The sequence below is a fragment of the Desmodus rotundus genome, chromosome 3 (genome assembly GCF_022682495.2).
Source record: "Desmodus rotundus isolate HL8 chromosome 3, HLdesRot8A.1, whole genome shotgun sequence".
NCBI classification, from domain to species: Eukaryota; Metazoa; Chordata; class Mammalia; order Chiroptera; family Phyllostomidae; genus Desmodus; species Desmodus rotundus.
The window spans coordinates 124,785,240-125,361,955 of NC_071389.1; the positions used below are offsets into that span (position 1 = coordinate 124,785,240).

Consider the following 576,716-nt stretch of genomic DNA (forward strand, 5'->3'; position numbering starts at 1 on the left):
AGAATTTCTCAGTGAACCCCTAATTTCAAACTGTCAAACTGGACATTTTTACTACAAAATAAGCTCTTCTAGAGAAGAGACCATGAATTACAATGTCTTTTTTATTATTATTACTTTTACCTATTTCCATCTAGCAACCACTCAATAAGTGTTTGTTGACTAAAGAATTAGTGAAGCCTCTCTTTGGCAAAAACTTCCCCTAGAAATGTTTTTTTTCCCCATTATAAATTCTCTTAAGAGGTTTCCCTGAGGCACTGGTATTCCTGATATGCTCATTTAAATCATGATGAGGACCACAAGTTACTAGAGAAATAAAGGCTAACTTCACGTAATCTTCCCCAACCGAGTCTCGGGGCAATGCTCCAGGATGTCTCTTTGTATCCACACTGCTTTCACTGCTTTACCTTTCACGATGAAAGGAGTGGGGAAAGATCAACCAAGAGAAATAAAAATGTCAGTGTGTAGAGGTGTGTATGTGTGATATATATATAAACAATCGAGCAAACCGAAATGAATTAGATAGCTGGGTACCAACCTAGCAGTAGTGTTCCCGAGAATAAGGTCTTACACTTCTCCAGATATTTCTCTGGAGTCCTCAGAGTTCCTTTTTTTCTGCTCTCTCCCTCTCTCTCTCTTATAGTCTTTACTTTTGTTTTCAAACCGCCCACTTCCCCATTTCAGTGACCTAAGATGTCGTAATTCCTATTCACTTTCCCTTACAACCCTCCTTCGGAGACTAACCATTACTTTCCACTGGGAAACTGGATCATCTTTTAAATAGAAAAGATGTTTACTTACTAAATACATTGTAAATATATCTCCATGTGAAACAAACCATATAAAATAAATGATCAGCTAAAAATTCTTCTCTGGGGTAATTTGAAACCAAAGTCAAACTTGGCTGAAGTGCAGAAGATCTAGTTTTCTTTAACCTAAAAATATGTAGTAGTTGAATTCCACAGAAGGATTTGGCAATGAAGTAATATGTTTCTAACCAGGACCTAATTTCTTGCTATTACTAGTGGTTTATGGTCAAAGAATTACAGTCAGCACATTGTAAAAGACATTTGGAAGAGTAGCTTACTTAATGCCAAGCTGGAATTGAAATTCCATTCTTGGTAGCCTATCTGCACACATCCCTAAAGGCATCCTAGGTCTGGCCCTGAGATAAACGCAAAGGAAGAACCAGAGTCGAAAAGCAATCTATATTGGTGGTTTGTTTTCAAACTGGCTTTTTCCTTCCCTTGAGCAGACAAGCCAACAATCAGGATGAGTGCTGCCCAAAGAAATGAGTGAAATTTAAAATGTCTTACATTGCAGTAAACTCAGAAATGTAACATTTGCAAACCACTTTTAAAGCCTATAATTTGTGCTAGAATGATTCACAGTGATGGGCTTTTCAGACAGCTGAACCTTTAATGTTATACCAGGATTCAGCCTTTCCTTCTAGTTTCTCAAGGCCTCGGAAGGCTAGCCTGCTGGCTGTACTGTGGCTGGAGGTAACCGTTCATTCATTTCTTTCTGACGACCTTAGGGCACTGGAGGCTATTAGGAGCCAGGCATTGTGAAGATTAATAAATCATGGTTTTTGACCCTCAGACACTTATTACCAGTTTAAGAGGAAAATGATAGGAAGACCCTTCGAGTGTAATAAGTGCTGTGGTACAAAGAAAACCAGGTTGGTGTGAGGAATGAGGAATACAATGGTACAAAATCCCGTCCATGGGGTCAGAGAAGGCTTCCTGGACAAAGTCTTGAAGAATAACTCAGAATCTCACACAGTAAATATTCAATAACTAGTACTTACTATTATTAGTAGTAATATTATTGTTATTACCATTCATGTGTATAAAAACAGTTACATATTTCTAGCTATAATTCATAGCTGATTGTATATGAAAGATGAATACACTACTGGGTACACATTGTTTTGGGGACATTAGTTAATGGAAAGTGCAGAGCAGCAGGTCAAATAAGCCTTATAATGGCAATCAGTGGTCTTGTGCAGCTGCCAGTACCAGTAAAGCCCTCTTTCACTATGTAATCTATACCGATTGTCCTAAAAAAACTAGTTGAATTATGATCATTACATGCAAAGAGACAAAGCCTTTGGCTGGTTCACTCTAGAATTAACCTTGCCCCTGGCATGTGGACCTCATAGTTCCTAAACTGGGATGCCCTTACAGAAAAGTGTGTCCATCACGGATGAGAAAGCAAGCCTGAATCATAATTTAAAGACCAGGGGTCAGCCAACTATAGCTCATGGGCTAAATCCTGTTGCCTGTTTTCACAAATAATTTTTTTTTATTGAAACAGACATACCCATTGGTTAAAGGCTGCTCTCACACTACAAAGGCAGAGTTGAGTAGTTGGAACAAAGAACTTATGCCCCCCAAAGCCTTTACTATCAGACTCCTTACAAAGTTTTCTGAACCCTGTGTTAGCCAGTTAAAGCAATTCATAGCAGCTTACACATTGCAATCGTTTCTTTCCCACACCCAAGGAGGGAAATCATCACTAATACTTTCATCTCTAAGTATCCAAATGTAAGGAGCTAATTTCAAATAACTATTCATTTGAATCATTTTATATTCTTACATTATTGAGTTGTTTAGATGTTATAATAATTCTTTACCTGCTCTGATAAATGTGCTTATCATTTGACTATTCATAAACCTACCTGCCAGAAAGTATAATGTAACTTTAAAGCCTATTTTTTTAATGTTATAACCTCTCTTTTGTCCCATTAAATTTAATTTTACCTTAAATATAACTTATTGACACATGAGGGGGAAGTGCTTAGTGAAATGTTTGTAACTATTTCTGGCTCATATGAAATTAAGTATGAACGGAAAAAATAATTACCTGGTCTATAATTTATTGTCCTGGTCTAGAGTCTTTATAGTAGTAACAGATCTGAGGTGATGAGTACTTGCTGCCTAAGTATCTTCACTGTACATCATCTGGATGGGAGGAAGTGTGGAGGTTGAAGGAGTGGACTCTGTGTAAGATTTAAAGATTCTTTTAATTATCCCAATAAATCTCATACCCACCTGATGTCATCCATAGCTTTTAGAATATTAGTGGCTATATTTCCCATGCTGTACTTTATATCCCCATGGCTATTCTATACCTGTAAGATTTATTAAGATGACCACTTAGTAAGATATATGATGTCTAATCACAGGGTTGTACACCTGAAATTTATATAATATTGTATGTCAACTGTATCAAAAAATAAAAAATGATTTAAAAATATTTTTGATGGTGGGACACAACACGATGGCACTGGGATAGATGGAAGGCAGACTCTGCTCCCTACAGATCCGCAGGGCAGCTGGGCCTCACAGAGGCTCGCGCCTGGACTGGGTGCCAGCAGGGTGGAACTGAAGTGAGGCAGCTTATGTTTGGCAAGTGGCATGGCTTAGGGCCTCCCGGCTCTCTATAGATTGGCTAACTTGAATAACTTCACCTGCTCCAAAAGGTGCTGGCCCTAATTTCCCAGTGCTTGACTCTGGAATGATCAGGACTAGAACATGGAGGCCAAGCTCAGAACGCGGTGTTGGGAGTGTGGATCTAATCAGCTGCTTAAGAACAGGCACCAACCAGCCTCTAGTCAGAGCTTCATAACTGGGTCAAGACAACTTTTAAAAAATATGTAGGTATAAAATATACTTTATTAAACATTTATTATCTATTTTATTATATATTCATATATTTTGCTACGTACAATGTATATTAGACTCTGGAGTCAAACTGCTTGGATTCAAATCTGTGTACAATACTTGCTAATGATTTGACCCTGAGCAAGTGATTCAACTACTTTAAGGCTCAGTTATCAGATCTTTAAAACAAAAAGAAAAAGAACACCTACCTTTCAGAGGCTGCTGCATGATAAAATGAGAGACCCATATCAAGTGTTTGGCACAGCGAGCCTAAGTATTGGGGCCAATCCACGCTCCATACACAATGTTATGGTTTTCTATCCCCAAAGACACTTTTACACAAAATGGGCTGCAGTACAGATTTTTTTAGTTATTATTTTTACTTATGCCTCTTTAAATACAGAAAACCAAATGTAGCCTATTTGTGATGTCTAAACTTATTTTAACACTTTGTCTGTTAAAGATATTCTAATGATCACATTCTGCTTATCACTGAATTGGTTGTATAGTGAACCTAAAACAGTCAGTTATAATTTTGAAAATAACAAATAAATTGCTTTTATTGATCTTTTAAAAAGAAAAAAGCATCATTTAATTTTAATTTTCTTCAGTAGCTAAGTATCCTAGAGCTTGACAATGGCCTATGCCATCTTTTTACACTTAAAATAAATACTATTGATTTGTTCACTTGCTTTTTTATTGTACTTTAAGAAAATAGAAGACTAGCTGAAAATAAGTTTCATCTGATGATTCTGAACAAGAATTTTAACTACACACAAGCAGATATGATCAATTCTTTCTATATTTTCTAAATATGTAAGGTTTTACCCTGGCCACTGTGGCTCAGTTGGTTGGAGGATCCTCCGGAGGACTAAAAGGTCACGGTTCAATTCCCTGTCAAGGACTGACCCAGGTAGCAGGTTCCATCCCCCATCGGGTTGCATACAAGAAGGTAACCAATCAATGTTCCTGTCTCACATAGATGTTTCTCTCTCTCCCTCTCTAGCTGTCTCTTCCTCTCTTTCTACAAGCAATGGCAAAAAATGTCCTCAGGTGAGGATTAAATATGTAATTAAAATTTTTTTTAATTATTTTATTTTTATTAAATTTATTGAGGAGACATTGGTTAACAAGATCATATAGGTTTCAAGTATACATTTCTTTTTTTATTGTTGTTCAAGTACAGTTGTCTCCATTTTCCTGCAACCACTTTCCCCCTTACCACCCACCCCCACCTCCCATCCTCAATACTTCCTGCTTTGCCTTTGTCCATGGGCTCTTTATACATGTTCTTTAAATATGTAATGTTTTAAGTTGCCATACTGCCATCATTTAGCCATATTAAAACATAATTTATCTTTATTACAGAACATTAAATATTTTGAGAGAAATAAATAGAGTTATAATTGTTACGGAAAGTTAGGAAAAAAACTATGGAAGTATATGGAATTTTTGTATCTATTATTCTGTTGTGAACACAAATGACTAAAATTATGAATTAAAGAATTAATTAAGACATGTTGATCTGTAGTTCTGAGTCTAAGATCATTCAACTTATAATTTAGTATCTTGAATAAGATATTAAGAGTATGCTTAATATTAAGAGTTATACTTAACTATATATAAAAACACATAAACAAATCATACAATGCAAAAACAAATAGCATAAGAATCTCCAACACTGAACACAGCAATAGATATCACTGTTTATAAATCTACAGCACACGAAGTCAGCAACTAGTTAGGGATTTGAGGCATTCTATAATTTAGAGAGGGATGAACTGACTTATTCTATGGGACAAGGGAAACATAAATATGCTTTTAATAATGATTTGCCTAAAATGTTAGGGTCCAGTTGGGATGAGGTCTAGACAACCATCCCACTTCCTTATCTCTTTTAGGTCAGATCCTGAATTTTTGAAGAAATGGATCTAATTAAATGTCTAAGAAAATTCATGAAAGTGTTTTACCTTCTCTTACAATTTCATCAGAGAATAAACGCTCATAGAAAGAAGGTTTGCAGAAGAGAAATTCATTTTAAGCATCCTGCTAGCAGTGAAAAAAACCCCTAAAGTCAGCTCCACCCTGAATATTTGGACAAACATTCCTTAGAGGTTAGCCAAAATCAACAACGTGTTCCTGGATTGATGAATCTGTTTCATTACCCATCAGTTGACCTTGCATCTGGGTTGGCTGCTAATCTACCTAGTTATTCATTCTCAGAAAAGAATGACTTTTGATTTTGACATAACCTTTATTTTAATTTGGAAAATATGAAAAGGGAGTATGATGAAATTAGATTTTTTTGCAGTAGTTACTTTCATTATGCAAGACATATTTTTAGTACATTACGTAAGCAATATTGGGCTGACAATAATAATCACAGCATATCAGAAGAACATCCATTTCCTGTAAGCAAGGAGCGATTGTCAGAAGAAGCTAGCTTGTGTTTACCATGAGACTCAGTTTCATACTCAACTCATCATTTATATCGTCCCAGGTCAATTTTTGTACTGATGCAATTTTGGTCATTGTTTATGCTCATTTCACAACACAACAGTGTCCTTATAACCTTTGCATTGCTCCAAACTATGCCTGTAATGTATCAGAATGAAAGGCCCAAATCAGAAAATGATCTGGAAACTGGATTCCTTGAACAGGGCATAGGCCAGTTCACGTTTTATGGAACTTCTGTGGTGAGTTGCCTGAGTTAGGAGTTTGGAACCAGACATGAGTCAGAGGACCATGTTACCAGACGTTTGATGTGTTAGGATGGTTAGTCAACTATAACCCAAAAGGGAATAAAAAATAAAGTATAAAGCAGTTACTCATTTCTATAGTGTGCTCTGAACTTTATATATCTCTTAACAGCTACTTTTGAGAATAAGCGTTTATTTCCTCATCAAGAAAGAAAGAAAAAGAGAAAGTGAGTGGAGAAAGGAAGGAAGGAGGGAGATAGGGATGGAGGGAGGAAGGAAGGAAGGTAGAAAGAAGGAAGGAAGGAAGGAAGGAAGGAAGGAAGGAAGGAAGGAAGGAAGGAAGGAAGGGAAACTTCAAGTATGTCTTCTTCGGAGCTCCAGGAAAACCTCTTTTCTATCTGCCTGACTTTTTCTTGTTCTTTGATTCTAGTTATGCCTCAGAAAGCTTCAGATGGCCTCTTCCAATCAATCAAGAAAATGGAATATTTTTACCTAACGTCAAAGGAAAAAAGAAAAAATAAAGTCAAATAAATCATTTTCAAAATGCTATGTAAATTGCATCCTTGGCTCATTTTCCCATTGTATACTTTTGAAAATTTCACTTTAAATATTCACTTGTTTGGTACACAGAATGCTGAAATTCTTGTACCTCACTGTTGGTTAAAAACTATTTGAAATGATTATAATTCTTGCAAAAAAAAAAAAACTCAAAATTATTTGAAGTGAGTAAAGTTCTTGCAAAAAAAAAAAAAAATCACCCATTACAGTTTCTCTATCGACAAAACCTTGCCACCATATAATGTATCAGGGCCAACTCCTGTTGGTCCTTTTTAAGGGATGCACAAGAAACTGAATTGATAATAACAGCACAGACAGCATAGCATATAGGGGTTTGTTTTTAGTGTTATTAGTATACTGGTCACACAAAGTTAATGTGTAGTTATTTGAAGTTGGGAACTTTCAGCAGAAAATAAAGGAGGTTAATTGATTTATACTAACACAAATAAGGGGACTGCTGTATAGCTGAGTAGCGGTTAAAGCAAATTTGTCTAAGTGTGATTCTAACCAGGAAAGACATTAAACACACTAAATGTCAGTTCATGGTAAGATTCCAAATGTAAAATGAGATAAGTGATTCATAATGCAACATCGTATTGTTTTCATAGTAAAAAGAGCACTGGATGAAGAGTCAGGGATAGAATTCCTTTCTACCTGATAATTTAGTTAATCATGTGACTTTGAGAAGGTTATTGTAAATACTTTCAGCCTCAGTTTTTTTCAACAGGAGAATGGGTTAATTTTATTTAATCTGTTTCATTAACAATTATCTAATTTAGCTAAATGACATAATGACCAAGAACATACTTTGAAAATTATTTATATACATGATCATATAAAAATGAATTCATTAAAATGAGCTCCTACAGATCATATAGCTACTAAGCTACTGCAAGCAAAACAGTCAAGCTATTCTGGACATACGTAGATCACAGAGGTCATTGAAATAAGAAGGTAAGGGGAGTCAGAGGCATATAAATCATCCCTACCTATGCCGTCACTGTTTCTTCTCATGTTGACTTCGAGTAGGAAAGGTTGCCCCATCTCTAAGTTAAGCTTAGCTCGCAGACATAAGACAGATGAAGCAGGTTATCAGCAACTAGTGGGGGAGGCCAGCTTATAACTTTTCATTTTACAGCAGGATCTTTTCAAAATTCCACTATAAATCTAGACACATGTATTTCTTATAACTGCTTTTTTAAAATACAACTTCTATTTTCAGATGTTTATCTGGAGTGGAGAAGTGAAGATAAAAAAATACCATTTTGTTTTATGTTGTGTCTCTTTGTGCCCCACTTGGAGCAAAGAATAGAATAGATGCCCAAACTGAACCTATAAAAATCAGGAGTTTGGGCCAGAAGCTAAACAGTCTCTTACAAATAGTAATCACAAATCTTTTCGCAGGTGACCTGGGTTATAAAGAAAATGGAAGCCCTTCTTCTTAAAAGACTAGAAGAAATAAAGTGTTATCTTTCCAGCTGGGGTGAGAGTTGTTTGTGACCTTAGAGCTGGCAGCAATGGAAAAACCATGTTGAGCGTTAACATGTGACTTACGAGGCAGTTTTTCCAGAGGAATAAAAGCACATGTGATTCTGATGACCTCATATGAGATAGAAAATTGTTACCTTAGAGTGGAAGACCAAACTTGAAATCTTTTTCACGCAGAGTGCTAAAGATATTGCCTACACCATATAAATTATATAGGGTTTTCCAAACTTGTAACTGCCTGCTTGTAACTAAAGCTAAAAGCCATCATGACTATAGGATTTTGCTGTTCTGACCTCTGATAGCAACAAAAACAAAGAATGAATATTGACTTTAGGGGAAAGGGAGCAGGACGTATTTTCCAGTGAGATTATCCTTGAGGGATATTAAATAGTAAGTTTGAACACGTATATTTAAGTTGCATCTGTAAATAAAAAATTCCCCTAGGACAAAGCAAGTAGAATATGAAATATTTGAAAAACATAAAGCAGAGACATATAACAGCATTATTAAATGCAAAGAGAATTGGGCAGACTGGAATAAGCTGAGATAGGCTTGTCTAACCCAGATATATACAGTAGCAAAAGTCTGGAAGCATTTTTCTTTCCTTTGATTAATTTTTATTTATCAGCATGTTGTGATACCATTTTAAATGACCATTCTAAGGCTATTTCTAAGGCAAAAGGTAGAATCCTGAAACTCCCATTCCAGCTTCAGAAAAATTAGCTTTTCCAAGAAGCCTAAGCATTTAAAAGAATTTAAGAATAGTTTTGAAAGATAATACATGTATTTTATGTTTGATATATACTTATATAAAATATATATTTGGAATATCTTATATACATATGTGTTATATGCACACATATACACACAAATTTTTGCCAAAAAAATTTAAAAGCCAGTGTGCATACTTCCACATGAGCAGTTGATGAACTGACATAGTCATTCCAGCAGAATCCATTAGCTGTTCGTGGACACATCTCAAATGTTTGAGTTTCCCAGCTTGGTCCTTGTGTCGTAAATGCTCAGTGTAGTGCTCAACCTATAGCTCCCTTAACCACTGTTGTAACAAAAGCAATAGCATAAGAAAAAACATCCAACTGCACATATATCCTTTTGAAGAATATAGCTCTGTTACTTAAAATAAGGCATATGAAACATTTAATGCCCATGAAAATGGTAACTAGCATGATTTCAGGAGATATTTTCCAAGGGATAACTCCAAGAGAAGAGCTTTCAAGTGTTCATACTGTTCTCATGGACTTATTCACACTTTCTCCCCTTTTAACTTGATTTAGTAGATGTGAAAAACTATAAAACATATATCTTTTCATTGTATTTAAAACATCATTTGTTTTAAATTATGAAGGAATAATGTATCTACATTTGCATTGCACAGCTACTGGATTTTTGCTTTCTTCCTCGCAGTTTTACCCAGTGGGAGGAAACACCAGGCAGTGTAACCGGAAGAGGGTCGCTCTCACCCCTCCTAGGTTAGCCTTGCAGTCTCTGTTCTGTCAACGACTCTGAGCTTCAGTTTCTCCCTCCCGTCCAAAATCTTGACCTCATATTTTCTCTCCTCTTTTAGGAAATTCTACCACTAATTATGCAGTTTCTCACTTTCATTTTCAGGATATTTTTCTTTAATGGTTACCGCTCATGTACTCTCATAAATATGCTTACATTTCTTTTGCTAAAATCATACAAACATATACACAAACTAACAAACATTTCCTTTATCTTGTCTCCTCATAACCTACCACTATCCCATCTCATTCTTTTTTAATAATCTCAAATTCTTTCATGTCCTCAGAAACTCTATAGCAGGGTTGTCAAACTCATTTTCATCGGGGGCCACATCAGCCTCGCAGTTGCCTTCAAAGGGCCAAATGTAATTTTAAGACTGTGTAAATGTAACTATTCCTTAACAGTTTAGTGAGAGCTCAGAGCTGCCTCTGGGTAGAAACAAGGTGCGGGCCGGATTCCGCCCTCGGGCCTGGTGTTTGCCACCTGTGCTGTATGGTTTCCAAAAACATTTTGGCATTCCATGGTAATGCTAAGCAATTTTAGAGCCAATGACACAGAATTCTAGTACTAGGTAGAAATATTTTCTACACAGAAATATTCTACCCCAGAAATATTTTTACACTTGAACAACCAGTGATGTAAAAGAACATTTAGAGTTGTCTTGTTAGTAAACTAAAATTCTGGAAACAAATCAAATACCTAATAGAAATATAAAGAAATGTTCATATCTCTGACATTGGACAACTATACAATAATGAAAATTAATTTACCTTCAACTATAAGAATAAGTACAGATGCCTCTCAAAACATGTTGAATAAAAGACTATAAAATAATATATGTAATAATTTTGAATTCAAATAAATTTATAAATAAAACAATATAAATTAAATATATACACATATATTAATAATATAAAGCAAGACAAGTAAGTAAAACAAAATTTATCATAGTAATTTTATGTTATCATGATTATAATTACTATGATAAATTGATGGAATATATTATATATATGTACATACATGTACACATACAACAAAAGAACATATATATGTGTGTGACTTTTCTTAACACATTCTGTAGTTCCTCATATACAGGGCTGTTTATAAAGAAAAGGAGACACATATACAAAGTGCTTCAGAATTATTAGGAATGTTCTATTTCCAGTAAGAAAGTAAGATAGAAGTCCATGGAGGTTATATCTAAACTTATATGGCTATGGTCTATGTTACAATTTAAAAACTCTATGGTCTCTTGTTTCTATCCCTTTATATATTTCTCAGCCAATAATACTTTTTCTATTTTCCTGTGCCCCCCACCTATGGCTAACTCCCACTCGTATCCCCAGTTTCATTGTAGGGTCTCTTCTCTAGGGAGGTTTTCCTTGATACGAAACATCAAGGCTCCTTTGTTACATTAGCCCATATCATCCTGTGCTTAACATTTCTTAATACTCAGCTCACTTGTTAAATGGCCGTTTTCTTTACCAGGCTCTAAATTCTGTTGGGGAACATATAATACTTAGCACAGAACTCGACACAAAATAGATGATCAATAAATATTTCTTGAATGGAATTATTCTTTTTTGGCTAAACTTCTTATATGAGCAGTTTATAATCTTCACAACAGCTTCCTTGGGTCACTTTTAGTCCTTATTATTTTAGAATATGACTTCTGTCTTCACAAATCTGTTGTGTTTGCTTTCTCACCAGTGACCTCTTCATGGCCTTTAGTGAGTGTAAATTCCTAACCAATTTGACCTCTCTGGGATATTTGATACTCCTAATGAGAACATTCGGTAAGTTGCTTAACCTTTACTGAAAGTTTTATACATGTCAGAAAATGTGAAGACGCTTAGCTTCTACAACACGTCCTTCACGTAGCTATGCTATTTCAACTCTTCTTCCTTGAGCAACACGAGCTCTCTCATTTTCACCAAGGGTTGTTCCCAGCCCTTGACTCTCCCTACACTGATGATCCTCCCTTAGTTAAACTGATGTCAGCGCTTAAACTGTAAGCATATTATACTACACTTCTTACTGTTCCCTGTTTCTAATCACTCCAATGCCAAGGCACTGTCTACACTTACCTTTCTAACAAAAACAAAAACAAAAACAAAGCACTGTCATTCCTGCTTAAAAATGTGTAATTTTCTCTTATTGGTCACAGGATACAACTTAAATTCATTAGTGCAAACCATAAGGCTTTCTCAATGTCTCATCAACATCCTCTGCAGCCTGATATTCAGGTATTCCCCATTGTATTCAGTGTCCCAATTACTTGAAATTGTGACTTTTTTAAAACATATCCTATAGTTACTCATATACAGGCCTTTGCACACATTCCACATTATGTTAAAATGCTTTTACTTTGCTTTTTTTATTCATAAAAATCCAAAATCAAAGGTCCTAAATTGGAGAAGAGGGGTTGTCATAATACCACTTGCAAATCTGATGAAATAATGTATTGAACCCATTGTGTGGGATTGAATGTGGCAGATGAGGGTGAGCAGGGCAGGGGAGAGTAATGGTAGAAAATGGGGACAACTGTAATTGAACAATAAAAAAGGGGAATAAAAGATCTATGAAACAGAAGCCAAAAAACAGGTGACATTCTTGTTAAGCAGGGGTTTTTTTTTGTTTTTTAAAAAACTTTATTGTTATTCAAGTACAGTTGTCTGTAGTACAGTGCCTCCCCACCACTCCCCCACCAAGCATTCCCCACGTCCCTCCCCTGACTTTTGTCCATATGTCCTTTATACTTGTTCCTGAAAACCCTTCCCCCCATGCCCCCATTATCCCCTCCCAGCACCCCTCCCATTTCTGTCAGGTTGTTCTTAATTTCAATGTCTCTGATTATATCTTTCTTGCTTGTTTGTTTTGTTGATTAGGTTCCAATTAAAGGTGAGATCCTATGGTATTTGTCCCTCACCGCCAGGCTTATTTCACTTAGCATAATGCTCTCCAGTTCCATCCATGCTGTCCAAAGGGTAGGAGCTCCTTCTTTCTCTGTGCTGTAGTATTCCATTGTGTACAAGTACCACAGTTTTTTGATCCACTCATTTACTGTTGGGCACTTAGGTTGCTTCCAATACTTGGCTACTATAAATTGTGCAGCTATGAACATTGGGGCACATAGGTTCTTTTGAATTGGCATTTCAGGATTCCTAGGGTATAATCCCAGCAGTGGAATTGCTGGGTCAGAAGACAGTTCCATTTTTAGTTTCTGAGGAAATTCCATACTGTTTTCCACAGTGGCTGCACCAGTCTGGCATAAGAACAAACACATAGACCAATGGAACAGAACAGAGAGTCCAGAAATACCACAGTTTTTTGACCCACTCATTTACTGATGGGTACTTAGGTTGCTTCCAGCACTTGGCTATTGTAAATTGTACTGCTGTGAACATTGGGGTGCATAGGTTCTTATGGATTGGTGCTTGTTAAGCAGTTTTTAAAAGCCCATTTGCTTTGTATCAAATATAACTTTTGGAAGTTTCTCATTGTTTTATTATTTCCTAAAAGTTACAGGCAATATCCAGCTTCATATGAAGCATCTACAGCATATTGAATATGCTTATAACTGAAAAAATTATGTTTTTTGTCATTATTTTCAGCCACTCCCATCACCACAGAAAATGCTGTGAGTGTAAGTGTATAAAAAAAAGTTTTTCTTTTTGGAAGAAAAACTTAGATATAATCTAGTTTCAATTATATATATATACATATATATATATCAGCAATAAGTGCATGAAATGAAGAAACAAGTAAAGCTTATAAGTTAGTCCTTTAAATAATTGTGAGGCCTTTGAATTTACAAAATATGTGCAGCAATGTTCACTCATTAAACTTTAACATCTTATGAATTATGAATTATGGGATTTTAACCTCAATTTTACCAGTGAGGAAAGTAGGCAGGCCTTGAGGAGCGGAAGAAGTTGCCCAAGGTCAGGTACCCTGTGTCGGGGCTAGGGTCTTACTATGTGAAGTCCAGAACTCTTCACCCACTTAACATGGTGACTGAGAATCCCATTAAGAATGGAAAAAATATCAATCCTTTTTAAAAATTTCAAAATACCCTACCTGTAAGAAAAAAAAAAAAAAAAAACACCTAAACTGATTTGCAAGAACTGGAAAGAACGTGATACATTACGTGTTACCCTCTGAGTCCCTGGTAGGTACGCTATTGCTCTCAATAGGTCTCAAGGAATACAAATTAATAAATAAAAAACAGATCTTCCTAGCTAACATTTCCCGTAGAATGTAAATTAAGAATGGAGAAGTGGAAAAGTAAATTTAGCAAGATTTTGTCATCCCCTTGGGTAACATTACCCTAAAGATAACGACTCTGAATTTGATCATCTAACAAGTAGTTCTCTTACCTCAGAGACACATGGTCTAAATCAGTAACTCTTCATACGCACGCCAGAGGAGGCCCACGAGACCCTTCAACCTGCCATGTTATCCCCCAGCTGCCGCACAGCCATTCCTACCCCATTCATTATTGTGGGGACCCAAATCCCCACACATACTCTAGGCAGTTATTTCACCCCTCCGTCTAGTATTTGAGAAAGGAACCAGGAGCTCTCCCATACGTGATGTTTGAGAACATATTCTGCCTCCTTCCTTTTCTTAAGTCATCCTCCAAACATCAAAATGAACACAGCCACTTGTGTCCAGTCCGCCTAAATTATGATAGATAGTTCATAAGGGTCATAACTAAGTCAGTTTTCTGATTAGCTCTGAAAAAACAAATATTAAAAGATGTATAAGTTAGATACTAGATTTTGCAAGTAGCGAAACTCTTATTATTAGGTAGAGAATGAGGAACTCGATGTGTTTTCTTCTCTAGAAGGAAGGTTACCCACCTCTGCACAAAGAGTGCTGCGCAGTGCAGGGATGCATGTGAGCAATTACGGGCTCCATAACCCAGTTTTTCCTAAAATGCTCACTCACTTATAAGGAGTAAATATAGAGGCTAAGCTGTGGGTTGGCAGAAGATGGAAAAAGTTATGAAGACATTTAGGAAAAGAGAACCCAGCAGTTAGTAGAGTGTTCATCACACAGTGGATGTCAGCTACGTTGTTGAATGGCCTGGGAAAACAATTTTATTATAGTTTGTACAGATATGGTAACAACGCTGATGAATTCTTTCAATTTAGTCCATCGTACCTTTACTGAGTGTCAGGTAGGTATGAGTCAATCAGCATATCGTGCTTGGTGAAAATTCGAAGTTAGATTCAAAACCAGCAAATTTTCCCCTAAAATTGAATTTCCGATGTTTTCATGTCTTTGTTATGAGATAGATTTCAATTATAACTGCAAGAAAATAATAGCAGATAGCAAGAAGAAATTTCTGATATTCTGAAACTTACATACAGGGAGAGGTAAATAGAGGAATTAAGGTAACTGTACTTTGAAAATATAGATGTATTATTTATTATAATTATATATGTTGTGATGTAATATATATAATAAATTTAAATTATTTTAAGTGTCAATTTTGAAAGTTATTTTTGCTATTGGACAGTGGGATTCAAACAAAATTATAACAGACCAGTTATCTGAAAAAAACCCACATTTTCAGTAAAATAGCACAATAGAATAATACAACTCGACATATAAAGCTCTGTATTATTGATTTTTGTGACAATTTTTACAGAAAATGACCATTTTATATTTCTGATTACAACTATTCATCATGAGACCTCACTGAGATGTTTTTGCGTGTCAGACGTGTGAAAACTCTAGTAAAGAAGGCAGCCAATTATAGATAATCCATTGGCTAAACGAGGTTTCTCTCAACAGACTAAAGTGGTAGCAGCTTGAAATAGGGTTGTAGATTGAATCTATTCACGAAAATGTGGTCGCTATTGACTGGTACTTAGAGAGAGACCTTGATCATTTAGTTTCCGATTAAAAACCGTAGTTAGTGTCCCAAAACTCTACCTGAAATTTCTTTGAGTAGTCTTTTTCACAAGGGAGCCAGACTGTTACTTCCTCATAACTGCTCTGCGATTTTCAGGGATTACTCTAAATGCGAACTGCCCAGTGTGTCTTCCAGCTGCCTCCTGTCAGGCCCTAATCCCGTCCTGAGCCCCGTCAAGGTCGCTGAGCCCTTGACAGACGCCCTTCGCTACAGGAGGAAAGCGGACTGTCTCTGGCACACAAATGGCTGCAGCTTCACAGAAGAACTGGGCAATACTTTAAAAAAAAAAAAAATCAAACTAAACTTTAAATCCATGAAATTTTAAAAGTTGCTTTTCAGTATATTTTTAGTTATTCAGAACAAAAGTTACCATATAAAATATTTATAATTGCTTGGCATTATTCTTTAATATCTGATACATTTTGGAATTAAAATTTTCAAGCTATTAGCAATAATGGAGGAATTACGGATATGAAAAAATACATATACCAGTGGACCAGTTTCTTTCTCACCATTGTCCCCTTACATCAATTTTTGAGATATGTAAGTATTTACTGGTCCCTGATATTTAATATATTATCTCATTTGTTTAAATCCTTAAAATCCTTCATAATCAAAATATACTTTCAGTGAAGGTGGAAATCTGCAAATATGGAAAGTGTTAACATTTAAATTTCAAAAAAACATTTATCTTTTGGACTCCTTTCATACATGAATATTTGGTTGTTTCAATAAGGTATAATTAGGCAAAAATGTTTGTCCACCAACGTGTGGTACACTTTTCAGAATCATTCTTTAAGCAAATCACCAAGTAATTGTTCTCTGGCCTTGATGATGATGTTCTGTTATTGTTGTGGTTTAAGTTTGAACAATCTTAAAAGACTATTGTTTAGTTAGAAAGATACTAATGTTCATTATGAAACGTACTAAGAAATATTTCCTTGTCACTTCCATTGCCAAATTTAAATTATTTTAACAGAATATAGGGGGAAATATGAGTTTATGTAACCATTTCATGTTAAATAAGCTAAAAAAAAGGTTTGTTGTTACATAGGATCAATTACTTTTAGAAGAGTATCAATACTTTTAATCACACCTGTCAAAACTGCATAATTAAGCTGTATTGTCAAGAATTGTAAAATGAAATAACCAGTATCTGACTCGCACACTCCATTGACAAATAAGTTGCACTTTGAGAAAAGCTTCTTTCCCGTTAGAAGATGGTTTCTTTTAAATGTCACTTGCAAGTGTCATTTTAAATGAAAACAAGAAAAATACATCAAAACATGTTGCAAAATTATAAGAAACTATATATTTAAAAGTTAAGGTTTTCTTGGCCCACATGAAATGACTAGAGTCTACATTATTTTCTTGAAAGAATTAAATAATTGATTCCACATCTGTCATAAAGAGAGTTACCTGTATAGGAAAATGAGAGTGATGTGTCTATTCCCTTCTTTGTGTTTCAGACTGAACATGCAAATATTAATTGTTTAGAACATCAATACCATTGCTAGTTTTTAATAATGTTTATTTTTATTGTCTTTGTTTTTTATTCTTCTCCCAGAAATGTTATCATTTTATTCTCCTTTAATTTCCTCTGAAAAATGAATATGTATATGTGTGTGTGTATATATATATATATATATATATATATATATATATACATATATATATATAAAATCAAAAAGGTCAGGGGCAAACTTTAACATTCATAAATATCATGATTAAAGCTTAGTATGCTAAAATTAGTAAAAATTGTAGAATGGTCTCACTAATATTCTGGTCAAAGAAATTCTGAAGTGTGCAACTATTTCTCAATACAGTTTAAAAAGTCATTTATAAAACTAGAACTTAATATCCACTGAATTATTATAATCACTTGACATTCTTTCTGGTTTATGGTAGCTTATAAACTGATATCATGGGTTTTCCTAAAGACATTCTCTTTCAAATTGCTTTACACACCCAGTTAGGTACCTTACACACAGAGAATTATTTCATGATATTTTGATGTGGTTGGTCTCACACATTTCTTTTTTACCCTATTTCCCATCACCTGCTGGATCTCCATGGCAGTGAAATTGAATAATTTTTTCCCCAAAATCTCTTCTTTACATCAAGGGTTTGTCTAAAATTAAAAAAAATATATTTAATATTTATTTAAATATTTAACATCACATTAAAAAATTAATTATGTTTATACCTAAAATAGATTAAACTATTGAAAAAATAGAATGTGAAATGTAATGTATTATTAAAATACTAAGAAAAAACCTACATTGCAATGTATATGTATGCTGATATTTGGCTGTAGACTTTCTAGCACTTACCATTGCAACACAAGAAATCTCTTTTATAACAAGGTAGGTCCCAATTTTAATCAAGAGTTATTCTCATTGAAATAACCCTGGAAGATAGTTTCTTAGTTATCCCAAATATAAAATAGCAACTTTATATTATTAAATTCAAATAATAAGATTGTAGCTATAGAGGTATTTTCTAACTTCTTAGTAGATTAATATACTATTATGGTAGAAATCAGGAAAACACATATAACGAAGACTGAGAAAATGGCGATATTTCATTAGGAGCAAGGGAAACTCGAAGGCCAGCAAGGCAGGCTCAAAGCTTTCTTGAGCATTTTAATGACTTGTGTAGAAAAGGTGTACATCTTTTCTGTCTTACAGCAGCATGTAGAACTGGTACTAATGGGTAAAAGTCAGAGAAATGGATATTTTGACTCGATTGGAAAGATCAGAAGAATCTAACATGGAAAAGGTTAACCTCAAAAGACAGGTTGTTTCTGTAATGACAGAGATAAGGAAACTGGGTGACAGTCACTCAAGAATCTACGGAGATTTCTGAAGTGGAAGGGATCTGAGATTATACAGCCTCTAAGACCTCTTTCAACCCTCAAATTCTTTGCTTTTATGTTTATCTACACAATGAATAATGTAAACAAAGTAGCAACTGTGAGATGAAAAAAAAATTCTCTGTAGAATGGCCCTATGCCTGCCATTTACTAAAAGCTTGAACTGAAAATCTGAAGTTCGTAACAAGAATTAAAAAAAAGACTTTCATATAGTCTTTTAGAATAATACATTGACAATGAACATATATATTTTGACTTTTAAAAATATAACTTAGTGTCCCTGGCCAGTGTAGCTCAGTGGATTGAGCATGGGCCTGTGAATCAAAGGGTAGCCAGTTCGGTTCCCAATCAGGGTACATGCCTGGGTTGCAGGCCAGGTCCCCTGTAGGGGCTGCATGAGAGGCACCCAAACATTGATGTTTCTCTGCCTCTCTTTCTCCTTCCCTTCCCTTGTCTCTAAAAACAAATAAAGAAAATCTTTAAAAAAAGAACAGTTTTTTCAAAAGTAAAACTAAAAAATAAAATAAAATAAAAATATAATTTTGTTTATCAAGGCCAGGGCAGGGAAAATACACGAGAAGACTGGGACATTTTTATATACCAGGAAGCAGGAGGTGCTTCATAAATGATGAGGAGATGTCACAAGCATAAAGAAGCCAATAGGAAGGGTGCTACCAGTGACCCAATTTGTGACAATTTAAGTTTCAACATATAGAAACTGGTTATAACACATTTTTAAAAACTAGGAACTCAGAGACAGTCATAAGTAAAAGACGGATTAACTGAAAGTTTGTTGCAGAATGGGACATTGACAGAGTATATACAAAATATTTATTAATTATAAAGGGCAAAAGGTTAACTTTGCAGTGGAAAAGTCTATCTTAATCAAGTGATCGAAATGAATATCACTAGTATGGGACTACGTGAAATCATGTACTGTCTAATAGGATGCAAGGAGAAGAATGTCAGCAACATATATATCGTCTGTATCTAATCATCGGCAAACATTACACAAGAGGAAAACTGTTCAACAAAGTAAATGACCTGTAATCTTCCAAAGTGTCATAACTGTGGAAGTTGAGGAATTCTTCCATATTGAAAAAGACTAACATGAAATGACAACAAAATATAACATGATTCTGAGCTGGATTCTTGTGTTACAATGGACGTTGAGACAACTAGTGAAATTTTAATGGTTCTGAGGACGAAATGCTAGTCATGTATCAGTGTCAATTTCTTGATATTGATGCTTGTATTGTGGTTATGTAGGGTAATGTTGGTAATTTTTACAGACTAAAGTGTTACAGGGTGGCGGGGCACCATGCTGGGTCCACACATTTAAGTACTTCAGGAAAATATTCTCTGTACTGTGTACTTTCAATTTTTATAGGATTGTGACTGTCAAAGATCATATATATACATCTATCACCACATATTATAGTTTATCTTCCTTTGACTCAATATATGTATGGGTTGATATTGATTAAGGTTATCTAATAATAGCATAGTTTTATTTGTAATTAGTGATATTTACTTTTTTGAAAGTTTTTCAGTCAAGGTTCAATAATCATCTTTCATAAATATTTAAGAAGAAACTTACATGCTGGCAAAAGACTTTTAAATAGAGCAGGGAACATGTGGGTCTTAGAGTGGTCCTGTGTAACAATACAAGCACTACAACCTAACTAGATTGTTAATCTCAAGCATATCAATTAACTTCTGTGCCTAAATTTTCCATCTTTTAAATGGAGCTAATCATACTAATATAGCCAGTCTCCTGTAAAGATTAAATGATCTCCCCTTTAACTGGAACATAATCAACAAAGGAAAAAAGCAAACAAAATATAACCAGAGACATTGAAATTAAGAACAATGTAACAAAAGCCAGAGGGGAGTGGGGAGGGGATAGGGAGGAGAAGGGATTACAGGAACTACTATAAAGGACACATGGACAAAATCAAGGGGGAGGGTGGAGGTGAGGGAGGGAGGTGGGTTTGGCTGGGGTGAGGTGGAGGGATGGGGAGAAAATGCAGACAACTCTAATTGAATAACAATAAAAATTTTTTAAAAACTCAAAGAAAATTATATGTATGTGTAAATGCATATGTTAAATATATGCAAATGTATTATAAAAAAGATTAAATGAGTCATCCATTCATTTCATTCATTCACCAAATACTTACCAAGTAATGTTACGATTTCTGGCCTAAGTTATGGACTGGGATGACAAAGATAAATAAGACACATATGTAGCCTCAAGAATTTCATAAGCTAGTAGATGAAACATGCACACAAATTATGATATGTAGAGGTAAATGAAATAAGAGATGTATGCTATAGGATATCATGGAAGAATACAGTAAACACTGAACAAATACCACTTCTCTTTGGAAGAAAGGTCAGATTAAATAAGATCTTTGCTCAATTCCAATTTTAATATCAAATATCAATTATTTTCTTTTATTTTATGATACTACTATAGAAAACTAGGCTTGAGAGAAGATCATGTCTGAGAAGCGTGTCATGTCAAATGGTATAGTCTTCATTTAACAACATAACCCTGAGTTCATAGTATCTGAATAAGGTTGTCTCATCCCATTGTGTTTAAAGCAAAACAACCACTTTTAATATTCATTGGGGACTTACTATGCACCAGACAATGCCCTGAGAATTTTACCTGTAGAACATTTAACCCTCACAATGAACCACTGAGGCAGGTTCCCTTCACTGCGTACACTTTACAGGTTCTAAACTTTTCTACCTGCAAATACTCACATACTAATTTCATCTAATTTCTTTAAATACTATCTATATGCTGCCCTGACTGGTGTGGCTCAGTGGATTGAGCACCAGCCTGCAATCCATGGGGTCACCAATTCGATTCTCAGTCAGGGTACATGCCTGGATTGCAGGCCAGGTCCCCAGTAGGCAAGTGACAACCACACATTGATGTTTCTCTCCCTCTCTTTCTCCCTCCCTTCTCTTCTAAAAATAAAATAAATAAAACCTTTAAAATAAATAAATAAATAACTACTCTCTATATGCTGAAGTGATGTTATTATTTATCCGTCCAATTCAGATCTTCCCATCTGAACTGAACACTCATAGGTCTTCCTGTCTTAAATGAATAATGGACTTTTCAAATTAGCAAAATGAGCTAGTTTCTATGCTTGGTCAATTTTTTTTCCAAGTCCTTTTCTTGTTATATTGATGTTGCCTCCATCCTTCTGCTTATTCAGACTAAATATATTTGAGTTACCCATGGCCATATTGTCTCATTCCCCACAAGCAATATTCACAAAGCTTACTAGGTTTATTTTCAAAAATGTATTCCCATATCTGACCTCTTATTATTGTCACTTTTGCTACATCTGATCAAAGGCACTTAACCTTTTGGCCGAAGTTTTGCACCGGCCTCCTAAGTGGCCTCATGCTCCTACTCTCATCCACTTCAATCTACTCTTAACACAGCAGCCAGAGTGATCCTATGAAAACAGGTCATATCAGGCCATAACTCTGCTCAAAACATTTTCATTGTTTCCCAACTCACTCAAATAAAACCAAAGTCCTAGAAACAACCTATGGGGCCTGTAAATTCTCCACCTTCCTCTGTCCTGTTGCTCGGAGAATTTGCACTTGCTATTCCTTTTTAGAAATCTCTTTTGCCTATACATGTAGATCCTTCTCCTTCTCCTCTTGAAAGTCTTCTCTCAAATGCTAAAACCTTAGTGGGATCTTCCCTGATGTTCCTGTTAAAAATTCATACCCACTTGTACTTCTATTTCACCTTCCTTGTTTCACTTTAATTTTTCCTCAGAGTACTTTAGCATTCTATGTGTTTTTGTCATTATTGTCTTTTGGCTGTGTCTCCACTAAAATGTAAGCTCCATGATAGAAGGAATTTTTGTGTGTTATTCACTGCTTTTTCCTGCATACCTAATATAGTGCCTGGCATATAGTAGGCACTTAATAAATACTTCTCAAATACTTTAAATAAACTTGCCTCATTTATCAAGGTCCAGTACCAGAACTGAAACACAGTAGTCCGATTTCTCGAACCTGAATACCATGCTTCTCATCATTCTGAATAAAATGGGCCACTTCCCAGAATTCCTCTGATGTTGCAGCTTTGACAGTGTGTGTAAAAACAAACTGATAGAAGCAGAATGTTGTGTTATAAAAGGATGGACTTAAAAGGGGATAGAGCCCTGGACGTGTTTAGAATGTCAAATAAAGGGACATGTGACTGCATGTCAAGTCATAGCAAGACTCTGTGCGGCTCTAGAGTCAGTGCATCTGTGTGCACGCTCCTGAAGTACAGCTAGTAAATCCGGTAAATGGTTTCCAAGCACCAAAAGGTTTTATGTTTTACAGATTATTGCAACACACACACATACATTTCTCATCACCACCCCCCCACAACACACACAATTGGCACTGATATTCTGTAATATTCTACTCCTAAACCTGGACACACCTGCATAGGTTAGTAGGAAAGCCAGCTTGACAGCATGTTTTATGCGCTGGCTTATTTCTTGGCCAAAGATGTGTTTTCTGTCATGGGGACCAGGCTCTGGAGCTGTTTTTAATGCAACATAATAGAACACATATAGAGAGATCTCAGCCAACTTAAAATGTGTATATTGAACACCTCTTCTGTCCAAGGTGCCATGAGGCTAGAAAAAATGATAAAATGTTGTTGTGTCCAGAAGGAGTTTCAGTTTGGATGAGGAGGTTAAATGAATACACACACAAAATAATTATCAAATAAATAAGGCGCAAAATGTAATCCTGACTGGAGAGAGTCAAGATAAAAAGGCGAGACTGAACCAGAGTAGCAAAGGACGGTTCTGCGAAGGAATGAAAAGGAACACTTAGTAAGCACCTGCTATGTGCCAGGTGCTTTGCATATTATTGCCTCACTTAATCATCATAGTAACCACATGGGGTCTGAATTATGTTATTTTTATAGGTGAGGAAATTGAGTTGAGGTCAGTCCAGCAAGAATTTGTTGCACCTTATTGCAATCATTTTGTATCTTCAGCCAGGAACACAAGTCACATTTAGGACTGAAATTGTAATCTTGGTCGAGGAGGTTGGTAAAAATCTAGGTAAACAAAATTTCAATTTGATGTTAAATCTTACTAATAGAACTAAGCTTACTTTCTGTGGGGACCAGAAGCTTCTGCCCCCAAATGTGGGTCCCAACAACGTTTTTCTGGAAGAGGCAATGCCTGTGCTGAATCTTGAATGATGACAATAGTGAAGCTGATTTTCCAGACAGAGGGGACTGCTTGAACAAAATTATAGAGACCTGATACTGCATGGCATGTGAATTAGTCAAAATCATTCTAGCTGTTACAACAAGCAACCCCAAAATTTATATTAGCTCAAACCTTATACAAGTTAAAAGTAAGTGCTCCTGATGCCAGGCTATTCTTTTATGTCAGTATTAAAAGTTCGTCAGTGTGTTTGAAGGAATAAAATATATTCACAAGTTGTATTAAATATTTAATGTATAAGATTTTACAAGCAAATAAATTCATTAAAAAGTAATCTTAAATTGATGTGTGTTTTCTTAGATAAGAGGCTATTCTTAAAATGATGACTCATTGTCACCATGTGGCTGTCCACGTCTACAAGCATTCTGGCATCGGGCGGAAAGAAGGGTAAGAGAACCTGTGGGAAGTTTTCGCACTCCAGGTCTGGTAGTATTTGACCTTCCTTTTATTTGTCCAGAACACAGTGGCATGGCCGCTCTTGTCTGCAAAGGAGGCTGGGAAATATAGTCTACCTTGTTACAGATGAAGGGAAGAAACTGTTTTTATGAATATACAGTGATATTTGCCATCGTGTGGAAATTCTGTGATTGCTGTGGAATAAGGTGCAGTGAGAAAGAAATGGCTTCATCATAGAGAACCTTTTATTTCATGACAAAGAACCGCAGTCCAAATCAACAAACACTTACTGAGCATAGGCAGGTACTATATTAAGCAGGAGGAGGCAAAGAATAAATCCCAAGCTTTGCCTTCCGGGTGGCTATATTTTAGTAGGGTGCACAGGAAAATACATTGAGAAGAGAAACTTTAGTTTTTATTTTGTAGGTGATAGAGACCCAGGGAAGGCATTGAATAAGGGGATCGTACAAATCTTATTTGTTTCCCTGTGTATTATATAGATGACAGCAAGCACGATGCATTTGAAGTGAAAGACTAAAGGCAAATGATAAAAATTTTACTTAAAATAGCCCAGTGTTAGTGGCATGAAAAATAAAAATGAAAAGTAGGAGGTCACAATTTACTATATGAAGAGAATGGAGGAAAGACGGCTTTACCAACAACTAAGCTGTGAAATACAAAAGAAGACTTTGGCATAGAAGATAGGCTAGTCCAGTGATTCCAACTTTGTTAAGTGGAGTTTGAAGTGCCTTTGCAACATCTAGTTGAAAATGTCCATCTGAGTCTTCAGTAGGGTACCGTCATAGGCTGGAAATGGCCCCCTGGGAGATCCACATCTTAATCCCTGGAACTTTACGAGGTAAAAAAGAAGATAAGAGAATGAAAGCAGAGATCAGAAAGGAGAGAAAATGCTAGACTTCTGACTTTGAATGTGGAAGAAGGCGCTATGAGCAAAGGAAGACAGACTTAGAAAGTAAAGGTGGGAAAAGTCAAGAAAACAGATTCTTGCCAAAAACTACAGAAGTGACCAGTCCTGCTGACATCCTGATTTTCACCCAGTTCAACTGATTTTAGACTTTTTACTCCCAGATCTATAAGAGAATAACTTCATGTTGTTTAAAGCCACTAAATATGTGGCTGGACTTGCAGCAATAGGAAAATTAAACAGGTAGAAATATTCAACTCCAAGGAATAAACTTGTACGTAAATAATAGTAAAACCATGAAACTAGATACACACCTAGAAAGTGTGAGGAAATATAGAGGATAGCATCCCAGGACCAATCAGAAGAGAAGTAATTAGGAGGGCTGAACAAGAAGAGATAAGTTGGTCAGTGTCAAGAGAACCAGGAGACCATGGCATCATAGGACTCAAGGTCATAAACCAAATTAGGAGGGAAAGAAGTTCTTGATCATTCAAAAGCATGACAAATTATCATTTAATGGACTTAAATTTCTGGAATAGGAAAGTAAGAGGTGTTAATCTAGAAGGGAAATTGGAAGAGGAAGAGAAAATATCATCTTGACACATCATTAGTGCTTGTATATACACAGGGTTGATCTGATGTGAGGTTTTGATATTCAGTTGGGTTCTGGACCCAATTTCATGTGGACAGTAAGGGAAATGGTTCCCCATACTTCCAACAAGCCATGCTCTGCTCCAGACACCAGATGAGGGCCTTGTAGTTCAACTAAATTCTGATACTGTCTACCCTGAGATAGCCTCAGGTTGCACAGGTGAAGAGCTCAGTCCTACAAGTCTACCCCAACTGCACTACAGATGCCAGTGGCAAGCAAGTCTAATTTGTTACCTGTAGTTCTAACAACTAGCTGTAATTCAGAAGTTACCAATCCCCCCTTATCAGGTTCAACTAACTTGATAGAATGCTCATGGAACTCACAGAAACACTTCCTGTACTAGATCATTGGTTTATTATGAGAGGATATAATTTAGGAACAGCCAGGCGGAAGGGATGCATAGAGTAGGATATGGGGAAAGGACGCAGTTTCCTTGCCTTCTCTAGGCCCACCACTCTCACCAAATCTCCAGAGTTCAACAACCTGGGAGCTCTCTGAATCCTGTCCTTTTGGGTTTTTATGGAGGTTTCATTACACAGTCAGGATTGATTCAATCATTGGCCATCAGCAATTGATTCACCCTCCAAACTCGTTCTCCTTTCCAGAAGTTGGGATGGTAAGCACTGACACTTTCAACCCTCTAATCTCCAGGCTGGTTTCCCTGGCAATCAGCCTCCATCCTTGGGTTATCTAACATTAAAACAACAACAACAACTTATTGCTTTTATCACAGAGGATCAGAAAGGTTTTAGGAACTCTGTGCCAGGGCCTAGTTTGAAGACCAAATAGATATTTCTTATTATAAATCACAATATTACAGATACTGAGTTCATACTTATTTTTGTAATGCTAAGCAAAATAGAAGGCAGCTTTCTACATATACATATATAAAGTATATATATATATATATATATATATAAAGTATATATATAAAGTATATATAAAAGTATATATACATAAAATATATATATTAAGTATATATACATAAAGTATATATGTATATATAAAGTATATATAGGGTTTATATATATAATATATATATATACATACTTTATATATACATATATTATACACACACACACACCCCATATAAAATTATATGGGGTTTTTTTGCTTAATTCCTTTACCTTCTTTCATCCAACCTCTCAACCTCCCATACCTCTGACAATTGTCAACCTGTTCCATGTATCCATTATCCATGCCTTTGTTTCTGTTTTGTTTGTCAGTTTATTTTGCTCATTGGACTTCACATATAAGTGACATCATGTGATATTTGCCTTTCTCTGACTGGCTTATCTCACTTAGCATAGTAACCTCCAAGTCCATCCTTGCTATCTCAAAGGGTACGATTTCCTTTTTATGTCCCACAGCCTTTTTTATCCACTCATCTCCTGATGGGCACTTGGGCTGTTTCCAGAACTTGGCTATTGTAAATAATGCTCCAATGAACACAGAGGTGCATAAGCTTTTTCAAATTAGTGTTTCAGGTTTCTTTGTATATTTTCCCAGAAATGGGATCATTGGGTCAAAAGGTAGTTTTATTTTTTTAATTTTTAAAGGAAACTCCATACTGTTTTCCACAGTGGCCGCACCAGTCTGCATTCCCACCTACAATGCACTAGGTTCCCTTTTCTCTGCATCCTCTCCAGCACTCGTTTGTTGATTTATTAGTGATGGCCCTTCTGACAGGCATGAGGTGATATCCTACTCTGGTTTTAATTTCCATCTCTCTGGTGATTAGTGACATTAAGCATTTTTTGTGTGTGTTAGTATGCTAGATGTCAAGATCCTTAGTTTACATGTACAAAAGCAGACTTAAGAGATTAACCAACTTGCTAAAGGTCCTAGCTAATAAATAGCAAAACTAGATTTTAATTTATGTCTCTTTCAATAAAAATTACAGTTCATTCCACTGGTCCATTCTATATTGGTCTATAGGATGAGCAAGTAAAAACAAATTTGTATTCCATAAACATTAAGTTATTAATCAGTCTCCCAAAAATGACATTGGTTTTCAATAAGAGGAAGATTTTCCATAAGTGTTTCTACAATAAAAAATTGTGTCATAGTGTTTTTAATGGCTAGTTTTATTTAATTGGTTAAGTACAATATGCTTTTCAACTGATGTCTGCTCAGTGAACATACAACACAATTTTCACTTTTATGACTGCAATGACTTTAGCATTTAGTAACAATTTAATGTATAGAAAAGTATTTTAAACTTTACGTACTATTTAAAATATATAAGCTAGTAAATACTTTGAAATATTCTCCATAAGTTAGTAACACATGATTTTCCTGGAATATAGGTTTTGTAAATGCTATAATTGCATAAAATGTGCAAAATATAATAATAAATTCTGACTCCAATATTTGTCAAATATTCCATCTTTTTCTAAATGAAGTGTTTCCTCTATAAATGTAAACTGCTTCTTTTTTCCTGTTTTCCTCATTTTCAGAGATTTTCCTGCAATTTCACTTCAAGAGTTGATGCAAGTGCAGCTGTGGTTTTTAAGCAGGTGTTTACGCCACTTTTTATACAGAGTTTTTCCATCATATTCTACTCACATATTTCAAGAATTAAAATATAGAATAACAGTGGCAAATGCGTTGACACCACATAGGGCTCCAGAAATGCAACACGCATAAGGAAAAGTTGAAGTCAACCACAACTAAACGTAAAGATGAGGAAAACCTTTGTATGACCTTTTGCTCAAATGAGTGGAAGGATATTTAAGATTTAGTTCCCAGCTAGGTTTATGTCAAATATAAGCTCTATACTGAAAAGACACTATTTAAAAAGACAAATATAAAAACAGAAGATTTACTTGTCTTTTCACAAATCATTGTTTCCAATGGGTTTGACATTACTACATCCCATCCTTTGGTTCAAGAGGATCTTTTCAAAAAACAGAACATTTCATGGTCCTTTTCAAAAAAATTGATTGACTGCCTTTGCTCCCCACAGATTAACATTAAAATAACATTAAAATATAGTAAGTGCCTTACTCTAACATCCAAAACCCGTCATGATTGGAGAGAGAAACATCAATTTGTTGTTTCACTCATTTATGAATTCATTGGTTGATTTTGGTATGTGCCTTGACTGGACATCGAGCTGGCGACTTTGTCATATCAAGATGATGTTCTCATCAACTGAGCTACCAGGCCAGGGCCTGAATCATTAATTTTTAATGCAAGATCCAACACAGCTCCCTACCCCTCTGGCATGACAGCCTGCAGTAGTATTTGAGGTGGTGAATGTTGTATCAGTCCAGGTTTTTGAGTGACTATGCCAAACCGTAGCGAACAGGTTATTTTTTAAAATTATTTTATTGTTGTTCAAGTACAGTTGTCTGCACTTACCCTCCCACCACTCACCCCATCCCAGCCATCCCACCTCCCTCCCCTGCTTCCACCCCCCCTTAGTTTTGTCCATGTGTCCTTTATAGTTCTTCCTGAAAACCCTTCCCCCACTATTATCCTCTCCCACCTCCCCTCTGGTTACTGTCTGTTTGTTCTTAATTTCAACGTCTCTGGTTATATTTTGCTTGCTTGTTTGTTTTGTTGATTAGGTTCCAATTAAAGGTGAGATCCTGTGGTATTTGTCCCTCACTGCTTGGCTTATTTCACGTAACATAATGCTCTCCAGTTCCATCCATGCTGTTGTAGAGGGTAGGAGCTCCTTCTTTCTTTCTGCTGCGTAGTATTCCATTGTGTAAATGTACCATAGTTTTTTGTTTTTAAACAACTATATTTAGAGTTTGTTTAATACCACATGGCATAACCTAATTCATCCTGATGGATAATACACATAAGCATTCATACTAAGTGGACAAAAAATGACTATAAATGTCATGCCATTTCAGATCACATTTTGTAATCAAGTGATTTACTTGGTCAAAATGGGTTTTTCTACCACATAAGTCAAAAAATGTTTCAATCTTCAGAGTTTCATAATTTTGGAATTATAAAAAAGGCACTATGAGCCAGTATGTACTAAGTGTGTAGCAGGCAATACAGCAGAAACAACAGATACTATAAGGGAAGGAAGAGCTTCCCTTATAAATTTTTTAATTTATTCAATGGTTTTATAAAAATTAAATATGTAAATGGTAAGAAAAATTAAATAGTGTTGCCACACTAATATTATTTTTTTCCTACAGATCTTCACTGACAAACAATGTAAAGAAAAAAATTAGATTCATATTTGATGCAGGAATCATCAAATCATGTAAATATGTAATTTACATGAGGAAAACTCCCCACAATCATTCTGACTTCTACATAGATATATAGGTCAATATGTAAATAAGAATAGTCATTTTTGTCCTCTCTATATAATTTATTAGATAAACTTATTGATTACCTATGATGTTAGGTACTATTTTAAACACTTTATATGCATTTACATAAGCACAAAAATTACCCTCTAGGGTATTACTATTAGGTCAATTTTATAATATTTGGCAAGTAAATTAATTCAAAGAGAAAAGCTACTTGTCCAAAATCACAAGATTAGTAAATTCGTCGTACCCAGGCAGTCTGACCTCAGAGCTTGTGTTAACAAGTACACTATGGGAATTATACAGCAACTGCCCACCTAAGGAAATAAAAAATACCTATTCATATTTCTTTTATTTCATTTAGCCTAAGTCTTATTTTTCAGTACTTTAACAACTTTTTGGTTCCCTACTCAAATTCTCTTCAAGTTCTTTGATCCTGAGTAGTTGATTGCAAACTCTAGAAATGGATCAGATTCGGAGATAAATTAATTAAATGTTATAATATTACATTAGAACTGTCTTTAAAAATACCATTTCTATACTGTTGATCCATATTTTGTTTGCCAGTCATTAAATACTGAGTATATATTTTCAGAAAACATGTCATAGCTGCCCATTTTTCTCAAAATGTTTCTCAAGATGCATACATTATAAAGGAATTCTAGCTACCATTTATTGAGTACACACTACCTGCCAGATGCTATGCTAAGCATTTTGCAGTCATTTTGTCACTCAGTCTGTACAGCAATATTTCAAGCTTTTCATTCTTAATTTTATTTTACAAACGAGGAAATAGATTCGGCAAAGATTGTGTAATTTACTCAGAGATAGAACTAAAATTCCAACTGAGAAGAGCCCAGCCTCAAAGTCTGGGCTCTGCCCTCCATGGACCTAAGGTGTTTGGATAGGGATCGGAAAAAAGCTAAAAGTAATTGCATTTAGGGACGTGAGGGTCTGGGGCTTTTTGCTTTTTTTTTTTTTTTTTGCATCTCAAGAAAAATACCAAAATAGCTGATACAAAAATAAAATGCATTCTATTCCAGTATGTATATCAGAAATGAATGAATTATTGAATAAGCTTCTCTTGGAAAGCTCTAACAAGTCACGTCAACTTATATGCTATGGTTGCACATAAATATGGAAACTATAATTTTGTTTCTTAAGATGTTTATTTTACACAATTTAAATTTACAATGAGGTATCTCAAAGAGGTATAATAATTTCTTCATCTGCAAACCAGGTACTTTTCATTAAAAAATGTAGCCCATATCAATATTCTTTGTACAAAAAAATACGAACTCCTTAGTTCTTTTAGGGGAATATATTTCAATAAGTATTCTCTGTAGTTGATCAGCATCAACCAGCCCCAGTGCCTAAGACCTTTTAAAGAGCTTTGATTAACTTTTATTTCAAAGTCTGTTTGTTTTTTTAAGAAAACTCTATGTCACACAATTCAAATGCCAATATGGTTTAGTAGAGATTATGATAACACCTATAATCAAGAAAGCTATTTCTTTTTTTTAATCCTCACTTGAGGACATTCTTTCATTGTTTTTAAAGAGAGAGAAAAGGAGAGAAAGAGAGCAAAACATTTATTTGTTGCCCCATGTATGCACCAGGACCAGGGATTGAACCCGCAACTTCAGTATCTGCCCTGACTGGGAATCAAACTCTCAACCTTTCAGTGTACAAGATGACACTCCAGTCAACTGAACCACACTGGCCAGGGCAAAAACGTCTATCTTTAATAAATTTTGTGGTTATTTATTACCTGGTACTGCCTAGTTTTCCTTAGAAATAACTCCTCCTAAACCAACTTCAGAAACACTCATATTTAAGAGAACACCAGAAGCAGGATGCATAAATCCTCTAAAAAGAGCAATAAAATACCTTTCCAAAAAAACCAAATCCAGATTCCTTACCATAATCCAAGCAGCACAGCCCATCATAAACAAAAATTCATTATGCCTGCCGTGTGGAAAAATGTTAAGCAAGAAGAAATAAACAGAGAATGTTTTAACAAATCATATTAGTCAAATGAAAAAAAAAAAAAAGAGGATAAAGCCACAGTTCTGAATGAGTCTGCCAATAAAGCTTAAAACCGAGCCAGAATTTGGAAGAAATCTAAACATAGCCAGACCAATTCTGAGTCTTTTTAAGATATTATATTCTGAGTGTTTTCTCTCAACTATTTCCTTTAGGTTTAAGGGGAAACCTTGACCAGATCTGGAGATGTGATGTTAAATGCACACAAACTATATCCAACCTTGAACTGGGGATGCAGTTGGGTGAAATTGCATGACACAGAGCATCATTCCGGCACAAGAATTACAAAACACACCCAAAGAAGGTGAAAATGTTTGTAGTTCTAGAATATTGCTTCTAAACAAAACCGAAAAATGGGTATTAATAATCCAGTCCTCTGTCAATGTGCAAAGGCATAAGTAGATGCAGTATGTATATTCCTCAGTTTAACAGCATGTGCTAACTTTGTGTTATGAATGTGTAATGTAATGGCCTTGTGTGTGTAGCCCAAATCCAGTCAAAATACTTCCTTATTTGACATACACACAATGACAACTTACTGCCTGAGAAAATCCAAGGAAAAATGAAAATCCCCATCATGAAGTAAAATCTGTTTTTTGTAGAACAAGGCAATCGCTTGGTTCTCTTCCACCTGTTCCTTTAGTCAGGCACTCTCTGCATAATGAATTTGGGCAGGTATAAGTTGACTTCACTCCGTATGGAGGAGCAGGTTCTCTTCCTGTGCTGCTCAATGTTCCACGACTGTGATCTTGGGAGAGGGAGAAGGAATAAAGACGAACTGAGAAGGGGCGAGCGAAAGGGAGGAAGGAAAAGGAGATATCTCACGGGAGCTAGAAGCCTCGCCTCTGCTGGTGGGATTGTGAAGTGATGCACATTTCTTTTCTTATATGTATGTGTCCAGAAAAAAACTCAGCATGCAGAGTTAGGCTGAATGTGTCTTTGTAAATTATCCTGAGATCTTAACCACTGTGTTTAATATTGTTTACTATTGTAGATTTGTATGCAGTGGAAAGCCTGTACTAAACGCTATCGGTGCACCAACTACAGCAATTGAAACATATCACACAATATTCACAACTGAGACATCCAAAAGTTACAAGATAGATCAATCATCTAAGAATTGTAATGGATTAAATGATTATATAAAAGCAGTGACACATTCTCCTTCAGTGGAGACTTTAAAAAAAAAAAAATCTTCCAAACACTGTTCTCCTCATGGACAAATTTCTAAACTAGATGTGTGCTTTGAAGCAATCTGTGTTTCTTCCAAACACTGAATTTTCTCCTCGTGGACAAATTTCTAAACTAGATGTGTGCTTTGAAGCAATCTGTGTTTCTTTTGTTTATACCTATACATACTCAAGTGATCTTAAAGAGAGGGAGGATGACAGGGGAAATGAAAAAAGACTGTGCAGCACATCTTGCTCTGCACACCTGCCTTTTAATTCAGTAGCCCAAGGCAACTCCCTCTCTCATTATAGCCCCTTTGCACTTTTTCCTTTCATACTCTGTACCTCACTCATTTCACCTTTATCGTTATTATCAAACCTTCCTCCCTGAAAGAAGAAGAAAGAGGGCACAGGTGAGTGGAGAGAGAATATAGAAGGGAGAGATAAACTCAATGAAGACCACAAAACGGTGAGAGAAGGTGGTTCTTGGACTAATTAGAACAATGCGCAGGTGACACTCCTGCAGATAAAAACTGACGCTATCTGTTGTTCATTATGATCTGAATACTAAAATGCTGGGGGGCGTTGTCTGGTTAGTTTTTTAAGAAGGTAATTTTTTTTAATTTTTCTAAATCTTACTTTTAGTGAATGCACAATTTTTTACCCTCTTCAGTGTCCTTTTCTCACCCAAAATATGAAGAAGTTGAAATAAGAATTTGAGTTTCCTTTCCTCTGTTTCTGTAGTAAAACAAGTGTGTGTGTGTGTGTGTGTGTGCACTCATGCAAGTCGTGAGGAAACTGTGAGCCTATAGTAAACAATTGGAATGAAAAATATGCATTTAGAAAAGCTGATGATGTATGGTTAATTAATAAATATTACAGGACATGGCTTGTGGGTCCATTTTTTCTTGTAATTAAATCCAGCCCTACCTATTCTGACACACAGATAGATTTGAAGATTATTGAATAAGAAAGAAAGAAGAAAGAAAGAAAGAAAGAAAGAAAGAAAGAAAGAAAGAAAGAAAGAAAGAAAGAAAGAAAGAAAGAAAGAAAGAAAAAAGAAAGAAGGAAGGAAGGAAGGAAGGAAGGAAGGAAGGAAGGAAGGAAGGAAGGAAGGAAGGAAGGAAGGAAGGAAAAGAGAAAAAGAGAGGGAGATGGAGAGGGAAAGGAAAGGAAAGGAAAGGAAAGGAAAGGAAAGGAAAGGAAAGGAAAGGAAAGGAAAGGAACTGCTTAGTAACCTTGTTTATTACCTGATTGTTTAAGAAAGACTTATTTGTTTGCCTAAACATTTCTCATATTAGTTTTTATTTTGAAAAAGACTAAACAAATATATTCATCAGTATGAATCTAAGACTAAGTTTTCCTTCTCAGGTCTTAAAATAAAATCCCATAAAATAAATATGTGATTACTTATTTTCATGACATTTATTATTTCACATCCTTTAAATGCTCTCAGAATAAAAATTATAGCAATGACTCTATTTCAGGCTAATGGATAAATATTCTAATTTAAATAGACATTCTTTCTTCTATGTGCTTTTCAACAAAAGCTTTCCTTATACTATATTCAGGGTTGACAACCAGTTAATTTACTGAAACTGAAATGTCCATATTTATATTATCAATAAATCATTTATGCTTCCATAGGCATGGAAACAAATACGTTGCTGTTTGATTATATATATTTAGAAATAACAACTTTTTAAGTCAGCCAGATTACAGCAGAGATTTAAGTGACCTTCTTTATAAGCAAATACAACGTGAAACTACTGATCAGAAGAAAGAAATTTAGAATTAAGAATACAAAGGGAAGATGAGGATCACTTCTTGAACAAACTATTTTACCAAATAATCTATATGGTTTTCAAATTTTAGGCATATTTTTGCAGGAAACATTTGGTTTATATGTTTTGCAAACCATATACAAAGTTGTTTTCACATGTAATATATATCAAATTGTTCAAAATAATAATGTAAAAATTAGATTCTTATAACAGTGAATACTTTTTTATTGTTATTCAATTACAGTTATCCCAATTTTTCCCCAGTTTCTCTCCCGTGCCCCATCCACCCCGCACCACTCCCTCAGTCTGTCCCTACCCTATTGTCCATGGGTCCTCTATGCATGTTCCTTAACTAGACCCATCCCCTTCTTTCCTCCGTTATCCCCCCTCCCCTCCCCTCTGGTCACTGTCAGTTTGCTCCTTATTTCCATCTTTCTGGTTCTATTTTGCTCATTTGATTGTTTTACATAACAAAAATTTTTAATTTTTTTTGCTATTTATTCACTTCAAGTTACACAGACACATTGCACAATCTGTCCCGAGAATAAAAACCAGGGTTGGTCAAATTAATCAAATATTTATTTCAATTTGATATTTGACTCTGTGTTTTAGAGAGCAAAAACACTATAATTTTTTAAAATCATAATAAGAAAAGCTCCTTGTATTTTCATTTTAATTAAATACCCACATTTGTAATATTAAAACTCAAACTTTGCATTACTTATGTAATCAGTAGCATAATTATTAGCATTCTAATTTGTAAGAATTCTCATCTTTTGTAACATGAAATATGCTCATTTTTAAAATTAGAAAATATAAATAAGCAAAAACAATTGTAATTACCAGGACATACAGATACGGTTACATAGAGCATGAGGCATAAAGATACAGATAGAGCCATTCATGCATTCCAGCCATCATGGGTCACCTGACAGAGGCACAAGCATAAACATGCTATCCCACAAATGCATTCACTTATACACGTTTCTTTTCTTTCTTATTCTGTCCTCTGCCTGTAAATGTACATCTGTGATATATGAGAGAGGCATAAATACATTTTAGATGCTTTTTATTTGCCAAAATACCATAATACTTAGATTTAGTAAATTTTAGAGGCTGTAAAGCAAAAGCATAAACAGATAAGAAGGATTTGTATTATTTCCTTACAGCTATATCTGTAGGAATACTGTGTACACATTCATAGACATCCACAGAGCACATGTTACCAATTAAAAGGTACGTAAACTTTAAGTAAAAAGCTTCAAAGCACTTGGGCCTATGAAAAACGTACATTGCCTTTAATTCAATAAAAACATACAAAAAATATTTTCCTGGATAAGCACAGGAATCTTGCTATATTTACTATTTTTCCTGTAGATCTATAAAGTCAAGGAAGGGAATAGGCAAAGATAAACTATTCCAGCTTTTTGCTGAGTATGATGTAAGAACTAAGAGTTAATATAGTGACGATTTTCCTTTGAAATCACATAGCATGTTTCTTGCTGCTACTTCTTTACAATCACTTTTTTCTTGGTTAGAGTTAACTCAAATTTTTACTTTTGAAAATTAGAATTCGAGCATTCACCTATTTACAGAATGCAAGCATTCGCCTGGCAGCTACTAAGTAAAATGAACTCTATGAAATACTGAAGGTATTTCAAAATGCTCTCTGAAGAATGTATATTCTAGCAGAGGAAACACTTGCATGTTCCACTAACTATAACCCATGAAGTAATAGAAATATGATCAAAGCATCGTGAAAGCATTCAGAAGAGAGTGATGAGTTCCAACTGGGAGGCTGAAAAGCTGGAGATTTCACAGATACCTTTCTTAAGAAGCAGTAGCAGCAGATTTCAAAGCAAATGTCATAACTTAAAACTTTTTTAAAAGTCAGGAAACCATGGCATGTCATAACAAATAAGACGCAGAGTGATACTCTCTAGTCCTATAAACTAGTTTGATTTTTGACTGACTTAATCAGTCAGGTCAGGAGAAAAAAATGAAGGGCGTACTCATGATTGACGTGACCGGTACAGACAGAACAACCATACTTGTTTGTGTGTGTGAAGAACCACTGTGCATATGTGTACACATTGAACAAGTAAAGAAAGACACATAGGTGATGGAAGTGACTGCGTTCATGTATTTAACGATCAGATTGTTCTCTTCACCCTGCAGTAAGACTGAAGAGGAGAAGAGAAAGGTAAACGGAGAAATAGAATTATACGTGCTAAGGAAATACAGAGAGAAATTACTCGGCATTAGCGGCAGAGAGCTAGAGGGGAAAAGGCTACTACAAAAGCAAGTGTCGACCAAATGGAAAGAAGGGAGACAGGAGAAGCAGGGAGGCATAAAATGTGGATTATTGAGCTGAGGAAATGGAAACCGTTGAAGAAAGAGGAAGGTGAAACTCTGGGTGTCCTGTGCATGGGAGAGGGGGAAGGACGGTCAGGCTTGGGCCCACAGACAACGCGCACACACTACAATGCTCTACTTGACTGTGTATTCAGGAAATTTGTCAGTGTATTTATGCTCGGCTAGTAAGCCTCTGATGACACAGGTACTATGTTTTCAACATTTTAAAATTCCTGTTGCAATTATCCCCTGAACATGCAAATGTATATCTTAAATAAAAGGAGCCAGGCAAAGCTATCTAGTGCAGGAATTGGAAGGAATCTATTTTATCTCAGGTTTGTTTTCTTTTGACTTAGGATGATAAACAATGAGAGATAACTGTAATTTTAACAAACAAATGAATAGCATGTGCCAAGCCTCGTTCAGTCCTGTTGAACTTCTATGTTATTTCTTTTGTTCAGCACAAAACCAGAAACATTCTACCTTTATCCAGCACTGAGCTTCAGAAACTTTTTTCTATGTCCTTATTACTTTGATATAAAAATACACTTGATGTGCCATGTGTGTCAATACATGTCAATAAGTCAATATGACATGTATTGAATTATAATACATGTCGTCATTTTCAAGGACAATTTTCTACTTTAGGGGCTAGTCTGCATAATCAGGTGAAATATCGAGCTTGACAACGTTTGAAACACTTCTCAAAGGACAGTATTTGTGTCGCTACAGGCGGATTCAATAGACACACGCTAATTCATTAGGTGCCACAGTTCTATTCCTGCTTCAGACCTTTTAAGGTTCATGTCAGCCCACAGAATTCCAAGTTGAGCAGTTTCAATGTGGAATACCAGCTGCTTTCATATTTATTTACTCTTTTTAATATGTGCAAAATTCATTTCATTAAGAAATAGACATAGAATCACTATGAAAACATAAATATATTTTATAGTTCAACTATATATACATACATGATATATGTATATACTTCAAGGTATACCTTATATACTTTATATGTATATACTTAAATCTCTTTACAAAATTCCAAGTAATAGCTACAAAAGAAATTAGGAAAATAGAAAATCACTATCAGAACACCACAGTAATAATTACTGCAGGTAAGATCTACCAGTGAATACTGTAATTCATAGGTGAAACTTTAAGGGAAAACAAGATATTTGAATGGCCTCAAAGTATCTCCCCCACATATTTATTAATATCTGTGGCAGTTTTAACATATGCCTATAAATTCTTTGGTTGTCTTCCCTCCAAGAGGTAAAGCTTAATTTGTTTCCAAAATGCAGTGTGAAATGGAAAAAAAATAGTAATTCTATAATGGATAAAGTAGGTAGCATCAAATCCTACCTTACCCAGGTGGTTCAGGCTAACATCACCGGTGCTGGGCCATGTTGACATCATGTACCCGAATATGGCCTAAAGAGAATATCGTTTCACCTCCTTAAGATTTCCTACCAAAAACCCATGGTATTTGGCTTATTTAATGCAATACACCAAGCACCTAGAATAGTACTTAGCATCAAGAACTAAATATTAGCTGAATAAATAAACTCTATAAATATTGCTTTTCTACTATGCTTCAGATACTGAGAAGTTAAGAGAAAATTATCCTTATATTCATAAAATGTTAAAGTGCAGTGAGAGAACAGATATACAAACAGTTATAATAAAGTACAATAATTGCTATAACCTGGGAAACAGAGGGTGTAGGAGGACACTGAGCTGAACCACCTAAGTCAATTGTTAGCAAAGAGTCAGCAAAGACCTCCTTTAAAAAAAATTTTATTGTTCAAGTACAGTTATCTGCCTTTTTCTGCCACAACCCCACCCCAGCTGTCCCACCTCCCTCCCCTGCTTCTACCACCTCTTGGTTTTGTTCATGTGTACTTTATAGTCGTTCCTGAAAACCTTCCCCCTTCCCCTTTCCACTATCCCCCCCCTCCTCCCCTCTGGTCACTGTCAGTTTGTTCTTAATTTCAATGTCTGGTTATATTTTCTTGCTTGTTTGTTTTTGTTGATTAGGTTCCAGTTAAAGGTGAGATCATATGGTATTTGTCTTTCACTGCCTGGCTTATTTCACTTAGCATAATGCTCTCCAGTTCCATCCAAGCTGTCACAAAGGGTAGGAGCTCCTTCTTTCTTTCTGCTGTGTAGTATTCCATCGTGTAAATGTGCCATAGTTTTCTGATCCATTTATTAACTGGTGGACACTTAGGTTGCTTCCAACACTTGGCTGTTGTAAATTGTGCTGCTATAAACATTAGGGTTAGAACTCAAATCATGGGAAGATAATTAGATGAAGAGGAGAGAAAGAACATTTTTTTTCCAAGCAAAGATGATACATAGGAAAGCCTAAAGATCAAAAAGAGCATAGATTGCCCCCCGGGATTGGAACGACCAGCCTCGGGCTGGAGCATCAAGGGAGAGAGACTAGAGATGTTAACAGACGCCCACTTACAGAAGCTTGTCAATCATCTTACAGAACTTTGACTTTAACCTAAGGTACTTGAAGACATGAAAGAATTTGAAGCAGATAAGTGATTTGATCAGATGGGCATTTTATACTCTGTTGCAGTAGGGAGATGGGCTATGGATTGTAATACATAAGACTAGAGGCAGGATGCAGTAATCCAGGCAGATATAAAGAGTACATTTTTATTCCAACATGAAGAAATGTTGTTTTTTATTATGTTTTATGTGAAATATTTAGCAACAACTTTTTTAAAACTAATATTGGTCATTAATGCATGTTATTAACTTGTGAAGGATAAATTCATCATGGCCTTGGAGCCACTCTCTCTCATCCTCTCCTTCTCTCATGCATTTTTAATCTGCACACATATAATCAAAAACATTCACATACACACATGCACACACATGTCACATTGAGACCTATTATTAAATGTTATTATAATAAAGGGATTAGGGTCTTTATATAAGATAATTCTTCTCCAAGGTATTGACACACAGATATTTACTTAATAATAAAACTTTAGTTTCTTCATAGCTACGTGAGCTTTTTAAAAAGCTAAAGTTTATCCTTGACAGTTGAAAGTCCAATACAAAATACATTTAAAGTGGCATAGCACTTTTTTTCTCTCAAAGTCATTTTAATGCAACTTACATTATATAAAACTTTTATATTTTTTGTTGCTGAAGGAAAATGTTTATTATAGTGCATCTATATAAGATTCATTTTTACATAGAAATTAGTAATCCTACATACATAACATTAACCTCAATTTTATCCTATCCATAATAGGCATGGTGAATTTGTATTATGATCATAGTTAAACTATAAACCTGTTGAGGGTAGGATTCTATATCTAAGAATGTATTCCTGTTTCCTCCATGACACTTAACACACTGCTTGACAGAAAGTACATGTTCAGATTTGATCAGTAGCTATATTATCCATACATGATGTTTAATCTAAATTAATTCAACAAAATTTTATGGAGCACTTACTATGTACCGTCACTTGTATAATGTTTTGCTGTCCAGTAAAACTCACAAAAGAGCAAAACAATACACATTTTTTATGGCACTGAGTTTGTAAATCATATCACCTTAATTAACATGATTATACTGATTATTTCGTTAGAAATTAGTATCTAGATGTCAATGCAAAGGAGGTGATTTTGGGTAACACTTAGGCTGGAAGCAAATGCCAGGAATATTACAAATTGAAGACGTCCTTTTCCTTCGATTTGTTTTCTGTCTGTGCTCCTACTTTCATGAAGTTCTCCCTGATCTCCCTGGCCTCCAGGGCTCTGCTGCCACTCTGCCTCTAAAGCTCTGTAATGAGGTGTCTGAGCCAGTGATAATCCCCAGAGGTTCTCAGTGTTCCAAAATCCCCTCTCTGCCTTCCCTCTCAACAATGAAAACTTGAGACCAGTATTTTGGAAAAGCATTTCTGGAAGTCTGCCAGTTCTGCCCTGGACATTAGTGAGACTTGATTTTCATTCCATTCGTGTGACCTTACTTCTTCTAAAAAAGAAAAATGTGGTAGATTTTTTTAGAGGTGGGGGCATTGGTAGCAAAAACAATAGAAAAAAAATTAAAGTTATTTAACAGAAGTGAAAAGATAAAGTAGGAGAATTCAATGTGTTTAACACTTGTTGTCTTCTTTGGGGGGCATATTATGTGTGCGTATGATGAATTGCACGTTGATGCTTTTAGATTACTCCATAGGAAAGAGCCTTTGCCAAAAACGAACTCTTGGTAGTTTGCTTTCATTTTTGCTATGTCAGACTCCTATCACATGAATTATACATTTATTCTTTCATCTCTCATTCCTCATGGCACTGAAAGACAGAAATATCAGCACACAATAGCTTGATTCACATTGATATAACCTGGAAAATACCCCAGAAACAAGTGGGCCTTCCTGTGGCTGCACCACAAAGAAAACTCAGGACATTGAGTATATTTCATGATTCAATCACCACTTCAGTACTGTGCGCACAATAAGCCTACATAACTCACTTGGCATTCTGACTAATATGAGCTCATAGATAGGCTGCTGAATGAGGGTCTACTTAACCCACCTTGGGGGAAGGTTTTTTTTTTTTAAGATTTTATTTATTTATTTTTAGACAGAGGGGAAGGCAGGGAGAGAGGGAAACATCAGTGTGCCGTTGCCTCTCCTGTGCCCCCTACTGGGGACCTGGCCTGCAACCCAGGCATGTGCCTTGACTAGGAATCAAACTCTGATTTGCAGGCCGGCACTCAGTCCTCTGAGCCACACCAGCCAGGGCACCTTGGGGGAAGCCTTGTAGTCAGTGCCAGTCAGCCGGTCTTCTATGAGCCCCAAAAGCATCTTAAATGCTTATATTAGAAGTTCAAAAAACTGATTAAAGACTTGGGGGCAGTAGGTTTCTCTGAAATTTTTACCCAAACAGCCATGGAAATCAACATGGCTGGTGCTTCAAAACATATGTTAAAAGTGAAAGGTCAGTTGACGGTCAAGAGAGAGGGTGGCAATTTACCTTATGTCCTCTCAAAATGTTTCAGTCAAAAGTATCTTGCTTTCAAGGTTACCTAATTTTCTCCCTCTATCAATAGAATCAAAATAATAATTTAGAAGAGATCTCTTCCTCCTCAAGGCAGGAAGCTTCTACACTATGCTACTCATACATTCCTTGCAGTTGATTAAGATCACCTTAGATGTGGGGAAGCTGTTTCTGATCCCCTTATCACAGTGTAAAGTAAAACATGCCTGACTGGTTAACAATAATGGAAGATGGAGTTACAAGGAGGAAAAGTTCACTTGAAAATCCAAACAAAGACTAAAGGCCTTTGGTCACACCCAAGAGAGTCAGACAGTGTATTTTAGAAATAAAGGAAAGGCTCCCTGGTAAAATTTTTCTAATTTACCATTAATTACAAATATAATTCTGAAAAGGGCATGCCACATTAGCTGTCTTAATTCAAATACATAAAACAAAACCAAAAAATAAAGAAATGAATGTTTTCCAGGTTTAAGTATCACAGCCTAGGTATGCAATTGCCAAAGGCATCTGTAAAAGCAATTTTTTCCTATGTACAGGGAACACTAAATGAGTTCACTGTACTTCATAAGTTATTAATATGTATGATTTTACCTTCCCCTTTCATAAATCATTAATCATTCTCTCTAGGGTTTTTTTTTCCATTTATAATACAATCCATTTTGGACACCGTACAAGTAGTCATTTCTCTAAAGTTTTGCTGGGACAATTAGAGAGAATCATAGAACATGAGACCTTCAATGGATCTGAAGGATCAGCTGAATTGCCCCTCATTTTACAGATGGGGAATCCAAGACCCAGAACTCAAGGTCAGAGCTGTGTCAGAACTGATTCCACAACAGTGCTCTTTCCGCAAGAGACTGAGTGTGCTATGATGGTCACACGTGTTGGTAGTGGAGTCAAGCCATCAGGGTTTGAATCCTGCCTCTACCACTGACTGGCTGTGTTACTTTGGATAAATTACTTAATCTCAAAACCTCAGTTTCCTCATCTATGGGGACAATAATAGTAGCTGTCTCACAGAGTGATTTTGAAAGTTGCCAATGAACTGCTTAGCAGAATAATAATTGGCTATGTTAATGTCTGTAATATATCAACTGGTATTTGTAATCTCACTCCCATTTAGGCTGTGAGATCTGAAAGCAACATTTTCTCTGGGAGGTGTTTGCTTGAAAGGAAAGGTTGTTTGAAATCAAACAACCATGACAAAATCTTAGTTTTTATATTCCAAAGACTTGTTAGAATACCTGATATTACTAAATGTCCATTTTTATAAATATAAATGTATATCACCCAAACATTCAATAAGATGTTGCATTAAAAAAAAATTGTGAGATCTGCCCTGGCTGGCATAACTCAGTGGGTTGAACACAAGCCTGTGAACCAAAGGGTTGCTGGTTTGATTCCCAGCCAGGGCACACGCCTAGGTTGTGGGCCAGGTCCCCAGTAGGGGGTGCTTGAGAGGCAACCACACATTGATGTTTCTCTTTCTTCTTCTCTTCCCTCTCCCTAAAAATAAATAAATAAAATCTTTTAAAAAACCTGTGAGACTTTTGATGAGATAGTACATATATGAAAAATAATAGAAAAAATAAAAATTGATTATGGAATTAAAGAATATTAAACATATAATATTTAATCATTATAATTTTCAGAAACATAACTTCTGAAGCTTGAACTATTTTGATTTTCAACAAGAAGAAAATATTTTATTGACACTTGTTCTTAAGTAAGGAGACTCACCAGCTTACATCTAGCACTTGTTATATCACTCTGAATATATTTTCTTAAAGCACACTCCTTTCTGTGGTTGAAAAGTTCACAAGAGGCCCCTTTCGCTTCTCAAGCCTCACATAAATGGAATCGTTTCAGGTCACTGCTAAGCACTTATAAAGAGTTTGCAATGTGGTTTGTTTTAGTGCTGGGAAATTCTTCTTGGTGTTACCCTGACCTCAAGTGGTCTATTTCCTAATGCTTTTAACAGCAAAAAAAATTACATTATATTCAAACCTTTCTTTAAAATTTATATAGTGTCTAAATTAGATGGAAAACACTATCAAATTTAAATAACCAAAGATTTTCCTTGAAGTCTGAAACAGAATTGTTAGAAAGACCAATTTGCTCTTCGGAGTTCATTGTACTCCATTTTTGTTTGTTTGTTTGTCCTCTTCCTCTTCACCTTCACTCCTCAAAGCCAAGACCTGTATGTTCTCGTTGTCCTGGACCTCACGTTTTGTGTTTCTTTCTTTCTTATTTTGGTAGTTTCACATAATCTATACCTTTATTTTCCCATAATGAAACCTATATACCTATTCCTTCAAGACCCTGGGCAAAACAGGTATATTTTCTCAACCTCAGTTTTTTTCTATGGTAAAGGCAAAGGAGTACCTGCATCAGCCCTGGCTGCTGTGGCTCAGAGGACTCAGTACTAGTCTGTGAAACAAAAGGTTGCTGGTTTGATTCCCAGTCGGGGCACATGCCTGGGTTGCAAGCCAGGTCCCCAATAGGGGGCGCGCAGGAGGCAACTGATCAATGTTTCTCTCACACATTGATGTTTCTCTCCCTCTCTTTCTCCCTCCCTCCCCCTCTCTCTAAAAATAAAAAATAAAAATAAAGAATACCTACATCAGTGTTCTGGAATCTGTGCAAACTGGAGCATTACAATAGCATGAGGCTTAAGAATCCAAATTTCAGGTCAGCCAGGGACCATGTCAAAGCCCATCTCGGCTACGTGCTGTATGTCTGGAGTAAGTGGCCTGAGTGTTTATCATCTGTAAAATGGGCATAAACAGTGAGTTAACCTGAAGGAGTTGTCGAAAGAATTAATTGGAATACTTCAAAGTAGAAAAGAGAATTGTGCGTAGCACCCTACATGTTAAAAATATTCACTATTGTCATAATCGTGTAAAGAGTAACTGGAAGGGTACTTGGTATCTGTGGTTGAACAAGTGAAAATTATTATTGTTAAACATTAGAGCCATGGCATTTAACGAAAACAGAAACAGTCATACTCACTTCTAGGTTAATAGGTGATGTGCCACCTTCCAGATGCAACATGGCGTATATTAACCCTCTGGTGACACTCAGCCCCGTTCAAATGATGGAAATAAGTGTGATTGGGAAGGCAGCTCTGCAGTTCGGGGCCCACATGATGCAGCTCACAGGTGGCCAGCCGTGCGCTCTGATCACACACCCGGCCTGCCTGGCTGCTGCCTATGGGACTTCAGCTATATCACATATGCTTTTTATTAGTGAGAATTGTATTTCACCTTTGAAGTTTTTGTTTTAAAATTCAAGAATACTAAATAATCAGCAATCCACAAATTATACATAACTGGTCTAGGATTTTACATTGCTCTTTCTCCTTATGGGCTTACCGATTTCTCTGTCAAATACAAACTTTATTTTATATACACTAAATCCTAAAGACACTTATTATGGAAACTTTTTGACACTCTAGCTCAAAACATGACCCAATAAAGTGAGGTCTATTATATAAATTATGTAATTGCATCTCTGAGTCAGACATTCCAAGGAAACTGAACTTAACAATAAAAATCTGGTTCATATACTTACCCTGTGGAGAGCATCAAAACCTACATTAGTATTCCTTAAATTAGGTGTTAACTAACAAAACTACTTTGGGGATTAATGAGACTAAAAACCTTCCCGATATAATATATCATATCCCAGGGTTTCAGTATGTAGATTAACATGTTAAAATTTATGAAAATTCATACAGAATAGAAATCTGTTCATACTTGTTTTACCTAGCTGAAAAATAAAGTTAAAATATGTTTTCATTTAAAAAGAACATCAGTAATTGGGGATAAATATTGATGGAAGGAGACTTGACTCTAGGTGGTGAACAAAATACAATGTACAGATGATGTATAATAAAATTGTACAATCGAAACCCATAATTTTATTAACCAATGTTACCCCAAGAAATTCAATAAAAAATTAATAAGTAATAAATAAAAAACATGTATTAGTGTTCCTTTGCACATATTGGGGACAAAAATATTATTTTAAAAGACTAATATAGAAAAACAATAATTTTTCTCCCTTAGATTGGGTAAATGAGCAATATTTGGCATTTCAGCTGTCACTTCCAGAATCTGGATGGAAAGGAAGCCCAAACTCTTGCTGCAATCTAGGCAAGTTACAAACTTAGCATCTTAGCAGTGAATTTTGCATACCTTTGTCTTTGTGGTTAGAAGAGCTGAGGCTGGCCAAGAATTACTTGAAGATAAGTCATATAGTTTCACAAAATTCTAAATCAAGAACTTCAAAGTTAAAAATGCAAAAAGCAATTCCTGCGAACTACATCAAAATTAGGTATAAAATATATCTTAGTAATACACCTAACAGCAACCTGCAGTGGTAAAGTATTAGAATTAAAAGTGTCGAGTCTATTCATTTAACAACATTTAGCGAACATTTGTTAAGCACCAAGCATTGGATGTCTAGATGCTGGAAACATGTTGCTGGCAAAGATGCAATCTCTGTCCTTAAGGCTAGAGGCAGAGATGCATGTATTACATCAATAACAGATAAGAAGTAAATACTGTGATAGGGTGAACACAGGATGCTATGAGAGCAGAACACAGGGGCACTTAGCCCAATCTTCGGGTCTGGTCTTTCAGAGATAAAATAGAGGATGCCCAGTTACATTTGAATTTCTGATAAACAACAAATAATTCCCTAATATCAGTATGTTCCATGCAATATTTATAACTAGGTGTCCTGTATTTTTATTTGCCTAATTTGGCAACTCTACTAGGACATGGTGTTTAAATTTCAATCTGAAGGAAGAAGTCAAATGGAGAAACAGGAAAGATTTACAGAGACAGATGGACCCACATCTACAAAGATGCAGATTTAACCTTGGGCTCAGTGCCTGTTGGGAAGTACAAGCAGATCAGTGTGGCAGAGTTAGAAATTTGGATGAAGGGGGAAGTTGTAAACATATTTTGGAGTGTCTGCTTTTTTTAGAGGTGATGGGGAGCCATGAGATGGTTTTAAGTTTAGTGTTATCAGATTTGTGCTTTAGAAGTAACAACCTGGATTAGGGCCAGACTGGATTCAAGAGACCCATTAAGAAAGTGCTCTTAGTAAACTTAACGAAAGATGATGATCCTTGAATTAATATGGTGGCAATGAGGATAAAGAGATATTAATGACTTCAGTTCATAGTCTGGCGCTCAGTCCACTGAGCTACATGAGCCAGGGCAAATAACTTCAAAATATATTTAGAAAGTAGTGTAATGGTGCAGGTTCATTTCTTGAGGTCTAATTGCTTTGCCACTTAGAAGCTGTGTGAAGTAATACACCATAAGGGTTAAGAACAAATATGTACAGTCTATATAAATAGAGTCTTCTCTCAGCTGAGGCTTTCACTATTAATATGGGCCTAATAATAGCATAGGATTATTGTAGTATTACGTGTAAAGTGCTTAGCAAAGAGGAGTAAAGAACGACATTCAGGTTTGTATTGGGGAAGTTGAAAAAACAAAGTATGAAAATCAGATATAGCCCAGAAATAGACTCACACAAATATAGTAAACTGATCTTTCACAAAGGAGCAAAGGTGATTCAAGGGAGGGAAAAAAATAGTCACTTCACCAAATGGTGCCAGAACCAGTGAATATCAACATGCAGAAAACAGCGAATCTAGACACAGACCGTATGCTTTGTATAAAAATTTACTCAAAATGGACCAAAGATCTAAAGGTAAAAGATAAAATTATAAAACGAGAAGAAACTCTAGATGACCTTGGGTTAGGCAATGAGATTTTAGATAAAACAGAAAAAGCATGGTTCACGAAGGAAAAAATTGATTACTTAGGAAACATTACAGTTAAAAACTCTTGCTCTATGAAAAATAATGAAAAGACAAACCATAAAATTGGGGGGATCTTCATAAAACACATATCTGATAGAGGGCTTGTATCTGAAAAATACAATGAACTCTTAAAACTCAACAATAAGAAAACAAACCCAATTTTAAAAATTGGCAGGCAAAGGCCTCACCAAAGAAGATATACAGAGGCCGAATAAGTATACGAAAAGATTCTTAAGATCATGTCATCAATGAACTGCAAATTCAAATAACAACAAGATACCACTACATACCTACCATAATGGCCACAACCCAGAATGTTTTGACAATATGGAAGGATAGGAATTCTCACTCATTGCTAGTAGGAATGAAAACTAGCACAGTCATTTTGAAAGACAGTTTAACAATTTCTTACAAAATTAAATATACTTTTACCATACAGTCGAGAAAACATGCTCCTTGGTATTTACCCAAATGAATTGACTACTTATGTCCACACAAAAATCTCCACATGAACACTTATAGCAGCTTTATTCATAATTGCTAAAACTTAGAAGCAAGTGAGATGCCCTTTAGTAGGTAAATGGGGATCCTTTCAGCCAAGATGGAAGCATAGGTAGATACACTCTGCCTCCTCGCACAACCAAAAGAAGGACAACAACCAATTTAAAAACAAAAAACAACCAGAACTGCCAGAAAGTCAAACTGTATGGAAGCCAAACAACCAAGGAGTTAAAGAAAAAACATTCATTCAGACCTGTAAGAGGGACAAAGACTGGAAGCTGGGGCATAAAGGATGCATGACAAGGTGGTGGTAGGAGACCAGGAGGGTGAAATGGCAGCTGGCAGACTGGGTGATCCCACATTTGTGTGCAGATAAGCCGAAAGGAACAATGGTAATGAGGCAGACTGTGCAACCCAGGGTTCCAGTAAGGGAAAATAAAGCCTCATACTTCTGACTGCAAACACCTGTGGTGGTTGAGGTAATGCGAGGAACTCCCAGCCTCATAGGAGAGTTCATTGGAGAGACCCACAGGGTCCTAGAACATACACAAACCCATCCACCTGAGAATCAGCACCAGAAGGACCCAATTTGCTTGTGGGTGATGGATCAAGTGACTGAAACTGGGTGAGAGCCAAGCAAGGGCCATTGTTCTCTCTCTGACCCCCTCCCCCACAGACAGCGCCACAACGCGGAGATGTGGGTTGTCCTGCTCTGATGAATAACTAGGGCTCCGCCCCCTACAATGTAACAGGTGCATCAAGACAAAGAAATATGGCCCAAATGGAAGAACATATCAAAACTCCAGAAAAAGAAATAAGTGACTAGGAGATAGCAAACCTATCAGATGCAGAGTTCAAAACACTGCTAATCAGGATGCTCCCAGAGATGAATGAGTATAAAGGAAGAAAAAATAAAGGAAGAAGTGAAGGCTATACAAAATGAAATAAAAGAAAATATACAGGGAACCAACAGTGAAGGGAAGGAAACCAGGACTCTAATCAATGATTTGGACCAGAAGGAAGAAATGAACATTCAACCAGAACAGAATGAAGAAACTAGAATTCAGGAAAAAAAAAAAAATGAGGAGAGGCTTCAGAACCTCTGGGACAACTTTAAACATTCCCACATCCGAATCATAGGGGTGTTGGGACGAGAACAGAAACAGCAAGAAATTGAAAACTTATTTGAAAAAATAATGGAGAACTTCCCCAATCTGGTGAAGGAAATAAATATGTAAGTCCAGGAAGCTCAGAGAATCCCAAAGAAGTTGGACCCAAGGAGGAACACACCAAGACACATCATAATTACATTACCCAAGATTAAAGATAAGGAGAGAATCTTGAAAGCAGCAAGAGGAGAGAATTACCTACAAAGGAGTTCCCAAAAGACTATCAGCTGATTTCTCAAAAGAAACCTTAAGGCAAGAAGGGACTGGAAGAAATATTCAAAGTCATGAAAGGCAAGGACCTACACCCAAGATTACTCTATCCAGCAAAGCTATCATTTAGAATGGAAGGGCAGATAAAGTGCTTCCCAGATAAGGTCAAGTTAAAGGAGTTCATCATCATCAAGACCTTATTATATGAAATGTTCAAGGGACTTATCTAAGAAAAAGAAGATCAAAACTATGACCAGTAAAATGACAACAAACACAACTATCAACAACTGAGCCTTAAAAAAAAAATGAACAATGTAAACAACCAGAAAAGGAGCAGAATCACAGAAATGGAGGTCACATGGAGGGTTATCAGTGGGGAAGAGGAAGAGGGAGAATAGGGGGAAGAGATACGAGGAATAATAAGCATAATTGGCAGGTATGAAATAGACAGGGGGAGCTTAAGAATAGTAGAAAAAATGGAGAGGCCAAAGAACTTATATGTACGACCCATGGATACGAACTAAGGGAGAGGAATGCTAGAGGGTGGGGGATGCAGGGTGGAGGGGGATAAAGGGGAGAAAAAAATGAGACAACTCATAGCATAATCAATAAAATATACTTAAAAATAGGTAAATTGATAAACAAACTATGGTACATCCATCCACACAATGAAATATTATCAAATGAGCCCTCAAACCACAAAAAGAAATAGAGGAAACTCAGATGCACGGTGCTAAGTAAAAGAAGGCATTGTGAAAAAGCTGTGTATTACATAATTCCTCAAACGATGCTCTGGAAAAGTCGAAACCATGGAGATGGTAAATGAGTCAGTGGTTGCCAGGGTTCCGGTGGAGGGAGAAATGTATATGCAGAGCACAAAGGACCTTTAGAGCACCGAAACTATTTAGTATACTACTGTAATGATGGACACATTTGTCAAAACTCATAGAATGTACAACACAAGGAGTGAACCCTAACATAAACTTTGGATTTTAGTGAATAATTTATTTAAATTGGCTCATCCATTATAATGTATGTACCATACTAATGCAAGATGTTGATAATAGGAGAGGCTATAGCCTAAAACTGCTCTAAAAATTAAGTTTTTATATAATATATAATATCTCTTATATGTATTTATATATATGTTAAAGCAGAAGTGGGTTAGAATTTTATGGTTAGTTTGAACTTCTTCTGTCTGTTATCTCTGGAACACACCAGTAAATAATCTCGTAAGAAGGTAGATCTGGGGTTTGGTCAAGGGCGTAGTTTATTGTAATAAAAACATCTGCAAAAAAAAAAAAATGTAGAGAAAAAAGAAGGGGATAGAGTTGAACAGCCAGGCATAGAGTAAGAGTAGACTGAGGAAAAGAAGGAGAAGGAAGAGGAGGACTTCATGAGTGAGGTGCCATCAAAACCAGCATGGAAGGCTCCTAAAACCAGAGGGCATAGTCGGAATCAGAAGTACCAATGATTTCCTCCGGCTACTGTAACAAAGTGCCGCAAATGGGGTGGCTTAAACAGCTGGAATCTGTTGAGTCTGAAATCAAGGTAATGATAGGCATTGAAGTTCTGGAAGCTCAATGGAGAATCTGCCCTACCTCTCTCCTAGATTCTGATGGTTGACAAAGATCTTCGACATTCATTGGCTTGTTAGATGCACCACTCAAATTTCTACCGTCATCATCCTATGATATTCTCTTTCTGTCTGTCTATTTGTGTTCAAATTTATCTCCTTTTATCAGGACAGCAGTCATTGGACTAGGATCCACCCTAGCCCAGTGTGATGTTAACTTGATTATATCCATAAAGACCTTGGGGGCTTGAGTGTTTAGGGGACACCATTCGACCCACACAGAATTGAGCAACAGAACTGAAAAGTGACTATTGGTTTTGGGCTGGTGATCCTGAAAAAAGTCATTTCTGTGGATTGGTAGAACTCAAAATTGAATTTTAGAGATATGAATAGTGAGCAGCAAGTAAAAAAGTGGAGCTATTGAGTGCAGATGTATCTTCATAGGAAGTATGGGGGGAAATCTGGAAGTAGTGAAGGGGCATGAAGATTTTTTCCAACTGTTATTATTATTTCTTTTAATAAATGAGGTTAGGTACATGGAAGAATGGAGAAGTTTAAACATTTAGGAGATGCCATAAAACTCTAAGAAGATTTGAAAGGATACAATAGAGAACAATGCTTAGAATTAAAAAGAGAATCTCTCATCCCCTAAAATAAACCAGAAGAATAAAAAACAACTTATGAATATATATTTAGGGATGTAGTGGCAGGAAATTGATGCAGGTCTTTTAGGATGGCTTTCTTCCTTGTGAAAAAGGTTCAGTGAGGTGAGAGTGCATCAAGGTAACAGATTTGAAGAGTGGACAGTGGAAAATGGGAAGGCAAGAATGACTGTACTCGGGCATGTGGAGGGTCCCTTTGGGAACAAAGATCCACATTTTTAGTTCAGTTAATAGGTATGCATTAGGTGGAGCTAATCTGAACATACTCCTGATGTTTTTAAGGTGGTGTTGACAAGCCAAGTGGAGGAAAGCAGGCATGGTAAAGGAAAACAGTAGGCTTTTGAAGGTATTGGGAAAAGAGTGGTTTAAAAAAATGGGCCGTGACGATAACAAAGGAAGTAGATATGGAAGAGAATGTCAAGAAAAAACATGCTTAGGTAGAGGGACTGGAGGAATTAATGGGGTCAGATAATAGGCAGGTTGAAGAAACTAAGTTAGAAAATTTTAATAGTCTAGGATAATACCAGGAAGTCGTTGTTTTAGATTGTCAGGATGGCACAATTCTAAGTCATCTAAAGCTCTGGGTGTTGCCAGAATACAGATAGATGGCTGCAGTAAGGGAGAGTTACTGGAGCTATGCTGCAAGATGTCAACTAATTATAATCTGCTTATTAAAGTTTTAAAGTATTTTCTACCTCAGCCAGAATGTTAAATATAATTGAATGATATTAAGAATATATTTGTTTTAAAAAATACGCAGCATCGTGAACCACACGCAGCTGGTGTGGTTCAGTGGATTTAGTGCCAGCCTGTGAACCAAAGAGTCACTGATTGGATTCCCAGTCAGGACACAGGCCTGGGTTGTGGACCAGGTTCCCAGTAGGAAGAGGCTGAACACAAGAGGCAACCACACATTGATGTTTCTCTCCCTTTCTCCCTCCCTTCCCTCCTCTCTAAAAATAAATAAATAAATCTTCTTAAAAATATGCAGCATCCTGACTCTAAGCAAAGTTGTGAATTGGCGAATTTTATGCATGGCATCCTCTCCTCTCTTCTTTCTTACCACGGTTAGCTTTCCCTGTCTTCCCCCATATCCCTCCCTCTGCAGGCCCCTTTGCTTTTCTCAACTTTAGCCTGATGCTCCTCAAATTTGCCTGGTTGTCTGACTGGAATCTATCCATTTTAATACCTTAGTTTTTCAAGTCAGCTCCTTAAAAGTCGTTGAATAGCTGAATGAGGGATGCGTGTTAGTGAACTGAAAGGAAGAAAAGCAGTGCGAGCACAGCCCAGATCAAACATCTGGCCCAGATCCTGACCCCGCAGCTTCCTAGCTCTGTGACATTAGGGAATCTTAACCTCTCCGTGCTTCCGTTTTCCTAGCTAAAAAGGAAAACAAGAGGAGCTACTTTTCTGTCACACAATAAGTACTGTTTAGGAAACAAAATTAGTGTTAGGAAATTTCTGTTCCTCCCTCACACAGGACTGTTGGGACTCCTAGACACAATACTTATGAGAGAGAACTCTAGTGGAGGGCGTTTCCCACCAGTCAGCAGAGTTGATGATCCTGTCTTCCCCCAGTCACGTTGGCGTAGACAGCTCTTACACCTGTGCAGTGCCATCTACTGGTAAAAATAAAAATAATAGTAAGTCGGTTCAATATCTCCCTGTAATAATTTTTTTAAGTTATCAATAAAAACTGCACTAAGATCTGAGACACTTTGCTAGTCTTGTATCTTTCCCCTTACCTATCTTTTGTTTGTTTTTCTAAAGGTAGATCTGCCAAGTAAAGAATGAAATAAGTAAAATATATGCATAAACATTTTAGAAGAAAGGATGCCTTTCCATGACACAAGTGGCTTGAACTGACTAAATTATTTCCAGGGTAAAACAACAACTTTCCATCTGTACCTAAGTGTCCAAATTGCAAGTGATTTACAAACTCGGGGAGAAAGACAAATGAAATAGTAAGACAGAGGTCTTGCAGGTCCATGGTAGATGAGCAGCTTCCACGTGGTTTATCAGCTGGGTTTACTCAAGATTATGTCATCCGCTTTAATAGCATTGGCTGAACGTGTACTCTGGGTGGGAAGTAAGGAAGCTACTTTCTTTTGCTGTTATCCCAGGGATTGGTAGCTGCTCTTTCTCTAAATGTCACCTAAAACTTTAGTCTTGAAGAATGGGTTTTAGCTAGAAATTGTCTCCAGGAAAGGGGAAGAGTAGATAAAAGGAGAATAAGGATAGATAAGAAGTGGGGGAAAGAAACTATTGAAGAGAGATCATACATTAGGAGATGAATAGATTAAAGGAACCCATACTGGGAGTTGAGGAGAGAGATGCAAAGTGCAATCAATCTTTTCCTCAGGTATAGTTGTCCTCAAATCGAGTTTTTAACCTTTTTACTATAGACTCTAATGCTGATCTCCGGTTTTATTTTATATGGTGCCATCAAGCTGGTTTTATGGATCTCTTTAATAACTTCTGATCAATTTGACTTATTATCATTGATAATTGGCAAATGACAGCTAAGGATAAATCCATGTGAATTTTTAAGTGTCCATAAAATTCTCTCTGCATAGAAAGGCTTACATTAGAGATGATTTCTTATCCCGCGTTTGGAATTCTTTCCAGGTGATCAGTTGCAACATAGCTGGGAGCACATCAAAAAAATAGAAAGAAAGAAAGAAAAGCTTCTGTTAGAGGACTAGGATAAAGGCAATTTGCCTCCAGAGGGGTTTGTTTGTTAATTGCTTTGGTCCACTTTACAAGGTCAAATCCATTCGCCTAATGACGAATCTCATCTGTTCTGGCAGAGAAAGAAATGTTTTCTTTCACTTCTACGTGTGGCAAGAGCTCATTCATCTCAGTAAGTTCTGAAGAGAAATCTAGCTACATCAGAGAGAGGAGTATTCAAAGGGCAACTGATGGCCAGGAAGATATATGGAATTCACTTTCCTGAGACAGACATTCAAATGGTAACAAGTGATAGAAAACAGCTCTATATTTCAGCGTGATGTGTGTTCGCTCCTGATGATTAAACCCCCTGTGAGCCATCTGTGTTTAATGGGTTAGAACTACTTTGTAGCTGCAGTTTTTTCCTTCTACTGCTCTCTTATTTATTTGAGAGGAGACCGAACTCCACTCTTTAAAAGTTAAGCATGTAAGAAACCCTGCCAAGAGAATCAGAAAGAAAAGGCAAATTTATAGCCTAGTGTTGTTTTAAGCATTTAGTAGTATAAATAAAAAGTGTAGATAAATGTGTACAAGTAGACGCATAAGTGACCCTCTGTTTATCTCAGTTACATTATTTGCCTAAATTCCAGAGCAGAATTAACCCAATTAGTTTATATAATGGCTAATGCTGTCCCTCAGCTGAGCTATTAGGGATGTGCATAACTGGTGCTGGACAGGGGATGGTGTTATTTTACTTACAAGTCAAGCCTTGGGGACAGGGGTGTGTATCCAGTGATTCTCAGAGATTAAAAAATCAGAATCTAGTGTGGAAATCGTTGTACCTCAAAGCAATGTACACTACTGGTGTTATTAATGCAATTAAATCCAACTTCTGATTTAAAATGCCAATGATGATAACGGTTTTCCATATGCACAACCGTCTTACCCAAGACATGTCACATTCTCCTAACATCTCATTATTTTTCTCCGACTTAGGAAAGTCAGCAGCCATAAGCACTCAATAAATATTTGCTGAATTGAATTGAACTCTGAGAACCGCGAGGTGAGGTGCCACTGATCACCAATGACACATCTGGGACCAGAATCTTGATTCTGTCCTGCCAGAGAGTTAGTGATCTCAACCAAAGCCAAGGGAAATATCACATGTAGAAGTTTAAATTTAAGAAAATTTCACACAGCTCCAATGTTTATCTGAGACATATAATTACATTGGCCAAGCAACTTCTCTCTTGACATTTATTTTCACTCTTAAAACATTGACTAATTTCAGAGATTTCCCTCTTCATAAACTCTAGCTATATACCACTCTGAAATTTTTTTTCTAAGGTATTCCCTGAAAAATTTCTCCTGCCTTTTTTTCCCCTTTGAACCAGAAAACAGATCTACAAGGGGAGGCTTCTTAGGACCTAAAAGCATCAATCAATTTCACAGCTGGGAATAGAAGGATCCAGATAAGACAGAGCAATTCTTCCATTGAACTTATGCTTATAAACTTTGAGAAAGAATCTTTGCATGAAGTGAGACAAACTTTGGCCTCACTGAGGCTGACAAAGAGTTAAATTAAAGACACAAAAGCAACACCCAGCTGCTGCGGATGCATTTTCTTTTCCTTTCATGGAGTAGGGAGTATTTTTCCTGTAATGACCTCAGAATCTTCTGTCTTTTTCTTGGTCAGAGATCAAGGGGTATACTAGGGTGAAACCTTCTTCTTATTGAACTTTTCTATCAACTTTGTGCAGATGTGTATTTGAAGCTGCACTTACAACTTTTTGTATTCTCTTTCGGTACATTTATACAGAGTTCATATTAAAATATGTACGCTACCTTTTCACAGTAGGCAAGTTTCAGAAAATGTCACCCATCCAAATAAACTTAATACTCTTTGAAGACAAATTCCATGACTTGCATTTATTCATAACCTCCCTGGCTAGCATAGCACATTGTCATATTATGAGCTAATACGCTCATATTCACACATTCATTGAATTATTTGAGAGTAGAAAACTTGAAAAACAGTATTGAATGAAACAAATTATTTCTTTGTTGAAACCCAGAATTTTGGTTCAATTAATGAAAAAGGAAAAGACTTAAAATTAGAGAAAAGTTGTTGTATGATATAAAGAAAAGATTGCAAGTATTTTACATACCACAAACATAGGTTTTGTTTTTTTGTCTTTTAATTAAATGTATTGGGGTGACATTTGGTTAAAATAAGATTATACATATAAGTTTCAACTGTATAATTCTATGATCTATCATTTATATATTTCATTGTGTGCCCACCACCAAAGTCGATCAAATCTTATTTGGGTTCTCTTTCAGATAAAAAGAGATAGAATGCTATAATTTTATAAGGTCCTATTTATCTTTCAGTGTCTGGCTCACATCTTATCTTCGGTTTTCCAGGACTTACAAAGGGTTGATTTAATCACTGTCTTCCCTGTTTTCCAATAGTGTTTTGCTGGAACAACTTTCATTCACACTTTATTTTCCCCCCTTTCATCTCCTCAACTAGCTTGTTATTTTCTCTCAGGTCTTGGCACAGAGGGTTCTCAGTAAGTGTTTGATAAATTAAGTAAAATTGAATTTAAAGATTAAAAAATAAAGAAAAGGAAGAAAAAATTCAGACATCGACGCAATAGTAGGAAAAATTAGAGTCTGTAAAAAAATATTTAATTACTGCACTGTGACTGTGATAAAGGGTTTTCAAATGCATATTTCAATTTTTTTTTTCGTCATAGCTGTAAGGAAAACATGTCGCCTAAGGAAGGCAGAAGGAAAGGCTTTGGATTTAGAAGTTCCATATATCCTCTGGCCATAAATGTCCTCATATGTGAAACGGGGACGATAATGGTACCCATTGTCACGAAACTGTGCGAGTCAACGGAGAAAATAAATGGGAAAGTCCCCTGTAAATGTAAAGCTTTGAGCGCCTTTTTCAACCATAAATGAGAAAACTACGGCTCAGAGGAATTGACTGCCCCACCTAAGGCTTTAATGCTAAAAAGTGGTACAACTAGGATTGCTGAGGTCACACTCCTTCCCTGACGCTGCCCAGACCATTGACCCCATCCCCAAAAGTTTCGTCCCCACCTACGGCATCCTGGCCCCGCGTTTATCTCACCAAAATGCCTCGGTCATTCATTCTACAGTGCTGGGGCTGCCTGCTTTAAAGTCCCGTTCCTTTCCAGTCCTACATTCTGCTACTGAGAGAAAATCAGATAAATTATTAGGCACCCTATTTTATTAGTTCCATAACATATGACCGTCCTCGAGGGAAAAAGTATATATTTAATCTGGAGAAGTGCCCCTGGGGCTTAAAGGGGGGTTCTTCAACCCGTTTCTGCTATGGACTCCGATCTTTTGAGCCCCTTCTTAGATCATGCTTTTTAATAAGTGAAAAGCATAGGTTTAAGAGGGAAACCAACTATATCGTCCAAATAGTTACAAAACTAATTTTAAGATGTGTTACTATCTATGCATCTTTATTGATAGACTAAGTAACAAGATACAGCAACAGAGCTAAAACTTCCTTAATTTTGATGTAGTTTGAAAACTGTTGAATTTTGAAAACTATATTAATCAAGTGAAAAACTAAATTATAATTTAGTTGAATTATAATTGAAATAATTACAATTATTTCAATACATCTATAATAACTAACAAATGTAATCTGAAAACTGTATTTTCTTTCTATTGTTGACAAAAATCACAAGCATTGCTAATACTATTGAGGTTTGTTGTCCATATTCATACATTTTTTTTTAAATGTTACATTTTATTCTAGTGGTTAGTGAAAATAGACATGTAATTCTTTTTCCATCTCAGTTTAAGGACCCTCTGAACTCTATTCAGAGATACCCTTCCCCTATCCACTGCCCACTAAGGTATGAACCCTACTCTGGTGACCTGGGGGATTTTGGGCATTTGAGTCTTTTCATGTCCGCCCACTGGACTGTGTAAGTGACCTGTAGGGGGCTCCAACTGCCTTCTACTGAAACTCTGTCATGTTTTGACAATGTTGGCAACTGTTCTAGATTACAGTATCCCCCCTCATTCATGGGGATACATTCCAAGACCCCCAGTGGATGCATTAAACTGCTGTTGGTACCAAGCCTTAGGAATATATATAATTCATATAATTATATAATATGGATAGTTATATAATTATATAATAGAATATAACATGTATATTCTAATAACTAATAATAAAATAGGACAATTACAACAATATCCTGCAATGAAAGTAAAGTGAATATCTCCCTCTCTCTCTGTCTCTCAAACTGATCTGACAACCAGGACGGCCACTAGCTCACTAACGAGAGGCTGTGTACGCAGTGTGGGTGCACTAGACAACAGGATGATTGACATCCCAGGCAGGACAGAGTGGGATGGCATGAGACTTTGTCACATTACCCTGAACGGTATTTAAAGGGCTTATTTCTGGAATTTTTCCATGTAATATTTTTGGACTAATGTTGACTGTGTGTGGGCAACCAAAGCCTCAGAAGGTGAAACTGTGCATAAGGGTGACTTCTATATTCTCTTAAATCTTGGATATGTATGTTACAGTAGCTAGATAAGGGGAAATGTTGCAAGTATATATTATGTGGAAATGCATGAAAAACTTCAGTATACAATGTCTTGTATTCTAAAGTCAGACACATTGTAACATAGTGTCATGATGAAATACTCAAGTGAAATCATTTATCTGCTCTGTGGACTTTTAAAAATGCAAGTCTAAGAAGAAAAGAAAAAGCTTCTTTCAATTTCCTAGTATTTATTCAGCACACTGAAGAACTAGCTAGCTCTTGTCTTAAAGCTTGCTCACCATTTTTTCAATATATTTCCAGGATAAATGATAGCAATATATTTCTTTAAAAAGGAGAGTTATTGTTAAAAATATTCTATTTTAGCACTAACTACACCCTGTAATACTTCTAGTACATTTAATCTGTTTGGGGGGTTTGTGCCATAAATGCTAACTCTACTGCTAAACATTTCATTCTGATTTTTTTTTTGCATTTTGATCATCAGTGACATTTCTTCCTGGCTCGTATAAATATGTATGCTAAGAATTAGAGGTAAGAATAAAAGTACTATTTAATATGTCATTTTATTAAATAGATTCCTTTTAAAAATTCATACTCATATTCAGTGCAAAATATGAATAGCTATAAAGAAATAATGTCTATTGGAATTTTGGATGCTCAACTTCTTAAAGTAGAGATGGCTTAAATTAGCAATTAGATTTTAAATGGTAAACATACATCTTTATATTCTAATCACCAAAAAGAGAAGTCAGCCCAACTAAGATTTTAAAAATAAGATGATCTCCATATTTCTGCTAAAATATTTGAAGCAGCAATTTTTAATTAAAATTGTATCTAATATTATTCATCTTTTACTATTTTAATTAAATGTTGAAAAACAAAAATTAGAGTCACTGGTAAGTTTAGAAAATTCTTTTTAAATTTTCAAACAGTTTATGCAAACATTGTAGTTGATCTTTTCAATTCTCAGCTAAGGCATCATTCACTTGCTTATAAACTAAAATCAGCATTATATATATAACAGCACTATTGAAAACACAGGGAAGTGATGCATACTATGGAAGTCAAGTGTCTGAGAAGAGAAAGTAAAGATGCTAAAAGGAAACAATAACATATCATCTTGTAAGAACTTGTATTAAGTGCATTGGTCTGCCCTTTCCCCCTGCCTTGGAGGTGAAAAAAAAAGTCAACAGCCAATTGAAACGATGAAACTAATAGACTCCCATAATTTATACACACAATTTCACAAGTTTTCTCAAGGTTATATAGGTTAAGTAACTCTGTTATTCTTTGGAGATATGTTGTCAGGGCTGAGGGCAAAGATTACAGTAGCTTTCTTGTTTTTTTTTTTCTCCCATAAAAAGTTATATATAAAGAAAATAATCACTTTTAATATTCATAAGAAATAAATGATATAACTTCAGAAAACCACAAACTGTTTTCTGAAATTTCATTTTATGTTGATGAAAAAACTTCAAACCTTATCTAATTCTCCATTAGATTTATATCTTATCGTGAGGTTCAAACTGTAACCAAATTGCTCAGGAAAAAAAGAGTACATGAATCACCTCTTAAACCATCTGTGCCAGAACAACGTGTGGAAGAAGCAGAGAGCGAATGAAATGTGACCAAATGTGCAGTGGGTCAGCTACTCAAAGAAGCTAAATTCTCAATTATCGATACTGTCGATAACAATCTTAAATAAAAGTCAGTGAAACACAGTTTGTCCTCTCAAGTATCAAATTCAACATTGTTGTGAATAATATTAATTCTAGTACATGAATCTAAGCTCATAAAGAACAAGAGAACTTCAGCAGTATATTTTATGCACTTTTTAAGATTTATCTTATCCTATTACATCAAAAGTTCATTTCACTATATTTTAGTGACTTAAATATATAATAAAATTTTCAGCCAATAAAAAAGGTGGGAATGCTAATTCAAAAAGTGTCATGCCATTCTTACTGCCATCATAAAACGTCAGGCACGCTGAAGGATGCTTTATTTACGTGTCTGTCCAGGAAAATTGTGAACTCGTGAAGGATAAGAACCACGCTTCCATTATTTATTTAATTATCCCAAATAATACTTCCATACACTGTTGGTGTTTAAAATAATGTGCTGATTGAATTAAATTCACACAGAATATTGTGGATGTAGAACCTCAATTAAAAGATATTCTATAAATTGAAAAAAATCAGTTACAGAAGCTCCAGCTAATGATTAGAATACGATGACAGGTAAAACAGAACAGGAAAACTAAGGAATGAACTGAAATATAAACTGGCCTATGTGAGTTTTGTGTCTCATGTTAAAAAATCTAAAGTATTAACCAAGGGGACACTACAATTTCAATTAAGAAAGCAGAAGGAAATGAACATGAATGCTGCTAATTTGGAATCTTTTTAACCTTACATTTTAGTTCTAAGTTTTAGTTCATAAATTCCTATTAACCACATATATGAATATATTAAAAGAAGCCATTCTCTTCTAAAACATGAAGGATATTTAACAGCTGCCTAAACAATCCTTTAACAAAACCTCCTGCATGTAAGCGTCATTCTCAGGGCCAAAGTTGAACAAGTTTGTCTTGGGAACAAAACTAAAAAGAGAGAACACAAAAGTAATAAAGAAAAGAGTTATTATGAAGTCAAGGAATGTTTGTTTAGGACATCACTCATCTCCATCCTCTGCTTGATTTAAAATTTTATTACAAAAGACGTCTAACTGCTGTAAATATTTTCCCACCAGGAAGAGATACTTACTGGATATAAGTACTTTTTTCTTAAATTTAATTTTTAAATTCATGTACTCTTGTCCTTTTCGCCTTTAGAACTTCCAAGAATATCCCTAAAGTCTGTACAAGCCACAAGGAAGATTCTAAGAGAGTACAAAGAGCAGATCTTGCTCTGATTCAAGCCATGAAAGTCATCTTCGTTTCAATTAATTTACTTTGCCTTTATGAACTTGAGAGTCTTTCAAGAAGGTTGACATTTCACTCATCTGAAAAAGCCTGGAATGTGACAGGGGAAAGGGAGGAGAAGTAAATCAACGGGGTTAGCAATTTTCCAGATGCAATGTATTTTTCTTCTCTTCTTTTCCACCAGAAATTTTAGAGAGAGCCTTCTGACATTTTAATTCCCTATGCAAAACCACAGTAGCAAAACTGCTTACAGATGATATGTCAAAAACCAAATACACGCACGCACACAGATGCACCCTTGCATGAGCACACGAAGTAAATATAAATTCCAGTTCGTCGTTCCTTTAACAGAACACATTTTAGTGCATTTATTAGATGTTTGTGTGTACAGTTTAATCAACACAAATTTAATTTAAAAGTAACAACAGGTATTGTAACTTTCTTTTTTTCTTGTATGTGATAACTAAGCCACTGAGCCCAGGTCGGCTTTTTCACCAAAGAGATGACATTTATAAAAGCTGTTCTCATGACTATGTTTTAAATCACACCAGAATATTTCAGTTATCACCTTGAGCCACATGGTTTCAGGAAACTATGTCCAAATATTTCATGCAAATGCTGGTCATTTTAAAAGAGTTCTTTTTGCATGGAATGAAAATTCACTAAAACTTCTAGGGGTGAAGTAATCTTTGAGACCTGAAGAGAAATTCTCATCAACAGGGCATATGCCCATTGTGTCGGAGAGCCAGAGAGGGAGAAATGGCATTTAACTCCCTGGAAAGCTCTGCTTCAATATTTACCTGACGGCTTCGGTATCTTGACATTTTCCCCAGTGCATTTCTTCCTTTATCAGGTATTATTTTACAATAAGGGATTTCTTGTTATACAGAACTAACACAAATCAATCTATAACAGAGGAATTTGTTTAATACATTTATTCTTTTAAGAAGTTGCATGATCATATTTCATCGACTTGTACAATAGAAAAAAAATACTACTAAAACAGAGTTTGTGGAGACTGGTGCATGGTAAACCTATTTAGTCTTCAGAGGTTCATTCTTAGATTTTAATGTTAAATAATAACAACTATTCATTTAAGCTGGTCTCACTGTATATCCTGACCGTTAGCAATTCCACACACAGCAGCTTATTGTGGTATCCTTTAAATATGAGAAATAAGAATGTTTTACTTTTCCATTTAAAGAAAAATAAGAGTACTGTATGTTACATGGCCCATGAAATATTGGCAGTGTGCTCCTTGGCTTTCATTCGAAGGACTGCGATACTGGAAGACCGCCTTTCAAACTCTGGCTTCGTTTCAAATGCATGTCCATTGGTAGCCCCCGTGAGAATAGAGTCAGTGAAAAAATTGTTGAGGGGCACGTGGCTGAACTGGTTCTGGTGGTTTGAAAACCCTGTGTAACTGGAATCTGTCCGAGGCGAGTGAGAATAAGGTGTCATACAGGAGGAAGTGTCACGTGGTACCATGCATGAAGTGACCACAGAGCCGCCACTTGCATTTCCTGCCCACAAATTGTTCTGAATCTGGAATATATAAAACAACAAATATTATATTTACGCATTCTCACTTTTGTTACACTATATTTACTGAATTTTTAAACTATTTATTGTTTTCTCCTGTTGGGTGGTCTATAATTACATTCTGAGTATGTAAAGCAATTACTGAAATATAATTATTTGAAAAACCCACAGACTTAACCACATAAAATACTCTCAAAATATGTCAATTCCTTTTTATAGTCATAATTTTTTTAAATGAAATCTGGAAAATTTAGTCATGATCCATGACCAATTCATGTGCTTAGAAAAGCGGTTTAAAAGATGGTTTTAAATTTAAATATAGTTTTCACATTTCTAAACAAATGATACAATTTCATTTTTCTAAGTTCTACATTGGATTCAGTGTGGGAGTTTTTGTTGGAAACCATCGCTGACATTAGGTTGTTTGCTTTGTAGACATTTTTGATCAAACTCGTTTTGGAAAGCGTGTGCCCTTTCAGTAATTTTCATTTCCTGTCATCTCGAACACGTAGCTCTGTGAATACGAGAAATACGTACTTATATGAAACATTTATTTTGTGATTTGTATGTGATATAGTGAGCTTACAAGAGAAGTGTGATATGTAAAACAAATTTAGAACTTTAAAACATGACCATTACAAAATAAATGATGGGAGCAACTGAAACAAATATTCAAATATTAGCAAAAATATATGGGTGTAATGTAAGTACTACATAACAAACCTCACATATAAAATTGAAAACTGGGTTATCATTTGTGCCCAAGAAATTCACATGTCACATCATTATATCTCTACAGAAAACAATTAGGGCAATATTATCAAAAACCCCACAAACTCCTGTAAAGTTACTAGCATGTAGAAAAAAGTAAGTAGAGTTTGTAGAATATGAATTTTAAATAGAAATTATCTTACACCAGATATGTAAACAAGGATAGAAGCAACGATCACGTGTATTATTGGGAAACACAGAGAAAGTCATGACAAACGGGAGGAGCTGAGAAATGAAAAAGGCAATGTTGCATTGGTAGAGCAAGGCCAAGAAATGCAGCCTTAGAAGATGAAATTTTAAAACGTACACTTTTTGCAATATTATTACAATAAATTTGAAGTGGAACACAGCAGCAATATACATATTTATTGCATCTGGCTTTTTAAAAAATCATGATAATTACAACAGAATTATCCATTACTTCAACAGTTACACAAATGATTTTTTGAAATATTTATTTTTACACAAAGATTCCAGTCTACTACACATAGCCTTTGGTGTGCCTTATAACACCCAAGCTTAAACTGTACTTTTAAAAACAACTTATTTCCAATTAAAAGTAGGAAGTATGTTAGTGACTCTTCTAGACCACACTGGTAGAGATGCTACTCTGTCATCAAGGAAGAACCACTTCACCAGCTTCCAAACGTAAGAGAAAATCTGAACGTCTAATTCATCTCTCAGGCGGGGCTTCAGCAATTGGCAAGATGTTCATTTGAGTATTATTTTAATAACTGTTCTTTATATGAATATTATATATGCTGCTTTAAACATGTTAAATCCATTGAGATGTATCTATAAATATGTATATTTATAGATATAAATTGTATGCATATTTTGTTAATCCTTAAATTATCATGGCCTGTGTTGTTTTAACTTTGCTTACTCTACTCTGTGTATCCTATTTTAGCCAAAATTTATAATGACGGGCGGCCGTGACTGCTGAGTTATGCATCTCAAACCAACAGGAGGGGCTGTTGATGTCATTACTCTGTCAGACTAGCTCTTCTAAGTTGATTTGGGTGATTTTCCTCTAACATTCAATCAAACATTGTGCTCCGCTGAAAAAACCCACAGTCACATGTCTGAAAAAAGGGCTTCCAGGAAATGAACATGAACTTACTTGCTTAGTTTTGAAAAAATAAGTGAAAGGCAAACTAGTGGTTCAGAAAAATTATTTACATTTTGCGTTTGTTAAAGGACTTCTCAATTTACTTAGAATTCATTATTAAAATCATCTACTCATATTCTAAATGCCTAGAAATACATGTATCAACTAGGTAAAAAGGGAAAATAAGGAAGATAAAGGCAAGGAAGGTAATCTATGAATATAAATTAAGAAAGTATTTTCTCCCTAAAAGAATTAACATTAACCTACTTGTAAGTTGAAAAGAAATTCTCCAGTCTCCAAGACATGGGAAAATGTTATTGTTTTGATCAAAACTTCTTATCTGGACATGATTAGGCAAGTTTAATGTGTTACTTTTGGTGAAAGAATTTCTAACATATAGAAATATTACTGGAACAGAACAGATTGGTAAAGTAAGTTACTGTAGCAATACCTTAATTAGACTTGGGAAGATACCCAAGTATTCCCATGACTAGCAATATCATCACAAATTTTTACTGATCTGCTCTGTTTCCAAGATCTCTATCTCCGCTCACATGCCCCATATGTTGCTTTCATTTTTAAATTTCTGGTATGTCTTCATTTGACTTTAGGGATCTAGTTGGTTTTTATATCAAAAGTTGTATGTAAATCACAAACATAATATCCCCAGTGAATTGAGGTTTTCCTTCTTCTAAAGTGCTCATTTCCTCGGGATGTTTAAGCATCCAGATTACAACCAAGAAATAAAGAACAAACTGACAGTGACCAGAGGGAAGGGAGGTGGGGATAATGGGGGACAGAAGGGGAAGGGTCATCAAAGAACATGTATAAAGGACCCATGGACAAAGCCAAAGGGGGCTAGGATTGAGGGTGGGAGGTGGGGTCAGTGGGGCAGGGGAGAACAGAGGGGGAAAAATGGAGACAACTGTACTTGAACAACAATAAATAAATAAATAAATAAGGAAAAATGAGGCTTATGATAGTTTATGATTATCACATAATTACCATGTGTCAGGCATTATATTAAGTGCTTTATGAAGACTTCTAATCATTTTAATGCAGTAAAAGGCATGAGCTTTCACTGTCCCCATTTTGTAGAATGCACACTTATAGCACAGAGAACTTCAGCATCTTACCCAAGATTACATAACTGCAATGGTGGTCAATCTGAACCTAGGGAACCTTAAGAACTACTACAACGATATAAAAACTTCTCTTATGAGTTAAAATTGCTTATTCATTTATTCATAACACTAACACTGTGGAGGTTATTAGGCTCCACCCTCTGCAAGGAAAATCCTCAGTGGTGGCTCAAACCGTTTCTGCATCCTCAGGCCTAACACAACACATAATACGCCCTTAATACAGATTTATTAAGTGATTGAGAAATCTCTAAGAACACGAAATTTGGATTGATCCAGCTTACAGATGTAATAAAACTTTTATAAACAATATATGCTAATATATCTAAATTTTGTTTTATAATTTGAACTCTAGAATCACCATACCATATTTATTACCTTAACAGAAATCATGAAAACTACGTGCCTGGGCATTGCTGACTATAGTCCCTGGGTAGCTTTTTTTCTCTATTAAATATTTATCGTCCATCATAGGTGTATCTGCTTGGGGATTCTGGTTCATTAAGCATAGAGTGTGGCTCAGGGGTTCCATATTGAAATAATAGCCATGATAAAAATACACACATGAACTTCTGAAAATCACCAGGAATTAGGAAAGACAGTTGAAGTCCAGCTTCCTTCCATATGCAAAAACCTCTCCTACACTTTCAATTACATTCACTTCTGCTGACAAGAAGCTCACCTGTTTAAAAAGAAAATCCCATTCTTTTTTGGAGAGCTGTGTAAAAAAGCGAGCTGTTAGCATCTTCCTCTACTTATCACTTCTATTTCTTTTTCCTCAAAATGCCACAGAATAAGTAGCATCTTTCTCAAATGTGGAAATCTTCAAATACCATAGGCGGTTACTACACAGTTGCAAATTTCTCTTCTTTAAGCGTTCCTCGTGTGCATGGTTTCCAGACCACTCGTTCCAGTCGCGTTCCTCCAGCATGCTGGGGGAGGCCAACACCCTTCAAATCATCCTCATGGACACCCGGCACGGACAACAGGATGTGTCATATTCTAGATGTCATCTGAACACTGGGGAAGCCTGGCAGGTATCATCATTGTTCCAGATCACCTACTTCCATTAATATTTAAAGGCAATATTTAACAACAAAGTTGTTTGATCTTGTGGTTACTAAATCTGTTACCAAGGTAGGCTCATTGTATATTTCCTCCATGCCTCCACCAACTGTATTCTTATGTAAGTGATCCTTCTAAAACTATGTGCTAGATCTACAAGTGATATTGTCTAAAATTCTGTCAAAAGAAAAGCCATACAAAAATCTCACTCTGACTCATTAAAAGAAATATTATAGTTATCGTTAAATTTTGGAATAAAAGAATGCATATTTTTTCTCTATAGGATTGTTACTATTTTGGCCTATTTCACAGACACCTACAATGGCAGTGCCCGGCACCAAATAAATTTGGGGGTGTTTCTATCGTTTTCTAACTGTATAATAGTCAAAGGCTTTACAACCAGGAACAATGTTATTAAAAATCCTTCTTTCATGTGTACTGAAAAAAAGAGACTGCCTGCCTTTACACTTTTTCTTCTTTGTGTTTTAAAAGGAGTGGAGAATCTAAAAACACTCCATGTTTTAATGCGCTTTGCAACATTTTTCAAAGTTCTAGGGGTATGTTCAAAGCACTTTCTGGGGAACTCAGCCAATTGCCTCCCATTAGCATGAAGCTTCTGCACTTCACTTTGAACATTTATTTGCCCCTTAATGTTTTCCTGATCAAATAAGAAGTTGATACAATTATCCCATGACTTTGAATTTGGGAAGAAAGTCAGCTTTTGTCTGGTTCCTTCCAAACTAAAATCAAACTCACTTAAGATTCATTTTTCTTCTAAGAAATTAAAAGCTATAGATAAGAAGGAGAAGGTTCATGTATATGTAATATTACATGTATATGTAATATATATACATATTATATAATACACACACATTGAGAATTCTTCACTGTGGATATATATTTGCCATGAATTGAAGTAACATGGTAAATCATGGATATGGAAATTAGCTTTACCTAGAAACTTCATTAGATACAGTATTTTGTAACCAAAACTACAAAGAAAATTTAGTATGCTAAATGCAGTGTATATTTCAAATACATTTGCTGATTTTATTAGAGTGAGCAGTTTTTCATACCTTTAAAAAGCCTATTGATAAAAATATAAGTTTGCTAGACTCTGCCTTGGTTTTATAGTAGCATGTTGTATAAAAAAATCAAATAGTTTTATGACAGCATTATATATTCTATATATTAATGTTAGTGCTCCATAGAAGATACTGGCTTATGGAATTTAATCTGGGTTTAATAGAGATACTTATAAACATGAAAATATATGAGTAACAATAATTCCTTAATTTTAAAGCACCTCTAAAGCCAACTAAATAATATTTATCCAGTAAAAAAGTTATCTAACTTGACTCCTTCTCTCCATATATAGACTGCTCCTACCTGCCACCAATATTCATATGTACACACACACCACACATATACATCACGCATGATGCACACACTGCTCTCACATCACATGTCCACACACTTCCCTGTTAAATGTTGATTTAAAAAGACAAATCAGGGATTCACAAAGAAGTGTTTGTGGTGATATTATAACAAAAGCTTATTTGCATTCAAGTTCAAAAGTTGATTTTGGTTTTTTACCTTTACAGAATGATTACATTTATTGACTATTATGCATATTATTCACTACATACTATATGGATTTATTAACACATTACTACAATATAATTTACCAGATTTTTATATAGTCTCTTGAAAAAATGTAAACATCACTTCTTACACAAGCAGTTCAATTTTTTAAGAGACCATTACCCTGTTTATGAGCCTATCCCTTCCTTTAAAATGTAGGGTGGTAAAATATTAATAAGAATCACATGCTTAGTAACTTGCAGATATTTTTAGCCGCTGACTATCTTTAGGTCCCATTAACTTTTGAGTCACTACTTCAGTAGGCTGCTGGCAGGGAGAAAGAATTAAGTGGTTTACTAAAATGAGAGTTTGCTCCCAGTGAGTAACACACACTGAGGCTTTGTCCATCTGGGGGAAAGTCCCAACTAAAATGATTCACAGTGAGAAGATCGATCGAGCATGGGTAGGCACCACCTGAGATAGAAACGAGGGTGTATTTTCATCAGTGACTACTTATTAGATGTAACTTACCAAAGAAAAGTTAAGATAATATATAAAAATTTTTAAATTCATTTACATTTCAAAAAATCCAAAAGTATACCTTTTAAACACATAGTATTATTAAGCAGAAGTGATTTGAAATTAACTCATCTGAAAAGGATCACATATTAAACATTGATTACTACTTTGATTTTTAAAATAAAATTCCATCTTGCAAATAGTACAGAGATTTGGAACAAGGAACAACGATTTTTCCATTAAAAAAAAACACTGTTAGATGTAACAGTTATATGAGACCTATAATCTGAGAAGGCTGCACATGTCTCTTATTAGTTCAAAAACAAAGGCACTAAGTTCCATACGAAATTTTAATGTCCAGAAATTTTCAGAATGACATCATATAAATTTGTTTAAATTTTGTATTATTCAAGTAATATTTGAAATATGCTCCAAGTCAAAGATATAGGAAACACTAATGACATTTTTTATTTTCCTTTAGTGTTGGATATGTTTGTAAATTTTATGGTAATTGTAATTTAAAAATTTATAGGAAATTGTACCTTATATTACTTAAAATGAGACTTTTTAGATCCACTCACTTAAAGAGTGAATAAAATCATAGCACTAGAATTTGCTATTTTATTTATTGCTATCCATCAAGTTACATAAAGTATTTTCAAGTTATTTTTCACATTCCTTTTCATATATTTTAATACATACGATAGCTATTGCTGATTTATCAATGCCTGATTCATTTTCAATGACATATTTCCCCTATTAAAACTAAGTTCACAAGAAGAAACAAAGATTAAAATATAAAATAAGTTTCCTTGTGAATTAATAAAATACAAATCAAATAGACAAATACTTCCATTTGCACAGAATATTTATAATCTTAGAAATGACCATTTGGTATCAAACATAAACTTTAAATTCATTCCTAAAATTTTGAGTAAGGTTATAAATGATAGTCTTCTTGCATTTGTGTTCACAATAAAGTTGGAATTTTATTTTTGTGATATTTAAATCAACTGTGAGTTCATGCAATTTTTTTGTGTGTTTCAATGCTCCATGATTTAGAATAAAAAAGAAAACCCATAGAAACATTAGGCTTAATAAATATGGCACAGATAAAATTCTGGATTAAAGTTTTTTCGTAAGGTTCACTAACCTTATTGTTATTCACTAACAATAATAGTGTGAACTGCAAGTTTTAACCCACAGGTCTGTTCTCATAGACTTCCCAGGCTTCGATGGCTTAATTTCCCCCTGGTTCTTCTCTATTCTCCTGTAAGGTAGTTTTCATATGTATAAGAAACATTAGCACTCTTCAATCACTTACTTTTACATTTTTTCTTATTGTTTATTTTGTTAATCTACTCAACTCTTTTATTTTCTTTCTTCTTAAAATATAAAATACTGTATACTGAAACTAATGCAAAACAATATTGACTGTAAACTATAACTGAAAAAATAAAAAATAAAATTTTAAACATATAAAATACTTATGGCAAATTCAGTTAAATTCAATGTTTTAACAGTGGTCACCTACTAAAAGTAAAAAAAATTAACTAAGTTATAATTACTGTGTAAAGCCATTGAATCACAGTAAATTTGAATATTACATTTTTTAAAAAATAAGTCTATTTTCATAATCTAAAACATAAATGCACTTTACTTCTTTTAGAGAAGTAAAAGAAGTAAATATCTCTTTATCTCTTTAAAGTGTATGTATTTCAACAAATAAGTTATTCACCAATTGTGTCCAGCTGTACCTTCAGCTAATTAATACTGACAAAATCTGCCTAATGCTACACATAATTTATATTTAATATATACACACATATAAATATTATTTATGCATATGTATATGAAACCTGCATATATTTAATAAATTTAATTAAATAAAAATTTTATCAATTATAAAAACCATATTTATTTGAATAATAATAGACTATCATATCATGTTCCTAGTATGGTTTCAAATATTTGTCCTTTCAGGCAGTGGTAAATTGTACAACATCAATATGACCTGCTAATATTTTTGTCCCTCCATCCATCAAAAGGGAAGTTTCACTGTACAATCAATGACATGACCATCTCATTGGTTTCATAGATATGAGAATATTAATAATAAAGCCATTGAATCACAGTAAATTTGAATATTACATTTTAAAAAAAATAAGTCTATTTTCATAATCTAAAACATAAATGCTTTATGTATTTCTTACATAATACAACAAGCACAGCTATATTGTTAACATTTTCCAAAGATTTTGTTTTTTTATTTTAAATATTTGGGAAAAATGGAAATAACAGTGATAAAATTGTAAGTCTTCCTCCAAAGGTAAAAAAACCACTCCAGATGCCAAATTACTACACCACAGTTGTTCGAGGAGACAGGTTCCTTTTTTCTTAATTAGCTTAGTAGTCTTTAAGACTAGTATAGAAACTGGTGATAGAAGAAGGGCAGGGAAGACAATGTCCTCACAATTGCTGTATTATTGCTTTGTTACTTCCTTTAAAAATTGTATATTTACCATGTTTGAATTAGAATTTGTTAAACTAGAAATATTATACAACCTTAATTTGTGTTTTAAATTACAACAGTGATTATAAGTTGTCTATAACTAGAATCCAGTCCCTGGTATGTCCAAACTGCAAGTGGCATGTATTGATAAGGTAATCAATTAAACAACAGAAAGCCCGATACTGCGCAGGTTGGTTTGTAACTTGGTAAGTAAGCATAGATTTAGTTATGATTCTCACATTGTACTAAGTAAAACCTCATTAAAAATTGGGTAGAAAAATCTTCAACCCCTTTTCTGACATTTTTCATGAAAATTTTTTTTCATGAGAAAATAATTTTGGTAGATAAAGAATATACTCAAACTTTCCTAAAGTCACCATATTTGGTTATCTTAAAGAAGAAAGCATATTATCTGAATTTGATTTTTCCCTAGATCCCTAATAGTAAATTTACTCACAGATTGAATTTATTAAGAAAACATTCAAACCACTTAGATACCTTTCCATTGTAGAAAAAAAATGACTAATGGCTACTATAGAATGGTCACTATTTATTGAACACTCATTATGTACTAGGCAATGTCCTAAGTAATTTGCATGCATTATTTTGCTTAATTCTCACAAACATCATATGAACTTTTAACCCATTTTGTGAAAGAAGAGAAAGATTCATAAAAGTTAATTCATTTGCCAAAGATCTAAAACCTACTAAGTGGCATGTACAGGATCTGAACCCAATACTCTCCCTGAGGTCCATAGTCATACATTAATACCTGGCCTTCATCAAGTCTTAAGATTTAGCTCAGCAGGCTGTTTGGAAATCAACCCAATATTCTCAATAAGAGAAAAAGCTTTATGATAATGATACTCATCATCATCTACACCACCACCACGAAAAGCTCTAGCATTAACAATGCCTCCATTTTACAAAATAAAGAATCTGAAGATTAAGGAAGTGAAGACACTTCTCTACCGTTACCCAGCTAGTAAATGATCAAGGTAATGCACAGGTAATTCAAAGCAAATCTAAGGGCATAAAATTAGAGTTTTTTGTAAGCATGAAGGCTGGCTATAATCTCCCAGAAATTTTTATACCTTAACAAAATATTTTATTCACCAAAATAATTATTTTAAAAATGGTTTGGTTTTGATAAATTAGAAACAAATTAGAATCTAATGTCAATAGATGCTCTCTTGCTTTTTCAACTCAAGGGCAAAGGTCTTTCTGGTTTACTATGTCTCGTTTGCATCAAGAAGTGCTTGCAGAATTTGGTACAAAGGTCACGTAGCTTGTAATCTGTCCACAAAGCAGGAGATTTTTGTCTGGATCATTTGTGTAACCCCCATGTGTAAAACAGTACCACACATACTCTATTTATTGGATAAAATGCAAATAACTTTGGAAGGAAAAAAAGGCGGTTCCTCAGAATCTTTCTAATCTGTCCCTTTTAGCAGAGGAGGAAGGAAATCGAGGATCAAAAAGGAAAAGCTAATTGCTTACAACCACAGGGCTGGTTAATAGCAGAGACTCAGAAATCAGCTGTTTTATTAAAGACTGATTAATTTTAGGTTTAAAACATACTCCTGAATAAATACTGAAGTGAGTCAGTACTTTCTTCACATCTATCTATTCAGTATCTATGCCAGGGGTGGCAAAAGTAGGTTTATAGTTGTGGATTTATTCTTGTATTGTTACTTACAAGTTATTATATTATTTATCGGTATTACATCTGTAAACTTACTTTTGTCCACCCCTGTAGAATCTGATTAATACTGTTGCGATACGAAGGTAAGAACTGAGTCATCCTTGTAAATGCTTCCTGGAGTAAACTAGGTGGCAGACTTTGTACACGGCCCATCACAGTGCTAGTGCAGACAGTGGTGTGCGGACTGCAGGACGGCTGAGAGGAGGCTTCATGGAGGAAAAGGGGGGCAGTTGAAGGGGAGGGAATTCCAGATGGAAGGAACAGCTTTAATACAAGCAACGAGACAGTTGTTTAAAGTGTGATCTATTGGAGAGCATCAAGGAGTTTAATTTACCTAAATCGTGGTGTTGTTGAATGGCAACTGGTACTGTGAACTAAAATAAAGGGCTTTAAAAAAATACTGTCTTTCAGTACTACCTTGAAGTATTTTACTACTGACATCACACCACTCACTTTATTATTATTTGCTTGCTATCAAATATGAGTAAGCTAAAGAAAAACAATATATGAAAATAGTCTGAAAGTGTCTACATTTTTAAATGCTTTATATTGTTACTTTATAAATTCAGAAATGAAAGCGTTTTTGCTTTCCAAAGTAATTTGATGTTCTAGAGTCAAGATTTAACTATTTCATTGCTCAATGATACACTATGGAGATAATGTTACATAAAGTGCCCTGGACTGCTGAACTCAGAAACCCTGGGCTTGAATTCAAGGAGTTAATGGCTGTAAGAAGAAAGCCTGGCTTAAAATAAGCCCTCAGTTGGTACGTATTATTTTTACTGTTACGGATGTTCTTGCTGTAGTGCAATGCAGACCAGAGAGACAAAGTATTTAGAACATGTTAGAAAACATTAATTACTATTCACAAGTAACCTATCATATGTTATAGATAGATACCTTTATGCTAAGTGAAATTATTATCCAAACTGAGCAGGCTTGAGAAGATAATTTTCTAAAGCATCTATGTTTTTCACGTATCTCTAAGATATTTTTGCTTTCCTGCTGAACTTCTAATTCTTTATTTCCGTCCTGTCTCCAATATTTTCTAGTTTCCAACTGCTTTTGTAATTAATACTTTTTTCTATAATTAGTAAAATTGGCTTCAATAATTCTGTTTTGATTTCTATTTTTCCCATTATACATTACTATTTTCAAACCACATGATAAAAAACTAGTTTCCCTTAGGCTGAAGCTTAGAGACAAGATCTTGTCATAATTATTTTTCAAACAAACAAAAAAATAAACCACATATTTTTAAGTTAAAACAAAATTCCCCCTGACTTTCTCCAATACCTACAGTGGGGAGTGAGAGACATGTGATTTCAGAATTTTGGGCAACCAAACATTAAATGATTTACCAATATAGAAAAGCACTATGGATTTTATAGTATCAATTTTTGTTTTTGTTGAGAAATTGCACTGTCAAAATAACTTCAACATATGATCTGCATGCTTCCATACTTCAATTATGAGGTGATATAACCAATGTACATAAATTACGGAGAAGCCACAGGAAGAATTAGTGCAAAATTCCCATGATTTGTGAGGGGAAATTTTAAATCAGTCCTTTGCTGGAGAGAAAAGGACTGTCAAATGTATAATTTGTGTCATTTCCCTTCCTGTTTGAGCTGCTAGTTCACCTGATTCTGCTAATTGTTAATATCTAAGGCTATGCAACACAATAACCCAATGGCAAGATAATCCTAGTAAAAAGGGCAACTAGTAAGAGTGTATTAAGTTATATTAAGCCATTATGAAGGGGTTAATTGGGGTCCCACACTGTTATGCATGTTTTATGCTATACTGAAGAAGAAAGAGAAGTTAGAGATAAGGCAACCAAGAGCAAGAAACAGAGGAGTATGAAATAGGCAGAAATGGGGTTTACGAGAAAAGGAATGGAGACTGAAATAACAACGTGCAGAAAAAGAGAGATTGAAGTGTTGTGGGATAAACTCATCACACCATTTACAGTCCATTTGAAAAGAGCTCATAATTTATGACTTAACATTTCTAAAGTCACCATAGTCAACTTGTTCAAAATTATATAATGTATATTGTATGCCCATTATTTTTTACTGTTATTTCACTGGTTGTGACTACATTATCTTTTCCCCTGAACTAAACTCTGACTTGAATAATGCAACTTAAGCCGAATACTCCTGTGGTGTCAACTTGTTAACCATTCGATTATTTAAACATATGTGCTGGGACAGTCGGTATCGACGGGTAAGTTCTTGCACTTGGTAGCTAAAGTGCCTCGTGTCCAATCCAGGCTTCGCCACTAGTGAAAGTGAGTAAATACCTCACCTCTCTGTGCCTCAGTTTCCTCACATGTAACACGGGGATAACTAACAACACTACTGCATAAGGTTGCTGTGAGATTAAGTGAGTTAATATATACAACCTGCTTAGAACAATGCCCAAGAGAGCAACAGCTACAGCCCTGTTAACAACTAGGAAAACACTGCGGTGCCTGGTTCCATGGAGCTTATCGCCTGCAGGGGAAAGAGCCCCACCACACTCTGTTTAGAACTCACCTGGGACACTCAAAAACATTTGGGGAGTAAATTTCATTGGCCTATGGAACTAAGCAACCAGGAATGTATACATGCCTTTAAACAGGAGAAAAAATAAGCCAACTACTTTAAGATGAATTTTTAAAAGTAAGAGAAACAAGATTCTACTCGAGGCAGGGGTGGCATTTATTCAGAATGGACCCCTAAGGTTTGGTATCCTAGCAAACTGCAGCGGCAAGGCGGCCCCTGCAGACTGTCCCGCAAGGAACTACCTGTGTGATCACAGACCATTCCTTCCAGCACCTGGTCTGGTTTCCCAGCTTCTAAAATGAAGTAGAACAAGGTGATCTCTAAGGCTTTTTTGTTCACATGTAACATTACATGAATAAGTCTGGTGAATTTATCTGGAGGAGTGAAGGTCTCAAGATAGGTTTTTAAGGGTCAAAAGGCATCAGAAGCCAAAAATAGAACAAAAATAAAGGACTGAATTCACACTAACAGAGTGTGACTTTATAGTTGAGGAAAATGAATCCCTTAAGTTTGGGACTGAGATGATTTTGTCACCAGACTGTCAAGGTATTGCACCGGCACAGGTGTTACACATTTGTTGTCAAAGTGGTGCCTCACAATGCACAGCAGCGAGCAATGAGGAACTAAATAGCAGGTGGCTTGTTCCTCATAATATGTGTCCCTAATCAGGTACCAAATACCGTTCTCAACAATTCAGTACTAAGGAAAAAGTAATACTCACTTAGAAAGATGAAAACATATTTTATTTACATGTATTAGAAGGTGTGGAAAAGAAAAATCTCTAAATTAAAAGGAAAATTAGAAGAAAAAATAATTTCTATTCTTTGAAATGAGAGTTCCCATTATAAAAGCATGTGTTTTATGGCATGATAAATATTACAATTATAACCAGTGCTAATTCTATATACATTTTGAGGAACAAAGGGCTAAATGTTTCCGTCAAACAATGAGAAACTTCAAAGCTGAAAAGACAACATAGAAAAAGACATTACTTTTAAGTGGAATAAAGGTTTCATATACTACATTTTATACTAGGTTATGTATGGGTGAGTCATAAAACACTAGCCACAGAGACAGCATGCCAAACAATTTCTAATACATGCTTAAAAGTTACCATGGGAAGTGACTCTGAGTAATTAAAATGTAGAGTAATGACAAACATATACTATTGAATGATGCTACTTCAGATGTTGCAGTGTATAACAAGGAAGAGAGCCTAAAATTTTTTTAAAAGAATGGCTCTGAAAGAAAACAATAACAGAATAAATATTTTAGTAAAATAAAAATCTAACAAACATGAAAGAGTCTTCTGAAGTGTAAAACTTTACTTCCTAACCATTAGGGATAACAAAGCCTGGACAGGCCCGTTTAAGAGTGTACACACCACGCCCATTTTCCTTGGTCAGTATTACCATACCTGTGGATAGCTGTCAGTCCTGGGCAACACCGATATATCATAGGTGGCGGCAAAATGGCTTTTAGCTTGTTGTATTTGGCCATAGCGTTCTCTTTTCCTCCACTTGGCCCTTCGATTTTGAAACCACACCTAATTTTTTAAAGAAGTAGAATTTTAGCTAAAGAACACTCGATAATACAAATGGGATGTTAAATACTTCAAATGAGAAAGGTAAATCAGGTCAATATAATTACTAATAAAAAGAAATTTCATTATCAGAAAAGGATCTACAAATTTGACTTCCTATTTTACCTTGATATGTGGTATCTCCATGAGACAGTATAAATTAATATAAAGAGATAAGATACTTTCAAAACAATTATTTAATATATCTGAGCCTCTGTTTTATCATTTATGGAAAGTAAAAAGAAATTAGATTTATGATCTTGAAGACGGTACATCTCCAAATTATCCTAGATACTCCTCCTCTCAAAGAACGCTGAAATCTGAAAATATTCATGACTTTTCAGTTTGGGGTTATGCACATGACGTTAGCCCAGCCAATTTATAAACAAATGACTATCTGGGTCTGTCAAAATAAGGACTTTTAGAGCACGTCACAAAGTGAACACTCTTCTTGATTGTAACCACACTAAGATACCCTTAGAAACATTTAAACATAAAGGTTACATATAAAACAGAGCATCAGCAGAAATATCATACGATGATTTAGAAACAGATAATATTAATATCACATATAATAATGAGCATGATAAAGACTAAAGGTAAAATGGAATAATCTGGAGTTGAATTACAATTTTAAAATATATAAATGTTATTACACAAATTATAGCACTTTTGTATCTTTTTCCCTTATAGAAAATACTCAGCAATCTTCAAGATCATTTCTCCAATTTAAAGGACTTCCAGGTAGTATAAATAATAAAAAAAAATAGACAAGATATAACCAAGTGTGAAGAAAGCCTGTGAGTTAAAGGGGCCTATAGAGAGTCACATGCTCCTATTCTAATTTCTGTAATTACACACTAATAATATTTATCGTAACAACTGCCTTCCACAAAGCGCTAAATAGTCACCAACTCATACTTACAGCTCTCCAGAACCTTCATTTTAATATTTTAATGCATTCAGAGAAGATACAGAAAATTATCTTCAATACATATAAATTATTTTTGAGTAGTCACTATACAAGCAGCTTCCAGGAAGCTCTGTAGTCTTTACAGAACTACATTCAGAACATATAATGTTTAGGAAAGAAGCTGGAGATCCAATATAAAAATGCAAATTGTAAAAAGCCATTCATTAAAATTACTCGGTATGTTTACTCTTTTTCAAATATAATTGTAACCACACAAAAACATATTAATATTCAGTTTAAGATGTTAACATATATTGCAAATTCAAGATGGCACTCGAAGAGTTTTCATCACTTAAAACAAAGGAAAGAGAGCTACCTATTCAGTTTGCTTACTTAGAACACTGCTGGCAAACATGCATTATGCATCATGCCCAGGCTCAAGAAAACATAAACAACCTAACCAAACAAAACATATTTCCTTGCTGTCTCCACACACAGGCACCAAGGGCATACTCAGGAACTTTAGTAGTGAGGTTTTTTTCACTGAGAAGGAGACCTTGACAATCTCCTTAAAATGGATGCCAATTACCACTCTGATGTGAAAAGCAGGAAAGAAAATAACCTGAGTAAATTAGGTTCAGGTTGGCTCTCTGTGCATGTTCTGAGACAAAAATTAATCGGGACTTGATGAAATGTTAAGGGGAAAACATGCCTTTTGCACAGCTGATGCCTCTGTAACAAGCATGTTTCTGTATGGTTACAAGCATATCCAATTGAAATATCTGAACACGAGACAAAAAAGAACACATGCGGGGCTCATGTTAACACTTGACAATCCTAAAATTTTCCATTAGCATCAACTTTCTATGTATTTACTTCCTGAACTAAGATAAAGTAACCATTTGCCTCTACAACTAAAGAAAAAACCTGCTGCTTGTTATTCCCGCACCACCAGATGTTGTGTTTAATGATGTGAAGGCCTTACAATGGCTTACTCTTCAGAAGAAGTACTGTTGCCCCACTAGGAGCAAATCTTTTCACTCTTGCATTCACTTCTCTATTCTGGTAGCACATGGGAACTGCAAAATTCAGTAGTTTCCTATTTAGAGTAATAAAGACATACCAAAGAGAAAGGCCATTCTCCCAAACTACTGTTATTTGGAACCTAATAAAATGTAGTGTAAGAAGACCAACTCTAATAAAAATAAAATATGCCAATGGGATATTTTACCCACCATAGTTTTTCCTTTTCAAATGATTAAAAATTTAGTTTATTAAATCATCCAATTTGGTCATTTGAATATAACTCATAAATGTAATTGAGTATGTATTATTAAGATCATTATTCCCATCACCTTTGCAAAAAAACATACAAGTTATCTAGAGTTAAAATGATAAAATGGAATGGCACCACTGGCAACGACTAAGGTTAGACAATTGTAAATGAGTTATATGATCTTTCTGTAATTATGTATAGTAAAAATACATTTTCTATACATAACAGTTGGGAATTGTGAGACTGTTTCACTTTTTCTTTATTTTATTATTACCTTAACCTTAATAAAATTATAGGTTTATGGGCCATTATTAAAAAAAAACTTATCAACACCTAGTAAATAACCTTTAAAAAAAAACCCTCAATAGCTGATAAAATAGAAAAACAAAATACAATACATGCTTATTAATTAGATAACTATGACTCTGTTTTTGCCCTTTAAAGTTAATTTTTGAAATCAGAGCTATGTTAAGATATTCTATTACTTTTAAATAATCAATGGTTTTTATGCCCATGTAATAACTCAAATATCCTTTTGTTTCATGTTATGTGGATTGTTAAATTCTTTGCAAGTAAAAAGAAATCTTAGTAGATCTATGTGTATACATTACATTGTTCTACATCTTCAAATAGTTCCTTTGTGGCAAAATGCAACTACTGAATTATCTAACACTGTCCTCCCACACCTCACCCCCACCCACCCAAGGCCTTTACAGGGCTCCTACCTGGACCCTAGCCTCAGTGAGCTCTGTCCTCAGAGCAAGCTGTTCTCTGACGTACACATCTGGGTAATGGGTTTTCTGAAAGACCTTCTCCAGCTCCTCCAGCTGCAAGCTGGTGAAGGTGGTTCGGTGCCTCCGCTTCTTACTGCTGGATACATTGCTGTCACATTTATCCCCAAGTTCATCCAGTTCTCCCTTCTCTTGCATCCCTTTCACTGGAGACATCCGGAGACTGTTACAGTTGTCCATAGCTCTGTTTAGTTCTGTGTGAAGAGGCTGTCCTTCTACTTTAGTGATGCCATAGTTCACTGTACCCAGGAGGAAAACAACAGTTCTCAGCATTGCAAAGCATTTGCATGAAGGAATTAAGATGAAGTAACTTAGAGCATCAGGAAAGTGGTCTGCTGATGATTTATTGTGCCAGTATTAATTAAATCATCACATTATGTACCATTATTAATCCACTTTGGGCAGGTTTAAGGCCATTTAAAAGTGTCTCCATGAAACTCATGTAATTTGCCAAAATTCACAGTTCTACAAGGGCTAATGCAATGTTTATGCACCTAATTAAATTAAGGTATTCAAATTAAAAGATGTTCTAGATTAGAAAGTCCTAAGTGAGCATAGTTTTTAAAATTGAACCAAATATATTGCAAGTTATATATTTATTCAGTGCAGACAAAATTAATCTACTTATATAGCCCAAGAAAGAATTTCAATTTTAAATAATATCTGTAAACCAAATTCCAAACTCTTCCCAAGTTAGTTTCCTCCTCTACATAAAACCTATAGATTTCCGGTATGGTATTGTTTCCAGTATATTTTTTAACATTTGAACTGTATATTCATATCTGCATTTAATTTTTTTAAAAAGTCATCTAAATTTACAAATGAGTTTTATATCAGGTTCTGAAACTGTTTCCTATAGAAAAGAAGACAAATAGACTTTTTCAGCTTAAAAACTTATTTGCAGTTCTTTCTAAATATGGCATATTTATTCTTAACTTAGGAAATGTTTTAACACAGAAATCTTCATTTTGTCCTCTAGTAAAGCACAGAAATTAAAACACCTACTAAAAGCTTACAATGAATATCATCTGGCATTCTGTTTGGGGATGTTTTAATCTCATTGATTTCTTCCAGATTTGATTGCATGCTTGGGGTATGATAGAGAACAAAATATGGGCCACACACGCACACACACGCACACTCAGTTGACGCCCATAATGAAATGGAAGGCAGTAAACAAAGTAAGTAAAGTCAGCCCAGCCAGAACAATAATTTCCAGTGAACTGTCACACTTTTTTCGTTTTTGTCTGTTTTTAAATGATATACCATGACGTGTTTTTACAACTGCTTTGATCATTATACAACTGTTGAACTTTCATACCTAAAAACTGAAAGGCTGAGGAGTTTTTGTGCAAGATGTGAAGTAAAAGTAAATATAAAGAAGAGCCATCACTGATTAACAATACGGTGTTGTCTCCGCGGACCGAGTTAAATGGGGGAACTTCGGTCATTAGAGGTGGGGGGAGGGGAAGCAGTCCGCGAAAGTCCGGGCGTCTCGGGAAGGAGACAGGAACTCCCAAACGCAGCGGACTGCCGCCTGGGCTGGTCTCACTTCTCTCGCGTCGGAGTTAGACCTAGTAGGGTGACGTTCGTTTAAAAGTTGGTAAAGTACCAAAAACCACCTATTTCTTTTATCTTCAATTCCCGACAGTTCAAAATATTATGATTGAGTTCTATCCACCAGTCAGCAACATTGCAGAATCTTTTTTTAAAAAAAAATCCTGTCCATTCAAATAACTTTACGTACGCATTTAAGAATTGCAAAAATCTAAAGACACTGCAGTCTAAAAACAAATCCAGAAAGCCAAACATTTAGTGTATTAAAATAAAAATCAATTGCCTGCGTCTTTCTAAATAAATAACTGAAACGATTTAACTGATTGTCTCTGTCGTTTCCGTCTTTATTTTTGGTTTAACATTGCAAGTCAAAAATAACTTGTCATGTTGAATGAAATAAATAAAATATATCAGATTATTTTCAGCCTACTAGGTACAACGTAGTAGTTAGAAATGAGCTACTATGAGGCAGTGCCTTGCCAGATTTCGAACCTCCGTTAAAATAGGGGGCAGGAGGCTTGTTGTAAATATTTCACACTTAATTCGTTTGTTATTTTAAAGTAACCCGCTCCTTACAGCTTAACTGTGGAATATATACAATGATAAGGAAAAGTCCTCTTGGAATTGTAAACTTGCTTTAGCTGTCGCGATCTGAAAAAAAAATAGGTTTGTATTGGGTTACAAGATAGAAAAGATGGTTTGTTTTGATAACATTTTGACTTTGAGAGACTTGGCCATTCAAAGTTGAAGATTTCACCCAGAAGCATTCCAAAAGGCTTCTGAGGTTGCTCTTAACGTGAAGTCAGAAAAACAGACAATGCGGAATTCCAGAGCACGTGAATATATTGGGGATTCTTTGGCCGAAGCTATTTAAAGTGTCTGGTGTCCATAATTTAGGTCTTGTACTGCAAACCCAAAGAAGCAGGAGTCACAAATTCACACGAGCTAATCTAGCCAACTTCCAATTTCACAAAGAAACCTATCGCTACGTCTTGGAAAATAGCAAAGGTTTTTCAGCGGACGGAGTGCACAGCTCTCTGGGTCGTGACGACGGTGACGTCTCCTAACGAGCTGTGATCGATTTCGGCCCGTGCAGCCGGGGGCCGCGCGGCGAGCTCGCAGAGGAAGCGCCCTGTCTTGACTCAATTACGCTTTATTTACCGCCCTATCAGTTTTCGCCTGGATGCTGGATAGAGGGGCGCGGGGACCCGGAGGGGACAAGACGGAGCAGCTGAAAGAGAACCGCGGGGAGACAAGCGGGTGCCCAATGCTCCCTTCGCCTTCCAAAGTCACCACTGGCCAAAACCCCGCTTCCCGAAACGCGCACTCGTCCTCTGCCTTCCTCCGCCCTCCAGCTTCTCGCCCCCCCCTTCCTTCCTCCTTCCATCCTTCCTTCCATCCTCCTTCCTTCCTCTCTGCGTGCCCGTCCCGACGGCTCCCCGTACTTCGGCCCTGCGGACAGGCTCCCGCCTCTCGGGCCGGGGCGGGCGACTCACCGCCGCCGTCCTGACACGGAGAGGTCCTCTCCAGGCGCACGTGATGCTCCGCGCGGGGCAGCGGCCCGAAGGCCTGCACGCATTTGCCCGCCGATGCTTTGCTGTAAAAGGAGTCATTGTCCAGTGTCTGCATAACATGCTCCAACGCGCCTCCCGCGCCCATGTAAAAGTCACTGTTTTTACTCGGCGGGCTCTTCAAGGCAAACTTCTCGCTCAGAAACTCCATACTCAGGGTAGCTGTCGCGCAGCTCGCGCGGCGCGTTGGCCGACTAGCTCTGGGGGAGGGAAAGGGTGGGCGGGAGGAGGGAGGGCCGAGAGGAGGGAAGGGGAAGCTCGGGCTGCGGCGCCGGGAGCTGCCCCGCTCCCAGCCCTTTAATACGTCCCGGCTGGAAAGGGGCACCCGAAGTTGCTTTTATATCTTGAAACTCAGCTGCGCTCCTCGGGCAACCTCCCAGTTCTAATGAATATGAAAATAGGCAGGCGACTAACTCCACCCCGGGCCCCCCGCTGCCCCCACCCCACCCCACCCCACCCCACCCCATCTTCCCCCGCGTCCCCGGGCAGGGCGCGCCCAGGCCTAGGTTAGACAGACAGCTCCATTCCAGACAAATGCCAGGAGGGACGAGGCCCCGACACCCAGAAACATTGTCGCAGCGACAGTGGACTGGCATTTCGGAAGAGCTTGGTGAGATCGCACAGCAGTTAACCCTCCACTCCCCACTCTCTGCTCCCTCCGGGCCCGCCCGCCCCCGCCCCCCACCCGCCCCCACGCCGGCCACTTACTACCAGAAAAATTGAGAGGCGTCTTAAGAACTTGAAAGGAAGTATTGCTCTAAAGGGCTTTTATTTCGTTCATAAATCGTTTACGTGGAAGACCCACATTAATCCGAAGCCCTATAAACCAGATACATTGGCAGCTACTAACTGGTGTGGCAATGGTAGAGGGGCCGCTCCGGTTTCTGGCGCGGGGGAAGGAGCTCGGCGACCCGGCGCTCGGAGCGCTTGGGAGCGCGAGGCCTTTCCTTTTTTGCTGGAACGCGGCGGGGGGTGGACTTGGTGGCGATGGGTGCGAGAGGGAAGCGGAGAACGAGGCATGGAAACCGTTATACAAATATCTTCCTATTTGTACACCTTCCTTTCCAGCACCCCTTTGGGTCCAGGATTTTATCATTAGATCCAGATTAGTCTAAGAAAACTCGACAGGAAAACTGCCTCCAAAGGGTCCTAGAGGGGCGCTTATTACACAAAGGTGTTTGTGAAAGAGGACGGCCTTCAGCGTTGTTTTTAAACACTATTATTTTTACTCTTAAAGAAAGGCGGTGGAGTTACTTTAAAGAGCGCGTGCAGGGAGCGAGGGACACGCGCGGAGCTGGGCGCTGGAGAGAAGGCGGTGTCCCAGCAGCTGGCAGGTCCCGGCCCGTCCCCGCCCGAGGGGACTGTAAGGAGGGTCGGGAGCGGGCCGCTCGGTGAGCGCAGGGCGGCACTGCGGGGCTGAAAGATCCCCGTGTGGCTTCGGACTGGCCTGGGCTTCTGAGGAGCCCGCGGCGCCGGAGGGACATGCATTAAGGGCCTTGGGCACGAAGAGGCAGCCATTTGCAACAGGCCTCTCAAACTGGCAGATTCGGTGGAGCGCTCCCACGAGTTGAGGGCTGCAGCCTGCACCTTCCAAGGGAAGCCTCTGCTCCAGGGTTTCTCGCAGAGGCCCCGCTGTGCCCGTCGCGTTTCCCCAGGCCAGCCTGACCACCGTGCCGCGACCTTCGGCACGTCGGGAAGCCCTGGACCAACCTTGGAGGGCATCTGGACATCCGAATGCATTCGGAAATGTCCACCCTCTTAGGGGTCTTGGCTGACCCAAGACTCACTGGCAGGCCCTCTTTGAGGCCAGGACAGGCCGCAACCAGGGAGGAACAATTATCGAGCGCTGCGCGCCTCCGAGCTGCTCTTAGGCGCTACCCCCAGGGGCCGGGCTGCCAGAAACACCCAGGTTGGGCCTGGTGGGAGCCGAGCTGGCGACCCGAAGCAGCGTCCTCGCTTCTCCCTAGTCGCTTCTCCGGAGCTGGAACTCAAGCTCAGTTCACGTGGTGCCGCGCTCAGAGCGGCCTTGAACGCGCAGTCAGGTTCTGGCGAGTTGACACTATTCCTGTAATTATGTCGTTTTTGCTGTATTATTATTACTGTCTCCCGAGCCCTGCATCCGGCACCAACAACGAATTGTTAAATCTCAAGGGGGCGCAGTCAAAGAAAAGCTTTCTGAGACTTTGCTTCGGGAGAAAGCCAGATTGCGTCAAGGCTCGGGACCTCCAAGCTTGGCAGCCCCAACGAGCCCAATAGCGGCTGGGGCACCCAGACCTTGCTTAGGGAGAAGCGTCTACGCGCTTCCTGGGCATTTCCTAGCCTGTTCCTGGGCCGCCCCTGTGGGAAAGTTGAGTGTAGATTTATCCACTCTGTCCTGTGTGGTTTCACGCTTTTTCATTCTCTATCCCCCTCTTACCTTACCTTCAGATATTCTGAAAGTCTGACTTTCTCTAGCAAACACAGGGAGGATAAGAGAAATGACGATTTACTAGCCCCCCCCCCCCCCCGCCCGCCAAGAAACTCACAGCAGCAAGAACGCCTTACAGACTTGAGGACATACAAAACAACTCCTAGCTACAAACTTAGTTATGTCGTGGAGCTCTGTCAGCTTGTTTATAAATATGCGTCTTAAGAGCTCTAAATTCCCTGAAAAACATTCGGTGTCTTATAAATGAAAGACATACGATGCAAGCTCTAGAGTGCCTTATACCAGTAAAGGTTCGGCGTCCAGAGGAAACTACAGGGAAGCCAAGGAGGACAGCTGCCTAGCGAGTCCTTCCCAGCCCTTACCTCAGACCCTGGTGGTCTGAGGAGTGGGTGCAAGGTGTCACCAACTCCACTTAACATCCCCCAAAAGCCCTTGAAATGCAAATCTATTATACAGAATCCTGTGTATTTTGGGACATGTAACCACATGTGCCTATAACAGAAGAATAGCTAAGGCAAACTCCCATAAGGGATGCTTAATCTGCAGTTTTTGGCAAGAAGCTGGGTCTCTGGTTGCCAAGAGCTTCATTTAATGGATTTTGAGAGCTTGAGATGGAGTTTATGGTAATATACAGCTCTAGCCAATGGTGCATTAATAATAAATTTAAAATAACTAGTTAAACAACAAAAATTAAATGATTTCTGGAGGTCACAAAAAAAGAGCAGAAATCGGATGAGATGCTGTCTCACCTTCCCTGAGACATACCTGGGCTTTTTCTGCCTAATGCTTTGGCTATAACCTTCTTGGAAAATGACCACAGCGTGTTGGTAAATACTTTCAACTACTCTATCCGGAGTGGCATGGCATGACTCTTGCCTCCTCAGCAGGCTTCCAAAACTTTCTCTTAATCCTCACTCTTTACCTCAATGACCCTCCCCAGCTCCAAACATCACCTTGGTCAGTGCCCCAGGAGCCAGCAGCAGGCAAGTAAGACCCAGTTTATTAAGTGAAGTTCTAATTCGGATTGTATCTCAGCAGGCTCGGCCTGGCACCCTCAGGGGACCACTCCCCGTTTTGCTCCACCTTTCTATTTCATCTCTGAGAGTATTGTCCATCTCTTTCCATGAGAGAACCTGGCTTCTAATCCCAGGATTCTGCTCCCTGTCTTTCATGTCAATCAAGAAATCTATGAGGAATGAAACTGCTATGCCTGCTTTTCTCCTTTGCTTTACCGATGGGCAACACTTGTAGGAGGAGGTGGTGGGTGATGGTGGGAGTCGGAGAGGGGAAGAGTTGGGAGCCATCAATTTCTTTGAAAGCCTAACAAAACTTTGGACATCCTAGGATTTTCGCACTTTCAGATCTCTGGGTGCTGCTGTGTAGCTACTGAAGTTTCTTCACATCTTCTTGATAGGAATGAAGTGCAGTGAAGGAATGTGCAGAGTCCAGGAAGCAAAGGGAAGAGAGTTAGTAAGACCTATTGCAGATTCAAGTCTCCACTTCTTGGAAACAGTTTTCTCTTCATGCCCCTGGCAGCATCAGATGCTACCACAGTGGAAAGACTATTTTGTGAGATGACTCTGATGCTCTGAACTGGTTTGTGGTTGTTGCTGTTGTTATTGGTGCCAACTCCCCCCTTGGGGTGGGAGATATTTGGGGTGTTTTAGTCAAGTTTTCTTCATTTAGTTCCCTTTAGAGTCTAGAAACAAAGTAATTGAATAAATTAAACTATTGAAAAGTCTTCTGAAATAACTATTTAACTCCTCCCCCCCCACACATAAAGGTAACTTCAAATAAGTCAAACTCAGATAAGAGATTGCCTGTCTATCAATTTAAGTTATTTATTATACTTTGAAAAAAAATTCTCAAGGTCTAAGCGCTGTTTTCAATGCCCCCCCATGAGAATGTATTTTGGGAAATGAAAAATATCTGGAGTACGTACAGCAAAGCAGCAGCTGAAGCAATGTGTGGACCACTCAGTTCCTTTCTCAATTTATTGAAAGAAATGTCACACTTATGTAGTGATACTGTAAATGTCAAGATGGGATTGCAAGAATTTTAATCTTAGCACTTTCTTTTTGTGGGTGAGTTTGAGGCATGTTATCAGTAAGTAAAGCTGGGGAGAATGCGTGCTGAATCAGATCAGCTCTGCCAACCAAAGTAGAAAAGCGAGGGTCTGGAGGAGGGAGGGGAGGCTGATGGAGGGAAAACTCTCATGAAAAAGCACTGAAATAATTGAATGTCATGTATGTTGGCAAGAAGCCAGGCGGCCTCCTGTTTGTGTGTGCGCTGTTGCTGTTTTCTTTCCCTGGCTTCATCTTCAACCTTCTCACAGCTCTGCAGACTGAACAGACACAGAAACATATTTTGCATCGAAGCAGCTCAAGAGGTTTTCATCAAGATAAAAACATGTACACACACAAAGAAATATTTAAGCTTTTCTTTTAAATATATGTCCCAATCTGTCATCATCTACTCTAGAAAATACATCCACAGATTAATATATAACTTTGTCACATTTTTGACGCGTGTGAATTCTAATTTAAAAAACCATTAGCTGAATTTTAATCAATCCTGTCAGCCTCTCGAGTGTACTGTTACAAAGCTCTCAAGTGTAATAGATTAGATTTACCTGTGATTTCAATAATAGTATTTTGGCATTTCAAAAATTCACAGGATCTTTTCAAAAGCTATGCTTGTTTTTGAATTTCAACTTGTTTCAGTAACAGTTTTTTACATATGAGTAGTTGCCCTTAAAGAAATAGATTTGAATTCTGTTATCCTAAAGGATCCAATTGAAATGTAAAAATCTAACACGATTATTTCCCCACGTACAAATATTTTGACCTAACATTGTTGTTTGTTTACATTTACTATAGATGTTGTTTACATTTTCATAGAAAGTTATTTTACTACAAATATTAAAACTCATAATTCAATCGTGATCATCTTATCACCTTTTATTTCTTGCTATGGCTGTCGTCATTGCTCCAGAAAGTTCTATTATAAAAGACTGTCAAAGTTAGATCTCTTCCATGACATGTACCTTTAAAATATACACAATTAATCTAAACTGTACTAAATTTATAATCCAGATTTTACTAGAAATTGTTAATCTTTTACCAATTACACATCTTCCGCTATTTTATTTGAGGTAGGAATTGGTTAAAGTTCTATGCAATATATTTTACATACATTTTCCTGCTGGTTTACTAGCTATGTCTTAAAGACAGCTTATTTTCAAAAAGATGTGCATACACATTCACGCGTTGAGTTTTCACCTTTCCTGAAAGAGCATCTCCACGTAGGTAGAGGCGAAATAACATAACGTATGTTTCTCCTTTGGACTGGAATTATACAATGTGAGTGTAACGTCCATGGTCATTAAGCAAACCCTACCAAGGTAGGAGGTATGGCCAATAGACAAAATCAAGGGTGGTCTAAAGAAAGAGAATCAGGTTCTTCTCCGGGTAGACCCCCACCTGCTGTGCCCCACCCTCGCCCACAGGCGCCCGTCCCCGAAGGAGGAGAGGCCAGGGTGTGGAAGCCCAGGCAGTGCGCTTAGAACGCTCCTCATTGTAAGTAGCTGAAAACCATTCCCATCTAGCTCAACCTCTTTTCTGTGGTGCTATATGAATTCGATAGGAAAAAAAGAAAAACACACAATACGTTTATTACACCAAGGATTATTCAGAAAATAAAAAAAAAAAAGAGGGGAAAGGGAGCCAAATCCTTTATTTGGAAAACATTAAAGAACTTTAGAAAAAGGTCAAGGTTAATGTTCACTCACTTTTCCCTTCCAACCTGCCCTGCCCGCCCCCTGCATTATGGATTCCTGATGTGAATTTTGATGGGTTTTTGAACTTGCAAAGTGTCGTAAGTAGGCTTTCTAGGGTTTCGGAACAAAAAGCTGTCTGTGGCTCGCAGAAGGCAAGCCGAACTCCTGGGATGGCTCTCCTCGGGGTGCAGGCAGTAGCCGGCGCTGCGAGCGGCGCCCCAGCGGAGCGGACCGCGCCCTGGAGCCTGCGCCCCCGCACAAAGGCGGCTGCAGCTCTGCCTCACGCCACAGCTTCGCGTGGGGAACTTGTGCAAAGGCTGTGCGCTGAGCAAACTTCCGGAGGCAACTCGAGGAGTCCCCTGGCACCCGCGAGCCGCCTCCTGGTACGCACCTCGGTGAAGAACCACCCTCCTGGGGGAGCAGCCCGGGACAGCCCAGGTGGGCCTTTGGGGTGAGAGTTGAGTCTCTACGTGCCGCCGGGTTTGACCTCAAGGCAGTAGGCGAAGTCACCTACGACCGGGAAGACGCTGTGGCTAAGGGCGCGTTTGTGGAGGGGTCTCCATTCTGAGCTAGAGAATGAAGCTTCGCTTGTCCTGTAAACTTGAAAGACATTCGACGACTACAGAAAGAACTTAGCGGTTAACCCATTTACTGCTAATATGTCATCAGTAGTGCTTTTCTTCCTTTAAAGTCTAACTGTTGGGAAAGCAACATATTTTAAGCTTTCCATCCAAATATTGATATTGGCAAATAGATCATCCAACCGTCCTCTGGCGAGCACAGCGCCCTTTCTGTTTTACGCGCAGGCAATCAGAATTAATCCCTATCACAGACTGCTGCAGATTTGGGGGATAAAGCAGACTTGTAACTCTCTTTCACAGGTGAGTGAGTGAGTGAGTGAGTGAGTGTGTGTGTGTGTGTGTGTGTGTAAGCCGCGCACCCCTCACGTCGACCTGTCTTCCAGAGCTGAAGAGCCACTCTCTGCGTTTCGGCCCGACTGCAAGAGGTTCCTAGCGGATACGGTAAACGCCAGGCAGCGGTCCAGTGTCTTAAGATCTTGTTTTACAGCTCGAACTTCTTAACCTTTCCTGGATATTTGATGTCCCTTTTGTTAAACAAAACTGACGCGCACTACCTCTGGCTGGGTGGCGCTGCCACAGGCGAAGACAACTGCTGAAAAGGAACCCTCCGGACCTCGGCGAATTACATCATTTTCAGTTCCCAACTGGTGCCCCAAAGGGACTTTGTTATAAAGTCACAACAATTAAACACTTCCCTACCTTCATAGTTTGCTTTCTGAGATCACAAAACCTCATGAGTGCCAGTTTAGTAACTTCAAATATAACAAGCGATTGAAATATTTACTGCTATTTTATCAAATAATTCAGCGAGCATTTTTTCAAGTTACCAAAAATAAAAATGGCTTTAAGTATTTCATTTATATTAGGTTTTCCTATGAAATTTCAACCACTTATGCGATATGAAAAAATTATAATAAACACAGTTCTCAAGAAAACTTCCATTTTAAAAGGAACTTGTTTGGGGGAAAATCTCTCTAATGCAATTACTTGTGGTGAATCCATATATTTCCAATAAAGTTTATTTTTAATTAATGTTAATGAGAGCATTTCTTTTACACTGTGTTTGATTCACATGTGTTGGGGGAGGGGCTTGCAGTTTTATTATATAAAGAATTTTTCAATAATTGAGTTGAATTAAGCAAAATCTAAGTAACTGATTATGCTCTTTTGAGTAAGAATGCCCTTAAATCTTGCACTCTTTCTAATGTGATACAACTTTGAATACTGTGTTAGTGTTTAAAAAGAAATATATACCTTTGCAAAATGAACAAAGAAACTTTATTAATGTAAGTTTCATTTTTTATGAAATAGAATAGATTTATGGGCAATGTCTCATTTGAGCTACATAAGCTTCTTTGGGTATATCCAACTGCAGTTAGGATGTTAGGTATTAACCCTATGAACTTTTAAAAGCTTTTTGTGACTTGGGAGATGGGGGTCCTACTCCCAACTCTGTTACTAATACATCAGTCTGTTTAACGTGAGACAAATACAGTTCCTTATTAAGATCTCAACATCTCTTGTTAAAATATTCTCATTATAAGCAATATATTGAAAAAAAGACTATATCCAGGTGAACTGTATAGTATATAAGGGTTTCCATACAAATTTTTAATCTCTAGACATGAGCACTGTGGGATCCTGTTAATCACTAAAATTTTTTTTTCTTCAAGTATCATCCATTAAAGGTAGACCTTAATTATGTTCCATATTTTCACCATATACTCAGAAACTGTACTTCTAAAGTTTTACAAGTATGCATCCTTAGGACAGTTAGACACAGCTCAAAATAGAAGAAAAATTTGAGAGGCAAATATTTTTGGAAAAGGTGGAATGATGGAAATAAACCAATGGAGAAAAACATGAAGTCAAAAATTAAAGTTGGAAAATAAATATAGGATTGGGTAAACAATGCTCGTAAGGGTCCATACATTAAACATCTGAGGGTATTTTGAGTCTATAACATGATTTAGTTGCTTAAGTAGCTAAAACAAAATTATATTACAGTAACAAAAGTGAAGAAATATTGGATTCTCGCTACACAAAGTATTATAGCAGAAATCTAGGGAACTGAGAAGTGCTCTAGAAACTACTTCCCCAGAGAGAAATTAATAACTGATCTTTCCTAGTATGCAGTGGGTGAATCAAAGAAGATTTGGAAACCACATGATGCAAAGGATGGTTAAGGACAAATGCCATATGATCTCACCTGTAAGTGGAACCTAATCAACAAAACAAACAAGCAAGCAAAATATTACCAGAGATAATTGAAATAAAGAACAAACTGGGAGGTAGGGGGAGGGTGATAACCAGGAAAGAAGGGGGAGGGTTGTATAAAGGACCCATGGACAAAACCAAAGGAGAGAAGGATTGAGGGTGGGAGGTGGGGTTGAGTGGGGCAGGGGAAACTGGCGGTGGGAAAATGGAGACAACTGTACTTGAATAGTAATAAAAAAATGCAAAAAAAGAGGAATTAGTGAATTTTAACTAAGAGAAGACATTCAAAAGAGTGATTAAATGTATTCAGCTTAGCCTTAGAAATAGGTGGCTTTGCTTAAGATAGAATATAGTGGGTTTCTTTAATGTAAAAGCAAGCTTTTTAACAATGAAAGTTCTCTATAACTAAAGTGCGCTGATTCTCAAAGCTTCACCGTACCAACGAAAGACATTATAGAAGTAAATGTGGTGCACTGGTTTCTTCCAAATCAAAGCGTGCGAATGATTCCCTAAATACTCACAGTAGCATTACATCTATGAAATTTCCTTTATACAAAAAACTGCTGTACTATTAATTTCCAAATTAGGATTGATTTTCTCTAAGTAAAAAAAAACCCATTTTTTATCACACTTTGCCTTAATTATGATACCTGAAATTAAAGACTATACTTAGAAAGCAAGTATTTTCTGTCAAATATCCATAGCAACATTCTGACCTGCCTATATTTTTATTATCTACATAACCTTTTGATTACTCCTGGATGGCAAGTTTGGCTAACTGGTTACACACAGCTTTTATGTAAAACATATATGTATGCACACCTACTTCATCTATAGCATCAAAAGTGTAGTAAAGTACAGATTAGATTCAGGCTCACAGGGTTTGAGTCCAGCTCTACCACCTGCTGGCTGTATGATGCTGAGAAAAGTGTGTAACCAGCCTATGATTTAGTATCATCTTCTACAGAATGGGCTCTGAATGGTATCCATGCCCAAGGATGAGAGTAAATATAACCACAGTTCATGTATCCAAAGCACTCAGGAAAGTGGCTGGCATGTTACAAGCATTTCTTGTTTACTCTTATTATGATTTTTAAAATTCACAATGGGAAGGATATAACAGAGATTATGAACATGGCAAAATAGACTCATGGTACTATGAAATAAAAATTGACTTTAAAAATAAAAAATTCAACTAATTAAGAAAATAAAATATATAATTATTTCAGAGATAAAAGAGGAGAAAGGATCACATATGGGCAACAAAGCCCCATGAGGATTCTATGGCTTGGGGTGTATGTGCTCGTCTAAGGTAAGTGTGCTTGCCCCAAACCACTGTGGTTAGGCCGTTAGGTATTGCCCCTAAGAATTTTCGAAAGGTTTTTGTGGTTTGGAGACTGGGGTTCTACTCCCAGTTTTGTTATTAACACATCAATCTATATGACCTAAAATAAATAGAGTTCCCTATTAAGATCTCAACGTCTTGTTAAAATTGTCTCAGTTTAAGCAATGGATTGAGAAAAGACTATATTGATGTTATTATTATTAGAAATATAATTCATATCAATTAAACTATGCTGTCTCTGGGAGGCTGCTATGGACTGAATGATCGAGTTTCCTCACAATTTATATACTGGAACAATCCCCAATGTGATGTCGTTTGAAGATGGGCCCTGTGGGAGGTGATTACGGTGACATACCCGCGGGAGAGTAGAGCCTTCACGATGAGATTAAAGCTCCCATGAGTGGATGAGGGCACACGACGTCTCTCCCTACCAAGTGAGGATGAGACAAGAAGATTGCCTTCTGTAAACCAGGAAGGGGGCCCTTTCCAAGAACCCAACCTTGATCTTGGCATTCAAGCCTTCAGAACTGGGAGAAATAAATGTTTGCTGCGTAAGTCACCCAGTCTTTGGCATTCTTTTAGAGAAGCTCAAGCAGACAAAGACAGAGGCCTTTCAAGTTTTGATTCTAACCTACTCCAAGTAAATAATATAGAAATGAGCTTTTTACAGCCATTTCTAGCTTAGAGGACACGGCAGAGTGCACCTTAAGGCCTCATGGAACCCACTCCCTGGGAAGTTGAACAGCTTGATCTGAAAATCACTGTATCAATACCCTTTTGAGGAAAGCACTTACAAGGAGATCTGCCGATGTCTACACTTGAAAACAGCTTCCCTCAGACTGAAGAAGCATCAGCATATGAAATCAACTTTCAACAGACTGAAAGGCTAATGCATCTGTCATTCAAGTTTTCACCCACCTAACACTAATAACAATGAAAAAATCAGTGTACCCATTGATCAGGGACATTGATGTAAGTAACTTCATTGTTATTTCATATTTGAAGTAAATCAATATTTTCCCCTAATCATGTGTATTTTTATTTTGATATAATCTTCATAATTACTGGTGCTAATGTTACCTGAGAATCCTACTGCCATCCTATTTTTGAGAAGTACATAGCAATTTTCCAGCCGGTGGCCACACCTATGACCTAAAATCTGCAGGCTGGAGAGGTCTCAGTGTCTCTTATCCAATCCCCTTTCCCCATTATATTTCCTCCTTATTCCCAGTCTCTTCACCAGGCTCTCTTAGTTCTGTATAATAATTAAGTTCCTGGATTGTTCTGTTCTCAGTGCCCTGGACACCTCGCTGGTATCTGTCTCCAGGTACTTATCCAGGCTGTATCACTTGCCTAAAATGCTTTCCTCAGTAGCAACTCATCCTACAAGATCAGTTAGCTAGAGTATGAAAACACCCTTTCCCTGTGCATGCTCATTTAAAATTAATCCTTTCCATGCCCCAAGCACTTTTATAGCCCCTTTAGTATACTAAACATTTTTCATAGTGTTGTTTATTGGGTCTAAATTAATACTCATTTTTTAAAGTTAATTTATATTTATCAAGATAATACATTTTTTTGTTCTTAAAAAACAGAGCAGACATTAAGAAATCAAATCAAGGTAAGAATATCCTTTCATCTTCCTAGAGAGAAGGTAAGCCAATATTTTCCTTTGAAGGGGGAGGGTGGAGACGTGGAGAGTCAGAGAGAAATGAAGAACGTGAGCCAGTGTAGTCAATTAACTAGCATCTGCTTTGGGCCCTGGTAGTGGAAATGTGGTTATGGGTCTGTTTTGGAGTATGAAGCATTGCTCACAGGGTTCTGGTGCTGAATTTAGTCTATTTTTTGTTTAAAAAAAGAAATAGATATTTTACTTGTCAATAGGAAAACTTAAGTTAACATTTTATTAGAACTGTGTGCCTTTCAAAATTCCAAAGTATTCTGCACACTGTCAGTAGAGGATGCTCAGTATGTGTCTATTTGAAGCACTGAATTCTACTGCCATTTCAAGGCAACTCAAGAGAATCTGTTTTAAAGATCTTCTAAAAATAGGTTTCCATCTTTTCATGGAAATACATCCCAAATAAAGTTTGCAGGATTTATGCATTTTTTTGTTTAATTTTGGAATATTGGTCTAGAAAGGTACTCTGTTTCGAGACACCATTTACTGAGTGCTTATGATGCCCAAGGCACTGAATCAGGGGCTTTACGTATACTTTGGCACTTAATTTCATAGCACCTCAAAATGTTTATTTATTTATTTTTAGAGAGACGGGAAGAGAGGGAGACAGGGAGGGAGAGAAACATCTATGTGAGGGAGAAACATCGATCAGTAGCCTCTCACACAGACCCATAACCTAGGCATGTGCCCTGACCCTTCATTGTGTGGGACAATGCCCAACCAACTGAGCCACACCAGCCTGGGCAACTTATAATCTTAATTTAATGATAAGCAAACAGGCTCATAGAATTTGCGACTTGTCAAAAATGGCCTATCAGTGAAGGTTAGAACACAGGACAATTAGATTGCAAAAAGCATGAGTTTTTACACTTTCTTCCATACGCATCATATCAAAATATGTACTGAGCAGAATGAAATTGCTGTGCTGATTTCTCACTTTGTTCTATGGATTATATTGAGTTATTCCAAGCATTGGTTTCACTTTGAGGCTAAGGGGAAGTACATGGCTCGACCAAATTGGGACAAGCCAGAGAAGATGAGGGACAGAACTACCCTTACTACGTCGTCTTGTAATTTTCGGTTGATATGAACTTTGGAGAGATATCTTGAATTCCGTAATGTGAGAGGAAACCTTAAATCCACATCAAAGAGCAAAGCAGTAGAGTTAGTGTTTATTTTATCTGGAATATGCATAGTTAAATATTACTAATAGTTACACATTTATAGATGTCAATCAGAAGTCATCTTATTTTATGCCTTTTAAAATTTTTCTCTAAGACATGTATTTTAGGAAATAGTATACCTTAAATTTTCTCTTATTAGGTAATGTACTTTATAATTTCATTTGATTAAAAAAGGATATATTGGATTAAATAAAATATATTAATTTTATCAATTTCTTTGTACATTTGTGATGTGGCCATTAGAAAATTTAAAGTTGCACTTGTGGCTTACATTATATTTGTATTGTACAGTGATGATCTAGACCAATTCTATAAGGATCTTAAAATAAGTTTGAAAGTTTCTGGTATAGCCTTTGCAAGAGAAAATTTTCATAAATTCCAGTGATGTATTAAAAAATTGTTTTATATTTACTCACCTGGTTGACGCTGGTAAATGCATTCAGGCCTCCACGAGGAAAGCCTGGGCTTGAAGCGTTTTCTCACCTTTGCTCTTGCAATGTAAAAGTGGTTTTAAAAACATCTAAAAGGGAGGAATGCTATGAAGATTACATTCAGTGATGGTAAAAATGAGCCTTGAAATAAGGGAAAACTTTACCTGCGGTAATGGTAATTGGTTCACTTTTCTCAAAGCTTCATGGAAAGGATCTTTCTTTTTGTAGCGCCTTGGCTAGGTACTTTTCAAAGCCAATATGACAAACAAGTGCCAGAGAAGCCCTCGCTGGAACCTCCCAACGTTACAGCCAACACGGCCGATTGGGGCGCGAGCTCTCTTCCATTCTGCTTAATTCATTCTTGTTTATTGAGCTCTAAAGAGTCCTCGTGATCCCTTCCCTACAGTGGCCATTCCGGAGCTACAGAGGGCGGATACCCTAACCTGTGGGCAGGGATAGAAGTTATAAATAAAAAGCCACATGAAAAGTTCAATTTTTGATTTGGTAAAGTTGCGGCTCCTAGGAACAGAAGATCTACGCGATACTTGGAGGAAGGGAAGAACGGTGGTTGGGCAGTGCCGCATAAAGCACGTGCGGATTACATGCTTGTAGACATTATACACACCCTTGTGATTTTTAAATGTATTATGTTCATTTACGTAACTGTTATTGGTTTGTATGTTTTATGCCTTAGATTAGGATGCCAAATAGAATATGGGTCCCATCAAAAGATCCCATTTATGTACAGTTCATATCATGCCATTTGGAAAATGAACAGTTATCCATATGTAAAGCTTGACACAACACAGGCTACAAGGTGAGTGCTAGTGCCAGTTCACATCAGCAGTTACACAGAAGATCTCAACCTGACTTTATAAGATGGTCTGTTATTAAGACCAAATTTTTTAAATATAAATTTTATTAATATAGTTAAGTTCAATTATGCCATCTTAAAGTCTAGAACTGAACCATGATGGAACTTATCTTTCCTTATTTTGTAATATGCACTATATTTAGCAGAATAAAAGTTTTCTTTTTAAAATAGGACTTGTGTGCCTTATTTCCCGTGGTCACTGTCTTTTACCTGTTATCTCACTGATTATTTTCTGCACCCATACACCCGGCCTAAGTTACCTCACAGAGGGGCCTCCAGATCAGTGCTGTGCCATCGCAATGCAACATTAAACATATATAACTTAACATTTTCTAGCACTAACATTTAAAAAAATAGATGAAATTATTTTATAACAACATTTTATTTAAGCCAGAATACTGTTTTAATATAATCAATATATAATTATTAGACAACTTTGCATTCTTTTGTCATACTAAATGTTTGAAATCTGCTGTTTGGTACTTCATATCTCAATTCAGACAAAAATATATTAAAAGTATCCTGTAGGTGTATGTGGTTAGAGGCTAATGTCCTGGACAGCATAGGTCTAGACTGTAGTTGTTTATCTGCTGGAAAAGGTTTTCCCTGAATCTCACAGTCATCAACGACAGAAAATGCTTCATGTAGGTAAGTAAAAATATAACAGTAGGGAGTGGATTTCATTTTACACTGAAATGGACTGTAAGACTAGCTAACCTTTTTGTGACTAGTTATTCTATAGAATGCCCAGGGGTCTTCTTCCCCTAAATTAAAGTATATTCACTAGCTGACTCACTTTCTACCAGTAAGTAATAAATATCATAAATCTGGATGGTGAATACTCTTTTAGCCTTTAAAGATCATGGAAACTGCATTTGGTAGAAAATATGATAATAAAGGAAAAACAATATAACAGGAGGCCTTATCCACTCATTTAATCTTGATTAAGTGAATGACAAATGATATTTTTTAAATGTTTATTAAGCTACTTATTATAGTTCCCTTGATTATAGAATACTACCAGTTAAATATTATCAAAATATATCCTATATGTTTAATTTTACTATTCTAAACTTTATATCAATGCTGCCCAGATTTTGAGATAAATGAGAGGAAATATGAGTGAAGTATGAAATAACAGAAAATCATGGCAATGGCCAACTGAATAACTGAACAACATAACCAAGGAATTTAAGAACCAAAGCTTATTCTGCTGAGGATGTAAGGATTTAAATTTAGACAAGATCTCTTAAAACACTGGTATTTATTGTTCATTTGCAATTATAATCTCAAAACATTTTATTCCTATCTGTACCTTCCAACATATTTTTTCTAGTTAAAGTGCATTCTCCTTTGTTTTCTCAAAACAAAACAACAAAACAAAACAAAACAAAAACCCATGACAACTGAAAACTAGTTCCTCAGAATCCCAGTGCATTCTCTCTTTTGCCTCTAAGGTAGAGCAGTGTCTAGAACAATGCTTTGGCCATTGTTGTATTATTCTGCCATTTAAAAAAATACCTGTGTGCTGTGCTTTCAACTAATTTATGTGCACAATAAGAAATGAGGGTTTGGGATGCTTCCGCAAACACCCACTAAGATCTCTCACAATAAACCACATGCACAAAGGCCAGGTCGGCAGACTGACTGTTGGGAAGGTGATAGCCCCATAAATCAACATAGTTAGCTCTCAAATCAAGACATTTTAGAATCTTCAAATACCCTACCTAACACTTTCATCCACCTTTTTATGAACAGTGACTCACGTTACCACCTTATTAGAAGTTAGCTATGATAGTTGCTGAGACAGCCCTGGGGGAAGAGGAAAGGTAGAGAGGCGAGGATGAGTTGGGAAGGGGGTGGCAGTAGGACACAGGGTGCAGGAAAGGACAAAATGTCACTTTAGGTCCTATGAGTATATTTGAATAGTAGCACTGCCTAGATCCATCACTATGAATCCATAATTTAGTCAAATAAATGACAATTTAGGTTCACATTGTTTATCTTCCTAAATCTTAGAGACACATTTTGCCCTAATGTTGGCCCAAAGAAAGAGAAGAAAGACTATCTCTTGTTTTGGTTTCTTTCAGATTTTATTCCATTATTATAATTTAAAAATAAATAAAATTTAAAATGTATTTAATTTAAAATTCATCTTTTCTATTTTCACAAACACAAATATACTAGTATTAAAATAAGTTGGAACACAGAGATTTTTAAAATCATCATTTGAAGGCTGACACAATAAACAACGCTACAAAGAATTTTCAATTTAACACCATATATATAGAATATATACAGAATACATATACATATAAAATCATCTGAAATTTAAGGAACAGTAATACTCATCATCTTCCTCAAAATTAATATTATGAAACAATTATACAGATCACAGAATAAGGAAACTATAAATTAAATTACTTTTAGGCACTAAAACAGTTTAATCATAAGCATCTCACCTCTCATGCTAGCCTTTTCACTTAATTGATTTGGGTATACGAACCATGAAACTCCATCAATATCAGCTTTAATGTGGCTTTCTCCTGCAGCGTTCACAATAAGCTGAGATAAAATAATTTCTATCATCACATTATGTTGGCTTGTGGGTTCTGTTAGTAAAAGGATGGCATAACAACAGGCTTATAAAGCAGCTACACATGGAGCTTATGTTCCAAAGCTCAATTTCTAGCCCACAACATCTGAATCTAAGTTTTCTACATTGACTGACAGCTCAAGGTTCATTAACATTTCTGTCTCAATCAAGTTAAAAGAAATTTATAGGTTTGAAATGCAATAGTGCTCCAAAAGTAGATGGGGCACACACTAAATAAATGCATCTCTAAATCTGCTTAGCCACATTTAGATGAAATATTTCATTAAAAAGTAGAAAAAAAGCGGGGGGGAAACTGAAGTTCACTGGATCCTATTACACAGCAACACACTGAGAAGTCACTGGAGAACTTAGCTCTGTGAAAAAAGCCTCAGATTCAGGAGAGTAAAAGATTCTAAGGGGCATTAAAGGTAAATGCAGCATTTTGCACATTTTATTTACATATCATTTTATGATATCTCAGAATATTAACGACACAATAGTATGAGTTTCATAAAACTGGTCTGTCATTTTAGGCAATATATTAATATTATGACATGATAAGGTTGAGCTTTGAAAATATTTTTAAATGGTAATTTTAAGGCACCTGAACAAAATTTAAAATGATAGAATATTTTGAGTCAGTAGAATAATGTTAATGAACAAAAATTAGTATCTACCTTTTATAAATAAGTGACATACATCTGAATAAAAATTATACAGAAAATGTCTGATTTATCAAATTGATAAATACTAAAGTTTGTGTTTCATTTTAATTTAAATAGAATATATATTTTCTTAACATAACTATAATCTATTTAAGATGACAAAGTAAGACAAGAAATGAAGGCTATTTTCATTGTGTACTCTAAATTACTTTATATATCAATTTATCTTTGAAATAGTTAATTGTAATAGTCTGGTCAAGTAGAGTTTATTAATATATTATTTATTTATTAATACTATAAAGTCAATAAAATATAGTTATGTTCTATTATGTATATAGTATTGCAATTTATTATTCATAACAGAAACTCTCTTTAATATACATAGCATAAAATTGTAAAGAAAATAAGAAATTGAATATGCAAATTCCACTGCAATAGTTCAAAAATTCATTTCTGGAGGCCATTTTACATGAACATAGGAACAAGAGCAAACCTGTATTTTACAGAAGGGAAATTAGATAACTCCACCATAAAGCAAAATTAAGAAATGTGTGTAATAATACAAATGGAATACAGCATCCTAACACCTTTTATCCAATTGGTAACATGACCAGATTCCACAGAACTCTTGAAAGAAATCAAGTGCCATTTGCTAAACTTGAAGAATTAGTTTGAAGTTTTTGTCTTCTTTTTGCCACTTCCCCATCCACCACTGAGCTGTACAGGATTGTCACGGAATGATAAGCGTTCTTTCTTAGAAGGTCCTGTATTTGTTATCATTGGTGCGAGTATTCCTTTAATTGAAAAACCTAGACAGTGATATTAAATGTACACTTTCACTGTACTTGATCAAAATAACATATTTTAAAGCAATATATTTGTCAATAAAATGCATTGCAGAACTATATGGTCTTTGACGTCTAAAAAAGTATATTGATTTTCTATTTTTGTTTGCAAAATAGTATAATCAAAGTTTTGTATAAATTATATTTAGGTTACATAAAAGGAACTGACCAAAAAAAGTTAACTAGCTATAACAGTTTTCATGTGTTTACAATTCAAATATCCCCAGCATTTCAAGGCTATGAGATAATATATCTTCTTAACATTTAGATATTTAAATTTGTTTATATTTTCACAGTTGAAATTTTTTGTAATTGCTTATATTTTCATAAATGTTGACTGTGTTAAGATTAGTTTTAGGAACAGTCTGACTGAATTAAAAGCTTCTTCAGGATAAAGAATTATTGGTAAAATGGAAAACACATTAGATCTAGAACCTAGAGATATTTCTGGGTTCTAGCCTGGCTGCATGTAACGCAGCTTTGTAATTCCCGACAGGTCGTGCCCTTTCCGAGCGATTGTTTTGTAAATGAGGGAGAAACACCTGTGCCTTACAGGGTTGTTGTGAAAACTGCTGTTCTGATTACATTGTAATGGTAGTAATATCTGTGAGAGTGCTTTGTAAACAGGTGCTATAAAATGGAATAAATTATTATTTATATTCAACAAATTATAATTTCTCCAGAGAAAGGTAACACCAATTATTAGAGGATAAAAACAAATGGCAGTTGAAAGAATGGGACAGTGGATTAGGAATGTTTTTCTCAGCAAGACCCCAAAACACTGTATCAATCTCTCTCTTTTCCTCCTCCTCCCGTTTGTTGTTGTTGAGAGAGATCCTCTCTCTTTTCCTCCTCCTCCGTTGTTGTTGTTGAGAGAGATCTCTCATTCTTCCATCCCGTGCCCCCCTCCGGCTTCCACCCTTGCTCCCACCCTCCCCCTTGGTTTTGTCTGCTTTGAACTTTAAATCTCCTGAGGAGTAGGCAAGTGCACAGGGCTGTGTCTGCGGGGAAAGGACTGAACAGCACCAGGGTGAAATACTCCTGAGCTCCCCTCAGTGCTGGCTTCAGGCAAAGGGTCAGACCACGTGACTGTGACTCTCCATTGTGATGCCTTCGTGCTTGAAATAAGTTTAGAGGGAAAACATACATAACTCTTTTTTTTAATTAATAATTTTCTAACTAAAATTTTAAACATTTAAAAATATATATCCAAATAGGTTAGGAAACAGACTTTTTGTGGAAATTGGATATAATTTCAAATTTGGTGCAATACGATGGTGAGTGTTGATTTTAAAAGTCCATTTTATATTTAAAAGCTCTTTTAAAACAGAGTATCACATTTTAATTTTAAAACTATGATTAGGAAAATAAATACAAAGGAGTTAATGAGCCTCTATAAGGGAGCATATTTTACTTTTAGACTACAAAGAGACCGTTACTGAAAAGCAAGAAAAAATTAAAAGGTACTGCTTTAGAAAAGGGTATGCTAGGCTCAGAGAGCTAATGCCTATGGCACAAGTCTGTAACGGAGTTAGAGACAGACCATAGCTCAGGAGTTTAGAGACCTTCACAGCTGGCATTCCTGAAGGCATTCTCAGCAAAGAGAGGAACAAGTAGGAGGTGCCAAGTGGAGTTGGCTTTCATGGGCCAGCCAGATTTAGCCTGCATTAAGCTACTCCCTGTCAGTCAGTCAGTAGTCCTTTGTAAAACTGTAAGAATTCTTTCGAACAACAGGAATATTGCTGGTGCAAAAAAGCAAGAATTTCCTAATGATAAAATAGTAGCCTATAAAATGGAAGAAAGCATGCTAAAAGCTTATCCACTTTCTGTTTACTAGTTACATATTGGAAAAGTATTCTTTCCAAATAACAAAATGGAATGTGGACTTTGGTCTTAAAAAAAAAAAAAAAACCCCGTAACAACCTTGCCCCAGCGGTAAAAATTCTTTGATGAATAAACTATATCCTGGATAGCAGGTAGTACATATTTTCAAGTACATACTAGTTAGGGAGAATGCTGGGACTGGAGGGATGAGGGAGCTGGGAGGTCTGAGAAATGAAGAGCTATTGGGATACATTTAGAATTCAGATATATTCATTTAAGAAAAAATAGACATCAAAAAAGAATAAGTGGATTTTCACAAATGACTAAAACAAATATTCTGTCCCAACAGAGAAAGCGAAATCAGGTTTGACGCAAGTGTTATTCAAGGTAATACATAGAAATAAGTATGCATTTACAAATATAATTCAATAACAGTGTATTATTGACTCATATTTTTGATGAAAGAATCTTCATATTATAAAGATGTATTATTTAATGCCTTTATTCTTAATATAAGCTTTTATCAAAGATGGCAGTGACATGGGAGAAGGGTGGCACTTTCTGGACAAAGTATTAGAATATTTATAGATAATTTCATATGCTCCTAAAACAATTATTTCAAAAAGAAATAAACTAAATTACATTAAAACAGCTTTTGTTTTAGACAAAGTCCTAATTCTTAATGGTTTTTCTGCATTCTAAAGGGTTTTTTATTGACTACATATTTACGGTATGACACAAGTTTTTATTCTAACATGGTTCTGTTGTCATTATTTTGAAGCTATTAATGAATCTTCAAGTCTTTTTGTACTTATCCCCACGCAACCCTATATTTAAAAGGTAGTTTGTGAGTTTTTAATTGTTTAGTGTAATTCCTTCAGCAAATAGTTATTATTTAAGAATCATTGTGATATTACAAAACAACTTTATAGCAATTTTGAAGATATTTTTAGTGGAATTAACATGTTGTAGAAAACTAGTGTTTAAGTTGCATAAAAACATATGTGAATATATTGCTTAAAAACAATATTATAGATGTGATTAAAAGCCTTTATTTTATTGTTTGGCTACGTGTAAATAAACAATTTGAGCAGTAATCAATGTAGCTTATTCTCTCATTGCATTTAGTGAGACTCTTTATTTTTTTATCATATAAATTCTTGAACCACCAGATATATAGAAAATAAATTGAGGAGTGAAACAACACATCTATAAAAGAATCACATATTGGCATTCATTGCAAAGCTATTACTTTGTACCATGATTACTCTAGGAAAGAAAAAAAGAAGCAATTTAATACAGTCAATGTATAATCATTCTAAAATTACTTACCCACATGAAAATACAATAGTGAGAGAATCGTGCCTCAAAAAATTTACATTAGAGCTAGACCTACTGATGTTGTCCTGGAATAAAAAAAATTATGGCTAAAGGAACTGTGATAGTGTTTTCCTCTTTCCTGCCATATTGTTATAGATTTTATGTTTCTTTAACAACGGTCTGCTACATATTTGCAGGTAAGCATACCAGTCAACAAATTGCCTCTTACATATATGCTGAAAGTGGGCCTTGATAAATATGCTTCATCTTCCAATAAGTCACTTTTTGCCACATAATCTGTGTTCTGCTAAAGATTTGTTCTGGTCCTTTAAATTCATTTTTGTTGTTAAATCCTTGGTTCTTTAACAAATGTCAAGGTCTTTATGTGCTGTGTTTTGATAAGTAATTTAATATTTAAAGTGCTTTGAATGACTGTCTTGGTATGTACAGAAAAAACTTTGTTAAACAGGTCAAAATAGAAATTTCATGAAGTATAGTAATACGTCATTGGATTTTCACTGATACACATAACACTACATGTATGAATATAGAAATCATTTCAAAGTCCTTCCCATATTGTATTGCTTAACAGCAGATACAGCATAAGAAAAGCATGGAGAAAAAAAATTCAACATTTTAATGAAAGTGACCAGAACAAATTTTTAGCAGCAAAGCGTTTACATCAATTTAAGTGCTATAATTGAGTTACGCGTGGCCCTTTTGAGGTTGAGGTAGGTATTACAGTGTTCAAGTAACAGTTGCTTTTTAAGGCCATTCCCATGTCCAACCTTAAGTAATAACGATCATTTACAGTGAACTTCAGGTAGATAGTTTAACGTTGAGGATGAAAACAAAACAAATAACAAACAGGTTGTTTTTATCATATTCAGATTTCCTCATTGTAGCATGGTGATTTAGCTTGTTTTAAAATTGTTTTCAAGTTTTTTCAGTGAGTAAGTTTTTTATATAAATTATAAAAAGATTAATAAAATATCTCTCAAAATCCCAACTGGACAATCACATTTTCAGTTATTTTTCTTACCCAATATTTAAGAGACATATAAATAAGAAAAGTTAGGTTTGATACATTTGAAAGTCACAAAAATATCCATAGTATTTGTTTTTGTTGCTCAAAATCACAGTAACTATGATTCCCTTAAAAATCAACATGTGTGACATACTAGTTTTATCTAGGTACACTTATTTTGGAAAATAATTCCTAATAATGAAAGCTAATACATAATATATATAGTGGCAAATTTATTTTGGTAGATGTTGTATATAGTTTTACTTTGGTAGATGTTGTACATAGTTTTACTTTGGTACTTTGTGTATTTTGATTTTTATAACAGCTACCATTCATATTTGATCTATAGCCTTTGAGGCCTCCTTATAATATGCACTGCTTTCCCAGTTTTTATTACTTGTAACACACTCTATGTTTATTTCTGCTTAAAGACACTTAGTGGCTGTATACACACAGACAAGAGTGACTAGAATGTGGTGTTAAAAATACTCTCTCGATTCTAAAACTTCTGTGGTTCTGACACTAATATGGTTCAACTCTGCTTTCTTTTTTTCTAAAGAAACATTTTTATAGATTGATTTACAGTTGTAAAATCTAAATAGATGTTGTGATTTTTTTTCATAACTAAATTTGCCTTCTCCCACATGGGTCTTAAGTAAACTAAACTCTTTTCATTGGTAACTATTCTATATAACTATGGTTATTACAGTTCTGGGGTTTCCCACCAAGTAGTAGATAGTTACAGAGTACAGTTCTTCCTTATCCACCGGGATGCCTGAAACCACAGATAGGACTGAACCCCATATACACTATGTTTTTCCTGTATGTACATACATTTTCACTTAAAGGAAGCACTTTATGGCTTCTCTTCAGCATATCCCAATTGCCAGCATCACTATTCTAGCACTCAAGGGTCATTAGTAAGTCCAATAAGGATTACTCGAACATCAGCTCTGTGATCCACCCATGGTCGATCTGTTAACCAAGACGGCCACTAAGGGGTGAACGGATCCATGTAGTGTATACAGCATGGATAAGCAAGTCACAGAGATGCTTTGTGTCTTGGGCGGGACAGAGCAAGACAGAGTGAGATTTCTTTATGCTACTCAAAATGGCATGTAATTTAAGACTGATGAGTTGTTTATTTCTGAAATTTTTAATTTAATATTTTCAGACTGTGGTTGACCATAATAACTGAAACTGGAAAGTGAAACAACAGGTAATGGAAAACTACTGTATTTAAACTTGTAAATTGATGAGGAAATTCACACTGTAACTCAATAAGAAGTTACGAATGAAATTTAACACTCTATCAGCTACCTAGGTATCCATTTTCTACTGAACACAGTTGGTTCTAAAAATCAGGTCCTATGTCCCCTTAATCTTGTCAGTTCAGAGAAGGTCTATCCCTAACTTCTCCAATTATTTTTTAAAGTGTTTCTTCTTTGGAACTCTGTTCAATTTCATTATATTTACAACTATGTTTCCATATGTATTTATAATGAAAGAATAATGGCATAAATTATTACCCTTCATATGCATAGTCCTTTGAAACAACCCAGTACTTATATAACACTATATTTTAATTTCTAATAAACTTGTCTTACCTCAATTTTGCAGGGTAAATGGTTAGCAAAAATATGTATTCTAAATAAATCCCCAAATGTTTATTATCTCTGTGCAGCTATTCTTTGAAATTTAAATATTTAAAACCAAAATTAGATTTTCAAGATCACTTGGGGGCTTTGAAAGCTTTAATTAAAAAATCTTCCTTTTATATGTACAAAGGACACATGGACAAAGCCAAAGAGGGTAGGTTCAAAGGTGGGAGGGGGATGGGTGGGGTAGGCGGCTGTGGTGGGGTGGAAATGGAGACAACTGTACTTGAACAACAATAAAAAAAATCTTCCTTTTATTTCCACATTCATTCAACACGTATTTGTTTAGCGCCTCTTGCACAGCAGGCAGGGTTCTATTCTGCCTTTCAATAGCGCTTTCCTGTCAATTTTCTTCCATGTGCCAAAGAATATTAGTAACTATCATGTTGTAGTTGCTTTCCATTTGATGCTATTCTCATTAATCCCATCTTCACCGTCCTCATATGGAACTTGTATTAAAAAGTGCTTATTTTCACATTCCCAGATAGTGAAAACTTGTAGATAGGTTTCCCAAAAACTTTTCATGGAAACTTTCATTATCCCTTTTCATGCTTATTAGTTCATAGCAGGGAGACATTTGGCAACAATAAACATGACTAGCCTGAGGAGTTATTACATTATTGCACTTCAGTTTCATTCACTTGACAAATGCATTTCACATTTGACCATACCTATTAATTTTCACACCACGTTAGCTAGTATAAGAAATGGGTTAGAAAGCAACAATAACCCCCACCAAAAGTCAAATAGTTTATATAAGAAAGAAAATAATCATGAAGAAGAGGCCTAGAAACTAAAATATTACATTTGGAAACATGATACTTTAATCTACTATCAATAGAGCACACATGGAGCCTGTCCTCAAAATGTTAAAATGTGTTTTTAAATAAATAATAAATGCAGCTGACATATGTACAACTAGTTCTCTCACACAAATACAGTTGAGATTTGTCTTTCTCTGGATAATGTCATGTACTGGTGAAACTATTGTTTCAGACCTATAACGTTATTCTGTGGTTACTAATAATTGCTACATTTAACTGGGTCTGGCATCATTGTTGACTGTTTCATCCAACTGTTTCAGATCTTTGAAAATAGGCAGCATCAGTCTGTTAAAGGGCACGGATCAACAGTGGGTGCCCAGTAGGTAGCAGACTTTTAATATTTACTTACTAGATGATTCTACCATCCGTGCTTTTGCTCCTATAGGAATTAATTTTGACTATCCAGTTATGGTTGCAGGAACATTTGAGGGCTGAAGTGTATGTAATGTTAATATGTTTATTTAATTGTCAAACAGTGGGACAAAGACCTACTAATTCTGCATATTTAAAGCTCCTGCCTTCCCACCTCCAAAAAAAAATTGAGAACAAACAAAAATATATCAAAGTTAATGGTTTAAACAATAATGAAGAATCTTTAAGTTTTAAAATTTACCTTATAAAAGTTCAACTCTTGCTGATAAAAAATTTGAAAAAATAAATTCTATGAGATATAGCTCTAACTTCTTTACTGACATGTTACTAAATGGGACCATATCAAACTAAAAAGTTTTTGCACAACACTGTATGGGAGAACGTATTCTCCAAAGATATATCTGTTATGGGGTTAATATGCAAAATTTAAAAGAGCTTATACAACTCAACACCAAAAAAAAGAGCCAGTCTAGTTAAAAAATGTGCAAAGGACCTGAATAGACACTCTCCAAAGAGGACATATGGATGGCCAATAGACATATGAGAAGATGCTCAAGGTCCACTAACCATCAGAGAAATGCGAATTAAACCACAATGAGATACCATCTCACACCTGTCAGAATGGTTACCATCAATAAATCAACAAACAAGTGTTGATAAGAGTGCAGAATAAGGGGAATCTTCCTGTGCTATTGGTGAGAATGCAGACTGATGTGGCCACTGTGGAAAACACTACAGAGCTTCTTCAAAAATTAAAAATGGAACTGCCTTATGACCCAGTGATTCCACTGCTGGGAATATATCCAAAGAAACCCGAAATATTGATCGGAAAGAATATATGCACCCTTATGTCTATTGTAGTGTTTTCTTTAAAGATTTTATTTATTTATTTTTAGAGAGGGGAAAGGAGGGAGAAAGAGAGGGAGAGAAATACCAATATGTGGTTACCACTCACATACCCCTTACTGGGGACCTGGCCTGAAACCCAGCCATGTGCCCTGACTGGGAATTGAACCAGTGACCTTTTGGTTCACAGTCCGGTGCTCAACCCACTGAGCCACACCAGCCAGGGCTGCAATGTTATGTACAATAGCCAAAATCTGGAAACCGCCCAAGTGCCTATCAGTAGATGAGAGGATAAAAAAGCTGTAGTACGTTTACACAATGGAATAGTATTAGGCCATAAAAAAGGAAATCTGACCTTTTACAATAGTATGGATGGACCTGGACAGTATTATGCTACATGAAATAAGCCAGGTACAGAAAGACAAGTACCACATGATTTCACTCATAAGTGGGATCTAATGAACAAAACAAACAAACTAAAAAACATAGATACAGAAAACAGCCTGACAGCTATCAAAAGAGAGACTTTTGGAGCTGGGTGACAAAGGTGAAGGAATTAACCAAAAAAAAGGAAGAAGGAGAAAAGAAAAAAAGCTGATAGATACGACAGCATGGTGATTACCAGAAGGGGATGGGAGGAGGTAGAAGAGGGTAAAGGGGAGAGAAATGGTGATGGGAGGAGGTGACTTTGGGTGGTAAATACACAATACAATATGCAGATGATGTATTATAGAATTGTACACCAGAAACCTATACAATTTTATTAATTAATGTCACCCCAATAAATTTATTAGAAAAATAAAAAGTATATATAAAATGTAAGAAAAATTAAAAAATAAAGCAAAAAGAAAAAGACAAAGACAGATTTTATTATATATAAAACAAAAATGTTTAACTTGGCCAAAATTATTTACAAAATCTTACCCATACCTTATTTTTATCTGGGAAAAAGTATGTAACATCTAGAGTAGGACTGACATTTGAACCTTTTAAATGGGAAATCTGATAGTCAGTTTTTACTTCTTCTGCAATAACACTGCAGCAATTGGTATAGATAGTAGTATCACAGAGTCATTTCATTAGAGGATTTTGTAGGCAAACACTTTCATTTATATGTATGCCAGTTGATCAAAAGTATGCCAGTTAAAGTTTAGCATGCACTGTGGGAGTGGGGGGGAGTGGGCAGGGCATGGGAGAGCATTGGGGAAAAATGTGAGACAACTCTAACTGAACAATAAAAATTTTTGTAAAGAACAATAGCCAGAGGGGAGGGGGGAGGGGACAGTGGGGAGAAGGGTTTTCAGGAACTACTATAAAGGACACGTGGACAAAACCAAGGGGGAGGGTGGGGGAGAGGGGTGGGGAGAATATGCAGACAACTGTAACTGAACAATAAAATAATTTAAAAATTGAAACAAAAAGTTTAGCATCCACATTTTTAACACATTATTTTTTAACTCTCAAATCTTTTAAGAGTATTATGTGCTATGGCCAGTATTTTCTTATCATATATTTCCTCTTCTGTTCTCTGTCAATGACAATTCACTCTTAATTTTCCTGAAAATTTACACCGAAGGAGCAGTAGGAATTTAAGAATCCACTATGTCCCAACCCCTGCTTCAGCCCTTCGTATCCATCATTTTTTAAATCCTCATTACATATCTGCATATTTGCATTACATAATGCAAGTTTCAACTACATTACTATCACATGGGGAAACTGAGGCAGTGCAGTTAAATTATTTTCCCACAGGTGATAGTAATGTAGTTGAAATTTGACTTTACATGACTCAGGTTTATCATAAACAAGACAATGTCTCATTTAATGTTAAAAAAATAAAATATACCCCTAATGTAATACTACTACCATAAAGAAAATCAGTAGGTAGCAAAGGTGAGATGCGTTTCTGTTTCTGCAGGCTTTGGAATGGGAACAACTGCTCATGACCTGGAAATAAGGTTGATGAATCTAAAAATGAACCAAATGTATCAATACTAGCCTCAATTTCTGCAAGCAAGTAAACACATGAAAAGATATTTCTATATCTATATTTGTATCTGTATCTACTTATATCTATGATATATGCTAGGGTTTCATAACCCCTAACATAATTTTTAAAATTTAAGAATTATTTTATCGAAAGTTTTTTTCAGACTTTCTTATCCTTTGCCTATGCCACTGTCTGCTTACCCTTCGACATCTTTGTAAACTAGGTGTCACCACAATTTCTGAAGCTATTCAAAGAATACTCTCATATTCGAGTGATTTTGGCTGTATTACATGAACACATACTTTAATAAAATGACATTACTGAGTACTGTCTCCTTTAAATTTTGCAAAAATAGACACAAAATCCTAGATACTACATGCTTTTTCTTTAAGATAGTATATGATGGAAACATATCAGAAATATATAATTTTCAAGATTTTCTAAAGGCCAACTACAAGTAAAACCCAGATACTAGTTAATAGCATACAATTGAAACAAAATTCAATCTATTCTTTTCATATATAGTTTTACCCTATACTGAAAAATATGCAAGTAGGAACCAGGTTCAATATAACCTGTATTCACCTTTGATCACTGTGACAGAACATTAAATTAAATGTAAAATGATTCTCACCATTCAGTGATGAAATCATTGGTTTATAGATGTAAGTTATGGAACATAAAGGATCAATTGGAAGTAGCAGAGCTACCATAATGGTCAAAATGCTGGAGACCTTGGGGGCTTGAGAAAGGGAAATTTCAAAGGACATGCAGGTTTGCAGTAGAGTGGCAGAGGCTTAGAGAGCAGCGAGATGAGAAAATGGGGAGGTAAATTATGTAATCACAGCCCGGCTATGGTTGTGTTGGCTGTTGTCATTGTTTAAATTTAACAATCTAAGGGGAAAAGTTCAGTGCCCCTGCCTAAAATAGTCAGGTATTTCATATTTTAAGAATTCCTACAGCACACCAGCTAAAAATTTCCGAGCTAAAGTAAGCTAAAGGTAATTTCCAAATGCTACCCTATGAAATGTCAACTAGGTTCTCAATAGGAAATTGCTTTAGTTAAAAAACACATATTGGGACATTTAAATGGCTACTAAGTATTTATAGAAGAATATTATGAAGCCTAATTATCTCAGTAGGCATGTCGATCTTCAGAATCACTTCTAACTTTGTAAAACTCAACTTAATTTTATAAAATAGTTCTCATTTTATAGATGGTAGAGTTTTCTGATCTTTCATTGGAAAACATTTAAAGGAAAGATTTTCCCCCTCATCTCAGTTAACTGAGCTTAGCTAATTAGAGACAATTTATACAATGTATAAAATCAGGGTCACTTAGAAGTATTTTGGATGGAGAAAATTTTCACTTGTAAACATGATTTTCATACTACAACACATTAGAAATAATAGCTTCTGTTGCTTTTTAAGTGGGAAAATGGCAGGTACAACATTTTATTCTTGTAGTTGCAGAATATGGATATTCACAGCTGTAAGAACTCTTGGAACTCCTTTATGTTTATGTTTCTTTCCCCCCTTTTCCATGTGAACACAAAATATATATTTACATGGGCCTAATTTCCACCACAATATTTTCTAAATGGACAAACCAAATTGAAAATATCCCATCTAAACCCACAAACATGTAACTGTAAGAAATGAGGTTTAAATTTATTTTAATTTTTTTAATCCTCATCCAAGGATATGCTTGTTGATTTCAGAAAGAGGGGAAGGGAGGAAGACAGAGAGGGAGCGAGACATTGACATGAGGGAAACATCAATCGGTTGTCCCTGTAACGTCCTGAACCAGCAACCCAGGCATGTGCCCGGACAGGGGAAAGGAACCCGCAACCTTTTGGTTTATGGGACGACACGCCAACCAACTGAGCCACACCAGCCAGGGCAGAGATGGGGTTTAAATTTAAATGGGGCCTACTCTAAATTTCTTTCCACCCCACCAGGCTGCCTTTTACCTATTAAATTTATAAAAGAGTTGTAAGTGACTTAACCAAGATCACAAACGAGCTGGTGTGAAGCCAAACCAGGACTTGAAGTTCATTCCCCAGCCACTTACCACAATTATCTTACCAATATCACACTGTCTCTCACTGTGTTTAAAATGCATTTGTCATATTAATGATCTCTTACTTCTGAATTCAAAATTCCAATTTATTGAGGGATACACTATGCTTTGTAAAATTAATTCCCAGATAATGTTTCTCTAGTCAATAACAAGGTTTTATAGGCTGTAACATATACAACAGAAGAGAAAAGGGATAATGGAGCAATATTTTCTTAATAATTTGAGGTCTTCTTATGGTTTTCTTCAGTTTTTCTCAACTGTGAATCTCTTTTGCTTTTTTTTCCTCATTCAAACATATTTTCTACTTTAAGAGCCATGAGTAAAATAGTGCTAGGCCTTAATTTGGTCCAAGCTGTGAATCTCTTCCAAAGACAAGAATCAGGAATCCAATTTACTGTTATAAAGATTTTTTTCATACGCATACCTATAATTCATACACATATATAAATGATGTTCAGAGAGCAGCCATTTAGTGCATGCACATATGTCAGTGTTCAATTTATTGCTTCATAGCAATAAATACATCCTTCATTACGTTTCATAATACTTTAAAGTGAGAAAAATGCTAAGCTTTCTCAGCAGAGGGTGCTGAAGGGATGCTGCCAGAAGAGCATTTGGAATTTCTGGTACAGGTGGGGTTGGCTTTGGCCTTGTGGGTGTGAGGACTCTGTTGCAGCTCCAGAGCGGATCCCTCTGCAGCCACACAGCTGGGACCTAGTGATAACTTATGTGCCATCCTCTCCACAGGGGAGCCAAAGCCTGCCACACCTTCTGCCCTATCAAGGTCCAATCTTTAAAAAAAAATTTTTTATTGTTATTATATTACATTTGTCCCAACTTTCCCCATTTTGCCCTTGTCTGCCCAGCCCACCCCCACTCCCACAGTCAATCCCCACACTGTTGTCCTCGTCCATGAGTCACTCATACATGTCCTTTGACTAGGTCCACTCCTAACTCATGCCTATGCTACTGATCACTCACCACCTGCTCCCCAGCCTGCAGTGCAGAGAATTGCTTATTGTTCGCCCAGTTACTACAAACTAGCTTTGCTCTGGCCAGACCAGGGAACTTCTCTGCTGTCCAATGAAGTCTGAACTCCTTCCAAGTTTGTCCTTTCTTGGGTGCTCTTACTCAGCAATAGGGTACCATAGAGTTTCTTTACGTATTTAAGCTGCTCCTTTAGTAAAACAAATAACATTTAAACTTTCCGTGTGTAACTTGCTGTATGATAGCTATCTTCTGATTGGACCCAGATTGCCACAGCATGTATTTATGTGGATTATAAACTCCAGGAAGGCTAAAGTCACTCAGCACTCTCTCCCCTGTGTAATGCAGGGGGCCTTCAAGGCGCACTCCACAGACATTTTTGAACGAACAAATGACAGAACTGGCTTCGTGTAGGCTGGATCCATGGAAACTTGTATCCCATGACTGGGTTGATTGACTCACCTGGAAGAAAACCCTCACCATTTGGATAGATTGCACTCCTTAATCACAATACCAGGATTTTGGATAGGTCAGCTTTGGCAGGCACCGTTCAATGTCTACCAAGCAGTCAATCTGCTACCCCTCTCCTTCTCCTACCCCACTATCGAGCTTGAAAATGTAAGATACTCCTTTCCTAGCTCTTATTCAACTAAAGGATGGCCGTACTCACTCACTCATCCATTACTTAATTTATCAAATGTGCATCAAAGGGCCTACCATATGCCAGGTATTTGTTCTATGTACCTAAGACACTTCATTAAACCCCCCGCCCTCCTGAAACATGCACACTAGATGGGAGAAAGAGAATAAACAATAAACAAAAATGTAATTGTAGCCAAAGAATATAAAAAGATGTCTAGTTAGCATTTGAATTTCATAATAGTGTTATTTATAATATATTACAAATTTTCTTTAATATCTGTAACCATTTATTAACCCAAATCTCATAGTTTGGAGAGAAGGCCATGGAATATAATGGAAGTACTTTCCCTTATTGTGGAGAAGACAATATCCACTGAAAAATAAGATGATAGGAACATAAGATATAGGAGAAAAGCAACAATGGCTGATACATTCATTTATTCTCTTAGTCTATGTGCTAAGCATATATAGTTCATTTTAGTACTATTATTTTATTTAAGGAAATAAACATTTATAAAGTGTCTTTTTGCTCCATCTTTACCTTAAGATAGGTTAAAATGGCACACTTATGGTGCAGAAGAGTTGGGAAGCAATGGATACTTTCACATGAGGAATCGGAATACCCAGACTTCAGTCGAAACTCCACGGCTTTCTACCTCCTTAACTCTGAGGAATTTATAGTCATCAAATTAAAATCGAAATCCCCCTATTACAAAGTAAATCTCAGGAAATAGGTGGCAAGAAATACCCTTCTGAGCTTTTCTTTTCCATTTTTTTCTTTTCTTTTCTTTTCTTTCACTTTTATTAAGACTTTATTTTTTGAGCAGTTTCAGGTTTTCAGCAAAGCTGAGGGGAAAGTAGAGATTCCCCATTCACCCCCTGCCCCTACACATGCACAGCCTCCCTCATTATCAACACCTGTCACCAGGGAGGTACCTTTGTTAAAACTGATGAACCTGAACTGACACGACATAATCACCCAAAGCCCATAGTTTACATTAGAGTTCAGTCTTGGTTTTGTTCATTCTGTGGGTTTGGAAAAATATATAATGAATGACATGTATTCATCAAGAGCATATTTTTAAGCTTCAATTGGTTTTCTTTTTAAAAAAATATTTAATTTATTTATTTTTAGAGAGAGGGGAAGGGAAGAAGACTGGGAGAGAAATATTAATGTGTGGTTGCCTTTTGTGTGCCCCCTACTGGGGACCTGGCCTGCAACCCAGGCATGTGCCCTGACTGGGAATCAAACCAGTGACCCTTTGCTTCGTAGTCCAGTGCTCAATCCACTGAGCCACACCAGCCAATGTGGCTCTCTTTTTTTTTTTTATTGTTGTTCAAGTACAGTTGTCTCCATTTTCTTCCCACCCCTCTCCCCTCCCACGCTTAATCCTATCCCCCTTTGGCTTTGTCCATGAGTCCTTTACACATGTTCCTTGATAACTCTTCCCCTTCTTTCCCCCATTATGCCCCCTAAAAATTCTCTGCGCTTGCCTCTATTCATGTCCCCTTCTCCTGCCCTCTGACAACCACTGATATGTTTACTGTTTGCATAGTTTTGCTTTTTAAGAATGTCACATGGTTGGAATCCTACTAGTAGCCTGTTTAGATTGGCTTATTTCACCTAGTAATATTCATTCAAGTTTCCTCCATCTTTCTTGGCTCAGTAGCTCATTCCTTGTTAGCACTAAATAATATTCCATTACCCGGATGTACTACAGATTGTTTAGCCATCATCTACTAAAGGATGTCTTGGTTACTTCCAAATTTTGGCAGTTATGAATAAATCTGCTATAACATCCATGTGCAAGTTTTTTGTGGGACGTGCTTTCAGCTCCTTTGGGTAAATACCAAGGAGCATGATTACTAGACCATAGGGTAAGAGTATGTTTAGTTTTATATGGAACCACCAAACTGTCTTCTAAAGTAGCGGTAACATTTTGCATTTCCACCAGCAATAAATGAGAGTTCCTATTGTTCCACATCCTTGCCAGCATTTGGTATTGTCAGTGTTCTGTATTTTGGTCATTTTAATTGGTGTGAAGTGGTATTTTGTTTTAATTTGAATTTCCTTTTATAGTAAGCATTGAAGTTGAGCATGCCCCTCAGTCTTTGTACTTTAATGGCCTGGATAGTGCTATGTACATTGTAGGTATGTAATTGCTTGCTATTATGATGTGGGGTTTATATAATGACCCAGAAATATATGCAGTAACTTTTAAATATCAAGTTTACTCAGTGGGGGATTATAAATATATATTTTACATATATATATATGTATATATATATATACTATAGCAATGGCAAATTATATATCTGTACATGTATGTGCATATATACATGTGGGCATGCATGAATATATAACAGGCTAATAATTCTTGATTTGCAAATTTAAATTATTTAATGGAATCTGTTTTGTTTTCAAGATTTTATTTATTTTTAGAGAGGGGAAAGGGAAGGAGAAAGAGAGGGAGGGAAACAGCAATGTGTAGTTGCCTCTTGCACGACCCCCACTGGGGACCCGGCCTGCAGCCCAGGCATGTGCCCTGACTAGGAATTGAACTGGAGACCCTTTGGTTCACAGGCCAGCACTCAATCCACTGAGCCCCACCAGCCAGGGTGGAATGTGCTTTTAAATTTGGAGTAAACATTAATGGTTATTTTTAGAATCTACTTTTGCTTTAATTACCACCCTTAGTTTCTAAATCTGCATATATTATTTAGTATTGACATCTAGTTAACTATTTCACTTTATATTTCTGATAATCTTTTTCATAGGTTCTATAAAGTTACTTTGTAAATATATTAGAGGCATTGCAAAATGTTAGAACTGACTCAGAATACCTTCTATTGATAAGTTTTCCAAAACACTAAGGTGTTTTCAGAAATCTTTGTTAGCTCGCCTCAGAGAAGAACTTGACTTTGGGCTGACTATGCTCTATTACAGAGGAATCGTGTATTCTCAATCTCTGGCTAACTTTGAAAATGGTATATGTCCTGAAAAGTGCTGAGATGATTCAGAGGCAAACAGGAGACTTAAACTAGGTGTATAATGAGCAATGATTTTTCAATAAATGGCTCTTGAAAGAAAGAAGGAAGAAAGGAAAGGAAAGGAAAGGAAAGGAAAGGAAAGGAAAGGAAAGGAAAGGAAAGGAAAGGAAAAGAAAGGAAAGGAAAGAAACAAGAAAGAAAGAAACAAGAAAGAAAGAAAGAAAGAAAGAAAGAAAGAAAGAAAGAAAGAAAGAAAGAAAGAAAGAAAGAAAGAAAGAAAGAAAGAAAGAAAGAAAGGAAGGAAGGAAGGAAGGAAGGAAGGAAGGAAGGAAGGAAGGAAGGAAGGAAGGAAGGAAGGAAGGAAGGAAGGAAGGAAAGAAAAAAAATGAAGAAATAAAGAAAAAGAAAGAAAGAAAGAAAAGAAAGGAAGGAAGGAAGGAAGAGAAAGAAAGAAATAGAACTACATTAGTTATGTTCTACTCTTACCAACTAAGCTATATAGTTTGGTCTACAGAAAAATAAAAGCAATGTAACACTGGGTTTGGAATAAGAAAATACAGGTTCACATTGCTACTTTACCTTATTAAATTTTTTGTGCCAAAACAAATTAAATAAACTCCTTGAGTCTTATTTGCATTAACTATCAAAGAAAAATAATCATTGTAAATAAGAAAAGATAATTAAAAGAAATTTGTAAAGCTATAGATTGCTATAGCAATACAGTTGTTATTGTAATGTATCAGTCATTTTAAGTATTAAATGAGAAAATTAATTGAAAGAAAAACCATTGAAGGAAATCAAACATTTTTTCTAAATGAGGAAATCTTCTGGTATATTTATTTTATAAATGGTGTTTTAAAAATAAGAATGCGACTTTTTCATCTCTCTGTAAAGCATAAGATATATTAGAAAGCTAGGTAGGAAAAGGGTGCCTTGGTTTCTTGTAGGAGAGTAGTAAGACCTAAAAGGAAAGAGGCAGAAATCTTAGGAAAGTCACAAAAACAGATACTATGTATTGCTTGAGATGGCTGGCAGGGTGAAAGTATACTGGTTCTGATATTATTTAACACAAAGAAAAGGAAGACAATGCTATCTTGTAGTTGTTTAAAATTATGCAACAGTAACACAAAACAAACAATAACAGACAATATAAACAACAAGCACTATTTTTAAAGCTCTTACAAGATGCTGGGCAATACATGACATGCTTTATATACATTTTTACTTTTTAAGAATTTCTTCTTCACTAAAACTTCATAAGATAGACATTATTATTCCCATTTTCAGACAATAAACTCATTCTTAGAGGTTAAAAAATTTACCCAAGGTTACACAACTTACATTTAATAGTGGTACTGGGGTTTTAAACCTGAGCTTATCTGATTTTAAAGAATACCTGTTACAAATATTATAGCAGCATTAAAAGCAAAATATCTAGAAAAGTTCAAAGGCTTAAAGAGTTTTATGGCTGCAGCCTATAAACTACTCTCTCGATTTGGCTTGCAAAGCTAAAAGAAATAGTTTAGCTTTAATAAGGTGAAAAGTTTTTGAGCGGAGAGACATGGAAGGCCCAGGAAGCGGGGGAAGAGCTGTCAAAATACCAAAGCTGTAAGTGGCTGGCCTGGGGCCATGGAGGCCTGGGACCCAATGGCTTTGAGGTTAAAAGATTTCCATAAAAAATAGGCTATGGCAAGTTTTTAGTCAAGCAACTATTAAGACTAGGTTTCTTATAAACTGAGCCATGTGCCTAGAATCTAGAGACTTCAATGTCTTTCCTCAGTTGATTGTGCTTCTACAGCGATGTGCAGGTGCAATTATAAGGCACATTTTTATGAAGCTGTTATTATGTGCCACGTATTGTTCTAAACTCTCTACCTTTAATCCGAAAGACAATTTTACAAAGTAGGTACTTCCAGTATCATTCCCATTTTAAGGATAAGGAAATTAAGTCATGATTCAAATCCTGGCAAATTGATGTCAGAGCCTATACTCTTTGCATTATATTATGCTGATGTTATAATTAACTAGTAACTATAATAATCAGGTAAGTAGCATTCTGTTATCTAACAAAAACTACCTCTCTGAAGCAGTTTGTTTAAATTGTCACTTAGTAAATTTACTGAGAGATCAATAGTGTTTGTAATGTTACTTATTGACAACTAATTGGAACTACAGTGAGAATAGCCTTATTTCAATTGTTTTTAGAGAATGTGTTAAAAATGAGCTATATATGTAATGATCTTGCATACTCTACAATATATAATTCCATGTCACATAAGTGAAAGATTAAGCATGTGTATTTCAGGATAGTTGCTGATTTATTGAGCTTTTTATGTTTTAACATTCAGATGATACATTATTAACAGAAACTTTGATATTCTGTAAAGACATAAGGCAACTCTTTTTGTTTTTGTTTTTTAAATTTGGTCTGTTTCTTTTTGCTTCTGCTGCCCCAAAAGTGATATCATGTAAGTTTGCAATAGGCAGTGCTTAAAATAGATACGGCATTACTCATCGCACGATGTGGCACAGTTGGATTCCTTCTGAAATGTAATATATATTCAAAATTGATGTAAGTAAGACATTGTACTAATAATGTAAACAATTCATATTGGGTGAATAAGCCTAAAATACTTTTTAACCATATTGACTAGAGCAACCTTTTGGTGTCCAAATTCTATAGTCAGGTAAGAAAATTCAAGCATTCTAAGAACTTAAAAGCCTGATAAATATTTTTTAATTAGACATATTAAAATTATCTCAAAAGCAAATTAACATTTGTCAAAGTGAACTTACATGCATCAATGTATTTAAATGACTGGAATCTACTTATGAAGTACTTGTATGAAAAATGAAAATCAAAGAATCATTTTGAAGTTTTCATTTATCTAAAGAGGACTGTCTGGACCACTGACTTTTCTACATTCAATCAAATATTGACTTTCTACGTATATAACTATAATTTCAATAAGGAATATACCTTTCTCAAGAATAACAATACTTAAAATGAAGTGTCACTTAAAGTATTGATACCTGAGGTTCAGGATACTTTGGGAAAATTAACAAATATGATACCAAATAAAAAATCTTTTATGCTAATATACCATATTATGTTAATAAACATTGTGAAATCTTTAGGGTTTACACCCTAAGTGAAGAGTTTGAAAAAAATAGGCTAAATTACCCCCAAATACCATAAGATACAGATATTTTTAAAGTGTTCACATTTTCAGACTTAACTGCAGTGCGATTCTCATTGAAACCATGGTACAGGTAATAGATGTGTGCAACAGGTTTACGAATGAAAAAAGCCACTATTAATGCATACACACCATCATCTGTTTAATGGAAAGAGTTTTTTAAAGCATGGTTTTGATGGTACATTATCTGAAATCTGTTATTTTTTAAAAGATGCCTTTAAAAATTAACTTTATCTAAACATCTATTAAATCAATGACAGAAGTTCAAAACATGCCACTTTGATATATAAATCCAACTTTTTACAATTAGCCTAAAAAATTCTTTTAGAAGTAAATGATCAAAGAATTCAATATGATCCATCAGGGGGTGGGAGAGTAGACCACTGAGTCACAGAATATAATTAAAATAGCTGTGCTGTTAATTTTAGATATAATTTAATTTCATTTATATAAAAGAAGACATTTAAGGAAAGAAAAAATTCAAATACACATTTTTGGGCAGTTCTGGTTGCTGGCATTCTACCCCCTGTATGTAAAAGAATTCTTGTTGGCATGAGGTTCCGTCAATTCATTTGTGATTTCTAAATTAATTCTGAAGGAAACCACAACTTACTTGAAGATCCCGCTGAGTGTCTGTGTGCCTGACTTTTTTTCTCTCGCTTCACAGACAAAGCATTTCCACTGGTCATGGAAAAAAGGTCTAAATCCGTGTCTTCTCTGCTTACAAGTCTTGCCTGGGAGCAATGGGAGAGAATGTATACAATCATGAAACAAAATATGGCATTTTCTGAATGTAGCTCACATTACCCCAAATAAACAAACAGACTCTGTCAAACAACCTTCCTCAAAACGACACCGCAACCCTTTACTGCTGCCTCGGCAGCACCAACGCACTATGTCAAAGCATTTTTCACAAATAAGAGCCGATTTTAAAATTGAGGTTTGCTATTTGAGTCTGTACAACCAAAGAAAACATTTTAGTACAGTAATTTTGATGAAAATCAATCTTAAAGGCAACTGATGAAACTTTACACAGTTTAACATCACTTATTTACCAAGAATATTATTTAATTCTTAATTGAATGTTAGAAATGTCATATTGGATTATTTTCTGCAATATTTACATTTCACACTTATAAGAATTAGTTTTCTCAGTAAAATTCCCTGCAATATCTCTCATCTCATGTTTGTATACTGTAAAGTCACAAAAGATCTCTACCTTCTCATTACAACAATTGTTAATATAAAAATCCTATGCATTAAGTCTAATTTGGAGGTAATGGTAAATATACAGAAATTTCAAAATCTAGGAAGGACATAAGAATTAGATAATCTATTTAATCTCAAATTACCATCTGAACATTTTATTGCTATTTTAGACTGAACCCAAGAGTGAAAGAATAGCTTCTTGCCTATAAAATATTGTTTTACAGGACATCTAATATCATTAGGTAAAGATTTATCAGGATTCAGCCATGAAGTGGGGGAAATGCAGTATGGAAAGCAAAGCAGCTTCAAAGTAGCTGGGATGTAACCCAAACCACAGGATGTTTGAAATCCTGTGAGAAAGCATTGTCTCTAATGTTTGATGTGAGAAAAAAATGAAGTAAAGCCAAATAAAGCCATAAAATCATCACTGTGCTTAAAAAGCTGTCCCTATGTGATGAGCTAGAAAAACTCATGAAACTAGCATCTAAAGATCATCCTCTTTCAAATTTAGATGTTTGCCTTTCTCCTTTACATCCCTTCCCACTTCTTCTCCCCTTACATACATGAACTTCTCGTTGTTAAACAAGCAAGTTTGCTGAACTCAGAATAGAAACCATTCTATAATGTCAGTCACTTTTTCTTGTACCTGGCTAAGTGATACAATTACATTGTCAAAAGAACTTCAGTAGAAAACTGTTTAAAATGAAATAAGGAACAGCCGGCTTCCAATATACACTTGTGATTAGTATAAAAGGTGTTACACATTCTTTCTGAATTTTACTTCAACTAGTACAATGGAGTGTGGGTCTAATATCCCCCAAAAAGAGAGAGTCAAGAACAAGAGGGAAATACCAAAGCAACACCATAGTTTTGGTGAGACCAGTTACAAAATAAAGAAAAGATGCTAAATACATAGGGGACTTGCCTGCTGGCTAAAGAGGCTTTAACTATAAGCCCCAAGGTTTTAAAACCAGGATTTATTTGCTTCAATTTGATGATATAAACTAAGTATGCCTAAATAGAAAGTAGAAATCCATTCCCCCCATTAAGACAATATCTATATGTCAAGAAAATATTTGTGAATACATGCCTTCCAAAAATCTCTTTATCATCTAAGCCATTTACACACAAAAGAGTGCTTCTTTTGAGATAGAAAACAATGTCAGTTACTCATTAAGTCAGATTATAACAGTATACAAATTTAAAAGTGAGATTTAACAGGAATACATGTTTTCATAATGGTGCCACCTAGCAGCTTAAGTGCAAACCTAGAAAGTTTATCAAGAATCCCTTAGTGCATCTGACACAGACACATATGCATTAATATTCAGATTCTACTTTTGGAAACATTGGTTTTCAAATTGAACATCATTCCTCCTATTACTGTTTATAAATAAAAAAGCATAAATAAAATACATCTCTTCCTTTATGGCATGCAAAATGGGTATACTTAAAAACTGAATATAATTGCTCATGCTTTTAAAACTAATTCTATAAAATGTGTATTTAATTCTGAAACACTGTAATATTAAACATTTTAGGTGGTTAAAATACAGTTTTAAGTTAATGTCAGATAATAATTTTCTATGTGCAATTCAATAAAATATTTACTAAGTAGTTCTTTTGCAAAATTATTTTTGGTTTTTATTTTCCAAACAGGTTACATTTGTAGCCCCATCTACAAGGTTTATGACACATTTTCTCTATATTTTCACAATAAAATGAGGAGTATAAATTTTGGAACATGACTTTTAAGCATCTGGACTATGATTTACCTCCAACCTAGGCAACTTAGTTAAAAATAGAGAATCTCTACCCTGGCTGGTGTGGCTCAGTGGATTGCAGACTGCCCTGAGAACCAAAGGGTCACTAGTTCAATTCCCAGTCAGGGCACACGCCTGGGTTGCAGGCCAGGTCCCCAGTAGGGGGCGTGCAAGAGGCAACCACACATTGATGTTTCCCTCCCTTTCTCCCTCCCTTCCCCTCTCTCTAAAAATAAATAAATAAATAAAATCTTTAGAAAAAATAGAGAATCTCTTATTTATAAAAAAAACAAGGAGTTCCTCTTTCTTTGTATTTTTAAAAACCTGTCCATTTTATTAAATATTTAATTCTAAAATTTTGTAGTTTTAGAAGTTAAGGCATACTAAACAGCACATATAAAAATAAATACCTATTTAATTATTACCTGGGTATTTTTAAAAAGAGAGATAAAACATTATAAAGTTTTCTCACAAAGCTGTCTTGTAGTATTTCTACATATAATTATTCAAAAATAATTAAAGTTTTGGGAAAAAGCCAGAAGTCATAGGGCACCAAATCTGCATCATAGAGGAGTTGAGTCACCTGGGTGATTTGATATTTCACTAAACAATCTCTCCATGAGATGTGATGCATGCATGGGCACATTGTTATGATGAGGCTCCCAATAACTAGCTGCCCATAGCTGCAGCCTTCTGAATCATCTGAATAGTTTCCATGGAGGAATGTTCAAGCTTAATGCAAAATTTGATGCATATTTGTTGCTCTACTCAATCATTTTGAATGTGATGGCCACACAGTACACATTCTCACTCAATGGCATCTACCATCCCCACTGACTAGTATAGAGAAGTCATCATTGTTCATGCATGCACATTCCAGTCCACTCTCCTTGGCTGCCAGGTGACATTGATGTGGTACGAACCATTTCATTACATTAACAATGGTTGGACTTTTTTCAGACAGACCTCGTATATCCGCTGTTTGTATGTACCGCCATTTGGTTATACTTTCACTCACTGAATAAGATTTGGGTTGTTTCCAATGTTTGGCTCTTACAGATAAAACTGCTATGAACATTTATATATAGGTTTTTAGTTAAACATAAGTTTGTTTTTCTAAGAAAACTACTCAAGAGCAGAATTGTTGAGTCATATGTTAAGTGTATATTTACCCTAATAAGACACTGGCAAATTTTTTTCCAGTGGTTATACCACTCTCGGTAGCAATGTAGGAGAGATCCCATTGCTACGCATATTCATCAGCACTTGTATTGCCAGGGTTTTATTTTAATCACTATAATAGCTGTTCTGTGGTTACAGTATAGTGGCTTTCGCAATTTCCCTAGTGATTAATGATGTTTAAAATCTTTTCATGTACTATTTCTATTTGAATATTCTCTTTGGTGAAATATCTGCTAAATATCTTTGCTCATTTTTTTACGGTGTCAAATGTACTTTATTTCTTCAATCATGCCATACTTTAATGGGTACACAGTGCTTTCTTTTGCTGTTGTTGTTGGTACTACTATAGGTGTCCCCCACTCCCCCCCTTTGCCCACCTCCACTTCATTTCAGTTGTTTATTACAGACAACTGTGGTGACAATTAATTTTACGTGATAGCCCGACAGTGCCACAGGGTACTCGGATGTCTTTGGTGGAACGTTATTTCTGAGTTTGTCTGTGCGGGTGTTTCTGGACAGTAGCATGTGAATCAGCAGACGCCAGATTGGCCTTCCCAATGCGGGTGGTAACACCTAATCCACTGAGGGACTGCATAGAAGAAAAAGGCAGGAAAGGGGAGAATTCATTCTCTCTGCTTGACTGAAGAAGCTGGGACATAGGTCTTCTCCTGTCTTACGACTGGAACGTGCACCATTTGTTCTTTTGGTTCCTTGGCTCTTGGACTGAGATTGGAACTATACCATGAAGTTCTCTTAGGTCTCTGGCTTGCAGACAGTGGATCATGGGACTTAGCATTCATAATCAAATGAGCCAATTATTTTTTAATAAATAATAGGTAGATAGATTGTTTCTCTAGTTGGGTGGATAGACTAAAGAGCTGATGATGTAAGTTCCATTCTGAATCCAAGAGTCTTGAAATTGGATAGTGTAAGTCTTGTTCTTTTTTCAAGATTGCACTGGCTATCCTAAGGTCCTATATACATATATACATATGTAAAGAGAAAATTATATATACATATATGTGTGTATATGTATATATATATATGGAGAAAAAGAGAGAGAGAGAGAGACAGATCCTATTGGCTCTATTTCTCTGGTGAACCCTGACTAATATGATTATCAAATAGTTCCTTTGTGCCTCCTTCCAGTAATTCATCTTCAGAAGAGCTACTGTACTACTGTTCTGATTTTTTCACCATTGGTTTAGTTTTCTCTGATCTTAAAGTATGTGCTTTTCTGTATCTGCTTCTTTCATTTACCATATTGTTTTTGATATTCACCCATGTTGCTGTGTGTATCCAGAGTTACTTCCTTTTCATTTCTGAATGAGGTCCAGTCCAGAGTTTATTTCAATGCTAATAATTTTTATTTCCAGAATTTCTAATAGACTCCTTTGCATATGCTCCTGTTCTCTCATAAAAATTTGATAGTAGTCAACTTTTTTTTCTAATTTTCTATGTCTTTGAGGATCTTACAACACAGGTGGGTGTGGCTATTTTTCCTCAATTTTGTCATGTTCTGGTCCCAGTTGTGCAATTACCTGTGTCCAGTTCCCCAGCAAAGTGGGGTGCTCTCATTCCCCAACACTGGTTTCCACTCTGGGCCTTCAGTTCACCCAGTATCTCTTTGGCTTAGTGATACTTGATTTCTTCTCTGTCTCTACTCACACAAAAACAAAATGTGCATTTCTTTTCTACTACCATTTTACCTTGTTTTTGTATTCAGCTATACCTCTTCAATATGAAAAAATTGCTGTGTATTTTTGGTCTATTGGTACCTCGTGTAATATAGTGGTATATGGAAAAAGAGAATTATCACAGCATTCATCTCATAGAACCATTTTGATTAATGGTCTACCCAATCTGTTTTCATTCATTTTTAGAAATATAACAATTAAGTGTAATATTATTTTCCTTATCCTGGCATTTCTTGGCACTTTTGCATTTCCCATTCTTGCTCCAAATGGCCACTCAGCAATATGTGAGAAAGTACTAGTAGGTGATGTGTACGGTGTAAGGACACTGAAGTACTGATTTCCCTATGGCAATCTCCATGACACTCTGCCAGAGGAGTCTCTATTACAGTGCAAGAAACTATTTGCATAGTGATTATTTCAAATTTGTATTCTATAAATACTTTCATGAACACTAATTTTCACTAATTTAGGTCCTAATTTTGCTCCTATTTCAGGGGAACTCCTTCAGTGAGTTGTTCATGACAATGATGAATATAACTGTTCTGGATAACATAATACTGATTCTATCAGAAACTACATTATCTTCTTGTACTACATTCTACAAGGCAAATGAAATTATAACCAGTTTTCTTGGTGAATGTAGAGTCTGAGCAAGGAGTAATAATCGGTTGATATAAATGGCAGGTGTTATAAAGTTGGGGTCACTTGATGTACCTATTTTTGCCTACCAAGGAGGTCATATACTTCTGCAATTGATCAGGGTGCCCTATTCTCTGGAAATTTCTGGAACACTGATGATTTCTTGTTTGGGGGCTCCATTTCTCTAGACTCCATATTGGTCCTTCTCCTTTTGCTTACATAGGCTTCCTTCTCACAGCATATAGTCCAACTGACTTAGCAAAGCACAAACAGTATGCTAACTAGAGCCCACACGTTGCTTTAGAACTTGGCTGTCCCCAAAGCTCTGATAATTTACAGTCTTATTATTTAGAGTGGGCGAGTTCATAATTACTTGTTTATTTTTATCTGGTTTAATTTCCTGAGGTGTGAGGGTACTTTGCTGTTTCACTCAAGTATTCTACTCTGAACATATTCAAAAATAATTTTATTATGCAATTTCCTGAATAATTTTATTTTAAATACTGTAATATGCTAACATTTAAAATCTGCCATGTAGAATTAATATTTTAGAGTAATATATTTTAAAACTATATTACAAGCAGGGAAAACATACTATTTTAGTACACAGTATTTTGATGTTTCCCAAATAAACACAGTTTGATATTTGATAATTTATGCTAACACATGGACATAATTTACAGCGCCACTTATTGAGTGCCGGTGTCTACAACATTTCCTGCAAGTATAAACGCCTTTCTTACCACAAGCTGAACTCTGCCACCATTAAGCACCTCTGGGTCTAACTGAGGCAAGAAGCGCTTGCTGCAAAGGGGACAAGAACAGAGACCTTGTTATTACAGAAGCTTAGAGAAAGAACATAAGAGAAATGCCCAATGAAAGGTTTGGGAGCAATTAGCAATTTACGAAATGGGAGGAATGGTTTTCTTAAAAGAGGCTACATGCAAAGATATACACAAATTTACATATTTCCATAGTCATTTTAAATTCGATTGACATAAAATTTAAATTTCTAAAAGAACTTAAATTCTTCTCTTCTTTGCCAAACATAAACACATAAACAAGAATCATAACTAATAAATTTTAAAACTATAAATATTTACATTTATGTACATTTCTTGTCTTATGAGTAAAGCAAAGTGTCCTATTATTAAAATAGTTTTATTGTGTTTAATATATTATACTAATGTTCACAACTAACTTATGTTTAAAACTAGAACATTAACATTTGGCTATTCAAGCACTTCCATTCTTGAAAACATTATTTCTTAAAATATTGCTATCTATTCCTTTATGTATTATATGTCAAAAGAGAAAATCCATAAACAATTGCCTGTTGTATCATATGTTTAAATATAATTTACTAAGAGTAAGGGATATTGTTAAATGTGTAAGTGTATTTAAACTGCATCCTGATTTATTCTTTTTTTTATTTTTCACATTATCTATATTAAGCTTTGAAAACTCTGAATCAGGCCACCTGTGTCTAGTTAATATAGATGGTAAGCTATGGGTTATATGACATTTGTTTATAGTTCTAAGGATTTCATCTTATGAATTACACTAGATTGATTCCAATATAAAATAAATTTTACTTGCATTAATTAGAATACTTAGTAAAATAAAAATTATCAGATGTTGATGGGTTTATTACTACTTTTTCTGCTTACAACAAAGTGGGACATAATTCAAATTTGAAAATGTTTTAATTTTATTTTTATTCTTTACTTTCTTTTCCATGATTTAAAAGCCTTGTATTGACATAACTGAGCATATATGAAGGTTTTAGTTCATATATATTATATTACTAAAAAGTTTGATTTTTTATACATTTTATACATGAATTTTTAACTCTCATAACCATAGGATTTTATTTGTTACTCATTTAAATAGTTATTACCCCAATGACTGAAAACATTTCCAAAGTATCATCTATATTTAGATTCCATATCAGTTTATGTATTTAATAAATGCTTAAAATAGTACATTTCTTTACTTTTGGGGAGACATATGTAGCTAAAATGAAAGTCTTAAAAATTTATGTTAAAAACATTATTTCTGGGCTTTTATTTCCTTAAAACTTTGATTCAGTGATTATGCATGTATATGCTTTACATTACATTGTTGTTGACTGATTTTTTTCCCTCAAAATTCTTATGTTGAAGTCCTAACCCTCAATACCTCAGGATTTGACTGGATTTGGAAATAGGGTCGTAAAAGATGTAATTCATATAGAATGAGGTCATATGGGTGGGTCCTGATCCAATATGACTGATGTTCTTATAAGAAGAGGAGCTTAGCACACAGACAACACAGGTGAGGGTGGTCACGTGCGGACACACTCAGCAGGGCCTTCTGCAAGCCAAGGGGAGAGACCTCCAAAGAAACCAAAGTTGCTGGCTCCTTGATCTGGGATTTGTAAGCTCCGGACTGCGAAAAAATAGGCCTCTGCTGCTTAAGCCACGCAATCTGTGGTATTTTGTTACAGCAGCCTTAGCAAACTAATACATACATTTAGTTTAATACAACTAAAATTAATTGACCCTGTTTGTTGCTAAATAAAACATTTAATATCTTCAACATTGTGAGCTCATCCTTATTCAGTGAGATAGATAGTAAAATATTCTCATCTTACTTACTATACAGGAGAGGAAACTGAGCATCAAGACATTAGAAATTAGTTACATGACTGGTAAAGGGGCAGCCTCGGGGGTGAATTACAATATTAACTGCCAAACAGAAATGATAAAAATAATATAAAATAAAATACAACTTACCACATATATAATATTTATAAACAATTAATAAATACAATGCATTTTACTTCATAAGGAAGAATCATTTATGTAGTTGATCTGTTATTAACCATTACAGAAACAGAGTTCTCGAACATTTTTAAATGAAAAATATAAAGAGTGATTAAATCTTCTATATAAGAGGCCTTTTTTATAACCTGCTGCTACAGTATATGGGCCCTTGGCCATAAAGTCATGTTTGTTTTAACACAATTAACCTAGGTTTAAATTTTCAAGATACATTTACAATACAAAAATCTAATTTAAGGGAAGTGACCTCACCATTTCATATTTCTGGAGTTAGTTGTTTCATGAACTCCAACCTGTGTGGAAAGCCACTGACATGTATATTCTTTATTTCTTTCTAATTTTTCATGTGCCATGGTTTCCTTGTTGATAAATTCTTCTTCCTTATCTGGGAAAGAAATAAGAGAGTTTTATTTTTTATTTAAAGACATCAGTTTTGTCCAAAGAGTTAAGTTTAGGGTAATAATTTTATCACAAGAAAGGAAAAATAAAGCACCAATTCACGGAAGCTGAATCATCTGTAAGAAAAAGGTCAGTCACTTACAGATAGAGTACTTACTTCTGCTGGAGTTTCAAACCCACTTATTTCGAAAAATGAAGGAAATGTTTTAATGCAACCAACATTTTATAAGGTTTTTATTTTTATGATTAACAAATTCAAAGAATTATTTCCGGTAGACTTAGAACTCTAGTATAAGAGAATATCTATCTGCCCCATGTGATGTCTTTTCAGGCTAATTTTAAAGTCCAATTGTTCTTATACCAGTTTTATCCATATGCAGAATTTATAAATATATTGAAGGTACTTAAAATAGGATTTTAATTTTATATAAAACTAAGCTTGTTTGTATAAGATAATATAATATTTTAAGTTAGGAATACAATTTTTATCAAGATGATATGTGCTTATTATGCCACAGTAGCAGTTTCAGAGATGGAGGGGGAACTATAATGGTAAAGATGTTCTGGAAAATATGTAAAGGAGAAATCATATAAGGTAAAAATACAAGGTAACATATGTTAAACAAAATAAAATAGTTAAAAAAGAAAAGCTTGACCCTTATATTCAAATGTAAAATATACTATATATGTTTTTATTTTTATTTTTTTAAGATTATATTTATTTATTTTTTAGAGAGAGGGGGAGGGAGGGAGAAAGAGAGGGAGAGAAACATCAATGTGCAAGAGATTCATCGACTGGTTGCCTCTCACACAGCCCCAACAGGGGACCCAGCCTGCAACCCAATCATGTGCCCTGACTGGCTGGGAATTGAACTGGCGACCTTTTGGTGCTCAGGCCGGTGCTCAATCCACTGAGTCACATCCAGGCAGGTGCTCAATTCATCAGCCAGGGCTATATTTGTATTTTTTTTTAAAGCTTACAGACACTGCTGCTACATCACTGCCATGCATTTCAGAGGTACACTGAAGACCTGTTATTTTACAACCCTCTTCCAGGAACTTGATTTTTCAGGCTGGTTCATTTTTGGTGCCATCACAGTGTTTTGGGACTTAGTGTTGTAGGTTTGATAAATAGTACACCAGAGAAATGTACCTCTTGAAAACTAGCTCATGGTAATCTAATTCAGAAGAATGCTATAATTTAAAACCTGGTATTTAAAATGTCAATTTATTAATGTGAACTATTCTTTCACCATAGAACCTTGTACATAGAAAGTCACCTTATATTTGCAAGTTGTTCGGAAAACAAATGAGGCAGGTGCAAAGCTTATTTTGAATACTTGGTGCAGAAGCTCACACACTTTCACACGTGCATATACACAAGCTTAGCACCTGTCATTCTGAATATGTGAGGAGAACACATCTGTCATGCTTTTTTTCCCTTAAAAGTTGCTGTTACTGTTAGTGAAATAACTCTAGCTTTCAATCTGCATAGGCAATGGAGGAAGTTCTCTGGAAAGCTAAAATGAGAATGTTTATTTCTGTAAACTCTGTGCTAGTTCTAACGACATCTATGTGTCTAGAACAACCACACCCCTTTCACCCTGAGCTGAGACCAACCCGTCTATCTATATCTGGGACACTGGAGGAACCATGATGTCACTTACAAGGGCTGACCATCGGATCCATGAGCAGGCGCCATTTTAACAAATGGCTTTATAGGTACACGGAAACTAGAAAAAAGACTCAAATAGAGGGAAGGAAGCTTTGGTGCTGCTACACCCAGTTACTGCACAGCATTAAGTCTCTTCACCAGCAGAGTCCCAGCCTTCTATCCATTTTCTTGGTTAACCAGACCAGATGTTGGATCCAGCAGTGCAGTGACAGAAAATACTGAGGACTCAGTGACCCCCATAATGATCAGAGCACACAGCTGGGCCCTTATTCTTTTTACGCAGAGAATCCTTTCGTAACAAGTGTACTTTTAGTTCAAGATAAAAATTATGCGTGTCTTCCTGTTTTTAAAAATAGCAACACAGCCCTGGCTGGTGTGGCTCAGTGGACTGAGTACTGGCCTGCAAACCAAAAGGTCACCGGTTTGATTCATGGTCAGGCTACATGCCTGGGTTGCAGGCCAGGTCCCCAGTTGGGGGCGTTCAAGAGGCAACAGGATCACTGATTGATGTTTCTCTTTGCACGTTGATGTTTCTCTCCCCATGTCTTTCTCCCTCCCTTTCCTTCTTTCTGAAAATAAATAAATAAAATATTTAAAAAATATTTAAAATAAATAAAATAGTGACATATACATATGATATTCACTTTTTAAAGTACTCATTTTGGAAAGTTTTCCTCAGCTCTACAATAACACTCTATAAATCCTAACTCAACCAAGATTTTAGACAACTATCCCCAAGTAAAGATAAGAGATTTTACTGTGAGGGTTCAATTCATATTAACCATCTTAACCGTAAGGCACAGCTTGGTACACTGGCGTGAGCTCAGTGTGAGAAACAGAGCAAGTACAGTGAGGAGTTGGCTGGATGAACTTGAAGATACTGCAGTTCAGATGCTGCAGGAAATGATTCTGTTCAGGCTAAACCATTCCAGGATCATCTCTCTCTCTGAGAGAGAAAAAAGCAAGATGCACTCTTTGAAGCTTGCAGAAGAAGTCCTGCTTTTTGCATCTGGAGTAGGAAAAATAATAGTGACCTGGATAATTACTTAACGAATTCTTATCAGTATTTAGTCAGGCTGCCCAATAAATCTTTCAGTTTGGGAGCAACATCATTCTGCCTGCAGAAAGTGAAACCCTGTAGCTACCGTGCTTTCCTACTCCTCTGGGTCTTGCTTCATTAACTTTTTAAAAAAATTTTTTATTGTTATTTAATTACAGTTGTGTGCCTTTTCTCCCCATCCCTCCACCCCACCCCAGCCATGGATGGAACTGGAGAGCATTATGTTAAGTGAAATAAGCCAGACGGTGAGGGACAAATACCATATGATCTCACCTTTAACTGGAACATAATAAATAGAAAAAAAAAGGAAACAAAATATAACCAGAGACATTGAAGTTAAGAACAATCCAAAAATGGGCTTCATTAACTTCTTATATCATCAACCAAAGAAAAAGGTCTTCCTTTGATTCCTGCTCTCCCCTAATTACTAATGTCTATATATGCTCTTTTACTTCTAAACATGCATTTGTTTCATTTTATTTAAATTGTTAAACTTTTTATTATAAAAATAATACAGTGTCACTATAGACAATTTAGAAAATAAATAAAAGTAAAAGTAAATAAAAGAAAAAGAAAATGCACCAAAATCTCAATATCCAAAGACAACCGCTGGATAACAGTTTTAAGGGATTCCCTTGCAGTGTTTTTTTACCCTTAGAATTGTTTCACTTTGTTTTTTTGTTTACAATTTTCAGTTAGTACTATAATTTTCAGTTAGCACTATAACAAATGAATTCCATGTAATGTAATCTCATCCTAAACATACTTTTAGTGGTTTTACCCTATGATGTACAAATCTATTACATAAGTTTGTAATTAACCACTTAATTAATGTATTTGTTCAGGTGGAATTAAAACTAACATGTCTAAAACTATAAATATTTTGATGAATTTGATATAATCTACCTTGTTCAGTAGTTTTAAAAGCTTTCATCAATTTACCACATACTATATGAAGTTTCTCATTCTACTGAGCCCCCCTGGTCAACACTAGGATATTACATATTTAAAGCTTTTGATAATTTGACAAAAATATCATACAATATGATCTTAATTTACGTGCCTTTATAGCTAGTGAGATTTTACATTATCTCATAAGATTATTTATAGGTCATAGAGTATAAAATATATTTCTTGTTCTCAAGTTTTTACAGGATCTTAATATTTTCTTTTTGGTTTCAGTTGACTATTAGTGATCCTTTATCTGTATCATTGGTGCATATATTTACTCCTGCCCATTATTTGGTTTTAGTTCCTACTCTACTTTCAAAAAGGGATTTTTTTTCTCTAGGAAGACAAATTTATCTATTTGTAAAATATTTTCTAAACTATAAGCCATTTGCCCCTTATAATTTATAGGCTTGTATCTCCAAATTCAGTAAACTCATATAAAATGAGATATAAAATTTCAGAGACAAATTCTATAATCTCCTAATATTTTGATTTTCACACTAAAAGATATTGGTTATTTTTTTTAAAGAAGTCTACTCTCAGTCTCTATTTCTTTTCTTTCCAGTGCCTCCTTAATTTATTATAATCTTACTTTGTGAAATTGAAATTGTCTTTACTAAGAATGCCTTAAATTGTCTTCTTTAACAAACACATTTATTCCTCATCTTCATTGACCTCTTTGCTGAATTCAACTACAGAGACCATTTTCTTTGTCTTGAAAACTCTTCTCTCCAGAGCTTTGGAACAGCAGGCTTTGAGTGCTCCTTTCAGACTCTTTAGAGACTCCTTTAGATGGTGTTGCTCCTCATTCTACGAGTGTCTAAGAGCCCACGCCCTCTACTCTATGCCTGGCACTGTGCTCACTTCTGAGGGTAGTGAACTAGACAGACATTGTATATTACCTTTAGGGGGTTGGCAGCCTAGAAGACTGGGTATCGCCAGCCTATATCTTATTTGTGTTGTCATATCCAGCTGAACTTCAAAATTACAACTTGTTTCTACCATTATCATCCCACTAAGTCTGTTTTTCCCTGAATCTCCAAGGCATCCAGACCAGATATTCCAGAGTCAACATTGATTCCTTATTCCTTAAGTACCAACACCTAATAAGAAATTGGTCTAGTTCACCTGCTGGGTATCACACTAATATCTGGCTCCTCCTTTCCATGCCTACTGCCCCCATTTTATTCAGGCTTACTTTCTGAACGGGAAGGAGTAAGCCTGTGTGTGATGACATATATGCAAAGGGCCTTTCTCATCTATCACAGTAGAAGAAGCACCCCTCCTCCTAAAACCAATGCTCTCAGCTATGCTCCTGAATCCCATGCATTCCATATAATTTAGGATTTCTTGCTATCAGTATTTTATTTTCTTCTGTATTTCCAATACCTCTCAAAAATGGCTTTGTTTTTGCTACCCCTCTCTCTTCTTCCTAATCAGATAAACTTCCTGAAATAGTGACAAAGCTCTATCTCTGTTGGCTTGTTGCCATTCGGGCTTCAGATCACTGCAATATGGCTTCCTCCACACCCATTTCATTGAAACTGTTCACACAGCGATCACTAATACTGCTAAAACTTTGGAACTGTTTGAAGTTCTTCTCTTCTGACTCCTCTATAATATTATATACTGCTGTCCACTCCTTCCTTCTTAAAAGGCTTATTTCCTTTGGATTTTGTTTCACTATATTTTCCATGTTTTTCTCTGACCTTTTGTCTTAACCTCAATCTTCAAGGGCTCCTCTTCCATCGCCATCCCTTCTAATTTTAGGACTCTTCTTTAGGGTCCTATCCTAGCTCCATCTTATTCTTAGGCTATACTTTTTCCTGTATGAGGATATCCATTCAACTTCTTCAATCAATTTCCTTATTCACTTCTGAAATGTACCTATCCATAACTTCTCCACTTAGATGTCCAAGATAACTTAAACTGTGTATGTAAAAAGGCTGAACCCATGTATTGTCCCACCTTTCCAAATTGCTCCCATGCTACCTCCATTGTCAATGTACAACTCAGAAACCAGAGTGTTATACTGAAACAGCGTTCTTCCTCACTTTCCAACTGCTCATTTTACCTCCTAAATTCTTTTCAATCTATCAAATCTCCTGTTTTCCCATTGCCACTGTTTTAATTCAGGCTACCTTATCTCCTCTGAATTACTTTAACAGCCTCCCACTGGTCTTTTGTTCTGCTCTTGTTCCCACATATATCATCTCCATAAGGCAAATGGTCTTGTGAAAGTACAAACCTAATTATGCTACTTCATGGATTAAACTCCTGGCTTTGCACTGCTTTTAGTTAATATTTAAAAATTTTTACATAACACACAGACCTTGCATATACCTTCAAACACATCTATTAGATTCCTGCCACCCAGATATATTGTAATTACTCAAAATGATCTTTTTTGCTCATAGACCTTATGCTTGGGATTATCCATTTTACCGATGATGTTCTTGCTTCAGATCTCCAGGTCTCAGTTTAGAAATTACATTGTTTGGGGTAAGCCCCTAATCTTTTAACATTGTATTCCTCATCCAATCTAGGTAGGAGAGATCCTCCAAAGGATACTATAGAGATCCCATGATAACATCTATAACATTATATTTTACTTTCCCTATTAAATGTGTCTGTTTTGCCTACTAGAAAGTAATCTATTTAAATGGTACATAGTAGTATGGTGCACAATAAATATTGGTGAAAAAAGGAATAATTGTTATAGTTGATTAATGTTCTGTCAGCCCTGAGAAATATAGAGCTAGGACGTAGAATCTTCACATGTACACAAACCTGTGCATTGTGAAGGATGACATATTCCTAAACGTGATTAACTTAATTATTGTAACAGAAACTTCACCTCTGTAAGTCTGAATTAGACTGGAATAAAAACTGATGAGTAATGGCATCACCTGCATGGAAGAGTGGGGGCGGATGGGGGAAGTTTCTGTGCCGTGTCCTCTGCCAGAAAACATTCCACCAACATCTCCCTGGGAAGGGAAGACAACCATGTCCCAACTTCCCAAGCTCTGACTGCCTCACTCTGCAACCTGCCACCTTTACCACCCCCCACCCAGAGGAGTCAGTCAAGTTACTTAGGCCCCACAAACCTGAGGCTGCCGACGCCAAGAGTTTGGGGAATGAACATGATGGAGACACTGGGTGTATTAGGATTCTTGACTCCACTTATAATATCCCTAACTGTTGGGCTCTCCTGCTGCAACTTTTCTTGGATAGTGACTTATTTTTATTCTTTGAGCAGGGAATGTTTCCTCACTCCTCTTTCACCTGCCAGGTTCAAGAAACTCAGTGGACGTTCTTTCCACATGGGCAATAACATGGCGATTTTGCGTGGCATTGTAGCTTCTCTTACTGTTTCATGGTGCCTCATGCAAAACTTCACGGAAGCAATGTTCCTGGCAAATTTTAGTCATGGTTGCTCTGTAATAACAAGGAAGAACATCATTGCCTACTCAGAAGACCAAGAAACCTGCTATTCATTACATGTTTTAAATTCCTGTCATATCATCATTATGGAGGACTTCTTAAGTATTGTTCTAGAACTTAGGCTTTGGGATATCTGAGTACTAATTTTCAAGTATTTCTTAAGATTTTAAGATGTTTACCTTGTCTGTTTACTTTTGTGTGTGTTATTTTTCTAAGCTGTAGAAAGCATTTTAGTGGAAATCAAACTAGAAAACTTGAGTACAGGACAATGCTTATCTTTCCATATATATACACTACATTTTTCCTAAGAAATACTGATATTATTATTTAATTGATACAGAAATGCATCTTAACTATTCATTATACCAGGAAAGAAAACAATGCCCACTATTTTGACATTGTATAGAAGCTACTTGTAAATCAAAATATTTAGGTTTTGATATTCATATAATCAATAGAAGGTACATTTATATTTTTAATGGTGCAGTTTATTGTGTATAGGTGTGTTTTTTACATATTTACCTACTACTTATTGATTTTGTATGTTTTAACAATTGTTACATGTAGACAAATAAAAATGTTATTCTTTAGCTGGTACAAACCTAATACTTCCCATTTTTAATAAGAATTTTATCTTTAAAAATGAGTAAAAAAGCAAACTGACCTTATTTTAAAATTAAGTAAACTTATTTTTAACAAAAAATGTCTGAAAAAAGGTAACATATAAACCATTAAAATACTGAGAAATTTGAAGCTGCTCACTATTTCTGTTTCCACAATTTCAAATATTTATCTTGGTGTATATATAGTTACTTCAACAGAACTGATTTATTTTGTTTTTAATAAATATAAACCTGACTTTCATCTTTAGAAATGCTTAAACTGGTTGGTTTTTATCTTAAAAATTTAGTTAGCAAAATAGAACAGGTATTTTGATATAGTGTGTATATATGTATAATTTTTATATATAGTTTCATAATTTTCCTATTTAAATGTTCTACAATTGTGGTGTTAGTTTTTGTTTTTATAATAATCAAGGCTTGCTTTCACGTCCTTTCTAAATACTTGTTTAGAAAGTCATTTCGATTTTTAAAAAGATGGACTATTTAAAATGTTGTTTCCCTAATGATAGAAAAACTTACATCTCGGAAAGCATTGTAGCGTGAAAGTGGTTATTTGGATGAATGGGAAATGAATCGTGCAGTAAGTTTCTGTTATCTGCTGAGTTATTACTGAATAAATGATTTAATGATGTTTCAAAAAATTGACAGCAAAAGGTATCAAATTAAAAACAAAAACAAAAGAAAAACTATTCTATTATATAAGGCTACTTTATAAAATGTTCACAATGTATGCAATCCTAGAGAAAAGCAGTTCAGCTTTAAAGAAGTACACTAAAAGAAGGTCTTTTTAAAAAATTAATGGAATATTCTTTTCTTCATGAAAAGCAAAATAAGTGTCCATTAAACCCATATGCTTCAAATAAATCAGTTTTCTAAATTTTCAATATAGCATATCTTATACAGAGGGATATTAAGGTTCAACTGTCATTTAGGGCACACAAAAAAAGCTAATTATTTACATTTTTATACATATGGCAACTTTCCCATGACTATTTTCTTTTCCTTTAATGGCTTTTCTCAGTAATATAATAATAAAATACTCTTAGTTTCATGGATGGAGATGAGTTCATTTCTTTACCAAAAGCTTTTGGAGGACATGACTGCGTGCTGAGCAAAATGCTTCATATGATGGAATTATTTTGGGTAACTTTGATAAATGGCTGATTCTATGTATCTTATGCTGGAAATACTAAAAATGTGATTTACATTATAAAGTATAAGTGGTCTGTATGTGTTTATTAAAAGAAGTTATTGCATCATACGTCACAAATAAAGCACAAATAAAATTGGGGTTTGGCATGCATGCTACACTAATAGAATTTTAAATTCATTAACATTTGTATAAATACTTGTTGATAGGCTGTTTATGGTTCCTTCCTTAACCAATCCAATGTGTCCTTGGAGTGCTGACAGCACTGGCATGAAACCAATAACTCTCTAAGAGCCATTTGTGTGTGACGAGCAACATCCCTATTCTTTTAAAATATATTAAATATAGATGTAATTGATCACTAAGGAAAAATGACTTCATGAATAAAGAAGAGGGCTGTTGGTACAAAAGTCTAAAAACAGAACTTTTGGGAATAGAGCCAAAGCTACATGTCAGGGTGAAAGGCTAACTGCATTACTAGTGACTCCTTTACATATTTTACTCTGTTTTATGGCTGAGAGAGTTAAAAAAAAAGTACTAGAATGAAGAATACTTGCTATTCCCTGATATTTAAATTAATGTTCAAAATTCATCTGTTTGGGGCTTGGGTAGTACATAGAGTATATGAATGTCCTTTATGAAAGCAAAGAAAAATAAAAGTTATTAAATTCTATCTTTTAAAAGATATGGGATCTGCAGACACAATATTCATGATTATGGAATTGCTATGTTTAAGTAAATGCCCCTGGAGTGACAGAAATACCCTTATACAAAGTGGATGTTAGTGTACTTATCAACTAATCACCATAAGTGCTTTTTGTCAACTTATATACAATTCTACCTGAAAGCATATGTTTGCCACTTGTATTGTTCAATTGATTTGTATCTTTTCATTCATATCCTTATAGCAGAGTACCAAATACAGCATAAAGGGTGGGTCTTTGATTTCTTCTGTGAGAGGTACACAGCTCAAGGGGAAGGGATTAGCCAAAGAACGTGTATATATAACCCATAGGCACAGACGACAGTGTGGTAATGGCCAGAGGTAAGGGGAGAATAGGGGCTGAGTGGAGGTGGGTAAAGGGGAGGGGAATGGGGACATCTGTAATAGAGTCAGCAATAAAAATAAAGTTAAAAAAGTAATAAAAAAAGAAAAAGAAAATCATAGGTTGGTAAGTCCATTTAGATATTAATGTATAATGTGTCTCCATGTTTGCTGTTAAGTAGGGCTGGGACTAGGGTAAGTTAAATAGGACAAATGAAATATTTAGTTTAGGCACAAAATTTAAGGTGGTAACAAAAAACTCAATAATCAAATATTTAATGTAATATTTTAAAATGAAAATTATGCAAAAACCTATAGTGGTAAAAATATCAAAGTTTGAAATGACAGGGTCACATAGTGATGTTCTAAGATCTACTGAAGCCTGAGGTAAAAGGAAAGATCAGTAATACTGATTCCTTTCTGCCATGGTATTGGCAAATTTACCCATATCTAATAAATATTAATGTAAGTGTCAACAGGATATTATTTTTAGAGCTATTATTGTTTAAATTTGCCTTCTACTACTTCCTGTGAATCAGGCATACCATTTAATTTTCCATTAGAAGAGGCCTTAGAAATGTGACATATGAGAAATTATAGAAGAAATTAATTCATTTTTAAAGGAGAGACTTCACCTTATAGTCAGCTTTCAATCTGCCTAGCAACTAACTTGCACATAGTTAAGTTGGTTTTTCACTTACTAGCTGGAAAATGTTGGACAAATTATTTACCTTCTTTCTGCATTAGTTTGCTCCTCTTAAAATGTACATAGTGATATGTAATAATTGGCTACGTATAATGCCTAAAATATATTAATGATTTAATAGCTATAGCCATTTTCCTGTTCTTTAAAAAGTAAAATAAACTCCCTTATGCATAGTCGTTATGCTGTCTCAGCTGCCACGCAGGAAGACTTACCTACCCTGGAGGTGAGACTCTCTGCAGCAGTCTGTAAATTCCAGACCAAGAGCAGGGTTCCAGGGAGTCACCGGTAGGAGGGGGAGATTCCAGGATTGACCACAAAACTAGACAAAACAATGGTCTGGGGGGTGAGCTCAGGAAGTCCTCATTACCAGAATTCTAAATCTGCAACAGGTATTTTTTTAATGTATTTTATTTCATAATATATAAAAGCTTTACTGTGGCTTTAATAAAGAAAAAATAATTTCCAAAAGATAAGAAGGGTACACAGTCCTAATTGATTCAAAGTTATTTCAAATAATTTTTAGCAATTGCTCAGTAATAACCATGACAGAAGTTCCATTGATATGATTCTCTCCTGTTTCACTTCCTCAATTTAATTATTCTTGGAAAATATTCCTCTATCCAGCTCCGACTCCCTCAGGGAGTGTTAATGTACTAGGTCATCTAAACTAGGGCCCACCTGATAGAATGATGCTTGATGATGTAAGCAGGTTGACCTTTAAAATAACACGGACTCAGCGGCCACATCAATTCTACTGCCACCTGCTCTTGTTTATTTGGATTTTGTTGTTGTTGTTGTTATAATGTTAGACTTCAGATCCCTGACATATCTAAACATTTCAACTTATTGGTAAAAAGGAATCCTTAATTCTACTCATTGGTGTATTTAATTGAAGGCCAAGTAGAGTAGGTTAATTTCCTTTACTAGTTTTATTTGAAAAGAAGCCGAGGAGTGGTGTATTGATACGTTAATATAGAGGGGCTTAGTAGAAAAATTAAACATTTAAAAAGTATTATTGTACTAACTACTTTTTATAGAACAGAAATTCTCATGGCACGTGTCTATACACTCATTATGCATTTCTCAATGTCTATTAAATTTTTGCATCTGATGATTTCTATATTTGTCAAATTTTAGAATACAAAATGCTTCTGTTAGAAATAACATCATATAAAAACTGAGTGTATATTAAGTATTGCTTTCCTTATAAACAGCAATAAATAAATATAAGTAAAAATAATTTTCTTTCACACTTTGAGTGAGAACATATCAGAGTTATAAACTTGTTACTAAATTATTGTTTTCCTTAGGTAATAATTTAAGTAAGTATTCCCATAGCCTGCTGAAGATGTAAGAGTTTTCTAAGTGAATACTCCATGAATAACAAATTTTAATCTTTTATATTATCTTTAAAAAGATAGAATTTTGTTTTACACAGAAGGACTTCATGTGTGAATGGATCAGAGCCTCCATTCATATATTTCACTTTTAATTGAAAAAAATATGTAAAAGCATTACTGATCCACTCACACTCTAGTAGAGAAAGAAGTCAAGATAAGGCATTATAGGTCTTCCTATAAACAAAGTTAACTTTTAGCTTTAAACTATTTATGTAAATATTGATTTGTGGAAGCAAATCATTTCTTGGAAGGAGAAATTGAGGGGGGATTTTAAGCTTGAAGGGCCCTCACCTCAACTGGAAAAGTCACCTCATTTATCAAGACTTTGTTTTGTCATCCATAAACATCAGAAAGGAAAGCCAAATACAGCATGTTCCCTGAATTTGCATGTCATCCTTGTGCAGGGGCTATGCTAATCTCCGCCCTTCCAGTTTCATGACTGTATATGTGCTGTAGAAGTGAGCGCTTGAAAGCCCTTTTTAATTACTTCTATTTTATTGTGATATATACAATGCACACAAAATATTGTATATACTACCTGATTATAATTTCAAGATTTATAAATAAATATATACAAACAATTACGGAAATTATATAAATTATAAATTATTTTAAATAATAATATAAATAAAAATATGCATAAATATTCTCTCTCTGCTATAAAACATGATTTGATATGTTTCCTGGGATAAGGTTGGCTTGTGCTAATTCCCATTAATATGTGTTAAGATCATACCCACAGCCAGGCACCTCTGGCACATTATTATAGTCCTAAAATATTGTAAGTTACTGTTCCTCAAAACTACTATAGAGTTTATAAGCAATAATTACACACCCAAGATTCCTAACATCACTCCACAAATCAACTCATATATGGGATAAAACATGCACAAGCTTAAAGAACGGTTCGTAAAGCAAGACTATTCATTATATAGTTACATGTACCCATTACTGGTAATTCATTTTTTCTTAAGTTGTAAAATTAATGTTTTTCTGTCAAGAAACTTGTAGGTTTGAGATTTGATTCCACTTTAAGGTAGCAAGTTTGCCTGACATCCCTTAAGAATTTTAGGTCAGGAAAAAAGGGCTTTATTAGTCATAGCACAGCAAGTAGCACAAATATTAGCATATTTGTACTGGTTTTCTTTGCTCCTGAATTTCCTCAGAGGTTCAGTGAAGGAGTTCAGGTAAATACTGATCTCATATTGTTTTTGATTTTTTAAATATTTTATTTATTTATTTTTAGAGAGAGGGGAAGGGAAGGAGAAAGAAAGGGAGAGAAACATCACTGTATGGTTGCCTTTTGTGTGCCTCCTACTGGGGACCTGGCCCATAACCCAGGCATGTGCCCTGACTGGGAATCGAATCAGAGACCCTTTGCTTTGTGGCCTGGCCCTCAATCCACTGAGCCACACTAGCCCGGGCCTCATGTTAGGTTTTTGTTCCAAGCTTAGGGAGCTCAAATATTTTATAATGGGTTGCAAATTAATCTGCCTTTTGTACTGATGAGAAAACATTATCTTTATTACATTGGACAGCAAGTAAACCTGCCCTCTGCTTCAGAGGAGACACCAGCTCTTATCCTCTTAGGCTGCTTGGTATATAAACATTTTGTTAAGGTATCTGGAACAGAAGCGTAGTTAGTGCCACCCTTCTAGGATGTTCAGAAATGCAAGAGAACTGTCTCACAATGCTACACCTAGGTCAATTTTTGCATGTGGAACCAATGACCTACCTTTCCTTTCCTTCTATTAGAATTCAGACTAAAGTAACCCTGTAGATATAGTTAACATAACCAAAATATCATATCCCATTTAATGTTGATAATGTTGAGTGTTCAATTTGTAAAAAAATTCTATTTATAAAATTGTTTTCTAATTTGAAAAATGTACTAATAAACTGAGCCAAACCATTTATATTTAAGTTAAAAAAAAACAAAAAATGAAAAGAAAAAAAGCAAAAAATTCTACCTTTAGGTCAAAATATGCTGTTTTATAATTTTACCATAGCACAGAAACACATGTAGCTAAAAATTATTTGTCTTTCAGTGAACATAGATAAATATGCTCTAACTAGTCACAAACATGCTTATTATCCAAATGTGTGAAAGAAAGCTATTCTTCAGAAAGCATTATATTTACCATAGGGAAAGTACAGAGTTTGAGAATACTATGGTTTTTGAACAATCCATGCATAATTTCTGATGGCTACAAAGTTTGTTGTGCTTATTCATTCCCATAATTTAACAACTAAATAGGTTTAGTAGAAATTTACTTATTCCTCTGAGACCAAATATGGAAAATTTTATTTCAAAATTATTCCTTATTTTCCGAAAGTTATTCACAAGAGAAAAAGAAATTCTGTGTTATTTATTACAGCTGGTATATTAAGAACATTTTTAAATGTCATTCATTTCCATATTCAGAAATATGACATTAAGGGAAACTTTGTGGGAAAACACGGCTTCGATGAAGTGGAAACATTGTGTGCTTTGGAATCAGCCAGATGTAGGTTCAAACTTATACTATTCTTAATAAACTCAAAACCTCAGTTTCACTTTTCAAAAATATGGGGATAATTATGTTTTTCTTACAAGGACTTTTGAAGATTCGATGAGATATATAAAATCCTTAAAGAGTATTCTGGTTGCCCAACAAATAGCAGTTTATTTTATTTTCTTCTGAAGCAGCTACCTCAATATAGTAAGAATATTAGATATCAATTCCTCAGGTATAGAAACTTACTAGAGCTCCTTATCATCTTGTTTAACTAAGGATTTGTCTTTAAGTACTTACTTTATCTACACTCAGAGATAAATTTAGAAATAAAAATACGTTCCTTTCATAATAAAAAACATACAATTTTGTTTTCAAATGAGGAAACTGAGATTCAGAAAAGTTAAGATGCAAGAGCTAGCTAGTGACCTTCAAAGTGTTAAACTTGTGTCTTCTTTACTATATTGCCGGTGAGTTTAGAGATGTTTGAGACCATAGCTGAGTGCTTTCTTTTCATGTTCATAAAGGTCAAGAATGCCCTCCAATATATTCCTTTGAGCTATAGAGTCAGAAAACAGAAAAAAATGTCTTAAGTCTCTACAAATGAATGCAAATACTTTAGGTCATATGAGTCCTGAGTAAATCTCAGGTTTATCACACTAGGTAACAATTTAAAATGCAGTGTGCGGCCTTTGGAATTTACTAGCTAAGTGAATAGATAATGCATAATAACAGCAGACCAGGTCCACTGATTTTTTTTTCTTCAGTTAATCTAATTTTATGTTTAATCCACCTGTTGAGTTTCTAATATTAATTACAAATCATTTTTATGAATTTATTAATCATATTTAATTTCTAGAATTGCTAACCAGTTTTTTCAAAGATCCCTAATTTTACTAGTTTCTTACATTTTACTAGCTTCATTGTATTTTCAAATATATATTTATGTATGGAAACACATAGAACATTATGCGTTTCACCAAGTTAAAGACCTTTATTTTTTATTCTGTAGCTGGCAAGTCTACTACATTCATGATTCAAAGGACTGATTTTCTAGTTTGTTTTTTCTATTGGTTCTCATCTAGTGGCTTTCCCCCCCCACCCAAGATGTTTAGTAATTTTGTTACTGTTTTAGTTTATGTTCTTTATATAAATATACATTGACGTGGATTTTTAGAGGTGAACTTAAACTACCCAACTCAGGAGATTTTTGACTGCTTCTGCCAGGTAGCAGAGGGCACGTTCCCACTGCCCCTGGAGAGGTCACTCCTAAACAACCGCTTGCCACGCCCTCCTGTATGGCGGGGGAGGCAAAGGAGGTTTACAGTTGTTTGTGCGGGAAATAACACAATAACTAATAAGTTATAATACAAGAATAAACTCTGTGTTTTGCATACTCACAACTGTAAATGTACTTTTTGCCTTACCCTGTATTTGTGGCTTACTTTATAATTTTTTAACATTGATTTTTAATAAAAATTATGTTAAAAGTATAGAACTTGATGATTTGATATACATATATATAGTGAAATAATTACTACAGAAAAGTTAATTGACATACAATATCTTCATATAGTTATTTTATGGACAAGGGGGACCCCCAAAAGCCCGAATTTATTTATAAAAAATTGTGTATTTATTCTTACATGTTTAACTTCAGTCACCTTCACCTCCTTTTGCTGCAATTATGCCTATTGAGACATTTTTTCCACTGCTCAAAACCATTTTGGAACTCACTGATTTTGATGCCTTTTAGTGCCTCTGCCATTTTTTGTTTCACCTTTTCCATATCTGCAAAAAGTTTCCCTTTGAGGACTTCTTGCATCCAGGGAAACAAAAAAAAAGTCAATCAGGGTGAGATCAGGTGAATATATCCCTATGTATATAGTGGGACACAGGGGTCATACCATTTTTGCTTAAGAACTGCCGAACACTCAGCGTAGTATGGGCAGGTGAGCTCGTGAGTCACCCATCATGAAATGGGCCAACACATTGAAAGAGTCTTCAAAAAAAATTCACTGAAGCTGAATGCAGCCTCTCACAACAACACCAGCTGGTACACTGACACAGATAGGTTCCTAGAACACCCACCTAGTAAGGGAAGCCTGTGCTACAAGGGGCCTATCCTCCAGGAGATAATTCCACTTTTTGTGTGTCCTTCCTCGTGTGTGTATGTGATGAGAGCACCTGAAATCTACTCTTAGTAAATTTTCAGTATTCAATACAGTATTAACTACAGTCATCATTAGATCTCTAGATTTATTCAGCTTTATATTCATGTTTTCATGTTATTTCTGACTTCTGGGGAATTCTCTACCTTTGTTGCTAGGGAGGAATGAAGAGGGAGAGTATAGAGGATTTTTAGAGCAGTGAAATTCTTTTGCATGATACCATAATGATGGATACATATCATTACACATTTCCCTAAACCCATGGAAATAAGTGCATACCAAAAGTGAGCCCTAAATGTCAACTGTGGACTTAGGTGATGATGTACCATGCTAAGTCCCTGATGGTAACAAACGCACTGAGCTGGAGAAGGAGGTTTACAGCGGGGGAGCCTGTGCACATGGGAGGTACATGGGGACTCTGCACTTTCTGCTCAGTTTTGCTGTGAACCTAAACCTTTTTTTAAAAAAGTCAATGGCAGAGCTTTTAAAACTAGTATTTTAGCTGACCGCTACATGCACATTTAGGTCACACTACATTGCCCGAAACAAACCTCTTTAACAATTACTGTGGAAGCAGAAGCTCAACACCCCACGGCCAGTAGATAATACATTTCGGTGAGAGTATGTGTCGGAGATGGCTGGCAGTGATATTTGGAGACAAAGATTCTAGCAGCAGTTAATGGTTGTCATTTTCTACTGAGGAATTACATGCCCAAGTGGTCCACACACTTCAGTACATTGTCTCACAAGGACTCTGAGAGGTGCACAATAATATTGCCATTTTAAATATAAGAAGGCTTCAGCTCAGAGAGACTACATATAACATATAAGAGTAAGTGGCAGAGCCAAGAATTTAAGATTAGTCTCCAACCACAATACTTCTTAAATATATTATCCTAATTCTTTTTTTCTTCCCACCAGAAAGGTAAGTTCAGGTCCCAATCTACCCTCATATATAGGATTCAGGTATATTTGGGAGTCAGGTATTACTTTTATGCTTTCTATCAAAATTTAATTTTTTGATTTAGTCACTGCATACATATTTTTTCCTACTGTTTGTGTCTTTTTGAGGCTGGAGAATAACATGCTTTCATGCTTTTTAATAGCCTGATATCAAAACCCATGGAATTTTGTTCTTTTGCTTTTCAAGATTTCTCTTAATTCTTCAATTACTTAATACTTTATGTTTACTCGTGTTCTATGTTTCCCTGCCTTTATGGAAACTGTCTCTTTTCCCTTCTACACTTTTCTCGGTGCTCATACTATGGTAATAATACATATAGCATCTCTGACAATATGAAGAAAGTTTAGGTAGTCTACAAAAGCACTTCTTGGAAGGGTCATTCCATTCATAGAGTGATGTCAGGGCTGCCGAGACAGTGCCAATACTCAGGGTGTATCCTCAGTACTGAATCTAGCTGTTTTCTTCTTCTTACCTTCATCTGTAGGCCCCAAGCTAGCCACTCTACGATGTGAGCTCCTTCACTACCAGGTACCATACCATGGCATTCCCTGGCTGAGAGACTGTTTGAATTGTCTGTTTATCTTTTACTGGGATTTTGCTTATTTTATCTTGGTCTTTCAATCTCACAAATTTTGTGCCTCACTCAGATTTGAGATTCCCCACCTTGCTCTGTCTCTTTTACTTACTGCATCAGTTTAGAATAAGCTTTGCAGAACTGGAGAGATAATGTTGCTTTACTGGGTCTTATTTCTTCATAAATCTGGGGATCACAATTCCTTTGCCTTATTCTCAGAGTTGAATCATCTTAAAAGATTGATGTGTGAAAGGGGTGATATGAAAACTTTTAAAGCTTTATGACATGGTACTGACCAATCAGAAAGGACTCTGCTTTTGAACTGGAGCAGAGTTCCGGAGGGCAGCGGCCCTGGACATTAGGACATTAGCCCTTTAGTTACTGAATACCATAAACTTGGGAAGAGATTTCCATAGGAGGAGCACAACAGCCACAGTGGAGGGGTGGCTGTGATGGGGAGAGCCTCTGGAAGCAGCTATTTACCAACAGATAAGAACTGATTCCAGTCATACTTGGATATGGCAGTCTTATGTCAGCTCTATTTAATTGCTCTCCAAATTTCAGACCACTATATTATTTCCTAGTATCTATGATGTTATGATCTTGATTTTACTAGAAAAGGACAGGTGAAGGTTTTCACATAATGTGTCAACTGCCACCGGGCCAACAGCAACTTCTAAGCCTCCATCTATTATGAGATGCTGAGTGCAAAGAAGTTAACATGTAAAAATATATATATATTGGAACCAATTAAATACTAGTTTTTAATATTTTATTAGCATACTGTATTCTATAATATAAAATGTAATTATCCATAACAGTCAATCTTGGATCATTAAATTAGGCTACCCAAGACAAGATTTATGCTACACAATTTTTGATGGTTACTCTAATATAAATTTGATACATTTTATGTGAATTGCTTAATTTTCTTTTTGAATGCCTACCATTTATTCTAAGAGCTGAGGATCTAGCTGTGATCCAACAGAGTCCTGAACTTCAGCAGCAAAAAAAAAAAAAAAAAAAAAAAAAAAAAATATATATATATATATATATATATATATATATATATATATTTTAGCTGTAGCTATTAAACATGTACCTGTGCATGTAACATGCACTAAGGAACAGTCAGTCAGTCCTGGGTTCAATGGGAGTGAATAAGAAGGGAATTATCTTTTGCTAAAGTCTAACCAGGTACACTGTTCTGACGATGTGCCTCGTGAAGCTCTAGGAGGCTTTGCAGGAGCATCTCAGTGGCTGCTATGGGAAACAGCCAGGAGATCAGGCCTACTTCCTAAACCAGAGCAGATGTGCTCTTTGCTGTTTTACACACTATATTGAATTTTGGGTAATATTTCATTCAAAGAAAGAGGTTTTTCTGCTAAAATATAAAGTTGGAAAATCATTCATCTGGTGGACACAGCATAATCTCAGCATGAAAATGTTTAAATTAAATTTCCAACTCTACCGCCCATTTATAATTTGACTTCAAATAACCAAACCATGTCTAAACACATGACTGACAAACAAATGATTCCAAATGATTCTAATCCTAGCTTTCAGCTAAACTGTGAATAAAGCTATGCAAATTATTCTATTTGGGCTGCTGTGCATGAAACAGCCTCATGCCATTCTGCGATTATAAGAGTTCTGAAACAATCCCGTATCCGTTATGTGTAGGGAAGTCCATGTTTTCCCCTCCTGTGGGAAGCTTGTGAAAGAAGTAAATCACCATAATAATAATAATTACAATGTGCACTGGGAGTTGTGGCATGCCTTTCACATTACATTAATTTTTACTTAATTCTTAAAAAAACTCTGAGTGGTACTCTCCATTTTTAAGGTGAGAGAATAGAGGTTCACAGAACTATGTACTAGTTTGCCCTGGTGACAATGGCAAAGCTATGATATAAAGCCAGTGGTCCTCCTTCTCTAATGGTTATCCTCATTTCACCATGCCTTGCTACCTTCTCTACATCAACTTTCTATAGCCTGGGCAGGGGAAGATGAGGGGAAGAGGAAGATGGTAGAAGGCAGTGTATTCTTTCAGGCAGGCAAAGGTATGTAGGTAAATAATTGTTACATATGTAAACTTTAAAAATGCACTAAAGTAATAAACCTGCTTGAAAAATAAATGAATATGTGTTTTAAAAACTAGCAAAGCACACATTTTTCCTTTTGCAAAAAATTGTTTTGCATATTTCACTACTTGCAAAATGCTACTATTAAAGTACTTAGAGGTATATACACAAAATAAGAGTTTTATACCAGGGCGGGATAGCCTGCATGTGGAACTGAGACTAAGGGGGCCGACAAATCTATGCAGGCCGAGCAACCTTCCTGGCTAAGGACCAGGAGTTACGCTTGTTATACAGAACTCTCAAGGGTGCTGTGCAATCAGAGGTCACAATCGAGGCAACAGAAGCAATGTCACCCTATCAGAGAATGGGCCAATTCAGACGTGGTCCCTAACAGTCACTGAGGTCAAGGCTTGCGGCAAATAATTGTATTAAATGGGAATATTCCCTGCACACTTTTAGAATTGTCATCTGAACAAACAAGCCAGGTCATCGGTAGGTTAAATCTGAGTTCTTCTTTCTGGTATTAAGGCTTCCTTTCCAGGCTTAATCCCTTACAGTTTTTAAACTTACAACTGTAATTTTCTTTTGATCAGGTAAATGCTCAATATTTCTTTTTGTTTTCTGACCTTAACAACATTCATTTAAATTCATGCACTTGTCATTAAATCCCATTTTATCATTTGTTCTCGAATGTAATTTAAAATTTTTTAACTATAGCAAATACAATTTAAACTTCATATCTTTTTAAAAAAATTTTATTGTCATTCAATTACAGTTAATGCATAAGTGGCATTGTGCTTAAAATAACAAGAAAAATAGTCTTGTATTCAAATTAAGTAATTACAAATTTTGTCAGTTAATTAGTATCCATGCTTACTTACATGTACCTTATATAACAGCAATTAAATTTGAACAGTAATTTTAGATACAAGATGCAAAATTTACAATTAGTAATTAATATAAAATGAATGCTGTACTTATAAATAAGTAGCTGAAATATGCATTTAAATCAAATAGGGAAAATAAAATATATATGAAATAGAGTTGCATTCAGGTTTATATGAGACACATGATGTACAATATTAATTAGTTCACATTTTTCTCACAGCTATTTGGAATTTATGAATGATCACCACTACTTTGTAAGAAACCTCAGATCACATTTGAAGATTTATTTTTAATTTTAGTCTATGCTTTTAATATAATGGTAAACATTTAAAACATCTTTAGTTATGCTATTGTTTTAGTATTACTTAATTTAAATAAAAATCCTTGACAGATTATTCTTACTGCAAATTTTACTTTTTTATAGACCTTCCACAAATCATGCTTGAAAACTGTACCCTCTAGGGCTCCTTTGTGATTACATCAATTCCAAGAAGTAAGAAAATCAAGAATTTGATGCTTGGTTTTATTTTATATTAATTTATATTTCACTCTTACAAATTCATATAGTTCACATTTAAATTACAAATACCCACAGCGCACACACACACACACACACACAAGTCCATGACAGTTCCAAGTGAAACTCACAACAAACTGAGCTGTAAAACTAAAACTGGCAACAGTTTGACATTCAAATGAAGAAGAGCAAAGCCCCTGTTTCCATGGCTGTGTGATTAGTACGTTATCAATGGGAAAGCACGGTCCTTACGAGTAAGAAGACACATCTCTCTCTAAAATGGAATCAACTACAACACAGTCCTCACTGTTTAGTCAGCTCTATAGCTTTTTGTTGCTTATTTTATAATAACTCTAGAGTGTGTGAGATCAAATCAGAAAGAATTTATATTGTTTGATAAATTATATGATCCTTGTGGAAATGTAAATCTCAGCTTAGGTTAAATGGATCAGACTAAGTGTCATTTCAAAGACTTTTCTCAATATTTACTTCTAAAACTCATATTTTTAAGTTTAGAGATAATATATTTTTAACTCATAAATTTATTAATTGTACAAGAGGAAAAAGTGTCAAATGTATGTTAAACATCAAAACTGTTATTTTAAGGGAAAACTTCTTGACATCATTAAACTAATATTTCATAACATTATACTTCATATCCCAATTATGAAAAAGCCAAATATTATCAGAACAAACTATAAGTCAATTACATTTTCAGATTAGCAAAATGCATTTATAAGAGTCTTCCTTCCCTTAGTCCAATTCCCAAAGGCGTTTTAGCAGCTCAAATAGGTGGATGGAAACATTCCTATCATACTTTTTGAAATGTACAGGTAGTTTTTGCTCTTGTTGTTATTCTTTCATAAGTTTAGCCTTTCTATAGCTATAAATATCCATCAAGACAGAAGAATATACTCTCACACATATTCACACACGCATGCACATATTTAATTGAAGTTAATTTTTTAAATCACTTTTCTCAAACTGTTCTGATGAGTTATTGAAATAGTATTATTCGTGATTTATTTATTTATGTATTTAATGATCTTAATTACCTTCATGGAATAAAAATGGGGAATTTTATTGCAAGTTAATCTTTTAGAGGCACCTGGTAATTGTGCCCCCTAACAGGCAATGAAATGAATGACTTTGGCAATCCTAGACGTGGTGAACAAACAGAAGGCGATGCATTTCATTTTGATTCTTTTATATTTAAGATAAACAATTCCACTTTAAAAGAAAGAATTTTAGTCAAACTGTCATCTACTCCTTTAATTCTATGGCATTTGAGTTGTTTCTAAAATTATCTGAGTTTCGCACTCTAAGACCTGGGTCACAACCTTATTTAGGGACAGGAAATGGTTATCAGGTCACTGAGTGGTCAAATGAAAAAGGATTTGAAATGCTCCAGTACTTAGGACTCTATTCATTGAAATGATTGACTGCCACGTTGTTTAAAGGTTGAACTTTCTTTACTGGTATAAGTCAGCTTAAGCCTATCTAATTAGAGCAATTTAAAAATATCTACAAAATATAAACAGATTATAATAGTATAAGTAAACAGCCTCATACATCTAAAAAAAAGGAACGGTCTTTAGGATATGCACAGATATTTTAATTAACAACTTACCTGAGTGCAAGGCTAATATAACTCCCTGGGCAATTGGGTGCAATAAAACTAACTACTGGCACAAGCAAAGGGAACCTAGACGTTATTTCTCTATGCTATTTTTCTTGAAAAGTAGACTTGAAACTTACCATGCTAATTTTAGCAGCACCTTTTACTATTATACCACATAAATCATATAATTTTTCCTGTATAATAGTGATTAACCCAAGCCCATAATAGATATTTTTCCTGTTTTTATATTCAGGTAAATAAATCTATCTTTAATGATGGCAAACAGGAAAATAGGGGGAAGTTGGGGCAAAATGAGTAGATATTTGACCTGCGTCATTGAGCACTGGGTCAGTCTCCCCAGAGTCGTGGCCACTGCTGGGAATGAGAATTATTGTGCTGCACAGTTCCCAAGGCAGGTAGGAGCGTCAGGGATTGTATGCAAAGAGAATTGTATGCATATGGCTTGAAAAAAATACTTCAAAAATGGATAAAAACTGATAGAAGAGAATTAAGCAGAAATATTGTTTGAAAAACTCACTTTCCAATCTTCGGAAGCCTAAGAATAGGACGTTATGCAAACTGCACCGAATAAAGTTATTCCATACTGACATAACTTTTCTATATGATCACCAAGCCTTAAGAAATTAGATGTTTTATTCCACAAATGTTAAAGGAAGTAATCCTATCAATGATAGACAGAAAGTTGGAAAATTAGGCACAGATTTTATTTTTAAGTTTTATTTTATAAAAAGAAACCGGGCCATTAAAACTATGTAACCAAAGCCGGAGTGTGTGCACTGGACGGCCCCTGCAGTCTTTTACAGCTTTCAGAGGCCGCGGTTGTGAACTGGGTTTGCACTCTGCCAGCAGAGCAGCTCTGACCCATGGAGAGCACTCCTTCAGATCAACACTGCCTCGGGCCTTTCTGCTTTCTCCAAGAAGTCTTACATTTCAGGCATCAAGTTGAATTTCTTCTGGAGATGATTAACCCAAACCCATGACAGATTTTTTCCAAGATATCCAACCCCTTATGTTTATTTTATCCTGGCTCTTTTTTGGATGTACTGGACACAAGTAACTTACTCATTTTACATGTTAAAGGGATGGTGAAGAGCCATTAATTCCCTTAAAAAATGAGAAAATATTTTAATGTGCCAGGCTCTATTGTGTGAGCTCATATTAACTACGTGATTTAAAATTTTAAGAAAGATGTTTCTCCTCTACTATAAAAAATGTTAAGGCATTTCATCACATTTCAAGATAGGGATCTTATACTTTTTGGGAAATGCATTCTCGTGGTGTATTAAAAATCACAATGTTAGAAGGATCAGTTACTGTTTCCATAAGCCCAGTTTGTAGGGGGTTTCAACTAACCTAAGTCTTGGCACACACAATTTTAGTTAATGGTCAAATAAAAATGCATAAAAGGATCTATTCTCCCTCTTATATACCAACCCCTGCCATTGTTTCTATTTCTACATTTTCTTCTAATCATGGGCAAAATGAGTTGCTGGAAAATAACTTAGGTGTTTTTATGTCCTTCCCAAAGCAAAATATTTTAACCTCAGAGGTGATTAGATGACTTTTTTTGAGATTACTATTACTATTTTTTGAAGAACATTTTTTATTCTTTGAAGGAACAGTGCAAAAGGGCACGCAATCTTATAGATTTTTTTTTGAAGAATATATTCAAATTTCTTAGGACCTGAGATTCCAAATGTAATAGGTTTTTAATTGTGAACACTCAACTTGTTTTAAAAATATTTTAAATATTAAAAGACTCACTTATAAAAATTACCAACACATAGCAATAGAAAAGCTTACTTAATTTATTTGAATATTTACTCTTCTAAAATTAACAGAACTATATCAAAGGAATAACATAAAATTAAATTCAAAAGATATTTCAAATGTAAGGTCTGGGTTTTCATACAGTATCTGATAAAACAAGCAATTTAAGGAAAAATGTATGAATCCTACTTTAACACTGTATGCCAAGAATAAGAACTCATTTCATCAGATAGAAGATTGTATGTATGTACATGTGCAAACCCATGAGAATGGAAAAAAGCAAAACATGAAATTGGAAAGCAGCTTCACGGTATATACCACCACAAACACAACTGCACTGGAACATAAGCATGCCACTTATCAGTGGCAATTCTGAGAAACTTTTAACTTTGAGATTAGCATCTGGGTGATGATGAAATGTTGACTCTATGGTAAATGGTTTAATTTCTTAAAATTAAGTCTAAATTTTAGTTATAATATTTATCTAATTTTCAAATAATATTTAATATTTTGTGCTCAAAATAGGGAATCTCATACAATATAAAGTCACTAGTACAAAGAATCATAGAATATATTTTAAAATATATTTATTCTACTAGTTAAGGGATAACATTATTTCCAGGTAATACTGAGAAACACTGTAAAATTGTTAAAAATTATAAATTCTACTATCACAAGTATTATAGAAAATCAATTCCCTGCTCCAAGTCAGCAATTCTGAAGTATTAATTTTTTCTATTTTTGAATTAAATTGCAAAATAAATTTTATCTTACAAAATATATCAATATCTGAATCAAAATATTTTATCTCCAATGGAGGATAAAAACTAAGTTAATTTTTATAATTAGATTTATTACTGGAATGTTTAAAGATATCAATTTCTTCTTTAATTCATGCTTCAATGGCCTAAGTAGGTTCAAGACCTCATACGGAGTGAAGAAAAGGAATGACAAGGGATAGCGTGTACTGTGGGGGTGGTAGGTTAATGCCAGAAGTGTGACTGATTGATTGATTGACATCACTTTTAGAAATCTGGATTAAAACTGCCTATCAAATTCGTCTAGCTAAAATTTAGAGTAGAATGGATCACTGACCAAAATCTGAATTTTGTGTATTCACTCTGGTATATGCATTTACCTTCACCTGGAAAATCCCTTTCCATGGAAAAATGATTGACTGAGTAGAATACTAAATTTCCCTGACACACATATACCATATTTCAAAGTATAATATTTTAAAATGTATTCAGTCACTGTAATCAAACTCTAAGCTGTACAAATTTCTTTGTCGATGGCTACAGTTCCTGATCATAGCAACGGCTCGGTGTAGTGAGCTCACTACAGTACATGAGGTACTATTTCCAGCATGTCACATGTACTGACTCATTTACTCAACTCTGAGACCTATACATTACTTTACCTCATCATACCAATTTTACAAATGAGGAAGTAAACACAGAAAGGTTAAGTATATGATTTAAGTCATATACCTACCTAGCAAGGGTGGAGTTGAGATTTTAACCTAGGTAACTCTGGCTCCATAGCTCATTCTCTTAACCATTAGGTTGAGTATCATTTTTTCAAATTAAAATAACGATCTTGAGAGTGAGTTTGGAGGTTCTAGTAGGGTGCTGAAGCTGCTCATATACCCTTGACTGAAGGCAGGTCCTCTTATAGAACAGACCTACAGCTGCCGGAAGGGGCCGGGGGTGGGGCGGAGGATGAAAGATGGTGGAGGGATTAACCAAAGAACATTTATACACAATCCAAGAACACCATGGACAACAAGGTGGGGGTTGCCTTGGGATGGGGAGAGGGTGGGGCCAGGAGAGGGAGGGGAAGTGGGGAAAAGTGGGAACAACTGTAACAGCTTAAACAATAATAAAAAATAAAATAAAATAATGTTCTTGACAAATCTTGTAGAAGGTAGTGAAGCCTTAGGAAAAACACATGGGACCCCACAGTTCTCTGAACTACTATAAAATCTTAGTGGAATATAGAAATCATTTAGTTTTCTAAGAAGTATATAAACCTTTTCTGACTTTAATATATTATTCATCTCTATTCTTCCAAAAATGTTTTTAAAACTATGAAACCTCAAAATGGAGGGACATTTTATAATGATGAAGTTTTTCAAAACCCAAACCCTCACAGCTGGCTGAGCTCAAGTAGGAAATGATTAAATGAGTTCCCAAGTTTGCTAAATAGATCTAAGAGGCGGTTGAGACAGTGGGACCCAAAGCTTCAGTGTGAACACTGAATGAGTTGTAAGTTTAAGTTGGGAATAGGCCAATATCTGACTTTGAGTAATAGCAATTGGCAGGAGGAGTGTTTCTGAGAATCCAAAGGTATTTTTTTAAAGTCAGAACTGTTTATTAATTCAACAAATACTTATTGAGTGCCTAGTATAGATGAATCTAATACTGTTGCTAAGTTCTGGGGATGGAAGGAAACAGAAATATCTCTGAGAGTTGATCACTGACCTTGGAAAGATTTCCAGTCAGGGGAAGAAACAGACAAACACATATAGCTACAGGACAGCATTAAAAAGATGTGGACAGAGGTCTAGGGGAGGGTTAGCAGTAGTAGGAATGCCTTACGGATGAAATGGCATTTATCTGAGTCACAAAGGGTAAATACAAGTGTGAAAGTAGAAAGTGAAAAAAATAACTAGAGATAAAGGAAATAGCACAAAAATATAAAGGGCAGGCCATTTTGGAAAAAACAAACAAAAAACAAGCAGTCCATTATGGCTGGGAATACATTGAAGTAGTTGAGGATGGTTAGGGAATACTTGGGGACTGGGGACAAATGGTACAACATGGCGCTGGAAAAGGCAGGTTGAGAACAGTATATAGAGGGCATTGTATGCTTAAATTTTTGAAATTTGTACTATAGCAAACAAAAACATTGCAAGATTTTAGAGGATGTGCTGTGTGCAGAATTACAGTTTAGAAAGATATGCATACAAATATAGATGATAGCATTTACAAGACTGAGACACGTCGAAATATTAGAAAAGAGTCTATTAAAATATTTCAATGCAAGAGACATTGCAGGCAATGGCTCATGTGGGAATAGTGCTTATATTTAATGAATAAGAAACAGAATTAAGAATGATTGTGATTTTTCTAGGTTAAGTGAATAAAGGCTAATGATAACCATTAATAGAAACAGAAAATTTTAAAAATCAAATAAGTGGGCAAAGAGGAATACATGTAATACACTTCATGTTAAACACACTGGGTGTGAAGTGCCTAGAAAAAATCAAAGTGGGTAGGGTGGAGATAAAGATTTAGTTGTCATTGCCCGTAAACATACGCTATACAAGAGAATTGGGTGTTTTATATATCAATCATTTTATCATGGCATATGAATAGGTCTCATTTGTATTTCCATGTTTTCTTTTGCCAATTTATATGCCTCTTCAAGGGACTCACAGATAGTATTAAAAAAACAAACAAACAAAGACTAGGTCTTATCCATTTTGGTATTCCAAGATCTAGTATAATATCTGACAAAGTAAGCATCTGCTCTATGAGTAAATAAATATGTGGATTGGATAGAGAATAAGGTCAGAAATAATTCTACAGAATATTGACATTTAAATGACTGCAATAAGCAGTGAAGACAACTAGAATGGAGTAGCCGCATAAATAGAAAAACAGGAGAGAGTGGAGATGAATATGTAAAGGAAGAAGATAAGTTCTAGGGAGAGAATTCCTGAAGACAGAGCAAGGAGAGTAAGGGCAGAAAAGACCTTGAGTTTAGCAATCCAGAGGTCAGCACTGATTACTGTAATGAACGCAGTTGGAGTAGAAGGATGGGAATGTGACCAGAGTATACACTGTGTAACTTTACCAAAGGTTTGCGCATGAGATTATAAATTTCAGTTTATTAGTTTGTCTCTCACCAGGCTGAAGTTCTGACACAGGAGCCAGTGTTGTGTGTGTGTGTGTGCGCACGCCTCCAGTCTCAAGTACAACAAAAGAAAACCAAAGCTCACTATGGTTTTTGAAGGAATGAAAAATGTAGAACAAACAGGAGGAATGAGGTAAAGACACTGATTAGACTGCCTATTGAGCTTGATAAAGAAAAACGAAAGGGATATGGTAGTGGCTTGAAAATGAGATAGAATCACGTTTTCAATGGCAGAGATAGAGCTTGTTCATATGTGGATTTTAAGAAGTTGGTGGCTGTACAGCAGAGTTAGAAATCTACGAAACAAAAGACAGGAGATGGCCTGCCATGCAAAATATCACAGGATTGGGCCCTTTAATGGGTGGTTTTAAAAACACCTCATTTAATTAATTAAAAATTAAATTTCAACAAGGTTATATATGTATATTGTTTTAAAAATGGAAAAGGGAAATCCCCAGATTTATCCCTCCCTATCCTCAGTTTATACTTTTTTTAATTAATTTATTTTTATTCAGTTACAATTGTCTGCATTTTCTCCCCTTCCCTCCACCCCACCCCAGCCAGTCCCACCTCCCTCCCCCACCTCTACCATCCCCCTTGATTTTGTCCTTGTGTCCTTTATAGTAGCTCCTATAGACCCCTCTCCCCACTGTCCCCTCCCCACTCCCCTGTGGCTATTGTTACAATGTTCTTAATTTCAATGTCTCTGGTTATGTTTTGTTTGCTTTTTTCTTTTGTTGATTATGTTCCAGTTAAAGGTGAGGTCATAGCAACCACATTTAGCCATATTGGTCATCTTCAGTCATTTCTTCTGCAATTGGGCCACATATATCTTGATGTCTTTATTTTTGAAATATTTTATATTATCTATTTTCACAATATGAAAGATAAAGGTTTAACTCTTTTGCAACACTTATACCATAAACACATATACCTCTTCTTCCCATTTCCTGGAAAAATTATAATTTTTAGTTAGGTTATGATTTACCTATTTATGACTATGTAAATATCATTTACAGATGAGGCATATGGGACATCAAAAAAGGTTAATAGTGTGTTCTTTGGCTTTTCTCTAGCTGCAAAAGTATGAGTATTTGATCCTTAGGTCAAGAAATTGTTAGAATTTAATCTATATTCAATCCAAGATCAATGAGAATTCAACATTTTCATGGTGGAACTTCTCTTTTGAACCAAACACTTTTACATTTTACCTCATTTTGAGATTGCTTATTGAGTAATAAGTAACCAATAATGATGAAATGCAACTAAACCAGAGAACTGGAGTTTGTTACACAGTCTAAGGGGTCTGGGTTCCTAGCTGGTCATTTACCTGGGAGACTCATGTCTGATTATGAAAGTGCTGGGACCTCCAGAGATGGCTTCCTTTAACTGAGACCACCCACACCATCACAGCCTCATCTCTCACTTGCACAGGTTTCCTAAGTACACCATGGCTAGGACAGCAGGTACTAAGCATGCTGTGTGCACTCCTCTCATTTGTTCTTCCTTAAATCACAGTAAATTTAGTAGTAGGGCCTATTGTGTTTCACCAATTCAATGTGTTGATTTGAACTCAAAACATAAAGCTGCTAATAGAAACAATGGCATAGCAGTTACAGATGACATTTCCTTTCTTGTGTAACTTTGTTTTCTCACATTTAGTTATCTCCCTTTTCACATTTAGTTAGTTTTCCATGTGCAATCAGTAGTCTCCAAATTCTGTTAGTGGGGTACATCTACTCTACATTCATGCATTAGTATTCTATACACATACAATAGGACACCCCAAAGATCTCTTCTTAAAGAGTGTAATTCCTCTCAAATACAATCAGTAAGATTTTCTTTTCTTAGAGAGATCGCTCATGATGTTCTGTCTTCAATGGAAAGTTTATTTTCTAAGCCTGCAGGAGCTATCATCCTGGGATCTCCCGTCACCACCACTGTGAACATCCGTTTGTCTTTTTTCCTTGCTAGATCTCGTGTACTCCTTTTTCGTAGTTTACTTCTTCATTTTTTCGGAGTAGGTCCTCTGATACTTTGCTGAGATAGATTGCAAGGGAGATAAATTAGGACTTGGCATGGTTTTATATTTTTAATTTTATTAATAGTTTGTGTCTTTATGGAATTTTAGGTTGGAAATAACTTTTCCTAAGAATGTTGACTATCCTATCCTATTATCTTCTATGTTCTAAGATTAATGTTGGGAAATTCAATATCTTTGAGATAACTGACCCATTGCAAATGATACATCTTTCTTTCTGGACCACTTTTAGGCTCTTTTGATTGTCCCTGGTGTTAACATCTTTTCTAAGATGGCCACAAAATGGGTTAATTTTCACTTATTTTCTTGTCATTTAATGGACCCAGTTGATCTGAAAACTGGTATGCCTTAGTTTTGGCATTTTTTTGGAATGATACCTTTGATAATTTCCTTCAATCTATTTGTTGTTATATTCTCTTTTTTTGATCACCTATAATTTATCAATGGTTGGACCTCATGGACCTCATTTCCCCTCAATTTGTCTTTTTGATCAAGTTTCTGGAAAATTTCTTTAATACTATCTTCTGCCAAGTTTTTGTTTCTGTTATTGAGGTTTATTTTCAAAGAGATATTTTTGGTACTCTGACCTCTCTCTTATTTCATGGATACAATCTTTTCTAAAATCTATGAGAATGTTTTTTAAGATATTTTCACTTGTACCTTTTTTCTTTCAAGTTAATTATTATATTTATTAGTTTTTTCTCTTTCACATCATAATTAAAATGGCAAAGCTTAAAGACAGGGAGAGAATCTTAAAAGCCACAAGAGAAGGTAGTTACCTACAAGGGAGCTCCCATTAGACTGTCATCTGATTTCTCACGAGAAACATTTCAGAACCTAAGGATTGGCATGGAATATTCAAGATGATGAAAAGCAAGGACCTACAACCAAGGCTGCTTTACCCAGCAGGATATCATTTAAAATAGAAGCAGAAATAAAGTGATTCCCAGACAAGGAAAAACTAAAGGAGTTCCTTACCAAGAAACTAGTATTGCAACAAATATTAAAGGGAAGAAGAAGAAGGAGAAGAAAGGAGAATAAAGAAGGAGGAGAAGAAAGGAGGAGAAGGAGGAGGAGGAGGAGGGAGAGGAAGGTGACTACCTTCTCTTGTGGCTTATTCGACATAATACTGGGATTCCTAGCCGTAGCAATCAGACAACAAGAAGAAATAAAAGGTATCCAAATTGAAAAGGAAGAATTAAAATTAAAACTGTCTTTATCTGTAGACGACATGATATTGTACATAGAGAATCCTAAGGATTCCACCAAAAATCTACTAGAACTGATAAATTCGGTAAAGTAGCAGGATGCAAAATTAATATACAGAAATCAGTTGCATTTTTATATGCCAATAATGAACTCTCAGTAAGGGAAATTAAGAAAATAATCCCATTCACAATTGCTTCAAAAAGAATAAAATAGCCCTGGCTGGTGTGGCTCAGTGGATTGAGTGCTGGTCTTCAAACCAGAGGGTTGCCAGTTCGATTCCCAGTCTAGGTCACATGCCTTGGCTGTGGGCCAGGCCCCCAGTTAGGGGTGTGTGAGAGGCAACCACACATCGATGTTTCTCTCCCTCTTTTTCTCCCTCCTCTCCCCTCTCTAGAAATAAATAAATCAATTTTTTTAAAAAGAATAAGCAATTTATGGCCAAGATGGAGGCATAGGTAGATACACTTTGCCTCCTTGCACAACCAAAAGGACAACAACAAATTTAAAAACAAAAAACAACCAGAACTGACAGAAAATCAAACTGTATGGAAGTCTGACAACCAAGGAGTTAAAGAGCAAACATTCATCCAGACTAGTAGGAGGGGCAGAGACTGGCAGCTGGGGCAGAGAAGACTCCCGTCAAGGTGGTGGCTCACAGACCGGGTGGTTCCACATTTTTGTGTGGATCAACTGGGAGGAACAACTGGAGAGCCAGACAGACCACACAAACCAGGATTCCAGCTCAGGGAAATAAAGCCTCAAAGCCTCTGACTGAAAACACCTGTGGGGGTTGTGGCAGCAAGAGAAACTCCCAACCCAACAGGAGAGTTTCTTGGGGAGATCCACAGGGTTCTAGAACATACACAAACCCACCCACCCAGGAGTCAGCACCAGAAGAGCCCAATTTGATTGTGGGTAGTGGAGGAAGAAACTGAAAACCGGCAGAAAGCTGAACAAGTGGCATTGTTCCCTCTTGGACCCCTCCCCCACATACAGCGCCACAATGCAGGCAAGTGGGCTGCCCCACCCTGGTGAACACCTAAGGCACTACCCCTTCCTACATTACTGGTGTGCTGAAACAAAAAAAGATGGCCCAAATGCAAGAAGAGATCAAAACTCCAGAAAAAATACAACTAAGCAATGAAGAGATAGCCAACCTATCAGATGCAGAGTTCAAAACACTGGAAATCAGGATGCTCACAGAATTGTTTGAGTATGGTTGCAAAACAAAGGAAAGAGTGAAGGCTATGCAAAGTGAATTAAAGGAAAATGCACAGGGAACCAACAGTGATGAGAAGGAAACCAGGACTCAAATCAACAGCTTGGAGCAGAAGGAAGAAAGAAACATTCAACCAGAACAGAATGAAGAAATAAGAATTCAAAAATATGAAGAGAGGCTTAGGATCCTATAGGACAACTTTAAACAAAACGTTCCAACATCCGAATCATAGGGGTGCCAGAAGGAGAAGAACAACAGCAAGGAATTGAAAACTTACTTGAACAAATAATGAAGGAAAACTTCCCCAATCTGGTTAAGGAAATAGACTTCCAGGAAGTCCAGGAAGCCCAGACAGTCCCAAAGAAGTTGGACCCAAAGAGGAACACACCAAAGCACATCATAATTAAGTTACCCAAGATTAAAGATAGAGAATCCTAAAAGCAGCAATAGAAAAGGAGACAGTTACTTACAAAGAAGTGCCCATTAGACTATCAGCTGATTTCTCAAAAGAAACCTTGCAGGCAAGAAGGGGCTGGAAAGAAGTATTCAAAGTCATGAAAGGCAAAGACCTACATCCAAGATGACTCTATCCAGCAAAGCTACCATTTAGAATGGAAGGGTAGATAAGGTGCTTCCCAGATAAGGTCAAGTTAAAGGTGTTCATCATCACCAAGCCCTTATTCTACAAAATGTTAAAGGGACTTATCTAAGGAAAAGAAGTTCAAAAAATATGAACAGTAAAATGACAACGAACTCACAACTATCAACAACTGAACCTACAAAAACAAACTAAGCAAACAACTATAACAGGAACAGAATCACAGAAATAGAGAACACATAGAGGGTTATCAGTGGGGAGGGGAAGGGGGAAGAATGGGGAGAAAGGGTACAGGGAATAAGAAGCATAAGTGGCAGGTACAAAATAGACAGGGGGAGATTAAGAATAGTATAGGAAATGTAGAAGCCAAAGAACTTACATGTACAACCCATGGACATGAACTAAGGTGGGGGAATGTGGGTGGTTGGGAGTGTGCAGGGAGGAGGGGAATAAAAGGGGAAGAAATGGGTCGACTGTAATAGCATAATCAATCAAATATATTTACTTTTAAAATATTTTATTTATTTATGTGGTATGGAGAGAGGGAAATGCAAAGAGAATGAGAGGGAGAGAAACATCAATGTGTGGTTGCCCCTCCTGTGCCCCCTACTGGGGACCTGGCCCACAACCCAGACATGTGCCGTGACTGGGAATCGAACTTGGCAACCCTTTGGTTCACAGGCCCACACTCAATCCACTGAGCTACACCAGCCAGGGCCAATAAAATATATTAAAAAAAAAGAATAAAATACCTAGGAATAAACCTAACCTAGCACTTGGAAAATTATAATACACTGAAGAGAGAAATTGAAGAAGATACAAATAAGTGGAAGCACATATGTTTGTGGATAGGAAGAATTAACATCATTAAAATACCCATATTACCCAAAGCAATGTATAGATTCAATGCAATTCCTATAAGATTCCAATGATGTATTTCACAAACTAGAACAAATATTTTAAAAAATTTATGGAACCACAAATTGCCCCATATAACCACAGCAATCTTGAGAAAGAAGAACAAAGTTGGAGGAATTATGCTACCTAATACCAAACTATGTTACAATATCACCCTTTGCAACAGCATGGGTGGACCTAGAGAACTCTAAGTTCTCTAAGTGAAATAAGCATCAGAGAAAGACAAACACCATATGATTGAACTCATACATGGAATCTAATGAACAAACTGAAATAACAACCAAAATAGAGACAGACCTATAGAGAACAAGCTGTTAGTTCTGGTTGGGAGTGGGGGAGGGAGGTTAGGGGGTAGAGGGATTGAGCAAAAAGGTAAAAGGACTCATGGATGTGAACAGCAATGTGGTGATTGAAGGGGAGAGGAGGGTATAAGGGGGATAAATTGTAATTGAAAATAAAAATACATTTAAAAAAATAAGTTAAACAATTTTGCAAAGGTAATTCAGACCAATTTACTTTAGTGACCTCTTTACCCCACTTTTGAAGGTCCTAATGCCATCAATTCATGAAACTTTAATTTGAGATAGTTTTTTTTCCTTGTGTATTTCTTTTTTAAGTATATTTTATTGATTATGCTATTACATACTTCCCAGTTGTCCCCCTTTTATCCCCACTCTGCCCTGCATGCCCCAACCCTCCAGCATCTCCCCCGCTTAGTTCATGTCCCTGGGTTGTACATATACGGGTTTTTTTTAGTTCTCTGTTTCCTATGCCATTTTTATCTCTCATCTATTTTATGCCTACCAATCATGCTTCTTCTTCCCTGTACCTTTTCCCTCCTATTCATACCTTCCCCCTTCCCACTGAAATCCCCCCACATGATCTCCATTTCTCTGATTCTGTTCCTGTTCTGGTTGTTTGCTTAGTTTTTGTTTTCATCGTTCTTCTTTTCTTTTAGGTTCTTTTGTTGATAGTTATGAGTTTGTTATTATTTTATGATTCACAGTTTTTTATCTTCTTTTCCTTAGATAAGTCCCTTTAACATTTCATAGAATAAGGGCTTGGAGATGATGAACTCCTTTAACTTGACCTTATCTGGGAAGCACCTTATCTACCCTTCCATTCTAAATGATAGCTTTGCTGGATAGAGTCATCTTGGATGTAGGTCTTTGCCTTTCATGACTTCAAATATTTCTTTCCAGCCCCTTCTTGCCTGCAAGGTTTCTTTTGAGAAATCAGCTGATAGTCTAATGGGCACTTCTTTGTAAGTAACTGTCTCCTTTTCTATTGCTGCTTTTAGGATTCTCTATCTTTAATCTTGGGTAACTTAATTATGATGTGCTTTGGTGTGTTCCTCTTTGGGTCCAACTTCTTTGGGACTGTCTGGGCTTCCTGGACTTCCTGGAAGTCTATTTCCTTAACCAGATTGGGGAAGTTTTCCTTCATTATTTGTTCAAGTAAGTTTTCAATTCCTTGTTGTTCTTCTCCTTCTGGCACCCCTATAATTTGGATGTAGGAACATTTCAGGTTGTCCCAGAGATTCCTAAGTCTCTCTTCACTTTTTTGAATTCTTGTTTCTTCATTCTATTCCCGTTGGATGTTTCTTTCTTCATTTTGTTCCAAAAGTTGCTTTGAGTACTGGTTTCCTTCCTGTCACTGTTGGTTCCCTGAATGTTTTGCTTTATTTCATTTTGGGTATCTTTCATTTGTTTTTTCATTTTTTGACTAAACTCAATCAGTTCTGTGAGCATTTTGATTACCAGGGCTTTAAATTCTCCATCAGACAGGTTGTCTATCTCCTCATCACTTAGTTCTCTTTCTGAAATTTTGCTCTGTTCTTCATTTGGGCCATCTTTCTTTCTCTTGGCAGAGCTGATAGGTTGTAAGGGGGTGGGGCCTTACAGGTATTTACCTGGGCAGGGCAGCCCTCCTTGCTGCGCTGCTGCGGTGCTGCCTGTGAGGGAGGGGCCAGAGAGGGAACAATGCAGCTCCCCTGCTCTGCTCTAGTGCACTTTCCAATGGACTCTCATGAGAGACTGGGAGTTTCTCCCACCTCAGCAACCCTCACCATAGTCCACTGTCAGCTCTGAGTCTCAGTTTTGCCTTCAGTCAGACCCACCCGCACAGTCCCACTGCAGTTTTTCCCAGCTGGACGGGCCCTTGACATAGGTTCTTGCTGGTCTGGTTGTTCTGGTTGACATTTTCTTTAATTTCCTTGTTGGAGTTCCATCAAGTTTGATTTTCTGGCAATTCTGGTTGTTTACTGATTTTAGATTGGTTGTTATTCTCTTCTGATTGTGCAAGGATGTGAAAGGTTTCTGCCTATGCCTCCATCTTGGCCGGAACTCTGATAGCTCTCTTATTTCATTGTTGGTTTAAGCTTTTGCTTTATCATTATTACTCATATTTTATTTTCTATACTAAAAATTCTATTGATGTTGCTTCTTCCTAATGTCCCTATATTTGCTAGTGTCTTTATATATCTCCAGTTAAGTTTTAGTATTTTAGGGTTTTCATATCCATCATCTTTATATGGAAATGCTTAGATTATGATTTTATTTTCACATGATGAGTATTGTTGTTTCCAATTACCGTTCAGAAAATCAAAGCATGGATTATATAGCTAGTGTCCAAGTTCAAACCTAAGTCATCTCAGTCAAAATCCATTGTTATTTTGTTATCTTATTTATCCTTCTTTAGATGGCGGAGTAATTTCCATGATGATGACCTTTATGATGTTTTGTCATAATTCTCTGAGACCTTGATAGTATTATTTGCTATCCCAGATATATAGATAGCATAAGTACCAAGCACATGGGCACATGATACAGGTGGGAATAGAAGTTTCATCCTGGGGCAAGAAACAACACAGATAAAGAAAATGTACCGTGTTTTTCCTCTGGAACCACTTGTCTTCCCTGCTTTCTCTGTGAAGCTTTGACTCAGGAATCCAGGGGTCCTCCTCTTCCTTCTTTGCAGCTCTACAGAGAAGCAGCAGCTGGGGAGCTGAGTGGCAGGAGGGCCTTGCCTTGATTTTTGAAGAAGAAACTTTCATTGGACATTTTCATGGTGGAACTTTTCTTTTAGAACTTTGAAGATATCATTTCACTGATATCTTCCTATAGTCAGCTTTGGGCTGCCATAACACAATCCAACAGACTGGGTGCTTAAACAACAAAAATGTATTTCCTCCCATTTATGGAGGCTGGAAGTCCAAGATCAAGGTGGTAGCAAGTTTAGTCTCTCCTGAGGCCTCTCTCCTCGGCTTTCAGAAGGGCACCTTCTCCATGTGTCCTTATATGGCCTATAACTAAGAATATAAAGAAGAGGCCATATCATGACTGGTAGGAGGGGTGGAGACACAAATGTCCCACACCCATGTGTGGCAGATAAAAATTAGACAAAATTGGAATATCTTGGCTACAGAAGTCACCCCTGAACAGCAAAGGGCCCCAAGTTCATACCAGAAACCCCAGCCCAGGGTTCCAGTGCCAGGAAGAGAAATCCTCATATCTTCTAGCTGCAAAAACCAGTGGGGATTGTGGCTTAGTGAGACAGAAGGCTTCTGAAGTCCTTGGTGTTCCTCTTAAAGCACCCACACACAGAATTATTTGGTCTCACTCTGAGCTCCATCACCAGGGCAGCAGCTCAAAAGGCACCAGGGACATACAGGGAAGAAGTGAAGTATATGGTATCAGAGCAAGAGCTGGATGAGCAGCTTTCTCCCAGACAGAAGAGTAGCAGAGGCCATTGTTCCTTTTCTGTGCCCTCCCTAGACAGAGGTGGCAGTCAGGTGCCATATCTGAGTTTCCATCAACCTGGGTAAGTTTTCTTTCAGCCCTGGTGGTTCTCTGACATCCCGCAAGCTGTTTCCAGTGGCTTTTCCATACAAATGGTCTGTCTTGGTTTATGCTTCAGGCTTTCCTAAAAACTCTCAAACAAGCAGCATCTGGTCTCAGCATGCCCTGTATTTCTTGCTAAGTAACCCCAGGCCTGGCCCCAGTGGCAGGTGGCTTTGTCCCACAGCTTAGCCTCTCCTGGGCACCACCAGTCCCAGCACAAGTAGCAGCCATCTGCAGATTGCTTTGCAGCTTATGCCGGTGGCGGCCCAAGGCAGAACATAGGTGGTATGAATTTGGCCTGCATGTCTTGGAAAGCCCAAGCACCATTCTACCAAGCCCAGGAAATGCAGCAGGTCTACTTAATACATAGAAACCAACATAAATACATTGACAAAATGAAGAGACAAAGAAACATATCGCAAATGAAAGAACAGAAAAAAAAACCTCCAGAAAAAGAACCAAACAAAATGGAAACAAACAATCTAATAGATACAGAGTATAAAACACTGGTTATAAGGATGCTCAATGAACTTATAGGAGGAGGAGATGAATTTAGTGAGAATTTCAACAAAGAGATAGGAGTCATAAAAACTGAAGTAGAAAACATAAAAAGTAACCAGTAGGAAATATTAACTGAAATGAAGAATACATTGCAGCGAATCAACAGTGGAATAGATGAAGCAGAAGGATCAAATTAGAGATTTGGAATATAAGGAAGCAGAAAATACCCAATCAGAAGAGCAAAAAGAAAAAAAATGAGGATAGTGTAAGGTACTTCTGGGGGAACTTCAAGCATACCAACATTCACATATGGGGGTGCAAGGAGAAGAGAGAAAGCAAGGACTTGAAAACCTATGTAAAACAATAATGATAAAAAACTTCCCTAACCTGGTAAAGGAAATAGATGCACAAGTCCAGGAAGTGCAAACAGTCCTATACAAGATGAACCCAAAGAGGCCCATGCCAAGACACATCATAATCAAAATGCCAAAGGTCAAAGACAAAGAATTTTAAAAGCAGCAAGAAAAAAGCAGTTAGTTACCTACAAGGGAGCTTCCATAACACTGTCAGCTGATATCACAACAGAAATTGTGCAGGACAGAAGGGATAGGCAAGAAATAATCACAGTAATGAAAAGCAAGGATCTATAACTAAGATGACTTTACTCAACAAAGCTGTCATTTAGAATTGAAGTACATATAAAGAGCTTCCCAGAAAAGAAAATGCTGACGGAGTTCATCACCACCAAACCAGTATTATATGAAATGTTAGCATCATCTTTAGAAGAAGAAAAAAATTAAAAATATGAATAAAATGACAATACATAAGTATGACCAAGTGAAATTTAAAAACAAAATAAACAAACAAGTAGAACCGAAACAGACTCATAGATACAGAGGATATTTTGATGGTAGCCAGATATGGGGGAGGGGGAAAATGTTGGGGAATGGGTGAAAAAGGTGAAAAGATTAAGCACAAATTGGTAGTTACAGAATAATCACAGGGGTGTAAATTATAGCAAAGGGAATATCGTCAATAATGTTGTAATAACTTTTATATGGAGTCAGATGGGTACTACATTTATCAGGATGATCACTTAGTAAGTTATATTATGTCTGATCACTGAAATTAATATAATATTGTGTGTCAACTGTAATGAAAATATAATAAATTAAAGTAAATAAATTAACTGAGATTACCAAGAATTTAAAAAATCTTGTTGAAATCTTAACTTCTTCTTCTATATCCCCAACATTAATAATATATAGTTCCTTTAAATTCTCTAATATTTGTAATCTTGTCAACTCTACTTCTATTTTATTTATTTTTTCGTTCATTCACTCATTCATTCATTCTTAGAGAGAGGGGAAGGGATGGAGAAAGAGAAGGAGAGAAACATCAGTGTGTCAGAGACATATCAACTGGCTGCCTCTTGCACATCCTCCACCAGGAACCTGGCCCGCAGCTCAGGCATGTGTCCTGACTGGAAATCAAGCCAGTGATTCTTCGGCTCATAGGCCAGCATTCAATCCACTGAGCCACACCAGCCGGGGCTCTATTTCTATTTTCTATTGATTTTTATAGTGGTCAATGATGCTATCTTATCTCCTTCTAAGCCTATTTATTTTTTATTGTGTGCCAAGTATTGTATATAAAGAAGTATAGAGGTAATTTGAAGCTTGTTACTTTTCTTGGAGATGGTTTCTGACAATTTCTGGCAAGAGGCTAATAGAGAGGCCAGTTCCATGTCACCTTACAAAAGCGTTCTTCAGCTTCTCAGATTTCTGGATTCCTTCCTGACTCACAGTTCTTTACTGACATATTAATTCTTCAATGAGTTCAACTGCATTTAAAAAAATGAAATTTCAAACATTTGTAGTTCTTCTCTGCAGGAGCATTGCTCTGAGTTACATAGTCCTATCATCAGAAGGGGAAGTTCTCTTTTAGTTTTTAAATGAATAATAAACTAATAATATCTCACAGAGTACTCATGGTCCATTTCAAAAAACTAACAGCTCTAAAATCCCTTTCCATTTTTAGCTTAACCATATATACAGCACATATCTATATCTGCATATATATATCCACATATACAGAAGCATATATAAAGTGTATATATGTCAATTTTATTTATATATAACATAAAAACTGTACATATATGATATAACATACACACACACACACACACTTTGGAATAAAGTATAGGTAATCTATTATGGCTGAATTTGGGAGAAAATTAGGAAATACAACGTATAAATGATGTGAATAAAGAAGAGTGGAGTAGCCTACTCTGTGAACCTAGATTGTCATTCCCTGCATCCCTCTTATGCACAGATAAATAATTTTTTAAATTACAGTATTATGCTTTACTGGACAAAATTCCCTAATAATATTTTTTCCTATAGAAAATGTAAATGACAAATGGTATCATCATGTCTGAACCACATTTAGAAAGTTTTAATTGTAAGCATATCTTATAGACTTACTTTCTTCCTTAGTCATTCACTGAAGGTTACCGGCTAGAGAGGAAAGTGCTACTTTAGGCTGGATTGTAAGGGAGAGCCCTTTCACGGGACTGCAAATGCAGACTAAGCAATGAGTGGACCCACTGTGCAAAGTGTGGAGGGCAGAGTTTCTAGGAACAAAGATGAAGAACAAATGCTGCAAATTAAGAACGTACTTGTCATATTTGAGGAAAAGAAGGGGGGTCTGACCTTCACAGTCGGGTGGGCCAGGAGGTGGGGCTTTTGTTCTCAGTTCAATGGGAGGCTATGTGAAGATTTTAGAAACATTATTATAGAAAAGGCTACCGTATTACATTTTTAAAAATAGAAGTTAAAATATGGCTCTTGATCTTCAACTATCTCTAAGTTGGGCTTTCAAGATACATTTCCATTTTATTTATTTTTGCTACTAACTCTACTCAGGCTTTTTTCTCTCTCTTAGTCAAGTTGAGACATAAAAAAACAATCATAAAAGTTAGACTACAAGATTTTGCTAGTTGATCTTTAATTTCTACTTAGTGCAGGCAAATTTTCACTTTTCTAAAAATAAATACATTTTCTCTCTCATCTCCAAAGTTTGTTGTGAGAATTTAATTAGTTATTATAGATAAAGCACTTAGAACAATTCCTTGTACGATGATACATGGCAGGGAAGAGAAAAGAAACTATTGAATTTAATCAAATTATATTAATTTATATGATAGATAAAGGCTTATTCATGATACTGTGAGAACACAGTGAGTGGTGTTCCAAGCTAGAATCAGAAAAGCATTTCTCTTTTTTTCTTCAAGAAAAAAAGAGAGAGGATCCAAATAAACAGAATTAGAAATGAAAGTGGAGAGATTACAACTGATACCACAGAAATACAAAGGATCGTAAGAAATTACTATGAAGACCTGTATGCTAAGAAATTTGAAAACCTAGATGAAATGGACACATTTCTAGAAAAATATAATCTTCCAAAACTGAATGAAGAAGAAGCAGAAAACCTGAACAGACCAATATCAGCAAAGGAAATTGAAGAAGTCATCAAGAAACTCCCATCACACAAAAGCCCTGGACCAGATGGTTTCACAGGAGATTTCTACAAAGCATTTAAGGAAGAACTAACCCCTATCCTTCACAGACTATTCGAAAAAATCCAAACTGATGGAAGACTCCCAAACTCTTTTTATGAAGCCAACATCATCCTAATCCCAAAACCAGATAAAGACACAACGAAGAAAGAAAACTTCAGGCCAATATCGCTGATGAACATAGACGCTAAAATTCTCAACAAAATATTAGCAAACCGCATCCAGCAATATATTAAAAAGATCATCCACCATGACCAAGTGGGATTCATCCCAGGGATGCAAGGATGGTACAATATTCGCAAATCAATAAACATAATACATCACATCAACAACAGCAAAGACAAAAATCACATGATCATATCAATAGATGCGGAAAAAGCATTTGATAAGATACAGCACCCATTTCTGATAAAAACACTCAGCAAAGTGGGAATAAAGGGAGCAGTCCTCAACATAATTAAGGCCATATATGAGAGACCTACAGCCAACATCACACTCAATGGACAAAAACTTAGAGCTTTCCCACTAAGATCAGGAACTAGACAAGGATGCCCTCTCTCACCACTCCTATTCAACATAGTATTGGAAGTCCTAGCCACAGCAATCAGACAAGAAAAAGCAATAAAAGGCATCCAAATTGGAAAGGAGGAAATGAAACTGTCACTGTTTGCAGACGACATGATAGTGTACATGGAAAACCCTATAGACTCCACTCAAAAACTACTCGACCTAATAAATGAATTTGGCAAAACAGCTGGATACAGAGTCAATACCCAGAAATCAAAGGCATTCCTGTACACCAGCAACGAAACTGCAGAAACAGAAATCAGGAAAAAAATCCCATTCGATATAGCAACAAGAAAAATAAAGTACCTAGGAATAAACCTAACCAAGGAGGTAAAAGACCTGTACTCAGAAAACTACACAACACTGAAGAAAGAAATTAAGGAAGATACAAACAAATGGAAGCATGTACCATGTTCATGGATTGGAAGAATCAACATTATCAAAATGGCCATACTACCCAAAGCAATTTATAGATTCAATGCAATCCCTATTAGAGTACCCATGACATATTTCACAGATATAGAACAAACATTGCAGAAATTCATATGGAACCATAAACGACCTCGAATAGCTGCAGCAATTTTGAGAAAGAAAAACAAAGCAGGAGGGATCACAATACCTGATATCAAACTGTATTACAAGGCCACTGTAATCAAAACAGCCTGGTACTGGCATAAAAACAGGCACATAGACCAATGGAACAGAATAGAGAGCCCAGAAATAAACTCAAGTCTATACGATCAATTAATATTTGACAAAGGAGGCAGGAGCATAAAATGGAGCAAAAACAGCCTCTTCAACAGATGGTGTTGGGAGATCTGGACAGCTACGTGCAAAAAAATGAAACTCGATCACCAACTTACGCCATACACGAAAATAAACTCAAGATGGATAAAAGACTTAAATATAAGCCGTAACACCATAAAAGTCCTTGAGGAAAACATTGGCAGGAAAATCTCAGACATTCCACGCAGCAACATCCTCACAGACACATCCCCTAAAGCAAGGGACATAAAGGAAAGAATAAACAAATGGGACCTCATCAGAATAAAAAGCTTCTGCATGGCTAAAGAAAACAGCACCAAATTACAAAGAGTACCAACAGTATGGGAAAACATATTTGCCAACGATACCTCAGACAAGGGCCTGATCTCCAAAATATATAAAGAACTCACTCGACTCCACTCCAGGAAGACAAACAACCCAATTAAAAAATGGGCAAAGGACTTGAACAGACACTTCTCCAAGGAAGACATACAGAGGGCCCAGAGACATATGAAAAGATGCTCAGCATCACTAGCCATCAGAGAGATGCAAATTAAAACCACAATGAGGTATCATCTCACACCAGTCAGAATGGCCAACATAAACAAATCCACAAACAAATGTTGGAGAGGATGTGGAGAAAAGGGAACCCTAGTGCACTGTTGGTGGGAATGCAGACTGGTGAGGCCACTGTGGAAAACACTATGGAATTTCCTCAGAAAACTAAAAATGGAACTGCCCTTTGACCCAGTAATTCCGCTGCTGGGATTATACCCTAAGAACACTGAAACACCTATCCAAAAGAATCTGTGCACCCCAATGTTCATAGCAGCACAATTTACAATAGCCAAGTACTGGAAGCAACCGAAGTGCCCATCAGCAAACGAGTGGATCCAAAAACTATGGTATATTTACACAATGGAATTCTACGCAGCAGAGAGAAAGAAGGAGCTTATACCCTTTGCAACAGCATGGATGAAACTGGAGAGCATTATGCTAAGTGAAATAAGCCAGGAAGTGAGGGACAAGTACCATATGATCTCATCTTTAACTGGAACATAAGCAATAGAAGAAAAAAGCAAACAAAATATAACCAGAGACATTGAAGTTAAGAACAATCTAACAATAGCCAGGGCGGGGGTGGGGGGTGGGGGCAGGGATAGTGGGAAGAGGGTATTACAGGAACTACTATAAAGGACACATGGACAAAACCAAGGGGGAGGGTGGAGAGGGGGGAGGGAGGTGGGTTCACCTGGGGTGGGGTAGAGGGATGGGGAGAAAAGGCATACAACTGTAATTGCATAACAATAAAAAATAAATAAATAAATAAAAATATCAAAAAAAAAAAAAAAAAGAAAAGCATTTCTAAGGGATTGGTGCCTGAGATGATAAGAATTAGCCAAGTGAAGAGATTTTTCTGCAATGTATAGGACAGTGAGTCTAATTTGTCAGAGGAATCAGTACATTCAAAGACATCATATAAGCATGTTGCATCTCCATCTATATTTGAAGCTACTTATGGGTAGGGTACTTTGTGTTTTTATTTATTCATTACAAAATATTTATTAAGCATTGATTATACATTAGGCACTATGCTAAGGACCATAGATACTAAGGGGATACATGGAGCTTACAAATTTGTAATGAAATAGTAATTCAAAGCATAGTGCAGGTTGGAAACTGAGAGACTGATGAACAGACCACCGTTTATAAATGTCCATACCCATGTCTCCTTTGTCTAATGTTGAGGCTTGCTCAGTATAAATGATTATGTGCATACGAGCATGACTTCAGGGGTTCTCTGATTGTCTGCATAGCGCTGTGCCGTTTATTCTGCCTGCTCCTCACACACAGCCGCCATGTTGGGACTACTAGCAATCATTCTATACAGCGATGGAAAGATAAGACCTATTTTAAATCAATCTGTGTAATATGACTCTGTGTTCTAAGCTTGTATTGAAAAAAAGAAAGGTGGAGAAAAAAATGGGTGTAATCATATTGTAAAAAATACCATAAAAGAAGATGGTTTGATTGGAAATGCTCTGAAGTAAAGTTATAGAAATTAAAGGTCTTTTAATGTCTTCAATACTCAAAGATTTAATTAAAAGTATTTGAACATCAGTATTGTACATGGACATATGCTGTGTGTTAATCTTACATTTTTATAGGACGAGAAATAGGAAGCATGTTAGTGACGACAGCACAGACTGAAAATTTAGAAAACTTGGCTTTAAAACCAAGTAAAATTGTCCCAGGGAATGGAGGGGCTAAGACTAAACCTCCCTAAGAAGATTGTTGGGTCAGATCCAATTTTTTGTTGTTGTTGGCTTGCCTAGCTTCTGTCCTTGCCCAAAGCCAGAAGTCTGAACTTGACATTGGCTTTAGGAATAGCAAATTTAAAAATTTCAGTAGATTAGGGCAGGAAAGATATTTAATTTATATAAAAATAAAAACAAGGAATAAATGAAGCAAAATAGGGTTTATATTTCTGAGCTGTGTGGAGACATTTTCACCTAACTGAAAATTAAAATAGATGGTTGAAAATATTCTTTATTTACTGCCTAATAGTTAAGTGCTTAATAATGTTAGATAATGATAATAATATTAATAATATTAGTTTACATAGCAGTTAACATAGGGCACAGATCAGATTTTTATCATGTTGGTACTAAACTGCTTTTTAATTTATATTATTGCAAGCTATGAGAAATAAAGAACAAAATTATTCTTCTCCCAGAGTTTTGCCTAATTTAATAATTAGTCTTTATTCTTTTCTTAAATATTTTAAGTTTATGTACATTTCAGGGTTGCCTAGGAACATTTGCTCTTCAATTTTGCATTTTGTTTGGTTTTTGCTAACTTTGTTTTGATACAGAAGTTATTCCCATTTCCCTTAGCCATTTATTCACTCTCTGTCTGACTTGGGACGATTCACTTATCAAACTCCAAAAGCAGTTTCCTCATCTTTAAGATGTTGACAGTTACAATATATTTTCAGAATTTCTAGGAAGAGTGAATCAGAGTTGAGTAAAACTCAGCGAAGTGCTTAGCAAGAAATACAGTAAACACCACTAATTGCAAACAATAGAAAAAGATAAAACTACTTTTTAAATGACTTGTTAATGATTAAAAGTTTTAAGCACTTACTATGTGTTTATATGGTGAGTTGCAGGCATTGAGCAAATAAATCTCATGTAATCCTCAACAACTAGGTATTATTTACATCCAATTATACAGATGGAAAAAAAAAGTGCTATTTAGGTTACATAATGTCCCCAAAATCAGACAGTCAATAAATGGTGGAATCATGATTCAAACTGTGTTAGACTCACTCCAGAGTATACACTTACATCAATTAGGTTATGTGTGTTCTTATACCAGTGAGAGCAACTGAAGAGTATGTCAGGGCTCTGAATGGAATATTTGAATCTCTCCGTCCAAAAGAGAGCATAGTGGGAAATCTTCAAAGTAATAAACTTGAAAGTGATAAATCAAGAGTCAAATGCCAAGGCAAAATCAGATAGGAAAACCAAAATAGGGATTATGGTGGTAAAGGATAAATTAAGAAAGGTACCTAATACTAAATAAATATAAATACTATAAATAAACAAATAGATCAAGTAAACCAATGTCGAATCTCTAAAATCCTCAGGCTCTTAATCATGTATCATTTTATGAATATGACAAAATATAAAGATATTTTGTAAAGCATAGCCTAACCCTAACCCTAACCCTTCAGCAAAATTTAATTCTGATCTTCCTCATTTATGGAAGGTAAGATGCCCAGCTATTACTTTTATTTGAACTTTTAAAGAAAATAAAAAGCTGTTCCAATGTTCTAAAATTAGATTGTGCTAATGGTGATGTAACATAAATATATCAAAATCAACTGAATTGCACTCAAAATGGTTACATTTTATACTATGTTAATTTTATCTCAGTAGACCTCATTTAAAAATGGGTCCTCTGCTGGGAGGCTGACTTTAGCTGAGCTGTTAACTTGCAAGTTGACTTGGCTGCAAATACAAGTGTGAGTCTCGGAGGTGGGTGAGGGCAGAGCAGCAGTTAAAGATAACATGAAGTTCAACTTGCCAGCAAAGATCAACTCATCTTTGCCTCACTTTCTTCCCCTTTAAAAACGGGCAGAAATAAACACATTAATTGGGGAAAAAAAGTTCTGCCATGTACAATTCTTTTTGGCAGGCCCATTCCTTCAAAAAAACAGTCTTAAAATAACTATTAGTCTGGTACATACATAAAGATCATTCAATGAAATAGTGAAATTAATGAAATGTCAAATATACCTGATGTAGGAAAAAGGTAAATACTCTTTATGTGGTAAAGAAAAAAAAATGCATCATATCACAGAGCATATGTAGAAATCTTTCATGTTCTATATTTCTGTTTATCACTATTTGAACTATTCCTAGCATACTTTATATAGGAACACAAATCAGTAAGTATACCACGTACACAAGCATACTATTCTTGCTACTTACTTATCTTCACTTTCATAGGAAAAGAGAAAGTACAACAGCACATGTTAGGATAGATTTCCTTTTTCTGATTCTGAAGTATGTGCTAATTTAAACGGCAAAAATGCCCCAATTATTCCTTTTCCTACGTATTTTCTTTTTAAAGTAAGAACACTCCTATTTAACAGGTAATATCTGTGGAATTGGGATTGATTTTAGCAGAATTCCCACTCTTCCTTTTAAAATAGTAAATGATGAAGTTAAGATTGTAATAAAAAAATGAACCCTGATTAAAATTGAAGACTATTTTATATTGAATGAGTAAATTTTTCCATTAAAATAGTAATATGTAAATATTTTGACACTTTTCATGATGACCAATTTTTTAAATATTGTACTATGGAAATTTTTAAATATGAAAAAAATAAATGATAAAACAAACCTCCATATACCATCATTTATTCTTCTAACAATTTCAATAATTTGCCACACTTGCTTCACTTATCTTTCTATGTATTTATTACCATAAACTTTAAAGAAAATTCTAACCCATGTCTTTCACCCCTATAAAATTGGTTGTTATCAATTTTTCTTTAGTTCTAGACATTCACTGAATAGAAATGTAAATCAAAATATATATTTAATCATGTTATGATAATGCATACATTTTAAGATTTATTTAAAATGTACAGAGGGAAAAAAAGGCAGGACAGCTGTAACTGAACAATAAAAAATAAAATGTGCAATTAAAAAATTGTAAATAGTCAATTTTGATTCAAATATATTTGACTTCATTTTTTCCTATTAGGAATTACCATAAAAAAGTATAGGTAAAACTATGACTATTTTAATATTAAAGAGAAAGCAATGGCAAACTTGTCTTTAAGTTATGCCTGCTGCTCTATTACATTTAATATTTGTTTAATAATTTAAGTCCATAACTCCTCTGAATGCTGAAATCAGAAATATCATCTGCCACTTAGATGTGCAAAATGCTTCACCAAAAAAGTGAGTTGGGCAAGCTTCAAATATCATAAACTATTTAAAATTCCAGAGTTTAATTTTGAATGTTTAGTTCAACTTGTGTATATTGGAAGTAAGGTATATATAATAGAATATCATTTCAACATTTTATCACTTTTATTGATTGATATAGGCTAATATTATCTGTCATTGTAAAATTTAAATAAAATCAGTAACACTAATGATACAGCATTATAAGACTTTCACAAAAAAATACAAGGAATTTTAATTTATGCAAGCATTGATACAAATACTAAAATACTATACTAATTAATCGCTATGCTAAATTGGTATTTTAGCTCCAAGAACCTTATTTTGATTTTTGTTTAGTTATATTTTATATATAATTTTTATATATGTACTTTATTACTATTGAGGATTTTAAAAATTTGTTTTAAATACCATTTTTCATCTTTATATATTTTTTATCTTTCCATGTATCTGTGATTAAACCATACCTTCAGAGTAACCATCTCTTCTGGATTGTGCCTTCACTGGTGATTTTGTAACAGAAACTTTACTTTCATTGCTTTTGAACAATGCTAGGCGCACAGTGGCATCTAGACAAAATATCAAGATAAGAGAAAAGTTCAGTTCTGGATCATTCCTTCTCTGACACGGCCATATATTTTTATGACAATATTAAAAAATTATATACACTCTAGAAAACTATAAAATTGATATTATTTTTAAATATTCATAATATGAAAAAGTAACCAACCATTCAAATTTTCTTCGTTGTCTAATTAAACACATACCCACTAATTAATACAAAAAGCAGAAATGCTAATACTGTGAAAAAATGTACATTTACGGCATAATCCTTTTATTTGGGGAGTTGCTTCACTGTTTTTTTATTTTAGCTCCTTTCTTAAATTCCCCATATTTCTGCTGTAATAAAGTGAAATTTCCATAAATACATAATAGGTAAAAGCTGTTATTACAGGAAAAACCAAATGCCCTCTAAACTATGAGGAGTTGGAATAGCTGAGATAGAAGCAAGACAACTAATAGGGTGAGGAACAGATAGAAAATGATATTTCATTAATTTTACAGATAAACTGATAGTTTCTTTGCCCTAATTAATTATATTGAGTATTTTCCATAACAAAGATGTATAAATCCTATATATCTTTGATAGCAAAGACAATTCTAAATATATTAATTTCACAAAATAAATAGGATGATTGTAAATCATCAGCCTAGTTTTAATTAATGAATGATTCTATAGAATGTGAAATTAAGAATTGGGTCAGTTGAATTAAGACAAAAGGTTTTTGCTTATTGCTGAACTGTAAGAAAATAAAAATATAAATATTAAGGAGTAGAATAAAGAGTGGAAAAATAGACATTAAAGTAGGTTAACCTAGTTGTACACCTGAAAGTAATAAAATGTTGTATGTTAATTATATCTTAAAAACAAATAAATTGTAGGGTACCATTAAAGCACAATTTAGGTCAATGTACATGTTTCTAGTGTCTCACATCTTCTTGCAAAAATAGACTTTAAGAACTTTTTATTAATATCTAGTGCAATTGAATTAAATGTCCTAAATGAAAAAATTAAGATTTTAAATATCATAAACCCTAACATACATATTTTAATTAAGTGCTAAGGTAGCATGGTTTTTTAGAATGCAAATCAGAAAGGCAGAATAGTATCTTCAGAGTTATTCTAGAGCATGAGCACACTGAAGATTCCCCTTAGTCTACTAGTAAGAACTCATCTTTACTAAGCATGACTTCCATGTTTCAAAGACTGTATTTCTTAATATCAGAAAAATATTGGCCAATATTTGGGCACATCTCATAGTTATATACGACCTAAAGTATTATAAGAGTTGGGTGCTTCCATATGTATTCATCATATGAACTATTAACAGGAATAATAAAAATCCTTGTATGTATATATGTACGTATATGCAATAGAATTATGATTATATACTATCAAAGTTGTTTACCAAAAAAAGTATTGACATGTCGAAAGGAGCGTTAGTCATTCAGGAAAGACAGGTTACCATGGGCTTACATACTGTAATGATACCTTATTATAACTTGCTGATCTTTCCTCCCATTCTCGTGACTTTCTTACCTTTCTTTTTGCATATATATAAAGACATTGTAATGTCTTTACTATTTTCCAAGCAAAGACATTACAATTTGATAGACCTAGGTCAGATTCAAGCACCAAGTTATACTTGTTATATGACTCTGAATAAATTGCTCTCAACCTTGCCTCCTCCTCTGTCCACTAGAAGAACATATTGCTGGAAACAGCCTAAGTGCCCACCAGTAAATGAGTGGATCAAAAACTGTGGTACATTTACACAATGGAATACTATGCAGCAGAAAGAAAGAAGGAGCTGCTACCCTTTATGACAGCACGGATGGAACTGGAGAGCATTATGCTAAGTGAAATAAGCCAGGTAGTGAAAGAGAAATACCATATGATCTTACCTGTAAGTGGAACCTAATCAACAAAAAAAAATAAGTGAGCAAAATAGAACAAGAGACATGGAAATAAAGAATAAACTGACAGTGACCAGAGGGGCAGGAGAGTGGAATAATGAGGGAAAGAAAGGGAAGGGTCAAGTCAAAGAACATGTATAAAGGACCCATGGACAAAGACAACCTGGGGGCGGAGGAGGATTAAAGATGGGAGGTGGGGGAGGATAGGGCAGGGGAGAGTAATGGAGTGGAAATGGGGACAACTATAATTGAACAACAATAAAAAAAAGATGTAAAGAAAACATATTGACTTTATAGTATTACTGTGAGATTTAATGTGATAATGTGTGTAAAGCATCAAGCATAGCTGCTCAACTAATGGCAACTAGTAAACATATAATCACAACATAAATAATAATATTCCCAATTTATGTACTCTTAAAAATTATAAACCCTTCATAGAATAAGGTGGGATATATTGAAAATAGATTGATAGGTCCATCATTGATTTCATTTTATTCAACATAGCACATGAAATAAAACCTATTGATCTTTTATAAGTACTTTGACACTCCCTTGGGCAAAAAACAATATCTTTGTGACTTGATTTCTTAATATGTAAAACATGGTCAACAATAGCACTTTCCTCATACCATTGTTAAGATTAAATAAGCTCCCCTGGCAGGTGTGGCTCAGTGGATTGAGAGCTGGCCCCTGATCCAAAGGGTCACCAGTTAGATTCCCAGTCAGGGCACATGCCTGGGTTGCAGACCAGGTCCCCAGTAGGGGGTGTGCAAGAGGCAACCACACATTAAAGTTTCTCTCCCTCTCTTTCTCCTTCCTGTCCTCTCCCTCTAAAAATAAGTAAATAAATAAAAAAATCTTTTTTAAAAGATTAAATAAGCCAATACATATAAAATATTTAAAGTTGTCTAGTTCCATTTACTCAATAATTTTATTTGTCAAGAGTATATAAAAAGTGCTACATTTTCAATATCCTTTTAAAAACATTCTAATTAAACCAACTTAAGTTGATTTAAAACTTAAATTAATTCTAATTTCAAAGGATAATGATAAGCAAGAAAAACAGTAATTCTGTGGGGAAAGAAATCACTTGATTTTGATAGTCCCTGGAAATACCACTATTAACAAAACACTTTTCTTACCCTCAATAACTACACAGTTGAGTAAGAAAGCTCGGACATAAGGATACGGTAAAGAGCACAGCCTGTGACATCTTTTTCTTGCCTTGTAAAGTCAGGCTTGTACATTTAAATCGACTCCTCTGAGATCATCAATAGCACATCTATCCTGCTTTTTTTGTCTTTGTATCTCCCAGTATGACTTTCCCAGGAATGGGGAAACAAGTTTTAATACATCTTTATAAAATTTAAAGAAGCACATAAGTAAACTGAGTCTGTATTATGCATGTGGCCCTGTACTCGACACTTTATAGTCATTATCTCATTTAAACAACATAATTTTATTTAGACATTAGAAATTATTTCCTCCCTGGTAGAATCTCTTTTTAGTTTCTGTATTCCTAATCTTATCTCACTGGTTTATCTAATTCTCACTAACTTCACACAGAAAGATCTGGGTATTACCCATTTTCTGTATGTGCCAAGAACAACAATTTTGTAAAATAGGTTTTATGTTAGGGCTGAAGACATAATGTTTTATGAATGAGTAGCTATATTTCATCATCTTATAAGGAATATTAATTACTAATTTAAATTTGCCTTCCCAAATATAAACATGCACTAAAATGACTATACTACACACACACACAATCATATGCATACACACAACCAAAATATATTGAGTGACTTATCTCTTTCTGATTCGGCTATCAATTACTTACTGACCATCCACCATGTTGCAGGCATGGTACTAGGTCCCGGGAATTCAGTGGACAGCAAGCGGAGTCTTGGCCTCAAGCACCTTACTGTTTAAATGGGTTTTACTATCATCTGGTTGAGAGTACAAGTAACATTTGATCAAAATTCTTGTAAATTCCTTTTGGAAATAACTGAGGTAAACAAAGCAAATCATCAATAAACTTCATTTTACCACAGTTCTGTCAATACTATTCCCCTTTGATCCTTCCCCCTTAACAGTCCTTCATTGCTCTATCATTTTGCAACCCAATCTCTTTGCTGCAGCCCCAAAACTGATTAATTTATATTCCAACATTAGCCTGTCTTATTTTCTAGCTGGCTTAATTCGTGGCTATAACTGTTACCAACACAGTCTCAAGTTATTTTTGTTCATCGAAATAAAATCAGTGAATATTGAATGCTTAACATGTACTTAACACCGTGCTAGATGCAAAGTGATACTTATTCCTAGTTGTGGCTGTACATTTGTAACCAAAGTAACCTCATTTGCTTCAGCCTGCGCTTTCTCTTATCTAATTATGAAATTCAAAATGCATGAATATGGTAAATTTGAAAAACATTATGTCTTCAGCCTTATATTTTTAGCCCTTAAACTTCTTATCATCTACTCACCAAAATTCCTATACTCTGAACTCACCCTCTCTAAGGAACACTCCATGTCAAAACAAGTTACTCACTCTCTTTCCCTACCTGGCTCATCTCAGTCTTGCTACCAATTATACTCACTACCTTTAGTTTATTGACCTGCATGTTTTCAATAGACCAGCAACTCTCACCTTGCACATATGACCACAGTGCTAAGCTCTAAGTTCCCTGGGTATCGGCTCATTTCCAGTGCAGATCACCACATTCTGAAATTACTTCTGTGCACGAGGCAACAGTAAAAACAAAAAGACATACAAATAAAAACCTCACAAAAACAAGACTAGTCATAATTGGTTCGTGCTATGTCCATCACAAGAGAAACATCAACAACTTACTAGGAATAACAACAGTCAGAGCACAAACCCAAACTTGAGTCAATAGGTCATGGTGGCTTCTTACAATTTTAGATTTGCTCCTGTGGTTTCCAATCAATTTTTCTGCCTCTGCCCCTGCCCCTCCTCCTCCTGCTTGGTCTGCATAAAGCAGATGGGCTCATTTATCCGCACAGAAGTCACCAGTACTGAGTCTCCCCTGATGGCTGCCCACACTGCAGGCTTCCTCAGCTCCTCGCTGCTTCATTTATCAGCGTTCTCAGCTGTATTATTCCTCTACCTGCAACTTTCTTTAAGTAATTGACCCATGCCTTTTGCCCTATTTTCACTCTCATCATAAATCAAATATTGTTATCTCATATATCTCTTGGCTAATAAATACATGTACAAGATACAAAAAAAAAGTGCTTGCTACAGAGCAACTTTCTTTAAGATTTTTTCATATCAGAAATTTGAATTAAAGCTTCCATACTCCATGCATTTATGCTTCATCCCCTTGGGGATTATGGCTTTGTTAGATTTAGTATGTAACTGGTTCCATTTAGTTAAAAGTTTTTATTCTCTGAACCCTCATCTGCCACCTTCCCTTTGCCCAAGGAACTGGTTCACCTCCAGCAGTTTTATGGAGAAGGGTGCCCTCTGGTGTCTGGAAAATTTCAAGTTGGCCAGTGGTCCATGTAAGATATATCTCCATTTATATTTGAAAAGTATTAGTTAATTTTTCAATTCCAACAGAATTTACGTATTTAAAATATTATTTTAATGCATTAGTGAAATTTTAAATGATGGCCATTACTTTATGCAGATTCAAATAAGTTAATAGCCTATCGCAGATTGACTAAATTTAATACTAGAAAAATACTAGAAAATGATTTATTCTTTAAGAAGAAAACCTGAGTCACAGAGTCTTAATAATTTGCTCACAGGTGACATAAGTGCTACCCCGTCAACCTACTAGAATATTAAAGCACCATAAGTGGAGAAGATTCCACTGATACGCTTTTTCCTGGATTTCATCTTTAATCTTACTGCGACTATCTCTACTTTGTCTCTGCTGTGAAAGGGGAGTGAGAAGCAGACTGAGGAGACTTAAGGTATCATTAAGTTCTACACTTCAGAATTCAGTTTTTTGAAGTACCTTTTATTTCATCAATCTAGTAGTATTTTGATAAAAGAAAAGCAAAACAAAAGTTTAACAGAGAGCTACAGAGCCTCACACACTAATGAGAGGCAATTGGGTTTACGGTAATGGAATCAGAGTAGAGCGCCGATGAAAATCATACAATTACCATTTAGGATTTTTATCTAACAGGTCATGCTGAATGACCACTGTCAAATGTTAAATTTAAGATGTAGTTGTTACCTCAGATGTCTAGTTGTACTTTTTTTGTTGTTTTGTTACCTGACCATGCCCTCTTGTGACAGATGAAGAGGTTTAATTTTTGCCTGATAATAATTATGTCTAATTTCTGGCCATTAAAGCAAAGATTTGTATATATGGTCATATATTCCTTATTCAAACTTTTGCTAAAACATATTATTTAGTATGCTTATTTATTCAAAATGTACTCAACATAAAAAACACTCACTCAGTTATCACAATTAGTGAGAAAGAGTCATATATAATATATTTCCAGGGACTGATTCTAACAGAAGGAAGTTTTCCTTAGCTTCACTGTCAGAGACTATGCAAACACTGTAAATATTTTTAAAATAATAATTATTTGATGAACATTGGCTGAATCAGTTCTTAAGCCACTTCTGAAACTTGAACTTGTCTCAGGAGTTTCAGAAACTTTTACTATTATCAAAAGAGCTATTTAAATAATGTTTCAATAAAACTGTTGAGTAGAAATATACATCAAAACAATAAAAAAGTGTATCAAACACCCTGATTTACTTCACTGGATTCAACTTCCCCAGGACTGTGAATCTCACTACTATTAAGGGTTTGAGTTGCTCTTTCTCTGGGTAACTACCTCCTAATACTCAATTCACAGAGTCCTGATAAACTTTCATAGGGTTGCAAACTCGCAAAATAAGCGAGTAGGAGACACAGAGCAAGTTGACAAAGGAAACATGTATTTACATTTTCTTTAAAAATGCGTAAAATTTCAGTATTTTAAACCTGACAAAATTTTAGTACACAATAAAAAATATTAGTTATCTCAAAAAGATAAGACCTAAAATTAAGATATCACTAAAATAACAAAACAAGGAAAGTTGAACATTTGTGAATATAAAAATGAATCATAAGTACTTTATCAATGGCTAGTAAGTGCTATGACAACAATATCAGTTATTCCTGGGAAACTAACAGTATTTTGGTTATTTGCACTTGTTTTTTAAAATTAAGTACATTTACATACACTTCTTAGAATTCTACTATTGAACTAATAATCAAAAATAATAGAAAAAGTAATAAAGATAAAATTAACTTTTGAATGTTCCTTTATATGCCTTCTATGAGTTCCTGAGTAAATATAAAGTTATGAGTAAATTGCAAAGTTATATGCAATATGCAAATAATTTTAAATGGTTTTAATTATAGATATAAAATCATAAGAACCTGCTATTTCTTATCTTGACACCTATAAACTACTCCACATATTAAGTAATTATACTAACATGATTAAAGTCACCCAAAGAACAGTAAGTGATTTAAAGAATATCTTGGCAAGTGGGATAGAAGACTCCTTTGAACACTTCCCAAGCTCTGCACAACCATGAAAGATACATGTCACTGTGCTCCACTTCTAAAGTGTCAAATTGTGAGGTGTTCACGGCTGATATTTATGAAACTGATGAGTGTACATAGTTTATTGACTAAACACGCAATTTAAAAACACAGAAAGGAGTAAGCACATGAAACACATGCTGTTTAAAATCAACTTTTGCCAAAACGAATCAGCTTAGTAATTACAGAATAATTTTCAGTGTACAATAGCTAGAAGAAGCAATAGCAAAATAAGAAAGAGAAAAAAGTGAAAATAACATTTAAGAGTATAACAAATTTAATGTAATAACATTTTTCTTTAATGTTCCTGTTTAATTTATAGAATTATGACCTTAGAAATACGCATATTTGTGCATTTCATTTCCATTCTTATTAAATACAATTTGTTAAAGATATTTTAAAAGAACTTATCTTCCATATCAAACACACAGCTATTATTCAAAGAGCATTGATGACCCACCTAACTTTTTCCTTAATTTCTTTGATTTCATATTCTGCGCTCTCTTCAGCATTTGCTGAGCAGTAGATATATCCTTAAAGCCCCTGTTAAAAGATGAAATTTAATGAAGGCAAAACAAATATCCAGACCATATTTATAAATGCATGTACATATAAACACACATATCTGAATTATATTATATTAAAACAAATTTGGATTTCTATTTCAGAATCTATAATTTACAGATACATAGTTTCTTGAAAGCTAATAGAGGTATTCTTGAAATCTTAAAAAAACATCTGTTTTGGACATTTAAAAGTCTTTCATTTTAAAAGTCTCCTCATATTTTAGTGTAACATAGACCACATACCATTCTTCTGAAATTTTTTCCTCTTTTACAGATTTTAGCAAACTCTTTCTGCCAGTCTTCGATTCGGATGTCCAGGATAAAGTTCTATTTTCTGATCTAGCAATGGAAAAAGCCCCACACAACTGAATCAAGACAAGTATATCAGCACTTTTTAAAACTACAAGCTATTTATGTTGTCGCAAACTTGAAAATAAAATCCATTTAAGTTACAGAAAAGCTTTATCTTGAAAAGCAATAAATGTCTGCCATTAATTTAAAATGTTTACATTTCAATTACTTGAAGCATATTTCAATACTTTTGTCGAAAGAAATGCGGCACTGGAATTTTTATTCTAATCCTTATCTCAACCTATATAACAGTATTTAAGAGTCTATTTGTTTACAACAATTAATTACATTATTTTACTGACACTTAAGATTTGTAGCTGCTTGAATGAATGTACCTTATGTATTTTTATTACACTGAAAAGTCCACAAATTAATTATATTTTAACCTTAACTTTCTTCCATCTTCTAAACAAGTAAAGTTGCTCCTATTTTCATTATTTTCCTACTTTTGTAGTAAATAGTACAATATTCTTCATAAGTATGTCATTCATGGGTTAATCCTCTAAAAGAGTAATTCAACTTACCTGTCAGTAAACTGCGTGTGTTCCGATGAAAACAAATTTTCTTTCTCATTATATACCCATGCTTGAGCTGGACGACTTGGTAAATTAGATGAAGTACCATCATAGTTTAAGGTTCCAGGGAACTTATCAGGAAAAAAAAATGTACATAAATATAAAATAAATTGAAAAATTCTAGCATTTATATTGCATTACTTTACATGCATAGAACAAGTAGTCTCCTAAGGGAAACATAAAAATTGAAATTATAATAAAATTAAATTTATGGAATACAGATATAAATATCCTTTGTTGTAGTGATGAAGAATATGCTTTTTGGTATAGTTTGCATATACAAAGTGATTAATTGCAGAGATCTTTAAAAATCTCAGGAAACAAAAACTTCAAAGATTATCAAATAAATAACAGATACTGCAGTCCATTGACCTCTGACTGAGAATCTTCAGCTGTTGCCCTCTTAATGCATATTTTTATATTTTTAAAGTGCTTTCAACTAGTGATTTTTAGTCTACTGCCAAATATGCAGCTGAACTGTATCATTTTTTTTGCTACTGTGAAATAAAGTGTTGAAAGAAATCCAAAATAAAGAAAAAAATTAGGAGCAAATGAAAGAAAAGCTACATGAATAATTACATCTGGGGATGGAGAGGAAGTCAGAGGCTTCTAAAAGTAATTGTGTTTTTCAAGTCAATAAATTGTATTATTAATCACTGCAAAATAGCACAACCTTAAGAAATGAACACAGATGGAGCACTAAGAAGTTTCCATGACATGTTACCTTTGGCCAGTGCAGCAGGTTTGGGAGAAGCTGTGTTTGTGAAGGGAAACAGGCGGAATCGAAAGCTAGCCATTCTTTCTCTAAGGCAGCCTGCGCAAATAATAACATTCATGTACATAATTTAGTTTGCATAACTTTTACAAAGAGTCTTTAAGTTGTCTTATGTGCTACTAAAGCTGTGAAAGTATATCAGAATTTTTATATATAGGAAAATGTGCTACTTAATACTGTGAGATGTTATGTATCTGTTTAATGGAATCATTTAAAAAAATGGGGTAAGAATTTTTATCCCCAGTGGAATAAAGTGAGAACTCTAGTATTCTGTGTGCAAAAAATAAGAGGTACAGATTTTTCGAGTATTTAACTGTTTGATAACTATAAGACAACGCTAGACGTAACTAAGGGAAATAATCTATTAGGTCTTTATAATGTAAATTATATTACCTTCCATTAAACCTCCCTATTGAAAATATATAGTATTTTATCACATTAGTATCAGTTTTTCTATAAACACTTTAATATAGATTTACCAAATATTTTTATAAAATTTCACAAATTTCCTGAATAGGTGGCAAAATAATTTTATGGTAATACAAACAACATGGTTCCTGATATTGTATTCTCTAATTTAAGTGTTTGAATGAAAAATATATATTTAAATTTTGCAAAAGTCCCATCTCATATTCCTTCACTCTTTATCTTAGAACATCTTTACTCTATTTATGTAATTTACAAATTTACTTTATCTTTCCATAATGGGACTATACATAACTATGTTAGGTTGTATAATTTAAGATATAATTACCTAAATTTTATTTGTTTGGATGATCTAATACGATATAAAATAAACCTCCATAGTTCTATAATGTATTTTTTAATCGGTATGAAAAAGGATGATCAGAATACCAATAAATTTGTTTCTGAAAAGTTTCTAAAATGATCGAATGATCAAACATATTTATGATTTAAAAAGCAGAATGACTATATTCTGTGAAGACTTAAATGCAATTTTCCATTTACACAATTACAATGTTTCTTGACCATTGGGAAGGGAAGACTAAGACATCCTGACCGCAGGCCAGCACTGCAATGATAGACTTTAAATTGCATAGCATATAGTCTTAGGAAACATAATCAAATTCATATGATTTGTATATCTATGAAAATAGGACACCCCTACTTAGTTGTTAGACAGGTGCATTGTCGAATTCCTTCCAGGCAGAGATTATATATATCACAGTTATACACCAGTTATTTCTGGCTTAACAATGCTACTTCATGCAAAGTACAAACAGGCTTCAGGGCTCAGACTTTTTAATTCTTTCTTTTGAATGACAAATAAAGAAAAACCCAGATCTATCTCAGGAGAGATCAAAGGCTAAAGCATATCGGCTATGATCACGACGGCAGAGCAGGAAGCACCAGGAACCTGTTTCCTAACCTAGACAACAGCCGCAGTGGCAGAATCTCTGATGTAACTATTCCGAAACTCTGGAGTCTACTGAAGGCTTGTAACTTCCAGGGGAAGATTTGGATGGCAAATTGAGGTTAATTTTGGTCAATTTCAGCTCTTACCACAGTAGCAGCTATCTGTCTTCCATTCCCCACCCCTTAGGCAGGCAGGCAGCTGTTCAAGTGTTTGTGGAGCAGCCTGTGTGCAGCTTGCAGGAGCCAGGGCAGACAATGAGGACTCTGTCCTCCTTGTATCCTCCACGTACTGGGGATCTATGCCCTAATCGCTGACTGTTGCTTCTGATCACGGAGGTGCAAAGATCCTTTGGTGTTGAACATGCTCTATTGTTGTAAGCCCCTGCCCTACCAGCTGACTGATTTCTATGGGACTTAAAGGGTTGGTGTCCTTCTCCCAGGTCCTTCATTTTTCTCCTTTTCCTCTTTTAGGATCCAGACATCAAAGCCTAGAATATTCATTAAAATTTTTCTAAAAGCGTAAAGCATTAATACAAAATGCTAAAGAAACTTTTAGTAATTATATATCATAACCAAACAGTGTTACCAAGACTAATGATTTATATGAGTTCAAACTTATTAATATAAAGTATATTTGGCAGTACCTAGTATGTTGAGGAAAAAAAATCTCAAAATGTCAGGAGGAATTGGCCAAATTGTAAATATACAATATTAAAAATGTATATTAATATATCATGCTTACCACTGGCTATTTATACAAATGCCAGTTATTGCTTAAGAATATTACCTACTGTTCAGATATTTTTTAACTTACAAGTGAGGATCTGGAAATATTTCTGGCTGCTAGAACACCATTATCAAATATGTATTAAAAATGAACTTGCATTTAGATAAATTTGCAATCGCACGTTCACAATGAGCATTTGATATATGTATTTGGTTTTCATCACAGAAGAAATCAATATTTTATAATCCAATTTTGAGATACTAGAATATAAGGCTATCAGAAAGAGGAACTGCAAGTAACTCAATGTTTGTTTGTATATTAATACACAAAATTGTTCATGCCACCCAGGGTAATCCCTTTATTGGACACACCACGCTAGGATCAGACCTGTCTGGATTGGTAGGTCCGCTGGAGTTGAGCAGGGCCTAGAAATTCTAAAATCCATGACCCACTTGATTATCCCTCTCCTTTCAGGTTCCTCTACCTGCCCCCCACACTTCCCCCTTCTTCCGCCCAAGTTGACTCTTGCTAACCCCCCAAAATTCTTCTGATACTTTTTGATAACTTTTCTAGCATCTCAAAATCCTTACAGTTTGGAAACATAGCTCGTTCTGAATCCTAAATCTCACTTTCTAGATCCTCTCCTTCACCATCAATGGAAAAGCACAGCTACTCATACGGCTGGAGATTATTACTGTTACACATTCTACGGATGCTTCTTTTCCCTAAACCAAATATGTCACTTTCCTTTTGCCTTTTCCTTTGCCTATAAATGTAGGTTCTGTGTGTTTGTTTATTTCCCCCCAATGCACTATAACATGCAAAACTCTGTAAAGGTAATTTGAGACAGGGATCAAACATGGGCTCCAGAGCTGAACGTTGCCTCGCTAATGTATGTTGCCTCCTTCTCAAACATTATTCCTGCACACTTACTGAATTTGACTTTGGTCTGAGACAAAAAAAGCAAATCCAAATTTGACAGTGGTTGCTTTTCTTCTTCTTTATTTTTTTTTTGTATTAATGATATATTAGTTTTCCTCATTTTCTCTGAATTGGTTTAGGGACTCATAACTTTATTGGTTCTTTATATTTTGGTTTGTAAAGAGCATGTGTAAAAGAGAAAAACTCTGTTAAATTAATTCAGTACCTAAAAATATCAACTAAAACTTACTTAATAATTTAAAAGGTACAAAATGAAAGTGCCAACATACCTCACTGTGCCACACCAGCCCTGGCCCACATTTTATTTTAGATATCTATTGTATTGTTGTATATATTTCATGAAAAAGTGGCTAAAATTCCCCACACAGGAGATTGAGATCTAGGCTCATTAAAACTTCTGCTAAAATAATTCTTTTAAAAGGGTGATATGTTGTGACTCAAGGACCAAGAAAATGTCTTGTTCATCACTGTTTCAGCAGTCCAATATGAGTATGATGTAATAGATGCTTAATGCTGAGACACAATTCTCCACGAGTCTCCCACATTTCTGCATGTTTTATGACAGCTTTCCCCACCTAGCTTTTTAAGGATCTTTGTATAGCCAACAGCCTGAGAGGAGGAGATAGTGTTTCACCCTATCTTACAAGGTACTAACTTAGCATTACCCAGACTCCCAGGGTGTGGGACACATGGATTCAAATGATGGGGTTTGGACATGGTTCACAGTGGAGGAAGGAGCTAAAGTTATCTCTTGGGTGGGGTCCTTTAGGTCAATTTAATGGATTTAGTGTAAGCACCTCTACTTGCTGATGTCCAAAGCTTTCCCTGTATAGATGATATTCTGTTGGCTGTATGTAAATTATATCTCAATTTAAAAAATCCTTAGTTTCCATGATCCTGATTATGGTAAGTATTGTCACACATGTCTGCATTCAGGGGATGGCTGATAAATCTGAACAAAATTCTGGAACCTACATTCTGAGGCCTGTTTACCAAGTAGTTTCTTGGGACTTGTCTATGTGGGAAAATGTACAACACTCAGTCTGTCCAGTAGCCACGGAAAAACTCCTGTCTCTTCAGCACATTACCACAAAAAAAGGAAGCCCAACATCATACTGGACCCTTTCAGTAATGGAGAAAATACAAGTCTCTGTGGCTGATGACTGGGCCAGTTGGAACCTCTGGCCTCCACCTGGAGACATCCCTGTGGTTTTAGGTGTGGCCTTTCTGATACAGATACCAGGTGTATTGAAAATCAGCTATCAGCTTCTTACTGGACTACCTTAGAAACTAAATCATTGACCCATGGAGAACTTGTGACTGTCTGACCTGATATTCCTAGTTTGGGGTGGAACAACTCAGATTCAGTCACTAACAAGTTATGAAGGCTCCCCAAAGCCACACTGTCAGCCTGGCTCCAGTGGCATCTTGCCTTCACATGAAAAAGTGGAAGCTATACCTCTCAAGGAAACTTATTTCCGGTTCACGGCTTCATCCAAAGCTGCTAGCTTGTGGGGACTTCTATTCACTCTGGTTCCCCTGAGTACTTGGGCCTGGTGCAGGGATGGTTCAGCTAAGCTGAAAGTCAACTGAATCTTGCGCTGTAGCCAATGACCTCACAGTTTGACCTGCCATGTGGAAAACTACAGACTTGTTGACTAAAGACACTCTGTTCCAGGCCCTCAGGGCAGAGAAACAAATCACAACTGCATATAGAACCATTTTGATTACTCATATGGGCGTCCATGGTGAGGCCCACTCTCTGATGAGACAACTAGAATCACATCACTAAGTGGGCCTGATTCTGTTTCTGATGTGAGGCTACCAATGCATGCCATAGTGTGACTTCTGAAAAACTTGCCTATTTCTTTTATGGTAGAGGAGGCCCCATTCTATGGATCCTTGCCTCCGCGTCCTCTTGAAAAATGAACTACATACATTGCACCTTCAACACCTTACCACTGTTTATCTTTTGGGATTATCTATCAGCTGACTTTGGCCATATAACTGGGCCCTTGAAAGTTGTTTGCATAATTTTTCACTAGAGCCTGACAGTTTTATGCATTTTATCACAAAAGTTACTCAACAATGAGCTAGCTAATAGTCTGGCTCTACAACTCTCACTTTCTTCTGTCCACACAAAATAAAGTCATGTGATCAGTTAACTGGGGATCAGAAATCGGTCAACTGCTACAGCTACTTCCTAAGTAATGACTAGAAAAAATGTATGGAAGGCAATACAGACGTATTTTGACAAGTCAGGATTCTTTACTGATCATTCCTGCATGATACACATATTTATTTTCCACAATAGCAAGACCCAGGCCAGCATAATTAACATAATTTCATGGCGAGGCCTGGCCAAAGGGGGTTTACAATAAGTTTTATAGTTAAGTTTATAAAAATGCACTTGTTCCTCTTGTTCCTTAACCTTCTAGATAAAGGTCTAGGTGTGAGTGGAGAATGATTAGGAAAAAAGTAAGTTGTAGGTGAATGAAATGGCACACTCTGATTTTTTGAGGAGATGGGTGGAGAACAACCTCTCAGCACCACTGAGGCTAATACCTTAGGTTCTGAGAGGTACAGGAAAGGGAGAGACATTAATGACCTTTTGTCCTTCAGAACTCCCCCTGAAGCCTTCATCCCCAAGAAAAATGCCCTCCAAAGCTGTAAGAGCCTTTAATTTAACTTATTTCTGGGTCTTCCATCCCTTTCTAGGAGGTTACGGAACACAGTTTGATTGTCATTTCCCCTAAGTTTACTGAGAAGTCTATCACACCAACATGGGACATGAGTGTTGAGAGCTAGGCAAGAGAGCTAGGCAATTATAGGCATTGCTAAGCAGAAAACCTCTTGAAGGTCACTAGAATGGATAAGGAAGAGAAACAAATCGTCATCCGAAATAAGCTTATCAACAGGAGACAGACAGATAGTTCCTCCTGAACCCAGAGCAAAACTCCTCCAGAGCTCAGAGCTATGCAGAGATAACAGCAACTCCCGCTTTTGTAACTTGCTTGCTTGCTTCTCACCCTATAAAAGAGCTAGCCTGTAAGCGTTCGGCGCGGCTCTCATGTGCAGCTCTACGGAGCACCGTGACTCCGGTCACTTTGGGAGAGTCCGCCCCTGCGTAGGTAAAGTTTGTTTGGCCAATAAACCATCTATAAATCTCTTAAGAGTCTGAGTCTGTCAGTTCCTGGAACGAGAGATCTCGCTCTCGCATATAACATTTGGAGGCCCCAGCGAGATCCGTTTAGAGTCAAGGAACTGAAAGGAACCGGGCCCGGGTAAGTTAAAATTGGAGGATCCTCACTACGTATTTGTGGAGGTCTAGACCATTTGGTATGTGAGCTCACTTTGTTTGTGAACGGCTGTTCATTTGGTTGGTAGCTCTGAGGTGAGAGGTGGGACGCCACCGCTTGTATCACCCAGGGGACTTTCCCAGGAGAGGACGCTCTCGGAAAGTCGGAGCGAGGCTCCCAGTGGCGATATCGCATTTGGTTTGGTGTATGAGTGTGACAACCGCAGTATGAACATTGTGTTTGATTGTGTGAGGACAGAGTGTGTGGCTCCACGGGCAGCAGCCTACGGAGCGTGCGTGGGCCCCAACCTGCGGTTCCTTAGTCTGTCATACGGCATAACGGCTGGGAGTTTAACCCGGACTCTACGCGGGCAGCCTTAGCTAAGACAGACCTAAGTCCTCGCGAGAGGAGAGGCCAGGCGGGCAAAGCGAATTGTCATTTCTGTTTGAATTGTCATTTCTGTTTGTGTTGTTTTGTGTGTTTGTCTCAGTTATGTGAAACTAACATGAAAATGGGCCAGCGGGAGTCCACCCCAAACTCCCCGCTTGATTGCATCTTGAATAACTTTTCTGATTTCCAGCGTCGTGCACGCGGCTACGTGAGCGTGCAGCTCGATCCGGAGTTCCTGCGGACTCTTTGCCAGCTAGAGTGGCCGACTTTTGGTGTCAGGATGGCCTGCAGAGGGAATTTTCGACCTCCCGGTATTGTTTGCAGTTCGAGCCACAGTTTATAGAGCCCCACACCCCGATCAGATAGTTTACATCGATGTGTGGGTAGATATAGCCCCAGACAAGCCAGGCTATATTCAGAAATGTCTAAGAAGGAGTGCCTCCCGCGGGAGAACGGTTCTGTTAGCCGCGGGAAGAGGAAACAAAAGAAATTCCCGGAGCCCTCCGTGCCAAGAGGGCGGAGGGTGCCTAAACTCTACCCCCCACTACCAGGACCTGGGGAGGACGTGTTAGACCCCTTGAATGCGCTCCCTCCCTACCCTAGGAGGGAAGTGCCGCATTCTACCCAGCCGGAGGAGGGAGGGACACTCGCGAGCCCTCCTCACACCGGAGGGGGAACTAGAGAAGGGGAAGAGGCTCCAGTAACCCCAGCACCTCCGGCACTTCTGCCACTCTGTGAGGCACCGCCCGGACCGGGTGCCCCTGCCGGAGCACCCCCTCGGTTGATATATGTTCCTTTCTCCACTAGTGATCTGTATAATTAGAAACACCAGAATCCCCCATTTTCTGAGAAACCGCAGGAATTAATTTCCCTACTAGAAACTATATTTAGGACTCACCAGCCAACCTAGGATGATTGTCAGACTCTATTTACCTCAGAAGAAAGGGAAAGAATCTATAGGGAGGTTGCAAAGATTGTGTTGGGAGAAGGGAAGGGAACTGCTGCAGCTCGCCAAGAGCTAGAGAGTATTCTCCCTTCACAGCCTCCCAATTGGGACCCCAATACCACGGGTGGAAGGGATGCGCCCCTCCAGTACCGCTGAACCTTATTAAGAGGGCTTAAAGCAGCTTTGGTATCTGCACCTGCACTGGCCTTGCCAAATTTAGGAAAGCCGTTTCAGCTGTTCGTGGCAGAAAACGGAGGCATTGCAAAGGGAGTGCTGACCCAGGCTTTAGGACCCTGGGGAAGGCCCGTGGCCTATTTGTCCAGGAGATTGGACCCAGTAGCCTCAGGGTGGCCAGCCTGCTTGCGAGCTCTGGCTGCCACAGCCATGCTAGTGAAAGAGGCCAGAGCTCACTCTGTTCTCGGATGGCAGTAGTTTCCTTGGAGAGGGGCCGCGGTACTCGGGGGCTGCGGTAACCACAGAAATTGAAGTCATTTGGCAGCAAGCCCTGCCAAAAGGAACTTCAGCACAGAGGGCAGAGTTGATAGGGCATTTGCAAGGTCTAATCTTAAGAAAGCTGCAAGATGTCCCTGCCTATCTAGGGACTTTGAGTAGAAGATGCCTGTACTGGTAGTCCTGTCCATCTTTGATAAAACCGCTCCTGTCTGTAGACAGGGTGATATAGGGCTTCTCGGGGGCCTGGTCTCTCATGTCTGGGCGGGAGCCAGTTGCAGTGTCCAGTATCTGTTTCCAGTTGTGAGTTGTGCTGGTGTCTGGGACGGGCAGAAGGGTGGCAGGATTCAAAGCAGTAGTTTGCCTGCTTGTATACTTTGCTCATATTTTTAAAACATTGAGCTATTTGGCCTAAAAAAAATCCATTTATAGAAATTCTTTTATGTGAAGATACAATATGTTTGCCATATGTTTTGTTTAGTTCTATTGTGCCATGCAAAACTTCAAAAATATTTATGGAGACAAATATTTTTTTTTTCTTTAATGATTTTAGGCTTCCTGTCTTGCTTAAAGTTCCCTCTCCTTACAGTGATATTACTAAATTTTAAAAATTTTCCTCCAGCCCTGACTAGTGTAGTAGGAAAGAGATTAAAGGTAAACTGTAGTTAAATCTAGATAGGCAAAAATATGTAGAAAGGTTGTGAAAGTTTTAAACCTAGAGGAAAGGAAACCTCAACTACTTGTTTTCTGGTTTTATAGGAATGTGGTTTCATTTTGCTTCTGTTTCTGATCAGAAACCCCCTGTATCTGAAGACCTAGTTAGGGTCACCTGAAGACCTAGCGAAGGTCGCCTGTAACCGGTTAGAGAGAATGCCTTTGCCACTCGGGACCCAGGAAGGGTCATTTAGGCCTGATATGTGTTTCAGCCTGAGGCAAAGGAGCATGTCTCTGCCAAGAGACCGGACCTGAATGGCATGTCTGCGGAGGCCCCAGTAGACGCACTGGTGCAAGAGGATGCCTCTACCTGTGTACTGTTCTTATAGAACTCTGTCTGTGTTTTGGATTTTGTTCTGTGTCTTCTCTGAAAAGAAAATTGAGGATTCCAGGGATGGTTAAAACTTCACACTCTGTAGGAAAGTGAACAAGGGAAAGTGCAAGATATATAAATGAAGAAGGTGTATGAAAGGATATCAGAAGGAAAAGGATTTTCTTTGCATTTGGTATTTTTCTCCCTATCTAATCCCTCCAGAATTTGGCATTCTGAAGGAGTAAGTAATGACATAAGGTTTCTCTGCATAAATCCATTAAGACCGGTCATTAATAGTGGTTTGTTAACTGATACTTTGACTGGAATGTCACGCCTGAAGGAGGCATGTCTGGGTTCTGGTTGTCACCAGGAAGCCCTGAGGAACTGGGATTGACTTGTGAAGCTAGCAAAAGCCCACAAGAAGAAGCCTGGTACCTTGGTTAATTGTGCGGTTCATGGCAGTCTTTCCAGGGAAGGAACGAAGGTTGCTTTCCTGAAAGATGGCTAAAAAGGAACCTGTAGGCACAACGGAAGCCTCAAGGATTTAAGTGAAACAACTGGTACAGGCGAAGCCAGGTGGCAGATGTGTGGCTCTGCTTCTGTGCCCTGAGGGGCAGACTAAAGTCAGTCTAAAGGTTCCCTGAGTGAGTTCCAGCGAGGCGAACTTAAAGATCATAGGCGATCCAGGCTGCTCTTGATGTGTTTATGCAAATAAACAGGCAGAATTAAAAGTTAGACTCAAAGTAGTCACTTTAATAACAATAAGGGTGATCTTAAGGAGAAAAATCATAGTCTAAGGAAAATCACAATGCTCAGAATTAGATATTAGAATCATGCAGCTAACTGTCTTAAAAGTCTGTTTTCATTTGAAAGTTAAAACTGGGTTTGTAATATCATCAAAGATGTTCAATTTATAGGCACGAAGGACCTGTCAAATTGCCATTGTTAGATGTCGTTGCAGCAAGGGCCTTGCAACTGAATGTCTTCCCAAAAGACAGTCTCACCAGCATAGAGACTGGCTTAGGAGTAGTTGTGTAAATTAACCTGTGTGTTCCTCCTTCTGTTTTCATAGGGCGTGGGACTATGGCCTCATTACCTGAGCGATTGGTTACAGTATAGGCCTCACTTAAAGAGCCCACCTTCATCATCTCCCCCTAAGGCTCAACTAGTTTAGTTAAACTAGGTAGTTTGGTTAGTGCAGGGTTCGGGCGGTCTGTAGACTTCACTTCAGAGCTTGTCTTCCCTTTTCTGTCCTAATAGCCAAAACAGAAAGGGCCCAGAGATCTGAAAGGAGGGAAATCCTGATATATTCCCCTCAGCCCGAGCGAAGTGTAGTGAGCCACAGGGTTTTGGATAGGTGTAGCATGTCTCATACACCTTCCTCCAGATGAGCCATTCTTTACCTAGGTGCCTGCCTTTGTTATTCAGTAATTATGATTTAATTGTGCCTTCCAACTCTCTTGCCAAGTCTGTTTTCACCTCCAGAATACGACGAGGATGTCAACTGTCCAGTAAGGCCAGCCTTTGGACACCGAGCCTGCAACTTCGCAGTGACAGCCAACTAACTTAGATTCTGTAAAGTCCTTCCCCTTACAGGAAAGGACTCCCTCCGTGCTGCACCCCCTTCCAGGGCACCCCTGACCCAAGGTTAGGTAGGACAACGTCCATGTCCAGCCGGAAGCAGTTACAAGAAGATGAGACCTTCGTCCATTGTCCTTTATATAATTATAAAGGGGTTATATATCTGAAAGGAAGGATTGAAGCAGGGTGCAGCCAAGAGGAGGGCCCCAAGAAGGGATTTATAATAGGATCCAGAACTCAAGGTGTACCATTGTTTGCCACCAATTTCTTATCCAGAGTTTTGTGTAACTGGGTACATAATTCCCCAAGTATATCTATGCAGGAAACCCAGATTTTGTTCTCCCCTCCAGGACTAGGGAGAAGAGAGTTCCACTTATACCCATAGTAGCCACTATAAGGATCTTAGGGTCCACTGCACTCAGTGCTGCAGCCCTCATTCAGGGAGAATTAGAGTTGAGACAGCTTTTGCAGATTTTCTCTAAGGACATATCTCTGCTGCAAGATCAAGTAGCTTATTTAGAAAGACAGGTAGATTCATTAGCAGAGGTAGCTCTCCAAAATCGGAGAGGATTAGATTTATTGTTCTTAAGGAAAGAAGGATTATGCGCAGCATTAGGAGAAACTTGTTGCTTTTATGCTAATCATCCAGGGATAATTAGAGATAGTATTAAGGTCTTAACCCAGAGACTGAAAGAACAAGAAAAGCTAGAAAAACCAACGTAGTACACAGGAATCTATAAGATGTCCCCATAGCTAACTACCCTGATTTCCTCTATTAGTAGGCCTTTATTAATTATACTCCTGTTTAACTTGTAGCCCCATCGTCATTAATAAGCTTACGTCTTTTATTAAGGAAAGGATAGAGACCATCAAGCTGATAGTATTAGCCTAGCCCTACACTATCCTTCCCCATAAGGAAGATGATTCAAGGATTTGACTCATAAGTGCCAACAAGGAAATGGGGGAATGTTGAGAGCTAGGCAAGAGAGCTAGGCAATTATAGGCATTGCTAAGCAGAAAACCTCTTGAAGGTCACTAGAATGGATAAGGAAGAGAAACAAATCGTCATCCGAAATAAGCTTATCAACAGGAGACAGACAGATAGTTCCTCCTGAACCCAGAGCAAAACTCCTCCAGAGCTCAGAGCTATGCAGAGATAACAGCAACTCCCGCTTTTGTAACTTGCTTGCTTGCTTCTCACCCTATAAAAGAGCTAGCCTGTAAGCGTTCGGCGCGGCTCTCATGTGCAGCTCTACGGAGCACCGTGACTCCGGTCACTTTGGGAGAGTCCGCCCCTGCGTAGGTAAAGTTTGTTTGGCCAATAAACCATCTATAAATCTCTTAAGAGTCTGAGTCTGTCAGTTCCTGGAACGAGAGATCTCGCTCTCGCATATAACAATGAGAGCAGGAACAGAGCGCAAATCCTGCACCTCCCAGGTAAATCATCTCTGGGTGTTTCCTCCACCCCGTTCTCAAGCAGGCCATGGACTGGACATATCCCACCTGGAAGGTGTCCGGCTCATAAGTCACCTTCAAATGTTTAAGGAAACAGCACTGTGGCCCTGGAAAGTATTTCAGTCAGCCACAACTCACTGGCCAGGGCTGTTTTAGATGGCATGATTTCATTAAACTTCTTCCCCAAGAGGCAAGAAGGAGTCGATAATATCTAATACTACAGGTGTCCCTGGATTAAAGCTCAAGTCTACTTGGAAGGTAAATACCGAAATGTAAGGGTAACACCACCTGGGCTATTATAGTGATCTTAATTAAATGCATCATGAGGATAACCTAATAGTTTTAGTCCTAGCCTCTGTCAGATTATTCTGACTGGTCACTGGGGTGTGTACTTATGGGAAAATTTGCCATGTAGAAAAAAAGGGTAGATATTGTTGGGAGACAATTTCCACTGACCTCTAACAGTCATGCACGATATATGGTAGCTTTTGTTCTGGCCTCTCTTCTCAAAGATGTTAATATAGCTACCAGCCTTGAAAGATGAAGATAGTCTTTTAGTGTTTCCCTCTGGACCAGAAGTCAAAATTTGTTGTTTGATATAATAAAGATAATGACATTCTCTGGAGCATAGGATGGGCAAGTTTTCTAACATCCCTTTATAAAACATGGGGTTTCTTAGGCTCAGGATTCCTAGGGGAGAAATTCTTCAGATTCCTCCCTGTGGAACTTGGGGGCCAAGGTTAACAGATACAAACATGAAACTCCTGCTGCCTGACATGACAAGTAATGAATATCTCGTATCTTCTGCGAGCATCCATGAATGTGGAGCAGCTTAAACTGTTTGACTGCATGCAGGATAAACATCTCATAGCCCTCGCTTTTGGTACTTAAAAAATTATGGTAAACCACACTGAATAAAACTAAAGCAAATTGACTCCTGGTTATTAGTGTCTTCTTGGTTAACCATTTGTTAAATGCAATCATATTTCGGAGAGGCAACAAACCAATACAAAAATTTCATGGCAGATTGACACAAACTTTTTGATCCTGACTAGTTTATTAAGTTTTTAAAAATATTTTTACAGCAATTATAATACACTGCAAATACCCAAATATATTTCTGACATCATCTAAACTTCAGTCCATGATATATCTGTTTATGAGCCTATCCCATCCCCAAGTATGATGCCGGCCATATTGTAAACATTCAGTATTTTTGTTGGCTAGAAGGGAAAAAATAAGTTTGAAGAGATGTTATATGATGACACTGTGATAAGTTTTAAAGAAAAGAGAAATATGGACTTAATCCAAAGGCAACTATTTTTATTACCTAAGTAAGTGATAAAAGGGAAGCCCTGGTTAAATAAGTCTTATACTTCTAAACAGAAAAGTTAAATACAGAAATAGAAAGTACAGGGACACTCTGGTAATTTGGTAATGCCATCTGAAGTTGTAAGATTAATTTTAAAATAAAGTGGCAGCAATAGAAAAAGGGTAAAAAAAATGTCAAAGGAAGGCCAAGCAAAAATACCTTCCTCATTGGTACTTGGCTTTAATTTTTAACTCTCCTAATCTATAATCTCTGCATTGCAAATAAATTCATCCATTTAAAACAAAAGCCTTTAACTTCCTTACTAAAATCCTATAATAATGTTCTATCACGTTTGAAATAAAATTCAAAGTTGTTGACATTATATCCTAGGCTTTATGGGGACTGACCTTTGGCCACTTTTGTTTGTTTGTTTTTCTATTACTAATCATTTTACCTATTGTGAATTTTCAGTTACTTTAACATACCAAGAAATATCCTGTTTCAAGACTTCCATACTTGTCTTATTCCTAACCCAGAGAAGTATTACCCTATAGCTATTCCTTTACTTTACTTTCCTATCTATACTAAAACATTATACCTTATTCAGGCCTTCCCTGATCTGCCAATCAGATTATGTGCTCTATGCCTAAGCCTTTCTTATTTTTACAGTAATTTTCAGTATATTATTGTGTGCTGTATAGTTATATATTTATTCACTGTCTGTCATCTAAGGTTAAACGTAAGCTCTGTGATGTCAGGATTTTCTCTCACTTGTTTACTGTGGTGAAAACAATGCCTGAAACATTTAAGATAATCATTGATTTGAAATATTCATTTACAAACATTTTGTTCTGGTTTAGCTTTGATTAGAATTAAGATCCTCCTGAAAACATCTATAAATATCAAATTTTTAAAAAGCTGAAGGCACTCAAGAGCAATAAAGCAGTCAGAAGTTAAAGAAACAAGATCCCAGAGAGTAGAGTTGCATGCTGATGTAAATTGCTGATGTAAACTCTGTATTTCTCTCCATTTTCCTTCAGGGAAATTCCAATTCTATTAACATAAAAGAGGAGCCAAACAGAAACCTGAGGCTTGCTTGTAGCAGTTTCACTGGGATGGAGAGACAGAGGTTGATGTGCAGGGATGATGCCAAGACAGTCAGACCTGAAGGACCGAGATTCCCAGGAGTAGGGAACCACAGAAATGTGAGCTCGGTCATGAATGAAATTTTCCTTCGTGCATTTGCCAATTCAGAGCGGAGCATGTGTAGGAGGGCAACCCAGATCAAAGCGCAACAGCAACAGTGGGTGCTAAGAAGCTAAAAAGACATTTGGTCTGTTACTTGATGCTTTCTTGAAAGGAATTAGAATTCAGGGACAGAAAATGTGAAGGTAACCTGGTAAACATTTCACTTTCAGTTGAGACATCACATTGGCTTAACATTAAGAGAAACCAGAAATATACCAGCCCTAGCAAGGCTTGAAAATAAGCCTCAAAAGGATCTCTATATAGTGTCTGCCTGCCAAAATAAAATTAAAACCTCTTTAAGGAAAGAAAACATTTCCCAGAGTCTTTACACTTTTAAATATATTTTTGATACTTAACCAAAAATTCTATGCTAAGACAGAGAACAGACTAACTCAAAATATAAGAGATAATCAATGGGAATAAACCTACAAGTGATCCTGATGTTTCAGTTACCTGAGAAAGCTTTGACAGTACCATATTACTATGTTCAAATTATACATAGAAAATGATAGAAAACATCAACAATAACTGGAATTTATAATAAATAATCAAGTAGAAGTTCCAAACTAAAATTGGAATAACTAATATTAAGAATTCAATTGATAGGTGAAAAAAATTTAGATAACTCAGGAGAGATCATTAGTGGCCTATAAAATAGGTCAGTAGAAAACTTCCAAATTAAAACAGAGAAACAGAAAGAGAATGATTTTTAAAAGAGTCTAAGAGACACGTCAAATGATGTGAAATTCTAACATGCTTTTGGAGCCACTTTACCTTATAGAAGAGTGATAATAAAAAATGTAATATTTGAAATAACTCTGCCTAAGCAATTTCCAAAACTGATGAAAGACATCAACCACAGACTCAAGAAGTAAAAAAAAAAAAAAGTCATATGACTTCCCCCACTCCAAGCAGAGAAAATTACACTCACAATGAAAAACGAAAACAGGAAATGAACCTTAAAAGTAGTCTGAGAGTGGAAGTGGGAAGGCAGTATCTTCAAAAGAGAAAAAATAAGATTTATTACTGAATTTTCAACAGAGTCAGTAGAAGCCAGAAGCTAATAAAATTGCAAAGTAAAAGAAATATCAATACATCCAGAAAAACTTTTGACAAAATCCAGCACCCATTTATGATAAAAACTCTCAGCAAAGTGGGAACTGAAGGAACATATCTCAACATCATAAAGATCATATATGACAAATTCACAGCTAACATCATAATCAATGTGGGAAAACCAAACACATTTCTGTTAACATGGTACGAGAGAGGGATGCCCACAGTTACTACTGTTATTCAACATGGTACTGGAAGTCCTAAGCACAGCAATCAGACAAGAAGAAAAAGTAAAAGGCATCCAAATTGAAAAGGAAGAAGTAAAACTGTCATTATTTGCAGATGACATACTATATACAGAGAATCCTAAAGATTTCACCAAATAACTATTGTACTAGAATTGATCAATTAATTCAGTATAGTAGCAGGATACAAAATAAATTTCCAGAAATCAGCTTCATTTTTAGGCACCAATAATGAACTATCAGAAAGGGACACTAAAAAAAATCTCATTTACAATTGCACCCAAAAAAATACCTAGGAATAAATTTAATCAAGGAGATGAAAAACCTGTACTCAGAAAATACGACACTGGAGAAAGAAATTAAAGATACAAATAAATAGAAGTATCATGCTCATGGATATCATGCTCATGGATAGGAAGAATTAACATTGTTAAAATGTCCATACCACCCAAAGCAATCTATAGATTTAATGCAATTCCTATCGAGATCATATTTCACAGAACCAGAACAAACAATCCAATAATCCATTTATTTGGAACCATAAAAAATCCCATATAGCCACAGTACTCTTGAGAAAAAAGAACAAAGTTGAAGGAATCATACTACCTGATTCTGTACTGTAAGGCCACAGTAATCAAAACAGCATGGTATTGGTATAAAAATAGACATACAAATCAATGGAACAGAATACAGAGCTCAGAAATAAGCCCATGCCTTTTTACTCAACTAATATTTGACAGAGGAGGCAAGAACATATAATGGGGTAAAGATAGTTTATTCAATAAATGGTGACAGAAAAATTGGACAAATCCAGACAAAAAAGAATGAAACTAGACTACCTTCTCATACCATATGCAAGAATAAACTCAAAATGGATTAAATGCTTAAATGTAAGATTCAATACCAAAAAAAATCCTAAAAAAATACATAGGTAGTAAAATCTCAGACACTTAGTAATATTTTTTTTCTGATATATCTCCTCTGGCAAGGGAAACAAAATAAAAAATAAACAAATGAACTACATCAAACAAAAAGTTTTTGCACAGCAAAGGAAACCATCAACAAAATTTTAACAAATCCCATTGAATGGGGAAACATATTTACCAATGATACATCTGATAAGGGGTTAATGTCCAAAATTTATAAAGACTTGTACAACTCATAAAAACAAAATCCAATTTAAAAAATGGGCAAAGGACCTGAATAGACATTTCTTTAAAGAAGACATACAGATGGTCCATAGACATGTGAAAAAATGTTCAACATCACTAATCATCAGAGAAAGGAAAATTAAAACCACAATGAGATATCACTTCATATCTGTCAGAATGGCCAATGTTAATAAATCAACAAACAAATGTTGGCAAGGATGTTAAAAAAAGGGAGTCCTTGTACACTGTTGGTGAGAATGCAGATGGGTGTAAACACTGTGAAAAACAGAATGGAGGAGTCTCAAACACTTAAAACTGGAACTGTATTATGACCCAGCTGCCACTTCTGGGCATATATTTGAAGAAACTCAAAACACTAATTTGAAAGAATATATGCATCCCTATGTTTATATACATATCTGTGTGTGTATGTGTGTGTGTGTGTATAGAGAGAGAGAAGAGAGCCTGTCCAGAAAAAGTCCAGCCATTGTTAATATAACAAGAACAGTTTGCATGATGTCGATGTAACCCAGCAGCCAAAAAAAGTAGACTGGAATGTGCAAGTGTACACAATGATGACTTCACTGTACTAGTTATTGAGGATAGTAGAGCCATTGAATGAGCATATGTACTGTGTGGCCATCGCATTCAAAATGACTGAGTGAGTAGAGCAACAAATCTGTATCAAATTTTGCATTAAGCTTGAACATTCCTCTGTGGAAACTATTTGGATGATTCAGAAGGCCACAGCTATGGGCAACTGGTGATTGGCAGCTTCATCACGACAATGCAAAAACTCATGTATCACATCTCATGCAGAGTTTTGGGCAAGACATCAAATCACCCAGGTGATTCACCCCCCCACCCTACCCCTACACTACCCAGATTTTGTGCCCTGCAACTTCTGGCTTTTCCCAAAACTAAAATCACCTTTGAAAGGGAAGAGATTTCAGACCATTGATGTGATTCAGGAAAATACGATGGGGCAAATGATGGCCACTGGGAGAACTGTGTGAGGTTCCAAAGTGCCTACTTTGAAGGGGACTGAGGTGTTATTGTCCTATGTACAATGTTTCTTGTATCTTCTTCAATAAATGTCTCTATTTTTCATATTATATGGATGGATACCTTCTGGACAGACTAATAGCAGATAGATAGATAGATAGACAGATAGATAGATAGATGATAGAACGAAAGAAAGAAAGAAAGAAAGAAAGAAAGAAAGAAAGAAAGAAAGAAAGAAAGAATGAATATATACACACACACTGTTAGTTGGTCATAAAACAGAACAAAATCCTACCATTCTCGACAGCATGGATGGCCCTATAGGGCATTATGCTAATTGAGATAAGTCAGCCAGAGAAAGAAAAATACCATACAATTTCACTTATATTTGAAATCTAAAGAAAAATATAGATGAACAAACAAAATATAAACAGACTTACAGATACTGCGAACAAGCTGATGGTTACCAGAGGGGAGGGGAGTTAGGGGACAGGCTGAAAAAGCTGAAGGGATTGAGAAGTAAAATTGGTATTTATGAAATAGTCATGGGGATGTAAAGTATAGCATAGAAATACAGTCAACAATATTGTAATAATTATGTATGGCCAGTTGGGTACTAGAAATATCAGAAGGGAACACTTGGTAAATAAAGTATATGATTGTCTAACCACTAGCTGTACACCTGAAATGAATACAAAATAATATGGAATGTAAACTTAATGTGAAAAATAAAAACATAAAGTAAAAGAAATTTTCAAGCAATCAAAAACTGACCTGAACTAAAATATATACTAAAGAAAGTTCTTCAGGCAAAGGAAAATGATACCAGATGGAAGCATTTTAATGTAGGAAGGAGTGAAGTGCATGTATAATCACAAAGTAACAAGCTAATGTAAGAGGAAAAGGGGAAAAGCAAAAATACACAGTTAATGCAAAAAAAAAAGCAAAAGAAAAACATAAAACAGATTGGACAAATAGAAAAACAAATAGAAAGATGACATAGATTAGACTAATCATACTCTTAATTAAAATAGTCTGAATACATCAATTAAAAGAAAAATAAACGTCAGGGTGAAATATAAAAATTAGCAAAACCCAACTGTATATTCTTGTGAAAGTCAACTTTAAATATAAAAGCACAGAAATGTTAAATGATAATGGTTAGAAAAATATAAATTGTGAAATTGTAAAGCAAAAAAGTATTGTAGTTTTGAAAATATCAGAGGAAGCAGACATTAGTTCAGTTAAAACAGGAAACTAAGGCTAAAGAGGAAAATTTTACTATGATTAAAGGGTCAATAGTTCAGAATTGAACTATTCTAAATGTTTATGCTCTGATAACATAGTCTCACGGTATGAGGTAAAATTTTACAGAAATAACAACTGATTTAGAGAAATCCACCATTATAATGCATTCTTCTGTCAATAATTGATAGAATCCCCCTACCGCAATCACTAACAATAGAGAAGATTTTAAAAACACAATTAATAAACATGAAGTATTTAAGATTTTAGTATATATTTAACACCTGCAAATGTACATTTCTTTCAAATGTACATGGAATGTTTCTCCAAATAGATTTTGTGCTGAGATAAAATTTTAGGAATATCATTGATCTTAACTCAAACTCTCCCAGAAAATAAGAACAGAGGAAACACTTTTGAACCAAATGTGTAAAGCCAACATAAACTTCATATGAAAGTCTGAATTGAGTTTTATAAGAGAGAAAATTTACAGGCCAGTTCCTTCTGGCATATAAATGTAAAAGACCTAACAAAATATTAGCAAATAATAGAGATCTATAATAGAGATCTATGTTAATACATTATAATTAACATAGTTTATTCTATAATACAAGGTTTAATGTTTGAAACATGAATGTTATATGTATTAAAAGTATTTGATAAAATCCAAACCATAAAAAGAATCACCATGATCATGATCATCCTATCAACCTCTTGGAAAGGTAGGAAAATGCTAAGGAAGGTAACTTCCTTAATTAAATATAGAGTTTCTAAAGAGCCGATATTAAAAAACATGTTTTTAGTGATGGTATATTGAAAGCTTTCCCCCTGAGATGAAGAGCTAGAAAAAGATGTCTGCTCCTATTCTACATTTTACTGGAGATATCAGTCAGGATGATAAGGAAAGAAAAACGGAAAGAAAAACAAATGCAAGGCCTAAGGATTGGAAAAAAGGAAACAAAAACTGTCATTCTGAGATGACATGATTGTGTACACAGAATATTCAAAAGACTTGAGAGATAAACTACTAACATTTATACATGATTTCAACACAGTGATTAAATACAAGGTTAATATGCAAAAATAAATATAATATCAAAAAACATCAAATACCTAGGAAAAAATCTAAGCAAAAATGTGCAACACCACTATAGAGCATTGCAGACAAAAATCTTAAATTGCCTGAATAAATGATGGAATAGCCTGTGTTTATAGATTTAAAAATGCAATATTCCAAAAAATATCAGGTCTCCCAAATTGATTTATAGATTCACTGCAATCTCAGATAGAATCCTAATATTTACTATGGAAATTGACAGGGTGATTCCAAAATTTGTACAGAAACAAAATGGGTCAATAGAGAAGTAGCAGTTTTGTTTTTTTGAAAAGAAAGAACGAAGTTGGAGCTCTTATAAAACTATCCAACCTTATTATAAGTTATAGAGCAATTAAAGTAAATATGTAAGGATAAACAACATAACAATGAGAAAAATTAAGAGAACCCACATACAATTACCTGAGTTCAGGCAAAGCTTCAACAGCAGTCAATTATGAAAAGTATAGTCTTTACGAGTGGTTTTAAGTCAATGAGCTAACCAAATGTACGTGTATGGGGAAGGGAATCTTGACCCCTTCCCTACACTACTCACAGAAATTAATTCTAGATACATCAGAGATTTAAATTCTGAAAGTTAAGATAATAAAGTTTCCAGAATATGATCTAGGAAGAGGCAAATATTTCTTATATGTTACAACAATCAAAAACTTTTGTTTTTAATTTAAAATTAGAAGCATTCTGTTCATCAAAGTAAACCATAAAGAAAATAAAAAAGGAAGCTTCAGAATTTAGAGTGGACACTTGCAAGAACAGTGTAGTATTCAGAATATATAAAGAACTTCTATAAATCAGTAAGAAAAAGTATATAACCCAACTGAAAAACACACAAGCACTTGATCATGTCACAAAAGTGAATACCTAAATGGCCAGTAAGCATGTGAAAAGGTATTAAGCATTATTAGTTATGAGAAAAATTCAAATTAAAACAAGATACAGCAAATCTACTGCAGTAGGGGAAAGACATGAAAATACGAAGTGTTGGTGAGGATAGAGCTGCACTAAAACTCTCATAATCTGCTTATTGAGCTGTAATTCAATACAATCACTTTGAAATACTGTTAGTCACTATCTACTAAACATAGGTAAACACTTATGATCCAGAAATTCCATTCCTAAAGACACGTGAATATGCATATCAAATGACATGTACAAGAATGCCCATAGCATCCTTAGTCATAATAGATAATACTGGAAATAATCCAACAATAAATAATCTACCAAGAGTAGAATAGACTTTTAAAAAGTGGAATATTCAAATAATGGATAAATAAGTGGTAAAATTACTTTTATACAGCTGTACTCAACCACATAGTTACATTTCACAGACATCATATCATGTGAAAGGAGAGTACATACTGTATGATTCCACTTATAGGAAGTTCAAAAATAGAGTGTTAACTACCTAGAGAAGAGGGAACAAAATGAGCCAAACTAAGGCCGCAAAATGCAATACTTTACACAGTAAAAGTGTACTCATTTTGGTGGCAGTATATGGAAGTCACAGGGAAGAAGCGGTGAATATGTCTGTATAGCTTGCTACCTTTTTGTGGAATATGTAAATAACAATTTAAGGAGGTTGTTCTCAGTTTTCTAGGCAACAAGGAATTATTAAAGGTTGTTGAACAGGGCATATATAACGTCACAGTAATATTCGCAACATGTAAATCTGGGTAAAGAGTATCAGGAAACTCTTGTAAATATTCTATGATCATGTTTACACAATGTACAGGCTTGTTGGATAAATGAAGATGTTGAGAATTTAGAATACTTTTTCAAGTGTTATTTGAAAAATCTGTAACAGTTTTTACAAGATTAAAACCTTAGAAACTGGTTTAGCTCCAAAATAAATATACTAAAAATGTTGTGAGATCAATATTCATGTTATAAACTGGTACTTACTTCATCAAATGTGAAATCCTCTAAATCTATTTCTTCATATTCTTCTTCAGATTCCTCATTCTTAATAGCCTCTAGAGCTGTTGTCAGTTTCTTTCGCAAAAGAAACCCCTTCCAAACCGCCTAAACAAAAATTTAAAGCATGTTATACAAGGTTATAGATCAAACTCCAAACCAGATTCTCTGTATTATCCCATTAGGAAGATAAAACATCTTAGGCCTTAGTTTAATGGCTCAGTAATCTGTTTTTTGAACTTTATGTGACACTTAAAACTGCAAGATAAATTAAATAACTGCATGTGTCTAAAGTTTTGAATCTCAGGAGACTTTCCTTGTGGTCAGCAGAAAAGAATCTTTAAAACTCCCTCAACTGCACATGTAGGTCAACCAATCAATTATCTGATAATTCCTCCAGGACCCGTTCTAAATTAAGAACAAAGAGGTACAAAGGAAAACCAATTTTGCTAATTTTCAAATGATCATGTATAAAATAAACTAACACACATTTAGGAAAATTTCACCATATATAAATGGCCATATTAGAGAAATAGTATCCTGGTTCATAACAATAAACTAATTTCACTTTAAAATAAACTAATAACAAAACAATAGAATTAAAAACATCCAGATTCCTCAATAACCTTTGAGTGGGGAAAGGTTGCCTAACTATAACTGCAAGAACATGGCAGCTTCTTATTTAAAAAACAAGTATCTTTGTATATTGCTATGGAAGAAGCACCAGGATATGTTAAGTATAAAAGACAAGGAAGAAGTGTGGGATGTTTCTGTCTCTTCCTACTTAACATATCTTTTATAGAAAAATGTATATTACCATTTATCTGTGAAAGACTATGTAAATATATAATAAACATATACATTATATAAACATATATTTAAATACATAAGTATATGTGGATTCTAATATTTATAAAAGTAAAAGTATATATTATAAAATTAGTTATAAAATATTAACTATAGATGCAGAAAACAAGATGGAAGTTATGGCAACAGAAGCCAGACTTCTGACTATACCTTGCTTAGATTTGACTTTGAACTGTGCGTGCTTAAGACAATTGTGAAACAAATAAATATAAAAAAAGGAATTCCTAAAAAATATAAAAATATGTTTCATTGTGTAGGTGTAAGCACATAGAAGTTATTTAAAATTACTTTAAACTAGATTTATTTAAGTATATCCCTAGTTATATACACTCAAAAGACACATTTAACTATAAAAGATACCTCAAATATGTTTTCAGTAAGAAAAATGTTAATGATATGTTGATATTACTACTCTTAAAAACCTATACATATTGAGAGGTGGAATACACAAACCGACAATGGACCCACCATATATGACAACAGAAGTCATTCACAACCTCTGCAGCAACGAGTCTAAGAAACCAAACCACAGCCTCTACAACAAGTAGCCAAGAATGGTGAAGACTTGGTCAATGACTGATATTGAAAAATAATTGTCAGTTTTTTAGGTTAGTGGCGTACTGCAGTTACATTTAAAACAACAGATCTTACAGAAATTTGTACAGATTGAAAAAAAAGGAAAGAGGACAGGGACCTGGAAAATAGTGTGGTGATTGCAGGATGAGGGTGGGGATGCAGGATGAGGGTGGTGATTGCAGGATGAAGGTGGGTAAAAATACAATAAAGACATTTTTTAAAAGAAATTTATACTGATATATTTTAAAAAAGAAATGATAAGCTATCTGAGATTTTTTTAAATCTAGTGATGAGGAAGTAGAGGTGGTTACAGAAGATGTCAAGATTAGGTAGAGACAAGCATATAAAGGAAATTGTTTAATCCAGACCTTCTGTGACAGAGATGGATTCACTGTGGATCACAACTGATCCAGCCCAGCTCATTAGGGACAGAACTCCTGCAAAGCCCCAGACCATACAATACGTAGTGGGTGTTTTTCTGGTGTGAGACATATAGATAGCACCCTCATTAATTTTCATCAGGAATTCAAGCCCCAGGTATTTCTACTATATGAAAAATAATTATAATATAAATATATAATGAGTAATGTTCAGATTATTTTTATTTATTTCTGTAAAGGCTTCAATTTTCTCCAAGTAATCCATCTATGATCGTTTCGTCTTTCTTTCACACATTCAAATCAATTCCCCCCCGCTTGATGGCTACACCTATGTTAGACATATCTGACACTTTCCTTCTCCAACTGCCATCAACTCTAGTCTGGAACTTGTTCCATACACTTGTTCCTTATTAAAATCCTTCACCCATCTATGACCGTGTTCCTCCTATATTTTAATATTCTAGTTCTTATGGTAGTCTAATTACACTATAACTTAATATTCCAGTAATATGAAATCCTATGTTCTTTTTCTTCCATTCTCTTTACACTTGGAATTCCATTCTATTACATATTTACATTGACTTATATATTTCTCAAAGTGTATCTTACATCCTTTATATTAGTTAGGGTAAGCTAAATGCTATAACAAAAATACCCAAAAATGTATAATAACTCAGAAAAAATAGGTTTTTTTCTTGACCACATAACAAACATTCAGAGAGAAAACAAGACAATGGGGCAGCACTTTGACATACAATGATTCTAGAATTTCTGGTCAAAATGGCAGCATAGGAAAACACAGCTCACCTCCTCACACAACCACATCAAAATTACAACTAAAATATACAGCAACCATCAGTCAGAACCCTCAGAAATTGAGCTGAATGGAAGTCTGACAACTACAAAATTAAAGAAACCACATCAATCCAGATTGGTAGTAGGGTGGAGACACAGAATGGACTGGCCCTACAACCATGTGTGGTGGATAAAAATTTGGGAGGGATATCTCAGTTGCAAGGAACAAGGCCCCAACCCACAGCCCAAGCTTCCAGTGCCAGGAAGATAATTCCCTATAATTTCTGGCTGCAAAAACCTGCATGGATTGAGTCAGTGGAAGAAACTTCTGGAGTCCCAAGCAGTTCTCCTTAAAGAACCCACACACAGACTTACTCATACTCACTCCCTCTGAGCTCTAGCACTGAGGTAGAAGCTTTAAAGGCACCAGTAGAATACAGGGAGGAACTGGAGTGTCTGGCATCAAGGCAGGAAGATGGGGGACAGCTTTCTCCCAGACAGAAAGACTGGCAGAGGCCCTTTCCTTTCTGAGCCCTCCCCACACAAGAGCCACAGAGTGGGCAGGCTGCTGTCATATCTGAGACTCCACTGACCTGCCAAAGACTGTTTTTGCCTTGTCCTGAAAGTCCCCTGAGACTGTCCTACCCAACTTACTTACAATCACACCCAAACTGTTAACTGTGACTTTTCCATATGAATAGCTGGTCTTGGCTCATGCTTCACAACTTCCTAAATCCTATTAAACAAGCAACAGCCAGCCTCAATAAATCCCTAGCGCCCATACCTCTTGCTAAATTGCCCCAGGTGTGGCAATAGCAGCAGCCAGCCTAGTCACAGCTTGGTTTCACCTGGGAATCTCCAAGCCCAGCACAAGTTGCAGCTATCTCAGATTGCTTTACAGCTCAGGCAGGGTGGCCTCAGGCAGAACATAGATGGGAGCTGACCTTGGTCCATACCACCTGAGAAACCCCATAGCCTGTGCACCCAGTAGACAGCTACAGACCATGTCAGAACACCACCACCCTGCCCCTGCCTGCACAGCGGATCCTCCACAGAGGGCAGAAGTTGGCGGTCAGTGGTCACAGCCAATTCTTGCAGCTGACTGGCCAGGGTAAATCTTTCCCATTGACCTGCGAATAGCAATCAAGGCTCAATTACAAGAGGATGGTGTATGCAGTCCATACAAAGGGCACACCTCAAGCACCCATCTTGCGTGACAAGGGAGACTCTGCCACTGGACCCTACAGGATACCTACTACATTAGCGAACACTACTAAGACAGGGAGTCATAGTAGCTTGACCTAATACATAGAAACAAACACAGTGAGGCTGCCAAAATGAGGAGACAAAGAAACATGGCCCAAATAAAAGAACAGATCAAAACTCCAAAAAAAGAGCTAAACAAAATTCAGCTAAACAATCTATCAGATGCTGAGTTCAAAACACTGGTGATAAGGATGCTCAAGGAACTTAGTGAGGACCTCAACAGCATAAAAAAGATCCAGTCAGAAATGAAGGATACACTAATTGAAATAAAGAACAATTTACAAGGAAGCAACAGTAGAGTGGGTAAAGCCAAGAATCAAATCAACGATTTGTAACATAAGGAAGCAAAAAACAACCAGTCAGAAAAACAAAAATAAAAATAGTCCAAAAGTACAAGGATAGTGTAAGTTGCCTCTGGGATAACTTCAAGAGGTCCAATATTCTCATCATAAGGGTACAGAAGAAGAAGAGAAAGGTCAAGAAATTGGAAATCTATTTGAAAAAATAATGAAAGAAAAATTCCCTAATTTAGTGAAGGAAATAGACATGTAAGTCCAGCAAGCACAGAGAATCCCTGGATGCAAAGATGGACACAAAGAGGTCCACTCCAAAACACATCATAATTAAACTGCCAATGGTTAACGATAAAGAGAGAACCTTAAAAGAAGCAAGAGATAAGCAGTTAGTTACCTACAGGGGCATTCCCATAAGACTGTCAGCTGATTTCTCAAAAGAAACTTTGCAAACTAGGAGGCACTGGCAAGAAATAGTCATGAAAAGCAGAGGCCTACAGCCAAGATTGCTCTACCCAGCAAAGCTATCATTTGGAATCAAAGGGCAGATAAAGAGCTTCCCAGACAAGAAAAAACTAAAGGAGTTCATCATCACCAAACCATTATCATATGAAATGTTAAAGGGACTTATTTAAGAAAAAGAAGATGATAAAAACTATGAACAATAAAATGGCAAAAATGCATATCTATCAACAATTGAAAATAAAAATAAAAAAGCAAACTAAGAAACAAGAGTAACAGAGACAGAATCATGAATACAGGGAGCAGTTTGATCGTTACCAGATGAGATAGGGAGGTGGGGAAGTAGATGAAGAGGTGAGGGGATTAAGAAGTACAAAGAGGTAGTCACAGAATAGCCATGGGAGGTAAAGTACAGTATAGGAAATGGAGTAGCCAAAAAACTTATATGCATTATCCATGAACATGAACTATTGTGGGGGGATTGCCTGAGGAAGTGGGGGTTGCTGGGTGGAGGGGGTCAAAAGGGAATATTTGGGACAACTGTAATAGCATAATCAATAAAACATAATTTGAAAACAACAAAAACATAGAGTGATTCATATATTCATGCTTTGCAGACTGCAATCCAAAGAGGCAGCTTCCAAGAGATGCCTCAAAGGCTGTCTTCCTTTCATACAACCAGAAAAGGAAAAGATTGGAGAGGAATGTCTGTGGGAGGTTTTAAGGGCCAGACACGAAAGTGTTGGATATGTTTTTCACTCACATTCTATTGACTGGAACTAAGAAAAAGGTCCATACCAAAGTGCTAGGGAAGCTGGCTATCTGCTAGGAAGAAGAGGAGAATGTCAGTTTTGGTAGGCAGGAAACAGTCTTCACTAATCATTCAAGAAATCTTCACTTTGCTCTAAAGCCCGGCATGTTTCTACTATATCATTCTCTGCTCTCCAGGATGACTAGACAGCCTTAAATTCATATTTTATGATGGATGATTTTTAAAATTATATGATTGTACTCAAGAGAAGAGAAAATAAAGTTGAGTTGACTTCAATGATTTTAAGTGCCATGATGTACAACAAAAGACTTGTTCTAATTTGCAAAGAGAGGGTAAATTATGCATACTTTTGTTACAAATATAAAGAAGCTGAAAATATTCAAAAGAACATTCAACATAATCAGTCACTGAACTAGACTATTCCATAAAGTAATGAACTTCCCTTTATTGAATGAAATGAAGCAAAACTTTAATATCCATTTACCATTGATGCTAAGAGATGTATTACTCATCAACTGATGACAGGAGAGAGTTTGGACCACATGACATATCCACTCCTCATGAAGCAGACAAAATTTTGAGATTCAGAGTTTCCTTGAATCTGTTGCCCTCTCCCCACTCCCACCACCATTCAGGTATCAGTATGGCTTTATCTGTGCACTGCATTGCCCTTAAGAGCACACTCCAAACAAATTAAGCCAGCTGAAATATGAAACATATTCATTAGAAACATAGCAAAGATAATACTCTTGAAAACTATCACTTTAATAAACAGCAAAAGCCAGAGACTTAATTTGAAGGCTATTCTTCTAGTTGCTTATGCCAATACCTTGGAGGCATCCCTGACTCCTCTCTCCCTCTCATATACCATAACCCCATGGACTGATATCATCAGCTCTACCTTCAAAGTACACAGGCATAGTTGTAAGATAAATCAACACATATTCTGGGATGTGATTTTCTTACCACTTCTACTGAAAGAATCTTGTCCATGCTTTCCTTATCTCTTGTCTGGAGACAACAGCCTACTAATTGATTCTGTTGCTTCTACTCCTGCCTTTCTTCAGTAGAATTACAACATAAAGAATACTTGACAGGAGAACCAAGATGGTGGCGTAGGTAGACACACTGCGCCTCCTCGCACAACCAGAACTCACAGAAAATTGCACGGCAAGGAAGTCCGACACCAAGGAAATAAAAAATAAACATTCATCCAGACCAGTAGGAGGGGCAGAGAGGACTCGCGTGGCCATGGCGGGACCGAGACTGGCGGAGTGTGGGACAAATGGGGCAGGCAGTCCGACCACTAGCAGACCCTGCGACCCCACATTCGCCCACAGATAAACCAGACAAACAGCGGGGAGTGAAGCAGACCGCGCAACCCAAGCAAACCTCTGATTGAAAACACCCGTGGGGGTTGGGGCGGCAGCAGGAGAGACTCCCAGCCTCACAGGAGAGGTCGTTGGAGAGACCCACAGGGGCCTAGGGCATGCACAAGCCCACCCACTCGGGAACCAGCATCAGAGGGGCCCAGTTTGATTGTGGGTAGCAGAGTGAAAGACTGAAATCCGGTGGAGAGGGGAGCAGGCGCCATTGCTCCCTCTCGGCCCCTCCCCCACATACAGCATCACAGTGCAGTGACCAGCGTTACCCCGCCCCAGTGAACACCTAAGGCTCTGCCCCTTTAAGTAACAGAGGCGCCAAGACAAAAAAAAAAAAAAAAAAAAAAAAAGCCCAAATGACAGAACACTTCAAAGCTCCAGAAATAATACAACTAAGTGAGGGAGAGATAGCCAACCTATCGGATGCACAGTTCAAAGCACTGGTTATCAATATGCTCACAGACTTGGTTGAATTTGTTCAACAAGTAGATGAAAAAATGAAGCCTATGCTAAGAGAAACAAAGGAAAATGTACAGGGAACCAATAGTGATGGGAAGGAAACTGGGACTCAAATCGACGGTGTGGACCAGAAGGAAGAAAGAAACATCCAACCAGAAAAGAATGAAGAAACAAGAATTCGGAAAACCGAGGAGAGGCGTAGGAAACCTCCACGACATCTTGAAATGTTCCAACATCCAAATTATAGGGGTGCCAGAAGGAGAAGAGGAAGAACAAAAACTTGAAAACTTATTTGAACAAATAATGACGGAGAACTTCCCTAATCTGGCAAAGAAAATAGACTTCCAGGAAGTCCAGGAAGCTCAGAGAGTCCCAAAGAAGCTGGACCCAAGGAGGAACACACCAAGGCACATCATAATTACATTACCCAAGATGAAACAGAAGGAGAGAATCTTAGAAACAGCAAGAGAAAAGAACACAGTTACCTACAAAGGACTTCCCATAAGACTATCAGCTGATTTCTCCAAAGAGAACTTACAGGCAAGAAGGGGATGGCAAGAAGTATTCCAAGTCATGAAAGGCAAGGACCTACATCCAAGATTACTCTATCCAGCAAAGCTATCATTTAGAATGGAAGGGAAGATAAAGTGCTTCTCAGATAAGGTCAAGTTAAAGGAGTTCATCATCACCAAGCCCTTATTATATGAAATGTTAAAGGGAGTTACCTAAGAAAAAGAAGATCAAAAATAGGAACAGTAAAAATGACAGCAAACTCACAGTTATTAATGACCACACCTAAAACAAAAACAAGAGCAAACTAGGCAAACAACTAGAACAGGAACAGAACCATAGAGATGGAGATCATATGGAGGGGTGTCAATAGGGGAGTGGGAGGGGGGGGAAGGTACAGAGAATAAGTAGCATAGATGATAGGTGGAAAATAGACAGGGGGAGGGTAAGAATAGTGTAGGAAATGTAGAAGCCAAAGAACTTATAAGTATGACCCATGGACATGAACTATAGGGGGGGATGTGGGAGGGAGGGGGTGGGCAGGATGGAGTGGAGTGAGGGGGGGAATGGGTCAACTGTAATAGCATAATCAATAAATATATTTTAAAAAATAAAATAAAAATAAAAAGTCAAAAAAAAAGAATACTTGATATTGTGAACCCACTGCTCAGCTTCCTGTAATATCTTCCCATGTCATTCATAGTAAAAGCCAAAATCTTTATAATGGCTTATGTTGTTTAAGTCCTACTTTCCTTCCCTGATCACTCTCTAGTCACCCTGGCTTCTTGCTGCTCTTTGAACACAGTAGTATGCTCCTAAATCAGCGCATTGAAATCTCGTATTTCTCTGCCCGGAATATACTCTTCCCAGATACCTAGTGGCTTACTCTGTCACTGCAGTGTCATCTTTTCTGGTCCTCTCTATCCATCCTGTCGAAAATAATAAACTATCCTTTGACACTCCCAACCCACCTTTTCCTGCTTTATTTTTTCACACAGTACTGATCACTACCTAGCATACTTATTTATTAACTGCACATCTTAACAGAATGTAAGCTAGTAAGATTTTTGTGCCAGTAAATACTTGCTGATTAAATGAATAGAAGGAAACACTAAAATTTTTGTTTAATTATGATCATTCAATTCAGGGGAAGTACCATGAATTTCCACAGGCCTTATTTTAGGTATTTATTTAGTTTATGTCTCCCTCTTCCAATAGGATATGAACTCCATAAGGGCTGAAATCTTGTATATTTTGTTCATAGGTATGGTTCTTGAGCCTAGAACACTGCTTGAAAAACAGTAGTTCTGAAAATTAATTAATGAGTGAATAAATAAAAGGATGAATGTGACCAGGTTGAACTTCATTTTGAAATCTGGTCTTTGTGGGGCTGAATCAAATCTATTCAATAGTTGCTTCCTCTATTTTGAAGTTAAAAGTGTATTTGAAGAACTTTAACAATTATTTTAATAGATTTTTAAAATGCTTCAAAAAATAACTGAAGATTAGGTCAAATGAAACCTGCTTTGGCTATTGAAATATGTGACAAATGGTACACGTGAACAGATGCTTTAAATATGATTATTGAGTTCAGCGTGGCCCTCAGTCATGAGAATGGTATTTCCAACTTACGGGTTATTCCTTCAGCCTAGGTACTAGGCAGAGGCACAGTCGACCTGTCACCTACATGTCACGTGAGTAAGAAATAAATCCCATGATTTGAAAAACCACTAAGATTTGAATGTTGCCTGTTACACAGAACAACCCAGTGAAAGATGACTACTACATCTTTTTTGATTACTTCACCAAAAGATTAAAACTAACCTGAATAAGAATAGCAGCCTTTTCCTTCTGTTCTTGGATATTTACAGTATTTTCTCTTTTTTCTTTCTTTAAAATAGTTTGATTTTTGATGCAGGAATTTGGCCGGTATTTCAGGAGTCCTGTTGAAGCGGTATGTAGTTTTGTAGAGAAAAGATACTGTCTACGCACAATGTAACCACGCCAGTATGCCTGGATTGCCACAGCCGCCACACTAGTATGAAGAGAAAAGAAAGTATTTCTAGCTCCTGAAAATACACAATTGTAGATAAGAGATCTCATAAGCTATATTTGTAAACCTGGACTACATAAAGTATTATTTAAAAAGGAGACATCATCTTTTGCTTAACCATAGTCAGAGTAGTAAAGATAGCAGGTAAACTTTGTAAATTTTGCTATGAATTTAATTCACATTCAACCACTAATGTATTCTTTCATCTTTTGAACAAAAATTTGAGAATTTTAATGCACTATATATAATAGGTACTTTGGTAAAGAAAAAAGTCTGAAAAAATACTTGCAATGTATAACTGGTAAAGAATGAGAAACTTTTAAGATAACATATATAACCTCAGATACCATCTTATATATTTCTCACCAGATAAATACAAATTTTACTGGCATAACTGTGAATTTTTTCTAAAGCTGACCAGTCATTAAGAGCTTGAATTCCTCAGCCCAATATCATCAAAGTTTCCCAGGGGAGAAAAATGTAAATGAGGGGTGTCGTCCTCGGTGACACTAACACAAGGACTGCTTTCACTATGTTGAAAACAGCGAAGGCAGGTAAAGAAGGTTAGTTTACAGCTTCCTGAACATAGGGTGCTCTCCATGTTGAGAAAAACATCTCCTATTATTTCTACATCATCATCAACATCATCACCATCATCTGTTTTTAGCAAAAATCATCATAATAAAAATGTCCTAAGTGCCCATCAGTAAATGAGTGGGTCAAAAACCTGTGGTACATTTACACAGTGGAATACTATGCAGCAGAGAGAAAGAAGGAGCTCCTACCCTTCATGACAATGTGGATGGAACTGGAGAGCATTATGCTAAGTGAAATAAGCCAGGCAGTGGAAGACAAATACCATATGATCTCACCTATAAATGGAACCTAATCAACAAAACAAACAAGCAAGCAAAATAGAACCAGAGACATTGAAATAAATAACAAATTGACAGTGACCAGAAGGGGAGGGAGGAGGGGGATAACAGGGGAAGAAAAGGGTCATCAGGGAATGTGTATAAAGGACACATGAACAAAGACAACAGGTGGGGGGAGGATAGAATGTGGGAGGTGGGGGTGGGTAGGGCAGGGGAGAGTAATGGGAGGAAAATGGGGACAGCTGTAATCGAACAATAAAAAAAATTAATACATTAAAAATGTCCTTAGCATTAGAACATGTGTAAATCACCTAGGAAATATCTATTCAACTGACAGTGAGTCTTCCTGAATTACTCAACAGCAAGGTTCAGCAAGTGGGTATACATTTGCTTTTCCTTTTATTCTTTAGGTCTTTGGTCTGTCAATATTTTTAGTTCTTCATCTTTCCTTATTATCCTCATGTGGCTATTTATCATGAATTAAGTAGTTCTAAATATTATTTATGTGTGTTTGGAGTTAATGGGGTTCAGGACATGTGTGAATGGCACAAAAAATGTAACCATGCAGAAACTTCATTTCTTTAATATGGTCTTTTCTTTTTTCCTCCCTTTGATTCAAACTGCCTCATCCAGCACCCTGACTCACCTGCCTCCCTCTCCCTTGCTTGGCCACTCACTTGATCATTAAGCCCTCAGGACAATGAGATTCTAGTCAGCATTAAACAATCACAGGAAACAAGCTCGGGTCTATTGACCACAGAGACAGATTTTCCATCAACATCCAAGCCTCCCTCATGTTTCACCTTCAGGCCCAGAAAAGCCATGGATGACATCAGGACCAGGATGAACTGATCAACCATCCCCTATCCTAGCACCAACCAATCAGCGGAGACTAGGACCCTGACCATGACCCCTAACTCAGTCACCATTATTAATGATTTTCCCATTATATAACCCATTCCCTAGAAGCCATGGGGAGCCATGTCTCTGAACATGAACTCACCTGTGTCTATGGGGAAGGGCCACATCCTAAAAATAAACCTTTACTTTCTTTGCTGCAAATTCCTGTTCCTGTGTTACTGAACAGGAATTGCTTTGATGCACTGAGGCAAACAGACCCCTTAGTCTGGTAACAAAAATAATTTTCCTTTCACATTCTAAGTTTTCTAGCTATGCTAAATCAAATTTAATAGGAGAAAATGTCCACGTTATTACAATGTGTATTTGGTGGAGCCATAAGATGTGAGGCCAAAAAGGCATTGGGCAGTTGACTTTTCTATGCCATTCTGGAGCTAAGGTTAAAGGGAGGAGGTTTGGTTTGGGACTTCAAGGGCAGGAAGGCAGTTCACATAGAAATGAAAAGCAAATGTTTGCTAAATAAATGTTTGCTGGGCCATCCTTAACAATGGGGCACAGAGAGGACTTTGAATGAATGAGCCTTGTTAGGCTCTTCTCTATCACATATTAGTTTATATTAAACTTTAAACTATGAGTGAATTCCAGGGGTGTTTTTTGGAGGGTCCTTCCTAATATACTTAACAAAGTATTTCTCTTGATATTTTAAGTATCCACCTGGCACCACACTTAGTTATTATAATATTATTGACTGTAATTCCTAACTGTATTTTACATCCCCATGACTATTTTGCAATTACCGATCTGAACTTCTCAATCCCTTCACCTTTTTTACTCAATCTTGCAACCTCCCTCTTCTCTGACAGCTGCCAGTCTTTCTCTGTAACCATGAGCCTGTTTCCGTTTTGCTTGTTTGTCTATATTGTTCTTTAGATTCCACATATAATTGAAATCATACTTGTCTTTCTCTGACTTAGAGACTAATGTAGTATATCATTTCCCTTAAAATTTATTTTAATTATTTAGAGATTAGAGAGTAGAAAAATAATTTTACATTTGCTCATTTTCTATGAAAAACTAGTCAATTAAATCAGAACCTGCCATAATTCAATCAAATTAATCTATACTTATTAGTGCACATCATGGAACATAACTGAACAATAAAAAAACAAAAAAATAAAGTTATCAAAAACATAATAAATATAATAATGATTTAAATCCTTTACAAAGGATTATTATTTTTGATATTGTTTGTTATTATTCAGTAACATTAACTAATATTATATATAAAAATAAAAGTATACAACTAAAGAAAAATGATCTATAAACCTTACTTTTTCTCATAATGTTCAATGTTTGGGTGATTCTTCAGCATGTAATTTGTCATTGCTGTTTCCATGAATGGGATTCTTTTGGTGGGGACAGCACTTGACTTGCTGTCTTCTCTCTTCTGGTCTACTACTTTTTCTTGATTTCTTCCTTCTATATCTTCACATAAGGAGTTGGCTAACAGGAAATGACTAGAACCAGAGTCCATCCATTTTTCGGAAATCTCTGGTGAGTCCGGTTTAGGTTTGGTTGCACAAGAGTGAGGGACTCCGTTTTGCAGTAGGCTATCACCGTCTGTAGGAGCCACGTGAGTTTGCTGGGCTTCTGGTTCACCTCTCTTGGCTACACTTACATCCCCGTGTTCATGCACATACCGGTATTCCCTACTAAGTTTCATTAATTTCTTAAAATAATGACAGAGGCTTTCTGCAACATCCAAGGTGAAAATATTCCTGAAAAATAATGAGAACAATTAATAATAATATATCAACAAATATTAAAACTAATATAGGTTTTGAAATTTTCCCTGTGTGGCCTGACATTAAACTTTAACATAACATTCATTAAAAACTTATTTCTGGTTGTTTAGATAAAAATTGATATCATGTCTAATAAAATTTGAAAATATTTGTTTAGTTAATATAGATCTGTCAATCCAGACAAAATGTCTGGAAGTTTTAGAACCATTTTTATTTTAGGTATTTTTGGTACAAATGAATGAGAAAAATCCATGCTTTTACTACCACAAACATGAGAAATCATGGCTGCCTAAATTTGGAGAAGTTATTTATGAAACAAAGTTAAAAGTACTTTCTACACTGACACTTGCCATGCAAAATATTTGTATTGGACTTTTAAACAAAGAACTTACATTATGGGAAAGTTTATATTCCCATTTTTCTCTGGAAAAAGAATTCATTCCAAAGAAAATTCAAATACTTTAAGACATAAATGGTTGTGATTCTCTTGAACAATTGTTGGAGTTTTAGCTTATTGAGGTTATACTTTGTGTAATTAATCACACTTCCAGTTTTCCAGATAATGACTTTTAATAAAAAACTCAAAGGACTTTGCATGTGTATGGGCCTTATTCTTGGCTACATTTCATTTATCTTCCTTTATTTCTGTTTTTTAATTTAATTTTATTTACTTCAAATAATATATTTTATGACTATATTTAAAATATAGCCACAAGCTGCCTTAAATTTATTCTGAAACAATTTAGGATAGAAGTAACTATGTATAAAAACTTTATGTATACCATACAAAATGAAAGTTATATGTCCTAAGACATAGAGATAATTAGGTACTCCTTCTCTTCACAAAGGTATTATTGACTGTTAGCCTAGGCTCCTCCAATATTTTTTTAATTAAAAAAAATTGTTTTAGAGAGAGTGGAAGGAAGGAAGAAATAGAGGGAGAAAAACATCGATATGAAAGAGAAACATCAATCAGTTGCCTCTCACATGCATCCCAACTGGGGACCAGAACTGCAGCCCAGGCATGTGCCCTGAACAGGAATCAGACCTGTGACCTTTTGTTTTGAAGGATGATGCCTGACCAACTGAGCCATACCAGTCAGGGAATGAGAGCCATATATTACAAATAAATAATATATTTATTATATTACACACATATATATATTTAAGATTTTATTTATTTTTTTAGAGAGAGAGCAGAAGGGAGGGAGAAAGAGAGGGATGGAAATATCAATGTGTGGTTGCCTCAGCAGACCCCCCCACTGGGGACCTGGCCTGCAACCCAGGCATGTGCTCTGACTGGGAATCGAACCGGCGACCCTTTGCTGCTCAGGCCTGCACTCAATCCACTGAGCCACACCAGCCAGGGTGAGGCCCAATATATTTTTGATATTTTGTATTTCATTAATTCTTGGCTAATAAATCAGAAAAGTTCAGTTCAGCATCAGAATATCAAATGTTTATGGCTAGGTGTTAAATTTACCACAATTTGTGATCAAACATATAAAATATAGTTTATTTTCCATGAGGAATATCAAGGGTCACCTTTACATAAGAAAATTTTACATTACTCTACATATACAAGAAGATATAAGTTTAGATTTGTGCAAAGATATATCTAAATAATCTTAGTATTTGTTAAAGATAAACAATTATCCATAAAAATTGGGATTATTTTTAAAGCTGTTAAGTTTGTTTTTAATATGAATGGACTATATTTTAAAACATTTAAATAGAAAAATCAGCTCATATAGATGAGTATATATTAAAGTACAGAGAGCAATATTTTAAGAATATAATTCAGTAATTAAGACATTTGGAAGCCCATATTATTGTTCCAGTTATAAGGAAGCCTCATCATAAATGAAATACTAAGTCCTTTTTCATGTGTTTTCTGGATCAAGGCAAATGAGAAAAAATTATAGACAGATCAGTTGTAGTGAATTCATAATAATGTATTCAAAATTTGGGATAAGGAATGGGAAGTTCTCTTTTATTTGATATTTGATTGGGATTTTTCCCTCAGCTTCTGTCCCCTGAATATGTGCATGTATGAACTGCTTTTCTCCACTGTGATTGCACAATAGTTTAATTTATAAATATAAAATATGTGCAATAAACCTTATATATAAATGTTACCTATGTTATCAAACTTGCCTTTCTCCATTGCAACTATTTATCTAATTTTCTCTTATGTTAATCTTATTGTGTCTTGTGTACAATAATTTTTTAATAAATTTTGATTAATTGAATGACTGAATGAATGTTTGCATATTGTCTTGAAACTATTCTCATGCCTTATTTTATTTAATATTTTAACTTTTAAATTATGTTCAAAATAGATATTTCAAACAATAAAAAGATGATGCCAGAATTTTGAAGGAACAATATCCCTAAAACATACTGTTCTAATCCAAAAAAATATGATTGCATTAATCAGAATATTTTTAATCATGTGTATAAAATGCATTATATCTTTTAATTATGACAAGCTGAAGCTAACAGTCTTACCTTTTCCCAGTAATGTAGCTTTCAATTAGTAAGTTGAATTCTCTAATCTGGGACTGACAAAGTACCAGGAAATGTCCTAATTCTGGTTGACAGTGTTCTTCAATGTTGCTTTCGGAACAAGAGGTTAGCATTTCACCATTGAGGATTCTTAGAGCAGGTAAGCTTTTAAGCAAAGACTCCCTATTGAAAACATTAAAAAAAATCTTGAAAAGAAGAATTTATATTTAGAATAACCATATGCCTATTCCTTAAACAATATAAGCACAGAGTATATCTTGAAAATTGTCCATTTTTATAGAGAAATGATACTCTTAAATTTGCTCTAAAGTATTATGATTTCATGTCCCATGCAAAATAACTTTTAAAGGTCCTTACACTTAACTGTTGTCTTCTAAAGCACAAATGGGAAATTCAAGAAGTTGGAAACAGGCTTGGAATAAATAAAAGTTTGCATTATAAAAATAATAATATCAGATACAGTCTTTTAAAAATAAGATAATTAAAATTTACTTAAAGTTTCTGGGTGTTTTTTTTGAGAAATATAGGTGAATTTTGATTGCTTATCAGTAAAATATAATGAAAATAGGGCTAAAATAAGAGGGGTAAGGATTACCCTGTTTTCCATGATCTGGAAAATCTAAAATTATGTTATTTATTCTTGAAATTGCTAAGGATTATAATAATAAAAATCTTCAAGATGTGAGCATAAGTCTGTATCAACTTAAAAGAATAATGCTGTGAAAATCCAGGCCAGACAGCAAGAACCGTCCAGCAAGCCCAGTGGTTCAGAAGTGCTCCACAGCCTTTCACGGGGGAGCCCAGGCCTCTTTCACAAGGCTGCTACTGGTGGTCACAGGGCAAAATGGACATCTTGCGTAAGTACAACTCCTTAGTTAAAAACTAACTGTTTTTATGAGGAAAAATACAGAACTCTGCCAAATGGAATCAAAAAAGCCTACATAAATGGAAAGATGTCCCATGAAATTAGGTTCACATATAAGAAAATGCAATATTGTCAAGAAGTCAGTTCTTCCTAACTTGATCTAAAGATTCAACACAATCACAATCAAAATACCTGCAAAAAAGTTAGAAAATAGCAACAAACTGATTCTAAAGTTTACACAGGCAAAACACTCCAAATAGCTAACTTAATATTGAAGGATAAGAACAAAGTTTATAGACTAATACTACCTGACTTCGAGATTTACTATCAAGCTACAGTAATCAAGAGACCATAATAGTACTGGGGAAAGAATAAACAAATAGATCAATGGAACAAGAGAGAGAGCTCAGAAATAGACTCATGTAAATATAGTCAAGTCATCTTTGACAAAGAAGTAAATGCATGCCATGGGCAAAACATCAATGGCCCTCAACTGTACAACCACATGCAAAAATAAAAAATAAAAAAGGAATCTAGGCACAGGTCTTAAACTCTTCACAAAAATTAACAAAAAGGATCACAAACCTAAAAGGAAAATGTAAAATACCAAATAGGAAAAAATCTAGATAGCCTTGGCTATAGAATGATTTTTTTGATACAACACCAAAGATACAATTTATGAAAAAAAATAAGCCAAATTTCATTAAAAGTAAATTTTTATGCTCTGTCACTGTCAGAGCATAAATACACTGTCAAGAGACTATGATAAGCCATATCTGATAAGATATCCAAAATATACAAAGAAGTCTTAAAATTCACCAATAAAAAACCACCCCAATTTAAAAAAATGAGCCGAGGAGAACCAAGATGGCGGCGTAGGTAGACACACTGAGCCTCCTCGCACAACCAGAACTGACAGAGAATCGAACAGCAAGGGGGACCAACACCAAGGAAACAGAAAATAATCATTCATCCAGACTGGTAGGAGGGGCGGAGACGGCACTGGGGTGGAGAGGACTCGCGTGGCTGTGGCGGGACTGAGACTGGCGGAGTGTGGGACAAATGGCGCAGGCAGTCCTAGCACTAGCAGACCCTGCGGTCCCACATTTGCACAGATAAACCCAGAGGGCCGGACTCAGAGTGGCGGAGAGTGGGGCAGGCAGAGCAGCGGGTAGCACATTGCGGCACCACATTCGCCCACAGATAAACCGGACGAACGGCGGGCAGAGAAGCAGACCTCTGCGCAACCCAGGGCTCCAGCTCAGGGAAATAAAGCCTCAAACCTCTGATTGAAAGCGCCCCTGGGGGTTGGGGCGGCAGGAGAGACTCCCAGCCTCACAGGAGAGGTTGTTGGAGAGACCCACAGGGGCCTAGAGTGTGCGCAGGCCCACTTGCTCGGGAACCAGCACCAGAGGGGCCCAGTTTGATTGTGGGTAGCGGAGTGGGGGACTGAAATCCAGAGGAGAGTGAAGCGGGCGCCGTTGCTCCCTCTCGGCCCCGCCCCCACGTACAGCATCACAGCCCAGTGACCAGCATTACCCCGCCCTGGTGAACACCTAAGGCTCCGCCCCTTAAAGTAACAGACGCGCCAAGACAAACAAACAAAAAAAATGGCCCAAATGACAGAACACTTCAAAGCTCCAGAAAAAATACAACTAAGCGACGAAGAGATAGCCAACCTATCGGATGCACAGTTCAAAGCACTGGTTATCAATATGCTCACAGACTTGGTTGAATCTATTTGAAAAACAGATGAAAAAATGAAGCCTATGCTAAGAGAAACAAAGGAAAATGTACAGGGAACCAATAGTGATGAGAAGGAAACTGGGACTCAAATCAATGGTATGGACCAGAAGGAAGAAACAAACATTCAACCAGAAAAGAATGAAGAAACAAGAACTTGGAAAAATGAGGAGAGGCTTAGGAACCTCCAGGACACCTTGAAACGTTCCAACATCCGAATTATAGGGGTGCCAGAAGGAGAAGAGGAAGAACAAAAAATTGAAAACTTATTTGAACAAATAATGGAGAACTTCCCCGATCTGGCAAAGGAAATAGACTTCCGGGAAGTCCAGGAAGCTCAGAGAGTCCCAAAGAAGCTGGACCCAAGGAGGAACACAACAAGACACATCATAATTACATTACCCAAGATTAAACGCAAGGACCTACGTCCAAGATTACTGTATCCAGCAAAGCTATCATTTAGAATGGAAGGGAGGATAAAGTGCTTCTCAGATAAGGTCAAGTTGAAGAGGCTCATCATCACCAAGCCCTTATTATATGAAATGTTAAAGGGAGTTACCTAAGAAAAAGATCAAAAATAGGAACAGTAAAAATGACAGCAAACTCACAGTTATTAACGACCACACATAAAACAAAAACGAGAGCAAACTAGGCAAACAACTAGAACATGAGGGTTGTCAATAAGGGAGTGGGAGGGGGAGAGGGGGGTAAAGGTACAGAGAATAAGTAGCATAGATGATAGGTGGAAAATAGACAGGGGGAGGGTAAAAATAGTGTAGGAAATGTAGAAGCCAAAGAACTTATAAGTATGACCCATGGACATGAACTATGGGGGGGGAATGTGGGAGGGAGGGGGTTGGGCAGGATGGAGTGGAGTGGGGGGGGAAATGGGACAACTGTAATAGCATAATCAATAAATATATTAAAGAAAAAAAAAAATGAGCCAAAGATCATAAAAGAGACTTCACCAAAGAAGATTTAAATGGTGGCAAATAAGTATATGAAAGATGTCCAATATCATGTCATTAGGAAATTGTAAATTAAAACAATGAGATACAACTACCTACCTGTTAGAAAGGCCAAAATCCAAAACATATAACACTATATGTGGGTGAGGATGTGGAGAAATATAAGGACTCGTTTGTCAATTCCCTTTAAGTGCTGGTGGAAATGCAAAATGTTACAACCATTTTGGAAGACAGCTTGGTGGTTTCTTATAAAACTAAACACACTTTTACCATTTGATCCAGCAATCAGGCTCCTTTGTATTTACCAAATGAATTGAAAACTTACGTCTGCAGGAAAACCTACACACAGTTGCTTATAGCAGCTTTATTTGTGTTTGCCTAAAGTTGAAAGCATCAGAGATATCCTTCAGTAAGTGAATAAAGAGACTTTGATACATCCATATAAAAAGAAATGAGCTATTGAGCCATGAACAGACATGGAGGAACCTTAACTGCGTATTACTAAGTGAAAGAAGCCAATCTGAGAAGACCACATATTGTATGACTCCCAACTATGATACATTCTGGAAAAAAGCAAAACTATGGATATGAAAAGATTAGTGGTCATCGGGGGTTAAGGTAGAGGGAGGAATAAATAGGACAGAGGATTTTAAAGCCAGTAAAACTATTTCATATAATACTACATATTGGATATATGTCATTACCCATTTTTCAAATCCATAAGGTAAAACATCAAGAGTTAACCCTAATGTATACTATGGAATTTGGGTGATAACGAAGTGTCAGTGTAGGTTTATTAATTGTAAAAAGTGTACCACTTTGAGCTCCAGAACAACCTACAGAAATGTAAGGCCGCATTTGTCAAAGGCGTTGGCTCAGCCTGTCCTCCCACTGCGGGGCAGCACCACGAGACTGCAGTCGGGGCTGGCCTCAAATTTCACCCCTCGGAACAGGACCACCAAGCTTGAGCACACAAGCCTCCCTCGGCCTCCCTGTGTCCAGCCCCCTGTCCTCTGTGTCTGTGAGGTTTAAAAATAACACTTCCATGTCCAGGGTGGGGAAAAAAGTGCACCACTTGGGAGTGTGATGTTGCCTGGGGGGTTGGGGGTTGTGCATGTGTGGAGACAGGGGAGTACGTAGGAATTCTTTGTACTTTCTACTCAATTTTGCTGTTAAAATTGCTCTAAAAATTAAGTTTATTAATTGAAAAACAAAACAAAACAGTTCTTAAAAATTAAAGGAAGATGGCAAAGGTAACATTACTAAAATGTTAAGGTTTAAGAAGGAAAACTCCAGTGACAACCCTAATATCAGTTATTCTTTCTGCCTAAATGTATAGCCTGAATTGATGTGTCCATTTATACAAAGACAGTTGTAAAATATATATTTATTTTTTTTAATTAAGGAAGTGGGCCTGAATGGTGTGGCTCAACCTGAATGGTATGCTGGAGCATTATCCTATAAACCAAAAGGTTGCAGGTTCTATTCCAGGTCAGGGCACAGGCCTAGGTTGGAAGTTCGGTCCCAGTCGGTGCACATATGAGAGGCAACCGATCAATGTGTCTCTCTCATATTGATGTTTCTCTCCTTGACACTTTCCCTCCTTTCCCTTCCCTCTAAAATCAATAAGCATGTTCTCAGGTGAGGATAAAAAATAGTAATAAAAAAATGAAATTAACGAAGTGGTCCATTATAGCAAAAACACCTGGGGCCAACAAACGTCCTAATGCATCCCTGTATGTAGTTAAAATCTTGGTAGCCTTGCTACTAATAAAAGTAATCACAGGAGAGGTATAATTACATCTCCTTTCATAAAAACCAAAAAGAGGAACACTATACATTTTTATTTTCTGGGGATACAGATGATTAACCAACCCCCCACTCCTCACCATCTCCCCCGGAAAAAAAAAAATGCCTTTTTTCCCCTCATTGATATTTAAATAAAGATAGAGAGAAAATAATACGGTTTGGTTCTTTAGGGTAATTATCAGATATTTCATAATATTAAAAAGCAGATAAAAAGCTTAATGCTTTACTAAGAAAATGAGCTAATTAAGAAAATTTGGGTGCATATATTTTGAATTTTCTTTTTACAATTTTATTTATTTATTTTTAGAAAGGGGAAGGGAAGGAAAAAAGAGATGGAGAGAAACATCAATGTGAAAGCAAAACATTAATCAATTGCCTCTGGTACATGCCCCGACCAGGGACCAAACCAGCAACCCAGTCATCTGCTCTAACCGGGAATCCAACTGGTGATCTTTTGCTGTGCGGGACAACACCCAACCAGACAAGCCACAGCAGTCAGGGCTATGCTGTTCTTTCTCAGTGGGCTGGTAGTTATCAGTGTTTGCCCAAAACTACCACATTTACTATAAAGGATGAAAAAGAAAGCACATGTTGTGTCTCTGGCTGGACTCATTTTAAGATGTGGTTCAGAAGCAGAATGCTAAATTGGGATACTAGCTATTCATCACAGATTATGAGGTAAACAGAGGTATTTATCACAGATGTACAATACTAAATATAACATGAAATCTTTGACTGAGGCTCTCCTTAAAGCAAGGAAGGATTACTCTCTGAAAGTGAAGTTGATAATAATCAAAATATGATGGCAAAATTAACTATTCCTATTACATGCTATCAAATTGTTTATTACATTACTAGTGGAGATACATTGTATTTTAAATATTTATCAAGTTCTCATCAAGTCACGACTACAACCCTGGCTGGTGTGGCTCAGTTGGTTGGAGTGTTGTCCTATAAACCAAAAGATCATGGGTTCAATTGCCAGTCAGGGCACATGTCTAAGTGGCAGGTATGGTCCCCAATTGGGGTGGTTGGGGTGCACAGGAGAAGTGATCGATGTTTCTCTGCCTCTCTCTCTCTCCCTGCCTTCCCCTCTCTCTAAAATCAATAAGTATGTCCTCAGATGAGGATAATAATAAATAAATACATTTTTAAAAAGATATGAGTATAATGTCAAAATAACTTATTTAGTCATCATTATAAAATGCCAGGTATGAAATAATGATGTTTGTGAGATGTGACAATAAAGGGCTTGAAAAAATGTATTGTTCAACCAATTTAAGAAAAAAAAAAGATGCTCTAATTCTGTTACCATTCCTGTTTCTTTAGTTCAAATTTCCTAAATTATAGAAGAGAGTTAAACATAAGGTTTCAATAACTTGACAAAAATAGTCCTTGAGAATAACCAACTGTTCTAATTATTGCATTGGCCAAAAGGTTCATTCAGTTTTTCTGTAAGGTGGTTCTAGTAGTGCTTAGTTGATTTTAGCTTTATTTGAGACAATTGTGTTAGATTGTATTGTAACAGCTGCCATATCAGTGTGTATTTAAAAAAAAAAAAACATCAAAATGGGTGAATTTTTGTGTAGCCATTTTAATATTGAAGATGGAAAAAAATAAGCAACGTTTTTGGCCTATTATGTTTTATTATTTCAAGAAAGGTAAAAACACAACTGAAATAGAAAAAGAGATTTATGCAGAATATGAAGAAAGTGTTGTGACTGATCAAATATGTCAAAAATGGTTTGCAATGTTTCGTGCTGGAGATTTCTTGCTGGATGATGCTCCATGGTTGGGTAGACCAAGTGAAGTTGATAGTGATCAAATCAAGACATTAATTGAGAACAATCAATGCTATACCATATAGGAGAGATAGCCGACATATCCAAAATATCCAAAACAATAAAGTTAGTGGTGAAAATGAAAAATGTGTCTTTTATTTTACGAAAAAAATACAGACTTTTTTGGCTAACTCAATACTTCTGTCCAAGCAAATTTCTGCCTTGGTCTCCAGAGAGACCCTGAGGAGCAGAAGGGATGAGGTATGCCAATGACAGTCTTTGAAAAGGTATATCCTGTAAGGAAAATTAATAAACTAGGTTTTCTTATTGTAAGTTGGATTACTCAGGAGTTAAGTAAAGCTGACTTTTTTTTTTCCTAGTGTATAATCATTACTGGTTAAACAAAAAGAGGAAGCTCTTACACACACAAAACTTTTTTTTTTCACTTGGGGGGTGAGTTTATTCATGTTCTCTTTTTTTTAATTATTTTATTTTTGTTCAATTACAGTTGTCTGCCTTTCCCCCCACCCCTACCTCCCTCCCCTGATTCCAATCCCCCTTGGTTTTGTCCATGTGTCCTTCATAGTAGTTCCTGAAAACCCTTCCCTCCATTGTCCCCTCATTCCTCCCCTGTGGTTACAGTCAGTTTGTTTTTGATTTCAATGTCTGTGGTTATATTTTGCTTGCTTGTTTGTTTTGTTGATTAGGTTCTACTTTTAGGCGAGATCATATGGTATTTGTCTCTCACCACCTGGCTTATTTCACTTAGCACAATGCTCTCCAGTTCCATCCATGCTGCTGCAAAAGGTAGGAGCCCCTTCTTTCTCTCTGATGCATAGTATTACATTGTGTAAATGTACCATAGTTTTTTGATCCACTCATTTACTGATGGGCACTTAGGTTGCTCCCAGCACTTGGCTATTGTAAATTGTGCTGCTATGAACACTGGGGTGCATAGGTTCTTCTGGTTTGCTGTTTCAGGTCTCTTAGAATACAATTCCAGCAGTGGAATTGCTGGGTCAAAAGGCAATTCCATTTTTGGTTTTCTGAGGAAATTCATACTGTTTTCCACAGTGGCTGCACCAGTTTGCATTCCCACCAACAGTGCACTAGGTTTCCCTTTCCTCCACACCCTCTCCAACACTTGTTTGTTGATTTATTTATGATGGCCACTCTTACTGTTGTGAAGTGGAATCTCATTGTGGATTTAATTTGCATCTCTCTGATGCCTAGTGATGATGAGCATCTTTTCATATGTCTCTGGGCCCTCTGTATGTCCTTGTTGGAGAAGTGTCTGTTCAAGTTTTTGCCCATTTTTTAATTGGGTTTTGTCTTCCTGGAGTGGAGTCATGTGAGTTCTTAATATATTTTGGAGATTAAACCCTTGTCCCAGATATTATTGGCAAATATGTTTTCCCATACAGTTGGTTCTCTTTTCATTTTAATGCTGTTTTCTTTAGCCATGCAGAAGCTTTTTAATTTGATGAGGTCCCATTTGTTTATTCTTTCCTTTATGTCCCTTGCTTTAGGGGACATATCAGTGAAGATGTTGCTGTGTGAAATGTCTGATATGTTCCTGCTAATGTTTTCCTCTAGGACTTTTATGGTATCATGGCTTATATTTAAGTCTTTTATCCACCTTGAATTTATTTTTGTGTATGGTTTAAGTTGGTGATCGAGTTTCATTTTTTTGCATGTAGCTGTCCAGGTCTCCCAACACCATCTGTTGAAGAGGCTATTTTTATTCCATTTTATGCTTCTTCCCCCTTTGTCAAATATTAATTGACCATAGAGACTTGGGCTTATTTCTGGGCTCTCTGTTCTGTTCCATTGGTCTATGTGTCTGTTCTTCTGCCAGCACCAGGCTGTTCTGATTACAGTGGCCTTGTAATATAGTTTGATATCAAGTATTGTGATCCCTCCTACTTTGTTCTCTTTCCCAAATTTCTGCAGCCATTCAGGGCCATTTATGGTCCCATATAAATTTCTGAAATATTTGTTCTATATCTGTGAAATATGTCATTGGTACTTTAATAGGGATTGCGTTGAATCTATAAATCCCTTTGGGTAATATGGTCATTTTGATGATGTTAATTCTTCCAATCCATGAGCATGGTACATGCTTCCATTTGTTTGTGTCTTCCTTAATTTCTTTCTTCAGTGTTGTGTAGTTTCCTGGGTACAGGTCTTTTATCTCCTTGGTAAGGTTTATTCCTAGGTACTTAATTTTTCTTGTTGCTATATCAAATGGAATTTTTTCCCTGATTTCTGCTTCTGATATTGATATTTTATTGTTGCTCTACAAAAATGCCTTTGATTTCTGAATATTGACTTTGTATCTCACTGTTTCACTAAATTCATTTATTAGGTTGAATAGTTTTTTTGGTGGAGTCTGTAGGATTTTCTATGTACATTATCATGTCACATGTATTCAATGACAATTTTACTTCCTCCTTTCCAATTTGGATGCCTTTCATTTCTTTTTCTTGTCTGATTGCTGTGGCTAGGACTTCCAATACTATGTTGAATAGGAGTGGTGAAAGCAGGCATCCTTGTCTTCTTCCTGATCTTAGTGGAAAAGGTGTTGGGAACTGCCCTACCTGGTTTAAGAAGCTGTAACTGCCCCCCCATGATTAAGGCTGAGTCAGAGACCTTGGGACCATAAGCCACTAAGGAGACAAAGCTTATCTCCCTGGCAGGGGTGCCACCCCTGCCCACTTTACTTTACTGTGCTTGGCCCTGAGCCTGACCAGTTAGCCAATGATGGCTAAAATTCCTCAAGGGAGGGATGACCTAAGACAGGCATGGTCACAAAGAGGCCCACAGGGAAGGACTCGGGGGGCTATAGAAAAAGGGGGTGATGGACCCTCGCCCTTCAGCTTCGACAGAGCCTGAGTCCTCATTCTGTCTGCAAGAAGTCTCCTAATCTCTTGGCTGCCTTACTTCCCCTGCCTGACTTAAGCCTGAAACAATGACAGAGGGCTGTGCAGTCCTGTGCTAGAAAGGGCAGATTCCCCAGGGAGATCAGGCCTAAGAAAGAATGCATAAAATCCTGTGAAACCTGCTTTGCTAATACCCTCAATTTAAATGATAAGAGTCCAATCCTGAAATTAGTTTGTCTCCCAAAATCTTATAGCCCTTTAGCTAACTGACCCTAACTCAGAATAAGCCCTCAGAGTTCTTTGTTCGTTATCTATTATTTGATCCTTACTGCTGACAATGACTGATGAGCTTTACCTGTATTCCTGTGCAAATTGAACCCAATAAAAGCCCATTGAGGAAAAGGCTCTTGGTCCTTCTCCTTTTGAGAGATTGGCCACCTTTTCTCCCCAAGCAGATCATGTCTTGGTAGATTTATTTTCATCCGTGGTGGATGGGGGGGGGGGCTCTACAGCAAAGCTCCCCCACAAAAAGGCCTAAGTTTTTGCCCATTGAGTATGATATTGGCTGTGGGCCTCTTGTATATGGCCTTTATTATGTCGAGGAATGCTACCTGTATTCCCACTTTGCTAAGTGTTTTATCGTAAATGGGTGCTGTACCTTATCAAATGCTTTTTCTGCATCTATTGATATGATCATGTGATTTTTGTCTTTTCTTTTGTTTTTGTATTACATTTATTGATTTGTGAATATTGTACCATCCTAGCATCCCCGGGATGAATCCCACTTGATCATGGTATATGTTCTTTTTAACTAATTGCTGGATGTGGTTTGCCAATATTTTGTTGAGGATATTAGCACCTATGTTCATCAGTGATACTGGCCTGAAGTTTTCTTTCTTTGTTGTGTCTTTATCTGGTTTTGGGATTAGGATGATGCTGGCTTCATAAAAAGACTTTGTGAGCCTTCCAACTTCTTGAATTTTTTGGAATAATCTGTGAAGGATGGGGGTTAGCTCTTCCTTAAATGCTTTGTAAAATTCTCCTGTGAAACCGTATGGTCCAGGGCTTTCAGACACACAAAACTTTTCACCAGGACCCTCAGTGGTAGTGCAAATGCAGTACCACCAATGATTCAGCAGCTACGTTTCCGGTCTCATTTTGGCTAAATGAGGATGTGTCAACAAAAGACAGCCAATACACACACTGCTAACATGAGAACCACAAAGTATAACACATCTATACCGAATGGACAGGTACATTCCAATGATGTGTTCACTGATTAACATTGCCTTTGGTTTTATGTAAATGGTATGAAAGTTTCTTAGAAAAGTATTTCTGTGACAACTGAAGCTAGAGAGTATGTTTCAAATATACAGAAGAAACCAGCTTTCTATTTAGAAAAAAGTGGTGACAAAATAAAGAGCCATTTTAATCAAATAATGTAATATAATACTAGAGGAAGAAGTATAAGAATTTACTTTATCAGATTAATGGACAGATCACTATTTTACCCCAAACATATTTAATTTTAACAAAACAAGTTTTTATGCTCCAAACAAAATAATTTAAAAAATAAATTCAAAAGTACTAGTAGCTATTAGGTTTGTTTCTAGGTGTAGCAGCTGGCATTACATGGAAGCTATTCTGATGTTAACTAATACCTCATCATCAAGGAACAAAATGATAATTTTATCATCAAATACATCAACAGGGCTTGAATTTTTACCTTTAGAATATTTGATGTTACATTTATCATCTTTATATTAAAAGTTCCCAAATGACTTATTTTAGTAAGAATATTTTAATGTTCTTTTGGATGTAAAAATTTAGTTTGCTTGAGAACTTTGTAAGTGTGACCATATCTTGAAATTTGTGATTTATATAATAATTATCTAGAATGGAGTTAGTGTTTTATTTAAAAATATTTTTCTTTAATTTTTTTAAAGGAACAGTACTCAGATCTCTATAAGTTAGTAGTGCAGGGATTGGCCTTAATTAAGTTCAAATGCAACCTTATAAGACTCTATGATGAATATATTAGAAAGTGCTGTAACAAGTTGATTCATGTTGGAAATGAAGTATAAGAATACTAAGTATCTCAACATTAGTTTTTCCAGCTGGGTTCCTGCTAGTCAAGGGCTGAATCAATACTTCATTTAGTAAAAACTTCCTGGTGAATATTGTGTCACTTAAGAAGCTCTATTAATCATTAATGAATGAAAAACATTCCCAAGGGAGATTCCAAACTGAGTCTGTGGTTTAAGTTTTAAAAAGAGAAATTTTTTTTTAGTACATCAGTTTTGTTCATGTTATCGCTGGCTAGACATGAAAGTAAAAATCCAATTGGGAAAATCTACAACTAATCCCTTTGTTGGTATCATGGGGGTTATGTAAAGTTCACCGGAATGCACTGGTTAAAGTTTGAGTTGATCCTTTCATTAACTAATCTATATTTTACAGATTATAAGATATAAAACCCTTTAGATAAATGAATGCCTTATTTAAATTATGAAACCTGTATTAGACAAACTAATCTAAATGAAATTTGATTGGTAATATTTTCAAGTAGGTATTACTCTAGTGCAGAAGAGTTCATTTAAATATATAGAAATAATAGCTAAATTATGCATATATTGAGAATATAAATACTATCTATTTTATTTCCATATTATTTCTAATTAAATATTTTCTTCAAGAATATAAAGTGTACATAGTTAAGTATAAAATGTGAATATCTATATTTTTATAGATTTATATAAATATATTTATCACAAGCATATTTTATTCAATAAGATAAGTGTTTATGGTCTATAAAAACAAGAATAAATAAATAAATGTAAAGATGATTCAGGACACAGTTTTGCTCCTGGGCACAGCTGGTAACATGACACCTCTTTGGATGTAACCTGACTCTGGATCGGCAAGAGAATGCATGTCTCATTTGCCCAAAATCTAATAGAAAAACCATTCCCTCTTTCACTTAGCACAGGAAGAGTTGATTCTGAATAACGGGCACATCTACCTATTTTTATTTCTTATCATGGATTTGGCCTATATAGGCACTTTGAAAAGTAAAGGGCCATCTAAAACAGCCCACCAGGTATTTCCATTATAAATAATATCCCCTGCCAAGAGTCTTTGGACATGATCACCCTCTTCTTTTTGGAGATTTAACTTTAAGATCTGGATCCTAGACAGAAGAACCCAAAACTCAGGGTTTAGCACTTTAAATCCCAATGTCAGAGAAGTGCGGCTCTAGAACTTGAGCTAGTACATCTGGATGGGGACCTTGCCTGTTTCTATTCCATGAGGGGCATCCATTCAGCTAGCGAGTGAGAGTTCCAGAGACATATTTAAGTGGCTATTTCACAGGAACACACACATTTTTTAAGTAATTAAAATTTCTCATCCCCTTAAGACCTGACATTAACTGAGATAGTTGATATTTCCTATAATAATTTGTAGTCATAGTAACCCTATGATCAATTTCTCAGGAAACTTGAAGAATCTGATATACACTATGGTTCCCTAGAAGTCTGAGGACTCCAGTTTTAGAACTCCTGATACTGTAAATTTTTCAGTCACCAAAATAAAATTAAATAAATTCAGTATGAAATTCAATAGATGAAAATAAAACACGTGCTTTTTCCCATCTTACAAGATGGTGGGTGAGAAAACTGAGAAGCCGGATACTCAAAGAAGAAACGTGAAGCCAAGAAGGCTGATGCTGTGGCAAGGTAAAGAAGGATAACCTCAAGGCCAAGAAGCCTAAGAAGGGGAAACCCCACTGCAGCCCAAACCCTGTCCTAGTCAGAGGAATTGGCAGATATTCCCAGTCAGCTATGTATTCCCGAAAGGCCATGTACAAGAGGAAGTATTCCGCAGCTAAATTCAGGATTGAAAAGGAAAAGGAGAAAGCTATGGCTACTGTCACTAAACCAGTTGGTGGCAACAAGGATGGTGGTACCCTAGTGGTTACACTTCACAAAATGCCTACATACTATCCTACTGAGTCATGCCTCAAAAGCTGTTGCGCCATAGCAAGAAACCCTTCAGTCGGCATGTGAGAAAACTGCAGGCCAGCCTCACTCCTGGGACCGTTCTGATCATCCTCACTGGGTGCCACAGAGGCAAGAGGGTGGTTTTCCTGAGGCAGCTGAGCACTGGCTTGCTACTTGTGACTGGACCTCCAGCCCTTAATCAAGTTCCTCTGCGTAGAACACACTAGAAATTTGTCATCGCCTCCTCCACCAAAATTGGTGGTGTGGAAATCCCCAAGCATCTCACTGATGCTTACTTAAGAAGAAGAAGCTGTGCAAGCTCAGACACCAGGAAGGGGAGATCTTCGACACCAAGAAAGAGAAATACAAGATTACAGAGCAACTCAAGGTTGATCAGAAAGCTGCGGACTCGCAAATTCTGCCAAAAATCAAAGCTGCCCCTCAGCTCCAGGGCTACCTCTGCTCTGTGTTTGCTCTCACAAATGGGCTTTATCCTCACAAAATGAAGTTCTAAATTTCTTTTGAAAAACCTAATTAAATAATTGATCTGTTAAAAAAAACACACACATTATTTCAAGCTTTAACAAATTATACTGTAATTAAATTTGATGATGAATGACTTTAACAAATAATTTTGAGGTGCCTAGATGGCATACAATGATACGTATATAAATAAAATCTGTCTGGAAAAAGTCCAACCATTATTAATATAATGAGAATGGTTTGTGCCACATTGATGTAACCTGGCAGCCAAGGAGAGTGGACTGGAATGCTCATGCATGAACAATGACAACTTCACTATGCTAGTCAATGGGGGTGGTAGATGCCATTGAGTGAGCATGTGTACTGTGTGGCCATAGCATTCAAAATGACTGAGTGAGTAGAGCAACAAATCTGCATCAAATTTTGCATTAAGCTTGAACATTCCTCCACAGAAACTATTTGGATGATTCAGAAGACCACAGCTATGGGCAACTGGTGATTGGCAGCTTCAACACGACAATGCAAAAACTCATGCATCACAGCTTGTGCAAAGTTTTTTGGCAAAACATCAAATCACCCAGGTAATTCAGCCCCCCTATAGCCCAGATTTGGCGCCCTGTGACTTCTGGCTTTTTCCAAAACTAAAATCACCTTTGAAAGGGAAGAGATTTCAGACCATTGATGAAATTCAATAAAATATGATGGGGCAGCTGATGGTGATTGGGAGAACTGTGTGAGGTCCCAAGGTGCCTACTTTGAAGAGGACTGAGGTGTCATTGTCCTATGTACAATGTTTCTTATTTCTCATATCTTCTGCAATAAATGCCTCTTTCATAGCATATGGCTGGATATTTTCTGGACAGACCATAAATATATGAAGGTATATACTTAAAATAGATTTATACCAATATTTAAATATAGCTGTATCCTAAAAGGATCTGTACAATAATCCAGGACCAGGTCTACTTAGTTTTGCCATTTTTGATGCCGGGACACTCTAATAACATTTTTTGGCCACCTTTCCCCAATCTCGTCACTTTGCTGCTGAAAACAATCTTCCCCAAACACTATTTTTCTTTGTACATAGCTATTCAAATTCTCTTTATAGCTCTTTGAAAATAATGGCTAACATTTATCAAGTGTGTGATATGCTAGGCAATCCTATAAAATGCTTTCATGCAGTAACATGTTTAGTTCTCACAGACTGTTAGTGTACCCTGATACTCTGTTCTTCTCTATTTCCCAGCCTCTTATACAGTTAGTTTGGCCATGTGATTACAGCTCATAGAATATGAGAGCAGTGACCACTGCCACTTTTGAAGGCAGTGTGATTAAATATCAGTTTTCCAGCCCAGCTCGTGTAGCTCAGTGGATTGACAGTGAGCCTATGAACTAAAGAGTCACTGGTTTGAGTCCCAGGCTAGGGCACATGCCTGGGTTGCAGGCCAGGTCTCCAGTAGGGGGTGCATGAGAGGCAACCACACATTGATGTTTCTCTCTCTCTTTCTCCCTCCCTTCCTCACTCTCTAAAAATAAATAAAAAAAATCTTTTAAAAAATTAAATTAAAAAAATAAATTGTTTTAAAAAAAACTTCCCTGAAAAATGAAGGACATTTTTTTAAAAATAAATAAATAAATAAATGTCAGTTTTCCCTGTGGTCTTTTTCCCTCTCTCACACCACAATCTACTGCTAAAAAAGAGTTTTACTTTCATGTTACATGACAAAAGCCACAAAATAAAAGAAGCCTGAGTTTCTGAGTCTGCTTAGATTAGACAGGACAAACTCACATCAGATATAAAGAAAAATAAGCTTCTATCGGACTAAACCACACAGATTTTTGTTTGTTGTTGTATAGCATAACCTAGTGAATACATCCCATGAGGTAGGAACTATTGTTATGCCCATTTTATAGATGAAGAAACCAAGATATAGCAATGTTAAGTAACTTGTGCAAGACACACAAGAAGTGAGGGAAGTAGAGACATACCTGAGCAGTTTGTTTACAAGGCCCGCATTTGTATCTACTACGCTATGTAGCCCCTCTCCAGGACAACGGGATAAAGGAGACTTTCTACTCCAGCATACAGGGCCTTAACAATCTGGTAGTAATTCACCATGTGAAACAGTAGAGCATAGAGTTTAAATTCCAGGTTTCAGAACTCAAATCCCTTCACTTACATCGTAAGTGCGCATATCACAATGTACCTAAGCTTCAGTAAACACCTCTGTGAAATGAGAATGAGAATTACAGAACCCAACTCACAGTTGCTGAGAAGTTAAGTAATGTGTACAGGTACTCAGCTCACTCTATGCTACACTGTTGAAGTGTAAGTACTTGATTTCTTACATCTTTCCAACGGCTTTTCTCAGAATACCAACTCTACACCTGAAGACTGGCCTTCTGACGGACGCTGAGCTCACATTTCACAGTCCCTCCATTTCTTGGATATTTCTTCCAACAGAAGTGTTTTCTTTTAACTTCATTTTAAATTTTATCAAACTTAAGATGTTTAACTCAAAGTTTGCCCCTTCAGGGAAGGCAGTTTTTTCTAGCTGCACTAAATTAAGGTTGCATTTCCAAGTCTCTAAGGCATATCCTTGACTAGAATGATGATCTTGCCTACAACACTGAGGACTGAAATCCAAGAGTTACGAGCACAGACTCTGGAACCACACTGCATGAGTTTGAATCCTGGATCTTCCACTTGCTACTTGTGTGAATTTGGGCAAGTTATTTAGCCTTTTTGTGACTCATTTTCCTTAACTGTAAAATAGGGGTACTAGTTAATTATTTAATTAGGCATATTGTAAGGATTGAGAACAGTGCTGGCACAAAGTAAATGCTATATGAGTGTTTGCTATTATTATTAGTTTTCATGGTTATCATTTTTAGCTATCCCAAACAAGATTATAAAATTTACTTGAAATTCGGGGCTACACTCCAACAGGTCAGGACACGGGTTGTGTAGAGTAGGCATACCCCAAATACTTGGGGATTGAGAACCTGTATATAGTCTGGTTACCCTGGAAACAGAAAATGGTAGATTTTTGTGTGCTTCCAGGAATTGTTCTAAAAATATGTATATTATCCTATTAAATTCTTATGACTACCCCATAAGACAGGTACTATAATTATCATCATTTTACCAATGAGGATTCAGAGACATAGGAAACTTAAGATACTTGCCCAGAATCACACAGTATGGGGCAGAGTTAGAATGTATTGGTACAAAAACACAGTGATTTTCAAACTTTAATATGTACTGAATCATACAAAGGCTTCTTAAAACACAGGCTGGGCATCATCCCCTAGTTTCCCATTAAGCGGGTCTGGACAGAGTCCAGGGTTTTGCATTATTAATAGGTTTCCAGATGATGATAAAGTTGCAGGTCTACGGATTCACCTTAGAGAATCACTGTACTGTGTTATGCTTTTCCTCTATGCTACTCAGCTTAAGTTGCACTTGGAAACATGTTTCTAAAGTAGAAGTTGACAAGTTCTGTTCTAAAACATGTGGCTACATAACAGGTTTTTCTTAAAAAAACAAACAAACAACAGTGTAACTTTAGAAATTTCTGTGAAAACTGAGCTTTAAAGAAAAAGACGACTTTCTGGAAAAGGCAATAACTCTACTGTGATACATAAGTTATCAAGAGCAGCAAACTACACACAGGTGTTTGACTTGGTGTAAATGCCATTTTCTTAACCAGAGACTGATTAACAAATACAGGAAACCAATACAGGGGTCAGCAAACATAGGTTTACAGCTATGAGTACACAAAGTAGTTTATCCTTGCATTATTACTTATTAATTGTTATATTATCTACTTGTACTCCAACTGTAAATCTCCCTTTGCCCACCACTCTGCATCTGGAAAGAGAGTGTTAGAGGCTTGCAGTGAACTCGGCCAAGGGGGGAACATAGAGCACGCCCTAGACTCTCTTATCTTGTTATGCAGGTAAATTAAATCAGACACAAAAATTGTAAACATAATCAGATCATTGATTCCTCAGTAAAATATCTCATATTCCTTCTGAATCCGTCAGAACCGGGATCTTCCTGACTATGGCCACACATTGCAGGGAAGCCAGGTCAGGGAAGAGAGTCAGCTGCTTCTGCCCTAAAATGAGATGCCTTAACAACCCTTTTCTAAAGCTTTCATTCATTCTCTATATTTTAGTTTTAAAAGTTGTGTTTTCACTACCTGATCAAATTGATAAGACTTCCTGACTTAATCCAAACTCTGAAAATCTTGAAACAGACTTTTCTACCTGAATTCTAGTAAATGTTTACCTTTCCCTACACTTGCCTGGTGCCAGCTCACCTTGCTATATTAGGTAACAATCCCTATTTTTAGCTTTGTTCTGCCCTGATGTATCCATGACCTGGTAAGATACAGATGTCAAATAGTATATAATAAATCATGCTAAGCCATTTAATAAATGTGTACCTCTGGACATTAAAAGAAACAAGAGTTTAGGCCAAAATCATCACCAGAAAATTCCAAAGCGGACATATGGCAAGTCTTTCAGTATTCTGGGACACAGTTCACCTGGCCCTTGGAAAATGAGTAATGATCTGAGGATGTGAAAGAGGAAGCCATGTAAGAACAAGGGAAGGACCAGTGGAAAGCAAAAGGCAGAAAAATTACAAGAACCTACATAACACTGAACCTACAATTCCAATCAGCCAAAGTTGAAAAAATACATAAGAGGTGTCAGGGACAATATTCAGAAAGTCAGCACAATTGTAGTGGGGCTCAATTAGCACTACTCTGACCATTTCCTGCAGAACTCAAAAACAAGCTTTAAAACTATCTTACTAATTCCAAGTAGTTTAGCTGCTGCATGTCAGAAACAGAATACAAGGTGGGGGATGGGGACCAAAAATTCCAGAATTTATTTATAAAAAATTGTGTATTTATTCTTACATTTTTAAACTTGAGTCTCTCTCCATTTGATGCAATACACTATCAAGACATTGTCTCCTCTGTTCAAATCAGTTTTTGAACTCATCGATTTTGATGCCTTTTAGTGTTTCTGCCATTTTTTGTTTCACCTCTTCCACATTTGCAAAATGTTTCCCTTTGTGGACTTTTTTCATCCAGGGAAACAAAACAAAAAAAGTCAGTCAGGGTGAGATCTGGTAAGTAGTGAGGGTGGGGAATAGGGGACATGCCATGTTGGGTCAAAAACTGCTGAACACTCAGCAGAGTGTGGGCAAGTGTGCTGGTAAATCACGCATCATGAAATGGGCAAATTTACTGAAAGAATCTTCAAAAAATTCACTGTAGCCCAATGCAGCCTCTCACAACAACGCTAGCTGGTACATTGATATAGCTTGGTTCCTAGAACACCCACTAGTGGGGGAAGCCTGTATTACAAGGGACCCACCCTGCAAAAGATAATTCTAGTTTTTTTTGGATCCCCCTTGTCTTGCAGCCTGTCAAGACTGGGCAGGTTCACTAGGGATTTGGGCAGATGGAAGGAAATTCATGGAGCCATGAGGATGTCTGACATGCCTTCATTCAAGGGTGGGCAATCCATGCATGCTGCAAGCTGTGTGTCGCGCCAGCAGGGGGTCCCAACTCCCTTATATACTAAATGCACAGAAAGCTGGCAAGATGCCAAGAGATTGTATAACAGAGCGTGATTCCGCGCCTGCGGGCCCACTCAAGGTTATGGGAATGCTGCTTATCGGGTCAGTAAGGGAGCCTGACTGATTTTGTTTCCCGTATACTCCCTCTAGATGGCATTTAAAATAAAATAAATAAAAAGTTAACAAATCAACAATATAAAATTTAAAATGTCTGAAATACAATCAAAATTGACCAGTCATGCAAGAAGCAGGAAAATATGACCCAATCAGAAAAAAAGTCAGTAAATATCAAATTCAAAATGAAAAACATGATGAAACTAGCAGACAAGAATGTTAAAAGAGCATTATAAATATTCTCTGTATGTTCACGATGATTCCGGAAAACATGAGAATGATTAGGAAACTGCAAATGTTAAAAAACACATAAAAGATACCTCTAGAGGTGAAAAATACAATATCTAAAATTTGAACTGAAAAATAGTCTGGATGAAAATAATTACAGAATAGATACACAAGAAAAGTATCAGAAAACTTGAAGACAAAGCAAATGCTATTAATGAAATATAGGCAGAAAAAAGTATGATAATGTTAGAACAGAGCAATAGCAACTTCTGGGATATATCAATTTGTATAATATTGGTGAAATTAGAGTCCTGGTAATAGGACTGGAATGAGACAGAAAATATTTGAAAAAGTAATGGCCCTAAATTTTCAGATTTTATGGAAATTATTGATCCATCAGTTCCAAGAGGTTTAATTAATTCTAAACAGAGTAAATCTACATTAAATCACACCAAAGCACATCATTGTCAAACTGCTGAAAACAAGTGATAAGGATAAAATCTCAAAAGTATTCAGAGACGGAGGAATGAAGATAAGAATGTTAGCTGACTTTAGGTGGAAAACATAAAAGCCATAAAGACAGTGGAAAGGCATTTTTAAAGAATGGGAAGAGGAGACCAACTGCAAAGGCCAATGAGGTAGTTCTCTGGGGTGATAAAAATGTTCAATATCTTGCCTGTGGTGGATTTTACACAGTATTCATATTCCTAAACAAAATTATGAAGTCGATTATATGTATACCATCTTTTAAAAAGTTGATTATATAAAAATAAAAGTTGCTAGTCAATTTGGGGGAAATAGTGTTAGCATAATATGAGAGATTCATGTTAGAAAAACATTTTTGAAGAGGAAAATTAATTCTCAAAATTAAAAAAAATACTTTTCTTCATTTATACCTGGGTACTGCAATGTTTCAAAGAGAGGCATGGAATCACACATGCTTATAATACATATAAGAGACACCAACTTTAACTTTTAAGAAATTAAAACAAAAGCAAATCGTTGACAAAAAGGAAATAATTTTAAGTAGCAACCTATGTGATTTAGATGACTCATGAGGCAATTCCCAACAAATGTCTTTTCTATAAATAAGACTCAAGTAAACATCATATTAAAATTGTCCCATAATTATGATATAGATGAGAATTATCAGTTCAAATCTGCATTAGTTCATACCCATGCAAAAAATTATTTTAGGCTGGAGAATATTTTCAAACTATTCTTATGAAACTATTTTGTCTTGAATAACTTATAAATTATTTTTATTAACTTTTCCAAAGCAAATTGTATACACAAAACAATTTTCACCAGTTTATGTTTTCTGCAACTGTAATAATGTGCAAAGTATGCTACAATGTTTCTTTACCTCCAGTTTATTTCTTGAAGAAGTGGATTTCCAGTCAGAGTCAATTCACGGAGAGAATAGCATGCATCAAACCACTTCACGGCACTTGTAAGATCTACAGAAATAAACAATAAGAATCATTATGAAATATATATCAGAAAAAGAAATCATAGATCAATGAGCATTTTATTTAATTAACTATTTAAAAAGCAACAAAAATTAGTTGTTCTGCAGAAAACAATATACTTTTAAAAGGAGACCATATTCAGAACACAGAACCTTATGTCAGAAGACATATTACTACTATTTAGCAGCCCTGTGAACGTATGCAAATCATGCAACTGATTAATGATTCAGTTTCATACCTATCTCATAGAGAGGATTAAATTAAATAGTGTGTGCAAAGGGCTTAAAACAGTTTATTCCAGATTATAAACACAAAATAGGAGAAGCTGAAATCTGAAACTGTGCAGGCTAGGAGGGATTGTCAAGAAATTTTCAAAGTCATGAAAAGCAAGGACCCACAACCAAGATTGCTCTACCCAGTGAAGCTATTTTTTAGAATGGAAGTGTTATTGTAGGTAGCAGTTAGAAACGAGAAGCTGGAGGGAAAATAAAGCAGGGCCTCCACTATTACAATCTAACAAAGAACTCAAAACATGAGGCTGGAAACAAAAGGAAGTCATGTCTCACCAATTAACTCAGTCCTGAGACTGGTCGGGTAAGATTGCCGGGTGTTCTGAATATCACAAGCTGGGGTAGCTCAGGAGGAGGGGAGTCCTTGAGACTCTGTGCCGGGCAAGGGAGCCTCTGTAACAATTTCACTAAGACAAAGAGCCTTTACTAGCTGAGAAAGAAGCCTTTGTAGCTGTACATTATTCCCAAGGTTTAGAAGGTGGAGAAGGAGGAGAAACCTGAAAGCTGACTCAGGTATATAACCCCTGAACCCCAACAGTCAGTGTATTTGGACTAGCCAAGTGTCCACTTGTAGCCTTGGCTCAAGTGTATAGAACAAACTTACTACGGAACTTACTAACAACTTTGTTTCCTCCATACAGGGTGCCTGCTTGCAGCTTTGTGCTCATATGCATTTCGTAAATAAAGTTGCTATCTCATTACCACTACAGGTGTTGCCCCTCACTCAAATCCTCTTGAGAGCAAGGCAAGAACAGAGGAACAAGCTTGTGGTGAGGGAGGGCTGATTCAGGTCTCTCCCTGGAAACAGAAGGCCAGATAAAGAGCTTCCCAGACAAGAAAAAGCTAAAGAGTTCATCACTACCACTTCAGTATTATATGAAACATTAAAGGGTGTTCTTTTTTTTTTAAGGTATTTTATGTATTTATTGTAGTATTTTCCTTTTACCTGCATATTTTGCTTATAATCTTTAAATTTAAAAAAAAAATTTTATTGTTATTCAATTACTACTATAAAGGACACATGGACAAAATTAAGGGGGAGGTAGAGGTGGGGGAGGGAGGGGGGTTCGGCTGGGGTGGAGTGGAGGTATGGGGAGAAAAAGCATACAACTGTAATTAAAGGGAGTCCTTGAAGAAGAAGGAGGAGGAGGGAGAGGAGGAGGGAAAATATGAACGATAAAATAGCAATAAATACATCTATCAACGATTGATTCTAAAAAACAAAATAAACAAGCAGAAAAGAAACAGAATCAGATACAGAGAATGTTTTGATGGTTGCCAGATGAGAGGCGGGTTAGGTGGATGGATGGAAAAGGTAAAGGGATTAAGAAGTACAAATGGTAGTTACAGAGCAGTCCTGGGAATATAGAGTACAGCATAGGGGATAGAGTAACCATATATGCATGACCATGGACATGGACAATGGTGTGGAGATTTCCTGAGGGAGTGGGAGGGGGCTGGGTACAGGGGTGCAAAGGGGGGAAAACTGGGACAACTGTAATAGCATAGACAATAAAATATAAACAATTAAAATTTAAATTAGATTTTAAAAAGTAATAGGATTAGTGGTTGAATTGAAGATATTCTTAAAAAGTTTTTCAACATGGACCTGTTAAACTTTCAAAAATAAAAACAGTAAGTTAATTTTAGGTACATTACAGAGTAATTTACATTGGGCTTGCTGTCCCACAGAAAAGAATCATAAAACTGGTTTATATATCTAAAGCACCAGTTTTTAAGCCTGACTCTGAGAGAAGGGAAGCATACATGGTGAGCCTACAATGACAGTGGTTTTCTGCCTGAAAGCATTTTAGCACTTCTGAGCCAGAGAGTAGAGACCAAGCAAAGAGGCTGTTTTGCTGAGTGAGAAGGCAAAGAATAGAACTGATGCTGGAGTTTATGGTAAAAAGTACCGAGAAGCAGCTTTGTGTGTATACCTTGTGGTGGAATGAGCTGGGAGAAGAAGTCAATGTGAAGATTTACCGCAGGCCATTAGGCAAGGGCTAGGTGTTACATAGGCAGGACAAGACTCTGAAAAACCTAGCAGAGATCACCTTCTGCAGGGCTGGCTGAGCTGAATGATGACGCTGAAGTTCATACAGCAATGAAAGACATTGGAGTTTCAGCCCAGCCGGAATGAGACCTAACTGAGTATCTCAGAGATTCAGCTAAAATATTACAGACTATGCATTAGGAGTGAACATAATGCCCTAGGGTAGGGGCATGTGCTCAGAGTTGAAAACTAAAATGAATTGTCCTAGGAGAGAATGAAATTAAGACTGACAGAAAAAAAAAATTGTCCATCAATACTTGAATTGCCTACCAGAATTAAACTTAACACCCTTTAAAAGGAAGACAACCATATCCAGACTCAGGCCATATTACAGACTCCGTAATATGTAAAATGTACAACATATAATTTAAAAACTAGATGTTAAAAAGAAATAGAAAAATGACCTATTCTTAAGAGAAAAGCAGTTAATATAAACACATCCAGAGTAGCCAAATGTAAATCAATTTTGACAAAGACACCAAAGTAATTCAATGATGAAAATGCTTGTTTAACAAATTGCTGGAACAACTAAACATCTCTTTTAAAATCTGAATTTATTCCCTACTTCAGATCATGTACAAAAGTTAATCTGAGATAGGTCAGACCCAAAGGTAAAAACTAAAATGCAAAACTTCTATAAGAAAGCCAGAAAACATGAAAAATCATCTCAATCTGAAAGTGAGAAAATACTACAAAGAACACAAAGAAAAATACTTTGAAATGATAAATTTCATCACAATTTAAAATTTCTGCTCATCCACAGATAACATCAATAAAATCAGTAAGTTAAGGAGTGCTGGGAGAAAATATTTGCACAACATATATCTGACAAAGAACTTCATTCAGAATACATAAAAATGTATACAAATCAATAAAAAGTAACAATCAAATTAAAAAATGGTAACACACTTGAATAGACATAAAAAAATATAGAGAAATCATCAATAAATGCATGCAAAGCAGCACAATATCATTCTTCATCAGGAAAATGCAAACTAAAACCATAATAAAGTAACACAATGAAATACAAACACCCTGTAGAATCAAGCAATTGGAACGCTCATACATCGCATGTGGGGCTGTAAAATGTTACAACTACACTGGGAAAGAGTTTTTTTCAGTTTCTTATCAAGTTAAACATACACCTACTCTACTATATGGAAATTACACTCGTATACATTTACCCAAAAGAACTGAAAACATATATATATATATATATACACAAAAATATTTGTAGAAGAATTTCCATAGGAACTTTATAATCATAATAGCTCCAAACCACAAGCAATTAAAATACCAGACAATAGGAGAATGTACAAACAAATTGTGATATATTCTATATTCATACAATGGACTACACTTCGGAAAAAAAGATTAATGATGTAAACAACATAGTGGAATATCATAGGAAAGTTCTGCAAAGAAAACTAGAGGAGGCAAAAGAGAATGTACTGTGTGATTCCATTAATATAAAGATGTATAACAGTCAAAATTAACTTATGGTGACAAATTAGAACTATAGTTGTCTTTATGAGGAAACCTAGAGGGAGCTGAGATGGGCAAACTTTGGGGAAATTAGTCAACCAAATCAATTCATCATTTTCATCATTTCTTAATACACTTTTAATGGGTGTCTATGCCTGTTAGAAGTCAACAAGGTAGACGAGTTTGTTTCCTCATCTTCACTAGGCTATTTATTTCATAGTTAAAAGACATATGATATTAAGTAACGATATAAATGTGACATGTGCCGAGGTCTACCAGAGAAATGGAAATACTACAATTTTAAAAGTGGAAAAAATGCAATGGAATTATTTCACCATGCCTTTAAAGGAGCTCAGAACACACGGCTTCAATATAACATAATGGAACGCTAAAAACAGCAGAGGCAAAGGTACTCTCATCTTCCTTATTTTTCTTTAAAGCAGGAAATGAAATTGCCATGTGAAAGATGACCTCCCTATACTAGGAGGAAAGAGATATTCTTATCCCATGGACAGAAATAGAGGCTGAGAGAAATGTGTACAAATTATTAAACTACCCTGTATTTTTTAGTCCCTTCTCCATTTAATTAAACTCCTTAATCCAAGCACTTTTGCTGTGTCATGGTCTCACAATTTACTATTCTTGTCCAATTTACTATATTAGTGTTCAAGTCTACTTGCTTCCTGGGATCTTTTTCTTGTGAGAGAACTCCCATATACATGTGAAGGAAAAACAATTAAAACTTGTATTCTTTTTTTATTTGTCTTGTGTCAGTTTAATTCTTAGTACCAGCTAAGAACTGAAGAAGGTAGAAGAGAAATTTTTCCTCCTCTATACCTTATTGTGTGTGTGTATATATATATATATATATATATGTATATATATATATATATATATATATATAGGAGGTCTGTTTGGAAAAAGTCCAACCATTGTTAATATAATAAGAACAGTTTGTGCAACATCAACGTAACCTTGCAGTCAAGAGAGTGGACTGGAATGCGGATGCATGAACTATGATGACTTCACTGTACTAGTCATTTGGGGTATATAGATGCTGTTGAGTGAGTATGTGTACTGTGTGGCCATCACATTCAAAATGACTGAGCAGGTAGAGCAACACATCAAATTTCGTGTTAAGCTTGAATATTCCTCCACAGAAACTGAGAATGGAATCATTCTCAGCCCACAGCTATGGGCATCTGTGATTGTTAGCCTCATCACGACAATAAACCTGCTCATGCATAATGTCTCATGCAGAGTACATTGGCAAAACATCAAATAACCCAGATGATGCAGCCCACACCCCCACCCCCACAGCCCAGATTTGGTGCCCTGAGACTTCTGGCTTTCCCGAAACTAAAATCACCTTTGAAAGGGAAGAGATTCAGGAAAATACAACAGGGCAGCTGATTCATATTGGGATAACTGTGTGAGGTCCCAAGATTCTTACTTCGAAGGGGACTGAGGCATCATTGTCCTATGCACAGTTTCTTGTATCTTGTATTTTCTTCAGTAAATGTCTCTATAGTTCATAGTACCTGGCTGGATACCTTCTGGACATGCCTTATAGACACCTACATATGCACTTATACATATATATACTATGATTTGTAAATACCATTAATACATCTACATACAACAACTCCTTATCATATTTGGAACAGAAACTCAAAAACTTATTTTTTTTTAAATTTTATATTATTCTAAACTTACCAGAAAGACAATTGTTGCTGACATCCAATTTTTCCAGAGAAACAAAATGATAAAGCGGTGTGATTTTTGTCAAACTAAAAACAAAAAAAATAGAATTCATGAAAATTTAAATTGGAATGCCCTTAACATTATTGAAGTAACTATATAATTATACATTACATGACACAATTACAGAATCATATGTAATTATATATAACTACATGTACAATTGTATTTGTACATTAAAATACAATCATAATAACATTTATTAACAGTACTTATTAAAATGCAATATTTATACAATTATACGTATTTATTCTATAATGGAAAATGTATATTCATTTCTAAAGAGAAATATCATTGAATTTCCAACTTCAATCACAAATATCATGGACTTTAATGTATATGTGGTATTTAAATAAAAACAAGTGCATAATATTATCGTTATTGTTTTGCTTTGTCTTTGTATAAGGACAACTTACAGAGAATTTATATTATTTATATGGGTTTTTTTTCCTGGATCAAACACATAAAAACCATGAGTAGGTAAAAATCATAAAAATATTTATTTTAACTTTTTGCAGATAACTGATTAGAGTCACTAGTTCTGTTTTTAATTTTAAAATATTTTGTTTACTAGATTGAAAGTAAAAATATTCTAAGTATCTAAAGTTATACCTGGTTATTTATAAATTGGAAATATGCATCAAAGGATGACAATAATAAAAAATGTTTTGTATCAGTGGAATAAACTTAAGAAATTTATAAGCATTTAAAATCAATACTCTTATGAAATTATGTATACTCAAATTCTAATAATAATAATCTTTCCTCCTACTTAAAAAAGTTTCTATTATTCTCCAAGATAAAATCATCATGAAGAGCCTGCATTCAAGCAAGAAACATGATATTCAAAATATTCACATCATTGAGAAAAAAAAAAGCCACAAAGGAAAAATTGACTTTGGTTTAGTTTGCATTTCTAAGACAAAGCTACACTTACTCTGAATATAATATCACATTACCCTAGAAATTTGGGAATAAAAATTAAGCCAAATCATCTAAATCTTTAACTAAGACAAGAATTCTTTCATATAAAATCTATTCTCATCACAAATACAAATGTGTTATGACTAACTCCCCCTATAAATATTAGAACTTCATAATTATTAAAAATATGCTTCAGATGAAGAAGTATTTTTGGTACAAAAATAGTGTGCATTAATTTCCAGTTCTTTTGCTTTTCTAAAAAATATTTCCCTCTAGTTAGCCTGGCAGGATTCTATATCTTTATTTCTAATAGCTCCCAGCAATGGAGGAAAAAAATACTTCAGTTCTATGTTCAGAAGATTACGGAATAATGCTGTGACTAGGGGCCTCATGCATCTGACACAGAACTTTCCCTTGTATTGACCTTGACCCCTCTCTTGTACTCTCCTGTTGTATAGTAACAGAGAGACAGAAGACACCGCTGACGAAAAAGAGACTAAATATTGGGCTGGGAGATCTTTCTGAATGTAGCCAATACTAAATACATACAATAGTACTACTTATACTAAACCTATACAACACTACTTCTTAAAAACAATTTCCAGGAGAAAAATCCAAGGTAATAAAAGAAAAAGTGAGAAAATATTGACCATTAGATTTACACATATAGTTCAATATTTGGACACATAGTCCTTAATATTAAAATTTACTGAAATGCCACATGTATACAGGAAAACAAAGAGAAATAAAAAAAGAAGAAAGTTAAAACTTTGTCAATGTATACTTAGTGAATTTAAACCCTAATATCCTATTCAGGCATGTTCTACATCATTATTACAAGGAATAAATTAAAGTTATTCAAGTAAAAATAGTTTTAATAAATGTGTTTCTAACAAGAAAATGATTATTTGTTTTCTACCTTTAATATATTTGTAATATTTTTTTGCTCTTCTAATAAAAGGATTTGGAAAGATTAATTGTTAATGAGCTTTTCTCCTTTTTCAGAGTATATTATATTTTCACCAAGAAGTTACATAACAACACATAGGAAAAATATAAGTTATATGAAGGTATCAAGTAAAAGTAACCAATAAAGTTTTAGAATTAAAAACAAAAATCCCCATCTTAAAATATCTATTCAAGCAAGGCAATATTTGGTTTGACCAAATATTTGTATAATATTGAAATTTTACCTTTTCAGATAGTTACGTTTTTAAAATCATGTTCTTTTTCTTTTGGGGAAATTTTAATCAAGAAACTGGCTATTTTCACTTTTATGACTATTCATTAGGTTGGTAGAAACCTAATAGTAGAATCTTTACATTTAAAAAAGAAAAAGAACCTCTAAAACTTTTCTTTTTACTGACATTCTGTGTATATTTTTCCTAAGAAAATTCAAACCAGAAAGACAAAGGACATTAGTGAAAACCTAATACCATTTGACCTTGTCACATTAGCCCTGGGCATAAAAAAGATATAAATTTCAAAGACGACAAAAAGCAAAAGATTTGTACGATGAGCAGCCAATGGGTAAGAGGTTTCATTTTCTGCTCCTACTTAGAGTCTCACTGTAGGTAGAAAGGCTTGTGAAGCCAGAGAGTCTTCCAGTGAGAACTCCATTGACTCAAACTTAAAACAGTCACATGTCGTAATGAAAATTTAAAACATAAGTCAGGATGAAACAAGTATTTCAAACAATATGTACTAAGTATCATTCTTTATATGCATTTCATTTGTTGGAGAAAGAGCATATGGACACAATTTCTTCCTTGTGATGAAAATATTTATCAAAAATTAAAAGAAAAATGTAATTTAAAAGACATGCCAGACACAAATCCAGATATCTTGTTTATAAAATTCTCTTCAGGTTTGCAAAAATGTATTCACATACATTTTCCTTTTGGATCTACATTAAAATCCCATAAAATAGGTAAGGTAGGTATTACTATCCTTTTCTACACATGAAAAAAGTGAGGTTCGGCTCGTGAGAAAACAGTTCTTCAATGTCAACTGACAAATAAATTGTAGATTCATAATTCAAACTTAAATCGGCTGATTCTGAGTTTTACCAAACCTGATACAGTTCTGAAATATGTCAATGCACATGTCAAAGCTTAATGTAAGATGGATAATTTTTACAGTTTATGGTATTATGTTATCATGAAAAATCCTAAGGTTGAAAATTATTTTTACTATGATTTTAGAAAATAAGTATGCATTCGTATCAGTCACATTTCCCTGGTTCCCTAGACCTCCTCCCTTCACCCTTCAGAAATGGAGGAGACACTTGCAGGAGACACCCATGAAAACTAAATTCAAATGTAAGCGACAACATTATTAAAAAGTTCAAAATAGCATATATTAATTACATAGGAATTTCATCTCTTTAAATATAGTTCAGTTCAAAAATTAAGTTCTTTTATTTCTAAGAGTTTTTTAGGGAATGAACATGTATTAGTTCTGTACCCTCCAAAATAGGAAGCACCACCTCAATATCCAAATGTGTAAGGCTAAGCAAACAAAATTATAAATGAGTATTGGGTTTAAGTTTCCCAATTATTGTTATCATCTCTAAAAGACATTTTAATAGTTTAGTATGTATAATTCCTAGTAATATTAGATTGATAGGGAAAAATTTATGAGCAGCCAATATTACTTTTAACTTTTAAAAGTAGAATACTTTTTGATGATTTAAATTATTCAGTGAAATTAAAGGCATTTTTTTCTCAAAAATGTTCTCAATATAAATTTTTCTAATCTTTTAAAATATTATGCTCATCATTGTGGCTTGAGAACCATTTCTATGGAATATGCTAGATGTGCTAGTATTTCTATTAAAACTTTATCTCTTATCAGGAAAAGATCCAGTGTGTTTTTGGATGGCCCAGATTAATCAAAAAGTGTTATCTGATAGAGTTGGCTCTGGAATAAATGCCCTTTAAAAGTTAAATCACCCCTCATACTTTAGATCTAAGGGAATTTTTTGAACACACATTCAGTTTTGATCTGTAAAATAACGGAACAGTTTAATAGGTGGAAACTAAATCAGTGGGGACACCCATGCTCAAAGGACGAACACTGCTGTGGCTCAGATTGAGAGCACACTTTACTTTGGGGGGAAACAGGTACATATATTAACATTGGGTTGTCCTTGTTCACTTGTTTTGCCAGAATTGTACAACTCAAAGAAGGAATTTCTGTTAAAGGTGGTTTCTCTTCCCTACTCCACGGGCCTTGCATAAACAAATTAATCATATTAGAGTGAATAGGCCTCAATGAAATATTAAGCAGAGGAAGGAATATACATTTTGTGCTCCTGTTTTGGTTTCAACGGTTATTCTCTACAAAGATCCAGATGTTTGGTAGTTTCAAATGGATCTTCTGTGATAGATACCTATGTCGATTTAATGTTAAAAGTATTTTTAAGTGTTATTTTATACCCTTAGGGAAATCGAATTTAAATCAATCGTAACGGTTACAAAAAGACATGCAAGTTGAGAGCAGATTAAAAATCGTTCTTCCAGGACTTAATAAGTACCATTTGAGAGAATGAGACATCCTTCTGAATTAAATTAACTACCTCCTGTATTTTCCAAGGACTATATTCTTTACAAATATAAACAAACCTACCCTGATAGTACTCTCCATTTATAGTTTTAAAAAGAAACAGAGTGAGTAGGGTAAGTAACAATTGAAAGTCTACTAAAATTCAAGGGTATGTTAATACATTTTAATGTTTTTAATCTGTAAAGTTGTATTTATAATTTATATATCAACTTAATAGGATACACTTCCATTGAATTACTGGAAAAAGTTAACAGCTTTTCTACTTATTATGAAGATCATACATTGAAGTAATAATTTCTGAATTTATTGCTTAAATAAAGTTCATTTTTACCTGTTCTGGGACATAGAGAGGTTTTGTAGCAAAGGCAGCCAATACGAAGAAAACGCTTCCACAGCCGAAATGCCGTTATCGTCCAAGTAGAGTTCTCTCAGTAGAACATGATTCTCCAAGGATGGAAGCTGTATTTAAAGTTGAGTCATTCACTTACATTAAGCAAAATATTTTTTGTCATTTAACCACGTTTAAAAATATAAAACCTATCAAAACTAACAACAGATATATTTAGTAAACTGCATATCATAAATCAAAGTATAAGGTAATGAGAATTTTACTAAAAATAAAATGTTTAAGAATTAACTTCATAATTAGAATGTTTTTTTCTATACAAGATAGTTCTGATAAATTTTAATTAGAATTCCATGATAGAAAATTTGGTCCCACTTACATACTAAAATGTAATGTAAAAGTTCTGATTTCCTACATTTTGGTATTATGAAAAACTGTTAAACTTAATTTCTTTAAAAATATCCTATGGTGAACATTTTTTTAAGTAGAAAAAAAGTGCAATAGTTTAAAATAAACTGAAAATAAGATACAGATGGTAAGCAAAAAAGAAGAAAAATAATCAAAACTGCTTTTAAAATGTTTGGTTGATATTTCCAAGAAAAGAGAGTATTGCATTAATCACAGAAATCAATTAAGTTGAAGCAATTACCTCACTTAGATAATTTCCCTGTAACTTCAGTATTTGAAGCAATCCGCAATTTTCAATACCCTCCAGCTTAGTAAGATGATTATGTGAGCAATCCAGGTATATGATGGTAGGAGTATCATAAAGGCCTTTTGTACTAATTAACTGATTGTGGTCCACAACTAGTTGCTGAAGATTTTTCAAAGATTCTAAACCACCTGGAAGAAAAATTTCCAAGATCACTTGTATCATGATTCTTCCAGATTCTAAAGGAGAATTTCAGTTTTTTCTCAATAATTGCACATTTATATTTCCCAATATTTTTAATTACAAGTGAAGACTTGGGCCAAATTCCTGGTGGAAAATGTGTAAAGTGTATTATAATTATTTAAACTTCTACTGGGGGAGATGTATTTTTGAATGACATATCATATATCAATTGATAATTAAACAAAATGCTAAAGACATACATTGAGCACTGAATGCTACATTTTCAAATGACAATGGAACAATGAATATATATGTGGACTCTTTTTAAAAAAGTAATGTTTAACTTAGTTTCAAGGGATTGGTTTTTTAAAATGTATTATTTATTAAGTATAGTTGGAATACAATCTTATATTGGTTATACTTGTTTCAGGTATAAAAAGCAGTGATTCAAAATGTTTTATTTGAATCCTTTTTTAAGTTTTAATATATAACATCAGAATACCTTTTTACTTCCATTGAGATATCTACCCTCCAAATGAAGTGGGTACAACCATATTATAATCAATGAAGCAATGAAACAACCTAAGTTTCCATTGATAGACAAATGGATAAGAATGTTTCATTGTACACGTGTACAATGGAATATTACTGAGCCATAAAGAGAATTAAATATTTCCATTTATGAAAACTTGGATGGAGCTAGAGGGTAGTATGCTAAGTCAGTTAAAGAAAGACAAATACCATTATTATCTCATTACATGTGGAATCAAAAAACCAAAATAAACAGACAAGACAGAAAGAAACTCATATATACAGAGAACAAATAGATGGCCAAAACAGAGGAAGGATGGGTGGATAAGTTAAAAAAGGTGAAAGAGATTAAGAAGTACATATTGCTAGTTATACAAATAGTCACAGGAATATAAAGTACAGCATATGGAATATAGTCAATAATATTATAATAACTACGTATGCCATCAAGTAGGTATGAGACTTAAGTGATCATTTTGAAAGGTATATAAATGTCTAATCACTATGCTGCACACCTGAAACTAATATAATATTGCACATCAACTGTAATTGAAAAATAAATTTAAAAAAATAAAATAAAACCCAAGAAATATTAGTATATTTTCAAGTATTTTAAGGTTGTCACAAGTGGTCTCCTTTTTGCTCAGATAAACTTAAAACCAGTATGATACTATCTAAAAAAAGTTGGAGGAGGCTTAGAGTATAGATGGGGGATCATAAGGAAAACAACTGAGAAGGTTGTTTAAAAAAGCCAACCATAGTTAGTACTGGAAAGAGATTCTGAGAAAGTCTGTAAAAATTTCATGGAAGAACTAGTCTTCCATTAAAAAAAAAAAAAAAAGCAAGGAAATCCTACCATTTGTGTTGACATGGATGGACCTTGAAGGCCATATGCTAAGTGCAGTATGTCAGACAGAGAAAGACAAATACTCTGTATGATCTCACTTATATGTAGAATCTAAAACAAACATGAAAAAACCCCACAACAACCTCATAAAAATAGAGATCAGACTTGTGGTTACCAGAAGCAGGAGGCCAAGAATGGGAGATTGGAGGAAGGCGACCGAAAGGTGCAAACTTCCAAGGCACGCAAGCACGGGGGTATGATGGACAACACAACAACTGCAGCCAGCACAGCTGTGAAGTTTGTAAAAGAGCAAATTCTATGAGTTCTGTCACATGGAACATTTTTTTCTTTTTTTAATTGTATCCACATGAGAAGATGTGTGTTACCTGACCCCGTTGTGGTATCACTTCACAGTACATGTAAAACCATCAGGCTGCGCACCTTAAACGTATGCGGTGATGATGCATGTCAGTCATTTCTCACTAAACCCGGAAAATGTTTTATGGAAGATAGTAAAAATCTATAAAGTGCTATTTCGATTGAACAATGAACTATGTATGCTCTCTGTAGGTAAGACCTTGTTATATGAACTAAACAATTCTAGGAAACCAGAAATATTGTTTAAGGATTAGAGGAAGTGCTGGTAAGAAGAACATATTCAGTGACTATTGTATGTCTGGGGAACACTGAGGCTAAACTCTGGAGAATCGAGTTCCAATCTGATTTTCTTGTCAAAGTCACAAAATATTTTCAATGAAATCTTAAAATAGATATGTTTTTCTACCATAAAATTATTTGATAATAAGCTTAAACATAATCTTAAAACATAATTATGTATAAAAACTAATATCTGGAATTTATGTAATCAATTTATACTGGAAAAAAATTAAAACATTAAATATTTCTTCCTTAGATTATACAGTATACTGTGATTTAAAGGAAAAAAAAGGGCAGAGAGACTGCTTGCAGCAAAAATAGAGAAATAAAAAAAAATAACATTACCAAGATCTCACAAGATTTAATTCTATACCATATTTTAAAAATTCAGATAATATAATAGGATTGAGTTTATTATAAAATATTTCAGAGATACATTTCAAAAAAGATTATATTTCAACTTGCAGTATCTCTAATAATTTTAGTCAAAGAAAATTAATGTTATGAATGATTCTTCTAAAAAAAATTTTATGCTAAAAGTAAATTTTTATAATGAAAAATAAAATACACAATATCTTAGAGAAGCAGGAAAATGTAAAGACCCAAAGAAGAAAAGAGAAATATAAGTTTAAATTTAGGCAGTAATCATATATTTGTTAATATATTTTTTATTGATGTTCAAATACAGTTGTCTCCATTTTCCCACCACCACTTTCCCCTGCCCCACCCACGCCCACCTCCCACCTTCAATCCTGTTTGGCTTTGTCCATGGGTCCTTTATACATGTTCATTTACAACCCTTTCCCTTCTTTCCCACACTATTTCCCTCCTCCCTCGGCTCTGGTTACACTCAGTTTTTTCTTAATTTCAATGTCTCTGGTTATATTTTGTTTGTTTGTCTGTTTGTTTTGTTAATTAGGTTCCACTTATACGTAAGATCTTATGGTATTTGTCTTTCACCGCCTGGCTTACTTCACTTAGCATAATGCTCCCCAGTTGCATCCATGCTGTGGCAAAGGGTAGAACCTCCTTCTTTCTTTCAGCTGTGTAGTATTCCATTGTGTAAATGTACCACAGTTTATTGATCCACTCATTTACTGATGGGCACCTAGGCTACTTCCAGCACTTGGCTATTGTAAATTGTGCTAAGAACACTTGGGTGCATAAATTCTTTTGAATTAGTTCTTTCAGGATTCCTAGGGTATAATCCCAGTAGTAGAACTGTTGGGTCAAAAGACAATTCCATTTTTAGTTTCTTGAGGAAATTCCATACTGTTTTCCACAGTGGCTGCACCAGTTTGCATTCCCACCAACGATGTACTAGGGTTCCCTTTTCTCTACAACCTCATCAACACTTATTGTTTGTTGATTTATTTCTGATGGCCATTCTGACCAGTGTGAAGTGGTATCTCATTGCGGTTTTAATTTGCATCTCTCTGATGGCTAGTGATGCTGAGCATTCTTTCATATGTCTCTGGGCCCTCTGTATGTGCTCTTTGGAGAAGTGTCTGATCAGGTCCTTTACCCATATTTTAATTGGATTGTTTGTCTTCCTGGTGTGGAGTCATGTGAGTTCTTTATATATTTTGGAGATCAAACCCTTGTCTGAGATATCATTGGCAAATATATTTCCCATACAGTTAGTTCCCTTTTCATTTTTGTAATGTTTTCTTTAGCCATGCAGAAGCTTTTCATTTTAATGAAGTCCCATTTGTTTATTCTTTTCTTTATGTCCCTTGCTCTAGGGCACATACTGGTGAAAATATTGTTGTGTGGAATATCAGATTTTCCTGCCTATCTTCTCCTATAGGACTTTTATGGTATCACTTTTCTTCTTCATTCAGTTTTGGAAAAATGTAATCTTCCAAAACTGAATGAAGAAGCAGCAGAAAGCCTAAAGAGACAAATAACAGCTGACAAAATTGAAGCAGTCATTAAAAACTCCCGTCACACAAAACCCTGGACTGGACAGTTTCAGAGGAGAGTTTTACAAAACATTTAAGGAAGAGCTAACCCATATATTTCTCGGACTATTCAAAAAAATCCAAATACCATATGATCTCACCTTTAACTGGAACATAATCAATAGAAGAAAAAAGCAAACAAAATATAACCAGAGACATTGAAGTTAAGAACAATCTAACAATAGCCGGGGGGGGGGGGCAGTGGGAAGAGGGGATTACAGGAACTACTATAAAGGACACATGGACAAAACCAAGGGGGAGGGTGGAGATGGGGGAGAGAGGTGGGTTCGGCTGGGGTGGGGTGGAGGGACGGGGAGAAAAGGCATACAGTGTAATTGAATAACAATGAAAAAAAAAATCCAAGAAGAGGGAAGACTCCCAAATTCTTTTTATGAGGCCAGCATCATCCTAATCCCCAAACAAGACAAAGACAAAACAAAGAAAGAAAACTACAGGCCAATATGACTGATGAACAAAGATGCTAAAATCCTCAGCAAAGTACTGGCAAACCACATCCAGCAAAACACCAAAAAGATCATACACCATGACCAAGTGGTATTCACCCCAGGAATGCAAGGATGGTACAATATTCACAAGTGAATAAACGTAATACATCACATAAACAAAAGACAAAAATCACATGATCATATCAATAGATGCAGAAAAAGCATTTGATAAGGTATAGCACCCATTTATGATAAAAAACGCTCAGGAAAGTGGAAGTAGAGGGAGCATATCTCAACATAATAAAGGCCATATATAAAAAACCTACAGCCAACATCAGATTCAATGGACAAAAACTAAAATCTTTCCCACTAAGATCAGGAGCAGGACAGGGATGTCTGCTTTCACCACTTCTCTTCAATATAGTATTGGAAGTTCTAGCCACAGCAATCAGACAAGAAGAAGAAATAAAATGCGTACAAATTGGAAAGGAGAAAGTAAAACTGTCATTGTTTGAAGATGACATGATAGTGTACATAAAAAATCCTACAGACTCCACCGAAAAACTACTCACCCTAATAAGTGAATTTGGCAAAACAGTGAGATACAAAGTCAATAATCAGAAATCAAAGGCATTTTTGTACAGCAACAATGAAATATCAGAAACACAAATTAGGGGAAAAATCCCATTTGCTATAGCAACAAGAAAAATCAAGTACCTAGGAATAAACCTAACCAAGTAGGTAACAGACCTGTACTCAGAAAACTATACAACTCTGAAGAAAGAAATTAAGGAAGACACAAACAAATGGAAGCATGTACCATGTTCATGGATTGGAATAATTAACATCATCAAAATGTCTATACTACCCAAAGCAATTTATAAATTCAATGCAATCCCTATTAAAATACCAATGACATATTTCACAGATATAGAACAAGCATTTCAAAAACTTATAAAGAACCATAAACAACCCCAAATAGCTGCAGAAATTTTGAGAAAGGAGAACAAAGTAGGTGGAATCACCATATCTGACATCAAACTATATTTCAAGGGCATGGTAATCAAAACAGCCTGGTATTGGCATAAGAACAGACACATAGACCAATGGAACAGAATAGAGAGCCCAGAAATAAACCCAAGTCTCCATGTTCAATTAATATTCAATAAAGGGGGCAGAAGCATAAAATATAATAAAAACAGCCTCTTCAACAAATGGTGTTGGGAGATCTAGACAGCTATATGCAAAAAAATGAAACTCGAGCACCAACTTATACCATACACAAAAATAAACTCAAGATGGATAAAGGACTTAAGTATAAACAATCTTACATTTTTAATAAGATTTTCTTATCCAGGATCAATGTACTGGTACTTTCCTGTGTTATAAAATAGCAATCGTAATTTACAGAAAGTTATCTGATGTCTTCAGGAAGTAAATTGTTTGGCCCTATAAGGTATTTGACTAAATTAAAATAATAGACTAATTATATATTATCAATTGCAAGGGATTATAAACAGTGTATTACATGTAATAGTAAATATATATTAGCCACAATGTAATTTAAATTCTAATGAAATTTAAAAAAACACTTTGGAATATAGAATGCCTTAAAATCATATCTGATGAACATCATTTAATCCACAGAAATAGATAAATGCTTTCCAGGTATAAAGAAATAGTAATCAATGAAAATTTGTAGTTGTGTAACTTCAAATGTCCTTAATCAAATATTTAAATGTCTTAAGCAAGCACAGTACTTTTTTTTAATCCTCACTTGAAGGTATTTTTATTGACTTAAGGGAGGGATGGAGGGAGAGAGGAACATCGATGTAAGAGAGAAATATTGATTGGCTGCCTCCCGTACACACCCCAGCTGAGTATGAAACCCACAATCTAGGTACATGCTTTGACCGGGAAATGAACTCTCAACCTTTTGGTGTATGGGACGACATTCAAACCCACTGAACAACCCAGCCAGAGCTAAGCACAATATTTTTAAAAGCCATGTACATGGCTCTTAAGTTTTACAGAGCTAATCAGAAATAAAATTTTCTATTAATTCTAGAGTGGGTACTATGTTTGTGAAACTTTTCAAAGTTCACCCCAAAAAAGAAGCAAGGATGAAATATTAGGGCCAGAAGGAAACAACAGATAAAGCAGGAGAACAATTGGAAAAGGGATAGAGGAAAAGGCAAACTGAATTCTGTGTGGATGATAGTTGTTAGTAAAAATAAAATAAAACTATGTAATTTACAATTATCAAGGGCATTTCTATTTACATTAACTTATACATGATCAACAGTGTGAGTAAGTGTGGGCAAAACAGTAATGAGGAGACCACTGCTTTGGCAGTGATGAAGCAGCTTTTGCCAGAGCCATCTAGGGAGCAATCCCTTTAATAGGGGGATCTGACATGTGGGCGTCTCTGGGCCACACTGGAAGAAGAGTTGTCTGGGCCACACATTAAATACACAAACACTTATGAAAACTGGGCAAAAAGAAAGGTCCATGCATAATTTTCATGATGTCTACCACCACAGATAAGCAAAAAAGTCCTCACATAACCTTAATTATGCAGCAGCCCTTTCAATAATCTTTCAAAATTATTGAGAAATTCCCAAGTTTGTGATCACTAATATGAAAATGTACATGTCTAAGTCATAAAATGTCATTGTATGCACATTTGTTTTATGTGACATTGTGACACGTTAATCACAAAAAAATCTCCTAATGTTTTAAGTAAATTTACACTTTTGTGTTGGGCTGCATTCACAGCCATCCTGGGCTGCATGAGGCCCATGGGCCGCAGGTGGGACACACCTGCTTTAGAAGATAGAACAGTGGAAGTGGAGACAATGAATGTGGACTACTTTTAGATATTCAATAATGGAGAGTAGTTCCTCTAATCCTTAAAATGGCCCACACCTCCTTATCTCTGAATTCACCCACTACTACTGTCCCTTTCTCTAAGTTCAATCTAACATGTTGACCTCCTTGCTGTTCCTCAAACGTGCTACACACGCTTCCACCTTGGTGTTGTATGTATATGTAGGAAACAATGATCAGTGTATAACATGTTTGGCTAGGAAGAATAAAATTAACCTTACCAGTCAATTTTGATTATTAAGACAATACAATTTTCAATCAACATACAGAGAATGTACGATTAATCTAAGAACTGTTAAAGATTCCAATCTGGTGAATTACCATGATTTTTAACTTCAAATACAAATGTACATTTGACTTTGCATTTCTACTTCTAGGAATATATATATATATATATATATATATATATATATATATATATATATACACACACACACATATAAATCTATGAAATAATATATAGAGGGATTCTTCACCATATTATATAAAAACAAAGAAATCAAGGGAGATAAGTTAAATATCTATCTGTAAAGAAATAGTTAAATAAATTATGGAGAATTCATAAAATGAATATATATAATCTTCAATACAAAGTCTAACACAGAAGAGTTTCTATGAATATTACTGCGTGTAAAACCTAAGTTACATACACAGCCTTCAATGCCTGAGTATACGTGAATCTAAATCTATACATCTATAATTTGGTATCACATAGGACAAGGTATTAACTCTTTCATAAACAGCTGTGAACAGTGGTTATGCCTACAAAATAAAAAAGAGAAAGTAGAAGGAGAAAATTTCAGTTTATATTGTATACCTCACTATTTTAAAAAAATTTAAGTGAGAATGCACTTCTTGTGTAATATTGTAAAAAACAATATGTTGGAAAAAATCAAAGTAATTATGGAATAGAACTGTTACCTGTATTTAATTTTGACCACTTCCACCAACAACAAAAGGTTGTAGAATGGAAGAAAAACTTGGGAAAACCTGTTTCTGGCATCCTCAAACAGTTTGTTATACAGACAAGTGGAGGAATTCTGTACATAGATAGGAAGGCATACTTCTTAGATTTTAAAATGAAATTTTAAAGGAAATCCTACTGAAGGTTTTAAAGGTTTTAAAGGAAATTCAGTGAAATGATAACAAGGAGATTCAGTAGGATCTCTAAAAACAATGACATAAATACAACAATGAGGGAGGACATGCATTAAAAAAGGAGCAAATATTGAATATATAACCTGAAAATTAGCCTAATGAGGAAAAAACAGAGTATCATCTAAAGGGTATGTGGAACTGAGGTCCACTAACACCTGTGAGAGAGCTCGGAAGTAGTCCCTTCAGCCTCACTGAGTGGTGGGACGAAGGCCATCCTGGTTAACAGCTTGACTGCAACCTCATGGGGGACCCTGAGCCAAAACCACCCAGCTAAGCCAACCCCAGATACTTAGTCCACAGAAAATATGAAGTAATAAATGTTTGTGGTTTTAAATTCTAAGTTTCAGGGTACTTCATTTCACAACAACATATAACTTACACAGTAAGTATGCTACACTGAAGAAAACACGAGAAAGAAGAAACTATGTTGAAAATGCTTTGGGCTATGGAAGAACATTAAAGAAATTTAATTCAACAACAATTCAAAAATGTTAAAATGACAGATAAAGGTAAACAAATGGACCCAAACTATTAAAACAACAGATATAGGTCAACAAGACCAATGATATTAAAACAATAAATGTAGGTGAAGAAATAAATCAAAACGGACCATGACAGACTAATAAGTAATTTAGAAACAACATTTATATAACAGAGAGCCAACGACTGAATTGCCCACAAAGCAGAGATAATCACACTGAGAATAAAATGTGAAGAAGCACAAGATAAAAACACATAGATTGTTTATTTAAATTAATTAAACAATAATATACCTGAAAGATAGACAAAGTCAAACAAAATATGGACCATCTATGACTGAAAAATAAAATTAAACCAAAAAAGTTTTCAAATATATAAAAACAACATTTTCCAGAAATGAAAGCATAAGTCAATCTGTAGTTTGAAAAAGGATTACATTTCAAGACAAATTTGTGTGGATTTATTGACAATAAGATGTTTCTTGGTTAAATTACTGATCAAGGACAAAGAAAATCTTATTCAGGTATATAGACACAGAACGGTTATGAGGAGAGAAAAATCAAGTTAGCTTCCAGGTTTACTACAGCAACACATATCATACATGCAATGCAGCAATGTCCATAAAATACCAAGTAAAAGTGTGACCTAAAAATAGTAGGCACAAATATATTCTCAGGTATGAAGGCAATGATACATATCCTCAAATGTGAAAGAATTCAGAGAATAGAGCGTCCATTAGCCCATTTTGAAAAATAAGATGTAAGAAGAGCTAATGAACTATGCAATTCAGACAAGCAAAAGATGAAAGAAGCAGTTTTAAAAAGAAGTAGTTCTGACCCATTTTCATACAACTCTAATGCTGCTGAAAAAACAGAGACAGTGGCCTGGCCGGGTGGCTCAGCTGGTTGGGCCTTGTTCCATACACCAAAAGGTTGCAGGACTAATCCCCAGTCAGGGCACATAGAGGAGGCAACCCATCACTGTTTCTTTCTCATATTGGTATTTTTCTCTCCTCTCTCATTCTTTCTCCCCCCCACCCTTCCTCTCTCTCTAGAAATCAATAAACATATCCTCATTACCACATGTGAGGCCTTAAAAAAACACAGTCATAAATCCTGATTTAATGAAAATTGTGAGGAAAATAATTGGAGAAAGTATAAATAGTCTAATTTATTCTATTTTCTTTTTTTTCCTTTTTTTATTGTTGTTCAAGTACAGTTTTTGGCCTTTTCCCCCCACCCCTCCCCACCACTCCAGCCATCCCTACCTCCCTCCCCTGTTTCCAACCTCCCCCACTGTTATTGTCCATGTGTCCTTTATAGTTGTTCCTGCAAACCCTTCACCCTTTTCCCCTGAAATCCCCTCCCCTCTCCCCTCTGGTCACTGTCAGCCTGTTCTCAATTTCAGTGTCTTTGGTTATATTTTGCTTGTTTGTTCATTTTGTTGATTAGGTTCCACTTAAAGGTGAGATCATATGGTATTTGTCTTTCACTGCCTGGCTTATTTTGCTTAGCATAATGCTCTCCAGCTCCATCCATGCTGTCTCAAAGGATAGGAGCTGCTTCTTTCTTTCTGCTGCATAGAATTCCATTGTGTAATTTATTTTATTTTCTTAAATATTTTCCAAAATTAGCTTTACTTGCAATATAAAACTCATCAGAGACTCGTTCTACTAGTCCCAGCACTGTGTTGTGTCCTCATGGAAATAGGAAAACGATATGGAATCTATACTCAGGTATCTCTTGCATGATAAATTCATCTAGAATTTTTTTTTAAATTTATAACCTAAAATCATTCAAAGTTTATTAAGTGGCTAACATAAATTACAACATAATATTACAGTAGTGATTTTTAAAAAGGTAGAAAACAGTCAGAAATGTTCAATACTGGTTATTTTGGACAGTGGGATTATAGGTTATTTTATTATTTTACACTACAACTCCTAGACAGTAAGCATGTACTAATTGTACAGATTAAAAGTTACTTAGAAAAAATTAAAATTCTATTTTCAAAAATTACAGGTCAGATATGTCCTTATCACCTTTACCTCTGAAAATAATTAAAAATAGTTTTTACATTTTTTTAAATGTTTCTAAATGAGGTGTTAAGAAAGTTACAATTCTCGGTCCAAAACCCTAACAAATATGGTAGGCAAAGGCGGTAAGCGGAACAGTGAAGCCGGTTTTCAGTGTGAAAAAACTTGTTAAATCTGATGAATAAGAAGATCAATTTCTATAGAATCAAAGTTTGAGAAGACAAAACTCAAAATTCACCTATAGTAGAGAAGTGTAACAGACAATCCCACAAAAATATGGAAGCCCAGTCACTGATAGCCAACCAGAGGACAGGAAGTTAAACTGTCTCGAATCTCAGCAGAAAAGGGGAAAAAATCTGCCTTTTAAATTAATAAACACAAGTTGACTCTCTCATAGGTGTGCAGCTCAAATTCACTTTAATTGTGATCAGAAATCTTCCCCCTAAAATGTAGCACAAACCATCGAGATTATGATTCCCAGCATCCGAGAAATCCTCTCTAAAGAACATATATTCATACCATATGTAAGTATAACCACCAAGCTTAAATTTTAAATGAAATAAATACATGACAAAAAATCACATGAAATATTCAATAAAATAAGGTGTCATAGGAGTTAGCAGAAACAATAAATTCCAGAAAAATGCGACCCACATGGAAATTAGAATTATTTGAAATAAAAAACTCAATAACCAGGATTAATAGCAACTCAGAATTTTTCAACTGTAATATAAATATATAGAAATTATCTACAGACAGCAAAAAAACCTGAAAGACAGAATATAAGAAATATAAAAGCTAGCATCAGAAGATATAACATATTGCTAGTGTTTCAGAAGGAGACAAAAAAATGAGTGAGAAAAAAAACATTTGAAGAGAAAATGGCTAACACATAGCCAAATAATATTAAAGAGTGCAAGCCACATATTCATTAATTGCATCAAACCCCAAGCAGGATGAACAAAAAAGAAATTCACACCTCGACACATCAGAGTAAAATTGCGTAAGAGAAATAGCAAAGAAAAAATACTTGAAATAGGCATAGAAAATACCCTCAGATCTTCCAGAAATGTAACTGATAACTGACTTTTAATAGCAACAGTGAAAGGGTTAAATAATGAAAAGATGCCTGCCAATTACTCAAAGGAAATGAACTTCAATTTAGAAAAATACAGTTGGTTAAATGATTCAATTATGAACATTAAATAAAGACTTTTGAAGGCAAACAAAATCTTGTAGAATTTTTCAACTATTACCACAAGAAATGTTAAAGGATCTACATCAAGAAAAAGGAAGGTGACTTAGGATCTTAAATGAAAGAAGAGTAAAGGGCATAAAAGCAATAAATGTGGGCAAGTATAATCAAACTCTGGCTGTATAAAATAACCATAATGTAGTCCAAGAAGAGTTAAATAAAAATGCATTTAAAATCTTGAATGAAAAAAAAAACATATATAAGTTAGGAAAGTTGAAGTAGGGATATAAAGTAAGTTGACATAAATTGAGCACATTTTATTTTCATGGTGACCACTAAATTAATTAATATATAGGTATTAAAGGAATTAAGCAAAAAGAGAAAATGAGGGGGGAAATCATACAAATCAACTCAAAAGAAGACACAGTGAATGGAGGGAGGAATAGGAAATGTAGCAAAGCTTCCTGTTAGCAGTAATAAGAAACTAGGTAGGTAACAAGAAACAATTCTTAATAAAGAATTATACTAGATGTTTCTGATAACTAGAGAAAAATGACAAAATATAAACATACCTGCTCAAGACATGGAGGAACTAAAATAATATAGAAGAGGGTTAAGTTCCAGAAAAAGTGAAATGAGCACATTATTTATGATATCTATTAATTCTAGGGAAGGATAGGATGTAACCCTTAGGAGTCAAAAGTGTGAGTTCTAGGGTTCTTTCTCCTCAGAGAAGGAGGACTAGGGAGTCCCTACCTCACTTTTGGTTGGGATCTCCATCTGCTTATACATTAACCCAAATACAGAACGGCTCCCAAGGTACCAAAGCCCATCTTTAAGTAGTCTTAATATAAATATATGTATGCATTTAGCTGCACAGAGAGTATTAAGAGTATAAGAGGGTTATAGAATATAAGGGGGAGCTATATCTCTGTAGATATATAGATATATGTACATAAAGAAATGATGATTCAGAATTTTCTAACACAGAAGATGCCAAACCCATAGATTTAAGAGGCATAAGAGACTGATGCAGAATAAATTCTAAGTTGACCACAAGTAGAAATATCAGAGTAGACAGATGAAAACAAAAGACCAAAAGAAAAATTTTAAAAGGGAAAAGAATATTATTTTCCAAAGATCAACAGATTGTTGTGCATCACCTTAAGCAGGGAAAGCTAGTATAAAATGGAATACAGTCCTAATGCAAAATATATGCCAAATCATAAGTCTATATCTCAAAATACATATTCAAATATGTACGGATATGTCTGTATTATGTAAAAACATATTTAGCCAAATAAAATCTGAAAGAGTTTATCCCAGCATACTTGTACTAGATGAAATATGGTAGATAAACGAAGAAATACAGAATGGAAACATTTTAAAAAGTGGGTGAATCCAAATGATAATAACTTTATAAAATACTAATGCCTTAAGGCATTCCAATTAAAATACACAGCAACAGCACATTAAGTTGGAAGGGAGTTAGTGAAGTTGATGTGTTCTATGACCTTGTCATCACCTTGGAATAAGAGGAAAGTACCAAATAAATTTAGATTTGGTAAATCAAGAAGACGTGACATAGTATTTATAGAAAACCAAAAGAATAGTAAAATACCACTATACAACTGGTAAAAATAGAAAGGAAAAATTGAATAATTTGAAACTTCAACCAAACCAAAGAGAAAAAAACAAAAAAGAACAAATAGAATCAAATAGTAAGATAGGAAATTTAAACACAAGTATATCATTTATTGCACTTGATTACTGAATTACTCTTAATTTATTCTTATGGACTAATTGCTATAAATCAAAGTTAGAATTTGTCAGAAAGCCTTGATAAAATAATAACAAAATCAACAAAATTCTACATTACATAAAAGGCATACTAAAAATAAAACTTGTAGAAATACTGTAAGTAAAAGAACAGAAAAAGATACATTATGTAAATACTAAACCAGTGATTCTCAAAGTGTGGTCCAGAGGAATTCCCTACACCTAGAGACACTTTTAAAGTTTCTATGGAGTCAAAACTATTTCATAATAATTCTAAGACATTATTTGCTTTTTTTACTCTCAATTCAGGTGCACAGAGAATTGTGAATGAGACTTTCAGTCAAGATGGCAGCGTAGGAAGACATGACTTGCTTCTTCACACAGCCACATCAAAATTACAACTAAAATATAGAACCACCATCATTCAGGAACATAAGAAATTGAGCTGAATGGAAGTCTGACAACTATGAAATCGAGGTGAATGGAAGTCTGACAACTATGAAATTAAAGAAACTACACCAATCCAGACTGGTAGGAGGGGCACAGACACTGAACACTGAATGGGCTGGTCCCACACCCACTTGGATAAAAATTCAGGAGGGATATCTCAGGAGCGAGGAGTCCCAAACCTATACCAGGCCCCCAGCACAGGATTCCAGTGCCAGGAAGATAAATTCCCACAACTTCTGGCTACAAAAATCATGGGGAGGACTTCTGGCCAAGATGGAGGCATAGGTAGACATACTGTGCCTCCTGGCACAACCAAAAGAAAGACAACAACAAATTTAAAAACAAAAAACAACCAGAACTGACAGAAAATGGAACTGTATGGAAGTCTGACAACCAACAAGTTGAAGAAGAAACATTCAACCAGACTGGTAGGAGGGGCAAAGACAGGCAGTGGAGCAGAGAGGACTCATGGCAAGACAGTAGCTGGAGAACTAGGGTGGGCAAGGTGGTGGCTTGCTGACCAGGGGGTCCCACATTTGCGTGCAGATAAACCAGGAGGAACAACTGGGAAGTGAGACAGACCACACAAACCAGGGTTCCAGCGCGGGGGAAATAAAGCCTCAAAGCCTCTGACTGAAAACGCCTGTAGGGGTTGTGGCAGTGGGAGAAAACTCCCAGACTCACAGGAGAGTTCCTTGGAGACCCACAGGGTCCTAGAACGTACACAAACCCAGCCACCTGGGAGTCAGCACCATAAGGGCCCAGTTTGCTTGTGGGTGGCAGGGGAAGTGACTGAAAACCAGCAGAGAGCTCAACAAGCGGCACTGTTCCCTCTCAGATCCCTCCTTCACATACAGCCTTGCAATGCAGCAATGTGGGTTACCCTGCCCTGGTGAACACCTAAGGCTCTGCCTCTTTACTAACAGGCACGCCGAGACAAAAAAAAAAAATGGCCCAAATGAAAGAACAGATCAAAGCTCCAGAAAAAATACAACTAAGCAACAAAGAGATAGCCAACATATAAGATACACAGTTCAAAACACTGGTAATCAGGATGCTCACAGAATTGGTTGAATATGGTCACAAATTAGAGGAAAAAAATGAAGGCTATGCTAAGTGAAATAAAGGAAATTGTACAGGGAACCAACAGTGAAGGGAAGGAAACCAGGACTCAAATCAACAGTGTGGACCAGAAGGAAGAAAGAAACATTCAACCAGAACAGAATGAAAAAAAGCAAGAATTCAAAAAAATGAGGAGAGGCTTAGAAACCTCCGTGACTTCTTTAAACATTCCAACATCCAAATCATAGGGGTGCCAGAAGAAGAGGAAGAGCAAGAAATTGAAAACATAATGAAGGAGAACTTTCCCAATCTGGCAAAGGAAATAGACTTCCAGGAAGTTCAGGAAGCTCAGAAAATCCCAAAGAAGTTGGACCCAAGGAAGCACACATAATTGACCAAGCACACATATGACCAAGGCACATCATAATTACATTAACCAAGATTAAAGATACGGAGAGAATGTTAAAAGCAGCAAGAGAAAAGGAGACAGTTACCTACAAAGGAGTGCCCATAAGATTATCAGCTGATTTCTCAAAAGAAACCTTGCAGGCAAGAAGGGGCTGGAAAGAAATATTCAAAGTCATGAAAGGCAAAGACCTACATCCAAGATGACTCCATTAAGCAAGGCTGTCATTTAGAATGCAAGGGCAGATAAAGTGCTTCCCAGATAGGGTCAAGTTAAAGGAGTTCATCATCACCAAGCCCTTATTATATGAAATGTTAAAGGGATTTATCTAAGAAAAAGAAAATCAAAAATATGAACAGTAAAATGACAACAAACTCAGTTATTAACAACTGAACCTAAAACAAAAACAAAAACAAACTAAGCAAACAACTAGAATAGGAACAGAATCACAGAAATGGAGACCACTTGGAGGGTTATCAGTGGGGGAGTGGGAGGGGGAGAGAGGGGGAAAAAGGTACAGAAAATAAGTAGTGTAAATGGTGGGTAGGAAATAGATGGGGAGGGGGGTTACGAATGGTATAGGAAATGTAGAAGCCAAAGAACTTATATGTATGACCCATGGACATGAACTAAAGGGGGGGGAATTCGGGTGGGAGGGGGTGTGCAGGGCAGAGGAGAATAGAGGAGGGAATGGGACAACTGTAATAGCATAATCAATAAAATATATTTAATAAAAAAAATGGGGATTGAGTCAGTGGAAGAAACTTCTGGAGCCCCAAACAATTCCTCTTAAAGAATCCGTACATGGACTCACCTACTCAGACTCACTCCCTCTGGGCTCTGGCACCACGGCAGCAGCTCAAAATGCACCAGTGGCATACAGGGAGAAACTGAAGTGCCTGGCACCAAGGAGAGCAGAGGTCATTGTCCCTTTGCTAAACCCTCCCCCCACAGAGCCAGTAGGCTGGTGCCACATCTGATACTCCAACAACCTGGCTAACACTGTTTGATCCACCTTGGAGATCCCAACCCAACTTACCAGCCCCCCCCAAGCTGCTTTTCCATAAGAATGGCTGGACTTGGCTCCTAAATCCTATCACACAAGCAACAGCTGACCTCAATGAGCTCTAATGGCACCAGATTTGATTCACAGCTGGGCTTCACCTGGGAAATCTCCAAGCCCAGTATAAGTAGCAGCCATCTCAGGTTGCTTTACAACCCAGGCAGGGTGCACTGGGCAAAACACAGGTTGGGACTGACTTGGCCTGTACCATCTGGGAAACCTCAGGGCCAGTGTACCCAGTGGGTAGCTACAGACCACATCAGAGCACCACCACCCTGGCCCTGCACAGCTGATCCTCCATGGAGAGCAGAGATTGCTGGTCAGTCCTTGCAGCTGACTGGTCTGAGTAAACCCCTCCCATTGACCTGCCAAGAGCAACCAAGGCTCAACTACAAGAGGAGGGTGTACTCGGCCCACATGAAGGATGCACCTTGAGTACCCAGCTTGGGTGGTAGGGGAGGCTGTGCCACTGGACCCTCCAGGTGACCTAATACATTATACCACACTGCCAACCCACAGAGTCAAAGCAGCTCCACCCAATACATAAAAACACAGGGAGACTGCCAAAATGAGGAGACAAAGAAACATGGCCCAAATGAGAGAACAGATCAACACTCTAGAAAAAGAGCTAAACAAAATGGAGATAAACAATCTATCAGATGTAGAGTTCAAAAGACTGGTTATAAGGATGCTCAAGGAACTTAGTGCAGACCTCAGCAGCATTAAAAAAAAAAAAAAAAAAACAGTCAGAAACTAGGGATACACCAATTGAAATAAAGAACAATTTATAGGAAAACAAGTCAAGTGGATGAAACCAAGAATCAAATCAATGATTTAGAACCCCTAAGGAACCAAAAAACAACCACACAGAACGAGAAGAAATATGAATCCCAAAACAATGAGGATAGGATAAACAGCCTCTGGGAAAACTTCAAGAGGTCCACCATTCACATCATAGGGGTGCCAGAAGGAGAAGAGAAAGAGCAAGAAATTGGAAATCTATCTGAAAAACTAGTGAAAGAAAACTTCCATAATTTGGTGAACGAAATAGACATGCAAGTCCAGGAAGCACTGAGAGTCTCAACTACGGTGCATGCACAGAGGCCCACTCCAAGACACATCATATATAAAAGGCCAAAAGTTAAAGGTAAAGAAAGACTCTAAAAGCAGCAAGAGAAAAGAAGTTAGTTACCAGATGGTTGCCAGATAGGAGGGGGAAGGGGAAAGTGGGTAAAGAGATGAGGGGAGTAAGAAGTACAAGTAGATAGTTACAAAGTAGCATGGGGGTGTAAAGTACAGTATAGGAAATGGAGTAGCCAAATAACTTCTATGACCCATGGACATGAACCATGGTGGGGGGACTTCCTGAGGGAGTAGGAGGCGCTGGGTGGAGTAGGGGTAAAGAGGGAAAAATCAGGAAAACTGTAATAGCATAATCAATAAAGTATAATTTTTTTTAAAAAAGTGGAGTTTTCCAAAGGCTACATGAGATGTATTATAGCAAACTGAATGGAAAAGAAAGTATGGAAATCCAACTGTCTTATGTTAAGCAGAACATTAAAGAGATTTGGAAATACGGTAATAATGACCTTTCATGTGTGTGTGTGGTGCTGACACCACACGTGTATGTGGTGTGTTGGCTTTCGTGTGTGTGTGTGGTGGTCATACCATGTGTGTATGTGGTGGGGTGGGTTTCGCATGTATGTGTGAGTTGGTTTTGTTATAATTTATAAAACGGTTTTGAATATGAAGTTGCAAAAGCTTTATTATCTTAAGCTCAGAGTAAATTAATAAAAACAAACATTTTTCTAATTTTTTTCTAGCACAGTAAATATCAATAGATACAGCCAACATAAATGAAAGGTGTTTGAGAGAGATTCTCAATTTATAAGGGTGTTAAAGGGTCTGATTCCAAAAGAAATTTAGTTTGATTATATCAGACGGAGAAGACTAAAGCAGAAAGCATTAATACAGATGAAGAGAGACATTTACAAATGATCAAATTAATCAATTCAACAGAAACATATAGAAGTTACAAATTTTTATGTGCTGAATAGCATGGCATAAAAATATATATACAGCAAAAAAAACCGGCTATAAGCTTAAAGATATACAATCTACCGTCACCATGGGAGTTATATACATAATTTTCTCCATGACTATACTGACACTTTCAGTATACCATTTACTCAACAGAGAGTATAGTATAATGAAAAGTGCTGAGGCTCTGAGGCAGGCAGTCCTGAATTTCAATAAACATGCCTATTCCAAAACCAGCTAAATGAATATAAACAAGTTAGCTAATTTGTTTGAGTCTCTGTTCCTGAATTTGTGAAGTGGGAGTGATTTCATGTTATTGGGAGAATAAAAAATAATATTTTAAAGTAGAGTTTGATAACATTTTTATGTGCTGGGTACTAAAAAATATTCTTATTATTGTTCCCTAACAATTATCCCTAATGAAAACAAGGAGTTCACCACTGTAACTGTGGTGACAAAATCAGTCCTCAGAGAGAAATGATGCTAAATGCTAACATTTGAGCTAAACTTTAAAGAAGGAATAGGATATTAATACACACTCAAAGTAACGTCTACACCCAATTGATTAAGCAGTAATTTGATCAGTCAATGAAGCTGGACAAAAAGAGAAAATCTAAATGTGAAGGAAATTATAGTAAGTTGCCACCATTCCTCTTTTAATATTACAAATTGTTTGCTGTCAAATGAAGGATGAGAACTGAGTAAAACAGACTTACAGAAAGCCTTACCTTAGAGTATCATTACTCCTCAACATATCTAATAAAATTATTTTCTCCCAAAATTTCTGATATTTCTTCCACTCTTTGCTATTACAACATAAAACATAACAAACAATAGCCAAAAAATATTTAAGAGCCTGTCTAAAAAGATTTAAGTATAATAAACAGTGGCTGAGGGTTCCTTTTTGTCCACAACTTCTTCAACATTTTTTATTACTTGTCTAGGACCAGATGGCTTCAGCAGTGAATCCTACCAAACTTTTAAAAAAGATTTGACACCTATCCTTCTCAAACTCTTCTAAGAAATTGAATAAGAGGCATGGTGGGGTGAAAGTGGAGACAATTGTACTTGAACAACAGTAAAAAAAAAAAAATTGCTTAAATATTCTTGAGTTTACTGCTTCAATATTCTTCATTAGCTCTTTAAAAGTTTCCTAAGTCCCACAAAATACAACTGAAGCCAAGTGTGTTTATCCCTCAAAGGGCCCTTGCCAAAAGGGCCCTTTGGCAAAATTAGCATTTAGATATCTTGCTGCAAATTCCTCCACAGAAATGAATCAATGGTCTCACAAAACATTCCTGCCACCAGGTGAGGGCAGGGGGGTCTTGCCTGTAAGGAACAGCCAAGGTAAAAGTGTTAAATTAGACTGGAGCTTTTCCCTGAAGTGTTTGGTAAGCATCTCCTTTAGCTGCGCAATGTTTGTGAGTCACCTACAAACATGATGAGATTTTTACATGTCAATGCACTGGTCCTTCAGGATCATACATGTTGCATGGAAAGAATATTGAAACAGGAATCGGGAAACTTGCATTCTAGCCCCACTTCTGCCAGGAGTTAGACGAAAACTGTGTGGGTCTGTTTCTTCATCTACAAACTAAGAAGCCTAGACTGGCAAATATGTAAAATCCTTTTCAGCTTTGTATTATGCATTGTGTTGTATTTCAAAACTAGAGTATCGCTTTGGCTATTTGGGGTCCTTTATGGTTCCATACAAATCTGATTTTTTTTGTTTTATTTCTTGAAAAAATGTCATTGGGATTTTGATAGGGATTGCATTAAGTTTGTGTACTTCTTTGGGTAATAGGGACATTTTAACTACGTTAATTATTCCAATCCATGAACACAGAGTATCTTTCCATTTCATAGGGTCTTATTCAATCTCTTTTAATAATGCTTTGTAGTTTTCAGTTTATAGGTTCTTCACATACCATAAGTTTATTCCTAGGTATTTTCTCCTTTTCTGCTATAATTGCAAACTGACTTTTTTCATATTTTTCTGAAATTTCACTGTTGCTATATAGGAATGCAGTGGATCTTTGTACACTGACTTTCTATCCTGAAACTTTATTGTATTTGTTTGTTGTTCCTAATGGTTTGTTGATGGTGTCTTTAGGGTTTTCTATGTAAAGAATCATATCATCTGCAACAAGCAGCACTTCTTCATCCCCAATTTGGATGTCTTTTCTTTCTTTCTCTTGTCTGATTGATCTGGCTAGGACTTCCAGTACTATGTTGAATAAGAGTAACGAGTGTAGACATCCTTGTCTTATTCCTGATTTTAGAAGAGAATCTTTCAGTTTTTCATCGAGTATGATATTAGCTGAGGGCTTTCCATACATGATCTTTATTATATGTTGAGGTACTTTCCTTCTAGACCCATTTTATTGAGTTTTTAATCATAAATGGATATTGTATCTTTCAAATGTTTTTTCTACACCTATTGATAAGATTGTATGGTTTTTATGATTTGTTTTGTTAATGTGTTCTGTTACATTGATGGATTTATGCATATTGAACCATCCTTGTGCCCCTGGAATGATCGTAATATATTTTTAATGCATTGTTTTATTTGATTTGATATTATTTAGTTTAGGAATTTTCCATCTGTATTCATCAGAGACATTAGTCTGTAGTTTTCTTTTTTTGTATGTTATCCTTCCCAGGTTTTGGTATCAGGGTTATGTAGGGCTCATAAAATGTGTTGGAAACTATTGCCTCTTTTTTTTTTTTTTTACACTGTTGTTCAAGTACAATTGTCTCCATTTTCACCCCACCATGCTTCTTACTCAGTTTCTTGGACGGGTTTGAGAAGGATAGGTATCAAATCTTTTTTAAAAGTCTGGTAGGATTCACTGTTGAAGCCAGATGGTCCTAGACAAGTAATAAAAAATGTTGAAGTTGTGGACAAAAAGGAACCCTCAGTCACTGCTGGTGGGAATATAAGCTGGTACAGTTATTATGGAAAACAGCATGGAAATTCCTCAAAAAATTAAGAATAGAGTACCATATGACCCAGCAATCCCTCTTCTGGGTATCTAGTCACAAAATTTGAAAACACTTATTTGCAAAGATACATGTGCTTCTGTGTTCATTGCAGCATTATTCATATAAGGTGGCCAAGACATGAAACAAGCAAAGCGTCCTTCAGTAGATGATTGGATAAAGAAGATGTGGTACATATATAATGGAATGCTTCTCAGCCATTAAGAAGAAACAAAATACCGCCATTTGCAACAACATGGATGGACCTTGAGAATATCATGCTAAATAAAATAAGCAGTCAAAAGAAGCTAAGAACCATGCGCTTTCACTCATCTGTGGGACATAAAACTGAAACCCATAGTCACAGACAACCGCATAGTGGTTACCAGAGGGAAGGAGGTTGTGAGGGTAGTAAAGAGGAACAGGGGCCAAATACATGGTGATGGAACATGATCAGACTTTGGGAGGCGGGCACACAATGCAACATATAGATCATGTATCGTAGAAATGTACACTTGAAACCTCTATAATCTTATTTACCAATGTCATCCTAACAAATTTAATTTAAAAAAAAAAAAAAAAGCAAGTGAAATATAACCAAAGACATTGAAATTGGGAGCAAGCTGACAGTAACCAGAAGGGAGAGTGGAAGGGATAATGGGGGAAAAGGGTGCAGGGTTTGCAGGAACAACTATAAAGGACACACAGGCAATAACAAGGGGGGAGGCTGGAAATGGGGGAGAAGTGGGGGGGGCAGAAAGCTGTACTTGAACAACAATAAAAATCAAAAGTATTTTTAAAAAATTAAATTAAATTAAATTTAAGAAACTGAAGAGTAAGCTAGCACCATCTAGTGGAATCCAAAGAATTCACTGAGTATATCCAGAGCTTCATTATACTTCCCTATTTTTCTAATATTCCAAAGCCAACATTTGGTAGCAAGAATTAACCCAGGCCTATTTGCCCTATGAGCCACGACACAGCAACAAAGCTATGTGAAATGCTGAATTATGTCAGTACCTTTGTTCTTATTATATGCTAGTGTCACTTTCCCAAAAGCAATATGATCTGAAAATAAGGCAGCAGAAAAAGAAAAAAACCTCTTAGTATTTCTATTAACTTACAATATTTTTAGGAATCTATTGCCTGAAATTTATAAATAAACAAATTAATTTCTGGCATTAAAGGAACATTTTTCCAGGTTAAAGTTTTCATAAAATGGCACATCAGAAGCTTCATAAATGAGAAAAATAAAAATATTTGCTCTTACAGTTAAAATCATACTTTTTTTCATGTTTACCAATATTCAATAAATGAGATATAGCAATTTACCCCTAGTCTCTTTCTCTATATATAAATATTTATCACTAGGATAACCTTGGTGAAAATCAGGATATCTAATTGTTTTGTTTATTACTGCATCCTCAGTAATATTCGAGTGCTGTGTTCTAGTGCCTGGAAAAGTGCTGGCACATAATAAGTGCTCAATAAATTTTTTCATTAGTAAATTCATCAGTGAATAAACCTTTAACTCATTAGGTTTTTCAGCATAAAGAATGGTACTATAGTATAATAACAAAATGAAAACCTTAAATAATAAACACATATTTATTAGAGAGGCAGCAGAAGGAGGCAATTCAAAAATTAGGTACCGGGGTAGACTGCCAAGTTTCGAATCCTGACTCTTATCATTCACTAACTGTGTGATCTTAGATAATTCGCTAGACCTTTCTGTTATCCTTCAGTTATCTTAACCTTAAGTTATCTTAACTAAAAATATATAAATAAATAAAGATTTAACAGTACCTAACTCGTAACAATTATATGATGCAAATGAATTTATATGGATAAAACAAATAAAATAATGCCAGGTGGTAAAAAGTTACCTATTAATATATTTATATTTTAAGTTGTTTTTTAATAAATAAAATGTATAATATGGTTTTGCCATTCCTCATAATTTTTTTCAAAATTAATTTAGTTTCAAATGTTTCTTCTAGAACGTCAAAAAAGGTCATATAAAGATGGGAGGAACAAAAAACTGGACTATAAATTATACATCACCTATTTTTCATTTGCTTTAGCTATTCATTAAAAAAACTAAATAAAAAACACCAACTTAAAATACAAAAGATTTCCCACAGATCAGTTTTGTAAACTTTAATCACTATAGCAATATCCCTTTAAGAAATAAGTTTCCACATAACTTGTACAAAACAAAATGTTTTACCAAGTTGCCTACAATTCACTTGTGCTAAATTTTAGGCAAAAGAAAGCATAAAATATAATAGTAATACAAAAAACCTTAACGCTTAGACTGCAAACTAACCCAAACTAACTGAATTATAAAAGACAGTCATATAACTCAAAGAAAAATCATAAAACATTTTAAATTAATAAAAAAGTACAATAAAACCCCTTGTCTGATTAAAATAAATCCATCTTCAAAATCATCAACCTAATGAATTTAATAAACTTAGAGCAATTACTTTGTACATTAAAAACATGCTATAATCAAAAACTTGCTACTAATATAGAACCAATCATAGAAAACTATATAAAAATGTATACAGTATTTTTTTAATTACTACAAAATTTATATGACCCGATAAGCTCCAATATAATAGCTTATTTTTTACTATATTTGGCCAGAGAATAATTTATACCTCAATATATACTTTAGAAATAACACTTAAATTTATATTTTATTATGATTCATAATAAGTAAAACCATCTCTTTCCATACGCACAGTGTACAATATGTTTAAATATTAAAGGCAATAACAAAAATATATTAAATTTGTAATTTTTATTCATAGAATTCAATTTTAAATTACTTTTAAAAAGTATATTTCATATTGCGTTCCTGTTTCTACAATTAAACAGTTTAATTAGAATGGAAAATATTCAGCGTGAGTAATTTCCAATAAATTGTGTTAAATTGACACAGTAGCTATTCTGTTCATTTAAATGCAAAGGTCAAATAAAATGTACATTAGTGTTTTCTAACAAAAAGACTAATTAGCACTAACATTACATATTAACTATCACAGTAACTATAGCTTAGTAAGAATTAGAAACAAATTAAACTTGAAACTACAAATGTAAAATACCTGGCATTGCTTCCAATTTTATTTCACCTACATAAGAAATATAGCACAGAATAGTAACTTATTAATTTATAAACACAAATCTATCTTTGTGCTCCTTCACGAGAGTTTTCAGCATCAATTTATCACTGAAAGACAAAATCTATGCTTTTCACTCAGCTCAACCAGAATCTTGGTAAGCAGTTTCTGAAGATGAAAAACAGACTCCAACTGGTTTTCAGAAAATCTACTTTCTCATGTATACTCTACCCACACTCAATAAATACAGTGTTTTCACTGTACCCACAGACAGCAAAGATGTCTTTTACCGTGTTAGCTCTGTACTACTACATAGAGATACCTGAGGTACATCAATTAATAGGATGGCAGTTTTCACATAAATCTTGCTGATATCCTATCCCAGGAAATCCACTGGCTACAAAATATCCCATACAGCACTGCTGGCAATGAAAATGAAGTGAATGAGAGTTCAAGCATTTCTTCTCACAAACAGCCCTTTAATTTTTTTAAAGTTTGCTTCACTGTGTGCCAATATAGTAACATACATTTCAATGCATTTGCCTTCATTCCAACAACAACAAAATTATTTCTATGTATATTAAATTAAAAATTTAAAATCAAAATTTTGTATCAGAAGTATCAGTATTTCCACATGGGATAAGTCATGAGTAGCCCTAAAGCAGGAAACACAGGCAAATAGACAGATTGAAGTGTACTATACATTATACTATTTTCAAGTGTGCCTTGAAATGTTTGCAAAATAAAAGCCTGCTTTGTGCAAACAACTATATTTTCCTCATAGTAAAAAAATGGGAGATGATTGTGACTGCCTAAATCCAACTCTCCCTATACCTCCTCCAGAATTTCATAAATAGCAAAAAAATAAAAAAATAAAAATACTCACCAACTATCTTTCCAGTGTAAATGGGAAATAAAGAAATACAAGCTGAATTTTTTTCTAAGTGAGACCATAAGTACCCATGGCCAGAGGATCTAGGCTGAATCCACACTCATACAGAGAGAATCCAAATTCCAGGGAAAGTGAATGGGAAAGTAAGAAAGGAAGGTGCTCTAGTGGGGGAAGAAGCCGTGCATTGTCAACAGGCCTCCCACCAGAAAAACAGAGCATTACCCTGAGCACGGTGACACTACTGAGACCAGTTATGCAAGCTGAGTTAATACATGCAAATGGCCATAGTCTATTTGAGGGAAAAACATTTATGCCTGGATCAAACTATGCTGCATACAAGTATACACCTAAAACAAAGTGATTCAGAAAGATCAAAGAAAATTGTTTTTTAAATGGCCAAAATGGCAAATACAAACAGAAAGAAACTATTTCAGACAGGATAGTATCTAGTCCTGAAAGCATTAAAGAGACCAAAAAGAAAACACAATTTTCTAGGCTAAAATTCACAATGAAGACAACACAGTCATCTACGAAACAGTATGGAGCAACATCCATTAAGTGGAAACCAAAGAAAGCGTACACGAAAAGACTCATTTAAACGAGCTCAACTTCCTCAGTCCGAAGTAGACCAAGTAAACATAAAATATCTAAAACAAGTGATCACTAAGGTAGATCTTACAGATGAAAATATAGACTCTATATTGAAATAAAAATAAATAGCCTGCTTTTCAACTACACATTAAACATTCCTGAAAATTGACCACATATTAGAAAATCACAGTAAATTCCAAAAAGCAGAAATGGCACAAAATCATTTTCTGAATATAATGCAATAAAACTAGAAAGAATAACAACAACAAAGTTCTTCTCATACAGAAATGTAAAATCTTAGCTAAAATATAAAATGCACCATAAATTGTAGAACTGATGGAAATACCTATGGATCATAAGTTATGGACTAAGCAGTACTCAGAGGAAAATGTATAGACTTAAGTATTTATGTCAATAACAGTGAAGAAATTATGGAAGGAATGATCAAATCACAAAACTTACTTTTTGCATCCCCATTGCATTAATTGATTCAGGCCACATTAATCAATGGATAAAAATAATATCTAAAGCTTGGTAGAGGTCTTTATAACGGAGGGTTTAGGCTCTTACTAGCTGTCCCCAACGTCAATTGCAGCAGCATCGAAAGCAAACAAACACTATATGACTCCCAGTGTAAGGCAATACGGTACACAGAGTCCCACCTGTGAGAAAGTCCTGCTGAAATGACTGAATCGGAATCTAATCAAGCCTGCTGAGGTAAGTTCCATTTACAGTAAATTCAGGGATTAGAAAACAACTGCAATGACACTAAAGAGAAGTAAACGGACAAATCCAGAATGTGGGACATCACATAGGACAATTAATATAGGTTCGCAAATAAATCTGTGGCATAGGTTGAAAAAGTGGGAGGATTTTGCTGCAGATTTAAGAGACTTCAAAGATTATGTAAATATAATATGTGGTAATATGTAAGTTGTATTATTTTTCAAATCAACTCATAATTTTGAAAAAATGAGAAAATTGGATTATGGATATTCAGTTGATAGTAGGTATCACCATGAATTATAATAGATGTCACAATGCATTGTGGTTAAGTAAGAATGAACCGTATTATTAAATGCCATTTCCTAAAGCATGAAAGAGTGAAATTATATAATTTTGGGACTTGCTTTAAGAAAGAAAAAATAAAAACAAAAAATGTAACAATGAAGCAAATGTTGAATATGGTTACGTGAATCTTCATGTATTAATTTTGTAAATGTTTTAAATTTTCAACATTAAAAAATGAAAGTACAACCATAACCAAACAAACAAAACTAACATCAAGGAGGCCTGAGTAGAACCAGGCCTAAGCACAGAATGCTGGCTTACTTTTCCTCCCCATCTACTCCCTCACCACTACCTGACATTTTGGTCCAGATCTCTTCCCTAATGACTGCAGGACAGAGCAGGTGGAAGGACAGGGCTTTTGGTGGTTCCAGAACTTTAAGTCATTAGCATTGTACCAGAGTAAAGTTTTGATCTAGTTCCTGATTTTTTGATAATCCTTGACTATTCATTAATTCACTATTTAAGCCCCTAACAAGTGCCTTGAGAATTGCACGAGTTAAATAAAAAAAAGTAACAGAGAAGTTTAAACCAGGTAGTAAAAAATATCATACTTCTATTTCAGAATTATCATACTGGAAACGGTATAGAAGTAAGTTGAATTTCAGTCGGTAGAAAAGAGAAGTTGGGTAGTAAACAAGTGAGAGCAAGAACAGAACACTCATAAAACTTGACAGCAAAGTGCAAGAGAGATGAGGTGATGGTAGAAGTGAATGGCAACAGGAAAACTTGACATAAGGCAGGAGATAAAACGATGGAGTAAAGTACCAGAGGAGACTGATAGGTATATTTATAGAAATAGAAGTACTGGCTTTAAACAAACCAACAAACAAAAACAGTTCTGTTGCTGACCTATATGGATTATAAAGTGTGAGGGTGGAAATAGGTATAGATATACATGTATACAGATATACAAATGGAAAGGTGGAGAAGATTAAGAAGATGAATTATTTCTTCTAGGTGGTATTAGTAGCCTTAGCTAAAGAAAAAGTGAGTACGAGTGATGTATGTAGGCAAGCAAAGCAGTGATGGAAGGGTTTACCAGGGAACAGTTACGACAGTTACTAGCAGAAAGCACAGAATTCATAAAAATACGATGGCACCAAACTAGGGTATTATATTCCCCAGTAGAGCTCAGATCACTACTGATTATAAGAAAAGGAACAGGAAGGTGAATATATTATTAATAGAAGAAGCTACTAACAACTAGCCATTTGTCAGTGAGCATATTCTTTTTATATATAGATTTAAAATTATTTTATTTCCTTAACAAATAAGAATAAAAAAGTAAATAAGTATGGCATAAACAAAATAAACAAATTATGGATGGTGGCCTATTAAAAGAAATAAATGAAACAAAATATAATCATGAGAAATAAATGTCTATAAATTCAAATTCCATTGTTCTCACCAATTCGAGTGATTTTATTATGTGAAAGTTCAAGATTTTGGATATTAGTGCAGCCATCCAAACCATGCAAAGAAGTCAGTTGATTTTTATTAAGAAGAAGAACACAGAGATTTTCCAAATTTTCACAGTTTATAGTCTCAATCTTATTCTCCTAAAACAAAGAACAAATGTAATTGATTTTAATTCATTGTCTTATTTTTAAAAATTAAAGCTTGCAAAAAGAGGGTGAGATATAATCTCCAAATGAATATTAAAATCTCTAACTTTTAAGTAACCATGCAGAATGTTATAACGTTTAGATAAAAATATATTGAGTAATCTAATAATTGACTTTGTATTATTAATAATCTTTTAAAATATAGAAAATATAGAGGATCACATAAATATTTCAATCTAAATGCATAAGAGTTAACATTTGGTCACAGTTCCTATACAAAACTGTACTTTAAAAGAAACCAAACACTGAAAAAGCTGAAGTCTCCCACTTCCCCTCCTCAGTTCCTTCCTCTCCCCAGAACACTAAGACCATGAATTAAGTATATATCTCATGTATAGATTTGTAGTTCCCCTACACATACACATCTTTGCAATACATATACGAGGTCTCTTAAGAAAAAGTCCAACCATTGTTAATATAACAAGAAAGGTTGGCGTGACATCAATGTAACCTGGCAGCCAAGGAGAGTGGACTGGAATGCGCATGTGTGAATAATGACAACTTCACTGTACTAGTCAGTGGGGGCAGTACATGTGGCTGAGCAAGTACATGTGTACTGTGTGCCTGTCTACTGAAAGAGTAGAGCAGTGAACCTGCATCAGATTTTGCATTAAGCTTGAACATTTCTCTGTGGAAATGATTCAGATGATTCAGAAGTCCATAGCTATGGGCAACTGATTGGCAGCCTCATCACGACAATGCACCCACTCATGCATCACATCTAGTGCAGTTTTTTGCAAAACATGAAAGCACCAAGGTGACTCAGCCCCACTACAGACCACGTTTGGCGCCCTGCAACTTCTACTTTTCCAAAAACTGAAATCATCTTTGAAAGGGAAGAGACTTCAGACAGTTGATGAGATTCAGAAAAATATGACAGGGTAGCTGATGGCATTTGAGAGAGCTGTGTGAGGTCCAAAGGTGCCTTCTTTGAAGGGGACTGAGGCATCATTGTCCTGTGTACAGTGTTTCTTGTATCTTGTACCTTCTTCAATAAATGTCTCTATTTTTCCTATTACATGGCTGGATACCTTCTAGACATATCCTCGTATATCGTCCTCAATGTCAAGATCAGATGTCAAGCACACAAGAGCAATTAGCTTTTTTAAGACCTCAGAAAGATAAATGGACTTTAAGAATCTTAAGGGTATAGTCCACAGCATCCCTGTCAAAAAATATTTATGAATATAGCCTTGTCTAGTGAAGTGAATTTAATGAGAAACATAGAAAGCCCGCAGTGTTTCAAAAGGAAATCATATTGGTGAAAGCACCACCAGTTTGAGCTGAAAAGAATATAATTCAAAATTAAAAGAAGTCTTTAGATGCCCCACCCCACACCTTTTATGGAAAAGAAACTGGTTGGGAAAAATGCTCAGCTGCCAAAGAGGGCACTTCTCAGAGACAAGGAAGTATGCCTCAACGTGGGAGTCAGAAGCCCAGTGGGCAGAATCAAGAGTCACAGAAAACCATTACTATGCAGCAAAACTGAGTCCTTATTAAGGAATTAATAACTTCCCAAGGTACCAATCATAGAGAGAAGGTATTTTGGACATCCCAGCTCAAATTGCAAATTATATAAGATACTTAGTAAGAACAAAAAGAAGCAGAAGAAAAGCCCAGACAATCCTGGCCTTGATTCATGGGCCCCAGAACCATGGGCAAATAAAAGGGCTGGTGTCTTAAGTTACTACTAATGTGGTCATTTGTTATATAGCAAAAGCTAACAAGAACAATCATCAGTAAATAGTGATAAGCAATGTCCAGGCCATACTCCCTAGTCATTTTCCCTCTTCAGCTCTCAGAAATGGTCCTTAATCTCTTCACAACATAAGTTACATGCTTTTTTAATAAATTTTTAAAAATAGTCTTTTATGAAATGTAAAGGTAAATCCATTTTATATTTTATTATAAGACAAATAATGAGAACAGAAGACATACCTGTACATCAATGTACTTCAGGTTTTTGCAGTTATTCAGGCCGTGCAAAGAAGTTAACCCACAGCATCGCAGGGACAGAAACTGAAGATTTATACACTCTGCCAGTGTGGAGAGACTACGGCCTGGCAAATCTTGAAATGTTACTCTTGTAACCTAGAGAATTCAAGAAAATTGGAGTGCATAACATTATCCAACAGTAATAACCTCTGAGTTCAGAGAACTCTATCTGAGCAGTTATCTCCACCCGGGTCTGATACAGATGAGATGATTCTGTGCTTCAAGTCCGAGTCTGAAGCCAGAAGTTGATGGGACCTTGGACCGAGCCATGGAATACAAACAACATTCTATTACAAGTCTTCTACATTACAAAGGTATAAATCATTACCTACTACTGAATAACGCATTGTAATATAACCAAGCATACAGTATCTGTGGCAAAACAAATCATGAATAATAATTTTATCTATTTCTCAAAAATTTGGAGACCATACATTTACAATATTTCATATTATTGAAAAATTACTATAGATTCATTACTTCATAAAGCTTTTTTCTTAAACTTTCTTTTTGGTTTGTCTTTTGAACTAAAGAAAACTCAATATCAAAGAACATATTTAACTTAATGGCATGTTATATTAAGGACTACAATTCTTGTTCCACAAGACTATGTCGGAAATATTTTTGCATTATGGAGAAGTACTTCACTTATTAAACAAGAACTCTCATCTAAGTTAAAGGGCAGAGGAATAACATACTGTGTTGGTTTTCACTATAATTGACTCTCTGCACTGAAAAAACTATATAAATCACTTTATAGTAAGAATATTTTCATATCACCACATCAAAAATCCTAAGGACACGTTTCCCATGTACTGAATAACAGTTTAAAAATTACTGGCTTTATGAGTCTAGCATGTATCATACTCAAAATAGAAATTCAAAAATTGTTCAATTGAAATTGAAAGCACGGGGGGAGAACCAAGATGGCGGCGTAGGTAGACACACTGCGCCTCCTCGCACAACCAGAACTGACAGAGAATCGAACAGCAAGGGGGACCAACACCAAGGAAACAGAAAATAATCATTCATCCAGACCGGTAGGAGGGGCTGAGACGGCACTGGGGTGGAGAGGACTCGCATGGCTGTGGCGGGACTGAGACTGGCGGAGTGTGGGACAAATGGCGCAGGCAGTCCGAGCACTAGCAGACCCTGCGGTCCCACATTTGCACAGATAAACCCAGAGGGCCAGACTCAGAGTGGCGGAGAGTGGGGCAGGCAGAGTGGCAGGTAGCACCTTGCGGCACCACATTCGCCCACAGATAAACCGGACGAACGGCGGGCAGAGAAGCAGACCACTGCACAACCCAGGGCTCCAGCTCAGGGAAATAAAGCCTCAAACCTCTGATTGAAAGCGCCCCTGGGGGTTGGGGCGGCAGGAGAGACTCCCAGCCTCACAGGAGAGGTTGTTGGAGAGACCCACAGGGGCCTAGAGTGTGCACAGGCCCACTTACTCGGGAACCAGCACCAGAGGGGCCCAGTTTGATTGTGGGTAGCAGAGTGAAAGACTGAAATCCGGAGGAGAGTGAAGCGGGCGCCATTTCTCCCTCTCGGCCCCGCCCCCACGTACAGCGTCACAGCGCTGTGATCAGCGTTACCCCACCCCGGTGAACACCTAAGGCTCCGCCCCTTAAAGTAACAGAGGCGCCAAGACAAACAAACAAAAAAAATGGCCCAAATGACAGAACACTTCAAAGCTCCAGAAAAAATACAACTAAGCGACGAAGAGATAGCCAACCTATCGGATGCACAGTTCAAAGCACTGGTTATCAATATGCTCACAGACTTGGTTGAATCTATTCAAAAAACAGATGAAAAAATGAAGCCTATGCTAAGAGAAACAAAGGAAAATGTTCAGGGAACCAATAGTGATGAGAAGGAAACTGGGACTCAAATCAATGGTATGGACCAGAAGGAAGAAACAAACATCCAACCAGAAAAGAATGAAGAAACAAGAACTTGGAAAAATGAGGAGAGGCTTAGGAACCTCCAGGACACCTTGAAACGTTCCAACATCTGAATTACAGGGGTGCCAGAAGGAGAAGAGGAAGAACAAAAAATTGAAAACTTATTTGAACAAATAATGGAGAACTTCCCCAGTCTGGCAAAAGAAATAGACTTCCGGGAAGTCCAGGAAGCTCAGAGAGTCCCAAAGAAGCTGGACCCAAGGAGGAACACAACAAGGCACACCATAATTACATTACCCAAGATTAAACGCAAGGACCTACATCCAAGATTACTGTATCCAGCAAAGCTATCATTTAGAATGGAAGGGAGGATAAAGTGCTTCTCAGATACGGTCAAGTTGAAGAGGCTCATCATCACCAAGCCCTTATTATATGAAATGTTAAAGGGAGTTACCTAAGAAAAAGAAGATCAAAAATAGGAACAGTAAAAATGACAGCAAACTCACAGTTATTAACGACCACACATAAAACAAAAACAAGAGCAAACTAGGCAAACAACTAGAACATGAGGGTTGTCAATAAGGGAGTGGGAGGGGGAGAAGGGGGTAAAGGTACAGAGAATAAATAGCATAGATGATAGGTGGAAAATAGACAGGGGGAGGGTAAAAATAGTGTAGGAAATGTAGAAGCCAAAGAACTTATAAGTATGACCCATGGACATGAACTATGGGGGGGGAACGTGGGAGGGAGGGGGGTGGGCAGGATGGAGTGGAGTGGGGGGGGAATGGGACAACTGTAATAGCATAATCAATAAATATATTAAAAAAAAAAGAAAAAAGAAATTGAAAGCACTGTTGCTCCAGAAAAATCTGGAAAACATATAAAATTTTTAAGTTCGGTAACTCCTCTTCATATAAAAATCCCCTGTGGAAGATACTAAACTAAGAGTTTTTAATTTACACATTTGCATGAGTGAATGGGAAGGTCCTATATTCATGAAGACATAAAGAACTGATTGTCTACTCCTTACTCGAGTAGCAAAAGCAACAATCAGTATTTTAAAAACTTGGTGAATAAAACTTTTTAGTTTCATAATTATTTCAGGAATTTCTCAATTATTCACAATCTAAACATCATTTTCAGTGAAAATATTTTTCAAGAATGAGGGTAAGATGCAGCCATTCTCACGGAAACAAAAGTAAGAGACTATGTAGGTGACTACAGCATATGTTTTAGGCAGAAGGAAAAGTGATCGTAGATGAGAATTCTATCATGAAAGTCACAAAGAAGACCAAAATAAGTGGTAAGTCAGACAAAGAAAGACAGGTACTACATAATTTCATTTGTGGTGGAATCTAAAAAACAAAATAAACTAACACACAAAACAAAAACACACTCATAGATACAGAGAACAAATTGGTGGTGGCCAGATGGGAAGGAGATGGGGGATGGGTGGAAAGGGTGAAAGGCATTAAGTACGAATTGTCAGCCGCTAAAATAGCCACAGGGATGTAGAGTACAGCGTAAGGAATATAATCAGTAGTATTGGAATAACTGTAGAGCGTCAGATGGGAGCTAGATTTATTGGGGTGATCATTTCTGTAAAGTAAATAAGTGTCTAAGTGCTGTATGTTGTACACCTGAAATGAATATAATATTACATGTCAACTGTAATTGAAAAATAAATCTAGAACAACTCAAAACAAATATTTTTAAAATTTTACAAGGACAATTATTCATCCATTTGTGACAAGATAACTGCTGCATAATGTCCATTTAATTTGTCCACCAGGAAATACTAGAGATTCTGTCATTGGAAATTCTAAATAGTGTTTACAATGGAGCACTTAAGAACTGAAAACTCTACAACCGCAACTTTATTGTAACAAATGCTACTCTGCTCTATAATTTGTATTACCTTGCCTGACTTAATATGTGACTTACAGTTAAACATATAAACACAAGTAAGTTCCAGTCATTTGATGCGGCAGTTGCAGTACAGGAGAGACAGCTGTCCTCGATGTGCCCTTGTCCGTGGGATCTACTTTTGCATATATGGTGGTTCACAATATTCCCTTCTCCCTTTTATCCAGAATTTTAAAATTTTCCTTGTGATATAGCAATTTATTCACTACTCCATTCTAGATTTATCCACACAAATGAGATCAACATAATGTCTTAATTATTTATTGATACCTGCACGATAAGAATCAAATAAATGAAATGTCTTTATGCTCCAAAAAAGGAAAAACACATTGGTAGTTCTCCTAGGAGCTCATCACTTTGCCCTGTGGTCGGCCTGAACGAGGGCCACTGGGGGCCCAGTGCATGTGCACAAAACGTTTCCTGAACAAATGAACGAACAGACTGCGCTCTTCCTGTGGCAAACTAAATAGATGTTTACAGCATTCACAGCTTCTGTCTCTTATAAAGGGTAATAAAAATGTTTGAAAAACTAGTATTTTTCATGACTTGAAAATGTACTGTTCCCGTATAGAATATATGACTCACTTATTTGTATTTAACATAAGATCACGAGACAGTTCTCCACTTAATCATCTCTATTTCCCCAAACTTTCTTGACAGCTTGTGGTACATAAAATGCCATACATGTGCCATGTATATATGGCATATACATATATGTGGCATATATATACAGCACACATATATACATATATACACATACCATTATTGTTTCAGAAAATGTCATTTTATGTACCACATAAAATAGATATTAGAAAGTTCATTCTCAGTTATTCCTGAGTTCAATCCAAGGAGCGTCGATCGTCTACGGTGAACCGCAACTGCCAAAGTAATGAAAACGATGACTGGGTTTTGCTGTTTTGCAGAACACCTGCTCAGTACCACATCTCAAACCTGTTGAACCTGAAGAAATAATATTATTTTAAAATATCAGCTGCAGAGACTGAATACAAGTTATCATTAGTGGATTAAGTGAAAGAGAATCTAACTTCAAATAAGTTTGGTTTATTACAATTTGTCGTATATAAGGGAGGTGAGACATTATGGTCTAAAAACTAATCAGCAGCTAAAATGTTATAATCTGTGCCATGTTATGAAACCATATCAAAAAAAAAAATCCTGAAGCTTAGTACCCTCTTTTTGGTGCTATTTAAAGCAAGTTACCATAAGAAACAAAAAGAAAGGAAAGAAAGGAAAGGAAGGAAAGGAAGGAAAGGAAGGAAAGGAAGGTAAGGAAGGAAGGAAGGGAGGGAGGGAAGAGGTAATACTAGGAAAACTTAAACTATATTAGCTATCAATAATGACTGACCTTCAGTCATATCCTTTTATAATATTAATACATAAAGTAGATGCTTCAGATTTTTCAGTTTAAGAACTTCTCTCATGAAATATACTATTAAGCAGCTTTCAAAAATCCAATTGCCTTTTTCTTTAGATATTTGAGATCCACGTTTGACAACGACTATGGTATATATTAGGAGCCCTAGACTGTATTCTTTATATAGTGTATTTTAAACTGAACAATCCTATAAAGTAGGTACTCCTCTTCCCAGTTTATAGAAGACAAAACAGAGGCTCAGAAAGGTCGAGAACCTTACTTACACAAGGTCACAGTCAGTAAACAGCAAAAATAAAATCAGAACCCAGATCTGACTTGATACAGGGCCTGTTAGTACTTTATTAAATAAATGACACTCAAATAATTTATATTATTTTTTAATCAATACATTTCATCAAAACTGTGAAGCTAGTAATAATATAGAGATAAGATGAACATTCACCTAGATTTATTTATCCATCCATATATCCATCCTCCTATTTGTCCACCCCAGTCAAGCAATGACAATCACTATTTGCCTGGCGATACGTAAACAAGTGTGGACAAGAAACTGATTTGTGTCCTAAAGGCTCCAAGTGCAAGATTAATATAAGCAAAGTGAATTCATTATTGGGTGAAATTCAAGAAGAGTAAACTTTTATTTTCTAAAGGTCCTCTCCAGAAGGACCTTTCAATTATACAATGGTTGGTCAAGATAAGAACAAAGATGTAAAGCTAAGAGGTTAGAAAATCGAAGGAACAAAGTGAGTCATAGGTCAGCAGCAGTGGTGAATGAAGACACCACGATAAGCTGCCAGAGTCACTACAAGATGATATTTTACAACACTTCAATATTTATATTTCACACTCACATATATTTTTTATCTCTATCGCATATATTTTGAGGCTTCAAAGAAAAGTTAAATGTTTGAAACAGCTGCTTAGAGTAGTGGTCAGAGGATTACGGGGTCCTGTAGAACACTCCTACTCCAGTTAGTGGATGGACCAGCAGCACCAGCACCAGCCAGGGTCACTGTAAAAACACAGAGCACTGGGGTTGATCACCAGACCTAAGAAATCCGGACCGACCCCCAGGTGACCTGCACATACAGCACAGTTTGGGAGGCTACGCTCTAGGAAGTGAAAGAAAGGGTTAATTCTCACTTTATATAAATTGACAAGAGTTCCACAGAAGAAACTGAGTGGGCAGGAGAAGAAACACCAGGGAGAAAGAGGTTCACACGTTTTAACCTGCTCAGTGCTCTTCGCATCGGACAGAAGGGACCTCCAACAAAGGCGAGCCCCACCACCACCCTAACTTCAGTTTTACTCTGGAAGCAACTGCACTGTAGACGTGAGGCTGTCACTCATGCTTACCCCAAACACATATTCACTAGAAAAAATAATTTAAATAAAATAGTTAGTAGCTACATCATTACTTAAGAGAGCCTGCAGGCACATTTTTCCAAAAGTAGAAAAAGAATGGTTCCCAGGGTAACGTAGACAAAGATAAAAAACAGTAAGAAAGATTCTATATGTACCCCTGTAGAGCTGATGCATACGGCAAATACATTACCTAGGAAAGAGTGGACACTTCAAAGTGGTGCGTGTTCTTTACACTGTTCTTTTCCATCCCAGAGATCTCTTTAAACCGCACTGTCTTATCTTCTCACAGAATACCCTGAAATCTTGTTTACAGTAATTGTCAAGATCTGTATTTATCTGTATATTTATTTAATACCTTTTCCTCCACTACAGTAAGCTCCCTGAGGGCAAAGACCAGGTTTTGCATCTGTCCCTTTGTTCCAACAGTAAATATTGGCCAATCATATTGGACAGATGCATATTTGCTGAGTAAGTAATAAAATAATATATACATAACAATTGAATGTTTCCCAGGCATCTGCCTATATGAAGAAACTGAAAACATTTTATTAAATACATTTGACTTTAAGACCCTAGCCATATACATATTTTGAAATTATTAAGTAGTTTTTGGTATTCCACTATGTGAAATATTATTCCCTGTTTTTCTACACATTTGTTAGGTTTCTGTCTTAAGTTTGATTGAAACTATGGGCTCCATAAACATAGAAAATTAGTAGCATTTGGTGACAGCTATTTTAAAGTTCATACATATATCCACTAAGTTTACATTACTAAATAATTATGTTTCTAAAGAAATACTAGAGGCTTCTAATGCTGTTAGTCCTGTTTTCACAGCACTTGTCAAGGACAGTAAAATCAATTTCATTCCAAAAAAAGCCACTAGGTGGTGCCGTGGCTCAAGACTAAAGCAAACTCTGAGAGGGAAGTTCAGAGTAATACAGGCCTACCCAAAGATGAAAAGAATCTCAAACAAACAGCCTAACTTAACATCTACAAGAACTAGAGGAACAACAACAAACAAAGCCCAGAGTGAGTACAAGGAAGGAAATAATCAAGATCAGAGCAGAATTAAATTACATAGAGACTGAAAAAACAATACAAAGGATCAATAAATCCAGGAGCTAATTCTTTGAAAAGATAAACAAAATTGACAAACCTTTAACCTAACTCATCAAGAAAAAAAGAGAGAACCAAATAAATAAAATCAGAAACGAAAGAGAAGTTACAACTGATACCACAGAAATACAAAGGATTGTAAGAAATTACAATGAACAACTACATGTTAAGAAATTTGACAACCTGGGCAAAATGGATAAATTTCTAGAAACATACAATCTTCCAAAACTGAATCAAGAAGCAAAAAGTCTGAACAGACTGATAACAACTAGTAAAACTGAAGCAGTAATCAAAAAACTCCCGGCACACAAAAGCCCTGGAATGGATGGCTTTATAGCCTAATTTTACCAAACATTTAAAGAAGAATTAACCCTTATCCTTCTCAAACTATTACAAAAATTCAGGAAAAGGGAAGACTCCCAAACCCCTTTTATGAGGCCAGTATTATCCTATTTCCAAAAACAGGTAAAGACACAACAAAGAAAGAAAATTATAGGTCAGTATCTCTGATGAACATACATGCTTGTTGAATCTTCAACAAAATATTGGCAAGCCACAGAAAAAGATCATACACCATGATCAAGTGTATGCAAGGATGGCACGGTATTCACAAATCAATAAATGTAATACACCACATAAATAAAATGAAAGACAAAAACCACATGATCATATCAATAGATGCTGACAAAGAATCTGATAAGGTACAGCACCCATTTATGACAAAAACACTCAGCAAAGTGGGAGTAGAGGGAGCATTCCTCAACATAACAAAAGCCATCTATGAGAAACCTACAGCCAACATCATACTCAACAGGCAAAAACTAAAAGCTTTCCCTTAAGATCAGGAACAAGACAAGGGATGTCTGCTTTCACCACTCTTATTCAATATCATACTGGACGTTCTAGCCACAGTGATCAGACAAGAAAAATGAATAAAAGGCATCCAGATTGGAAAGGAAGAATTAAAACTGTCATTATTTTCCCTGGCTGGTGTGGCTCAGGGGATTGAGTGCCAGCCTGTGAATGAAAAGGTCGCCAGTTCAATTCCCAGTCAGGTCATGTGCTTGAGTTTTGGGCCACATCCCCAGTTCGGGACATGCAAAAAGCAACCAATCGATGTTTCTCTCCCTCTCTGTCTCCCTCCCTTCTCCTCTCTCTAAAAATAAATACCCTTTAAAAAAAATGAATAGCCAAACTAGCACCTCCTGATTTCCTAGTTCCTTTAAAAAAAAACAAAACTGTCATTATTTGCAGACAACCTAATAGTGTATATAGAAAACCCTATAGTCTCCACCAAAAAACTACTCAACCTAATAAGTGAATTTGGCAAAGTCAAATGGAACAGAATAGAGAGACCAGGAATAATCCCAGGTATCTATGGTCAATAAATATTTGACAAAGGGGGCATGAGCATACACTGGAGTAAAATAGTCTCTTCAATAAATGGTGTTGGGAGAAATGGACAGCTACATGCAAGAAAAAGAAAAGAAAAGAAAAAAGGAACTAAACCACCAACTTACACCCTACACCAGAATAAATTCAAAATAGATAAGACTTAAATGTAAGTCTTGATACCATAAAAAGTCCCAGCAGAACACAGGCAGTAAAATCTCAGATATCCCACATAGCAATATTTTTCTGATACGTCTCCTAGGGCAAGGGAAATAAAGGAAAAAATAAACAAATGGGACTATATCAAATTAAAAAGCTTCTGCACAGCTAAAGAAACCATCAACAAAACAAAAAGGGAACCAACTGTAGGGGGAACACATTTGCCAATGATACATCAGACAAGGATTTAACCTCCAAAATATAGAAAGAAGTCATACAACTCAACACCAGGAAGAAAATCCAATTAAAAATGGGCAAAGGACCTGAGCAGACACTTCTCCAAGGAGGACATATAGAGGGCACACAGACATATGAAAAGATGCTCAACATCACTAGTCATCAGAAAGATGCAAATTAAAACCAGAATGAGATATCACCTTATACCTCTCAGAATGGCTATCATTAATTAACAAGCAACAAGTGCTGGCAAGGTTGCAAAGAAAAAGGAACCCCAGTACTCTGTTGGTAGGAATGCAGAGTGGTGCAGCCACTGTGGAAAACAGCATGGAATTTCCTCAAAAAATTGAAAATGGAACTGCCACTGACTACCAATTCCACTGCTGAGAATATACCCTAAGAATCCTGAAACACCTCCCTGGTGTTTGCTCCTCCCTGGATATCCCCAGAGACTCCATAATATCCAACTTACATGTCCACCCAAGCTGCTTTCCCATATGAATGTCTGGTCTTGGCTCATGCTTGTTAACTTCCTAAATCATCTCAATAAGCAACAGCCAGCCTCAGTGAGCCCCCAGCCTCCCTACATCTTGCTAAGGGGCCCCAGGCCTGGCTCAAGCAGCAACCAACCTAGATTCACAGTTTGGTTTCACCTGGGAATCTCCAAGCCCAGCACAAGTAGCAGCCATCTCAGATTGCTTTATAACTCAGGCAGGGTGGCCCCGTGCAAAAGAGGTGGGGGCTGCACTTGGTCTGCACTACCCAGGAAACCCCATGGCCTGCACACCCAGTGAACAGCTCCAGACCATGGTGGAGCACCACCTCCCTGCCCCCACACAGCAGATGCTCCACAGAGGACAGATGGTGGTGGTCAGTAGTTACAGCCAATCCTTGCAGCTGACTGGCCTGGGTAAATTTTTCCTGTGATCTGCCAATAGCAATGAAGACTCAACTACAAGGAAGGTGAGTCCTTCATGTACTCAGCCCACATGAAGGGCTCACCTCAAGTAGCCAGCCTGGGTGATAGGGGAGGCTGTGCCCCAAGACCCTACAGGACCTCTACTACACTAGCCCACACTATCAAGACAGGGAGTCATAGCAGCTCTACCTAATACATAGAAACAAATACAGGGAGGCTGCCAAAATGAGGAGACAAAGAAACATGACTCAAATGAAAGAACAGATCAAACTCCAGAAAAGGTAAGCAATAAAATAAAATGGAGATAAACAATCTAACAATTGGAGAGTTCAAAACACTGGTTACAAGGGTGTTCAAGGAATTAAATGAGGAGCTCAACAGCATAAAAAGACCCAGTCAGAAACAAAGGATACACTAAGTGAAATAAAGAACAATGTACACAGAAACGACAGTAGAATGGATGAAGCTGAGAATCAAACTAATGATTTGGAACATAAAGAAGCAAAAAACAATCAATCAGAGCAACAAGAAAAAAAGAGAATCCAAAAAAACAAGGATAGTGTAGGCAGCCTCTGGGACAACTTCAAGTGATTCAACATTCATATCATAGAGGTCCCAGAAGGAGAAGAGAAAGAACAAGAAATTGGAAATCTATTTGAAAAAATAATGGAAAAAAAGCTTCCCTAATTTAGTGAAGGAAATAGACATGCAAGTCCAAGAAGTACAGAGTCCCAAACAAGATGGATGCTAAGAGGCCCACTCACTCCAAGACACATCATAATTAAAATGGCATAATTAAAAGGTTAAAGATAAAGAGAGAATCTTAAAAGCAACAAGAGAAGTTAGTTACCTACAGCGGCATTCCCATAAGACTGTCAGGTGATTTCTCAAAAGAAGCTCTGCAGGCTAGAAGGGATTGGCAAGAAATCAAAGTCATGAAAAGCAGGGACCTACAGCCAAGATTGCTCTACCCAGCAAAGCTATCATTTAGAATCGAAGGGCAGATTAAAAAGCTTCCCAGACAAGAAAAAAAACTAAAGGAGCTCACCATCAACAAACCATTATATGAAATGTTAAAGGGACTTATTTAAAAAAAGATGATCAAAAGTATGAATAATAAAATGGCAATAAGTATTTATCTATCAACAATTAAATCTGAAAAACAAACTAAGCAAACAAGAACAGAGACAGAATCAACAACACGGAGAGCATTTTGATGGTTGCTAGATGTGAGGTGTGTATAGGGAATGGGTAAAGTGGTGAGGGGATTAAGAAGTAAAAATAGGTAGTTACAGAGTAGCCATGTAAAGGACAGTGCAGGAATCGGAGTAGTCAAAGAACCTATGTGTGACCAATGCACATGAACAATGGTGTGAGGACTGCCTGAGGGAGTGGGGGATGCTAGCTGGAGGGGAGGGAAATGGGAAGAAATCGGGACAACTGTAATAGCATAATTAATAAAATATAACTAAAAATTAAAATATAATGAATGTAAATATAAAATAAGATATAAATCAAAGCTTTTAACAGTGACTCACTGAGGGAGATGATTCCTGTAATAATTTGATATCTTTCAAACACATCCCCTTTCAAATGAAGGCAATATTTCATTAACAACATCACTGATTAAGGGACAGAATTTGTGAATATAAAATATGCGTTCTACCAAGATTTTAAAAGTTACATTTAGCGAACCAATTGAAGTTTAAAAAGGCAATGTATCATACAATTACAAATACCTGTTGTAAAGTATCCCAAGAGCCACACTGAAGAATATCTAGTGTATTCAAGGGGGGCATCATGTTGACTGGACATTTCACAAGTCTCTTCTTCCTAACAATCTTCTTTTGTTGATTTTGCTCTAAAATTTCCAACCAGGGTTTAAATGACCTTATCCAAGCTAGCCTTTTCTCTTCAATAGAGGATAGAAGTGTCGGCCCTGGGACAGAGCAGGTCACGACACTTTCACATTCAGCTCTATTTTCATGACATTCTTCTGGAATTTCTTTAATATGAGACTTTAGAGAGTTTGCTTGTTTAAAAAGCAAGGAGTTTTGGGTATTATAGCCACCTAAGTCATCGTAGTGAGTATATCTACCTGAATCATAATTCCGCTTGTTTATTTTGCCTTCTACATTTATCACAGAATCACTGGCATTAATAATTACATCACTACTCAGAGCATTGTCCTTTGGGTTCTCCTCAGTTTCTTTAGATTTTAAATCAATTTCTTTTCCTTGTAATAGTACATTTTCCCCTATATATTCAGAATTTTCTAATTTTAATGGTAGTAGTTCTTGTTTCACTGAAATCACTGAAATGTTATCCTCTTCAGACAAAGTTCCCTTCTGTTCTGACATCTCTTCCTTTTCTACTTTTTGTATCTTACTGTGTTCATTATCTCTGATTATTTTCTGTACTTCATTGTTTTTCACTTCATTGATTTCTTGATTAAGCCCTAATATAATTACATGGGTTTCTTGTGTTATATTCTCATTTACAGCAGCCTCCATGGTTTTTTCCTTTTGGACTATTGGACTGACTAATTCTTGCCGCTGAAAGTGTTCTTCCATATGGTCTTTCACATCTGGGTTTTCCAATTCAGTTTTTTTGTCTGTATTTTCACATTTCCTTGCTTGCTTGACCAATTTTTCTAAACATTGTTGTTTTGCTAGGTTTTCATTTTTTTCTTCCATTTTAAATTCTGCCATAATTGCTTGGTTTGATATAGATTCTTCTAATTGCACTTGTATTGATTCTTTCAGTATAAGCTGTTTATCTCTATTTTCTCTTTCATTAAATTCTTTAACTAACGGAAGTGGAACATCTTCCCACTTGTTTGACTTTTCATCCCCTAGCATTTTGACTGTTTCATTCTTATACTTTGATATATTTTTGACAGTTAAATGTGTAGCATTATGTCCTCCCTTTTTTAATGATCTACTTATTATTAGCTGTTTTCTTGTATCTTCTTTTAATTTTAATTTTTCTTTGTTTAGTAGTTGCTCTCTTTCTTGTCTCACAATATTCTTTTTTTCCTCATATTCTCTTTCTCTCCCTTTTCTTTCTTCTTCCTTCTGTCTTTGTATCTCTTCTTCTATCTTTTTTTCCTCCTCTAATCTTTTTCGTCTTTCTTCTTCAATCTGTCGTATTTTTGCTTCCTTTTCTTTCCACACTAGTGCTTTTTTTTTCTTATTTTCTATTTGTTCGTTTATAATTGGGCCATATTTTTGGTAGGCCACAAATGCTCTATATTTAGTTTGAATTTTTACAGCTGCATTATGCTGCATTTTTAATAAACGTATTTTTTCTTTTTCCTGTAGGTCTTTAAATCTTGTTCTTTCTTCTTCCATTTGTAAATTCAGGTTTCTAATAAACTCCTACAATAAATATAAGTAGTAGTTAGCATAAACTAAATGTGCAATGTTATCAAAATATAACCTAAAATAGAGATTAAAAGCAAATACTAAAACTGAAATAATAATAAAGTTACTATAAAATTTTCTTAGAAAAACTAAAGTCATTTATTTTAAAGGATATCAGTTTTTTAAATATTTAGGAGCTTCTATCAAGTCAGTAGGTTGATACTCTAACATGGCTATCCTAAGCCAACCAGATTAAATTGAGGAATTCCTTGAGGAAAGAAAAGATATGAAATCAAATTGACACAGAGAAAAAAGCAAAAAAAGCCACAAGCCAAAATCTGTGTAGGAGAAAAGGATTTCAACTTTCTGAGATGGAAGTTCCAATAAAATAGACTCCAAGAGCTAGGACAGGGACTGCAGAAGCAGGGAGTTATTTTGTGAGACAGGATACAAGGAAGGTGATGTAAATCATCATTGAAGGAATATGAAGAATTAGCCTAGTCACACATCTTATTCTTTCATAACTAATAAGAAAATTGATATGCATACATGACATTAAATGAGACAACTTGGAGTTAGGTGAGAAAATGTCACTGTCACTAGAATCCTAAAACAAAAGTAAACACATCAAAAAATTCAGCAAAATTTGAGGAAAACAAACAGAAATGATGTAAGGCAATGAAACTACTTTAATAAGCAGAAGAATCAATTTCTAAGAACATACAGTTATTAAACCAAAAAATGTAAATAAAGAAAAATTAGAAAAAATGTTTAAACAGAAATAAGCTCATGAAAAATATAATGTAAGTGCTCAAATTAAAAAAAAAAGACTTAAAAATCAAAATAGAATGGCTTAACAGCTGATGGCCTAAAGAAAAACTTCTAAATTAGGTATTTTTCCAGAACGGCATATAAAATAACAGCATGAAGTATATGACAGAGATGTTCAGGTATAAAAAGATATCACAGAAACTCACATGACTAGTAGAAGTTCCAGAATAAAGAACTGAGAAAAATGGAAGGGAACAGAAAAATGTTTTCTAAACCAAGAAAAGTATATAACATAAAGAGCTGAGGTAACACTCATAACACTCACACACACACACACACACACACACACACATACACACACAGTACATTGGTATAAATGGTAGTAATAGTTCAGAACCGTAAGAAATGTAACATCCCTGGAGGCAGGGGTTATTTTCTATTTGATACACAGCTGTACCTTGAGGACTTAGAGAAGTGCCTGGAAGACAACAGAAGACCAATAAATATGTGTGGATGAATGTAAAATGTAAAAATAAGCCTAATAGGCAAAATTAAAATATACAACAGAATTATATCTTTAAATTGTTAAAACTAAATGGTAATAAATCTGGACTGTAAACCTAAGGAAACAAATCATCCAGTTTTAAAAACAAAATCATAAGCCAGGTGGTGAAAGACAAATACCATATGATCACACCTTTAACAGGAAGCTAATCAACAAAACAAACAAGCAAAATGTAACCAAAGACACTGAAATTGAGAACAGGCTGACAGTGACCAGAGGGGAGAGGGGAGGGAATTTAAGAGGAAAAGGGTGAAAGGTTTGCAAGAACAATTATAAAGGACACATGGACAATAACAGGGGGTGGAAATGGGAGGGAGGTGGGGAGGGCTGGGGCATTGGGCTGGGGCAGGGGGAAAGGGCAGGAAACTGTGCTTGAACAAAAATAAAAAATTAAAATTAAAAAAAAAAAACATTTTCAAAGGCACAAAGATTGAGAAAACTTGCCTTCCAAAAATGTTTCTTGACAAGTGTTTTGGTATAAACCATAGGAAATGAAAACTGATCCAGGGAGTAGGGGGAGACTCAGGATTCACTGATGATCAGAAACCATTAATTAGCACTTCGCACTGAGTTTCTTTAATTCTACTGTCTTCTTCCCTCTATCATTTCACTTAAGAAGTCAGCTGTTAGTTTACTCTTGCTCTTTTTATGTAATGTGCCTTTTCTCTTCTGGCTGCTTTTAAGACTACTTTCCCCTTTGTCTTTATTTCAATAGTTCCCAGGTGTGATTTTCTTTATATAGGTTCTACTTGGGAATCATTAAATGTCTTTGCATGTTCAGATTGATTTTTTTTAATAATTTAAAACCATTTCAACTATTATCTGTTCAGACCCATTGTTTCTCCTCCTTTCTCTCTCTCCTTTCCTTCCAAAATTAATAGTATACACATTTTTTATCTTTACACTATATATCACATATTTGTGTTTTTTTCTGCCTTTCCAATTTTTGTCCTCTATGTGCTTTAATTTGGATATTACCTATTAATCCCAGTTCAATTTCACTAATTCCCTCTCATTGTGTCAAATCTACTGTCAAATATCCACTGAAATTTAACTTTATATACGGAATTTTGCAACACTAAAATGTGCACCTGATACTTCATTATAGATTCCAATTCTCTTGTCATGTCACCTGTGTAACTATTTTGCTGTTGGAACAACAACTGGAATTGGATACAACTCCCTGGATACAACTCCTTTGCCTGGAACTATTTAGCTATTTTAATCTCTCTCCTAATTCTGACATTTGAGTTAGCTGCAGGTAAGATACTATGGTCTTTTTTTTGGGGGGGGGGGAGGGGTCATTTCTATTAATTTGTCTCCTTACAGACCTAACCAATGTTTTTTATTTAAAGATGAACAGTACAGACAATTATATTATAATACATGATTATATCAGTCAACATGTTTTAACCTTAAACTTTATACAATGTCATATGTCAAATATATTTCAATAAAAAAATGTGGCAGGTAGAAACCTATCTTTTCTGGGTGTTCATATAAATAAAGAAAAGACCTGAAGAAATACAAAGAAAGGTAACATGTTTAGCTGAACAGCAGGATTATGGAAGTTTTTATCTACTTTATACTTGTAATTACTTAAAACAACTTTATATAAAAACTGTTAAATAAATAAAAGTTAAAATTTAATAAATATATCAAGAGACTCATTTTAAATTCAAAGGGGTTATTTAGTACATTCAATTAATTATGTCCAAGTAATGCAGCAAGTTTTCTCCCTGGCTGGTGTGGCTCAGTAGATTGAGCACCAGCCTGTGAACCAAAAGGTCACAGGTTCAATTCCTGGTCAGGGCACATGCCTGGGTTGAGGAGCCAGGTCCCCAATGGGGGGCCTGTCAGAGGCAACTGATAGATGTTTCTCTCCCACTCTTTCTCCCCCCACCCCCTTCTCTCTAAAAATGAATAAATAAAATCTTTAGAAATTAAAAAAAGAAATGCAGTAATTTTTCATAATAATTTTCAATCACAATGAAATGCTCACAATAGTATGTTTCCTTAAACTTTAAAAGAAATTTTAGAATTATAGTTTTATATAGACATACTTACTAAGCAGTTAATTTTCATTATCGTGACATTCTATTTTAAGAAAAGTTTCTAATGATTCATGAATATTTAAAACTTTAGTAAATTAAATCCTATACCATCTAGATAATATTATTTTAAAATTTCCATTTGAGGCATAATAACTTATTCCAAATGAAGAATAATTATTGCCCTGAGGGAAAACAGCAAATACATACCTCGTGTTGTTTAAATTTCTCTTTCCACATTTTCTCTTCTTTACGGAGTTCATCATTCATCCTGGCCTGCTCTTGCTGAACACATAGTAGTATTAAAATATTATAAACAAATGTGAAAAATATTATGTTCATTATACATGATTCTCACAACATTTATTTTTAAATAACGGTTAAAACAACTCACACAATGGTGCTCAGTTACTAGTACTGAGATTACATCTTTAATCTCAACCTAAAGTGTCATATAAATAACATCTAGGGTTTCCATTTTGAATACATAAAGATGTTTTTAACCTGGGAAAGTTGTTTGACTTATTTGAGCCTGTTTAGTCATATAATAAAGACCATCATCTAGAAATAGTGCTGGGCAATTCAAAAATCACAAATAATAATGTTTGTAAGGTAGGCTTTGCATTATACTATTTTTTTTCTCCATACCTACCCATTTAATTCACATAAAAAATTGGTTCAGTGGGTAATGGTTTTCTTTTAATAATATTTAGTTAGCACATATTTTGTGAAGGATCTGAAGAATAAAAAAAAATCAGTAAAACACAATCCCTTTACTCTAAAAGTTTACCTTCCATATGGGAACATTCTCAAAAGTTCACACATTACTCCAAATTTAACAGAATAAGTTTATAATAAGAGAAGACTATGGAGGATCACAGTGGCAATAAATAGGTGTTATAATTGGAGAATCATGAATGGTATCATGCAGAAGATTGTATTTGAAATGACTAGGCTTTCAAGAAGTTAAACAGACATTTTAGGCATTCATTAAATGTTTTTGAACTGGAAAAATTACAGCTCTGATTTTAGGAAAATTCATAACATCACATTAGGTAGAGCTAGAGACAGGAAGCCAGAGAGACACCAGTGAGATTAGTAAGGCAGTTAGTTATTAGTTAAGTCTACGTGAGAATCGATGAGGGCCTCTGTGGAATAGTGTGGCAGGGGCAAGAACAGATACAAAGATGACGAAAACATGAAGTTGCCACAAATTGCCAATTGAATGGATATGAACATAATGGACAAACTTCTTTGGACATTATCTTATATGTGCTATGGGAACTTTTGACGGATTTAAGAAGGTAAGTAACTAAAAAAATAAATATCCTTCTAAGAGCACTGTGGTGGATGAGTCTGTAAAAGACAAAAAGTAGGGAGATCAATTAGAAAATAGAATAAGTATCCAAAGCTAGCCATGAACTATGGAGTAGCAGTAACTATATGGATAAAAAGATGGATAATACAACTATTTTTTTTAAAAAAAGAAGAGGATAAGAAAAGAGGGAAGACTAAGAAATGGTCCTTATCTTTCGAGCTTGGGTTATGATGTCGGTAGAACACAGCGGCTCATCAAAACACAGAGTCCCGAGGAGGAGCGCGATTTGGAAAGGAAGACAACGCCCTCTGTTTTAGATACATGAAGCTCTGAGTGGGAAGTACTGCAGGAGACGCATGCAGTTCAATTTTCTGTTATAAATATAAATTTGGCTCTCAACAGCCAAGGCTATGAATGAGATTATTGAGAGAAAAACTATACAGAATAAGAAAAGAAAGGGCAAAGGATGAAAGCCTTGGTAGTATCATATTCAAGGAGAAAGAAAAAAGAAGCTTAAAATGGATATCAAGGGGAATTTCCAAACATGTAAGAAAGAGAATTGACTCAGTGTGGTCCCACAGAAGTCATGGGAAAGAAAAATGGTCAACAATCAAATTTGTACTGGCATAAAATGCAATCGAGGCCACGATAAGAACTGAAAAAGACCCTGTGAGTACAGTAACTTAGAAGTCATTGGTCACTTTTCTCAGTTTCACTCAGTGGAGTGTGGTAAACACCTCACAGGATTACCTTAAGTGAGGGACAATGAAATAGATGTAGCAAAAATCACACTCTTTTAAGAAACTAGACTATGATAAGTAGAGCTAAAGAGCTGGATAGAAGTGAGACAAATGAGCCCTGGTTGGTGTGGCTCAGTGGTTGAGTGCCGTCCTGAAAACCAAAGGGTTTGATTCCCAGTGTGGGGGTGGGGGTGGGGGTGGTGGGGTCCCCAGTGAGAACCATGTGAGAGGCAACCGCACATTGATGTTTCTCTCCCTCTCTTTCTCCCTCCCTTTTCCTCTCTAAAAATAAATAAATAAAATCTTTAAAAAGAAAAAACAAAAAAATAGTGAGACAAATGAACAAAGGTGATTCCATGGTTTTTCCTGTTTTGTTTCTAGGATGGCAGAAAATTGAACAAGCTTATGAACAATAAGAAAGGAGGAAGCTAATAAGGGTATTTTGCATATAAGAAAAAGCAGGGGTGAACTGGAAAATGATAGAACAGAGGAGGAAAAGCTAACCTTGGTATAAGAAAGAAACCTGTGTTACTGAGATACTGAGATAGAAGCAAAGGCAAAAAAAAAGGTGCGTATAGAGGTTCATGCTAACTAGATAGGGGATTTGAAAGAAGAGGAAGCTCAAAATTGATGCAAAAACCTTGTATGTGATTATATGCTAACAATGTGGAAAGAGCAATTGGGTGGAACTCATGGAAAGAGATTTATAATAGCAGTTCTGAGGAATAGAAGAGGATGTTAACGAGGGGCACAGAAAAGAACTACTAAAAGGGAGTGAATCACATGGTTAGAACCCATCATTATAAAATCATGTAATGGCCCCACCAGAAAGTTTTAAGCCCCAAGGCATAACAAAGCACATATTTAGGAATTCACTAAACCTATAAATGTAATTTTTAAATAATAATTTTATGATGGAAATAATCATATTAATCTGATTTGTGAAGAGTAAATATAACTATAACTAAAGGAAAGATTAAGATTTAGAGTTTGTTAGAAAAAAACTGTGGCCAAACCACTTCTTCAATATTATAATTCTCTTTAGTTTATTTTCTAAATTTAATGTACTCAACATGGAGGGCTAGAATATCCTGAACTGCCCAGATGACCACATGCTAATTTCTCTATGTGAAACACTCAAATCTAGCAAGTGATGTAAGACGGAGAAGTCAGTGCAGCCTTTTAGCTAAACATTCTAAGGATCACGGCAGCCCACAGGTAGGGCCCTAAATATTCACCTACTTCTCAACATGCCATGACCATGGCCTGAGGGTGCAGACCTCCTGAGGTGGGGTTGTGAGAAAAACTGAAATACAAATAATAATGACACAAAAGCCTTCCATAACAAAAAATTTCTAGTCCAAGGAATTAGCTCAGTCATGGAGATGAAGGACAAACCAACATGGCTGAACCTCTTCAACCAAATATGTTTTACTTAATTGCTATATATCAGAGCACATTGCAAGGGTACTGCATGATCAAGAAAACTGTTCAGAAAACTGACCAAGAAAAATAGGAAATTATTTCCTATGATTAGAAGGGTATAAAAAAGTAATAGTTTGTTATAAATGTCAGCCTCTTTAGGACTATCTTTGAAACGTCAAAGACTCTAGGGCCTCCAATGATCCAAAGCAGTATCTGAAACTCCAATAAATTTCAATAAAAATGAATCAAGGAAATCATATTAAGTATTATTAATGTGCGGTCAATTGCTTCTATTATCGGGAGTAATTAAAAGCCATACAACAGAGCTCAATCCACACTATAATACAAAACATCAATACTCTTCATAAGCAGCTACTGATTCAGAAAAAATGTATGAAAAACAAAAACAAAAAACCTTTTGAATATTCTCTAGTTTCTTCTTTTCAACTTCAAATTGTTCCATCCAGCAATGTCTCTTTTCTTCTTCTTCTTGAAATTCCTTTTCTTCTCTATCCCTATGAGCTTTGAGAGTTTCTTTCTCTTGGTCTTCTAGTTCTTTCTGTTTATCTTGCCAGGCCTCAAAAGATTGTCTACATCTTTCTTCCACTTCACAGTACTCAAATTTTATTTCACCATCATCTGCATTCATAAAGAGAAATGATATATTTGAGATCAAACCTGTCAAAAGTGATCCAATGTAAAGTACAAAAGTAATTTTGAAAGCAATAAATAATTTCAACATATCACCAAAGAAAAGGTGATAAAATACAAAAAAAGAGCCCACATTCTTAAATATACATGGAAACCCTACTGCAGTCAATAAAGAAAACACAAAACTTGCTTCAAACTATTCCATAAAACTTAGTCTAAAACTATGTGTTATAAGGGGTACTTAATAAACTCAAGGCTGGGTATGTCCATTGTTGTCGGCTATATATGTAAAAAAATTATATGTATATTTAAATCAATATCATTTAGAAGGTATAAAGAAAACTATGAGAGTATATAATTGAATAAGTATAATGAAAGCATAATTTTAAGTACTGATTGTATTTTTCTGATTAACAAAGGAAAAAACTCTAAATTTTCCCAGATAACTATGATCAGGTAAAAATTATCAAAATTATCATTGAGCAGTTTAGTCCACCTGGCAAAATATATTCATCCGCATGTTCATGAGGACCCGGCTCTGGAACGGAATCAGGACGGCCACAGTAGGTTTCACGTCTCAGAAATTCTTCTTTTTCTATTTCAGATAATATCTACGAGGATAAAAGAGTACCAATGATTAAAGAAAACCAAAAGAGAGTGAACAGCTATCACTTTAATAATGTAGAGAATATTTATATACACATATCTATAACTTTATTTACTTTAAATCCCTCTCAAATGCAATTTTATAGCACATTAATTATTTTGTCTTTATGGTGAATAATAATGTTTTTCCCATGTAAGATGACTTTATTTTAACCTTGTTATTTAGACCTCTAATCACTCTATAATATTAATCCACAATAATCAATTAACTTGCTTGATAATTATTTAAAATATTCCTACTAATATTTGCTTTCCTCCTAATATGTTTCTATCTTTCTTATCTGTAGTGATAGCTCACATATACACATTGCTAATGTATTCAGTGTTTTAAAAAACAGAACTGCCCTGGCTGGTGTGGCTCAGTGGATTGAGTACCAACCAGTCTGTGAACCAAAAAGTCACTGTTTTGATTCCCAGTCAGGGCACATGCCTGGGTTGCGGCCCAGATCCCCAGTTGGGGGTGTGATTGATGTATCTCTTGCACATTGATGTTTCCCTCCCTCTCTTTCTCCCTCCCTTCCCCACTATCTAAAAGGTGATAAATAAAATCTTTAAAAATAAATTAAAGCATAAAATAAAAGAAAATAAGAACTATTATCTACTTTAACCTGAATTATACTTATAACTTTGATTATACATTAACTTATAACTTTGATTAATACTTTTCCATAATTAGATTTCTACTGGACTCTAGATGGAAAGAAATAGGTTACCTATACCAATGAAATAGCAGTATGATATAATTCAAAATTAATATTTCAAGTTTTAGTATTATCAAAACAGCAAATAAGAGACACACACATTATTTCATATTATTTTAGACATCTTAGAGAGCAGCCACAGAGTTAGGTAAAATGAGAGTTTAAAATGAATCCAAGATGTTGAACCTCTGTAAGAGATTTGTGGGGGTTCTGACCAAAAATGCTAACTTCCCTTTACTCTTATTTTTTAGAGATATTTAATTTTATCTTTAATTAAAAACTAATATAAGATGTTCTAAGTTTAAAGTTTCTATAGAGTATTTGAAGTCTCTGCTGGAACATATTACATTTCTAACCAAGGTAATAAACACAGTATATTAAATTTTTTAGTAGGAGTTTTAGGGGAAAATCAGGTAAAATAGTTCTACTGTTTTACCTACGTGCACACTAAATTACTAATCAGATATTTCAAATCACTATTTCTAATATTTTTAAAGACTGGTTTTATTTTATATGACAGTGCAGGTACAAAACCAAAAATAATTTCCTTAAAAATAATTAAGTTTTTAATTCTTAAATTAGTGAACTTTAAATCAGTGAACTATCATCCAGTGTAAGAGGGAAAAGTAAATTTCTAACTGTAACATTGAGTACTTTTAGTCAAATGTTGAACATATACCTTCATTAATTGATCTGATTTTTCCTTATATTCAGTTGATAATTCTATCCTTAAATGCACATGTTTATTAGAAACTGCTCCATAAGTACAGCCTAGAGAAAGAAAAAATATTATAACTTTAAATATTAGAGTAGGGAACAACATACTAAAATTCCAAACCCCTTCATCACCCTTTAACTTCAAATTCTATCATAGCATATTCTTGATCAGTAACTCAAAACAACAGAAAAACAATGGAGAATAAAGAACAAAGGAAATCTGTAACTGTTTTCTAAAAAAGTAACAAATTTTTATATCACTAATTCCCTATCACCTTTTGTACTCTAAAGTTTATTCTCCACATACCCAGAATAATGTTCTGTTTGATTCATGACATCTTTATTAGGAACCAACAAAGGTTTAATTCTACCTGCTATAAACCAGCAATATAATCTTACCCAAGATATGGAAACCACTTTAATAAAAGTATCAGTTTGAAAGATTATAATAACTAACATGCATATGAAGTGAACTTTCTTTATCTTATGAGATTTTGTTGAATTTTGTCAAGTATTTTTATCATCTGTGCAGATGTAGTTATGTTTCTTTTCCTTATTCATTTAATGTGTTATATCACGGGGATACTATAAACTATTTACAATAAACTATTTTTAAAGAGGACCATTCTGCTGGTTAACTGGTTATTTACACCTATTTTTTCAGATAAAAATTTTCAACTTCAGCAACTATTCACAATCTTTCTGGCACGCTTTCTGTGTGAGAGGCTGTAAAGCAAAAAATAGCATTCACCGGATTCCCTTGAGGCTAAGTTCTTAAGGGTGATTTAGGTTCTACCACATGATATATTTCTGTCTTTATTTTTATAAAAATATTATGTGCAAAGAGGGACAGGGAGCTATATTTTAATTTTAATGTTTTTGTGGGGGCCCAGACCATGATAAATAGGGGGAGCTTTGATTTGGAAATGGGAGTGTTTAGTACAGGATAAATGTCTCTGTATTTCATTTTATCAGACAGCAGCTCCACCAGCCGACAGGTTCTACAATGTATGTGGTATATTTTGTACATGTTGGATACTCCACCTACAGACTGTTTCTTCAGTTCTGTTAACAATCTGTTATTTATTGTAGCAGCTAGTCTCCAAAGATTTCTTTCCCACACTGCCTGGTTACACCCTGCATAGAACCTTGACCATCTGGATGTAGTGGAAATAATGTTGCATGACTTCTAAAAATAGGTCGTAAGGAGCCTTACAAGGTTCCACCTTAGGATTTTGTTTGTGGGATGCTTCTTCTCATTATGCAGGTACCATGCAAGCCACAGGGAGAGACCCCATGTGGGTGCCTCCAGCTGACAGCACCAACTGAACACCCAGCCAACAATTAGCATCAACTGCCAGACGATTGAGCGAGCCGTCTTGGAATCACAGTCCAGTAAAGACTCCAGAAGACTGCAGCCTTAATCAACATCTGACTCCAAATGCATGAAACCCAAGCAAGAACTGCTCAGCTAAGCCCAATCAACCCACAAAACTATAAAAGATAATAACAAATTATTATTTTAAGCCACCAAAGTTTTTTTCAGCAATAAGTTACCAGAACATCTCCTCTACTCATAAAAACAAACACACAAATACCCCCAAATCCTTACTACTTAAAGTAGCCAAATGGCTTCTGACATTTACAACTGAGAGTCCTAATAAATACACCTATATGCATAAATGAAATTGGCCTCTGGTTTCTGTAGTGTGTTATACCTATACAGTTTCATTTTTGAAATATGTAGCTTATATCATCTGTAGATGTTTTTCCTCCTTGACATACTATAAGAATTCAACTGCAAAATTACTCCTAGTTTCTAAAGACATTTGAAAAGAAATCCCCTTCCACCACCTTGCCAGATTATTGATTTAATGTTTTCCATTTTTAAAATCAATTTTGATAATTTGAATTTTCTTGGAAAATTATGTTACTCATAGAGATTATTAAACCTATTTGGCTGGAGCTCATAATTTTCATAATAAGGGCCCTCATAATTTTCTAAACCACTGCCACTATTGGACTTCTATAACCTTTCATGTACTGATTTCATATAATTGTTACCTTTGACTTTTCACATAATTAAGCTATATGATTGCCAACATATTTATATTTTCATTGTGTAAATCTTAATAAGAATAAATGAACATACCACTAAAACCCCCCATAACTCCACTACAAATAATCACTGCCAAAATCTGAAGCATCTACCTATAGCAAGTCTCTACATATCCATTTATACAGATGCTCAAAACAAAAATCTTGGAGCCACCTACTTCTCTTTCTTTCATACCAATCCATCAGTAATCCTTTTGGTTCTTTTAACATAAAAAAGATTCTAGAATATGGCTGTTTTCATCATATATACTCAAATTAGTCTCATCTATACCATACTATTATAATAGTCCACCACGGTTTATAAGAACCCTATATGATCTGACCCCTTGTATCCTTAAATTTTACAACCACAAAGGCTGACTGCCCTTCAAACACATTAAGCCCACTCCATGTGCCTTGACCTTTACAACATCAACTCTCTAGATATCCTTCTAGAGGGATACCTAGAAGGTTCATCCTCTAGATATGGTTCATCCTCTCATTCATTAAGATATCCATGTGGATTACTACTCAGTCATTGCTCAAATATCACCTCCGTAGAAAGGCCTTCCGTGACTACGCTATCTAAAATAGCAACCTCCAAATGCTACCCCTTATATTGCTTTTGGTTTTTGTCTTTTTTAATTAATTTTATTGATTATGCTATTACAGTTATCTTGAGTTTTCCCCTTTTTTTCCTGTTTCCCCCTTTTTTCCTGAGTTTGTGGACTTCCACCCAGCATTCCACACTCCCTCAGCAATCCCCACACCACTGTTCATGTTCTTGCATATAAGTTCTTTGGTTACTCCATTTCCTATACTGTACTTTATATCCCTGTGGCTATTCTGTAACTAACTATTTATACTTCTTAATCTCCTCACTTCTTCACCAATTCCCCTATACACCCCTCCCATCTGGCAACCATCAAAACGTTCTCTGTATCCATGATTCTCCCTCTGTTATTCTTGTTTGCCTAGTATGTTTTTTAGATTCAATTGCTGATAGATATGTATTTTTGCCATTTTATTGCTTTTGATCTTCTTTTTCTTAAATAAGTCCCTTTAACATTTCATATAATAATGGTTTGGTGATAATGAACTCCTTTAGTATTTTTCTCATCTGAGAAGCTCTTTATCTGCTATTCAATTCTAAATAATGGCTTTGCTGGGTAGAGCAATCTTGGCTGTAGGTCCCTGCTTTTCACCACTTTGCTTCTAGCCTGCAAAGTTTAGTTTGAGAAATTACTTGACAGTCTTATGGGAACACCCCTGTGGTAACTTCTTTTCTCTTGCTGCTTTTATGAGTTTCTCTCTATTTTGAACCTTTGGCATTTTAATTATGATGTGTCTTAGAGTGGGCCTCTTTGCATTCATCTTGTTTGAGATTCATTGTGCTTCCTGGACTTGTATGTCTCTTCCTTCACATTAGGGAAATTTTCTTTCATTTTTTTCAAATAGATTTCTGATTTCTTGCTCTTTCTCTTCTCCTTCTGGCACCCCTATGATGGGAATATTGGAATGCTTGCAGTTGTGCCAGAGGCTGCTTACATTATCCTCATTTTTTTTTTCATTCTTTTTTTCTTTTTTCGGGTTTGTTTTTTTTTTTTTTTGGCTTGGTTATGTTCCAAATCATTGAGTTGACCTCAGCTTCATCCAGTCTACAGCTGCTTCCCTGTAAAAGATTCTTTGTTTTAATTAGTGTGCCCTTTGTTTCTGACTGGGTCTTTTTTATGCTGCTGAGGTCCTCACTAAGTTCCTTGAACACCCTTACAACCAGTGTTTTGAACTCTGCACCTGATAGATTCCTTATCTCCATTTCATTTAGCTCTTTTTCTAGAGTTTTGATCTGTTCTTACATTTGAGTCATGTTTCTTTGTCTCCTCATTTTGGCAACCTCCATGTGTTTGTTTCTGTGTATTAGGTATAGCTGCTTTGACTCCATGTCTTGGTAGCATGGGCTAATATAGTAGGTGTCCTATAGGGCCCAGTGGTTCAGCCATCCCTGTCACCCAAGCTGGGTACTCAAGGTGTACCCTTCATGTGGGTTGAGTACACATTCCTCTTGTATTTGATCCTTGGTTGCTGTTGGCAGGTCAATGGGAGGGATTTACCCAGGCCAGTCAGCTGTAAAGATTGGCTGTGACCACTTACCACCAACCCTCACCCTCCATGGAGGATCCGTTGTGTAGGGGCAGGGTGGTGGTGCTCCAACACGGTCTGTAGTTGTCCACTGGGTGTGCTGGCCCTGGGGTTTCCTGGGTAGTGATGGCCAAGCTCAGCCCCTATGTGTTTTTCATGGGGCCACCCTGCCTGAGCTATAAAGCCATCTGAGAAGCCTGCTACTTGTGCTGGGCTTGGAGATTCCCAGGCAAAGCCAAGTTGTGAATCTAGGCTGGCTGCTGCTAGTGCCAGGCCTGGGCTCACTGAGGCCAGCTATTGCTTATTTGAGAGGATTTAGGAAGTTGTACAGTATGAGCCAAGACCAGCCATTCATGTGGAAAAGCAGGTTGGGTGGACCCGTAGGTTGGTGAGGCAGAGTCTCTGGGATTCTCCAAGGTGGGTCAAATACTGTTAGCCAGGTTGATGGAATCTCTGATATGGCACCAGCTTGCCAGCTCTGTGGCTTTATTGGGGGGGGGGCAGGTTTAGAAAAGGGACAATGGTTTCTGCTTGCCTTGATGCCAGACACCTCAGTTTCTTCCTGTATGCTGCCGGTGCATTTCAAGCTGCTACCCTAGTGCTGGAGCTCAGAGGGAGTGAGTCTGAGTAGGTAAGTCCATGTGTGGGTTCTTTAAAATGAACTGCTTGGGGCTCCAGAATTTTCTTCCATCAACTCAATCCTTGTTGGTTTTTGCAGCAAGAAGTTGCAGGGACTTATCTTCCTGGCATTGGAATCCTGCCCTGGGGAACTGGTGTGGGACTGGGACTCCTCGCTGATGATATATCCTTCCTGAATTTTTATCCACCACATGTGGGTGAGGGACCAGCCCATTCTTCAATTGCATCCCCCCAGCAGTCTTGATGGATGGGTTCCTTTAATTCTGTAGTTGTCGGACTCCACTCAATTCAATTTCTGAGTGTTCTGAGTAATGTTTGTTCTATATCTTAGTTGTAATTTTGATGTGGTTGTGAGAAGAGGCGAGCCATGCCTACCTATGCCACCAACTTGACCAGAAGTTACCCCCTTATTTGGAATTTTTTTCCTTCATAGCAGTTATCTCTGTTGAAATATTACATATTTATTAATTTATTAATTTATTGTCTGTCTCTCCACACTAGAACATTAGAACAATAGAGCCTGTTTTGTTCTCTGCTGTATTTTCAGTGGCTGGAACATATACTGTTACATAGTAAAGGTTTTTAAATGAATATCTATGAATATCCACATTTTGATTTATGCTAATGTTGCATAAATTACATTAATATGTATAACAGTTTTAATAATATATCATGAATAGTTATGTCATTAAATATTTGTCTAAATAACCTTTTTTAATGAGTATATTGTTGAACACACCAAGATCCTGTTGAAAAATTATGGCTATAATTTTTCACTATAAACCACGCCATGATTAAGTTTAGTTAAATCTTTGATCATTCTATTATTCTTAGAATAATTCCAAGAAATAAATTTGCTCAGTTGAGGAAAACAAAGATAGCTAGGTTTTTTATATAAATATATTTTTCTCCAAAAAGATATGTAAACTCTTACATTTAAAATAGTCTTACGATTGGTTTTCTCTCATGTAAAGTAATAGAATGTCTGGCTCTAATTAGGAAAGGTTAAGCAAATATTGGTGGTTAGTATTTATTGCAGACATAAGGAAGGCTAGTAAGAAAAATGAATGTAGTAAGAAAAATGAATGAACTAAATTGAACGGTCCAAAAAACTATAGGTATTAGAGATAAAATATATGCGTAAAATAAGAGATAAGCACTTCAAGCAGTTTAATTTCCTCAATCATAAGTTTTATATGTAACAAAATAAAAAACTTATCTGCCAAGCAGATAAAAACTGTACTTACTTAAAACATCAGTGTCTTCTAAGTCCTGAAGAATGAGCTTTTCAGCAGTTTTACTCTTATTCTTGATGATGTTGATACAGTGAAGAACAGACTCAGGTAATTCATCTAAGTCCTAAAAATTTCAACAATGAAAGTATAAAATTGCTTATCAAAACTAAATATTAAGTATTCCCTATTTCATTCCACACCAAAGATTTGAGGAAAAAATGTGTAAATGAGGTAAAAGGGATATAAAAAGCATAGTTCAAACAAATACATTTGGTGAAAATGTGCTTTCATTTTTAGGTCTTAGGAATTATATGATTCTGTTGAATTTCATAATCAAATGAAGAATCTCAGGATTTTTCTGTTTCACTTAAATTAGGTATGGATAAAAAAAATCATAATGTAAAAATACCCATTTTTTTTCCAAAAGTAAAATATAGGTTGTTGAAACCTTCATTAAAACTTAAAGTATAATTATTTTTGAAACTGGACAAATGAGGTTGTTTTGGGGAACATCTTAGTTGAGAAGATTTTGAAACAATAAAACAACTAAAAAAATGGACTCATCTGAAATTTAAAAATATAAAACTACAGTAGGGAAAAATTACAGAGCAATTGAAATAGCAGATAGTCTTGGATAGATCACATATAAAACCATTAAATGTATATAAAAGATAAAATAAATCAAGAGAAAAGAGTTGGACTGTCTAACAAATGACACTAGGAACATTAACTGAATATGTTGAAGAAAATTTCAAATTAGATCTACATATCATAACATAAATTCCCATTGGGTTAAGAATTTTGATGTAAAAGAATGAACTATGAACAGATTTTCTAAGCATACAAACATTGGGGGAAATACACAAAGGAAAAAATAACATGTTCGATTCAAAAAAGTAACTATATAGACCTAAAGTTGTCAGGTAAATTTGTTTTCATCCTTATATAATCACATGAGAATGCTCACAATTAAGTAAAAAAGCAGTTGTCAAATACACACACACACACACAATATGGTATAATTCCAAGTTTACCAAAAATAAAAAAATACAGACATGTGTCATTATAGGTGATTTCTACCTTCAACGTATTTTTATATTTAAGTATCTATCAATATACATTGTTTAAAGCTGGGGTCCCCAACCTCCAGGCCACGGACTGGTACTGGTCCAGGCCTGTTAGGAACCAGGCCGCACAGCAGGAGGTGAGCTTGAATCATCCTGAAACCATCTCCCTACCCCGCCCGGTCTGTGGAAAAACTGTCTGCCATGAAACCGGTCCCTGGTACCAAAAAAGTATGGGAACCCCTGGTTTAAAGGTAATCCTAAGGTTAAAAATGAGATAAGTACACAAAACACATGAGAAAGTAATATATCTCCTGAAGAGGTTACTCCAGTTAAAAGCTTCAAAAGTCCAACACTTAACACTTACTGTATCACTATCATCACTCTGGGTTTCTGATTTTGAATCACTATCAACATCATCTTTTTCCAAAGAAGAAATGCTGATTTTATCCAATTCAGCTTCTATTTCTTCTTTGAGCTTTACATCTTCATCGTCTTCCATTACCCTTCATAATGAAACACAGAATCATTTAAAGAAAATTAAAGAGACTAATATGACAATAAAAACTGTGGGCTCTTTAATGTGTCATAATAATACAATATTGTTCTAAATAAACATGTCTTCATTTATCAACAAACAATTATCACAGCTTATTCCAGTTGTTGAAGAAAACTGATTTCTCTCTCCAATCATTCATTATTTCTTTGGTGTTTGACTACAAAGTGGTCAATTCTAATAATAGACTTTTAAATCTCTAAGGGAAAAGTTACATGGAATGAGCTAGGTTACGTTCCTGAACCAAGAAAGTTCACAGTAAAATTCAGCCTCATGGAAATGACTAATGGAAAAATACCTATGAATAGCTTGAATATTCAGAGATTAAAATACTCAGAAAGAACAACCTAAGTCTATACATGAGGAAACATATGGCTAGTTTCTACTCATTAACTCAAGAGTTATTATTTTTACCAGAGATACACAAATGTTCCAACAGTAACATGTAATAGTGGATAATATATGGCATATAAAATCATTATTTATGTAATAAAATTTTTAATTTGTGTAATAGATATGAGTTAATTAGTATATTACAATATACAAGGTCTGTCCGGAAAAAGTCCAGCCATTGTTCATACAATGAGAACAGTTTGCATGACATCGATGTAACTTGGCAACCAACAAGAGTGCACTGGAATGCACATGCATGAGCAATGATAACTTCACTGTGCTAGTCAGTGAGGTAAGTAGACGCCATTGAGTGAGCACATGTACTGTGTGGCCATCACATTCAAAATGACTGAGCGAGTAGTTTTTAATCTACCTTAAGTTTTGTGTTAAGCTTGAACATTCCTCTGCAGAAACTATTTGGATGATTCACAGGCTTTTGGGGGATGATGCAATGAGAGCAGCGCAAATAAAAGTGTGGCACAAATGCTTCAAAGACGGTCCAGAATCTGTTGAAAGTGATCCACATTCTGGAAGGCCTGCAACAAGCAGAACACTTGAGAATTTTGAACGTGTACAAGCTGCAATCAACAAAGATTGGAGAACTGTGTGAGGTTCAAGGTGCCTCCTTTGAAGGGGACTGAGGTGTCACTGTCCTATGTACAATGTTTCTTGTATCTTATATCTTCTTCAATAGATGTCTCTATTTTTCATAGTGCATGGCTGGATACTTTCTGGACAGACCTCATATCTTCATGTCGTCATCATAATCATAATCACCATCATACCACCATCATTACCTTCCATGCATTGAGTATCTATGACAAGGCAGGTACTGGAAGACAACTGTATGATGGATAATCTTCAGAGTAACTGAACAGGTTAAAGGTCATTAAGTCATTGTATAGATGATAAACCCCAGATTTGAAGAGGTTACTTAACTGTCCACAGTCACTATGCTAATAACTAACGGGGGGCAGGATCCTAATTCAGACATCCTGAATTCAAAACCTACGCTCTTCAATACCAAATGGTCTCCAAGCTCAGTCAAGCTATTCATCTGACCAGCAATCGTCCCGAACATCCCCTTGCCTAATCATCCTCAAATTGCTGATCATAACCCATCAATGGACCAAAGAAATTAATTTAGTGCCTCAATTAAGCTTTAATGATAGAAGATAGAAAAAGTTAGAATAGGCCAGAAAATAAGTTCACTAGATAAACTAAAGATAAGAATTGTTGTTTTTTTTAAAGACGTTTCTAAAGTATGCACCTGTGCTTGAGTTACAATGTAATCTATTTTTATTTGTTTGTTTTACTTGTTTGTTCGTATTACTGTGGGTCTTGGTAAAAATAATTTTGAAAACAACTGTACTAGTCTGCTGTTATTTTATTTTCCAGATTATTCCGAAGTTTCATTCCTTCCTCAAGTCTTTTGACCTCTGTTTCCTTGGCTTTTCCTTCCCTCTCCTCACTCCCTCCCTTCCTCCCTCCTTCCTTCCTCCCTTTCCTTTCTTTCTTCTTTCCAGAGCAGGGCTACATGCTACAAATACACTGATTAAATGAGAGAAGTAACCTGTTTTCATAGAGTTTATAGTCTATTTAAAGAAAATGAAACACCCTCATTTTTCTATTTCTTTTCCTGAAATCACCTCTTACCCATATTACCAGGAAAGGAGCCCCTCTTCCTAATAAAAGGTGATTCTCTACTTTTACTCTGAATCTGACAACTGCTCACCTACTGAACCGTGCTCCAGCCACCACTCCTTATGTTTACTGCCTCATCATACATTTTTACTCCACTGACCCCCTCCACATGAACACAAGTTTACTCCCATCCCAAGAATAACTCCTGTGCCTGCCTTTCCTCTAGCCACAGATATCACAATTCTTTATTTTACACATAAATGATTTAATTGGACTGATGCACTTGTACTGAATTTTGCTGTGTATAATAGGCACCCCTGTTTTTCTGAACATTATACACGGGATTATTATGCCCATCATTATACCCATGAAATGTAACCGCTATACCAATGCATAATGTGCATCCTTATTTTTCCCTCAAAAATTTGGGCAAAAAGTGAGCCTTATATGCAAAATATGGTATTGTTTACGCTCTTGGGCATTTATCCCAGAAAAACTAAAATTTATGTTCACACAAAAATGTTCACAACAGTTGTATTCCTAATAGTCCCAAATTGGAAACAACCAAAATGCCCTCAAAAGTGAATGGTTAAACCAACTGCAGTGCATGCACACCATAGAATAATACTTAGCAGTAAAAAGAATGAACTATTGATACATGCCACAATACGGATGAGTCCGCATGGAAGTGGGCTGAGAAACCAAAACACGGCATGCTTTATGACCCTATTCCTCTAACACTTTTAAATGCCGCAATTGTATAAATGGAGAACATATTAGTGATTAGAAGGAGTTTGGGGTGGATTGGGTTGGAGAAAGGTGGTTATGGTGATAAATGGGCAACATGAGAGATCCTTACAGTGTTGGGACTGTTCAGTATCTTGACTGCAGGAGCAGGTAAGTAAGTATATATTATTCAGATAATAAAAACTGCATAGCACATATACACACACAAGTGCAAGTAAAATTGAGGGAATCTAAGTAAGATAAGCAGATTGTATCAATACCATGATATTGGTCATGATATTATACTATAGTTTACAAAATATTAACATTGGGAGACAGCAGACAGAGTGTACAAGAGGCATTTCTGTATTATTTTTTAAAACTGTGTGTGAATCTACAATTACCTCAACAAAAGTTAATAAAGGTATCCTAAGTACTCAATAAAAAAACAAATTATAATGGATCCATAAAATAGAATAATATGCAAGTTATTAAAAAAAATAAGGACACTTATTGCACTCCTATGGAAATGTAGCCAAGATGGAATAGTTGAAAAAAGGCAAGTAGCAGAAAAATATGCAGTGACACCACTTTCATGGAACCACACACACCTTTTCTTTTTTTAGACAGAAACTTTCTGGAAGACATTGAGAAACTTTTAATCTTCATTTCATATCTTTAGTTGAGTGCTATTTTAACAATAAACATGTACTATCTTCACAATTTTAAAAGCTAGTTTAAAAGTAGTCAATTTTATCCACAGCCTCTCACCTAAAGGAAAACGAAACAAAACAACATACCAGTGCAAAATGCGATCCTGTAGTCAAATTAACATAAAGTGCAATTCAAGGGTTAGTGGAAATTGGGGTGGGGGGGCGGTTTAAGTGGCTATAAAGCAGAAAGTACAGGTACACAAAGCTTTGTGTAGAAAGGAAGACAGGAGAATGGGGTACTGGTAAGAGTCATTTCCATTACATGGTTCTCTCTGCTCATCTACTGGCTCTTTAGACCAGCCCTGACCAATTACATATCTGAGCACATACGTAATCTTAAATCTTCTAGTAGCAACTTTTTAAAAAGCAAAGAGAAACAGGTGAAATTAATTCTAATAAAATATTGTATTTAACTTCTTTTATCCGAAATATTTCAACATGTAATCAGTTAAAAAGTATTATTAAGATCAATGTAAAAAGTGTACATTCTTTTTTGCACACTAATTATTCAGAATCTGATGTATATTTGACATTTACAGCACGTTTCAATTCAGACTGGCTGCATCTCCAGCCCCCAATAGCTTCCTTCAGCGAGTGGTTACCGGATAGGTCAGAGCAGTCCTCGATTGATTTCGCAGCAAGTGGGCTACAGGAAACGTTTCAAGTTGATAATAAATCACTTCGAACTGGCTAGAGCTGCCAAAAGTGGGGAATCTTAAGTGACTCCACCCTTCCACCACAATAAAAGGAGAGTAAAATCTACTTTTAAAAGTAACCAAAAGTATATATGAGGAAAAAGAAAGGAAGGCAAAGAGTAGGGAAGGAGGGAGTGAGGAGGAAGGGAACCGTCTCTAAGGGACGGCTGCTCAGAGTGGATCTTCAAGTTTTGAGTGAGCTACCACTATCTCCAAAACGGAAGGGAGCCTCGAGCTGCACAGCCAGCCAGCCCTTCAGCCCGCAGCCCCTCTTCCCTCCTTCTGCTCTAAAGCTTGCTCTTGGTGGACAGGCACCTGGCTCGGTCTACGCTGCCGCAGCGCTGACTCTCCTCCCACATCACGAATGCGGGGCTTGAGGGGCCCCCCGGCTCACCCACCAGCAGCTAAATATCCCGGCTAGATCGGAAGACAGCGCTCTGAGGCTCCAAACAAAGTGTAACCAAGGCAACAGCCAATCCCAAGGATGTTGGTCCGGCTTTTCTTACTGGTGCTGGAGTAGGACAAATTATCTCCTTTCGACATTGGAACTAACGCTGCATCTCAAGAGCTGGGTAAGGAACTTAGGTCCCTGGTTTTAATCTTTTAAAACAATTAAGTACTTATTAATTATAGAAATTAATTATGGAAAGTAGTTAATAAGGAAATGACATTTTGTTACAATTATCCAAGTAGAAGTAGTCTGACCTTTAAATTGTTTCTGATCTGTGTTTCTTACTTGCATCGAGTGAATGTTAAATTGCCTATCTATAAATTGTTCATTCCACAAAATCTTAATCCTAAATAGGGATTTGTGGGGTCTGGAAATATGAATGAGAATCCAATAAATTGCTTTCCATGACGACAGTTTCTTTTTAAAAAGAAAGAAATCAATTATCGCTCAATGCTTATCAAAAACCTCTAAACGAATGGGTGAGTGGGATAAAAAATTAGAAAAATTATTTCCTGGAATTTGTTTTATTGTAAAATATTGATGGTGACACCCACTGTTTTAATATGAAATTTGAAGTTTAAGTATATATTATGCCATTTAATTTTTATTTAAAAATTGATCAGTTTTTTCATTGTGTGGAGCAAATATACAAATGTGAAATTTCATTTTAGTTAGTTACAAACATTTCTGACTTTAATTTTTTTAAGTTTTCAAACAAAGAATTAAATTCCAAGAGGAAGTGGCTGTAACTGTAAAAGATACCTGATATATATTAAGCTAAAGGCAAACATTTCATTGAGCCTTTGAAAGAAAATAAACTCTATTGCCTGGTTACAATAAACTTGTATTGCATCAACATAAGAATTAATAATGCGGAGTGATAAATCAGTAGACTTTAGATATGAAAAAACACATTAGTGCCTCATTCAAGTAAGATAATGATTTTCAAAAGTAAACTATGCCTAATTTTAGTTCTAATTAAATTGAGACTATTTTCATCATCAAAGTGCATGCCAAAATGCCCTTTTATTTTAGTTTGGTTTTGTTGCTGGTTTATAGACTATTTAAACTCTTAAAAATGGTCAGGCTACCATATTATGTTGAAATTCATGTCTGAAAATTTTAAGCTTAATTTTATTTGTAATTTTCCAAAAAATATATAGAAGTCATTAGTAATCAATGAAATTCTAATACTAATTTCAAATAGCTAATTTAGTAATCAACTAATTTGAAAATGATGTTTATATTGCATCCCTTCTTAAAACTTACCTTGTGGCCTGGCTGCTGTGGCTCAGTGGACTGAGGGCAGGCCTGCAAACCAAAGGGTCACCCTTTCAATTCCCAGTCAGGGCACATGCCTGGGTTGTGGGCCAGGTCCGCATGGGATGCATGAAAGGCAACCACACATTGAAGTTTCTCTCCCTCTCTTTCTCCCTGTCTTCCTCTCTCTAAAAATAAATAAAGTCTTTTTTTAAAAAGTTGTAAATAATGAACCCATTAAAAATGTAAAGCAATTGGTGTCTTTCCATTCATTTATTGCATGTAAGGACTTACGGAGAATATGTGGAAAAGTTAAGTTATTTAAATTTGGGCTTAGATTTGTATTTTTTCATTCTCTCATTTTTATATTGCTTTATGGTCATGTATACTTTTTCAGTAAAAATCTATTTTAGCCCTGGCTGGTGTGGCTCAGTGGATTGAGAGCCAACCTGTGAACCAAAGGATCGCTGGTTCAATTCCCAGTCAGGGCACATGCCTGGGTTGCAGGACAGGTCCCCAGTAGGAGGTGTACAAGAAGCAACCACACATTGATATTCCTCTCTTTCTCTTTCTCCCTCCTTTCCCCTCTCTCTAAAAATAAATAAATAGAATCTTTTTTAAAAAGCTTACTTTGTCAAACAAATTGAGGACAAAAATAAAAATATTAAAAGTTCTTCTGAAGATTAATTAATCCATGGTGAGCATTACTACATCTCATATTCTTATGTTATTTTTACCCTGAAAATAACTGATAATTATATCTATTAGCCATAACTTACCCATCATTAATTAGCATCACTAATTAAAGAACAAAATACAATTATCTCAAATAGTTATAGACTATAAATCAATTTACTTGAAATTATTATGTAATGATGCAGCATTTAGTAGAAATTTTCATAGTCACTGGACAACCTTAGTATTTCTATACTAAGATGTGGTATAATGAAATTAACCAGGCACTGGGTTAAGTGCTTTAAAAAGATAATCTAATTTAATTTTCCTGACTCTCCTTTGAGGTATGTGCTATTTATAATGGGCATGTACAGATGATGACTTATGACAGGGGAACCCCAGAAAACCAGAATTACCTTCTGGAGGGCAGGCACCTTGCAGTACAGTCTTCCCCTGCCAGGTGAGTGTTCTAGGAACCCTTCTGTATCAGTGTAGCAACTGGTATTGTTGTGAGAGGCTGTGTTCGGCTTTAGTGACTCAATGCTTTTGCCCATTTCATGATGGGTGATTTACAAGCACACCTGCTCAACCAGGGTGAGTGTTCAGCAGTTTTTGACCAAAAACAGCATGACCCCTGTGCCCCACACTCCCTATTCACCCAATGTCACCCCAAGCGACTTTTTTTTGTATTTCCCTGCATGAAAAAGTCCTCAGAGGGAACCATTTTGCCAATGTGGAAGAGGTGAAACAAAAAACAGCAAAGCACTAATGACATCAAAATCAATGAGTTCAAAAACTGTTTTGAGCAGTGGAAGAAAATGTCTTGATAGCTATGTTGCATCAAATGGGGAGTACTTTGAAGGTGACTGAAGTTTAAACATGTAAGAATAAATGCACAATTTTTTATAAATAAAATCTTTTGGGGGGTCCCCCCTCATATATGGTTTATATCTCTGGGTCTGAATCTCAGTACTGCCACATATCATAACTGGGTGATCTCAAGGAAGCTATTTTACCTTTCTGAGCGTCTTTCCTCATTGGTAATTCTGGGAGTAATAGCATACTAGTGCTGAATTTGCAAAATTTTGATGGTCAAGAGAATCAATATAAATAGCACATTTTAGCTTATGGGATAGTGCCAATTGTTTATGTAGTTAAGGTCTGCAAACCTGGGTTCAAGTTTCATCTTGGCTTCTTTCTAACACCCCAGTGCTAGCAATTCTCCTTCCTATTATATCCTTCATATCCTGGAATTGTTCCAAAGCCATCTTGCAGTTTAGATCACATCCATTTCTTATGAACCAATGTGTTAGCTTTGCAAATTGTCCCTGACTTAGGTTTCTTTCCTAATTTGACTTCCGCACACATGACAGAATTATGGTCCCCCATTATCTTCAGAAAATAAAAAGCAGGGCGGCACAAGACTGTTTTCATGGCGGCTGGCTTTGCAAGGGCTGCTCACTCGCATCCCAAGACGCTACTTTTTTTCCAGGTTCCGGAGCCTGGATGCTTTAGGTGCCCGATGACTGATCTCCTGGCACCTGAAGTGTTTCTGTACATGGATCATCTGTGTTTTTGAGCACCGTGCTGCAAGGGACCGCCACCCGCATGACCCAAACATGGCCAGGTGTGCGTGGGGTTCACAGGCTCTGGCAAGACCAGTCTGCTGTCCAAGCTAAGCAGAGAGAGCCCCGAGCTCTGTGTCAACCACAGGCTTTCGTGTAAGAGCAGTGCTGTTCCAGAATGCCATCCTGAGTGTCAAAGAACTTGGAGGGGCCGATCGTGTCCGGAAATACTGGAGTCGCTACTATCATAGGTCTCAAGGGGTGATCTTTGTGTGAGCGCATCCTCAGAAGGTGATTTAGAAACGGCCAGAAAGGAGCTGCACTGGGCAGCACCCACAGTTTTGCACTCGGCCCTTCCTAATCCTGGCCAAGCATCAGCGCAGGCCAGCCGCCCACTCCGTGCAAGGGGTCAAAAAATGCTTTAAACTTGACCCCCTGACCCTTGGAAAACACTGGATACTGCAGCCCTGCTTGCTGGACAACGTTGACACGCTGAAAGACAGCTTCTGCCAGCTGATGAATTTGTTAGAAGAAAAAGACCATGTCGCCGCAAGAATGTGAAACCTGGCAAAAAAAACGGGTCCTCAAAGGCCTTGAACCGATCATGTTAGTTTCTCATTTTAATGTTATTTTGTATCAAGACATTATTATAATGGCTTCAGCATCTGTTTTCCTCTCATTATCTCAGACTCCATCTCTCTGTTAAAGTGAATATTCTATACATTGGTTGAATTAGCAGCGGCATTAACATCAAGTACACACTACTGAGAGAGAATTTATTCTCTGTTTACTACTAATTCTCTTTACCGCCTGCCTCTTCCTTCCATTGTCTAAGTGACTCTCCTGTCCTGGGCTCTAGGAACCCGGGGCTCACAGAAATCCGATTTCCTGGCAAAGGACTCCAGGAGACTCAGAACTCTGACCCATCTTCCCTGGGCTTAGGGTGGGGTGTTGTGTGACTGGGGTCCCCAGAATATGTGCACCATTTCCAAGATCTCTTGGGGGTTTTATTTTATTTTACTTTATTGTGTAGTTTGTTTGTTTTTGGGGGGGGTTGCATGCTGTCCTTACACATTATGGGAGAAAAATGAGCAACAAAAACTTCAGTTAATTTCCTTATCAGAAAGGAATATCCCGCCATGCCAAAATTAACTTTGAAGAACTTAAGGACACACTGTCTCAGGTTCCCTTCATTACATCAGAAGTCAACCCCCTTCCCCCTTTGAGGAGCAAAGACATTGCTTGAGCTTTTGGGAAGTTAGAGGAAAGCAGGCGGGATGCTCATCGCTGATGACGGCATCATCCAGGCCAGCAATATTTTTTCGATGGACAGATTATCCTGCATAAAGGCATAGATATCTTTTTCTAAAAATCTTGTGTCTGATTAAAAGGGAAAAAGTAATTTTTTTTTAAATGAGAGATAAAAGTTTTAAAAGCCAGATGAAGTGTAGGTCACAACAGCTGAGGTTTGGCGGGCGTGGATTTGATAAAGACCGAGTTATCTGTATCTCAGTCACAAAGTGGTAACATGGAGGATGGAGCCTGGTGGTGTCTCCATCTAGCACCGAAAGGTTTATCCAGATTTCCCTTATAAACTTCTATTTGCAGGGGTTTCCAAATGCTCAGGCTGCAGCAAGTAAGTAAATAATTTAAGGTGCAGATTCAATCTCTGGGATGAATTCTTTCATTTAATTTAAATGATACAGTTACATAGAGATAAATGTACAATTTTACTGGAGTTAAGCTCCTTTGACCTTTTCTAAATCAGGAATACTCTATGGATGTTGAGGTAGATGATTAAAATACTTTTGGGGGAATTTTGTAGATTTTTGGCCACTTCAAATACTGTGTGGTCTGATAATAGGAAACTACTCCTTTCACCTGAGCAATAAAAACATCTCTTCTACCCACAGCCTCACACTGAAGTCACAGCATGATACAATACCTGGTCATTCTTCAGGGGGTATGCCATTTAACTATCGCTTTTGTGGTTTCATTTTGTAGGTGGATTTTAATGAAATTGTAATCCTTGAAGCATTAAACCCTTGTTTAAGCTGCTTTTTTTTAATTGAATGGATCAAAAACACTCCTAGGCGCTTTTGTCTACAGCCTCCATGACTGTTTTTACACTCTTGAGCTGCACAAGACTTTTATTCCGATGACCAGTTACACATTTCTGCTTTTATTTTGTCCAGCTGTGATCATCTCTAGGACAAATAAATGATCATCGGGCAAAGAAATAAAAAAAGAAAAGAGCAGATTCTTCACAAAGCACACATGATCCTTCACAGTCTCTACTTCTCCAGCCTTCTCTTTCGTCTCTTGCCGCTCCTACCCATGCCCCCAGGACCATTAATTATCTAACCAGGAATGAACAAGAGGAATACCACACCAATACTTTGATTAAGTTAAGAGCAAATTATTTGTCTCCAGCAAAAGAAAACACACATCTTCCACATCACAGATATTTACATGAGAACTGCACTGACTGCTGTGCGCCTTTGTGTTTGCGCATCCACATTTTCACTGGCGTCCTTTCCCGAGTGGGGCTTGAGGCTGAAGAGATCAGCACGTGACCATCTCCTCTTACCCTTCTGTGCGAACGTGGCTGTGGGCTTCCTTGACTCGTTGCTTAGACACCCTGTTTTCTGTGTTCCCGTTCATTTGAGCCCCTTGGTATGGTCTGATTGTTTGTGTGACCCACAAGTTTACATTGGAATCCTTACATCCAATGTGTTAGAAGTTAGGACCTTTAGGAGGTGATTGATTAGGTCATGAGATGGATTCCTCGTGAATGAGATGGGTGTTCTTATAAAACAGATCTCACATTGCACTCTAGCCCATTTCGCCTCATGAGGATACAAGAAGTTTGAAACCTGGAAGAGGGGCTTCACCCAGCCATACTGGCACCCTGAGTTGACTTCCAAGCTCCAGAGCTATGAGAAATACATTTCTATTGTTTATAAGCGTCTTTGTGGTATTTTGTCACAAGAGACCAAATGGACTTAAACACTACTGTTTTGAAGTTACCATAAACATCTTTGTTACCATATTGGCTGACTCTGAGAACACTGAATTCTCATTCTTTTTGACCTCTTTATCATGTAACACATTTTTAGAAGTTTCTTCTCCCATTGGTTTCTAAGAGATCATACTTTGATTATGTTCTCATTTTGTAAATGCCTGCTTCAAAAAAATCCAAATTCTTAACTATATCATTATTCTCTTCCCTCACACTTCTGCTCATTTTATCTCCAGTCTTCATTCATTCATTCTCTTCACTAATTACCATGACATCACTTCCCTATGATGGCTCCCAAGTCAGCTTAGCTCTTGCTACCCACTTTCCTGCATTCTGTTTCCAGTGCTTAACCAGAAACACATCTTCTACCAATTCAAACTCAATATTAAACTTACGAGATTTACAGTTTTTTTCAAACAATTTTCCCAATTTTCCTATTTCCAGTGAATATCATTATTCTTTTACTTTCCCAATCTACAGGAACCATTCTGATCACTTTAGATTTTTTTCCATGATAGAGAAAGTGTGCACTGTCCCCAGACCTCTTTTACTCCCTCTAATTATCTTTCATAATGGCATTTTGTTTGGCTCTCCCACCCTAATTCACCTTTTTCCTTCATCCTGGGCACATAGTTGCCTGCACTTCCAGCTGTGCATGGACCAGTGGCCAAGTCTGTGCCAGTGGGATATGAGCAGAAGAGAAAATGTGCAGCTCTCTCCTCACTTGTTTAAGAGATGCTTACCTGAGTTTACTCATTTTCTTTTCTTTTCTACTGGCTATAAAGCATAACACCTTAAGGAAATTTAGGAGCAAGACTCAGGTTCATAAGATGATTTCCTAGGAGAGAACCAGTTACTCACGTTGGACTGGGAGAAACAAACTTTTTTATTTTAATATTTGGTTACTTTGATAAAACAATTGCCTTTGACTCTAACATGCTAATTATTACCAAATCAATAGTCAAGGATATGCCTTTGCAACTGTGGGAAATTGTAACAGTGGGGCATTATAACCCACCCCACAATTCTTTTGACATTGTTTCTATAAATGCTGACTCTGACTAATATATAATTTGTAAATAAATAGCATGTTTGTATAAGAATCCTGGGAACTACAAAAGATACATACTCCAACCTTCAGTCATACCAGCTCTGGGAGATTTGCTGACCTTTGACCATAAAACCAGATTACAAAAACCAGGATGACAGAAACTAGGATGCCACACAGTAGACTATCACTCGACCATTTACAAGGTGCTTATCAGAGTGGACTGTGCTGGTCTACAGGAGAGAAATTTTCAGCCCCCTCCCCTCAGTCTCATTGTTCTGCTTTCCCTCTCCCTCCTTATCAAAACCTCTGCGTGCACTGAGATGCTAACATGGGCTTTGAGACAAGAGTCCCCCATCTTCTCAGGGGGCTGGCAATTGAATAAACCACTTTCCTTCTCATCAGCACCTGTTCACGAGTTCAGCTTTCCTTGCAGCTGGCAGCTGGACCTGCGTTAGGTTACATCATCAGCATTTAACACCACAGTTACCACAGAGCAACCTCCTACATTACTCCTGATTCTTTTTCTTATCTCAAATGGAGAGCAGGACTTTGGGCCGAACTTCCTGTTCTGTTCTAGGAGAGGATCACAACCTTCTAATATGAGGAATTAAATATAACTGAAGCCCCCAAATGTATAGCATCTTGGGGAGAAACAAATAAAAACCAAGCAGTCTTTCCAAGTGAGAGTTCCATCCAAACAGGCCAGCCACTGGAGGAATCCAGGAGGAATATGACTAGAGGACAGAAATTGGAGAAGCTAAATGACAGCAGGAGAGATCAAAGCAGAGGATGGAAGACAAAACCTGGAGGGACTACTTAAAATGGGAAGAAGAACCTTGGGCGTTTTTAGGAGGAATGTGGCCTCCGGTCAAAGTAGGGAGGGAACTGTGTGAACACTACCCTAGACATCTCTTATTTCCCCACTGCTGACGCATTCTTCATTTTAACAAATAGATTGGTTTCTTCCTAATTCGGCAGAAATAGCTTCAGATTAGTTTTATCAAATCTTTCATCATATCAAGTAGTTACTGCATGTATTAAAACATTGTAAACTACAATACTTTTTTATGCTGCTAGCTAGAAGTAAAACAATGAAGGAAAGTACCCAGGAAAATGTAAAGCATTGGTATGTAGTAAAGCTACAAAAAAAACAGTAGGATGTTGGTTGTTCCATAGAAATTTTAGGAAAATTGGCTCCCTGGAAAATAGTTGTTAATTAAAACAACCTTAAGTTAGTTCCTTTCTTAATACTGTATACCCTAAGCTGTAGACTAATTAAATAATCTCATTCATTCATTCAACACATATCTGTTGAGTACCTACTTTGTGTGGTATACAAGACCTTTTCTCTTCATTTAAAGACCTCAGAGACTACACAGGAAGAAAGACATGCCAAGGAGAAAATAGGCAAAAAATTAAGGCAATGGCGAGACTTCAAGGAGGGACCAACTTTATTCTGGGGACAAGTAGGGGCATGAAGAGGTGAAGCAATGCTTTCCAGTAAGGAGAAAAGTGTAGTAAGACTAGAAATTATATACAATATTTTACTTTCTGAAAACTGCAAGAAGTTGAGTAAAGCAGCTGTTGACATGTTATACAGTAAATGCCCTCTGGGTCTCAACTGCTTAGCCAAAAATCTCAGGTAAAGAGGAGCAGCTTCAAGAGAGCTTCAATATGTCCTTATATCTGAGCAGAGGAGAATGTTACACTGACCACTTGTAAGAGAAGAAAAATGTAAAAATAAATGAAATTAGTAGATGTAATTATTTAAAGTCGTTACTATGGTGAGTGTTTATAGTAATAATTGTGCTTTTCTTTTCAGAATCATCACTTTCTGAGGAGAAAAAGAATGTTGAGGAAAAGCAAACCATTAATTTTAAAATACTTTCTTCATCTTATTAATGGAGCTTTCTTGGTAAGACTCGCCAAAATTATTTAGGAAATGTAATGCATTTTTATTGGCAATTACTAAAAATCACAATTACTCTTTTTTGCAGGTTCTTGGACTTTTACTCGTGGGATTTGGGGCATGGCTTTTATTAGACAGAAATAATTTCTTCACTGCTCTAGGTAGGTATCTATTTTCCTTTTTCACTCTGAATGCAACGAGGCCATTTCATTTCAAACATTTGCATGCATGATTTATTCAGCAGGTGGCAGTGTTTCTCTAAAATTCAGTTTTTCTTCTGAAGGTTTGTCAATTGGTTTTAGAAATATCTTATTAAATGACAGGACTTAAATCTAAGACCATAAAGAAGAAGGAGAATTTGGGGAGAGAAAGCTACAAACTCTTTGGACAAGAGGGATGAAAGAAATGGAAGATTTTGAGTAATCTGCTGTCTCTGGATCTTTACAGATCTGTAGACTTCAAAAGATAATGGAGATCAATATAGATTCACTGCCCAACTTAAATAATCTCTTTTAAAATTCAGTTGCCAGCAAACTTTCTGTCTGACTTGGGCCTGGTAAAATGGCTCCCACAAAGAAGAGTGGTGAGAAGAAATAAAATATATTCCCTATACAAACAACCTGAGTGTCCATCAATGAATAAATATATAAAGAAGGTAGGATATATATACATATATAAACAATATTTCTACATATAGCCATGAGGAAGAAGGAAACCCTGTCATTTGTGACACCATGGATGGACCTTGAAAATATTATGCTAAGTGACAGGCAGACAGAGAAGAACAAATACTCTATGATATCACTTATCTGAATCTGAAAAAAGAAACTAACTTTGTAAAAACAGAAAGAACGGTGGCTATGAGGGGCTGAGTGGTGGAGAATTGGAGGTTTGTTGTTTAAGGTACAAACTTATAATTAGTAGATAACTAAGTTCTGGCAATTTTATGTACAACATAGTAATTATAGTCAGTAACAGTGTATTATAAACTTCAAAGTTGCTAAGAGACTAAATCTTAACTATTCTCACCAAAAAAGAAATGATAAATATGTGACAGGCCGAAGGCGTTAGCTAATGCAGCTCCAGAAATCCTGTTGCGATACATAAATGTGCCACAACACATTTCACACTCTACACTTCTACAATGTTGAGTGCCAACTTTATTCAATACACGTATTTCCCATAGAATTTTGAATTTGAGGCTAAGAGCCTGTAAGATTAGTCCCACACCAGGTACCCAGGGTAGCGAAACACGGAATAGAGGCACAGCAGCAGCTGGTCAAGAGGAAAAAGTGAGGGGAGTTTGGTTCCAGAGAGAGGCAGAGATAAGAGAGAGACATCATCTGCCTCTGATTTCCGTAAGACCCAAATGTATCTCCATACTGTTCCCAGTGTGACTGCTCAGATATTTTTTGCCTGTCTCCAGTATTTATTAAATTAAGTTTAATAAATAACATTTTTATTTGTATATATGTATTTAAATATATATTTAAAATATTAACTAAATATGAATGAAAGAACTGAATACCTTTAACTTTATTTTAAAAACAAACTTCAGATCTTTACATTGTCCTTATTTTACCATATCATGGTGTGCTGTGATCACGTGGACTGGCATTTAATAGCCTAAGGATATTTTTATTTTCATATCAATATCCTTGGTTGGCAGGCAAGGAGCCGCATTTGGAGTACTCAATGACCATATGCGGCTATTGGGTACTGGCTACCTTATTGAACAGTGCAAATATAGAACTTTCCCGTTATTCCAGTAAGCTCTACTGAACGGCACTGTCAGACATTAAATATACGACAAAAGCATGGGCTGTAGAGCCAACCTATTTCTTAGTGGATACCAAGTAAGAAAAAATATATTTTTAGGAAAAATAAAACTAAATGAAAAGGTTTAATATGTAATACAGTGCTACAAACTATTGAATAAGTTAGCCAAACTTCAGCTATTCCTAAGTGCCTAGTATCTTTATTCTCTTCACTTTGTACACTTTGCTTATGGAGAAGTATTTACGATGCTTGAGTGCCTTAGGGGTTTGTTCAGAGTAAAGGGGCATGTGGACCTTTCTATCTCTCTTTTCCTTCCCCCCAATAAAGACAGTAGTAACTGCCACTTACGAGGTGTTGGCTGTGCCAGACGCCTGGGCTGAGCACTTCTTGTACAATATCTCATTTAATAATGCTGTACTCGTGTGCAGTAAGTCATTTTCTTCATCCTTTACCTCTTGATTTTGGATGTGACAGATAATCTCATTAATCCTCATGTTCTTGTTTATTAAAAACCCCTGCAAAGGTAGTCAGAAATTTATCCTTGAAGATTTTTTTCCAACAAAATGGATATTTAATGTAACAAACCACAGTGAGAATTCTGAGTCATTCCAGAACCCAGGTTCTTTCTATATTGTTGCTCTGTTATTCCCCAAAGTTGTTCTTGAATGCCAGGTGGACACTGGCTCAACACCAAGTTTACTTTCTAGGCTATGAGATGCGGAAAATAGTAGAAGGCAAGTGATTTTCTCTTTTAAAGAGGGAAGGCTAAAGTTGCACACATTATTCATGTATTAACACTTAGTGAAATTTCATTTAAGGTTTCAAGATGTGGACTGAAAATAACCAGTTGGGGCCAAGAAGTGTTGGGCCCTCCCCTCTTTTGTATTTTACCTTTCAGTTAATTTACCTCTTTTTAAAGTATTCTGCCTTGACCTCTCCATTTGGAACAACATTCCACCTTGTTGGGAACCGCCCTGCCTGGTTTCAGAGGCTGTAACCCCTCATGGTTAAGGCTGAGTCAGAGTTGGGACCATAAGCCACTAAGGAGATAAAGCTTGTCTCCCTGGCAGGTGTACCACCTCTGCCCACTTCACCCTGCTTGGCCCTGAGCTTGGCCAGTTAGCCAATGACAGGTAAGAATCCTCAAGGGAGGATCAACCTAAGACAGGCTCTGGTCACGAAAGAGGACTGCAGGGAAGGACTTGGGGGGGCTGTGGAAAAAGGGGGTGATGGACCCTCGCCCCTCGGCTTTGAAATAGCCTGAGTCCTCATTCTGTCTACAAGAAGTCTCCTAATCTCTTGGCTGCCTTACTTCCCTTGCCTGACTTAAGCCTGAAGCAATAACAGAGGGCAGTGCAGTCCTGTGCTGGGAGGGGCGGATTCCCTGGGGAATCAGGCCTAAGAAAAATACATACATTCCTGTGAAACCTACTTAATTTGTACCCTCAGTTTAAGAGATAAGGGTCCAGACCTGAGATGAGTCTGGCGCCTAAAGTTTTATGGCCCTCTAACTAATTGGCTGTAACTCAGAATAAGCCCTCAGAGTTCTCTGTAAATCTTGTATTGTTTAACCCTTACTGGCTGACAATGATTGATGAGCTTTATCCGTATTCCTATGCGAATGAACCTAATAAAAGCCCCTGGAGAGAGAGGCTCGGGGCCCTTCTCCCCCTGAGAGAAATGGCCACCTTTCCTCCCCAAGCAGATCATGTCTTGGTAGTCTTTTTCTTCGTCCGTGGCGGAACCTGGGGGGCTGTGTTAAAGCCCCCCGACACCACCTAAATCATACCACCTAAAGTCCCCATCTATCCCTTACCACTGTAACAGGCCCCAATAGACTTGAGCCCTGATCTCCTTTCTCAGCCACCTTCCAAATACCACTGAATTAATTTAAAAGGCAAATTTAACCATGTAACATTAAAAGCCTTTCTCTGGCTCCCCCTTGCTATTATTTATTCAAATATATTCAAATAACAAATACATTTATAGAGCATCTTCTACATGTTGGGCACTATCCCATGAGCTGAGAATACAGTAATATACAAGAAAGATAAAAGTCCTGTCCTCATGGAGTTTAATTCCAGTGAGGAGGACTAAAAAACACCACACAAAGTGCCTACAATGTGGCTCCTGCAAACATTTCCAGTCTACCAGCCTCAAACTGTAAGTGCCAGCAAAGCAGAGCTTCCTACACGCAATGCGCTGTTCTGAGTCTCCAGATGCTTCTACTACCCAACCATAGATGTTTCTAATTATCATTTAAAGCCTAAGCTCAGGTGTTACCTTCTCAAGACAGTAATCTTGACTGTCTCCCAGCCATGTCCAACCTTTTGGTGTTTCTGGGCCACACTGGAAGAAGGGTTGTCTTGGGCCACACATTAAATACACAAACACTAATGAAAACAAAAAAGATCTTGTAATGTTTTAAGTAAATTGATGATTTTGTATTGGTCCGCAATCAGCCATCCTGGGCTGTGGGTTGAACACCGCTGGACAGTCCAGAATCCTCCCCCTACTGCGTTAGTTGTTCTTGTATCCAAATATGTGCTGGTAAGTGTTTAAGTGGTTTTGGGATGGAGAGTGTTGATTTATGGAATTTGTTGATTTCTATGGTTTAACTACTCCCACAATGGCCAATTTTAAGGTGTCCATGTGAATTGAGTTGGCTTTTATCTTTTGCAAAAAATTAACACTTGCCTCTCATGAGCCAGAGAAGCTGGCTCCAGCACACCACTGCCTCTCCCATAGAACACAGGGCATATTTAATGTATTTATTCTTCTTGCTTTTAAACTAACATTTGCTGAGTACTAGTATTCTGCAGTCTGTGCCACAGCATTAAACATTTAACAGTTAGTCTGTTGAATATACATAACCCTCCAGCACAGACAGCTCAACCTAGATGTGGAGAGAACAAAATATAGCTTTACAGTAGCTCCTATAGACCCCTCCTCCCACTATCCCCTCCCCACTCCCCTCTGGCTATTGTTACATTGTTCTTAATTTTAATATCTCTGGTTATATTTTGTGTAACTGAATAAAAATAAAAAAATAAAAAATATATAGCTTTAATAGGGCCATATTAGCCATAAACCCAGGGTAACTTAACCTGTACATTTTAGTTGCTTAAAAACTCTTTGAGAAATGGATAAATATGTAAGTGATTGGATGTACATAAGTTGTAGAAGCGTTCACCTCAAGAAAAAAATTTGTCCTCTTTTAGAGAAGACAATGAAGATAAGGTAAAGGGAAAGAGATCTTCTGAAACTGAAGAAATTCTCCATCATGTCATTAAAGAAATGTTGTTTCTTCAAGTAAAAGGGTCTAGAATAAAGTTTAAAAAGAGAGAGAACCCTAGTGATTTGGCAACAGCTGTTTAGGAAAAACTCAGGTTGCTGCATTTATTACTAGGTAGAAAACAAATATTATTTAATAGTAAGTTATTTTATAATTTTTACAGATGAAAAGAATCACTTGATAGTATATATTTTTGGAATTTTGATTGGAACTGGATCGTCTATTGTTTTTCTTTGTCTCTTGGGTTATTTGGGAATTCACAATGAAATCAGATGGCTCCTAATTCTGGTATGTATTTCACTTCAATAGCTTGAATGTGTATCTTCAATCTTGAGTGTCCAAGTCACACACATGAGTTGACTGATTTATGTTATCATAACATAGCTGTACAGTGTGCCCTTGGGCATAAGACAAATGAAGCACCCCCTTCCAAGGAAGTGTTCTAGGGTAGAATTTTCTTTCTTTCTTTCTTTCTTTCTTTCTTTCTTTCTTTCTTTCTTTCTTTCTTTCTTTCTTTCTTTTTTCTATTGTTGTTCAAGTACAGTTGTCTCCATTTTCCTCTCACCACTCCCCCCCCAACCCCAGCCACCCCCACCTCCCACCCTCCATCCTACACCCTTTGGCTTTGTCCATGTGACCTTTACACATGTTCCTTACAACCCTCCCCCTTCCAGGTAGAATTTTCTTAGGGAGAGTTCCATGGATCAAATCTGCACCTCAGCACTTACACAATAAGATATTAATTTTTAGCACAAAGTCAATAGGAATCCATCTTCTAAGGTGAACTACAATTAACTAAACATAAGAATATGAAGACTAATATCAGAATAAAATATATTAAATTCAATGAGCATTATAGTTCAGCAGGCAAAAGAAACCATGTCCTATAGTCAATGCATTTTCTCCTTGTGGACATGCCATTTAGGAAGCTAACTTATAACTGAATTCTCAATTTATTAATTAACAAAGACAAATGTGACTGCTAACTGTGGCCTCTGGCTAGTACTCTCTCTCTCCCAAGGCATTGTTATGTGAAAAGATAAATTATGATCAGAAATTTAGACCTAACATGAGCCACTTACCATACATGTGGCAGGTATGGACCACAATTTACACACTTAGATGGAACATAGTTTTTAACATTTCCTTTACATATAATTAATTTAAATTCACAGGCACTCTCCTGTCAAGAAGACAGGAAATTTAACTGCAGTCATTGTGTCTTGCCAGGAAGAATGCAGAGATGCTTACCTTTTACGTAACACTGACAATCTGTGTGGTCACTCTGGACACTGATTTTTAGTCTACACTGGCCAAGGGAATTTAATTCCATTTCCTTCTGTGCCAGTTTTAGAACTGAATGAAGATGGCACAAACAACAACTCCATTAGACCACAGAGTCTGTGAGGGTTCCCCGGAAGTATTGCACTTCTTCCTATCTCACACTTACCCACGTGTTCATTGATATTTTTTCTTTGCTCTTTGCTTTAATAACCCACTGATGTATATGAGAACAGGGAACTTTAGCAGAACCTATGTATGTGTTAAGACTGAACATTTCATCTGCTGTACACTTTCCCATCGTTGCAGCATCTAACAAATCCACCAGAAGCAAAGTTGTCATCTCCACCTTTCTTTTGTCGTAGTACGCAGCACTGTTAACGTGGGCCTGTGCTGTTCAGGTTGCCCTTTCAGCACTCACCTTCACAAAGAAAGAGGAGGTATGGGAAGATCATTCTTTTATTTGAAATCTAAAGAAAATTTGATACCTTAGATTATTGAGACCTACGAGCCTATATTAAAAGCTAAAGGTAAATGTTTGGGGGGTTGGGGGAAGAGTCAATGAAAGTACCAGAATTCTATACAGCAAGGGGCCAGGTATCAGGTGGAAGACTGGGCTGGGAACTTGCCTGTTACTCTGTTTGTAGAAGATTCAGAGTATTGCAAATAACAAAGAATGTGGGGGAAGAGGAGATGATGGGTGTGAAATCGGCCCCAGGCCACCCCGGCTACCACAGCTGACCCAGTCACTTCACTATCTTCTGTTCGTATAAAGAAATATCTTTCAACTTGCACTAATTTGAAATTTAGCAATCTTATTAAGATGGACTGAATAATTAATGTATTCTGCATAGGTATGGTCATGGGTAATATAGTTAAATTAATTAGGTAAGTTCAAAATAGCACATAATAAATTGCCTGAAAAAACTTTTCATAACCAAACCTACCTATTACAGTCTATGGTTACTTTTAATCCTTTAAGAATCGTCCATGTTGCCATACAGTCAAGGTCTGTCTTGGGAGATGGTCCTGTTGTGAAAAGAGCCTGGATTGAACCTCCTTCACGCTGGAGAGAACAGCTGTGTTTACATGGATTTGTCTTCTAATCTACAAAGTTGATTAAGCTCTTGTGAGCCTCTGAAGCTCTTATGTCATTTACAGTGCTTAACTCAGTGTTGGGGATGCACTAGGGCTTCAAATTGAATATGTGTGAGACAATTTTATTTATATTGTGGCCACATAGATTATTAACAAAACTCATTGTACTATTATGTACTAAGGGGTGATTCATAAGCCCTTTGGTTCTCCCGAATAATGCTTGCTGACCTTAGAGGGTAAATGAGGACTAAGTCTGTCCTCTCTCTAGAAAAATATAAAATGGAAAAATATCATTTTCCATTCTAAATAAAAATTAACTTAGAGAATAAGTTAGACAATGTATAGTTCTAAATAATACTTTATATTATTCTAATCTTTCATATATGAAAGTATAGATACATAAGTAACTCATAGGGTTTAAATTGTACAGATGTTTTAATTATTATAGTATTCTCACCAGTTATTTAGTCTTCATTATTCAAAGACTGCATAAAACAATGAAAAATCATCAAACTGGAAGTTAAATAAACCATATTTAGAAGTCGCAGCTCCTCTTCCTTATTCACATACACAAAGCAAATAAATTCTCTGAGTATCTGTCTCCTTATTTATAACATCGGAATAGTATATGTTCTTTCTAACTTTTGACATTTTTGAGGACCAAATTAGGAATTAATTATAAAAGTCATATGAACTTTTAAATGCTAAAGTAAGACCAAGTACATCAACATTCACTGAGACTTCTAAAAATAGTTACAAGGAATTACAAAAGCATTTAGACATAAGCAGACATCAACAAACTGACTTTAAATACTCTTTTACAAGAAGACAAGGAAAATTTCCATCAAAATTTCACTTTTAATACAATTTTCAACAGGTTCACCAAGTATGGCATGATGAAATTGATTTAGTCATTTCTCAGTATGGGTCTAAAGATGTGCCTGAAGACATACCTAAGTGGACTGCTCTAAATGCTTTACAGAAAATGGTAAGACAAATAAACACAAAACTAAAAATTGCCCACCGTCGGGTAGGGGGTGATATAGGGAAGTAGAGGGGATAGGAGAGGAATGAGACTTTCTTATATTTCTTCCAAACAAATTGGATATAGTTGCATGGCCCGCACTTACAGATCTTAGGTTTATCTCCCTTTTGTAACTTGTAGCTCATTTTCTGGGTTAACTGATGTGCATTTTAACCTGGTTTCCCTATAACATTGTGGGCCATCCTCTGCCGAGTAAAGTCATCTGTCCTCCTGCACCACGGGAAGCAGGTCTGAGCACAGTCCCTGCTGGCTGGCAGCAGGGTAGCAGGTGGTTCCCGTTTGAGCCTGCATGTCAGGATTGCCACACTGTAGCTTTGTGACCCTGGATAAGTAATTTTCTTACTTCACTTTTCATGTTAGTAAAATGGGCAAAATGGCAGAACAACTCCTACCTCTGGTTGGCAGGAATAAATGAAGTAATGTAGAGAATATTTAGAAAGCCTTGAACCTGGAACATAGTAAGCAACTAATATTTATTAGTTAATGTTGTTAGGGTTATTATTTAACAGTTCAGATCTTTCTGGGCGAGGAAGGAAACTGATAATTTATAGGAATAGACCAGCACGTGCAACACAGCTCTTGATACAGAAAATAGCAAACATTTGCATAGCACCAGGCCCTTTGTAAGTGCTCTGCATGTATTAACTCATTTAATTCTCCCAACAAATGAGGTCAAACTGTCTTTCTCATTTTATAGATGAAGGACAGAGAAATTCAGTGCCTGGGCCGGTGTCAGCCAGCTAATAAGTGGCAGAGCCAAGATTCGATCTCAGACAATCTAGCAGTAGATTTTGTGTTCTTAACTGTTACACTAGATGGCTCACATAGAAATAGTAAATTATTTTTAGCACATTTACTAACCAAATTCATTTTAGAAGAATTGAAATGTGATTATAAATGTTTTCTCTAAGGTATGGGGTCTGTACATGTACTGCCTTTCCAGATTGCATTAGAACCGATTGAGTATCAATCCTTTTTCTTTTGGTCATAAACTGATAAACAGGAAAATAGTTCTGTGTATGACATTACTATGATTAATGAGAATCCAGCTTACAGTTCCTATCCATGAATGTAGCTGATATAGTATATGTAGGTTTGATTGATTGAACTTTTAATATCCAAATTCTGAAGCACTATTTCAGTCATTTAACATTTCCAAATTGTGCCAAGATTGTTGATACATGTTATAACTTTCAATAACAAGTTTAGAAGACAATTAAATATTCACTCCAACATTCTATTATTTTCTAGGTATCAAATATATGAGCGGATTCTTTTACATTCTCCCAACTCAACTTGATAGGATGGGAAATGAGATATTATTTAGGTGTTTAATCATCTCCATGACTATTTTCCTTATTATCTTTTTGGTTCTTTGTTGCAATTTTTCACACAATACAAAACTGAAAGTTAACAACTCACATTAATCCTAAAGAAAGCAGATGTAACCCTGAATTTCTTCATGTATATTAAACACATATAGCAGCATATTGGGGACAAATATAAAGATAACTGCTATTGTTAGGAGGAAGATATGGCTAAAATGATTCTCTCTTCTAAGGCCTTAAGCATAGTTCGTAGCTTTAGCAAATCAAGCATATTTTTCATCACAGGTTCCTACTAATAAATTCAGATATAACAATTTCAGCCAAACATAGCCCATTTATGTAAGTACAGCTCTCTACCTTTGGTTAAGATCAACAATAGCAGCAACAAAGTAATAGATTAAACAAAAAAATTGTACTTATTTGTTTCATTCACTACATCTTAATGGGGAATAAGTTAATAAATTCATCATAAAAACACTAGTGTGCATGGGAACTATATAGTTAACTGCATTTTGAATATTTTATGCTATAATTCATAGAATCTTTTTTCTAGTTACAGTGTTGTGGCCAACACAATTACACAGACTGGGTAAAGAATCAGAATAAAGAAAATTCAGGACAGATACCATGCTCTTGCACGAATTCCACATTAAGAAAGTGGTTTTGTGATGAGCCACTGAACACAACGTACCTAGAGGTAAAGATAAGTCAAAGCTGTTGCAAGATTTTACAGTGCCTTATGTTTGCAAGTTGATTTAGAATTGTGAGCAAATTTTTGTAGAAAACCAGTGTTATTTATGGTGATTAAATTCTTAAGCAACTTCACTCAGTTGAACTCATAGTTGGTGAATGCAGTATTTATTATCTCAGGTATATCTTCAGTAAGTAAACTTTCTGGGAGTATGTGATCTAAGTGCCCCTAGAACTTGGGGTACCATCACCCTTTCTCCAGAAGCCCCCTTCCCAAATCCTCGCAGAGGAAGGAGGTAGCATTGGGAACTCCCTGGAGTAGAGGATTGGTAGGAGAGCCGCCATACCAGTATTAAAGAGCTATGAGGATTGGCAGAAATTGAAGGGAGGGCACCTCAGCAATGACAGAAGGGATATTCCGATAAGATTGGCAGAACAGGAGCACAAGTTCACCCAGAGCAACTAGTATTTACAGGTGTGCAATATTGACAAACTAGGGATTTCCATCCCCAAAACTCGTCATACTTTGCATAGTTTATATGCTAATCTTATTCTAATTTTAAGATGTAGCCTTTAATTACATAATTTATTTATAGGTAAGTACAGCGTTGTTTTTTAAAAAAGCTTATCCTGTTTGGGTATTAATCATTTTAGGAAGCAGTATATACCCTGCTGAATCACAGTTGTTTGCAGAAAATCAAATACCTCTCAAAACAATCTATTTCTGGGGGGAGTAGTGGGGGGTAATGCAAACAACTGTAATTGAACAGTAAAATAATTTTAAAACAACCTATTTCTCATTGCATTACATCTTAGGACTTTAAAAGTAGCAACCAAGGTGTCCTGTTATCATATCAAGCTTTCTGGTCTACAAAGTTCAGTCTCTAGTTAAGCACTGACTTGCTTTTTAGACTTTGGTAAATTTCTAATCTTTGTGTCCCTTTTTCTTGTCAATAAAGTTATATATAAAACCATGTCGATCTCTAAGTCAATCTAAGTTTAACTTTTTTTCCTTAGGGTTGTGAAAATAAAATCAACACATGGTATCAAGCTAATGTTTTAACATTAATTGAAATTAACTTTGGACTTTTGGTTTCAGAGGTAAGCTTTTGTTCCTATGTTTAAAAATAAAAAATATGAAGTATAAATGATACAGAATAAACTGCAGAACAACCAGCTGGAGGCCTAATCTGAAAAGTTAATCTGAGAGGAGCCAAGACCTTGAGGCTATTATCACCAAGAGAGGTGTACATCCAGCTAGGTGATACCCTTAAATCAACCAGGTCAGTAGAGCCTGTTAATAAGTGGCAGGTATCATATAATTTCACTGCTTTGTGATATGAAAAAAAAAACCCTTCCTATCTCACATGGTGAGAGCACCATGTTTGGCAAGTTGGCAAACTGCTGAAATGCAGGAAGATGTTTGACATTTGTACTTTTATTTACTCATAGAGTCATTCATCCATCCATCCATTCATTCCATAAGTTTGAAGGGTGGAGAACATCTACAGTGGCTCAGGTACTGTACTAGATGTTAGAGGTACAGTGGGAAGCAAAATAGACGTATCTCACGACCTTCAGGGAACCAAATGCAGAGCTGAGATTCAGAAACAGGAACTCATTTTCCAGCCTCAGTAACAATTGATGAGAGCAAGTGAAGGCTATGGATTCCAGAAAACTGTGAGTGGATACATTATTACAGTGCAGATTTTAATATTGGAATGAATATATAATGTATAGTTTGGCCAAAGCAAGAGAGTGAATTTGATTATTTTCTTTTTTTTCTTTCCTTTTTTTTTTTTCTTAGAGAAAGGAGAAGGGAGGGAAAAAGAGAGGGAGAGAAACATCACTGTGTGGTTGCCCCCGTGCATCCCTTACTGGGGATTTGGCCCACAACCCAGGCATGTGCCCTAACTGGGAATCGAACTAGTGACCCTTTGCTTCACATCCAGTGCTCAATCCACTCAGCCATGCCAGCCAGGGCTACTGAATTCAATTTTGTATCCATTCACAAAGGCACTGACCTAAGTTTCCATAAATAATCTTCGACTGGTGACAGTTTTAGTCTCAGAATGATAGTAAACCAAGATATTCCTTTTTTGTGGTTTATTTTTATTGTTTACGCTATTACAGATGCCCCCATTTTCCTCCCCTTTGCTCTTCTCCTTCCAGCCTTCTCCACCCTTTACCTCAGGCCATCAACACACTGTTGTCTATGTCTATGGATTATGCATATATGTCCTTTGGAAGGTGAAGGAGTTAGCCAAGACATTTCATAAGCATTAATATAGTTATTTTGAAATGCTGCTGTGTTCATGCTGGTGAGCCTAAGACAAGTCTGAGGGGGGATGGTATCTGTAATCCATTTTCCTATCTTCCCTTTACACATCACTTATCATGATCCTATGCCAAAAAGAGTCAGTTTTGGCAACTTGATGATATGGTTAGAAAAATGATGAAGGAAAGAACAGATTATCAGCTCATCAAGGCAGCTAGCCCAAGGACAGCACATCTTACTAAGCCGAACAGTCTCTTCCTTAGTGCCCTCTGTAAATGAACTTGGTGGTGACTGGGTTAGTCTGGAAGACTCCCTCTGCAGACTTCTCATTCACAACCATGTGCCCCTTACTCTGAAATTTCTCAACCTACTTGATCCCTTCTCTTTTACAGTATGCGTTTTGGTAATTACATAGTAAGTGCTACCTTTACAAATTACTCTTATTGATTACATTTTGAGCTCTTTTTATTTCCTTTTCTTCCAGGTTTTGCAAGTCTCATTAACTGTCTCTTTCTTCAGACGTATCAAGAATAAAATACATGCAGAAATGTGATCTTTGGATTTTAATTTGTCAAGAAGAAACCATTTAATTCTCAAAATAATGACATTGTAGCCCTGACTGCTGTGGCTCAGTTGGTTGGGGGTTGTTCTGCAAAGCAAAAGGTCGCTGGTTGAATTCCTGGCCAGGGCACATGACTGGGTTTGGGTTTGGCCCTTGCCCAGGTATGGAGGAGAGGGAGCCAAATGGTGTTTCTCTCTCACATTGATGTTTCGCCCCCCATCTTTCTCCCTCCCTTCCCCTTTCTATAAAATAAATAAAATCTTTTTAAAAATAATAATTACATTGTATTTTTTCATTTTAAAAAAGTTGTGAATTACATTAATAAAATTTGGTACTTATTGAAGTCATGGGCTATATGTAGCATAACATTATTAAAATTATAATACATCACTCCATGAAAGTTTTATTAATTTGTTTTTTCAAAACATCAAAATATTCTGTAGTTCAGAATTTTATCTTATTTTCTGAATTCAGAGGATATCACCACATATATTGAATCCAAAATTTGGTGACGTACCACCATGTGTTTTGAGTTTCTCATGTAGAAAAAATACCTATAAGATGTTCATAAAATATTAATTAATCAAGCAATTATAACATGTACCTTACCTTTGCAAATTTTAGGAAAATAACACTGACTTAGATTCAAAAGAAAGATTTAAACTCTTCATGACACCTCTATACTGAATTAATCATTTATTTCTTTCTTCCAATAATGCTTACAAGTATAAAATAAACTTAATGTTTTAAAGACTTGGATATACATTAGTGGCAGTAATAAACTATTAAAATAACAATGAATTTTTAACTGTGGCAGAATGTCAGGGGGCTTTAACGCAGCCCCCCAGGTTCCGCCACGGACGAAGCCCTGGGGGGATGAAAGCGTTAACTCCTGTCCTCTTAGGCGTGCTGTCCATGACGATGGTGGCTCGAAGCCTCTGGTCCATGTGCAGGTCCCGAAAATCCTCAGGTCCCTGTCTGGTGCCCCTGTCCTCTCTTCTGGGCGCCAGATATCGGGGGGCTTTAATGCAGCCCCCTGGGCCCGCCACGGACGAAGAAAAAGACTACCAAGACATGATCTGCTTGGGGAGGAAAGGTGACCGTTTCTCTCAAGGGGACAAGGGCCCCGAGCCTCTCTCTCCAGGGGCTTTTATTAGGTTCATTCGCATAGGGATACAGATAAAGCTCATCAATCATTGTCAGTCAGTAAGAGTTAAACAATACAAGATTTACAGAGAACTCTGAGGGCTTATTCTGAGTTACAGCCAATTAGTTAGAGGGCCATAAAACTTTAGGCGCCAGACTCATCTCAGGTCTGGACCCTTATCTTTTAAACTGAGGGTACAAATTAAGTAGGTTTCACAGGAATGTATGTATTTTTCTTAGGCCTGATTCCCCAGGGAATCCGCCCCTCCCAGCACAGGACTGCACTGCCCTCTGTTATTGCTTCAGGCTTAAGTCAGGCAAAGGAAGTAAGGCAGACAAGAGATTAGGAGACTTCTTGCAGACAGAATGAGGACTCAGGCTATTTCAAAGCCGAGGGGCGAGGGTCCATCACCCCCTTTTTCCACAGCCCCCGAGTCCTTCCCTGAGGGCCTCTTCCGTGACCAAGCCTGTCTTAGGTTGATCCTCCCTTGAGGATTCTTACCCGTCATTGGCTAACTGGCCAAGCTCAGGGCCAAGCAGGGTGAAGTGGGCAGAGGTGGCACACCTGCCAGGGAGACAAGCTTTGTCTCCTTAGTGGTTTATGGTCCCGACTCTGACTCAGCCTTAGCCATGGGGGGTTACAGCCTCTGAAACCAGGCAGGGCAGTTCCCAACAGCAGAAAAAATGTATTCCAAGTGATTACCAATTTCCACCCTCCTTACTTGCTCCTCATTTTCTTCTCTTTCCTTAAATTTTGTTCAGTGTGTGCCTGCACAGTTCTTTAAAGGATACAAAAATAACCTAGTTGTTCTATTTTTTTACAATGATATTGTGAGAACAGAATAAAAGTTCTTTGAGAAATTTTTTTTAAAAAACTACTATACAGATGTGAGGTATTATTATATCATTGTTGTCCTTTTAGCCAAAGCTGTCTTGGTCGTGAGAAAATGAAGAAAGGTTAGAATAACTGTGGGTCCTGCGTTGTTCCCACCTCTACAGAAGCCTCACTCTCATTTAATCGTTCAATCATATCTCTTTTCATCTACCTATTCAGTACACTGTGGATTTTAGAGACCTGTAGGGTTTTCTTAAGTCAGCAAAATAAGGAAAATAGAATAACTATTTTCTCAAAAGTGAACTATAAATAGACATGCCTTATGTTCTTTAAGGAAAATTCTCTTGGGATTTAAAGCTCATTTTCCTACTTTCTCTAAAATATGCCACAAGAACACTGATAGCAAAAACCTCTCTCCTACTTGGAAGTTGAAAATGAACTTATTGGTAATTAAATAAATATTATAGATTGATTACACATATTTGTCTTTGCATCAAGGAAAGAAAAAACATTCTCTAGATACTACATTGCCTATTTTAAGGTAAGAGTTAATTCACAAAAAATGCACCACTGACTGAACGTATCACCTTTATGGTTACAAGGACTATTGCTTTGAAGGACATCGCTTCACACCTTTAGTAAAATAAAGACTTGTTGGGTAAGATAAAATAGCGTAGATCAGGATAATCTCTCTCTAACTTGCTTTTTAATTTTTGAGATAGAAAACCTAGTAAGTTCTGGAAATCAGTCCAGATCAAAAGTGAGCCATTCAATTTAGTTAGAATTTAGGGTAACAACTAATCCTGACTTCCCCTTCAAACTGTCTTATCACTGACAAAAACACATTTAATTTATGTCAGTCTCCTCATCTTAGTTATGTTTTCAAAATTCAGGACAATTTTGTGAAGTGAGATACTTTCAAATACCTTCTAGATAAGGAAATGTGTATTCAGTCAACCAGCATTTATGGAGAACCTGCTCTGTGCCAGGGTCATTACTAACTCTTGGAATACGAAGATAAGACACATGTATAGTTCCTCTACAGGGTTCCTTCAGAAGCATACAACCTTCCGTAGAAGAGCTCCACACTTGGTTTAATACTTTGCAGTTGCCATGTGGATATTTTAGCCATTTTGGAACAAGGCATTTCACATTTACATTTCATATTGGGCTCTGTAAATTCCACTGCTGGCCCTGTCGCTGGTGTTAAACTCAGACTCAGTCACACAGCCTAATGTGGACAAATAAGTTTTTATATGTGGTCATTTTTATGGACATTCAAAAGAGAATCCCAAAGTTTGTCTTAGAGGACGGGAGAGCACTCCAAAAAGGAGAGCCGTTCATTCAACAATTATTGAGAGGCTGCTATGTGCTGAGCACTTTTCTAGGTGCTAGAGAAACAATAGTGAATAAAATAAAAGAAAACTTGCCCTCATGGAGATTACATTCAAGTCAGGGGAGCCAAACAACAAAACTAATATAGCAGATGGTGGAAAGAGATATACAGAAAAAATAATTTAGGAAGTAGAATAAAAAGTGTTGGGGAATTAAGAGGATTATAGTTTTAAATGGGGTGTGTCAAGAAAGCCTCACAGAGAAAGTGACTTTTGAGTAAATAAACAAAGGTAACGGGAAAATATGAGAAAAGTAGTCTGCTTGCAGGAGGAAACAGCAAGTAGGAAGGAAGAAAGGCTCGGAGACAAAAGTGAACATGCTGCTTTCAAGAAAGGGCAAGTAAGCCGGTGTGGCTAGACTGAAGTGCAGTTGGAGGGACGGGGGGCTGGGTGAAAGGTTCAGAGGGGAAGAGGTCTGGTAGCAGCTTATCAACCACTCTCAAGGCTTCAGTTTTTACTGAGTGATAGGAGAAACAATTGGTAGGTTTTGTACAAGTGACATGATTAAGCTTGTAGGAGCAATCTTGCCGCCATGTTGAAAATAGACTTGAAAAGTACAAGTGTAGAAACAGAGAGAACAGACTGGTTTTTATTTAATAATCCAGATAAGAATGATGGTAGGCTTGGCCAGAGAGTGGAGGTAGAGTTGATGAGAAGTGATCAGAGTCTATATATTTTTTGTGGTGGAGTCATCAGAATTCACCCCTAGTTTGAATGTAGAAGTATAAAACAAAAGGAGGAGTCAAGGAAGACTTGAGTAACTGGAAAAATGGAGTCTCCACTTACAGATACTGGGCAGACTGTGGGAGAAGCTAGGTATTTTAAGCTAACACTTAACCCTCTAAAAGTCCTACTGAAGTGATCTGTTATGTGTCTATATCTCCTACAAGTCTGCAAGAAACTCAAAGCTGGGGATATTTTGAGTTGTCTTTGCACTGAAAGCTTTGCTCGGTACTTGACAATGTAGGTGGCTAATAACTGTTAATAATGTTAGTGAGGCAGATTACTCACTGTGCCATCGGATAAAACCCAATTGTCCTCTTAGGTTGTCTGACGCTGACTGTACTCAATGGTTTTGATTTCATTAGACTATCATAAAACCACTCTGTCCAAACTTGTTTGGTAATTAGTAGCTGCTAGTTCAATTAGTCACTGCCACCCACATCTTCTTTCTCCAGGAACCTGAATGAGGGATGCTGGGAAAATAAAAACTTCTTTAAAATGATCTCATTGAAACATTTTTTTAAAAGAATACTGTAATAGAAATATTGTCAGACAGCCCTAAGTGTCTGTTAAGTGTTTGCAATATTTGTTGAATATTTGCACTTTTATTTCCTTTTTCTGATCTTAGGGAAGTAACTCTTCAGAGACATAAGAGTACCTGGCAAAAGGAAAAAAAAAAAAATCTAATGTTTTCACTGCCTGGAAATAGGACTGTAAAATTTAAAAATACCCTTGATTTTGTACTATCTCTTATGTTTCATTGTTTAGCATCTTTTATTTATTTCTCTTCCTTATTCCTTTAGATGTTGGAAGTCACCCATTAAATGCAAAAAGATAATGACATGGTTCTGGTAAATTTATAACTATTTATGGAACACCAATGGATTTTAACACTATACAAATGATAAAACCAAGGAGAGCAGAAGGTATTTCTTGATAAGTTAAATTATCCACATTAAGTCTTTGTCAGTGTTCTGAATATTTGGAAGAAAGTAAAATGGAATATTTTTGTACAAGATCATTTGTAATGTGAAAACAAAGTGTATAATAAAAAAGTATATAGTCATTGTTGAAATAATTAAAAGTTATTATTAATTTCACTCAAGTACAATAGACATTCTCCTTAATGTAAGAAAAGATTTATGGAATGAAACATACAGAATTGCTAATTTCCCTACTTGCATATTTTATTGCAATTTTTTGAATATTTTATTTCAGGGGAAAAGTATAAAAGGTACTGGAAAATAAAATATGTCCATAAGAATTCCTAGTTTTTAAAAAAAATACAAAAGTTTGTTTAATATGTGTGTAAATGTGTATCTTTAAATAACATTTAAATTATTATATGTGAGGAATTAGAACAAAGATACATCAAAAATCAATCATTTCATGATTAATTTTCTAGGTTATAAACACAATAAAGTGTGAGTAAGTCAAATTTTGTAACAGATAAATATAAATTGTCTACTACTTATTTATTTACTTTATTTCACTCAGGAGGAAATGCTTTTTTTTCATTTTGAAATGTATTTCATTACTATAGAAACTCCAGAAAACAGAAGGTATCAGGAAATTTTTGAACAAGTCAGATTTTACAATAAAATCAGAAATTTCACATTGTAATAAGTATATCACTCTCTAATGTGCCTAAATAATAGTAAATACAAAAATTGTTAGAATGTCATGGACCACAAATTTAAACCAATTGAGATTTATTAATTACTTCTGTGTTAAAAATTACATGTGTTTTCGAAAGGTCTAGAACAATTCTGCATTAAAATTTAGCAAACATTACCAGCAACCTCAGACTAAATTATAAACAAACCAGTTACAGCACTGGGAAGGTTATTTTTCAAGTCTGTATGATGTAATGATAGTGAGTTTCAGTGTTTACTTTGTGTCTATGCTGTTTGACTTTCGGGTATAAAATTTTTCTTTCAAATCCGATCTGCCTGGACTATTATTAGATACCTGAAATTATGCATGTAATTAGTAATACTTGATTAACACAAGAAAAGAATTACACTATGTTCCATTATACAAATTTATGATACATTTATATATTTATAGTAGCATATATTCATTCATATCTATTGCAAATATTATAGGCATCATTTTCCATCTTCCAGTTTTAGTCCATTTCTAAGCCAACCAATTCTTTTTCTATAATATCCCTGCTATTTCTATTCAATCTATAAACACTATACCATAGGTGGCTGTGCCATCAGAAAATTCAGGTTTTTCAGAAGCATTACCTATCTTTATTAATTTATTTTATTAAATTAAATCTGTGAGCTCCAACATCACAACCCTAGCTGGGTGGACCTTTTCCTTCCCTTGGTTTTTACGAGGAGATTCATGCACTGGCAAGAAGATAAAGAGTCCTTTTTGTTCTGGGCATGCAGGTCTCATTAAGCCCTCTACCATCACCAGTCTACTGATAAAATCTAGATGTAGGATATAGGCCAAGGTTTGCCCAATCCACTTAGTCCATCCACTTTGCCAGACTTGTAAGAATGTCTCACAAGACTTATAAGAATGTCTTGCATTCTACTTAGAATGTGAGGGTGGTTTTGCAAGGCATTGTTTTCATTCTGAGCCTCATCCACAGTCTACGTAGACCAGCCGTGAGCACTGTGATTCAGTGTCTCCGTTACATCACAAGCATACATCAAGTAAATTCATTTTTTAAAGTAAGCATGATGCCTCCTGTACTTGATATCTCATATTCAGAATAAAGAACAGTATCTTATAAAGAACATTTTTTTGGAAAACCTCTGTGCAAACAAGAGTCAGCATAGTGGACCTCAGCTGCCTCGCTTTGAAGATCCTGCTTGCAAGGTTGACCCTTAACTTGTACCTGGGACCTTGGCTGAAACACAGTTCCCTATTGATATAAAAGAGTCCTTAAATAATGTGTGGCTCCTTGTGCCTGAACTGTTTATACAAACAATGTGGCTTATTCTGAACATCTGCATTGCCTTCGAGATTCTAGAATTCACATACATGCTAGGCAGAGGATACCTGTGTGACCAGTCTCCAGTAAAAACCTTGGACACTGAGCCTGTGATGAATCACCTAACGTAGTGTGTGCAGTGTAATTCCACTGGCAAAGATTCTCAAAAACTAGTTCCTGGTTTCTTCCATACTTATCTCCCATGCACCTTTTCTCTTTGCCAAGTTTGCTTTGCATCCATGAATCTTAGCCACAGGTGAAATTTTATGCTGAATCCTGCGAGTCCTCCTAGTGACTCACTGAACTGGATTAGTCTTGGAGACCCTCCACACACTCGCTGGAAAGGAGAATTCTATTTCTATCCAAAAGCTTGACGTTCAGGAATGATGCTGTCATTACACAGATATTTATTCCCTTCACCCAAAATATTTGCTTCATATGTTTATTCTGGTACTTGATACCATCACTAGTTTATAACGCTTTTCAATTTCCACCCCCATTCCATTCCACCATACAATTAGTCACTAAATCAGTCTGAACTCACTGGGCTTTTTCAAGTAAAATCTCCTATTTCTTTCTATCACTTTGCTCATTATGTTCCAGTTTCCTTGAATGCCTCCCTCAACTCAGCCACTGACAGAAGCCTCTACTGAGAGGCTTCTCCTGAGAGGCTTCTCCTCTACTGAGAGATAGGGTGGGGGAGTGGCTAATGCATGGTTTTGGAATCAGATAACCCCGCCTCAATCATGTAAATTAGTAGTTATGTCCTTCAGCAAATTACTTCTTCTTTTTTCAAAGGAGTTTATTTTTCTTATTTTAAAAATGCATATAATAAAAATTAAACCTACCAAGTAGTTACTGCTCTGGTAACATTAAATGATTCAATATTTGTAATGCATTTAAAACTGTACATAGCATCATATAAATGAAAATTATGTATTTATAAAATAAACTATTTTGGTTTCGCAATTGCTCTGAAGAATAAGTTATACTGTTTTCCTAATTGCTCCGAGGGATATCCATAATGTACCATGGCTGAGACCCACAGAATGGCTGACGGAACAGGCTTTAAGAGAGGAGAGTGCTTGCTGGGCCTTGAATGCCACTGAGCCGGAGCAGCAGGTAGAATGGGGGAGGGTGTTCCATGCCTGATTTCTGGCCTGCCTCCAGGGGCAATGTTGTAAAATGTCTGCTAGCCCTGGCGGGGCAGCTCAGTTGGTTAGAGTGGCATCCCAATACGCCAACGTTGTGGGTTCCATCCCCAATCAGGGCACATACAAGAAGCAATCAATGAATGCATAAATAAGTGGAAAAACAAAACAACAAATCGATGTTTCTTTCTCTCTCTCCTCCTCTCTCTCTAAAATCAGTAAATAAAAAGTTTTAAATGTCTGGAGTAATTTTATGTGAAAATCTGTCTAGAATAACAGTAATTAAAAAATGAAATAAATTGTGAACAAAAAAGCCACAGCATTAGGAATTTTGTTTTTCAAGTCTCTACAAACCAAAAATATATTGGGTTTCAGTGTTTACTTAGGGGTTTCCAAGTGTTTGACCTGGAGTTATAATTTTTTTTTCTAAATACAACAAACTAGGTGTTAAGGTAGTTGGTGATGTGGGCTGTGAAACAATTCACAAAGAGAAGAAAGGGTAGAGAATAAAGTTTTTATTCACTCTCCAAGAAAGGAGAGGGGCATGGTGGGGAGAGATGCACCAGCATTGAGGGGTAGGGGTCGAGCTTTTATGGGATTATAATTGGATTAAAAGGGGGCGGGCAGTTGCTGTTTTGAGACCCCTGGGCTGCCGGGGCATTGTAACAGGTGGCTGACGCTGCAGTTTGCTCCGGTGTTATCTGCTGCCTGTGGCTGTAGGGAGTCAGTCAGTTCTGTTTTCACTTCCAGTAATTTCCATTCCTGGGGACAAGCTCAGAAGAGTAAAATGGCAGTCATGTCCAACAAGGTCATAGGCCTGCTAGGCAGATGGTGCCACCATAGCAAATGGGGCTGGCTGTGTCCTTTTACCAGGGTCGTTGGGCCTCTTGCCTTCTGAACTCAGAAGACTTAAAGTGAGACTCGAAAAATATGTTGGCATCTGCCCACACTTTCTGCCACTCTGCCCATAAGTGCTCCCATAAAAACAGTTCTTTTACCTTTATAGTTCTCTAGACTGACCCCTACATCTCTCTTTGTTTACACTTAACTCTTGTCTTTACCTCCTTTTTAATTTTTAAAAATTTAATCTTTATTATATTTTTCCATTACCATGTAGTCCCCTATACCCCTCCCTTTTTTATTTAACTAAATTCATACAATATCAGTAACGTTCTTACAATCATCTTGTCCCTCTCTTAATCTCAGCAGTCAAGTCTGTGTTGGCTCCAGTGTAGTTAAAATTTGCTGGAGAAACTACTATAACTGCACACAGAACACTATAAAATCATGGTCATAGTGGTTTTCTGGTAGAGTCCCTCCCTCCAGGGGAGTAAGATGGTGTGCAGGGTTTTATAGACTGGAGGGGAAGTGAGGAAGTACTCCTTCCAGAACTATAAAAATGATTGTAAATAATATGCAGATACATGTTCCCTGTTTGGGGATTTATCAAAACTCCACCTTAATCCTTAGACCAGTATATTATGGCAGAACAAAACATAAGGTTAACAATCAAATACCCTGCAGCTGAGCTCTGGATCTGATAGGGGAACTCAAGAGTTAAAGATTTTAGCCTTAGTTGATAGGCTTAAGTGATTAATGCCTGTGGAAAGCTGTTATTCCAGGAACTGGAATGTATGACCTTTGTGACTCTAGGAAGTCAAGAAACAATTCAACCTTTATGCCCCAGGGGTCTGCAAGCCATTCATGGAGATGATATCCAAGCCTTTGCATTCGAGGGAGTGAATGTCCACGAGGCAGATGAAGAGTTATTGATCAATAGATAAAGAAGTACTAGGAAGATCACTGCTGGACTACAACTCTTAACCGATTAATCTTTTTTCCAAACTACCCTTCTACCCTTTCTTCTTAACTACCCTTTGTTCTCCTCATAAAAATGTTGGCTTAAGATAAGATGTTAAGATGGTTTTCCAGGGTACATAACCCGTTATCTTCTCAGATTACTAGCACTTGAATAAAGTGCCCATAAAGATTCAAGTCTTGCCTATACTTATTGGTTCTGGTAGTGACAGGCTGCACAAAAGCCAACTCTTCCCGTTTCAGATCCATTCCATATATACCCTGAAGTCACAGAATCACTCAGGCCTCGGAAGCTCCTTCCCACCCAAGTGAACTCAGCTGATGTTGACAGCTAGCAAAATATCTTGAAAGCAGTCTGCTCCTATTACGCAATGAGGTACAGAAGGGAATTCATACATTGCTGCCTTCATCTGCTATTGTAATTCTCTTGCTTATCTCTCATCCTCCACTTATGAGCTAATTAGTAGCTCTAATTTAGATAGCTCTCTTCACAAGGTGTGTGGAGTGATTTTTTGTTTGTTTGTTTGTTTAGTCAACTTGTCTCCACAATGTTCCAAGCATTCCCTAAAGGGCTTCTGGAACCCTAGTTATGTCTTACTGGAGAAAAGACCAAGGAAAATTTATTTTTTCTTTAAATGCTCTTGTGTTGAATAGCACTTTCAGTGTTTGCAAAGGCCCTGAATTTCATTATGGTGTTCTGTTGTTCCATTTCAACCCAGTTGGTATAAAACTGTCTGGGTGCGCTGCAATTTAATTCTGGCATTAGCCCGCCGGAGTTAGGGAAATCCTTACGAATTAAATAGCACAATCCCCCAGAAGACTGATCTCAATTCAGACGCCAGTTACACTTACGTATCATTTTAAGAGGCCACTACACTCCTGGCTGACTGTCTATATATTTGGAAGTTCCACAACTCGTCAGGTTCAAAATGACTCACAGAATGCAAAAAAAGTACTGTATTTATGATTATGATTTCTTTTTATTAAAAATACAAACCAGAACCACCAGTCAAATGAATAGGCAGAAAGGGTAAGGTCTGGAAAGGAACAGAAAGCTTCAGTGTCCTTTCCCTGTGTAATCAGGGTTCGTCACCCTCCAGCACATCAGTGTATTTCCCACAGAGGAAGCTTCACTGAGGTTCAGTGCCCAGAATTTGTATTGCTGTGTTATTTATTACATAGGCATGATTGCCTGAATCATTGGCCACATAATGGAACCCAGTCTCTGGCCCCCTCCCAAGAGGTCAGGGCTTCAGCTATCATCTGTGGCTCCAGGCTCTAACCTTTTAGTCACATGGTTGGTGTTTCTGGAGGGACTTACCTCATTTTGTTAATGTAAGCTAACTAGAGGCCCACCATGAATGACCTCATTTGTATAAATTCCAGGACCCACTATGAATGAATAACAAAGAACTCTTATCACAAGGAAAATTCAGGGATTTAGTTTTCCTCCTAGGAGCCAAAGGCCATTCAAATTATACATGATAACACGAGTCACTTGTTTTATTCCTAATAGATACAGCTTATCAATAAACAGATGGAATATATGGGTATATGAATTTACTATAGACAGCACAAAATATTTGCTGCTATTTCCTAGTGGTCCCCAAGGTGGCTGCAGAGAACCTCAAATCCTCATATGCCACTCCAGGATAAGGCTGAAGAGTTTGGTTGGTTGTTTGTCTTCTTTTTTTTTTTTTTCTATTTAGAAACGCCAAAGAGCATGTTAAGTACTGGCCCAGACTGGATCATTTGCCCATCCCTGAACTAATTACTTTGTCCAGTGGAGAATGGAATGTATTATTAACTTAAGCCAATCAGACACTACCTTTAAAACTGAGCATCTGGTTAACCTCCTCTAAACTAAATTCAGAAAAAATGCAAAGTAGGAATTCCCCAGATGAGAACAGATATGGTTGTTCTACTTCAGCCACTGTCTTGCAAATATCATTTTCATCCTTTTACCTGGAAGACTATAATACTTCCCAGTGGTTTGTCTTCCTTTTGAAACCAGAAAAACAGGTATTCCTCCTGCCTGTCACCTATCAGACCCAATAAGCAGAGACAGGGATTGAATCTTTATGGGCGCTGTATTCAGATAGTTGGCAATCTGAGAAGATGATGGGTTTGTATCCTAATAGACCATCTTAAATTTCATTTTAAATTGACCCTTTTAATAAAAAGAAGAAAAGTGTAGGTAAGGGGATTGGAATTCAGTTAAAAAGTTAATCAGGTAAAAGCTGCAGCATTCTTTCTCTGTGCCCTTGGCAGTGGTCTTTATCTGTGTCCTGTGCCTTGGACGTCTCACCCTGAAGTTCGATGGCTCAGATACCATCTTGATTGCTTACAGTCCTCCTGAGGCACAAAGGTGGAACTGCTTATGGTCAAGGAGGGTCATACCTTCGGTTCCTCAAACAATAGCTTTTCATATACATTGATTACTAAGCTTATTAGCTATTACTTGAAACTAAAATTTTTCCAACATTTGAGTCCCCCATCACTTTCTTCCTTCCTTCCTACTTCCTTCCTATCTTCCCTCCTACTTCTGTTAATATTTTATTTCATTCTTTCTGCCTCTGCACTATTAACTTTCTTCCGTTCCTTCCTGTGTCTCTTACCCTTATGTCCTCCTTCACCTTAGTTATATCTTGCTTCAGTTGCATTACAGAACTTTTGGTCATAAATCAGAGCAGAGAATTAACCAACCAATGGATATTTATTAAGCATAGAGTTGATCTCCTACTCCAGAGTAAGTCATTATGAGATGAACTATCTTCTGGGAGAATTCTTTAATTGAATTTTCTCTTTTTCAAGGAACACAGATGAGCCAGTAGGAAAAGTTTTATCACGGCCCTATTTTTTCTTTTTAGTTGAACTGCCAGTGTGTATGGAAGACAATATGCGTGACCTTGTCTGTCTCACAGCACAGCTTGCTATACCCATCACCCCAAAGATGAATCGATCTGTCTTTAATAGCCTGAAACTAGGATTCACAATGCTCTTTTGGCATTTGTGATGTTTACAAAAGCATTTGATTTTAATATGCAGTTGTTTTGTCAGTTCAAACACTTTCTGACCTATATCCCTTCTTCTGTATCGCTTCCTCAGCTGGGGAGGAAATGCTACCATGGCAACATGTCAGCTGTTGCCACCTCTTTATGGCTTCAATTGTCTAATATCAAAAGCAATTAAAAATTTCCAACCAACTGACAGCGAAGATCAGTGGCAGTGCAGATGACTTCAGTGCCCCCTTGCCTCATGGGATTGCTTGGGGAAACTAGCTTCTCTTCAGTGTAATTGTAGCCTTACGTGGAAAGTTAACCTTATTTTATATATCTCTAAAGTTCTATCTCTTGTTTGATGAACATCTTTTGCAGAGAGAGAAGCCCTTCTGAAAAAGTTTCATGAATCTTATCCAAATGGAATGGTATTTGATATAATTTTTAAACATATTTTCTGGCTAAAAAGCATCAGTTTCTTGATCTCTTAATTTTATTTTTATGTTTATCACTAAGCTTACAAATTATCTTCTTTTCCTATTTATTTTTTCACAAAGAAATATAGTTTTATGATTTCACACAAGTTAAGATGTACTATGAGATATATTTAGATATGGTTGGCTTGCCTGCTTATAAGATAAATATTTCACTCATACTATACCCCGTACACTTCTATTTCCATCCTCCATGTCAGTTAGGGTTTTTTAAAAATTAATTTTAAAACATTACATTATTGTATCTTGATACCTTCTGAAATAATTCTTCAATCTGACATTCCAGTTCACTAATTCCTTCTTGAGCTGCATCCGTTCTATTATTTTTCACACTGATCGTGTTTCCTATTTTAGTTACTACTTTTGCTCTCTCCTAACTCACATTTCCTTCAGACAACTGGTATCTTCCCTTTCACCACGGAAGTCCGAAGCAATGAGCTAGAGCACAGATTTCATTGCATTCTACTCTGGGAACTGGGATGAATCATCTTCTTTAATCTCATTAAACTCACCATAGCAGACACAGCCTAGAACCTGGCTTTTGGCCTTTTCTCATATATATTACAAACAGAGAAGCTGATGCCTTCTTGAACAACATGACCTCACAGAGAAAAATAACCAGAAATTAAAGAAGTACAATTACTATAATGGAAAGGGAGGTGAGGGGACTGAACAATATTTACCATCTGAGGAAGTATTATCATAATAGATAAATCAAGAATATAAAGTAAGCTTGATAAATATACTTAAGGAGAGAAAATAGGGACAACTGAAGTGATAATAAAATATCCCCTCAAAATTCAAACTTAAGTATATTTTATTAAGTATGAAAAATACTGTGTTTGAAATGAGCAGAATCAATGGAAGAAAAAACAAGATACATGCTGCTGAAGAATGAAACAGCAAATTGGAAAGTTCAGATTGAAAAACTCTCCTGGGAAAGAGCAGGGGAGGATACTACAGAGAGAAAAGCTGAGACGTATAAAAGGTAGAACTAGAAGTGCCAACATTAGAAAATAAAGAGCCCCAGAGAAACAAAAGGAGAAGAAACTAAAAAGACTAAATATCTCAAGTTGTAAATGTGCACTGGGTACCAGACAAACATGTGACAATGCAAAGAGCTGAGATAACATCGTAATTCGCAGCAGATATGGTTGTCTCCTAAAAAAAAAAAAAGAAAGAAAAAAGAATAAAAATAACGGCAATACTTTTAGACCTAATAAGGAAGTTGAGGCAATTTTCTAGATTCAAAATTTACACTACTTGCTTCACCAATAATAAGAAATTAGAAAATTTAATAGAATCAGTTACCACTTATAATAGGAAAAATAACTGTGAGGTGTATTACAAGTAAAATAAGATTGCACAAAAGCTCTACAAAGAAACCTTAAAACTGTTTTTAAAAGGCAACATAGAAGGTAATATCAAAAGTGAAAGGAAGCACATACTCCTGTCTAGAATAATATCAATTCTTCACAATTTAATTTATTCATTTAACACAATTTCAATAAAATTTTCAGATGAATATTTTGAAAAATAAAATTACTTGCTCCACAATTTATATGCAAAAATAAAGGTTTATGAATGCCTAGGTCAACCAACCACACGCACACACAAAAGGAAAATATTGAGGAAATACACTTACATATACTAACATCCTAAAAGAGCCAAAATAATAAGAACAGATAGTTGTAGCATGATTAGAAAAAAAATCACACACTAAAGAACAGCTCTGGTTGTTGTGACATAGTGGACTGAGTGCCAACCTCCAAATCAAAAAGTCTCTGGTTTGATTCCCAGTCAGAGTACATGCCTCAGCTATGGACCAGGTCCCCAGTAGGGGGCGTGTGAGAGGCAACCACACAGTAATGTTATTCTCCCTCTCTTTCTTCCACCCTTCCCCTCTGTCTAAAAATAAATAAATAAAATATTTAAAACAAATCATGCTAAAAAAAACAAACCAGTTATTTTCTAGGCTCAGATAATTCAAAACATGGGACATTCAAAAGCAGTGTAAGACCAAGATTTTATGGGTTTTCTCCACATTATATGGCACCTGTCATCCCTGGACCCTACCCACTAAAAGCCATTACGATCCTCCCAATCATTTTTAAATATTCCTACAAGTTTGTAAGGTAATCCCTAGAAGTTAGAGCAACCCTACTGAGAATCATAGGTGGAACTTTAAAAACAAAATGTTGGCCCTGGTTGGTGTGGCTCAGTGTATTGAGCACTGAACTGCAAACCAAAGAGTCCCTAGTTCAATTCCCAGTCAGGGCACATGCCTGGGTTGCAGGCCAAGTCCCCAGCAGGGGGCATGTGTGAGGCAACCACACATTGATGTTTCTCTCCCTCTCTTTCTCCTTCCCTTCCCCTCTCTGAAAATAAATAAATAAAATGTTTTTTAAAATGTTGAATTAGAAAAATAAAAAAACATAATAAGTGTAGAACAAAATATTATGCAAACTGCAAATAGATGTGTGTGTGTGTGTGTGTGTGTATTTCCCCCGGCCCCCCAAGGAACAAAACACACAAATGGCCTGGGTGGAAATAGGATTGGGTATAAAGAAGGAAAAGGATGAATAAATGATGGATGAATGAATGAATAAGCAAACAAATAAATAGATAACAACAAACTTGCAAAATAAGTGCATGCAGTCCTCTGTAAAAATTAGTTCATAGTAAGGGCAATATGATTATAGTAGAGGGCACAAAATTAGCAATATTTCCATTTATTCAAACTGAAACAAGCTGAAAAAATAGAATGCTAAAGTAAAGAAGTATAATATACATAAGTCACTGTTATGGACTAAATTTTGTCCCCCTCTCAAAATTCATACATGAAGCCCTAATCCCCTATGTCACTACACTTGGAGATAGAGCCTTTAAAATAATTAAAGTAATTAAGGTTAAATAATGTTATAAGGGTAGGGTTCATGCTATAACAAAATATCATAAGCTGGGTGTCTTACAAACAAGAAAAATGTGTTTCCCACAGTTTGGGAGTCTGGGAGTTCTAAGATTGAGGTGCCAACAGTTTTGGTATCTAGTGAAAACACACTTTCTGGTTCATAGATGAGGCCCTCTCACTGTGTCCTCACATGCTGGAAGGGACCAGAGAGCTCTCTGGCATCTGTTTTATAAGCATCCTCATGCCATTCACGAGGGCTCATGACCTTATCACTTCCCTAAAATCCTTCCTCCTCGGGCCATCATCTTGGGGGTTAGGACTTCAACGTACGAATTTGGGGGCAGGAACAAACATTCAGTCTGCAACAAACACGTATGGCTGCTGTCCTTATAAGAGCAGAGACGCCAGGGACGCATGCACACGGAGGCTAGTCCACGTGAGGGTGCAGGCAGCCATCTGCAAGCCAGGGGGAGCGACCTGAGGAGAACTTCAAGTCTCTAAAACTGTGAAAAAATACACTTCTATTGTTTAAGCCACTAGACCTGTGGCTTCGTTTGCAGCCTTAGCACACTAATGATGTCACCATCAATCTGTGATGTTTCGTAGGGAGAAGGAAGCCCATTGCCTCCATGGCATGAGCTGTCACTTCCTGAGGACCCAGGAGACGAGCTGTCACATTCTGAAGAAGCTGCCCACATACTAGTTCCTCAGAGAGAGGAGTCGGAGCACTGAGACTGACTGCCAGGGCTGGCGGGCACAGAATGTTTTTTGTCCCAAAGCTTGAGCAAGAAATTATAGTAAAAATCAACTATGCAATTATTGGCAACAACTAAGTGCCAAAGAATCATGACATCTCCTTCCAAAAAGGCAATAGACTTTGAAAAGATTAACTTTATTTTGTTTTAATCTATCAAACATTTGAACTTCAGGATTTGGATTAATGTTAGAAAGTCTATTAATCAAAAGTCACATGCTTTTCAAAAGCACCATGGTCTTTAATATTTTTTCTTGAAATGGGAGAGATAAAAGGGTTTGCATTTTCTTCATGATAAAAAACCCCATACCTTAGTTACTACAATTTTCCCTGTCTGTGTTCTTTTGCATTTTTTTCATCTGTATTGTTTTTTTTTTTGCTATATTTCTCCTGGCATGTTGTTATGTTATGCACAACACATTGTTTATGAATTGTTATCAATACTGAAAAGGTATTGAGAATTATTTCCAATTTTCTTCATTAAGCTTGCAGTAACATCTTGCTGTCCCTGCCTAGGGCATTTCCTGGGCTGAATCCCCAAAGTGAGCTTTGTCTATGTTTTATTCCCACTTTACAGTGAAAGCTTTGTATCTGGCATCAAAGGATGTATGAAAGAATAAACTCCAAATTATTCATTCGGTGCATGAACCCAGTTTTCAGAATAAGTAAGGGAGGTCGACCCACAGCTATAGATGATCCCCAGCTTTGGAAGGTGTGGATTCAGAGAGCCTGGGCTTTGGCACACGGTGGTAAAGACAAACATTTTGGGTCCAATTCCTCTCCTCCAATTCTATAGAAGACTTAGCTGGACTAATGTTCTCCCACCTAAAACTAAATATCCTCACCTCTCTTGCAGCTAAAGCGGCGATGTAACTAATTTCTGGATAGCTAGGCCATGCCTGTAAAAATTAAAGTTCACACCGCTGTATCTCCCCTTTCCCCTTTCCGGGGCCAAAATGTAGATGTGGTTGTGTGTGAGTGAGGACAATACTCTGGGGAAGGCAGGGCATCAGAATGAAAAGTACCCAAGTCTCTTACACAGTCAAGATGGCGACCCAGCCCTGGAAGATCAACCCAGACTACAAATTAAAAGAAATAAAGTACTTTCTAAGCTACTGTCCCATGTAGTCTCCTTTACAGGGATTAGTCTTTATCATGCATTACTTACCCCCTCCATTGGTGATTTAAGGCTTGTTTGGGAGCTATGAAACGATGAAGTTCACATGTAAGCACTGTTTCACACTGACGACAGCGAGGAGTGATGTCAATGGACATCATGGAGCACTGAACTAAGACTCCGGTTTTATTCACACGGTGTGTGAACCTTTGTTTTACACCATAACTGTCTATTTTCCATCCCTTGTATTTCTAGTGTCTACACAGAGGAGGGACTGAATAAATATCTTAAAAATTAGAGAATTATAGCTGATCATGTATTTACTTTATTGGTTTGACTTTTCGAAAGCTCAGAGTTAAAATGTACTGCCCATCATGTACAATTGTACAAGACCTTATGATATTAAACGGACATGGACACAGACTTTCTTCTAAGTGGCTTAAAGGTAAGCAAGGGTGTGGTACAATGCTTGGCTGTAAATGTGGATTCAGTTCTTAACGAATAATCTTGAGTGATTCATTTAAGCAATTAAAGTTTCAAGCTTCTCATCTGTAAAACTGGGATAACACCACGTACTTCATGCTTTTGCAATGACATCATATGATGCGACTTAAATATCACAAGAGTTCAGCATTTTTGTTGGTTCTCCTATTACTTCAAGTATTTGGTAACTGCCCAGTATCCCGTATTTCCTCTCTTCTTTACAAGAGTAAACATAAGATAGTAAAAGTGAGGATATTTTTGTGTTTGAGATTCACTCTCTCCATCACAGTTCTGTTCACAATATCGTTCTCTTTGTCATAGACTATTTAAGTCTTGAAACTTCCATGGAAGATTATACAGCCCAGAGGCTTGTTTACGTGATACACATCTAACACAGATCCTTATGTTGTTACCTCACAGTTTTTTCTCTGCTTGGAGATGCATAGTTTCTTAACGGAGTGAGTAAATGGAGTTTGTTTATATGTGTTCTATAGAATCTTCCCTCTCACAACTCCACTATTTTCCCAAATTTAAAAAATACATATTATATTTGAATAAATTTATGGCTTTGCATTAGCATAACTATGTTATTCTATATATGTGATCTCATAATTCCATTAAATGTAAGCTGTTCCATGAACTTCAGAAAAGTAATCTCCACTGAAAATGTATTTCTCTAGCTCTTTAAGTGAGCATGGTAACAGCTGAGGGAATCCTCAGTCTTGTTCTTAATTGCGATGGTAACAAAGGAAGGTGTTTGTGATTCTGGAACGACTACTTTTCCTATCAAGCAGCAGAATAGGGTTTAACCTTCTTTACAAAATACATGTTATAAAATGATGGAGACAACTGAATAAAATGATTACATCTATTCTACCTATACATAATTCAGCTTTACCATAAACTTTGGAAAACTTAACCCTTCACGTTACCATAGTCTCTCACTTCAGTTTTCTCCACTCCTTACCTTTCTTCCCTTAATAATCTGCATTATGATTGCAACACACTTGAACACTCCAGTTATCTGGATCAGTATTTCTGTCTGTTTCATTTTGCTTAAATCCTTCTACACACGGTTGCCGGCCAGCAGAGTCAGATAAGCACATGCTTTTCTGTTGCTAAGGGCAACGCTACCGATGGCAAAAACTGGCTATTGTGCATCACATGTCACACACACACACAAACACATGATGGTGTGAAGCGGCTTAAACTCTTCAAGGGCACTTTGCCTCTGAGTGTTAGGGCTTTATATGCCATGTGACTACATGACCTTTAAAGTACTGTGCCGAATCCAGTTAAATAAAATAATTTTCTTTCTTGTTGCATGAGATAAATTAATTGCCCCTTGAGTAGGCTAACTCTCATTTGAAAAATGTTAAGAAATATAAGAAATACATCAAATGCAAGATCATCTATAAAAATATATGGTTAAGTTTATGTTAATTTGAATTTCTAATTTCTGTATCTCTACACATTCCTTTGTACATGCTGTCTTTTCCTGACTGTATTTTAAGCAAATGTGTTTCAAATTTGGGGATCCCACATAGCATTTAAAGATACTATTTAAGATTCAGAAATGGATATGTAAAAATATAATTAAGTAGGTGAATTTATGGTATAAATCTATAAAAATACAAAATAACGTACATTTTTTAGAGCTATAAAAAACATCTTTTATGGACCAGTGATCCTCAGGCCTTGGCTTTGTTTGTGTTTCTTCTTTCTGAACCGCTGTCAATCTTTTGGGTGAAAAAATTGAACAGATTATCCTGGAAAAATATGAATGTGATTTTTCTGCTGTGAAAGCTGAGTCTCAGGTTGTCTTTATGGACAAGGAGAATTGAAAAGCTGAAGCAATGATTTCTCTCATTAAAGCGAGAGTGACGGAGCACACTACCTAATCTAACTCACCGAGGTGTTACTCGGTTTTCACAGTGCTATTGCAGATATGAATTAATAATGCTATTAAAATAGAGTCATCTGTGAAACTTCTAAACATGTAGGGGCAAAACATGATTTTGGCTTTTGAGTGACATTTATATATATATTTGTATTTACTCTGTGTTCTCCAAGTTGTTTTTTTTGTGTGTGTGTGAAGTCAAAAGATGGCTTTAACTCGGAAATTGGGATTCGAGTTCTTATCAACCCACTGATGGCAATATGATAATGGACCTCACTGAAACTCACTGTCTTAGTTTCTGTGATGTAAAACAAGAAAAACAATAATTCATAGGTGTGAAATATTTATGTGTAAATATACTTTAAAATCATACACTTCCACATAAACGTGTATTATTATTAAGCACCAGCTGACTGTTTTGGGAATTTACCAGAGGTAGTGCCCATTCAGAAAAGAATGAGATCAGATCAAAATGGAAAGACAAACAAACAAACCAGAAATTAACAACATTAGCTGAGTTTTAAAATAAAAACATTAATAGCATAATTTGAAATATTATCTAAATGTCACATTTACCTGTTCCTACATATAATTGAAGGATCTGCAATATATTAAAATGTACCAAATAAGGTATTTAAAATAAGAGTAGAATAAATTTTTAATTATTTATTTATGGGAAATAATACCATCATTCAAAATTCTCTTAGAGATATACTTTTATTTTATCTTGCTTATCCATGTATTATTTTCCATCAGAGTGCTTAACTAAAGTTAGGAAAATTGAACTATTTAATGATATCCATTTTACTAATTAGTTATGAGTTTGTTTTAGCTAATTCACTTCCACGTAATGGGAAAATAGATATTTAAATATTCAATTTTGTTTTGCAGACAGGGAATCCTATTTCTGAGCGATATAATGTTCTCAGGAGATCATCCAGCCTTGTCACGTGCTGCAAATGTTATCAGTCACATGTTGTAAACAAGGCGGTCTAAACAAGATTATGAAATGACTTGGTTCAAGATAAAACCTTTAATGTAAGGAATAGAATTAAAATTGTTATTTGTCAATGAATCACTGATTTACCTTTTAGGACTGTTATCCCTTAAAAATAACTTAGATAATTCTAAATTGTTTCTCTTATTTAGTTTCTTTGTTATTTTAAATAATTTATTTATAATACTATTGAATTTCACTATGTTTTCCTTAAGTGCCCTTGCTTCTCTTAAAGAATATGAAACACGGATTTTAGTTGGGGGTATTATTTTAGTTTACCTAAACTTAGAATAAACAGTGGACGTTCAAAGATCTTTCTCATTCTCTTCTTTGGGGAATTACTTTTTAGAGATCATTGCTTCTGTCAATGACTGTGTTTTTTGCCTTCCATGCTCTCCCCTCGGTTAACTTAGATTTGAATTTTAGTCCCTTCGATGGTTTTCACAAGTAGTCCACTTGGACTGTATGTTTTATGGGCTTCAGTGCACTTGTCTGGAGATTTGGGAGGATCATTTTTGGGTCAGGCGCAGCTTTGTATGTCCGCCTTCCTCCCCATGCTCTTTCCCCTCCGGACTCCCAGCCTGGCCCCTCCCTATCTCTTGTTTATTTTTATTTGTTTTTTATTGTTGTTCAAGTACAGTTGTCTCCATTTTCCCCTCACCATTCTCCCCCACCCCACCGACTCTTACCTCCTACCCTCAATCCTACCCCCTTTTGCTTTGTCCATGGGTCCTTTATACATGTTCCTTGACAACCCTATCTCTTACCCCTAAATTCCTTTCTAGAATGCTTAATTCTTCTTCAGTCCTGAAGAGCAAGTCTCTTTGACCCCTAAACTGAAATTCACATTCTGAAACCCATCAAGGAACTCAATGATTGGGATCAGGGGTATATATGACTATACTCTTTCAAAAGAAGCATTTGCATTGCATCCATATTTTTAAACACACACACACAAAGGAAGGAAGGAAAAGAGGGAGGGAGGAAAGAAAGAAGGGAAAAGAAAAATAAAAGAAGAAAGGAAGGAAGAAATAAAGAAAGGAAGGAAAGAAGGAAGGAAGAAAAAGAAAGAAAGAGGAAGGAAGGAAGGAAAGAAGGGGAAAGGGAAGGGAAGGGAAGGGAAGGAAAGGAAGTGAAAAGAAGGGAAAGGAAAGGAAAGGAAAGGAAAAGAGAAAGAAAGACTTTTTTCTCATGAGGTAGATGTAGATGGCAAGAGGAAGGGCCAGTTTCTATCTGAGGCATAACAGATCTTGGGAAAAAGCACACACCCAGAGAAACTGAATGATTTGCCAATGGTTAACTGATACTGCTATTAGGTTTCACTCAGGGTCTAACAAGAGAAAGCAGCTCTTGGCATTTCTGCTCTAAATGGAGAGAATAATCTGGGCTTCACCATCATGCAACTCCTCTCACTAGTCAAATTTCCACTCCAATACCAAAGCCAGCTTTCTCTCTCCAATCTGGGTGGTGGAGTGTTGGCCATCAACTTTTTTAGTGGCAATGAGAGGGTACCAGACCTGGTCTGTGTCCTAAATGAGTTAAATTGCCAATAAATATTTTTTTTTGTTTGTAAATTTGATTTGGTTTTCATTGACATTATTACCCATTTTTCAATGTCTCTTTACATGGTTGAACTGATCCTTAAAGAATTAGTTGATGGGACAATAAAATAAACAACTATCAATACTTAGTACACCCTGGCTAGTGTGGCTTAGTGGATTGAGCACCAAACTGCGAAGCAAAGGGTTGCTGGTTTGATTCCCAGTCAGGGCACATGCCTGGGTCGCGGGCCAGATTCCCTGGTGCAGGGAGATGTTTCGCTCTCTCTTTCTCCCTCCCTTCCCCTCTGTCTAAAAATAAATTAAAAATATTTTTTAAAATACTTATTACTATATAAGATAAATTTTTAAATAAATTTAACTTATTTTTTAGATTGCATTCCAGAACATTAATTTTCCTGCATTAACAGATTCCTCATGTTAGTTAAGAGCAAAATAAACATAAACCAATTGGAAAACTAAGAACATCATCAATATTTATGATCTGATGGCTAATCAATCCCCAGTTGTAACATTTTTATATTCTTTTTTTCTGTTTTCCTTCAGTACCAAACTTTGTTTTGACTAACTGTTTCTCAATGTCTTTCAAAAGGTCAGTTTAGTGACAATTCAACTGTGCATTTATCTCAACTGGTATATATTCAATGTCTGCTGTGTCACAGAACTACTTTCTGCAACTAGGAGCATAGATAAGTATAGGACATAATCTTAGACACACACACAAAAAAGATGAAGTATGCTTAGAAACATAAACGTAAGCCACAGGAACAAGTTAGAGAAAAACAAGTAGTAACAAGCAATACTGTATCTATAGGATAAGTTCAGGCTTTATTTTTTTTTAAGCCTCAAAATATTTATTGCATCTCTTCTTTTTTGTAATGCATTCCCGCTTAGTACTTTGTATGCAATGCTGAAAGTATAGACAAGGCCTTTGCCCTTGTGAAAGGCGACATATATTAAATTAATAATTGCAAGAATAGTGATTAAAATGATCATAAATCCTGCAGAGAAAAAATATCATCTGCTGAGAGCAATAAAGGAATGTTACCTAGTCAGAGAGTTGAGAAGTGTACTCTGAAGAAGTTACATTTACGTAGGTAATTTCAGGAGGAGTAGGTTGTGAGTGAAGAGAAGAGGGTAACACAGAGGAAGAACAAAGAAAAGTGCTGGTGAAGAAATTTCGGGCCTTTACGAACGACAGTGAGGAGAGATGACAGTAGGAAAGTGCTGACCGATCAGGATAAAGAACAGGCAGGTCCTGCAGGATATTAAGCCAGATAAAAGATTTTGGATTTTATCCTAGTGCGATAAAAATCTATGGACAGACTTTTTAGCAAGGGAGTAAGAACTGTGATCAAATTTGCCTTTTAAGAGAGAATGAAGTGTAGGTGGTGGAGGGAGCTATTCATAGTCTAGGTAGTACAGGATTAAGACAAAGTCTGGGATAGTGGTGTGTGAGTAGAGATAAGTAAGGGAATTTAATTGTATTTGTAACATGGAATTAAGAGTATTTGGTTATGGGTTGAATATATAAAGAGGAGAAAATTATCAGTGAAGTCTCCCAGATTTCTGGCAGGAGTCTGTAGTTAGAATAATGAAGGAGCAAACTAAAAATTCCACCAGGAAAAACTCGTGTGAGCTGGAGAAACTAGGCAAGGCTTATGTCACATATGGGTCACAAGGTAGATAAGTTTTAGATGGAAAAGGAAGGAAGGAGCTGTTAAAGAAGGATATCTTTATACCCACTTGGGAAGTGTGGAGGCATCATTGGTGTTGAGGATGTTGGTACTTACTGATAGGCTTAGATAGAGAATTAGAATTCATGAATTCTAAGTCGTGATTTTGTATGGGAATGGAGAACCATTTACAGTTTGGACAAGTAAATGCTGTATCAGTTATATTCTCGTGAAATTAAAACAGAATATACTAGAATTAGGAGAAGCTGGAGACAAACATGCCGACTGCAAAACTATGGCTAAACAAATAAGCAAAGGACAAAGTCTCCAGTATAAAAATGGACTAAAACCCTGAGTTGGTAAGACAGGGGCACTCCAAAGTTAAAAATTTTAGTGTAGTTATGGTTGGCTTAAGTGATTAGTGCATGTGGAAAGCTGTTATTCCAAGAACTGGAATGCATGACCTATGTGACTCCAGGAGGTCCACAAGCAATTCAACCTTTGTGCCCCAGGGGTCTGCAAGCCATCCCTGCGGATGGTATCCGAGCCATTGTGTGCCTGGGAGGGAATGAAAGAATTGTTGATCAGCAGAAAGAAATACTAGGGAAATCACCAGATTGCAATTCTTGTCTGATTGATCTTTTATCCAAACCCTTTATCTACCCTTTTCTTCTTACAAAAAGGTCTGCTTGAGAGGAGATGCTAAGGAGGATTTTAAGGTACATAACCCGCTGTCTTCTCAGGTCACCAGCATCTGAATAACGTGCCCATAAAGTTTCAGTCTTTGTCTCTACCGATTGGTTCTGGTAGTGACAGCACAAAGGCCGACTTTTCCAGTTTCAATAATTCACAAAATATATCATATTGGCCAGTCAACTTATGAAAAAATGCTTAATTTTATCAGTAATTAAATAGAACTGAGAATTAAAGTATTATTTTAAGCTATAATATTAAGAACTGTTTTTAAAATTGTAATGTTAATTTCTTTTGAAGGATGGCAAAACAGATACAAACTACTGGAAGAAGGGTTTGAAGAGAAATTTGGCAAGATAATTATTAATGTTTTGATAGTTCATACTATTCAACTATTTCCACCTCTTGGTATTTATTTCTAGGAAATAATCAGAGATTCACAGATGTTCATATCAGTGTTATTTATAATAAAATATATTAGTAATAAAATAAATATGCTAATGTGGAGCTTAAATACACAAATTTTGGTGTATATGTGAGAAAATAATATATAATTAAAAATCATGTTTTTAAAGGAAGTGAGAAGCCACTAGAAGCACATACCAAAAAAAAAATGTGAACAGTTGTTTTTAGCTCATAGAAATATCAAAAATCGCTTTTTAAAATAATTTAAAATTTTTCTACTTTCTTATTTTTTTAATAATTGGAGAAAGATCAATAATAAATTCTACTTGTAAAAGCTATTGCAATAGTTCAATAAAGTATAATTGAACTAGGCTGGCAGCAATGAGAATAGAGAAAGAGAGATATGAGAAAGTTCTCTGATGAAAAAGGTAACAAAATTCAGTGGCTTCCTATACTAGATGGAGAGAAGAACGGGTCAGGTTTAGCATGTGGTTGATGAGAAAATAGTAGAGCTCTGAATAAAACAGGAAAGTTACATAACTCTTTGGGGAGGAAGGTGAAAAGTTCAGTGTTGGAAATGTTTAAAGAAGAATATTCAGTATTCCATAAGAGAAATAAGACTAAAGCTCAGTGAAAACGTCGTGGGAAAAATTCACAAAGGAAAAGAATACAGAGAAAGGACAGAAGATTGATAACTGACTTAAGTTCATACTAGTCCAAAGCATGCTTTTAGCATTTTCAATAACAGAAATAATAGGATTTGTATTTAAAAATCAGTCACCAGAAGATTGATGTTTTTTGACAGCTGCATGTACACTCACTGGATGAGATTTTAAATTAACTTGCTTAAACCTATTTTACTTTAGTCTGGGCACTGTGGATTTAGCGAGGAGACATGCTAGATATAATTTACATTATATAGGCATTAGAGACAAATCTTATGATGTTGCTGGGAAAAAAAGAGAATTGGCTTGATTTTTTAAAAAATTTCTACATTGTGCTTCTTAAAGCTTACTTACTCAACTGGTTTGATTTTGATAAACTTATTTTAGAAACTAATATCTTATGACTGTACTTTACATCAAGGATACAAAGAATATTAATTGGAGAAATTTGCTAACTACTGTTTCCATACAAGGACTATAAAATCTACTTCTGAAATTTCTTTTCATAATAATTCACTAATCTTCATTGAAATAATTTCTAACCAAGTATATGTAAAATATCCAAGCTGTGTTAGGGATTGTGAAGGAAAATTATTTTGTTTACAATTTTTCCAGTAGAAACAATGTATCATTTATTAGCAGAATTGTTGTTATAAAGACCTTTTCTTCTTACATCCAAGTACCAGAGCAGGCACAGTCCATTGCCCCTGTCCTTATTAGAGATGGATAATGAATTGCTCAATAAATAATTATTAAGTGAATGTATGTTTTATCATCTTTATTATCTCAATAAAAGGTACCTAACAAAGTTGTGAGATGTTTTTGTTTAAATGTTTACAATTTGAAAGGCATAATAATAAAAGATCATATTCCAACCTCAGACTTCTAAAATTTTGCCCTAATATTTTATTCTTAAAATTATCAAGCTTAAATAAAATATTTTATAGTAAATATGTACCTTCAACCTAGATTCTATGATTAGCTTTTTACTATACTTACCAATCACACAATTATTGATCCATCCCACTATTCATTTATCATTTCATCATAATTTTTGATGCTTTTACAAAAAACTTGCATACATCAGTACATTCCTCTAGTGTTTAAGCATGTATAGTGTTACCTAGAGTTTAATATTTTTCTCTTGAGACAAAATTTACATAGAATAAAATACAAAAATATTAAGTGTATGCTCAGTAAGTTTAGGTAACATTCACAGGACATAGGCTTGGGCAACCCCGAAATTCCTATCAAGTTAGAGAAGATTTCTGTAACCCAGAAGCTTCCTTTAGGCTCCTCCTCAGTCAGTCCTTATTCCCACCACCCCAGAAACAGCCACTGTTTTTTTATTCACAGACCGCTTATTCTGGTCTATTAGTTCATATAGAACATACAACATTGGCTCTTTCATGTAAGATTTCTTTCACTCAGAACTATGAGTTTGAGATTCATGCTATTGCATTCCTTTTTACTACTGAGTAGTATTCCATTGCAGGAACAAGCCACAGCTTATTTAGCTGTTCTCTTATTGGTGGGTGCCTGGGCTGTTTCTAGTTTTGAGCTATTATAAATAAGCAGCTACGAACATTCTTGTGTTCTTCACGTTTGTGTGTATGTATGTGTGAACATGTTTTCATTTCTCCTGAATGAATTCTGGGCCACAGGGTGGGTAGATGTATGTATTGTTTTATAAACATTGCCAGGCCTTTTTCACTTTCCACTTCCACCAGTACTGTACGAGAGCTCAGCTTTGTCTGTATCCTCACCCATGTTTGATACTGTCAGTTTCTGTAATGTTAATAGGCATTCTACAGATGCAGATTTTTGAAATCACCGAAACGACGTTACATTTTACTTAGAAAGAATTCCAAAACACGTATAATCCTATCAAACAAATTATTCTTTTTCGTCTTCCCGCACGCCCCCATTAGCAGGATACCACAGCTATATTAAAGATCCCTTCCTCTGAGAATCACAAAGGAGCATAGGATAAGAAGCTCTAGGTAAAGCTTCCCTTCCTCAGCTTCTAGACTCCAACAGGAGCCAAGAGAGAGCCTGAAGATCTGTGTGCTCCAGTGAGACCACCCTTTTTTGGCCTCAACATCACCTGTGTCCAACAAAACAGGGGACTCCAGAACTATGCACCCTCCTGGTGAAAGCTTCCTCCTTTCCCAAACACTATTCACAGCCTCACCACCAGTCTTCTCCTGGAGATGATCACAACTCATTTTATTATGCATTAAACATGGGATTACTTCTGTGACGAGTTGGTGAGGATGCTGCTCCCTTACTCATGTGGGCTGGGCAGTTGTTCCAAAGGCCAGAGGAAAAGGGTTTTGTCACCCAGTGAGGACCAACTTTCCCTCTCACTACTTGCAGGAGCAAAGGATGTGTGAGTGTGTTCCTGAGGGCCATGTGTAGGCTGCATGTAGAAGAGAGCTGGCATGCAGAGAACCTTAGGCCTTAGCCAAAAGATAGCTTTAGAGCAGCGAAAGAATCTCAGCATTAAGTGGTAGGTATTACTGTATTTTAGGGGTTGCAAGACTAAACAAGAAGCTAAAAGAGAGCAGAAAGAAGCATTCACTCAGATTGAGAGAACAGCCTGTGAACAAGGAGCCTCTGAAGAATGCACAAACACAGCTAATAGGGAAGATGGTTGCCAGCTCTAAATACCTGGTATGCACATTATGAATGAAGACAGGATGTAAGAGTACCAGCCAAGTAAGACCTGGCTTTCTCCTCTCACTCTCCTGCCTTCCTCTGTTCCAACTTTGCAGAATCAAAGCTGTAATTAAAGGGCATTGGAAGCCTCAGGCAAAAGGAGATTGGCTATGACCTTAAATGAATCGACAGTTTTGATCAGTACCTAGGACCAAAAGTTCTATATATTGAATTGATACTTTTCTATGATTTAAAGAGGCCAAGTAAATTTTGATTACCTAAGAATAAGGTGTAAAAGCATGCAACTGCCCACGCTTTCACCTAGAGGCAAGAAAGAACTCCCCCACAGAGGCAAAACCAAATATGATTTCAGATTACACTTCATGACACCCACTTGTTCGGTTTACTAGCTGTAGGAAGGACCTCCAATATTCAGGGGTTACCGAGGTCATGGTCCAGGCCTTTGTCTTCGTCCCGTGGTGGAGCTCCATCGTGGCACCGAGGTTTCAGACCAGAATGAAAGGTTTTGTTTGTCTTTCTGCAATAAACACTCAAGCTTGCTATTTTCTTCTTTTCTTGATCCGAAGAGGGGATTACACTCAGGTGTGTGTGGCCTGACACCTTATTTCTAAAGTCATTTGTGGATTTTGCATTCTTGCTGGTTAGGATTTTTTCTTTTTTTTTTTTTTTAAGTAAAGCTGTTGTCAGCCTGTGATTTGAAGAATTTTTTTCTCTACAAATATTCTCTATCTTTAGAAAATGGAGGTAAAATTTAATACTAATGATCAGGTATTAGATAATAAATATGATTTGCGTCAAAATGTGTCTTGAGTAAGGCAGTCTTGTCAGCTAAATCTTCCTGGACGGTTGTTCTGATCCATTAAACTTACCTCTCTACATATAAAGTCGGAGCTGAGAAAACACAAACCACATGCAGCGTCTCCAAATCGGTCTGAAGAAGAAGTAAGTGTGCGAAAGATAGACAGAAAGACAGACAGACAGATAACAGAGATACTCAGTATCTGATGGCATCACCTTGATAAAGGACCATTTACTGTAGGCTTGATCTGGTTAACAAGAACTGCCAGGAGCTGGGGGAAAACCCTTAAAATGTACAGCCCCCCATCACAAATTAGGGCTGCTCTAGCTGATCTCCCGTTTATCTAGGATGGGGTATGTGCTAAACTCTTCCCCGCTTCTCCAACTCCCCCTACGATGAAAAAGACCATGACCGTGTAGGCATTCCTCTCGCACTGCATCTCTGTCACGTCAATCCGGAGCGCGAGAGCCTGAACCCACAGGAATCCTCCGCTGTGGGATTGAACTAGACTGGCAAGGTTGGTGGTTGTTATGTGGGTGATAATAGGATTCCTAGCATTTTTTTTCATCTTCTCCACACAACCAACGTGTGTTATTCTCCATTTTTTATAAAAGTCCATAGATAATATTGGATAATGCAATTTTACCATATAAGTGGGCCCCAGAGAATTTCAATAGACTGTTCAAAACCACAGAAATTGTTCTAGAAAGCAGTCAGCAACTATCCCCAAAGATCACAATCATCACAACTCTGGATGTATCGATATTTAACCAGAAGAACAGTGAGTGTGGTAGCTAGTTTGCAAAGATAACACAAAACATTTCCACGCTTCTCTCCCACCTGCTGCTCCTCCCTTGAGGAGAGGGACGTTCTGTCCCGGCCATTGAATACGGGCTGGGCTTGTCTCCGCATTGACCACAGAATGAGAAGAAATGGGCGCTCTAGGACTTACAAGTCCCAGAATTTAAAAAGCTTGCCTTGCAACTTCCCTTCCTCTCTTAAAGCACGGATGCTAGCACGAATGAACGGTAAGCAGGCCTGCTGGAGAGAGGGAGGCTGCGGGGTGGAACAACAAGGAGCCAGACATCCTGACCCAGCCGCGATTTGGCTCTAACTGTGTGAAGACTCTGAGCAAGACCGAGAGAAAGAGCACATCTGGGCGTCAGCAACCCCAGAACCTGTGCTATAACCAAATGCTGGTTGTTGTAAGCCACCTCGTCGTGGGTGATTTGTCACACAGCAATAGGTAACTGAAACAACAAGGATCCCCTAAACCGTGTCTTCTCTCGAATATATTGAATTGCAAGTTGTTTGGTTTTTTTTCCAGTCAAACAAATAAACAAGTCTACCTCTGCTGAGGCCTTAAGTAACAGTTACTTTTTAAACTGGCTCCTGACTTTTGATATCACAAATGACACAGCATCCACCTAAAATAACGCGTATCACATGAAAAATCTCATTCCCTATACATTAAAACAAAACAAACTATAATATCCCCCTTTCCTCAGGGGAAAATGACTAAATTAAGTAACTAAACATCCACTCCAGTTACTCCTGCTACTATCAAACAAGGCCACACAGAAAAACCAGGGCAGGGACAAGAGGTGGCCTAGACAGCTGTCGCCTGTTTGAGACTCTGTGCCAGAATTCACGTGACGATACTGTGTGGTTGCACTTTGTAAAGATTTAAAGCATACAAATTTGAGCTAGTGTGATGTAAAATGCCAAGCCTCTCTTCGTGATACAATTCCCAGAAACAAACGTAACTCAAGAATGACGTGATTTCACTGGTTGTGGGCCGTAATTTAAAAATTGAGTTTACATTATTGCTGCACGATAGAGCTACATTAGCTGGTGATCAGAGAGACCTAATATCATCAGAAAGAATAATCTAGAAGTATCGGGATTTTCAATTGCACAGGTCGTGAGGATTAAGATTTCTTATATAAAATGTCAGTACCCTGAGTATTTCAAGCTATGTTGCCTGAGGTGAAAGTGAAGATGAGAAAAGAGAAGAGGCAGGTTTCAACACATTTTTTTGGAAAACTTAAGAGCTCTTTGTCTGCCGAAGCAGCACAGATGTTTAAACGTCTTCCATGGATTCAGGAAATCTGAATGGACTCTAAACCTAGTACTTTAATTAGCCTCTCTGTAAGTACTTCGGTGATGGGATCCTTTTATTCTGTCCCCACCATTAGTCACTCATTCACTAGTGAACTTTTGGGGGTGTCTACGACGAGCCAGGCACTGTGCACTGAGAGGACAAACACGTGCATTCTGACTACTGATAAATGAGGGCTATAACACCTTTCAGGGAACAGTATGGAGTAAGCTCTAGAGTGTAATTTAGGTCTAAACCTTTGTAATTTTGATTCCTTTTGATGTTCCAACACAAACTGAAATTCAAAATGAAAAGGCAAGCTACATATTAATTTTAGTTCTGTTCTAACCTTGAAGCTATTAAGAGATCAACAAAGTTTCAAAAAAGACTGCTTGCACAGTTTTGTAACATTCAGTGAAATTCTCCATAAGCTACAATATAATCCCTGTGCAAAGACATATTTCTCTTGCAAAACTCTGTTCACTTATAGAATGGCCTCCATTGTAAGTGTGAAAAACCTGAATGGAGGAATCGGAACACTTTAATAATATAAAAATCCCTTGTGCTTCACCTTAATATGCCAGAAAATCAGTTTTCATCCTTTTTATGGAATCTAAAGGAAAAAATGTCTTGGGGATTTATGAGAGATGGGAGGAATCTTGTACAGAATTTGCCTTATTTTTAGGTTTTCATGGAGTCTTCAGACCACCTGCTTAAAAAATGTCAAAGGGCTTGTTTAAAAAAGCAAATTCAGAGGTTTACCCAGTCTCAGCAAATAAGAATTTGGAGGCAGATCTCAGGAATCTTCACCATAGCAAGCTCCTCAAGCTGCCTTCTTACACCCCTTTAGGTTTGTGGGTCACATATTCTAATCCTGCCCCCCCTTATTTTACAGATGAAGAAACTGAGGCAATGAGAGGTTAAGTGACTTTTTAAGTGGGCTAATAAATTTATTCCTAAATGCCAAAGAAATAGATCAAGAGAAGTAATTTTGAATAGGTTTTAAAGTGGAAAGAAAAATAAAAAGTTATGAAAAAGATAGAAGACATTTTTCACAGCCTGCTTTTCCCATGTTTATTCCTATGATGAGTATTTCCATTCCTTTCCATTCTCTTTAGAAAATTCGACTGGAATTTTAAATGTTGTTGATCTAAAGTAGGCTTCAAGTCATTTGACAAGTAAGACAAGTAACATCACAATAACTCTGTTCTCTCGTCAGGTACCATCTCAGGCTGAATACACAATGAAAACAGGGTAGAAAGAGGAAAAACACCTTGGCACAAACAACCGAACGTATTTAAAGTCACCTGTCTCATGAATAGTCTGAGTGACGAAGTGTACACTTATTAAAACCATCTGATGCTAATAGTCTTAGTTCATAATTATTCATCTTAAGATAAACTTTATACTTTTTAGGAGTGATTATATAAATTGAGGAAAATACTTTGTCTTTAAAATATTAATCTATGAAATCACCTTCTACAACCAATAAACTTACGAGGTCCTCTTTTAGTGTGTACTATACTTATTTTTGTTTGAACAGGAAGGTAATATGCACTTCACATACTAGGGCACAGCTGGTGTTTAACGATTGCCTCTAAGCCATAAACATACTTTGTTCAAGGAGATTTTAAATAGGTACTAAATTTGTGTAAATTAAAATGTGTTTAATGTTGCTAATATATTTATTCTTATATTCCTAGTGTTAATTATGAATGGCTAGGGATGTTTTGTAGCTATATATATATATAGCTAAAACATATATATATGTTTTACTATCTTGGACCTGTTCTTTTCTAAGAAAATAGAATTTTAAAAGGCTGCTCCTTTCTAAAACAATCTCCTGAGAACGTGGTGCCAGTTATTTATGATCCTATCTTCAAGGAGAATGAAGAAAATAGAAACGCATTTTAAAATTAGTTTGGGGATAGCTGTGAATTGGACAGAGAATGTAGGTCTTAGTAATATCAGTCTCTCTGGATTAGGGTTTCATGCGACGTTGCTAGTAGAAATTTCTATTTGATGTTGAATTCTTGATCAAGTTTCAGTGTGTTAAGACCTGGAAGATTATAAATGTGTATACATGGTGAAATTTTATTCAATGAAACCTCATAATACTCCAGGTATTTTACTGTTCTGGAAAGGAGGTCTCTCGAACATGTTGGTTCCTGTACCGTCGGCTAATCCTCAAAGTGTACATTCATAACTGAACATTAGTCTACTGTTTTGTAGTAAATCCTGTGACATTTACTGGTTAAATATGTATTATTTCCTGTACGACACAGCTTCTTTGTTGACCTTTTTTGGAATATAAAATGGAACTTGGGGCTTTCTATGTCCTATTTTCCTAATTTAAAAGTGTGAAGAAATCTGATGTTAGGTAGCATTACCAGTGGAGGTAAAACTTGAAGTGCACTGTTGATGCCTAGGTACCTGCAAGAGCCAATGTAACGATCTAACGTGCCAGCGTTACGTGCTCATGTAACTATTCTCTTTGTAAGCACAAACTTCCTTGGAACTCTTCTATTCATCTCCCTTGTAATGAAAGGGTCTCACTGCACTTGAATACTAAAGCCATAGGTTAAATCTTTCTATGGTACTCAGTTATTCAACCATGAGATTTAACAACAGATTACTCAAGATAGCGAATCATAAAATGTAACTAAACATAGGATGATATTTGTCATAAACATGGCAAAAAATAATTCTGTTATAATCCTTCTGGGAATGGCTATCATTCATGTTAGAAACACTTTTTTCTGCTTAGTGGGTTAAAATTAAATTCTGTTGATGAAGTTTTAAAGAAGTGTTCTTAATACTTATATTAATTAAAAGGTGGCCATATTTCACACACTATGCTAGTACTTCAAAACATTTTTGTTTGTCTGTCTTAACTTAGCTATGTCAGAGATTAATAAACAATTGTGCTAAAAGAGCTAAAAATAAGTAACTTACTGAAAGGGGCATTATTGATATGAAGCAAATTTAAAATTTGAACCTGAACATGATTCCAAATTGTACAAAATAAAAATATAACTAAACTAGAGGCGTTAACTAATAAGGTAACTAATTTGAAATATAAACATGAGTTGTTCATATTAATATGTACAAGTTCTGTCCAGAAAGTACCCAGGCATGTACTATGAAAAATAGAGACATTTACTGAAGAAGGTACAAGACACAAGAAACATTGTACACAGGACAATGACACCTCAGTCCCCTCCAAGGTAGGCACCTTGGGACCTCACACAGTTCTCCCAATTGCCATCAGCTGCCCTGTTGTATTTTCTTGAATCCCATCAGTGGCCTGAAATCTCTTCCCTTTCAAAGGTGATTTTAGTTTTGGGAAAAGCCAGAAGTTGCAGGACACCATATCTGGGCTCTAGGCTGAGTCACCTGGGCAATTTGATGTTTTACAAAAATACTGCATGAGCAGGCATGTTGTGATGAAGCTGCCAATCACCAGTCACCCTTAGCTGCAGCTTTCTGAATCATCCAAATAGTTTCCGTGGAGGAATATTCAAGATTAACACAAAATTTGATGCAGATTTATTGCTCTACTCACTCAGTTATTTTGAATGTGATGGCCACACAGTACACATGCTCGTTCAACAGCGTCTACTACCCCCACTGACTAGTACAGTGAAGTGGTCATTGTTCACGCATACGCATTCCCATCCGCTCTCTGTAGCTTCCAGGTTATATCGATGTCACACAAACCATTCTCATTATATTAACAATGGCTGGGTTTTTTTCCAGCAGACCTAATCTTTTTCTGAGGAAAGGCCCTTGTTGCACCAATGAGAGTTACGCTGATTGTGAAAGGAAATCATAGCTTCAGTGACAGCATAGTGGCAAGGCAGCATAAGGTAACAGCGGAGAGAATGCTGTGATAGAATACATCCTGGAGTCCGACAGGCTAGACTTAAATCCCAGACTACCTGAGTGACCTTGGTGCTTCAGTTGCATTATCTGTGAAACAAAAAGATTAAGAACACCAATCCTTATATGGAGGACTCAGTGAGCTAAATATGTCAAGTTCAGCACCTGCCCATAGCAAATGGGGCTCACCTGTGAGCTATTTACCGTCCTGTCACAGAGTATCGTGGTTCACGATCACACCAGTATAGAGATGAGTAGCTAAGTGTCAGATTAAGAGAAAATGTAAAATTTGAAGTTGGAAAAAAGAATGTACACACATTTAGCTAATTAGTGGAATAAATAGTGAACAATGACTCACAAAGTAATAAGGAAGCTGATGATGGTATTGATATTTAATCTCCCAGAAATTAATTATTCAGTAAGTACTTGCACAAGTTTTGCAAGTCAGGCACTAAGTTAAATATAAGAAACTTCAGAGTGAGAGAAAGAGACTCCTGCTATGTGTAACATGAATCAGGCTGGAGGATATTATGCTAAGTGAAATACTCCAGCCACAGAAGGGCAAATCCCGTGTGTTTCCATTTATATGAGGTATCTAGAATGGTCAACTCATAGAAACAAAGAGTAGAAGAGTGATTTTCCAGGGGCTGGGTGGAAGGGGAAGCAGGGAGTTGCTGTTCAAAGGACACGAACTTTCAGTTACATCAAATGAATACGTTCTAGGGATCTGATACACAACATTGTTGCACATCGTTCAATACTGCCTTGTACTTAATTTTTTTTATAGGGTGGACCTCAGTTAAGTGTTCTTGCCATAACAAAAAGAAAGACAGAAAGAGAGAGAGAGAGAGAGACAGAGAGACAGAGAGAGAGAGAGAGAGAGAGAAAGAATTTAAAAAGAGGCATTATCCTTATCTTTTTTAGTTTACAATGCACATTTGTATCAATAACAAAATTAGGATTCAGTCAAAAAAAAAAAACAGAAAAAAAACAACCTTCCCTAGTGCCACGCTGAAATTGAGATTCACTGGATTATCCAGCATAAGTTCAACATAAAGAGTATCTACTGAACTTACTTATTACTGTAGTACTATATTTACATGTTTTTTACAGATTTTATTTATTCATTTTTAGAGAGTAGGGAAGGAAGGCAGAAAGAGAGGGAGAGAAACATCAGTGTGTGGTTGCCTCTTGCGCACCCTCTACAGGGAACCTGGCCTGTAGCCCAGGCATGTGCCCTGATGGGAATCGAAACGGTGATCCTTTGGTCCGCAGGCTGGCACTCAGACCACTGAGTGACACCAGCCAGGGCCTAAATAAATACATTTTTAAAAAACTGACAAAAGTTGCTTTAATGTTATGTCTAAATAATGTAAAGTGTGAAGTAGACATTTGTTAAAATAATATTGTGCAAGTTATATTAAATGAAATGGGGAACTGCAAGGTTTTCATTTAATTGTCCTTATTTATGTTAAGCAATTTATGTGGAAACATTTAAAAAAAATTTAATAGAGGCATAAATTAAAAATGCATATTTAAGAGTACAGTTTATAATAGAAAAAATATTTTGGCCATAGCCCAACATTAAATTGGGAAACCTATAAACTAAAACATATTGAACAAAAATAACTCTAAATATCTCAAATCTTAATGCCAGGCTCTATTTAATCTTTAAGAGTTATGAAATGAACATTTTAATCTGTTTAACATTTGATTAACTGTCAGAAGTATTTTCTAGCTATAAAACGCAAGCAATTTTATAGTTGGTGATAGAGAGTTCACTGTTTTGAAGAAGTCTTATTTAAAAAATAAATTAGTTTCTCCAAATCATTAAAATTAATTAAAATTGAAGTGTTACCACATTAAGGTGAAATTGTCCTCTTAACCATGTGAGAACACTTCCATTCTGTGTGTGTGTGTGATGTTTAAGTTTATTTATACATTATTTTTTGTCCTGTCTTCATCATTATCTATTTTTTGGAAACAAATGTGTTTCTATTTGATTTTCTATTCACAATTTAAATTGATAACTATTTATGTCATATAAAAATTATCAGCAACACAGTACCTAAATAAAGTTCTGAAGCCATTATTTTCAAGATTCTATCACAACACATAGCAGGAGAGTGGAACTTAATATTTATTAATTTATTATGAAGTTTCAAAGAAATTTATATATTATTGTTATCTAAATCATCACATTCTAAATACACTTAGGGCAATTTATAATTTGTGGCCTCTTGTCATATCTCAAAAATATAATACTCCCTTCTATAAAATGTGTTTTTGTAAAAACATATATTTATAGAATTGCTCTATTATCTGAATTCTAAGGACAGAAAAAAGTTATTTTGCATAAATCATTTTCACTTCCATCAAACAGATATAAAGGTATTGCATTTTGATCCTAAGGTTCTAGAGGACTGGAACTTATTTACCTATCTCTCTCTCTTTCTATTATCTATGTATCTATCTATCCATCCATCCATCATCATCTATCTATCATCTATCTATTAGTCTTAGTGTCCATTATGGCTTACAGTTGTCTTTAAAGTGCTTAAGGCAGGAAGAAGGGAGGAGATGTAAAAAAGAAAGGAAGATAAAACAGAGGGAGGGAACAAACATGGGAAGAAAGGAAGGAAGGAAGGAGTGAGGAAGGGAGGAGAGGAGGAAAGAAGGCACTTAATTATATCTCCACTAGTACCTACACTTTCCCATAAGCTTAAAAGATCATTCTTACTCATTTACAACTATTGGTATCTCATTCATTGCTAAAGACCAGATTCAAATTTGATTAATTCCATGATTGCTTTTGTCATTCTCAAGTGGATGAAATTATTTTTTGCACATCTTGTCTGAGCTTCTCTCTCTGTAGACTTCGTTCCTATGCAACCTCCCATGCTATGCTGACAGCAGCTTCAGGGTCACAACATCTGTGAAGCTAACGTTCCCAGGAGATGGAGCAGTAAAGACACAGGAATATCTCTGTCAGCATCTATATCCAACCCTAAAACGAACACCAATTGGCTAGAGCAGCGATTTTCAACATTTTTCATCTCATGGCACACATAAACTAATAACTAAAATTCTGTGGCACACCAAAAAATATATTTTTTGTCCATCTGACAAAAAAGGGCATAATTTTGATTTAATCACACTGAACAGCTATTGCTGTGTTGGTCATCGTCATTTTTTAATTCCATAATCTAAGGGAAAAGAGGGCAGTGTCCCTGGCTAGTCAGGAATTGCACATTTCAAAGGACCTTACGGCACACCAGTGTGTCGTGGCACACCGTGTGGTTGCAAATCGCTGGGCCACAGCAATGGAGTCTTTGCTCTTTTGTATTGGCCTGGATCACGTACTCACCCCGTGTGCGTGTGGAGGAATGGGGGAAGGATGTAGGGCTACTTAATGGTCAACTTTACCAGAATTATATGGTGTAAGAAATGGACATTTTTGTTTAAGGATTTTATACTGGCTAGAGGAGAAAAAAATTAGATATCAAAAAAATATATATCTTGATAGATTTTATATATATGTATATATATGTATATATATGTATATCTTTGCCTAAAAACAGTTCAATGAAGGGCACATAGAAGGCAATGAATAAATATGACCTTAATACATGAATACATAAAGGAATGAATTTCTAACCCTATAAATGATTGCTTTGTAACATCAAGAATACAGTCCTGACCAGTGCGGCTCAGTAGGGCATCCTCCCCACAAATCGAAAGTTCGCTGGTTCAGTTCTCATTCAGTGCACATGTCTCAGTTGTGGGTTCAGTCCCCCATCAGGGCAGGTCCAAGAGGCAGTCAATCAATGTTTCTCTCACATATATGTTTCTTTTCCCCTTTCCCCCCCTCCCTTCTCCTCTCTCTTAAAAAAGAAAAGAAAAGAAAAGAAAAGAAAGGAAAAGAAAAGAAAGAAAAGAAAAAGCCCTGGTGGGTGTTGCTCAGTGGATTGAGGGTGGGCCTGTGAACTAAATGGTCGGCAGTTTGATTCCCAGTCAGGGCACATGCCTGGGTTTTGGGCCAGGTGCCAGGTCCCCAGTAGGGGGTGCACGAAAGGCAATCACACATTGATGTTTCTCTTCCTCTCTCCCTCCTTTCCCTTCTCTCTAAAAATAAATTTAAAAATCTTGTAAAAATACATACAAAGCTGAAAAAGGAAGCATATCTTAGAGGAAAGTACACCATACCATAAGACTGAACGTTTTAATCCACATAGAAATTTTAATTTAGTTTCATATAAGTGCCTTGTAATAGGATATGGATGTTAAACTCATTTAACCCAGCTATAGTTTTCTTAATCCTTTCTAACATTTGACTGAACTTTTTGAATTTATATAAATTTGCCTAGAGGCATAATTTTTATTTTAAAAGAAATGTGTACCAGCTTTACTGGTTCAGATTATAGATTAATTAAAACTGGAAAAAGGAAAAGGTTTATAAAATTAAAAAAGAGTATCAGCAGATTTAGCAAAGGCAATATTGCCCAGTTTTAAATCTACATTAAATTGACTGCAGTGATTTTTTTCTTCATTTGGTCAATCGCATGCAATGCAATATTGTACAGTATAAATTGTATAAACATGGAAAACCACTGTATGGATAGAATTGTTTTATTTTTATCTGTGTTCATTTGATCAGTTTGCCTTTTTGATTATACAAAATATTCTATGAACACTAACTATCTGAGCTATGACGTTTCAATCAGGTTATTAAAGAGTGGCCTGATTTTCAAAATGAAAATTGTAACCACATTTGTCATCTTTTGAGGTTGTATCAAGAAGGATGTTGCCTTTCAGTGTGTTTCCAATGCCTTGGCTTACGTCCATAAGTCCATCTTTTTTCAGGGATATTGGACTTGACAACAAATTTGTAATGTATTTGCCCCTCATCCTGTGCCTCTGGCTAATTATCGATCACCTAATCTGTTTTCACCAAACATCATTCACAGAACTTTATTTCTAGTAGATGAATACGTACTCCTTCCAGGGTGACATCTCTGTATTTGCAGCAATGCATATGGAAAACTGTGGAGAATTGGAGAAGATCTCTACACTTTCCAATACTGACTTAAAGGCTGATAATGGAGTTGTATTTTATACCAATGTTGCTATCTACAAATATCTGTATATACTATCACTCAGTGTCCAGTTTTAAGCAGTAAAAATGTTGGCGATGGGTTCATAAAATTAGCATGTGGATTGAGAACACAAGGCTAGGAACACAGAGCATGCAGCGATTTCTTTTGAAATCAGGTAGGGTGATGAGAATTACAGATGCAAATGCAGGGGATTTTAGACATCGTGATATTAACACAGTAAAGGAAACAAGTTCACAGAATCCACATCTGTGTAGTACTATTATGTTGATCAGTGAAACTGCCTTTTCAACACAGTCTTAGCCTATTTTCATTTCCAGCCACATGCACACAATATAAAACATTGCTTTCAATTCCAAGAACCAAGGTAACTACGTTTGAGGGTAAAAATATGAGCTGATGCTTGCTGTTCCTTTATTATGGATTTATGCCCCCTGGTTAATTAAAGTAGGTTGGGAGTCATAATTGCTACCAATTTTATAAATGAGTTTCCACACTAAACCAGGGTAGAATGAATCACCTCTTCAAGTTTATTCTAGGGCTGACTCCTTTGTGTTTATGTTTTGGTGCTGCTGCTTATTGTTATTCAGCTGTAGCTTTTGTATGTCACCTACTTTGTATTCTAAACTAACTTTATTATTTCTATTAAATTAGTCTAAAATTTAGGAAGATTAGGGTTCTTTCCAAATTTTAAAACGTGAAGTTATTAAGGAATTTTTCCTCAAAACTTACCCTCCCCACCCCCACCCAGACCAATCACCGCAATAACTGGAGGAACCTCTGACCTAGAAATAAACATTCAAACACGGTTAAACTATTTTTCTGGTCTAACTGATGAATATAAAAACATTACATAGTGGCAGATAAATTACCCTAATACTAAGAAATGGTTCATATATTGCCAGGCAACCAATATGGAACCATTTCTCACAGAGGTCAGGACACAGAAAGCTGGGCCGATGTGTTCATTCAGTGGGGAGCAGAAACATAATGCCGCGTGAGCCAGTACATGGAGAGCATTCAGATCAAATTTTACTGTGATATCCCTGGGTTTTCTGTATTTTCCTTCCCACCCGACGTAACAAAAATCTAGGCAATTCAGGCATCAATCTTCTTCTGATGAGTGGAAAGATTAATATTTACCTATTAGAGCAACAGGTATTCTTTGTAGATTGAGTAATCCACCATTTGGAAAATTTGTGTGTTTCACGGAATACCTAGTAGTTACTTCACCTGGAAACAGAGATACATAGTTTCCTGTTTCTGAGCTATGAATGAAAGATAAATGTTGATAGTTTTTAAAAGTGGTTCCAGGTGAGGATATAATAGAAACGAATTAGTTGTGTCTAACATATATCTAAGTTGTAAGTTTGAAAAAGAGGTTAACTATAGTGAGATCATATTCTCTGAGGGGTACTTCCTGTTTTTGAAGAGTAATCTTAATGTATCAATGTAGTTTTTTTCTAGGAGTCTAACAAAACTATGAATTAGTGTAGGCTATGGGAGTTTTGCAAACTGGTTCTCACTGAGAAGCAAATGGTGAATGTAGATACTTAAAAAATATTTTTATTGGCACAAATGAAAAACATCAACAACAATTTATAAAATGGTCATTAAATTCATTTTAATTAATTTACATTTATTTAACAACTACTAGATGCCAATACTGTGAGAAACAATGGAAATGTTAGTTAATGTTATGTCTCTTTATTTTTTGTTGTTGAGCGAAATTATCTATTAGGAAAGCACCAACACCACATTCTTGGAAATTGCTGGAATTTTGTTTGCCTCAGGCTTATGACTTGCAATCAACGACACTGTGCGAAGGAAGCAAAGATTAAGTATACTTTAGGGAGAAGGAGACAACACACACTGTAACACAGAATATCAGGCTGACAAAAAAAGCCAACCAAAGCTCTCTGTAGGTTCCAATATTTAGTACCATTTTCAACAAACCTTTTTTTAATCAAGAGCAGAAAAAAATTAAGCAATGTTTACAGTAGACATAAATCTTATACATTTTTTTAAGGTCATAGTGCATAAAAAGGAAAAATGTCTATGCAGGTGAAGTCTACTCCACCTGAATCACCTATTAAAGTTGCTTGTATGTACCACAATGTACAAATATTTTTTTCACAAAGTACAAATATTAAAAAAATAAAATAAAAATATCGAAGACTGCTTGATGAAAAATAAATAACCAGTGATGTTAAATGTTTTCTGGTTACCAGTGCTACAGTAAGACAAAAATCTTATCTGAAGAGGTGATAAAACCAGGCACAAACAAACCATTACCAAATTAGGCCCACCCATAGTAATATACTATCCACCCACATATTTTCCATCAAAAGCTTCATTGTGTTTGTTTTAATCTTTAAGTATTAGAGAGCCATTGGTTACAATATGTTACAAATATTTGTGCGGGTGTGTGTGTTTACACCATGGTGTCACATGCTTGTCTGGCACTGTCCTAAAGCTCGTTTATAGATAATGGTGATACAGAAACAACTCAGTACCCTTATGACAAATGAACACGTTGGCTAGAAATGAGAGAGGGGAGGGAGGAATTTAGTTCTACCAAAGACATATGTTTATACCCCTCACTCCTCATCAGCCCCATTTGCTTCTGACTGTTCATTTTCATCCTATTCTTCATTGCTGTTGAAATCATTCACACCAGGTTTGCTTTTCCTCAGTTTGGCCTTTTTCTTGCCTTTTTCCTTTGTCCCAATCTTTCTCATCTTTTTTACTGAGCTTCATTTTCACCTTAACAGATTTTGCCTCTGACTCTGACTCCTCATCTTCTTCCGCCTCCTCTTCATTGCTTTCATCCTCTCTCTCCTCTTGTTCGACAATCTTCTGCTCTGACGATGGAGTCTTATAGGTGGATCCCTCCAAGTTGAACAGCTGAGCATTATGATAGAGAAGCATACCTTCTTTCTTCAGGTCCCCCAGGCACTGTTGTTTATGATTACAAATTCCTTCCTTATTTTTTTTTTTGAAATCCACCAGATTCCTAATTAATTCTTCGTATTCTGGTAATTCTTTCCTTGAAGGTAACTGAATGAAAACTTCACTGAGTGGTCACCCTGCACTATTTCCTTCTATTTTCAATTGAGGATCACTGTGCACCTTCTCCACCCTACACCTGTCTTTGTAGTTTATCGCAGTATAATGATAGCATTCATCTGCTTTGTCAGTTTTGGGTGTGGGGAGGTGGGGTTGGAAATCAAGGATTGGTGATGTTTCTCAGCAGGAGGGCGGCCTCTTCCTTAGCTTTAGCTTTCCCAGATCTTCCTTTGCAAGATTTTTCTCTCTCTTTCCTTCTTTCCTTCTTTCTTTCTTTTTCTTTCTTTCTTTCTTTCTTTCTTTCTCTTTCTTTCTTTCTTTCTTTCTTTCTTTCTTTCTTTCTTTCTTTCTTTCTTTCTTTCTTTCTTTCTTCTTTCCTTTTCTCTCTCTCTCTCTCTCTCTCTCTCTCTCTCTCTCTCTCTCTCTCTCTCTTTCTTTTTCTTTCTTCCTTCCTTCCTTCCCTTCTAAGCCATACTTCCCCTTTCATTTTTCCCAAATTGGTGTCTTCAGTGGCCTGAGCTCCCAAGACTCCTGCTGCTCAGTGGAAGGAATTCCACAAAGGATCTCCTGCAAGGAACAGCAGGCTAGTAGCCTTAAAGAGTATGTGTTCTATCCTGCCTGGGAGGCTGTTTTGAACACCTCTAGCAGTAAGTCCTCTCAAGGTCATCAACAAATGAACATATCGCTTATTTCCCTCTTATTTTCCAGATGCTCCAGTCAGGTAGACACAGAGGGAAATGGAACAACTTTTAAAATGTGATGTGATAAATGCAAAAGGAAAACTTTCAATGACATTTCAGAGGTATGAGTGGGACTGGATAACTCTGTAGCCTCCAGAATGGCCTCACAGAGTATAAATATAAGAAAGTTTTAAAGGGTAGGAAGAGTTTACTACCGGGGAAAGTTGCAACAGTATTTTAGGCATGGAAAACATTCATGCACAAAGATTCAGAAGCATGAAATTCTTATAGCTTCTTTTTGAAAAAGCTATAAGAGGCTTCACATTATTGAATCAAAAAGCAATACAGTCCTTGGAAAAGTGAGATGGTTGAATTTAGGAAAAAGCAAGGTATGGAAGGACCTTTACATGAGAGATAAAAGGCAAAGGCTGGAGTTAGGAAAGGCCCTGTAGACACTTGCAGGGGGAGACTGCATTGGAGGGCCCAGAGAGATATAATTAAATGTTTTTCCAGAAATATCAGGTTGATATCAGCATGCGGCTTTTGTTTTATAAATGCACATTCTTGTGTAATTTTAAAGCAAAGATGAAATCACACAAACAAAATCACTGAATGCTCAAAATAGGAAACTCACTGAGCTAAAGTTTAGTGACACTGGCTTTTTAGTGTCGGAGGAGAGAATCGTTCATTCTATTTCTTCTACGGAAGTTTTGCTTGCATTTGGCTGCCCAGGGTAATTAGTGTATTGTATGCTAATTGTGTTTTTATCTCTCCCTCTCTTACAGGTTGATGATTTATCTTTTTAAGCAAAGACCATGTCTTAAATTGAACCCTGCTATATAATTTACTGCATCATAGAGTTCAATAACTTTTTAAAAATTGAATGAATGAAATAATAAAGTTCTAGTCAGCTGCTAGTAAAGAGCAGTTGGATCTGCCTCCTTATGTTCTTTCAAAAAGTATGCTCAGAATATAACCAAGTAGTGATTCTTTATTCAGTGTCAAACTCTGGTGCTTTTCCATCTATTCAGTGTTACTACCTTGTATTTATAAGTAGGCAAAAAACTAATGTTTGTGAATTTTTAAATATTTTTATGAAACCAAATAAGATGCAATATAAAGTATTCACTACATTAGCATTCTGATATGTATGTATGCATGTTTGTATGTATGTATGTATGTATTTTGGTAGTAGAGAAAGAAGTAGGGTTTTAGATAACATAGGGATGAATTCACATAAATGCAGTTTATACCCTTAGGCATATACCCATGGTGTATGTTCTGGCAGGGAAAGAATATGCCAGCACTAGTAAAGGGGATATGAGAACCAACCAGGTATGCAGAGATCTGTTTTCATTAAAAGGGAGAAGCTATTTAGTCTGTTCTTTCCATAAAACCTATACAAGTTGTCCCCTCTCAAAAAGTGGCCGAAAGCCCAGAACTTGATTTGCCTGCTGAAAGAGCAGACTAAATACTTACCTAATATAGCATCAGAACAGATATTTCATTTTTGAATAGCAAATGGCAAAGTAGTTTAACTTTGAACTTCTATATTTGATCAAAGGTAATAAAGAGGAGCTCATTGATAATTTTTCTATCAGTATTTCTTGCTTTTTCTAAATACATTGATGGTGGTATTTTGGTCTTTCTAACAAAAGTTTATGATTGAAAATGAAAGAATAAAAAATAAACAAAAATCTAAACACAACATAGGTGGCTTCCATTGTAATAGAAATTGAACTTTTTAGGACCCCCCCCCCAGCATTTCCTATTTGTTAAAATAATCATTTGTTTATTTACCCCACACATTTTTATTAAGCTCTCACTGTGTGTCCCACATCACTCTACATATTTGAGATACATCATCAGGCCTTGACCGATGTGGCTCAGTTGGTTGGGTGTCGCCCAGTAAGGCAAAGGGTCGTTGGTTTGACTCCGGATTGTAGAGCATGCCTGGTCCATGGATTCCTCCGGTCAGGGCATGTGTGAGGAGCAGCCAAAACATTGAGAGAAACATCAGCGTTTCTCTCCATCTCTTTCTCCCTCCCTTTCCCTCTCTCTAAAAATAAATAAATAAAATATTTTTCAAAAGGTATATCATCAGGCAATACAAAGATTCTTGGCTTTATGTGCTTAAAGAAAAATTAAACATTACAAATAATGAAATAATTAATTTATTAGAATGCAATAACTGCTATGGAATAACAATACGTAGAGCAAGGTAAGAAGATGTGAAAGTGCCAGAGCTGAGGAGTAGCATGCAATTTATGATTTCACTCAACCATGGAATCTAATGAACAAAGCGAAATAACAAGAGGAATGGGGACAGACTCATAGATGCTGAGCAGGATGACAGCTAAGGGAGGGGAGGTTAGGGCTTCGAGGGAATGAGCAAAAAGGAGAAAGGACTCAAGGTTGCCAAGGGCAGTGGAGGATAAGGGTGATAAGTGGTGATGGGAAAAAAATACAATAAAGATTAAATTTATAAAGAAAGAGTACAGTCAAGGATACTTGAGCAGTGTTGGAGATGAGGACATTGACTTGCAGATATTTGGAGTAAAAATGTTCCAGGCAGGAGGAATAGACATTGCAAAGACCTTACTAAGGGTGAAGCATGCTTGGGGGGCTTGAAAGCATGAAGGAAGCCAAACTGGAAGGAGCCGAGTGAGCAAAATTGATAAACAAGAGAAAATTGCATATGAACTTTTGCAGTGTGCTTGCTAAGGGTTGAAGAGCAGATTGTGGAAGATCTTATAGACCACTTTATGGAATATAACTCTACCCTGAATAAAATGGGGGGCCATATCAGTTTTTTTGTTTGTTTGTTTTTAAACATCATTGTGTGGTTGCCTCTTGTGCGCTTCCAACCAGGGACCAGGCATGTGCCCTTGACTGAAAATCGAACTGGTGACCCTTTGGTTCACAGGCCAGAGCTCAACCCAGTGAGCCACACCAGCCAGGGCAGTTTTTTAAGCATGTGAATGAAAAAATATGAGTTCCATTTTCAAAGTATTATTTTGGCTGCTATTAGAAATAATGTGTAGAGGGATAACTTCAGCACTAGGGTATGTCGTTAGGAGGTTAGTGGAGTAACGTAAGTGAGAGATAGACGGTGGCTCATATGAGGGAATCGGAAGGAGAAGAGATAGAAACAGTCTGTTTCTGCTTGTATTTGAAGGTTTATTAATATTTAAATTTAATTTGATTTTTTTCTTGTAAAAACTGAGCTAGATTGAGATGACAGTGTTAAAATAGTCACACAATGCTAAAACACTCCTTTAAATGTTGCTTATACTCCACCTTTCAAATGTATTTGTATTAGCTCACATGTGGACGGTGAGTTGCTTGAGCATAGGGTACAAATTTTATGTTTCACTTTGCCTTAACATTACAAAGTAGTCAGTAAATATTTATGGATTAGGTTTCTTAAATTAAATAAAGATTTGAGAAAGCTTTATGAAAATTTCCAAATTTGTCTAGTTATCTTGTTTATTAAGTTTTCTGTGGTTATGAGATTCAGGATATGTTTAAGGACAGTATATACTCATAACTATTTTAATAAAATGATATAATTATAAAGGTTAATTCACTTAATTCTTTTATCAATTGTAATATTATTATGGTGAAATAATTTAATATTCTTTGTATTCTTGATGCAAATATTCACTCAAGAGACATTAACAATAAGAAATAACAATGTGAAAAAGAAAACAAATGAAAAATTGATTTAAGTCTAAATTTGCCCCATGAAAGAGATGTGAGTTTAACCTAATAAGATATTCCTGGGAACAAGTAATACAGCATTCTTGGATATAGTTCTTTTTATAAACACATGAAAGTTAGTGTAATAAATTATAATTACCTTTGGCATTTTCAGTTCTTTTTAAAAGATTTTATTTATTTTATTTTTAGACAGAGGGGAAGGGAGGGAGAAAGAGGGGGAAAGATCAATGTGTGGGTGCCTCTCACATGGCCCCTAGTGGGAACCAGGCCTGCAACCCAGATATGTGTTCTAACTGGGAATCGAACCAGCGACTCTGTGGTTAGCAGGCCAGCGCTCAATTCACTGAGCCACACCAGCCAGGGCTGTATTTTCAGTTTTTAAAGTTTATGTTAATGTACAGTACAAAGTGACCAGAAATGTTTAATAACCTCTATAATTTAACCTAAAAAGTAAGACAAACCAAATAATATAGCTCCAAAATCTGGCAACAAATTGAAAATATGTACCCTATTTTTATCTACTACAGAGAGAAATATGCATTTTAACATTGGTCTTGGAAAAGACACATCGTCCTAAAGTAAAAAATATTTGACACACATCCTGATTTAAATTTATGAAGTGGAAATTAAGTTAACTATCTTAGCCTATTTTTCTTTTTTGTTATTTTAATCTAAAGCCCATATTATTGGTGAAGTTAACTAATCAAGGAATTGGAGGAGGTAAGGAATTATACAGAAAGAACTTTGGCATAACATGTCTAATCAGTAGTGAAGCAAAGATTTTTTGTTTACATTATTGGGATAACCACATTTTGCCTATATAATTTAGGTACATGTACCTTTACATTAATATTTAAATTTGTAAATATTTACATTTACATTGTATTTAAATGTGATTAGAACTAGAGTTTTTATATTAAAAAAGTAAACACAAAACAAATAACTATAAATTATAAATTGAAGATATTTAGGCCATGGGACAAAAAGATTAATAATAGGTGTTTGTAGAACTTCATGTAACAAAAGTTGTTTAGTTTAAAAATACTTTTGAAACTTCCAGTCAAGATGGAGGTGTAGATGAACACACTTCACTTCTTCTTCATGCAACCACTAAAAGGAATTACAACTAAATCTCCAAACAAATAACACCCAGAACTGTCAGAAAATCAAACTGTATGGAAGTCTGACAATCAATGATTTAAAGAAGCCACATTCATGCAGATGGGTAGGAGGGATGGAGATGCAGAGAAGGGGCACAGAGGTGAGGAGACACGGTGTGGGACAGGGAGCCAGTGGCAGAGGTGAAAAGGGCACAGTTGGTCTCACATTCATGTGTGGTGAATAAAATTTGGAAGGGATACCTTGGGAGCGAGTGATCCCAGCCCCAGGCCAGACCACACAGCCCAGGGTTCCAGTGTGGGGTACCACCATGGTAATTACCTAAGGCTCGGCCCCACACAATTTACAGGTGCCTTGTATAGGAAGTCAAAGCAGCTCTACCTAATACACAGAAACAAACATGGGGAGGCTGCCAAATTGAGGAGATGAAGAAATATGGCCAAAATGAAAGAATAGAACAAAACCCCCTCCACACACACACACACCAAAAAAAACCTAAATAAAACAGAGATAGCCAACTTATCAGATGCAGAGTTCAAAACACATTCTGGTTATCAGAATGTTCAAAGAACTCACTGAGTAAGGCATACAGGGAGAAATGAAAGTTACATTAAGTGGAATAAAGAGAAATTTACAGGGAACCAACAGTGACAGGAAAGAAGCTGGAATTCAAATCAATGATTTGGAACAAAAGGAAGAAATAAACATCCAACCAGAACAGAAAGAAGAAACAAGATTAAAAAAAAAACAAGGATAGTTTAAGAAGACTCTGGGAAATCTCCATACGTGCCAACATCCAAATCATAGGGGTGACAGAAGGAGAGGAGGAACAGCAAGAAATTGAAAACTTATTTGAAAAAATAAGGAAAGAAAAGTTTCTTAACTTGCTAAAAGAAATAGACATGTAAGTCCAAGAAGCACAGAGAGTTCCAAAGAAGTTGGACCTAAAGAGGACCATACCAAGACACATCATAATTAAAATGCCAAAGGTAAAATATAAAGAGAGAATCTTAAAAGCAGCAAGAGAAAAGCAGAGAGTTACCTCCAAAAGAGTACCCATAAGACTATCAACTGATTTTTCAAAAAAAACTGCAGGCAAAAAGGGACTGGCAAGAAGCATTCAAAGTGATGAAAAACAAGGACCTACCTAGATTACTCTATCCAGCAAAGCTATCATTTAGAATGGAAGGACAGATAAAGTGCTTTCCAGACAAGGTAAAGCTAAGGGAGTTCATCATCACCAAGCTATTATTACATGAAATGTTAAAGGGACATATTTAAGAAAAGAGCAGAACTATGAACATTAAAAAGGCAACAAATTCACAACTTTTAACAACTGAATCTAAAAGTCAGACAAACAAACAAACAAACAAACTAATCGAACAACCAGAACATTATCAGAATCATAGAAATGGAGATCACATGGAGAGATATTAGCTGGGTGGGGGAAGGGGGAGAATGGGGGAAAAGGTACAAGGAATAAGAAGCATAAATGGTAGGTACAAAATAGACAGGGGGAGGTTAAGAATGATACAGGAAATGGAAAGCCAAAAACTTATATGTACAACCCATGTACATGAACTAAGGGGGGGAATGCTGGTGGGAGGGTGGGTACTGGGTGGAGTGGGGCAAAGGGAGAAAAATAGGACAACTATAATAACATAATCAATGAAATATATTTAAAAAATAAAACAGAGGACAGTACAAAAAATAAAAATACTTTTGAAGTGTCTGCTCTTTTAAAATACAAGTTCATTGGATAATTTTATAATTTTTTGTTCCAAAATTCACTTTTAACAGCCTCCATAGAACAGAGTAACATTATACAAATCACAAAACTATTTCAACAGCATCAGCTTATGGGGTTTTAAATTTTATTTATTTATTTATTTTGCCAGTCAAAATTTGAAAGCAAAAAAAAAAAAAAATCTGGAGCATTTGGTATAAAGATATTTTATTTTTCAGTACCTAGTGGAAAATAACTCAAATGGAACCATATGGAAATGTTTCAAAATTCTTAACTCTCTCAGAAACAAAGAATGTAAAGACTTTGAAATAGCTTTTGGCTTTTCAGAGGAGGCTAAGGTGCTACTCTCTTTGGTTGTCCTGAATGTAGGTTCATCCAACACCAGCCGCACTCACCATGCCACCGAAGTTTGACCCAGAGATCAAAGCCGTATACCTGAGGTGCACGGGTCAGGGAGGTGGTGCCCACCTGCCGTGTCCTCTAAGACTGGCATTCTGGGTCTGTCTCTTAAAACGTTTGGTGATGATATTATCAAAGCAACCGGTGATTGGAAGGGTCAGAGGATTACAGTGAAACTGACCATTGAGAACAGAGAGCCTAGATCTAGACAGTGCCTTCTGCCTCTGCCCTGATCATTGAAGCCCTCAAAGAACAGCCAGGAGGCAGAAAGAAGCTAAAAGAATTACGCACAATGGAAATATCACTTTTGAGGAGATTGTCAACATTGCCCAACAGATGCGGCACTGATCTTCAGCTAGAGAATTCTCTGGGCTGTAGTGTCGACGGCTGCCACCCTGATGACATCATAGGTGACATTAACAGTGGTGCAGTGGAATGCCCGGCTAGTTAAGAACTACAAAGGAAAATATTTCAATTAAAGATCATTTTACAATTGAAAATAACAACAAAAACCTCTGAAATAAAATCTGAAATACCCATTTATTCCAGTTTATTATGAAATGTGTTTACTGCACACCTACATCTGGCAACTCATTAATTTTAAGTGATCCCATACCCTTATCTATAATAATACTTTTATCTAGGAATAGGTCAATTAGTTCAGGACATCATCTTTGTCAGGTAACCTTTCTTATAACTTCCCATCTTCACGGAGACTGAAAATCATCCACAAGAGAAATCCTCAGAAATTTGCATCCGTGCTTCTCTATTGCATGGAACATGTTTTATGCTTGCAGATATTTTTATATCTCAGACAGCCCGCAGTTCTGCTTGCCAACATGAAATCTGCTTCACAAATTTTTCAGCAGCAGGTATGACAATGAGCCAGTTTTTATGTGAATTAGTAATCTTCCTAATTAATTTTTAACTACAAATTTAAATTTTTAACATTTTTTAGTAAATTATGTTTTAAATGGTAAATCCTTTATTAAATGTCTTTATTTGGCCTACTTCCCATTATACTAAGTCTCTCATTTTAAGAAATATTTCTAAAAAGCAGAAAAAAGTTTTCTTCTAGAACTACAGTTTTTAAAGGTGTGATACATTGAATGCTACATTTTACTTTTCTTTTTAACTAATATCATTATAAATAATATCTTTAGTAATTAAATATAGTGAGGTTAGCAAACCACTTTAAATGTATTATATTTACATCAATCATTTCTTTAGAAAGACAAACTACCACAACATAAAAATGCTACTTTTGGTTCTGCTGCTAATTATTCCTTTAAATTGCCTGAGCCAACGTTTTTCATATCACAAACTAAGCAAATATTAAGTGTATTCAGTTATTTTCAGAGTGTAAGTGACCTTATTATTATTCCATGAAATGTCCATTCTTGTGAGAGTGAAGGATAATACTTATTACTGATGGGCTTACAGTCCTATGACTGTATTTATTTGTATATGGACCTACTTTTCCAATTTTATGCCCTGATGTCCTCAGGAAGAAGAGAAAAATTGTACTTAACCTTTACCACTAAACAGAGAATAAAGTTTATTGTCATATTTATATTTTATCTGAACACCATACATCTTTCTGTAAAAAACACAATTGGTTGTGCCTTTAAATTTAGATATTTCTAAAGAAATCAGAGAAAACTTTTAACTTAAAAAATGTAAATATAAAGCAACATTTGTCTATGATTTAATATTATAAATATTTGAAATATGCATTAGGCATATGGTGAAACACCAATGTTGTAAGTTGAAGAATATAGGAACATTTTATCCCCATCACTTTAAATAATTAAATGAATCTTTAATATTCAAAGATGAGGTTTTAAAAAAGATCATGAATTTGACTGGTATTTTTGATAGCTTTTTAAATAAAGATTTCATCTATTTATTTTTTTGAGAGAGGGGGGAAAGGGGGAGAAAAAGAGGGAGAGAGACCTTGATGGGTTGCCTCTCATATGGCACCCAGACTTAGGAAGAACCCACAACCCAGGAATGTGCCCTGACCGGGAATGGAACCAGTGACCTTTTGCTTTGCAGGATGATGCGCAACCAACTGAGCCACACTGGTCAGGGCTTGATAGTTGTTTGTTCTTTAATCTGCACTTGGACTTTGTAGACTTCGATATGGAATAAAATACAGCTTGCTGCAGGGCAGAGTACGTTAGATTGAAAACCCAAACAAATAATTATTTAATTATTGTCATTATCATTTGTTTTGCTTATTGTTTCCAGATTCTAGGTCTGTTTCTTGTCAAAATGTTTCTTAACCCACTGAAATCTTGATTTTAGAATGAAATCTTGCATTACTTAGGTTCTCAATGATATTTATTGATTAAATAAATCAGAATAAGAATGATTTCTTGTTTTGTCATTGCACCAACAATATGCTATTTATTTTTAATTGACTTTTAATTTTATTTATGTTTTTCTGGTGTATAAAAATGTATATTTTTCCAGCTTATTGAGGCCAATATCTCTAATGGACATAGATGCAAAATTCCTCAAAAAAAATACTAACAAACTGAATCCATTGGCACAAAAAGGATTATACACTATAAAATCAAGTGTGACCTATTCCTGGAATGCAAGAAAGTTTCAACGAATGCAAATCCTAACGTTGATACACTGCAATGATGGAAAGGATAAAAATCATGTAACCATCTCAACAGATGCAGAAAAACATCTGACAAAATTCAACATTGCTCATGTGAAAAATTTTCATCGAATTAGGTATATAAAAATGTATCCAACATCATAGAAGCCATCTATAACAAACTAACAGCTCATATCATATTGAGAGGTAAAAAGATGAAAGCTTTTCCTCTAAGATCAGGAAAAAGACAAAGACGCCCTCTCTTACCACTCCTAGTCAATGTGGTACTGGAAATTTAGGCCAGCACAATTAGTCAAGAAAAAGAAACAAAAAGGCATCCAAATAGGAAGGAAAATGTTCATTGTCTCTGTTTTTACATGACATGATCTTATATATAGAAAACCCTAATCGTTCACCAAAAAAAAAAGAAAAAAAACTATTAGAACTAATAATTAAATTCTGTAAAGTTGCAGGATACAAAATCAATAAACAAAAATCAGTTATGTTTATATACACTAAAAATGAACTACCAAAAATGAAATAAACAACCCCAGTGACAATAGTGTCAAAATAATAAAACACTTAGGAACAAATTTAACTAAGGAGGTGAAAGACATGTACACTGAAACCTTGAAGACATTGATGAAAGAAATTAAAGAAGGCATAAATAAATGCAAATATATTCTATGTTCATGGATTGGAATTTGGAATTCATATGGTTAAAATGTTCATACTACACAATGCATTCTTTCATATAAACTATTATTACCTTCTTTATGCCACTTTGGAAAATTGATGCAGAATCCTAGTTCAAAAGCCACTCATACCCTGCAAACATTTTTTAGAGGAAAAGATGCCAATTCTCTGTAAGCCTATAGGTCCTATCCCAGACCCAATGATATTTACTTTGTACAGCAAGAATTAACATAAATGGCACAACAAATAAATTGCCTTTTATATTGTTGATGACTCAGGGACTGAGTGTGGCTATGCATAGAAATGAAAGGTCATTAAAACATGCCTTTGGGCAAAATTGGAATTGCCAAGGACTGAGAAGCTGAGGTACCTGGAGGACAGCTAGGAATGGAAATACATAGGTGTACAACTCTAGAGTGAAGACTAGCTGCAGAAATATATTAGTTGCTTAACTGACCGGGTTGAATTGGATTAATATTTATAATATGCAGTCCTTTCCCCAATGCTATGGGAGATATATACTTCCTGCCCCATTATACAGGGTTTGGTCAAGTGACTTGGTTTGGCTCATAGAATGTGGGCAGTTGGCACAAGTGAGCCAGTTCTAATTCTGGCCTTAAGAGGCATCAGGTTTTTATTGGCCATTTTTGCACTCCTGCCTCTTGCCAAGAAGAATGTACCCTTGAAATTAATGGTCTAAGGTGGCGAGTGACATGCGCAGCAGGCCTGAATGAAGTTTATAACCAATAGAGACAGGCCCATCTAAATAAGGTAATCTCCAACCATCCCATAGCTACGTGATGAGGATAATAATCGGAGTTGTAGGTCACTGAGTGGGAATCATTTGTTTTTGCAGCATTATTATGACATAACTGACTTATTCAGCGCCCCTTATATTATTTTTGAATTAGTGCTATCTTTCAATTGAATCTCCTCAGCTTCTCCTATTTAATCCTGTCATGCTACTATTTTGAGTTGTTACTTTTATCATACCTTTCATAATTAGAAATTGACAGAACTGTGCAGATGAGTGGAGAGGGATCATTAAATGGTGGGCCCCAGCATTATCAAACAAAGAGAGAATCTAAATGATGAAAAAAAAAGTGGAATTTAAGAATCTATTCAGCTGAGAGGGAAATATAATGCTTGAGGATTACTCACAAGAGAAGCATGTGCAAATAACTAAGAGATTACAGTGTGACAATTAGACTCAGTGTAAGGGCGTATGAAAATAATGGAAGAGAAAAATTGCTAGTAGAGCTTTTATTACATGATATATTCACTTCTGACTCACTTTGAATTCTCATGTTTTACACATATCCCCAAATTCTTTATAGGCATAACATTAAAGTAACTTACATCATTAAATATGATTGTACATTGCTTTTCCTTGAAAAAATATGCTATGATGTTTCCCTCTGCCTTTAACTTCTGCAAATTAGTTTGGCTTTAGTCCAAAAAAGCACCAGTACTTATGCATTATTAAACTTAAAAAGCCCTTAAATCATTTTCTAAATCCCCGAATATTGCTATTTTCAAAGGAAATATAATCCTCCTGGCTATATTTCCTACGACATATAAAATTGTTCTAAGAAATTATTTGACAGAACTCATAGATGTAATTGGACTACGGTATACCAACTTTGAATTAAAATTGCCCTGTATTTATTACAGAGTAGTTTACACAATTTTTTTAATGTGAAAACCTGAAAGACTGAAACTCAGTTACATTTAGAACTTTTATTATAAGGTGTTCAGTATTATAACAAAACTATTGTGTTCCCTAGAAGGGATGTCTTTAAAAACACATTCAGCTTCCAGCTTCCTAGCTCTTTCATTCTCTTTTTAAATTCTCTACTGTGGTTAAAGGCGATATCAATTACCTGATAACTCAAGCTTTGGATAATAGTAAGCCTTTACTCTCTGTTAGGAAACTAAATCTAATTAACCACAGGTCCTTTCAAATTCTCCTTTTAGGTATTTCTGAGATGTTCTTTCCTTTTCTGATATTGTGCTATCCTAGACCTTTAGAACCTCCTCTCATAACCCCCCAGAGACCACTGTGAGCTCGCATATACTTGGCATTCAGCAAATATTCACTGTAGAGAATGAACGAGTGATTACACCTTCCCAAAAAACTCTTATGATTTCCCATTTTTATTGGCATTAAGTCATATATCTTTAGCACTGTGATCAAGCAGAGCCCCAGGAAATTACTTAATTACCTTTGCAATCTCATCTCTTACTATATCAAACACATACATACCTCATTTTCTTCTCTAGAGTAAAATTCACTCTCACAATTACATGCTTTTATTAATACCGTTCTCTTAAACTGAAATGTATTAATCTGAAATATCTTTCCCTAAATTTTCTATTTGGAAAAATTCCATATTTTTTCTTCAAGGCCCACTGCAACTCTATCATAATAGTAAGAACACTGATTTGAGGCCAGGTTTCTGGAAAATGTTATTCAGTTTCCTATAAAAGTAAGCAAACTACCATACATACAGCACAGGAATGCTACTCCTAGGAATTTACCCAGGAGAAATAAAAATATATGTCATTGAAAAGAAGTTGAAAAATGTTTTATAGCAAATGTATGCATAATAGCCGAAACTGAAAATAGCCCAGATATTGATCAATAGGGTATAGATAATTATTAAATATTTATATGCTTATAACAGAATACTACTCATTGATGGAAAGGAATGAACTACTTCTACAACATGGATAATTTTAAAAAGTATTATTCTGAGTGACAAAAACCTTAATAAAAGAGCACTAACGTATGATTTCATATATATGAAGTTTTAGAGAAGTAAAAACTAAGCAAAATGCAGTGTTGAAGTATAATTTGAATGAAAAATAAATCCTTGTAAGAAACAGATGGGTGGGTGGATAGTTGAGCAGCAAGGCTAACACAACCAGCTAGGAAACAGATTTTTAAGTATAAAATAATATCATGCAGAACTCTAGGTTTAAAATTTGGAAGAATAAAGAATAATATCTGGAAAAAATCTAAAATGATGAAAGAGGAAGTAGAAAACATAAATAAACAGAGTTTGTAAAGGCTCTTGGAAAAATACAAAAGAATTATCTATGAGAGATTAGTTGGCCCAAGTGGTTTTACAAGTTAATTCATTTCGGTCCTCAAAGAAGAGATAATACCAAGAAGATATATACACAGTAGTCAACAATTTAGTAAAACACACAATCTTCCCAATTTATTTTATAAAATCAGTATAGCCATGAAAACAATACCCAATAAAAATATCACACTCAAAAAAGGAAGTTGTTTAAAAAACCTAATTACGGATGGAAAAGCTATGTGCTGGATTCAGTGTTGTCATCTGGTGTCACTGTTACTTCCCTTCTAGGTGGGCTTGACCTTTCCAATAATCTGAGTCTCAGGGTTTACCAATAAGAGGAACAGACGTGGTGGCAGACAGCAGTAAAGTGGAAGCCACCACTCTCAGAAGCTCACAGAGCCAGGTGCAGTGGCTTCTTGGAATTTCCTGGGAGATGGCAATCTCCACCAGCTACATTGCTTGAGGCTGAAGTTGTTAGCGAAGGCTTCTCTGATTCTCTGGCTCTAGACCTTTACTCCCCGCCTCAATTCTTTTTGAATTTTTAAACTTATATTACCTGTACTAAATAGCATATTCCTGTAATATTTGTAATGATTCTGCTCTACCGACGAAATCAAAACTAATAAAAATGTTCATACCAGAGTGGTATGATCTAGATATAGTGGTACCTTTGTCTGTTTTGGCTACTGTTGTATCTCAAGCACCCAGAAGTGTGCCTGGTTTTTGTAAGCATCCAATAAATATTTGAATAAAATAATTCATGATTTAAAAATATAGTAAAATCAAATGAAAATATGCCCCCAAACCCACTTCAGTATGAAGAATGGTTTTCAGTTATCACAAATTGTTCAGCTGTCCCAGTTGAAGAAATATCGAAATATTTTTATATGTTGTTGTAAAGATACCTGTGCCCTGAGTCCTACAAGTACCTTCTTCCTGCTACTTCAGTCACCCTGGCTCCCTTCTGGGTCCCTGGTTCTCTCCATAATCAGTTTCCTTTGGAAATTATAGTTTTTGGTTAATAAAATTAAATATTTTAATAGTACCAATATTTGAATCAAATATGAAAAAAATATGTAAGCAAATGATATCACCTGAGGAGAGTATGGAGAGAAAAAAGACACAAGGACCAAGGATAGAGCCCTAAAGCCATCATCATTTAGAAAGAGAATATACAGAAGATGGGTAAAGAGTTACTAAAAATGTGTTGGAGGAAAACCGTAAGCAGTTACTTTTATAAATGTCAGAGGCAAAAGAACCTTTTATCTTCATGTTTTCCTCAAATGATTTTGGAAATTGTTGAAACGATACTGTTGGGAGTTTGTGAACCATTCTGAATGCCTTGATTTCTTTGACACTTGTCAGTTTAGTTGACCCGTCCTCTACCTACAAAGAGGTCAGATAATCTAAGTACTTGCTTTGCTTCTACCTCTCAGCTCTTCATAGTCATAGACGCGCAGGCTGAACAGAAGAGTCACTAGATGTTTTGGGAATGTGCAGACTTTGGTTTCATAAAAATTTTGAAACTATATATCAAATAACATTTGATATGGTGGATTTTATAACAAACATTTTGTTAGAATAAAAAAAGAATTTTCATAATATACTGCATATGTAACAATATAGGAAAATGAATTGGTATAATCTCATGATGGGGGTTGATTTCAATATTTTTCTTTAGTATTTAGGTTTTTAAATCTTTTTGTAAGTCTTCGAATATTTTTCTGAACCCGTGTTACAACTTTGGGAGTTTTTGCATGATATTGCCATTTTGAGGGATTTGGTGCTTAAAAGTAGGTCTCAAATTCAGAAAGCGGTTTAGATAGGGGCAGGTTATTTTTCTTAAAGCGTCTAACAGATACCTCTGACTGTGTAAACTCACACAAACAAAATCTCAGGGTTTTCTTTTGCAATGTGTGGCTAATAACTGTATTTACATCACAGGGTTGGTGCAAGGATTAAGAAAAGTAAGGCATATAAATTATTCTATACATTGCAAAGGCACATACTTAACATGGAATCAATATCTGTTAATAACATAAAAAATACACTATGGCCAAAAAGACCAATCTCCTTTTCCTTGCAGGTTGAAATTTTCGAAGTTCTGCCCTTCTCCTTCAGTGTGCTGCCTCCTCCTCCCACACCAAAACCATGTGCTCGTTTTTCCACTGTGTGACAGAGAAAGCACTCAATAATCATTAGCTTAAGGATAGTAATTGAACATTAAATTTTTGAAGGGTCTTTATTAAAATTTAATAATGGATTTTTTTTTTACCTCTGTACTGGGGCTGTTAGACTCTCCTTTTGGGATCTTTCCATCCACACTCCTTATTTTCAAAGGTAACTAGCCCTTGCATTAATTTTCAGTTTTTGTCCTGTTAAAAATCTACAAATTCACAAGACAGCATGAAAAAACATGAACTCTGAAGCCTGACAGATCTGGGTTCAAATCTCCATTCTGTCATTGAAATAGCTGTGTGACTTTTTGCAATTTTTTTCCCTGAGTATCACCTCTGTATAATCTCTAAATTAGGAAAAAACACCTCATTAATTAATTGAGAAGATTAAATAAACCATTTTAAAACCCTAGGTCCTCAGTGGGAAACTCAGTAGCTGCTTTCTCTTATTTCTCCTCATTGACATCCAAACATAAATTAGTATTGGTCATTTTTAAGAGCACCACTCCATAAATACTCTGTGACATGGGGCTTCTTATATGCATTTGAGATAGGTATCAAACACCAGTGCAAAAGAGTGAGGGTGGAGCACTTGCAGGCGGGTAGGCCTTCTCAGCACTACTGTAAACCACTCCTGCAAGCGTGCAGGAAACTTTGCTTTCCACAGAAAATCTTAATCCTGATTATGGAGGGCATACCTCTACTTACTTTCTTAATATCTTCTTGGCATTGGCATTAAGTTGTCATTGGTATTATTTGCTCTCTATCTAAATTTCTCTCTCTAGATATGATAGATATCAACATAAATGTTTGCCTATCACCAATATGTGAATAAAAAGCAAATTATGCATTATGTTCTATAAGAGGTTTATTGTAAATTATTATTTTCCTATGGGGCATCTATCAGAGTATTTTTGCCCATGGCAAGGCAAGGGCATCCCGGGGATCAAAGCTAATTTAATTTTAAAAAAACCTTACTTTGCCATGGCTGGTGTGGCTCAGTGGATTGAGCGATAGCCTCTGAACCCAAGGGTCACTAGTTCGATTCCCAGTCAGGACACATGCCTGGGTTGCAGGTCAAGACCCCAGCTGGGGATGCACAACAGGCAACCATACATTGATGTTTCTCTCCCTCTCTTTCTGCCTCCCTTCCCCTCTCTCTGGAAATAAATAAATAAAATCTTAAAACACAAAACAAAACCTTGTTTTAAAAGTCGGATTGGAAGAGACTGAGAAAAAACTCTCTTGGCTGCCTTGAAAGCTAAGGATTAGTAAGTGTTCTGACCTGAAATTTAGGTCTTGTGATTTCTTTCCAGGAGATTTTTCACTGCATTAAAAACCTGTCTGCAATGACCTTATTATTTAATTCAATCTTAATTGGATACAAACCTTTAAAGTCTGTGAGATTGTTGGAAGGTATAAAAGTGCAGAGATATTTTGAAAATGGAAATATTAATCATCTGGAAGTGAAAAATATCCTTTACCAAGTCACTGAACCTTTCCGCTATATGTTTTAGGTTCATTTTGCATTTCGCTCAAATTCTGAGTTTCGAGGATATAAAATTTAATCGCTGGAGCATATGCCATATTTAGGGGAAGATTCAGCCATTTTCAAAAGGAGGCCAAGCTTTGTGCTCAGTGATGTATATTTTAGGAATTCTCCACGTGGTTTAATTATGGTTACCTCTCCATTGCTACAAGAGGTAAGTCAGCCTTAAGACCTTGTAGTGAGGCTCCTTGGAGAAGAGTTGGAAGCTAATGGACCAGCGTGAGGACCAGATCCAGAAACAGCCTCGCTTAACCTGTCAGAATCACTGAGCCGCATTAGGCCACGATTCGCAGGAGGAACAAATGCCCAGAGCGCTTTTCTTTTGCAGTAGAGGTACTGGTAAATGGCTGGCCTCGAGAGAAAGCTAGGAAAAGGGTTCTTTGAGTCACACACTTCTAATCTCATCACCGACTCTCACAGAATATTCAGAGAGTGAACGGTAGGACCATTTCTATTGTTATCCTCGGCGACACAAAGGCGGGGTCCGGCCGCCGGTGCCCATCCTTTGGGGTGGGTCGCGGAGGACCGCCCGGCGAGCGGATTTGTTTTGCTCGGCCTCGGGGCGGGCTCCCGGTCCCTCCAGTCCCCGCGGTCCCTGCCCGAGCGCGCAGCGCGCAGCGGGGAACCGCAGCGGCCACTGCGCCAAGGGGCCGTGGGGCTGGGAGGTGCGGCGCCCAGCCCGGAGCTCCCTCCCCCCGCCGCCCGCAGCCTCCCCTCCCCGCAGCCTGCGGGCGGCCGCCGCACTGGCGGGCCGGGCACGTGGGCGCCTCCGTCACACCCTCACTCACACACACACCCGCGCCGCACTCGTGCTCCGTCCCCGGCCGAAACACAGGCGCTGGCTCGTCCCTCCGCGGCAGTCCGCAGGGCAGCGACCCTACCACCCAGCCCCGGGAGCCGCCCTTGGCAGGCGGCTGCTTCTCCGCAGACCGCTCCTTCCCGGCCTCCATCAGAGCCACCTGGACCCGATCCGCGGGCCGCCGCTACTCCTGTCAGACGTGGACCGGCCGCAGGAGCCGGCGGGCACGCTAACGGTAACGACTCGCCCCGACCGCCGAGGGCACGGGTTAGGCGCGGTGAGGCTCACCGGCAGGCACCCCGGGGGCCCGGGCGCAGGGCCCGAGAGCCGAACCAAGGTCTAGATCCGGGGAAGGACTCGGGTTGTGTCCCGAGGTGGGGGCCGGGAGGGAGGCGCCGCAAAGCTGGGCTCCGCGGGAGACCCTCGGTCTGGGCGTCCCGCACCCGCGCACCGCAGGGGGTGGGAGGGCGCGAGCGGCGGCGCGTAGGGGGAAGCGCCGGGGTCGGAACGTGCCGCCACCCTCTTTCCGTTCTCGCCGTGGGAACTGCCCGCGGCATCCCCGGAAGACCGGCCGTTTCCGAGTCTAGGGTGGGGAGGCTGAAGGGTGGGGTCCGACTGGGGCGAGTCCGAGAGGAAAGTTGGGAAGGTCGACGCAGCGAGGCGCTGCTGGGGTTCCGGCCAAGTTGGAAGCCAGTCCTCCTGCGGGTGGGAGGTGGGACGGGGAGAGGAACAGTCTCGTTCCCCATTCGCTTCTGGTTGCTTTTGCAAGTGCTCGGGGCGACCACCGCAGGCGGTGTGTTTCACGTGACCCCCAATCCCCTTTTGCCGGAGGCGTCCTGCGATAAATGTTTCTATAGGGGGCCCCTCTCTGCTCCAGGCACGTGGCTGCCGGAGAAAGCACTGCCCGCGGGTCCCTGCGCATCCAGGAATTTGGAAGAGTGGCGGCGAGGGTGGTGTTGCAGGGATTTTAAGGAGACGCTGTGAGTAGCTGGAAACCCAAACCATTTCTTCGTTTTATCCACTTGGCTGGTCTGTCCGTGGCCTGGGCAGAGGAGGGTTTTGAGTACCGGAGAGCCTTTCCGTCCTTACAGGACGGCACACAAGCCTTATAAATATGAATGAATTAAAGCGCCCGAGACCTCCCTGAGACAGACGTCGCTGGAATCCTTTGCCTTTAAGCAGAGAAACTGCGTTTGCGCGCGTTGGCGGAGGACGAAGCCCCAGGCTCGCGCTCTCCGACGTCTACCTCTCCTTCTCCCCTCTTTCCCCTTCCCTCCCGGGGTAAAGCTGGAGTAGGACTAGGCGGGGTCCGCACTCGTGCGTGGTGACGTCAGCAGTGTTTGGGTGCTTATGCAAATGACACCGCGACCGTTTCTCCCCGTCCGGCCGTTTTTTCTTCCAGGTCTTAAAGGTAGACCCGGTGTTAGTCTGCACCTTTTGCCTGGTTCGCTACGCAGATACCGAGAGGACTGAAGGGTTTGCTGTATGTACTTCATTTGGGTTCCTCATCACCAGTTTTCAAGCTGCTTTATGGCTGTCAGTGACCGGTTGCTTTCCCGGGATCCCGAGCACAAAGTGTATGCTTTGGGAAATATAATTTCTGACGAAACAGCCCCACCCAGCTCCTTACCCCACCCAGCCCCACTTCTGCCAGAACGCTGCTGATACAGAATGTTTGTCTTCAGCGCTTAGTCCTGGGCTTGACTTGTAATCGGTACTTAACAAGTAATTGATGATGATTGAATTTTCCTTGACAAGCACGTTCATTTCTCTTTAAGTTTAGAGTAATTGACCATCAGAGTCGTCTTTTTTATTTTTGTGAGGGTGAGTGCCATTTGCTATCCACATGATTAATGATACGTGTATATTTGTTGGAATATTCAATATATTATCCCACCAAATTTTAAATAGAATTCATTCATTGATGATTTTTCTCCAAATGAAGCATTCAGCGTATGCTTCCCCCGCCCACCCCCCCGCCCAGAAAGGCAGACAATAATACTGTTTTGAAAGGATAATACTGTTTTGAAAGGAAGATAATCTCATACTGTTGGCACTTTTTTTTTAATAATTGCTGTTATATAGTTAATTCAAGAATTACTTCTAGTATGTGTAACTTAAGATATGACATTTTAATGTCATTAATAAAAGTTTTTATACATGTTTCTAGGAAAGGACTGCTCTATCCTCCAATTGCTAAAGTAAGTAAGAAATGCTGCCTTTGTTCAGGCTGCCATAACAAAATACCATGAGCTAGGTGGTTTCAAAACAACACAAATTTGTTTCTCATAGTTACGTAGGCTGAGAAGTCCAAGATCAAGGCACCCGCACATTCTTGGTGTTTGATGAGAGCCGCTTTCCTGATTCCTAGATGGTGCCTTCTCATTGTGTTCTTGCCTGGTGGGACGCTCTACTCAGCTTTCTGGGGTTTCCCTTATTACTTCTCAGAGGCCCCAACTCCTAACCGCATGGGTTTCAACATATGAATTTGGGCGGGGGGACACAAACATTCAAACCACAGCAAACAGTAAAGTTTTTAAAATAATTAATAGCTATTGTAAATACCAATAATCCAATTATTGGTATTGTAAATACCAATAATACCAATAAATACCAATAATACCAATAAGCCTTTTCAATTATTGAACATTTAAAATAAGTTGGAATAATTACTAAAACCGAAGTTATAATTATGAAACCTGCATTTATAGTTGATTTACCCAATGATCACAGTCCAAATTTTACTATGGGCATGTTAGGAAATATATTTGTCCTGTCATAAAATAAAACTTGTGTATGAATAGGCAAGAAATCTGCATTCTCTTGAACTCTGGGGTTGTCCTCCAAGTAATTAAAAAGTCATTGACTTAGAATGATAGACCTGAAAGATACCTTGTTGATTATCAACAGCTCTGAAAACTTTTTAATTTTCAACTCCTTTTACAGAAGATTTTAACTCCTATTACTACATACATACACATGATTGGATATAATAATATATTCCTATTCAGAGTACATTTTAAAGTAGTGTCTGAGCAGATGGCTTTATTAACAAAAATCATGGGCATAGTCCGATGCATGAAAACATTTAAGGTTACATGGCAGGAGTCTTTAGATTTATTTCCAATTTTCCTTATAACATAAAGCAAGTCCTATCTATTCTTCTTGACATATTTAGTGAATAATATTAACAAAAACATTTATCTTCTTAAATATTAACTTTGACCAGTAATGATTATCTCATATTTCATGGTGAAAAATAAACCCTATATACTGGAATGCAGGAAGGTTTTAAATAATGCACAGTATCACTTGATATATGACAGAGCTGTTTTCAGTCTTAAAGCTCACTTTATTTCTTTGTGATTAATGCGTAGGTATCCTTTCACATAAAATTAATTGATTATTATCTTGGAGTAGAATGCTTAGCCTGAGAGCTTTTCCCGATTTCAGATTGGCAAAGATCAAAAAGATTACTTACTGTTTTGAAGAGGGCAGAGGGAAACAGGCACTCTCATACATTGCTTGTGGTAGTACAAATTGAGATGACTTTTATAAAGGGTAGTACTTACCAAAATTATAAAAGCATATACCTTTTGACCAAGCAGTTCCTTTTCTAGAAATTTATTCTATAGATAGGCACAGGGCAGGTACACAAAGTTAGTTGCTTAAACATTAAAGCAAATGATAAGAAATGACCTAAATATGTGATATATCATGAACTGTCATATGTATTCACTTAAAAAATAAAAATAAAAAACAAGCTTTTGAGAGCAAAAGTTTTGGAAGACTTTTTAAGTGAAAAATCAAGATGCAGAATTAGGAATATAGAAACAGTAGTATAAAAAGAAATAGATTGGGTAGATGAAAAAACACATTAGCTTGAATATACATAATTAACTTGAATATATACCTATGTGTGGAGAACTTTGTTTACTGATAGGGAGGTATGTGAGGCTATATGGGGGGAAAGGTGAGAAAATATTTTTCACTCTGTGCCCTTTAATACCACATTACTGTATTACTCAAGTGATGATATAGATGCAAAATATTCTAAAGTGAAAATAGCAAAAACCCATGGGAGAACAGTATTCAGGCAATAGATGCTACCAAATGAGATGATTACAGTAGAAAGGTGGGTATTTTGGCTCCATGATTGTAGTTTCTGAACTTACAGGAAAGTTTCCTTTCAACATTCTTAGTAGTAAAATTACGTCACAGCAGCAGATGGGATCTTGTGTGCCCTTTCGTCATTTTTCTGCCAATGTAACCTCTATCAGAATATTGACATTGATAGAATCAAGTTACTGAACTGTTCCATCACTGTAAGGATTACTGTGTTGCCCCAGCCCCTCAACTCCTGCTAATCAATAATCTATTCATCATCTTTATTATTTTGTCATTTCAAGAATGTTTCATAAATGGAGCCATAGAAAATGCAGACTTTTAGAACTGGCTTTTTCCACTCAGCATAATTATCTGTAGATTCATCCAAATTATGTGAATCAGTAGTTTGTTTTTATTTCTGAGTAGTACTCCGTGGAATGGATTTACCAGAATTTGCTTAAGCATTCACCCAGTGAATGCCATCTGGGTTATTTTCAGTTCAGGGTTATTATTAATAACGCTGCTTTGGACACTCACTCACAGGTTTTATGGAACACAAGCTTTCAGGTCTCTAGGATAAATGCCCAGGAGTGCAATTGCTGGGTTATATGGTAATGGCATGTTCTCGAGAGCTGTATGTACCATTTTACATTCTCATCACTTATATATGAATGATCCAGTTTCTCTGCCTCTGCTAGGATTTGGTTGTTACTATATTTCAGTCATTCCAATAGGTATGTGACATCTCACTGTGGTTCTAAGTAGCATTTCCCTGGTGGCTCATAATGTCAAGCCTCATTTCATGTACTCATTTGCCATCTAGACATACTCAGTGAAATGACCCCTTATGTCCTTTGTTCATTTTCTAAATTACTTTTAATTGCCAAATTTTATGTGTTATTTATAGATCCTAAATACTTTTTCTCCAATGTGTGGTCTGCAAATATATTTTCTCAGTCTTTAGCTTATTTTTTCAGCCTTTTAATAGGGTCTTTCACAGAGGAAAAAGTTTTTAATTTTGAAGTCCTCTTTACCAATTTTGCCTTAATGAATTCTGCTTTTAGTGTCACGTCTAAGAACTGTTTTCATATATCTAACTGTTTTCATATCTCTAAAGGTTTTCCTCAATGATTGCTTTTTAAAAGTTGTGTAGTTTGATATTTTATATTTAAGTCTGTCATCCATTTTGTTGTTTTTACTTTTAATTTTTAAATTATATTTTATTGATTATTCTATTACAGTTGCCCTAATTTTTCCCACTTTGTCCCTTCCATCCAGCACCCCACCCCCTACATCCTCAGTCAGTCCCTACCCACTGCTCATGTATGAGGGTCACACATATAGGTTCTTTGGCTACTCCATTTCCTATATTGTACTTTACATCCCCTGGCTATTCTGTAACTACCGATTTGTACTTCTTAATCCCCTCACCTCTTCACCCCTTCTTCCACAACCCCCTCCCATCTTTTTTTAGATTCAATTGTTGATAGATAGGTATTTATTGCCATTTTATTCATAGTTTTGATCTTCTTTTTCTTAAATAAGTCCTTTAGTTTTCTTTTGTTTGGGGAGTTCCTTATCTGCCCTTCAATTCTAAATGATAGCTTTGCTGGGTAGAGCAACTTGGCTGTAGGTCCCTGCTTTTCATGACTGAATATTTCTTGCCAAACCATTTTAGCCTGCAAAGTTTCTTTGAGACATCAGTTGACAGTCTTATGGGAATTCCTATGTAGTTAACTAACTTCTTTTCCCTTGCTGCTTTTAAGATTACCTCTTTATCTTTAACTTTTGGTGTGGGCCTCTTTGCATCCATCTTGTTTGGGATTCACTGTGCTTCCTGGACTTGTATGTCTATTTCTTTCAAATTAGGTAAGTTTTCTTTCATTTTTTCAAATAGATTTCCAATTTCTTGCTCTTTTTCCTCTCCTTCTGGTGCCCTTATGTGCTTTCAAAGAACCATCTCTTGGATTCATTATTCTTTTGGTATCACTTTTTTAGACTCTTATTTATTTATGCTCTGATCTTTATTATTTCTTCCTTCTACTCACTTGAAGCTTTGTTTTTTGTTCCTTTTCAAGTTCCTTTAAATGTGAAGTTCTGTTGTTTATTTGAGCTTTCTTTATTTTTTCAGCTAGACCTGTAATGCTATATTTCCCTCTTAGGATTGCTTTCCCAGTGTCCCACAGACTTTGGATTGCTGTGTCCTCATTTATATTTGTTTCAACGTATCTTTTGATTTCTTCCTTGATCTTGTTGTTGACCCATTCGTTGTTTAATAACATGTTATTTAGCTTCCATGTGTTTGTGTGTTTTTCAGTTTTCTTCTTGTGTTTGATTTCTACTTTCATAGCATTGTGGTCAGAGAAGATGCTTGATATGATTTCAACCTTCTGAAATTTATTGAGATTTGTTTTGTGCCCTAACATATGGTCTATCCTAGAACATTCCATGTACACTTGAAAAGTATGTGTATTCTGCTGCTTTGGGGTGAAATGCTCTGAAACTATCAGTTGAATCAATATGATCTAGTGTGTTGTTTAGGGCTGCTGTCTCCTTGTTGGTTTTCTCTCTGAAGATCTATCCATTGAAGTCAATAAGGTGTTAAAATCCCTGGCTATGACTGTATTTCTGTCGATCTCTCCCTTTATGTCCACCAAGATTTGCTTCACATATTTAGGTGCTCCTGTGTTGGGTGTGTAAATGTTTACTAGGGTTATATCCTCTTATTGGATTGTTCCCTTTATCGTTATGTAGTGTCCTTCTTTGTCTCTTACTATAGCCTTGGTTTTAAAGTCTAATTGTTGGATACAAGTACTGCTACCCCAGCTTTTTTTTTCTATCTCATTTGCATGAAATATCTTTTTCTATTCCTTTACTTTTAGTCTGTGTGTATATTTTGACCTGAGATTGGTCTCTTGGAGCCCGCATGTATATAGGTCTTGTTTTCTTATCCATTCAGCTACCCTATGTCTTTTGGTTAGAGTATTTAAGCCATTTACATTTATGGTGATTGTTGATAGATGTCTATTTAATGTCATTTTATTGTTATACTATTTTCTCTGGGTTTTTTTTTCTTTCTCTTTTTCTTCTAAAAGCAAATTCTTTAATATTTGTTGCAGAATTGGTTTGGTATTAACAAACTCCTTTATCTTTTTCTTGTCTGGGAAGCTCCTTAGTTCTCTTTTGATTTTAAATGGTAGCCTTGCTGGGTAAAGTAGCCTTGGTTGTAGGTCCTTGCTTTTCATCACCTTGAATATTTCATATCTATCCCTTCTGGCCAGAAATGTTTCTGTTGAGAAATCAGATGGAAGCCTAATTTGTACCCCCTTGTATGTAACTACCTGCTTTTCTCTTATAGCTTTTAGGATTCTCTCTTTGTCTTTAAGGCTTGACATTTTAATTATGATGTGTCTCTGTATATTTCTCTTCGGGTACGACTTGTTTGGGACTCTGGGCTTTCCGGACTTGTGTGTCTTTTTCCTTCACCAGGTTAGGAATGTTTTTGTTCATTATTTCTTCAAATAGGTTCTCGATCCCTTGCTCACTGTTTTCTCCCTTTGGAATTCCCATCATGTGGATGTTTTTCTCTTCATGTTGTCAAAAATGTTTCTTAAACTCTCCTCATTTAATTTTTTTTTTCTTTTTGCTGTTCTGCCTGGGTGTATTTTGCTACCTTGTCTTCCAAATCATTGATTTGCTCCTCTGCTTCATCTAACCTATTATTTATTTCTTCCATTATATTATTTATTTCAGATATTGTAGTCTTTATTTCTGACTGGTCCTTTTTTATGGTTTCTTTTTTCATGCTGTTGAGTGCCCTTATAACCATTACTCTAAACTCTGTCTGATAAATTGCTTGTCTCCATTTCATCTAGTTCTTCTCTGGAAAATTCTCTTGTTCTTTCATTAGGAGTCCATTTCTTTTTCTTCTCATTTTGGCTGCTTCTTTGTATTTTGCACCTTAGTTGTTAAACTGATCAATAATGTAGCCTCAAGGTGTAATCAGCAGCCCTGTTTAAGCACCACAGGGTAGGGCAGAGTAACTCCTGTGGGTGGGGCTATTGCTTCCCCTCAGGCTGATGCCAGCTGGAGAGGAGTGCTATTCTTGAGAAAGATGGCTTCTGCACTATGAGGAATGACTCAACATAGGGATCCTGGCGGCTGTTCCTTCAGTTCTCACCAGAGCCGCCAACCCCAGAGTCTCCTCAAGTGTCTCTAGCCTGCTCTTCCCTTCCTCTGCTGGAACCCAGGGTAAGTGTCTGTAAACAAAAATTTGTGTGTTTGCCCTTGAAGAGGCTCTCTTCATAACCAGCCATCTCTCCCTGGCAAACAGAAACCCACCTGCTTTTCACAGCTGGATGTTCCTTTCTGGCTCTGGTGCTGTAGGCTGAGGAAGGAGCCTTGCTTGTGGTTTAGACCCCACCCTTCTCAGGGGAAAACCCCAGCTACTGCGATACCCCTCTGGAACTTCAGCTGCCTCTCATGGGAGTCCAGCCAGCCCTCTTGCACCTTCTCCTCGCTCCCTACCGGTCTTGTTTTGGTGAAGTCATTTCTTCTGTCTGTCCATGGTTATAAGGCATCTTTCCAGCAGCTGTTTGGTTGGTTATTCAGGATGATTTCTCTACAATTTAGTTGTAATTCCCCTTTGGGAGGAGGTTAGGGTAGCTTCCACTTACTCCTGCACCATCTTGGATCATTCACCTTAAACTGGTCTTGAATGTCTGGTTTCAGAGCCTTAAAAGAATAAATTTGGTTTTTTGAAGTTGCTAAATTAGAAGTCATTTGTTACAGCTGCTTCATGAAATGAATACAGTGCCTAAATCTGAGGCATTCAGTATGTTAATAACATTTTAAGTGTTTCAAATGACTTTATTTTAAAAATGTGTAAAAAACTTTTTGAAAGACTTTCAGTTAAGTATGAATTAAAATCTGTCCTTGGTTCATGGACGTCAGTAAAAATACAATTTAATTTATGGAAATTGCTTTATAACTGATTTTGAAATAATTACAAGCTCACAGGAAGGTGCAAAGGGAAGTCCTGTGCACCTTTCACCTAGCCTTCTTCATTTTACAGTCTTGTATAAAAGTAGTATGGTACAATATCAAAAGTAGCGTATCGATATTGGTATAATCCATAGAGCTTTTTCGAATTGTGCAGTCATTTGTTCTGCCTGCATGTTTATGTATGTATCGTTCTTTGTAATTTTATGAAATGTGTAATATCATGTGATCCTTACCACAGAGAAGATACCAACTGTACAATCTCAAAAGATTACCTTGTATTTCTTTTTATAGCTCATTTACCTGCCTTTCTCTACCCTAACTCTGTGGTTCATCTCTATCATTTTATTTCACAAATGTTATATCATTGGCATATGATATATGTATCTTTTTGAAATTGTCATTCCCAACCCCCGCCCCAATTTGGCATCATTCCCTTGAGGTTCGAACAAGTTGTTGGTTGTATCAACAGGTCTTCCCCTTTTATTGCTGACACCCTATGACATGGATATACTACAGTTTAACTGTTCACTCACTGAAGGACACTTGGGTAGTTTCCAGTTTGGGGCTATTATGAATACAGCTGACATGAAGTTTTTTTAAAAGATTTTATTTATTTAATTTTTAGAGTGAAAGGAAGGGAGGGGGAAATAGAGGGAGAGAAACATCAATGTTGGTTGTCTCTCATGCAACCCCTACTGGGGACCTGTCCTGCAACCCAGGCATGTGCCCTGACTAGAAATTGAACCGGCGACCCTTTGGTTTGCAGGCCAGCACTCAATCCACTGAGCTACACCAGCCAGGGCTGAGATGAACTTTTATGTACAAGTTTCTCCTTGAAAAAAAGTTTTTGTTTCTCTGGCATATGTGCCTAAGGGTGCAAATTGGTGGGCACTATGGTATCTCTGTTTTTAGGGTTAAAAAGAACTGCCATTTACTTTGTAGAGTGGCTGTACTGTCTTAATGTTTCTATCAGAAATACATGATTGGTCTAGTTTCTTTGCATCCTCGCTAACATTTGGTGTTACTACTTTTAAAAAATTTTAGTTGTATCGATAGGTGTGTTATAGTCCACTATTTTGGACAAAACCTATGTTATAAAATATAAATTGTGACTTTGTGTTGACAACTACAAAAAAAAGAGAAGTTTCTCTTGTTTTGATTGGCTTTGTGATTTTTGTTATCTTTCTGCTCAGTACAAACGTTTTATGGAAAGGGAGACATAATTTGCAAAAGAAATGTTTAGGTTGCATTGTATACTGTTGAAAATATGCTATTTGTCAAGATTATTATTTGTTTTTTATCAAATATTTTTTCTCTTTTCCTTTTGCAATAATTCTATAACTAAACTTCTCAACATGTGCTATTTTTCTTGGGTGTTGTAATATGGTTCAGCATTTTGTTTTCGTTCAGATAGTCTTTACTTTATACCTTATATGTTTGAATTAAAAAATACATTCCATTTGAATCTACAATGAATTGAAGATTCAGTGTTCAAAACTGGTTCCTATTTAGAGAAAACTTTGTTCAGTAGACTTTGAATTTGTCCAAGTCAGGGAGATAATTTACGCTTTTTCTAGTTCTTTATTATAGAATATTCAGTTTGTGGCAAATACCAATAATTAGCTAGTGCAGGCATGTCTGTTTGAGTCAGTTTCATTTCTTAGATATGAGTGCCTGCCTGCTGTTTTAGATCTTTGCATATTTTCACTAGAAATATTAGTGAAAATTTAGTGTAACATTTCAAGAGTTTGTAACAATAGATTAGGAGCTAAAAGGTCTTGAAAGTTGGAGTAAGAATTGCATATTATTTTGAGTTAATTTTATAGTGAAAATACTTTTAAGATTAAGACAAGAGCAGAGAAAAGACCTATCACTAATATCAGGAATAAAACATGTAATATGACTATAACTCCTAAGATAATAAAAAAAATGAAATCCTGTGACTCTTTATGAACACAATTTACTCAAACTAACACAACAAGAAAATGAAAATCTAGTTGTTGTATGTTAACAAAATAAATTGAAATATTAACTTAAAATATTCCCTAAAAGAAAACTCCATTCCTAGATGGCTTGATAGATGAGTGCTACAAAACGTTCAAGGAAGAAATACAACTAACGTTACATATATTTGCTCAGAAGATAAAGGAGAGACCACTTAAAAACTCAGTTTATGAGTGCACCAAAATCAGAGAAGCAAAATACAAAAAAAAAAAAAATTTACTCATCCATGTTCCCATGTATGTAGTTGAAAAAATCTTTACCAAATGTTAGCAAATTGGTTCCAGTGTTTTTGAAAAGGTAATACATCTTGACCAAGTGGGGCTTATCCCATAATAATGAAAGATTGGTTTAAGATACTGAACCAATCAATGCAATACTCGATTTGATATGAACAGATTAAGAAATTATATGATTATTTTACTAAAGGCAGAAAACTGTGTCAAAATTCAACAGTTATTTATGCTTCAGAAAAAGCAAACAAAAAAAGCTCACTGAACTAGGAAGAAAAACTTCTCTAAACTGATGAAAGGTACCTGTGAAAAAATCCATACCTGACATTGTTGTTAACAGTAAAATTTTGAGCCCTTTCTCTCTAACATTGGGGCATAGATGAAGATGTCTGCTCTTAACAATTCCATTAAATTTTTGGTGGATGTCCTAGGCAGTGCAATAAGTCAAGAAACAAAAAGGTAAACAATTACAAAAGACTGAGCTATATTTATTATTGATGATATATTGTGTATATAAAAGTCCTAAGGGATCTTTAAAAAATCAACAACTTATAATGTTGTAGCAGGATAGAAAGTGTGTAGGAAAAAATCAGTCTTTTTCTAGACAGAAATTAAAGAAGCTATAGGTAAATGAAAATACTATACGCCAAGTTCATAGATTGAAAAACTCAATTTTTAAAGATGTTGTACTCCCAAATGGGTCTGAAGAATCAGTGTAATCTCATTCAAAATTGCAGCACACTGCTTTTTTTTGGGGGGGGGGTACATATTTAAAAGCTGGTTTAAAATTTTATGTAGAAAGGCAAAGAAACAATGTTAAAGAAAACACTAAAAATGGTTAGCATAGAGAACCACTGAGTTAGAAATTTATTATGTTGATTTTAAAAGTTTTGAATTTAGTTTTAAGTGCTTTAAAACAGATTTTTAAAAATATTTTATTTATTTATTTATTTTAGAGAGAGGGGAAGGGAGAGATAAAGAGAAGGAGAGAAACATCAATGTGTGGTTGCCTCTCACGTGCCCCCAACTGGGGACCTGGCCTGCAACTCAGGCATGTGCCCTGACTGGGAATCAAAAGGGCTTCCCTTTGGTTTGCAGGCCTGCCCTCAATCCAGTGAGCCACACCAGTCAGGGCATAGAACTTTTTATTAGCAAGCTGTAGGAGTTGATGCTGGCAAGAGGCAAAATGTATATTGCCATATATATAAATGCAAGTTCACAGTGGCTCAAAGAAACAGCAGGGTGCTTGGCAATGAGATGGAAAAGGGCAAGAATGAAAACAATTCTGAAAATTGTGAGCCAGGATCTGTGATTACAATAGTTACAGCCTAGGCATAATGACTTTGGAATTGAATGAGATGCCAGATTTTATCGTTTCTCTTTTTGAGATTCCTACTCCAGGGAGCAGAAATCTAACAGATGTAGAAGGTGTGGGCAATAATTTTCTTGTCCTTTTACTCATACTCTGCAATTTGACTTTGTTGCTTCTTCCATCAAGAAGTGGAATTTTTCCTCTCTTGAATCAGCATGGCCATAGCGATATGACTTGCTTTGGCCAGTGAGACATTAGGAAATGTGACACACAGGCTTTACTATCATATTGGGCTTACTTCTTTTGGCTGGAGTTGAAATTCTAAGACAGAATGTGAACCAGCTGGAGCTAGCCCTTTGCAGAGAATCCATGTGGGAGAACCAAAGTGCTCTCTGGCTGAAAGCCTGCCTCTGGCCAGAAGTGAGTGAGCACATCTTAGACTGTCCTCCCTCACAAGCTGACGGACGACTGACGTGCAAAACAGCTGATTCTCTAAGTCTAGCTCAACTTGTTAACCTGCAGAATTATGAACACATAATTTTTTTGTATGTTAAGCTACTAAGTTTTAAGGTAATTTGTTATGCAGCAATAGAAAACTTGTACTATATCAAAAGAGTGGTGTTAAAACAACTAAACCATGTAGCATTGGCTGTGGACTTACATTATCCTTAATATAGTAATATGCAACAAACCAGTTGTAATATAGTATAATCATAAGGGGGATGCTAATCATAGTAATAAAAGACAACATTTTGAGTCCTTCAGATGTGCTGGCATTTATCAAAATACTTTTTATTTGATAAACATTATTTTTTCTTATTTTATAAATGAAGAAATGGAAGAATTGTTAAATAACTTAACCGAAGTCATAAAAACCATTAAGTTAAAGAGCTAGGGTTTGAACTCAGTCTGTTTCTAGAACCTAGATATAAATGTTTGGCACCATTACATGTCTCTTGAGAATAAGAAATATTAATTCCTACAAGGCCCCATTAAAATTATATAAGAAGGATTACATGAAAACATAAAGAGATTGGGGTTCTTTTCCTGTTTTAGACTATGAGTTTTATATTTAGATAGTATCCTAAATTTCTTCCTACTATGAAAGAAGAGGACATTTTCATACTTTTATTTCTTTCTATCCCATTTCAATTCCTGATTTTGTTATGTTATTTTTAAGTTTTAATTTATATATTTTCCTCTCAACACAATATCTTAAGATTTTACAGCCTATTTTCTTCTTTAAATTAATGTTTACTTTTATTCTCTAACATGGCTTCTTCGTTACTGAGATCTTTACTTTGTTTTCTCTCTTGGTTCACTAAGTTTCATGATCAGATAGCACCTCCCTCTCCCTTTCCAGTAGGGTTCATCAGATCTCTCATGGATAAAAATTTTTGCCTGTGGCCTTTCTATTTGGAGTACAAAGTAACTGAGTATGAAAATTGGCGTTTGGGGTTTTTTTTCCTCTTAGTTTTAATAGAGGTTATTGAATATCCTGAGAAGTCTTTTAATTTTCCCTTTGTACTTATGCTTAAAATCCCTAGAAATCTTTATCCCAGTAATTTCTCAGTATTGGCCCTTCTGTAGTAGTTTTATTATTTGAAAATACAAATCTAAGCAAAACCTCTGTTATTTTATCATTTAGTATTTTGTGTGTTATTCTTTTTTCTTGCCTGAGTACACCAATTTTAAGTTTGCTGAATCTCCTTTATCTAAGTATTCACTAGCTTTTTCTGTATATTACTTTTAAATATTTGTCTCTTATTCTTTCTGAGGTTTCCTTAAGCCTTCCCTCCATTTCTCTGGATGTGGTTGCAGTTATTCTAGTTTCACTCCTTTCTAATATGCCTTTTATTCTGATAATAAATTGTCCCATTTCTTACTTTTAGTCAGTGTTCATATATCTAACTTTTTTCCTGTTAATCTTTTTTAAAATAAGGATTGTATTTATTTATTTTTACACAGGGGAGTAGGGAGGATGAGAGGGAGAGACATTAATGTGTGGTTGCCTCTTGTGCACCCCTACTGGGCATCTGCCCTAACTGGGGATTGAACCAGTGGCCCTTTGGTTTGTAGGCTGGTGGTCAATTCACTGAGCCCCACCAGCCAGGGCTCTGTTAATCTTTTACATGTTTTTCCTTGAGCTTTTCTTTAAGGGGAACTCCTTTATCTTTTGATTTATTGGATATCTGAGGGTTTTTGTTTTTTTATGTAAGTAGTATCTTTGAAATTCTGGAGCACTCTTTCCTTATATACATTCTACATTTGTATGGTTATGTTTCTTCCCCTCTCAAGTACTACCCCTTCATCTCCCTGGTTCTATGTAAAATTCTTTTATTCTTAGTAATTACTCATCTTTGAATGGGGAGAGTTCTATCCTGTCATACTATATGATAATGAAATTAATGACATAAAAATGGAGCATAGGTGGAGTGAGCTGGGGCACTCAACACCTTTCATTCTGATTTATTCTCTGGAACAGTGGCTGTCAAATTTTTTCAGTAGAGTCAGTAAGTCTTTGCAGGATTTGCAGTCCATACAAAGTGACTGCCGGTGCAGCGCACAATTAGCCATAGAAAATATGTAATGTGTAGGCATGGCTCTGTTCCAATGAAATTTTATTTACAAAATCCGATACTGTCTTGTATTTGACTCATGGACAATATTTTGTTGACCCCCACTCTTGAATATCTGTTGCTGAATTATAGATAGGAGGCCCTTACCAGATAATAATGAGAATGGCTAATGCGACTCCTAGGTGCAGTTAGTGATAACTTGTCGTGAAGTTGAGTCTGCCACTGGAATGGATTGTGGTAACCTGGCGGAGGCTGTGCGGTTACTTGATACTGATTATATGACCTGTGTGACCTCTGAGAGTATCCCTACTATATCACCTCTACCTCACTTTCTTGTTGGATATAACTGGTTCATTTCTTCTATTCCCAGAAGTATTAATAGTAATACAGTTTTGGCACTAGTCAACCTCACTTTTATTCTCTTTTTAATGTATGCTTATGGCCTACTTTTATGGACTAAGCTTTTGGCATTCATAAAAATCTTAATTTTTCAAAAACGTCAGATCTTGAAAATTTGAAATTATTTAGGTTTACAAAATGTTGTCTCATAGTAAATGTTTACGAATTCATTCAGAAACTCATCCCTTTACTTTGGCTCTGTGCAGCGACTATATAAGAAAGCACTGTTGCCCTGGCCAGGTTGCTCAGCTGGTTGGAGCATTGTCCTGTAAGCCAAAAGTTTGCCAGTTCAATTCTCAGTCAGGGTACATACCCAGGTTGTGGTAGGTATGGGAGGCAACCAATCGATGTTTCTCTCCCACATTGATGTGCCTCTCTCTCTCTCCTTTTCCCTCCCTCCTTCTCTCTCACTTCCTTTGTGTCTTTAAAATAAACATATCCTCTGGTGAGGATTAAAAAAAAACATTCTCTGGAGCATTTAAAAAAAGAAGGAAATATCTCTGACTCAGTAGGACTTTGGGGTAAGAAAAAGGTAAGCAAACGTAATAGTGCAAAATTTGTATAGTTATTATTCAGCAATACTCTGTCATACTTCTTCCAGTTCATTTGACCGACAAGTTTAAGCATACTGTGAGAACACTAGATGGATTGGTAAGATAAAATTATTCTCCAGGCAGAGTGTATGATCTAGTAAAGAAAAGAGAGACTCCCCAACCCCTAGACTTACCATGTTTTTGTAGAAATTTCAGTGTTAACTTGCAAACCTATCCTATATTTTCCTGTAACCACTGCAGACAAGAGTAGGAGGTAGGAGATGGTAAGAAATAGAGAAAACAGAGCTTAAGTTATTTTACTTGTAATATCAATATATTATCACTTTTTAAAAAACTTATAATACAAAAGGAATACTAAATGCATGCAAATAAATATTTAACATCCTTATTTAATATGTTTAATTTTATAAAAATTGCCTAGTATTATTGCATTATAAAATCCACACATATATAGTTTAGGCATTTGTAATATAAAGTTGCTTTTAAATTTTATTTATGTTAGATGTCTATTTTTTATAGAAAATATGAACTTTGGGTAGTCTAACAGGATTTTTAAGTATAGACATTGCCAAGGGTTATTCTGTGTAACTTGGTATTATTATTCATTAGATATGTCAGTAACATGCAGCAGTGTCCAAAGGTGTTAACTATATTGCATTTTGATTTTATTGTTTATTTTTTCCTTCAAGGCTAGAAACATATAGGAGAAATACAACAATTTTTGAGATAATTATTTGTGGAGGTACATGAGTAACACTGTTATTTAAATTTTTCTTTTATGAAATGGTCAGTGTTTTCACTGTAATAATAGCTCTAAACTTTGATACATTCCTTAGCTTTCTATGTGTATGAAAAAAAGCAAAAGGAATTACAGATTAATATTTACTGAGGAAACAGCCCAACAGTGGTACAACTACTGGACGTCACACAACGGAGAAGTAACAGAGTAAGGACACAGCTCCCAGTTTGTCAGATTAAAGCCAAAGTTCTTCTCTATGTGTTAGTTAAGTTACGATGCCGATAGCTTATCTTTAGATAATTTATAATAAATGTAGACCTTTAGATAATTCATTTCTAGCAAATCGTAATTTTTTACATGTCACATTGCTTTCTTCCTGCAAAAATAATTTAGAAGATTAGCTTATTTCAGTTTTTCAATGGTAATGTTTATTCACTTAGTCAACTAATATTTATTGAGCTGTAGGGAGAAATAATGCAAATTAAACAGATATAATCCCTAATCTCCTGCAACTAATTCCACATCAAAACTTTGTTGGCCAATTTAAGGTAGTTACCGCAAGAAGTTTTGTTCTTGTTCTAGAGATGTGTTTGTTATTTAACATACTGTTAATGATTCTCTTTCAGAATTTCCTTCAAGTCTTGTAAATGAGTATTTGGTTTTAGGGTATATATTCTAGTTTTGGAAACAACTAAACATCTAAACCTAAATGGAAAATATAAGTTACGTGGTCAATTTAGAGAACTTTTTTTCCTTTGGGTTACCCACCACCCTGTCGTATTCATTACTATTATAAATTAAAGTGTGATTGGGCTGCTTTTCTGACTTCTAATGTAAATGTAACAGTAATTCCATCAAATACATTTATTTTTTTCTAGCAGCGATTGGCAGACTCTTGGGATATCATTTCTAAAGCCTCCTGATCCAGCTTTGGAGAGAACCACTCATGTTCAGTGAATTTTAAAAATTGACAGTCTCATTGGTGTGTAGACAAACTTTGTACACTTTCTTAGCCTGTGTCTGAATAGAGAAAAGGATATGACATGCAATAGAAAACAAACTAGAGAAAGGAAAACTGTCTGATGGCAGTGTTTTTCTTGAGTTGTTGGAGAGAATGTTCACACAAATACCATGATTTTGTTTTTTACCATTTCCTGAAGATGCTGCTCCTTGTGTTTGGTGTGGTCTCATTCTGTTTCTGCCTGACTGTAACGTCACATTTGTCCAACATTCCTGATCTTTTATTGTAATGATGCTGGATCACTTAAATTATGCAGTACAGTGCAATTATATTTGAGGTATGCCTTTCTGTCTTAGATGTAAGCAACACAAAGCAGATATTGTATATGTTTCATTAATGTTTGTATTCCTTAAGGTCTCATCACAATTAATATCAAATGAGTGAATAGATGAATACATGAACAGAAGAGATTCTGTAAAAGACAAATTTATAATTCCATAGGTAACAAAATGAGGGTTGTACTTCAGCCAGAAAGGAAAAAAGAAAGAATTAAAAAAAAAGAGTCCCCAGGTTTTAATTACTAACGAACAGGGCATACATTATGTGTTGGAGTGTGTCGGATCAAAGTGGAGCTTGGTGAGAAGGAAGAAGTGAGCTAAAAGAACGTGTGTGCAGCTCCTGTGTACTTTACAGTGCTTACACGTGTGGAAGTGGTAAGCTCTACGAGGCTGACGATCATATGTTCTATACTCTGTAGTAGGAAGTTCCATCATAAAAATTATTAAATAAGGTCTTTAATACTTGCCTCCTTAATTATTAAAATTTTTCATTTTAAAATTTTACAGATTACCTGCAAAATACTGGAGTTGCAGATCCAGGATCCGTAAGACTCTACACCTTGAATCAAGCATTTATTTGGTATCCTCTTCTATCTTTTCTTCTATCAACTCTATTATTTCTAAAAAGAATTAACATATTTGCCATTAAGAATTTTTTAAAAATAATATTACCCACACTTTCCAATGCCTAAGAATAGCAAAGTGGTGAAAAGAGAATTAGATGATGAGGTTATTGAATCTGTCAAAGACCTTCTTTCCAATGAAGACTCGGCTGATGATGCTTTTAAGAAGAGTGAACTAATTGTTGATGTCCAAGACGAGAAGGATACAGATGCTGAAGAAGTGTCTGAAGTCGAAGATGAAAGACCAGCTTGGAGCAGTAAGCTACAATACATCCTGGCCCAAGTTGGATTTTCTGTAGGCTTAGGGAATGTGTGGAGATTCCCATACCTATGTCAGAAGAATGGGGGTGGTAAGTTTTTTGTTCTTTTTCTTTTTTTTTTAAAGTGATACATTGCTGAGTAAATTTTAATAGATTATCTCAAACAGCTGCTTTTGTTGCTGGCGTCACATTATTTTATAAATTATGAATTCCATAATAAAGCAAGGGGTGCTCTTGTTGAAAGTGAGCTTAACTCTCTTTTCAGAATAGGTTTCCATAGGAGCAGATGGCTTGCTATGAATACACAAGGATTGCTTTAAGGGTAATACATTCTCAGATTCTTTCCATGGATGCTATTAAATGTCTCTAAATTACTGGCTTTTATAACCAATGTTGCATCCCTTGTGCCCCTCGGTTATTTTAGGAGAAAAACCTAAAGTTTCTGGAATAAGACAATATTGTTGAAGAAAGAGAGAATTTTCTATTACTTATATATCTGAATTTTAAGTAGTTTAACTCTTCATAAAAGCAAAAATTACATATAATATGGAATGAATATAGTCTTCAAATTTTGACCAGAACTTTGTAGATCCCAGTGGAAGGGATTTGACAGGATAATTAATAGAATACCAGATTCTCCGTCCTTAGATATCATATATATTTGTTTCTTCTATAGTATTTGCAATGTTTTGTTTTAAAGAAAACTTTAAACAAATTCTAATCCTTAGTTTTAAACAAAAGTATCTATATCAACATGGTATTATAATTTTTTTGTATTTCTGCATGTAAGTACCAAGGGATGTTTAGCAAACATTTCTTAAAAATCAAGGGGGGGAAAACACATTCAAAGGAATAGATTGTTCATGTAGGACATAACTTTATAGTACACCAAAGTCAAACTGAATGGTTTGATGCTGGTTTGAATCTTTATTATTTATATGCATGGAAGCTGTTAAAATGTGTGGTTAAAAACTAAATACTCCATATGCCTCATTTCAGTACCCATCAGATAGAAAAAATATTTTGGTATTTGATTCCAGTTTGTGATAGTTTTGTCGACTGGACAAAATGATTTTATTTTATGTTATGTTATGTTATTTTTTTTTTTTATTGTTTATGCTGTTATAGTTGTACCAATTTTCCCCCCTTAGCCCCTCTTCCCAACCTACCTCCCATTCCCACAGTCAATCTCTACACTGTTCATGTCCATGGGTCATACATATAATATATATGGTTTTATTGTAGATGTAGTTGCAACTTACACATCAAGTGAAATAACATAACCATTCAATACAGAATGTCTTCTTAGCCACTAAGAGATAAAAAGATAAGGTGTTATGTTGACAAAATATGTTTAAAATCTTGCTTAGCTAATTCAGCCAGGCACAGACTAAACAGGTTTGAAAAAATTAGCCTGTTTGACAGATCTTCTGGAGATGTATGAACCAATACATGAAGTCAGTGATGCGCGGCATATCGTTCCACTGAAATCGTGAGCTCCTTTTCTAGTCAGTGACATCCCATATAAATTATTTATCAAATCAGCATAAGCAGCTATGTAGCATGCTGCTTTTTGTTCTCTCAAATCCTTGCATTTGCCAAGACCGGCGGAAGATGAAATCGGGTTTTCAGACCTCTCACCTTATGAGTCTTACTGTCCACGCTGTTTAGGGAGAAGGCTGCCTTGGTTGAAAAGTTAGGTTGCTTTCCATTTTATGCAATTTTTGTCTTGATGGAGAGCTCTAAAGAATTGCATAGTTAGTAATTAGCAAAAATGGCTCTCTTTCCAATGTTCATGTAAAAGTAATCAAAATGCCCTTTCTAGTATTGTTTCCTCCTTCTAATCACAAATACTAGAGAGTGATATTACAAAAAAACAGTGGAATTTTATTCTTTCAAGATGGTTGTCAGAGTACAAAAGACTGTACTCAGTGTGCAGAGTAGTGTTGAGCTGTCTAGGTATTCCAGTAGTATCTTCTGGCTGCTGAGTCAGAGAGCCTCAGGCTACCCAATTCTTACTTATTCATCACTTGAGATACTATATGAATAATAGAAGTAAAAAGTAATAAGCCTATAAAAGTTGATTTTTTCTGAAGATACTATACTTAAAGCACAATGGTTAAGCTTAATAAATGGTACAATATACAAGCTACCAGCCCAGTATTTGAAGTCAAGTTGACTGTGAAGCCTAGCTCTTTTGGACACTAGTCATGTGATCTTTACAAGTTAACTTACTTCTTCTGGCTTATTTCCCACATCTATAAAACAAAAATAATGGTACCCCATTGGATTATTGTAAGGAATAAGTGAGTAACTGCATGTAACAGGCTTAGAAATGTGCCTAGCAAGTGGTAAATACTTATATTTTAGCCATAGGTGTTTTTAATATGGAGGCTAATTAGAGTAATTTGAGTTAGAGGAAAAGCTAAGTATCTAAGAGTGTGTCATGCACATGAGGGGAACCCCCAAAAGTTGGAATTATCTTCTGAAAGATGGGCCCTTTGTAGTACATGCCTCCCTCACTAGGTGAGTGTTCTAGAACCTATCTGTGTCAGTGTACCAGCTGGTGGTGTTGTGAGAGGCTGTGTCCGGCTTCAGTGCATTTTTTTTTTTTTGAAGACTCTGTGTTCGTCCATTTCATAATGATTGATTTATGAGTATACCTGCCCACACCACATAGAATGTTCAGCAGTTTTTGACCAAAAATGGCATGACTCCTGTGCCCCACCCTCCCTATTCACCCGATCTCATCAGAGCAACTTTTTTTGTTTATTCCTCTGAATGAAAAAAGCCCCTAAAAGGAAATGTTTTGCCGGTATGGAAGAGGGGAAACAAAAAACAGCAGAGCATGGAAAGGCATTGAAATTGACAAGTTCAAAAACTGTTTTGAGCGGTGGGAAAAATATGTCTCGATAGTTGTATTGCATCAAATAGAGAGTACCTTGAAGCTGATTGAAGTTTAGACATGTAAGAATAAGTACACAATATTTATAAATGAGTTCTGTTTTTGGGGGGTCCCTCTCATACATAACTGAGGAAAGATTCACAGTGTGTCCAGTGTTAATTAATTCTCTCTTTTTTTTCCTAGTCATTCACACACACATAAATCCATTCACATTCTAGGATTCAATGCAGGTGTTGAAATGCACTTTCAGTCCTTTGGGAGACATTTTAAGGTCATTAGTACCTGAAGGTTATGAATCGTTTTAGAGTGAGAAATTTGGTAGTTTTGTCTCATCAGCTCACACATCCATACTTTTACATTACATACTCCTTTGCAGAGTCAACTCAGGTCCGAAAGACTGAAAGTCAGGCATACGGCAGTCGAGATTTTCCCCTGACCACTGTATTAGGGAAAATTCTTACATATGGCCATTATTTCAGCAATAGATAGATACTGAGATAAATAATTAGAACAAAAATTTATTAATTTTTTCAGCAGAATGCTCAAAAATTTGAATAGCTTCTAAAATCTATTCAATCAATACCCCTTAACACTTAAAAAAATGGGAAAATACAATAAATGGCCTCTTATTTAAAAAGGAATTAGTGCCATTGATTAACCCATTTGACAGTATCTGGTTAGACAAAACTCCAGTAAGAAATTTGAATGTAGACCTTGGAGGTTATTTCATGAATGATTTGTATATATATTCTCATGTAGAAATTTGTATAGACTTTACATTTAACTTTATCAATTTATAGTCTAAAATTAATATTGTCAAACTTGTACATTTTTAAAAATCCTTACCCAAGGATATGATTTTAGAGAAAAAGGAAGGGTTGGGGGAGAGAGAGAGAAACATCTGTGAGAGAAACATCCATCCGTTGCCTCTTGTTGCATCCAAGATGGATCCAAGAATTGCATCCATCCATTCACCTCGAACCCGCAACCTTTTGGTTTATGGGAAGATGCTCCAGCCAACTGAGCCACCTGAGCAGGGCATCAAACTAGTACATTTTAAAATCACTATTCATGTATATTAATTTGAAATATAGTTGTAATTTTTTTAAGCACGGAAACTTTACTACTAGGATAGTGGCACATATTTTATAATAGATATGAAATATCTTTGTTTCTGTCAATCTCACTACCCCATCATAGAAATTTGGAAAACAAAAAATTACTTCTTTCCTGAAGTATACTTTTTATATGAAGTATATATGGGAACAATGACATTTGTTTGTGATAGAAGTTATTTTATTTTTATTTGTTTTTAGTTGAGGCATCCATTTTTCTCCCCTGTGGTTATTTAGGAAAAAAAGTCAGTTTTGTTAACATAAAATCTCATTCATTCTAATTTATCCAATTTGCAATGCATTATTTAGATGAGCTTGAATAAAATTTATACACATTGCATGAATAAGATTTCCATGAGTTTGTGAAACCTACTTGAGGCAATAATTAATTTTAAGGAATCAATTATTTTTATAGAAAAAGAAGTTGTTTACCCTTTCAATAAAATGAAACCAAAACTACTCATCGATATTCTTACTTTCATCAGTTATTTTTTATCAGAAACTCTTTGTAGCAGTCGAATTGAGGTTTCAAATACTAGAAAGTTTAAAGTAATGAAATTGCATTTTCTGTAAAGTCCTTTTTACTTATACAGTGTAGAAGTTCAAATATCATCTTTATGAGATAATCAGAATTAGTGTATTTTCACAGTAGAAAATATAATCTATTTTATTGGTTCTTGTCTCTGTAGGTGCATATCTTTTGCCATATTTAATACTACTTATGGTAATAGGTATACCACTTTTTTTCCTGGAACTTTCCGTGGGTCAGAGAATTCGGAGAGGAAGCATTGGTGTGTGGAATTACATAAGCCCTAAACTGGGTGGTATTGGATTTACTAGTTGTGTGGTAAGTTTCCTGATATGATATATTCCATGTAACTTTTACAGTGTTTGTAATTGTATAATTTGTATGTAAATAGAACTTTTGAGTGTGTATTGCTACTCAACTTTTTAAATCATCTTCTAAGAAAACACTTCAGGAGCTTGCACTAATATACAGAACAAGCTAAACTCTACTAATATAATTCAGTCTTGTTAATGCATGTTCTTAAGAACGGTAAGAGACTTATCTTTTTAGAAGAGATAATGTGTTTTAAATGAAAATAAAATGAGTAGGATTTTTTAAATGCTGATTGAAGTCTTATACATATCTCATTGTTTCAAAAGAAGGGACATGATAGGCTTAATGTAATCATACGATTTTACTTTGCAGGTGTGCGTTTTTGTGGCTCTCTACTACAATGTCATCATTGGCTGGAGTTTGTTTTATTTTTCTCAGTCTTTTCAGCAACCTCTACCTTGGGATCAGTGTCCTTTGGTGAAAAATGCTTCACATACTTGTAAGATATGGACAATATGTTGTCATATTTAATGATTGTAAAGTTGGTAAAGACATGAGCTTTTAAGATTTTTAAAATAATGTAGAAAAAATTTTCAAAATTATAACTTTCATCACTTTTAGGATTGGCATACTCAGAGACAGAATTTTGGTACCATCTAAGTTTAATAGTTCTCAGATTATTTTTTCTCAGTTAAGTATAGTTAGCAAACAATATTATATTAGTTATAGTAGTTTCAGGTGTATAGTATAGTAACTTGACATATCTATTCCTTACATACAATGTGGTCACCCCACTAATTCCGGTAATCATCTATTACCATGCAAACTTAGCAAAATATTATTAACTGCATCCCCCTTTTCAAGTTATTTCATTGTGCCCCATGATATCAGGGTGAAATAAGCCTTCAAGTGTTACCTTTGACAGTATTTAATTTTGTACACTTTTTCTTTCTTTTTTTTGTCAGAGGTGCATGATTTATTCTCCAATTTCTGGAAAAGGGAAAAATTTCAAAAAGAAGAAAAATGAATTTTTCTAAAGCTGGAACTAACAAAGTTCTTTTAAAATGTCTTTTTGTTTTCCTCTACCAGAGTTCTCATACTTTTAAAAAGAGAATTTAAAGACAGGAAGGATTCCATACTTACTATTGGCCATCATTCATCAATTTTTGAATTATTCTGTTTTGATTAGCACAATGGAAGGTGCTAAAACTGAAATAAAACCCAAGAAACAGGCATAGTATACTATCCCACACATTCTATGCAGTCCCATTTATTCTTTGAAATATAATTGTGAAATAACACTGTGCAAGTTTAAGGTGTACAATGTGTTGGTTTGACACATTTGTATGTTTCAATGTGATTATCCCAAGGGTGTTACTGACACCTCTATCACATCTCTTGGTTGCTGACATGGAAGAAAAAAGTCAGGGCAGTGAAGACATGGGGCAGTGAAGGAGAGAAAGAGGAGGGACCCTGGAAGAGTTCTGTAAAGGAACAGATAGGAAAGGTTATTGGCTTGGCAGGCTTTATGGCCTCTGTCAAGAGCTGTAGAGAATATCCACAATAGATAGCATGCACATAAATGGGCAAGACCCCCTTATGATAAAACGTTATAAAAATAGAGGGTGGTTGGATTTGACCTGTAGACCAGGGTTTGCCAGCCCCTTGTCTAGCAGCTAATTCAAACACCCTGGCCCTTTCTGATGAGGTTGTTCTTTGGTTTGCGCTCAGCACATAAGTGGATGACATCTTATCCTGGAGGACCCTGGTTCTGAGAACCCCTGCCCTTCCCTGTTCCTCTAGCAAGTGTACACTTTTCTTGATGTCTTACATTTTTTAGTACAATAAAACAAAGGACAAAAAAGATGTTAGATTGAAGAAATTGCTGTTATGTCCTTGGTTCTGTTATTTCATGGTTTTCCTATCATTTATTTTTATATTCTAGTGTATAAATAAAGAACATTTCCCTATAGTGATGTCCAATAAACAGAGAATGCAATTCACATGTGTAGTGTAAAATTGTCTAGTAAACACATTATTAAAAAGTAAAAAAGAAATAGGTGAAATATTTCATTTAATTGTATATATCCAAAATGTTAACATTTCAATATATAATTAATGTAAAATTTATTAATGTAATAATTTGCATTATTTTCTCATACTAAGTCTCCAAAACCCCCCTTGTATTTTATATTACAGCACATGTCATTTGGATTAGCTCACTGCAAAAGTTGCAGAGAGGCAGCCACAAGCACATTTGACAGCTCTGCCCCCGGAAAATGATTCGGGGAGTAGAAGGGACTATACACTTGATATGTTTTAACTACTTTGATAAAAAACTCACATATTCATATTCATAAATGTGTAATCAGAAATATCAAAGAGGATACGTGTGTACTGAAGTTTCACATTTTTCAATTAAGTTTTTATTGTGAATTTAAATGCTTCTGTAGAATAGTAATACTTTTCCTGGAAACGTTGAGAATTGATTTCCAGGCTTTCTGGGAAAAAAACTGTGTCATTGTTCTTTATAGTCCGAATGATTATTCCCTTCCTTTCTGCAGTTGTGGAGCCAGAATGTGAAAAAAGTTCTGCCACCACCTACTACTGGTACAGAGAAGCACTGAATATCTCCAGTTCCATTTCTGAAAGTGGGGGCTTAAACTGGAGGATGACCATCTGCTTGCTGGCTTCCTGGGTCATGGTCTGCTTGGCTATGATCAAAGGCATTCAGTCTTCTGGAAAAGTCAGTATGTTAAGAGCCCCTCCTGATTCTGTAATCTCTGTGGGCAAACTGCAAGGAGCACTTCATTCTGGGTGTTTACATTAAGGAAAGGAAAAAAGTAAAGATATAAGTGTTTTATAGTAAAGTCTAAAGTAATTTATAAACTTTTCTTACTTCATCAAGATTTTTGAAATTTTTTGTCAGTACCTATTTTCTTTTGCTATTTTTTTCAGTTTACCCTAATATTTTAGTTGTCTGATTATCAGTCATTTCCAAATGGGAGATTGGGGGAAGTGGTAGAATGAAAAAGTTGTTCATTGTATTTGTCTTGTATCATTTATTTTTCTGTCCTGTAGTTTTTCTAAGGAGTAGCTGCATACATGACTTTAATAGGGTCTCTAACGTGGAGTGTTTCCTGAAGATCTGAATATTGTTAGGTGGTTGCGATGGTCTCCACAAGGAACTCAGAGTAAATGTAAAAGACTAAAGGGCACGCCTGCCCGGGCAAATGGGAAATTTTAACAGCTGTGGTTGAAAAGACATTCAGTGAATTCTAGAAACCTCGATTTATGCTTTTTAAAGAACAAATTAGGAAAGTAATTGCTAATCACTCTTTTGCTTTCACATTACACTTTTTTCATTATTACTGTCATTGTTTTAATGCTCTCATAGCTCTTGGCTAGGCCATAGCAAGAATTTATTATTGGTTCTTTTCTCTGCCTTTAATCCATCTCTACTGTTTTTTCTTTCCAAAGCATAGATCTGATTTTGTATCTTTACAGGCTAATATATTACCACTCACCATCATATATTAATAGAAAAGGAGGTAATGGTGGTAGCAATAATGAATGATGATGGTGAAATGACTTTGACAATGATCAGAGCAAGAACAATAACATGTCAGTATTTATTGCATGTTTTTTTTTCCCCTAAGCACTAATAGGTACTTTATTTACTTTATCCTATTTAATTCTAAAGAAAACTCTGAGAAGTAGTTACTACTTCCAGGCCTGCTTTACAGAAATAAAACAATTTGGTAACATGCTCAGCATGTCACGGCTAGTAAGTAATTGCTAGTACCTGGGGTCAGAATCAGCTCTGTCTACAGCACCAGTGGAAAACACAAGGCCTGTGGGCAGAAGCCAGCCCTCCCCTGGTTTACTTTTTCCTTTTCAGGAAGCTGTGCTAAAGTCTTCATTGAATTCAGATCAGTGCCTTTAAGAGCTCAAATACTTACTGAATTAATAAATGACTGGCAATGTAATTGGTACATAATTTTAAAAATACAGCACAATAAGGATGAGTTTATTGTTAAGTGGATGTATGCAGAAAGGAAAACTAACTTTCTATAAATTCTATGCAATATTTTTGAGTATCTAGTATATGTCAGGAACTGGTAGATATGCAGAGATGAATAGGCCACAGTTTTGTCCTCATGGAACCTGTGATGTAGTGGGTGCGGCAGGTAATCACAGCGGAGTAAGTGCAGTCCTGGAGGCATGTGAAAAATGCAAGGTAGCGTAGAGGTGGCCACTGCAAGTAACATGGACTTGGGAGGGCTTTTCGCAGAGGAGGTAACCTTTGGGCTAGAGCATCAATTTTCAACCTTTTTCATCTCATGGCATGCATAAACTAATTACTAAAATTCTGCGACATACCAAAAAATATATTTTTTGTTAAACTGACAAAAAAATAGGTACAATTTTGATTCATTCACATTGGACAGCTATTGTGTTGGCTGGTTTTTTTTTTTTTTTAATTTGACAATCCAAGGGAAAAGAGGTCAGTGCCCCTTGCTAAATAGTCATATATTGCATATTTAAAAATTTTTATGGCACACTGGTTGAAAATCACTGGGCTGGAGTACGTGTTTGAAGACGAGCTTACCAGAAAGTTCAGAGAAGACACTGGCTGCGTGGGAAGCAGCATGTAGAGAGCCCAAAGATGGCTGAGTGCCCCTTTATGACTTTTGCGTACAACTTGTGCTGCCATTGGGAGATGAAACTTGTAAGTTGACTTACAAGTTTACAAGATATTAGAGTGTCTACTGGGCACTGTTAGACCCATAGTCCGTTGCTTAACAAAAAATGTAGAACATTTGAGGATCTTTAGCAGTTCATTGACACCATCAGATCTTTAGTCTAAAAAGATCATTCTGGTAGCAGTGTGGATGATGGATTTCAGGGATGAAGGGGGAGATGGCAAGGAGAATGTGGAGATGAGGTGATGAGAAAGCTGTTATAATAGTGACACATCACTGAGGATGGGAACAGAGGTACAGATGTGAGACTTCCGTGGAAGAATCAATAGCATTGGTTGATGAGCTGGTTATGGGACATGTGTGAGAGGACGTATTAAGGGTATGATTAGCCGGGACAAATAAAATTAAAGGAACTGTCATTAAGTAAGTGGAATTAATTAAAATAAGTCATTTATAAGGCAGCAAATTTGAGTTGTTTTTTAAAAAAAAGATAAGCTGTTTTGCAAAAAATGAATTCTTGCTTCTGGCTAGCCTCAAGGTTTGTGAAGAAGAACCATAAAAAGAATAATTTTAATTAAAGTGAGATCAAGCCTACTTAAACAGATATGTAGTAGACTGACAAATTTAAAGGATGCTGAAAGTAGACAAGAAAAATAATAACAAGTACTACATCTGAAGTCTTTCTGATGAAAGCAATGTGGGTGATTTGCAGTAATCAAGGAATTAAACCAATTTGAAATGATTGAAAAATTATACTTCATTATAACTAAATTAAAATATAATGATTTTAATTCAATATTAATTTTAACTATGTTGAGATTTTATTCATAATAAGTTTTTCTTAGGGTGTTCCACATACATTTAAAAAGAAGTACAATTAAATGCAATTAATAAAAATAACTATAAATAGTTTAAAAATTAAAATAAATGCAATTAAATAAAAGTGGATAGAACTATAGAGGTGCAAATTATGATGTTGACTTAGAGCTTGTTTGTCTATAGTGATTATGGATTTGTTATCTCTTACCTGCCCTAAGCCGTCCTCTGCTATGGCAGTTGCTCCATTCTTCCAACCCTCCCTCCATTCCTTCCTTCCATAGATACACACCCCTGGAATACACCTCCCACGTGCCGACAACTGTGCTAGGTGTTTGGGATGTGGTCGTGAACAGGAGAGAAAAGGCTCCTGCCCTGAGAGGGCTTATATTCCAGTAGGGGAGACTGGAAATTAACAATCAAATACATAAAAAACCATAATTTCAACAATGCCTAGTGCTGTCAAAAAAATAATGTCATGGAGGGTTCATGGGGCACGAGGGAGGGCAGTTAGGGATATCGGATGGAAAAAAGCATAGCCTTATTTTGACTGGTGTGGAGAGACTCCTGGAAAAGATAAAGATGAGACATAAATAACAAGGAGAAAAGTCCTGAATAGATGAGGGAGATGAGTGCAAACCTGCTCTCGCCCTGAAGCTGAAGGGCTTAGTCCATGGACAGGCAACTAGGGCCCGTGGGGCTAGAGCTCAGCAGGGGCGAGGGAGAGTGGCGGGACAGGCCCTGCTGTAAGGCTCTGCAGGTCAGAGGGAGGAAATGGGATTTTTATCCCAACTGTATTTGAGCACCCTGGAGTATGTGAAGCAGGGAGTGAGCTAATTCAGGTGATCTCTGGTTAGCCTGGAAACGAGTCAGGAAACTATTACAAATAGTGCAGGACTACTGAACCTTTGACCTTAGCCACCGGGTGGATGGTGGGCCATTTACTGAGGTGGCGATGCGTGGAGACAGGTCTGGGGGAAATTCAGAAGTTCCCTTCTGGACCTGAAAAATTTCAGAGACCTAAAAGGCTCCACATGGAGATGTCTAGGAGGCAGTAAAGATCTGATTAGGGCAATTCTTTCTCTATGAAAATATCTGCTTTATTTTAATGGTGAAAACTGTGGAAGCAGAAAAGTCAAACCTTTACATGGTTATTTGGTTATTTGCTCAGTTGTGTAGGAGACTTAACAGGGACCACTCTCAAACCCAGAAGCTATACAGAATTGTAATGCAAGTTTGGTCAATGGAAAATAAAGGACTATTTTTTTTTCCTACCTTAAATCATTAAATCAAGACTAATAAGCCATTCTAAGATGGCTAGATAGGTTATTGATTATTTTATTAATCGTATAAAAACTAACTCAAAGTATAGAATAGAACAATATGAACTATAAAAAATATAGTTGTTAGTGTGCTCACCTATTTTATTTTTCTCTTTTTCTTTGCAGGTCATGTATTTTAGTTCTCTGTTCCCATATGTGGTACTTGTATGCTTCCTAATTAGAGCACTCCTTTTAAATGGTTCAGTTGATGGCATCCGCCACATGTTTACCCCTAAGGTAAGTACAGTATTTCCATATAAGGCTTTTAAAATGTTCTCACAGTTCAAATTAAGGGATAATTGTTCCAACGTATATAACTAGACTTTTAAACTATAGTCGTTATGTTATCTAGCCTAGATAAACCAGAGATTTTATATATCTATTATTATATTCATCTCCAATTTTAAATGTCTCCTTTTAGTTCTAGAGTAAGGCTATCACTATTTAAACTTCAAAAATTCCTCTTTTATATTAAATTAATTTCCAATTTTTGCACTTGTAAGTTTTAGGACTTTTTAGTCTTTACTCTACTTCCTCCTCTATTTCAGTGGTTCTTAACATTTTGTGTCATGGACTCCTTAACAAAAAATAGAATCTTACCAGAAAAACGTAATGAACATACTAGTTTACTTAGAGTCTCAGGAAGTGTACTAAAATCCATGGACCCAGGTTAAATCCCATCTCAGAGAAAATCTATCTTTTCTTGTTTTGTTTTGTGATTTTGTACCTTCTAGAATGATATTTCCATGATGATTTTGGGAAGTTCCGCAACTTTTATAACATGTACTTTTCAGGAAAATTCTCATTTGGTCTCGTAAAAGGCTTAGAACTTATTCTCTGTCATTCAATTTAGAGGTGAACTCAATGTTGGGTACACGGAACCCAATAATCAATCCTTGTGGACCTGTTATACTCATTTGATAGTAAACAAAACCAAGTTTTGAGGCATATATTAACTTGCTTATTCACTGAAATGAAGTTACACCTCACTATTACTTTGCTAACACTATCATTGGCAGACACTGAGTTATAAAAATACAATTTCAAAAAGAATGGTCCTGGTGTGAGATTTGGGCAGAAGATACTAACTAGCTTCCCAAAAATTTTTTGTCCCTCCTAGCAGTTGCCTTGACACTGTGTAAAAGAGGCTGTGTTCTTCGGGTGCCTGGTTCCAGCGTGGTGTACATCCTCTGGTAGCAAAAATACTGACATTGGTGTCTGGTGTTCTTACTAGTTCAAAAGTGCTGTTTACCACTCGGCGTTGTTGGAACACTTCAGTGAATATAACTAGTTATGATTTATAAATTTTAGCTACATGATAATATGTAATATAAATCATCTGCAATGAGGCATACTTAGTGACCAAATTTATTTTTGTTTGTAATATTGAAAAAGGCATATGTTCTGTGTTTAAAACATCTAGCTTTGGTGTGGATTTCTGGCATGTCATTTCTTTCTAAATTGGCAGTTGTTTGAGACATAATTCTAAATATTTGATTAAATAGGTATTTTACAATTTAAACCTTTTGCTATGACACTTTTACATGGCCCCTATATTAAAATTTGCAGCATAATTTACATTTTAAACCCGGACTAGGATCACTATTAAAATATAGTTAATTCTTTCTTCAGCTCATGTGATAGTAAATACAATAATAAGAAGTTGTTTTTAATTACTTTTAATTTACATTATTTGTATAAGGGAGAAAGTAGCTAAACACAAAATATTCCCTAAACCTTGAATGGAAACAGTTCCTGAGTTGGAAGTACAGCAAGCTGAATAATATCCTCAGTAAACGGGTGCTTTCTGCCATCTAGTGGCTAAAGTAGGGATAGACAGTTGATTGTACAGAATAATAAGGTAGCCGTGGTCAATAGACAATATGCATGTCTTAGTTAATTGTACATAAATTATAAATATAATAATTATGTTTAATAAAAGCTTTATACATTTCAATAATAATAACTAAAATTAATTGAACAATTAATCCCAGTGTTTGGAAGAACCAGGGCTTTTGTAATCTATCTGTTCACATTTCAGCTCCACCTCAGAAATGCTCTATAACCTTAGGTGGCTTACTTAACCTTTCTAAAATTTAGGTAATAGTGCAACCGTTTCATGGATTGTGAGGATTAAATTGGATAATCTATATAAAGTGCTTATCAATATGCGTGCCACCGTAGTCCACATATGTTAGCAATTTTTGAGCACTTAGAGTGGTGGGCAATGTAGTTAAGTCGTATGTCTTACTACTTCCATCAATGAGTCGAGGAAGCAAAAGCTGAGAGAGGGCAGGCCGCTTACCCTAGGTCGCACTGTTTTTGTTTAGATTATTAAGTGACAGAAAGAATCAGGGTCTGAACTGTGGAATTCATGTTCTCGCCTATGTCTCACACTGCTCCCAGTAAAGGCACTTTGATCATTGCCTAAGAAGTAAAGCAGAACTACTGGGAGTTTATGTTCAGCACAGATTCAGAACTTTAGAAATTTGCATCTGAAAGGGTCTTAGAGATGATATACCCTTGTAGTTGCATTTCTCTAATTTTCAAAGAAAAGGCTTTCAAAAAAGCTTTTTTGAATGAATGAATAATATATAATAAATAATACATATGTGAATATGCAAAGCACAAATAGTTTACCACTCTACAATGTTTATAATTATTATCTGCTTTGGCTGTTAGATTTCTGCCAGAAAACACAAAACATAAAATATTAGTTAAGTAATTATTAAACTTTTATTGATAATTGATTTAATTTGATAATTTGATAATTTGCTTTGGAAAGAAAGCAAAGGCATAATAGGAATAATTGAAGAGAATTTTTCTTTTAAGAAGTCCTTTGATGATTTGTCTTAAAGATATTAAAAAATCCTCATAGGTAGAAAATTTCCCTGTAAGTAAAATCTCCATCTAAAAGCTTGATAGCCTGTAGTATTTCTTATTCATATGCCTTGTTTCTTTTTCAAATGAAAAATTTGTTTCTACTTAAGAACAGATTATCCCCCTGATTTAAATAACCTTTAGGTGCATAAAGATTATTATGATATATTTAAACAATACAACTAATTCCATGTAGATTATTCTGACATGTTATTTTGCAGCTGACTTCTATTACGTTTAATTTTAAACAGCTTGAAATAATGCTGGATCCCAAGGTCTGGAGAGAAGCTGCTACTCAGGTGTTCTTTGCCTTAGGTCTGGGGTTTGGTGGTGTCATTGCCTTTTCAAGCTACAACAAAAGAGACAACAACTGCCACTTCGATGCTGTGCTGGTGTCCTTCATCAATTTTTTTACTTCTGTTTTGGCAACATTGGTGGTATTTGCAGTTCTGGGCTTCAAAGCAAATGTCCTAAGTGAGAAATGCATCGCAGAGTATGTATATTTATTTCCTTTAGGTTTTTTTTTTTTAAGATTTCATTTATTTATTTTTAGACAGAGGGGAAGGGAGGGAGAAAGAGAGGGAGAGACACATCAGTGTGTGGTTGCATCTCATGTGCCCCCTGCAGGGGACCTGCCTGCAACCCAGGCATGTGCCCTGACTGGGGATAGAACCAGCCACCCTGTGGTTTGCAGGCCGGCACTCAATCCACTGAGCCATACCAGCCAGGGCAATTTCCTTTAGTTTTTGATGGCATAATTATATTAAAATATATTCTCCCCCAAGATCTTGTTCATTAACACGTTGTTCTATTTTTCAGAAATTCGAAAATGATTGTAACATTTTTGAAAATGGGCAACATTAGTCAGGATATTATTCCCCATCACATCAACTTATCGGCTGTTACTGTAGAAGATTATCACTTAGTTTATGACATCATTCAAAAAGTGAAAGAAGAAGAGTTTCCTGCTCTTCACCTCAATTCCTGTCAAATTGAAGATGAACTAAATAAAGTGAGTAGGCTGTGGTTAAGCAATAAAATAAGTGTCATTCACTTAAAATATGCATCTAAAAAGACTTAATTTTTTAGGAAAATGATGTTTAAAATGCCTGTTATACTCTTTTAAAATTAACATTCTTTATTTCATAGAACAACTTTATTAAATCATAAAGGTTTCCTTTACTTTAAAAAACAATCTCATTGATTCATCCACAGTAATTTAAATTATGAATATAAATTAAGTAATTTCCGTCATGTAAAATGAAATGAGTCCAAAACCTTTCCTGGTATAATATTTCACATAAAAATTGTATTGCGGTTATCACTTAACATATTGCATGATTACTTTGACAAGAATGATACTTGGCCGTTTTAAGTATTGGGTGAAACAAGTTATGGTTAAGTTCTTTTTCTTAGCCAGTGAAATATATTTGAATAAACATAAAATAGGTGAACATTAATAAATATTCTTGTACAACTTGTCACCTTCTCTCTAAATTGCCAAAAAATAAAATATAATAGAAATTAGTCATTAATTGGTTGCTTTAAAATACCTAACTATACTTGAGACTAAACATAAAGAATCAGGTGCAGGAAATTATTGGTAAAGCAATCATTAATATAAAAATCTTGAATTCTATAAGAAAAGACAATTACCATCTTACCCTTAAAAGTTTTTTTGTTTTTTTTTAAAATTCTGGTCTACCTGTTTTCTTTATGAGATAATACAGTGAACTTGAAGTTAGTTGAAAGGCACAGTTTCTTAGGGGGCCATGTGATGTCTGCATGTTTGTTTCCAGTCACCCCCAGGCATTATTTAGAGTTCTCTGTAACTCAGGTACGTAGCCAACACTTCATACTGCTCTGTGCTCATGTTGCTGTTTGTATGTCTCATAGGCTGTCCAGGGAACTGGGTTAGCTTTTATCGCCTTTACAGAGGCAATGACGCATTTCCCTGCATCTCCCTTCTGGTCCGTGATGTTTTTCCTCATGCTGGTAAATCTTGGGCTCGGCAGCATGTTTGGAACTATGGAAGGGATCATCACGCCTATTGTGGACACTTCCAAAGTGAGGAAAGAAATTCTTACTGGTGAGTTTTTATGTATTGGACTTTTCATTGACTGATACAGGCCATTTTACTCTTGGTGAGGGATCAGAAGTAGAAATAGGGAAGTGTTCTATTTTGGGTTTTATTAATGTGTGTTTATTAATGTATATTGCTATTATTTTTTATTTATATAGTTCTATAATCCAAATGATAAATTTAGTATAGATTATATTAATTATTAGTGATTATTATATTGCTCTTTATAAAGTGATGTTATCATGAATTACTGACACTTAATAAAGTCATAGAATGGTCATGTATAGATTTGTATGCAAGTCAAGTAATTAATTATAACAAGGTAGTTGAGATCTGATATTCCTTTTCCAGGAAGTGCATAGCTGGAATTGATAAATGAAAACTTGCTTCTTATATAAAAATAGCAACTGTGGTCCACTAGTGGCTAATATCTCTAGATAGAAAAGAAAATAAAACAATTTATCAGTTCTGATGCTTATTAATAAGTTCAATCTGCAAACATCTATTAAAGTACCAGATTTGTACTGCATTTGAGGGACATAAAAATATAGGAGAAATTGATAGCAGAGATACAGGAGGGCCTCAACTCAAAAAGTAATAGCACTGATAATCAAAACTAAGTTGGGTAGATAAAAGACTTGTATCGTGTAACATCCTGACAGATAGCATAATAGAGACTTTCTATACTATATGAATTAAGAAGAAACAAAGATCATCTACATATATGATTTTACTGACGATAAAAGAGCGGGAAGTTGAATGGGGAAGGGGAAGAGTCTTCTCAGAGGTCAGAGGACAGCATATAAATAGAGCTAAAGAGAGCAGCAAGGACGCCATTCAGACCAGAGTGCAGGAGCAGTGTCTGTAAGTGGTGCCAAAATAAATTGTGAAAAACAGTATGTAGGTGATCTTGAATGCAGTAGTTTACAGGCTCCCAGAGGCTCTGTTTTTAAAAATTTAGTAATAATGTATATGTAAATAACTCTCACATATATACCTTTGTCACTTACTGCTCTGCAAACTGTGTGTGTATGTAAAGCAATTTCAGCAGTTTGTTAAATATTGATGCTAAATGTCCTCAGCTCAGGTGAACATAAATGAGAAACTTCTTTCTCTTCTCCCAAAAGGCAGTCTCTACTTCTTCAGTTTCTATTTCCCTTAAGGCTGCCAATATCCTGCCGGATGTGCAGGCTAAATAACAGTCATCCTTGCTGCCTTCCTCATCTTTGTCCCATGTTCAAATCCCCCTGAGGTAAGCAGGCTTGCAAAATTAAGGGAAAGGCAACAGTATAGAGAGAAAAATACACAGGTAGTGTTTGCTGTCTCCCACCGGGAGACCTATTTGGTCAGAGCAAAGGGGAATTACTCTCTTCCCCCATTATCTGTCTTTGGGATCAAACCTATATTTCAAGCTACATTTTACCCTGATGAAACGTACCTCCATCAACCTTGTCAGACATGTTTTTGCCTTTTCTGATACTGTGGTAGGACTAGATAAGTGAATTAATCATTATCTTTTCCTCTCACATCACTACTAAACTCTTACTGTCTGTACCACCTAGAACACACCTTCTTCATATTTGCCTTATTCTGTGGTGTGATTAGAAGACAGTGAAAGTGACACAGGTTGTGGTTCATATTCGAGTTCTGCTACCTTCATCTTGAGACTTTAAGTACAATATATTGTGACAACCATTTAGATATTTCAATATGTGATAGACTCCAAGTGTAGTACACATTATTTTTCCTTTTCTACACGTACATTTACCCATTTATGTATGCTGTAACTCACAACACTAGCGTAGTGCTGAGGAGGTGGAGGTAATGGATTTATTTGGCCCATACTTACTGAGAGTGTCAGGGGAACACTATCTTCAAACCCAGGGATATCGTTATTCCCCCTTGTTTCGCTTTACTCACCTCTGCTAAGAGGTGTTTGAGAACTAGAACACGGTCAGCTTTTATTGTTGAGGACTTCTCTACTCATGTGCGTGAGAGAATAAATTGTCAAATGAAACTATGGGAATAGTGTATGGATCCTACTGCAGAAACTCCTTTTACATGGTTCTTCTTAGTTACTTGGATAATTGGATTCCCAACCCTGTTATAATTGTATTCCCAACTAATCTTTTCAGGCAATATCAAGGTAAAGATTCGGGTTGGTGCTAAGGAAGGGTCTGATCAGATTTTTTCAGTTATGCTTTAAAAATAACGATGTTTTAATCGAATATAAAAATAATATATTTTATCACAATCTTATAAGCCTCATTACTCTCATTATTCATACAAAATTCAATATAGCTTCCAAAACCATAAAATATTATTAAAACTAGAAATGCTCTGTGAACATTTACTGCCTGAAAAGGTCACTTTGCTGTTAATAAAGAGAAGGAGGACATGGAGATTTATACTTTTTAAATCTTCTCAGTTTTGCCTCATTTATTAATTGGGCTTGGTAAGGAAGTTTGCACGGACTTTGGGAAATGAGTTGAGTTAATGTCTTACAATTAATTTATTTAAAATCTGGGCTAACTCCAAGTTAATTAACTCCCAATACGTCATACTCTATAGTATCAGGAAAGGTATTACCTATTGATATCATTGACAAGTTATAAAAGAGAAAACAAAATTAGTTTGAATATAATAATTCATAATATAGTTTAAAATACTCGATTCTGAATAAGGGTTTAATTTTTCATTTATTCCTTTTGTCCAGTTATCTGCTGTCTTCTGGCATTTTGTATTGGCCTGATATTTGTTCAACGCTCTGGAAATTACTTTGTTACAATGTTTGATGATTATTCTGCTACACTGCCTCTTCTAATTGTGGTCATTTTGGAGAATATTGCTGTATCCTTTGTCTATGGCATAGATAAGTAAGTTTATTTTCATCTATATTTTGGAAACACCAGTTGTCATTATCTACTGATATTTCATTTAGAAGAGGAAGAAAATGACTAGAGGGAAAAATTCTATAAAATCAAACCTTTGTGAAGGTTCTATATTCTCCTATTAGGAAGTTAGATAAAATTGTGTAGATGGCAATATAGACTAGGACTCTGGAGCTTTGATTTAATTCTGGTTATCAAATAGTAGCTTCCAAGATTTACTGAGTACCGGCTAGTACTACTGGCAGTCCATGAACCTTGTTGTTGTGAGCTGTTACTGCTCCCTACATTTCCCAGAGGAGGAAACTCAGGCTCAGTGAGACACCAAGTGACTTGCTCACCTGCAGACCTGGGATTCATAGCCGTTTCCCCTTAACTCCAAACCCTGTTATTGTAATTATTTTTCTAACCTGCTTTATTAGAGGAACTTTATTTTTTATGCTACATAATGCCTTGTGTAACAGGCCAGTTTTGGGAAACTATCTATCTTGCTCTAAGATATACATGTCATTTTCTCTGCACGGACTTTATATTTATGTCGAGTCATTACTTGAATTTACTAGATGCCTTAAACCTCTGAATTGTATATCTACTTGGTGTGAAAAATATATATACTTGCTGTGAGGTGAAGCATTAGAGTAATCTCAGAAGGAAAAAGTCCCTGGAGTTCTTGTCCAATATTTTTTAAAGTTGTTGTTTTTAGTGAACATCTATGGACTCAGGCAATAAGATTATCAATCTTATCAGAGGTCTGTGTAAAGTAGGAATGAGTGTGTTGAATGAAGACCAGAGTCCTCTTAAACAATACAGAGAGAACATGAATGGTGTTGAATGAGTTTTGTGACAAAGCTTAGAGAGTGTTTCTATTTATTACTGTCAAAATCTCCAGATGAAGAGTGGGGGAGCTTCCATTTTATAATCATATATTAGCAATAGTAGCAGTGGCTGTCTGGCATGCATTCATTCCTAATCATCTTAAAAGTACTCTGGGATAACTAATAGCACCCATGTCACACACGGACAGTTGGCATACTTATACAAGAGGACTTAATGTGTTATTTGCAGAGCCAGGACTTGAATTTAGACCTTAATTTCAAAACCAGCCATCTTGACACTCTGTCAGCCCACCCCCATGTTCTAACCTGCAATATGTTGGAATTTGATGATGTGTTGCAAATACTGTTCTCGTGAAGTACAAAGTCATCAGTAGGAGGAGACTCTTTAGTAATTGGCTTAATAGGGCTTTTGCAAAATGAAAATTACAGTATGTAATTAACTGTCTCCTTTTTACTTTATGTATGTTTTTAATTTATGTCATCTTCCAATATGACTTTTGATTCTGTACAGAATGTCATGTGGTGTCCTTTCCAATCCCCTGTCAAATCATTGATCTAATGCACATTTATAAGGTATTACATAAACCTGAGAAATAATTACTTTCTTTTTATTTAGGTTTATGGAAGACCTAAGAGATATGCTGGGCTTTGCTCCCAGCAGATATTACTACTATATGTGGAAATATATTTCTCCTCTGATGCTCTTATCACTGGTAATAGCTAGCGTTGTGAATATGGGATTAAGTCCTCCTGGCTATAACGCGTGGATTGAAGATAAGGTAAAATACTAAATGAGGAAGTTTTTGTTTTTTGCTTTCTTCACAGTATATTTTGATGTTTAATGAATGGTGTTGCTTTTATCCAGGGATCTTAAGATTTATATTTTGTTTTGGTCCTAAATATGTATGATATTTTTATACATTGTAAAATTTTTAAATACATTTAAAATACTAACTTGGTTCTAATTAAAGTAGCTTTTATTCATGTCACCATGGATGAACTAGTAATTATTTAGCCTTTAACTAGAAAACATCTTGCTTAAACCACCAGAAATATTTTTCCTGTATAAATTTATTAAATTGTATCGCAGATACTATGTAACAATGAAAATGTGTGTTAGCCATGTAGACATAATTTTAACTAACTATAGAAGTTTTGTTATAACTATTTGATATTAGCAATGACTCTTTCAATTCTGTTGTCAAGCTGCATTACCCAAATAATAATGCAACTATAAGGTATATAGGAGCTGTTATAAAAGTTTTCAGAGGTACCTCTGACCTTAATTCTATGGGCAATAATTCTATACAATAACAATTAAATTCATGACCGGGGCATAAATAAGTTTGCTATCTTTTACCAAAACCCCTGGTCCCAGAAATGCTTCAAGATTTAGATTTTAGAAAGTTAGCATGGCATGTGTGACAGGTATCTACTTCTCAAAAACAAACTGCCCCAAAATGTCATGATTGAAAGCAATGCTCATTATTATTTATTGGGTGCTATGGGTGAGCTGGGTGATTCTCAGTTTTGCCTGCACTAACCCAAGTAGTTGATTAAACTTGGAGAGCCCAAGTCTCTATAATTTTTCATTCTTGGCTTCTTCCAACCAGTATGGACTCGGGGCAGCATTCTATGAAACAAGCAGAAATTTCACGTCCTTTAAGGCCTAGCCTTGAAGATGCTTAATGTCACATCCACATCATTCCATTGGACCTAGCAAGTCACAAGACCAGCCCAGGTTCTTTGTTTTAAAACCTGAGACAAATAGAATATTTTCCCTATATTTGCAGGGAAAAATAGATTATTAATTCATATTTCTGTCTCTAACAGGCATCTGAGGAGTTTCTGAGATATCCAACGTGGGGAATGGTTGTCTGTATCTCTCTGATGGTCCTGGCAATACTCCCCGTCCCAGTTGTCTTCGTCATTCGTCACTGCAACCTCATAGACGACAGTTCCGGTAATTTAGCTTCGGTGACCTACAAGAAAGGGAGGGTCCTAAAGGAATCGGTAAACTTAGAGGGAGATGATGCAAGCCTCATTCATGGAAAGATACCAAGCGAGATGTCGTCTCCAAATTTTGGTAAAAATATTTATCGGAAACAGAGTGGATCACCGACTCTGGATACTGCTCCCAATGGACGATATGGAATAGGGTATTTGATGGCAGATATGCCAGATATGCCCGAATCCGACTTGTAGCTGGGGGGAGGGATCAGCGGTTTTATTTAGTTCATTTTTGTCAGTGAACATTGGCTCCACGAAGAGAAGCTTTAGGCCTCATTTATCAGAGGGTGATCTCAGGTGTTCCACGGCTGCGATCTTCAACCCTAACCGTGTCTGTAAATTCAGCTAGAGTATTCCTTTGGATTCTTTGGTTTACATTTGCACAGGCAGAGTTACAGAGGAAGCTTACGATGACAAAGGTTCATGCTTGTAAGAATTTTTAAAAATACTTTTGGTATTTTTTTCAAGTATTTCTATCTCTAAAAAAAAAACAAAACAGGAGTTACCTCAGTTTCTAATAATTTCTGGATGTAATAGTATTTGTAACTGCAAAATGGTATACTTCCAAACGTGCAAGTTTGCCCTCAGGTTAACTCCAGTATCACAACGAACGGCCCTGTCCGTCGGCGCCTCTCAGCACGTCTGCATGAACACACTGTGTAGATAGGGTGCACTTATTTTGGTAGCACTGATACCTTGTTAGGCAATTAGTTGAAGAAAACTGCAAAATATTTTCTTATGTAACAGTTATATAGAGCAATAGTATCAAGGACTAAGAAGGCACAAATGTTGGGATGAAAGATTATACTCAGAGGTGACCAAGGATCATGTGTGTGACGGCTGTGTGTTTGGCGAAAAGCACGTGTGAGGAGGATCTAAGGGTGAGTCGCCCAGCACTCTCAAGAATTATGCAGATCCCACATTTTTCTATGCCACGTGCCTCAAAACCTACTTGATGTTTATTGGGAATTCAAGATTACTCATAGTATATTTATATAATATACTTGCAATGTATATAGGTGAATAATGGTACTCTAAGTACTGATTTGAAAACTTGAAGCAAGATGGCATTTTATTTCATATATTTCTGTTTTGCTTCTGTTTTATGCAAATATAAATCCTTTTTTAAGTGATTGTTAAAGTTGTATGACATTACATTTTAAGCTACAAATAAAGTTAAAAAATGATACTTGTTTTCCACATTGATTTTTCCTGTATTGCCTGAACTGGATTACTTTGCACTTCCGTGAGCACTTAGGCATTTCACAATAATTAACCATCCTATTCCAAGTGAGGTTAATATATTGATTAACAGAGTTACTACCATTTTAGAGACAATAGCAAATCGAGTATTATGGTTAAATAGTGTTAAAATGTAGAACCACAATGCTTGAAAAACTACTTGTCATCTCCCAGGAAACCACATATACAGTTGACAGCTTACTGGTCAGTATTGTCTCTGAGGTGTAAAAAGTTAATGATTTTTTTTGAAACTGTTGAATATATGAAATTGGATGAAGCAGGAGAACTCCGTTGAGTGCCATCGCATTAAGAGACTTTTATTTATAACTGTCCTATCACTATATTAATTACACTTTTAAAATAATGAATGATAGAACAACAAAATAGGGGAGGTCGTGCCCAACATACCCACTGGTTTCTTTTGGCCGAACACTCTTGGTCTGCTGCAGACATACATTACAGAGCGCATCACACCATTTAAAGTACAATTCCACTGGGGATTAAAATTTTTAGTTTGTTGTTTTACACATTCAGTATATTTTGTATCTCAATAAAATATTTTATAAATTTTTTAGATTTTAAAAATATTTTATAGATAGGCAATATATGCACATTATACAAAACTCAAAGATTATAATTCAGTGTAGAATTTCCCTCCTCAAATTTCTCCCAGCTTCCCACTTCCCATCTTTGAAGGCAGCCATCATTACGGTTTATCATGTACCCTTCTGCAGATGCTCTATACATACACTACCTAATTGGCAGCATTCCGTATTCTTTCTTCTGAATCTTATTTGTTTCAATGAATAATCTATTTTGGACAGTGTTTCATATGAAGGCACATAGACCTACTTCATTATTTCAGAAGTTGAAGTAATATACATTTTATTTATTTTTGTGTTGAAGCAATATTTTTATGAGCTACCCCAATGTTAACAAGTTTGTAGCAAACACATTACGTGCCAGCCGTGAGCTTATCATGATACATTGCCAGACAGCAATGCTTTTCTTTGTTCCCCCTCTTGCCGCGAGGGCTCATAGAGTTTGGACACATGCCTTCCACTAGGGACTAGGTCTCCATCTTTCTATTCACAGAGTGATGTGAGAATGTAGGAATCGTATTTTTGAGAAGGAAGAGCATCTAAACTGTTTCTTATGCTCTCACTTGGCTGGCAAATGAGGAAACCAGGCCATAGAAATTAAAAGTAAAACAAGGTCTCTGCTTTTTGGTTTTTCATTAGTCAGTTCTTCAGCTATTCATCCATTTATTCATTAGCTCATCCTTTCAGCATCTTTAAGAATCAACCTTAGTCATAAGCCAGCACACCGTTGTAAGTAGACTATGAATATTTCATCTTTCCCTCGATTTCTTCCTGTCCTCAAGGACACCCCTTACCTGCCCTTTCCAGGCACTGTAGTATTAATCAGTGGATGGTACCATGAAGTGTTCTTTGTAGTCTAAAAATTAAGACTACGTGTCTTTGTATTACTTTCCACTGCATCTGTAAACTGTGGTCTAAATTTGCACCTAGACATAACATAGCCAAGTATTGCATATCCAGCTGAAGGCAGGCTGAGGAGTGAAATGGGAGGAGGGCTCACAGAGTGTCTAAAATGCAATAAAAGGACAGTGGAGGAAATATAAACTCTTTAGGTATTAGAGTCATAATGAGGGAGTTAACACATTGGTGCGATGAAGGCTGAGGATGTAATTTTATGAAAGTATATTTGCGTTTTCATGTGTCTGTGTTCATGTGCATCTTTTAGGCAGAGGTTACTTTTTTCATCAGGTCTTCAAATGGGTATGTGATTTTTAGAAAGTTTTAAGATCGAAGACGCAGTGCTTATTATAATTATGCTTTTGAGTTACCAGCACCCTTTTTAAATACATATATTCAACCTACTGAATCTGAGTCCTTTTAGGATGGATGCACACCATGAGTATCTTGTTAAAAACATACTGCGATACGCATTTTTAATTAGGTACCATGGGTATGAAGAAGATGAAAAGAAATAGAAGTAAAATATGAGCCCTAATTGTCTTCAAAGAGAATGACAATGAAGATGCAGTAACTGTGATAATGGGTGAAAATAATTTGGTATATAGAAGCTGGAATTTATAATAAATCCTTTGAAAATAAAATATTTTTCTCCTTTTGATATTGTTCTGGTCATTGTGTTTCCTGAACACTCCCAAAGAGATTCATATTTATCTTGATTGAATATGAATAAAATCAATAGCAATTACATGGATTTTTCCATAAACTTTAGTTGTAAATTTTTGAGCCATAAAGTTTTGACAAAAAGGGAAAAACCATAAAACTCTAGAAAACTATTGGAAATATTAAAGATAACACTTTCCATAAGCCATCCATTACCAAGCAAAGCATATTTTTCCCTTCATAACTTCAGACTGAAGTGAAATGTTCCATATGTTATTTTGCCTAAGATGACAGACTCCAAAACTGGCTGATTTTCTAGTTATCCCAACATGCCTTCCCACCTAAAACATTGCTTTCAGAATGCCTGTTATGTGGAGGTAAAAAGAGAAAAGGAACTGGGACATTATTATCTTGTCCTAAATTCAGTATCTTTTAGATTGTACCAATGCTTTAATTTAACACACCACAGTGATTCCTGGCACCACCATCGACACAGAGAGGCACACGCTACCACACCATCACCACTGGGGGGAAAAAATACCTGATTTATACGAACAGCAAGAAATGTGCCATGTGGTGCCTACACAATACCATATGTGGTGCCATGTAAATAAGAGGAACCATGCCCTGCGGAGTAGTGGTGATATCCTAGCTGCTACTCTTTTCCCACTGATAGCCTTTTCGGGCATATTCAGTTGCATACTAAGGAAGATGAAGGCTCTTTAGAAGAGACTGACATATTTCTAAGAATACAATTTTCTCAGTAAAAGTCATTAACGGGGTTGCAAAAATATATCATTTCATGGTTCTTTAAAGGAATGCTTATAAAAAGAAAAAATAAATAAAAGCGGAACACGATACCCTAACATCCCTGAATCTGAAAAGAGTGAGAAGACTTAAAATTTGCAGGCATGGGGGCCGTGGAGGTGTGCCTTTCACCTGCTCCTCACTAGCAGTCACCCGCATGGAGAGAAAGGGCCGGCAAGCTCACAGGTGCAGGTTCCTGGCCTGTGTTCATTCCGCCAGAGAACGCTGTCTTTTGTCAGTAATGTGCCTTTTTCTCCCTTCATTTTAAGGTTTGCTTTATTTTGGGCAAATATTAAAAGGATCAAAATAGGAGATTTGAGATCAGTTAGATCAGTAACTAGTAGAATTGAGCAATGAAGACAGCCTTTAGAAGTTTAAAAGGAAGCAAGGAGAAGTTTATTCGTTGCGTGCTTTCTTAATATACTTTTGGGTAGAATTATTTTAATTAAGCTTTTTCATAAATAATTGTATAAGAGATTTAATCATCTCAATTTTTTTTTGAGTTGCTGAATAAAGGAATGCAATGTCAGCATAGAGTATCAACCAACAAGCCATTTGACATGGGACATCTACTCCCCCCACCACCCCATTTTTTTGTAGCCAAGCATGGGCAGTAAGAAACCGATTCTAGGACTTTGATTCAATAGAATAAATCTAATGATTTACATAATATGCACTTTTTTATCACGTGGAAGTTATCTATTTTATTTTGGCTTTTCAACTTGTAGTCATCATACCCATACAGCATAGAGAGTATTTTCTCATCCAAAACTTTTTGACTTTGATTCTTCCTACATCTTCACAAAATATTTCTATTTAAATAAATCCCAATTCAAACAAGTAAATTAAGTCACCTTCCTGTTGAATTTTACAGATGAGTCACAGTAACCAAAACAATACAGTTTTTTGTCACCACCTTGTGGAACCTTTTTGTTTTCTTTGAGAAAACTTAGTAGACCATATCCTAAACTTGAATTTTTCAAAGATTTTAATTTTTCAGATTTCCAGCTTATATAAATAACACTGTTATTAGCTGGTTCTGTATTTTCAGGTAGAGTGATCAAAACATCTCTAGTCTGGGGTTGATGGATAGAAATAACACTTTTGGGTATTCTTACCTCACAAGTACCCTTTCTAATGAGTATAGAGATTTTGCCTTGATTTTGCCATGCATAAATGAAATGGAAAAATACTGGACAGTTCACAAGTAGTTTCATAGGAATTCAATTGTATTTGATTAAGGCATAAGTATCTTTCACAATAGAATTATTTCAGGTAATGTTAAAGCAATAAAGGATGTTTTTGAAGTAGGGAGAAAATATTTTTGCATTAAAGATGCTTTTTCTGAGTAAAAATAATGATTATTTGACAATAGTCTGAATAGAATACTAAATCTTTGTCTTATTCAGGTAATTGGACAGGAGTTTATATGCTAATGAGTCTTTGTCTTTTAATAGAATAAAGCATTGCTTGTATATCAACTAATGAAGGAAAGCAGTAGGTTCTACTCTGTTTAGACAAAATGAGGAAATCTTTGCAGCAGAAGAGCTCACTTGCGTGCACCTGACAGAGGAAACAGAACATGGGCCCTTGCTTTTCCTTCCCCCACTGTGATAGCCTTCACTGCACAGCCAAAAAAGCTCAGCAACCTTGCGTGCTCTGGTTGATCAGCTCTCACGGCTGACTCGGGGCTTGTGCTGTCGAGGTTTCAGATTTGTCAGCTGGTTTCTCACAAAGGAAATACTAGGACATGTTCCTTAGAATGTAGTCAGCCTCATCTTAAAAAGTACAAGGAGCAAACTGAGGGAGTGTTATTGCTGAGCATAAGCTATGGGAAGTCTAGAAAAATAGCTCTCACTTGTTATTCATGTTTTAAGAAGCATAGTATGTTTTAGGTAATAGGGATTTGAAAATCTAGAGACTGGGCCACTAAAAATCATAGTCCAAATTTTTGAAGCAGTGAAATATGATTATTTTATTTAAGAGCTCTAATATTGAGGCCTGGACAGCTAGATATAAAAAAGTTAGCTATTGCATCCCTAACTCATGAACACCATTTTAGCTGGATGTTCATAGGTTTTACCTGGGTAGCCCTGAACTCCAAGTCAACTATTTTCCCTCGGCTCTTTTCTCTCTTCTTGCCCACTTTCAGGCTGCATTGTTCTGCTCTTCTTTTCTGTCCTCTTCTCCTTGATCCCTATCCATTAGTTAAGGTGTAAATGACTAGGTAAAGTTTTAGGTTTAGCTCTACTCTTAAGGGCAGCCACTGTTTGACAGATAGGAGTCTCAGATCAGTTCCCCTTCAGTGCACAGTGCCCTAGTGTGGGGGGAAGCAGTGGAAAAGGCTTCTACTCCATCTGTTCAACTTAAAGCAGCTTCACTCTTTTCAGTTTTTAGGTTGGGTAACATTTCATTGAAAATGAATTCCAAATTTACAAAAGGCTACATGCAAATATTCTTATTTCATTTATATAACGTGTGTATAAAATAAGAACATTTTGATCCTGAATTTTGATTTATATTTTTCTTAATATGGTCTTTCCCATTTATTACGGTGTAAGTCTGGACAATTTATCAAGCCAATCTGAACCTCAGTGTCCTTACCTGTAAAATAAAATTACTAGTGCTATCTATCACCTATAGCTATTATAAGAATTGAAAAAGATAATGAGATAAAATGTTCAGCACAGTTGCTGCTCCATATTAAGTGGTAATTATATTCAGGCATCCTCAAAAGCTGAAAGTGATCCTTTATAAGCTTGAAGCTTTCCAAAATTCATAAAAATCAAATCACATATAAGAATTTCCCCATTTTTCCTATATGATAGATTGGCTGTGAGATGCCAAGACAAATTAAGCCTCTTAATTTATAAATGACCAAGACATTATACACTTTTGTTCCATTCTGAATACATTTCCTAAGCCCACGCCACATGGGAAATACAGCCAATATGTTATAGGGTCTAACCAATGAACGCAGGGCTGAAGACAGGAGATGCAGCCCAAAAGTCAAGAGTCAGCGAGCCAGGGAAGAAAGGGGAACTAAGAAACAAAGGAAAGAAGGAAGTCTTAGGGACCAGAACTTTGTGAACAGAAATATCAAGATCTCCCTCGTATGGGGGTAGCTATGTTTTCTTGTATCGGCTTAAAGGCACTAGAACAATGCGGACCCTCTTTAACGACTATACACATAATATAGCCAAGGTGGCAGTGCAGGTATGCAAAGCAAGGTGGGTAATATGGGGGTGGACAAAAAGTCTGTTTAGTTTTTTTTCCTAAAATAAAAGATACATTTTTCATTTTCACCAATAACTTTATTAATTTGGATATTTTGAGTATGTCAGCTATCTTTCTCATGGAATAACATTGATTGTTTTCAATTAATGTCTCAATTTGATTGCTATCAACTTCAATTGGTCTACTGGACTGTACAGCATCATCCAGCAGGAAATCCAGCAGGAAATTTCACAAGCCAGTGTTTACATGTTTGATCAATTCAACAGCACCTTCTCCACACACTGCACACACCTTTGTGTGTGTGTGTTTCAGATGCGTTTTTACCTTTCTCAAGATAATAAAGCCTAATATGCTGAAAATGTTTAGTATTCTCTTTGATCTTCAATATTAAAATTGCTACACAAAAATTCACCAATTTTGATGAGTTTTTAAAACATATGTTGATATGACAGCTGGCACAATACAACCTAACAAAACTGTTTCAAATGAAGTTAGAGACAACTAAGCACTACTAGAGCTGTCATACAAAAAACAGAACAAAATAAAACAAAACCCAAACTTTTTTGGCCAACCCAATATATAGCGACAAACCCAGATCCTTTACGTTAAATAACTTTGAGAGTCTAGAGATCATCAGAGAATATTGAGGACTAGGCTACATGTCTAAATTTGCTCAAAATTCTTGTTAAGAAACTAAGAAACACATGCTGATGAAACAACACATACCTGTTAGAATCTGCTAGCAGGCAGATTACAAAGTCCGCCACTTGACAGTCACACCACACATAATATCTCACTCGTTCTTACTACCGTCATGCGTTCGTATACACTCTCAGGACTCAGCTACCTGCCCAGGGCGTATTTCCTGATGCACTGTCATCTCAGCAGGGAAATAAGAACACACGAGACTTAATTTATGAAACTTTTTGGGTGTTTTCACAACTGTAGTTACCTATACACATAATCATATAGACAATTCAGAGAGAAATTATATAAAATTGTCTTGCAAAATATAAAGATGGCCTTTTCTCATAAGTCAACTGCCTATCACTTGGTAAATTCTGTAGTGTCCTGGAGTGCTCCTGGTATGAAATCCTACAGACAGAAGGAAGGCGGGTGTTTTCTGTTTTCTAGGGCTGCTGTAACAAAGTACCACAGACCGCGTGGCTTAACAAAACCAGGAATCTATTCTCTCACTGTGCTGGAGGCCGCAAGTCTGAAATCATGCCATGCTCCCTCCGAAGGTTCTAGAGGGGAGTGTGTCCCATGCCTTTTTCTAAGTTCTGGTGGTGGTGGGCAATCTTTGGTGTCCCTGACTTCTAGATGCATCACACCAGTCTCTGCGTTCTTAGTCACGTGGTGTGTCTCTTTTTTTCTTATAAGGGCAGCAATCTTTTGGATTAGGGCCCACTCTGATCCACTATGACCTTATCTTTATTTGATCTACAAAAACCCTATTTCCAAAAAATGTCACACATGCATAGGTACAGGGGGTTAGGAATTTCAACATGTTTTTTGGGGGGCACACAATCCAACCCAGTATAGAGGACATTGCCCCTGTATTCATTTATGTTCAGCTTCCTTGGTGAAATAATAAACTACACATTTCACTATTTTCTTTAATTTCCAGAGAAAATGCAAAAAACTGGAACATTTGAAAGTGTTCTTAACCATTTTCTTAATGGTTAACCATTTTCTGGTCTTAACCATTTTCTTAAAAATCCTTCTGAGGCTCCGCGTTTCCCTTAGGATAAAGTTCAGACTGTTTACACTGGTAGGCCTGGTTCTTCACAGTAAGTTGTGCCTTACTGGCTCATCTCTTTCCCAGCATATTCTCTACCCCTGCAATTCATTCTAATCCACTTCTTTGCACAGACTGTTCAGGTTGACCTCCATTCCTCCCCATCCCTTTCTTTATCTTTGGCTAGAATCAACACATTGTCCAGTTCTCAGTTTACATGGTATTTCCTGTGTGGGGCTGATTGCCCTGTGTACGTGCCCTGATCACACTTGGGCCAGCACTCATTCACTATATTCAAATTCTCTGTTCCCCACATTTGCCTATAAACTCCCAAAGGTCAGATGTTTTGTTTATTTAGAATTGTATCTCCAGGACTTAGGCAGTGCTTGGCATAGAATGGACATGCGAAGTTTTTTGGAGGCGGGGGTGTAAGAAGAAGGAATAGGAGAGAAGGTGTAATTGAAGAGGGAAGAGGCATTAGAAAAGAATAAACAATGCATGTCTGATGCCCACACTCTTTAAATAGGACCACACTAGTTTACCAATTCAATTTGTTAAAACTCATTAAAATGATCTAACAAGAGATGAGCTGACAATATTCGGGTTCCTTTTAGGAATCATAAATCGATATATCAGATGTTATTATAAATTATCTTGAACAAAGAGCACCAGTAGCCTTTTGGACTGAGAAACAAGGAACCAGATAGCCTGGGTTCAGACCAGCTCTGCAACATAGTATCCAAGTGACATGAGTAATTTATATGCCCCTCTATGCCTTCTTTTCCTTACCGGCATATTAGGGAGGATAACGATACCTACCTTATATGACTGATGTGAGGGCACATTGGGTTAATAGATGTAGAATGCTTTGTACCTGGAACGATGTATATCAAATAGTACACATTGTATAGTGCTAACCATTGGTTACACATTTTCTTATTTTATTCCGTTTTTTCGTCTGTATTAACCAGCATGGTAACCAGCCATGGTTTAAACATGATGAAATGAATATTTTTTACCAAGCATTAACATTAAATGCTTGACTGTTATATTTCAGTTTTCCATTACATATACTACTATAATTCTGATTCAAATTGAAAGAACACTGTGAGAAATAAAACTTGTAGAAATACAATGCTGGTTAACTTGAGAAAAAAAATAATACAAATAAAAAGTTCTTAAATTTTTTCTTGTATTAAGGAAATTAACTAACAAAAAGTAAGACCATAAGTGGACAGAATACAATTTAATGAATTATATTTAAAATGTATTCTTGCCAAGAGATCTGTAAAAACCACTGAGTGTCATTCAAGGACCTGCCATAAGAGGGCAGTAGCACATTTTGATATCAATAAAAGCTTTTCAAGTTTTTTTTCATTTACATGATAACCAAGTAAAGTGACAATAATATTTGGTGCTTTGGATGTTGTATATCTATGTAAAAACTTTGTTTTTATGGCTTAAAACTTTATTTTTTACACTTTTATTATGACGTAACTTTAAAAATATTTCTACGTAGAAATAACACCTGTACAAAATATAAAAAGACCAACACAATTGATTCTTAAAAACAAAATACAAGCAATAATTACAAATCTTGTTTTCCTAAATGAAAGCAACTATAAAAATTAACATAATGTATTAATATTCCAGTTAAAATTCTGGACATTAGCGAAATATTTTGAAAACACTTTTCTCTCGTTAAAATATGAGTAGTTAAAATATATTAGCCAATTTTTCCATCATTCTATGTATATTTATGTGTTAGTGTGTTTAGAATGCCATGAATCATCTTTGAAAATAAATAGTACCTCTTTGTAATAGATAATCTAGCAAATATAAATATATTTACTCTATTTTACATAATAGGATCACAACTATTCATTATATTTCACTGATATAAATTCATAATGTTTCTTAAGAAAAATCTTCATATAGTTTAAAAATATTTTTACAATATATGATCATGATTTTGGAGGTACATAAATTGTTGAAGGACTCAAATCTGAGAAATGTAAATGCCAGTATTAACATACATTTAACTTCATACCATAATACTACCCAAAATATATTTCAGCAACAACTACATTTTTAACTAAGTGCTTACCATATGCAAACTAAAGTTCACAGCAAGAACTTTACATTTCTGATCTCATTTATTCTTTACAACATCCATATGAGTTAGCTCTCAGTATTAAGGAGGCCCTTTTTATACTTGATGATTAAAATCTGTGGACCTAGTTCACAAGGTAGGAAGCGGCAGAATCAGTTCTCCAGGGGCCTGAGCTCTTAACCAGTTTGATTAAATAAAAAATTAAAATTTGACACATAGTTTTTTAAACTAGTTTTTTATATTTTTACTTATGACGTGTATGTCACTATAAAAGACTCTGTTTTAAAAGATTTAAAGCATGGGAGCTAGGACCCAAGAGTGAAATGGAAGTAGTTAAAGGATATGGTGAGGTGTCCTCCTTTTCTCTCTCTTTTCCTGTTTCTTTTTCCTCTTTATAGGTAGTGAGTTTTTCCCAAGACTGCTGGGTTATTGATACATATAATTTAGGGGGGACAGAGAAAATAAACACATAAGTTGAGAATAGTGAGAGACTAGTTTCTCACTGTTAATAAGTGGAATTACAAACAGAATGGGGAGACTAGACTTAGAGTTAGCAGAGTGAAACCGATTCATAAAGTAAATTGTAGCTACATAGGTATAGAAATAGATACAAATGCATGTGTGTCTGTGTATGCATGCGCGTGTGTATTTTCCAACTCTCTCCACTGACCAGCCGGTGAGTCATGAGTGATGTACCATTTAGCACAACTGGCACTGCGAGCCTCGTTTCCAAATACTATTCTCCACTAAAATGAACCAAGTAAAACTAACCAGGGCTTCTTGAAGAAGTGGCTGTCTCCAGGGCTTGGGCAAGAAAAATACAGGATGAGCTTGGGACAATTCCTCAGGCTGGGAATAAGGAAGCGCTCAGAGAATGATGGACACGTGTCTAAAGGACACGGAAACAACTTTGAAGAGGCTTCCACCGACCAAATATGGGAGAATTTGAACATCAAATGTATAATGATAGTAACAACTGTTAACACTTTGAATAAAACAGAAATTCAAAGCTATATATACACAAATAAATAAAATATTATACATTAAATTGAAGAGACAACAAGTTCTACTTTAAGGAGAATGCTGACTAATATATATATAAAAGGAATGCTGGGATGGAAAATCAGCATTTGGGGCTTTCATACTGATAATTTATGCAAGCATCATAAATGGATGCAGAAATTCATGCAGAAAAGAATATTTAAAGATTATCAGAAGTATACTCCATCAACAACTTTAAAATTATTATTCATACATACATTAATTCTGCAATGCGGAAACCTGGCACTGCCTTAACCGAAGGATGGAGGTTAGCATCGCCAGCGAAACGACAGCCGGGGTGCACCTTCCAGTGCAGTGTAACGCGGAGACACCCACAGGGTAACTGGTCTACGGACTTTAAACCTGTCAAAGACGGGAACCGCAAGGAGAGCCTGAGGAACTCTTCAGCTGGAAAAGGGCTAATGAGACATGTTAATTAAGAGCATCACAAAATTCTGGATTGAATCTTGGTTCTTTACAGAATATTATTATAGCAATCAGTGGATTTTGTGGATTAGGTGGTAACCTTTAATGAAAATTTGGTCAATAGTAATTTCCTGATTGCAATGATCTTGCCGAGCTTATAAAAAGCAAGTCTTTTAATCTGGACAAAGGGTATATGAGAGACCTTAATATTATCTGGCAGCTTTTATGTAAATTAGAAATTATTTCAAAATTACAGATTTTATAAAAGCAAGTGGGAGGAGTTTACTGGGGACATAGACCAGCAAATGCCACAGTGCTAAGCCGAGACGGAAGGGCAGGATGGCTGAGCGTAGCGAGGGAAGGGGTGCGGTGTGTACCAGACAAGGCTTCAGAAACCGGCAGGAGCCTCTTCTAGAAGAGCTTTGCTGGCCAAAGGCATTGGGTTTTACCATAAAAGAAAGTAGAAGCCCTGAAAGTTTTACAGCAGGTAATCAACATGATCTGATTTATGTTTTAAAACCATACTGTGTGTGTCAAGTATAAACTGGACTGGTGGTGAGGAGGAGGAGGAAATGCAGCGCAGAAGTGAGGGGCAGTTCTGTGGGAGATGGTCATTGCTTAGCCAGTGTGCCTGCAAAGCAGGCGACAAGGACTAGATAAATTTGAGATATATTTTGAAGTTAGAACCTACAGCTATAGGCTGAAGGATTAAATGGGAGAGTTAAGGATGGCTCTGAAGTTCTCTGTGAAATAAGGGAGTGTGTAAATTATACTCTTTTGTTTGTCTCAAAGTACATACATAGCATAGGGACTTGCATGTATAAAATAGTCCATGTATATTGAATATATGTTGATTGATAGTTTTTGGAAATAATTAGAAGAGTGGACATATTTACACAATAATGCTTCTCTAGTGAATGTTTTATGAGGAAATTGTACCTTGAAGTATTTTAAAGTGCTAATGTAAGCTATTGATGTGATTACAGCTATTCTTCTATCACATTTTAGATAACTTAATAGCAATTTTATAGTGGTTCAGAATGCCCACTCTTTAGTTACTACCTAATGGTGCATAGAATCACAATATTATAGCATTAAAAGTAATTTTAGAAGTGACTAATAGACTCCTAAAACAATACTGTACTTCATTCTGACAAATGTTCCTCCCATCCTTCTCCAAGGATCCCAGGAACTAAGAAACCTTTGCATTAATTTCAAAGACTAATCAACAAATATTAACTTTTTTTGCCTTTTTTTTGCTTCTTTCTGCTTCATCCATCTCTATAATGTCATTTATGAGGAAAAAGGTATGGGCTAGAATGGTCATTTGTTCTAGATTAATCCGATACAGGTAGAACATTTAAATGGATAACTAGAGGCTTCCAAACCATTGCCAGGGACATGGAAAAATAAAGATTGACCAGGGAAATCATCACCAATGTGTAGAGATTTAGATGTTGATTCCTGGAGGGTCTGAATCATGAGTGGACCTGTCTCATTTGTCTGTCTGTTCACCTACTCGTTTACTTGTTCATATATTTACTTTGGTCTAATTTTCAATTACTTCATGGAAATCATAGGAGGAGACCCTAGACACTCCCAGAGGGTCTAGACAGTTCCCCCCAAACTGTATAGCAACAACCACAATTGACGCTTGTTAATTATGACCTATCACCTGGCCCACACAGCATCATCTTTGCCTCTTGCTCGGCGGACGCGAAGAGTGCAAAATGGCATGTGCTGTGTTAACATCTGATACTCTCAAAGCCAGGTTCACTGGCGCAGGCACATGTGGTCTCCCAAGCACTGATTATATGAGTTACTTCTCAACTTGGCCTTCAGTGACATCACCTTGGAAGCTTGAAATCAGCCTTTGGAAGTATTTACGCTACAGAAAGCAGCAAATTTGATACAGAAGGGCCAGTACCAACTGTGGCTTCAGGACTCATTACAAAAACAAGTCCCGCGGCAGCTATGCGTGCTTTCCCCAGCGTTGTGCGCGCGCGCAGACTTCTTTGTCTCTCACTCCTGTCTCGTCCTTATTATATGGTTAAGAATCGTCATGGGTAGTTAACTTTGTAAATTAGTCTTTAGATTACAGAATATTCGGGTGGGACCAGGACTGAATATGGGGAGTTATTAACAATAGGGATTCTCTGACCAATTGGATTTTGTGTAGCCCTTTGTAGAGAGTGGATGAGAACATCTCTGTGTGTAAATAAGATCACTGAACACTTTTAGGTGAAAGCATGAAGCTGTTATTGCCATTATATGGGATTCTAACATATACTCCGATAAGACCGTATACAGGTGATGAACAGCAGAAGAGATTCACCTGCTGGCAATTGATCTTTGCTGTGTAATGCCGACAGTCCTTCCCCAGCAACAGCTCCTGAGTCTGGGAACAGCACTTAGTTCGTGTTTCCAGCCTTTAAAAAACACATTTTCCCTTAAAGAAACCAGTTTTAGCTGAGTAGAAGTTTCTCCTTAGAGATCTGGGCTCATCGCCGCAAAGCTTTGAGTTGCTGAGGTACCAGCATCAGCCAGGCAGCATCTTCTGTTCCAAGGCCTAGGTCTTAGCTCTGCTGAGCCCCTTCTCCCTTTCTAAGAGGACTAGGAGCCCTGCAGAAGTCCCTCTTCAAGCCTCTAGCTTCTGAGTCTCTCAACCACTTCCCCTTTCCTTAACTTAACAATAGTAGCTGGTAGCTGCTTCCTCCCCTTACTACTGTGATGTCTATTAAAAAAATTCTTTTGAGCCCACCAATACCTCTTTAACCAGTTCTCTCTATTAAATTCTCATGATTAAAATAACTGGTGAGGCTTCTGTTTTCATAGACATACTCACCATCAGTAAACATATCTCTGGAAAAATGCTGGTTATACATTGTTAAAAATGTGTGTCTTTATTTTACTCCATCCTTCTTCGTTATTATAAAATGAAAGATAAAGTCATAACTTCTACATATTATGCACCTGTGTGTCACACAAGTTTATTGTGTGCCCCTAGGAGTCTTACATGGGGGCCACACTCAATAGTGATTAAAAAGAATAAGAAAAATATATCCAGTAGAATAAATTGCTCACTATAATTAAGCTTAATGGAATAGAGTAGAAAATAATTACAGAAGTAAAAATACTTAGAGAAGCAGATGATTAGAGAAAGGAGATAAAGAGATGAAAATAGACAAGATGTATATTTTAAAAAATTAATGATCCATAGACTTATTATTTTTGGAGAACAATTCCAAAACTATTATGAAAAACAGTATAAAAATAAACATTAAAAATATTGTGTCCTGCCACCAGATGCTGGTACCATCTCTTCACAAAGAAAAGACATTTTTTCCCATTGTGATACAGCAATTTATTTTTTAAATTTAACATTCTAATAATTTTAAAATTCACCATTTTAAGTGTACAATTCATTTGCATTAAGTACATTCACAATGTTGTGTGACCATCAAGCTATCCATTTTGAGAACTTTTTCATCATCTCCCCCCAAAACTCTGTATATATTAAACAGTAACTCCCATTCTCTTCTCTCTCCACCCCCTGGAAACCTCTTCTCCTTTCTGGCTCAATGAACTCGCCTATTCTAGGGACCTGACACAGTACAATCAAACCATACTTATCTGAGAACAGACATTTGAATACAAATGGAGAAATAACTTACTGTCAGAATACAAATCAGTCCTTTCCTAGAGAAGACAGTAACTTTCTATTCAACAGAGACACATGCAAACATACCACAGATACTCCTTAAAGATCATTCTCCCCTGCTATATTTGGGAACAAAGCAATTTTATCTTCAGCTAACTAGATTAATTGAAAGCAAATTGCACTAGAGTTTTTTCCCAAGTCTCTCTCTTCTAAAATGGACTAGCACTCACTGCCACTTCAGCTGATTATGGTCTAAAGTTCAAGGATCATTGCCCATTCAGGATGATGTTACAATGTTTTCAACAGAAATGTACACATGCAAAAGATCAAACTTTACTGTTCTGTATCTTGCTATTCCTGATTGAAAGCATGTATTTACTGAGAAATAGTAGTCAGTAGGAAATTTAAGCATAGAAAAAATTGCTGAACTTGCACACTGAATATGACTTCTTCCGTAGTTCAGTGTGGAGAGAAAATGACTTTTAGAGGGTCATTGTTTGAGCTGGCTGAAAGCAGAGATGGCACCATTTTCTGGGATAGAACACATTGATTTTTTATCATATAATCTTCAAACCTGTAGAGGGAGAGGCAGTGAGATAGCAAACCCTCCCGCATTCTGTTCCCGCACTTGAACAATTTTAGAGGATTGGCTTATCTTTTAAAATCTATTCCAAAACTGCTACCTCCCCCCCCCCCCCAGCCGCCCCCACCCTGCTGGAGTATTTTAGAGCAAATCTCAGACATCAGATAACTTTACTTTGGTTCTCCTAAGATAAACAAAGTCTACATGGAGGCAGAGACGGACCTACTGTGCCTCTTTACTATTTACACCCAAATGCACTGAACACATTCGGGTACTATCCTAACACGTTCTAGCCCCTTGTCCAAATTAAAATGACTCCTTCTCTCCCTCTTTCTTTTCTAAAGCTACGAGCAGGTCTGGGCTTCCCGTAGTGGATTTAGCTTACAATCAGGTGACTGTTCGTTGCAAGGTACAGAGGGGGTTTTGCTGCTTTTATTACTTTCTCTTGGGCTGAAACAATGGGTTGTGATAATAGGCGATCATAACTTGATCACCGCATTTGTGATAGGGGTCAATCAACAGGTGGTTCCTCTTTAAACAAAATTAAAATAGCAAGGAATCAATAGGTGTTGCTTAAATTATGGCTGATTTAGCTTCTTTTGTGAAAGTTCACACAAGATACCAAGATCAATTGCCAGCAATTAAAAGTTCCTAATAGCGTCTGTACTCTGTGATAATAGGAAAGTACATGTCTTTCCTTTTATGATGACTATAAGAAAATGTTCATGCTATTGTAAATTAATTAATCAAGACATTTTCAGAGGAATCCATTCCCCCATGAACAGATCCCAGACCTGAGTCATGCTTCCCTATGTCAAAGCCTTTTTTCTCCATCTCCCGAGAGACACTGCCCCTCATGCTAACACACTACTCTCCTCCCCCACTTAGAAAACTCCACTCACAACTGCAGAGTCTAGTCTCATTTGCTAATCTGTTCTTCCCCTCCATTGGTACAACCTGAGGGATTCAATAAAAGTACCGGAGTAAATATCACAGGTCTAAGTTTTTCTGTTTAAAACAAAATGTGCAAAGGGAGAGCAGGAGACATGAGACGCTTTACCAGAACTGTTGTAAATGAGATGTGGAATTTAGGGACAGCTCCCAGGTCTGGGTCAGACTTTGATCCTCCAACTTTCAGTACCTTCTGGGGCCTCTCTACTAGGCTGTATTGAAGATGTCTTATTGTTAGTGCATAATTCATGCAAAACCTTTACGTGCACATCTACCCACACCTGAAAAAAATGATAATTTTGGGTCATTATGGTCCAGATTCATATTAAATATATGTAATCTCTATAGGATACTTTGCTTATCATGTAGACACCAAACTGTTCTCACTCACACCTCTGCTCTTCTCCTCAAGTCCAAAATCATACCCAGAGCGTTATGGGTCAATAAAAAATAGGGCTCATTGCTGTGAATTTCTCAAGCACCTGTCCTTTGCGAGTAACTTTTTTTTACAAAAAGTACTTTTGAAAGAAAACATATCACATTTACTTTCCTTAGATTATACCAAAGCAAATTAATGTAAGGCAGTGGGGGAATATATGGGTTTATTCTTCTTCTGCTCGTAGCAGTCAGTTCCCCAATGGGTCAAGAATGAGAAAAGAGAAAGGGCGGTCTCCCCATTACGTACAAACGCACTGAATTAGTCTTGTTTCCCATCTTACTGTGGACCAGAGAAGACATTCTTTTAGATTGAATAATGTATGAAAGATTTGCCCTAGTATTAAAACTAGATGCGTGATGAGATGATATCTCTAATAAATATTAATTTATGCATTTACAACAATAGTTTTCAAACTTTACTGTGGTTAAAATTACTTCAGAAGCTTATTTAAATTAGAGCTTTCCAGGTCTAAGAAATGGTGATTTAATAAGTCTTAGATGGACTCAGCAATCAACATTATTTTTAAGTAATACCTTTGAAGATCTTAATGCAAAAATCTATATCATTTACTATACAAAATATTCTTCTACACACTATAAACCTATACGATAAACTTTAACTCATGATTCAGAAGAGAGAATAACGTAGGGTGTACGTATGTATTATGTTTCACTAACTCAGACGCACAAATGATTTCATTCACTGAAAGCGCTTAGCTCCAGCATTCTGTGAAGCACCTGGGCCTTCAGAATCTTGCTTCCTTTGATCCACTGCACGGCCTTTGGCTTATTTTCTCACCCTGCGAAGACATTTCCCTCAAACTCTCAGTCTTTATACTCAATGGATTAAAATTTCTGCTTGAGAGCAAAGTAGGAAAGCTGGCTGCTCTGAGGCAGAAGAACCCGAAACCATGACTGGATAAGAGGGAATTAACAGAGGTGAAAATACACAAGTCATCAACTTGATAAATTACCTTGCCACCTGAGTAAATCTACTGATATCAATATCCTTGATCATTATAACAATGTTCACACCACTCTCAATTCCCATTTGGTATAATTTTGAATTTTTTTCTAGTTATGAGAGTAATTCATATACATTATAGAGATTAGGAAAATACTGAAAAATTGTATGAATAAAATCATTCATAACCCCAGCGACCAGCAAATTAATTTTCTGGAAGAATAATTTTTACAACTTTTTTCTAAATAGCCCTCAAATCTCTACACCAACTATATATTTTTGTTTCCCAAGCAGAATCCTGAAATAATCACAGATTGAATAATCAATAGGAAAGACTAGTAAGAATAAACGTGACATAATGGAGTCTGGAAAATAATAATTGCAGATATATTTACTTGCGGTTTTCTTCTTGCCTGAAGTCATTTGGTTTACCACAGGACACTGGCCTGAATGCCTAGCTGCACTTAGTGGTCAATATGGTTGATCTCTGAGATAATAAATGGCCTACGCAAGTTAGGTTTAATAGCTTATTTTTTTAAAAAGTGCAATTGATCTAAATCTTCAAAAAGTACTAGCACTTAAATATAATATCAGCAGATATTTAGGAACTTGTTCCATATTACCTTTTTTTATTTGTTTATTGTCTCTTTAGCATGATCCTGTACTTTTGACATAGATCTGAAATTCTTATATCTACCCCAGCCTCGTTCAAGTCCATTGATGTCTTTCAAAATTTTTCCCCTTCTGGAGTTTTGAATTCTGCTTTATGAAATAACACGAGTAGCATGTGTGTGTGGCCAAGTGTGGGCACGACTGAAATAGGACGAGAAGATCTGGTGTCACTAAGAGGTGGTTTCTTTGTAAAAATAGTTTTCCAAATATTTTAACCTCCTTGAAAGTGACCCCAATTTGGGTATTTCTGGTCTTTCAATGACTACATCTTGAAGACAGATTTGAAAACATTGCTTAGAATTGTGAAAAATAAGTCACCATTAATTAGTTTCTTTTCTCTCCAATTTCCCCCAATTTTCATGCAACTCAAGAAAACAGATACAGCTCATATTTTTCTTTTACCAAGATAACACTAAAAGTTATTTTTTGGCCTGAATTAAACTACTTAATACCATATTAAAACCAGTTCACTTTATTTTCATTCCTGCTGTCATGACTATGTATTAGACTTTCTGATGGTTTTAGTTAAAATAAGGGCAATTTAATTTAGCTGCAATGAAAAATTTCTGTAGGTGTACAGATTTCCTTCTGAATTCTATGTAAACCAATGAATAAAATTACAAACGTCATACATTCTCTTTATCCTTCCATGCATCTTATACCACTGATTTTTTTTTTTTAATGTGGAAGGGGCTAGAGAAAAGTTATTTCAAAAGGGTGCACATAGAGATGGGAGATGGGCTAAAAAATGATTAAAGAGTATGTGTTTTCTGAGAGGAAATCGTAAGGTTTTGTCATTCTGAATTAACAAAATTATAGTGTGACTGAAATAAAATCTTGGACATAAAAACTCTAAAAATGTAGAAAAATGACGAATTGTTTTTGAATAACACTTTTTACATGAAGTAAATTTTATCCGATAAAGTTTAAGTCAGATTTGAGTCACAAAGGTGCAGGTCAGTTTTAATATCTGTGACAGTGTTTGATATTCTTTGCCAAGTGCCTTGATTACTTTGCTCTCCTGAACAAATTACTTGTTTTTGTCGACTTGTGGCTCACTTAATGACCTCTCATTATTAAAGGTGACTCTTAGCAGAAAGTGATAGTCTTCAGTATACCATACAGAATTGGACTTACGTATCTTTTAACAAATCAGCCTTGCTCTTGTCCAATGAAATTTCTCCCATGGCACATGGTCTTTTGGTGGAGAAACACCTTTAGTTTCAAATTTAGATATTATTAAATAGACGGACCAGTTTTTCAACCATCTGCTAGTGCAGAGAGAGATGTGAGTCGTTGGGAATGGCTTCAGTTCATCGTCAACCACAGCCAGTACTGCAAGCTTCTATTTCTGCAACATATCCACTTTCAGATGTGATGTGTGAGTTAGAATTACGTATTCTTTGCCATAAACCTAAAGAGAAAAATATTCTTTGATATATTTACTTTTGTCCCTTGGTGATGGTTTAGGCATAGGGTTGTCCAAACTTCTGGTGTCTCTGGAAGAAGAGTTGTTTTGGGCCACACTTTAAACACACAAATACTAATGAAAACAAACAAAAAAAACCCCTCATACTGTTTTAAGTAAATTTATGATTTTGTGTTGGGCTGCATTCATAGCCATCCCGGGCTGCATGCAGCCCATGGGCTGTGGGTTGTACGGCCCTGGTAGGGATTTTTGAGTTATTACTTTGAGAGCTGTGAAAATTATGTGGGAGTAATTATATATATTCATATACATTATAAATATTCAATATATTTACACATATATCCTATACATATTCTGAAAATACCATAAATACTTTCAATTTATTTTTTAAATTAAAAATTTTATTTGATTATAGGCTTTATTTATTTTTAAAAGTATATGTAGAAAAAAATTCAGAGCCCATAAATATAATACTGGTGTCTACTCATTGGAAACAGGGGAAAAAAACAAAATGAAAAAAAAAAAGTTACGTTGATTGCCAGACCCTGAGAAGTATACTCCCTAATTTTTTTTTGTATGAGTTGATCATATTCAAGTTTCATATACGCAGAAGTTCCTGCTCATATTTCAAGTTAGGATAAGAGAAATTTTCAATTTCAAGAATGTTTCAGAGAAATATTTTTAAAATGTCTCACCAATGTCTTAAAAAATAATGATATTATTATGGTATCAAATTACATAGAATTAGCATGATGGATTTCTGGCCACTCTACACTATTTTACAAATTGTTTCCAGGTTATAAAAATACTATGAGAAATCAGAAATCAGAATAGATTTACACAAAAAGTCCCGTGAAGAGTTTCTGTTGGAGAGGTTATTTTATTCCGGTGGTCTACATTTACTTCTAGCTAAGAAACAGGTTTGAAGTATGGGGTGTATGTACCAGACTAAATGTAAAAGAATTGAGAGTTGAGGCAGTGATTTAGAGTAGTGCATCTCAAACTTGAATGTGCAACTTGACCTAAGTCACCTGAGGAATTCATTAAAATACAGATTCTGGTTCTATACTTTCCTGATGAGTTCTGAGTGTCTGCATTTCAAACAACCTCCCAGATAATGCTCGTAGACTGTACTCCACGTAGCTAGGATTTAGAGCAGTGGATCTTTTACCCCGACTGCCTATCAAACTCACCTTGGGAGGATTTAACAACAACAAAGAGGCCTGGGCCATAACTGAGATCTGAATCTGGGTCGCCTAAGTGGGCCTCTGCCATTTGATCAGTTAACAAACTCCACTAGTGACTGAGTCCCAGCCAGGATGGTGAACCACTGATTCAGACCAATAGTTTTCTCTGATGAGAGTTCATATAGGCATAGGGTATGTTGGGAGGAATGTGGATAGTATTTGGGGTGAGAGATTTTTATTTTTATTTATTATTTTTAAATATGTTTTATTGATTATGCTATTACAGTTGTCCCACTACTTTCCTCCCCTTTGTTCCCCTCCACCCTCCACCCCTTTCCCAGCAGTATTCCCCTACTTAGTTCATGTCCATGGGTTGTACATATAAGTTCTTGGGCTTCTCCATTTCCTACACTATTCTTAATCTCCTGCTGTCTTTTTTGTACCTACCATTTATGCTTCTTGTTCCCCATACCTTTTTCCCCAGTCTCCTGCCTCCCCCTCCCACTGATAACTCTCCATGTGATCTCCATTTCTGTGATTCCGTTCCTGTTCCAGTTGTTTGCTTAGGTTTTTTTTTTTTTAAGGTTCAGTTGTTGATAGTTGTGAGTTTGTTGTCATTTTACTGTTCATAGTTTTGATCTCCTTCTTTTGCTTAAGTAAGTCCCTTTAACATTTCATATAATAAGGACTGGATGATGGTGAACTCCTCTAACTTGACCTGATCTGGGAAGCACTTCATCTTCCTTTCCATTCTAAATGATAGCTTTGGTGGATAGAGTAATCTTGGATGTAGGTCCTTGTCTTTCATGACTTTGAATACTTCTTTCCAGCCCCTTCTTGCCTGCAAGATTTCTTTATAGGAACTCCTTTTTAGGTAACTCTCTCCTTTCCTCTTGCTGCTTTTAAGATTCTCTCCCTGTCTTTCATCTTGGGTAATGTAATTATGATGTGCCTTGGTGTGTGCTTCCTTGGGTCCAATTTCTTTGGGACTCTCCGAGCTTCCTGGACTTCCTGGAAGTCCATTTCCTTTGCCATATTGGGGAAGTTCTCCTTCATTATGTTTTCCAATAAATTTTCAATTTCTTGATCTTCCTCTTCTCTTTCTGGCACCCCAATGATTCGAGTGTTGGAATGTGTAAAGTTGTCCTGGAGTTTCCTGAGCCTCTCCTCATTTTTTTGAATTCTTGTTTCTTCATTCTGTTCCAATTGAATGTTTATTTCTTCCTTCTGCTCCAAATTATAGATTTGAATCCCAGTTTTCTTCCCTTCCCTGTTGGTTCCCTGTATATTTTTCTTTACTTCACTTTTCATAGCCTTCACTTTTTCCTCTATTTTGCCACCATTTCTGTGAGCATCCTGATTACCAGTGTTTTGAACTCTGTATCTGATAGATTGGCCATCTCTTCATCACTTAGTTGTATTTTTTCTGGAGCTTTGATCTGTTCTTTCATTTGGGCCATATTTTTTTTTGTCTCAGCATGCCCATTACATAGTAAGGGGTGGAGCTTTAGGTGTCCACCAGGGCGGGGCAACCCATGTCGCTGCTTTGTGGTGCTATACATGGGGCAGGGGTCTGAGAGGGTACAGTGCTGCTTGCTCAGCTCTTGGCTGGCTTTCAGTTGCTTCCTCTGCTACCCACAAGCAGATTGAGCCCTTCTGGTGCTGATTTCTGGGTGGGTGGGTTTATGTACATTGTAGGACCCTGTAGGTCTCTCCAACAAACTCTCTTATAAGGCTGGGAGTTTCCCCTACTGCTGCCTCAACCCCCACAGGTTTTTACAGTCAGAGGCTTTCAGGCTGCATTTCCCTGCACTGGAACCCTGGGTTGTGCGGTCTGTCTCACTCCCCAGTTGTTCCTCCTGGTTTATCTGCACATGAATGTGGGGCCCAGTCTGCCACCTCACCCACCTGGTCCTCCAGCTGCTGCCTTGCCAAACGTCCTCTCCACACCAGCTGCCTGTCTCCACCCCTCCTAGTGGTCTGGATGAATGCTTCTTCTTTAACTCCTTGGTTCTCAGACTTCCATACAGTTCGATTTTCTGTCAGTTCTGGTAATTTTTTGTTTTTAAATTTGTTGTTGCCCTTCTTTTGGTTGTTTGAGGAGGCAAAGTATATCTACCTACACCTCCATCTTGCCCAGAAGTCAGGGTGAAAGATTTTTAGAGTTCAATGGAGAGAAGGAGAGTTTCATTCTGAGCTGGTACACCTCCTGATCTCAAAGCTTCTTTCCTCCCAAATATAGGAATACTGATTTGTGAGGCAAAACTAATTTGACACATCATCGCAACCTCATTATTCAGAACTAAACTCAAAGACCTCTGAAATAATGTAATTTCTGCCCTCCCAAACCTTACTCTGGTCAAACTGGCTTCCCTGCTATTTCAGAAAATCCCAAAGAAGCCACACTCCAAATTTTGCAGCAGGTATTGCCTCAGGTTGGAATATTTACCCCAGTATCCCATGGCAGACGTCTTACTTCTTTCCAGTATTTGATCAAATATTGTCTCAACAAGCCTCTCTGACTCCCTATTCTGGTGAAAACTTCTCCACCAGCTTTTATATGCATCAGTTTAGCATATATCACACTCTATCATATTACTTATTTGCTATATTCACTTGTTATTTTTCGGTTCTCACTCTTCTCCGCTAACATTATTAGAGGTAGTGATGGTAGGAATCTTTGTTCACAGATCTTAACAAACAGCTAGAAAAATTTCCTATCCCATAGTACATGTTTCATTAATGAATAGATACATATGAACTCAGGTATCATGTCAAAGAGATGTTCTGTGATTGTCCCAGTAAAAGAAGCACTTAACTTCAAATTTCCTATCCTTATCACTCTTTATTATAGTAGCCTGTTATATTATGTTATTATGTATTTTAAGCTCTGTCTCTCTCTACACATATATAATTTTTATTTGTTTTTGAGTTTATTATTAGAACATAAATTCCTTAAGAATGGTGACAGTTTTTGAGAAACATTACTAAGTAAACATAACACCTCCTAGCACAGATTAGGGGGTAATAAATATTTGTTGAGTATTTTAAAAAACAGCAGAAGAGGGGGGAGTGAAGATATTTTAGTTCCTGTTTTGCTATAATGTAGTGAATAATTTGTTTTACATTTCTGTGGATATAAAAACATTGTCTGATTGCTGATTTACTACTCTTTTATTCAAGCGAGAAGGGCAAACAAATCAGTTAGACATTTATTCCCAACATTTATGCTATGATCATTTTGCCAAGCAATATTTAGAGTGTAATTGTGTCCAGTTGGTTTGCTTGCCAAAAGCACCCAGGTATTTAGATTCTTCCTCCCCCACCATCCCATGTTCTTGGCTCCAAAAGGTGCTTATTCAGAGTTCTAATGAAGAATTGGCACTTCAAAAAGCCTGGTTCAGCTCAAGGCAAATTCACACAGCTGGCTAAAGTAATCACATGGGGAGATGCTATTTTTCTTCTTCAATATACTTGTGGTTTATCAAGAGCTCACTGATTCATAGTTGTTTACTTTTTGATCCAGTGGGAGGGTCTATGTTTTCCATTATACATAGAACTCCAGCAACCCTGTAGCTGCAGATGTTACCCACACTGAGATGGCACGCTGCATCGACACCCAGATTTGCTAAACACTTCAAGCTGGTAACTGTGTGTTCTTTCTTGACCTGGGTCATCCGGTTGTGTTAATTTACTTACATAGTTCATGGCAAAGGAGACCATATTCAAAAGATTCAAAGATAGTTGTGCATTTGTTGTTCCTCTTGATTTAGTTGCAAACACAGGTAGGTAGAAGAAAAGAAAAATACTTCCAGTTTCAAATTGAACATCCAATGGCATTAGATTCTAAAATTACAATAATGTTTAAAATCAAAGAAACATTTTAGAGTTGACTAGGCAGGAGCTAAATGCAGATCATTTTGTATCTTTTGCAAAATCTCTTGCCTAAAAATTCATAGTCACTTTATTTGATCATTCATTTATTTACTCAAGAATATTTGCTAAATTCTATAATCTACACAATATTGTACAAGGCACGTAGGGACAAAACTTCAGCAATTCTAATTATGCAAAATCTTGGGGGAAAAAACAGGACCATGAATGTGGTGATTGTAATGAATTTAAATTCAATTTAACCAGGATTTATTAAGATACCTATTCTGTGCTCAAACTGTGACACCCGCACACGCACACAGATCATTAGTTGGTTTGACCAATTATTTTCTGCGTACTGTGTGCACATGAACTTGAAAGCTATAAACAGTGTACATTTAGAAAAATCCCAGAATATTTAAGAGATAATACTATAAAACTGCACTCTATAGAACATTTTAATTTTTTTTTTTTTGCAAAGAGTGTAGTGAAAAAAGAGATTGGAAATAAATAAAAATGTATTTAGAATCCACTTTTGCCAGAGTGTGTTAGAGTTTTGTGGTGGTTGTGGTAGAAGAGGGATTACAAAAAAAGAGTTTATAATCTTTATGGAAATAGAATTTAGTAAATACACCCCACCTCTCAATTGACTCAGTTTAGCACTCTCACCCCACAAGCAGACATGGGAATTGCATCTCATTTGAATCGGGCTGCTAGGTGTTCAGAAACCCTTTTTCGGATGGCATCCATTCTGATTCACTGTGGGGTTCTGTACTCAAGGGCAGCCAGACAGCATCAAAGCAAAATCTCCCGGCCTGCCTGGCTTCCCAGTCTGCGGTTATCAGGGAGATGGCGGTTTTGAAGGAGAGTAGGTAGCTCCTGCGATCAGCCCGGAGGAGGCAGATCAAATGTCTTATAAGCTTGACCTTTTGGATATCAAATCAGAGTAAACTTAGAGCCTAAATTTAAACAAACAAGCAAACAAAAGCAAGCCCGATTCACCTTACACATCCCCAACAGTGGTGTTCCACCGGTCTCCCCTCTTCCTTTTTTTTTTCTGGAAAATAGTTTGGGAAATTGTGTTGGGGTGCTAGCCACAGGCTTTTTATCCCTCCATAGGAATACTCTCTTTTTCTTTCAAAATAGACATTGATGGTCCATTAAACATTGTCTAAATAATTAGTTCATAGAGAACAGGAAGGAGTCAGTCTTCAAATATTTTCCCATAGCTAAGTAATATTTTCAGTACCTTCTGGACGCCGATGGTGATGGTGGAATGCTTCTCCCAGTATAGATTTAATCTTACTATATAGTAGAGTCCTTAAAAATCATATGAACTCCAGAGAGTTAGGTGGCATTGAAATGTTGTGAAGTAAGTTATTAGTTTATTTTATCCTTTTGTACTGCTGGCATTCGGGGGCCTTACATCAGGGTGCTAGAAATGCTAGAATGTGTGAGAGAATCCAATACAAAAAAATAATTTAACTGTGTCCTGATGACTTTTAAACATTTATATCATTAATCTTGCAGATGAAAAACTCATGATTTTTTGAGACTAGAATCCCCCTCTATTATATACATATAAACACAAGGGTTTTGTTTTGAACAATTTTAATGTAAACTGAATTTTGTAAAAATATAACTATTGTATAAATCAAGGGGAAATTATGCACTGTTCTGTTTGGGAATTTACCAACAGTATTTCATATTGTGGGGAACAGCATAAATAACAGTAACTTTAATGATAATGTTTAAGACAGTACAATATCCAGAGTTTGGGTCAGCATTTGTGGTTATGGCCACTATTATTATCCTGCATATGAGCACGACCCTCTGACCACTTTGGGTCGTTTAGTATAGACCTGCCTAAGCACTGACACAGGTCAGAAAAAAAAGCAGTGCGTTATTATAATTTTAAAAATATTTGTTTCACAAGTGCCAAAATTCAGGCATTAGATTACTTTTCATCCTGCACAGGTAAGTTTCTTTTATCTATATATTTCATTTCAGAAAATTAGTAGGGTATTACAAAATTATAAAAAGGATTTTTTATATATTTAGATGATTTAAAAGCCACAGTAGTGGTTCAACAAAAACATTTTAAAAATTTCCATCTTTCTATTAATGTCATTGGAAGTTTCCCTCCTGGTACTATAAAATCTGATAGAGAATACACACAAATGGATAACAATACATTATAACAAAATTCAACACGTGGCTTCATAAAGAGGGGAAAAAGGCTAGTTGGCGCACAAAGGAAGGAGAACCTGGCCTTGAAGGGTGAATGGAATCCACCTGCAGGGCTGGAGACAGGACAAGGGGACAGTAAGGAAAAGTCACATGTAAGACCAAGTATAGGAAGTATTTAGGAAAAGGTAAATGGATTTAAGTTGGGGGAGTAAATGATTTTGGCAGATAAAGACTCAGTTTTTGCTTTTAAAGTTTCGGATGAACACAGATCAAGAATAACATATTCAGCTTCTCATGTAAAAAAATAAAAATGAATGAGTACAGAGAAAAAGATTGAGAAAAACTACTGGAAACAAGTTAAATCATTTCCAACAGGACTAAACTAAGTGAAAAGTGAGCATAAATAAATATTAGTTTGATTCTCTTACATTAAGAATATGTACATATTTTTTCAACATGAACTTGTGCTTCAAATAATTGTATATGATTCAAATCCCAGGCCAATTGAATAAGTAGCACCCTGGTGTTCTACATTTCAACTCAGTATGTATTGAGTGTATGACTGGACTAAAAACATGTTTCAGAAACCCAAATTTGTCTGGCTTCAGTCGTCTTGGTGCCCTGGGCTATGCAGAGACTATGGGGAACCCACTGTCTTGTGGCTGTGTTTATAAGGGCAGGATCTCTTAGGTTGAGAGAACAGAGGTGGAGCCCGTGGTAGGCAGAATAACCTCTCCCTCCCTGGAAAAATGATGATGTGCTAAACCCCAGAACTTGTGAAGTCGTTATGTTAGAAATAAGACTACAGATGGAAATAAGGTTGCTAATCAGCTGCCTTTAAAATAGGAAAATCATTCTAGATTATCCAGATGGGTCCAATATAACCATCAGGGCCTTTAGAATTGGCAGAGGAAGGTAGAAGAGCCAGAGCCAGAAGAAAGCGTGGTTATGGAAGAGGTCAGCTGAGATGTAATGTGTGAAGTCCTGAAGTCTAATACAGAGCCAGAATGTCTGGGTTCAAATCCCAGAAATGCCCCATGGTAACTGTAGAACTTTGAACAAGTTGTCGCAGTTCTTTTTTCCTTCATTTCTCATCTATAAAATAGAATAATGATAATAGTACATACCTTATAAGGTTGTTGTTAGGATTCAGTGAGTTATTTCAAGTGTGTTTTTGCAAATCTCTAGTAACTGTGCCTACCACTCAGTAAGTGCTACCAAAACCATTATTAGGGTTATTCTCTGGTGTTGTCCACCCAGAGACAACATGTGGTCTGTGGACTCAAAAGGAAGTCTCTGGGGTCAGGGTCCTGGATTTCTTCTCGTGCCTTCTCTCGCTCTTATTTTGGGTCCCTGTTGAAATGCCACATTGCCACTGAAGCATGCTGGACTACCCTCTCTCAGCATTTTCTAACTCCCTTATCTCACATTTCCCTCCACAGCACTTATCATTTTATCTGTCATACTAAAGATTTATTTGTTTTTACCAATCTTCTCCAATAGAACGAGGGTAAGGACTTTTTTCGTTCACTGCTGTATCCCTAATGTTTAGAACATTACCTAGAACAGAGTGGGAGCTCAAGCAATATTTATAAACACCTGAAATACACTAATCTAATTTGGCTAATGCTTATGCTTTTAGATGGTCTGCAGGAATTTTCAGATTTCAACTCCAATTGTTTAGCATCAGATTGCCACAGTGTAAGGATTGGCTAAACTGAATTGCAAAACCGTCCCTCACCCCCACCGCTGCTTCTTTTGCTAGTGCTGCTGCTATATTCTCTCTTGGCCTCTTCATTTGAACATTGTATTGTTTTTGCTTGACTTGAATTGCCTCACACTGCCCTCTACACTTGCTATTTAGTATAAGAATCGTGTTACTTTTTGGCCACCTGGTCTCCTAACATGTGTCAGGCTTCATGCTTTTCCTTTCAATTTTTTTCCCCCCCAGACTGTAAGACTCAGTGGTCTCACATTAACACTTTGCTTGGGCAGTACTGCCTGTACACAAACCCACACATCCATTTTAGCTTCCCAGACTTCATAATCTGTCCTACGTGCCTTTTGGGTACCTACTCAATGAAATACTTTAGACTTCACTCTGACAGTTCTGACTGGGAAGCGAAAGTGCCATGTAGGATTCTGCTAGAGATGCTTTCTTCCCAGGTAAATCACTATGTGTTTTCTATAGTCTCTTTCTGCATCTCATTTTTTCACAGTGGAGGAGAGTGACCGTAAACTCTGGGTCCAAAGTTTTGGATTAGATGGCAGGCTCTGACAGGTGTCAGATCAGAAGGTTATAGCTTCTCTTTATTGCTAAAGGTGTTCTCTCGGTTTGGGCTTGCTTCTTCCACCCCCATGGTTCATCTCTCTGCACTAGTTAACTATTGATGATCCTTTACTTCTCAGGCAGTCATTTATTCTGGCATATTTTCCCAAAGTCCTCAGCTTTAGGCAGGCCCTTAGGTACTTTCACATGATACAACATATTTTCTCTTTGTGGCTTTTGCCAGTTTGCGTATTCGTGTCTTCATGTGATTGATATCTCTTTCTCAGCTATGGCGGCACGGAGCCAGCCTGCTGTACTCACCATTGCATCTGAGCACATGTGGTAGATACTGAAGAAATATTAGTTTCCTTTATTTTCCCTCTCTATCCCAGGACTTATCACAGTTTATAAACATACTCTGGCTCCCTTTGCTGAACTACAAACTCTGGGAGGGCAGACACTGGGTTTGTTTCATGAAGGTTAGCATGGCTCTCTATATATTGTGGGCACTCAAACTGTTAAATTACTGGATAAATGAAATCTATTGATTTTTCTCAATTAATGACCTTGATCAACACTAAGATTCTTTCTGAGTACATCTTTTGTTTGTTCTAAAGAATCATTTCCTTTTCTTCTTCACTCTATTGAGATTCTTATAGCTATCGACTCGAATGCCCCCACCCCCGCAAAAAAAAAGCAGAAGAGAATATTCTCTCACAATGTTAGGCTTCTTATTTTAGTAGCCTCTCTTCATCTTAGATCCTAACCTGAATTTCCCAATTCCTAACTGAGCCCTACATTCAAGTAAACCTAGCTTTGAGGGATGCCTTCCATTCTTTTGCATGAGTTTATGATTTCTCTCCAGTGATTTCCAGGCTTTCCCCCCAGTGATTCAGAAAATGAGAACTGTACTTTGTTCTTACTTGTTTTGCCAGGTAATAATAGGCTCACAATTATTTTGTTGAATAAATACATGAAGGACTCATAAATAACCACACAATTAGAGAGAACCCAAAACAGTCACCAAATTAATGAAGAACCAAATGGAACTAACATGTCTGAAATCATTGCATTCATCTAGGGCAGCTCAATACTCTCTTACTTACAGTCGCTTCCAGATAATGTGTTTGTTATGGATCGGGGAAGTCATACATTGCATCTGAATATAGAGACTTTTTGTTTTGTGATGTCTCTCAGTGCATGGATTGAATATTAAATAAAATTTTTGGATCCCTAGTTAAGGTTAAAGATTCTACTTAACAAGACTTCTAAATGCATAGAACAGGTAACCTGCTATAAAATTCAATGTATAGTTACATTTAGTTATATGGTTACTTATCAACATTTAAATACACTGAGGCAAAACTTGATAACCAAAATTTAATGTGTATTGTTTTTAAAACAAAAATGGTATTTAAATATTATTAAAAAGTTTTAAGAAGACAGCATATTGCCTTGTCAACTCTATCTTTTTTTCACATTTCCAGCTTTTCACTATTTTTGTTGTTAAAGCTTGGTTTTCTCTTTCTTAAAACAAGACCAAGCGTCTTACCAATAATCATTTAAAAATGGCTAATGTTTTATTTTTTAAAATCTAATGCTAGCGACACAAATGCACAGCTTTGCCATTCTTCTGATCTTACGGAGGAAATGTGCTCACTGTTATCAAAGCTGAACAGTCACAGGATTCTAAAACACGCCAATTTAGGTGAGATTTGACAAGACAAAGGATGCAGAGAGTAGGGGCATGAACTATGAAATTCCTCTTCTCCTTGTCTCTCTAAAGGAGAGAGTAACTGAAAATTTGTTCCATCTTGTTCTTCCTGGTTCCTTCTTGAGAAACAGGAAAGGTTGGCTGCAGTGAGAAACACTGGGCAATCTCTGGGCAAACCCTTCGGGAACCAAGACCCTCAGAAAATGGCTTTCAAAGGTTGGGGGTGAGAGGATGACACACACAGCTTACCTCTTCTCTCTGCTTCACCCCATCCTGAAGTTTCATTCGGCAGGTTCTAATACGGATTCTAGGCCGTGCATTTTGGGGAAAAAATCCTCTGTTGATTCTGTCATTCCACCACATACCTCATTCTTCAGCTCTTGGATTTACAGACCATATACTAATAGTGAAACCAGAAAAGGGTGATAAGTAATTACTCAATAGTTCATCATATTTATAGCTTTTATATTCAAGTCCTACTTCCTTGGTTACCATATACTAATAACTGTAATAGGAATACTTCAGGAAGCACTGTTGTAAGTACTTTACATATACAACTTCGTAATAGACCTCTGAGGTAACATTATTACCCCATAGTACAGATATAAAGCTGTTACATAAGACAGTTAAATAATTTGTCAAATCGTTTGAAGACAGGAGTTTAACTCGAAAAGTCTGGTCCAAGAACTCACCCTCTTTGCAGCAGAGTGTATGTATACACTCATTATATATACTCATATATATATGTATATATGTGTATGTGTGTATATATATAATATATATATACACACATACACATAAATACTGTCTGGAAAAAGTCCAGCTATTGTTAATATAATGAGAACAGTTTGTGATATATCAGACAGACAACCGTATCTAAAAAGGCGGAGCTGTCTCTCTCTGGCCCAACAGTGCTTAGATTCCCAGTGCCCGTGGAACTAAGAATCCTGTCTCCCAATTCATAACCCACTATCTCTGCCTCCTTGATTCTGAAAGAAATGAGGTCTGTCTGGAAAAAGTCCAACTATTGTTAATATAACAAGAAGGATTTGCACGACATCATTATAACCTAGCAGACAAGGAGTGTGGACTGGAATGTACATGACAAGTGTGAACAATGATAACTTCACTGTACTAGTCAGTGGGGGGTGGTAGATGCCATTGAGTGAGCATGTGTACTGTGTGACCATTGCATTCAAAATGACTGAGCGAGTAGAGCAATGCATCTGAATCAGATTTTATGTTAAGCTTGAAGATTCTTCCATAGAAACTATCTGGATGATTCAGAAGGCTGCAGCTATGGGCAACGGGTGGTTGGCAGCTTCATCACGACAATGTACCCACTCATGCATAACATCTTGTGCAGGTTTTTTGGTGAAATATCAGATCACCCAGGTTATAGCCCAGATTTAGTGCCCTGTAATGTCTGGCTTTTCCCAAAACTAAAATCACCTTTGAAAAGGAAGAGATTTCAGACCATTGATGAGATTCAGGAAAATATGACAGTGCAGCTGATGGCGATTGGAAGAACTGTGTGAGGTCCCAAGATGTCTACATAGGACTGAGGTGTCATCGTCCTATGTACAATGTTTCTTGTACCTTCTTCAGTAACTGTCTCTATTTTTCATAGTACATGGCAGGATACCTTCTGCACAGACTTTGTGATGCATGAGTGAGTGTGTTGTAGTGACGAAGCTGCCAATCACCTGTTGCCCATTACTGTGGCTGTTTTTGTCCTACAGCATCTCTCAAGCAATAAAGAACACTGAGATAGTACTCCTTATTAACTGTTTGGCCTGGAGGGGTGTACTTGTGATGGACAACACCTTCCCAATCAAAAAAGATGGTTAACATGGTCTTGATCTTGCTGTGACTTTGCCACGCCTACTTTGGGAGAACTTCCATTGGGATGACTGGGCCTTCATTATCAGATCATAGCCATAGACACACTGTTCATCCCTGGTTATGACCTTCTTGGGAAGGTCATTATTAGGGGTTTGAATCAAATCATTAGCAAGTGCAGCATGATGTTCCTTCTGCTCTGGTAGCAGAAGCTGTGGAATGAATTTTGCCATTAGACATCTCATGCCAAGATCCTGTGTCAAAATCTCAGACACAGAACTCGTAGTAGTTTTTGTAATCCCCAAATCAGCTTTTAGTTCTCAAACTGTCCGTCGCCAGTCCTTTTTGACTGCAGCCTGTACACGTTCAGCATTCTCAGGTGTTCTGCTGGTTGCAGGCCTTATAGAACCTGGATCACCTTCAACAGATTCATGACTGTCTTTGAAGCGTTTGTGCGACAATTTTATTTGCGCCGCACTTATTGCATCATCCCCAAATTCTTCTGAATCATCTGAATAGTTTCTGTGGAGGAATGTTCAAGCTTAACATAAAATTTGATGCAGATTCTTTGCTCTCCTTGCTCAGTTGTTTTGAATGTTATGGCCACACAGTACAGATGCTCACTCAACAGCGTCTACCACCCCCACTGACCACCACAGTCACTGTTCATGCCTGTGCATTCCAGTCCACTCTCCTTGGCTGACAGGTTACATCGATGTCATCATGCTACTGTTCTTGTCATATTAACAATGTCTGAACTTCTTCCGGACAGACTATATATAAATGTATATAATATGTAAGTATATATGCAATAAATTTTGTAAGGCTAGTTACTATTTTAATTGCATATGCTTTTTCTAACTTTTAATAATAGTAATAACTTATTTTAGTTATTAAAAAAAGGCAAGGACCATTAGAGTGAATATAGTAATTTTATTTTTGTCTTTGAAATTTTTTACCCTACCATTTTTCTATGCTATATTTTTCTATCTAAAAACTATACTGAAGAATAAAGCTAAATCATATATTACATAGTTTATCAACTCTAGGTTATGAGGTCTAAGGTAGGTTCATAAATAAAACATAACATTACTTACTTGGAAATTTTAGGAACACATGTTAAATGCCAAGGATTTTTTTTTCCTGTGAGAACCAAATCTCTCTAAAGGTCTTTCAAAATGGAACACTTTTTGTTTTATTGTTTTTATTATTTGACTAGGTTTATTCACTTTTATAAGTTCAAGATAGAAAATTCCATTCAATTCTCTTAGGATTGGGAATGAGGACTTCTTTAATGTCACAGGCTTAAAAAAATATAGTATAGTAAAACTTCATTCCAAATACATTCGAAGTACAATTTCTCATAAAAAACATTTTTTAAAAAGTATGTTTTTTAATTTCAGTTTTATGCATCAGACTAGAAAAATAAATATGTTATAATAAAGATAAGCTTTGGAAAGAAACATGTCAAATGGTATTCTTTCATCTCTTCAGTGTGAGCATATCTTTATACAGACAAATTCTAATTTGTATTTTTTAGAACAGATATATTTCAAGCACCATTTCAACTTGTTATAAACCATTTACTTCTGATTTCATTCGATGGATAATATTTCAAGCTTTCATTCTAACCAATTTAATCATAATTATTTTTCCAATTTCAATTATAGGTATCTATTTACTAAGCACTAATGTCAACTGGACTTCGGATTTAAGTCCCTTGTGATGGGCCTTTAGTGTGTTAAAAACATGCTCTGTAATGTTCTTTCCCACTTTGCAAACTGTATTTCATTTCATTCTGACCAAGCTGGTTCTGATTTGGATTTCGTTTATTTGTATTTCATTATTTTTGCCCTCTAAACTTTTTAATCTCATAGCTTCTTATTTTCTAATTCTTTCCAAATGCCAGTATTTTTTAATGCCATTTTTTGTTTTTCTTTCTTATGGTTGTGCTCTGTTTGTTTCTCTGTGTCTACCATTCTTTAGTGTTTTTTTTTAATAACTCTTCTTCATATATTGCCTGAAAAATTGACTGCTTGATAGAATTACTGCCAAAACTAATTCAAAACAACTTTTATATAATGTATTAAAACATTCAGACCAGGGGGAAGGGTTTTCAAGGAACATGTATAAAGGACACATGGACAAAGCCAAAGAGGGGTAAGATCAAGGGTGGGGAGAGGGGATGGCTGAGATGGCAGGGAGTGGTGGGAGGAAAATGGAGACAACTGTACTTGAACAACAATTAAAAAAAAGAGAAAAAACCAGACAAACAAAAAAAGAAGAAAAACATTCACATCGTTATTTAGCTATATTTGGAGGATTACTTTGCAAAGTATATGATTATCTAACCACTATGCTATTTATCTGAAACTAATACAAATAGTATCAAATGTAAACTGTAATTTAAAAATATGTTTAAGAAACTTGAAAAATAGGTGCTAAAGTTCATTCATAGTAATGTTTTCACAATGCTGTTTTTATTTTTAAAAGTTTTTAAAAGAAACATTATACATGTCCAACAATTGAGGTCTGGTCGAAGAATTTGTTTTACAATTCTATTATGGGATGATTTTTAACACTTAAAAGTAATGTTGAAAATCTATATTTTGTTTGACATGGAGGATGTTTACTATGTAACATTAATTTAAAAAAATCAGGTTCAATAAAAAGAAATTCTTTTATTTAACAAACTTCTAGCAAACGATGCAAGGGGAATAATAAATTGCTGAATTGAAAGTGCACATGTTCCCATTCTTCTACTGTATAACTCAAAAATGTATAACCAAGTTGATTTATTTTCAAGTAGAAAGTAGCCATAGGGGGACATCATGAACATTATTTACATTATATTGCTCCAGTTAATTTGAGATATTACTTAACATAAGATTTTTTACACATGTGAGTCGAAAGCTGAGAGGTTTTAGAAAAAGATTACAGGGGTGGCAGCCTGCAAGGTGAATTGGACTGGAAACAAAGGATGCATCAAACGAGGCGGAGTAGAGGAAGATGATACAAAGGGTGAGCTACAGAGTTCGTGCCCGCGCACCACCTCCGTACACTAGACTCTGATCCCTGTGAGAGAAGGAAGGGAATAGCTTTTATCTTTTTGTCCCTGGAAACTACCACAGTGCATCACACACAGGTGTCCAAAAGATGTTAAATTAAAATGTTCTGAATTCTTTTCCTGACTTTACCAATTAAAAAAAAAGTAGTTTAAAAGGTGGCTAACTTATTGTATTGGTTAAGGAGAGCCTGTTATAGGAATGTATAATATACACATAGCGGCATAGATCATCTTCTTAGAGATAATCATTTGGAATGTACTATTTAAATAGATAAAATATAGGGAAACCTGCGCCCCAGATACCAATATAGTTAATGAAAGCAATAACAATTTGGTAGCATAGATTGAACACATGAATGTTTCGTGTAGAAGAAAACAATTCTAAAACAGATCTCTTTTAGAGAAACAGGTTGTCAAAGAAGAATAGCCTTATAAAATCTATTTTACCAATTCATATGTACTAGCCAGAAATACTTTACAAGATCATAATTTCACTTTTCTATCACAAAGCACAATGAAATGTTCCATTTCTGTGACATTTTAAGTTTTGATAAAAACTACAAAATCTCTATTTATATCCACATATGCAAGTTTTGCTCACTTTTTAATGGTAAGTGTCCATTCTTAGACAAAAAGATAAAATTGGGAAAATGATTAACACTAAGAAAAGGATAACTTCTTTAAATTTATAGTTCTACCTTGTATGTCATCACATATAACACTGGAATTTCCAAGACTGTGCCTAATGTGTTCACTCTTACAGTCCCAATGTCTAGCAAGTCATGTAATACACAGTAAGCGTTGAATAAAAAAGTGGAATAAATACACGAGTGAAGATACTGCTCTTTGTTTAAGTCACATTCTGATTATAGCAGATGTGGATGGGGACCACTGTGCACAGAGATGGTGAAATAAGTGATCCGTCTCCAGCACCAGCTCTGCCCTATTCCCTGACACTAACGTGCACGTGCCTAAGCAAACTTAAAGCTTCCTGAAGCCTAGAATTTTCCTTTCTCAATAACATTGGGCCAAATTTGATCTATCTTGCAGCATATTTCTTTTCAAAACCATACTTTTTCCCAATCCACATATGCTTCTTCTGCCCACATCTAAATGTACCTGTGATACTAAAAGTTTTAAGAATAGAGGAGTCTTAATTTGAGATAATCTTGTGCATATCCTAAGATAGTTGGGCTTGTTCATGGCCTTAAAATAATGGCACATAGAGCCAAGGCTGGTGTGGCTCAGTGGATTGAGTGCTGGTCTGTGAACCAAAGGATCCTGGTTCGATTCCCAGTCAGAGCACATGCCTGGATTGTGAGCTAGGTCCCCAGCAGGAGACATGTGAGAGGCAACCACGCATTGTTTCTCTCTCTCTCCCTCCCTTCCCTTCTCTCTAAAAATAAGTAAATAAAATCTCTAAAAAATAAAGTAAAATACACCTCATAGAAAAGTAATTTATTTTGCCAATATGTGAAGCTGATATGTGAAAATGCAAGAATGTATCTTCCTAGGATACTTTGAACAATGCTCAGTTCACAGCCATTTAGATAGGAAAAAAATAACTGAACAATTAATATGAATCAGACATTAAAGGATAAATGATGTTGAATAATACATGATTCCTATTTTCATTATCCAGAGATTCAGATGTTAAAACCTGGGACTCAATGAATCAAATTCCCTGGCTGTGTAAGTGGAAATATGGTTAGTAATATTTTATTTTAATTTTACAGGTAAGAAAATAAGGCACAGAGAGGGTGGAAGAAACAAGAGTGTGGTCTGATTGTGTGGAAGCAAAAGAAAACAAGGAAGTGGGCGACCATGAAGTGAGTGCTTAGTCTGAGGGATCAGGGGCTTAAAGGAGAGGATAGATTAAACCTAAAAAGAAAGAAAAGAATGATCCTGGTGCACTCAAGGGAAGAGAAGTCCCCCAGTACTCTTCTTGCTTATTCTCCCAATATAACACACAGCTGGGCCCATCTTACCACATCCTGGTTGATACCAACTTCATCAACTTTTCCATTAGGGCTAAACTGGGCTTAGTGCAGTCAATGATGGACTGTCTCTATGCCAACCGTATACCTTGTATAACTGACTGTGTAATGGCTGAAATTGAGAAATTGGGGCAGAAGTATTGAGTGGCTCTAGGGTCACCAAGGACCCAAGATTTGAACAATTAGCATGCACTAGCAAAGGAACCTATGCAGATGACTGTTTAGTACAGAGAGTAAGTCAGCACAAGTGTTACATTGTGGCCACAGTTGACCGGGTCCTTAAACGAAGAATCAGGAAGATCCCTGGAGTTCCCCTCATGTACATTTCTAGTCATTGGTACAACATTGAGTAGGTGCCAGATAATGATGGAGCCCCTTGGTTCTAATGCTTAAAAGATGAAGTTCCTCTGCTTTCCTTCAACTAATTTTCTTTGTTGCCAGTTTATTAAACATGCTACAGAATGAATAAGAAAAGAAAACAAGGCACAGAGAGGTTAAAGAGACTTGCCCCAAATCACACACAACCAATAGAGAAAACGATGCAGAAAACTATCATGGTAGGCAACATAATGACCACCGCAAAATGTCCATGTCCTAAACCTCATAACCTATGAATATGTCATGCATTGTTGGGAATCGCCCTGCCTGGTTTCAGAGGCTGTAACCCCCCATGGTTAAGGCTGAGTCAGAGTTGGGACCATAAGCCACTAAGGAGACAAAGCTTATCTCCCTGGCAGGGGTGCCACCTCTGCCCACTTCACCTGCTTGGCCCTGAGCTTGGCCAGTTAGCCAATGACGGGTAAGAATCCTCAAGGGAGGATCAACCTAAGACAGGCTCTGGTTACCAGGAATAAGCTCGCAGGGAAGGACTCGGGGGGCTGTGGAAACAGGGGGTGATGGACCCTCGCCCCTCAGCTTTGAAATAGCCTGAGTCCTCATTCTGTCTGCAAGAAGTCTCCTAATCTCTTGGCTGCCTTACTTCCTTTGCCTGACTTAAGCCTGAAGCAATAACAGAGGGCAGTGCAGTCCTGTGCTGGGAGGGGTGATTCCCTAGGGAATCAGGCCTGAGAAAAATACATACATTCCTGTGAAACCTACTTAATTTGCACCCTCAGTTTAAAAGATAAGGGTCCAGACCTGAGATGAGTCTGGCGCCTAAAGTTTTATAGCCCTCTAACTAATTGGCTGTAACTCAGAATAAGCCCTCAAAGTTCTCTGTAAATCATGTATTGTTTAACCCTTACTGCCTAACAATGATTGATGAGCTTTATCTGTATTCCTGTGCCAATGAACCTAATAAAAGCCCATGCAGAGAAAGGCTCTGGGCCCTTCTCCTTTGAGAGATCGGCCACCTCTCCTCCCCAAACAGATCATGTCTTGGTAGACTTATTCTTCATCCATGGTGGACGGGGGGGGGGGGGGGGCTGCGTTAAAGCCCCCCGGCAATGCGTGATACACATCAGGGAGGAAGTTTAAGGTTACTAAAGGAATTGTTTGGTAATTAGCTAACCTTAAAGTAAGGAGATTGTTTCAGGTTGGCAGGTGAGCCTACTGTAATCATAAAAGTCTTTTAAAATACAAAAAGGGGGCAGAAGTGGGCCTCAGAATGAGAGGGAGGTTTCAAAATACTGCTCTGCCGGTTTAGATGTTGTAGGAAGTGGCCACAACCCAAGGAGTGCAGGTAGCCTCTGCAATCTGAAAAAACAAGGAAGCTGATGGTCCACTAGAGCCTCCAGAAGTAACGCGGCCTTGCTAAAACCTTAGTTCTAGCTCAGTGAGACCTAGTTTTAACTTCTCATCTCCAGAACTATAAAGTAATAAATGTTTGTGGTAATTTATTACAACAGCAATGGGAAACTAATTTGTTGAAAAACAGTTAATACAGAAGAAAAGTTATGAAAAGAGTCAATGAAAACACATAACAATTATGTACTGATTTATAATTTTCCTGGACCTGGTCACATTTTCTTCACTCCCAGCCCACTCATATATATATTTCTTGTTTTATCAGCTCTAAATGTTATTGATTTATTCCCTGCTATAAAGCATTCACACTTAATTCTACTTCCAATTCTTCCAATTTTCTATAGCTTATATCAATCAGTATTTGGTCAGGAAAGAAGATGCTATTCCATATATCTCAAGGTAAAATGTACAGCATAGTATTAGAGGCATGCACAAACACTGCCAGATTTGGGGTCAAGCTTAAGAACCTCACCCCTGACCATCAGTGTCAGAGAAGAGGGCACTCTAAAGCTCAGCCTCAAGCAAAATTGGATAATTTTGAAGAACTTTCCAGGAAGATCATGCTATTCTCCAGACTCTCTGAGAAGCTTTTATTTTACTGTATTAATATCCAACAGTAAAATGAGTAGTTCTCCTGTTTTTACCAGGGAACCATTGAGTCAGCCTCACACCTCACCTCTGAGCCCATCAAGCCACAGCTGCCTCCAGAGAATAAAGGCTGCCCTTCGCCCGTGTTGCTGACCTCTGACCCAGAACCAAACAGGGAAAGAAATTCTGGAAAATTTATTCCCTGGACCTCTTAAATAATGCAGAGAGGCCCTTGAAGAATGAACAAAGTGGACTACAGCAAGTCCAACAAATGATGGATTCTGTTGCTTGTGTGACTCTAAATGCTTAAAAGCTCTATTTCTGGTCCTATTTAATTTCATATTATCTTGTCTCACCACTCTGAAGAGATAACTAGGATTTTTATGCTTCTTTCTACCTCTTTGCATTACAGCACCCAACATTTTTGCATGTGTATCTTTATTTTCAAAAGTTTTCAAGGGTGTCTTCATGTTTATATATTTTTGTGTAACCATAAATTAATCTTTTACTTTTAATAAATAAATTCCAAAGTATTAAAACAAATAACTTATGTTTTCATTACTATGACTGTGTGAGTTTCTGTCACTGCAGATAACATCTGACAGGTTCAGAACTGCTCTTCAAAAGAGGATGTTTTTAGAGTCAAAGTAAAACAGATTATTATTTTTTACAACCCACAGTCATTTAAATTATGCCAATTTTTTTCTTTCATACTTGGACCATTATTTTTTGACATTTTTTTCCTTCATGAAGTTTCTATTTCCCTACCTGCCTTTCTCTTACTTTCCCTCTCTTCCCTCCCTTCCATTTTCTCCACTCTTTTTCTTTCTCCTCCCCTTCATCACTTTAATCTGTTTCATCTCCTTTCTCTCTTTCTTTCTTCCTTTTTTTTTTTTAATCTGGAAGAAATAGCATGCTATTTTCACCAGACAACTAATATCACCAGCATCTTATTCATTCTAGTGTCAGGAAAAATTGTGAAAGACTTTGAAAAGTGTAAAAAGGTTCCTGAAAGCCCTAACTCACCCTACAGGGTTATATCTATGACTTTTATTGTTTTGAAGCTTCTTTATGTCTCCAAATTGTAGAAAATTTGTAGAAAAGCAAATAGTTCATGTCTAAAGAAATATAAATAAATTTTGTCAAGTGGAATGAAATCAATTTATTGCCTTTTAAAATGCTCTCAACTTACTCTCTTACATGTTTTATTTCTTGTAATTTTCCAAATGATTTCAAGCTCAGAGTTCTTTACAGGTGGCAGTTTCACTTTTGTTTTTTCTAAAGGCTCCTCCTGCAGGATTTTTCTCAGTGACTTCATTCACTCTATTACATCATCAGTAAGGTTTTGCTTGCTTCTGAATCCTTAGGATCAAAAACAAAAATCTCTTAGCTACTGATGATGCCTGTGTTTTTTTATTATCGTAGAAGGAGTTTTTTTCTTTGTATATTATATTTAGAGGAAGGAGTCAACTGTCATAGTGCTTAACATGCTCAAGGTCATCATGCAAGGTTATCTCTGTCTTTTTATCTGCCTACAATCCTGCTGGGAATTGCCTCCTGTACCTATTGGGGTTTTCAGTGTGGTATTTGGGTCTATGTCACACATGTCACACATCATGCCCTTTCATTTAACTATAGCGATTCACTTCAGGGAGGAACACGTGAAAGTTTCAAGCCAAAGTCACTCCCAATAAATAATTTTTCCCTTGGTTGTAGAAATAATGTCGGCCTGGAGCAACAAGGACGATGTTTTTGATAACATAAGAGAGACACTGTCTGAATAGACATTGAAGGAAGAAGTAAAGCTGGAAGATGGAGCAAGACAGAATTCTGGTAATTTTGTTTGTGTCCCTGAATACAGTGATATCTGAATCTGTATTTTGTCCTTTATAGTTATAGAAGTCAATTAATTCTCTCTTTTTCTCTATAAGACAGTATAAGTAGGGTTTTGGCATTTGTGTCAAATGAATTCTAACTACCTCAGTTATATGGGAAGCAAATGAACATGAGAATTCAGGTAACTTTACTGAATAACCTGTATCCTTATTCACCATTGAATGTGACTTCTCCTGAACAAATAAAGGCTCAAAAATTAGAAGAGAATTAAGAAAACCGATTGGTTAATTTGTCCTGAAAATTTTAATTAATCACACTTAAAACATTGTTGCACAGGTATATTTGCTCAAATAATACAAAAAAGAAAGTCTTCTCTCTCCTCTAGCTACTTAATGTATTCATATTTGTTTTTATTCATGCACCCAAGATATTGATTTCAACAATAAAATGAATAAAAAAAGAAACAGGGTTCAAAGCTGTTGTGTATTTCGTAGCTGGGTGCAGACGAGCTGGTGAAAACCACTGGAACACGTGTCTGGTAGCAGAGCGTCCTCACAGGAAAGCTGTATTGGGAAATCATTCTGTGATATATTCTAAAATACAGGCACACTTGCCCCACCCCCACTGGTTCAATTTTAAACTAAAATGAAAAGATTTTTAGCTAACTATAATAACTTGGAAAAACTGGGTATTTTGCCATTTAAGTAAATAAATACATAAATGTTTGGCAATTGCTCTCTCTCACTATACTGAGGGATAATAAAAGCTATATGTAAAATCTCTAACTTTTAGTTTCTTTGGACTTTTCCTTATTTATTGACTCAAAACATTATAAATAATAAAAAGAAAATCTATTGCTTAAATAAATGCTTTGGGTACCAGGACGAAAAATAATTCTATAACCTAATGATTAAGAGAATAAACTTCTATTGGGAGCATCTGGTTTCTCACCCATAAACATAAAGGCAATCAAATGAAGACAGTTTTTCAGATTTTTTGCAAGTACTGACTTTGGCATGAAAGATATCTCCTAGGGAAACATATCATTTAATTAATCAAGTTACCAAGGGAAATAAAATGAATTAATTTTTAAATATTTTTGTGAACTACAAGAACAAACTAATTAACCATCATCCCTGCACCATCTTGAGAAACTGCACTACTTTATAGGAAAATTGCTTCTGCTTTACCAACTTAGAAAAAATGTTTGCATAATTACATGAAGCTGAAGTTATTACCAATTAATGCCCTAGGTTCATGCTCAATTTATATGACTGAGTCTTATTTCATATTGTGTAATAAAATTCTCATTTTATTTCTCATCAAATTTAAAGATGTTCTAGCTTAGAGCAAATGTAAGAATCATATTGTCAAAAGCTGAGCCTGTCTGTCACCACTGGAGGTCATCTGGCTTCAATATTTATTCTGCTGGAATGTGTGAGCAAAACGTAGGTTTTTAGAATTTGAAATATTCCATATATTTTTACTGTTGGAACCATATTTATAGTTTTCATTGTTCTTACATTAAAAATACAACCTCAATGCTGGTAACAAAAAGGTACCTTCTCCCTGAAGTACAGATATATATTTTTAATATTTCAGAAAAAGAAGTCAGAGAGCATTAAGAGTACATATGATACATTATTTAGGATTTTGTTTTCTTCTCTGATATTTTTTTCCTTTAAAGAGGCTTTGTCCTTAAGTAAATGTCCCCCTCCATTCACTCCATTTTTCTTAAATTCATGAGCTGACCCTGTAGCATCAAAGGTGTAGTTTTAAAAATAGGTTTCAGTAAATGGTTACATTTTTAGATGGTTATAGTTTTGTATATTTATTAATACATGAATATGTCATAATGAGAAATATCCCAACTCATATATAGTCATTATAGTTTGGCATTTCTGTGATGACTTTTAAAGATTCCAGGGACATCATTTGACCCTGCAAGTTCAGAAACCTTGCTGAGTCAGCATTTACTAAGCAAGTCTACAATAGTTATGAAAGGAAGTTAATCTTGTCCCACAAGCCCATGTATAAAAGAAATATTACTTTCCATAGGCCATTAAATCAACTTAGATTAGCAGAGCTGTAGTTCTCCTGTGCTGGATGGGAATCCCATCTCAGTCATTATAGGGGTTTCCTTCCTCTTTCAGTTCCACACAGAAATCAAGAATCTAGACATTACCCCCCTCCCAAATGAGAGAATAACTTGTAATCTCTGTCTGCCCTTCACTGCTGTTCCCCCCACCCCACCAAGTCTTCAGTATTCCTTTGATGGCCAGTAGTTCTGTGCTTTTGTGCTAGATGTGGGATCCGGGATCTACTTATTCTGTTTTTGGAAACCAAGCTTATTTTTGAAAACTGTCAGTTCTTTCCATCTCATTCATTCTATGTGGTTTAGTTAAAGCTAATTTTATTCTCAAGACCAAGAAGTAGATACAAAACCTTGGTCTGGCCAATCAGCACAGCACATTTCTTTGGTTATAGTAATTGGTTTATAGATAAACATGTAACATATTTAGGGCTAATGAAATGAAAAAAATCTTATGGGGCAAGTGTTGTCCTGAATAGCAGAATATTACTATTTCCTTTAAAATATGAAGCTCAGAGCATGTGTACTTTGGAGCTGCTTAAGCTGTCTCAAAACCAAGAGGAGAGAGGTTGCTGAAGAATAGCACTGATATTATTTCAGTAGAATTAAAAGACTGAGAATCATAAACTGAATCCTGGGACAATTTTCAATGCTGGTCAAATAACTGCTTAACTTTTCAGTAACGTAGCCAATAGACTGCCTTTCTGTTCAACATTAGTATCTGTGTTTACATTTTTTATAACCAATACTGCACCGCCCTAGATATGTCAGACAGACAACTGTATCTAAAAAGGTGGAGCTGTCTCCCTCTGGCCCAACAGTGCTTAGATTCCCAGTGCCTATGGAACTAAGAATCCTGTCTCCCAAATCATAATCCATTTTCTCTGCCTCCTTGATTCTGAAAGAAATGAGGTCTGTCTGGAAAAAGTCCAACTATTGTTAACAAGAAGGATTTGCACGACATCACTATAACCTAGCAGACAAGGAGTGTGGACTGGAATGCACATGACAAGTGCGAACAATGATGACTTCACTGTACTACTCAGTGGGGGGTGGTAGATGCCATTGAGTGAGCATGTGTACTGTGTGGCAATCGCATTCAAAATGACTGAGTGAGTAGAGCGGTAATCTGCATCAGATTTTATGTTAAGCTTGAACATTCTTCCCTAGAAACTATTCGGATGACTCAGAAAGCCGATGCTGTGGGCAACGGGTGATTGCAGCTTCATCACGACAACACACCCGCTCATGTGTCACGTCTTGTGCAGAGGTTTTTCATGAAATATCAAGTCATCCAGGTGACTCAGCCCCTCTATAGCCAAGATTTGGCACCCAGTGACTTCTGGCTTTTCCCAAAACTAAAGTGACCTTTGAAAGGGAAGAGATTACAGACTATCAGTGAGATTCAGGAAAATAAGACAGTGCAGCTGATGGTGATTTGAACTGTGTGAGGTCCCAATGTGCCTATGTTGAAGGGGACTGAGGCATCATCATCCTATGTACAATGTTTCTTGTATCTTCTTCAATAAATGTCTCTATTTTTCATATTACAAGGCTGGATACCTCCTGGACAGACCTCATACTCTTTCTTCTATACAGTGTCCATACTATCTAACATAATCTTTTTTATTTGCTTAGCATCCAGGGACTTTAAACGGACTTGTTCCCTGGAGTCAAACTGAATATATTATGAAATGATGAAGTTTGTCACAAACTTCATATTTTTAACTATGTCAACACTCCTGTAGGCCTATTTCAGCCCCCAGTTAATTTTTAAAAAAATTTTAATTAATTTATTTTTAGACAAAGGGGAAGGGAGGGAAAAAAAGAGGGAGAGAAACATCAATGTGTGGTTGCCTCTTGTGCACTCCCTATTGGGGACCTGGCCCGCAACCCAGGCATGTGCCCTGCCTGGGAATCAAACCAGCGACCCTTTGTTTCACAGCTCAGCTCTAAATCCACTGAGTCACAGCAGCCAGGGCTAATTTTTTCTTTTTCAAAGGACAAAAAAGTATCTATCATATCATTTAAATTCTAAAGCTTTCCATTCCACCAAAAATACCTGGACTTTTAAACCCTCAGTACCTAGTGTGGTGGAAGGCAGTAAGGGTGGCAGAAAAGTGAAGAAATAAAAACAAATAGATGTTAATATTTTGATACAGTAGCATGATTCATTAATGTTCTTGGATGCCAGTGAATTAATTTACAACTAATTTTTTTTTACTGGCATCTGGAACTAAATTCTTAGTGTTCATTAGTAATTTTATTTTACTTGAGAAAGTCAACCTATGGGTTGATCTGAGTTCAACCTATGAGTCAACCCCCATATTTCTTGTTCCAATACTCAACTGGATAAATGTTTCTACCTTTGTCTGAGATTGTTACAGAAAAATTTCCAAGAAAACTTGCAAATTTACTAGAACAGTTAATAATCATTTCTACCATAATGTAGAGAAAATTTAAAAAAATAAGGACCACAAGGAGATCAGAACAGATTCTCAAGTACCCTCTTGAAGATCTAGGTTCTTAGACAATAGATGAGGATCTTGGTGGGAAGGAGGGGATGATAGCACAGAATGACCTAGCAGGAAGTAGGACATCTATCTTCCCTCACCCTTCTTTCTCTTTGGTCCATATTAGTTCTCTTTGGTCCATATTAGTTTGACAGGGTTGCCATAACAATACCTCACAAACTGGGTACTCTAAACATTTATTTTCTCACATATCTGGAGGCTAGAAGTCTGAGATTAAGGTGTATTGTATGTACAGGGTTGATTTTTTCTGAATTATCTCTCCTTAGTGAGTAGAGGGACATCTTTCTCGGTTTTTTTGCATGGTCTTTCATCTGTGGATATGCATGTCTGTACATAACTTCTTTTTTTGGCTGAGAAAATAACTTTATTTTGTTTGGGGGAGTGGGTGGGTGTCTACTCTCAGAACCCCTGGAATTACTTCTTGGGGCTGACAGCCTTGGTGACCTTGAGCATGTTCAAGAGTATGGTCTTGCTCAGGGGCTAGGACTCAGCTTGCTGTGACAATGTCACTGATCCGGACACCTCTGAAGAAGGGGACAGGTGCACTGACAGGTTCTTGTGGCACTTCTCAAAGTGGTTGTACTTTCAGATGTAGTGGAGGTAGTCTTGGCGGATGACAGTGGTCTTCTGCCTCTTCATCTTGGTCACCATGCCAGACAATAGATGTCCACAGATGGATATATTACAGGTAAAGGGGCATTTCTTGTCAATGTACGTGCCCTCAATGGTCTTCTTGGGCATCTTGAAACCCACACTGATGTTCTTGTAGTATCGAGGTAGCTTCTCTTTGCCAGTTTCTCCAAGCAGGACCCTCTTCTCATTTTTAAAGACACTGGGCTATTTTTGGTACACACACTCAGTTGAATGTCTGGCCATTTTCACAGCTGCCTAAAAAAAAGCAATTTCTTCTTCTTATAAAGACAGTGGTCATACTGAATTAAGACCCCTTTCAAAGCTTCATTTCACTTAGTTACCTCTTAGAAGACCTTGTCTCTAAATATAGTTATGTTCTGAGATGCTGGAGATCAGGACTTAAAGACATGGATTTGGGTGTGGAGGACAACACAGTTCAGCCTGCAACACTCTGTTCTTTTCTTCATTTGTTATGGCACACTTCACGCCTCATTCTCTGTGCGGGTTTCCCACTATATTCTCTATAGCTAGTTTTAGAAATCAAAAAAGCTGGACAATGAATAGTCACTGTTTTAATATGACTTTCTTTTGCCTTCTAACATTTGCTGACTGATCCAACTTCTTCCCAACTGGCCCTGTACCCTCACATTTAACCTGGACACATCTGTATTAAAGCCTTATCAATACTTTGCATCTACATAAACTTAAGATCTTTGTATGGTTCAAACAGAATTTTCTTTGGTTGCTAACATGTAAATGGGAGAAATTGTGTTTAGTTATTTTTTAAAATAATGTAGTTTTTTGAATCAATAAAGCTACAATTTATAGAGAAAGCATAAAATCAAATGAGAGCTCAGTTGTACCTTTCTAGAATAAATCTATTTGTCGAACATGTGCTCTCCTAACCTTTCACATTACTGGTGGCTGTTGGTGGCATTGCATTTCTAGTGTCACCAGGAATACATGATCAGCCAATAGTGGAATTGTTGTCAAAGTAAAACTCATTCTTTGATGGGAGATATCATCTTAATATTCTGGTGCCAAATCTATTTTTTCTTGGAATTCCATGAATTACACACTAAGAAAGTACAATGTTTATTATCTGTAAATAAGGGGTGAAGGAGAGCTGAATATGCCACCCCAGAATATGCTTTGGCATATTAATTATAATGAACTAAAGTTACTTAAGAAAAAGCAGGTGCAGGAAGGATACTCTGACCCTCCTATGTCCCCACGGAAATAGGAAATCAATCTCCATCTGAAGGTACTTTCCCTACACCAGGAGAACAGGAGACATTCCCATCACCAGAGATAGGAAATTCAGGGCTGAGAAGGCTGTATAAACAAACCTTGTTACTGCTTCACTAATTAGCTACATTAAGCCGTAACTCCGTTTTTCATTAATTCTTCAAAAGTTTCTTTTTCTTTTTTTGTCTAAAAGATATGAAATCTGCCTGCTTTGGTCACTTCTCTAGGTTTCATATTTCTATGAGTTCCTCTAAGTACAAAACTAAATTTGTTTTTTCTCCTGTTACTCTGTTAGGTAAATTTAATTACTAGACCAGCCAAAAGAAACTAAAAGAAGGGGAGAGGTTTCCTCCTCTATGGGGAAAATGTGTAAAAAAGTAAAATATCTAGAAAAGAGTATTCCTCACAGGGGCAATTTGAATAGATCTTTACAATTAATAAAATTCTCTAATCATGAGTTGGCTCATAGTGTAGTGTTATAAATTAGACCATATTGTTTAGAAGGAAGGAAATAATTTTGCATGGTATTTACAGTGCTCTCCACAATTTAATTGTGTCCCTACTCCTTCCCCCTGCCTCAGTCTATTCATGTTCCAAGAAGAGCTAAAATTACTTATTAAAAAGTAATATGTCCTTTATAAGCATTGCTTAATGAAGCCCCCACATAAGTAGGGTGTGGTAGATATTTTTTTTTTTACCATTTTTAAATATGAAAAAATCCCTCAGGCTTCAGGACTTTCATAGCCTGACCAGAGTCACATGCGAATAAGTGGTTGAAACTGAACTTGAAACCGTTCTGCCTGTGTGCAGAGCCTTGTCTCTGAACATAGTCTTGTTGCCTTTTAGTTTTGTTTGATGTCTTAGGACAGTGTTATTTACCCTCGTGAAAATAAATTAGCTACTAATTTGTTATGCAAGTAAATTCTTCCTTAGTAGATGACATCAGAATATTCCCCAAAGCTCATGACATGTAACCCATTCCAAAATTAATGACCTTATAGAACATTGCACTGTAGCATCAAGAAAAATGATAGTTTTCCAGTGCATATACTTTGTATTTTACTTAGGTTTTAAAATGGTCACCTGAATGAAAAATGATGGATAGTTGTTTAAAGGAAAGAAAAGAGAAAAGACAGTTGTCCATTGACTTGAGCTGCGGTAATGACGGAGACCCCAAGGCACTCTCACCATTTTCTAGTTAGGAACTTCAAACGCGTTACCCGCAACTCCATGGGCACCAATAAATATTGTATTATCCTAAGATGTAATGCTTGAGAATCTTACAGATTCACATGCCATTCTCAGTCTCAAGGTATCGATTGTTTATTAGTAATGGAAAAATATTGAATTAGAAGAGTATAATAGCTCTAGTGAATGAAAACTGACAACATTTTACATAGAGCTCAATTTTTGATAATCTCCCTGAGGTAATTCTATATTTTAGGAAATTTTAGGAAACGTTTTCTTTTAATTTTAAGGGGCAAGTGAATCATTTGAAAGAAATCTGAAATGAGTGCAACTATTATTGCTTAACAAATTTAACAAAAGTGAAGCAAGTATGTTCAATAGCCACTTCCCTCATTGTCACATATACCAACTCCTGCTATATCTTTACACGTGGAAAGTAAATTTCATGTTGATCACCAGTGATCTTTTTGTGGCTCAGTTACTTTATTGCCAACTGCCCTTAATATCCCAGTGAATAAAATACACCATGTTTTTGAAGGTTCTCTTACACCAACTACCTAAGAATTGTGCTATGGAAGCAACAACCTCTCCTTTGTTCCTCTCTGCCATCCACCTGGCAGCCACAAAGCAGCAACATGCATCAGTGCATCTCCATCCACATTGGCCGGGTGGGCGTCCAGGTCAGCAATGCCGGCTAGGAACTCTACTGCCTAGAACATGGCATCCGGCCTGACACCCTTCAACACCCCCTTCAGTGAGAGAGGTACTGGCAAGCATGTGCTTAGGGCAGTGTTTGTAGACATGGAACCAAGGATCCCTGATGAAATTCCCACCTGCATACACTGCCAGCTTTTTCACCCAAAGTGCTCATCACAGGCAAGAAGCTGCTGCCAATAGCTATGCCTGTGGACACTACATCATTGGCAAGGGGAACATTGACCTTGTCTTGGAAGGAATTCAGAAGCTGGCTGAGCAGTGCACAGGTCTTTAGGGCTTCTTGGTTTTCCACAACTTTGGTGGAAGAACTGGTTCTGGGTTTACCTCCCTGCTGATGGGATACTTCTCTGCCTATTTTGGAGGAAGTCCAAGCTGGAGTTTTCCCTTTAACCAGCCTCCCAAGTTTCTACAGCTATAGTTGAGTGCCTACAACTCCGCCCTCACCACTCACATCACCCTGGAGCACTTTGATTATGCCTTCATGATTGACAAGTTGTGGAAATCTCAATTTTAAGTGCCCAAACTATACTTACCTGAGTAGATTGATAAGTCAAATTGTGCCCTCAATTGCTGCTTCCTTTAGATTTGATGGAGCCCTGAATGTCGATCTGACCAAATTCCAGACCAACCTGGTACCCTATCCCTGCATCCACCTCCCTCTGATCACATGTGACTCGACATCTCTGCTGAGAAAGCCTACCATGAGCAGCTTTCAGTAGTGGAGATCACCAGTGTGTACTTTGAGCCAGCCAACTAGACGGTGAAGTGTTACTCTTGCTATGGTAAATACATGGCATGCTACCTGCTGCACTGTGGTGATGTAGTTCCCATAGATGCCAATACTGCTATTGGCATGATCAAGACCAAGTTGTACATTCAGTTTGTGGACTGGTGCCTCACTGGCTTCAAAGTTGACATTAATTACCACCCTCCTACTGTGGTACTTGGTAGAGACCTGGCCAAAGTACAGCAAGCTGTGTGCTTGCTGAGCAACACTACAGCTATTGCTGAGGACTGGGCTCACCTGGACCACAAGATTGACCTGATGTACACCAAGCATGCCTTTGTTCACTGGTACGTGGGTAAGGGCATGGAAGAAGGAGAGTTTTCGGAGGCCCATGAAGGCACGGCTGCCCTTGGAAAGATTATGAGGAGGTTGGTGTGGATTCTGTTGAATCCACAGACAATGAGGGAGGAGAGGAATACTGAAGTTAAAGTGTCACAACAGTGCTTCTTTTACAGAGAAGGTTATTCTGTTTTAAAAATTGAAAAGTTGTGGTCTGGTGAGTTAATTTGTATGCAACAGTATATACTGTCATGTATAATTATGGGCCTATGCTTCAAAACAGGATGCTTTGTTACTGACCCAACCTGTTCTTATCTCTGATGGGTTTGAATAAAGAATTCCCTGTCTTAAACGAAAACAAAACAAAACAACCCACCATGTTTTCCCTTATTCATTCAAAATCTGTCCACTCCCTGCTGTTGATTCCAGAAATCAAACACATAATCTACTTCCAAATCATATTCATTTTTCAAGTTGCATTAAACCAAAGTTTAACTTTATTGAGGATAGTTTCTGGCAGTAAAAAGGGTATCATTTCCTGGCTCTGTTAGTCACACCAAGGAGTAAACTTCAAGAGATGTCATTGCACCCCAATCTGTGGAGTCTGTGACTTATTTTTATCTTAAAAATTTTTCGTGAATCCTGATGAGCCTTTCCAGCTATCAGTACCGCCAATGTTCTGAATTAAGATTTTTTTGTTTTTGCTTTTGCTCTGTCACCGGCTCACATGCAGCTGATGACCCCATAGTTACATTTCACAACATGTTCTCTCCGTCCTATTTCATACTCAGCAATCTTCCAGACACCTCAGCTCTTGGCAGAGTGCATCCTTCATCTTAATTTGTTTGAAATTTGTGTCTCCACCTGGACACCCTGAAAGATTAAAAATTTACCTTATCCTAAATGATCTTATTTTTAACCCCCTTCCCCCAAAGAATCGTTCCCTTTGTAATTCACTTTCAGTGAAAGACTACATTATCCGTTATTGCCTAGGCCAGAAGCTGTAAACCTGAGGCCCAGTGCACTTCCCTCTGTATCATTTCTCATAGTTTGTTGATTACAGATCGCTGGAGACTGCATGTCTTTTATGTGGTTTCTGTCCTCTACCATCACGCCACAAATTTAAGTTTTTAGGCTTCTCCTGGACTATTTCAGAAACCAACTACATTCTCCTGGCTCATTTTCTTAGATCTAAGAAAATGTCATGCACATAGAACTGTTGTGCCCAGTAAATATTTCTTAAATTAATCATCAGTGATGAGAGGTGATATTCTGAGATGACTATGAAAATTGCTGTCTTCACTCTACCCTACCACTTATATTCCTTAAAATCTCTGAAGTTAGTATTCGTGTATAAGTTTCAGTTGGCAGTGTGATGGGATATGTAGTCCATCAGTCTCACCTTATAATGCATTGTGCTTACTAATTTAGGCATGATTTTAAAAAGAATTGCTTTATAGCTCAGAATTATTTTTTAAATCATAATTGATTAAAGTTTTATTTTGAATATTTTGAATTATGTTTATATCACTGTTCACTAAAATAATAGCAATGCACTACTAAAATATGTAGTCCTCAGTGTATTGTTCTTAAGCAGGTATACCCATGCAGATCCATGGCCCTACCCTCTGAGTTTCTGAGTTAAATAGCATCCGCCACATTTTCTTCTGCATTTGAATCATTAAAAAACATTTTTAGTGAAAGCCATGATTAAATAGGACTATCATCAGAATTCAAATGCACAGAAAAACTCAAATAAATATAAGGCCCCTGATAAACAAGTGGGATATCCTGGGGACAAATTTAGGTCATTATTTCATGTTTTTTATGTGGTTTGATCAGGCCTAACTCAGAATCAATTTCCAACTTTATTTCTACACCAGACTGTATTTACTATTCATGTTGGTATTGTTTTAAATGTAATCTAATTGATTATTTAGCACAACATTTATGGCAAAATATGACTATTTTAATTTTGCTGACAAAGAAAACTGAAACAAAGAAAGGTTTTATACAAAATTACCAAGAATTTTATCAGAAAAAATAAAATTAAAAACCCCCATATATTGATAATTATACAGTATACTGATACACTATCATAAATATTTTCATTCTTATGACTATTTTCAAATTTGTAAAGAATAAAGGATTTTTGAAGTCAACTTTATAAGGCTTCCTTTTGTTTTAATATTGAGTTAATTCCATAGCATGTCCCATTTAGGCAATTTATTGCCAAGCTAAAAAGTACAAACTCTAGACAAATAGTTGAACTCTAAGATCTGAATATATCTACTTTTTTCCTTGTCACATAAGTTATAGATATTATTTATGTCCTAATAACAATGCTTATTGTGTTTGAAAATGTATTATATCTTTTTTATATATCCTAATATCTGACTTTCATAACCCCAATGTGAAATAAGTCAACAGTTAATATTTCTGTTTTGTAGTTGGAAGAATGAAAGCACAGAGGGATTCTGAAGCTTTTTTAAAGTCAAGTATTTTTATTTTTAATTGTATTTTTCCATTACCATTTATCCCCCTTATACCTTCCAACCTGTTGTAATTACCATGCTGTTGTCCATGTCCATGAGTCCTTTTTCCTTTTTGCTCAGTCCCATCCCCTCACTCTCCTGCCATAGAGCTGTCAGCTCACTCTCTCTTGAGTCTGTCTCTGTTTTGCTTGTTCAGTTTGTTCATTTGATTCCACATATGAGTGAGATCATATGGTATTTGTCTTTCTCTGACTGACTTATTTCACTTAGCATAATGTTCTGCAGGTCCATCGATACTATTGCAATGAGTAAAATTTTCTTTTTTATGGCCAAGTAGTATTCCATTGTGTATATATGTCCCATAGTTGTTCTATTCACTCATCTACTGGTGAATGCTTGGGCTGCTTCCATATCTTGGCAATTGTAAATAACACTGCAATGAACATAGGGATATTTATAGTTTTTAAATTAGTGTTTGGGGATCCATCAGATTAATTCCCAAAAGTGGAATCAGTGGGTCATAAAGCAGTGTCATTTTAATATCCAGAAATCAGTTGCATTTTTATATGCCAGTAGTGAACTAACTGAAAGGGAGATTAAAAAAAAATCCCATTCACAACTGCTTCAAAAAGAATAAAATGTCTAAGAATAAACCTAACCAAGGATATAAAAGAGCTGTACTCAGAAAACTATGACACTTAAGGAAAAATTGAAGAAGATACAAGTAAGTGGATGCACATACCGTGTTCATGGATAGGAAGAATTAACATCATTAAAATGTGCAATACTGCCCAAAGCAATCTACAGATTAATAAAATTCCTATCAAGATTCCAATGACATATTTCACAAAACTAGAACAAATATTTCAAAAGTTTATCTGGATCCACAAAAGGCCCTGCAACAATGATCTTGAGAAAGAAGAACAAAGTTGGCAGAATCATGCTCCCTAATATCAAACTATGCTATAAGGCCATAGTAATCAAAACAGCCTGGTGCTGGCATAAAAACAGGCACATAGATCAATGGAACAGGATAGAGAGCCCAGAAATAAACCCAAACTTTTCTAGTCAATTAATACTCAACAAAGAAAGCAAGCACATACAATGTGCTAAAGATAGTTTGTTCAATAAATGGTGTTGGGAAAACTGGACAGATATGTGCAGAAAAATGAAAGTAGACCACCTTCTTATACCACACACAAGATAAATTCAAGGTGGATTAAAGACTTAAATGTTAGACCCAAAACAACAAAAATCCTGAAAGAATTTTATCATTTCTCAGCAAAATGATAAGTCAAGCAGTTAATATAGGGAGAGAACACATATGTAAAATATAAATATGGGGATCATCAGCTGCATATGAGCCAGTGTCAGAACACAATCTCAGACATTGCTTGTAGGAATATTTTATCAGATATATCTCTCCAGGCAAAGGAAACAAAAGAAAAAATAAACAAATAGGACTACATCAAACTGAAAAGAGTTTGTACAGCAAAGGAATACAACAACAAACAAAAAGACAACTCAGAGAATAGGAAAACATATCCACCAATACATCTGATAAAGGGTTAATATCCTAAATTTATAAAGAACTTACAAAACTCAACACTGAAAAAAAAACCCCAAAACAAAAACCGAACAACCCAATTAAAAAATGGGCAAAGGACCTGAATAGACACTTCTCTAAAGAGGACATACAGAGGGACAAAGCCAATTGACATGGAAAAAAGATGCTCACATCACATAGTTTTATAATAACTGAGGAAAAAAAATCTAGAATTTTACATCATTTACTGAATGAACAATTTCTATCATTTGGCTGTGAAGCTGTAAAAAGTGTGACAAAACTTCCTGATAGGTAACTGAATTGTTTTTTTTTTTAATGTGATGTTTCTCATGCAAATTTTGGCATGCTGACCAATGTAATCTACCGGAAACAACACAAGAGTTTGGGACAAGTAATCAGAAGACAGGTTGTAATCTCAGCTATAACATTTAACAGCTCTTCCAGTTGCTATCGCTATAAAACAGATTATCCCATCACTGAGGGACTTAAAACACCAAAAATCATCAAAGAAATGCAAATTAAAACCACAATGAAATATCATCTCACACCTGTCAGAATGGCTGTCATCAATAAAACAACAAACAACAAGTGCTGGTGAGGACATGGATGGAGAAAGGGAAAGACTTTTGCATCATGGGTGGGAATGCAGATTGGTAGAGACACTGTGGAAAGCAGTATGGAGATACTTCAAAAATTAAAAATCAATCCACCTTTTGACCCAGTGCTCCCACTTCTGGGAATATATCCAAAAGAACTCAAAACACTAATTCAAAAGAACATAAGCACCCCTATGTTCATTGCAGCATTATTTACAATCACCAAGACATGGAAGCAGCCCAAGTACCCATTAGTAGATGAGTGGATAAAACAACTATGGGGCATTTACAGTGGAATACTACTCAGCCATAAAAAAGAAAATTTTACCCTTTGTGGCAGTATGGATGGACCTAGAAAACATTGTGCTAAGTGAAATAAACCAGAGAAAGAAAAATACCATATGATTTCACTCATATATGGAATCTAATGAACAAACTGAACTAACAAGGAAAATGGGGACAGACTGATAGATGGAGAGCAGGATGACAGCTAGTTGGTGAGGAGGTGACAGGGTGAAGGGATTGAGAAAAAAGCAAAAAGGACTCGTGGACATGGGCAACAGTGTGTTGATCGCAGGCAGGGAGTTAAAAAGGGACTAAATGGTAATGGAAAAAATTCAATAAAAAATTAAAAAAATGAATTGTTTATTTTTAAATAAAATAAGGGATTCAGAAACTAGATCAAAATAGTATAGTTTGTGTGAAGATTGTATTATGAGATGACTGTAACAAGGTCCACATGCTTTTCCTGCACAGTGATATTGATGTTCTTCTCATTAAGAGTTTTAGAGATCTATGTTTTCTCTCCCTGATTCTAGGAAGGTTTTTGGATATATTTCAATTTATGAAATTGAAGTTATGCAATTTCTGAAGTTAGATAGTAAAAAGTAATATTCCTTCTTACTGAAGCTTGGAACTCAGCTACCAAGCTGGGAGGAAACTCAAATCTTGTGACAAGGCTTTTTATAGGTGTAGTCAACAGCTAGCATCCTGGTTGGTGTGGCTCAGTGGGTTGAGTGCCTCCCTGCAAACCAAGGGGTCACTGGTTCAATTCCCACTCAGGGCACATGCCTGGGTTGTGGGCCAGGTCCATAGTTGGGGGCAAGAGGCAACTACACATAGATGTTTCTCTCCTTCTCTTTCTCTCTCCCCTCTCCTTTCTCTGCAAATAAATAAATAAAATCTTAAAAAAAAAAACCCAGCTAGCATCAATCTACAGACACATGAGGGAAGAACATTTGAGATAACTTCATCCTTAACTACCATCTGACATCAACTATATGACATATTCTAAATGAGAGCCCAATCAACCCTCAGAACTAGGAGTGATAATAATACAATGATTTTTGGTGTTTTAAGTCCCTCAGTGATGGGATAATCTGTTTTATAGTGATAGCAACTGGAAGAGCTACTAAGTGTTGTAGCTGAGATTACAACCTGTCTTCTGATTACTTGTCCCAAACTCTTGTGTTGTTTCTGGTAGATTACATTGGTCAGCATGCCAAAATTTGCATGAGAAACATCACATAAAAAGTAAACAATTCAGTTACCCATCAGGAAGTTTGGTCACACTTTTTACAGCTTCACAGCCAAATGATAGAAATTGTTCATTCAGTAAATGATGTAAAATACTAGATATTTTTCCTCAGTTATTACAAAACTATGTGAGAGTTCCATTTTTTCCCCAGTTCTGGTAGTGGCAGTCAATGACCTTGGGCAAATCAATTTACTTCTCTTTTGCATTAAAATAAAACATTGTGGCACAACTGTAACTACTGCCTGAGGCAAGACAATTACAAGAAAATAATCTGAAAGCAAGTTTGGTTTGATTCTGAAACATTAAATAATTGGAGGGACTAGACCTGTAGTATGCAGTTGGACAAATCTGAGCGGAGTAGGAATGATAAGCCAGGCAGGGGAGGTTACCCAGCTGGAAAACCCTGTGTGCTTAGCAGCAATTTTGAGACCTTGTCCCCAGGGTGACCTTTCCTGTCCAAGCATATCAGTGGTCCTGTGGTTTAGATGCTCTGACCTTTTATATCACTGGTCATGCTGCTCCAGACCTCCCCCTGACCTTTCCTCTCCCAGAAAGTCACTAATTATGTGCTAGGCCCCCTCAGAGGAGGCAAAAGGGGACCCGGGAATAGCTTCATAGGACTCCTGGTGCAAGCCCTGCATAAGCACTCCCTTAAACACTAAGCCCTCAGAACAATGAGGTTTTGGCCCCCGGTCAAGTAATCTTAGAGATAAAGCCTCAGGTCTGTTGACCACAGAGACAGAGTTTTGGTCAAATTAGAGATAACATCTAGGCCTCAATTATGTTTCAGCTCCAGGCTCAGAAGAGCAGCAAGGCCAGGCAGGATGATGCCATGGCTGATATCAGGACTAGCTGCAATGACAAATGACTCCCTTCTTCAGCATCAACCAATCAGTGGAGATCATGACCTTGAGGAGACACCCTTGAAAAGTTGATGGATATTCTATTGAGATCTCCTCTGTGACCTCTAAACAAAACCCTCAAGAGAAAGGACCCAGTGAGGTGCTCTCTCTCTCTCTCTCTTTCTCCCTTGCATGCCCTTGTCTTTCCCCAGCTTGTTCTTTTCCCGGCAAACACTGTCTTTGAAGCACATGCAGCCTTTCCCCCTCTCCTTTCTCCCTCTTCTTCCCCCAGGTTTTCACACACTGCATTCATTCTCCTAAGTTCCAAAGGCCTTTCTTTTGCCTCTGTAACATGTTTCCTGAGCCCACACAACCCAGAATGTTCACTTCTCCCACCTCTGTGACTTTCTAAACAAACTTTTGCTTGTATTTAAGTCTTGGCTCTAAATTCCTCCTTAGCCCGAACTGAAGTGCCAAGCTTGCTAAACCAAAGTCCAATTGCTGCTAACATTCTGGTGCCATTTTGCTGCTAACATAGTGTCCTGAGAACAGTCCTTCATTCTGTGCTCCTATTGCATGCTAATGAGCAAGCAAAACTAAAGGAAAATATACTTAGAGGGCCATAGAGATTTAGTAAAATCTTTAAGAGATTATGATTTTCATCTTTATTCTAATTGCTTCAATCTGTTATGAATTCAACCTTAAGAACCAGACCTTTAAAAAGATGAAACAATTACTATTTTATAATGGTATAAATACTTACCATTTGCTAATTAAAATGTCATGAATATGATGTACATATTTATTACAATTTTTGTTATATTTTAAAATCAGTAAGGCTAAATAAGGCATCCGGCACAGTTTTAAACAAAAAGAAGAAACAATATGAGAATAAGTTCAGGTTTTACTGACATTAAGTTTCAATTGAAATTGAAGATCTAGCATGCTGTTAAAGTTGTATTCTGTATTATCTTGGTGAACACAACTATTTTAATGGGAGGCTTCTTTCCCCACACAACAAATTGATAACAAATAAAATTCCACATATTGGCTTATATTTCTGTCACAGAGAAAAATGCATGAGACCTTCATGAATGAATGAAAATATTTTTTTTTATTTAAAAAAGTTTTAATCCTCATTGGAGGATCTATCTATTGATTCCAGAGAGAGAGGAAAGAAGAGAAAGACAGACAGACGGACAGTGATGTGAGAGAAACATCAGTCGGTTACATCCCTGACTAGGGATGAACCGGTAACCTAGGCATGTGCCCTGACCAGGAATCTAACTTGCACCCTTTTGGTGTATGGGTTGATGCTCCAACCCACTGAGTCACACTGGGGCCAGGGTAAAACTATTTTTTATTTTTTAAATACATATTCAAATAGAATCAATTTCTTGCTTAAAGATGTTCAGTTGCTTTCTATTTCAATTATAATACACTCCAAATTCCTTTGCCTGGTACACGAATTCTTCCATGACCTAGTTTCTGTCTTCTTCTGGAACCGCATCTCTTTCATCGCTCCACACCTGATCACTGTGCATCATCCGCACTGGTCTCCTTGCTGTTATTGTGGCTTAAGCAGACCACCATTGCTTTCACTCAGGCCAGGGAGATTGCTGCTTTTTCTAACTACAACACACCTGCACATTAAACTGACAGAAGACAAGTTAACAGAATAAAATACAGTTTTATTAAGATTTTAAATTTTATGTTCACAAGGGCTTCACAAAAAGAAAGTCAAAACCTGAATAAGAAGTTAGACTTGAAGATTATGCACCATTTTAACACAGGGCACTAGATGGTAGAGAAGTGACCAGACAAAGGAAAGGGGGTTTAGGCTGGTTGGGCTAATGAACTGTGGACAAGTAACTAAAAATATGCAGAGGAAACTAATGGAAGATAATAGTTATTTTGGTAAGATTTGCTTATGCAAACTCACCCTGGCATCCACTCTTTGTCTTTGGTAACAGTGCTCTCTTCTCTTGGTAGAGGGAGGGTACCTTTCTCCTGGGAGATGTATGTCCTGCTTTTAGAGAAACAGGGAGGAAGATGTAAAGCCTCTTCTTCACCTGCTATTTCTCATTTGCCTTCAGCTCAAAATAATCAATATGCCGAAGTGGCATATTTTGAATTCTTTCACCTTGTTTATCTACTTCTTATTACGTATTTGACGGATCTTAATCCTTCAATTTTGTCATCCTTTCATTGTGTGACTCCTCTGGACTCAGTGCAAACACCACACAGGCAGGAACCTTCTCAGCATCAGTCTTTTTCCTTTCTGTATTCACAGTTCCCAACCCAGGGAGGGTACTCCTTGCAATGGTTTATGGACCCCTTTGTTCCTTTCTCTTACTTCTCTCACCAATGTAAGCTTTTCTTTTGATGATTTTTTGCTCAGTCTCTTTCTTTATCCCTCTTCTATGCAAAGATAACAGTGTTGAAAGAATAGACTGTCAGATGCAATAATTTCCATTGGATACAATTTTGACAGAAAAAAATACCTTGGAAGTTTGATAACCCACAATGGTTTGGAGGTCACATATATAATAAGACTACGAGTTCTAGAGCTTCAATATCAAACTTGAATCCAACTTTGTCATTTACTGTGGATGCATCTTGAGGAGATTGTTTGACCTGAAGCCTGTTTTGCATTCCTAAAGTTAGACTGATAATACTGTCTGCTTAATAGTTGTCATTGCAATGGTTAAATCAATCTATGCCTCTGCTTGTGGCATACTTACTAATGTCCTGTTGGTATGAAATCCACTGGGCAAGCTCAGAGTCACTGTGGAATAACACTAAGAGTGGTTTATTGGAAAACACCAATGTAACAGTTTACTCCTCCTGTCTGGGCAGCCTCAAAAGCTGCACTGAATTGTGCTTTTAAATCCTAGTTTGTGTTATCATTGGAAAGACCCACTTATCTTAAAGATAGAGAACATGTTTTCAGTTTACCTTGTGTACCAAAAGATCAGTTATTAACTGGACTCAAATAATGTTCAATTAGTATTTATTAAGTTGAATAAATAAACTCATTATACATTAGCATTTCCCAAATGTAAGCTGCAAATTCAATCTTGGAAGACATGTGAAAAAAGGGTTCCACATTAAATTCTACAGCAGATTGGTTACAATATTGTTCCCTATACTCCATCATCTTCCTATATACATCCCTTGAAATTTAATTCTTATTAAGAGGTGTTTTCATCAAGAGGTAGAATCTTCTTCTCTACCCCTTAACTCTGTGCTGTACTTGTGACTTGTTATGTCCAATAGAAAACAGTGAAAGTGATGTTTTCCCATTTTTAAGTGTAGGTCCAGAAGGCTTAGCATTGTTTACTTCTCTCGCTATGCAATCTGCCTCTGCTAGGACAACAAGCTCAAGCTGCCTGCTGGAGGATTAAAGACTATATCAAGCAGAGTCAAATTACCCCAGCTGAGGACTCTGGACCATCCAGTCCTTAGGTGAGCTGCCCAGTAACTAGAGAAGCATGAGTGAGCCTAGAGATCAATTTAGCCTGATTCAAATGAGCAGAACTGTTCAAAAGCCCATAGATTCAAATTTTGGGGGTGGTTTATTATAAGAGGTTTGTCCTGAAGGTATCCAGCCATGTAATATAAAAAATAGAGATGTTCATTGAAGAAGACATAAGAAACATTGTACATAGGATAATGATGCCTCAAGCCCCTTCAAAGTGGGCACCTTGGGACCCCACACAGGTCTCCCAATCACCATCAGCTGCCCTGTTGAATTTTTCTGAATCTCATTGACAGTCTGAGATTGCTTCCCTTTCAAAGGTGATTTTAATTAGGGGAAAAGCCAGAAGTCACAGGGCACCAAATCTGGGATGTAGTGGGGCTGAGTCACCTGTGATATCTGATGTTTCACCAAAAATCTCTGTGTGAGACGTGATGCATAAGCAAGCTTGTTGTCGTGATGAAGCTGCCAATCACAGGTTGCCCATAGCTGTGGCCTTCTCAATCATCAGAATGGTTTCTGTGGAGGAATGTTCAAGCTTAACACAAAATTTGATGCAGATTCATTGCTCTACTGGCTCAGTCATTTTGAATGTGTCAGGCACACAGTACACATGCTCAGTAAATGGCATCTACTGCCCCCACTGACTAGTACATGGAGTCATCACTGTTTATGCATACGCATTCCAGTCTATTCTCCTTGGTTGCCAGGTTACATCAGTGTTGTGTAGACCATTTTTATTATATTAACAATGGCTGCAGTTTTTCCAGACAGACCACATATACATCAGTAGAAAATTGATACCAATATCCCCAGAACTTACTACACACACACACACACACACATAATATGTATGAAACTACAGAACCAATAAAAAAAATGAAAGCTCATAACTTCCCCAATTATTTGGCTACGGGAATTCCACTATCCCTCCTTGTTTTTGTTTTACTATTACCAGTTACATTTATGCTTTAACAATTTGTACAGCACATTTTGGAAAGTTCTGTAGAATTCAGAAATAGGATAATTTGCTAGAAAAATATAAAGTGGTGATGCTTTTATTGTTTCTACTTACTTTGAAATAATTAATTTGACTAAATTTGGTCAGGTTTATTATATATATATTCTTAAAGTACTTTAATAATTTTTTTTCCTGTCTTTGCTACAAATGCCCTCAGTTCTCATAATTCAAACACAAAAATTTTTGAAAGTCCATTTTATGGACTTTTATGTGAAGATTAATCATTCACACTAAGTCATGCACACACTTGAGTAAAGTGTTCAATGGTAGTTGACTTAAGGGTCAATATTAAATCACACACTGAAGAAGTTCTCAAAAAGTGCTTTGCACAACTGAATAGGTAAGAGCCAGGTAAATGGAATGGAAGATAATACTTAGATACCGGTTGAGTGATACAGAGCTAAGTTTAACTTTCTTGCCATGAAAATAATGACTGCTTTATGCTTCCAATATAAAAGCTTGTGTTCTATGGCAAACGTAATATTGTCTGAAATGAAATCTTATCTGATTTTATCATGATTTCTAGGGTAAAAGTGTGACTTAAAGTATTGCTTTCAAATTTAAACAACTTTAAGATTTTTAATATCCAGTTGAATTTTACATGGTAATTTAAAAATGAGTTTATTTTTGTAAGTTCTTTTTAAAAGTGCCATCTCTGCCACTCTGAGAAGTTACCAAGCTTTTCATAGATTTAAAATGTAAGATCTTTTGATTTTGTATGCTTTTATAGTTATAAATTTTAATTTCGGATTAAAAGTCAGGTCTAAGTCATTTTAACACTAAAATATTAAAGTAAATGTAGACAAACAGTTATGAAGGAGAATTTAAACCTCTTAGCAGAATAAAAATTTGACCATAATCATTAAATTCTATTTATTTCACTTTAGTTAAGTATTAATGCCTATTACTCTAAGTCAGTCAATGTAGCTGTAATTGTTTTCCTAATTAAAGGAACACATTTCATTAAGTAGCATTTGAGGGAAACAGGCAATACTATATAATGTTATAATCTCCCATGTAATGACCAGTGAGGTGGCAGTATTTCAACTAAAAAACAATGATAGATCCTAGATGAAGAGAAGAGGGCTGGGAACAGTAAAAGGATTTGGCAGACTTTGATTCCACACCTCTGGCCCTGGAAAGGCTTTATTTTTAAAACAAAGACAGTTATTTTTAATGCCTGAGCAGTTGGGTCACCACTCAACTGCTTGTAAAGCAGCAGTCCCCAAACCTTTTGGCACCAGGGACCAGTTTCGTGGAAAATAATTTTTCTACAAACTGCAGGGCAGAGAGGGGCTGGAGACAGGAGCTTGGAGCTCAAGTGCTGATGTGAGTGAGGCTTCACTTGCTTGCCCACTGCTCACCTCCTGCTGCGCGGCCCCGTTCCTAACAGGCCACAGACTGGCACGGGTCTGGGGCCCAGGGGTTGGGGACCCCTGTTGTAAAGGGATTGGCCAGAAACCCCGTTATTCTACACCTCCTGATCAATTTGGCATTCCCATGAAGGAGTAAGGGTATCCCTGTGATCCCTAGCCTGTACAACTAACATTTGAAGTGGGGGGCTTAATGTAGGGCTGCCCCCTATAATTATTCTAGTTCCTAATAATTGAAGAAGTTTTCTTCTGAGTAGAAGGGCCGGACACTCTGGGACTATGAGAAAAGAATGAGAGAAGTAATACACATTCCAGAGACAACCCAAAGAAGGGATCACGTTTCAGGTTGTAGGCTTTCTGGTTACTCCTAGGATGGTGCAGGGTTGTGAGGAGGGGGTTTTGGAGAACGAAGTAAGGACAGAGTAGGTGGCCCCAGTATTTAATAATAAAGTCACTGTCCTACCTGCCACATCCATGAGTGCCCTAGGATGTGTATTCCAGTCCAGGAATGGCGACCTCTTGAGGTGGGGCCAGCTGGGGTGGGCAGCTTCAGTCTTGCGCCACCATCTGCAAGGCAGCTGTGGACTTGGGCTCAAGAGTTCTTTAACTCAAGGGACAGAAGGCTGCTCAGTAGCCTGCCTTCTTGCTCTTATAGCGTGGTGCCTGAGGTAGCTTGTTATGATTTGGATATTCCTGAGAGCAGTTCCTCCTTCTGGCACATGACAGTTAGTGTCGTTTGGGGTGGCACAGGAGGGGCCTGTGGCATGTGATTGTCTTGCAAGAGCAACTAGAATTGAGCATGCCTAGTCTCCTTCCCTTTCTCGTTCTCCTGAGCCCTGACCTCCCTCTCCTGGTCCCAGCTGTAAAAGACTACATTGGCTGTAGTCAGCATTTCTTCCAAGAAAACTCTGGGCTTCTGAATGCGCTTTTGTAGATTCTACTATCAGAGGCTGATTGAGTTAAACATTTGTCTTTTAGTATTACCCCGCCCTCAGGTGATTGTAGATCTGCTTTGGTGTGTTTGATGAGTGCTTCCCTTAGCCTCTCTAGAAATGTGGTGGGATTTTCATCTGGACCCAGATTAACAGCTGAGACCTTGGAATAGTTTATGGCCGTATGACAGCTGACCTTAAGTCCTGCTTTAATGCAGAGTAGGAAATGATTCCTTTCCCACTTCGGGGAAGAGCTGTTATAGTCCTATTCAGGAGCCATTGGTGGGACTGCTGTTTCTCCTATGAGATATTTTCTATCTGAAAAATATAAGTTGCTAAATTTTCTGGCCTTTTTTATTACTTTCTCCTGCTCAAAATCTGATAGGGTCTGCCCCAAGACAACCATAATGTCCTTCCAAGTTAACTCCTAAGCAAAGGTGAAGTGTTGAAAAGCATCTGTATACTTATCTAAGTTGTCAGAATAGTTTCCTAAGTTGGTTTTAAATTGAGACAAGAGAAAAGGGTTTGTGAATCAACTGAGGGTCAAACTGTCCTGCAGTTTCTACTACAGCCTTGTGGGTGGGGAAGTCTTAAGGGTAGGGAAAGCAGGGGCCATTGGTTGGGCTGGGGGTCCCGGGTATGGGGCCAGTAAAGAAGACAGCTGGAGAGTTTTGCCCTGAGTTTCTACAGCAAGAGCAGCCTTGGAAGGGGTCTGGGAATTAGAGGATAAGTCACCCGTTGAAGTGGTGAGAGAAAGCTTATACTTAACGACATAAATCTCCATGACCCCTTAGATAAAAGAACACCTGCACATATGGGATTTTGGACCATTTACCAAGAAGTTTGCAAAAAAGGTCAAGCTGTAAAATTATATTGTAATTTCAGTTCTCCCTTAGTGGCCAAACCTCCCCATCCTATAGACAACATTGAGGCCAAGCAGTGTTGCAGAAAAATATAAGTCAACTTTTCTTCAGGGTTTAAGGATCAAACTGAGGCCAATTGGAAAGGATACATCTAGAGGGGTGCCAGCAGGAATGGATTCTTGGCTTCCCATCTAGAAGGGACAGATACTGTAAGGTTAGAGAGCCCAGAATCTTGGGGTCTAAACCTGAGGGTTTCAGCATCCTGAAACCCAGGGAACTGGGCCTCAGCATCCCGAGACCCTGGTATCCAAAACAGAGATCTTTGTCGTGGATAGGGTGGAGGCAAAGGCAAATCAGCTCCTTCCCTTCCTGAGGGGTTGTTTACCATGCATAGGAAGAGTCTTGGCAGTTTCCCCATTCTTCCAGAAGCAGGAAAAGCTCAACCAGGCACGGGAGCCAAAGAGGTTCGACCAGGAATTGAGGAGGAAATTATATGAGGCTAAAGGGAAAATAGGAAGAGTGGAGTCATGCAGAGCTTAGGTACGAGCAAAGTGGAGGCAAAAACTTTGGTGACATTGAATTTGGCACCTGCTTGCTAGAGAGAGGGATTTTATGAGCTGGATTCCTGCTAAAAGCTGTAATGCTGGGACCTAGTGAGTCATAACCACATGTCCTAGATTATAGGCCTAAAATGAATTGACTAATCCAGTAACAATGACTCTCTGAATGGGGAAATACTCTCCAGGACCAATAATCTAGATGGGCCCAGTTTTGTGGGTCTTTGGGCTTTAAACAAAGGATTTACCTGGGGATCCCTCTTTTGGTAAAGAATCAGAGGTGCAGGTGGTAAACACAAATTTGTCCCCTCTGCCTCTCAAAGGCACACAAAGGACAGGTTCATTCCAACTTTTCTGCCCATTCAAGGTACTTTAGGGAGCTGATCTGATTCAAAAAACTGTGCAGGAGGCCCCTGAGGAGGTCCATGCAAAAGGTTCCTTGTTCCCACATGAGGTGGACACAACAGGGCGAGCCTAGTTTGAAACAGGAGTATAATGCAGGGTTTGGAACAAAGAGTCAAAGAGTCTAAGAACCTTGGACTCAATGTGGTAAACTATTGTTAGGCAGGGCCATAACTGGCCACAAGGTACCAGGAGTTGTCTATTGATAGCCTCCAGCCCATAGTGGTATAAGCAGCGTTCATAGCAGCAAGAGAGGGGAGGCATAGGGTCTCCATCAGCAGGGTGGGGTACTATCTAGTGAAGACACATGACCCAGAGGAGTGTGGCCATTGTTCATTAAGAGAGCAAACACAACACTTGCCCTGCTTTCAGGGTAGGCAGAAAGGGTTGAGGTGTAAATAGAGTGGCCAAAAAGCAGCAGGAGAAGCTAGATCTAAAAGGAAAAGTGAGGACTTATGAGAAAGACTGATAGAACGAGAAGGCATGGTTAGGAAAAGGAGCCTAGAAAGGGTGGAGTTTTCTGCTGAAGGTTAAAATCTTGTCTCCTCCTCTGGAGAACTAAGTAGGGGAAGTGCCACATGGGTGGGAGTGTGATTGCTTTTACAATGTTCCTTGTTGCATGGATGTTTGCTTGCAGCTGGCAGGGGACCTAGTGTCTCTTTCGCAGTCCATGATCAGCTTATACTTTCATGGGTGACTTCTAGCAGCAAGCACCCTTGTGGACTTTAAATGCTTGACCCATGCCCATGGAGTGTGGCAATTTCTTGAGAGGGAGAGAGCAAGATACCCTCAGCAAAACCAGTAACTATAGAGAGCTGGTTTGCAAACTGCTATCACCAAGGATACAACCATGAAGACAGACCAGGCAATGTAAAAGAGTGTGAAAAAATCAAGGATTCATGGAGATATGGTCGAAGAAAAATTGCAGTGGAGGAGACTTACCCTATCCAGGGATCTGAGTCACAGCACCAAATGATGTCACCGGGGCTCGGTTCTTCTCACTGGTGCAATAAAGAGTTACAGGTGAGTGAGACAAAAGTGGGTAAGACGTAAGAGTTTTATTAGTATGTCCTCAAGGGTGAGAAGGGGCCTCCTGAATGTGGTATGAAAGGCTGGAGTCTCTTGAATCTGCTACCTTAAGTACATGTGTGATTATTGTATTAGCATAAGGGAGGGGTTCTAAATTGATTGACAGATACTTGGTCATATAACTTTAGTCTCTTCTGGGCATGTCCTTTCCCATAATTCTCCTTGACCACCCACAGGGAGGTGGTGGTGGTGGTGGTGAGGCTAAAACCACAGTGGAAATTTTGCTAACAAGGGTGGTTAACTGGAACTATTTCAACTATTTGCCTTGGGTCAGCAAAGGCAGTGGCCCCTTCCTTCTTCCTCCCACTGCTCATTTCTAACTGCTGCCTATAGGAATTGGTTTCTTTCCTTACATAGCGTATTTTAGAATTTGTGGGAAGTTCTCAGTCTTTGTAGTTAAAACTGAAAAATGTCCCTTTTAACTTCTTACTGCGTTGGAAAGGTTTTTCTCTGTGTTCATCCTCCTTTAACTCTGTGTATATAACTTCAGTGTTGTGTTGACTGGTAATTGCTCTAAATTCATCCTGATTCACTTTTTGTTTTTATGTGAAAATGTGACTAATAAATTAAGCTTTTTTGGAGGGGGTGGTGAGTGGAGAGACAAAAGAAATTCTTATTTGGGGCTTCAAATTCAGGTGATTTCCCTGTATCAGGAATATTGTTACAGAACAGACCCAGGGGGGTGAATGATATACTGTTACCGAAAGGATCCCCCTTTTTCTCTGGGGGTCCCCACCTGCCTACTAGGTTCACCTTGCCCGCTGCCAGGGAGAGATGTCTCTCAATGCCAGAGACTGGTGAAAAGGAAAGGAATTATTAATTTAAAAGTTATACAGACTTATAGTAATTACTTAATGTCTTCATTAAAATACTAAAGTCCTTTAGAATACTCACAGATGCACACAGTCCTTCCTTCCCCCACCCTGCCCAGTCTGGGGTTCCGTATCTCAGGGAAAGAAGTAGAAGTCCATGATTCAGGATCCCGGCACCATCAGCTCTGTTGCCACCATGATCTCCAGTTAATCCAGAGCCATGTGGCACCTTTTCATGGCCCACCAGCAAGAGTCCTTTCTCCCCTTTTCTTCCAGGCAAAGTCTCTCCTGCTGCCTAAGCCACGTGGCAAAAGGGAACACCCCAAAGCTGTGTGGTCCTGACTCTCACCCAAGCCTTGGGGTCCCCACTCTGCCAAAGCCTCGTGGTCCCCATCTCGCATGGCTGCCATGCCTGGGTTTAAATCCCAGTGTCAGTCTTCCTCTGCAGCCCCGTTTCCAACTCCTCCTATGATCAGTTATACCTGCCAGCATTCCTGTATTCTTCCAGCTTTACTGGGCTGCCATAGTAACTCAGGGCAGGTGTGGCCCCATGGCAAGGAGCCAATCATCTCCAAGCTCTCATGCAGGCATTGTAACCAGGGGGAGTTGCCTCCCAGTTACATCTTGGATGGAAGTTGCTTCCATCCCCAGGGCTGAAAGCACTGCCACAGCTATTTAACATACCTATGAAACCAGTTAAAGGTTATAGATATGTTAAATGACCGTGCCAGAGGTTAGCTGCAAAGCTGTTGCTGCAAAAAACAGCTCTGAATGGCCCTGTTCCATGTGTCCCATCCCCCAGCTCAGACTTGTGGGGGTGAGGACATCCTATGTATATATATATTTTTTTCTAGTATTTCTGGGACACCCTGAGTTCTGGACCCCATTACAAATCCCTATTTGAGGCTCCCCTCTCTTGGCTGCACCCTGTTACAATATCATGCACTTCCTTTATTTGTGTTACTAAACACGCCCTGGAGTTCAGTCATCCTAAGTTATTGCTCTTTAACAATTTGATATTCAATACTTACGTCGTTTCCATGTCTATACAGCCTAATCAATAATGACTGATATTCTTACTCATTGTGCTGCTTCATTTGGGGATTTATACATTGTGGAGGCTAAAAAGATAATATTTCTCCTACCTTCAAAGTTCTTCTAGCTGGGCTAATAATCAAAATAACAGAGATAGATGAACAGGAGAAATATCCATGATTTATTATTATGAATTGACATTGGAGTGTGTCACAATAATGAGAACCATAAGGCATTAGATAGTGAGATTGATACATTATTATGGACAAAGGAGAAAAGAGGGCCAAGGTCTGGGATTTTTAAGGGGAAATAAGCAGTTTACAGGTGGCTGAGAAAGAGAGGAACACAAATTAAATGGCAAACAAATTCCTGCTAGACAGTCCAGAGGCCAGGGCATTCAGTGAGGGGTCTAATTAACCGACCCCTGCTTGGACCCTCCCTATCTACCATACCTAACTCAGATTAAGCTAAGGTCAAAACTCTTAAAGTGATTATGCTAAGATTTCTTTCCTGAAGCAGGCCTTTCAATCTGAATTACTGCAGGCAGGAAAGGTGGGGGTCAAAAGTTCTTTTTGTACCTTTGTTTCTTAATAACTAGCTTAAAATCAATATCCCAGAAGGTTATTTTGGGGATGTCAAAACTTTGGTCCCCTTCAACATGCAAATAATCCTTAAAAAATAAATTCCGACTGTTTTATTTTATGGGACTGCTTGCCTATCCAATACAACAGGTCCCTTTAATTTCTGTCCTAGCTTTACAGTCATTGGAGATACCAACTTTACTTAAGATTAAAAGAAATTTTTGGTACAGAGAAAGATTTTAAACTCAGGTAGTTTTTAAAAAGCCACTTGTATTCTCTATGAAGAAATTCTCATTTCTACAGAGATGACAACTTAATACTGGCTTTGTGTCAGGCTGGATCGGGGGAGACGGGAGGGGCCAGGGGAGGAGGTTGCCTGAGGCCACAGTAAAGAAGCATGGATGGGGGAGGGGTGCCAGATTGCCCTACCTCTGGGCATAGACACCGCAGGAGGAGGTGCAGACCTGCCAGTCTAGCCTGAGAAAGGGTGGGATTGTCTGGGAAACTCGATGCTTCCAGATTGCACGGAATTATGGGCTGCAGGATTTAAACAGAGGGAAGGCAGAGACGTGGCCCTCTGTCTCTTCCTTGCGGACCCACTTGGATGATTGTGCAGTGGTTGTCTGGCTTTCTGAAAGGATGGTGTTTTTAAGTGGGACAAGGATCTCCAGGAGCCACTCTGAACGGGTCTGGCAGAGGGCAGGGGAGTTTTTCTCTGGGTGTCCTAGAGGGGATGGGCTCTGAAGCAGTTGCCTGCCATTCTTCCAAAATTATGTAGCTTTTGAATAAAAAAAGTCCTTTCCTTTTTTACTAAAGCTCTGACTCTGGAACTTGCCTGTGGGCAACAGGCAGCAGGACTCCACTTCCGTTCGGTAACAAACTTAAATTAGAAACTTATACCATAGTTCACATTGCAAGTTTAAAATTCTGTATCAGTTTAACCTGCTCTCATTGGGTTTGTTTTTTCCATTATGCACTTTTCATTATATTTTTCCATTAGTAAAGAAAAGCAATGACCCAAAGAATCCATGTGTCTAAAACATAACTTCAGAAAGTAGCAAGGACATCACTGATTTTTCCCTCTCAAATGAGGTGCTGTGGAAAAGAGAAGGGGTTACAGAGATTCAGTATAAAATAAAGACATGTTTAAGTGTGTGCAACAATGTGACTTCTGGTTCCCACTGAATGTAGCTTATTCATTTTAAAACAAGTTTACCCCAACAATACCTCTTTATCTCTCTCTCACACACACACATTGCTAATTCTTTGTAAGGGAGGGGGAGTTGGGTTTTTTTCAAATCCTATAATTTCCTCAATTCATAGATTTTTTTTCTATTCCCATAAAACTAGCCAATTTTTTCTCTGTGTGTGGATGAAAAGGGGCCACGTACCAACCCCGACCAGCTCAGGGGAGTCTTGTGCGGCAGCCTGACACACTCAGAGATCTAGGTTACCGTGTAAATGGTCTGAAATTAAAACTTTTAAAGTAAAAGCATGTAATAGCGAGCAGCCACGTCCCAGGCCAGAATCTCCCCTGAGAAAAGTCAGCCTGTCCCTAACTTGAGCCTGTCTACTGTCTTTTTGCATCTAAAATAACATGACTTTGGAATGTCGGGCTAACTTCCGTTTTTCCAGACCTCTCTGGGCACAGAACACCAGAGCAGAGCAAATCCCCTCACTGTTACTGCCCTCCTGTTAATTGTTGACTGTTAGCTATCCCGTACTCACCTATGTAAAAGAAGTGTGTGTCTATCATTTTACTTTTTATTCAAATCCCAGGGGTCCCCCACACCCTTACTTTCCCTCACCGCCCTAATTCATCACCAGTGGTTTCATGTAACCCACTTACACCTTCTTTTTTGATTATAGCATAAAATAAGATGCAAAGCTGTCACTTTTCCAGAGCATTTTCACTAACACTTGCTTTTTATCCTAAATTCTACACTTAACACTTATAAATTGAATGGTCTGCCATTAAAAGAAGAAAGAGTAGAATGATTTTCTGACAAAGTTATATAAGTGGATGATATGCAAACTTTAAGTCAGAAATGGAATTAAAATATGCAATTGTAATTTAGAGAAAATTTCCATTAATGACTACAAAAGACGTTTTTAATGGATGATACATCTACCTTTCTTCCAAACTGAGATGTAAAGCACATAATTAAAATGAAAGATTGCCTCACTAGAAAGTCACAGAATTATTTAAAGCATTACTCTACATGGTAGTTGTTTTCAATCTAAATTCTGAGAGGATTTTCTTGCTTCCAATTTTATTCCAAAATGGTATGAGCAATATACATATCTTATATAAAAAGTAACAACCATAGAGAGGGACCCTACCTCCGAAGTCATGTAAAACTGAGCCTAGTAGCCAATACTGCCTTTTAAAGAGATGAGAAAGGTAGTGATTACATAATTCATATCAGTGGAAGAAAAAAATATTTTTACTCATAGACTTTGGTTGTCAAGAGCCTGTTTGTCAGAGGAGATTATAGGTCTGATATTTTAAAGGCTTTGCCAGTATGGGATACTCAGGGTTAGCACCTGGTATAGGTAGCCCATAGTTTAATAGACACATTAGTCAGTCTGTTGATTCTCAAAGCCAGGACTGCACCTAGCTGTGGGACATGGAGAACTAAACTTCTCCTTTAAGAAAGTGAGAGGAACAAGCGTGTGTGCATTCAGCAGAATGGGTCAACGGGACAGACGCAGAGATGGGAGTTATACAGTAGAGAGGAAAGAGTGTGGAGCGACAGGGCAAAAGAGCTCATGCACAAGGTGACTGAGAAAGAAATTCCTATTGGTGAAGTGGGCAGAGTTTTAATTTTAAAAACTTAAAAAAATAACATTTATTATGGAAAATATCAAACATATGCAAAATATAGAGAACAGCTTAATGAACTCCTTGTGCCTATCACCCAGCTTCAGCAATGATCAATCACTGGCTAATCTTGTTTCCTCTACAAAAATGCGCACTTTCCTGTCCACACTCCTCCTGACTCTTTTAAAATCAAATCCCAGTCATCCTATAATTTAATTTATTAATATTTCAGTTCTAAAATATGATGGCTTTTCTAAAATTTACAACCATGCCATTATTATGCTTCCAAACTGAACAATAAATCCTCAAAGTTATCGAATCTCTAGTTGGTCACATTTTCCCAGTTTCATCTGTTAACAGTTTAAAATTGGTTATATGTTCCAAGTTGTATGTTTTTCAATCTTTCTATTTTCCTTTCCTACTTGTTGAAAACAAGGTCATTTTCCCTTAGAGTTCACCACATGGTGGGTTTGGCTAATTGTACATCTGTGATGTTGTGTCCTGTGTATTTCTGTTCTTCAACTTCCCACAAATCGAATGTCAGATGCAGAGGCTTCGGGAGATACTGGTTTGATGTTATTGTCAAGAATAGTTCACAAGGGGCGTTATGTAATCTACTGTTGACTGTTTCATGTTAGCAGACATTAATATATGCCTATGCTGCATTCACTCTTTAACGAGAAGTTGCAAATGGTGATATTCTAATTCTATCATTACTTAATTTATTATCAGGAATATCTCTTTAAGAAGAACCTTGGAAAATTTAAGAACTGTCATTGTGGAGATTCAATTTTTCTTGCACATTTAATAAATTTAATATTTACTGAATTTAGTATCAGTAAGTGATATATTTTCAAGTGACATCAAAGAAAGTTCACCATTTCTAGCTTTCTATCTACCCAACAGGGTGGATAATACACAATTCATAAATAATGTTTTAGTAAAAGGAAAAGCTTGGAGACAAAAAAAGGCTAATGAAAATTTAAGCTAATCTTGTGGGTCCTTCACTGAAAGAGCAGTGAATACAGTATGTTGTTTTATGTAACATCATTTTAAATGTAAAGGACATGCTTTCTTGGTAAGAAAGTCCAAAATCAGGAAGAATACTTTCCAAAGTGTAACTATTGATAGGAACTTTTATATTTTCATATTATAGTGTTAATTTGTATTTATAATTAAAATCTTCAAGGCACATAAAAGTAATCAGTTGCTCTTACAGTACTAAGGATATATAAAAGTATACTAATTTATTAATTAATTTATCCATGCAAGAAATATGCTATGCAATTAACATAAAAAGAGGTACAGCTTTATGCTTATAAAAGAATTAATATTAAAATTCTTGCAAGTTACTTTTTTGTAATAACTATACTTTTGTCTATAGAGAAATCCAACCACACTTTGACCATTGATATTTCAGCTGTGACACCAAATAAGCTTCTTTCGTCAGTTTGGTTGGTTCAATTGAAAGTCTGTAACAAAAAATTCAGAGATGTGGGATTTTATGTGAGTACATTTATTTTCAACTTGTTTTTTAAAGATTTCCCTTTAGAAGAAACCTGTTCATTTTTTTAAAAATGAGGCCTGTGTCAGGCCGACTGGAATAAAACTTTCATTATAATCTTGAGAGATCATGTCCCTACTGCGATTCCCTTTATGAAGAAAGTGAACTGATTATATGAGTAAAAACAGGACTCTATAATATCTTTACAGCTCAGCTTAGCACCTTATTTGTAATGAGCTGCATGAGCCAGTGGAAGGAGAAACTTCTTTTGTCTATTTTTAACCTTCATCTCGAGTTATGGTCTCTTCCAGTGAAGTTGAAGTCTCCATGGCTGCTGAAAGAGGGGTGAACCTTTACCTATTGGTATGTAAGCAGTAAATCTCTTATCCAAAATTCTACCACTATATGCCATTTTCTAAACAGTGCTATCATTAATTAGTTCAATCTTTCTCCCCACCATTGGTCACATTACATTTTGCAATGTGCCTGTCAAATGGTAAAGTAAAATACCATCAATTTATTCACTGAGTCAAATGTTTCTATATGCACCATGTGACAAGCCCTGTACTAAGATCGATTTCTTTCCTAATAGGGCTTGTACAAGTGCAGCCCATTGTATTTATATGTAGAGATGTAAAAAAATATATATAAATATGTAAGTAAGGCACTTACCCATGAGGAGGAGAAAAGCAGATGAAGAAAGGGAGCAGGAAGAAGCAAGCCCATTCTAGGGAGAGAGAGTAGTATGTACAAAATCAAAAAGGTGTTATATCAGAGGACCCTCATCATTCTACTTTGGGCGTTCAAGACATCGGTCATTTGTAATGTGGCGTGTGCTTCCTCCTTACAGGAAGGCATGGACTAAATAAACTTCAACTGGAGAGAATAGGACCACATGAACTGGGCTATTACATTCCTAAGAGGCAATTTATAGAATCTTCCAAGTGGAAGAATTGGAAAGCATATGTGACATAGTACTTATAGCTCATGATATATAATGTGCCACACACACACACACACACACACTGGTTAGTTTTTATGTCTGAGAGCAACTAGTATGATTGCTCTAGCAATCATCTTGGGCATAAAAAATAGAAGGATGTCACCTTGTCAAAAAGAAACACAATGGTGACTTTATAACCGTGGAGCTTTCTCCGTCCATGCTCATGAAGTAGTGGATGACCCACTTGTCAGAAATATGTTAAAGTCCACTATCAATTGAGAAAACAATGTCCAGAAGGGGTATCTGATAATCTGATATTCTATATCAGTACAAAACAAAGAAACATTAAAAACAAACATAGGGCTTCCAGTCAAGTAGGTGTATACATTACTCGTATCCTCGCACAACCACATCCAAAACTACAGCTGTAGTACAGAACAGCCGTCGTTCGGAACCACCTGGAATCTAGCTGAGTAGAAGTCTTACAACTAAGGATACAGAGAAAAAGCCACCTTGAGACTGGTAGGAGGGGCAGAGAGTCAGAATGTGCTGGTTCCACACCCAAGTGTAGTGATTAGACATTAGGAGGGATATTTTCCCTGTGGAAGTGCCCCATGAAAAGCTGGGATTCCGGCCCCAGGCCAGGCCACCCAGCTGAGGGTTCCAGTGCCAGGAAGAGAAGTCTGGCTGTGTAAACCAGCAGAGATTGCAGCTGCGGGAGGCAGAGGGCTCTGGAATCCCCAGTGTCCTCCTGAAGGGGCTGCACAGACTTTCTCAGACTCACTTACTCTGAGTTCCAGCACTGGGACAGCATCTCAAAAAGTGCCAGGGACCTATGGGGAGGAAATGAAGTGGTTGGCTTTGGGGCAAATGTTGTAAGGGGCAGCTTTCTCTCAGAAATACTGGCAGAGGCCACTGTTCTTTTGGGGAGCCCTCCCCCACAGAGCCAGCAGGTGGGTAGCATATCTGCGTCTCCATCTACCTGCCTACCACTATTCCCCACACCCTGGTGATTCCCTGAGACCCTGCCTCGCCCAACCTGGGGACCCGCCCTAGATATTTCCAGTGGCTTTTCTATACAAATAGACTGTCTTGGCTCATGCCTCAGGCTTTCCTAAGAATCTCTCAAAGATTAACAAACCCCAAAGAAGTGAATTTGGCCTCAGTGTAACTCATACCTCTTGCTAAGTGGCCCCAGGCCTGGCACTAGTGGCAGCTGGCCCAGGTTGGCAGCTTGGACTGTCCCGGGCACCTCCAGGCCCAGTACAAATAGCAGCCACCTGCAGATCACTTTGTCGCTCATGCCAGTGTCCCTGAGAAGGACACAGGTGGTGGCTGACCTTGGCCTACACCTCCTCCCAGGCCCCACAGCCAGCTCATCTGGTGGTCAGCTTCAGACCATACTGACACACGACCCAACCACCTCCACGAGTGACACACTCAAATTTCGGACTTATCAGGACCCAGAGCCTTGCTGAGTGAGTTCTGCGCCATGGGGTCAGCTCCTGTACAGCACTTCCTCGGGTATAGTCACCATAACTTCCCTCAAAAGACATTTATGGAACTGCCTTTGGTCAATATTGTTGAATTTGTTCAAGATGTAACATGTTTTGATGGAGAAAGTGGTGAATACCTACGGGACACCCAAAAGGAGAGGTCTGGTAGGCAGTTTTAACTTTATGATTTTTATTACCTCTCTGAAGCAGGATATGGAGAAAGAAGTGAGTCGATTTGGGGGATCAGGAAGATTAATCATAGTTGGTGAGAGTTGGATGTGGACCTCTAACAAACCCCTTTTTCCTTTAGAATCCGCCCTGTCACTTGACTGTACTCTCACCGTAGGAAAGGTACCGGATGGAAAGGTTTGCTGCTGCAGGTGAGAAGACATGTGTGGTAGGCATAAGGTTGTGAGAGATTTGCAAACACAGAACGTTTCGTCCTCCAGCAACAGCCTTGCACGTGCAGTAGTCAGTTTTCCCAGATTTTTCTCCCTGAACTACTTTTCAGTTCCCTGGTTTTTTTGTTTTGTTTTATTTTAAGTTAGAGGTTCTGGTATGTATACTTTTGGAAATTTGTTGTTCCATAAGACTCTGTTTCTGATACAGTTAGGGTCAGATATTAAGATGTTTAATAGTGTTAAAGAAGTGATGTGTGTGTGTCTCCTTTCATATCAATAATATTTACTGAGTAAATATTCTATATTTATTCAATTCAAGTAAATATTTATTGAATAAATATTCAATATTCATTGATTATTATATCTAATATTTGCCAGGCCTTGTTCAAAGTACTACAAATAGAGCAATAAACAATAGGAAGGATATCTCAGCTTCATTAACACTTGTCCATAGGAGACAAACAATAAACCTGGGACTCAATCTAGTGGTTACACTTCCCAGCAAAAGAATAGAACATGTAGAATAGAATTTCACCATCCATTGCAGCAGGCCCTGGCAGAAGAGAGAAACAGCTGAATCATAGACATATACAAGGGGATATAAGACAGAGCACAGACATTTATTGAATGTTCTTAGGGGTATATAAATGAGTAAAAACATAGCGTTTTTCGTGAAGCATTTATAGTCTAATGAGTTCACATGAGACAAAGAAGAGGTAGTTTCCAAATTATATAATATGGGGTAGGCCAAAAAGTTCATTTGTTTTTTCTATAAGATGGCTCTGGTAGTGCTTAGTTGTCTATAACTTCATTTGAAACACTTGTGTTAGATTGTATTGTGACAGCTGTCATATCAGCATGCATTTAAGAAAACTTACTGAAATTGGTATATTTCTGTGTAGCCATTTTAATATTGAAGATGGAAAAAAACAACATTTTTGGCATATTTTGTTTTATAATCTCAAGAAAAGTAAAAATGCAACTGAAACACAAAAGAAGTTTGTGCAGTGTTTGGAGAAAGTGCTGTTGCTGATCGAATGCGTCAAACGAGATTTGTGAAGTTTCGTGCTGGAGATTTCTTGCTGGAAGATGCTTCGTGGTTGGGTAGACCGGTTGAAGTTGATAGCGATCAAATTGAGGCATTAATTGAGAACAATCAACATTATGCCACACGGGAGATAGCTGACATGCTCAAATTATCCAAATCAATAAGGTTATTGGTGAAAATGAGAAATGTGTCTTATTTTATGGAAAAAAACATACTGACTTTTTGGCCAACCCAATAATGTTACCCTAGACACAATTTGAAAACACCTGTGTGGCCATGCGCACAGAAATATGCCATATAGTAGACGGCACCTCCCAGATTTCTTTTGTAATATTTTAAATAAACATATTAAACTAAACCTTTAGGAAACATAAATATATGACAGGCTTTATGGAAAGCTACTTACGTGCTATTTCATTGAGGTTTTACAGCAGATTTTCAATAACTGGCATACAGGGTGGACAAAAATAGGTTTACAGTTTGGAAAATAGTGCAATAATTAATAAATCATAATATAAGAACAAACTTTGTTTTGTGTCCTCACAGCTGTAAACCTACTTTTGCCTACCCCTGTATCTATAAAACTTCTTAATAATGAGAAAATTAAGACAGAATGGTTTAGCCACTACTTCAATATTAAACAGCTTATATTTAGAATGTCCATTTGATTCTCAGATGGTGATTCTTGTTCTTTTTCTTTTCTGCAAAAATCTGCCTCTCTGCAAGAAGAGACCTTTTAACTCTCAGGCTAAAATTCACTATTTTATTTAGTGAGGAAGTTAACACAAAGGAATAGATGACAGCTTTTCTTATGGCATTCCCTAATGCTTATGCTTATGAGTGAACAGTTTAGTAACTTACATATTGTTTTCATTATATAACAGGAGTTTAATCATTACTGATTAAGTATGCTTATTCTTTTTATAAAATTCTATAAATCACAGAAAATAGTATAGTCTGATATTTGGTCTTAAGTGTCCCCACTGAGTATTTCAATGAAAATTTTGATGTTCTCTTCGGCAGGTGAGATAAGAGCCTTCCTGAAAGAATACTGTCTTAGCATGGTGTGACTTTGTCTCTGAATGCTTCATTTCACCCTTGACACCTAAAATAAACATATCACTTTATACTACACTGATAACAGGAATATTCACTCCAGCGAAATCAGCTTGGTGACTGATGGATATCATCTGCTAGCTGAAATCTTACAAGTGATGACATGTAAATTTCTCTCTGCTAGAAAGGCAAATGCTTATTAGTTTCTAAAGGACTGAATTCCTTTGAAGATGTAGTCTATTTACATTTTAACAAAAAACTAGATAAATTTTAGGCACAGTTAGGTTAACATAGTTCTTGGTATTTCCTTCTCCTGGTAGAAACTAAAGAGATGATGTTTGTGTTTGCTTTTGGCCTTTTTTGTTTGTTTTTTACTAAAATACATTATATAATGCAATATTAAACTAGTTTGACTTAAGTTGAGAAATGTGCCATGACTCATACTGCTTATTAACCAATATATTTTTTACCTCTATAGTTTTCAAGCTAGCAAAAATAAAATTTATAATAAATTGTCTCTGACCAATATACTTTAACGGAAGACTAATTGTGTTGTATACAACTCAAGTGCCAATTTAGGGGGAATGGACTTTAGAGAAGTGAGTAGAAATGTTTCACTGGCCAAGTCTTAAAATTGAGAAAATTGTGAGAATTCAGTTGTTTATACAAAGTTTGTACGTTAGTGACCACAATTTATTTCAACCTGTTGCTGGCAAATGTTTGTGACAGAGTCATTGATATTCGGCCAACCATGTAAGTATGTATTTGAAGGTAGAAAAAACATAATAGCTAAATTTGGTATGGTTTATCTTTTTATCTTGGTAAGACATATCACACAGAAATTGTTTATAAAAAGAATTTTTCAGAAATTTTTGGTTAAACTCAGCAGAAATATAAAAATGCCAAAATCCTACCAATGATAGCAGGTAACCACAAAAGAAAATAATAGAAATTTAAAAGACTCTCATAGAGCATTTCAAAAGAAAGTGAAATTAGAAGAAATATTTAAATCGAGACAACAAAGCTGATTGTAATACATAAGTTTTGTGTTAGGTGGTAGAGATCTCATTCATGAAAATCAGTAATATAATCTCATGTTATAAAAGGCAAAAATCATGATGTGCCTGGTAAGACATTTTTTTAAAGTGCCCTAGAATACTTCAATTTAAGTAAAAACACCGATAGATGAAAATATACTCAGCACCTACAATGTTTCACATGCTTTTCATGTTTCACCTTCTCTAGTTCCTACAACATCTTTCACTAGAAGTCATTGCCGTTCCCCTTTTATTGCCTCCCTACACACAATAGGCACTTCCTAGGAAATGGAGATGCAGGAAGAAATAAGGTAGTCCCATGGCCTGTCCTCACGTGCTTTACAGTGGAGAAGTTAGGAAATATGGAATGCCAATGAAGGGTGATTGAAAGACAATAGAAGATAAGTATTATCTATAAGACCCAATAGGATAAGGGAGAGGTCAGGAGAAAAGTATGAGGAAAAATTGCTTATACCAGGAATAGAAAACATATGAAAAAGCTGATAAGAAAGACCAGGCATGGGGGTGTTCTAAAGAATGAATTTATTTATTATTCATTTATTATTTATTATCTATTATTTATTCAATTAGACCCCATTCAATTAAATCCTATTGTATTAGATCCTATTCTATTATTCTATCTATTAGGCCCAGGCATGAGACTAAACAAAATAAAATCCTCCTTTATTTGTCTTCCTCTCACCCTCTTGCATTTCCATCTTTTTACTGCCCTCTGATAGTGGAGAAAAAACCCTGAAAAACTCAAATGTAGGTCCTGTGGTCAACATTGTGTTTATTTTTTCTCTTCTTATTCCTTTGTCAACCCACTGAAATTAGGCCTCCATCCCTACCAAACTACTGCAATTGCCCCAGTGAAGGTTACGAACATTGAGACTGCATGTAGATTGGTCATTTCTTAGCCCTTATTAATTCACCTATTATCTAACCACTGCTGCTTTCTTTGAAGTCTTATCCCTGGGTTTCTAAGACAATACACTCTCACTAAGACGACTTCTTAAGCTACTTTTGATAAGGCTTCTTCCTCTTTCCTTTCTCTAGTATCCCAGTGCTGAGTCTGTGGATCATTGTCTGCTGGATTTTCTTCTTATGTGATCCTACTCAGTTTTAAGCTCTGGAAATCATTTTTAAGTAAATGATTTCTAAATCCACATATCTTTTCCTGACAATTTCTCTGAGTTCCAGACTTGTATATCTAAGTGTATATCAGTGGTTTAAAAAAGATATTTATTTCTCTCTCATCCATATTGGAGATGAATTCTTAGTAACCAAGAATTTTTTTGTACCATGCTCTTTCGCCATGCTCAATAGATGGTTACTCCAGTTGCTACAAGAATCCCCACATTTTGCTCAAAAGGACTGAGACCTATGGAAGAGAAATGTGCTTGCCTTTAAGCACACTTCTGGGTGTTACATGCACCTCTTCTTCTATGTTCCATTGTTCAGAACTTAGTCTGCTTTCCTCAAAGTAAGAAAATGTAGTCTTTGTTCTAGGCAACTCCACATTTAGCTAAATCTCAACTAGTTCTACTAAGAAGAGAAAAGCAAAGAACAGTTGTTAGAAAAAGCTAACAGTATCTGCCATAATACATAATATAAGTCTTGATGTTACCTTCTAAAATGGTTTCTCATTTACTCTTTTGCCTCATCCAGCTAGTTTCTCAGAGCAAAGAACTAGGAAATGACCCTTGATTTCTCTTTGAGATGCTTTCCCATTGAATGTATGAGAAAGTCAGGTTTCTGATACACTTGTTGTGTGAATCTACCCCTATCTGTGTATCTCCCTTGCTACCACCCTCCTCAAGGCAACCATCACCTCTCACATGGACTATCATTACTGCCCTCTAACTGGTTTCCATGATTATACTCTCCCAATCGATCCTCAAAAAAGCAGTTGGAATTGTCTTATGAAAATGTAGTTCAGGTATGTCTTATTAGACCTGAGTTCAGATATGTCTTATTAGACCTGAGTTCTTTAATGGTTTCCTACTACCCCTACAATAAAGCCAAGCTCCTTAGCACAGGCTAGGTGCCGAAGGACCTGGCTGCTCCCAACCTTTTGATGTCTCCTTGTGATTCTCTCAAATGTGTAGAGTAGACCTTAGCCACTTTCCCGTTTTTAATCAGTGTCATGAATTTACTAAATTCCATCTCACCTTAGAGCTTTTTTCCCATGGTGCTTCCTCTACCTGGAATATTCATGTCACTTTTTTCCTCATTTACTATTTTGGCAGCCATAACAAACTAATACAGTGTATGTTATCTTTTTTTACTCCTAAAATAACACATCAGTTAAAATACTTTTAATTTTTGCTTTGTTTAATATTTTATATGATACAAAATTAATGCTATTTTGTTTCAATAAAAACTTTTTTTTAAGAACCTATGTCCTTTCATAAGTATGTGGAAAGTATCCTGCTCATCATACTTGCCCACCCACTAGTTCCATAGATTTGTTGTGAGGTTACATTTCTCTAACATGTAGAATGTTGAAAGGAACATTTTTGTCATCTACAGTAGCCACTGAAAAACAAAAATCCACCAAGTAGCCATAAATCCAGACAGGTTTTTTAATAAATAAAAATACAACTTTATCTTAAGTGCAATCAAGATTTCTACAAAACAATGTAGATTAATACAGACACAATATGAAGATTAGTGCATTTTTTATAAGAAACCTACTCATAGCTGATATTTATTTTCCTCTCCTGACTTTTCTATTCTGCTTTGGTATGACATTTTGCCCTAACTGTGAGCCTAAAACTCTGCACCTTACTGAGTGGGCCTTAATTGCCTCCTACAGTTAAGATTAATTACCTACTTAGTACCTGAAAAGACGATTCCCTGCTGCTAAGTTGTATGATTTCTTTTTTCGCCATAACATCATACTGTACTCTGGGACTGTGGATAATTAAGCCCTTAACAAACTGCCTTATTATAACCTATTTTGGTTAATGCCTTATTTTTCTCTTCTTTTAAATCACAGTTTATTCTCTGGGGTTTATTTCTAGGTGTGTGTCTATTGGCACAGGAGAGGACATTATCTTTCCTTTTTGGGTAAGACAGCTATAGTCTACTAGGGACTAAAGCTGCATTTTATTCTTCATTGATGCTAGCCAGCTGAAACGGAATTTCTTCTGAGTATAAAGGTATATGGTTCACCTTAGGTATCGAACAAATTTCAAATACCACCCACCTAACATGCATTTCTCAACGTCTTCCCAATTTGGCATGTCATAAATTTACTTAGCCACCAACAGAGGGGCAACATATACTGAGCTCTTTTAAGGAACCACACACTATGCTGGGCTTAATATCTAAAGTTGATTGAGACATGGCTTCTGACCTTGAGCAGTTCACAGCAGACTAACAAATAATTTCTTTGTTCACAATCTCCAAATAACTGTAATGGATATAACGTTTCAATTATGAATGTACACCACCCACCTTGGGCCATTTCCTGTGATCCAAGGCATTTCTCCAAAATCAGACACCATCTAGACATTTGGAATTTATTTCTTTAGATACAGCTTATTCTCTCTGCAGAAAAGCAAGGAGAAGGCAATTACATTTCAAAAGTCTAGACATTTGGATCAGTGGACAAACTCGAGGTAGAAGACAGAAATTTGGAAAAATTTAGAAGACTAAAATTTAGAAAATCTTTTCTCAGCTAGAGTGGAGGGAAAGCTGGTGAAGACTGGTGCCTCTGATACTGAGGAAGCATGGGTTAAGACTTGAATATGAATATGAATACTTGAACTGCAAAGATCGTAGCAGAGAAGGAGTAGGCTTCCAGAGGTTACCCAACCTCCTTAGAATCATCTACAGAAGAGAACATTGGTTGGACAGGCAATGGTGATCTATCAATTAGTCCCAATTTTAAGTTAACATAGCCTGTCATTACTAACATCAGATGTCTTCTCAAGTTCAAGCAAAAAAGAAAATTTCATTAGGGGAGAATAATTTTGTTAGGAACTTAGTTAATGACCATGAAGTCCTGATAGGTTTTCAGATTTGGAATTTAAACATTCATAGTTTTGCACATTGAATATATAATGAGCAGTAATTTGGAAATTTGTCCAAGCCCAATTGTTGGTTTAAAAATTAGGGGAATGATTATGAAGGAGATTCTGGGCTGAGAGATGGAGCATAAATACTTATTGCTATGAGTAGCTATAGCAGACTTCAGAGGCAGGATTGGTCTGAGGGCAGAAAGGTCAACAGAGGAGTCATTTGTCTTCCAGGAAGCAAGGTGGCATTAGCAACATTAGATTGAGAGACAGAGGCAGAGAGAGATACAGGCAGGTCAAGATTCTACTTAATAATATGGCAATTTAGCTTCTACATTATCAACTCAGTTTTTTTTTAAATACATTTTATTGATTATGCTACTGCAGTTCTCCCATTCCCCCCCTTTATTCCCCTCCACCCTTCATAACCCCTCCCACCCACAATCCCCCCTAGTTCATGTCCATGTGTCGTACATATAAGTTTTTTGGCTTCTCCATTTCCTATACTATTCTTAACCTCTCCCTGTCTATTTTCTATCTATCATTTATGCTACTTATTCCCTGTACCTTTTCCCCATTTCTCTCCCTCCCCCTCCCCCACTGATAACCCTCCATGTGATCTCCATTTCTGTGACTCTCTTCCTCTTCTAGTTGTTTGCTTTGTTTGTTTGTTTGTTTTAGGTTTGGTTGTTGATAGTTGTGAGTTTGTTGTCATTTTACTGTTCAGAGTTTTGATCTTCTTTTTATTAGATAAGTCCCTTTAACATTTCATGTAATAAGGGCTGGGTGATGATGAACTCTTTTAACTTGACCTTGTCTGGGAAGCACTTTCTCTGCCCTTCCATTCTAAATGATAGCTTTGGTGGATAGAGTAATCTTGGATGTAGGTCCTTGTCTTTCATGACTTGGAATACTTCTTTCCAGCCCCTTCTTGCCTGCAAGGTTTCTTTTGAAATCAGCTGATAGCCTTATGGGAATTCCTTTGTAGGTAACTGTCTCCTTTTCTCTTGCTGCTTTTAAGATTCTCTCCTTATCTTTAATCTTGGGTAACGTAATTATGATATGCCGTGGTGTGTGCTTCCTTGGGTCTAACTTCTTTGGGACTCTCTGAGCTTCCTGGACTTTCTGAAAGTCTATTTCCTTTGCCATATTGGGGAAGATCTCCTTCATTATATTTTCAAATAAGTTTTCCATTTCTTGCTCTTCCTCTTTTCCTTCTGGTACCCCTATGATTCAGATGTTGGAATGTTTAAAGTTGTCCTGGAGTTTCCTAAGCCTCTCTTCATTTTTTTGAATTCTTGTTTCTTCATTCTGTCTTGGTTGAAATTTTATCTCTTCCTTCTGGTCCAAACTATTGATTTGAGTCCTAGTTTCCTTCCCTTCACTGTTGGTTCCCTGTACATTTTCCTTTATTTCACTTCTCATAGCCTTCACTTTTTCCTCTATTTTGTGGCCATACTCAACCAATTCTGTGAGCATCCTGATTACCATTGTTTTGAACTGTGCATCTGATAGGTTGGCTATCTTTCCATCGCTTAGTTATATTTTTTTCTGGAGCTTTGATCTATGGTTTCACTTGGGCCATTTTTTTTGTCTTGGTGTGCTTGTTGTGCCTGTTACATCTATTAAGTAGCAAGAGGTGTAGCCTTAGGTATTTGCCAGGGCAGGGCAACCTATGTAGCTGTGCCATGGTACTGTATGTGGGGGAGGGTCCAACAGAGAACAATGAGGCTTGTTCATCTCTCTACCAGCTTTCAGTCACTTCTGCTTACACCCACAAGCAAATTGGTCCCTTCTGGTGCTGATTCCCAGGTGGGTGGGTTTGTGTACATTCTAGGACGCTGTGGATCTCTCCAACAAAATCTCTTGTAAGGCTGGGAGTTTCTCCCTCCACCTCAACCCTCACAGGTTTTTTCAGTCAGAGGTTTTTAGGCTTTATTTCCTTGTGCTAGAACCCTGGGTTGCGTGGTCTGTCTCACTCCCTAGTTGTTCGTCCTGGTTTATCTGCATGAAAATGTGGGACCACCCGCTCTACTAACCACCATCTTGCTGTAAGTCCTCTCTGCCTGGCTGCCCATCTCGGCCCCTCCTACTGGTCTGGATGAATGTTTCTTTTTTAATTCCTTGGTTGTTGTACTTCCATACAGTTTGATTTTCTGTCAGTTCTGGTTGTTTTTCATTTTTAAATTTGTTGTTGTCCTTCTTTTGGTTGTGCAAGAAGGCACACTGTGTCTACCTATGCCTCCATCTTGGCTGGAAGTCTCAACTCAGTTTTATTAATGACAAGAGTGATCATGTTCTAACTGCTTTGCATATCATACAAATTCCTCTTTGTAACAACTCTGTATGGTTGGTAAGTTGTAATATTCATTTCACAGATGAGGACGTTTAGGTTAACGTCCTCATGGAGCGGTTAAACAGCACTGCTAAGGTAGAGTGAGAATTAGAGCAGTCTGATTCTGGAGTCTGTGCTCTCAACCATTACTCAGTTAATTATTCTTTTCAGTTCTATTTTGCAGCACTTCATAAGCCAAAGGTAATGTTATTTATCTATTGAGGGATTGCTGAATATGTTTTTCATATTTTAAAAGTCCAAGCCCTGGCCAGGTGGCTCAATGGGTTGGAACGTTGTCCCAGTGCCCAAGAGATTTCAGTCAGGAATCTAGGACACTTGCCTACGTTGTGGGTTTGATCCCAAGTCAGAGTACACAGGGAGGCAACCAATTGATGTTTCTCTGACTCTCCTTTTTTCTCTCTTTCTCTAAAAAAAAAAAAAAAAAAAAAAATCAGTGAACATTCAATGTACATACTCATATATCCTCCAGTGAGGATTAAAAAAAAAAGTCCAGTGTATGTTACTCTGTTTCTTTCTCAGTTTCAGTTCTTTCAGAAGTAGACCCTGAAACTAGGATTCCAATGCACTCCCAGTGGGACAATGAGGTGGAGAAAGGATGACTGCCAATAAACCACATGTGACTAAACCTTTTTTAAAAAGCAGAGAAACTCTGGTGAAAGTGTAAAATGCACATATCAGAATAACTTCCCAGAGGGCAGGGTATTTAGACACTAACCCTTGTCCAATCATTGGTTGAGAGCTGCTCCTGGGCTGAGTTCTTAAAGTCTTTGGAAAAAGCCATGAGGGGGATGCTGGAGTACTTGGACGCAGTAAAGCCTAGGGGATATGGTAGGACACTTACAGGGTTTGCTACCATGTTGTTATTGGTGGAATGAATGACCTTAGCAATTTAGAAAATAACAGGAGCTAGTTATTTTATGCTTTTGGAACTAGATAGCTCAATTGATAAGAACAATAATTAAAATATCAGCTGACATCTATTGAGCTCTTACAGCATACCAGGCGCATTGCTGAGAACATTAAAGGTATTAATCTGTTAAATCCTCATTACAGTACTATATAAAATGGGTACTATTATCTGTTCTGCAGAAAATGGCCTAATTTACTGAGCTAATAAACGGTAGAGCAGAGTTGCAAATCCAGCAGCGGGCTTCAGAGCCCTGCTCTCCAGCACCCAGCTACCCAACCATTTCTTCTCTTGTCTTATTGGCTGTTGAAACTAGATTTACTTACTCTACTTGAACTTTGGGTGCAAAGGAAGAGGCAAAGCTTCTGCTAAAATATATTTCTTTGTCTTTCTAGGAGCTTCCTATGGGGCTTGAAACTGTGAAGTAATCAGGCAACTGCTTGATACTGCCTTTTTGGGGCAGTGTCAGGCACAGAATAATGCAGACTCTCAGACTTTGAAGGAAATATACCTCTACTAAGTCTTTTATTGTACTGATTGTTTTGAGCACCAAAAATGGAAAGTAGTTGTCAGAAATAAAAAAAGGTAGAATAGAGAAAATGTGATTAATTCTATTATGATCTGTTGAATAATGAAATAGCTAAGGAAAGACTGAAATATCCCATGATTTGATTTATATCCTTGAGATAATAAACCCTGGCCATCCTACAATAACTGGTGCCTACTTAGGCTGGTACTCACTGACTCCCGTGTCTTTTTAGTTCTTAAGAAATAATCAGCTTTCATTTTCTTTTTCTCTGCACCTACCTTGTCCATATGAATAACCTAATATGGAGTCCTTCAGAGTTTGCATTTTTATCAAAATCATATATATGAATGTATATATAATTTATACACATGGTTATATATGGAAGTTCTTATTTTCCATGCTATCAATATAAAATAATTTATTTAACTATTTCTCCACTAGTAGATATTAAAATTATTTTAGTCCCTTTTAATTTTGTTTTTCATTGTGTTTGTTTTTGTTCTATTGACTATTGAACATGCTGCATTAAACAATCACGGGCAATATTTGAGTAAATATTGTGCAAGATGAGACATTTTATTGTTATCACCTATCACCATACAAGGTACGTCCCTTTATGTCTGCTACCAGTCTTGCTATAGACTTCAGGACATTTCTGTAATACTGCACAGGACGATTTTGGAAAACTTTTAAAACAGAAGAGAAAGCACAGATCCTTGATCCTTATTATCACTGCCAGAGACTCCTGCCAGGGATAGAACAGCTGTCTAAATGTTCTAAGAGATGGATTCAATTCACTGTTACAGCTTGGTCAGTGGAGGAATAAATGTTCTAGTTCTTGATAGGTAAGAGAGATTTTCTTTATGAGATGTTTACACTTGTTTGGGAAAACCAGCTGCCCAGCATCTGGAGAACTTGAAACCATTTGAAATTTCTTTTGCCAGTGGTTGGAGGTAGCTATTAGTTCTGTGGTAAGCAGGGTTTGGATGAAGCCATTGTCTTACCATTAATCAGAGTGAGCCCCCAGATTCATTTACAAACAGTTCCGCTTATTGCTTCATTGTTTGCTTTTCTCCAACATCTCAGCTGCTAATAGATGTTACTGTTTTTTGAAAGAATTGCCTGTCAAATGAATACAGAGATGTTCTGTTATCTTTCCACCACAAAAGTTAGAAGCTTAAAGTAATGACAGTTTGCTGGGAAATATGTAATATGGTTAAGGCATGATAAAGATTGCTCATCTTTGCCTCATTCTGCTTCATTTGGGCTTATTCAAAAGCTGTGGCCTGGAGTCATCCAAAACCATGCTCACTTACAAGCTGTCAAGTTGTTGGTGGTTGTTGGCTGAGATTTCAACTGGGGCAGGGGCCAGAATACATACATGTAGCTTTTCCAAGGGCTGTTTGGCTTCCTCAGAGTATGGTGGCTGAGTTCCAAGGGCAAGCATTCCAAGAGAGAAAACTCAGCACTCCAAGAGAGTCATTTAGCATCACTTCCACCTCATTATATTCATTAGAAGTCAGTCACTAAGGCCAGTTCACATTCATGGAGAATTAGACTTCACCTTTGGTTGGGAGAAATTTCACATAAGTTTTAGTTGTGTTCTAAAACCATCTCAATAGAAAGAACTCATTTTTTTCAATTTCCAGTTTCCTCACTACCTGAGCGTCTTTTTGTCTGTTCATGTATTAATTTTCTACTGTAGCATAAGGAAGCACCACAAACTTTGCAGCTGAAAACAATACCCATCTCATAGATTCCATAGGTCAGAAGTTCAGGCATGGTTTAGAAGAGTTCTCTGCTTAGGGTCTCATAAGGCTGAAATCAAGGATTTGGCTGGGCTGCCATCTCATCTTCAAGCCTGACTAATGAAGGATCTGTTTTAAATATCCTCTGGTTGTTGGCAGAATTCATTTCATGACTGTATAATTCATGGTGGCTTTTTTTTCTTTCTTTTCCCAAAACCAGAAACGGAGAGTCAGACTCTACAGCTTCAAGTCTCTAACTTCAGGAAGGGCCTACACCCTCTTAGGCTATGTGATTAGGTCAAGTACGGCCAAGATAATCTTTCATTTCATGAACTCAAAGTCAGCTATTTAAGAACCTTACTTAGAGATGAAAAAATTTCTATAACTTAGCTGTATTTCTACCATATAGGAAAAAGTCACAATTCTACCAATACCCAAGAGGAGGGATGGATATCAGGGGGAATTATGGGGCCATTTTACACACTTGCCTACCACCATTGGCGTTATGTATTTATTCTTTGAAAATTGTTTCTTTACATGTTTTTCTTCTACTGTATGGTTATTTATCCACTTATGACCAATTTTTAAAGTTCCTCATATAGTACAGGTATCACTCTTAGTCATCACTCTGCATCGAAGATATTTTTCCCCAAATCTATTATTTGTACATTGATTTTGTTTGTAAAATTTTTATCTATAAATGTTTAAAGTTTTCACCTCATTTTTCTTGAATTAGCCTTATAAAAAAATCAGCCAACTATATCTTTTCTGTCTAATAATGTATCAGCTAGTCACAAATTTATATCCATTTATATTAATTAAAATTAAATAAGTTTGGAAATTTTAGTTCCTAAGTTCCACCGACCACAGTTCAGGTGTCACACGCTAGTAGGGACTACTCTGATAGACAGCAGAAATATGCAATATTTCTGTCATCATATAAAGTTCTATAGGACAGAGCTAATCTCACTGCTATTTAAAAAGAACTCCTTTAGACATTTTAATTATTGTATTTTATTTCTTTTATTTTCTAGTTCTTAATTTTACATTTTATTCATATTAATTCTTTCCTTTATTTTATACTCCTCAAATTGCTTATAGGCTGAGTAAGAATTTCCTTTCTTTTCTTCTATTAATTTTTTATTATCAAAGTCATTAAGTCTATATACACTTACTTTTGAATTCAGTATTTCTGAGTCTTAAAATAGTTTTCTGATACCAGGATTATATAGGTATGAATTTCATCATTCCTAAGTTGTTAAATATATTTTATGATTTATTTTTAATTTTACTGGCTCATTATCAGATAGTATAGAACTGGCTAATAATTGTTTTAAATATGTAAATTATTTTGTTATAAATAATCAATTGTAAATATTTCATGTTTATACCAAAAATAATACACATTATTTATTTACTTAATAACAGATGCTAGATAGATATATTCAATAATTTTTATTATATTATTCAATTCTCATATAATTTTATTTACTTTTCCCTAAATTTTCCAATTTAGAATTGCCTCTTGGTAAAATTGTATGGTTGTGAAAGTTTCTTTTAGTCATTTTTGCTTGATTTATTAGTTTCTATGTTATTTAATACATACAAATAAATGTCTATTGTATACTTTATTAGGAAATTACATCATATTTTGAATTATTTCCTCTATTGTTATTATAATTAAATTTAACTTTAGCTAATGTTAATAATAGTTTTTCCACTTGCTTATTGATTTATCTATTATTCCTTGGTTTTCAAACTTTATCATTTTTTAAGTTGTTACTAATGGAGACTCTAAACAATATTATTGTTGTTACTGTTTTATTTATTTTATTTATTTTTTAAAAGACTTTATTTATTTATTTTTAGCAAGAGGGGAAGGAGGGGAGAAAGAGAAGAAGAGAAACATCAATGTGTGGTTGCCTCTCGCACACCCCTACTGGGGATCTGGCCCACAACCCAGGCATGTGCTTTGACTGGGAATTGAACTGGTGACCCTTCGGTTTGCAGGCCGGCACTCAATCCACTGAGCCACATCAGCTGGGGCTGTTGTTACTGTTTTTTAAACCTAATATAACTATCTTGATTTTCATTTTATTGTTGTTACTGTTTTCTAAACCTATCATAACTATCTTGACTTTCTTTGGAATGAATATATGTATACATATATATATATATAAAATATATATAATATATGGAATGAATACATGTTATATATGGAATAGTATATATATGGAATACATGTATCTTTGGAATGAATATACATATAATATATAATATATATTAAATGAATATATAATATAATATAATATAATATATTATATATTCATTTAATATATTATATATATTATATAATATATTATATATTATATATATAATATATTATATAATATATAATATAATTATATATTATATATTATAATTATATTATATAATTATATTATATATATTATATAATTATATAATATATTATATATATAATATAATATAATATATTATATTATATAATACAACATATTATATATATTATATATTATATATTATATAATATAATATATATTATATAATATATTATATAATATAATATATATTAAATGTATATATACACAATATATACATATATAATATACTCTCTCTCTCTCTCTATATATATAGTTTGCTGCCTATGTCTCTTGCTCCTAAGCCACTCTATTCTTTTAGTCATCTTCACATGTATGTTCATATATAGTCAGGCAAAGTCATGTACCACAGGCTACAATCTGAACTTGCTGTCCTGTCATGGCAATCATATTCACCTTCCTTGCACTTGACCTCTGCTATTCAGAGATTCAGTTCAATAATAGCATCTTGTAACACCAATCCTAGTCAAAAAGGAGTTGTGACTGAACATTTTATCAGTGCTGCTGCCCACTCCCAGTGTATTTCTTTTTGTCTTTAAGTGACAAGTGACAGGCCTACTGAGGAGCAGAGAGCTGGTTCAGTTTGTGATCTTTCATAATGTCCCATTCTAGATGCCCACTTCAGGCATGACCACCTTTGTCCACAACCTACTATGACAGTTCTGGCATCCTCTTTATTAATGTGGGTGACTTGTTTCTAAGCATCCAAATGCCATCCCAGCAATATATAAGAATTGGCTGCTGGGGCCTAAGTCAAGGTTTAAATTTTGTGTCATGAGAGAGTTTAGCTATACTGACAATCTCACTCTTCCTCACCTTGACATTCTGTCTCCCTTGATTCACCTCCTTCAGGATTTACTCCCAATTATATTCTCCCAGTTCCCACTGCTACATGCTAGGCAGGTATGTCAGCTCCTTTGTCATGTAAACTTTCCTCTCTTAGCATGCCTAGCACTTCCGTTGGTTATGTTATAACTTGATTTGTTAAGGAGGAGTTGTAGGAGCAGATCTTGAAGAAGACAAACATTGCTTAGTAAAGCACCTGTCACATTTGAGGGTTTCACTTAGTCTTAAAAAAAGAGGGGTATGTTATCCTTTAACAAAAGCTATGTGTTACTTTTTTAGGCCTAAACATTTCTGGGGGATCTGGGCTCTCGAGTTATTCTAGTTCATCAGCTTAATGTTTAAGGACCCCATATCTTTCATACCTGGGCCCCTAGTTTCATGCAGGAGACTTGCCATGATAAGCAATCAACTTTCTCCTATATTTTTCAATTCTTTAAATAAACGTCTATGCCTGATTTTCAACACGATCAGCTTTCCCATTACGGAAAATTATTGGGGTTTTTTTTCCAATTTTGCTAAGGAAGTTTCTACTTTCTCATTTTTATTTGAATTATTGGAATTGATTTTTGATCACCCCAAGTGTTCCATTTTCTCTTTTCAAAGTACCAGTGTTGCTCACCAACAGCTAATTTCCTAATTAATATCATTACTATAATAGCCATATTTCTTAAAGACCAGAGAGAGTATGCCAAATGTTTAATGCCAGTGCAGTCCTTTCCAACTGAAAGCCTTGAAAATTATACTTTCTCAGAATGCCAGAGGGACTATCAATTTTCTACTTACTATCCAAGATGGGGACTTAATTTCAGCTGGTCACTGTATGTTCAACTCCAGAATCCCATCCTAGAGTTGGCTTCCTCCTTAGATCACTTCCATAGAAGTAGTTATTGAGGCAGAGATTCAGATGTATGTGATTTATTGAGTGAGTGCTCTTCAGGAAAATCCTGTAAGCAAATGAGGAAAGCAGGACAGAAGATGGGAAAACTCTGAGTGAGGATGTACACTAGTTGGTCTGATACATAGAGGGAATGGGAATATTCCTGAAGAATAAATCACACCATAGAGTTATACTATTTGGAGGCTAAGGGACATGATTTTGCATCTTTTTATAAGTCATTAAATGGGGAGTGGTGGCAAAAATGCCCAGGTGTCTCCAGGAAAGTTGGTTGCCTTCGTCCAGGGGCAATTCTGCTGAGAAAGTCAGTGATAAGTCATTAGCTTCAGTGCTCACAGCAGCTGGAGGATGGCTGTGCAATGAGCTGGTAAAGGGGAGCTGGGTGAGGCAGGAAGAACTTCTGGCATTTACCTGCAGTGCAGTGAAGAAGACATGCGTGCAACAAATACAGGAGTGGAATGATTCACACATAGAACTGTATCATAAAGAAAAGTTTATTAAACTTTAAACATTCGATTGTAAATGTTTAATATTTATCATGATAATCTGACTTAATCATTTATTGGAAACTCACTATATGTTATGAATATTTGATGTACACAGTTACAAAAGAAATGTAAGGCATAATGCTGCTCTTATGAACTTTATAAAATGTTGACAATATTTCAAAATGCCATGTAAAAATATCAATAGGAGTCTTATAATAATTGCTATTACATGCCAAGACACAGAAAAAAATCAATGTGATATCCATTTTCTCAATAAAAACATCTTGTTATGGCTTTGGAAAAGAATGACAAGCTTTGCAGTTTTAGTCTAAACAAATCATGATCACATCACCATTATACTTATCACTGTCCCTCATTCAACAGTTATTGTTGATTTTTTTCAGCTGGGCTCACTCAGAAGTGGCTACCCGCAGATATTATTACAGAGAAACTTTTCTATTTAAATCCTCTTTGGATGAGAGAGAGGTTAACCAGACCTGAGTTAGAAATTTATTTTTGATCAAGAGTAAGTCTCATATCAAATAAAGTGACCAATATCGCACATGGTGAAAATTAGAATGATATAACATGAACTGAAAACTCTCTGCCCCGCCCCCCGCTATTCACAATTTAAGGGTGTATTTTAAAATTATGCCAGATTGTATGCAACATAAACATAAAATGCATTTATGGAAAAGTGAAAACCCTGGAGTCCAATTTTTTATATTTGCAAAAGAAGAGTCTAAGAAATGGCACAAAAGTCCAGCAAGAAACGTTCTCCATGCTCTTCAAAAGCCTTGTTGATGTCGTTGTTGACAGAATAGTGTAGCGTATCACATGGATATTTTAAGAAAACATTTTACATGATTTATTTCCCACCCCAAACAAATTGCTACAGTTGTTTTTGTTTAATAAACTGTTTTTAAGCTCAGGTATAATTCAGGAAATGGTAGGGCAAATAAAATTAAATAGATTAAATTTACCACGGAATCTCTGGGATAATTCAATATGCTCACAGGCAGGATGATTCTCTAATTGAAAGAGAATTCCTTAAGGTATGGGACTACGGAACCCATTTTCTTGAAGTACATCATGTGACAGATTCTGAGAAACCTTTCTAAAAGGAGCTGTTTTAAGAAAAATTTTATGCAATTACTTCTTAAATGTCATTTAACTTTATCAACTATACTTCAAAGAACAGGAATCAGCCAGGGTCTGATCAGGTGAGAGAACCACATAGTAATTTGAGTAGAGGAAGTTTAATAAAAGAGTTATAAACTATAGTAGGGATTAGACTGATGATGGATAATCTTTGGAAAATACAAAAAGAACTCTAAAGATTATAAGAATAGCAGATATAAGGGTCTGCTGGACCTCTGGACTAAGAGAGAACATCCCTGGAAAGCCCCACCATCCTCTGTACCAGGGCTAAAAGCTATACCTCGCTGGAGAGAACATGCCGCTTCTCACAGAACGGCAGAGAAGTCACTGAGATGAGGCACTGGTGGAACTTGCTGGGGATTCTCCCTCTGGAACTTGTTGGAAATCCATTATCTAGGGTGCAAAAGAAAGCTGTTCACAGGAAGGTGTCTCATGGAAACATTCTGCTATGGAATTGCCTAGAAGGGCCTCTGGGGGAAGCTGCTGGCAGCTGCAATTGCTAGATGCCGTGCACGCACTGCAGGAGTCTGGTGATGGAGAAGCTGTGTGTGCTCCAAGAGCTGGATACCAGAAACTGAGACTCCATCCACACTGGGGTTACTTGGTGCTGGAGCAGCCAAGTATGTTGCAGGGCCTGCCAAGTGAGCTCACCTGAACCGGGGAGGAAAAGCTTTTCTCCTGCAAAGCCTCTGCAGCACCAGCCATTGACAAAGCTTCCTGCCAACTGACAAAGCAAGAATATACTTAAAGTGTCTGATCAATTTTAAAAAGCAAACAAGGAAGGGCAAAGTTCAGGTGACAGGCATTTCAGTTGATGATAACTAAAACATACCTTGAAAATTTAGAAGAAAACAAATTGTTAATGTCTTTTGTCATTCTTTCTCTGTTTATTTTCATGATATTCTACAGACGGTAGGATGTGGTCCAAAAAATGTGTGTTTTTTTTTTAATAAACAACAAAAACAATCAGAAGTAATTAATGCCATTTGGTTTGTTATTTTTTTCAGAAACAGTCTTGAAATGTTGCTTTCAGATTCAAAATAAATTCATTATGAGTACTTTTGTTTAATAATTGCACAATACTCAAATTGGCTGCAAATAACAGAATAACACATTATTAATAGACACACAAATACATGCTGGTTTTTCTCACATGAGAAAAAATCTTAAGGTAAGCAGCTTCAGGCATTAGTTTGGTGGGTCATCCACTCATGGTTGCCATATCCCTGATTCTCTTTGCTTTTTCCTCATAGATGCCACAGGCCTATTTCAGTTCTAGGAATCATATCTGCAACCAAGGTAGAAAGAACAGTAATGTATGAGAGCAGCTAGGTCTCACCCTTTTAAAAGCAAAAGGAAACATTTTTAGATGCCCACAGCAGACTCATTAACCAGAACTATGTCACATAGCTACTCCTATCCAGGATTCTGGCTGCAAAAGCAAGTTTTAATCATGTCGGTCTTCACAGTAGAGCCTATAAGAAGATTAGGATTTGGGGATCTTTATTTGGCAAGCCAGTGAATCATTTCTTCTTCACAAGACTTTATTGGTGAGGAAAATATATTGCTAAAATAGCATAGCCAGTGATTTTAAAAGGAATATGGTAAAAACAATGGGAGGGGCTGTTTGGTAGTCAGGTCAATAGCTGCCTCCAAAGATGACCATGACCCAAGGCCTTGAAACTGTGGACAATGTGAGGTTACAAGGCAAAGAGGAATAAAGATTGCAGATGGATTTAAGATGGTTAATCTTTTGACCATAAAATAAGAGAGACTACCCTGGATTATCCAAGTGGACCCCCTATAATCACAGGGGTCCTTATCAGTGGAAGAGGGAGGCAGCAGAGGAGAATCAGACAGTAATGCACCTGAGGAAGAATGTTGCTAGAGATGCAGTGATGCTGAAGATGAAGGAGAGGGGCTCTAGCCAAGGAATGTGTCCAGCCTCTGGAAGCTGGAAAATGCAAGGAAACAGATTCTCTTCCAGAGGCTATGTGGGATGGAACGCAGCTCTGTCAACACCTTGGTTTCAGCCCAGTGACTACTGTGTTGAACTTCCTGCCTGCAGAACTGTAGTATAATAAGTTTTTATAATTTTCAATCATGAAGTATTGACAATTTGTTTCAGCAGCAATAGAATACTAGGGAGGAACATAATGGAGATACAATATTGGGATAGACTGAATTTTTTCCATCTTTCAACCACATATTAGATACATTTTTGTGATGTTTTCCAAAAACATTTATTTATTTATTAGGTAGATCCAATGTTTAGATGTGACCAACAAAAATTCTGGAACTGTATTAAGTCCATTCACAATTATTTTCTATTGGAGAACCAAAGTACAGATATGGGGATGTCATTGGATAAATAAGGCATAAAAATCATCCCTCTACTTGACCCAAATATATCTAAATATTTATCAACATTTTTCCATGTCTTTTTTCATTGTAACAATTAATTTTAACATATAGACTGATATATCCAAAAATGTTTAAAGAAGAAAGTTTAATATTAATGCTAATGTTTTATAAGTTTTTTTTCCAGTTGTGATTCACCTTTTAAAAAAACCTTGAAAAACAACTCAGTGACAGAGGTACTTACTATTTCCTTCCTTCCTTCCATCCTTCCTTCCTTCCTTCCTTCCTTCCTTCCTTCCTTCCTTCCTCTCTCTCTCTTTTTCTTTCTTCTTTTTTACTTCTTTTCTTCTTTTGTCTTTTCTTTTTTCCAGATGCTGAATAGTTTTAATGTTATATATAGTTAAAAAATAATATTTGCAGTCTTTGAGACTCTCTGAACTCTCAATCTTAAAAGAAGTCATGCAGACACTTATCATAACTTCATATTGTACTTATTTTTTCAGACAAATATCATATGATCTCACTCATGTGGAATCTAATGAACAAACTGAACTAACAAGGAAAATGGGGACAGACTCATAGATGGAGAACATGACAGCTAGTGGGTTGGGGAGAGGTTAGGTGGTGGAGGGATTGAGCAAAAAGGAAAGAGAACTCAAGGACATGGACAACAGTGTGGCAGTTGCTAGAGAGGGGCGGGTGTAAGGGGACTAAATGTTAATGGAAAAATACAATAAAGATTAAATTTTTAAAAAGCCTGAAAGTAAATTTGCAATAAAAATACTTTAAATATTATATTCCATACAGGAACATTTTACATTTAAAAATAGATTTGTTAAATATAGCATTTATCACTGTAGAGTATGTTTAACCATCTTTATTTTCTTTCATAGAATATATATCTCTTTCCTTCCAAAATTAGTTCATTCTTTACTAAGTAGGACAGTTCTTGGGCTTTAGATACATTCTGACAGGACTTAAATTCCTTGCTGTATCTTTTATTTTCAGGTGGATTTTGGCAAGTCATATGCTTTTCTAAATCACATTTTCTCATTTGTAAGATGGGTATGATATTATAAAATACATAGAATTCAGGAATTTTTGCAAAGTAGCACTTAGTTGTAGTAATTATTTTTATTAAAATATAACACTAGTATTTATATTTAAAAGCAAAACAAAATAAAATAAAACAAATGCACCAGTTACATGGTTTATTACAAACATACTTTGTAGTAAAATATCTTTCTAACAAGATATGTTAAATATACCAACAAATTAGGTTAGGGAATGCATGACTTAATTTGCATGTGTCCATTCTTTGTATGAATAAAGAAATGATCTAGGGAAGATGCAGGCCTCATAGAATTTGCAGAGCACCCAACTTGGTGAGTTAAGTGTGTAGGATGTGTACTTTAGAGTAAATAGTTAAGAACAGAACAAAAAGACTAGTTTTCTGAGCTAAGAAAGGAAAAGCGAAAAGGTAAAGCAAAAAGGGTACCAGTGACATGAATTTAGAATATATAATATGTGATTTGCTTTATAAACACCTCTGCCAGAAATGCATAACCTAATTAAACTAAGTCAAACAAAACCACTTTTCTGCCTTTGCATTATCATTGGCTTTAGATTTCTGTAATCTCACCAAGAGAACTAAACCATGAGAATAAATTCATTTCTCATATATTTTTGATCAATGTAGATGATACTTTAAAAAGCAACATCCTACTATGATTACTTGTTGGGAACCGCTCTGCCTGGTTTCAGAGGCTGTAACCCCCCATGGTTAAGGCTGAGTCAGAGTTGGGACCATAAGCCACTAAGGAGACAAAGCTTATCTCCCTGGCAGGTGTGCCACCTCTGCCCACTTCACCCTGCTTGGCCCTGAGCTTGGCCAGTTAGCCAATGACAGGTAAGAATCCTCAAGGGAGGATCTACCTAAGACAGGCTCTGGTCACCAGGGATAAGCTCGCAGGGAAGGACTCAGAGGGCTGTGGCAAAAGGGGGTGATGGACCCTTGCCCCTTGGCTTTGAAATAGCCTGAGTCCTCATTCTGTCTGCAAGAAGTCTCCTAATCTCTTGGCTGCCGTACTTCCCCTGCCTGACTTGAGCCTGAAGCAATAACAGATGGCAGTGCAGTCCTGTGCTGGGAGGGGCGGATTCCCTGGGGAATCAGGCCTAAGAAAAATACATACATTCCTGTGAAACCTACTTAATCTGTACCCTCAGTTTAAGAGATAAGGGTCCAGACCTGAGATGAGTCTGGCGCCTACAGTTTTATAGCCCTCTAACTAATTGGCTGTAACTCAGAATAAGCCCTCAAAGTTCTCTGTAAATCCTGTATTGTTTAACCCTTACTGGCTGACAATGATTGATGAGCTTTATCTGTATTCCTGTGCCAATGAACCTAATAAAAGCCCATGGAGGGAAAGGATCAAGGCCCTTCTCCTTTGAGAGATTGGCCACCTTTCCTCCCCAAGCAGATCATGTCTTGGTAGTCTTATTCTTCATCCGTGTTGGACCGGGGTGGGGGGGGGCTGCATTAAAGCTCCCCGACAATTACTATTACTAATAATTACACTTATAATACAAGCACCAATATTTTGTGTGATTACAACATGCTGGGGTCTTTTCAAGTGCATTATATGTATTACTAACTCTTTTTAACTTCATAACAATGCCATTAGATAACTATTGTTATCACTCACTACACCGTTGAGGAAAGTAAGGCATCAGGATAAATGATTTGCTTAAGATGACAATTAATATAGTCTAAGTGGGAGAGGTAGGATATAATAATGTGTAATAGTACATATTTTGTATTTAGTATTAAATTATATGAATGGTTGGGTTGGAGACAATGTGAGTGAACTATTAAATATAAATTGTTTAAAAATTTTAGTTCAGATATTTTACATAACCCTTCATATAACTGATGATTTGTAAGCTAAATTGTACTAATGCTTTTCAATACCTATCATTGAGTCAAGCAATATTTTTATTAAATCAAATACTGATGAAAAACAAAATATTTATTAAATGAATACATTAATATTTTACAATTATTTATATAGATATATGGCAATTAGTTGGCATTATTTATATGCTGCTAATTATTCTAGGGCTTTTTCTTTTATTAAAGAAATATTTTCTAGGATGATTGTTTAATGCTTGAATTCCAAATTTCATTTGCTTTCAAACTGTGCTTACTTTTCTGTGGGTAAATAAATATTTGGATGATCCTGTGAATAAAGAGCTACTTTGACCTAGGGATAAAGTACTAAAAATATTAAAAAACAACTTTTCTCCTCACCTGAGGACACTTTTTCATTGCTTGTAGAGAGAAAAGAAGAGAGGAAAAAAGAGAGAGAAACGATATGAGAGAGAAGCATCAATTGGTTGCTTCCCGTAGACACCCAGACCAAGGATGGAACCTGCAACTAGGTATGTGCCCTGACCAGGAACTGAACCTGCAACCTTTTTGTTACAGAAGATGTTCCAATCAACTGCGCCACACCAGCCAGGGCTAAAAATATTTTATAAAACTCATTAAGGAAAGCATAAAACTTTGTCAAATAAGTGATGGTGTGTTTTAAAATGCTCCTATGTCACATGATCACGAATGTTCAAGACTGGCTGTCTGGTCCTATTCCTATGCTAAGACTGGTATTGTAATTATTTAAACGGGTCTTCAGTGGAATAAAACCCAAAGTATAAAAGGGAAAACTATTTCCTGACATGCAGCTACCAAATCAAAGACATGGATTTCTGCTCCATGCATGCTGAATCTGCTATCCTGACATGTCAGTTGATGCTGAGTGGCTTCCCATATGGGGCAAACCTCTACAGGAAACTTCAACAATTAAAGAAAAAGGCTTAGTAACACCAATTTTTAAAAGGTAAAGGTATCTATATCCTTCTATTTGTAATCTTTTTTCAGTACTTGAATTGAATATGTGCTGTTCTAAATTGAATGCTATTTTTTTGTGTGTTCCAAGAAAACTTTATTTGTGGACACTGAAGTTTGAATTTCATGAAAATTTTTAATCACTTGTATTTAAGTGAATGTCTCAAAATCTGTGCTTGCATTTTCCTACCTACAATAAATAGCCTTGTGTTTTCTTAATATCTCAGTTTAGTTTTTTGTTTGTTTTCAAAGATTCATTATTTATTTATTTATTATTTTTCCATCACCATTTGTACTCCCAATGCCCTCTTCCACCTCCACCTACCCCCTCCCACTTTTAATCACCACATTGTGGTCTATGTCCATAACTTCTTTATTACTGATTTCTCTTTTGCTCGATCCCTCCACACTCCTAAGCATTCTTCCCATCTACCCCCAGAGCTGTCAGCCTGCTCTCTGCCTCTGAGTCTGATTCTATTTTACTTGTTAGTTCAGTTTGTTCATTAGATTCCACGTGTGAGTGAAATCATATGGTACTTATCTTTTTCTGACTGGCTTGTTTCAGGTAGCATAATTTTTTCCAGGTCCATCTTGCTATCACAAATGATAAAATTTTCTGATTTTTTACAGGTAAGTAGTATTCCATTGTATAAATGTACCATAGTTGTTTTATCCATTCATCTATTGATGGACACTTAGGTTGCTTGAAAATCTTGGCTATTGTACTGTAAACAACATTGTAATGAACATAGGGGTGCATATATACTTATTTAGTGTTTAGAACTTCTTCAGATAAATTCCCAGAAATGGAATTGCTAGGTCATAAGGCAGTACCGTTTTTAATTTTTGAGTTAACTCTGTATTGTTTTTTTATAGTGGCTGGACCAATTTGCATTCCCATCGACAGGGCAAAAGTGTTCCCTATTCTCCATATCCTCTCCAGCACTTTTTTGTTAATTTATTGATGATAGCCATTCTGACAGGTATGAGGTGACATCTCATTGTGGTTTTAATTTGTATTTCTCTAATGATTAGTGACATTGAGCATCTTTTTATATATCTATTGGCCATCTATATGTCCTCTTTGGAGAACTGTCTATTCAGGTCCTTTGCCCATTTTTTAATTGGATTGTTTGTTACTTTAGTGTTGAGTTTTCTAAGTTCTTCACAAATTTCGGATATTAACCCTTTATCAGATATATTGGTGAATATGTTCTCCCATACAGTGGGTTGTCTTTTCATTTTGTTGATGGTTTTCTTGCTGTGCAAAAACTTCTTAGTTTGATGTAGTCCCATTTGTTTATTTTTTATTTTTAAATAGATTTTATCGATTATGCTATTATAGTTGTCCCAGTTTTTCCCCTTTGCCCTCTTCCACCCAGTACCCCCATTTCTTCCAACAATCATACCACCCTCTCAGTTTATGTTCATGGGTCATGCATATAAGTTCTTTGCCTTCTCCATTTCCTATATGGTCCTTAACAGCCCCCTGTCTATTTTGTACCTACCAATGTTTACTTTTTAATTCCTGCACCTTTTACCCCTTCTTCCTTTTTTCCCTCTCAACTGATAACCCTCCAAATGATCTCCATATTTATGATTCTGTTCCTGTTCTGCTTGTTTGCTTAGGTTTTTTTACATTCAGTTTCGATAGTTGTGAATTTATTGCCATTTTAATGTTCATAGTTTTTCTCTTTTTCTTATATAATTCCCTTTAACATTTCTTATAATCATGGCTTGGTGATGATGAACTCCTTTAGTTTTACTTTGTCTGTGAAGCACTTTATCCACCCTTCAGTTCTACATGATAGCTTTGCTGAATAGAGTAATTTGGGTTGTAGGCCTTGCTTTTCATCTCTTCCAATACGTTTTGCCAGTCTCTTCTAACCTGTGAAATTTCTTTTGAGAAATTAGCTGACAGCCATATGGGGTTGCCTCTGTAGGTAACTATCTGCTTTTATCTTTTTTTTAAGATTTTATCTTTATCTTTAACCTTTGGCATTTTAATTATGATGTGTCTTAGCATGATCCTATTTGGGTCCAACTTGTTTGAGACTCTCTGTGCTTCCTGAACTTGAATATCTATTTCCTTCACCAAATTAGGGAAGTTTTACTCCATTATTTTTTAAAATAATTTTCAGTTTCTTGCTGAAACTGGTACTCCTATGATTTAGATATTGGTATGTTTGGAGATGTCCCAGAGGCTCCTTAGTCTATCCTTGTTTTTTCAACTCTTTTTTCTTCTTGCTGTTCTGACTGAATGCTGTCTTCCTTCTGTTCCAAATCATTGATTTGATTCTCGGCTTCATCCCTCCACTGTTGGTTCCCTTTAGATTTTTTTTTTAATTTCACTTAATGTGAACTTCATTTCTGCTTGGGTCTTTTTTATGCTGTTGCAGTACCCAGTGAGCTCTTTGAGCACCCTGATAATGAGTGATTTGAACTCTGTATCTGATAGGTTGCTTATCTCCATTTCATTTAGTTCTTTTTCTGGAGTTTTTTTCTGTTCTTTCATTTGGGCCATATTTCTTTGTCTCCTCAATTTGGCAGCCTCCTTGTGTTTGTTTCTGTGTATTAGGTGGAACTGCTTTGAGTCCCTGTCTTAGTAGTGTGGCCTGTTGTAGAAAAGCACACCTGTAAGTTGTATGGGGCTAGGCATTAGATAATCGCCAGGTTGGGGCAACTCCTGTCACCACTCTGTAGCTCTGTGTGGGGGGAGGGCTCAGAGAAGGGACATTGCCTCTGCCTGGTCTCTGGAGATTTTCCCAGAGGGAAGCTGTCTCCTGGCATTCACCCGATTGCCAGTCACTTACTTTCTCCCCATATGCCACTGGCGCCTTTCTAGCTGTTGCCCTAGGGCTGAATACCAGAGGGAATGGGTCTGTGTAAGTCCTAAGACCATTGTGGGCCCTGTAAGAGAAGTCTCCTGAGAATCCTTCAGTTTCTCTCACCTCCCCAACCCCCCACTGGTTTTATAGCAAGAAGTTATGGGGACTTACCTTCCTAGTAATGGAATCCTGGGCTGGGTGGTCTGGTCTGGGACTGGGATCCCTTGCTCCTGAGGTATCCCTCCTAATTTTTATCCACCATCCTTAAAAGTGGGACCACCCTTTCTGCATCTCTCTGTGCCACTCTGCATCTTTCATGCCTCTCTGTGCCACTCTGCATCTTCACTCATCTCCATCTCTACTCCTTTCCTCCTCTCCATGCCTCTCTGTGAGTCTCCACATCTCTGACCTTTCTACACATCTGGATGAACGTGCCTTCTTGAAATCGTTGGTTGTTGGACTTCCATACAGCTTGATTTTATGATGAATCTGGGTGATATTTGTTTTGTAGTATAGTTGTAATTTTTGCTGCCGTTGTGCAAGGAGAGAAAGCATGCTCCCCTATGCTTCCATCTTGACCAGAAGTCCCTGTTGTGGAACTTGGTCAGAGAGGATGAATCATATTTGTCTAATGCGTCCTTTTCCACCCATCATCCCTGCAGCTTTCTGCTGTGCCTCTGGAATGCAAGTATCCCCTGCCAATCTGCTCCCCAAAGGCCCAGTCCTCGGAAGTCAGGGACCCCATGCCTGACAATGGGACTAGGAAGGGACCGGAGAAGGGGGTGTTCAGAACTGGGCATGAAGCTGAGGTGCAGCTCCCATCTCCTGTAAAGCCAGCAGAGTGAACAAAGAATGCCTTGGAAGACAGGATGCAACACAGAAGAAAAGGACATAGTTTAACTCAGCTTCCATTTTGGACCCCAGAAGTCTGGGGTGGCTCTTACCACTGGGGCTACTCAAGTCCGTCCCTGTCTTCTCCTTCTCCTTCCCACCTGTTTCTTTCTTTCTTTCTTTTTTGTGTACCTTGTCCAAGGATCTCAGCTCAATTTTAAAGAGAAGACATTTTAAATTAAACTCTTAACTTAAAGATAATTCTCAACAGAACTTCTTTCTGTGTTTTATTTTCCTTTGTTAAGAAAAAAATATCCAAATTCAGAATAAAACAGGTGGATGGCCTTTCCTTCTTTCAAATCTTGCATATATTTCCATGTCTTTTTACAATAATAAGCTCACTCAAATGTATTTCTTTATAAAGGAGAAAGCACTTGTGCTTGACATCAGTAGTTAATATTTTATTTGTGCTCTGAAAACTCTTAACTCTTATATGTGAATATTTAGATTTTGGTTTGGTAGAAGAGATAACCTAAAAGTTACAACTTTATGGCCTTATAGGACATTAACCAGTTTTATGTCTATTAGTAAGTTTATTTCAGCATTCTGTTGACTGCCTGTATAGATTTTTGGTTCTCAAATTTTCCTTTTAATTAACCTTATCATCCTAGTGGTTATTGAATTATTAAATTTAGTAGCATCTTTGAAAGATATTTTAGACTTGTGTGAAAGTCATGCTATAACTTTTCAAAAAGTGTACTTGAATATTTTCATTAGTTTTTAAATATTTGCAAAATTTGCTCATTGTATGTGTTTTCCTAGCTCTTAGTTTTAAGCATTGTTTTTTGATAAAACTATCTGTCTATAAAGTAATGATCATTATAAAAGCAAATATACCAGACCTACAGATATAAAAATACTGCCAGAAAATGTAAAAATTTATCAGTCAATCAGTGCTTGATTTAGAGTTTACAGATCATTTTATTTATTTATCTTCATTGGGTAAATTACACATAACATAAAAGACTGCATTAACCATTTTTGAGTGTGTAGTTCAATAGTATCGTGTAACCATATTGTTGTACAACCATCACCATCATTCATATTCAGAATAGAATTATAGATAAAGTTAGATCCAAATCAGCATTATACAGCTCAAATATTCCTCCCATGTAATATGCTTGATTCCAAATGTTCTTTGGTTATTAAGAAAAATTAAAACCAATTTCAAATATAGCAAAAGCCTCATCAGAAAATACCATTCTAGTTTTTTTTTATCTGCTACAATGCCAATCAAACAATCAAACAAACAAAATCAACATAAAATCGGTGAAAATAAATCAGTTTTTTACTCTAAGGTAGGTGGAAACTTGCAAATTTCCCTTACCAGTATACGTGATCTTTGAATTCTTGAAACCACCTCCCTCCAATGGGCACAGGAAGGAATCCCTGGCATTAGCGGCATTCTTTTCTTCTGTCATTTCTAATAAGGGCTTTATGACTCTTAGGCTTCTACTCTGAGTTTTGGCTGAAGTTCCATGTATAGCTGATGCCCAGGTTAAGTCCTTCCTAACTTTTTTCCTTCACATTTGTCACTCCATCCACTACTTTCCTCGGACATATTTCGCCGGGAAGTGGGTGTATACATTTCACTTCTACTTCCGTTTAAACATTATTATGCTGCAAAGAGGCGATATACACATATTGTGGAGGCTTGGGTGATACATTATTTTAATTTTATTAATTTCTTATTATATCCCCTTATTGTAGCCCCTCAGGAGTTGAGTGAACAGTCCCCTTTGCTAGAGGAGAAAAGATATAACATTTTTTTCTTAAAAGTTGACAAATGTCATGTGGAACCCCCGAGAGTCATAGTCTGGTAGTTTACTATTTATAACGTGTGTGAACTTGAAAGAAGTCAATAAGAAGCACTACAAACATGGAAGCACAAGCAGGGAATGTCCTTGGTCGAGTTAAGACTGAGGAACGAGGTTACTCTCTGTCACAGAGCCACAAGGCCTGTATAGGAAATCCGGGTAAACTTGTCACTTCAGCAGAAGTGGAATCAACTGAATGCCAGTGTCAACTCAGTGAGGAGGGAGCAGATCAAAGGAAGGTCATCCCGAACTAATAGTCTCCCTTTTGGGTCTAGAAGTCAGAACTAAGACTATTTTAGACTACTAGTCCTTAGGATCTTTGAAAGTTACAGACAGAAGGGAAATTCAAGAGGGAGTTGTTGGAGGAGTTTCTTCTAAGAAAGCATGAGAGTCCAGAAATTCACCTGAAAATAAATTGCACCCAGAGATTCACAAAGAAGCACGTTCCAGAAATTGAGTCCCGTGCTCTGAAGGTTTACGTGTCTAGTGGTATCTATTCCACAGTCACCTCAGGTTTTAAGTAACACTCACTTTTACACCTGACTTCTGGTATGTTTGCTAAAGCTTATTTTAAAGTCATACCTAATTTGTGTATCTATATTCATCTTTTTATCCTAATTTCATAAAAATCCTTCTAGAGTTTCCATGTGTTCCCTATATTTATTCTCTGCACTATGAGGCTACACACAGCAGGGTGAAGAGAACAAGAGAAAAAGGAGAACGTGAAAGTGGAGAGAGGGTATAAGGGCAGGAAGTCCTGATATCTCAGGGACCTTCTCCCATCCTAGGATCCATTATTTTTACTTCAACTTTAAGTTTCCTTATTATTGAGTACCATTATTTTTTTATTTTAGATATTTTTGATTTTTTTCCCTCATTTAAATATGATAGTTTAGAACAGTCCATAGTTTAATATTATAATGCAAAATTAAAACCATAACTTTAAACTAATCCAAGTTCACTTGAAAATAACACTTGAGGCAGAGGGTGTGGGGCAAGGGTGGCATGCTCTTCTTCCACTTTCTGGAGGTCCTATCCTTGACTTTGTTTGTATGGTCTAAAGGTAAAGCACCTGCATAAATATTCTAGATTGATGAGATAATATGAACAGAATTTCAAAAGCTTTGGAGAATTATTTTGGGGATGCTGGGGTCTCATTTATAATACAGATTCAGATAGTTTCTCAGTAGTGAGAGGATAAGGGAAACTCATGAAACTACAGGCAATGGCAGCCTATGTGACTTCGGCAGAACTATTTTATTGTTTTAAAGCTCAGATTCCTTATCATAAGAAATGGAGAAAATAAAGCAAACACGATGAATTTTGATGATCTAAAAAATAGTATTGGAAGCTCTCTGAGGAGGGACATTAGCTTGCATAAAGGCTGCAATATGTTTGGAAAGCTGTAAAACACATTACATTTAAAACACTTTATAATTAGTATTCAAAACATGGAAGGAAAGTAAGGCTCTTTTATTTCATTCTAATTATGTAAATTTTAAAATAGGTTTGAAATGTCAATACACACCAGGGACATCTTCAGGAAAATTTGACAATGTATCTTTGTGGAAATGGATTGGGAAATGTCAGAAAATTTATCCCTGTATAATGACATTGCAGCACCATTTGAAGTGACCTACACAAAGCACTTACTCTGAAGAATATGCATGTCTCATTTCTGTGCTGGAATAGTGTCGTTCCCTAACACAAAACTACCAATTTTGTGCTATCTTTGTGAGTGGATAAATGACCTCTTAGCGCCTCTTAGCGCCAAACTTATTCCGCAGTTTGAAATTTCAGCCTCTATTTCCAACACTAAAACGCTAGCACATTAACCTGCTAGAATTTTCTTCGTTTCCTTCAAGTGCACTTGTAATGGTATTGCACCAAGTGATGTGCTAACATTCCTCAAAGAACATTTTTTAAGGGAGGATATATGAACCACATAAAGATCAACCAAATAGCAATATTTTTGAGGTGAAAATCTAGCAAAAGCATAGCATTTGAAGTTTATGTTAAAATATGATCTGAAGCCTACTTTTAAGCAATGATTTTTCCAACCTTTGCTAGCTTTCCTCCTAAGTTTTTTTCTTTAAAAATGCTCTATAAATAAGAGAAACTTTCACTGTACAGACTTCAAGGGACTCTATGTATATTATTCCTTACATATATATACCCTGTCATCTATGAAATTTGCAAGAAAACACTCCATGGCTGGAAATAGCGACTGCAGGGGTAAACAAAGACTGAAAGCTACAGATCTGTGAGAGTATTGTATGACACTTCTCAGAGTACAATAAAAAATAAGAATAATTCTGGTTAGTAATACTAAAGAAATCATAAATAATGAGGGCTTGCATAAAATATTTTAAAATAAGGTTTGGAATAAGTGGATAATTATCTGTTTTTAGAAAATCTTTTGTTTTCTCTGTGTTCGGTCCTGGGTTATAGCACCCTCCTGCTTATGTAATGCTTATTGCTCTCGTTAGGTGAATTATACACACTTGTCCTGAAGGATAAAAGGGTGAGAGAAACACCGTGAAACACCGGCTTCTAAGAGAGGCTTCCAATATGCTTCCAATTCCTCATATTGGAATATGGAGAGAGCTTGACCCTGTTCTTAGGAAATTCACATTCAAAATAAAAAAAAAACATGGACTTTTTATGTTACTTGGCCAGGAGATTCTAAATTCTATTTTCTAATTTACATCTAGGGTAGGAGTCGTGAGAATCAGTTAGTGCTTGGTGTCTGCTCACACGTCTTTTAGTAATCAGTTCTCAGTTTGGTACGAAAGTTTATTTCTCTGCTACACACTGATACTTTCTTGAGAGTTGATTTTTATTTGAGCCAAGTATGTTTCAGTTACGTTTGCCTTTTTAATCATAATTTTATCTTTAGAAATAGCACAGAATTAGTCAGTTTGTAAATTTTTTAAAACAATAATCCAACAATATCTTATCCAATAATAATATCTTCATCTCTAACCCACAACAGGACAGATGGTCTTGTTCATACTCGGTTCCTTCAACCATCATTATGTCACATTATTGCTTTTTAAACAACTCTGGGTGTCTTTTCAAAACACTTTTTTTTTTTTGCTATGAGATCCAAAATTAGACAAAGCCTTTTGAAGCCTGAATAAATTAAGATGTTAATATTTACATATAGTCTCATCATCCTGTTAGCTTATATTAAATTTGTGGTTACATAAGCATCCATATATTTTTCATTTAAACTACTGAATCTCCATCATGCTACCTATGCATTTAACTTTAAGTGTAAATGCATGTAATATTTTCTGTTTTTCCTAAAACTCTTGTTGATTTCAACCCAGTGACCCTGCACAGATTTTTGAACCCGTAACCTGTGTTATTTCTCTTCATTCTAAGTTTATTCATCTGAACATTTAAAACTTCTTTTCTTAGTTGCTAAAATTAAGAGTCTAGGTTTGTAAAAGCCCTGTTGATCAATATGACTAGTGGTTTAAATATACTGTGTTTTAAGTATTTAATGGTAGCCAAAGATAAAGGCAGTCCCTTCAAATATCTCTACTTGCCTTGGACTGGGTGAGATTGTGAAGTTGCTAAAAGCTAACAGCTGCTGGAAGGGTAAGTTGTAATATCGAGAATAGGAAACATTAGCCAGATAGCTGCTTGCTTCTCTATTGAGTGAGAGCAGACTGTGTAGAGTCGGTGAACCTCAGAGACAAGTTAAGCCAAGGATGACTTGATAATCCTATCCAAAGCTGCAGCCCACCAGGTTGAGGCACTTCTCTGGTGATTCAGAGGGAATTCATGAGCAGGAGGCTAAAGAGCTCTGTTCCTGCTCTGCCCAGAAAGCTGTTCTCCAGATTTAAAAGAGATACTTTAGCTCTGATGAAGTGACAAGCTTGGATGCAGAACAACAGACGCCAAAGCTGTAAACGGCTGGCCTGGGGCCCTGTATGGCAAGGGTCTGGCTCTTTGAAAGTTAAAGGTTTTCTACAGAAGCATAAGAAATGCCAAGTTTTTGTCAAACTTATTAAAATTAGGAGTGGTGTAAATTGAGACTCGTTTTTAGATATTATTTCAACCTATCTTCTTATATGTATATGCTCCAAGCAGTGTTTAATTTACATTATATAAATTTAACATACTTCTCAAAAAAATCTATCTTAGGAATTCAGAAAGCTATGCCTATTAAAGAAATCTGGAGTTTGACGATGTTTTAAACCTATCAAGTAACACCACTCTCTCGTGTCAATTAAATTGCAGTGAGTAGTAGTATGATTTCTCAGAGGGTGTAAGTAATTAAGCAATACAAGTTTATAGAGAGCCTACACAGTGCATCTGGGATTAGGGATTGGACTGGGAAAGTAGTTTAAGTTCTATAAATAATTTTAATATAGTTTCTTCACGAATAAATGTGCAAACCTAATTTGTCCTTCATCTTTTTTCTTTTTCAAGGATAAAGAATATGTATATTTACTACCTCCAAAGGAAAATTGCCTAAAAAATGTGGTGCAAGAAACTAGTTTTTTGAATAGTAAGATTTCCAAGCTGGAAGAGAAGGGTGATACAGAGCATCTGGTCCATTTATATTTCAGATGAGAAAAGTGAAGCCAAGAGAAGTAAAGTTCCTTGTACAAGATCTCATAAAACAGATAATTACAGGAGTGTCTAGGATTTTATTTCAGTAATATGCCCAGTGAAGGATAGAGAAGTTTATCCAAAATATTTAACAACCACAATGAAAGACTTGCTTAAAACGTCTAAAATGCTGGGGATAAAATATTCATATTTGAGGCACTTGGCTATTTGGTAAAATATGTTAAAGGGTCCTCGGAGATTCAAAGGTCATTATAAATCCAAGTTGCCTGGAGGTTAAAGACACCACGTGACTGAGTCCCCAAACTGCACCAAGATTCGGTCTCAGGTTTTGTTAATTCCAGCTCACAGAGACTGAAATTTCTTTCAGGGATGGAAACGGTATGGCGCCTCTCACTTTGTACTTCTTTTGCATCACAGTGTATAAAATCATGGAAGACTTTCAAGCAATCAGGGACAGGCCAAATACCCAATGAAAGGCAGGTGTGGGCCAGTGAGGGTTAGCGCTGGAGTGATTGCTGTGGCGGTGAAAGGAGTTGACGCTGCTTCTCGTTCAAGGAGACCCATCCAGTTTTCCAGACATGACGCCCTGAGGGGCATGTCCACAGCTGGGTATTTTCTCCGAAACACGCCCTTGTCATGAATGCAGTCTGGCTTTTGCTTGATCTGAAAATGTAATTTCGAAATTCAAAGCAAATTCAACCAAGCAAACAAAAAATCTTACATTTTGTATTACATATATGTTTCTAAGAGAGAGAGAGGAAAAGAGAACATGTGGTCATATCCCCACTACCAAGTTATTCTTTCACTAGAGAACAAGAGACTAATTCCACCCAGAGCAAGCTGTTGCGGATGCGAGGCCCATACAGGTAGCATTAGCACTGTACATGCTCCAGGATTAGAAGCACCGGTGCAGGTCACCTGGCCCACTTTTGTCCTCTGTAGGAGGACTTTCAGTGGGGCCAGGAGGTAAAAATAGGTGTGAAATCCAAAATCCTGTTGATAGAAATTTTATGAAATGAAAAGATAAAACTGTTCTTTATCAGGTATTTCTGATACCAACACAGCTAGAAATACAATGTAATATCATAGGAAATTTAAAAAAAAACAGGTAAATTGCAGCATTTACTCATCTGGGAGGGAATGTTAAGAGTATAGTATATATTTTATTCAAAAAAAGCTCTTTTTTATTTTAATAAAAGGATTTTTGAAGTTGCAGGACAATAACAAATAAGGTCAACATTTATTTTTATTATAACTTTTATATTTCAAAAACATTTATTTATACTAAAGCAATAACTTATTTTGATTTCAAAATGTAATATCACCTCTCCCATCTGCTCTAACTGTATCATTATTCCTGAGAATTTGGTTTGAATGTAATTCTTTCATTTAAACATGGCCCCACTGACCCCTTTTTCTTCTTTGTAATAGGATTATAGTATAATTAAATTTAGGTGAAATAATTTGGAAATGCTTCCAATATACTACCATCTGCTATGGTAATTACATTCTGAAAGAAACACAACTTGTATTAATATACGAATATTTTACATCTCGGGTTTTAAACAGTGGCTGCAAATATCTTTTAAAGTACTTGAGTAGGATAAACCTGAATATATACATTAAGCTATTATGCATTTGGTATATAAGAAGAGTCAAACGCTGTTTTGGTTATGGAACAATACCAATACGAGAACTGCTGTCTGCATGACCATGTTCGTACCAGGGCAGAGTCTCTCTTTTCAGCACGAAGGCAGTCATTTTGTCTTTGGTGTAGACCTGCAGCAGCCCAGCAGCAGCAAGGTACGAGAATCGTGCAGGTGCCTCTGCTGTTAAAAAGCAATGGTTTCTTTTGGAAGGAAAGTGGAGGATTTCTTTTGGAAGATGAGAGGGATAGTGCCTTGTCTTTTCTCATTATCACCATGCTGAGTTGCCACTCATTTCTGAGTTGTTTGCCTTAAGTCAATTCCCCAGAACCAGACTTAGATAGGATTTTGTGTATAATTGTGTGATTTGCTTAATTTGTGTGGTTTACTTAAAAATGTGTTTGCAGTGTAACCCAGCAAAAGAGTAAAAGAAGCAGGGCAGAGAAGAGGAGGAAGTGAAGAAATGGTGAGGTTTCATGAAGTGCCTTACCCTGGGCTCATACAGGGCATCTCTGGGGTGTAAGTGATGTCTCAGAGTTCATCACGTCTAAAAACACAGAACTTGGACTTTCATATTTTACACGAGTTAATACTGGCTAAGGGCACCACCACTGGATGGCAAGGAGTGCTTAGTGAAACTTCCAAGCATTTGCAGTTGATTGCGTGTGTGGATAGGAAAAGCTTCCCCAGTAGACTGGAGAAATCCCTCAAAAGGGTTGCGAGTACGAGCTCTTAGAAACAATTGACAGAGACTAGGCTTCCAGTGAGGGGCACAGAGACAAAGGGGTTCAGGGAACCTGGGCAGGGCACCCACAGTGTCTGCTACATTGGCTTTATGCTTGAATTTCAAAATATTGTGGGTGTTACTTTAATATAGTGTTTTATATGTAATAGGCTTGTGCATTTTTAATAAATATTAAATCCAGTCTATATAAGACTACCAATTTTCTCACAGACATTCTAAAACACCAAAGTATTACATGTGAAATTATTTTAATCAAATAGCTACAAGACTTAGGTATTACTATTTTTCGGGGGGGGGTTGGTAATAAATTGGGTTGTGCATTAATTTAAATTTGACACTTTATAAAAGGCAAATATTTATATCAATTTGGGTAATCAAACTCTACAGTTGAAAAGTTACTTATGCAAGTTTAAACCCTAAAACTTAAAAAAAATGTGTTTTAATAAGAGCTATTTAAAATTAAAACACCTATAATGCCAAGGTTACAAGAAAGTAATCAAAAAGCTTTCAGAATGGAATATAGCCAAAAAAGTCAAAGATATTTGGAACCAGAGTGCTTTTTTTAATCATCAAATAAACTTAGTCATTTAGAAAAATAATTTGGACTTAAATGAAACACCCCCTCCACCAGGAAGTTAACCAGAGGTTATCAGTTTAGCCTTAAAACTTTATTTCAGATTAATAGCAAACTGAATAATATACATAATATATCATCATTATATTCAT

General features: G+C 36.3%; 4 protein-coding genes, 1 long non-coding RNA gene and 5 pseudogenes across 13 annotated transcripts; 6 read left to right on the forward strand and 4 right to left on the reverse strand.

The window, feature by feature from the left end:
* Window positions 1-63,713: 63,713 nt before the first annotated feature.
* ALX1 (ALX homeobox 1) lies at window positions 63,714-85,356 on the reverse strand. Its single transcript, XM_053921823.1, has 4 exons — window positions 84,909-85,356; window positions 81,790-82,094; window positions 78,711-78,839; window positions 63,714-64,338 (listed from the first exon to the last, which is right to left on the reverse strand). The coding sequence occupies exons 1-4, from the start codon at window positions 85,132-85,134 to the stop codon at window positions 64,018-64,020; spliced, it is 981 nt and encodes a 326-aa protein (XP_053777798.1). The 5' UTR covers window positions 85,135-85,356; the 3' UTR covers window positions 63,714-64,017.
* Window positions 85,357-89,034: 3,678 nt separating this feature from the next.
* Window positions 89,035-331,820, reverse strand: LRRIQ1 (leucine rich repeats and IQ motif containing 1). Of its 6 annotated transcripts, none has more exons than XM_053921018.2 (28): window positions 331,702-331,803; window positions 328,406-328,478; window positions 327,027-327,165; window positions 325,608-325,719; window positions 319,448-319,539; window positions 317,898-318,012; window positions 317,166-317,389; window positions 313,478-313,552; window positions 308,255-309,895; window positions 296,039-296,191; window positions 293,884-294,034; window positions 264,624-264,817; window positions 263,960-264,087; window positions 259,093-259,166; window positions 253,443-253,536; window positions 231,583-231,762; window positions 228,598-229,044; window positions 225,305-225,515; window positions 215,707-215,826; window positions 193,184-193,273; window positions 192,409-192,530; window positions 191,777-191,872; window positions 191,428-191,510; window positions 183,363-183,464; window positions 132,940-133,072; window positions 130,606-130,666; window positions 123,986-124,106; window positions 102,932-103,572 (listed from the first exon to the last, which is right to left on the reverse strand). In XM_053921018.2, the coding sequence occupies exons 2-28, from the start codon at window positions 328,414-328,416 to the stop codon at window positions 103,430-103,432; spliced, it is 5,112 nt and encodes a 1,703-aa protein (XP_053776993.1). In that variant the 5' UTR covers window positions 328,417-328,478; window positions 331,702-331,803; the 3' UTR covers window positions 102,932-103,429. The 6 variants fall into 6 exon arrangements, with proteins under 6 accessions (XP_053776997.1, XP_053776993.1, XP_053776994.1 ...); XM_053921019.1 differs by lacking the exons at window positions 328,406-328,478; window positions 331,702-331,803 and adding exons at window positions 327,982-328,144; window positions 330,779-331,694; XM_053921022.1 differs by lacking the exons at window positions 102,932-103,572; window positions 328,406-328,478 and adding an exon at window positions 89,035-89,110 and having other exon boundaries at window positions 331,702-331,820.
* On the forward strand, window positions 245,310-246,163 carry LOC112304806 (large ribosomal subunit protein eL6 pseudogene; annotated as a pseudogene).
* A 7-nt stretch (window positions 331,821-331,827) lies between the features above and the next one.
* TSPAN19 (tetraspanin 19) lies at window positions 331,828-354,908 on the forward strand. 3 transcript variants are annotated; one of them, XM_053921023.1, is made up of 10 exons: window positions 331,828-331,958; window positions 341,233-341,325; window positions 341,408-341,480; window positions 346,557-346,681; window positions 348,040-348,114; window positions 349,650-349,760; window positions 351,699-351,842; window positions 352,853-352,936; window positions 353,417-353,515; window positions 354,598-354,671. In XM_053921023.1, the coding sequence occupies exons 2-9, from the start codon at window positions 341,260-341,262 to the stop codon at window positions 353,471-353,473; spliced, it is 735 nt and encodes a 244-aa protein (XP_053776998.1). In that variant the 5' UTR covers window positions 331,828-331,958; window positions 341,233-341,259; the 3' UTR covers window positions 353,474-353,515; window positions 354,598-354,671. The 3 variants fall into 3 exon arrangements, with proteins under 3 accessions (XP_053776998.1, XP_024416560.2, XP_045047983.2); XM_024560792.3 differs by lacking the exon at window positions 353,417-353,515 and having other exon boundaries at window positions 354,598-354,908; XM_045192048.2 differs by lacking the exons at window positions 348,040-348,114; window positions 353,417-353,515 and having other exon boundaries at window positions 354,598-354,908.
* Window positions 335,295-335,898, forward strand: LOC112304891 (ADP-ribosylation factor-like protein 15 pseudogene; annotated as a pseudogene).
* Window positions 354,909-398,529: 43,621 nt separating the features above from the next.
* Window positions 398,530-401,640, reverse strand: LOC112305169 (probable global transcription activator SNF2L2; annotated as a pseudogene).
* Window positions 401,641-417,557: 15,917 nt separating this feature from the next.
* On the forward strand, window positions 417,558-460,469 carry SLC6A15 (solute carrier family 6 member 15). Its single transcript, XM_053921450.2, has 12 exons — window positions 417,558-417,828; window positions 436,328-436,793; window positions 441,413-441,570; window positions 441,937-442,063; window positions 444,129-444,310; window positions 448,535-448,645; window positions 451,540-451,781; window positions 452,108-452,300; window positions 453,185-453,377; window positions 456,088-456,247; window positions 457,712-457,874; window positions 458,929-460,469. Exons 2-12 carry the CDS (start codon window positions 436,505-436,507, stop codon window positions 459,298-459,300), a joined length of 2,190 nt encoding a protein of 729 aa, XP_053777425.1. The 5' UTR covers window positions 417,558-417,828; window positions 436,328-436,504; the 3' UTR covers window positions 459,301-460,469.
* Window positions 460,470-498,508: 38,039 nt separating this feature from the next.
* Window positions 498,509-499,097, forward strand: LOC112305364 (rRNA-processing protein FCF1 homolog pseudogene; annotated as a pseudogene).
* Window positions 499,098-511,211: 12,114 nt separating this feature from the next.
* Window positions 511,212-512,502, forward strand: LOC112305447 (tubulin alpha chain-like; annotated as a pseudogene).
* Window positions 512,503-520,572: 8,070 nt separating this feature from the next.
* On the reverse strand, window positions 520,573-529,121 carry LOC112305513 (uncharacterized). 2 transcript variants are annotated; one of them, XR_002974820.4, is made up of 4 exons: window positions 528,968-529,121; window positions 523,268-523,396; window positions 521,339-521,422; window positions 520,573-521,051 (listed from the first exon to the last, which is right to left on the reverse strand). It is a non-coding gene; the product is annotated as an uncharacterized lncRNA (long non-coding RNA). The 2 variants fall into 2 exon arrangements; XR_002974822.4 differs by having other exon boundaries at window positions 521,339-521,425.
* Between the last annotated feature and the right edge of the window lie 47,595 nt (window positions 529,122-576,716).

Excerpts from the sequence above, each read along its gene's own strand:
- ALX1 (XM_053921823.1), bottom strand. The coding sequence starts at position 85,134 with ATGGAGTTTCTGAGCGAGAAGTTTGCCTTGAAGAGCCCGCCGAGTAAA. Across the intron at positions 82,095-84,908 it reads TCCGTGTCAGGACGGCGGCG|TGAACTATGGCATCACTAAA; the intron begins GTGAGTCGCCCG and ends TCCTGGGTACAG. Across the intron at positions 64,339-78,710 it reads GGACTGACAGCTATCCACAG|ATTCAGAACAATTTGTGGGC; the intron begins GTATGGTAATAC and ends TATATATTCCAG.
- LRRIQ1 (XM_053921016.1), bottom strand. The coding sequence starts at position 331,745 with ATGTGGGAGGAGAGTCAGCGCTGCGGCAGCGTAGACCGAGCCAG. Across the intron at positions 264,088-264,623 it reads AGGGAAATTATCTAAGTGAG|CTTCCATCCTTGGAGAATCA; the intron begins GTAATTGCTTCA and ends CTTTAAATACAG. Across the intron at positions 183,465-191,427 it reads GAAATTAAGGAAAAAGTTAG|ATGCCACTGTGCGCCTAGCA; the intron begins GTGGGTCATCAA and ends TATTTTGTCTAG.
- TSPAN19 (XM_024560792.3), top strand. The coding sequence starts at position 341,260 with ATGTTGAGGAAAAGCAAACCATTAATTTTAAAATACTTTCTTCATCTT. Across the intron at positions 341,481-346,556 it reads TAATTTCTTCACTGCTCTAG|ATGAAAAGAATCACTTGATA; the intron begins GTAGGTATCTAT and ends TAATTTTTACAG. Across the intron at positions 351,843-352,852 it reads TGAACACAACGTACCTAGAG|GGTTGTGAAAATAAAATCAA; the intron begins GTAAAGATAAGT and ends TTTTTTCCTTAG.
- SLC6A15 (XM_053921450.2), top strand. The coding sequence starts at position 436,505 with ATGCCTAAGAATAGCAAAGTGGTGAAAAGAGAATTAGATGATGAGGTT. Across the intron at positions 452,301-453,184 it reads TTGAAGATGAACTAAATAAA|GCTGTCCAGGGAACTGGGTT; the intron begins GTGAGTAGGCTG and ends TATGTCTCATAG. Across the intron at positions 453,378-456,087 it reads GAGGAAAGAAATTCTTACTG|TTATCTGCTGTCTTCTGGCA; the intron begins GTGAGTTTTTAT and ends CCTTTTGTCCAG.